Source organism: Ambystoma mexicanum, chromosome 5q (assembly GCF_040938575.1).
Source record: "Ambystoma mexicanum isolate Mex_15411 chromosome 5q, UKY_AmexF1_1, whole genome shotgun sequence".
Lineage (NCBI taxonomy): Eukaryota > Metazoa > Chordata > Amphibia > Caudata > Ambystomatidae > Ambystoma > Ambystoma mexicanum.
The window spans coordinates 1392410280-1392986995 of record NC_090933.1 but is presented as its reverse complement, the minus strand read 5'-3'; the positions used below and the strand labels follow the sequence as shown (position 1 = coordinate 1392986995).

At 47.7% G+C, this 576716-nt stretch overlaps 1 protein-coding gene across 1 annotated transcript; it reads right to left on the bottom strand.

The window, feature by feature from the left end:
* Positions 1-96176: 96176 nt before the first annotated feature.
* On the bottom strand, positions 96177-500108 carry LOC138498455 (uncharacterized). The gene is made up of 12 exons (XM_069622206.1): positions 499944-500108; positions 437196-437249; positions 430595-431642; positions 374777-375224; positions 344747-344826; positions 332277-333353; positions 224254-224262; positions 222803-222966; positions 164147-164312; positions 163204-163255; positions 116806-116944; positions 96177-97882 (listed from the first exon to the last, which is right to left on the bottom strand). The coding sequence occupies exons 2-12, from the start codon at positions 437227-437229 to the stop codon at positions 96807-96809; spliced, it is 4293 nt and encodes a 1430-aa protein (XP_069478307.1). The 5' UTR covers positions 437230-437249; positions 499944-500108; the 3' UTR covers positions 96177-96806.
* Between the last annotated feature and the right edge of the window lie 76608 nt (positions 500109-576716).

Below are 576716 nucleotides of genomic sequence, written 5' to 3'. Positions count from 1 at the left end.
ATTAGACTATGCAGCTTACACGAGGCCCCTATTGCACGCACTTACATTGGGCACAAGAAATGAGCTCTGGCTTCAACACACTGAAAGAGCTGATTTCCACTGCACCCGTCCTATCGACACCAGATTATGATCGCAAATTTTATTTATTTTCCCACTGCAACGGGACGTTAATGACCGCAGTATTCACACAAAAACATCCATGGGCCACCAGCCGTTAGCATATTACAGTGGCACACTTGATGCAGTCATGCAAGAACACTTTTTATGCAAACCAGCTCTCGCAGCCGCAGTGTTCACTATTGTAAAAAGCACCATCATCGCCATGGGCTGCTCCGTGATGTTATTCGTGGAACATTCCCTGTTTCAAATTTTAGAGAGATCAAAGAGTACATTGACGACACAAAGAGCCACTGCTTATGAGATTAGCTTATCCATTGCAAATATACACATAGTGCGGTGCAAGACAGTAAACCCAGCCAGATTCCTTACAGAAGCCTACACAGTAGAAGACATGCAGAATGATGACTGTGCCACATACAGGGGGGAGGATGGCGATATGCCCACAGCAAGTAAAAACACACTGACAGAGGGGGAGGTGTACTTCGTAAATGGGTCCGCATCAATAAACTCAGAAACAGGAGAGAAGCACATAGGAGCTGCAGTTGTGAGGTTGGGGGAAGAAGAATACAAGGTAATTGTGCAAAAAAGACTGCCCACACACTTCTCAGTGCAGGCAGCAGAATTGGAAGCCCTAATTGAGGCACTACACGCAGCAAAAGGAAGTGCGGTAACAATATACACAGACTCAGCATATATGACAACAACAGTGCATGGGGGACTTGCATGGTGGGGGAGGAGAGGATCCAGGAGGGCAGATGGGTCCCCAGTGCAACATGCAGAGCTACTAATGGAACTAATTGAAGTGCTTAAGGAACCAATAGTAGTAGCCCTGGTCAAGTGACAAGCTCACACAAATAATAGTGAGGTCATCTCATTAGGGAGCGTGGCAGGGGATGCGGCTGCAAAAGAAGCAGCCTACCTTGCAAAGGAAATACCAGGTGAGTTTATATTTCAAGGACACAAAGAAGGAGGGCAAGGTGAGGGTTACAATACAATGCCAGTATCACAAATAATAGATCTGCAACAGGAAGCACCGACCGAAGAAAAAGAGCTATGGGGAAGGGGGGGATGTAGTCAGTCATCAACAGACCTCCTCTGGTGACAAAACAACACAGGTAACATAGTGATGCCTCTAAAATTACAAAAAATAGCTTTCCAACAGCTCCACTTCCCTCGCCACAATGCAAAACAGCACATATCTGCAGAGATAGAAGAAAATTGGTTCGTACCAGGACTGCACGAGCATGTGTCCAAAATGGTAATAGAATGTACCGACCCATTGGACGATTCCGTGAGCTGCATATTGACATGGAAGAGAGGTGTAATGGATCACGATATCTAATAGTGGTGGTCTGCCCCTTCTCGCGCGCGGTGGAAGCAGGGTCTTGCGCCCACCTGGACGCAAAGGGCACAGCAACATTTTTAGTGAGAGAGGTTTTTCCCCGGTGGGGGATATGTGACGTCATACGTTCCAACAACGGGACATATTTCGTCAATGATCTATTCAAAGCCGTAACGGCAATGTTGGGTATTACCCACAAATGATGTTCAATTTATCATCCGCAAGCGAATGGCTTTGTGGAAAAAATATTAGAACTTTTGAAAAGCACATTGTCCAAATTGTGTCACACCCTAAAGAAAAACTGGGTGTACTGCTTGCCGTTGGCACTTTTCAAACTAAGGAACCGAACCAGCCCAGTAAGGACCACCACTTATCCCCACATGAGATAGTGACGGGAAGACGTATGCACACAACAGTATCCCCCCTGCGGAGAGTGTCAGATGCACATAGAACAGTAACAGTGTTGGGGGTAAAAAACTAACACGGGCAGCAAGGATGATCGCGAAACAGATAGCTTCTCCATTTACACGAGAAAGTGAGAGTGATGCCATGACCCCAGCCACAGACAGCCCAAATACCAAATTGATGCCAGGAGAGACAAGAGACAGTGTATGTGCGTAGCTTTGTACGACGATGGAATGCACCCAGGTTCCATGGCCCTTACGAAGTGATATGTTGCACACCCACTGCGGTGAAGGTGAAGGGCCTTAGATACTAGATCCACCTATCGGACGTGTGCCAAGCCTACGACAGTGTAATGCCAGAACAAGAACACAACTGTGCAGAGGGAACAACTGAAATGTAGTGTCAAAACGAGAAGGGACACTACACGGACAACAGCCATAACAAAAAGATGAAGATGAATATATGTACAAGTAATATGGGCAGCAAGTTAGAATGTGAATATAATTATATACGAGTATGTAAAAAGGAATTATGCAAATGAAAACAAAAAGTGTTATATATATGCCCAAGATCTCTACCTATCTACCCATTTCTTTTGTTCTCTCTTTTTTCTGTCTCTTTTCTTAAGTTTTACTGTGAAGGAATACAACATGCACCAGTATAATGGAGTAAACACTGAGAAAGTTAACAACAAAAAAATGTGCGCACTTTACCCATTTGTATCTCACTTTGTAGGATCAACCATGGCAATGACGGGGGCCCCCAGTATCAACAATGCAATGTTAGATAGAGATAGGAGAAGAAATGTGAATGTCTGAGAGTGTACTCCTACGAGTGTGCACTCTGTTGCATAGCAATTATTTTTGCCTCAATGATGTTTGGTCTTGCTCTCTATTGCTTGATATTCTTTATATCAATAGATATAAAGGAGGGGGGAGGAGGCGTAAAACTGGTAAAAGAGAGGACCCATTTAATATGGGATGGGTTCAAATTGATCTGGACACATGGCACCTACACAAATACTACTGTGAACGAAAATGGTGCTGTCAAAATACCCCAACTAAATAATACTGTGACCATTTATAACAAACATGAGTTTAGCATTTATGAAATGAATGATCCCGACCCCACTGCATTTTCATGACCCAACGATTACCTATATACAGACGCACTTTCTAACTCAAGTACCAGTGCTATAAATGATGTTGATGATATTGATATTGAAAATGGTGTGCCAAGAAGTAATGAGGGGAAAATAGAAGGAACAAAGGAAATATTACCACTTGGATATAGAATGGTGAGGGAGACACCCGATGGTCTAAGGGGGAAAAGAAGAAAGAAAAGGGGGGTGGGACGGAAAAAGTATGATGAATATTATGGCTTGGGTTTAGACACACTAGAAGAGCCCCAGCACCCATATCAGTCTAACAACTGGTATGCGGACATGAGCACAACTGCAAAACAAACAACAAATCAAAGTTGTTAGGTTTGCTCATTGATACCCCATGCCTCGGGGACCCCTAAGGTTTTGTTGCCACATGAATCACCTATTGCAGAGGCCCAATGTCTACTTCATCTGGCACTATGCAGAATAAAAAATACTTTTCAAGCACACACTGTTTCATTTCAAATGCTGCAGAACGAGAAGACGTGCTACCACAAGCCACAAGGTGTGATCTGCCTGAAGGAACCCTTCCTTGTGATCAAAGGAACATTATTTTTGGACAATAAAAGGCAGCCGGAGCAAATAACGTTAAAAGCAGAAGCGCTGCGAGGACTATCGGACGAGAAACTACAATGGATTGAGAGAACATGCGCCCCAACATGGAAACAACATATCACAAAACTAACGTGGGTTACAGCTCTTGAAAAGCCATTCAAGCTGCAAGGTGAAATGCTGTAAGAGCTGTGCTTCCATGGGGATGGAAGAACACTTCTGGGTATAAACAAGAACTGTAGGAAAACTCTTGTTGTCCCAGACATAAAAACGGCACTGCTGCATTAATGGACACTTACTGGGTCTGCGGTAAACAGGCGTACTTGCACCCCCCACGTCCTGGGGGGGCACATGTGCCCTGGCAACACTGCATTCTGCTCTGATGGTGATACCTGAAATCCACATCCAAGGTGGTGAGGGGGCTACAAGCAATCGAACATCCTGAGCCCCTGCCAATGACTGAAGAACCCCCAACATACGTCCTTTCCAATGAGCAACTGGGAAGCACACTCTCGCGCAAATGAAGATTGTCAAACTATATCATCGAAGATTCCTTTGAACTGTTGGCACAGGTTCCTGATCGACTTAAGCAGTTTACATCTGCTAAAACTTTTTTCGCATTCCCACATCCAAAGTATCCAAGCGCGAGCAAATGCAAAATGGCTCCAGATAACACGCTGGGAGCTGATCCAACTAGCCAATGACACAGAAGAAGGGTTCAACATAATAAAGGTGGAGCTAAGGGCTCTTAGGCTAATGACAATGCAGAACAGGTATGTCTAGACCTGTTAACAGCAATAGACGGTGGTTTGCTGAAAAATCAGGCGTGCATGTTGCTCATTTGTACCATCTGCAGATGCGGACAACGGGACGCTATCCCACGTAATAGCGGCAGCCCAGCACATGGTTCGACAATCTACTCTCATAGGTCCCATCCTGGCTTGGGATAACTGTCAAACTAATGGCACCCATCATCATGTTTTTACTATTGATTTTCTGTGTGTGCCAATTGCGACTAATGTGCTGCGCAAATGCAGTGCCAAACGGTGCAATGATGATGGTGACAATGGGCCACTCAGCAGGGGTGGCACAAATGACACATGAGGTGGAAGCTTAAACTTTGGATGATTCCGAACCAAAATACCGAATGACAGCTATATATAACACAGGTTACATTGTGGACCCGCTGTATCACACAACAATAAAAGAGCCCCGTGAACTACAATTGTACGATGAGGTTTGGGTGGATTTTGAAGGGGACGGGGATTGCATTTATATGACCTGCAGCCCCGATGAATATGCATGGGCGGGGGGAAGCTTGAGAGCGGTCTGCAGGGCGTGTATGCTGAGAAAGGGGATGCCAGCATGGGATGAAGCAGTGGCAGAAGAGAACAAATGCAAGAGGTTAGGAGAGTTACAGTATTTGTTACTTAAGTAATGAAAGGGAGGAACGTAAGGAAGAAAGGGTCTCTTAGACCCCCCTCCCCTTCATTCCTGTCCCCAATATGCACACTATGCTCGTTCCGTGGCTTACCATGTGCTCTTGGCCAAGGTACTAGACAGCCTCTAGGGGACACATACAGGTGCGATACCCATGAGTGGTCAGTAACACTCTGAACACAGTATCTCTCGTCTTCCTTTTACATCACTGCCCCACAAATGAACTGGGCCAGAGCTCAGACATGGAAAAAACCATATGACTCTATAAATCTGAAGTGGCACTAACAGACCCCCTGCTTGAAAAATATGCCCCCAAGCCCTGTAATCCAGAGTTCTGTTTCATGTGCCAGTTGTCCGCCCACTGGCCAAACGTTATTCAAGCCCACCCCAACTACTAAAGAACCAAGGTGGCAATATATCTTGTCTTATACTAACACACTAATAGATCTAATGAAGTAATTTATGACTGTATCCCAGAAATGTACTCCCAAGATAATGCACCTGGACCCCTGTAGTATTCCTTTGGTGCATATAGTTTACGATACACGGTACAAAAGCATATATAAAGAAATGGTAATAAATGTCAAAGAATATATGTGTGGCCAAAAGGGCAAATGATTAGTTAAAGTTGGTTTGCAACATCACGGACATTGCCTGACCCTGCGCTCCACCCCGAAGAGCCCAGCTGACTTGTGCACCTTGCACAAGAACCACGTGGAACTGCACCAATCACGAACCATTGGTCATATGGAATGTGTAATGTCCTGTCCCCTGTGTCCAATCCCCTCACTTTAATTATCCCCTACACCCAACGTCATCCGTGATGCAATAATGTAACAAAACCAGAATGTTTCGTGTTGTTTGGCAGAGCGCTCTCGGAGTAAGCAGAGTTCGCTACATGCCCTATTTTGCTTAGATAAACTTTACTTTTTACTTCACCCGCACTTGGTCTTGGTCTCATTCCCTCCTGGGGTGTGTCCATTATTGACTCTCATTTGGGAGGATTTAGTGCATATTGGGGGCCGCTCACTTTCATTGGTGACCCCGATGCGATAGCGTTCTTTCCATTCCTTCTGGTACGAGATGTTCCCCGGGCACAGTGGAAATATGAGACCCAGGGCGCGCTCCCTCAAGGCCACCCACCTACGGCAACCAAGAAAAGTGGAGAACCCATAAAGCATGAGTCCTCCTGTCCCCTATTAGTACTGGCAAATATATCCAGTCAGTATTAATATAATTCTTTCATTTAGTAGATACAATGTTGGATAATCTCATTAGTAATCACTTTTCCTGACATAATCTGTGTAGTCATTTAAGAAACAACATTTAAGAACAAAACACTCATGAATCTGTTTCATAACCAATGTATTGATCTCACACATGTGATTTATACCATTTAGGTAATCAATTCAAGGACATTCTCCAATTAAATCTTCTGAATTCAAAATTCAACCAAATCAAATTAAAGAATCAAGCAAAGGAATCTCAACGCGTTTCGAGAGAATATGTCTCTCTTCTTCAGGAGCAATATAATTTTTCAATGACTAAAAGTCCAGGTTTTTCAAACAATCCAGTGATCTGAATACATCTGTATGCTAGTCTTCCAAAGTTGTGTTTTTCATAGCCTTAGTGCTAACATATATCATCTCTATTTCATGTGTTCATCATATGGAGTGATGGTTACTTAATTGGAGTGACAATTATTCCGATGTCATCAATAGTGCCTTGTAATTAATAGAAATAACATAGTTACATTCAATTGCTCAAACTAGTCTGCTCTGACCGTTTACCTGTGGCTTGTAGGTGTTTTGTCCAATATGGTACTGCTGGTACTGTCAATAAGATAGGTACTGATGGTGATGTGGTCTTTGAAAACTTCACCTTTTGGGAAGAAAAGGCTGTGACCTAAAATGCAGGTAGGTGAGTTTTAGTGTGAGTGTTTATCCATTACAAAAGCCAAGCATTGCAATATGATTCATGAGGGGTACCCTCTACATAATGTTGAAACTGAATTTCTACTTTTTACTCACCTTATACGCTTACGCTGTTCAATGCTGCTAAGCTTCAATGTAGTGTCACGTTTTCCTCAGGCTGCATTAGGGTCATACGGTCTCTCCTCGTATTCTGTTGGAAATGGTAACTATTAAATCACGTGCTGGAATCTGGGCATGGGGTAACTTGTATACTGCTGATGCAAGGTGAAAAAGAAGTAAGTTGTAGCTCACCTGCCCCCGTGTTCTGCAGAGCTCGATTCTGACGTTCTAGCCGCGGCCGTGAGTGTCAAAATTTCTGTTGCTAGGAAACAGCCGTATAGTAAGCAGCGTGTCTATTGAGTGAACGTGCTCGCGTACTACAAAGCTTGCTGGGAATGGGAGTTCGTATGTATTGAAACAGAGATGAGATCCTCACTAATGAATGTGAAAAGTGCAAAGTCTAACTGTTACATATTTCAATGCGATATTGATGTACTATTCATATTAATTTAGAAAATCGGTTAAGTACACACTGATACTGAATGTGCAAAAGTGGAGAAACTTTAATAAAAGAATGGGCCTCATTATGACCAGTACGGAATGGGTTAAACGGCGCTGGTAATGGTGCCGGCGCCGTTAAACCCACTCAGCACTATCACGAGGTCCCCTCGCGGGACCTGCTCTGGACATCTGGTTTATCCAGACGTCCAGAGCGGGTCCCGCCAGGGGACCACGGAGCTAACAACAGGCCCGTTTGTAACGGGCCCATTGTTAGCTCCCTCCCCATTCCCATTGAGCCCTATGGGGGCTCTAATGGGAATGGGGAAGGACCGGGCCCGGGTTCCCTGAAGGAGGAAATACCAGGCCCTCCATACTTGGAATGGCCCGGTATTTCCACATTCAGGGAACCCGGACACGGGCATGGCTACCTCCAAAGTCGTAATGAGGCCCAATGTCTTCAATTTTCATATGTGTGAAGTGGTGGGAGTAGCCACTTGGTAATCTATGATCAGAAACTGTTAGTGTAATATACTTATTCAGTAACCATCATTCCATATTGGTAAAAAGAGTAGATATACTTTTCAACCATTATTATATACTTCTCTTTACAAAGGTTTGACAGCCCCGAATTTGTGTCAATTAGCTCAATACATTATGTGCACAGGATCACAACTCGCTTCAAGAGAAACGTGAAGTGCTTCACATTGTTTAAAACAGATTATTATCATGCATACAATGCTTTCTTCAATTTGTGGTCAACACATAGGCATCAAGTTTGAATATTTCCAAACAAGTGTCTCATTCAATGAAAGTGATTTTAAATAGAGCAATCCACCTTTTACAGTGTGAGTGTCTCGATACTAAATTATGTGCAGTGATCTGACCATCAAATAGTCCAGTTTCATCATTGATGATTTATTATGCAGTGACACTATGGTGTATTGATGTCCTTATAGGCAATGTTTATTTTCAAGTGATTTTCAATCAGGCATTCCACATTCTACAGTGTGAGTGTCTTGATTCTTAATTATGGACTGTCATCTGACCATGCAATAGTCCTTATATCATTGATGATATATTGTGCAGTGACACTCTGGTCCAATGATGTCCTTGTCAACAACACTGAGTCGGTCTGTACATTCAAAGAAATACATTAAGAGAAAATTCTGCATTCATTCCTCGAGGTTCGAGGGAATCCAATCTGTAAATCCAAAACATTTCTCTACGTGATAGGACCTGTTGCATGATTCCCCCTCATGGTGACCATTTCAAGAATCACAAACCTTAACTGTGAGATTGTGTAGTGTTTGTTCAGAAAATGTCTGGATACTGGCGATTTTTCATTTTTTTTTGGGATGTTAGATTTATATTCTGAGATCCTGTCTTTGACCCTCCTCGTAGTTTGTCCTACATAATATTGTCCACATGGGCAAATGAATACATAAATAGCCCACTTGCTGTCACAAGTGGCATAGTCCTGAAGTGCAATTTGTTGTCCCGTATATGGATGTCTGATGAGTTTGCATTTCTGAACGTTGTTGCAATTGCAACGGTTCAGACACGGGAATGGAAAGAGATTGCTGTTTGTATTTGTCAACTTTTTCAGCTTTCACCTCAAATTGGATGCCATCAGTGGTTGATTTGGGAACAGTGTGCATAGTTGTGAATCTAATCTGGTGATTTTCCAATTTTTCGTGACAATTCTTCTGATTTGTGAGCTCTGTTGTGAGAATTGTGATGAATAAATTAAGGGAAATTCATCTTTCTGAGCCTTATCGCTTGGTTGTAACAATACTGTTCTTGTTTTTTCTATGACTTGAGTTGCTGCTCGCAATAGGGTTTCTTGAAAGCATTTAATTTGTACTGCATCCACACTTGTGTATGATTCTTCTTCAGATGCAATTCGTCTGATTCTCAATAGTTGACTCAATGGGAGGTTATTTTTTAGATGTTTTGGATGGTGGCTGTTATTGACATCTGTTGCTTTCCTGAAGATGGTGGTGTGTAATTGGTTGGTCTTTGGAATGACCTTGACATCAAGAAAGTTCACCTCTGGTGTTCCTATTTCTAAGGTGAATTTAATCTTGGAGTTACAGTTGTTCAGGTATTTTAGGAATGCTTCTATTTCAGCTGGTGATCCCTTTCAGATTCCAAAGATATCATCTATGTATCTTCTCCACATGGCTAGTTTGGTTAACCATGTGGGATTGTTCAAGATATAGGTCGTTATAAAATAGAACATAAATGTATTGGCATAAGCTGGAGCCATCGCTGACCCCATAGATGTACCAGAGGTCTGTAGATAATATTGTCCTTGGAACCTGAAAAAGTTATTATATCGTATCATTTTAGCCAGTTCAATAGCAAATACTTTGTTGGATGGAAAATAGTCTTGTTGAAGTAATAGCCATTCCAGAGCTTCAAGACCTTCTTCATGGGGTATTGAGGTGTACAGTGACTGTACATCCAAGGTGAATAGAGTCCAATGTTGTTCTATTGTTCGCAGGCTGTTCAGAGTATTCAGAAAGTGTGTTGTATCTCTGTCGTATGTCGATGTGGTTTGAATGATGGGTTGTAGAAGTTTATCTAGGTATCTTGAAAGTGGGTCAAATTGACTTTCTGTAGCTGCAACAATGGGTCTGAATGGTGGGTTATTGAGATGCTTTGTTGATTACTCCTTCGATCATTAGTTGTATGTTCTTTGGAGGATCCTGCTCATGGGTTATATGTAGTAGTTTCAAACAACCTCCTTTGTATTTGTATTTGTATTTATTTTATTTGTAGCACGCACCAGGCCTGAAGGCATCCGGGCGCACTACAAATAAAATAAATAAAATATTTATTTGCAACCATGATGACTGTGGCACCCCCTTTGTCAGCCGGTTTGAATAGTTTCTGTTGGTGTTTCCGTAGGTTTTGATGTCTTGTGTCAGTGAATTTCCTTCATTTCAAATCTCTACGCATTTTGGTTTCAAAAAGGTCTAGGGCTGAGTACTTGACACTCGGGTTGAAATTGTTTTTGTTCATTTCAAGAATTGTCAAATTTTATGGATCTTTCTTGTTGTGGAGGTATTGTATCAAAGAACACCTATCGCTTCATTTTCCTGATTAGTGTGGCCAAATGTATTTCTTCATTGAATAGATTAGTGTTGTTTGTCGGTACAAAGGATAAACCCAGACTAAGCAGGGCTAGTTGTTGTTTGGAAAAGGTCTTGCTTGATATATTAATAATCAAGTTTGAGTTTTCCTTTTGCTGCAAAGGTTTCTTATACCCTCTTCGAACCCTCCGTTGTCTAAAAAAAAAGATGAAGAAGGGGTAATTGGAATTGTGCCTTCCCTATTGTTCAAAGTGTTTTGGGAACTGCTTCTGCTGTAATTATTCCTGAGACTAATGGTACTGTTGGAACCAATTCTCTCTCTTCAATTGATGTGTCACTGGATGGATCTGTGCTTTTGCTTTCCCTCTTTGGGGGTTTTGTTGGCGGGAATTTTTTCCCAGATTATAGTTGTGGTTGGTTTTGATGATAGTATTCTTGCCACAAATAAACTATGTCTCTGGAATAGTATGGGATGTCTTCGGAATTTTCTAATTTTTCTCTGTTCGATATCGTGTTTGTATGCATCTAGTTTTGCATTCGTTAAAGCTAAAGTGTTCTTGAGTTCCTCTGCCAAGGTTAGATGTTCTAATTGTTCTTTCAGTTCTGTGATTTCAGAGTCGAGTTGGTTAGGGATCATGCCAACTCTTCTACGGCAACCAGTACCCTTAGGCGTATGCACGCAGTAGGGCGAGGGGGTCAACGGGGCCCGGCTTTGCCGAAACCCACTGTACCGCTCGCCGGAGCCGGGCGTGGCTCTTGAGTGCGGGGCGGCGTCTTGACAGACCAGGTCCGGATGGTCTTGGATAAAGACGGACATGTGAGTATCAAGTGCGAGCGACTTAAAAGAAGGTGAGCAGGGAAAGGAAGGGGAGTCAGATAAGAGGGATTGGAGAAACATATGGTGGTATTACTAGGGGAGAACTAACGGGAAACAAGGGGAGACTTTTTCTTATCTATCCTTACTCTTTCGCATATGGCCATTAAGTGTGTTACAGAAGTTACGAGGTGAATAGAGGTTCGGGAACCTAGCTCGATGAGGGGGTAGAAGGCAGCGCCGCATTAGTGCTATCTCGACTAGCGCTGGAAGTAAAAGAGGAATATAAGTGGAACAAAGTAGGAGTCTATCATAGAGAAGGAGACTCAGAATAGTAGTTTAGAAACGCGTCCTTTCTTTTTCTTAAAAGGGGACCTTCCAGAGAAAAGTGGGACGGTCCGCAAGGGGCCAGGATAGGGGGACAGGACTGGGTGCAGGTTGGGAACAAATTAGAAAAAGGGGGAACAGGTAGGGAGGATTATGTATTCATGTTAAATGTGACATGTCTAAGTTCATTGTCCTGTAATGTGTGTCATTCATGTAGGCTGCACGCTGGTTTTCATTGATTAACTACTGTTGAACGGTAAATTGCATAATTGTTATAACGTACAGCTTGCTAGGGTAGTGTGACAAGTTGAGGTTGGCTAAATAGATTGCAACAAAGGTCTTAAAAGGAGTGGTGAACTAATAATGTGATTTGGATGATATTATCGCCGGGGTCTAAGGACTAGTGGAAGTATTGTGATGGCATAATGGGGGCAGAAACACCACTCTCACACATATGTCAGATGTTACCAGGGTATGCAGACAAGATTAGGAAATATCATGATCAATGGACTACAGAATTGAAAGGGGAAGGTCTGCCCCAGGTATGGCCAGGAGGGTCCTTTGACAAAGGGGTACTGGATATGGTAGCAACGTGTTTATGTGTGAAGTACAAAGGGAAACAACTACAAAACAGGAGGGAAATACTGGATCTGAGGAGACTTTTCAAGTAGATACCCCCAAACAAGGGTAAGGGGCAAGGAATGTCTCCCCTGGCAGCAATTAACAGTGAGGGAGGAGGTAGAAAAATGGAAAAAGGGGCAGAGGTCACAAGTTTATACCCGATATTGACAAAACCAGCCGAGGGGTATAGTGACACAGTGTATGTGTCTAAGCCCACTTAATCCCCTACAACCCAGACAACAGCCTCAGCAGCACCCCCATATGACCAAAGAGGGGCATTTGGACAGGTGAGTACCCCAGCTGTGAATATAGAACAGGTTACTCAGGACTTGGAGACAAGGTTAACAATGACCCAAACAGAACTAAATAGACTAAGAGATCTATGCGAGCAGAGCCGCTCACCCACGCCAAGAGCGGAGCAGACACAAGAGCCCCAGACGCCTCATAGTTCAACAAAGGAGGGATGGACAAAAGGGGAAATATTATTCCGAATTAACAACACCCGACTTGAATAATACAAGTAGAGCAATGAGAAGAACAGGTAAGTTTAGAGGGCGAGAGCGTAACATCAGACAGAGAAGAAGAATATTGGAGCAACATAGAAGAGCAGGAGGGGGCAGAGGACAGAACAGAGGGGGCAACGGGAGGAGGGTCATTGATAATGGAACCAACCTCGATGGGAAGGGTGCTCGAGGAAGAATGGCAAGGGAGATTAAGGACCAGAGCAGGAAGAATGGCAGTGTTAGGAAGGAAGTGTACGAAGGTGAGTAGGGGGAAGATAAGGTGCAAGTTACAACTGCCACTAATACACAAAGGGGCAGGAAGGCCCCATTATGTCCCATGGGCTCAAATGGACAAAGCTAATTTCCTAAAGACATTGCCCCCGCTTTCAGGGGGGCAAATAAGTGGATATATGCATTCAAAAATAACACTGCCGGGGTGCACTTAGCAATTGGCGATGGCAAAAGCCTGTTGGTTTCCGCAGTAGGGGATCAGGCTAACAGAGTGTGGCCAAAGGCAGGGTTCCCGGGGGTAACAGTAGACTGCGACCGTCATGATGGGGCTTCATTTAACACTGTGAGGCCCAAGGTATGGGATGCACTGAGAGAAAGTTTCCCTGACACCCCGATTTACAATCAGTAATGCAGTGCACAATGGGGGAGGAGGAAGTTGCGACTGCTTACATTCTTCGGGTGTCGGAGATGTGGAGAGCAGAGACAGGCATGGCTTGGGATCAGTCTACCTCCCTGTTTTATTTCAGAATTAAAAGAGGGCTCCTGAAGGAGGTGCAGAAGGCACTTTGTTTGTTTGTTTGTTTGTTTGTTTATTTATTTGTAGAGCGCTCCGGACCCGTGGGTAAAAGGGCGCTTAAGGAATCGGTTACAGGCATAAGATAAGCATTTACAGATACAGAGTACAACAAGTTACAGGGAGCATTTACAATTACAAAGTACATCAAATAGAGAGCATTTACAATTACAAAGTACATCAAATAGATTTACAACGTACAACAATTTACGTATAATACAGGTGTGGTTACGGCTGTTAGAGTTTCGAGATGAGGTTAAAAGCTACTCTTTGTTCAGTAACCAGCCTATAACAAGTTTCCTAAAGATAGGGAAGGACTCAGTGGTTTTAATGTTGAGTGGTAGGGTGTTCCAGAGTTGGGAGGCTAGTACAGTGAAGCTGGCGCCTCCTGCTCTTTTTAAGGCAAATCTGGGCACTAACAGGCATAGGGAGTTGGACGATCTGGTGGTTCTGGGTGTGGGTTTTAGAGTGAATTTGTCAGAGAGGTACAGTGGGGCTAGGTTATTTAAGGCCTTGTAGGTGAGGCAAATAGTTTTGAGGTCGATTTTTTGCTGTATGGAGAGCCATTTACACGCTTTCCTGGTAGTGGAGATGTGCGCACGCCATGGGATGTTCAGTGCTGCACGCAGAGCATTGTTCTGAAGAACCTGGAGTTTGTTAGTTACGGATAGGTTGGCTCCTAGGTACAGGCTGTTGCAATAGTCTAGTTTGGATTGAATGAGTGCTCTGGCCAGAGTGAGGCAGCTGTCGGGGGATAGGAAGGGTCTGCTGGCCCTGATTAGCTTGCCCGTATAGGCGGTGGCCGAGGCAGTTGAGTTGATTTGTTTGGAGAGGTTGGTGTTGGCATCGAGGTGAAAGCCTAAGGTTTTCACACTTTTAGCAATAGGGATGGTGTGACCGTCTATGATAATATTCTTGTAGCTAGGACTGAGTTTAGACAGGTTATGAGGAGAGCCGACCAGCAGAAGCTCCGTCTTCTCATCATTCAGGCAGAGGCCGTGGGTGGCCATCCATGCCTGAATGATGGAGAAGATTTCGTTGATCCGGGAGACGTCCGCGTTGTAGTTGCCTGAGATGGTGAGGAGGATCTGGGTGTCATCTGCATAGTTGGTGTAGGTGACACCCAGACGGTCCAGTTTGTCGAATAGGGGCTTCGTAAATATATTGTACAGGGTGGGGGAGACACAGGAGCCTTGAGGGACTCCACAGGTAATGGGGATAGGGTCAGCAGCGGCTGTAGTTGAGAAGACTCGCATGGTTCTATTCGCCAGGAAGGATTGTATCCAAGCGGAGGCAGAGGAGGTGAAGTGGGCTGCGATAGATAGGTGGTTGCATAGGATTTCGTGGTCGACTAAGTCGAAGGCCGCTGAGAGGTCTAAGAGAAGTAGGATAGCTGCATTGCCTTTGTCTTTGATTTCGTCAATCTGGCTTTTGAGGTCAACCAGAGCGGTTTCAGTTCCATGTAGAGGTCTGAAGCCAGATTGACGTATCCCTAGCAGTTGATTAGATTCCAGGTACTCCTGAATCTGGATGTAGGCAACTCTGTCCAGAATTTTTAGCAGAAAAGGGACAGTGGTGATGGGTCTATAGTTGGTTGTTATGGCTGGGTCTAGGGATTGTTTTTTTAGGAGGGGGAGCACCCAAGATTGTTTTAGGTTGTTGGGGACAAAGTTGTTTGCAAATGACAGGTTGATAAGCTTAGTGATGAAAGGGGAGAGGTCTCTGGCAGCGTCTTTTATTATTTGGGCGGGGCAGCTGTCCCCTTTGCAATTAGAAGGTTTTAGGGAAGTGATGATTTTTTGGACTTCTAGGATAGTTACTTTCTTAAAGGTGAAGCCTGTGTTGGGTTTGATCGGTGTTGGTGGGCTTAAGCTAGGGTTAGTGGTTTTGTTGCTGAAGAGTTGTTGACGTTTGTCCTCAATTTTGGTCTGGAGCCCTGTGATTTTATTGTTGAGGGCATTCTGGATGCTAGAGCACCAAGGTTTGTCTTTTGGGCAGTTGTCTAGGAGGGGAATAGGGTTTTCTAGCTCCTTTAGAATTTTAAATAATTCTTTAGTGGAAGAACCTGCCTGGTTAATCCTAACGTTGTAGGCATCTTTTTTAGTGCGAATAATCTCACTTTTGTATAGTGCAGAGGTGGTATTTAAATTGGATTTGTTTACAGGTGATGGGTTGGTTTTCCATAGTAGTTCAAGTTTAGCTTTCTTTTTCCGGAGTATTTTGAGTTCGGGAGTGTACCACGAATTCAAGTGGTTTATTGGTTTACTTTTGCGTAATTTCAAAGGGGCAATGGTATCGATGGCGGTGGCCATGGAATTGTTGAAGGTGTCAACTAGGAGGTTAAGGTCAGCAGTGTCCGGTAGAGCGTTAAGGGTAGGTAGGACCAGAGGTAATAGTGCTTCGGCAGTGATGTTGCGTTTGTTTCTGGTTGGGCAAGCTGGTGCCAGGGGGTATTTCTTAGGCGTGGACTGGTTGAAGTGAATTTCAAGTGGGATAAGGTAGTGATCTGTCCAAGTTAGAGGTTGGGGGTCTTTACAGGTAGTGTTGCAGTTAAGAGTTGCTACCCAGTCGAGAATTCTGCCTTTCTGGTGGGTCGGTACGATACTGAGTTGAGCAAGTCCGTGCTCAGTTAGGGCGTTTGCTAAGGATGCAGCTGGTGCGTCTTTGGGGTCATTGTAGCCTAGATTGAAGTCGCCAAGGATAATAATTTGTGCTAGTGGCTTGGAGTTTTCTGTGATGAGCGCTGTAATGTCTTCTTCGAAGGTTCCAGGCGGGCCTGGGGGTCTGTATATAAGGTGAAGTGTGATCGTACTTGTGGGGGATGTTTGTAGCTTGATTGTGAGTAACTCACATGATTTAAGAGATAGGGTGGTGACTTGTCTGCAGCCAAGTGGTGTTTTGTAGATGAGTGCTACGCCTCCTCCGAAGATAAAATAGCTGGTATAGAAGCCAAGGGCTGGCCAGAAATACAGAGTTTCATAGTACACCATTGTAAAAGGATCAAAGAAAGGGAAAAGGAGATAGTACAAAAAAGGTTGGCAATCAAAGCAAAGTTGGTACAAACGAAACTGTTGAAAGTCACGGCCACAGTGGCAGCCCTCCCCACAGACAGAGAAGGAGACGGGGAGGAAGGGCCCAAAGCTATACAGGCAGGAATGGCAGCAAATTGGGCAGCAAACGGACAGGAGCAATGGCGGGCGAGGAATAATATGGAGGGCCTCGATGGCAAGGAAGAAATGGAAGAGGTGGAAGAGGTGGGTACAGAGGGTCCAGAGGGGGAGGGTAGAGATATGGGGGGCAAGGGCCCAGGGGCGGAGGACAAGGGACATGTCGGAACTGCGGGAGGTGGGGACTCTTTGCAAGGGAGTGTCGGAGCTGCCCCATGGCTACTTACCAAAATGAACCGCAATATGGTCACCCCCACCCTGGCAGCCCATACGGCCTACCGATAGGGGGTTTCAGAAGGGACCCGACCCCAGATATGCATACAAACAAAGGGCACCTCCAAAAAACACACAGCAGCATTCACACTCACAGGAGCACATGCCCCTGGCACGCCGGGCCTCGTTATAAGTTTGGCAGTACGGTATGAACGGTGCCGGTAAGGTACCGGCACCGTTCACACTGTACTGCCAAACTACGTGTTTTACTCGCGGGTGCCTGACGGGCTGTGCGGCACCCGCGAGCAAAACCTGCAGATGCACCAGCACCATTATTAATGCTGCCGGTGCATCCATGCTCCCCATACCCATTCTGCCCTATGGGGAAGAATGGGGATGGGGACCCCGGTAATACCGCCACCTGCAAATGGGCAATTACTGGGCCGTCAAACTCGTGATGTCCCGGTAAATACCCATGTGCGGGTGGCAGTGCTTTCTTCAATTTGTGGTCAACACATAGGCATCAAGTTTGAATATTTCCAAACAAGTGTCTCATTCAATGAAAGTGATTTTAAATAGAGCAATCCACCTTTTATAGTGTGAGTGTCTCGACCATCAAATAGTCCAGTTTCATCATTGATGATTTATTATGCAGTGACACTATGGTGTATTGATGTCCTTATAGGCAATGTTTATTTTCAAGTGATTTTCAATCAGGCATTCCACATTCTACAGTGTGAGTGTCTTGATTCTTAATTATGGACTGTCATCTGACCATGCAATAGTCCTTATATCATTGATGATATATTGTGCAGTGACACTCTGGTCCAATGATGTCCTTGTCAACAACACTGAGTCGGTCTGTACATTCAAAGGAATACATTAAGAGAAAATTCTGCATTCATTCCTCGAGGTTCGAGGGATTCCAATCTGTAAATCCAAAACATTTCTCTACGTGATAGGACCTGTTGCATGATTCCCCCTCATGGTGGTCTGGTGACCATTTCAAGAATCACAAACCTTAACAGTGAGATTGTGTAGTGTTTGTTCAGAAAATGTCTGGATACTGGCGATTTTTCATTTTTTTTTTGGGATGTTAGAATTATGTTCTGAGATCCTGTCTTTGACCCTCCTCGTAGTTTGTCCTACATAATATTGTCCACATGGGCAAATGAATGCATAAATAGCCCACTTGCTATCACACGTGGCATAGTCCTGAAGTGCAATTTGTTGTCCCGTATATGGATGTCTGATGAGTTTGCCTTTCTGAACGTTGTTGCAATGGCAACGGTTCAGACACGGGAATGGAAAGAGATTATTGTTTGTATTTGTCAACTTTTTCAGCTTTCACTAATGCATCCCTCAAATTGGATGCCATCAGTGGTTGATTTGGGAACAGTGTGCATAGTTGTGAATCTAATCTGGTGATTTTCCAATTTTTCGTGACAATTCTTCTGATTTGTGAGCTCTGTTGTGAGAATTGTGATGAATAAATTAAGGGAAATTCATCTTTCTGAGCCTTATCGCTTGGTTGTAACAATACTGTTCTTGTTTTTTCTATGACTTGAGTTGCTGCTCGCAATAGGGTTTCTTGAAAGCATTTAATTTGTACTGCATCCACACTTGTGTATGATTCTTCTTCAGATGCAATTCGTCTGATTCTCAATAGTTGACTCAATGGGAGGTTATTTTTGAGATGTTTTGGATGGTGGCTGGTCTAGAATAGGCTGTTATTGACATCTGTTGCTTTCCTGAAGATGGTGGTGTGTAATTGGTTGGTCTTTGGAATGACCTTGACATCAAGAAAGTTCACCTCTGGTGTTCCTATTTCTAAGGTGAATTTAATCTTGGAGTTACAGTTGTTCAGGTATTTTAGGAATGCTTCTATTTCAGCTGGTGGTCCCTTTCAGATTCCAAAGATATTATCTATGTATCTTCTCCACATGGCTAGTTTGGTTAACCATGTGGGATTGTTCAAGATATAGGTTGTTATAAAATAGAACATAAATGTATTGGCATAAACTGGAGCCATCGCTGACCCCATAGATGTACCAGAGGTCTGTAGATAATATTGTCCTTGGAACCTGAAAAAGTTATTATATCGTATCATTTTAGCCAGTTCAATAGCAAATACTTTGTTGGATGGAAAATAGTCTTGTTGAAGTAATAGCCATTCCAGAGCTTCAAGACCTTCTTCATGGGGTATTGAGGTGTACAGTGACTGTACATCCAAGGTGAATAGAGTCCAATGTTGTTCTTTTGTTCGCAGGCTGTTCAGAGTATTCAGAAAGTGTGTTGTATCTCTGTGGTATGTCGATGTGGTTTGAATGATGGGTTGTAGAAGTTTATCTAGGTATCTTGAAAGTGGGTCAAATTGACTTTCTGTAGCTGCAACAATGGGTCTGAATGGTGGGTTATTGAGATTTTTGTGTATTTTAGGTAGGCCATAGAAAACCGGTATGATGGGAAATATGGCAATAAGAAATTCTTTAGTTTTTTCAGTTATCCACCCGTCTGTTTCTGCTTTGTTGATTACTCCTTCGATCATTAGTTGTATGTTCTTTGGAGGATCCTGCTCAAGGTTTATATAGGTATCTTCATCCTGTAGTAGTTTCAAACAACCTCCTTTGTATTTGTATTTGTATTTGTATTTATTTTATTTGTAGCACGCACCAGGCCCGAAGGCATCTGGGCGCACTACAAATAAAATAAATAAAATATTTATTTGCAACCATGATGACTGTGGCACCCCCTTTGTCAGCCGGTTTGAATAGTTTCTGTTGGTGTTTCCGTAGGTTTTGATGTCTTGTGTCAGTGAATTTCCTTCATTTCAAATCTCTACGCATTTTGGTTTCAAAAAGGTCTAGGGCTGAGTACTTGACACTCGGGTTGAAATTGTTTTTGTTCATTTCAAGAATTGTCAAATTTTATGGATCTTTCTTGTTGTGGAGGTATTGTATCAAAGAACACCTATCGCTTCATTTTCCTGATTAGTGTGGCCAAATGTATTTCTTCATTGAATAGATTAGTGTTGTTTGTCGGTACAAAGGATAAACCCAGACTAAGCAGGGCTAGTTGTTGTTTGGAAAAGGTCTTGCTTGATATATTAATAATCAAGTTTGAGTTTTCCTTTTGCTGCAAAGGTTTCTTATACCCTCTTCGAACCCTCCGTTGTCTAAAAAAAAAGATGAAGAAGGGGTAATTGGAATTGTGCCTTCCCTATTGTTCAAAGTGTTTTGGGAACTGCTTCTGCTGTAATTATTCCTGAGACCAATGGTACTGTTGGAACCAATTCTCTCTCTTCAATTGATGTGTCACTGGATGGATCTGTGCTTTTGCTTTCCCTCTTTGGGGGTTTTGTTGGCGGGAATTTTTTCCCAGATTATAGTTGTGGTTGGTTTTGATGATAGTATTCTTGCCACAAATAAACTATGTCTCTGGAATAGTATGGGATGTCTTCGGAATTTTCTAATTTTTCTCTGTTCGATATCGTGTTTGTATGCATCTAGTTTTGCATTCGTTAAAGCTAAAGTGTTCTTGAGTTCCTCTGCCAAGGTTAGATGTTCTAATTGTTCTTTCAGTTCTGTGATTTCAGAGTCGAGTTGGTTAGGGATCATGCCAACTCTTCTACGGCAACCAGTACCCTTAGGCGTATGCACGCAGTAGGGCGAGGGGGTCAACGGGGCCCGGCTTTGCCGAAACCCACTGTACCGCTCGCCGGAGCCGGGCGTGGCTCTTGAGTGCGGGGCGGCGTCTTGACAGACCAGGTCCGGATGGTCTTGGATAAAGACGGACATGTGAGTATCAAGTGCGAGCGACTTAAAAGAAGGTGAGCAGGGAAAGGAAGGGGAGTCAGATAAGAGGGATTGGAGAAACATATGGTGGTATTACTAGGGGAGAACTAACGGGAAACAAGGGGAGACTTTTTCTTATCTATCCTTACTCTTTCGCATATGGCCATTAAGTGTGTTACAGAAGTTACGAGGTGAATAGAGGTTCGGGAACCTAGCTCGATGAGGGGGTAGAAGGCAGCGCCGCATTAGTGCTATCTCGACTAGCGCTGGAAGTAAAAGAGGAATATAAGTGGAACAAAGTAGGAGTCTATCATAGAGAAGGAGACTCAGAATAGTAGTTTAGAAACGCGTCCTTTCTTTTTCTTAAAAGGGGACCTTCCAGAGAAAAGTGGGACGGTCCGCAAGGGGCCAGGATAGGGGGACAGGACTGGGTGCAGGTTGGGAACAAATTAGAAAAAGGGGGAACAGGTAGGGAGGATTATGTATTCATGTTAAATGTGACATGTCTAAGTTCATTGTCCTGTAATGTGTGTCATTCATGTAGGCTGCGTGCTGGTTTTCATTGATTAACTACTGTTGAACAGTAAATTGCAGCATCTTTTCAGGCCCGAGTTCAGATCATCCTGCAAATGTAAGGATTCTGGTATTGTGAGATTCCGTATGAATTTCCTAGATTACTTTCTTCTCCCTTTCTTGCCCTTCATGTTCTTAGATTTCTTTGCCTGGCTTACAGACTGAGTCTTCTTAGGCCCACTGTTCAAATCATCTTGAACGTGAAGTATATTCAGAGTATGCTCCCCAGAGACTGTAATTCCGTTAATGTTGACACACATTTGACTTCTTAAGAATGGTGGCATAGAATCATTAGCACACTTGACAGCAATGGTATCCCTGACCAACAGACTGTTATCTGGCATATAATTGGGCATTGTAACAGCCCCAATAGGAAAACTCGACATTAGCATAGGAGGAAACTGAATTGAGGGTGCCACATATATCACCTATTATCGTACAGTTCAACAAAAGCAATGAGGATGGAATTCAATGCTGCTATGTTAGGGTTAGGGTTATGACATGAGCGGGATTCTCTCATCCATTTCCTGTAATGTATGATGGGGCTCTGGCCTTTTTGGCTGTTTGAACTATTCATAGAGTTCATGCTATGCTCAGATATTAAGTCAGTTAAGGCGGTCAGAGATCCTCGGGTGGAAACATTAATAACAAAATGTTCCTTACATATCGACAAGACAGGAACATCCATCAACTGATCAAAGCCACCTCCCAACCCCTCACCAGTACCATTACCCACACCCACTGCAGCTGAATCTGCGGATGATATATTAACATCCAAGTCCATCAAGCTTTGATCGTTGATATTCCAAGAATTTGCCAAAGCAGGAACATTGCACACTTTAGAGGACCGTATCTCGGTGCTTGCGCCAGAGCGAGGGAAGAAGTCACTTATTTTCTGAAAAGCAATAGGCATCAGAGACACCATCTATAAATGTTTAGTTTTTGTGCCAGCTTTGCCCCCCACTGATCTTGTATCAGAGGTCCTCCATAGGCAAGTAATGACTGGAACACCAAAGTAATCCAAAAAGGAGCGTACAAATGCAGAAAGCAACACCATTTATTACAGGCCCAGAAGCAGCTGAGAGAGCACATTTCAAAAAGCACGGTGGAATGAAACTGAAGTAAGAGAGCTGTTGACGCTGTCTACTGCGGTTATACCTATTATATGTTCTTCACATAATTAGCATAAACAAAAGTGTAGCAACTGTTAAATCATCATACGAAGCTGGGACAACATCAGTCCCCTATAGCTAAGCATACATTACCTCCTCATGATTGGAGCATGCCATACTGAACCCTACTGTCCAACAGAAACCCTTGTGACATCATAAACCTTCCCACACAACCCAATTATTTACTTATTTATTGTTTTTTTGAAATTTTTTAGGCCCCTATACAACAGAATTGTGTTTTGAGGTGCCACAAGGCTAAGTGGTGAGGGAACAGGGGAGTAAATAACAGTAGTAAAACAGTAAATAAACAATTGTGGTCCTACTAGGCCTTGTGGGATTTGGACAAATTATGATGTTTTGTAACATTACATAATTGTGCTGACTGCTGGAACTTTATTATCATGCCATTGGCCCCTTCTCATGAGAAACACAAGACAACCTGAGCTTGCCAAAGTGGAGACATTCACAATGCATCCAACCAATCAGGTGTCCCGCAGACATCAGCAAGTACACAAAACACTGTTGAACCCTAGGGACACTGAAACTGTAAAGCATGAGCCTGATGTATGGCTGACAACAGCCCTAGCAACCATGATGGCTGGCACATGGATGGGATTCTTCTCCCAGCAGCAGTGGTTTAACACGTCAATTAAAGGAGTTAAAATACAAATCCTCTGAGGTGCCATTAAAGTCCACTGCACACTTTTTCCTTTATAAACATAGCATTCCATAGACTGCAGCACCACTTTTCTAGTTAAATGAAATGTTAAGGAAAATTTCTTAAATTAGAAAAGTAGCAGTCTTTTAAGAAATGCTCGCAATGCCACTAGAGCACATGTTTTATGTACAACAAGCGATATTATCAGCTTTTGCAGCTGGAAAGCATGACAACTCCCCTCCAGTTCTTCCACCCACTTCAGAATGGTGGTGCAGGAAACTGAAGGGGAGAATTTCGTATTTCCCTACTCTATTTATCATGAGCTCAGAATTGGCCTCAGTTGCTCCAGATTGCGTGGCACACAATTTTTGTTACCCTGCAATTTGCCCTCTTCCCCAACAACATTCATAGACATTATATAGCTGTCTCCCCTTTTTACCTTTACAGTATTGCAATATCATCTGGCCCACACAGAAGGTGATGAGCACCAGAGCAAGCACCGGGACAGTCACCTTAAAAAATGTTGCCAACCATGTGGGACCCATGCAAACAAACAAAGAGTTGAACCAACTGTCCGATGAGACAGCATGCGTTTCCCTCGTCATTTTCTCATGGAGTGTGCACATTTCCTCTATTGCTTCGGTCGATGTCCCATTGGCTGCATCATTTTCGGGGTTTATGGTACAGCAGATGCTACCGATTTTGTGGCAAATGCCACCCTCCATTGCTGTTAACTTATACAATACATAGCGATTTGCCACCAGTCTCACCAGTCTCACTGCACAAAGTTCTTGCCTCACCGCATTGACTACCTTCTCAGTCGAGTTAGCCAGTTGTACCACTTCACAAGGGGTCACTTGCAGCCACCTAATATTAGTGGCTGCTTGGACCCAAGAGAGCAAGAGGATGCAAAGAAGATGGAAGCCTTTGAGAACAACCAAAATTGCACTGGGAAAGTAGCCAGAATTTGTGATGATGCAGTAAACCATTAATTCCTGCTGCGCCTCCTCCTGTTCACTGTGTGCGCCTCCCCTCTTGTGGCTTTTCTTCCTCCATCATCTTTCTTTTTAGTATCGTTGAGTGGTCATTAAAGGGAATCAGGTCTTCTTGGGGCACTGCACGGCCAGGGCTGTGAAGTGTGACAAGGGAGAACGATTCATGCCATCAGGAGCCGCGCTGTACATACACCTAGGTCCCACATTCCCAACAATGATCCCTCAAAGCCACAGTCTAACTATGCAGTGCTGGGATGCTCATCACTTTGGTGCAGCCAGCATTAGCCCCTGTGGACCTGAAACATAAGGAAAAACATGTAAGAGGCTTTATGTGGACCGGTTGATGTCTCTCATCTATTCAGGTCAAAAGAATTACATACTTGTTCCATACGGCCCCACAACTATAATTTATTTTTGCTACTACATCCCCTCTCAAACCTCACCAATCCCTCTGCTTGACACTTTATCATTCCCCCTTCCCATTTGCCAACATGAAGCACTGATCCATGTATCTTTATCAATTGCCTTGTGTGGCACCATGGAATATCATGATCTGATGAATTTCTGGACTTTACTGAGTCGTGAACAATTTCTCTCCTTTCCTTGCACTGTCTGTAAAGTATTCTGGTATTATATGCTTTGTAGCCTCATTTTTGGACATTCTCCCTAGCTGTATATAGTTATCTGCATAGACATTCTCCCCTTCATCTCTCCCGTGAATGGACACTGTCTATCCTTGAAAGAAAACTCACATTTTACACAATGACAAGTGCAGTATGCACTCCTCTTCCCCCACGGTCACTTCCTAGGGCAGGAAACGTTTGGGTGTCCCTGTGATGTGTGTGATGAGAGAGCACACATAATAAGTGTCATTAGCCCTCTCCCACCCCACACGTTGCATATCATCGTACCACACATTGCCAAGCACCATATCTTGCCTTCCCCAATGCCATTGTGAAACACATCTGCATAAAATAGACTTCTTTGAAAGTTTTCTACTATATACCATGGACATATGCCTATTGGACATGTACAAATGCTTGGATACTCTACAAGGGCGACTATTGAAACTGCTCTGCATCTATCCTTAACAGTGCCTAATAGCGTAATAAGTCACGAGCTGGGCCTATTTCACTATCTTGTAGGAAAAAATGGCACCAGCTATCTATCTATGCCAAGATGAGTGACCCTCCAAGTAATTATTTATATCAAGATCAACAGGTAACACTCTCTCTGTCAAAGTTTACCACCAGAAAATGCGATCAATCCTAGGTGAATCGAATGTAATAGTAAATGATCTATGTTTAAGACCATGATACATAAAAAAAGAAATTATTTGAGCACGACTGGATCAATACTCTGGATGAAATAAAAAAAACTATAAGTCTTATTCAGAGTATGCTAAGTTTACAACAAAAAGGGTTCCTCGCCATAATGACATTGACACTTTTCCATGCAATCATACTAGATCGTGCTATATGCGCTTTAAACATATTCAATATAGCACTCGAGAAAAGAAAGGGCATTGGAACTGTGTCAAAGGAGAAGAGGTTATTTTTAAATGCTGTTTTTTCCTGTGTGAGGAATCCAACGAAACGTTGAAACACCTAGTGCTGTTTTGCCCACATTTCAAATCTGAGAGAACTAACTTGTTAATGAAATTTGCTAGTATTTGAGGACTGTCATGAAGCGTTATGGGCCAGGATGATGAATGGCAATCACAGACCTCTGATATTTGCCCCCGTCTGGTTATTAAAACATATTGAAACCGAACTTGAAAAATATTCAGTGTAAAACACGAACTGATTAAGAAATGTGTAGAGTGTATTCTTAACTTATTGACCGGTTGGGAATTGCATCATGTATGTTATCGGAACTTAGGATGCAACATTGTACCTAAAAGTCAAAGAAATAAGTGTATTTATAGGTTTTTACTGATATTTGCATAGAGACATATTTTTATGTGAATTGTCTTATTCTAATGTTTTGTAAATGTTTTTTATTTTTACAAAACATAAACAAAAAACATAACATAACAAAAAAACAAAAAAATAGACTCCTTTTTGTTCTTATATTCTTGTCATTATTTATGATAGTGCAAAACCTGACCATTTATAGAACAGTAAACAGAGAAAAGAAAGAGACAGAAAAATACAGAAAAAATCCAGAGCAAACTGTAGCACATTATTTCTCTGCTTTCTATTATTATTATTTTTTTAACTTTGTTTATTTTAAATCAAGGCAGGATGATAAGTACAGACATTATAAGCAGTGGTTATTTAGGCATGTTGAACCCCAGTCCTCTATCCCCCCCTGCAACTTCTCCCTCCCTCCTCCCCCTGGTCCATCTGTCCCATAGGCCCTGTAGGCGGGCTCCTCCCTCCCGGGCAGTCCGAATTGGGCCTCAGCGACTATGTGTCTTCCTCCGGGATCTCCTGATTTTTTAAGATAGAGCGGGCCCTGGTGGGTTTGTAGGTCAGGGCGGGGAAGCGCTGGTCGAATTCCAACACTGGGGCCCAGATATTCTGGAAACGATGAAGAGTTCCCGTTTGTGCTACCGTCACCTTCTCCGCTATCAGAATGTCCCAAAGTTTGGTCCACCATTGGGCTATGTGAGGGCCTTCCGGGGTTTTCCAGGTTCGGGCCACCACCGTTTTCCCTGCTAGTAGGCAGTGAGTTACTAGTTTCGCTCTGGGTCCGGAGCGCGGATAGGTCACGGGAATTGGAGCACCCAGCAAAACCGGTTCTGGTTCCAAGGGAATCGTTGTTCCGGTAATTTGTGAGATGGACCCTAGGCAAGCTTTCCAGAATGGTTGGATCTTCGGGCAGTCCCACCACATGTGGAAGAAGGAGCCTGGGTGGCCGCATCCTCTCCAGCAAGAGTGGTCCACCTGGGGGTTCATATGGTGAAGTCTGAGGGGCGGATAGTACCACCGCAGCGTGATCTTATACGCACATTCCCTGTTGGTGATGCAGGTGGACGAGGTATGTGTTCTGGTCCATATGTCAACCCAGGTTTGATCCTCTATTGGGTGACCCAGGTCCGCTTCCCATTGGGCCATGCAGCGAGTTCTTGTGGTCAGGAAGTCGCTTAGAAAGCGTCTGTACAGGGTGGATACTCTGCCGCGGGTTGGAAGATCTCCCAGGGTGAGTTCTAAGGCAGTAGGAGGGTGTGTTGCTGCTTGCAAGGTTTGGGGATGCGTGCACCAGTGGCGTAGTTGAATATATGTGAATCTATCCCGTTCTGGAGTTGGAACTTCTCCTTGCATTGGGCGAATGTGAGAGGTCTCTCCCCCGTATACAGCTGGTCTATGGTCTCCAGCCCACCTTTGATCCAGTTACGAAAGTTGCGAGGATTCATACCCGGTGTGAAAGTTGGATTATGAAAGACCGGGGAACATGGGCTCAGTCCTCTTGGCACTCCCTTTCGTTTTAGCGCCCAGTCCCAGGTGCTGAGGGTGTGTTTAGTTGATAGCAGGAGCTCTCCCCAATGGGTCCTGAGGGGGGGCGGGATGTGTGGTAGAAATCGCAGGGGTAGGGGTGCCCGTGATTGTTCCAACTCCACCCATCTGGGGCGGTTTGTCATATTTTGCCAGGCCTAGACCTGGGCCAGTTGGGCTGCCACTCTGTAGGCCTGTAGGTCTGGGACCCCTAGTCCTCCCAATTTGGAGCTCCCCAGCATAGTTCTGAGAGGGATTCTCGCTTTCTTACCTCTCCAGATAAAGTTCAGCATTTTCCTCTGGATCCCTCGGAGAGTTGGCGTGGGGATTGCCACTGGTAGTGAGGCGCATGTGTATAGGAATCTCGGAAGGAGGTTCATCTTGCATGCAGTGATGTGCCCGAGCAGGGAGATCTCTTGGGTCTCCCAGCGCTTCAAGTCGCCATCCCACGGGCGGCCTCAGAGGAGCGACCACATCGATGGCTCTCCAAGCTACGCCCCCCTCTGCTTTCTATTATTACCAACACTACTGCAAGGCAAATTGTCCACCTCCTGCACAGGCCTCCTGTACAACCTAATGGCAGAAAGAAAAGTCCATAAAATGGTGCTATACTCCCTATCACCTTGTGCTCCTTACCTTTCCTCTTCTCTGTGGGAGCTGGTGCTGTTGTCTCTGTAGATGTCGGAAAGGTGGATCTAAGGCTTTCGGTCAGTCACTTTCACTGCAGTGGGTGAAGGGTAGACTACCGTATGGGGGCCAGTAAAGCAAGGCTCTTTTCACTTCCAGACAATATTTCTGATGAAGATCCTGTCACCCAGGAAGAGAGGTGCAGATGGTGGAAAAGTGTCTTCTGAAGGTGATGTCTCGGTAGCCGGCCGGCTTGGGTGTGGGTGCACCAGATGAGATACAAACGTAAGAGCCTTTGTACGTTCTGTCAAGTACATATGGAATTCTTCACCAAGGATCTGGGCGGACCTGTTAGAATCAAAAATTGTACATGCAGGAGTGAAAGGTGCATGCATTCTCCTGCCAGTAACCATTTTATGCAGAGTCAAGTGGTGATACGTGGCAGGCGAGTTGCATAGTGCACATAAAGTGAGCTGTAAGCAATGGGCCATTTTTTGCAAAGTGTTGCTTGGTCAAGCATTCTTTATGCAAGTCATTTAATCTTTCTACTACCCCATTGGCATGCAAGTGGTACACTGCGCATAGATGGTGTGTTATCCCAAGGAGGGCAGTGACCTCCTTGAATAGATCATTGGCAAAGTGGTGCCCATTGTCTGACCTCAATTCGTCACATATGGAAATACCTCCCATACCGGAAATGCGGCTGCCTATTTTATGACATTTTGGGCAAAAACCAATGTTCATTTATATCTGTGGCCACACGTACTTTTGACACATAGACCTGATAATATAACTGCTCTAATGCTAAATTAAGTAATTTTATGGGCATGAGTGGTTTCCCCATGCTGATCTGTCTCCACACCAAGTCAGTGGGGAAGAGAGAAGAGCCTCTCTCTATCCATAGGTCCTTTTCCTCCTCGGGTGCTTCTCACTGAAGTTCTATTACCTGGACAATGGGCAGTGCATTGTAGGGCTCTGTAGTTTAAGAGATCTTGGGTGACTTGGCCATAGCACCATCATGGGTTACTTTTGTTTTGTACCTGGATATAACTTAGTCGTGCCTTCGGGCAGGTAGGCTGCTTCTTTTGCTGTGATGTCAGCCATATCATTGCCTTGGGTAATAAAGGCCAGGCCGCCTGTGTGAGTGTCAGTCTTTATTATCGCTACCTCCTGTGATGCTGGAAATGCTTTGGAGGGACTGTCCTGTACTCCCTTATCATGTGTTTTCTGTGTTATTTTCTGCACAGGAGTCCAGTTGGGACCCGTGGCATTGGCGAACAAAGACCCTTGGGATAACATTATGGCACCCATGGGTGGGGGTACAACCCTGTACCCATAGTGTATGTTTTTGGGCTCCTGTGTGTTGCTCACAGAACAAAGTATGGGTTGGCGGTAGCTTCCTGCTGATGTGACAGGAGCTCTGAGTATCCTCCATTTTGGGATACCCAGGCCCTTCCGTAAGAATCAGTAGATTCCTGATGGAAGGCAAGATGGCCCCTGGGGCCTCTTGGTTTCTATTGCCTGTTTCCTTGTTTTCTCAAATTCCTGGGACGCCCTGACTCAGTCCCTTTTGATGTAATTCAAAATCTGTTGAGTCTGCCGAGGACTGATCCAAGAGAGGATCTGGCTACGAGACCTCTCACCGAGCTATGAGGGAGCATCATGCAGAAAATGCTACTCTTCATCAAAGCACCCTGGAATCCAGTTCTGTGAGTCTGACAACCGGAGAAGGGGTCTGCCAAGAATCCTGAAGAGAGCGCCTGGACATCGAGGGCCATCGAAGTCCATTGGCATTGACCAGAGTCAGAAGATTTCCGTGACCGCTGAAAGCCAAGTCGAATTGTGTTGCCCAGGCACAGGGACACCTTGATGCCATGCTGATCAACTCCCGGAGCCGAGAAAGCTCCACCTTGCCTAAGAACATTTTAAAGAGGGCTCCCTCGCCTTCACTTGCCTTACCGGTCAACTACTTTTCCCTGCCGGAGAAAGTCGAGGTCGCCGGCTACCAAGTAAAGTCTGCTTGTGGGTTTCCTGCCACCAACAGCTGACAAAGATGTCCCGAGGACACTGACAGAGTAAAGATCTGAGGTCCAGCCTGTGGTCGAAGCTATCCCAAGGTACGTGCTGTGTCTGCCAGAGGACCGCCAAACAAGACTCCTGACATCCAACGCCCACTGCTGGGCCTGCATCCATCTCTGCCGAAAGTCTTTCAAGTCCACCAAGTCTTATTTGTGGCACTGAACATTTTGCATCGAGGTCTACTGCATGTCTCATCTTCGCAGGACTTCCACCATTGAGGAAACAATCGTTCGTCGAAGAGCACTGCGAAGGTCGAAGCTGCTGTATCACTGCAACTGTTCTACTTTCCCTCGAAGATCTCAACGCCCAGTGGCTCCTTCTTCAAAGGGGGTCCCTCCTTGAAGGATACCATCGAAGAAACTCTCGCAATTCAGGTACATTTGGGTGGTTGAACTTTTTAACCAAGAAGCAAGGCATATTGAGCATGTATTCAATGGGCTTGTTAATTATTTTATTACAGGTTGCCCAGGTGGGGGATCCTTATTAGAATTGTGCAGCTGTCTTCAAAGAGAGCATTCTGCCATTGCTTAACCTTAACCTGACTTCCTTCCTTATTGTCTATGCCGATACACCTTACTGAAAGATGTGTCTGCTCCATTATAACTGCCAGCAGTTGATGCATTGTATATATTTGTCATTATAGTATTACCAGAGTAAAATGTGTGTTATTGAATTGTGTATATATATATATATATATATATATAGGAACCTTAATTTTATATAAAGAACTGTGTTATCACATAACATAGTGTGTGGACATTCCTTTGTGGGGGCTTGGGAACTCACTGTACTTAAGAACCAGCCCGCATCACCTCCTGAGACCGTAAGCCTTGGTTGCTCATCCATACCTACCATATTGAGAACCTTGGCTTGGGTGCTCTGTGTCCCTACCCTACAATATAGGGGCAGATATACAGATAACGTCTCTAGTCTTTACACCTCTACTTTAAGCATCAGCAACTCAATTAGCCGCGCCAGCAACTCTACATTCTGTACCGGGGACCCATCACTCATCTTGAACCGCTTCCTTGCAGCGCTAGCCTTTCTATCACTCGTATGGGGAATGAGATGTGTAGTTGGAACACTACTTTTCCCTCCTCCTTCTCTTCCTCATGGAAAAAGTTGCTCATCAGTCACGTTAGTCAATGTCAATGAGGGGTCAATGCAGAGTACTTTACATCCTCCCTTGACCCTAAACACCAACAGATTACAGACCTATTACAACTGTGCCCTTTCTCTTGAAAATACTGGCTAGGGCCACCCATCTACAGATTCAGCTTCATCTGGAAAATAAGAATCTACTCAGACTCCGCCAATCAGGTTTACGACCGAGACATGGCACAGATACAACCCTGCTAGACCTAGTAACACAAATGGAGACCATTAAAGACAAAAGCAATCTAGCACCCCCTTCTGTTACTGGATCTATCAGTGGCCTTTGATCAGGTGGATGACACAGTCCTTTCTAAACACCTTTCCTCTGCAGCACACTTCTCTGATGAAGCCACCACCTGGATTCAGTCCTTTTTAAACAACCGAATGACCAGAGTTTTCTTACCCTCCGCATCCGCCACCTCAGCCCCTGTCACTTGTGGAGTCCCTCAAGGATTATGTACTTCACCTACACTATAGATAAAGTATGGGGTAAGGAGTCCTCTTTTTTTGTTTTTGGAGAGCCTAGCTTGTGAGTGACTACACTTAGCACATGAATAGAACGGACATAGGTTACCCCCCCTTTCACACCTGCAAGTCTTTGTGACGCACCACACTATTCGACAGATCACCAATTTGGTCTGTGTTTCTATAGCAGATCATTGACTCATGTTAATACAACAAGTAACACTTTATCTATCATCAAACACTGTTTAAAAAGTTGCCTGTACACAGGCTGCGAAATACACAAATTTAAAGAAACATTACAAACACATATTTTTAGAGCACCTACAAGTTCCATATTCTCATTCATATAGGACTTCTCTAGGTTGGTCCTACACATACGGTGTAGTGAGGTTAGTATACAGTGACTGAGTGTGTTGCTATCGTTTCAATACACTTTTGAAGTCCAAAAAATATGTGTTTGTAATGTTTCTTCAAATGTGTGTAGTTCCTAGCCTATGTCCGTTCTAAATATGTGCTTCACCTACACTATACAACATCTTCAACAAAGCCCCTCTTTGATGACTTAGACTACTTGGGTGTCTCCTACATAAACTATGCGGACGACACCCAAATCCTTATTCCCATCTCCGGTGACCACAACACAGACTCCAAGCACCTAAATGAAGTTTCCCAAATCATCCAAGCTTGGATGGCCAATCGCAGTCTTTGTCTCAATGACGACAAGACACAGCTATTCCTGGTTGGTACTCAAGCTAGAATCAACAGCCTCGACAAACAATTCAATGCCTTAAATATTGATGGGAACATTATCACAGTCTCAAAAGATGTAAAAACTCTAGGTGTCTACATCGACTCCTCCATCTCTCTGACAAGACAAATAAACATGACTGCCTCTACTACGGTATGCAGTGATAAAATTGCATCAAAAATGTCGCATGTACAGAAAATTGCGGCAGAAATGCTGTGGTTTGACCCGGTAAAGGTGTACCCCATTATACCATTTAAGAGGAGCAGTGGTTGCGGAGGTGTCCCCGCTCCCCTTAAATGGTATAATGTGTCCAGGGGTTGCAGGGGTGTCCCTTGCATCCTTTACATGGATTGCAGCAGCAAAACCACAGCCTTTTTGCTGCGATTATTTGGTGTAAACAGCCATTTTTGCCGCGATTTTAACAAATGGAACCCTCTATTACTGCATACATGTGCAAGCTAATCAATGGCTGCAGACCATTTCTGACCACAAGTAACTGCATCACCCTAACCAGAGCCCTGGTCCTATCCAAGATAGACTAGTGTAATGCTCTCTACCTCAGCACTAACCAACATAACCTAAACCATCTTCCAAAACAATGCACTCAGAGCTGCAACCAACTAACCTAGATCGCACCACATCACGGAACCTAGGCGTAGTGTACACTGGTTATCTGTCCCCCAAAGAATCAGATTCAGAACCCTTTGTCTCACATTCAAATGTCTACACAATGCTCCACCCAAGTACCTATGTGATACATTTACACGGAAATCCTCGGACTGGCCTACCAGATCTTCCTACACCAACTGCTTGATCATTCCCAGGTTTAAGCTCCAAAAGGCAGGTGACAGTAGTTTCCCGGTCCTTGCAGCTAAAATGTGGAACTCACTACCAGCAACCCTCAGAGCTGAATCTTCCTTCCACATATTTTGAAATAAGGAAAAAACCTGCCTCAAATCGACTGATCATCCTTTCTCATTAACCTAATCTTCCCTTACACCTGTTAAATTCTTACATACTCTCCATGAATATACTTGCTGCGTTTTTTTTGTTCTGCTATCCACTGTAAGAAATGCGTCCAGATGACTAAGGGCTAGGTGCGCTATATAAATAAAATTCTATTGAATTCAATTCACCATTCAATATTGTCCTCATCTGTCTCACATAGTATCACCATGCTCTTTCATGTAATCACCTCCTCTAAGTACAACAATATTCGCATACCTGGGGCAATTTCCTTGTACCGCGAGGGCCTGACAAGGAATTCTGGGGATAGTCAGAATGTTTTTCCTTTAATTTCTGGCACCCATCCCAATAGTTCTTGGACCTCATATGGGAAAACCACGTGGTGCATGGGCTGCCTTCATAATGTGCTGTGGGCATAATAGGCCTCTATATGGCCACTACCCATGCTGGGTACATGCCACAAGTTGAGCACACCATACCTTTTTCTGTGAATAAAATGGTTGCTTTAACTTGCTTAACAAGTCCCTTCCCAGGATGTTTATGGAAGTATCTTTTGAGTATAGTAGAGGAGCTACACTGTGTTGTCTGCCTATCCTTAATGGTAAATCCTGTGTAACTGGAACCATACCAATCTGTAAAGAAGGCGAAATCTGTCTGGCCTATCTTCACTGCTAACTCTGGTTCCTTTTCATGGTCTTCAGTTACTGCAAGGACTGGACACACACAAACTTTCTGTGGGCACTCCTATTGGGGCGTTATGTTCTGTGGGAACGGAAAGTGGGGCCCCCCAGAACTGTTACTTCTAAGTAATGGGGTACCCAAACTGGAAGATGATTTTTTTATTAATACCCCAAACCCACCACCCCCACCTTTTACTGCCTCCCCAAAATTCACAATACCTGGGTGGATCCACCGGGCCATCCGATTGTGGCAGGGATCAACTCAGTTCTTGAACCGCTCTCTAAATATGCAGACAATTACCTGAAGGGATACATGAAGAACATGCAGTCCTATCTTAAGAACTCCAAAGATGCAATCAACCACTTTGAGAATGTATCTTTACTACTCGATCTGGACGTGGTATCATTTTATACGATCATTCCACAACAGGCGACCCTTGAAACCATCGAAGAGATTCGCCTCACCAGAGAAGACACAGACCCTGTACCGACATCCTTTTTGATGTGGTGTATTGAACTAGCCCTGACCAAGAACTATTTTGAATTTAACAGCAGATCTTACCAGCAAATAGAAGGGACAGCCATAGGGGAAACTATGGCACCTAGTCTGGCAAATCTTTACGTGGAAATCTTCGAGAAATCACATATCTACAGTGTAACCAACCCCTATCAACACCGTATCACGTTACATCGATGACATTTAGGTCATCTGGACTGGTACGCTTGAAACCGCCCATGATTTCTTCTGATGGCTCAATAGCCTCTACAGACATCTACAATTTACAATGACTTGTGATCAATACACCACCAACTTTTTAGATCTCACGATTTTTCACCAACAAGTTGTACTGAAGGTGAAACCATTTCACAAACCAACAGACAGGAATTCTCTTCTTGAGTACTCCAGCCACCACGTGAAACACCTCAGGGACAATGTTCCATTCGGGCAATTCTTGCGCCTCAAAAGAAACAGCTCCTATAATGAAATATATGAAGCAGAGGCTGAAACGTTGACTAAAAAACTGCGTCAACGAGGATACCCGAAAAGACTGGTGAAGAAAGCTACCAAGCGGGCATTCAACAACAACAGGGATGCCCTCCTTGAAGAGAGACCAGTGAAAGAACAAAACGAGATGGTGATTAAAGCTCTTATACAGAAAAATTGGAAAATCTTTGAAACCAAGGATGTACCTATGCCACAACCCATTTTTGCCTTCAAAAAAAGCTCTTTTATTGGCAATAGGGTGAGAAACAGCAGATTGAAACCAAATTTTACCTCACAGCCCAGTATCACCACTCTCTGGGGGATGAACCCAATTGTGGGCCATTACCCCTGCGGTGCCTGCGGGATATGTAAACTCACCTCGAAGGCAACAGAGGTTGACATCGGCACAGACAGACCATGACAACAAAAAACCATGACGAATTGCAACACTGACCAGGTGGTGTACCTCATTCGCTGTAAATGTGTTCTTCCGTATATAGGAAAAACTACCAGAAAAGTAAAAACAAGAATATTCGAGCACAGAAGTTGCTTGAAAACAGAACAGAGAACGCACCAATGGTCCAACATTTTATCTCCATGAAACATGGACACGAGGATTTCACTTGGACAATTTTACAGACACTCAAATGGGGCCCTAGCACGACGAGCGACCCCAAACTATTTAAATTGGAAAAGGAGATGATTTTCAGAATGAGGAGTGACCTGAGCGGCTTGAACGAGTCAATAGAATGGAACAGGATACAAAACTGATCCTCTCTTTAATAGGGGTGATCCAGTTAATGCCCGGGACGGAACCAGTCCATCATTAGCCATGTGATTATAACTGAAGACATGAGCATACAACCTTACCCTAGCGAGCCACATATCAGATCTCCATCTGTACCCATATCTATTCATTTACCCAGTAATTGGTTTACAGGGGATGAGAGGGAATTACTTTGGCCCATCTAGTTACTCGCTTGCAAGAGCTTGAGCCTGTCCCACTCTAGTTTCCATATTGGATTAGACAACGTTATGTTAGGCACTGTCTCTGTACCCCTGTGTTCCCTTCAAGAGGTTCGCCCAATTGATGTATGCTAATGCTGTTTTTTTAACAATTTCATCTGTTAATACCACTGTACTTGATTTGACAATTTGTTGAGAAACATTGTAATAATGCCCCAGATACCTCAGCTCATGAACCTGCCTAGGATTTCATTGTAACTATGCAGAAGAAACTATTTGTAATAACTCTGGGGGTTAAACCAGTTAATATGAGATCGTTCCCCATTTCTACACTGGGGAACTCTGGAGTTTTTGGTTATGTATAAACCTCATTTTTATGATGCCCAAGTAGAATGGATTGATGGGTCATGTGACTATGCATTATACTGAGGTACACACTGCACCAGAGCACTTATGGGGCGACCCTCTCTTTTCCTCTGGTACACTCAGTAATAACCCGAATTTGTGGCACTCACAGGAAGATTAGCCGCGTTTATGCGTAGTTCTGCTCCCCATAGGGAGCTCCGCCCGAATAGGGCCTTACCATTGACTAGGCTCCATTTAATAATGGCGCCCGTTGCATCCCCTCCATCGGGATGCTTCTAGCAGACTGCCAACACTGAGAAAGGACTTTCCGGGTGCCAGTTAAACATAGTTACCCCACGCTTACACCGCAGCATCTTTAATAGCAGACAGCAGATGGCCACGGTAACGATTTACACACCAGAGGGTGACAGTAGCGACTTAGGAAGAACTCAGTTATCTCTCCTCACAGACATTTTTCTAGGTGAGCAGATCCACTTCGTAGCATTTAGCCTCCGGGATTACGTACTGCTGATGAACCTCTATGCAACAGCCTTCTACGTGGGTACTCTCCACGGTACCAATGGCGCCCTGCCCCCATATATCAGATATATTTTATGTTTTTCCTCGACAGGGTGAATTGCAGCCCTATGTCTACAGGCACAAGGCTTTCAAGTAGAGACTACTCTGCAGTTTCAGCGATTCTGTGAGAGACGTGACCTCAGGTATTTTTCCACACAGCATTTGCATTTATATGTATGCATTTAGATATTTTCACTTTCTAATGGCTTTCTTGCTGCTTGCTTTGCGCCTTTGGCATGCCCCATCTGCGGGCGCCAGGCACCAACATCACTTCTAGCTAGCCTGGTAAACACCTACCCTTATGTGTGTTTTTACTTTAGATGACCAGAGTGCCACGCACTACCGATGCGTGAGTCTCACTAAAGACGTGCAGCCCTACTTAAGGACTCTGACTTCTTTTGCGCACTGTTTGGCAAAACTCCTCTCAAGCACAGCAAGGCCAGTAAGTTCCCACTACAGGTGGGTGTAACACTAACTTTGTTTACACTTACATGTTTTCCCTACCCTACTTCGTTCTGAGAGCCACGCGCCCAGTGAGCATATGGCTAATTAAACCTTTGCTTTTCTTGCAGCCATACAGTAGGAACACTACTTGTCCCTACCACAATTCAACAGAAGGATTGTACGCCCCAACATGAACCATTCCGAGGTAAATTGGTTATTCTCGGAGTGTGATTCTTTGTCCATTTAGTGAACTCATAGAGACCGATAATAGCAGTAATAGCTTACAGAATCTCTGTCTCTTTTTAACCTGGACAGGTCGTGTTTATTTGTCTACCTTCACTTAAGCTGGATGCAGAATAGGAATTTGATGCACAATACTTCCTCCTGATGAAAGTTCTGTATATATGACATTTTAGAACTGAAACATGTCGAGACTAGATGTCTCTGTAGAACAACAGTTACAACACCAGCATCAATTGCTAAAATACTTATGATTGCAAACAATGATTTACCATTTCTTGCCTTTTTCAATGCTCCAATTGAAGGTTAGCACTTTATAGGATATATGTCACAAATTTTTATGACATACTGTTTGCATTTATGTCTAATGATTTAATACTTGTTTTATGAATGTTCTAAATAATTAAAACTATTGGTTGTTAAATGTGTCACTAATGACCTGTCTATTCACGTTCTATTTTTGTACATTTTAAGTACCAAGTTCTGGCCCAACAGTGTGCTGTCCCCTTGTAGGCGTGTTTGCGCGGGTGCGGTAATGCATTTGTTGGTGTTCCCAAGATCCCTACCAGCACTGCTTGGGCTAACATCTGCACTTGCTGGGGCGGGGCTGCTGGGGCTGCAGATTGGTCCACAGGACTTGCTGCAGTGGTGGTGGCTGCTGTATTGGGGCTGTTGCTACGTCAGTTGGCACCTAGTTGTGTTCCCCCAGGTTTGTAATATAGTTCTTGCCCAAAGGCAAAGTGGCCCAGTTGACCAAAGAGAAAACATGAGCCAGAAAACCTAGGCCCTGCCCCTCTGTACCCACCCTCCAACCCCTTTGTTGGTACCCTCTCCCGTGCTGATAGTATCACATTGGCTGGTTAGTCCCCCTTTTGTGGCCCCCTATAGCAGGGCATACTATGGTTGTATGTACCCTCCTTGCTGTGGCCACCCCCTACTAGCAACCCCCCCTGTTTGGTTGGAGGCACTTCTATGTGGCCTTGGGTGAGCACCGCCCCTTCCATGGAGAGCTTTGTCAGCTTCCTTTGTACTAGCTTGGTTTCTGCCTTTGTGGGGTTATCTGTTGATTACCTCTCTTTCTCTCTTGCTTCCGTTTGCAATAATGTACGATAATCGATTGTATCTCTGGCCATCCTTTTGCTTCTATCGCCTCTATTATATCTATTATATCTAGAGAGTTCTGCACATCTGGGGGAAGCCCTCTGACCAGTATATGGTAGAAAATGGGTATGTATACCTTCCAGGATTTTCAGGTCTCTAACGTCCAAAGCTCCTGTATCTATCATATATATTCTGAGGCGTCCTCGTCTGGCTTCATTTTGCAGGCCAAAAAGGCCCCCATATCTGTGGTATCGGGGTAAATACTTTGTTGCACCTTCCACACGTGCGTGCAGCAGTTATTAAAGAGTGCTCCATTGTGTAAATCTGTGTTCAGTTTTAGCAGGAACTTTATTTTCCTGCCATTGGCCAGTTCTCATGAGACACATAAGACAACCTGAGCTTGGCAGAGGGCAAACATTCACAAGGCATCCAACTAAAGAGGTACCCAACGGACATCAGCAAGGACACAAAACACTGTTGCACCCTATGGACACTGAAACACTCCCAATGATTGGTCCCCTCTGGGCTCATCCCCTCACCACACAACCTATTTCCAGGCCCATCAGCCATGGGGCAATTTGAAACTGCTCACCCCACAGTGATTTTATTTCTGCATCCTTTTATATAAAATACAAATCAGAAAAGCCAGCACTTCAACACCCTTGCTAGGTGGAAATTCCTCAGATGCTGACACGAACTTCATTTGAATCACAGATCTGAAAAACACTATTGTTTATTGGCCCACAGAGCTAAAGAATCTGGTGCATTTACATAGGACGTCGGCTTAGATTGGTCAACTATAGTGCCATATCGTGTTCATAATCTATAAGCAATGTTTCCTGAAATACAGAAGATATTGGACATAGGAAATTAATAGTAGGTGCAGCAAATAACATATGAGTCAGATAAGGACGTTTCTACAGTAATCCCTGTCCCTTGTAATCGTGTCACGCTATACAGATGTTCAGATTCCCTGATTCTTATGTTTGATTGATATTGATTTATGTAATTATTGTCACTGTTTTCAATTGTCTTGCCTGTTGATACTAGTGTCAAAAAAGCTTTAAGAGTGCTTCTCACGAGCCATAAGAAAGGATGATCCCAAAAGCTGTACATAGGATCGGAATTGTGTTCGTGGATAAAGAAGATGAAACTATCAAAGATGAGATACAAAAATTATTGCTAGTTGAATATCTATGAAAACATTAACACACATACACTAATAGACAAGAAGACATTAAAATGAAAAACATTGATGGAACTAACCTACCAGGTGTGAAAGGAATATAAAGGTCTGCTTGGTAAATGGGAACTTCAGGGGGAAATAATGGAATTAGAAAAATAAAATAGTCATGAAAGAGTTGGACTGAAGGCACACATGGGGCGCTGTCGAGGCTGACAGCATTTTGCTGTTATCAACACCACAGCCATAACTGGTGAAATGTGCGGTACGAGTGAAAGGTGACTGGGATTGGCTGGCATGAATCTTGAACCCCATCAGGCTGTGGTTTTGAAAAATTATCCATAACCACAATCAATAATCCAAAAACAATTACATAATCATATGCTCCATACTTGTACCATACCATTAACTTTAACTCCCCAACCCCCCCCCCCACCCTTGTCTGGTCATTCCCTGACATGTATTCATTCTACCACACTGTCCACAACTTCTTTCTGTGTGCCTTGGATAGTCCCATCTGTTTCCCGTTGATCAAACAATGTCACTGTCAATGCAATCCATTGATGAATGTCCATTCCACATCCTTGTCCTTGCATGCCCACCGCCTTTTCCCATACCCTTGTTTCTGCCATTGATATCTTCCTCAGGTCTTCCCACCATCTATCAATGCTGGGCGCTGTGGTGGCTTTCCATCGCATTGCTATGCTACGTTTAGCTAATATATAAATGAAGTCTTTCATCTTTGCCATGGGTTTCTGCCTAGCGTTCCTGTTAAACAGGCCCAAAATTCAGGCCTCCGGGTTTGGATATCCAAAGAAATGCCTGCTCGAGATACTTTACTCGCCACCTTTCCCCAGAAGGCCTGTATCACTCGACAGCCCCAAAACATATGAATCAATCCTGCATTCACCTCATTACTTCTAGGAGACACCTGACTCGTGGCACCTTTGAATTTCGCTATAGCTGCAGGTGTGAGTTATGCCCTTTGTGTAATGTACAATTATATTAGCTGCAGCCTGGCCTTCCTAGACACATTTTTGTGATACAGAGTAATCTGTTTCCATTACTTCTCCTTAAGTATTGTCCCCAAATCTTCCTCCCACTTTCCCTTACATTTCAACTGTGCTCTTGAGAACCAGTCGCTCAATACTTCATAAATTCTGGAAATAGCATGCCCCCATCTGATTTATTTATGAGTGTTTCCGTGTCTTCACTTCCAAGAGTCTCATCAGTAAGCATCTCTCTTTTATTATACTTAGTATGGCCCTGTGCAGCCGAAATTGGCCCTCATGTTAGTGCTAAAACAAATCCTACCATGGTCTACAACCCTTGGGCATCATGTATCAGTCTTAGACAACCTTAGACAATCTCCTAGGGGGGTGTGGATCACTATGTCCCCCCTGCTTTCGTATCTCAGGGCCTTTGTGCGCTGTGTTACTCCTAGATTACTCCTATCTTACTATCTTACTCCAAAGGACACAATAACATAAGACACAAAGAAAACACATGAATCGATTCAATTATAACAATAGAATGCATTTATTTATGCACAGCAAGGCATGCCGCAAACAATAATATATATCTTGCAAATATCTAATTTGCACCTTTTATGCTTTTGGTGCAAATCTACCATGCAGTGGATAACTATAAGCCTTACAGGTTTCGAATGCAAGCCTGTGATTAGCTAGATCTATCATGTCTAATGCAATATACATATGGCAAGTGCCAGCATTCAGCATTCCTCTCCATTCCACACAATACTTCACTCTCTCTCTAAGACAATCCCTGTCTGATTTCCCCTTTCCCAAACCCAAAGCTTTTTGTGAGTGTCTGTTCTAATCAATCAGTTCAGTTTAGGCCATAAACCATACTTCCCATTTTCTTCCCTTAGTCTCCAGCTCTGTGTCTCTCATCTCCCGCTACTTCTGCAATCAGTCAGTTAGTGTCACTCAAACTGCCTCAAGCCTTTGCCAAGCTCTCAATCTCTCCCAAGCTAGTCTGCCAAGGCTGCATTACTGTCACAGCAAAACGCCTCTCTCTCATCGAACTCCATCAACATCTAAAAACTCCAATCTCTTCACCCCTGGTTATACTATTCCATGACGTATACAAATCCCTATGGTTACATTCATTCTCTACTAAGAATGTCTCTTTCTCTGTCAGCATTTCTAAATATGAGCAATGTCTGCAAGTCTGTGTTTGCATGTACTTTCACTTCGTGATCTTGTTGTGTTCTTTGTCAATGTGACATTTCGTCATATCTATCTCATGGCGTTCTGTCTGCCTGCAATACACCATCTATTCCTCTATTTCTTCCACTGTTGGCTCCACGAAATCCCTCTCTCTGTGTCTGTGTGCAAGGCTCTCCCTGCAAGAGCACCTCTCCCATTCTCCATGTGGCGCAGCCCCCACCTTTTCTGCCTGCGTGAACACCAACCCAAGGCTGATTAGGCCTCCTTCGCTCTCCACTCGGACAAGGGTCATGTTATCTCTGTTTGCATTCCAATCTTTCACACTAATTCATAACAACTTTGCACAGAGCCCAGTGGGTCTTCATTCAGTGGAATGGCATAATGCCATAGGTCTTATTCTTTCTAGCATTTACTCTTTCTCTCTCAAACCCAAGCGCTATCGAATGCAAACTCATTGCATATTCTAAGTGTGTGTCTCTCTACATGCATACATAATACATAACAACATCTCTGCATGTGTAACTACAAATATACTGTGTCTCTAAATGGCACTACATGGCATTTCAAATATGACAGTGTGTCATTCTAAAAGCAAATGCATGCAAAGTGGCAGTCTATGCATTTGGATAGACTAATGATGCTATTTCATGTACTCCTAATCAGTACTAATCAGATGATGGGTAACTAAATATGATGCAATGATTCCTAAATGGGTAATAATGTGTAATGGTTCTGTAACAAAGAGTAATGATTCTCTAAGAGTGAGTCTAATGATTCCATAACAGAGTGATGATGCCATAATGATGACAATCCATGCCTCTCCATTCTATCAGGTTCTACACTCATGTATGTTTGTGTTCCCCCGCAGCCCAGCAAAATCTAACCATCCCTTGTAGTTTCTTAAGTCTTCTATCATCGCAATCCCACAGGCCTCCCAATGTGTCCTCACTTTTTTTCCTATACCCATGCATATCATACACCACTGCTGCCAAAGGTGTGTGTGGCGATATCGGGTCTCCCATTTCCATGAATCTACATGCCCTCCGCCATACTTGTATCCCCAATTTCACTAGATGAGGGTGACTTTGCTGCTCCTTTGGGGAAATCCAAATCAGGTCCCTGAGGAGTAATATTTGTAATGCCGGTTGTAAAAGGAATGTATCATCCATCCATTGCACTACATACCATTCAAAGTTAGGGATCCTCAGTCATCCCTGTGCATATGGCCTTTGTAGAACATTCAATGCCAATCTGTGCCTCCCCCCTTGGCATAGGAAGCCCCTGCATGCCTTATCTAGTTCTGTGAAGAACTTCTGAGGGATATTATATGGGACATTGCCAAAGTATAGCATTACCCTTGGCAACACCACCATTTATATTAATGCCGCCCTGCCTGCCATTGACAGGGGTAGCTTGCCCCAGAACTCCATTGATTTGTTCAGGCCCTCCCTGGCCCTAAACGTGTTAGCTACATTTTCCTGCTTAGGGTTACGATATATATTCAACTCTGGATATCTGAATGAGTCCTCATTCCACGGCCCGGGTAGCACCGGCAGATCCACCTGTCTAACTGATGCCATCTCTGCCAATGGCAATAGGCAAGATTTGCTCTTATTAATCCAGATCCCAGCTAGCATATCGAAATTGCCCAGCACCTCCAATGCATATGGCAAATTCACCTCTGGATCCCTGAGGTACAGTAACATATCATCAGTATACATTGACACCAAATGCCTCACCCCATTTATCTCTATGCCTGTGACCCCGTATTCCTAATCACGATCGCTCCTAGCCATGACAGGGCCAAGTTAAATGTCATAGTCAGCCGATCACTGTACTGAATTCCTCCCTCCTCCTTCATGCAAACACCCTGGCCATTGACAGCTGCAATGATGTGGGATAATGATACGTTCTCTGTGTCCTCTGGAGGCACGAATGTAGAACAGGAATCATCAATTGTTTTGCAAACCCCACCCTCCATAACATGTCCAGCATTTTGCGATTTTGCATTGTCATAAGTCTCAATGCCCACAACTCAAGCTTGATTACGTTGAACCCATTCTCTGTGTCATTCGTGAGCTGGACGATTTTCCACCTCACTATTTGCAGCCATTTGGCATTGGCCGCAGCCCGCACTCCCGGCAAGAGTAAAGAGGCTAAAAAGCATGCTGCTTCGCTGAAAATCCTGTATTCTTCTGCCATTTCAGCAAGCAATGTGGAAGAGCCATTAGAAGTTCAATTCAGGGGGTAATTCATAGATTTCAGTGCAGAGGCAGCACACGCGAGCAGCGCAGACAGGGAGTGTGCACCAGCGTGCGCCAGCCGAGTGCGCTAAACAGCAGTCTGGCGCACCGTGTATTCATGGAATTCCCAAGCCATAATGAGCACTGGTGCAGAGAACATCCCGTAGCGCCAGTTACGCCCCCAAGAACGCCACTTGCGCAAGGAAAAGCCATTGAAATCCCCAATGCAGCGCAAAGGTCCGTGCTAACCCTGGACCAGCTCACAGGGCCGCTACACTGCAATCGCCGAGCGGGGAACGTGTATTATTGGGGTTCACGGGGAGTTTCACACGCGACAGGCCCTGTGCGAGCAGGGTACGTGAATTACTGGGGTTCGCAGGGAGTTTCACACCCGATAGGCCCTGTGCGAGCAGGGTACGTGCATTACTGGGGTTCGCAGGGAGTTTCACACGTGAGAGGCCCTGTGTGAGCAGGGTACGTGTATTACTGGGGTTCGCGGGGAGTTTCACATGCGATAGGCCCTGTGCGAGCAGGGTACGTGTATTACTGGGGTTCGCAGGGAGTTTCACACGCGATAGGGCTTGGGCGAGCAGGGTAACTGTATTACTGGGGTTCGCGGGGAGTCTCACATGCGGTAGGCCCTGTGCAAGCAGGGTACGTGTATTACTGGGGTTCGCGGGGAGTTTCACACGCGACAGGCCCTGTGCGAGAAGGGTACATGTAATACTGGGTTTGCGGGGAGTTTCACACGCGATAGGCCCTGTGCGAGCAGGGTATGTGTATTACTGGGGTTCGCAGGGAGTTTGACACACGACAGGCCCTGTGCAAGCAGGGTACGTGTATTACTGGGGTTTCACAGGGAGTTTCACACGCGATAGGCCCTGTGCGAGAAGGGTACGTGTATTACTGGGGTTCGCGTGGAGTTTCACACGCGATAGGGCTTGGGCGAGCAGGGTACGTGTATTACTGGGATGCGGGGGGAGTTTCACACGCGATAGGGCTTGGGCAAACGGGGTATGTGTATTACTGGGGTGCCCCAACGCGAATTGGCAGTGTTTGTCCTCCCAGGTGAGCACTCACCACCCTCCCCAGGGCTTGCAGGCAGCCCACACCACAGGGGACTACCCTGCACCCCTGGCCATGCCCCACACGCAGCCCATCCACCCTGGCCATTCCCCCCAGCCAGGCCACATGTCACCATGCACAAGTGAGCACCGACTCATGTCCCCCTGCACCACCACCCACCCAGCATTGACGGGCACCTGCCAGCAGGCCCCGACTCATGTCCCCCTGCACCCCGCCCAGCAGTGATGGGCACCTGCCAGCATGCCCCGACTGACTCATGTCCCCCTGCACCACCACCCACCCAGCATTGACGGGCACCTGCCAGCAGGCCCCGACTCATGTCCCCCTGCACCCCCCAGCAGTGATGGGCACCTGCCAGCAGGCCCCGACCGACTCATGTCCCCCTGAAACCCCTCCTCCAGCAGTGACGGGCACCTGCCAGCAGGCCCCGACTGACTCATGCCCCCCTGTACCACCACCCATCCAGAATTGACGGGCACCTGCCAGCAGGCCCTGACTCATGGCCCCCTGCACCCCCCCAGCAGTGACGAGCACCTGCCAGCAGGCCCTGACCAATTCATGTCCCCCTGAACCCCCCCCAGCAGTGACGGGCACCTGCCTGCAGGCCCCGACCGACTCATGTCCCCCTGCACCACCACCCACCCAGCATTGACGGGCACCTGCCAGCAGGCCCTGACTCATGTCCCCCTGCACCCCCCCAGCAGTGACGGGCATTTGCCAGCAGGCCCCGACTGACTCATGTCCCCCTGAAACCTCCCCCCCAGCAGTGACGGGCACCTGCCAGCAGGCCCCGACCGACTCATGTCTCCCTGCACCACCACCCACCCAGCATTGACGGGCACCTGCCAGCAGGCCCCGACTGACTCATGTCCCCCTGAAACCCCCCCAGCAGTGACGGGCACCTGCCAGCAGGCCCCGACTCATGTCCCACCCAACACGTCATAAAGATGCACAATCATGGCCCTCATGTCCACCAAAATCCCACAGCACGCCATCACGGTCTTGAGATGCAATGAATTTCCCAATCCACCCCACACTGACATGCCTATCTCATGACACAAACCAAAAGTCAACTATGTACATCAACACATGTCCGTCACACACACACACTGGGTGCCATTGATTGTGTAAACCCACATTTTGACATGCATGAACCCAATGAGCGAATACCACACATGGAAGTAAAATATGAAAATGTATTATGAACAAAATTAATGTAATAAAATGAAAGCATAAAAAAAATTTCAAACATGAAATTCAATGCATGTCCAAAACATACCAAAATGAAATGTAGAACAAATACAAAGAAATCCAAAAGAAAATTTGTCCAAACTCTCTGTCCTCCAAAGCAAATCCAAAGGAAACGTAAAATGTAAAATCCATTGACCCATGGTGAATAAAAAAAAAAAAAATTCTCACAAATCCAATGTTCAACTTTGTACAATGAATGTTCAAAGGGTCCATGAGCCGAACGAAAGAAATGAAATCCATCAAACAAACTACCTAAGAAATAACAATATACAAAAGTGTGGGGCATAATCCAATCACCCCAAAATAAAGCAAAACGAAAATGAGCCCTAACACTAAAAACTATATACAATGGGGGCGGGCTAGTCCGACGGCTCACTTTCCGATTTCCCGGGCCAGGGCATCATCGAACTCCTGCTCTACGTCCTGGAGGCGGTCCTCTTCCATGGCCCTGAGGGTTCGCAGGGACGATGCCCTGTTCAACTCCAACTCCCTGCGAATTGTCTCGAGGCACTCGGCCCACCTCAGCGCCCTCCGCATGTAGTTCTGCGCCCTGAACATTGTGAGCCATGCCTCGTCTACCCGCCGCCGCGCCGCACCTATGGCCTGGCCCAACCGCTGCCACACGGAAGACACTCCCAATCCTGGGTCGTCCTGCCCTGTGGCCGATGCCTGCCCCTCGGATGTTGATGGCCCCGAGCCATCATCGCTCCCACCTTGTTGCTGCTGTGCCTGTACCCTGGCTCTTGCTGCCTGCACGTCCTCCTGCAGCTGGGGTGCAGTTGTTGTGGTGGCCACCCCTGCTGGACGTCCAACTCCTGACTGTGGCAGGATGTGTCCTCCACCAGCCTGGCCACTGGGTCAGAGGCAGCTCCACAGGGTACCCAGGTGATACATGGGTGGGAAGATGCCAAGGAGGATGACTGGCGCATAGGGGGTTCAGGTGAGGAGGGGGTCGGAAGAAGGTCCAGCATACGGAGAAATCCAGCCCTGGTGACATGTCCCAGTAGGCCAACGCGGTCAACGAGGCATCCGAGATGAGCTGCAGTGTCTTCAGGAAAACACTGCAGGTCACCTCGCATGCCCCATTAACTCAACGCCATCCCAGCCAGGACAGGCACAACCCGGTCTCGGATTTCTACGTCCGCAGGGAGAGGAAGGCCAGTTGTTGTGCGCTCATCCCCTCTCTGAAAACGGGTCTGGACGTAGGCATTCCTGCTGGTGCAGGATGACACAATCACAGGATCGGGAACAGGATTACACACAGGCACCTCCGTGGCAGCCTGTGCTGCCTCCTGTCCCTGCCCCTGCACTGCACCACTAGCACCAGAGGAATCCCCACCTCCAGACCCCATGTGTGGCCCTTTCATAGCCTCCTCCTCAACCAAACCCCCCACCAACCTGGATGACTCCGTGCCATCTTCCTACATCGGACCCTGTGGAGTCTCAGCTGCCCCTTCTGCTGCCGAGGAGTCCACCTCCGACCTACGCCTCTTGGACCTACCCTCAGCAGCTGTGGCCTGGGATGCGGCAACAGACTCCTCACTCCCTGACGAGATGACAACCTGGGAGAGGAGCCGGGCCTTGAATCTCCGGCTGGTGGTGCGATCCCTGCCGCTTTGCTCCACAGCACACTCTCCGCTCTCTTCATCAGTTGACGCTGCAGACAGGGAGAGATAGAACACAGGCATCAGGGCACTGTACAATGGACTGATACACACATGACAGTTGTACATGAGTGGTAGTGTAAAACTTCAGACATTGCATCACACTCCCCAACACACATGTCATTTCAACTCACACACATTAGCAAATCAACAGGAATATTGTACCAGGCAGCACCATCCATACAAAAACAACAGCACAAGCAGCCGAAGGTGAGCCTGACGTCACATGCAACACAGGGAGTGCACAACACATGCACACACACCACCAGACTTACATGCATGTTTACATCTCCACCAACTATCGCAGTGATGAGATCGCCATCCATGTCACATCTGGCATTCAGCCTTCTACATGTCAGTGTCACATGCATCCATGTTGCATCACAGTTGCACACTTGTCAAATACACACACATGCACATGTGCATAGTGCAGATACATGCAGCATGAACCAGCATCCATGTGTGACACCACAACCATGCCACAGTACATACTGTACAGTACAATTTATTACATGTGTGCACCCACACATACATTTGCACAGCATGCTTACCAACACATACACCATCGATGAGTCTCACACTTGAGAGGAATGACATGTGGCAGGTTCACATCCCTGTACATACGCATCCATACATGCCCATACAAAGACATATGTGTAACCTGCACACTCCTGGCACACCACAACACGCACAGCATCCAATCAGTACGCATGTACACTTACCGCTCGACTCCAGATGGGTCTGCCTCTCAAGGACCTGGATGTGGAGCACTGGGCATATGCGTTCCAGGACCCTCAGTTGGTTGTTGGTCAGGTGGACCCAGCACCCCTTGGCATCCGCTGCCTTCAAGAGGCGCCAGGCCTTGTTGAGGGTCCTGGACCTGAAGTCCTCCCAGCGCGTCCCGACGTGTTTGATCTCGCGGACTGCCACCCCCTCCTTGTTGATGGCAGTCACGATGTACAACCAGATCCTCTTTTGTCCTTCATTGTCGGCGCGCGAACTTCCAGAGAGGGCATCATACTGCCCCAGGACTTGCTCCACCAGGACACCAACTTCACTGGCACTGAAGCTGGTGGCCCTCTGCCTCTCTGGCTGGGAGTTGGCAGTGGTGCCAGATGGTGTTGTGACCGACATGGCAACCCCAGAGGCAGGTGTGGGTGGGCAACTGGGTCCTGGGGCTGGGCTGTTGAGCGATGGGATCCCAGTCGGGAGTCTTCAGTTCCAGCAGGGGTGGTCACAGCAACTGCACCCCTGCAGATGGCTGACGTGCAGGCAGCAAATAGCAGGGCACGTGGGCAGCAGGCAGGCAGCAGCAGATGGCAGGTGGGAGCGTGCTCGGTGCTCTGGGGGGCAGGAAAATAGCCTTCTGGGCAGGAGCGTGGTCTTCCGTGTGTTGTTGCGTGGCCAGCCTGATACTGAGTGATTTGGCACGTGAAAAAATTGCACGTCAGTGTGAAATTCGAGGAAAGGCCCTTAGCGTGTAAGCGCGTCTGTGACATTACGTGCGCAGGCTTTTCCCACAACACGACGCATGTTAATTGTACACGTGTAGAAACTGCACGTCCGGCTGTCACTGCGTGTGATTGGAGGAAAGCCCCTAAGTGCGTAGGCACCTAAGTTCATCGCACGTGTGGGCTGGCTTAAAAGGTACACGTAGGACGCCATTTCCTTGTACGTGCTTTTTGTGGAGAGCGAGTGGGTGATTCTTGTACTTCTTGTCGGTTCACACGCGATTACTTCACAACGGTTCCAGTTCGTACTCCCTGTTTCCTCAGACACCGTTCAATTCTTCTTTTGGTGGGGGTGTTGCAAACGCGCACACATGCATCTTTTTCACGTTCTTTTTCAAGGCAGATGGTGAGTCGCGCACGTGTTTTCCAACTGTGGTTGCCCCCGTGTGTCGCGTACCCCTTCAGAGGTCATTGTAGGCTACGTGTATCACGCGTACGCTTATTTTTGTGTTTCTGGGTGCCACAGCGTAGTGCGGGTTCATTTTTCCATGCACATGGTCTACCAGGGGTTGCGTGCACGTTTATTTTTGTTTTTGGGGTGCCTGTGCGTTGCGTGACTCGTCATCTTCCCCCAGGTGTCACAGACAGCCTTGCTAGAGCACTAGGGTACAAATTCCATCTAGTACGCTACCCTTTTCACCCAATTGCCCAGGACAATTGTTTACTGCAACTCCCATATGCACAACAACATCAATGCCATGGTTGGGAGGCGACCAAGCAGTAAGGGAGGCAAAGGTGGCCGAGCTCAAAGAGGTGGGCGAGGTGGGCGTGGTAGGGGATGTGGCCAGGATTTGCAGGGTGCCCCTAGAGCCCAGTGTGTGGAGGACCAATCAGGGCCACCTATACCCCCCCAATGGTTGTGGGAAATGTAGCTGACAACATCCCAGCTCAGCCCTTGTTAAACAGGCCCATTTTGTCAACTGAACCGGCACAGGATGGCTCCCAGGCTGACTTCCGTGTCACCAAGTCTAAGCCACGTGTGGCGGTGAAAGTTGCTGTCACCAGGCCACGTGGATCTGGGGCAGCAATGTCCTCTGTCACCCCAAGTAGCCAGGGTGAGGAGGCTGCAGGGGCAGCTTCAGCTCAATCCACCCCAGCTCCGAGTCTCCCAGCTGGGACAGTGTCGGTCCAACTCCATCACACCGACCTTGGTCAGGCCAACATCACCCTGCAGCCAATGCCTGCACCGAGACCTATGGTCATTGTGCCTTTGCATACTTCGAGTGCCCAGTCCACCTGCGCTTCTTCCCCTACAAACCAGAGCGGCGTATGCCACTCAGGATCTGCACCACCTTCCAAGAAGAAGAAGGGTGCTCTTGCACTACAGGCTGGGACCCCACACACGGCTACACACTCCGGCACTTCACGGAAGCCTGTCTTCAATGACGCTGAACTAGATGCACTTGTGGGCTATGTGTCGGGCCATAGCCGCTAAATGGTGGTGACAGCAGGGTACAAGACTACGCCTGCTCAACGTAGGGCCCACTGGCAGACCATCGCGGGCCACATTAGTGCCCTTGGATTTGGGAGGCACACAGCTGATGATTGCTACAAGCGGTGGAATGACCTGAAACGCAGAGCAAAGAACAAGCTGGCGTCCAATCATGCCTCTACTCTGGTGAGTGGCGGTGGGTCTCCACCAGAGGACGACCAACTCACAGAACATGAGTCTGTCGCTGGAGGCTTTATCACAGAGGAATAGATCCGAGGCGTGGGAGACCTACCAGATCTTGAGGCAATGTCCGGTGAGTGACCATGCATGTGTGTGCAATCCATGGGTATGTTGTTTGGGTGATGTGTTATGATTGAGTGCCAGGTGAGGCTGTGTAGTCATGACTGGTATGGGTCACCCATGTGGTCCCTCCAAACCATTCCCCATCCTTGGGTATGGGTATGACAGTATCCCTTCTGACCACAGTTGCCAATTTGCATCAGATTACTGCAGTTGCACTTCAACTTTCATCTTGCAACAACATTGTTTGACATGTTTTCCTGTTCATTCAGCCTGATTGTTTCAATCTTTGCCAATTTTAGGACACATTTTATTGCCGTACTGCCACAAATGTGACATACTTCTGTCATAGATTACACCCCACAATGGCCCACAATTATTTCCTTGTTATGGGAATGATTGAACCATTCAGGCTGATTGAGAAATGGCCTGCACACAATCATTTTTGTGCCCTGTTTGAATGTTGAACATGACTGTTGTCTTCTGTCATGTTGAAGTGACCAACCATTGGTGTATTTATCTGCCTGCCATCACTGTATCAGTGAACACTGGATCTGTTACAGCGTGTGGCACATGCATGTTTTGTCACACTATTTTGCATGTTTTATCTCATGATGTCCATCTCACATGGATGGGTGACAGTACTGATTTCCTGCCATATGGCTGTACTTGTCAAGTACCATGGCTATGCTACGTGCCATCTGTGTGCTGGCATGTGTCATGTATGTGTATTGGACATGCCACTCACAGGCTAATGTGTGATGCCAGTGCTATCCAGCATGCAGCACATGTGTTGCTTTTCCATCTTGGAGTCCTCAGTGTCTGCTTTTTGCCTCCCCTTCCAACTCATTGACAGTGCATGCATGCCAGGGTTATAGTCATGTGGGACATGTGTAATTTATGTACTGGATCTCTGCATCGTCAGGCCTATGTGTGTGCTATGGTGCTCATGCCTGTTTCCATTTGTTATCTTTCATGTTTTTGCAGGTGATGAGGCACTTGATGCTGTTGAGGAGATGGTGCAGACCCAGGAGGAATCACAGCCACAACCGAGCACCACTGGAGGACGTGGTGTGGTGTTGGGTGAAAACCCATTTGTCCTACAGACCATGCTGTCATTGGGTGTCTCTGGGTACACCTCTGCAGACCTCTATGAATCAGGTGCTGAATCGGACAGTGAGACATATGTGCCGTTGCAGGTGAGTGTTTCTGGCAGGGATGCTGTTCTGTCCAACCCACCTGCACCGGGGGTAGACCCCTCTATGGGGATTTCAGTGTTGGTAAGTCCGCCTTTGGCGGTTATGGATGCAGGGTCACACTGCACAATATTTGCTCCTGTTCCTGGGCCAGCAGATCAAAGGAGGAATGCAGTCCTGCAGCCTCAGGCAGTGCCAGCACAGCAAGGTGCAGATCGCCTTGCCGCAAACAGGTGTGGTGCCCACCAACGCGGTGGCCGTGCGCCACCAGGCAATACTGTGTGGGAGAACTCCATCTACACTATTGCAGCACAACAGGGTGCATCATGTGAAATTATGGCTCAGGCAATGGATAGGGTGGCCACTTCCATTCTCCCCCCTGCAGCAGGCAACAGACTCCATTTGCCACTCACACAGGGAGGACATGTTGGCGTCCAACAGGAACCAACGGGCTGGAGACTCTGCGCACAGCCATATCTGTAGGTAGCGTAGCCGTGCAGGCCATGAGCCCATGGAGGGATTTTTCAACATCCACGCATGTGGGTGTTGGGGTGCACCCTGTCCTCGAACCTCCGGGTCCACACATGGTCCACACATGGCCATTTCTTTTTTTTATATATATATATATTTTTTACAGTGTGTTGCTTTGTGTGGCTCCCATGGGCATCCATTGTGTATTCCAGCTGGGCACATGCAGGCTTGTCCTGTCTTTGGGTTAGATGCTTGGGTTCCTGACACACACACCGCTCCTGCTTCCCCTTTCCATGGGCTTGCAAAGGGTGTGACCAAGTGACAGTAATTTACAAAGTGACATTGGGCTCCCATGAGCTGTGTGAGCAGTCTGTAGTCAAAACTGTGTGTACATCCCAAGTGGGGATTGTTATTGGATTCTACACTGCATGGTGTATTGATATGTGCTTGTGCATCCATGTCTTTCTCCTTATTCACATGTACCTTCTTCATGTCTTCACAAGTCTGTCTCATTTGTAGATGCAGTTCATGTTGTATGCAGTACACTGACACATTTGCCTGACAGCAACACTCTGCAGTTGGAAGGGGTCGATGTGCTGCCTCAGTCATGTTGTGAGACTTGCACTACTTTAATTTAAGACTGTCATATATTGCCACTGTTTTATCCTATGTTGCTGTTTTTTGTTGCTGGTAAGTATTTGTGGTGTTTCTTATTGATTACTGGGAGCATATTGTCTGTGGCCTGTTTACATTAGGGACAGTGCACTGTGTGACACTTGTGTCATGTGTTGTGCATTCATTTGGTTGCTTTCACATTGCATGCCATGCCATGGTGTGTTGGGTCGCTGAGATGGGGAGGGTTGGGTGACATGGTACTATTTTCATGTGGTATTTTGCAAGGGGGTAGTCATTCATGCTGCATGAATGTGTGTCTTTTTGTCACACAACATTGGTTGTCTTTACGTAGGTAGGGATGCACACAATGTAACACTTCCAGGTGACCAATCTCAGGCTGGTATGGTTGTGACAGTTGACTGTCCCTTATGTCATCATCATTGATTGTCAGCTGGTATGTGCCAGGGCTGTGTGCACTCCACAGGGGTAGGATTTTAGGTGAAGTAATTAGCCACCAGCTGGGAACGGGCTGCCTCACCATGTGCCCTTTCACCTCCCATGCGCAGCGGCCATGCATGTGGTTGGGGATGTGGGGGCACCACCATGTCCACCTGCTGGCCCCAGCGGGTTGCAACGTTGTGCAGGACACATGCTGCCACTATGATCCTGCACACTACTGGGGGCGCATTTAGCAGCTGCCCACCAGAGCGATTAAGGGAGTGAAAGTGTGACTTGAGCACTCCGAATGTGCGCTCCACTATGCCCCGGGTTGCAATATGGGCTGCGTTGTATCTTACCTCGGATGGTGTGGTGGGGTTCCGAATTGGCGTCATCATGTAGGTGCTCAGAGGGTAGGCACTGTCCCCTGGGGAGGTGATGATGGGTATCATTAGTGGGGTTGTCACATTACTCAGTATCTGACATGCATGCATGTGCAGAGGCATTTATACTCACCAAGCAGCCATGTGTCGCCATGCTGCCCAGCTTCTAGGTCCCGGTTTAGGGGTGACATTCTGAAAATGAAACTATCATGGGTGGAGCCTGGATAGTTTGCATATACCGAGGTGATGATACGCTTGGCATCACATACTACCTGCACGTTCATGGAATGCCATTGCTTGCGGTTTCGATAGATGTGCTCAGTTGCCCTGGGAGGACGTAGAGCCACATGGGTGCAATCAATGGCACCCAGTACTTTGGGGAAGTGTGCCACCCCTAAAAGTCCTGGATGGCAGCCTGCCTTTCTGCAGCTGTTCTGGGCATGTATATGTGCCTGCAGACTGAGGGGCGTGCAGTCATGATGACCAACACCTGGTGTAGGCAGCGTGACTGCGTGGCCTGTGACACACCACCCACTATGGCACTTGTCCACTGAAATGAACCAGTAGCCAAGAAGTGCAGTACATTGAGCACCTTTTCCAAGGGGCTCAGTGCTTGGGAGCACAGGGTGGGTGATGTGAGGTCATCCTCCCACTCACTCACCAGTTCGAGTATTATGTGTGGTGGAAACCTGTTCCTCCCATACACCTGGACACCAGGCATGCCAAAAAGGCTGGTCCTGGGTAAAAAAATGCGGGGCCTGGCTATCCTCCTCCTGCAGTGTCCCACGACCACTGCTGCGAGGAACGGTATATTCATCGTAGAGTCTGAGCTTGTTTGTTGTTTGTGCGCACTTTTATGCTGCGTGGGGCCGCTTACGCCTGCTTCCTGCTGGCATACGTGTTTCCGGATTAGCGCGTCGTTTTTGGCGCACGCCTTTCCCCTGTTCGATTCCATGAATACGTGTTGTTGGCACGCGTGTGGGCGTTGCAAGCATTTACCTCCTGTACTTCCCTCATAACTCCCACATTTTCATGTGTTGTTCCCCATTCCGCGTGTTACGACCCGTGTTCCGCCCACTTTTGTTGTCTGTGCTGCGCTATGTGCGCTTTCACTGTGCGCGTACCGCATGCCATTTAATGATGTGTGCGCCTGCGTGCGCCACCCACGATTTTATTGCACATCCCAGGATTTACATGCGCACTGAAGTCCATGAATCGATGTGCGCGGCTATGGCACGTGTGTGCTGCGATTTTCACGCTTGCGCTGCGATTTTCGGCGCACATTAATTCCATGAATCGGCCTGTCAATCTTTTCATCCTTTGTGGTTGTTGGAACTGTCCTTTTCCTAGCCGGATGTGGGGCTCTTGTGTGGGAACCAAGCCCTTATCTTCATCTTCCACTGTGGAGAAACTTGTTGGCCCCTCTGCGGGCAGTACTCCCCTATTTAGGTGTACTTTTGAGATTACTAATAGTGCTGAGTGCAATGTGGCCAGCGAACAACAGCCCCTCCATGATGCTGGAAGGTGCAAGTAAGCTTGTCGGCTGCAGACCCAGTAGTAATCCATCAGCGCCACAGTTCCTTTCTTCATATCTGTGATCACAAGAGTATTATTGCAGCGTTTATTTGTGCCAACAAAGACTGTACCCTTGGTGCAGAAACAGAGTTTATATTCTTCATCCATGTGCACTTGCACTAGCTTTTCCATTGTTGCAATCCACGTCAACTTTTTGATATGCTTTGTCCAGTTTGCCACACTAAAAATGACCACTTGTGGTCTTTCCTTGCTATATGTTACCAGTCCCTCTGCCAAACAAGGTAGTGTGGTGTGAGGAGCAGGTTCAAGTGGGTGCAAGTGGGTCTAGGTCACCTGGCCTAAGCCCCATCCAAATGGTGCCTTCCTGGATGCCGCTCTTTTTCCTCACTAAGCAAGCCTCGCCCACCTGCTGCCTTACCGGTTGCCCCTCTATTGCTCTAATTAAGGAGCCCTCCCCCTCTTTTCCTTTGCAGATGGGGAGCAGGTTCAAGTGGGTCTAGGTCACCTGGCTTAAACTCCGCCCACCTGGTACCTTCCTGGTTGCCGCTCTTTTTCCCCACTTAGCAAGCCCTGCCCACCTGGTGCCTTCCAGGTTGTCGCTCTTTTTCCCTACTTAAGAAGCCCTCCAGCCTCTTTTCCTTTGCAGATGGGGAGGAGGTGCAAGTGGGTCTTGGTCACCTGGCCTAAGCCCCACCCACCTGGTGCCTTCCTGGTTGCTGTTCTTTTTACCCACTTAGCAAGCCCCGCCCACATAGTGCCTTCCTGGTTTCCGCTTTTTCTCCCTACTTAGGGAGCCCTCCAGCCTCTTTTCCTTTGCAGATGGGGAGCAGGTGCAAGTGGGTGTAGGACACCTGGCCTAAGCCCTGCCCACCTGGTACCTTCTTGGTTGCCACTCTTTTTCCCCTCTTAGCAAGCCCTGCCCACCTGGTGCCTTCCTAGTTGCCGCTCTTTTTCCCCACTTAGCAAGCCCTGCCCACCTGGTGCCTTCCTGGTTGCCGCTCTTTTTCCCTACTTAAGGAGCCCTCCAGCCTATTTTCCTTTGCAGATGAGGAGCAGGTGCAAGTGGGTGTAGGACACCTGGCCTAAGCCCTGCCCACCTGGTACCTTCTTGGCTGCCACGCTTTTTCCCCTCTTAGCAAGCCCTGCCCCCCTGGTGCCTTCCTAGTTGCCGCTCTTTTTCCCCACTTAGCAAGCCCTGCACACCTGGTGCCTTCCTGGTTGCCGCTCTTTTTCCCTACTTAAGGAGCCCTCCAGCCTCTTTTCCTTTGCAGATGAGGAGCAGGGGCAAGTGGATCTAGGTCACCTGGCCTAAGCCCCACCCCTCTTCTTAGCCTTGCCTCTTTCTTTCTGCTCTTAACTCTTAAATCAGGGGCATCTCTCACCTGGGTGTCTGAAGCAAAGGCCAGATGAAGAAAAGGGCAATTCCTGTTTGGACCTGTTCGGACCAGGGCCCGACCCCCTGCTCAGACAGAAGATAAGCATGCACCAACATGTGTTTACTCCCTCTGTTCCCACATGCCATCCCCACCCCTTCTGATCCCCCTGTGATGTTCCCTTGTGCCCCCCTCCCTTCTCGCACACAGGTGTTGCCTGATTTGCTTGATTCTTCTACCCTGCTCCTCTCCCCCCTCCCCTCCAGCCTACTTTTGCAGGAGTCTGTCCTGATACATTCTGGTTTCACCATCACCGTTTTGTGGCCAATGCTGGATTTGACTTTTATGGACTTCATTGATTCACGGTGCGTCACCCTTTCTCAACTCTCATGCTGGACTTCCTCTGCATCTTGTACTCAAGGTGGCCTTGAATCATGCTGTTCCCATCATCTTGTATCCTGGCTTGCAACATTATGTGTTACTACTGACTTCTGCAATTGTATTCGCTCTTTCCTCTTGCTTCTCCACCCTTTTGACTGCTTACTCTCTGTTCTCTCCTCCTCTCCCTTTTCCTATCTCCTCCTCTCCTCCCCTTACTTTCTTCTATGCACTTACTCTTTCAGAATTGTCCCTGGACCTAGCATGATAGCAACCTCGGCTGTCTCCTCCTGCCTTCCCTTACTTGTTTCTTTTCCTCCACCCCCCTCCAGTTGTCAGGCCTAGAATGATAGTCGCTTATTTTGTTCGTCCTCTCCGTTTCTGCACCCCTCTCCCTCACCTTTTGTTTTTTTCCGCTCTACCAGAAATGTCATCAGGCCTAGTACGGTAGTCGCCTGTCTGTTTCCATTTCCTTCCCACTCTCCCGCTCCCTTCCTTATCTATGTCTTAGCTCTTACACTATCTGAAATGTTGTCAGGCCGAGTACGATAGGTAATTTCACATCCTTACTGTTCATGGCCTGTAAGAATGTCATTGTATTTTCCCTTGATCCCTCCCTTGCCTTGAAGCGCTTTGAAACACTTTGTGTATAGGCGTTAGATAAATACATTATCATATAATTTCAAATCCTGCCAGTTGTTATTGACATGTTTCCGTCCTTTCACCATCAGATAGGGTAACTCCACACACATTGTTTTTCAGGGGTTCAGTGCATTTTACAAAGTCTGGGCCCACCATTTCCAGTTGCACACTAAGTGCCCGGAACGTTCCTTTTATTCTGCATAGTGCAAGATGTACTAGGCATTGTCCCTCTATAATTGGGCTGCTTGCGGTACTAAGACCTTTTGAGACCCTGACGTGTGTGGAATTAGTGATCACATATAATAGCTCCCATTCACAGCATCTATCCCAACACCACTCCTATCAGAGTACCATGAATTTGTGACCTCGAGGTGATGAATATCCTCAATCACTTCAAAATCCAGCCCTTGATACGTGTCATACTTTTGTCGTACCTCTCTTTTCATTCTTCTATAAACATTCTCAGTGACTCCTGCGTTAGCAGTATTGTCACCCATAACATTGAACCGTTTCATAGACACTCTCCTACTTGTTGTTAACAACATATTGTCTGCTTCCCCCACAGACATATTATGCATTTTAGAATTATTATTGTTTGTGTCCACATTAGTTCTGATAAATGTAAATCCATTCATATTTTTATCATTTATGACTCCCCATAATACCCTCAATACACGCCCAATAGTCCTCCAGCAATAAGTGAACCACAACAATTAAAATAGGTCCGTACTCTCATTCATGTTTCTACATCTCGGGTCCCTACTTAATAAATGATTTACAGTAATTACGTCCATTTTCTTCTTTCCTGAAATAGAACCAGACACACAAGACAACAACAAGGTAGAAACAAAGAAGAAATGAGAGAGAGCAAGAGAAATGGAAAGAGAGAGAAATGGGAGAAAGAAGGTTAACATAAAAAAGAGAGAGAGAAAAGGAAAAGATAACACTCCTAGAAAAAGAAAATATGCAGCTAACAGCTGAGCTTTGGCCTGCGACTTGGGCGTGCCACCACACCCGTATCACCCCTGGACAGTCTGGTGAGATATTCGGGGCACAAGTACTGTCACCCCTTGTTTAAGATAACTGATGCACCAGTGTGTTCTCTGGAGGAGCCCTACAAATATCAGAGAGGTGGACCCAGTGGCGTAATTCTTTCACTTAAACTGCGAGGGGAGTACAAAACACCACCTCGTATGGTCCTTGGAACCAAGCGTGGTTCCATCGGCATCCAAAATTGCAAACATATATATAGTCCCCAGCCAGCAGTGGTTGAGTCGTTATGTGTTCAGGATCTGTCACTGTAGTATGCTCAGCGTATGGCATCTGTCATCACAATTCTGGTTGGTGAAATCTGTCGGGAGACACATTTAATGGCCCACGTTAATGCCTTCAAATATTCTTTGAATTCCTCTCCTAACACCGCTACAGCCCTATGTGCAGCAGAAACCCTTCTTACAAGAGATATGGGAGCATGAATATGCCAGCCAGTGACCACCTCGCGAGGTGACAGATGGTGATCTTTGCTTTGTTGCGTGCGTAAACTGGAAAGGGACAGGGGCAAACAGTGCACCCAGTTTTTCTTCAACATGGTACATCATTTGGATAATGTGCTCTTAAGGAGGCTCTTCACTCACTTCACAACGCCTTTGGCCTGTGGGTGATAAATCGAACACAACCAGTGCTTGATGCCAAGTAGTGCTGTAACATGTTGGAATAATGCATTAAAGAAATGTGTGCCATTATCTGACCGTAAAACCTCACACACACCCCAGCGTGGGAAAACTCCCCGCACTAGAAACCTTGCAGCACACTTTGCATCCGGATGTGGCCATGGCCCTGCTTCCACCCACCTTAAGAAAGGACAGACCACCACAATGAGGTACCTGGATCAATTATAACGCTCGGTCATGTCAGCGTTGTCTATGTGTAATTAATGGAATGGCCCAGTAGGGTGGGGCAAGGTGCCCTGTAACATCCATAGTATCATCCCTGTACTAAAACATTGACATGTGCTGCAATGTATGACCATGTATGTATTCTTTCCTGCGTGTTTGATATAAACAAATCCTCCTAGTCTGCGGCTATGTGTTGTTTCAAACTGTGAGACGGGTAGTGTAATTGTTCACGGATCATTCACCAACTGCCCCCCCATTGATTTTTTGACACGATATATTGCTATGTTACACAGGGACGTAGATGGCACAATAATCCCCTGGTTCAGTAGGACCTGTATTGTTTTTATAATGCTCTCCTCTGCTTCTCTTGATAGTGGATATTGTTTCACCCTTGGCAGCACCACACCTGGCTTCAATGTTATACGCACAGGTCTTACATCTTTCAATAATCCTACATCATGTGGATTTGTAGTCCACAACTGTGAAGGCACATACTGTAAATCTTCATTGAAAAATGGGGATGGAGTCAATACTGCCATTAAGGGCCACTGCACTCTTCGAGACAGGTTGTCATCCGTCATCTCCTTTAGCTGCAATGTTGGTTCTACACAGAGCACTGTGCACCACTCACAACCATCCCTATCTATTCCCAATAGGACAACTCTCTTGTCCGCAACCAACAACCCATGTAAATTTGCTCAACTTACCTGACTCTGCCTTGAAGCAGTCTTTTTGTCGTTTTGTCAGTTTCACTAGAACTGCAGGACATGTGTAACAGCAGCTAAGTGCCATCTTGGAAAGCTCCTCTATTCCACCTGGAATTCCTCACTAGCACTCTGTCCTCTCTGTTGATTGCTCTGCATTGCATAGCCAATCAGAATCATTTTGTAGTTCTCACAGAACTACATTTCCCAGGCTTACTTCCACTCTTAAGCACCTCAGTGGTGCGTCAGCGCTTGTGCCTTACGTTGGCCAGTTAGAGCCGGTTTGAGTCCGGATTGTGGACATTCGGACCTCTACACCTTCTTCAGCTCTGATTTCAGATCCTCACTCTCCCAACTTCAGGTACCCCGTCATACGGGCGCTGCACACTGTCTGTTTGGTATTGTGTACACCAACCTAAATGTGTCCTATACCCAAGGAACGCTTGGCGGGGTCAGATAATACACTATATGATGGTTCCATTGTCTCTTCTCCGGCAAAAAGAGGGCCGCCCACGCAGTCCCTCACCACTGCACTCCTCAACACCCGATCCCTGGTGTCCCATGGAGTTGAGGTTGAGGACTTACTCACACAATCACGTTATGACATCATGGCAATCACATAGTCCTGGCCCAATGATTGTATCTCCAATGAGGCCACTCATGCAATGCCCCCTGGTTATGTCTTACCTAGGGCCGATCCCCAGGATGTCAAAGGAGGGGGGGTTGCCCTCCTTCTAAGAGATAGCCTGCAATATCATCTTTGTCCGCATGAGCCCCTGGACAACTGTGAATCAATGATCACTAAAATCAAAATCTCCAACAATACTACACTCACCCTAATTCTCATTTACTGTCATACTCGTAACCTGCCCATGTTCGAAGAACAACTTTTACATTTACTAAACAATATCACCACCAACAAAGGACCTGTCATGCTCTTAGGTGACTTTAACTTATGGGCAAATGTCCCTTCTGACTGAACCCACTCATGCAGCTGGTCATATTTTGGACTGGGTCTTTTTTCACGAAATTCAAAACTCAACCCCCATCATCTCCCTGTGCCCCTGGTCAGTACACTTTTTACTTAATTTTATCATCACCCTCCCCACTGTATCTCCTAGAGTCAACATCATACCTCGGCTCTCCACTGCCTCTAGAACATTAAAAAAAACGAACCCCTGAAAGACTCTCTCTTGAACTTACTGAAAAACTTGGTAACTTGGTAACTTGTCCAAATTTGAAAACTCCTCAGAGATTGCTGAACATATGAAAAACACACTCGGTTCCATCATTGAGGAACTTGCCCCCATGAGCACCAGATTCATAAAACCCGAAACCTTCACCAAATATTGGTTCAATGATGAAATCCTTGCATTACGGCATCGCAGGCGAGCCACAGAACGTGCCTGGCGTAAAGAGCCTTCACCCGACTTGCTGGCTGCCTACAAGAACACTGTGAAAATATTCAAAACGGCTGTTACTAAGGCCAAAGCTGTTTACTACAGCAATCATATCCATCAAGCGAAATCTAAATCTAAAGAACTTTTTGCCATTTTGCAAGAATTCAACGCTAACACACAGACTACCCCGCTGGCACCTCAGGACGCCACCTGGTGTCAAACTATTCACAACGCCTTCTCCGCCAAAATTGCTTCTCACCTAGAAGCTAGTGTGTTCTCCTCTGCTAATACTACTGTAACCTCCCCCTCTATAGTCTCTGCTCCTTTTTTTCCCCACTCACCTGAACAATCTCTTTCATCGAAGACTTCTCTAAATGAAGCACAAGACCAAATCTGCTCCATTGCATCCACCGAATCCTCACCCCGCCGGCTTCAGGAGCCTAATCTCAGCTCCTCTACAATAAAGCCTTTGTTCTCTTTTACCCCATGTACCGTATCAGAAGTTACCACAATCATAATGAACATGAAGCCTACTTCATGTAAAGGCGATGCCTGTCCCTCTAGGCTCCTGCTACAATGTCTTGAAACCATCAGTCCTTGGATTACTAAACTGATCAATCAGTCCTTTAAGGAAGGCCAAGTACCGGCAAACCTCAAGGAAGCATGGATTACAACTCTGCTCAAAAAGGCCAATCTCAACCCCTCTCTTGCCAAACATTATCGACCAATAACCAATGTGTCCTTCCTCTTGAAGGTTATTGACCGTCTAGCTTATCTCCAGCTACAGAAATGTATTGATGATAATGCCATTCTTTGCCCTCGCCAGTCTGGCTATCGTGCCTTTCATGGCACAGAAACTGCCATGCTCGATTGAAAAGCAAACCTCAGATCCATCATCGCCCGCAGTCATCCCGCCCTTTTGATGTTGCTTGATCTCTCCGCTGCATTCGAGCTAGTTGACCACGCATTATTGGCAACAAGATTACAATCCCTTGTCGGCTGCACAGATCTTACCACGCAATGGTTAGCTTAATTTCTTGGTCCCCGGAATGCCCGTGTGGTGATCCAAAACTCTTCTTCTATACCCTCCTTGCTTACCCACGGTGTACCCCAGGGATCTTCTCTGTCTCTCACTCTATTCAACATTTATATTCTTCCTCTGCTTCTTTTGCTCAATGACCTGGGTGTCCTATATACCAACTATGCTGACGACACCCAGGTCATCCTTGAACTTTCAGGCTCCTACTCTACTGACTCTAAAGCTATTGCTGCCATCTATTCCCTCATCCACTCCTGGATGAGTCAGAACTTCATGGCACTGAATGCCGATAAACAGAGCTACTCATTGCCGGATCTAGTCACATGCTAAAGAATCTCTCTAAGGAATATACGTCATTTATGATTGCCAATGTCTCCATTCCTGTGGGACAAAGCGTTAAGACCCTCGGTGTCACCATTGACTCCGAACTATCCATGCGCCCGGATGTGGCAAAAACTCGAGCTGCATGCGGTTGGATCAAAAGGCAACTGTGCGCAGTTCGTCCATTCTTATCTGTTAGCAATATGTCCCTTGTTGCATCTGCCCTAATAAATTCTATGTTGGACTACTGCAACAGCCTGTTAACAGGCACCTCTGCTGGTAACATCGCTGCCTTGCAGACCACTCAAAATGGCGCGGTCAGAGCTTGCTGGGTTTACCTAGGCACTTCTCCATCACCGAAGTCCAGAAGAAACTGCACTGGCACCCTATCAAGCATAGGGTTTCATTCAAGATACTCACTCTCACTTTCAAATGCTTGAACAACTCTGCACCTACTTGACACAGTGCATCCAGCGCTATGTCCCTGGTCGATCACTCAGGTCGACTGAACAGATCAGGCTCAGTCAGACCCACTTTCGCTCAGTCAAATTTGGAAAAACCAACTTCAAGGTCACTGCACCAGCTCTATGGTACTCACTCCCTCTACACATTAAGAGCTCCACCTCACTGGTTATCTTTAAAAAGAACCTTAAGACTCATCTCTTTAACACACCCTAGTCCTCTAACTAGTTTGCCGCCACTTTCTGGTAACTGATCATCCCTGTCTCTTCTGATCGCCCCTGTCTTGTACTGTTTATTGTGTGCGTGAGGTCTGCGGGCGATTTGGTGCGTTATCAAGAATTAAAATAAATAAATACATAGATAATATTGTTCCTGCCACCACCTCGGGTGACACAGTGGGTGAGAAATAAAATCAATGGGCACTCGCCAGCATTGCTTGGCAATCTGGGGTACCGCCTTCAAAAGCACCATAATACCATAGATGAACATGTCCGGGTCTACAGGAATCCCACGGACAGCCACCTCCCTTGTCATTGTGTGGATAATCAACATCACCCTTAAAGCACACATCCCAGGCATGGAAGAGACTACTCCGTGATCTGTGGTGTATATAGTCGTGTTTAACTTACTGAGCAGGACCCTACCCAGTAAACAGACAGAGGAACTCTCGAAATATAGTCAGGGTCCCCGTACTGCCTTACCTCCCACCTTTACATCCAACTCATCAGTGTATGGAACCTTGGAAATAATGTAAATTGCTTATTTCCTATCCTCGCCCCCACCAAAGGTTTCGCTTCAGGGTGGGTAGTCGTCGACAAGACCAGAAATGTGAGTGCTTTCTATGGGCTGTCATAATCAGATACATAATTGTTCCAGGAAAAGAGAAGGGGCTGCCTCCTACTACTGCTGCTCCCCCAAAGGGGGGGCAGCCCTACCTGGCACCCTGCTCACCGGTGCAGCACCACCCTGCTGTTGTTGCAGCAGGTGCCGGGCTTGTGTGTCCAGTGCTTGGGGCTGCTGATGATAGGTTTGGTGTTACCTCCCTGGATACTCTTGATTCTGGTGCCCTTGACCTTGTTGTTGGTACCCCAGTCCTTGGGATCCTTGGGGCCATTGGCCCTGTTGATGCGGCCTTAATTATATCTCACTGCAGATCTACTTCTGCATTCCCTTGTGAAATGCCCAAACCTTAAACAAGTCCAACATTGAGACTGTCCAAACCCACCTCCCCTGTGTCCAAACCCCCCTCCTCTTGCTCCTTGAAATCCCCCTCTTCCTCACTGCGGCCCATCTTGCTGCCACTGTGGGCAGGGGAACTGTTGTCCTCTGCCCCACTGTCCTTGTCCTCCTTCAGCCCAGAGCAACGCAAAGGTAGCACTCACAACTTGTGGATGCTCTCGGTTCCTTCTGCCTGTATTGGCATTGAAAATAGCCCCAGAACTGCTACCTTGGCCAATTATTTATCCACCAATTTCGTTTCACCCCCCGAAGCCTTTGTGCTGTTTCCCTCTCCCACTCTTTAATCCTTTTACAATGATGCTCCATTATATTCTGTATTTCCGGCCATCATCTCTTGTTCCAGGGGACGTCTTTATCCTTCTCAGTTCTGTTATCAATCCTGTCAACCTATCCTCAAACTCCCTAGACCTGTAACCCGCCAATAACGGTCCTTCAGGTGAGTGCGAATACAGAGGCAGGGGAGCATTAGCCTGCAGTGCTACTGGTGCTACAGGAGACCCTAGCGCAGCAGAAGGGGTCCCTATCGCAGTGGGTACAGAGCTTGGATTAGTATAATCTTCCGTAGGATATGTTGTCAAGGGATACAATCCCCTACCCTCCACTAATGCCCTGCCTTCTCCTTCTCCCTTTCTGCACTTCCCATCTTTCTGCCTTTGCACCTCCACTCCATTCCCTAGATCTCCTGAGTCTTTGAACATGCGCCAAAGATCGAGAATTTATTTTCGCTTCTGTAGCTGTTTCCCCTTATATTTTGCTACCAGAAATGTGGACATGTGTTCCAAAATACTCTTGTTGTGTGAGCCCTGCCTTGCCCAGAGGAAGGGCATCCCCCCTCCTCCTGTCTCTGCGATCCACTGCTTATGATATTTTTCCACCCTGTCATGATACAGTGCGGGGCATAATACATATGTTGTGTTCCTCCCCCATACTAGTGACGTCTATCTCTTACTGACCCCAAAAATCCCTGCTAAGGCACCACACACTCTGCCATGTGCTTATAATAACAAGAACAAGAAAATCACCCCCCATCCTTCACTCTCACCCTTCCACATACTACTGCTCCAAAATATTGTCCAATACCACACTGCAACGCACACAATTACCGCCCCTTCTAGGGCCGGATTCTCACCCAGGAAACACAACCACCAGAAATTAAAATAACACGCTAAACTAACAACCACTACTTATACGAGACCCCTGCTTTTTATTTCCATATACCTCCTTTATTATATTAATATATTCTATTATACTGCCTTGTGGTACCACCTTCCCTCTCCTTCTGAGGAGGGGATCACTGCCTTACCTTTGCCTCACCTTATAATCCTTTACCTTATAAAATGTTACTGAAACACTCCATCCATAATACAAAATTTACCGACAAATAACCCTAACCTTGTCCACGTCATTATGGGATTTCGGGCATGGCTGGGGATTTCTTTGGCCTTGTGTACTAGGGCCTAGTGCATGCAATGCTGTATTTAATGTGCAGGCCTTCCCTTCTATCTAGGATTACTAATATCTACGTAAAAATAACGATGCTGCCTGCGCCTTGGGCCACACCATGTAGTTAAACTATAATTGGTTAAATTAACATGGGGTCCTGCTGGACCCGAAGGCGTCCCTCTCGCTGTCCCCCATCCCCGTAGCTCATCACAGTGCTTCGAAGCATCTCACCTTACTTTAAAGTGCCTAAGGGTGGGCAGGGCCGCCTCTTCCCAACATTAGCTTGATACAAACATATACCAGGAGCTACTTTCAGCCCCTCAAGCCAAATGGTGTCATACATATGTGATGTTAACTATGTGTTTGGGAATGTTTGTGAAGCAGCATTAGGACACATTTAGACGATGTTTGATGCACAACGGATCGCATGTAATAGACATAAACCTCTAGTTTGCATCTCATGTGGAAGTTGCAATTGCAGCACACGGTGTCCTAGCTCCTCAATTCCCAGAGGATGCTAGTTGCTTCTGATTAATGGGTGATGGCTTCAAGCACAGGAGCCGTGAGTTACTTTTAACTCCTGATCATCACACCATTATTGTGATTGTGCATGTATGTAGTGTCAAACATAACACATTGTGGATACAAGGCCAGGAATTATGCAATTTGATCCACAGTAGAAGACTGCAAATGGCAATCCACAATAGAATTGGGATGGAGTGTAGGGCTGTGGAGGTGTCAGGCCGCACAGGCTGGGTGTGAGAGAGAAATATAATAGTTTACTGAGTAAGGCAAAGGGTTTTTTGCACCAGTTCCAAATACAATTTAGCAGGTGGTGATGTTTTGCTAAATCAGTACAATATAAGAATTCCACAGCGGGTGGATTTTGCTGAATTGTCCTAATTCTGCATTTCTGATACTAATGATTGACATCTCATTGAAAATCTTTTCCACAGACAATAACAAAATAATTGGCAAATCATTTTCTCTGTTCTCTTTGGTTTCTTGCCCGGTGTATACATTTCCATATGCTGCGGTCACCACTCGGTAATACAGTGGACCAGAGGAACATCTTATGAGCTGGAAACAGCACCCTTGTTGGTAAGGACAGATCGGCAGCCCATTAAGATTTGCTTGCCACAGCGTCATAACACTGAGATGTCCAGTGTTGTGGGGTACATTTAAAGGCCCCAAACAGAAGTACCTTCCAATTGAACAGCAGCATTTAAACACTGCAACCAAAAATGGTCCTGCTTTGATTTCCCTGTCACATCAGTGGAAAGTATTTGAACACTACAACGAAAAATGGCTTGGCTTTTTCTTTTTTGTTCATGCAAAATTGAAGAACCATGTAGAAAGGGCCTACCCGTCATCGTCTATGGACAAGTTGCAGTGTAATTCACCCGAGGAGGAGGAATCAAAGAATCCTGTGACCTGCAAGAAAGGATTTTTAAACATTAAAAGAAAAACTGCCTGCACATGTGTTTGCAAATAAAAACGGTTTTATAAAGCCACAATGGAAAAAGATATCACGGCTCACACAGAAAATGTCAGAGAAACCTGATGTCGGGGTGACCAAAGAAAATGTATATTAGGTTTCACCCACAAAACTCCTGTAACCTGTGAAGAGACACTAATTCAGGAAAAAACGGTTCTTACTGAGGCAGAGACTTCACAATTAAAAACTCCACTTCCAGCTGGATAGTGCACCTCTCCTCAAACAAACCTGCAATAAAATGTGATGCTTCTGGAGGCGTCATAATTCCCTGTTCTGCAGACATGATGGCAGGAAAGAAGGCAATCCTTAGCTTAAGCTTGACGAAAAGGTGTGAGTCATTGTTGCACCCACTTCAAAGAGCAAACTGCCAATTTCAAAGAGACTTATAAAAACCCTCTGGTCACAGACTGGGCCCAGGAAGACAGATGACTGTGGGGGATGAAGCGTCCCTCCCATTTGTTGAACAAGACACTCCCAATTAATATTAAAAAACTATTTCATTTTAGGCATTTTGCGCAGCCATCAGACTGAGGATTAATTTCATTTTTGTGCTATGTACCGTAATTTCCAGGCGGTTTTAGGGGTATAAGCTGCATTTACTTGTGACTTTGGGAACTGTAATGGGTAGTTTGCCTAGTTTTCTGGCTGATCTGAACATTTTAGAAATGTGAGGGTTAGTGAAAAGGTGGAAAATGAAATTAGGAATATGCGTGATGACTTACATATTCATAACTGTTGTACATTTTATGAAAATGACTCAAAAGTGCCACATGGCCATGCTACATCGTATATTTGTATTGTATTTATTTTATTTATAAAGTGCAGCCAGGCCCATAGGCATCCGGGTGCATCATTTTAAATACAGGTTTCAGAACGTTACAGTTGCATACAGTAGATAAGGACGATACATACATGTTGCAGATACATAAGTATTACAGTTATATACAGTAAGTAAGGGAAGATACAGTTAAATAATACAGTACGGTATTAACAGTAAATACAGTAGGGCAGACGACAGGCCCAAGATCAAGGAAGTTAAGCTGTCATTGTATCCAGATCCTGAAGCCAGCGCTTAGTGTTGCGCTTGAATAAGTGGAAGGAGGGTTCTGATCTAAGCGAAGCAGGGAGTGTGTTCCAAAGCTTTGATGCCCGTACAGGGAAGCTAGCACCACCCGAGTTATTCAGTTTGAATCTTGGTATATACATTGTGTTTGCTTGAGCCGCTCTAAGTGGTCTTGAGCACGTATGTGAGGTCAGTTGGTTAGTAAGGTAGGCAGGAGCGAGGTTGGCCCTGGCTTTGTGTGTTAGGGCAAGAGTTTTGAGAGATATTCTGTGCTCTACCGGGAGCCAGCACAGGTTGCGTCTAGTCTCAGAGATATGAGACTTCTTGGGGATGTTGAGGGCAGCCCTGATGGCATTATTCTGTATTACTTGTAACTTGTTAATGTTTTTGTGGCTAGTACCTAAATAGAGGGCGTTACAATAACCGATTTTGGACAGAACTAGCGTTCTAACAAGTGTGATGCAATTAGGTGTGGAAATGAATGTCCTGCAGGCGGTGATTAGTTTACAGGTATATGCGGAGGATGTTGAAACCGTGTTAGTTTGTTTGGAGAAGGATAAGGTGGCATCAAGGTAAATGCCAAGGGTTTTAGTGTTGTTTGAGACGGTAATAGAGTTGCCATCTATAATAAATTATTTGAAGGCAGTGTTAAGTTTTTTAAATTTAGCATGTGTACCAAGGACAAGCAGCTCCTTTTTTTCGTTGTTTAGACAAAGACCATGTTGCGCCATCCATGCTTGTATCACTGAGTAGATTTCGTTAAGGGTTTTGCTGTCAGATGCATAGTCTCCAGAGATAGGAATGAGTATCTGGGTGTCGTCTGCATAGTTAGTATACGTGACATCCAGATAGTTAAGGATATCGAATAGGGGCTTCGTAAAGACATTATAGAGCATGGGGGACACACAAGAACCTTGCGGAACCCCACAAAGTACCGGGGAAGGTTCAGCAGAGTCAGTGGGAGAGAAGACCCTCATAGTTCTGTTCGCCAAGAAGGAGCTCATCCAGGAGGTGGCTGCGTCAGAGAAATGTGCTGCATATTTCAGATGGTGGCAGAGCGTTTGATGGTTGACCAAATCAAAAGCTGCTGACAGATCAAGCAGTAAGAGGAGTGCTAGTTTACCATTGTCTTTTAGTACTTGAATTTGAGTGGTGAGATTTATCAAGGCAGTTTCCGTGTTGTGTCTTCGTCGGAAACCGGATTGCCTTATTCCCAATAGATTGTTAGATTCTAGATATGCCTGTATTTGCAGGTATGATATGATATGATATGATATGATATGGCATTTATAACGCGCCTATACACAAGTGTTTCAGGGCGCGACGAGGCAGGGCGGGGGGACAAAGGGAAGACAGACAGCGATAATACTAGGCCAGGTGTCATTCAGATTGCGCAAGTGCATGGGAAGAGGGGAAGGGAAAGTACAAGGGGAAAAGGAGAGGGGAAAGTGCAGTACAGGTGTAGTAGAATAACAAGATCAATAATAAGGGCCAGCTGGAGGCAAGATAAGTGCAGACAAGTGCTGGGAGGGGGGCTGTAGGGATACAGAGATAGTCCCGCAGTGCAGGGGTTGCCAAGGAGGCAGAGCAGGGGACAAGTGGATGGGCCGGGGAACGAGAACAGTGAGAGTGGCCCAGTGCAGATTCAATGCAGTTTCAATCAGGAATTTAGCATGGGAGAGGGGGAGAGAAAGCAGAAGCAAAGAGGAAGGTTTTGAGGTGCTTCCGGAACCGGAGATGGTTCTCCTCAAGTTTCAGGGAGGCAGGAAGGCTGTTCCAGAGGGAGGCCCCTGCTGCGGAGAGAGATCTACCCCCAACTCGTTGCTTGGAGAAGCGGCTGACCCTGAGGGAGTTGGAGGCGGATGAGCAAAGAGCTCAAGAAGGAAGATATTTAGGAAGAGAGAGTTGAAGGTATTTCAGCCACAGGCCCCAGAAGGCCTTGTGGACAGTGCAGAGGGTTTTGAACTTAATCCTCGCAGCCACTGGGAGCCAGTGCAGAGATTTCAGTCCTGGAGAGATACGGTCCTTGGGCTTGAGGCCAAGGACAAGTCTCGCAGTCCTATTCTGAATTAGTTGCAGAGGGCGGAGAGTAGAGGCAGGCAGATTTAGATAGAGGCTGTTACAGTAGTCCAGCTTAGAGAGAACCAGGGCTCTGGAGACAGTGAGCTTCGGGGGGAAGGAGAGGAAAGGAATAATACCTCTGAGGAGGTGCATCTGGTAGTGTGACTTCTTTGAGACGTCAGAAATGTGAGGCTACTCTATCCAATATTTTTTGTAAAAAGGGTTCAGTTGTTATAGGCCTATAGTTAGACAGGTTGGCTGGGTCAAGAGTCGGTTTTCTTGATTAGAGGAATGACCCAAGCGTCTTTTCAGTTATCAGGCACTACTCCAGTTTTGCAGGAGGAATTGATAAGGTTAGTAATAAATGGAGCACGGTCGTGTGCTGCTGCTTTGATGATCCGGGCAGGGCAGGCGTCACCTTGGCAATTCGAAGGTTTTGGTTTCCTAATGATATTTTCCACTTCCCAAATTGACAGGGGTGTGAAACTAAATGGTTTACAGGTGCGCGCAAAGGTGGGGTTATTAGGATGTTGTTTGTATTCAGGGTCAGAGAGTAGCAAACCTTTTTTCACGTTCATTTTAGATTGTAGCAGTGCTATTTTATCTAATAGCGCCTTCTGAATGTTAGTGCACCATAGTGCATCTGTGATACATTTGTCAACAGGGGCGATAGGAGATTCGAGTTCTTTTAGGATCTTAAAAAGTTCTTTTGTATTTGATTCCGCTTGTATGATCCTTTTGTTGTAAGTGTCTTTTTTAGCAAGTATAATGGCCTCTTTGTAGTTAGAAGATACTTGGGTTAGCTCATTCTTATTAGTTACTGAAGGGCACTTTTTCCAATGTGCTTCTGCAGTTCTCTTAATTTTACGCAGTACTCTTAGATGCGGCGTGAACCACGTATTCAGATGACGTTGAGATTTAGGTTTCCACAATTTTAAAGGGGCAATGGTATTCAGAGCTTTAAGCATTGCCTGATTGTAAATGTCCACTAGGACAGTAGGGTCAGAAGTGGCAGTATTGTTGAGAAGGGGGGGAGTAATAAAGGGAGGAGTTTATCAGGCGTAATGTCTTTCTTGTTCCTGGGGTGGGTGGCTGGAGCAACGATTTGTGCAGGACGTTGTGTGGTTGCTTTGATGGAGAAGGTTATTTTATGGTGATCCGACCAAATACATGGTTCGTTAGATGGGAGATCAATAGTGCAATTAAGGTTGGTGAGCCATTCCAATGTTCTTCCTTTAGTATGTGTGGGCTCATGAATGATGTGGGCATGACCAAGGTCAGATAGGGTATTGGCTAGATCAAGGGCGTTAGTATTCATGGGGTCATTAAGACCAAGATTAAAATCCCCAAGTAGGATAGTTTGTGAGTTGGGTTTAGTATTAGTAGATATAAGGGATGCAATGTCCTCCGTGAATGTGGAAATAGGTCCTGGTGGTCGTTAGATAAGGTGCACTGTTGCTGTGTGGTTGGGTGATAATGGTGGTACTTTGATGGACAAGGATTCAGCAGAGGGGATTTGTATGTCCTAAATGACTCTAATGTCGATAGTGTTTTTGAAGATGAAGGCGAGACCGCCTCCCTTCACCTGGTTAGTTTTTCTGTCACATCTAATGATAGCATAGTCGTTCGGTATGGCTAGAGCCAAAGAAGGGCCGGATGCTGCATTTAGCCAAGTTTCCGTAACCGCAAGGAGATCAAGCTTTTCAGCAGTTATGAAATCAGCGATGTCCAATGCTTGGGCAGGGAGGGACCTAGCATTCACCAGGCTGCTTTGATGAAGGTGTCTTTTGCAGGGGTTTGCTGTGGTGGTAGGGGTAAGTCATGCAGAGTGATAGGGCCCTGCTTGATGTCTGATTCATTGGCCTGATTGGCTGGGTTGTTATGCCGACGCAAGTGTTTATTTCTCTTGTAGAGGTGAGGCTGAGGAGTTTTAGTCCACAGTCGAGCTCCTAATCTGGAGTTTCTGAATGTGATGCTTGGGTGGTAGGAGCGTAGTGTGGTTTGAACATGGTTGCTTGTGATAATGTTGCAAAGTGCAGGTGAGCTATTATAGAGCTTCGAGTATGAACACTGTTTTAATGGGGTGGAGGAATGAGGTGCCTGCAGGCAAGGATTGTGAGCTAGTGCTCTGAATGTGCGGATCAATTGGAATGCTAACTAATGTAACACAGTCAGGCTTAAATAGCAAATGAACTAGGGTTTGTGAATGACTAATTAACCAGAGTTTAGGGCAGACCTTTGATCTAAACTGCAATGGGGCAGCACCTAGGTTCAGAATGATGCATTTGGCAGAAACAGTGGGGCAGTGCCTAGGTTTGAGGTCATACATTTAAGCTGAAATGCAGTGGCTAACGCCTAGATTCACAGTAGTTCATTTGAGCTACAGCAGCAGTGGGGCCACACCTTAGTTCACAAATTAATACATTTGGCTCGGATGCAATGGAACGATACCTAGATTCAAGATAAGAGCAATTGGCTAAAAATGAAAGGGGGCAGCACCTAGTTGCAAGATAAAGCAATTGACTAAATGCAATGGGCATCACCTAGTACATGTAGCGACAGTCAGAACAGGTGATAAATGTTACCTATGCTTCATCAACTTTGCACTTTGCACGTTAGCGGACAATCAATTAATGCGTATAGAGCAGGCAGTACATGAACAGGTCTCAAATTAAGTTAGGCTAGCGAGTCGTAATGCAACTTTGCGGGTTGGCAGACAGTAGGAAAACATAGGGAGGCAATCAATCAGATCACATATATGCCACCAGTACAAGACAGGCCGCTATAGGTCAGGTTATGCAAGCGTAAATAAGCGAATGAAAGTAAGAACTGGCATACTTAAACAAGTATCAGCAGGGTTGGGTAGGCATGCGATGGTGGCAGAACAGGTTAGGTAGGCAGGCAGGCCTCGTGGACACCAGTCAAGTTATAGATAGGTTCATAAACAGTCTATTAGAGCAGTTAATATAGGTACACGCCGTTTGAAATCCAGAATAAGCAAGCAACATAAGACAACTGGACTAAATCACACAGGTATCCAGACTGAGTAAAGCAGGTAATAGGTAATAGTGCGGACAGTTGTAAGACAATTGTGGTAAGGGTGCTAGCCTCATGTTAAACAGAATATCAAGCTGATAAACACGCGGTCAGTATGGTGCAGACTACCGTCAAACCAGTTAGTGTCAGTGATATATAAAGGGCACTAAAACATACATGAGAGGAGCAGGTATATGCAAAGGGATTGACGTTGTCAAGCGCAAGACAGAGGTTTATGGCAACTTAAAACTTAGACAACGTTTCAAATGTTCATCCGCAGAGTACGTTAGTTAATTGGTAATGTTAGGACAGTTCTGGTGCCATGAATCAGGATGGCGAATGGAGCGTGCGAGTGCTATGGCTGATCATACATGTAGTATAGCGGGTGTATTACACACGGCAGTAAACGCTAGAGGAACGGTGACGGTAGCCAGAAATGCAATCGTATGCGAGGTAGAACGGGCATGCTCTTCTAGGCATGGGGCAGCGATCAGGCAGTACTATAAGGGAGGCGGGATGTCCTGGCGATAATCAGACTTAATCGCAATTGCAGGTGGAGAGAGCGGCGGGAAAGTATTAATCGCGACTCTCACCTTGATTTGAGAGAAGACTGCCACACAAAGGGACTGGAGCACTCGAGCATGTCCAAGATCGGTCAGGCTCAGTCAGGAGGAGACTTTGTTGGTTGCCTTCATGGGGGCTGGTTTACGGCTGCCGGTGCCTCCCAATAGGCTATGAAAACACAGGCAACCAATCAGGGGGACACAGGGACTCAAGAGGGGTTAGAGACTAGCCACAAATGTGACAGCGGCCATCTTGGTATGGCAAAAACCTTGTGTTTTTGAAGGTTTGAATCTATAGATTTTGCGATTGGCTTATCTAATTCCCCCTGATCCGTTCAAACAGAATATATGTTTTATATGGCCCTGGCTAGTACAATTATGAAGTTATGATAGATAACTCGTTTTTACCAAAAAGTGATAAGTAGAGCAAATGATGATGACAAATGTAAACAGATAGATGGTGCTCTAGTCCCCTGAACCAATCCTGACTGGGGGCAGAGAGAGAGAGAAACTGTCTAATCCTAGCAGGCAGGGATAATCACAGGGTACTTCCCCATGATTGTTAAGTTAGTGAAGTCATTTCTGCTATACAAGGGGTACTGTACTAGGACACATACACAAAAACCGGGAAGAAAGTAGAAGGAGGACAGAGAGAAGGCTGCTGAACCTTACCATTTTTAAGAGTGCAGTCCCCAGACCCCATGTCCTATCTCTCCAGAGTGTCCTGTTATCCAGCTGGATTTCCTGAATCCTAGAATCCTAAACCAAGGCATGTTATGTAAGTAGCTTATAACCCCAGACCTAAATTGCATAAACCCTTCATTTTTGTAGTAGTATATCCAATATTTCCCATTGAAAACCCCAATTGCGCATATAGTCCAGTCATCTCTCCATAGAAAAATATCTTGTTTGCTTGTGTATGTTCACATATTTCCTTTGAAAAACCTCTCAGTTGTCTGTGTAAATCCTAAGTATTTTTTTTAAAGAAATCAATGAATTCCCCCATCGAAATTCACAGTTCACGATTTCTGCAATTCAAAATCAACCATCTTGTTCCTGGTGTTTCTATTTAATCGTTATAGTCATTAAAGTGTTGTGTCAAAAGAATATTCTCGTTGTTACTAAAAAACGAATTTGTCTGTGTATTGTGTGCATTACCAAACAAATTCCTATTTGCATCTGTCCTATTAGACCCAAACCGTGTTCCCATTGTGGGCAATCCCTTTTGCCTAGAGGTCTACCTGTTATGGGCCTATGTCCTTGTCACTGAAAACCAATTTTCCAATTGTAAGCTAAACTCCTTCCCTGAGCTGCCTGTCATTGTAAGTCCCAGTGTAAACAAATGTCCATTTGCCACTGTATTTTCCCTTTGCATTTGCTTTCTCCCAAAAACCGATTTTCCTACTTCATTTCTACTTTGCCCTGGGTTGCTGATTAGTATTCTCTAAAACTTTGCCTATCTCCTAAGTGTAAGCAGTACGAATGTTCTTCTATTTTGTCCCCTAGCAGCTGTGAGAAATAATGAAAACCCCATTCTTCCATTTTGCTCCGAACACGGGTTTTCCCTTTCTTTGCGGGCTTCCCTCCTTGTGGTGGTGGGCTTCCCCACAAATCCGAATTTGTCCATGTATTCCTACTCCTTGCCACTGCCTTCTATAGGAAGGAATCAAGTTTAATTGAAGTTTGGGGGTGAGTGTTGCAGGGGGGCGTGCTTAACTGTAGGTGTTATAACTTTGTGTGGAATTGTTATTTTCCTGTTTTGTCATTAAAACAAAAGCGAGTGTAACAGTCTATTTCCACCTGATTGTATTTTCCTTTTTGTCATTATAATAAAAGCGAGTAACAGCCCATTTCCACGTGGTCGCTCTAGATAGGATATTGCATTTGTGTTGCCACAGTTTTGGTGGCTGATATATTTTGATTATTTTCCATTTTCATTAAATAATAAATTAATAAATATCTTATTGATAGACACCGGCCTGTTTCCTAGGTCACTGTGACACGGGGTGTTTGTGGAGGTTGGGTGCGAGACGGGTTGGAGACCTACTCAAAAAGAATCTGTAGTATATTAAAAATAAAAAGCGTTCTATAGTGCCCCACATCCATTGTAGGGGAAGGAGTTCCCTGGCTGGCATGTGATGTGTGATAAACTTGACACTGCAAGGATTCAGGCCTACTTTTAACTGCATTGTTAGTTCATAATATAAACATCACAGACATGAAGTCTATTCTATGTCCTCACCTGCACCAAAAGACTGCTGTTTCCAACAGATAATCCCAGTGCACTCCTAGATAATCCCAGTGCACTCTAGATTGGAAATCCTCCCAATAAATCATTCTTATTCACCTTGTCCAACTGCCTCATTACAGGCTTTGCTCGCCTCCAATGTATTAGGTCTGTAAATTCCTGATCTTAAAACCAGTTTTTATGCGTTGGAAACTGTATCTATAAAAAAAAACTATGCCTTTGCCCTCCCATGGGCTTTAAGTAACTGGAAAAAGTGCCCTGATGCCCAAGGGTTTGTGCGCGCTCTACAAATGTAAAATAAAATAAATAAATACATTGAAATTAACATCTTTCCTGCATTCAAGAGCATTCAATAATACGAGTACTCAAACTCAAAATGCATATTTAATTTCTTCTTATTCTCAACAGAATTTTTGATTCATCCATTGATTAATGTGCAAAGAGAAAGTAAAAAGTAAAAAGGTAAAAAGGTCCTGCTGCTTCCGGAACCAAACTCATTCTATTATCACAATTTCTACTTTTCACTCATATTTTGTTATGCATTCAATAATTCTCATATAAGCTATTCAATGGTTGCTCAACCTTGTCCACATCGTAAGTTATTATACATCAAATCACAAAAAATAAAACATATTTGTCATCTTTCGGTGTTCCTGCCGACGTGTTTCGGGTATTTCTCTATACCCTTCTTCTTGGACTACATGTATGTGACTTGTCTTTTACAAAAAATAAAGTAATAAGCCTCACCTCAATTTCCATTATGCGTTTCAATAACTTGCATTTTTAAATCGTGTATATCACCCTTCTCCAGTGCTCCTTAGTCAACTTCTCAAAATATCTAAAGCCAAAGACCAGAAAGACAACCTCATCGTAGTGTCCAACGCTGACACTATATTTGCATACATTCCCATGTTCAATCGGTTCTTAGACAAACAAATTTCCCCTACTTACTCGACAATATGTCGGCTAACGTTTCAGGCTCCTGGTGTCCTCTGTGTCCCTGTCCTGCGTGCTATTAGTACTTATAAGAACCTAGCATCCCATTAATGATGCAGTGTTCATTCATTGTCAGGCTTTGCTGTACATATTTATCCGCTTCCACATCTTTCCTCCACGCCATTCACTTCTAATATGGTCCGCAATGCAATCGGCCAGAAAAACCATTGTGTGCCTCGCGTCCGCCTTTATGTTTACTCTGTACCCATGGATACCATCAATGCGAGAACAAGGCTGAACTTGCATTTGCATGGCAGCCATCTTGGAATGTTTTAATTTCCTGGTTAGAAGGTATTTAGTATTGGGCTATCCTGCCTAATAACCTCCCCTGCCAGTTTCCGATGGTATTAGACTGTTTAAAGATGTTCTTCACTATAGAATTATGATATCTCATCAATATTATTGGCTTTTATTTTTTCAGTTATAAAGTGGAAACTGTACTGGCGATCTCCTACTGGTCGAGAGTAGCACCCAAACAATCTGATAATGTAACAGGTGGTATTATCCTTATACTTTTTCTTGATGAATCTTAGCTCAGATTGCCCCGCACCGACACTTCACCTTTCAGCTACGTGTGTCGATGTTCGTGCATCCAACTATTCCCTCAATGTGTGTAACCTAGCTCTAGCTACGCACATTGTAGTCCTAGTTCAGGAAAATCCAACAAAATTTCAAAGGTACCTTATGAAACCTATGTGTCACCATGGCAAGTTCCCAGGAGACTGGTCGTGCTTGACCTAATGTCTCTTAGTAAGTAGCTCTAGTTTATATAATCACTTGAGGCCAACTTTTAGATTCCCAAACCTCTTGCATCTATGGTAGATTTCCCGACCTTGCTGTTTAAACATTTTTTGATCCTCCCGGACCAGGGCTTCGGTCACAATCTTAAAACCCTGTATTCTTTATCCATCGTATAAAAAGATTACTTTATCACCAGAAAGGCTATTCCTCCGCATTGCTCCTACGGAGCTACTAGTCCACTCACAATCTGTTCTATTCTTTACAAGGCTAAAGCAAACATGGCACAGCCCACTCTATGCCCGGCTCAGATCATCAAGGACTGTGCCCCAGCCCTCGCACCCTTTATCACTGCCTTCATCAACTCTTCCTTCCAGTCGTTCCATGTATCGATTTCCCTCAAGGAAGCCTGGGTTCGACCACTCCTAAAGAAAATGTCTCTTGACCCTTTGGTCCCAGGGAACTACAAACCCAGAACCACTGTACCCTTCTTGCTAAAGATTTTGGACAAAGTAGCTTACCTGCAACTTCAAAAATTCATAGAGGACAACCACCTTCTTAGATTACGCCAGTCCAGCTTTCTAGCATGTCATGGCACCGAAACGGCACTACTTGACCTAAAAAATCAAGTAGATGACCTGAGGGATGCAGGCAAACCAGCGCTCCTCCTCCTCTTAGACTTCTCAGCGGCCTTTGATCTGGTTTATCATAAAACCTTATGCCACCACCTCTCCTCCACAGCCAACTTCTCCCCAAAGGCATGTGAATGGATAAGATCCTTCCTTCAGGAGAGAGTGATGAAGGTTTTCTCAGAAACTTCTAGTGCCATTTCCAGTCCTATCAAATGTGGCGTCCCACAGGGCTCCTGCATAGTCCCTACTCTGTATAACCTCTTCACCAGGCCCCTGTTCAGAATCCTTGACGCCCTGGGCATCTCATATACCAATTATGCAGATGACACCCAGGTGCTCATCCCACTCTCGGGTGACTATCCAACTGATATGAACACCCTCAACTTCATCTATTCCACAATTCAATCATGGATAGCAGATTAGTGGCTCTGCCTAAATAGTGAGAAAACAGAACTTCTGCTGGTTGGATCCCCCTCCACACTGGGTAAACTTGACAAGGAGTTTTGGTAATTCACTATTGACAACATTTCCATCTCAGTGTCTCTAGTGATCAAGACATCGGGCGTGTACCTCGAACCTAGCCTTACCATGGACAGGCAGGTCAATGCTATTGCCTCCTCTGCAGCATATTTTTCTAAATTGATCAATGCTGTTAGGCCATTCCTGTCCCAACAGAACTGCATCACTATAGCCAAGGGGTTCACTGGCTCTAGGTTAGATTATTGCAATGCCCTCTTTGATGGAACCTCTAAAAAAAAAAATCTGGCTAAACTCCAGATAGCACAGGGCTGCAACAGACATATCACGAAGGGAGTACATTTCTGGTGTCAGAAGGCAGGTACAGTGGCTACCCATCAAGGAAAGGGTTGTCTACAAAACACCTGCCCTAACACATAAATGTCTTCACGGTCTGGCCCCTATGTACCTAGCGAATAGGATCACCAAATAGACAGAATTCAGACCTTCGAGGTCCGCATATGCCAACCGTATCACTGTTCCTCACATGCGCAGAGTGCGTGCTGGAGGCTCTAGCTTCCCAACCATGGCTGCTACCTTCCGGAACACCCTCCCAGCCCAGATCAGGTCAATCGACTTTCATGCAGCCTTCCGTAAGGCCAGAAAAACTAGGGTGTTTGTCTGAAAGGGCCCGGCCCTAAGAAGCTGTGTATTGTACATGTAACCTTCCCATCACCTATCTATTGTGTTATGGATGGGTTTGCCACACTTTTCTATGCACTCACTGTACTATGTAATGTAACCTATGAGCAACTGTAACCTATCAAACTGTCTTTAAGCATCTATTCATGGGCCGCTCACTGTAACCCTCAAGCAAGCCTTCGTAAATCTCCTTATAGCACCTCGATGCCAGTGGGCTGTAGTGCGCGCTACAAATCCCCAAAAATAAAAATAAAATAAATGTAATCTCCCTCTGCAACAACCTCTTCTTCAGACCTCCCCCTCTTTTGGACAATGTTACTTTCTCTAAAATCACAAGTTTCATTTGTGCAATAGTGTCTTTTGCCTATAAAAAGTGGCGCGCCACTGGGGACTTCACATTCATTGTTCTTACATTCGACTTGTGCTCCGTCCAGCGTGTTTTGGCGTTATATGATGTCATACCTGCGTAATAGAAGCCACACAGCATTTGTTCTGCCATAAACCATGATGACGGAATCGCAAGTAGTCGAATGTCTCAGAGGTATCTTTTGACCTGTGTGTGGGTGTGTTATATAGTCACCTTTTAGGATGTTACTGCGGTGCTGGCAGTTATAGCACGGCTGTGTGCCTGTGAGTGGGACCTTTTTCTGATGTTCTTCAAAGTCTGCTTGCACCAACATATTTCTCAAAGCTAAACTTGTGTAGGTGAATACTGGAAGTTCCGGAAAAAGTGTCTCTGGAGTATTGTCTAATTTCATAATCTCCCCGTTTCATTCGATAATCCCCTTTATCTTTTGGCTTTGTACTGTAACAATGATGGGGTTTCTTTTCTTTCTCTGGATTTTAGTAAATACCCTTTAGGAATTTTTTATTTTTTTATTTTATTTTATTTAAACAGATTATGTGGTTTCCTTATTTGAAACCTTTAACCTGAGCATGTCCGTTCTTTCATCATGATTCTTCGTTTGGTATACAGTATCTTAGTAGCAGTGCTTGGTAGCATCTTATTAGTCCTGGGTTATGTTGTTGATCTCCTCTGGTTTCTTAAGGATTAAAATCACTAATTTTATAAGTGCTAATGTCGTTTTCATTTTTTCTCCTTCTACAAGAGTCCTCCACCACTCATCGACATTCCTTGTCGTGTAGCTTCTAGGGATGTCCCCCAAGCACTGCTCTCGCTCTTTCCTTAAACCGGTACTCTGTAGTATGAGGTGTTTCAGAGATTCTATCTCTCCTTTTTTTTTGCACTTTTTGCACATTCTGCAGCTTTCCCTGATGTCCAGCCTTTTTCTTCTTTGTAATATTTCTCCTGTTGGTAAAATGTTCAATCTGAATCTCAGGAAAAGGTCTCGGAAGTACCAATTGGGGAATAAAGTCAGATAGCTCGGGATCTGATTCAGTTTTCGTGGCTGGGCCCAGAAGTCTTCGTAACCTTTATATTTACAGTTATCTTCTTGGGTTTCGATCCAATCTGCCATGTATAGTTTCTTTTTAGTTTTGTCTGGGTTAATCCATAAGTCATCCTCTGACTCGCTGAGGTTCACTAGGATCCCTCGACATGACTTTTGCCAGTCTGTTAGGATTATATCGGATTGATCTTTTAGGGCTTTTTTCAACACCCCAAATCCACCCGTAGTGTTTTCCTCAAGACATTTCCGATAGAAACTTAGTGTTTTCCATACCACTATTGTTTTGAGTGATGTCAGAGCCAGCTCTCTTCTTATCTGCTGTATTGGGGCTGATTTAGGCAGCTGTAAAGCTTTCCTCCAAAACAGACCCTCCAGGATTGACCATGTTTGAGCTTGTAAGGGGATTGGTGATTCTACCCCATATGTTAGTATTGGCACCACTTTCATCCTATAAAAGGCTATTAGAGGTGATAAGGTAAATCTGCAGTATCTTTTACGCAGAATTCTCCCTTGGGCAGCTAGATTGGTTGCTTTTCTTTTTAGCCCAGCTATTCTTGGCGTATTGTTCTTCGTGTTGTCTATACAGACTCCTAAGTACGTGAATGCTTCGACTTCCAGGATTTTTTTGTTTCTCAGAGACCATCCTAGTTTTTTCCCTCTGGCTTTATTACCTCCTGGGCCTAACTTCAGAATTCTTGATTTTTCTGGGTTTATAACCAGGTCATTTGAGTCCACATACGACTGTAATGATGTAAGCTGTCTTTGCAAGCCGATTTGGGTTTGGTCCATCAGGACGATATCGTCTGCGTAAAGCAGTCTCCCAATCGGCGTTCCTGCTATTTTTGGTGGAAAGCAGCAGGTGGACTCAAATGAATCTTCCAGATCTGACGTAAACAGGTTGTACAGTTCCGGTGCCAGCGGGCATCCTTGCTTTAAGCCCATTTTTATCTGAATTTCGTCTGTTAGTGTACCCGCTGTATCCAGTCTGACTCTGATGCTTGTGTCCGTGTACAAGTCCTTGATGTTCTCCACCAGTGACTGAGGACATTCCCAGTTTTCCATTTTCTTCCATAGTTTGGCTCTTTTTATGGTGTCGAAAGCTTTCGACAAGTCTACAAACGCGATGTAGATTCCTTGGTTTTTATTCCTTTGTGTTCTGGCTTTCAATAAGTTAATCAGGAAAATGTTGAGTGTTGTGCCTCTCCCCTTCACAAAACCCGATTGCCAAGGATCACAACGTCCACTTTGCTGTACCCAGTGGTTTAATGCTTTCAAAAGTGTGGACGCAAAGACCTTCCCCACCACGTCCAGTAATGCAATCGGTCTGTAGTTGTCTGCTGATGTTCTGAGACCCTTTTTGAAAATGGGTACCACTAATTCCTTTCGCCAGGAATCCGGGATTTTTTCTGTTGTTAATATGTAGTTGAATAGAAGTTGAAGGAATTTGGCCCATTCACCTATGTTGCTTTTCAGTATTACATTCGTGAGCCCGTCGGGCCCTGGGGCTCTCGAGTCTTTCCATTTTTTCAGGATGTTTTCTATTTCCTCACTACTGATATCTATTGCTGCCTCATTTTTGTTTGTCATTGATTTCCGCTTTGGGTCGATGTAAATGTCCCCTTGCAGCTGTGTATAATACTTAACCCATGATGAAGCACTTATTGGGTTCATTTGACTTATTGCTTGAGGCTTCTCCGCTTCGTTGATAATTGCTCAAATTTCAGCTGTGTTTTTAGATCTTATTTTCCCCAACATTCTTTCTGCGTCCTGGTTTAGCAATGTCTTCTTGTGTAAGTGTAACCAGTTTCTGTACTTTTGTTTTAACTTATGTATCTCTTTACTCCAGTTGTCGTGTTTGGTCTTTTTTAGTCGTCTAATATCTCTCCTTAATGCTTTTTTCCTTTCTCGTATGCGACTGTCATACTGATGTTGGTGAGTCGTTGTTTGATGGTTACTTCCAAGCTTCCTTTCTGTAACAAATGCTCTGAAAAGCGGGGTCTAGTCAATCCTTTTTTGGCTTTGTTCGTTTTCAAGCGTCGAGATCATTTGTTTTAGGTTATGGTTTAGTTCTCTTGTTTTCTCTGGTCTGATCCTTAATTTAATACCCCTTTGGTCTATGACCACCTTCTGGTTGTAGGTTCCAATCTTGTTATTGCTTATGTTTTTGCACGTCAGTTTTAACAGATTGTGGTCACTTTCTACTGTTGGGATTACTTTCAAGGTCTGGATGTTATCTGACAAGTTGCTTGAAATGCAAATGTAATCCAGGATCTCTACTGATTGTGTTCCCTTCCAAGTAGGTTTTGCTGGTTGGTCCCCCTTCACCTTTCCATTCAGAACGACACAGTCCCTTGATTGTACCATACGATTCCACATTGTTCCTCTTTTTCCTTTGCTGAGGCAGTTGTTGTATTGTGTTCAGGTTGGTTGTCCTTGTTCAGGCATGAACAATTTAGATCTCCTGCCAATATGAATATTGGATCAGTCCATTTTTCTCTTTGTTCATCAATTAGTTCTGCTATTTTATCTGGTAGGTTTTCGTTTGATAAATTTGCTGGGTTCCAGTATATGTTGATCAATATTAGTATTTTACTGGCTTTTTTGTCCAGCTGTAACACTACCATCTGGATGAATAAATTTGGGTTTGACTCTTCCAGGACTTGCCAATCCAGATCGTTTTTGATGGCTATAAGTAGGCCTGACATGGGTCTGCCTTTTTGACCTTTGACCGCTAGATTTAGCAGAACCACGTAACCTTCCAGTGTTGGTGGTTGCAACAGCCATGTTTCTTGTAGGCACAACACACTAAAGTTCTCTTTTTGAAGCGCTCCCTTAGTAAAAAGGTGGGTAGAGCCTCTAGTGTTCCAACTTCCCAGGCTCCATGAACCCACACTTTTTACTGTTTTATGTTATTGGGTGTTTGTTTTGTCATCAATCATGTTTTTCAACCATTTCCACCTTGCCGCCTCGTTTTCTTCTCCTTGATGTTGACTTCTATTGTTTGAGCTCTGTGTGTTCTGGTTGCCCCTTCTCACTGCTGATGTTCTATTTGTTTTAACACTTCTGGTCTCTCTGTCTTTTCTGTTGATCTGTCTCACCGAGTGTTTCTTTATTCTCTCCTGGGTTTTTAGGACTTCGTCACTTTCTTGTAAGTCAAAACCCATTGGTCTTAATTGCGGGGCTTCTTCCAGTAGTAGTTGTCTCACCATATTTGATCTTGTGTGCAGAATTACTTTATCAGTGCGATCTTCCTCGACGAATTCCACGATCGCCAGGTCGTCTGTTGTAATTAGTCTTAATGCCGGTATATGGTTGAGTAATCTTATTACATTAGTTCCGTTGAGAATTAGTCGGTCTTCATAATGAAGGATACGCTCTAGGACAAGCCCCGGTTGTTTATAACTGTCCCCAGCACTTCTTTTGCGCGGTCGATGCTGTAGGTCTCTTTCCCCCTCTTTTTGTTGATGCCGATCTCTTCTTTCCTCCATCTCGGTCCGCTTTTTGCTGTATCTTGTTTCACTTTCCCGACTGGTTCCGTGGTTCCGGGTCTCAGACCGCCCCACGTTCCTTTCTCGACCTCTACGTTCACTCTTCTGAGTTTTTTCACTTAGATCCCATTTTTTTCTCAATGCATCCTTTTCTGTATGAGTATCTGGAACTTTTTTGTTGTCTCTCTGTTTCTCATTTTCGGTCTGTATTGACATTATAGATGAGGTATCACTCTCACTATAGTCTGTATGCTCCTCACTCAAGGAGTCTTCTGCCTCTGTATTTACCTCTTCGAAGCCTCTTATTCCCTGTTTGTCTTCATCATCTGAGACCGGGTATGTAGAGAGATACAGCAGGTCATTTTCAGGACAATCGTCTTCTTCAATTTCTAAGATCTTTTGTCCTTCAGTCTTTTGTTCTGTTCTGACCTTTTTCTTGTTGTTTCTTAGCTGGTCAATTATACTCGGTTGTTCTTTTGGTATTGTCAAATTTTTCATAAATGCCCGGCTTTTGCTACTGCTTGTGGCTTTTACTGGTGGTTGATTTTTCAGTTTTTTAATGGGTCCTGTGATCTTGTGATGACCCCCTGATTTGTTGTCTGCGGGCCCGTTGTTCTTCGTTTTTATTTGGTTATCTGATTTTTTCCCTCCTGTGTTTGTGTCTCTTGTTTTGAAGATCTCACACACGTTCCCCTTTTTCTTTCCTTTCTCCCGACACTTATCCGTAGTGGTGGGGTCTTCAGGCCTTGTTGTCGATTTTTTACTAGAGATAGCCTCCACTATTTCTGTAGAATTGTTTAGCCCTTCCCTGGCACTTCTCTTTAGGGTTTTTTTTTCCACTTCAGTCTCTAGTAATTTCGTTGGCTCGTTTCTTATATCTGGATCAGATGATGTGCTCTTTGATTTTTCTCTCAAAAGATTATTGCTGGTGCAGTCCTCGGCCAGGGTGGGTCCGTCTTCGTTTTGTTTTGCCTCCCCCTTCTCTTCACTTTGGGCCGCTCGCGGTCCCGTAACGGACGCACTTTGGGTTTCTGCGACCTCTTCTACGTTTACCGGTGTTGCTGTGGACCTTTCTCCTTTGTTTTCTTGCTCGTTGGATCCAGCTTTGTTTTCTTTTTCTATGACTGGGCTGACCTCTTGTGTGGTCATTATTCCAGAGTCTTTCCTTATTGGTTCCTTGCTTTTTGGATTAGACTTCCCTAGTCTTCTCTCTTTTAGTATAGGTTCGATTATGTCATGTAGCAGTTGGGTGACGTTGGCGGTACTGTTGTCCAAGTTGTTTTGGATTGCTGAGATAAAGCCCTCCACAAATATTGTTTTAGTGTGAACCATAGCAAGTATTGTAGAATGATCTCTTAGTGTGTCCGCGATATCCTCGTACGATTTCATGAAGGGTGCTAGGACACCTGACAAAGTTGCGACCATTAGGAAATTGTCTTCCATTGTTCAGCCTGATATGACCTGGTCTACGCTTCCCACTTGGTTTGGTGGCAATGTTTGCGTCAATTTGTCTTCAGTAGCTACTTTGGCACTCGTTCCTTTTGCTTTGTCAACATTTTTGATTCCTGTAAACTTATCTCTTAATGCGTTCTCCATGTCCATTGACGTTTCCAACAAAACAGCGTCTGATATTTCCACTCCTGTCGTTTTCTTTAATTGATTCGTAGAGGCGGAGCTCCTGCTGCCAAAACTGAGGCTAAGGGTCTGTCCTACGTTTACTGGGGTTACTATGGTTCCTCCATTTGTGATGGTTGGAGTTTTGGTCCCCCCTTTTGTTAGGTTTATTGGCAATGGTCCTGCAGTAAATGGTTTCCATATAATGCTTCTGGGGGCACCTTCCTTTTGGTTGGTCGGGTATTTCATCCTCTTAACTGTATATCTGGCTGGGGGGCTAAGCTGGTTCCTTGGGTTTGCTCCCTCACAGCCTTCCGACTTTGCTGACTCCATCCACGGCCTTTCTTCTTCTGCCTCGGAGTTTGAGTTTTTTCTTTTCAGGATCTTCTGTATGTGATGCTCCTCCGATGTTGGTAAGTTCGATTTTTCTATCCCACTGGATGCAGGCCCTAGACTGGCGTTGTCACCTATGCTTGCCTCATTTGGGCTTGCCCAATGCTCAATAGTAGAAACGTTCCATGTTGTTGGATTTGGCGAACTGACCAGATTTTGCGTTTGGGTTTCTACTGGTTTATCTATGGTTTTTTGTGTGACCTGATTTGCCGAATGCTCAGCGGCCGTCTGTAGGCTTCCTGCTACAATTTCGATGTCATCCATGGCGGCTCCCGTGACTTTGGGTGTTTCCCCAGTATTGGGTGCCCCCAGCCCGTTATCTATGTATAGAGCTGTGCTTGCTCCAATTTTCACTTGAATGTTAAAGGGGCAAGGGTTTTCGTTTAATAGGGGATCAGGGACCTCCAACTGTAGTTCTGCCTCCGCAGCCCAGGAGGGGGTGGAACAGGTGATGTCTGTGTCCCCAGCTGTGCCCTCAGCCCCTCCAGTTTCTTCATTGTCTTTCCTTAAGAGCATTTTATATCTGTGCTCTTCTTCACTTAATCCCGATGACCCGTGTAGAAAAAAAAAAGGAAGGCTTACCTTCCTTTGTGTTTTGAAGTTTAGAAGATCTTTTATGGCGCTGGGGTCTAGCACTCCACACTCCACCTACCACCTGACACCGGACACTCTGACACGCTCCGCTACGCTTCGCTTGACTTCCGGTTTATGAAGCAAGCAGGCGTAGGGAGGTGGAGCATCAGTGCAGGCAGGGCAACAGCAAGTGAAAGCAGACTCCTGTGTCTGCGAAGTGAAAGCAGACTCCAATGTAAATTTCCAAGGCAGCAAAAAAAAAATCGTTTTCCAGCAGTGATTTCTAGCAGCAGTCCCAAGAAATCCTCACAGTATTCACGGCACACCGAACACTCTGACTTTAGGAATTAATTCCACCTAGTTGGATACAGATTCTAATAATTCAAGATCATATTTCCTTTGGGCAAATGTTCTTGTCAATTCCTTTGCCTAAATTCTATACTCTTCTGTATCTCGTAAATTGACTGATCAGAACGGTCTAAAGTGTACGTTTTGGATGGAAGCTTGTGGCAAGAAGTAAACTGTTCCTGACCGAGCTTTTTGTGAAGATCTTAGTGTCCTGCGTGTTGTTTTCTCCATATAGTTCTACATCCAGAAAGTGGACCTTATAACAGCTATGTTCAGTTGTGAACTTCATGCGGGGTTGCTTGTCATTCATCATTGTATAGAAATTCTCCTCACCTGCTCATGTTAGGATCCAAACACCCCAGTGTCTCAGAAGAGAAGTTCTGGACCATCTGAATATGCTGCATGAAGAGAATGAGGACTATGCATTTTTGGTTCACCTCTGGTCTCCGTGAAACAAGTCTGCTCACACACTGCAAACCTTCCCCTCAGAATAGAGTCCTCCCAGCGTTGCAGTCTGAACAGAATCGGAACAATTTGTCTTTGAATAGACATGTCTTTCTATCAGGAACCATTGCAAGACTTGATAACGTATGACTGCAGAATGTTGGGTGAAATAGGAATCTTTTACTGTATTGCATTCAATGAGACTCTTAGTAAGCGCCCAATCTCTGCTGTTATCACTACATTCAAATGTTCATGGGCTTATTCCCAGGATTTCACTCAAATGTAGATTTCTTTGAGGAATTCGGAGCTGAACTGCCCATCCGGACTGACCTTGTCTTGCGTCTTTAGGCTTTGCTCCTAAGAGGCAGGCACTTGCAGCGACCATACTTGTCACTCCCTGCCTCGGATTCATTGTGATGGAACGCCAAGGAAGGTTGTTGGACTGATTACTGAATGTTACTCGGGCGTTTCGGGTCGTGACACCGCCTTGGAAAGTCAGCCTGGGCAACAGGGTTTATATCGTTAATATGTACATGCTGTCTATGATGTAAAATTACAGACTTTAATTTTTGGAATAATGCGATTGCGAGCTCATTCTGGGCACTTTGTTCAATCTTTATTAAGTATTTCTATACCACTCTATACCCAGTCAGTGTGGGTCTGGTGTTACTCGGGATAAGTAACATTTATTGTAATCCAGTCTGTAAAATGGGGGAGACTTGTGTGCACAGTTCCTGTGTTAGCTTTAGACTGAACCATGCAGCAGTGACGTGCTTAGAGTAATGGACCGGTGTTTTCAGGATCAAGTATATCCCCCGCGGCTGTCATGGCAATGAGGGGATAGGAGGCTCTAAGATTAGACAAACCTGTCCCATTCCCTTCCGGACTAGACTTTCGGGTCGCATCGCATCACGCAGATGGGACGTAGCACGTCCCCCATGTGAGCACAGCTTACAGATGCAACAGGGATACTTTAATGAGGAATGGTGGGCACAATATACCGCTGCGCTTCCTACGCTACAGGTAAGTCTATGCTGCTTCTCAGTTGATTTTGTCCACTCTGGTTGGATGACGTGGCTTCAGCGCACATCCACCCTAAGACGTAATTGCTGTTTATCAACCCACCATTATGTTACACCTGTGCTGCCCGTAGGTGTAGCGGGACGTTCTTTTCATTTGCCTACTCTGTGGGGAAGAACTCTTTGGATGGATTAAAAGATCTCACATATCACGCGCGGTTGGCACCAGATACATTGCCCCGAATATACACGCAGGGGGAGGGGTACGTGATTCCAGCTTCTTCCACTTTGCCTGTACATTTCCATGATTCTGAATATACTCTAATATTCTTTTGATGTGTTTATCACTCATTCTTTTACAAGGCTATACTGTCAGAAGGTGACTTAACTTCGCTCACCTTAATAGAGAAAGGCCAGGGAGTCTTCTGAGGGCCCTCTCTGGCGCCAGCCTTTGCACTTTCTGCAAGGGTGTGACTTCCCATGAGGTATGAGGGTTATTGTACTTGAGGAATGGAAGCGCGCGATTAAACGCGGAACGATCGAGCGAGCAGGGATCCAACCCAGATTCTGACGAGCGGACACGGTTTAAAAGCATTAGGGGCATACAAGACCTTAAGTTTGTATTGAACACTTAGTTGAGAGGCCCTGATTTGAAAAATGCTTTAAGAAAACCCGAAACACCTGTCATCAAGAAGGGCAATTTTTTGATATAATAAATAATTCTGCAACCTATATTTTGGCGCAGTCTTTTTTCTGGGTTTCCACTTTAAACTTACCTGACGCGTGTCTTTTTTGGCTTTTGTTAAACCGCAACCTAGGATGACCCGACTTCTCTATAAAGAACTGTTTTGAAAAAAAGGAACGAAAGTTCATCAATAAACATGTCGCCATGTTAGACCAGACCTTTGAAGCCAACAACTTTTAAACCTATGAGGGTTGTGGGACAATACTGCTAGAATGTCCCGACTTGGGAGCACCTTAGCGTCACAGGTTGCTGGTTCAGGAAGATACCAGGTGCAATTTATGTGGGCCTGTGAGTTTCATGATAGACTATGTTATCATCTACAGGTATTATGTACTTGTGGCTATGAGTCTTTCCTAATTTGTAATACGTGGGCCTGTGAGTTTCACGATAGACTATGTTATCATCTACAGGTATTATGTACTTGTGGCTATGAGTCTTTCCTAATTTGTCATACGTGGGCCTGTGAGCTTCATGAGATGTTATCGTCTACAGATATTATGTACTTGTGGCTATGAGTCTTTCCGAATTTGGTATACATGGGCCTGTGAGCTTCATGAGATGTTATCGTCTACAGATATATGGACTTGTGGCTATGAGTCTTTCCTAATTTGTCATGCGTGGGCCTGTGAGTTACATGATAGACTATGTTATCATCTACAGGTATTATGTACTTGTGGCTATGAGTCTTTCCTAGTTTGTAATACGTGGGCCTGTGAGCTTCATGAGATGTTATCGTCTACAGGTATTATGTACTTGTGGCTCTGAGTCTTTCCTAGTTTGTAATACGTGGGCCTGTGAGCTTCATGAGATGTTATCGTCTACAGGTATTATGTACTTGTGGCTATGAGTCTTTCCTAGTTTGTAATACGCGGGCCTGTGAGCTTCATGAGATGTTATCGTCTACAGGTGTTATGCACTTGTGGCTATGAGTCTTTCCTAGTTTGTAATACGCGGGCCTGTGAGCTTCATGAGATGTTATCGTCTACAGGTGTTATGCACTTGTGGCTATGAGTCTTTCCTAGTTTGTAATACGCGGGTCTGTGAGCTTCATGAGATGTTATCGTCTACAGGTGTTATGCACTTGTGGCTATGAGTCTTTCCTAGTTTGTAATACGCGGGCCTGTGAGCTTCATGAGATGTTATCGTCTACAGGTGTTATGCACTTGTGGCTCTGAGTCTTTCCTAGTTTGTAATACGCGGGCCTGTGAGCTTCATGAGATGTTATCGTCTACAGGTGTTATGCACTTGTGGCTATGAGTCTTTCCTAATTTGTCATACGTGGGCCTGTGAGCTTCATGAGATGTTATCGTCTACAGGTGTTATGCACTTGTGGCTATGAGTCTTTCCTAGTTTGTCATACGTGGGCCTGTGAGCTTCATGAGATGTTATCGTCTACAGGTGTTATGCACTTGTGGCTATGAGTCTTTCCTAGTTTGTAATACATGGGCCTGTGAGCTTCATGAGATGTTATCGTCTACAGGTGTTATGCACTTGTGGCTCTGAGTCTTTCCTAGTTTGTAATACGTGGGCCTGTGAGCTTCATGAGATGTTATCGTCTACAGCTGTTATGCACTTGTGGCTCTGAGTCTTTCCTAGTTTGTAATACGTGGGCCTGTGAGCTTCATGAGATGTTATCGTCTACAGGTGTTATGCACTTGTGGCTATGAGTCTTTCCTAGTTTGTAATACGTGGGCCTGTGAGCTTCATGAGATGTTATCGTCTACAGGTGTTATGCACTTGTGGCTATGAGTCTTTCCTAGTTTGTAATACGTGGGCCTGTGAGCTTCATGAGATGTTATCGTCTACAGGTGTTATGCACTTGTGGCTATGAGTCTTTCCTAGTTTGTAATACGTGGGCCTGTGAGCTTCATGAGATGTTATCGTCTACAGGTGTTATGCACTTGTGGCTATGAGTCTTTCCTAATTTGTAATACGTGGGCCTGTGAGCTTCATGAGATGTTATCGTCTACAGGTGTTATGCACTTGTGGCTATGAGTCTTTCCTAGTTTGTAATACGTGGGCCTGTGAGCTTCATGAGATGTTATCATCTACAGGTGTTATGCACTTGTGGCTATGAGTCTTTCCTAGTTTGTAATACGTGGGCCTGTGAGCTTCATGAGATGTTATCGTCTACAGGTGTTATGCACTTGTGGCTATGAGTCTTTCCTAGTTTGTAATACGTGGGCCTGTGAGCTTCATGAGATGTTATCGTCTACAGGTGTTATGCACTTGTGGCTATGAGTCTTTCCTAGTTTGTAATACGTGGGCCTGTGAGCTTCATGAGATGTTATCGTCTACAGGTGTTATGCACTTGTGGCTATGAGTCTTTCCTAGTTTGTAATACGTGGGCCTGTGAGCTTCATGAGATGTTATCGTCTACAGGTGTTATGCACTTGTGGCTATGAGTCTTTCCTAGTTTGTAATACATGGGCCTGTGAGCTTCATGAGATGTTATCGTCTACAGGTGTTATGCACTTGTGGCTATGAGTCTTTCCTAGTTTGTAATACGTGGGCCTGTGAGCTTCATGAGATGTTATCGTCTACAGGTGTTATGCACTTGTGGCTATGAGTCTTTCCTAGTTTGTAATACGTGGGCCTGTGAGCTTCATGAGATGTTATCATCTACAGGTGTTATGCACTTGTGGCTATGAGTCTTTCCTAGTTTGTAATACGCGGGCCTGTGAGCTTCAAGAGATGTTATCTTCTACAGGTGTTATGCACTTGTGGCTATGAGTCTTTCCTAGTTTGTAATACGCGGGCCTGTGAGCTTCAAGAGATGTTATCGTCTACAGGTGTTATGCACTTGTGGCTATGAGTCTTTCCTAGTTTGTAATACGCGGGCCTGTGAGCTTCATGAGATGTTATCGTCTACAGGTGTTATGCACTTGGGGCTATGAGTCTTTCCTAGTTTGTAATACGCGGGCCTGTGAGCTTCATGAGATGTTATCGTCTATAGGTGTTAAGCACTTGTGGCTATGAGTCTTTCCTAGTTTGTAATACGCGGGCCTGTGAGCTTCATGAGATGTTATCGTCTACAGGTGTTATGCACTTGTGGCTATGAGTCTTTCCTAGTTTGTAATACGCGGGCCTGTGAGCTTCATGAGATGTTATCGTCTACAGGTGTTATGCACTTGTGGCTATGAGTCTTTCCTAGTTTGTCATACGCGGGCCTGTGAGCTTCATGAGATGTTATCGTCTACAGGTGTTATGCACTTGTGGCTATGAGTCTTTCCTAGTTTGTAATACGCGGGCCTGTGAGCTTCATGAGATGTTATCGTCTACAGGTGTTATGCACTTGTGGCTATGAGTCTTTCCTAGTTTGTAATACGCGGGCCTGTGAGCTTCATGAGATGTTATCGTCTACAGGTGTTATGCACTTGTGGCTATGAGTCTTTCCTAGTTTGTAATACGTGGGCCTGTAAGCTTCATGATAGACTATGTTATCGTCTACAGGTAGTATGTACTTGTGGCTATGAGTTTACCTAATTTGTAATATAGTTGTTTGGATCTTGATTCGGCAGTGTGATTTGTTCTTGAAGAAGGTGGATGCCCCCCGAAACGCGTTGAGCACGATTGTAATTGTTTGGCCTGTACATTAATCATTTACTTGAAGTCCTTTCACTGATTTAAACCATATTTGCTCGTTTATACTTTGAGCATTTTGAATTTACATAATTAGACTGTATTTAAATTTCAGCTGAGTTTTCAGCCACGTGGTGGGCGCGCGGGGTGGGAGAGTTCATAAATTGGACTCTTTTCTTTCACTCATTGTGTCATGACCTCCTGTCAAGGTCATTATTCCTCCCTCTGCACATAAACCTTTATGAATGGCTAGAACCTGTGTAGTCATTGTAGGTGTGCACTAACAGGTTACTCTACGTTATGTAGTTATATCTGCCACCAGCCAGTGAAACCCAAAACAGCTAGCATAGCAAGAGGCTGGATCAGAGAAAGAGGTGCCTTTGAAGATGGGGGATCTCAGGGGCACATTCAGGATTGTTACCCCTGATCAGGTCTTGGAAAGGGCTCATCGCGGAGCAATCGGATCTGGCTATTAGGGCAATTGGGAATATTCTTTGACCTCTCAGCAAAGGTGTAGCTTTCAAACTCAGAGTGGGTGTGTGATGCTCAGTAGGAGGCTGCGCATGCTGCTGTCATTTAGCTGGGACTACCTAACACAATTTCTGCAGTGCTGCTGGGCTGCTGGTGGCTGTTTTTACTCCTCAACTACTAAGTTTTGAAAACTCTTCTGTTTTCATTTGACAGCTTTCATTTTGGAGAAGAAACGAAGAACAGGTGTCCTTTTGTACTAACACATAATCCGCTCCCTCGCAATGACTCCGCGCAGCGCATTCGGCACGGGTATGCGAAGGTTTTATTCATAGGATAATCTGATTAGAAACACTACAGCCTTCCGTTGAAAATGCTTTAGGCCAGTTCCAGTGGTGTATGCGTATTGGTTTCCACTGGATCCAGGCGATTCCATCAGAGTTTACTATTCAGCTCGAGTCCTACTCTCGAGCCAGTTCTGTTAAGAAACATGTTTCATTGAATTCAGAGTTTGAAGGCAAGAGTGAGACAATGATGTGGCCTCCATGTGCTAGCAAATGCTGCAGTCTCTGTTTATGTTTGACATAGTGAGAACATCGTTCTAGTATCTTGGTCTCAGTAACAAGAAGCAGGCAGGACGCAAGGAGCAGGCAGGACTTTAATGATGACAGAGGTTACAGCAGGCGGGTAAATAAGGCATCTCTGAAAAGTAACCACCATCCCCAAGTTCCCATCCTGCCTGTCTCCAACCAGCAAACTTAGAACTCACTCACACACACTCTATATTCTATGCAAGGTGCTTCACAAGAGCCCAGGCTCTCTGGGAACATTCCAGGCACTCGGATACATGGGTACTACAATCATCCTGTGGGATTACATCATGTGATGACATCAGGACATCAGTTCACTATCACACTACATCAAGGTTTCGATTCACGGTGTTAACATGTGTGTTCCAGGACGGATAGGTGGTGTGTCAGCCCTACACAAGGCACAATGCACACTCTACTCCTACACGTGTATACTGCAAACAAAAGAATACAATAGGGGAAAGAGCTATGAAAAGTAAAGTGTGTGCATAATAAGCCTGTTACCAAGGTTACGTGATGTGTAGGGTGTCAGATGGCCAGGCGCAAGCAGGAATAATGCGAAGGGGCGTCTTGGGAACGTGCATGCACGTTATGAAGACTAAATAAGCACATTGTTAGTAGTCACTCGTGCCGCGCAGTTTCCACAAGCCTTGTATTGCAATTCTAAAGTTCCAGCTTTTAAATATTAAGCGTTTTTGTATTCCGGGCAAAGCTTTTTAAAAAGTTCATCCGCTTCCTGGTTTTTCGCTTTTTCGTATGCTTTCGGCCCTCCTGCAGCTGCCCCCAGTAGGCCCCCTACTGCTGCCCCCACAGCTGCCCCTGCTGGGCCTGCGACTAAGCCAATACCTGCTCCTACAGCAGCTCCAGGAGCAACCGTGATCACTGAGTTAGCAATGGTGTGGAAGAGCCTCTTCAGGGCACTGCCGTGGAGCTCCCGCACCTGCTCGTCATAGCGGGCCTTTATTTCTTGGCTCTTTTTCGTGAATGCCTGTTCGCACTCCTTTATCTGTTGTGCTTTGAATTGACTGTTCCTGCTTCGGATTCCTTCCAGTTCTCGCTCGTGCTTGCACTTTAATGCATATAACTTGTCTCCACGCTCCTTCTCATATTGCTTCAGAAGTTCTGCTTTCGTAATATTAATGACCTTCTCTGCACGTACAAACATCTCTGCCGTGTAGTGGCTCCCCCCATTCTCCCGCACCATCCGGTCTATGATCCCCAGGAGCTTTGAGACCTGCAGCTCCCGCTCTGCTCCCGTCGCCCTGTTATTGAAGGCGCAGACGCGACCCCCAAAGGCCTCAATCAGACGTGTCAGCCTTAATTCCTCCTGAACAAACTCCTGGATTGTCTGATCTTCCAATCCATCCTTCCTTGTAAAGAGGACCACTGTGTACTTTGCTGCTTGCTCGCCGAATAAGTCCTGGATGATGTCCACAGCCCGGGCCTCTTCGTCGGTGAATCTTCCCGCCTGCAGCACCACAATCAAGGCGTGCGGTCCGGGAGCCGCACACAAGACACACTTGCATAACTCTATCACGGTCTTTCCGGGAGTTTTTGTGTCAAATAGCCCGGGCGTATCAACAACTGATAAATGTCTCTGACCCCGGACACCATCCATTCTAGTACACTCTTCTGTTACTGACTTTGGACTGGCTTTATCCTTGAATTTCTTTTCCCCCAGGATGCTGTTCCCAGTGGCGCTTTTCCCAGCTCCAGTTTTCCCAACAAGCACAATCCTCAGGGCTCCATTCTCACCAGGACCTGAGCAGGAAAAGAGAAAAAACAAAATATAGAAAACAGTATTAGTAGAAATGATATAACATATGACAGTTTATTTATATAGCGCCTATCCCAATATGTTTCAAAAGCGCTTCAAGGCAAGGCAGGGAACAAGGGAAAATACAATGACATTCTTACAGGCCATGAACCGTAAGGATGTGCAATTAACTATCGTACTCGCAGGGACGTCATTTCACCAAAAGGCCAGGGGTAGCGCAAGTGACATCACACGTCCCTTGACCTCTGATGACATCACAGGAAGTGACCCAATCCCGAATTGACATCACATGAAGCGATGGAACACAACCATTCACCCCTTCACAAAACAGGAAGTGGCATCACATAGCATTGTTTTAAGTACACCATGAAAATGATGGTTATGATGTCACTGTAAAGCAGCAGTATTCAAACTGTGGGGCGTGCCCATGCAGGGGGCTGCGGGTGCATCCATGGGGGGCCGTAAGAGCCCAGCATGAAATGTAAAAAAAAAAAAGAAAGAACACATGGTCGGGGTAAAGCATGAAACTGTCTCAGGCACCAATGAAAAAGTGACCCGCAGTTGTATTTCAATAGTACCCAAGGGGGTACTTTGTGTTAAAATGTAAGTAAATTGTTACATTTAAAGAATATTTATTCAGCAACAATGGTCAAATGACTAACTGAATAGTGAAGTAACTCATCAAAGTGGACCACATTGGCCAAAAACGTGGCCCATTTTGCCTGGCCCACACTAGCATTTTGCATTTTTGGTACAAGGCATTGCTCTATTGCCCTATCGGCCAGTCCGTGCCTGGTGGCTCATCCATAATGGTGAGGGGGCGCCCACTCAGTAGCCCCCTCACCTATTATGCCCCCTCACCTATTATGGAAGAGCTAAGGCGCCAGCCCAGTGAAACAGTGAACACTCCCTCAGCTGCTTTTTTCAGCTAAGGGAGTGCTCCTGAGTTGGCTGAACTGTCAAAGGGAAACACTATTTCCCTTTGACAGTTCAGTTCAGTTCCCCAGCTGCACATGCTCACTGAGCCATACAAGGCTGGGGCGTTTCGCGTTGCCAGCCTTGCAAAGCTCATTGGAAATGCTGGCTGGGTCACTGCATGTCTGTACGTGCGAGGGGGAGCTTCAGCGCCTCCTCGCACATATGGGTTGAGCAGCCTGGAACAGAGCGTTTCAGAACCCACACGCAGGCCAATGCAGAAGGTACGTTTATGTTCATTTTTCTTAATTTAAACATGTGTATGGATGCGTGTATGCTTGTGTTATGAGTGAGTGTATGGTGATGGATGCTCAGGTGAATGATAGAGTGATTGCCGTATGAATGTGGTGTGTTAAATTTGTTTTGGTCCATTGAGCTGATTTTGGCAAGTGGTGGATAGAGGGAAGGAGTGTTGTACAACAAAGGCATTTAAAAAATGCCTAAATGCCTTTGTTGCACAATCCCCCTACCCACCTGCCAACATCAGCTCTCCTTCTGAGGTGCTCTGGAGCCCATGGGACAGGGATTGTATTGTTTTTTTACTGGATTTCTATCATAGATGTCCAGTCACAAATACCATGCTCTCCCCCTTGGCACCCCAGTGCCTTCCATACACACACACAATCATGTTAATTGTGTTATGCCCAGTGGGGCCCAGGGGACAGGGATGGTATCTTTTTACTGGACATCTATTATAGATGTTGAGGAAAACATGTCATGCCTGCCTCCTGATAGCCCCAGCACCAATTGCAAACTGTTTGGCTATTCACCCATATTTTTTTAAGCATGCTCTACAATGCATCATTTTAACCCATTATTTAAAAAGAAATTCACGGGTGGGAAAAAAAAACGAACCCACCTTGATTATTTCAGGCTCCCTCACTGCGCTCGGTCGCTATGCCATTTTTAGGGGAAAGTTATGCCCCTCGACTTAAAAAATTCACCAGCCGCCACTGGCCCAAAGACTGTGTTGGGAACGGGATGGGGGGAGCCCAGGGACTGTGGTGGCAGCAGGATGGGCAGAAACCATGGGATAGTGATAGGAGCAGGGTGGGGAGAGCCCAGAGTGTGTGATTGGGTGGGGAGAGCCCATGGACTGGGTAGTAGGGAGCAGGTGACGGCGCGCAATACATACTGTCCATTTGGCATTTTGTGGGGAGCGAGGCCTGCCCACATTTTGCTCAGAGGGGGCCCAGACCCAGAAAGTTTGAAGACCACTGCTGTAAAGTGATGTACATTTCATACAAGAATGGATCGGCATATGTATCATTAAGATCAGTGTGTATAGGCCCATATTACCAAATTACTGTGAATGCAAGCAGACGTCCAAGGCCAAATGGTAATGATGTGTTATTATATAGCACTTATGCTTAAGCGCTTCATATAGAACAAATATATATATATATATATTTGACGGTGAAAGGTGAAAGGCTGAGTTGACCTTGCCGGAAGTCGAACCTGCAACCTGCAGCTCACACACACATTGCAGCAGCGAGTGCTCAATCCACTGAGCCATCTTACCGCTATAGCTATCAGGAAACCAGCCACACCAGAAACAAAGAGCGACAGGCGACTAACGTACTACGCCTGATGACATTTTTGGTAGAGCCAGAGAAAAACAAAAGGTGAGGCAGAGGGGTGCAGAAAGGGAGAGGAGGAACAAAACAAGCGTCTTTCGTACTAGGCCTGATGACATTTCAGATAGTGCTGTGGGAGGGACAAGTTTCTGATAGAAAAATGCATAGAAGAAAGTAAGGGGAGGAGGGAGGAGATAGGAAAAGGGAGAAAAGGAGAGGAGGAGAGAACAGAGAGTCAACAGTCAAAAAGAGTGGAGAAGCAAGAGAGGAGAGTGAATACAATTGCAGAAGTCAGTAGTAACACATAATGTTGCAAGCCAGGATCCAAGCTGAAGATGGGAACAGCATGATTCAGGGCCACCATGAGTACAAGATGCAGAGGAAGTCCAGCATGAGAGTTGAGAAACAGTGACGCACCGTGAATCAATGAAGTCCATAAAAGTCAAATCCAGCATTGGCCACAAGACAGTGATGGTGAAAGCAGAAGGTATCAGGACAGACTCCTGCAGAAGTAGGCTTGAGGGTGGGTGAAGGGGGAGCAGGGTAGAAGAATCAAGCAAAACAGGCACCACCAGTGCGTGAGAAGGGGGGCACAAGAGAACATCACAGGGGGACCTGAGGGGGTGGGGATGGCCTGGGGGGACAGAGGGAGTAAACACATGTTGGTGCATGCTTACCTGCTGTCTGAGCAGGGGTTCGTGCCCTGGGTCCTCCTGGTATGAACAGGTCCAAACAGGATTTGCCCTTTTCTTCGTCTGCCCTTTGCTTCAGAATCCCAGGCGAGCGGCGCCCTTGATCTAAGAGTTAAGAGCAGTAAGGAAGAGGCAGGGCTAAGAAGGTAGGTGGTGCTTAAGCCAGGTGACCTAGATCCACTTACACCTGCTCCCCATCTGCAAAGGAAAAGAGGCTGGAGGGCTCCTTAAGTAGGGAAACAGAGCGGCAAGCAGGAAGGCACCAGGTGGGTGGGGCTTGTTAATTAGTATCTGTATCTGGCTCTTCTTGCTCACCGCATCGCCGCTCTCTGTCCCATCTTTCAGTGCTACGCGGATGATACCCAGCTCATTTTCAGGCTACCCTCGGCCTCCTCTTCCCCTTCACTCATCTCTGACTGTCTCTCTGCTATCCAGGAATGGTGTGCCGCCAACGACCTCTGCCTTAATGCCAGTAAGACTGAGATTCTACTCATCGGCACACCCACTCCTTCCTTCCCTGCAGCTCTCTGGCCGGCCTCCCTTGGCCCTCTTCCTGTGCCTACCTGCAAGGCAAAAAACCTTGGGGTCATCTTCGACTCCACACTCTCTTTCTCTCCTCACATATCTGACGTCTCTAAGAAGTCACACTACCAGCTACACCTCCTCAGAGGTATCCTTCCTTTCCTCTCCTTCCCCCAGAAGCTCACTGTCTCCCGAGCCCTGGTTCTCTCAAAGCTGGACTACTGTAACAGCCTCTATCTTAATCTGCCTGCCTCCACACTCCGCCCTCTGCAACTCATCCAGAACAGAACTGCAAGACTTGTCCTTGGCCTCAAGCCCAGGGATCGTATCTCTCCAGGACTGAAATCTACAAAGCCTCACCTCATGGTGTGAGGGGCTGCATCAAGTATGCAGGTTGTTAGGGCAAATTCTCCAGAATGGCTAATTTCCCTTACCTAGTGAGTCCCTCAGCAGCTTTGCTGGATTTCTAGGATTTATTCTTTTCACCTGGTAAGAGTGTGAGCCTTTTTTCCCACTCTTGCATGTGTTTTGCTGTGTGTTTTACATGGTTGTGTTCAAAGACTGTAGAGTCTCACCAACTCCATAGGCATCATCTTTTTACTGTGTCTCACACAGCACCTTTAATGCAGTGACACAGGTTTGTCTTTTTAGACTTCCCGCTTAAACTCTATTTTCTGGGACTGACTACTGTCTCCCAGAACATGTAAAGTTGCCATTGACTTTATTAGTCTTTTTAAATTCACAGACGCAGTACAAACTATCTTCCATAGAGTACTGGAAAGGGTTAATAGTTATCCCATTTTGTCAGTTCCTCATGGAACATTATTTCGTTCCCCTTTCTTTAAGATTTGGCTGGTGGCAGTGGTATCTACCATTTTATTCCTACCGCGGGCTATGAAAATAGCCTTGGTACTGTTTTAGGCTATGCTAGCAGCATCGAACTTAAATCCGCTGGACTGCTTTTAATTTTATTTGGTTCCAGCGGGGTTTATTCGCCATTTTTTTTTGTAAAGGTCTTTCTCGCGTTTTACTCTGCGTGCCAAACCAGGTTTGGTTCCATTGTTCTCTGAACTTTGGGGGGCTTCTGCACAGAAGCGTTCCTTAGGCGCCTAAGTATCTGGGTGGACAGGATGGGGGGGAGGGGTTTTAGGCCCTTGCACAGGGTCTCCTTGGAGACCAAAGTTGCACTCTTGTTTGATTGACTAGGTGACTGTCCTGTCAGGATAGCCACCATGTTGTGTGATTGACAGGCAGGCTGTGTGAATAAGGGATTTGGTGCATAAAAAGCTAGTCTCTGGGACTGGAAGGCAGAGTCGTCACTGGAACAAGAGAACCAAAGAGAAGCTGAAGGAAGACGACTGCTGCAACTACTGGACACCCGGTGAACCCTGCTGCAGGTCTGAATCACCTGTAACTTCAACAACAGAGGAGATCTGCAAGGATGGTTGAATTTACTGTCCATCGCTGCAGTAGATCGGATAGCCAGTGGGAAGAGAACCAGTTTGGGTTTTAAGGAGTGCACCTTTTATTCGTCGTTGTGCTCTGCTGCTGGCTTCTTCCCTGGGCAGTGCAGGACCCTGTAGCCGTCCTCCTTCTTGTCACCATGATGGAAGCTTCAGGAACCGTGAGCCTGCAGGAACTGCCAGGAACAACTGCCTCAGCTACAGCATTCTTCTTCTTTAAAGGTACTGTGTAAATTCGGTCGTTCTTACCGTCCGACCGCGGTGAAAGCGCAGAAAATATTTTGCCTCTCCGAAGGCTTGTCCTTCTCTTCTCCTTTAAGTAACCTTTCCTCTGATCAACTTCGTGTTGAACTCTTGGCAAAGACTAAACCGCAAACTACTTTGAACTGTGTGATCCTCTGCAAAGACTCTGAACCAGTAACATTGGCCCCGACCTATTGACATGAATCTAGTTGTAGTAAGCCTTTTCTAGATTGCCCTGCCTATAACTTGTTGGTGCTGATTGATTGTTGATAACCTTGTCTTTTCTCCCTTTTATATTGCTGGAGTGCCATTTTGCTCACACTTCATTTTGAGCTTAACTTGTCCAGAATTGATTGGGTGTTATTGTAGTATATTAAGACTGTGATTTTCTGCTGCTTTATAATAGTACACTGTTTTATAAATGATGGTGTAAATAAATGTATAATCTTTTATTCAGAAACCTTGAATAAGTGTTTGTTTCAACTATAGTAATTGTCCTTTGTGTAACCTCTGGTACTGCTCACTTTACTCTAGAGATAAGTCTGGCTGTTCAGCCACCGCTACCAATTACTGTGTAGTACGGACTTGTACCAAAGGTGAATTTGTACTTGCACTTATAGTCTTAATTGTGTGTGGTGTTCGCAAAGGGTACTGCATATGATTCTGCCTAAAAATTAGTATGGGTGCACATATGGGAAAGTCTCACCTCATGGTGTGGGGTGCTACATCAAGTATTCAGGTGCAAATAGGTATAATGAAACATTTGTACAGGTGCACAGATGGGAAAGTTTCACCTCATGGTGTTGGGTGCTACATCAAGTATGCAGGTGCAAATAGGTAAAATGCAACATTAGTATGGGTGCACATATTGGGACAGCCTCATCTCAAGGTGCGGGGTCTTCATCAAGTATGCAGGTGCAACTAGGTAAGAAGAAACATTAGTATGGGTGCACAGATTGGGAAAGCCCTGTGCACCTTCTGGTGCACAGGGCTAAATCAGATGAAAAAGTGAAAACGGTGATAAGCAATACTTACTTACTTATTTGCTATCATGTAATCAACACATTTGTTAACTTTTAATACAACACACTGAAGACTTTTATAAATCCTAAAATCACCATGAAAAATTGTTGCAGTTGTTCCATAATGCCAAGGGAGCAAGAGATTCCACCGGCACATTTTGCAAATTACTTCTGCTTGGGCTCAATCCCACACATCCTAAAGTGAATGTTTTTAAAATATTAAAAATATTCTTCCACAATTTTGTTAAAAAGATGATACATCCTTCATGATTTCCCAACATCCAAATCCAGCATAGCTTTTCCTTGGAAATGGAAGCCATGAGTCCTTCTGCTTTAATTGCTGTACCATGTGACTCACTCAAGAAAGAACATTCACAAACAGGATGCTCCACGTAGCTTACATCTTCTGTCGCCTTCCCTGTATCATGTTCCAAGCCCCAGTCATTTCTTATGTTTTGGTAAAGATAAAGTTCAATCGCATGTAGTCCCAAATGAGTGACTAAAATGATAGATATACGTTGGCAGACTCTCTTGTTCCATTATATATGAAATGAACATGCATGCATTAGTTTTAGTGGCTAAATTGACCAACATTTGCTCCACGGTCACTTAACTAATCAGCACTTTCAGTATATGTTTATGAGACACCAAGGACATGCCAATGGGTTTTACTATTAATCTGCCATTCTATTTGTCCAATGGCAATGGATTGCATGGATGGAATTCCTCTGGATGAAACTTCAAAGAGCGAGCCCATGAGTGAATCTCTTGCGACATTGGCCATTTACCGATAGAACTTTGAACACATCAGTTCACCTCTCTCCTTTATTGGAAGTACATTACATTCCAGATAGGGAATTTCAGTAGATGCATACATATCTGGGCAATCTTAACAGTTTCTTCAGAGTACCTGATTCCAATCTGGTGATCTCAGTCAGTAGACCCTAAGCCTAAATCTAAGCAGCGTAAATCACTGCTTGCAAGATCCTGGTGAGGTACAGCTGAATCAGGATACCAATGGAATGTCCCCCCCCTTCATGATAACCTTGTCTTTTCTCCTTTTTAAATTGCTGGAGTGCTATTTTGCTCACACTTCATTTTGAGCTTAACTTGTCCAGAATTGATTGGGTGTTGTGTAGTATATTAAGATTGTGATTTTTCTGCTGCTTTACTTTAGTGAATTGTTTTACAAATGATGTGGAAATAAATGTATATTTTTTTACTCCGAAACCTTGAGTCAGTGTTTGCTTGAACCATAGTAATTGTTGTCATTTGTGTAACTTCTGGTACTGCTCACTTTACTCGTGAGATAAGTCTGGCTGCTTAGCCATCGCTACCACTTTACTGTGTAGTACAGGCTTGTACCAAAGGTGAATTTGTACTGTCACTTGTAGTCTTAATTGTGTGATGGAGATAGCTGATATTAAGACTATGCTTCAGAGCATAAGTTTGGAAAGAAAATAAACTAATCTAATGCTACAAAACTTTATTCAGACCCAGGGAAATGCCAAGGGGTAAGAGCAGCCGTCACGGGCTGATCCCTCTAAAGACCGATCCCCCTCCACTTGGGACGACACTCCACTATCCTCGTCAGTGATGGAAGAGTTTTGCCGCTTTGCACATTTGGCAGGCGCTGCTACACAAGATGAGGTGATTTAAAGAGGAGGAGGGTGAGAAAAAAGAAACAAAAACATGCAAGACATAAATCACAACAGTCCTCCAGACCTCCAGACAAGAAAAGAAACCCAAAAATATGAAGGCAAAAAATCAAATCATGCTGATACAAATAAGTTCATTAATAATCTAGCCAACTTATCAAAAAATCAAAATAAAGGGAAGAAAGACAAAGGAGAGAAATCTTGCCCAGAAACAGAGAGGGAGTCCCCTGATGTGCAGGATCCAGAGAAGAACAAGAAAAAGCCAAATGCCCCTAACAAAACAGTAGGAATACAAACAGAGCAAACAGACAGTAACAATCTGGAGAATGTAACAGGCCCAGTGGTGGGCATCCTTCCACCATTGATTGTGGGGAAATCGATAAAGTGGGCCCCAATCTTTCTCCCTAGATCCAAATTGGCTCCAACAAATTTGCCCCAGTCTGGAGCCCCGGCTCTAAAAATGTCTCCAATATTCCTTCAAGAACAAAAAAAACCACTAATAAAATCAGTAGAAGCCCAGGGAAAAAGACATGAAATAACAAGCGGGAGCCTACCACTAAACCAAGGTCAAGAAGAGCTGGCAACATTGCCCCTAATGGCAGAAGACTCAATACAGACTATTCCTGCAGAACAAGTAAATCATAAAGACACTGGATCCAGAAAGGAGGAGGGGCAAAACAAAAGGATAGAAAGGGAATCATCACTTGGAAAAAATCCATTTGCAGCTCCGCAGCTTTGGCTCAAAAGTCATAAAGACAAAATTAATTGGAAATATTTGAATAGAGGGTCACTTCTGATGCTCTTCAAAAAAATACCAGACTTATATCTTTTTTCATCAAACGACATTGAGTATGTTAGATTCCCGGACCGCCAGGTGACCCATTTAGTGTAAGTCAGGGTTACATCTAAGATAGGGGCAAAGGCAATCCTGGATGCAGCAGGCCCTTTACAAAAACAAGTTATAACCATACATGAAGACATGCCCTCAGACATCAGGGTTGGGGAAGGAAGGGAGGAGGGAACAAAGGAAGGAGGAAAAACAAAAAAAGATCAAGCAAAGGAAATTTCAGCTGTAGCACAGGGTAAAATTGAGGGAGATAAATTGACAATGTGGGCGCTCCTCCTGGAGATCATAACACAGGCCTGTCAAAAACTAGGTGTGGGTGAGATATGTCTTTAGTTGGGAGAGTATGAGGGTGGTAAACTGGAATACGCGAGGCTCCAGTTCCTTCAAGAACCTCAATATGAGATCAGAGGTATTTGTCAAGAACGACATAATCCTCTTACAGGAGACATGGCTAGTTAACGCACCAGAATTAAAGGGCTTCATAATAACCACCCAAGCCGAAATAACAATGGGGAAAGGAAGGCCAAAGGGAGGTCTGTTACTTGCCTGCAATGCCACTCGTTTTAAGGATGTGATAACAATCTCAGATGAACAAGAGGCGATCTTAGCAGTAAAATGTGTGGTCGCCACACCTAAAGGGTCGAAACAAATAGTAGCAGTAAACTTGTACTGGAATCCGGCGTCCTCAAAGCTTGCCATATTTCTGGATGTCTTGTCTAGTGTGCTGACTAAAATAAAATGGAACGACCCGGATGCATATGTTTTGGTGGCTCTTCTAAGCATTTAGACTGAAACAGGGAAGACAAGAAACTTTGGAGAAATATGTTCTTTTTAATTTTCTTCTTATGGGTTGTAAAAATGTAAAGTTATTTTCTTGGAAGGTTTGCTTTATACCACAATAAATACAATAAAAACAATAAAAAAGATGTTTTGTTTCAGTTTGAACTTGGATTCTTTTTAATTCTAACTCCAGTCTCATCTTTTCAAGTGAGACAAATTCAGGACATAGGTTTGGACCTGATGGGGTCCCAGTGGTCAAGGGTTGAGGCCGATGAGCAGGTAGAGGTAAGACAGGGCCTGCATTCTGAGGCTCTTCTGGCTCATCTAACTCATCCACAATATTAGAGCTGGGCTCTGACTTATTATCATCCTCATCAACATTTTCTTCATTTGCTGAAGGGGTGGGGGTTTCAGACCCACTCCTCGGTGTTAGGGAGAATTCTCCTGAATGGCTAATTTCCCTTACCTGTTGAGTCCCTAAGCAGCTCTGCTGGATTTCTAGGATTTATTCTTTTCACCTGGTAAGAGTGTGAGCCTTTTTTCCCACTCTTACATGTGTTTTGCTGTGTGTTGTAAAAATGTTTGTGCTCATGGACTGTGGAGCCTCACCCACTCCATAGGCATCATCTTTTTACTGTGTGTCACACAGCACCTTTAGTGCAGTGACACAGGGTTGTCTTTTTAGACTTCCCACGTTCAAACTCCATTTTCTGGGACTGACTACTGTCACCCAGAACATGTAATGTTGCCATTAACTGAACTGTACTAGTCTTTTTAAAACTACAGACCCAGTACACCCTATATTCCCATAGAGTACTGGAAGGGTTAATATTTATCCCTTTTTGTCTGATTCTCATGGAACATTATTTTGTTCCCCTTTCTCTAAGATTTGGCTGGTGGCAGTTTTATCTACCATTTTCATTCTACCGCGGACTATGTAAATAGCCTCGGTACCGTTAGAGGCTATGGTGGTAGCCTCGAACTCTAATCTGCTGGACCCCTTTAATTTTATTTGGTTCCAGTATAGTTTATTCACCATTTCATTTTGTAAAGGTATTTCTCGTGTTTTACTCTGCGTGCCAAATCAGGTTTGGTTTCTTTGTTCGCTGTCCTTTGGTGGGCTTCTGCACAGAAACCCTCCTTAGGCGCCTGAATGTCTGGGTGGACAGGATGTGAGGGAGGGGTTTGAGGCCCCCTGCACAGGGTCTTCTTGGAGACCCAAGTCGCACTCTACTTTCATTGGCTCAGTGGCTGTCCTGCCAGGACAGCCACCCTGCTGTGTGATTGACAGCCAGGCTGTGAATGGGGGAAAACTGCTTAAAAGCAGGTCTCTGGGACTTGGAAGGCAGAGTCGACACTGGAACGAGAGAACCAACGAGGAGCTGAAGGAAGAGGACTGCTGCAACTACTGGACATCCCGGTGAAGCCATGCTGCAGGTCCGAATCGCCCGAAACTCCGACGACAGAGAAGATCTGCAAGGAATCGTCTTCCCTTGAGCTTGGTGGGACCAACCAGCTCGCCAAACACCAAACGCCGGCCTCCCTCTCCTGGTCGAATTTGCTGTGCATCACTGCAGTGAACGGATAGCCAGGATGAATGGAACCTGTTTGGGTTTTAATGAGCGCACCTTTTTTCAACGCTTTGCGCTGCTGCTGGCTTCTTCCCTGGGCAGTGCAGGACCGTCCAGTCTACCTCCTTCTTGTCACTACGACAGTCGCTTCAGGAACCGTGAGCCTGCAGGAACTGCCAGGAACAACCGCCTCAGCTACAGCATTCTTCTTCATTTGAGGTACTGTGCAAATTCAGTCATTCGTTCCGTCCGACCACGGTGAAAGTGTTTGAAATCTTTCGCCTCTCCGAAGGCTTGTCCTTCTCTTCTCGTTTAAGTAACTTTTCCTCCGATCAACTTCGTTTTGAACTCTTGGCAAAGACTTAACCGCAAACTACTCTGAACTGTGTGATCCTCTGCAAAGACTCTGAACCATTAACATTGGCCCAGGCTTATTGACTTGAATCCTAGTTGTAGTAAGCCTTTTCTTTATTTTTTATTGAAAGTTGTTTTAATCAAGTGAACTTGATTTTTCAACAAATACAATTACAAAATGTTGTTAAAAATTCATTACGATAACGTAAAACATTTGTAAAACAAGAAACAAAGTATATTTGACAATTCAACTTAAATCAAAACAAAACAACTCTTCTTTTAAAGACAGTAATGATAATAAATGATAAGATATCCAACCTTATTCAGAAGTTAAGTACAAAGGAGAAATGCATATGATCATAATTTGCTCTGGATCGATCTCTTATCTATCAATCTTAAACTATACAAGAAATTCAGAAGGGCATATCTTAATAACTGTCTATTAGTATGAAACAACAGGTCCCACAATCTGTCACTAGTGGGTATGATGTGGTCCATTAATAATGGTTTAAGACACTTGATTCTTTGCATAAGTAACGCAGGACAGTCTGAACACAGATGTTTCAGGGTTTCTGGAGAGACCTTACAAAAACGACAAGAGCGGTCGTGCTCATATATTAGTTTGCGTTTGTATAGTAGTTCATTGGTTGGCCAAAGGTTCAATCGATAGCGCAGGAAATCATCACGCAGCCGTGAACTGGGGAACATGATTAAATAACTTTCAATTGTACCATAACGTTTCAGATTAAAGGGAGTATTTATAAAAGTCCGATATTGGGTACACGCAAGTCACGTCTGTATCCAATCGTACTCCCATAATCGTATTTCTGCTAGGTTCGGATTCTCTAGTAATAATATTGTTGAGATCCCGGTTTCACTGATGATTTCCTGCACTTTAAGTCTCCAGCTAAGCAGAAATACATCCATTGAATGTAGGAGATATTTCGCAATGATTTTAATTAAACCAGATTTGTCATCTGCCATAACGCATTTCCTAAAGAGTGAAAAAAAAATCCATTTGCAAATGGCATACAAAGACACTAGCCCCGATTCATGTCTCACGATACACATGGGATAGGAAAGTGGTAAGGGCAAGACTCGTTTCCAATGACATCCCTCAATGGCAGTCCAGTAAATATAGGGTTTTTTTCAAGGATGCTTCAGTTCCATAAGTTATTACTGGAACAAACTTTTGTAATAAACAATTGTCGGGACCAAAGAGAACTTGCAATACTTAACCTTGATCAAACGGGCCTGCGATACTGCTGATATGACCTTTTGCTTTACACAATGATCATCAGCGTTGATATTCATGTTATTTGTAACCAAAGTGCCTAGGTATATGTATGAAGGTACGGTTTCCAAAGTTGTACATCGTAGGGGCCATTGATGATTAACGCATCATTGTTTCCTCGTGCCTAATTGAATTACCTTGGTTTTCGCTATATTGACAGTTATACAATTTTCCATAGAATAGCGGTCCAAAGCATTCAATAGGGCATGGAGGGCATTTGCAGTTGTCGAGAGTAATACAATGTCATCAGCATATAGCAAATGCCTAATTTGGATTTCATTAATTTTCGGAGAATCAGTAATGATTGAGGCAAATATTTGTCTTACATCGGAGAAGAAAAAATTAAATATTGCTGACGCCAAGATGCAGCCCTGTTTGAGGCCACGTGCAGTCTCTATTGGTTCCGACAATAGACCTTCATTATTCAGTCTCATCTGTATGGAGGTACCCATGTGCAACTGGATAATCCATTTCAGTATGGACCAAGGACAGCCTTTATCCATGAGTTTTTTGTATATTAGCTCACGGGGGTTGCGTCAAACGCCATGCGAAAGTCAACGAAAGCCATGTATAATACTTGGCACCGTTGACAAGCATGTTGAATGATGGAGTTTATTGTGATCACATTGATGGCAGTGCCTAAACCAGGTAGAAACCCTGTTTGAAATGAATCCCATAAATCACTCGAATCAAGCCAGAGATTGAATTGTTTTAAGACAAAGCGGGCAAAAATTTTGCCCGGGCAACCGAGAAGGGCGATAGGACGATATGCTGTAGGGTCAGACCTATCGCCCTTTTTAAAAATGTGCACAATAATTGAGCGCCTCCATGAGTTGGGGATTTCACCAACATTGAAGATGTGCTGAAAAATTTCGAAGAGAATAGATGTCCATTCATGAGGGTGATCTTTGAGCATACCATTATGTAGGCCATCAGGGCCAACCGCTCTTGACCGGCTGAGATTTTGAATACAATCTAGTATCTCTACATGGTCTATTCGAAAGTCATGAGATGAATTTATGATCCGTAACCCCCATAAGAGATCTGGAAAAGGGGAACGATATAGGATGCTGAAGTGCTCACAACATTTTTCATTTCGGACGGCAGAAGTAAGTACAGCAGACTGCAGTCTATGGGTGGCTGCATTTAGGCAGTTCCAAATGCCACTGGTAGATTTGGTGAGCATCTGTCTCAACATATCCTCTGTGTCTTTCTGATATCGCAAGCACTTCTGGCCTTTCAGCCTTTTCTAGATTGCCCTGCCTATAACTTGTTGTGCTGATTGATTGTTGATAACCTTGTCTTTTCTCCCTTTTAAATGACTGGAGTGCCATTTTGCTCACACTTCATTTTGAGACTAACTTGTCCAGAATTGATTGGGGGTCATTATAGAGTATTAAGATTGTGATTTTCTGCTGCTTTATATTAGTGAACTGTTGTATAACTGATGGTGTAAATAAATGTATATTCTTTTAATCAGAAACCTTGAATCAGTGTTTATTTGAACAATAGTGATTGTTGTCCTTTGTGTAACCTCTTGCACTGCTCACTTTACTCTTGAGATAAGCCTGGCTGCTCAGCCATCGCTACCACTTTACTGTGTAGTACAGGCTTGTACCAAAGGTGAAATTGTACTTACTCTTGTAGTCTTAATTGTGTGTGGTGTTCCCAAAGGGTACTGCATATGATTCTGCCTAACACCCAGGCTTTGGTATTCTAACAACTTTTCTATCAATTCTAACCTTTTTGCCTTTTACAGGGAGATTCCTAGCTTTACACATATCTCTCAATTGATCAACAGTTAAAGTCACTAGGGTCTCCTGTCTGTAGCTTTCCATATCAGGCATGATAAAACAATTGCTTCGCTAGTGTTGCTTAGCCTTGTGAGGGTTATTTGAACAAAGGTAAAGGTAGCACTCTAAATGTTACAAGTATACTTTATCCTCACCACTGTACACCAGTGTTGGGCAGAATCACCTTCAGTACCCTTGGGGAACACTATATGTAATTAAGACTACAAGTGTCAGTACAATTTCACCTTTGGTTCAAGCCTGTACTACACAGTAAAGTGGTAGCAGTGGCTGAGCAGTCAGACTTATCTCAAGAGTTGAGTGAGCAGTAGAACAAGTTACACAAAGGACCAACTATTACAGTCATTCAAATATACACTTACTCAAGGTTTCTTGGTAAAAGAATATACATGTATTTACTCAGTCAGATAGAAAACATTACACTAGCATAAACAGCTCAATATCACACACTAATAAACCACAAACGTCCAACCGGTAGGTATATGAACAAGTTTAGCTCCAAATGAAGTGGGAGCAAAATGGCACTCCACCTACTTAAAAGACAAGGTTATAAGACTAGACAGCCCAAATACATTCATAGGCAGGGCAAGGGTTTCAGTTAAATACAACCAGCAATGGTTCAGAGTCTTTGTATAGGATAGCACCGTTCTGGTAGATAACGGTTAAGTCTTTGCCACAGATTTTTAAAGGATTTGGCTAGGCGAAGAGGTTGACGAATGTTTAGGGAAGGACAAGCCTTCGAGTTGGAGGAAAGTTCCACGAACTTTCGCAATGGCCGAAAAGATTTCCGGACCGTGTTTGCACAGTACCTTGTCAATGAAGAAGAGCTGTAGCTGATACAGTTGTTCCTGGCAGATCCTGCAGACCTCGCTGTTCCTGAGCTTCAGTCGTGGGGACAAGAAAGAGGATGTCGGAAGGTTCCTGCACTGCCCAGAGAAGAGGCCAAAAGCTGTAGCATGATGTCGGTTTAAGGTGTGAGTGCCTTCAAGCCCACAAGCTGGTTTCCTTCCCTCTGGCTATCCGGTTTTCAACAGCACTCTGATGAAAATTCAACCATTATAGGGACGGTGTTCAGGTGGCTTGCGAGTTGGTTGTTCCCACCAAACTCAAGGGAAGAAGTTAACCTTGAAGGGCTTCTCTGTCGTCAGAGTTTCAGGCAATTCGGACCTGCAGCAGGGCTTCACCGGTTGTCCAGGAGTTGCAGCAGTCCTCTTCCTTCCTCTCCTCTTTGGTTCTTTCGTTCCAGTGGTCGACTCAGTTTTCCAAGTTCCAGAGACCTGCTTTTAAACAGTTTCCCCCATTCATTCCAGCCTGGCTGTCCCTCACACAGCAGGGTGGCTGTCCTTGCCCAACAGCCAGCTAGCCAATCTCGCCAGAGTGCATTCAGGTCTCCTAGGAGACTAAGCACAGGGAGTTTCGGCCACCTCCCTCACATCCTGTCCACCCTAGAGACCCTGGCGCCAGAGGAGGGCTTCAGCACTGAAGCCTGCCAAAGGCCAATGAACAAAGGGACCTAACCTGATTTGGTGCGCAGAGACAAACACAAGAACGACCTTTCTGAAAAGAAATGGCAAAAAAAGATGACCAGAGTCTGTTTTTACAGATAGGCCTTGGGCGCCATATTGAAAAATATGGCTGATCCAATTTTTAGCTACCGTTGTTAGCAGTTGGAAAATTCATGGTAGTTTAATCTAAACCACTGCCACCAGCCATTTAAAGTAGGAAAGAGTAACATTTGACGGTTATATGAGTGTTTTGACTCATGGGAAGCTAGGCAACCCCTCCAGCAACCTATAGTAAGATAGTGTGTGCTGGGTCAGTACATTTAAAGAGACTAGTAAAGTCAATTTAACTTTACAGGCTCTGGGAGACAGTAGTCAGTCCCAGAGAAGGTATTTAAACCTTGGGGAGTCTGAGAGACACCACATGTGCCACTGCACTGAAGGTGCTGTGTGACACTCAGAAAAAGATGATGCCTCTGGAGTTGTTTAAAACTCCATAACCAAAGAACACAAAAGTAAAACACACATCAAAATACATGGAAGAGTGGGAAAAAAAGGCTCACACTTTTCCCAGGTAAAAAGTAAAATCCTAGAAATCCAGCAAAGTTGCTGGGGGTCTCAAAAGGTAAGGGAAATTAGCACATATTGCGAATTCTCCCTAACACTCCTTCTGCTTGTCTTCCTCTTCTGTCCTTGCAATATGTTTTACTCATTCTACGACTTGCCATCACACTTCGATGTTGCTACTCCCTCCCCACCCTACAACTCTCTCCAACACATTGCTACTTCCCTAGCCACACTAATACCACATCTACACTACTATTCCATCCTCCAAACTATGACTACTTCACCTAACTATTACATTCTCCTAAACACTGCTACTAACACTACATCCCACTTTCTACGCAGTCACCCTCCTTTCACTCTCACTTTTTCCACTCAATCTTCACATTCCCTCTAACACGTAAACACGTAAACACCAACCTTCCTTGCATGCACACTCACAACACAGTACTGCTTGCACTCACCAAACAATAAATCACCTTTTTTCCAAACCACCTCCGCAGTCTAGTCTACAGCTCTTCTTCATGGTGGTCTCCTGATCTGCCACCTTCTCCTCCTTCTTGCTTTCTGGTGTTCTCTTATTTTTCCCCTGCCTCTCCCATTGGATTACTGTACCTGGCTTACCCGCCCGGGGGTGTTATAAACAGAGTTTAAAATAGTTGACTAAGCCCCACCTCTTTGCTCCATGCGGGGCCACCGTGAGGTAGCAATGGCACAGTGTCAAGGTTTGTTTTATAGGGCCTTGGCTTGGCCTGCTCCAAGGTAATTACTGTCTTTTCTGACAACAGCTGCTCTGTGTTATGCCCCTTATGGTCTAAGGTGGTCTAAGGTAGCTGCAGCAGCTTTGCTATCTTGCTTGCCGGCACTGGGGAGCGGTGGGTAGCATGCCAGGTGCCCTTGTAAGCTCTCTGTTCCCTCTTCTGCTTGCCGGTCCAGGGTATCCAGTGCTGAAATGCAGACAGCATGGGGGGATGATGGGTTGTGTTTTCCCCAGTGGGATCCCCATTTTGCTGCAGATTTGACTTTGGGTCTAGAAAACAGAGAGAAAACCAGGCCATGGGGTGATGCACATGGGTTCAGACCATGTACGAACTGCCTCTCAACTGCCACCGTCACCATCTGGACTAGGAATTACTCTGGCTTTGACCATTACAGGCCTCCCACCCCAGGCTGGGAGGGATTTCTCTCACATCATGACAAGGTCAGATTACAGACCTTGTCACAAGTTGAGAACGTTTAGAATGAAATGAAACTGTTATATTGGCCATATCCAGTGATAATGCTGCTGTTCAAAATGACTACCAGGTGGCAGAATTTCCCTAATAATGCACCCTCGAGACAATCAAAAACTTTCCCCAAGTATTCTAGGATTGGAGGAAATAATGTACAATTATACCCCCCCAAGAATATTTTGGAAACGAATGTTAGGGGCCACTTTTGCAACTTTTTTACAGCAACGTTATCACATGGAACCATATTGGCCTGGTAGCAACATTATAGGCATTTGTGTCACACATGTTGAACACAACGACAAATGTCCTGATTTTGAGTGTGTTGGTAATGGTAAGACATTCAGGATTGCTGCATGCAAAAATACTGGACACAAAGCATGCAAGAATAATGGACATGGTATCCATGCCTTATCGCACCCACACAATACAGGAGAATAGCCAACACCGGATGAAGAGAGTGCCCAATGCTGCATGTAATACTTACCACATAATTCTGACTACCATTACATAAGTTACCAGGGAAAATAACAATTGAAAAAAAAATTAAAAATGACGAGTGTGAAAAAAGAGGCAGAAACAAAGGGCAGGCGTAGCATGATCAATATCAGGTGCACATAATGTGCCCTTGAAAGACAAGAAGTGCCAATAAGAAAGAGAATGGGATGGAAGTCCCCATGGGCACTAAGAGATATGCAAATGCTGGGGGCTTATCAGCTTTACCGGGCAACCATCATTGATGTACTCCAGCTCATTCAGAATGCCCTGTGGCTACACGGCAGTGGGTCCCTGGTTTGACTTGCCTGGCATCCTGCCCTTCTCTGGTGTGCGTTCTGTGGCACGGGCAGCTGCTGATATCGTGTTTTTGATGGTGAGGTGACGATGAGGCCTTGAACAGGCGTTTGATGTCAGACTGTCCCTCTTGGTCACTGAAGTGGTCCTCTGTGGAAAGACATGAAAGACATTTGGTAAATGACTTTGACACTGCAGCCAAAATGTCCACAGAACTCTGCTTCCCCAACTGATCTCCCATTGTCTACACTAACTACTCCCCCTTCTCATAACCATAGCATAGAAGACCCTTCTGTATGCAGCACTCTAATATGAGACTAGTCCTTTTGTGTAAGATGTTCCCTTTGATTCCTGTTTCCCAGGACAGCTCTTGTTCAGGGGCTGTCATGGTAAAGAGAGGTGTTACCCGAATACTGCAGCAAGACAGCCAATCTAGACAAAATACACACAGCCTTTCCTTAGTTGGCTGCGATCATAGGGCTGTCATATGTATGACATTAATTTGATAATAATTACGTGAAATACCATTCAACATAATCTAACACAGGTGTGTCTTATATTTAAAGACTAAACTGCCACCAGGATAGTAACTCTCATAATTATGTGGTTTTGGAAAACAGGTGCATATTTAAAGTCTCAAATTTAGGTGGTTTGGAGCAGAGGTGCAGAACTAAATGCCTGGTTCCTTCTGTGCTGAAGTGGCTTGGCTGTCACAGCCGGTACCAAAAGGGCACCTGTGACCTCTGAACCGGCCCTGTCCCACTCGAGAGCAGGCGCTGCAGATCAGCAGTGTGATGCATCAGGGCCCAGGTGTCATTATATTTTTAGCATGGTGGGAATAGCATTAAAAGGATCACTTGGAGACCCTCTGCATTGTCCACAACGGTTTCTGGGGCCTGGGACTGCTCTACCTCCAACTTTCTCTTCCAAAACATCTTCCTTCTCAAGCTCTCTGCTTATCCACCTCCAACTCTCTGAGGGTCAGACGTTCTCCAAGCAGAGAGTTGGGGGCAGATCTACATAAGTTTTGTGCCAGCAATTCACATGTCCCAGGTTGATTTGGATGTATCATCCGTCTTCAGTACGATGGAGGACCCAAGGCTTAGAGCTATGAGGCATGTTGTTCCATCTAGCCCATTAAATCAAGCTCTTCGGCTCCTAAAGTAAAAGGTGAGGCCGACGAGGGAGTTTCACACTCTAGCCAGTACGAACGTGCGGGAGGACCTAGCTTATCTCTCACTTAAACGTACGTTCAAGGTAAATGGGGCTTACCCACCGAATCGGCAATATATTTTGGCGCTGACATCAAGAGACATTGCTAGAATATTTGTTGTGCATTTCAGACGGGTAGATGTAGTAACAGTGGGCTTTCATTCCCACTTTATTAAGAAATTGGTGAGGCTGAATCAGAGAGGTTGTGCAACATGGGTTACCTGCCGTCTGAATACTGTGAAGTCATGCTACCAGTTAGTCAAAGGGAATCTTGTAGTGTGGGTCCTGTGTCAATTCCACGTGAACGCCTGTTGATAAACTTCAAAGTGGGAACTATTTGTACCACGGGTGCAGGGTCCTCTAATCACAATAAGTGCTAAGTATCGTATGACTGAGCACATGTCATCAATTCACTTGAAGAGCATAAATGAGGGCTAAAGGGTTCCAATTGAAATTTGATCATCAGATTGCTTTCTTGGAACACGCGTGGGTTCTATCATCTCTGTTTCAATGTTGAGTTTAGTGACGGGCCGATCTGATCTGTTTGAAAGAAACGTTCATGGTAGATACCTGGGTTGTGGATAGCTTTGTTGTATTACATGAGCCGGCTCAAAAAGGGCAAAAAGGAAGATATTTTGGTGGTTTACTTAGTGCCTGGAGAGTGTCGCTGGGTCCAAGGGTGGAAAATCTTTTTGTGGATTGTAGTGACATTGTGGGCATGAAGATTATCTAGATAGAAATGTGATTGTTATCATGCACCACTTTTAGAATTCTGAACTTTAGCTTACATCGCATCTAGATAGAAATGTGACTGTTAGCATATGCCATACTCGTATGGAATTCTGAACTTTAGCTTGCATCGCATCTAGATAGAAATGTGACTGTTAGCATATGCCATACTCGTATGGAATTCTGAACATTAGCTTGCATCGCATCTAGATAGAAATGTGACTGTTAGCATATGCCATACTCGTATGGAATTCTGAACATTAGCTTGCATCGCATCTAGATAGAAATGTGACTGTTAGCATATGCCATACTCGTATGGAATTCTGAACATTAGCTTGCATCGCATCTAGATAGAAATGTGACTGTTAGCATATGCCATACTCGTATGGAATTCTGAACATTAGCTTGCATCGCATCTAGATAGAAATGTGACTGTTAGCATATGCCATACTCGTATGGAATTCTGAACATTAGCTTGCATCGCATCTAGATAGAAATGTGACTGTTAGCATATGCCATACTCGTATGGAATTCTGAACATTAGCTTGCATCGCATCTAGATAGAAATGTGACTGTTAGCATATGCCATACTCGTATGGAATTCTGAACATTAGCTTGCATCGCATCTAGTTAGAAATGTGACTGTTAGCATATGCCATACTCGTATGGAATTCTGAACATTAGCTTGCATCGCATCTAGTTAGAAATGTGACTGTTAGCATATGCCATACTCGTATGGAATTCTGAACATTAGCTTGCATCGCATCTAGTTAGAAATGTGACTGTTAGCATATGCCATACTCGTATGGAATTCTGAACATTAGCTTGCATCGCATCTAGTTAGAAATGTGACTGTTAGCATATGCCATACTCGTATGGAATTCTGAACATTAGCTTGCATCGCATCTAGTTAGAAATGTGACTGTTAGCATATGCTATACTCGTATGGAATTCTGAACATTAGCTTGCATCGCATCTAGTTAGAAATGTGACTGTTAGCATATGCCATACTCGTATGGAATTCTGAACATTAGCTTGCATCGCATCTAGATAGAAATGTGACTGTTAGCATATGCCATACTCGTATGGAATTCTGAACATTAGCTTGCATCGCATCTAGATAGAAATGTGACTGTTAGCATATGCCATACTCGTATGGAATTCTGAACATTAGCTTGCATCGCATCTAGATAGAAATGTGACTGTTAGCATATGCCATACTCGTATGGAATTCTGAACATTAGCTTGCATCGCATCTAGTTAGAAATGTGACTGTTAGCATATGCCATACTCGTATGGAATTCTGAACATTAGCTTGCATCGCATCTAGTTAGAAATGTGACTGTTAGCATATGCCATACTCGTATGGAATTCTGAACATTAGCTTACATCGCATCTAGATAGAAATGTGACTGTTAGCATATGCCATACTCGTATGGAATTCTGAACATTAGCTTGCATCGCATCTAGATAGAAATGTGACTGTTAGCATATGCCATACTCGTATGGAATTCTGAACATTAGCTTGCATCGCATCTAGATAGAAATGTGACTGTTAGCATATGCCATACTCGTATGGAATTCTGAACATTAGCTTGCATCGCATCTAGATAGAAATGTGACTGTTAGCATATGCCATACTCGTATGGAATTCTGAACATTAGCTTGCATCGCATCTAGTTAGAAATGTGACTGTTAGCATATGCCATACTCGTATGGAATTCTGAACATTAGCTTGCATCGCATCTAGTTAGAAATGTGACTGTTAGCATATGCCATACTCGTATGGAATTCTGAACTTTAGCTTGCATCGCATCTAGATAGAAATGTGAATGTTAGCATATGCCATACTCGTATGGAATTCTGAACATTAGCTTGCATCGCATCTAGTTAGAAATGTGACTGTTAGCATATGCCATACTCGTATGGAATTCTGAACATTAGCTTGCATCGCATCTAGATAGAAATGTGACTGTTAGCATATGCCATACTCGTATGGAATTCTGAACATTAGCTTGCATCGCATCTAGTTAGAAATGTGACTGTTAGCATATGCCATACTCGTATGGAATTCTGAACATTAGCTTGCATCGCATCTAGTTAGAAATGTGACTGTTAGCATATGCCATACTCGTATGGAATTCTGAACTTTAGCTTACATCGCATCTAGATAGAAATGTGAATGTTAGCATATGCCATACTCGTATGGAAATCTGAACATTAGCTTGCATCGCATCTAGTTAGAAATGTGACTGTTAGCATATGCCATACTCGTATGGAATTCTGAACATTAGCTTGCATCGCATCTAGATAGAAATGTGACTGTTAGCATATGCTATACTCGTATGGAATTCTGAACATTAGCTTGCATCGCATAACATTAGCTTGCATCGCATCTAGTTAGAAATGTGAATGTTAGCATGCACCGCACGTAGATGGAATCCCATATTTGCAGGGACAGCAATGCCAACTAACCAATCTCCTAACAATTTCATCCCTCTGCTTACACCTCTCAAACTCTAACCAAACACAACCACAAGCCAAAAACGCACCAATCCGCACATACTTCACAACACTGCAACAACAAAACAAACCACACCTAGACTTGCACAACAGCACACAATGGCCACTGACCGTAAAACACCCCAAGCCCGGCCAACGGACCCACCGGGCTGAGGCTGCCAACAACACATCACTGCTCTCTTGCACTTTTCCAGTTTATTCCCACGGACCCACCCCACTCCCCCCCCTTTTTCAGAGCAGTCTTTTGGCACCCCAAAATTGCTGATAATTTTAATATCAAAGTAGAACAAGATGTACTGGTGCAAACTTTTGTTTATATGCCCCCCTGACACGTTTTGTCACAGATTAATACCCCGAGTATGATAAGCCATAAGTCAACATGCCCCGATTTCTCACACAAATATAACATAGCTGTGAGTCTAAGAAAAAGAACATTCAGACAGGGCATCCGAAAAGTTAAAACGTTGGGGCCTGTAGCATTTACATTAAATTAACTCAAACATACAGAAACTGGCTAAAAAGCCACAGGAATTTACTTTTTCAAAAGGACACAGAGTGCATGTTATCTGCCTTAAGCTCAAGAGACTTGTTGAATTTTTGGAGACTAATTCGAGGACATGTTGCTCAGGTATCTTTACAAGCACAGCCAATTTTTCGGGGCCCATATAGGAGGCCTATTTCAGCAACTTGTATCTCTCTGTGGACGTGGTGAAGGACTACGATTTGGCTTCCTGTGTCTCACCAGTGCCTTTCCCCTCTTGGGAGGTGTTGGAAATCGATACCGAGGGAATTTTGTGGGCAATCAAGAGGGCAAACAGGTCCAATGCCCCAGGCCCTGATAGGCTCACAAATCTCACTCTAAAATCTTCTGAGGTGCTATTGCAATGTTTTGGTGAGCCATCAGTTTCCGCCGACATGGAAGGAGGCAATAGTCGTAGTGATCTTCTAAAAAGGGAGATAGAGTGGATCCTGCAAATTACCACCCAATCTCTCTTTTGGATTCCTCATATACGATCTTTTTGAGATTCTTACTGTGGGCTCTGGAGCATTGGGTCGGTGGACTCTGGGAAATTTAGTATCAATCAGTCTGGCTTTAGAAAGGGGGCTAGTACATCCCTTAATTGTTTTCTATTCCACCAGCTAACCAAACAAGGGCTTCAGCCAAAGCGTAGTCTGTATGTGGCCTTTTTAGATATTACAAAGGCATTTGACTGTGTAGATCGCTTACGGCTATGGAAGATGTTAAGGGATTGGGGTTGCCCCGAATATTTGGTCAGTATCCTGGAGCAGCTACACGCGGATATCCCTTTGAAGGTCAGACTGGACCAAAGGAGGAATTACAATGAATGGATTTACGTGGCATGTGGTCTTCGCCTTTTCTATTTAATTTGTACATTCGAGGAATATGAGCGGCTCTAGGTACTATTGTTGCAAATCCACTGAAACTGGGGCCCAATAAATTGCAGTACCTTCTATATGCAGATGAAGTTGTCTAATTAGACTACACTGCAGTGGGTTTGCAAAGTTCCTTGGCTGTGTTGGGTGAATATTTTAGGGACCTTGGTTTGCACATTAATATTACCAAATCCAAGGTCCTGATTATGAATCGGCGTAAGCTTTTGTCTGGGAGAACACATATCTGCTGGTTCATTGAGGCCAGAAAATAGAGGATGTCACTGAATTTAAATACTTGGGTGTAGTCTTTAAAGACAAGAAATCATTGGTCTTGCAAATCAGGCCCTTGAACTAAAAGCCATCTCGGCCGCAACACAACTTCGAGTTTTTGATAAAAACTATGGCCAATTCTCTCTTGCCCAGTGATTAAAATGTACAATCAAATATTGTTCCCCAGATTGATCTATGGGGCAGAGGTGCAGGAGGAGGGTTTATTGTGGTTGAAAGTGGAAGCAATAATTTGGAAGTGCATTTTATCCCTCCCTCTGTGTATTCCCCTGGCTGCCTTCTGACATATTTTGGACCTGGTTTAATTGGAGGCCATGGTCTCTTGGCGAAGATTACAGTTACTAAGAAGTATTTTATTCCCCAGAGTAGGCACTTTGTTTGAACATCTTAGTACTTTGATTATTCTTGAGCTTAATGATCTATCATTGTGTGATCTGCAATACACTCCTATGAAGGTTAAAAAGAAAATGTACGAAAATGACTGGATTACGAATAGATCTTGCCTAGAATCGTAAACAATGTTTGAGTATTTTGTGTTGGACAATAAACCTTATAATAGGGTGCATAAATGTTTGATTATACATCCCGCAAAGAAATTCAGGGAATTTTGGGTACTCTTGAAATTAAATCTTCTCTTAACGAAGGATGTTTTGGGGACCTGTAAAAGGTTGTCTAACGTAGATCGATCCTGTTGGTACTGCACGTTGGTGAATGAAAGTTTAAAACATGTAATTATTAAATGCACTGCACTTTGTGACCGTCATAAAGCAATGTTTGAATCATATTTTAGAACAGGGTCCCTTTTCACTTATGAACACTTGTGGTGGACTCTCCTTTCAGAACCTAGTGAGCAACTTGTGATTGCAGTGAACGACTTGTTTTAACTGTTGTTTTAGCTTTTGTTAATCCTGTTCAATGAATTTAGTTTTTTACTACTGAAAAATTCTGTTTTTGAAAGATAATTTAAATGTTGTATATTGATGCATGTGTGTAAAGTTTAACTAGATAAAGCTATATTACACAATAAATAAATACAAAATAAAATATAGTAAGTGAGGATAAGGTATATTTGTATTGCTGTGTTGTAATTTTCTTGTGACTTTTATGACCTAGAGCCGAATAAAAGCAAACAAAGAAAGCTATATATTCGGGAGGGGAGTGCGGATAGTAAGGAGGAGTGCCACAAATAAAAGTATAAATATCAGTAAATAAATATTTGGCAAAACTGAAGGTCCTGTTGGGTTGCATATTCAAGTCCCCGGCCTCCCAAGACAGATCAGAATAGATTAGGGATATTGTGTAATGTAGAAGGGTGACAGTACAGGGGAAAGGGTGCTCTGTGGGGGCAAAGGAATAGTACAGCTCATAGTAATTGTGATGCTGGAAATGCATCATAGGGACACGGCCTCCGTATCCTTGTCCTTCACTGCTTTTTATCGTGTGTTCTGTCGTGTTTTCCACGCAGGAGTTCGTGTGGGACTCCTGGTGGTGCAGCACTCTCTCTTTTGGTTTGGTGAACAGACCCATGGGGTGTCCCATGGGTAGGGGTGTAACCATGTGCCCCTAGTGTATGTTTTTGGGCACGTGTGTGTGACCCACAGAGCAGGGTATGGGCTGGTGGCAGCTCCGTGCTGAATTGACGGGTGCTCTGAGTGTCCTCCATTTTGGGATGCCCAGGCCCTGTCCGTGGAATCGGTAGATTCCTGATGGAGACAAAATGGCCCCCATGGCCTCTTGTCTTCCATCGCCTGTTACCTTGAGCTTCCAAAAGTCCCGGGAAGCCCTGACTCTGTCCCTTCCCCCTGACTGGCTGTTGGGTGGAAGTTCCTTATATGGTAGTGTGGGGAAGTGCTGACCAGACTGGCTGGAGCCTTCTCAATGACCATATGTTGTGGGTATGCCTGTGGGTGGGACCTGGATGAACAGAGTGTGTGGCGAATATACATTCTACATGATGGGTGTCTAGTATCTAGTGGTTGACACAATGGTTGAGACAGATCTGCCCGAAACCGGTTTGAATGTAGTATGCAGTGTTGAATGGCTCGATACTTGTCCCAATACACATAACTTGTTGTGAGTGTCTGGAGAGAAGTGAATGACTTGAATACACTGTGTGCCTGATTGGCTGCCGGCCTACATGAATGCCTTTAGTCATGATTGGATGCTTGAGTGTGAATGGGAGATCAACAGTATATCTGGGGACCTCTTACTGCTAGGAATCATGTTCAGAAGCTGAAGTCCACTACGACGAGTAACTGGAGTAACTGAAGCTTGACCCTGAAGCCCTGCTGGACGAGAAGAATTGCTGTTGCTTTCCTTCGCAATCTGAAAGCTGCTGTGCCTTCACGGACTGACCCAGAGAGGACCTCGTAAGGTCCACAGTGCACAGCTCATCTTTGCCAAGGCTCCCTGGTAGACAGACCTTCAAAAGGTAGCCGACCCTATAAGGGGATTGCTGAGGAACTCCAAGGAGAAGCGCCCGGACTGTTGTTCACCACTGTCGCCGACCGCCGTCGCCGACTCGAGCCACCGTGCTCCCGTTGCCTAAGAACTTCATTGATCCAAGGACGCGCTCCTCCACATCGTCGCCACTGTATCCTGCTCAAGAACGCCTGACCGTCGGCGCGCCGAGGAGCATCCACCGGTGGGTTTGCCACCACCCAGTGGACCACAGAGTCGCTGACGACTCAACGCCCTTTCTGGGCCACAGTTCTTCAACTCTTTGCAGTCCAGAACTATCTACACCGAGGTGCCCCGCACGCCTCTTCTTTGCAGGACATTTGCGCTTCCCGCCAATGAGCACCGCTAGGAACGACGCAGCCACTTCACCGTCGTAGCTCGACCTGTTCTCTGTCGGACGTTCGACGACCCGTGGCTCCTGCCTTAAAGGGAGGGCACTCAAGAAGGGTTGTTCCCCGACGAGGAACGCTACAACGCCAGGTACTTTGGGGTTGCAGAACTATTGGAAAGTCTAGGGGGAACAATACATGGACTGGGCTTTTGATACATCTTTGCTTTACAGGTTGCCCAGGTGGGGGGGATCTCCACACAGAACTGCGGCCAGTGGTAGGGGCCAGTATTCTGCCAATCGTTCTACCCTCCTGCTTTCCTTCCTCTTTCTACTGTTGGTTTCCTTTATTTGATCTGTGTGTCATTCTGACCGTATGCACTTTAACGAGGTCTAATAACGTGTGTGGTACCACTTTAGAATTGTAGATATTTACCATTGCTGATTTTCCGAGTACAAAGTGAGTTATCGTGATACTGTACATAACTTTGAATAATGATTATATAAAGACTGTGTTTTAAACAATTCAGTGTGCGGACATTCCTTTGTGGGTGCTTGGGGACTACACTGTACTTAAGAACCAGTCTGCATCACCTCCCGAGAAGCTAGGCCTTGATTTCTCTACCACGATACCATATAGAGAATCTTGGCAGGGGTCTTCTGTGCCTCTCCTCTACCATATAGAGAGCGGAAGTACAGACCACCCCCCCACCGGCGTCTTTACAGTAATTGAGTAATTGAGGGTAGAGGTGCCATTTTTAGCTCAGTGACCACAAGCACTAAACCATCGCCATTTCTGAGACTAAGGCCGAGAACGGCTAGGCCTCATCCTCTGAAAAAGCATGCTATTACATTTTAGTGCCAACGCACCTCTCATATCCTCAGTTCCGAGTTCCTGGGGTCAACAGAGAGGCCTTCACACCAAATAGATATAACTATTCTATTGTCCCATACAGCAGCCCGATGCAATTAGAAAGGAATGTGAATATCCGAGAGCGAGCTGGGTTGAATCTGCCTCTGAAGGACGAGCTCCTGGGAGCCAGGGCAGAGGTCCAGCCCCAGTTTAGGGCCCCCCGTATTCCGATAATGGTCACTTCGTTGATCTATCAGATGCCCACCATTACAATTCATTAATCCTTCGCAAGTTTACTGATTAGTGTAGTCCCGGCCAAGCCAGGAAAAGGCCCAAGGTGGGGGCTGCTGCCAACGGGGAGCTCAGAGCAGGATGTCTTGTGATTTGTACTGCGAGGTGCACAGGGTGAGGATAACAAATCTAGCCTACTGCCTGGGAGGCAGGTCCAAAAAGCACTCAACAAAATCATGTCGATAGAAGTGAAGGGATGGGTAGAAATACAGTATATAATTATACTTCACTGTAAATTGTTGAGAGAAAAAGAGAAGGAAACAGCCCAATGACTTCAGACAGAGTAAGCAAAACTGGTACAAAACAAATGAACAAAGATATCAGTGGAAGGGGCCATGGTGGCAGCATTGACAGAGACTCAGGCTGTACAGACAGACGTGAAAACAACCCCTGCATGGAGCGGTGGATACAACAGGAATGGTGGGTTACAGCCCCAATATCAAGGATAGCACCAGGGAGGATATCAAAAGGGCTGAGGAGTTTTTACATGCCCAAGAGGGGAAAATGGAGGATTTGAAAGGATGGGGGAAATATGGGGCAGTGTTGGACATGTGGGAAAATGGGACATTTCTCAAGGGAGTGCGGAAGCATGGTCGGTGGAGGGTACAACCAAATGCCCCCTTATGCTCCCAGAGCATCATCTCCCTATCAATTGCCCTATGCCATTGGCCCCACCACAGGTCAGTACAGAGCCCCACAACCACCTGCCAAAGCATCCTAACTTCCACCATTCTCTGCAGCTGCAAGCACCATTCTCCAACAGCCAAGCAGTGTATGCTGCCCACCTCTCCCATCCACAGGTACCTCGGATACCCAATAGCAGTGTGGTCTCTAATGGTACAGTTACACACTATCAGGGAGCGAAAGTGCTGTGGGGGGCAATCCTTCATCTTCCCAGGGACAAACACCTATCCAGATTAGGACAGCCCACAGAGAACTCTTGAATGTCCAGTCCTATCAGTCACTGCTGAACCAGAAGAGGAACCCTTGGTCGGCGTGGAGAATGATTCAGGACTTGTGTCCTCTGAATTACAGAGTACAGGCATATTTTCCAGCTGTCCTGAACCCTGCGACAATTCTATGTAACATACCCACGACAACCACTCACTTTACTGTTATTGACTTGAAAGTACCTCACAGCATTTACCCATGGTGGGAGAATATTCCAGCATACAAGGTTGTCCCAGGGGTATTGTGAATCCCTTAGCATTTTTAACAGGTGTCATATGCAGACTTGGGGAACATACACGTGCCTAGTACCATTATTCAGTACATGGACGATTTGTTAGTATGTAGTACAAATGAAAATCAGTGCAGAGCTGATTCTATCAGTCTTTTGCAATTGTTGGCTGACAGGGGGTACAAGGTGGACAGAGCCAAATTGTAGTATTGCCAGCAGGAAGTGCTAAACCTAGGTCAGCTTATTTATATTCACGGGAAGAAGATCACACCAGAACACAAAGCTACACAGCCAGTGACAATAAAAGACATGCAGAATTTACGGGGGCTATGTAATTACTGCAGGTCCTCAATTTTTGACTGCACCACTTACACACAACCGTTGTTACAGGAACTCAATGAGTCCCAAAAGGAAAAGAGTACTATCACATGGAATAAGGACATGCTCACTAGTTTCCAAGAGCTAAAAGAGGTGATTGCCACACCCCCAGCTTTTAGCAGCAAGCATCAGCACATGAGATAATACTGTCCAGTTCCAATATTGCAAAACAGTGAACCCTGCAACCTTTCTGACGGAACCCATTACTGCAGACAATGAGAAACATGCATATATTACCAATGAAGGACCAGCCGATGACACACCCGAAAGCACGTGACTATGCCTTGGATGAGGGCGAGGTGCTTTTGTTGATGGGTCGGCAAAGACTCACCAAGAGACAAGGAGGAGGCATACGGATGCAGCCATGGTTCACCTAGTAGATGGTGAGTATGAGACACTAGTACAGAAAAGCTTGCCCATGCATTTTTCGGCCCAGGCAGCTGAATTGATTGTATTGATAGAAGCCCTGGAAGCTTCTCGGGTGCAGAGTAACAATGCACTCAGGTTTAGCATACATCACCACTACAGTACATTCTAGGTTGGCTCAATGGAAAAGGAAGGGATTTAGAAGAGCAGATGCGTCATCCATGCAGCATGCTGCATTGCTAAACAGACTAATATATGCCCTGGTAGCAGTGGTGGAATGAGCTGCCCACACCAATAATACAGACAACATTTCTCTTGGCAACAATGCAGCAGATGCAGCAGCCAAACATGCAGCATACCTCCCCATACCAGAGATAGCAAAATACCCTGAGATTGTGAATATGCAGCTACAACTGCCAGCTCCCTACACATCTTGGCCAACAAGTGAAAATGTAGAGCTGTAGAGATACAGGGGACGGCTTCACAAGAGGATAAAGTACTGTGGGTAAGGAGAGGGTATGTACAGTCACCCACAGACTTGATTTGTAAGCAGGAAATTACTGGTAATGCAGTGATGCCCCATGGGCTAGTCCTGTTGATTTTGAACAATGACACTTTCCTTCTCATGTGTCCAAGCAGCACATTGCTGCTGATGTACAGGAGGACGGGTACATGCAGAAAATGTAAGAGCTGTTAAATGTGCATGTTTCTAATTGCACTGCATGTCAGACTTACAATACTGGGCAATACTGGGAAAACATTGCAGCACTTTGAGGAACTTTGCCTCACCCTACTGGGCTGTTACGTGAGCTTCATGTAGAGTATGCTGACATGCGAGAATGGTGCAACACATTCAGATATTTAATAGTAGTTGTGTGCCCAGTGGGTTGAGGCTGGTTCATGTTCACATCCATATTGCAAAGGTTCTTCCAAATTTCTTGTGTGGGAAGTTTTTCCCTGATGGGGACTGTGTGAGGTATTACGGTTAGATAATGGCACACACTTCTTCAACAAGCTGTTCAAAAAGGTAATAGCTCTATTGGGCATAACGCACAAGTTGTGTTCCACTTATCATTCCCAGGCCAATGGCGTGGTCGAACAAATGAACTGCTTCTTAAAGGCAAAGCATTTTAAACTATGCTTTAGAATTGGGTCTACTGTTTGCCCTCGGCCCTTTTCTGCATGCGGATGCAAACCTGTAATATTCACCATTTGTCCCCACATTAAATTGTAACATGGCGGATGGATGCACAAGCCTGTATCACTTCCATTTTTTGAGGCATTGATATACGTTTGTTTGATTCTGTCATGAGGATCCGTATGAAGCCTGCCTTGAAGTGCAACACCTAGTATGACTAGGACCTAGCCTCTCTGAAATGCAAGTGCACAGTTGCTGTGCGGAAGTGGTGGGTGTCAGGGACATCCTCTGACAGGCTTGCCTGCCGCCTGCTCCAAAGGCAATACAGACTCTCTATCCACTTGAAGAAGAGGGCCTTTATCCAAGCCTGCATCTCTGGGGCCACTAACAACATAGGCAAACTGTTTAAAATATGCAAGGAAATCGATAATACTACTGCAGACTCCACTTCTCCCCTGCCATCCCTGACCCTCTGTATTCACTGGTCTCCCACTTCTTAACCAAAACTCAGGACATCCTGTCCTCACTCTTCTCTACTCCCCTCCCTCCTCAGCACTCAGACCTCACTTACCCACCCTATTTCCCTCCCTTCTTCTCTCGCCCTTAGATCCTCTCTATGAAAGTCTACTCCAAACAGGTGCTCCTCTGTTCCTCCAAAACTATCAAGGAGAACATTGCCTCCCTTGCACCAGCCTTTGCCGATTTCTGTAATCACTCCTTTGCCAATGGCTCCTTCCTGCTACCCCCAAGAACTCCCTTGGTCATCCTCTCCTCAACAAGCCCTCTTCCGCCAACTCCTGCCCGGCTACCTACCTCCCTATCTCAATTACCCCCATCTGGGCAAACTCATGGAGAAGCTGGTCATCTCCCAACTGATCCAACGCACTGATTCTGTTGGTTGTCTCCACGACCACCAGTCTGGCTTCAGAGCAGCCAGAGGCACGGAAACTGCTCTACTGAACACCCAGGAAGACTGGCTCTCAAATCCCTATTCCAACTCTCAATCCGTTCTTATCCTTCTGGATCATTCCTCTGCTTTTGACACGGTCGATCATGCCACTCTGACAAATTGTCTCTGTAATGCACTTGGCATCACGGGCCGGGCACTGGACTCGTTGACCTCTTTCCTCTCTGACTGACCTTCCAAGGTTCAAATGCACCCCTTTCTCTCCCCTATCACACTCTCCATGGCATTCCTCAAGGCTCTATCCTCTTGCCGTGGCTCTTCAACATCTACCTTGCCTCTCTGGCCCACCCAAACTCCTACTTCTCTCCTTATTCCCAGTATTATGCAGACAACACGCAGTTCTCCTTCATGCTTACCTCTACTTCCCCCACTTCCTCCTCTCTCATTCCTGATTGTCTGACTGCTATTCAGTCATGGTTTGCTGCCAATGATATCTGCCTTAATGCCAGTAAGACTGAAATCCTTCTCATTGTGACCACAGCTCCCTTCTTTCCTCCTACCCTCTGGCTGTCCTCTTTGGGTACCTTCCCCTCAACTATTTTTGAGGCAAATAACCTAAGGCCCACTATCAGCTCCACATCCTCAGAGGCATTCTTCCTTTCCTCACCTTCCCCCAGAAACTGTGTCTCCAGAGCTCTGGTCCTCCCTAGGCTGGACTACTGCAAAGGCCTCTTCCTCAGTCTCATTTATCCTCTCTACGCCCCCTTCAACTAACCCAGAATAGGACTGCAAGGCTTATCCCTGGGACTGCATCTCTCCAGCCCTAACATCTCTCTACTGGCTATCCGTTGCTGCTTGGATCAAGTTCAAGACCCTCTGCATCATCCACAAAGTTTACTGGGGCCTAGGACCCCACTACATCTAACTCTCTTTCCCGAAATACCTCCCTGCTGCCCTTCAGTCTTCTAGCTCCAACTCTCTGTAGATCAGATGCTTCTCTAAGCAGAGAGTGTTGAGTAGATTTCTCTCCTCTTCAGAAGCCTCTCTCTGGAATGGTCTTCCTGCCCCTCTCAGGTTTGAGCCAGATCTCCTTAAATTCTGAAGGCTCCTCAAGACCCTTCTTTTCTCTTCTTCCTTCCATCTCCAACGCTAACTTCCCTGTCTGTCGCAGTGACTGACTGCCTGGTTCCCTCTGAGTTCTACAGGGCACCAGGCCCCTCCTCGCAGTCTGCCCCATTCTTAGCACTTAGCATGTGGACCCTTCCACCTGCAACCCATGCAATCCCTTGCACTTGCCTTCCAGGCGTCCCCTTAGCACTTGCCTAGCCCCATCAGCCTTCTTCCACCCCTCCTCCACAACCCGTTCCACTTGCACTCTCTACTCTCTACCCTGCTCTTCCCTTTGCACCGTAGCACTTCACATTTTGAGCAGACCAGCACCCGCCCTCTTCCTCGCACTTCTTCTTACTGCACTTGCACAATTTGAATGTCACAAGGCCTAGAAGGACCATTATTGTCATCGTTCAACCTTGTCCACCCCTTTTTTTTGTCTTGTGGCGCCTTGAAACACCATTATTTGTATAGGCGGCTTACAAATCTCCAATAAAATAAATACAAACAAAAAGATTCTGAGCCGTCCATAGCTGTCAAATGTACTTGAGTGTTAGTCATTAGAGTCACAAAGTCCATTGCAGTGTGGTAGAAATGCAGGTTCGGCGCAGTAAAAAGGCACAAACTTATCAGGAGGGGTTTCATTGATAGCCGTGTGGTTTTAACTTCCACGTAAGGATAGAGAATGCCCACAATTATCATGCAAAGAGAATCCATTTAAATAGATAAAAAGGTATTTATTCATGTGTAGGTGATTAACATTGGCTAAAGGTAAGTAAACATGGTTTAAGCAGGCCTCAGATGTTGTCACGGTACTAGCGAAAATCCACATTTTACTAATGCGCTTAGGAAGCTGCAAAGGCTTACAGCACGTTGCAAATTACACGTTCCCAGGGTGACACAGTAAGAAATGAATAGCCACCTTGTACATTCATGGTCATGTAGCAAAGCTCATGTGTGCCGTAGAGGGCAGCGAATGCACAACCATTTTATAATTCAGCTAATTATTTTGTGAGACTGGTCTACTGGCAGGCTCAAAGTGGCCCATGGCGGATTCAAATTGGCTCATGTGCGCTTGGGAAGAGTTCCGGAGAGTTCTTAAGATGCAACATCAGAATGGTAATTTTTCAATGTTTGAAGGATTTACCAGTGTCATGATTGACTATATTCCCATGAGAAATGGATGGAGATAACTGGTGGCAGATGAATAAAGATCTGCTAGACATCTCAAAAGTTTCAATGTTTTAGCACTATTGATGTGGGAATTAAGGGTTGGACTGTGACATCACGGTGATGGTTGAGGGTGGCTTGTGAGGTTTGCTGGACAGAATTATTGCGGGGTAATATATGTCCCTCCATAGGGGAATGACATAGCTATACCAATTATCTTCACATGGAGGACTAAACTAATATTACAAAATACTTTTGAGGTTAATGAACTTGTTTGACTATAAAAGCTTTAGTTTGTGGAATGGACTTTCGACAGCACCTTTCATGCAGTTCTGTTCCGCATTCCCTGTCCCCTGTGTTTATGTGTGTGCACCCGGATGTCTGTGGGCTTTGGTGCCCTACAAATAAATGAATAAATCAATAAATTCCATATGAATGTTGCAGCCTGGGCCCAAAAATAAATTGTGTTACTTCTTGCTTGGCATACACTCCTTTTTGGATTACTTTTTGTAATTTCTTGGTGAGTTTTGAGGCAACTCGCTGTAAAGCAGTGTCACGTTTCCCTTGCTTCCTCCCACATCATTCTGGGGTTTAAAATGTGCGCTTTGCAGCACACGCATTAATGGCTGTTTTTTCTGTTCAAACAGGATATACAGAACTGTTAACACCTCATTGCCTTCTGACACTGGTTCCTCCACATCAGCCACTTGCTGACAAAGAAAGGTTTAGAGCTGTTCAGTGGGCATTTAGTGTTTAAGCTCCCTTCTGGCTGGCAGTCTCCTAATAATCGGCAGCTATTCATCTTATCTGTGTCGCCATTGTATCGAATGCATCCCACAGGGTGCCAACGACTGTTTTTGCTCTCAGCAGGATGCCACCAACAATCATATTGAAATGGGCCCAAACACAACTTCAGCCAGGCCTGGGTGTATGTTATGTAATGAGTCGAAATGGCCATGCCAGGTTTCTTGTGGTAAAAAATGTGGAGAGGTCTTAGATGTTTTGGGCCATATGCCATCAGTTCCCAAAATACTTTAGAATTCTTGTTGGCTGCTGTCTTTGGTTTTTCCAAGGCTGTTTGCATCAGCTCTAGTTTCTTGCATTTCAGCGCCTCTCTATACTCTCTATATTGTTTCCTATGTAACGGGATGGTGCCTAAATTCGAATCACAATACCTGAGTGCCTGAAAACAGATCCTGTATTCCTCTGCAGGAGACCCTGCGCCCTCTTCCTCACATATGTTGGAGACATGAAACTGTGCCATGTTTGACACCAGACTTTGTGCAAATACTGCAACGTGTGTTTGAAAGAAGATACCCGTTGAGACAACCCTACCGAATGTATCCCGGAAGTTATGATAACCTAAGAGAGGAACTCTCTGAAGGAATATGAGACAGAGCAAAGAAAACAACCTAATGATGTCACAAAAAGTGTGCAAGACGTCCCGAGATACTGGCTGAAGAGGATGTATAGATCCTTAAGAAACTAATGACGAAGTAAAGAATCATGTGAACTTTTAAATACGAAAGAAGAAAAAATCAACCGTTCATTGAATGTACAGACGCTGAAACGCAAGGTAGACTAAGTCATCATAGAAGCTCGCTATACGTAGTGAATAGAACGCAGCAGAAACCACCAGCAGTAACCAGCAGTGCCAAAACTATCAACAGTTATAATACACCAACCGGTATCTAACTGTCCCAAAATTCTGCAACAAGTAAATGGATAAATGAATACCACTACAATGGAACAAGAAATAAACAATTAAAATACACCAACTGGTATCTAATTGCAACAATACTACCACCACTTTCAAACCAAAAACCATACACCTATTCAATTCCTCCTATTGAAACCAACCAAGGAAATATAGTGTACCATAATGTAGAAAGGTTTTTTTTTTAATCCACCATGGATTTTTTTTCCTACAGACCCAATAAATTAATAAACAAACACAGTAAATTAGCAAATTGCAAAGTGCACTGGTTCGGACTATAGTACTTCTAAAGTACTAACTATGAGGGTCGACAAAATCCAGAAATGTCTATTATGCAATGCATTAACTCATTATAAATTACCTACACTTATTTTCTTTTGTATTTGTATTTATTTTATTTGTATAGCGCAGACCAGGCCCGGAGGCTACCGGGCGCATTCCTTAAGGCAATGGTTACATACGTTGCATACAGTGATGATATATCAACAATAAGTATGGCATAGAAATAGACATGTGTAGGTGGTACAGCGATACATGGAATGTCAAGTAATGCGTCCTTACAGATGTTATTACAGCACGTTTTAAAATGAATCTTAGGCATTGGAGGAGGCGAGCCAACATTTGGCTCTATGTTTGAAAAGGTTGAGGGAGGGGAGGTTTCTGATAGTCAAGGGGACAGCATTCCACAGTTTGGCTGCCAGGACTGGGAAGCCAGAACCACCGGCTGTTTGGAGCTTGTATCTAGGTATCACTAGGCTCTGATTCAGGGTGGATCTAAGTGATCGAGCTGGAGTGTACATTGTGAATCATGAGGAGAGATAAGTGGGGGCCAGGTTGTTCATGCATTTGTAGGTAAGGGCAAGCGATTTTAGTGAGATCCTTTGGGTGACTGACAACCAATGAAGGTTCTTCCTGGTATACGAAATGTGTGCGGATCTGGGGATATTGAGGGCTGCCCTGATGGCGTTATTTTGTATGATTTGGAGCTTGTCTAGGTTACCCTGATTAGTGCCCTGGTACAATGCATTGCAATAGTCTAGTTTGGACATGACCAGGGTCCTAGCAAGGGAAGTACAGTTGTGCGAGGAGAGGAAAGGGCAACATGCTGTGATCAGCTTGCAGGTATAGGCGGCGGCGGCCGCAACTGCATTAGTTTGTCTGTGAAGGGAGAGGGTGGAGTCGAGGTAAATTCCAAGCGTTTTTGTGTCTTTGGAGACTTTTATTATATTTCCATCGATGTTAAAGGAGCTGAACATAGGGTTCAGCTTGTTTAGTCTTTGCTGAGTACCTAGGATGAGGAGCTCTGTCTTGTCGTCATTGAGACAGAGCTCATGTTGGGCCATCCATGTTTGAATGACATGGTAAACGTCGTTCAAGGCTTTTGAGTCTAATGTGTAATCGCCCGTGATGGGGATGAGTATCTGGGTGTCATCCGCATAATTTGTGTAGGTGACACCCAGATAGTCGAGCACATCAAATAAGGGTTTAGTAAATACATTGTAAAGGGTCGGGGATACACACGATCCTTGGGGGACTCCACAAGGGACTGGTGCAGGGTCAACAGCGGAGGTGGGCGAAAATACCCTCATCTGTCTGTTATCCAGGAAGGATTGAATCCAGTTTGTGGCCATGTCGGAGAAGTGAGCTGCAGTTTTCAGGTGGTGACAGAGGATTTGGTGATTAACCAGATCGAAGGCAGCAGATAAGTCTAATAGTAGTAACAGGGCTAGTTTACCTTTGTCTTTGAGATCCTCAATTTGGGTCTTGAGATCGAGGAGGGCTGTCTCCGTACCGTGCTTCGGTCTAAAGCCGGATTGTCTCGTGCCTAGTAGGTTGTTTGATTCCAGATAGTTCTGTAACAGAGATTGAAAACAAATGTCTGCTCCAATTATCCATGTCATGAAAAAACTGCATACAGCCACCAAAAGTCAAACAGCAAGTATACAATGATCGGACTCACAAACACCACAGCATAACAAACCCATTCAAGCAAACACCTGACCATAGACCACAATCCAAAATATTTGCTTCCATGCATATCTTATGCCGCAGTGCTTGTTGCCAAACCCTACAATCTTGACTGCATGGCCTGGCCAAAACTCCACATACAGCCTCAACAAAGTAAACAGTAAGTATATAATAATTAGATTCACAAACACCGTAACATAACAGACCCATGCAAACGAACACCACACCAAAAAATACAACCCAAAATGCCTATAGTCTTCGATACCAACATTCTAAACACAATCCAACAAACAAACTAACACACATCATCTCACTATCCTATAAACACTGCCAATCGGTACACACATTTTTGGAAACATATCCCCTAAGCAGCCCACATACGACACTCAGATTGCTTGTTAGCATGGGTGTGTTATGCTGCAGTGGTGGTGGCCAGGGCCTAGGGTCTTGAGTGCATGGCCTTTGGCTTACGACCTTCGGCCATGCACCCAAGACTCTAGGCCATGGTCACAACCACCGCAGCATAACACACCCATAGAAGCAAAAATCTACCAAATAACCACAACCCAAAAACATAACACATCCACCTCAAAACCTATCCACTTCAATTAACATTCTAAAACAATAATTGCACCCAATGCACAAACTCTTCAATACATACCCTCTTCAACCAATGGTCCACTAACAACCCAAAACCAACACCATACTAAAGTAAACTAGCCAGTACTGCACCCAGTGTCTAGTGCGCCCGAGAACAACCGCAGTGACCGTGGACACATCAAACATATCAAGGCCTTCTCCCACCTAAAGAAAGACAGCATTTGACCCATCCCTCACTCCCCCACCCTGTCCAGCCACTCCTACACACCAACACACTCCCCAAAATTGAATTTACCATCAGTTCCATGTCCCGCTGTTCGCGCGCATCAAATATGATGGGTGCATCGAAACAATGTGATGCACCTCCCGTTTCATCCCAGTCAATCAGCGAACACCTCACATGTCCGCAGGCATGACGCACGTCCATTGACCAATCGTTGTCCTGCCCACTGAGCGAACAGGGAAGTGTGTCTGGGCCATATACTTTTTTTTGCAAAGTTTGGTGAGGATTTGTCCAGGGGGAGTGAAGTTATAAGCCGCCCAAAAAGTGCTCTTACTATGGGTTTAGCAATTTAACCATAACTACATGGCCACTACCGGATGTAATATCTCTAAGAAAAAATTGAACCACTGATGAGGGAATGTATGGATTGTCCCAGGATGGGCTCTGGCTAAATATGCAGTGTTACTTTACGCAGACAACGCTGTGCTCCTGTCGACCACCCATAGAGGCCTGAACGTCACCATGGCCATTTTTCTGAGTAAGTTCAAAGAGCTTGAGTTAAACCTGCATGTGGCGAAAACAAAGGTAATGGTTTTTAAACCACAATTCACCAAACATTGCACACTGGATGTTACTGTGGGTGGGTGTTAATTGGAACAGGTACCGATGTATGATTACCTCGGAATAAGATTCCAAGAAAGTGGTTAATGGTCTGCCCAGATACAAAAGGTGTTTGCCAACATAGGAAAATACAGTAGGGCAACCAGAGCCTTCTTGAATAGTCATGGGAGATGTGCAGTTTCCCCAGCACTTGAGTTGTATTGCAAACAAGCTATTCCTGCATTCCTTTTTGGGGCAAAACTTTGAGGTTATGCCAGTATAACAAACCTAGAAAGAGTAGAAATTATCTTTCATATAAAACAGAGTGTGGGTTTGAGCAATACCTTGACTATATTGACCCCTCATATTCTAGGTCCCTTAAACTTTAGAATGGGGACTTTATAGATAGATTCTTTTACAAAGTCTTGGTCTTGTGAAGAGACAGGAATTTGCCACCTCTGTGAATTGGGCATTGAAACAATCAATCATTTTCTGGTCATATATTAATTGTTATCTGAAACCTTTATTTAGAATGCTGGTATCTGTACAATCTCTGAAACCTTAAAACTCTGCTAAGAGAGCTCAGATTTCCACACATTGCTCTGTGTGGCCTGTTATACTCATCGTACATGAATATGAAGAGTGAAAATGCTGAAATCTCTGGGCAACAATAATTGACCAGTCAGTCAATAATATGATATGATATGGCATTTATAACGCGCCTATACACAAGTGTTTCAAGGCGTGACGAGGCAAGGGAGGGGGAACAGAGGGAAGACAGACAACAATCTTACTAGGCCAGGTGTCATTCAGATCGCACAAGTGCAAGGGAAGGGGGAAAAGGAAAGTGCAGGGGGTGTGCAGTACATGGGATAATAAAATAACAAGATAAATGAGAGAACGGCCAGCTGGTGGCAAGTGCAGGGTGAGTGCAGACATAAGTGCTGATGGGGGGACTGTAGGGATACAGAAAACAGCAGGTGCAGGGGTTGCCAGGGAGGCAGTGCAGACATGCAACTGGCAGGGCATGGGCCCACCATCAGATGGGTGGCCAGGTAACCAGTGCAGTTTCAGATTCAGCCAGGAGAACAGCAGGGGAGAGGAGGAGAGAAAGCAGATGCAAAGAGGACAGTCTTGAGGTGCTTCCGGAACCAGAGATGGTTCTCCTCAAGTTTAATAGCGGCAGGGAGGGTGTTCCAGAGGAAGGCCCCAGCAGAAGAAAGAGATCTACCACCAACTTGTTGCTTGAAGAAGCAACTGACCCTGAGGGAGTTGGAGGCGCATGAGCGAAGAGCTTGAGAGGGAAGATACTTAGGAAGAGAGAGTTGAAGGTACTGAGGCCCCAGGTCCCAGAAGGCCTTGTGGACAATGCAGAGGGTTTTGAACTTAATCCTCGCAGCCACTGGGAGCCAGTACACAGATTTCAGTCCTGGAGGGATACAAGATGACACCAAGGTTTTTATCGTGCAGGTGGGAGCAGGAAGATGGCCAAGAGAGGCCGGTCAGAGAGCTACAGGAAAGGAGGGAGTGGGTGTGCCGATGGGGAGAATCTCTGTCTTACTGGAATTAAGGCAGAGGTCATTGGCGGTACACCACTCCTGGATAGCAGACAGACAGTCAGAGATGAGGGACGGAGAAGAGGTGGTCGAAGGTGGCCTGAAATTGAGCTGAGTGTCATCCGCATAGCACTGAAAGTTGGGGCAGAGAGCGGCTAATGCGGTGGCAAGAAATGCCAGGTATTGGTTGAACAGCCAGGGAGGGAGGTTAGACCCCTGGGGGACACCACAGGTAGAGAAAAAGATAGCAGAGAGTAAGGACCAAAGTTGGACCTGGGAGGGTCGGCCAGAGAGAGATGAAGGAAGTCCGATACGCCAGGGCCTGTCCAGTGATACCTAGGTTATCACACAGACAATTAGGCAGGATGGCATGATTGACAGTGTCAAAGGCAGAAGAGAAATCAAGCAAGATGAGGCCACAGGTGTGTTAGAGTCAAGGTTTGGAGCGCAGGTCTTCGCAGATGTTCAGGAGAGCAGTTTCCATGCTTCTGCAGCTCTAAAGCCAGACTGAAGGCCATGAAGACAACCAACAGATTCAGTGTGGAGATTAAGCTGGGAGATGGCCAGCTTCTCCAGGAGCTTTCCCAGGAAGGGAGTGATGGAGCTTGGGCGATAGTTAGCCGGGCAAGAGGGATCGGCAGAGGGTTTCTTAAGAAGAGGGTACACATGGGAGTGCTTCAGGGGGGATGGGAAGACTCCAGTGGTGAAGAAGTGGTTGCAGAAGTCAGCCATTGCAAGAGAAAGGGTGCCCATGTGGTCCTTGATGGTTTTGGAGGAACAGGGATGAACCTGTTTTGATGAGACTTTCATAGATCGGAACCTTGTCAGCGGAGAACAGGGGAAAGACAGAGAAGGAGGGAGGAGAGGTGGCTGCAGAAAGGCCAGAGGAAGAGCATGTAGTACAGGGAGGGAGGGGAGAGGAGGAGAGTGAGGACAGGATGTCCTGAGTTAGAGATGAAGTGAGAGGCCAGTGCCATGCAGAGGGCTTGGGAAGGGAAAGGAGAGGTAGAAACTGTGGCAGGATTGGCCAGTTCCTTGCAGATTTTAAAGAGTTCAGCCGAGTTGTTAGATGCCGCCGAGACGTGGGTTTGGATATGAGCTCTCTTCTTGGTGAGGACAGAGATCCGGTATTGCCTTTGGAACAGGCGGCAGGCCAGTTTGTCAGAGGAAGCACGCCATTTCCTCTCGGCCACCCTGCACTTGCGTTTTAGGGTGATGAGCTCTGAGTCGTACCAGGAGTTGCACTTGGCTTTGGGCTTCAGGTGGATCCTCATGACAGGGGCAAGGATATCAAGAGTATCAGATATAGCAGAGTGGAGCGTGGGGAGGTCTGTTTCAGGATGAGAGTCAGCCAAGGGGGCAGGGCAGGGGGTGAGAAAGTGGCAGCGAAAGCCTCAATTGATACGCGCTTCATGGGGTGGATGACCGAGAAAGTTGGTGGCAGTGATGCAAGTGGCTTGGCCTGAGGGGTAGAGGGGGTGAGATGGGATGAAAGGAGGAAGTGATCACTCCAGGAAAGAGGAGTGGTAAAAGGGACAGAAAGGGGAAGGTCTGAGGAAATCGGAACATCCATAGCATGTCCTGTAGAATGAGTCAGGCCAGAGGGGAGAATAGTGAGTGAGAGAGAGTCACAGAGGTCGTGAAAGAGTCCAGAGGAAGGACAGGAGGCATCCAGGTGGATGTTGATGTCTCCAAGAAGAAGGAGTTGAGTGGTCGAGACCAGGACGGAAGAGGAGAGGTCTGCCCATTCAGAGAGGTAATGGGAAATCTGACCAGGTGGCCGATAGATAGTACCCGCAGTAAGGTTATGGCAAGTGGAGAGAGAGAGCCTGCAGACGAGGCATTCAAAAGAGGAGTACGCCTGCATAGGAATGACAGAGGCAGGAATTCACTCAGGGAAGATCAGAGCTACAAACCCTCCAGAACCATTGGACCTGGGCGCGGAGATGATCTTGTAGCCAAAGGAGCGTGTCAAAGCTTGTAACAGAGATGGCTGTGAACAATGTCTGAGTGAGACCGAGGACATCTAGGTCAAGTTCTTCCAGAAGGCGGCAGATGTCAGAGGAGAGTTTGACAGCTAAGCGAGAGTTAAGAGTGGCAATGTGGAGAAAGTTGCCATCCTTGAAGGACTTCCGGGGAGGGGTACAGATCAGAGCTATGCCCTGCGGAGGTGTGGAAGGAGTCCGAGGGGGGGCAGAGAGGGAATGGGAGGGCAAGGTAGCCGAGGAGGAGGACGCAGACAGAGGCAAGGAGGCCATGGAGGGGGAGAGGGAGTAGCAGGAGAAGAAAGGAAATTGAAGAGGCGCGGGAAGCGACTTTCACAGAGGTGAAGGTTGGCCTGAGGGCCTTGGTCCAGGATGGTCCACTTTGAATAAACATTAATGATGACCTTAGAGGAATGGAAGGAGGCCAGGAGGGCATCCCACTGGGTGCCGCCATTAATGGGAGAAGAAGACAAAGGAGAGAGCACAGAGACCATATGTAGGTTCCATAGGTCTGGCGAGGGAACGACAAAGAGAATGTCGGTGAGAGCTTCCTTGGAGGAGGAACTGGTATAGGTGTCAGCGATAGGGAGGCATGGGTTGGAGACCAGTATATCCTTTTTAAACTTCTTCCTACCAGATTTCGTGAGGAGGGCAGGATAGTGAATAGAGAAGCAGTTAGTAAAGATAAGAGAGACAGAGAGTAGCATAGAGTAGGAGGGATGAGGAGAGAGGTGGAAGGGAGAGGGGAACATTAGGGAAGGACACCCGGCAGGGTGCAGGCAGACAAGACAGCGAGAGGCAGGAAGGTTGAGCAATAGGACAAGACGCCAAGACGACAGCACTCAGGATTAAGCATTATCAAATTGCATGTTTTTAGACAAGGGGAAATACCACCTGAGTTTGAGAATCCTGAATAGAGAGAGAAAGGCCTAGGGTTCACAATGCAATTTTAGGTACCGATACAGTGCAATTTATAAACAACAGAGGGTAAACCACCTGTAGGCGGAAGGGGTAAGCAGGGAAGTCAGAGGGATGGTGACTGGCAGCTGGCGTCCCCTGCGGACACCTGCCGACACAACCAGGAGCCGCCCTTTGCCTAGTGGTCCTTAGCCGTGGGGGCTGCCGGGCAGAGGGCTGCCCAGGGAAGGCCAGTAAGTAGGAAAGGAGAGCAAATTAGGGAGGGGGTGGGCGGGCAGGCAAGGAGGGAGACGGGAGGAACAAACATGGGGAAAGAACAAAAGAGGGAGCAATGAGCAGGGGGGCAGGGGGAACTAGAGAACAATTTTTCAAACAAAATAACAGGCCCAGAAGCGTCTTACCAAGGACTAAAGCAGCTGCAGCACCCGCTCAAGCCTCAATGTTAGTGGCGATGGATCACCGCACCAGCCAGGGAAGTTGAATGTATTGTTTCCATTCTGTGAAACTGTGGGGCTGCAAGCTTTCACTCCCCTTGTTTGTGGTGTATTAATTAACGATTTGATTAAATGTTCTAATATTATGTATATTCATTTTTTTACTTTATGATTCTGTAATTTATTTGAATTTATATGAACTTTTATGTTTTTTTGGGCTGAATAACGTATTTCTACTGCCACTACTTTTTCATGGAAGAGAATGTATTTTCAGCCAGCACATAATAAAGGCTGCCGGCTCCATTTTAGCTGTCATTTATTTCTGTAGATGAACAGAAATCCAGTGTATGTTTGTTTGTTTGTTTGTTTGTTTGTTTGTTTGTTTATTGTATTTCTATAGCGCACCTGAGCCTGAGGTATTTCGGCGCTCCTGAAGCAAGGTAAATGGTTACAGACAGTACAAAATGGTCATTCAAAGGCAGAACAATCAAGTGCAAATTAATACAAATTGATACAAAAGGCACTATAGTAAGGTTACAAGTTACCTACGTATGTTACTAAAGTGCCTAGAGAACAGACATGACAAGTGACGGGAAGACATAGGGGCAGAGGTAGGATTGACTAACAAGTTCAACGGTTCTTGAACTGGGGTTTATGACTACTGCAGTTCGGGGCTAGTAGTTACTGAATAGCCAGGAGATAACATTTCTCCTGAAATTGGAGAATACTTGGGTTGATTTAATGGCAGGTGGGAGGGTGTTCCACAGTTGGGCGGCCATGACCAGGAAACTGCACCCCCCTTATCTTTTTAGGTAATATCTTGGGATCACCAGACAGGATGTAATGGAAGATCTAGTGATCTGCATGGATGATCTCATGGTGAATTTTTTGTTGAGGTAAGGTGGGGCTGTGTGGTTCAAAGCTTTAAAGGTGAGACACAAGGTTTTGAGTTCGATCTTTTGCTTTATGGAGAGCCATTTGTGGTGTCTTCTTGTAGCTGAGATGTGCTCTCTTCTGGGTATAGTTAATGCTGCTCTAAATGCATTATTCTACATTATTTGAAGTTTGTTAAGCATAGACTTATTGGCACCTAAGTAAAGACTGTTACAGTAGTAAAGTTTGGACAATATGAGAGCTCTTGCTAGAGTGAGACAGCTTTCTGTTAAAAGCAAAGGTCTGCAAGCCCTTATCAGCTTGCCCGTGTAGGCAGTCGCTGAGAAAGTCATATTCACTTGTTTGTTTAGGTTGGAGGTTGCATCTAAATAGAAGCCTAGAGTTTTTACATCTTTGGCTACTGGGATATTGTTCCCATCTATATTTAGGGAGGCATAATTCAGACTTAACTTATTTATGTTGGTTGGCGAGCCCACTAGGAGGAGTTCTGTTTTGTCGTCATTCAAGCAGAGGCCATGGGAGGCCATCCATGCCTGAATGATTGTATAGATTTCATTCACAAGTCGTACATCTGTATCATAGATGCCTGTTAGAGGTAGGAGGATCTGAGTGTCATCTGCGTGATTTGTGTAGATGAAACCCAGGCTGTCCAGTTCATCAAGCAAGGGCTTTGTAAAAATATTATACAAAGTGGGGATACGCACAATCCTTGGGGCATGCCACAAGTGATAGGAATGGGATCAACTGCTGCCGACGGTGAAAAGACTTGCATGGTCCTATTGTTTAAGAAGGATTGAATCCAAGTGACAGCTGTCTTGGAGAAGAGGGACACTGTGGCGAGGTGATCACAGAGTATCCTATGGCCAACCAGGACAAATGCCGCCGACAGGTCCAAGAGGTGTAGGACTGCAAGTCTTCCTTTGTTTTTGAACTCGTCAATCTAGCATTTTAGGTCGATGAGGGCCGTTTCAGTCCCATGTTGTGGTCTGAAGCCAGATTAGCATGTCCCCAGCAGCTTGCTGGCCTCTTGATATTCTTGGATTTGCAAGTATACAACTCTGTCCAAGATTTTTAGCAAGTTGGGACCGTTGTAATCAGCCTGTAATTAGTTGGGATAGTAGGATCTATGGATTGTTTTTAAGCAGTTTCTTTAGCAGTCCAGGAGAGGATGCCAAGCAGAGTTAATTATTGTGGCAGGGAATGATTTTCTCATGGTAAAGCAATCCAACCGAAGCATTCCCAGAAGAGAATTCAAAGGCCAAGTTTCTGCCTGCATGAAGACCCGGGCAAAATGTACACGATAGAATTAATAAAATAGCAGGAATTAGTTTCCAGCAACTGTGTATTGCAAGTTATTGGGGCATAGTTGGCAGGCATGCAAATGCAGGACATAATTGAGTATTCTAGTGGTGCAACAATGTTCATGCCTTGCTGATGTCTACGCAGCACACTATTGGTTGGGCTTGGTGAGGTGCTTCCGCTGTCTCAAAAAACAAGGGTCCTATTAGCTTTCAGCAGCATATCCACTTGGATAGTGAACTGTGCCAACCATTCAGACTTCAGAGTTTTTGTCGGTTAGCACATAGTGATGTAATTTAGGGGTGGACTGTTAAGTGTCATGTCATCATGAAGAGGTGTTATGGTTTTTGTTTCAGGAAATGTTTTATCCACTTAGAGAGCACAATGTACATGCTTCTTTATGGCCTCAATGATGTGTATCCAATCATGTATTAGAACTGCCGCAAAAAATAACTAATGTGGATTATACAATGTGTGGTTTTGTCGCATAAATATTGCAGCTCGGGGGGGGGGTTGAGAAAATGTTTTCAATTTCAGTTCCACCATGCTGTCTGTTTTTCTCCCAGCTGATGTGAAAATTAAAGCTGTGTCATTTCTCGCATGGTATACAGGCGTCTTTTGATTACTTTAGTATTTTTCTCCGATATCCAAGTGTGACCACACTTCTAGTGTGAAAGGAAGATCTTTTATAAAATTGTGAAAAGCAAAGCACAACATTTAGCACAAACTGTAACACTGATTCCTACATAAACTAAAACTAAACATCTGTTTAAAATGTAATAAACATAAAGGTCTTTATGTGTGATCAATCATGTGTGTTTTTAGCATTTGGAGTTGAACATGTTAGAGAAACTGCTATCATGAGGGGCATGTGGGGAGTTACAGGGGTGTCAAACCCCCTTTAAAGCTTCAAATCTGTGGATCAGGTGATCAAAAGGGGGATTGTGATAGTTTGGATGTGGGTGGATGACTCTTGCACTGTACATAAGCTGGCTAGAAAGCACTATCCTAGAAGAGCAGATACAACCGGTTATAAAGACTTGCAATGGCAGGCTGATTTAATCGATTTGCATCATCTTAGAAATCACAACAATTGCTGGAAATATATATTAACAATTACAGATGTATTTATCAATGTACACTTTTGCAGAGATTCTTAATGATAACATGGACACAGAGGGTACTAATGCTTTTAAAACAACTTTTAAACAAGCATGTACACCTGTAAAACTGCAGAGCAATGCCGGTAAAGAGCTTTTTAACAGGTCATTTAGATAATTGTTAAAGAAATTCAACATTCAGCATATAGGTACGCATACAGAGGTCAAGGCATTTAGAGTAGAACATTTTAATAAAACTTTAAAAAAGTCCATTATGGCATTATTTTAGCAATACCTACCGATACACATATGTTTATAAAGTCATATAAGTACTGCCAATGTATCAAAAATCTCCTAAGGATGTGATTGCCAATAATGTCTTGATTGTGTGGCCAAACCTTTATGGTTCAAGTCACAAAAATAAATTCAAATGTTATTCAAAAGGGGTGATCACATGAGGATCTTTAAATTGAGAGGTGTATTTACTAAAGGATATGAACAAACACATACGACAGAGCAGTTTATCATTCATGAAACCGGTGTCATGGAAGGCGTAGCCTTTACTGCTTTAAGGAATGAACAATTAATGCTTTAGAAGTTGTTTTTTTATACTGAAGAGTTGCAGAAAATAAGGAACACTCCAAGTAGAGTGAATCATATTGAAAAGATTGTGGCAATGAGGGGTCAGAATATCTGGTTAAATGGGATGGTTGGAACACAATTTTTAATAGCATGATTCTGGTTAGTTCAGGGTTTTAGGAATGGTACAACACATAACGACATAAGGGTGTGGGACAATATCCGGGCAGATATCAATGGTGGTTTCTATACTTTGTTTCTGTACTGTGACATTGATGGTAATAATGTCCCTATATAAATGGTCGCCATACATAATGTCGCCGTGAAATGTTTGTGGCAACATTATATAGGTGACCATATATATAGGGACAGGAGGAGCGGGGTGGTGGGGTGTCCCCTGGGGGCAGATGTGCACCCACATGTGCCCATCTTCCCCTAAGGAAGGGGCAAAACAAAAAGAAAAGCAAAGGTATAACTTGTTTTGGGTGGGTGTGGGGGTGGACACTAAACCACCATGGATGTTTTCATGGACATGGGGTGATAGTTCAATCTGCCCCTAGGAAGGATTACATGAGGTGCCCCCCCAGCCATTTGGGTGGGGGAGAGGGCCACCAGAAAACATTGGACTGGAACCCCAACGCATGGGGCAGTTCGTGTTGCCCACCCTGGGGGTAGATGGTCACACTAATATGACCATCTGCCCCTAGGAAGGGGGTAAAACAAAACAAACATAAAAACAATTATAACTTGTTTTGAGTGGCTGTGGGGGTCACTAAACCACCATGGATGTTTTTAGTCGAAAGGGGGAAGTCTCAAAGACAACCCTGTGTCACTGCACTGAAAGTGCTGTGTAACACACTTGAAAAATATGAGGCCTTGGAGTAGATGGGGCTCCAGTGCTCAAAATCACACAAAAAAGTGAAAACACACACAGCAAAACACATGTAAGCATAGGAAAAAAGGCTCACACTCTTACCAGGTGAAAAAAAAAAATTCCTAGAAATTCAGCAAAGCTGCTGAGGGACTCATTAGGTAAGGGAAATCAGCCATTTATGAGAATTCTCCCTAACACTTACCAAGACAAAAAAAAAACTAGAGCTTTAGACTTATATATGAAGGCTGCTGCTGAACTCAATGTGCCCTTTGCAGTGATGGGTAACATCACCAACCGCAAACACCTCGACAATTTAGAAGTGGACTCGCAATCTCTGCACCCAACAACGACACCTGTCGACAGACGTCGGAGGATCTTCATGTCACTGGTCTATCCTACAATGTCTCCTTTGAAAGATGAGCAGGGTGTTCTAGCAACTGTGAAATAAAATATACTTTCTAACATGTCTGACTGGTTACCTTTATGATACAGATACCTATACAAGAGTGCAACATGATCTATGTGTGTGTGGGTGTAAAGAATGAACAACGTTGTCATGAAGTTTAAAAGGTATACAGCTTTTAATAAAAAATGACCTACACTTCATCCTATTCTGAAATGTTTCCCTTGGAAGATCACCAGAGTGTTCTAAAACCTGTTAATAAACACTACTTTTCACATTTCTGGTTCAATGGCGATATGATGCAGATGTCTGTACTTGTGTGTAATAAAGAACAGCTTTGTTAACTGCTACAATAAATAAAATGTGTTTTTCACTATGTATCCTGATATCTAGATGCTTGTCGATTTGGAATAAACACAATGACCACGACTTATGACCTCTCCCATTTACAAAAATGTAATATCTTATGTGTGAAAGTACCAATTTGTGTGTAATAAAGAGTGATGAATATTGATTTAAGGTTTAAAAGATGTTCGGCCAAATAAAGTATTTTCACCATATTGCCTGATTTGTAACTGTACATTAAAACATTGTTTTGTTTTGTGAATATGTTTGTCTATTTGGAACAAACAGAATGATCACCATCTAAGATCCCTCCCATTTTCAATGGACCCATCATATAGCAATAACTCATTCCCCTTTTCCCCCCAAAAATGTGTAGAATGAGTCTTGCTTTGATTTGGCATAAAAAGGCTGCAGATTTATTTTCCACAATATCATAAAAACCACACTGCACACATTAGTGGAAATAACTCAGAAGATAAGATGCAGTGGTTTCTCCGTGTCCAAATAACCTACTTCCCCCTTTCCTTCAAAGAGTCCAGCATAGGCCCAACTCTCCCAACCCTTTGCGTCCGAGTCTCTCCTGCCCCTGCAGGTGTTCCTGGGTGGGGAGAGTGCTGTTTCCTTGGGGGAAGCTGAGCCCTTGTTGTTCCCTCCAGACGCCCCTGACGCCTAGGCTCCCAAGGGGCGCTGGTCAGAGAAGATCGAAGACCCTTCCGGCTTTCTCCTGGCTCATCCGAGTCTGTCTCTTGTGTTTGGTTGCCCAAACACCGCCACGCCACAGGTGAGTTACCGCCCACCGTGGCTCCCCCCTTTCCTTCCTTACATTTATAGGATTTTCGAGTAGAGATTCCAGTAAAACAGCTCCATCCTCATTGGAGACAAATGTACCCCATCTTTGAGAAAATACTCTGGAAAATTAAAATTAATCAAGCCGTGCCTGATTTGGCCAAAGCCACTACCCCTGCAAAATGTTGCCATTGCACCATTTAGCTTTCGTCTGGACCTCTCCACGCTGCATGGTTATCCGCGCCCCACCATTCTGGCCTTGGGATTATCTCTGACCATATGATTTCTGTTTCTCCCAATTGAATTGCCAGCTCCTGTAGAGAGGCCATCATTTCCCGCATTAGAGCCCCCCTTCCGAGGGTTGTCAGGTCGTTACCTCCCAAGTGTATGACCAATATGTCCGGCTTTTGCTGTTTACCCAGTAATCTGCGCCCATTTTATCCCCGGCACCCCGTGCCACTCAATTCGAAATTCGCTGTCTGTCAATTCTTCCTGTTCCGCCGTCCAGCTTGCCCCTGCCCTTGACACAAATGAGTGTCCTACTACCCATGCCGATCTCCTTTTCCTCCGGGCTGCTGCTGGTGGGGAGACAAAGTGGCATGTCAACTTATACTTTTTCAGGCCTGATATACCTCTTAAAACACCCAGACCTCCATCTGCCAATCTGCTTGAATGCTTCTTCCCCCATGCCCATGGCTGCGGCTGTCCCAATCCGAAACGAGTGTGTCCCGAACACTCCCCTTGTCTCCCCAATTTTTTCCAGAGCCAGCTCCATAACCTTTTTGAATTGGAAGCGGCTTAGAGCTGCCCCATCGTGGTGAATGAGCAGCGGAGCCTCCCCTCCCGAGGGAGGTCGCAGCCTAAGGAAGCTTGCCACTGCTCTGACTGGACACACTGCACTGTCAGAGATGGGTTGGAGGGTCACTGTGCACCCTTTGCCTTCCTGGTCAGTTTTTGATCTCCTCACCCATAACGCCAGCTGTTCACCTGAACAATGCACATCTTGGAACAGTAGAAACCCCCTCCCTTTGGCATCCTTATTTTCTGGTACCAGTTCACTCACCCTGAAGGCTCCAAAAAATGCCAGGGTGAAGGCTGCTTTAAACAGTGCTACTTCACATTCCCTGTGGCACACGGTTTATAGTCAAAATGTCAAAAACAAAAAAGTTGAAAACAATAATGTTGAAAAAAAAGGTCAAATGTTTTTTTTTTTTTTTTTTTTTAATGGGGGGGTTCTCCCTCAACCCCCCGTTTACTTTCTTATAGCTAAACCCAAAATAACATACAAATAAAAAAAAACACATTCGTTTTTTTTCGAAATTTTTTTTTCCGACATTTTTGTTTTCGACTTTTTGCAGTCGACATTATGACTGCACACCGTGGCACACTAATTCAAAGCATGCTGCTATTTTTTGAAGCTTGACTATGTCTATGGGCCTTCTTTCGTCGCTCTTAGGCATTCCTTGCTTGGCCCAACCCTTCATGGCCATAACAATGTAGTGCTCCTTTATAGGGTCACCTTTCCCTTCTAGCTAAAACGAAGTCCTCTTCCTGGATGGCGGGCGGGCGTCCCACTGCTAGGGCTGGATGCTGCCTGCAGTGAGAAGGCAGCCCGTTATAAAGGGATAGCCCCTCCCCTTTCCATTGTTGCCCTTCTCAGGCTTTCCTTTGCTTTTGCCGCGTTTCCTTGCGGGCATCTCCCCTTCGTCCCGAGGAGGGAGAGGACATGAGGAGGACACCACCCGGGTTATCGAGGTGCCTCCTCCATGTTGTGGTTTGTCATCATTACTGGCATACTAAGTGTAATATGAGATGAAGAACAAAAAAATGTTCACCCCTTGAATATATCTTGCACTGTGTGCATATGAAACCTTTTTAATAACTATTTGAATAACTATTTCCCTAAATTTATTTTTTAGATGAAAACACCCCCTGCCCCCTCCAGTGGTTATTGATGCAGACCAACATATACTAAGAGGAAGAGATACAGGCAGCACTTAGCCAGAACACTGGGAGTAGAAAAGATACTGCCACGTAATAGCCCATTGAGGACCCACTGCTCTGCACACAACATAGACGTGGTAAGAGTAACACACCAGAAAATAGGACAGAGGAAGCGATATGAGCCACAGTCAATCAAAACAGAGGGTGTAGGCTAGGGTACTGCCACTAACCAACCCTACTAAAAAACTCATCCTTCTGCATACACCTATCAAACACTGCACCAAACACAGCCTTACCTCTATACCACAACAAACCACACATAGCCTTGCACAACAGCACATGACGGCTACCAACTGCAAAACACACCTATGGTCAGTGAACAGTGTAATCTGAACTGAAGCAGCCAACAGATGATCAGTATTATAATTTGAAATTAATCAAACGGCACCATATGTGAGTGATACTGATCTGCAGCGCCCACTGATAACTGAATAGCTTGTACCTGAGCTCCTTTTTGCCAGAATGAATAAACAACAGTCTGGTATAATGATATACCCAGGTATGTTATCTTGTATTTGAATAGCGACTCCTGCCATAGTTTATAGCGTTGAAGCGCGTTGCCTGTCAGAGAGGCAAAGGATGAGTATGATAGAACATTTAGTAATGGTAGGGAGAAACAAAGTTGGGATGAGGGTGAGGGATAGATATGATGCATAGTAAGGCATGGTTCTACATAGGTGCAAGCAGGCAACCTTGCTTAAGTCCATTTCCTGCGCTTTTCTAGTCAGTTGTATACCCCTCCGGATTAATACACTCAGCCAATGATGTATGAATATAACCTTGCTGTATCAAGTATAATAATCCTCATCAGTGCCCACCCCATGAACTTTCTCTGAAGCCTGTTCCTATCCACAGCATAAAAGGCTTTGGAAAAGTCGACGAAGGCCATGTGCACGCCCATATTCCCCTGTTGTAGGGTACTGAAGATCACATATTGAATTGCCCATGATTTATGGTATCTACCCGCTTATTTACTAAACCTTGTGTAGTGTAACGTTGATAGCTGTTGGCATTCTACCCACTTCCTACGTTTACTCAATAACAGAGTGCAGAATAGATTGTCTGGGGCATCCAGTGCAGTTAGAGGCCCATGGTTTGCTGGATGGCACCAGTCACTAATAGTGGCTCTTCACGTGCTAGGGATGTTTCACTCCCAATCCTCTCAAACATGTGATACAAAATGTGTGTCAAATGCTCCGGCTCTTTCCTTATCACCTTGTTAGAGGTTAGGGGCTCCAGAATCTTTCATCCTCTTAAAAGCCTCAATTATGACTCCCTCAGGTAACATCCTTTTACCACCATAGTTCTTAACGGTCGAGTTTATGGGTGCACCGCACACAGCTTGCTCACCACACAACTCTCTGACATAGTGATCCCAATCTGCCTTGCCCATGGGGTTTATCAAATCATGCTCACTCTTACTGGGCTGGATGATACTTTTTATTTCCCGCCAAAAGCTTTTGCTGTCATCGTTTCTTATGAGGTTGTGGATCGGTTGCCATCTAGCGTTCCTCCCCAGTTTCCGATAAGCTCGCACCCAATGTTTACATTTGGTACATATTTTGCCTATCAGTAATGCACTCTCTCCTGCTGACAGGGACCACTTTTTACCAGAGCTCTTAACCTTCTAGTGTTCTTGTTCTTCTCTCGTTTTCTATTTACAATGGCCCTCATTAGGACCCTGGCGGAGGACCATGGTGCAATTTGCCCCATGGTCCATGGCGCTAAGCTGCCAACTCCGCCATGGTGGTTGGCGGACTTACCGCCCCATGCCGACCTTGGCGGAGCGGTAAATCCCCAATCCCCATTTACCCTTCCCCATTCCCATTTTTGCCCCATAGGGTATAATGGGAGTGGGGAAGGCGTTAATTACGCCACCGTAATTTACGGTGGCGTAATTAACAACAAGTCCCGTAGCGCCATGGATTTTTCCGCCTGCAAAAAGCAGGCGTAAAAATTCACCATGGCGCTACGGGAACTCGTAGTCAGGCGGAGAGGTACGCCATGCACTACGCCGGCGTAAAACCCTCTCCGCCAGGGTCCTAATGAGGGCCAATCTCTTTTCTGTAGACTCCATAGACAGGCTTATAACTCATTCGTCCTGTACTTCGGCCATATTTTACTTGCATACGTCCTTAGGAGGCTGGCCATTTGCTCAACTTCCTTTATTGAAGCTATTTCCAGCATTATTCCATCTGTTAGTAAACTGTTTTTCAAAGCAGCTACGGTTTTCCCTTCACGCAATACTATTTCCCCTAGCGTTCAACTGAAATTGTTTGAGTGCTATGCGAGTTGTCTATTAATGCAAAGGTGCTTGTATCAAGTTTCGGACCACCTCCCACATAGCTATAAGGGCTGATTACAGGTTTGCCGGTATCCTGCCGGTTTTACCGGCGGGATATCAGCAAACCTGCCTTACCGTCTCCACAGCCCGATCTCCTGCTATTACTGGGATATTACAGGCGGCAGAGTGACGGTAAATTTCCATTCCCATGGATTCCCAGAAGACTCCATGGGATGGGATTTACTGAATCACCTGCACCGTTAGTAACTGTGCCAGAGTTTCAGGCACCAGTGGGGCCCTGATCTACCAGTAGATCAGGTCTGCCGAGAGATCCGTGACCCCAACCAGCAGACCTGTGTTTGGCCGGTCTGGAAATAAATGCCAGTGCCGGAATTACCAGCATTTATTACGCCATTCATTCCCGACTCGCAAACATGTAGTCTATCAAACTGAGCTGCTAATATATCTATATCAGCAGGCATAAGGTATTCAAGACCAAATGTTTGCATAAAATGCAACCATTTCATACCATGCATCACCTGAATCCTCATTGTCAACTCCCCTGTTAGAGACATATTGGACCTCATTCCGAGTTCGGAGGAAACCACGCCGCTATTTGCGGCATGGCTGCCTCCGAACTCGTCCAAACTCCGGCCTGGTGAATGGAGTATTTACCGGTCCATTCCGAGGTCGGAGGGACCGGTAATTCCCCATTCACCAGGGCCATTCCCCATTCCCATTTGAGCCACATAGGGCTCAATGGGAAGGGGGAAGGCGGCAATAACGGTACCGCAAATTGCGGGACCGTTATTGACCCCGGAGTCCCTTTGCGGGTCCCATCTTTAACGCCTGCTAAAAGCAGGCGTTAATGAAGGACCCGCAAAGGGAACTCGTAGAAGGGCGGTAAGGGTTTAACGGCACCGGTCTCGTTACCAGTGACCGTTAACCCTTACCGCCCTACTTGTAATGAAACTTCATGAAACTCAGCAGCCATATTGCATTGGGCCTGAAAGTCGCCTCCAATTATAATTGCTACTAGTGGGCTGTTAAAGTTCCATTCGGTAATGAACTCTGCGAGTGCCATTATGATAACTAGTTTTCTCTCCCCACCCCCAGTGGATCACATATATATTTATCAAAAAATCCCATCACCATCAAAAGAGTCATATTCATGAAATTGCACCACCAGGCTGTTTTCCTTCACTTTACCAATGTCTATTTGGGTGGTTGAAATCGTGTTCATAATATCTATCATCGTACCACAGCGTGGCCTACCCCTTGTATCCTTAAGTGCAAGCATATTCAAACATAAATAGCCATCAAAATTAAAAGTCTTCATAAGCCATGTCTCGTGCAACATGTAAATATTGCTACTCATCAGATAAAGCAACCCCAAAGGTATGAGATGCTTTATCTTGGGCTTCCAATATTCAATTTCTCCTTGTTGTGTTGTTGGGCAGTACGTACAGCGTCCCAGCCAGACAAAGAGGTTCAGTGTGAGGAAATCCTTTCAGAGGGAAACAGAATGGGATCAGAGTGAATGTTGTGCCTGCGGGCAGCATATACATTGTCTTAGTTTGGTCGGACACATATTAGATACTCGCATTTAGCAACACAGAGAGACCAATAAATGAATCAATGTTGTGATTGCAGAGGTCACAGATAGGGCAGTATTATAGGCCCTGTGTTTCGTTGATGTAGTAACGTAGGATAGCGTAATGTGTGGGAAGGATTGAAATAAGTGGAAACTGGAGTCATCAAGGCAGTGTGGTAGAAGTGAGGTCGGTGTATTGACTTGGCCAAAGTGTCGCCATTTTGATGTGGCAGCCTAAGCCCACGATGAACAGAAGGGAACACAGGCCTTGGTGTGGAGCTGCAGCTCTGGCAGTTCAGGTCAACAAATGAATCCCCTTTCCCGGACCCCAGGAGAGAAGCCGAGATCAGAGGCACCCATGGTGTGCATATACGTACTAATGGTATCCAGCTGCAGCGCCTGAACGTAATAGGAATAGAATGTTAGTTGGTAAAAGAGCAGGAAGGGCCGTGCTCTTTAAAGGACAAATTCATGAGAATAGGGCACAAGGCCCTGAGATACCAGGAAAAGATTTAGAAAACTGCCCTCACCGCGAGATGGGCACCCCATATGAATTAGACTAAGACACACAACTTAAGCAAGCATCCTTGAAATTCAGACTCAAGAGCAGTGCCCTGTTCCCATCATTCCTGGGCACCTGGGGTTGGGGCGAGATAAAGGGGAGCCGTGTCTGCAACGTCTTGTGATTAGGGAGAGAAGCAGCACAGGTGATGCCAGTACCAAGATCATGGGTGCCGCTGGTGTGTGCCATGACATCTGGGTTAAAGAGGAAGCCTATTGTCTCATCAACAGCAGGGATGGCTTTGCCAAGGAACTTTGATGGTATCTGGAACAGAAGGGTGCACATCACGTAATTGTCCCAAATTTATGAACCCATTGATAACAACCCACCAATAATATACCTGGGTTTGGGAGTGACAATGTAGGGGTGCACGTGTCTAGGGAAATGGGGGTAGCATAGATCTGGCCAATTGGCCAAGGGACTGTAGAGAGGGATTAGCACATTCTGTAGGTGGTAGCCAATGAGGGTGATGGGATTATGCTATATCATTATTTCATTGTCCAAGTGTCTTGGCAACCAGACCCATTCTCCCCGTCGCGTTAGTCTCCACCAGATGACAACAGTTTTTCACAATACCATAGAAAACGCTGATGAAGAATTTGGCTTAATACCATCAGAGGGGCACAGGAGGAAGGAGAGCTCCAATCCTCTACTAGCGATGATGAGGGCGGTAACAGAGATACCGATACCTCCCCCCTCAAAATCTACACCAGATGAGTGCGAGGACACAGAGTTGGGGGTGATCCCCTCGGTCCCTTGTTAACTATGGGATGGCACTTCTCTTGAGCTTAAAGCATGATGTTGATTGACGCAAGTGACATTATCAATTGGGCCATTTAGTACTGACAATGGCCCTCATTACGACCCTGGCGGAGATCGTGGCGCAATATGCACCATGGAGCACGGCGGAAAGCTGCCGATACCGCCATGGGGGTTGGCGGATTTACCGCCCCATTCCGACCTTGGCGGGGCGGTAAATCCCCATTCCCCATTTTACCCTTCCCCATTCCCATTTTTGCCCCATAGGGTATAATGGGAGTGGGGAAGGCGTTAATTACGCCACCGTAAATTACGGTGGTGTAATTAACAACAAGGTCCCGTAGCGCCATGGATTTCTCCGCCCGGAAAAACCAGGCGGAAAACGCTCCATGGCGCTACGGGAACTCGTAGTAGGGCGGACGGGTCCGCCGCGAATACCGCTGGCGTAAACCCACTCCGCCAGGGTCGTAATGAGGCCCAATATATTGTTTGATTACATTTTTTGCACCTAGAGAAGTGTTAATTTACTATTACTTTCATTTAATGAATGTTTCATCCATACCGCAGAATCAAGACTGCGGCAAACGCTGCCCTGGTGCTGCAGTGCACTGATGAAAATGTCTAGTGCTACGATGCAACGTTTCTGTAATATGGCGCACACAGTTACTGAATAAGTCGGTTGCTATTGATACTCGTGATTGCAGAAGAAGATATAATAATTAATACCAGCATTCATGTTCAGATTAGGGCGAGATGGAGCACTATCCAGAGAACCCTCACATTTCAGGTGGTTGCACTTTCGTTTATGCTACTGGACACATGTATAATATAGCGTGGGAGGGGGGTGATTGAGTGTGGGTGTGAGAGATATCTAGAGTGCGTGTGTGTGCGTGCGTGCGTGCGTGCGTGGGGGACAGGGGGGGCCTGAGATTACCTGTATAACGCATGTTGTAAACTTGATGGCGTTTCTATGTCTGATTGTTGCAATGTCAGCGTGGCTTTATAATCATTCTCCTCCGTCTTATCATGGAGCCCCCCCGCCCCCCGTCGGCACCCCACGTGCAGACCCTCCACCCCCATCTGCACACAGTCTGAGGCACCGCTGCAGGCCCTTGAGGGCAGCGCTGTTAGCCTGCGAGGGGCGCTGGCCTGCGACACCCCCCGCCGGTCTCCACCCCCCCTGTTCTGCAGCGGCTGTTCATTGCAATCATGCACAGAATGCGCAATGGTAAGGATAAGGATTAGACTGTAGAGAACATGAAGTACATGGCATGGTACTGACCGACTCCCCTGTCCTTCTGTAAAGGCTAGGTCTCTTTGTGGAGGTTTCAGGCTGTCTCCGCGTCCTCCTCTGTGAAGTCTCCCCTTCCTCCTCCACTGCACTCCTTCCCGTGTGATGATCTCGGGTCCAGGGCTCTCTCACACACAGACTTTATACAGGACCCAGACCTGAAAGTGAAACCCAGGCTTCCGTGCAGCTCCCACAAGGGACGTCTCCTGGAAACCACGAGATACCGCAGCCGACTGCCAAGGCCAGCAGTAGGAGCAGGAGCCGAGCATGGCATGTGCCATGTGCGAGTGACACGTGCCACTGCATGGCACTGCCACATTCGCCTCCTACCCCTTCTTCATTAGGAGTAGGAGCCGAGTATGGCATGTGCCAGTGACACGTGCCACTGCATGTCCCTGTCACATTCGGCCCCTACCCCTTCTCCATTAGGAGTAGGAGCCGAGTATGGCATGTGCCAGTGACACGTGCCACTGCATGTCCCTGCCACATTCGCCTCCTACCCCTTCTCCATTAGGAGTAGGAGCCGAGTATGGCATGTGCCAGTGACACGTTCCACTGCATGTTCCTGCCACATTCGGCCCCTACCCCTTCTCCATTAGGAGTAGGAGCCAAGTATGGCATGTGCCAGTGACACGTGCCACTGCATGTCCCTGTCACATTCGGCCCCTACCCCTTCTCCATTAGGAGTAGGAGCCGAGTATGGCATGGCATGTGCCAGTGACACGTGCCACTGCATGTTACTGTCACATTCGGCCCCTACCCCATCTCCATTAGGAGTAGGAGCCGAGTATGGCATGTGCCAGTGACACGTGCCACTGCATGTCCCTGCCACATTCGGCTCCTACCCCTTCTCCATTAGGAGTAGGAGCCGAGTATGACATGTGCCAGTGACACGTGCCACTGCATGTCCCTGCCACATTCGGCCCCTACCCCTTCTCCATTAGGAGTAGGAACCGAGTATGGCATGTGCCAGTGACACGTGCCACTGCATGTCCCTGCCACATTCGGCCCCTACCCCTTCTCCATTAGGAGTAGGAGCCGAGTATGGCATGTGCCAGTGACACGTGCCACTGCATGTCCCTGCCACTTTCGGCCCCTACCCCTTCTCCATTAGGAGTAGGAGCCGAGTATGGCATGTGCCAGTGACACGTGCCACTGCATGTCCCTGCCACATTCGGCCCCTACCCCTTCTCCATTAGGAGTAGGAGCCGAGTATGGCATGTGCCAGTGACACGTGCCACTGCATGTCCCTGCCACATTCGGCCCCTACCCCTTCTCCATTCTCCATTAGGAGTAGGAGCCGAGTATGGCATGGCATGTGCCAGTGACACGTGCCACTGCATGTTACTGTCACATTCGGCCCCTACCCCATCTCCATTAGGAGTAGGAGCCGAGTATGGCATGTGCCAGTGACACGTGCCACTGCATGTCCCTGCCACATTCGGCTCCTACCCCTTCTCCATTAGGAGTAGGAGCCGAGTATGACATGTGCCAGTGACACGTGCCACTGCATGTCCCTGCCACATTCGGCCCCTACCCCTTCTCCATTAGGAGTAGGAGCCGAGTATGACATGGCATGTGCCAGTGACACGTGCCACTGCATGTTCCTGTCACATTCGGCCCCTACCCCTTCTCCATTAGGAGTAGGAGCCGAGTATGGCATGTGCCAGTGACACGTGCCACTGCATGTCCCTGCCACATTCGGCCCCTACCCCTTCTCCATTAGGAGTAGGAGCCGAGTATGGCATGTGCCAGTGACACGTGCCACTGCATGTCCCTGCCACATTCGCCTCCTACCCCTTCTCCATTAGGAGTAGGAGCCGAGTATGGCATGTGCCAGTGACACGTTCCACTGCATGTCCCTGCCACATTCGGCCCCTACCCCTTCTCCATTAGGAGTAGGAGCCGAGTATGGCATGTGCCAGTGACACGTGCCACTGCATGTCCCTGCCACATTCGGCCCCTACCCCTTCTCCATTAGGAGTAGGAGCCGAGTATGGCATGTGCCAGTGACACGTGCCACTGCATGTCCCTGCCACTTTCGGCCCCTACCCCTTCTCCATTAGGAGTAGGAGCCGAGTATGGCATGTGCCAGTGACACGTGCCACTGCATGTCCCTGCCACATTCGGCCCCTACCCCTTCTCCATTAGGAGTAGGAGCCGAGTATGGCATGTGCCAGTGACACGTGCCACTGCATGTCCCTGCCACATTCGGCCCCTACCCCTTCTCCATTAGGAGTAGGAGCCGAGTATGGCAGCATGGCATGTGCCAGTGACACGTGCCACTGCATGTTCCTGTCACATTCACCTCCTACCCCTTCTCAAGACCAGTCTTTCACGATAACCCGACGCCGGCAAGTCTTCTACTCCATAGTGCTGAAGCTCATTGGGGCTTGGCTTCATTACATGAACATCATTTCACCAAAATGCCAAGGGTAGTGAAAGTGACATCACACGAACTTTCACACCCTGATGGCATTACAGGAAGTGATGTCACGTAGTTTGACCCGCCGCCACCAAGTGACATCACAGGAAGTTATGCCACATGACCTTTGGCCAAAAGAACATCGCAAGAAGTGACATCTTATAGGACTGAGTCAGAAGCAGTTATGTTGGTTGTGTTGGGAGGGAGAGAGGGGGTCGTCCCACTTCCCTAAGCTATTCGGAATGATAAATAAACTGTAAACCGCACAGCAAGGTAGCAGGGGCGAGAGGGGGGTATACGCAAGAGAGGGTACAATTGCGTAGTTCATGTACTAGGAGCAATAGCGGAGTCGAGTGTAGACGCCATCTTGGTTATTTCCAGAAATGTTTTGAATAGTCAGCCTAAGTGCGGCGAAAGACACCAAATGTGTTAGTAAGAGATTTGCATGGCCCACGTAAATATAACCCCCACCACGAGTAAACTTTTGCAAGTTACAAGCCTGCTATTGCCTCAGAGGCTGTTGGCCTTTGCGCCCTGGGAAAAATGTTCTCTCCAATGCCACGAGGAGGGGGCTGAGCACATCCTGGCAGTTACCATTTCATGATACAGATAGCATGACCCCTCACTGCCAAAACCCCACATGTTACAGTTGCAGCCCTGCAATGCTGGATCGCAAGACCCCCACATACCACGGCACCAGCCAGACCCAGACCACCAGCACTAAAGCTGTAAGTCCCCCGATCAATCAGAAAGATCAGAAAGCAAGGCTATCTTGCCTTCACAATCCGGTCACGTGATTGGTGCTGCGAGGTGCCAGGGAGGGATGAAATTATAGCTCAGACGGGAGGGTGGAGAACCTTGGAGGCAGCTGGCGCATCTGGGAGCGAGTGAAGTATGCAGGTTGGTAACCTTGGCTCTCCCCCTTGGCCCATCTCTATGTTATCCAGGTGTACCATTACACTAACAGCACAGCATTGTGAAATAAGTAATTGCTTGTTAGGCCTGTTTTGTCACGGATGACGAGCCCAGTAGCACCCACGTGGATGGAGACAGCCAAGAAGACTGGGACAAATGGCCTAGTATCCCCTATGGAGTGGGCTGCCCCTATATAGGGTCACTCCAGCCAGCCTTGCAGGTTTTTACTGTATACATGACAACAGTGATGACGCCAGGTGTCCTTTATAACTTACTGCACATCCCCAATTTGGTAGAACGTTCAACAGCAGCAGAGTTCTTTGCTGATCTGATGCATTTGTATTTTGTAGAAATAAATACTTGTTATCCTTGCATGCAGTGACTTGGGCCTTTTTCCCTAGGGGATTGTATGCAGGGGCGTGCCTTCATTTGGTAACTGTGACGTGATCCCAGCGACCCCCGTGCCGTCAAACGCTTCCAAGTGGCCAAAGAGAGTGCAGGCCATTGTTGGACACCTGTGACGGAGAAGTTTGGGTGAACATGCATATGTCAGTATACCCTTGCAAGTGATAACAAGTAGGGGATTTGGTGCACGTGCATGAGAGAAGGGGATTGTGCAGTGAAGGAAGGGAGTGTGTGATTGCATGGTGAAAAAAGGATTTGGGTGTTTTTATTTGTTGTGTTTTTTTAAAAGGAATTAAAGAAGGAAAATAAAGGAGTTTAGGGAGCATAGGGAGCCTTCCCGAGTGAGGGGTCAGGATGGTACCATATATTTTGTGAACACAGAGGTAAACAAGTAGGAGTTATGCATAATTAGTGGGCTTGGATATAGAAGTATTTGTTGTTTTAGTGGTGGTATAGTGTAGTGACATTTCTATTCGTAAGGCGTGAAGGCCCCAAGTGGGTCATTGTTAGTACAGTATTTTAAGTATATTGAGTGAGGTTGGTATTGGGTTTAAGTGAAGGGAAGGGGTGGGACCTTTGACTGGAGCAACAGGGAGGAAGGGACAGAAAACTGGTTTTGGCTTCGACAACTACAGTCACCACCTAATCTACAAATCCACCCGGTATTTCATGCGTCCCTCTTAAAACCAAACCAACCCGGTACACGGATTGAGACACCACCGAAATCTATAATTATTGATGGAGAACCAGAATTCGAAGTCAGAGATATCCTGGACTCTAAATACTCTAGGTCCAAGTTATATTATCTTGTCGATTGGAAGGGATTTGGACCCCAAGATAGATCCTGGGAGCCCAGTGACAACATCCACGCACCAGACCTAATCAGGAAGTTTCATAGGAACTAAACCTGGGCCAGACAGAAGGAACACCCTGGGAGGGGCCTTGGGGGGAGTGCTGTCACGACCCTCATCCCAGATCCCCACTGGCAAGCCCATTGGCCAGGTGGGATCAGGACGCGGGTCTCTAATAAGGCCTGGCATCCACTTCCAAAGCCCTCTTGGGGCCAGTCCTGGTGCCTATGGCACCAGGCTCATACACTGTGAAAGACATGTGTTCAGGGAACTACTTTATTTGAGGCTTTCAGCCAACACGGAGGCATCCAAATAGCTGGGCTCCTAGGAACCAAGCTATGCGGTATAATGTTTTGGGTGTGGTGTCATAGGGACTATTTTACCTGGACTACTTAGTTGAGGCTATTTAAACCACACCCGAACTAGACAACATGCTTCGCGTTACTTTGCAGTCTGCAACGTGATGCTCACCATGCCCAGCTATACCCACGAGCCTTGCAGAAGCAGAACCTGCAGGGAGACAAAAGGAACATCGTTAACAGCAGCATTTTACCTGCAATCTCCATCTTTATCCGCTCGCAGCTCCTGTGAACAGCTTCCTTTGGATCTGCATGCCTCCCAGACCGAAAAACCTGAAAGAGGAAGAAATAGACAACATTTTAGAAGGCATTAGAGACATTGCAAAACTACGAACTGCTCAAAAGGCTTACCTGGCTGATCGCCTCTCGGCCGGCGTCGCTCTGGAATTCCACACACCACGACCTATGAGAAAAGAAGGAAAACAGGTTAGCAAATGCAAGACATCGCAGCGCTGCGCATAGCGCTTACTTACCGCATCATAGCGTTCATTACGCGCCATCATTTACCAGCGAGGCCCAACTCAGCCAGCTCGCCACGCTGAAGCTCTGCATATCTAAGGGAGAAAATAGACATTATTAAACAAAGAAAGGCATGCAGGAATAACAACACAATACGAAAAAACAGAAATAAGACCTATCTGAAAGACATCAAACGGGCCGGCGTCAGTGAAGTAACTGCACCGCACATGCCCATGAAAGACAACGCGCCCCTGCCAAGAAGGCAGGACAGAGAGCACCCCTAATTCTACAACAAGGTGAGGAGAGGGCCCAGAGAGGCTGAAGTCATACGGGGTGGTGGGAGAATACTTACCTCGGTCGGCCAGTCTTGAACACAGTCCTCCTGTATTTTCAGGCGGAACCTCCCCCGCAGACTACATCTGGGAACCACTGAGAAGGATATCAGCAACCAACCAAGCTGGGTGGCATCCCCGTGGATGACAGGTGAGCGTAACAATTGGGAATGGATGGTCTCTCCACTCCAATGGTCGTAGCACCTTCTCAGGACTACTAAAGATCACAAACAAGACAGGGCTCCTCCAGGACAGTAGCAAAAGTTGGTTGCCAGGCCTCCTTCAGTCAGGTCTCAGGTTTCTTCACAGGTCTCACAGCTGGACAGGATACTTGGCTCCTTCAGGTTTTTCCAGGATCTCTGATGAATGGGTGCAGGGGTCCTCTTCATATCCTAAAAGCCAGGTAAGAGCTGATACTCCCACTAGCCAATTGCAGGACTAGCCCCCACACACACCCCAGCAGTGGCCCAATCAGGACCACTGGCGGGAACATTCATGCATACCACTCAGACACACTGAAACCAGTTTGTAGATTGGGGTCAGACAGAGCAAGCCCACATCCTGCCAGCAAACACACAAAGCCCTCCAGTAGCCCACCAAAAGCTTCTGCTTTCCCGGCACTGGTAGTCCTTATAAGGATCTTTCTGACCTCTGAGGCCAGGAAGAAGGCTAAACAACAAGATGCAAAAGAACAGGCGAAAAATCTCATAGCACAGCCACGTTTGACCAGTATCCAAATGCAGTCAACGCAGTAAAGCTAAAATGAAAATACCTATAAAGTGGACAAAAGTCACTGCTGCCACTGTGAAACTGCAAATCTACCTCAGGGGGTGGTGCAAATTGTGTTACTGCTATGCTAGAGACACACACACAAACCAACCACTAAGAAATGGATAGAAAATGAAAACATGACACAAAAGAAAATATGCAAGTCGGTCTCAGATGCAACAATAAAACATTGCATTCATGCATAGCAGTGCATGGTAAAACTGCAATTAGAATTAGCAAAGCAAACGAAATTCATATCATTCTCCCTCTGTCTCTGTCTCAGCTAAAGGCTTTTCTCTACCGAAAAGGCTGTGCAAAGGCACTCCATCACCATATCCCTCCCACCTTCCCTGCTGTCTGCGAACAAGTCCAAAGATGACATCACAAATGTCATTGATGACATCACTGATGACATCACATGTGTATGTACTTTTCATGAAATGTGTGTACAAGAGATTCTTATTATAATGTTGCGAAACAAGTGTCAAGGATCATTGCAATAAATATCATACCCTAATTAGTGCATTGAACGATGCATTGATATAAATAGCATTCTATTATGGAGTTCTATCTAGTATACTAAGCTACTGATACAGAAACATAACATGGTGTGCAGTGTACAAGATGAAGGTATAATATTCGTAATGTTAATATGTTGAATAATTAAATGATAATTGTTTTCTTAATAGATTTTTGTGTACTGTGAAATATGTAATACGTAGCTAATAAAACATTACTATAGACAAAACACAAAGACACAAGAACACATACCAATATGGGTATATACAGGGAAAGTGAAGTTAGCAAAAAAGCACAAGTAGTAGCAGAAACAATTCATAACTTAACTGATTATTTTCATGCAAATAAATGATTGCTCTGTTTCAAAGCTGCTATTCACCCTATGTATATGTATCACTTGATGTGATTGGACCCACAGGGAAAGTACAGCCATAAAAAAAACAACAGAACTATCAGAAAGTGCTCATAAGTCTATTGATTATCTTTATGCACAAAAAGGATTGCTGTCTTTCAAGCTTGTGTCTTCCCGTATGTATATGTTTCATATGATGTGACTGGACACTAACAGAATTACTGTAAGAACCTACTTGAAGGATACATCTACAAATAAAATAAAATGTTTAGTTTCTGACTGTTACTGAAGAAAACCATGTGGCCTAGATATGTCAGCAAAAGAAAAAAGAGCGAGCCAGACATGTGATGTCATCAGTGATGTCATCAATGACATTTGGGATGTCATGTTTGATGTCCTGGGTGTTACTCTTAGCAGTGCACGGTGGTGGCGCGAGTTATGGTTGCTTAGCTTACCATAACTGGCGAATTTCAAGGGTTTTTCGGTTTTACTTGGAACCATAACGTTCCTTTGACAAAGTTTTTTCACTGAATTTCATAGGTTTTTAGTAGCGCAACTTTACCATAACGTCCCTTTAACAAAGTTTTTTCCCTGAATTTCATAGGTTTTTAGTAGCGCAACTTAACCATAACGTCTCTTTAGCAAAGTTTTTTCATTGAATTTCATAGGTTTTTATTAGTGCAACTTAACCATAACGTCCCTGTAACATTTATTTTAACTAAATTTTAAAGGTTTTTATTAGTACAACGTGACCATAACATCCTTTTCAATAGATGAAGACCACTAACATCTTATATCCTCAAAGTGGGAATGCCGGGTGGTAAAAAAAACAAAAAGATTTTCCTTCCTACGCCGGGACGCCTGCGGTGTCTCGGTGTAGGAAGGAAAATCTTTTACCAAGATGGCCACCATGGAAAGGGAAGGCGGGGTGTATAAAGAACACAACAGCGCATGAGCGGGGTTGGGGGGGCACAGGGGAGACACATGGGCATGAGCGGCGGGTGAGAGGGAACAGGGTACAAACGGGGCATGAGCAGGGGGTGGGGGGGAAAGGAAGGAAACACAGGGCATGAGCGGTGGTGGGGTGAACACGAGAGAGACACGGGGCATGAGCAGCGGGTGGGGAGGAACATGAGGGAGACACGGGGTATGAGCAGGGGGTGGGGAGGAACACAAGGGAGACACAGGGCATGAGCGGGGGGGTACAGGGCACATACGGGACATGAGCGGGGGTGGGGAGGAAAGGAGAGAGACAAGGGCCATGAGCAGGGGGTGGGGGGAACACGAGGGAGACACGGGGCATGAGCGGGGGGTGGGGGGCAACAGGAGACAGACACGGGGCATGAGCAGGGGGTGGGGGGCAACAGGAGACAGACACGGGGCATGGGTGGGAGCAAGAGGAGACAGACACGGGGCATGAGCGGGGGTGGGGGGAAAAGGAGACAGACACGGGGCATGAGCGGGGGGTGGGGGGTACAGAAGACAGGCACGGGGCATGAGCTGGGTAGTGGGGGGCAACAGGAGAGAGACATGGGGCATGAGCGGGGGGTGGGGGGTACAGGAGACAGACAGGGGGCATGAGCGGGGGGGTGGGGGCAACAGAAGAGAGACACAGGGCATGAGCGGGGGGGTGGGGGGGTACAGGAGACAGACACGGGGCATGAGCGGGGGGTGGGGGGCAACAGGAGAGAGACACGGGACATGAGCGGGTGGGGGGAACAGGAGACAGACACGGGGCATGAGCAGGGGGGGCAACAGGAGACAGACATGGGGCATGAGCGGGGGGGGTGGGAGGGTACAGGAGACAGACACGAGCATGAGCGGGGGGTGGGGGGGTACAGGAGACAGACACGGGGCATGAGCAGGGGGTGGGGGGCAACAGGAGAGAGACACGGGTATGAGCGGGGGGTGGGGGGAACAGGAGACAGACACAGGGCATGAGCGGGGGGTGGGGGGAACAAAAGAGACAGACATGGGGCATGAGCGGGGGTGGGGGGCAACAGGAGAGAGACACGGGGCAGGAGCGGGGGGTGGGGGGCAACAGAAGACAGACATGGGGCATGAGCGGGGGGTGAGGACAACAGGAGACAGACACGGAGCATGAGCGGGGGGTGGGGAGAACAGGAGACAGACACGGGGCATGAGAGGGGGGTGGGGGGCAACAGGAGACAGACATGGGGCATGAGCGGGGGGTGGGGGGCAACAGGAGAGAGACACGGAACATGAGCGGGTGGGGGGAACCGGAGACATACACGGGGCATGAGCGGGGGGGCAACAGGAGACAGACACAGGGCATGAGCGGGCGGTGGGGGGTACAGGAGACAGACATGGGGCATGAGCGGGGGGTGGGGGGCAACAGGAGAGAGACATGGGGCATGAGCGGGGGTGGGGGGAACAGGAGACAGACACAGGGCATGAGCAGGGGGTGGGGGGAACAACAGAGACAGACACGGGGCAGGAGCGGGGGGTGAAGGGCAACAGGAGACAGACACAGGGCATGAGCGGGTGGTGAGGGGCAACAGGAGACAGACACGGGGCAAGAGCGGGGGTGGGCGGGAGGGGGAAAAAGACACGAGGCAAGAGCGGGGGTGGGCGGGAGGGTGAAAAAGTCACGGGGCAAGAGCGGGGGTGGGCGGGGGGTCGACAGACACACGGGGCAAGAGCGGGGGTGGGCGGGAGGGAGACAGACACACGGGGCAAGAGCGGGGGTGGGCGGGAGGGAGACAGGCACACGGGGCAAGAGCGGGGGTGGGCGGGAGGGAGACAGACACACGGGGCAAGAGCGGGGGTGGGCGGGAGGGAGACAGACACACGGGGCAAGAGCGTGGGTGGGCGGGAGGGAGACAGACACATGGGGCAAGAGCGGGGGTGGGCGGGAGGGAGACAGACACACGGGGCAAGAGCGGGGGTGGGCGGGAGGGAGACAGACACACGGGGCAAGAGCGGGGGTGGGCGGGAGGGAGACAGACACACGGGGCAAGAGCGGGGGTGGGGGGTACAGGAGACAGACATGGGACATGAGCGGGGGGTGGGGGGCATCAGGAGAGAGACACGGGGCATGAGCGGGGGGTGGGGGGAACAGGAGACAGACACGGGGCATGAGCGGGGGGTGGGGGGAACAGGAGACAGACACGGGGCATAAGCGGGGGTGGGGGGCAACAGGAGACAGAATCAGGGCATGAGCGGGGGGTGGGGGGCAACAGGAGACAGAAACGGGGCATGAGCGGGGGGTGGGGGCAACAGGAGACAGACACAGGGCATGAGCGGGGGGCAACAGGAGACAGACACGGGGCATGAGCGGGGGGTGGGGGGGAACAGGAGACAGACACGGAGCATGAGCGGGGGTGGGGAGAACAGGAGACAGACACGGGGCATGAGCGGGGGGCAACAAGAGACAGACACAGGGCATGAGCGGGGGTGGGAGGAACAGGAGACAGACACGGGGCATGAGCGGGGGGTGGGGAGAACAGGAGACAGACACGGGGCAAGAGCGGGGGTGGGCGGGAGGGAGACAGACACACGGGGCAAGAGCGGGGGTGGGCGGGAGGGAGACAGACACACGGGGCAAGAGCGTGGGTGGGCGGGAGGGAGACAGACACATGGGGCAAGAGCGGGGGTGGGCGGGAGGGAGACAGACACACAGGGCAAGAGCGGGGGTGGGCGGGAGGGAGACAGACACACGGGGCAAGAGCGGGGGTGGGCGGGAGGGAGACAGACACACGGGGCAAGAGCGGGGGTGGGGGGGTACAGGAGACAGACATGGGGCATGGGTGGGGGGCAACAGGAGAGAGTCACGGGGCATGAGCGGGGGGTGGGGGGAACAGGAGACAGACACGGGGCATGAGCGGGGGGTGGGGGGAGCAGGAGACAGACACGGGGCATGAGCGGGGGTGGGGGGCAACAGGAGACAGATACAGGGCATGAGCGGGGGGTGGGGGGCAACAGGAGACAGACACGGGGCATGAGCGGGGGGTGGGGGCAACAGGAGACAGACACGGGGCATGAGCGGGGGTGGGGGGAACAGGAGACAGACACGGAGCATGAGCGGGGGGTGGGGAGAACAGGAGACAGACACGGGGCATGAGTGGGGGGCAACAAGAGACAGACACAGGGCATGAGCGGGGGTGGGAGGAACAGGAGACAGACACGGGGCATGAGCGGGGGGTGGGGAGAACAGGAGACAGACACGGGGCATGAGCGAGGGGGTGGGGGGCAACAGGAGAGAGACACGGAACATGAGCGGGTGGGGGGAACCGGAGACAGACACGGGGCATGAGCGGGGGGGCAACAGGAGGCAGACACAGGGCATGAGCGGGCAGTGGGGGGTACAGGAGACAGACATGGGGCATGAGCGGGGGGTGGGGAGCAACAGGAGAGAGACACGGGGCATGAGCGGGGGGTGGGGGGAACAGAAGACAGACACAGGGCATGAGCGGGGGGTGGGGGGAACAACAGAGACAGACACGGGGCAGGAGCGGGGGGTGGAGGGCAACAGGAGACAGACACAGGGCATGAGCGGGGGGTGAGGGGCAACAACAGACAGACACAGGGCAAGAGCGGGGGTGGGCGGGAGGGGGAAAAAGACACGGGGCAAGAGCGGGGGTGGGCGGGAGGGTGAAAAAGTCACGGGGCAAGAGCGGGGGTGGGCGGGGGGAAACAGACACACGGGGCAAGAGCGGGGGTGGGCGGGAGAGAGACAGACACACGGGGCAAGAGCGGGGGTGGGCGGGAGGGAGACAGACACACGGGGCAAGAGCGGGGGTGGGCGGGAGGGAGACAGACACACGGGGCAAGAGCGGGGGTGGGCGGGAGGGAGACAGACACACGGGGCAAGAGCGTGGGTGGGCGGGAGGGAGACAGACACATGGGGCAAGAGCGGGGGTGGGCGGGAGGGAGACAGACACACGGGGCAAGAGCGGGGGTGGGCAGGAGGGAGACAGACACACGGGGCAAGAGCAGGGGTTGGCGGGAGGGAGACAGACACACGGGGCAAGAGCGGGGATGGGGGGTACAGGAGACAGACATGGGACATGAGCGGGGGGTGGGGGGCAACAGGAGAGAGACACGGGGCATGAGCGGGGGTGGGGGGAACAGGAGACAGACACGGGCATGAGCGGGGGGTGGGGGGAACAGGAGACAGACACGGGGCATGAGCGGGGGTGGGGGGCAACAGGAGACAGATACAGGGCATGAGCGGGGGGTGGGGGGCAACAGGAGACAGAAACGGGGCATGAGCGGGGGGTGGGGGCAACAGGAGACAGACACGGGGCATGAGCGGGGGGTGGGGGGCAACAGGAGACAGACACGGGGCATGAGCGGGGGGTGGGGGGAACAGGAGACAGACACGGAGCATGAGCAGGGGTGGGGATAACAGGAGACAGACACGGGGCATGAGCTGGAGGCAACAAGAGACAGACACAGGGCATGAACGGGGGTGGGAGGAACAGGAGACAGACACGGGGCATGAGCGGGGGGTGGGGAGAACAGGAGACAGACACGGGGCAAGAGCGGGGGTGGGCGGGAGGGAGACAGACACACGGGGCAAGAGCGGGGGTGTGCGGGAGGGAGACAGACAGACACACGGGGCAAGAGCGTGGGTGGGCGGGAGGGAGACAGACACATGGGGCAAGAGCGGGGGTGGGCGGGAGGGAGACAGACACACGGGGCAAGAGCGGGGGTGGGCAGGAGGGAGACAGACACACGGGGCAAGAGCGGGGTGGGCGGAAGGGAGACAGACACACGGGGCAAGAGCGGGGGTGGGGGGGTACAGGAGACAGACATGGGGCATGGGTGGGGGGCAACAGGAGAGAGACACGGGGCATGAGCGGGGGGTGGGGGGAACAGGAGACACAGACACGGGGCATGAGCAGGGGGTGGGGGGAACAGGATACAGTCACGGGGCATGAGCGGGGGTGGGGGGCAACAGGAGACAGATACAGAACATGAGCGGGGGGTGGGGGGCAACAGGAGACAGACACGGGGCATGAGCGGGGGGTGGGGGCAACAGGAGACAGACAGGGGGCATGAGCGGGGGGTGGGGGCAACAGGAGACAGACACGGAGCATGAGCGGGGGGTGGGGAGAACAGGAGACAGACACGGGGCATGAGCGAGGGGGTGGGGGGCAACAGGAGACAGACACGGGGCATGAGCGGGGGTGTGGGGGGCAACAGGAGAGAGACACGGGCATGAGCGCGGAGTGGGGGGGTACAGGAGACAGACACGGGGCATGGGTGGGAGCAAGAGGAGACAGACATGGGGCATGAGCGGGGGGGTGGGGGGAACAGGAGACAGAAACGGGCATGAGCGGGGGGTGGGGGGGTACAGAAGACAGACACGGGGCATGAGCGGGGTAGTGGGGGGCAACAGGAGAGAGACACGGGGCATGAGCGGGCAGTGGGTAGTACAGGAGACAGACACGGGGCATGAGCGGGGGGTGGGGGGAACAGGAGACAGACACGGGGCATGAGCGGGGGGTGGGGGGAACAACAGAGACAGACACGGGGCAGGAGCGGGGGGTGGAGGGCAACAGGAGACAGACACTGGGCATGAGCGGGGGGTGGGGGGCAACAGGAGACAGACACGGGGCATGAGCGGGGGGTGAGGGGCAACAGGAGACAGACACGGGGCATGAGCGGGGGGTGGGGGGCAACAGGAGACAGACACGGGGCATGAGCGGGGGGTGGGGGGCAACAGGAGAGACACGGGGCATGAGCGGGGGGTGAGGGGCAACAGGAGACAGACACGGGGCATGAGCGGGGGGTGGGGGCAACAGGAGACAGACATGGGGAATGAGCGGGGGGTGGGGGGAACAAGAGACAGACACGGGGCATGAGCGGGGGTGGGGGGAACAACACACGGGCATGAGCGGGGTGGTGGGGGGCAACAGGAGACAGACACGGGGCATGAGCGGGGGGGTGGGAGGAACAGGAAAAAGACACGGGGCATGAGCAGGGGGTGGGGAGAACAGGAGACAAACACGGGGCATGAGCGGTGGGGTGGGGGGCAACAAGAGAGAGACACTTGGCATGAGCGTGTGGGGGGAACAGGAGACAGACACGGGGCATGAGCGGGGGGTGGGCGGGAGGGAGAGACACACGGGGCGTGAGCGGGGGGTGGGCGGGAGGGAGAGACACACGTGGCATGAGCGGGGGATGGGCGGGAGGGAGAGACACACGGGGCATGAGCGGGGGGTGGGTGGGGAGGGAGAGACACACGGGGCATGAGCGGGGGGTGGGCGGGAGGGAGAGACACACGGGGCATGAGCGGGGGGTGGGCGGGAGGGAGAGACACACGGGGCATGAGCGGGGGGTGGGCGGGAGGGAGAGACACACAGGGCATGAGCGGGGGGTGGGCAGGAGGGAGAGACACACGGGGCATGAGCTGGGGTGGGCGGGAGGGAGAGACACACGGGGCATGAGCGGGGGGTGGGCGGGAGGGAGAGACACGCGGGTAGAGACACACGGGGCATGAGCGGGGGGTGGGCGGGAGGGAGAGACACACGGGGCATGAGCGGGGGGTGGGCGGGAGGGAGAGACACACGGGGCATGAGCGGGGGGTGGGCGAGAGGTCGAGACACACGGGGCATGAGCGGGAGGGTGAAAGACACAAGGGGCAAGAGCGGGGGTGGGCGGGAGGGGGAAAGACACGAGGGGGAAAGAGACACGGGGCAAGAGCGGGGGTGGGCGGGAGGGGGAAAGACACACGGGCATGTGCAGGGGTGGGCGGGAGGGGGAAAGACACACAGGGCAAGAGCGGGGGTGGGCAGGAGGGGGAAAGACACACGGGGCAAGAGCGGGGGTGGGCGGAAGGGGGAAAGACACACGGGGCAAGAGCGGGGGTGGGCGAGAGGGGGAAAGACACACGGGGCAAGAGCGGGGGTGGGCGGGAGGGGGAAAGACACACAGGGCAAGCGCGGGGGTGGGCGGGAGGGGGAAAGACACACGGGGCAAGAGCGGGGGTGGGCGGGAGGGGGAAAGACACACAGGGCAAGAGCGGGGGTGGGCGGGAGGGGGAAAGACACACGGGGCAAGAGCGGGGGTGGCCGGGAGGGGGCAAGAGCGGGGGTGGGCGGAAGGGGGCAAGACACACGGGGCATGGACGGGAGGGGGAAAGACACACGGGGCAAGAGCGGGAGGGGGAAAGACACAAGGGGCAAGAGCGGGGGTGGGCGGGAGGGGGAAATACACACCGGGCAAGAGCGGGGGTGGGCGGGATGGAGACAGACACACGGGGCAAGAGCGGGGGTGGGTGGGAGGGAGACAGACACACGGGGCAAGAGCGGGGGTGGGCGGGAGGGAGACAGACACACGGGGCAAAAGCGGGGGTGGGCGGGAGGGAGACAGACACACGGGGCAAGAGCGGGGGTGGGTGGGAGGGAGACAGACACGGGGCATGAGCGGGGGGTGGGGAGAACAGGAGACAGACACGGGGCATGAGCGGGGGGTGGGGGGCAACAAGAGCCAGACACAGGGCATGAGCGGGGGTGGGAGGAACAGGAGACAGACACGGGGCATGAGCGGGGGGTGGGGAGAACAGAAGACAGACACGGGGCATGAGCGAGGGGGTGGGGGCAACAGGAGACAGACACGGGGCATGAGCGGGGGTGTGGGGGCAACAGGAGAGAGACACGGGCATGAGCGCAGAGTGGGGGGGTACAGGAGACAGACACAGGGCATGGGTGGGAGCAAGAGGAGACAGACATGGAGCATGAGCGGGGGGTGGGGGGAACAGGAGACAGACACGGGGCATGAGCCGGGGGTGGGGGGTACAGAAGACAGACACGGGGCATGATCGGGGTAGTGGGGGGCAACAGGAGAGAGACATGGGGCATGAGCGGGGGGTGGGAGGGGGTACAGGAGACAGACACGGGGCATGAGCAGGGGGTGGGAGCAACAGAAGAGAGACACAGGGCATGAGCGGGGGGGTGGGGGGTACACGAGACAGACACGGGGCATGAGCGGGGCGTGGGGGGCAACAGGAGAGAGACACGGGGCATGAGCGGGGGGTGGGCGGGAGGGAGAGACACACGGGGCGTGAGCGGGGGGTGGGCGGGAGGGAGAGACACACGTGGCATGAGCGGGGGATGGGCGGGAGGGAGAGACACACGGGGCATGAGCGGGGGTGGGTGGGGAGGGAGAGACACACGGGGCATGAGCGGGGGGTGGGCGGGAGGGAGAGACACACGGGGCATCAGCGGGGGGTGGGCGGGAGGGAGAGACACACGGGGCATGAGCGGGGGGTGGGCGGGAGGGAGAGACACACAGGGCATGAGCGGGGGGTGGGCAGGAGGGAGAGACACACGGGGCATGAGCGGGGGTGGGCGGGAGGGAGAGACACACGGGGCATGAGCGGGGGGTGGGCGGGAGGGAGAGACACGCGGGTAGAGACACACGGGGCATGAGCGGGGGGTGGGCGGGAGGGAGAGACACACGGGGCATGAGCGGGGGGTGGGCGGGAGGGAGAGACACACGGGGCATGAGCGGGGGGTGGGCGAGAGGTCGAGACACACGGGGCATGAGCGGGAGGGTGAAAGACACAAGGGGCAAGAGCGGGGGTGGGCGGGAGGGGGAAAGACACGAGGGGGAAAGAGACACGGGGCAAGAGCGGGGGTGGGCGGGAGGGGGAAAGACACACGGGCATGTGCGGGGGTGGGCGGGAGGGGGAAAGACACACAGGGCAAGAGCGGGGGTGGGCAGGAGGGGGAAAGACACACGGGGCAAGAGCGGGGGTGGGCGGAAGGGGGAAAGACACACGGGGCAAGAGCGGGGGTGGGCGAGAGGGGGAAAGACACACGGGGCAAGAGCGGGGGTGGGCGGGAGGGGGAAAGACACACAGGGCAAGCGCGGGGGTGGGCGGGAGGGGGAAAGACACACGGGGCAAGAGCGGGGGTGGGCGGGAGGGGGAAAGACACACAGGGCAAGAGCGGGGGTGGGCGGGAGGGGGAAAGACACACGGGGCAAGAGCGGGGGTGGCCGGGAGGGGGCAAGAGCGGGGGTGGGCGGGAGGGGGCAAGACACACGGGGCATGGACGGGAGGGGGAAAGACACACGGGGCAAGAGCGGGAGGGGGAAAGACACAAGGGGCAAGAGCGGGGGTGGGCGGGAGGGGGAAATACACACCGGGCAAGAGCGGGGGTGGGCGGGATGGAGACAGACACACGGGGCAAGAGCGGGGGTGGGTGGGAGGGAGACAGACACACGGGGCAAGAGCGGGGGTGGGCGGGAGGGAGACAGACACACGGGGCAAAAGCGGGGGTGGGCGGGAGGGAGACAGACACACGGGGCAAGAGCGGGGGTGGGTGGGAGGGAGACAGACACGGGGCATGAGCGGGGGGTGGGGAGAACAGGAGACAGACACGGGGCATGAGCGGGGGGTGGGGGGCAACAAGAGCCAGACACAGGGCATGAGCGGGGGTGGGAGGAACAGGAGACAGACACGGGGCATGAGCGGGGGGTGGGGAGAACAGAAGACAGACACGGGGCATGAGCGAGGGGGTGGGGGCAACAGGAGACAGACACGGGGCATGAGCGGGGGTGTGGGGGCAACAGGAGAGAGACACGGGCATGAGCGCAGAGTGGGGGGGTACAGGAGACAGACACAGGGCATGGGTGGGAGCAAGAGGAGACAGACATGGAGCATGAGCGGGGGGTGGGGGGAACAGGAGACAGACACGGGGCATGAGCCGGGGGTGGGGGGTACAGAAGACAGACACGGGGCATGATCGGGGTAGTGGGGGGCAACAGGAGAGAGACATGGGGCATGAGCGGGGGGTGGGAGGGGGTACAGGAGACAGACACGGGGCATGAGCAGGGGGTGGGAGCAACAGAAGAGAGACACAGGGCATGAGCGGGGGGGTGGGGGGTACACGAGACAGACACGGGGCATGAGCGGGGCGTGGGGGGCAACAGGAGAGAGACACGGGACATGAACGGGTGGGGGGAACAGGAGACAGACACGGGGCATTAGCAGGGGGGGCAACAGGAGACAGACATGGGGCATGAGCGGGGGGGTGGGGGGGTACAGGAGACAGACACGGGGCATGAGAGGGGGGTGGGGGGGTACAGGAGACAGACACGGGGCATGAGCAGGGGGGGCAACAGACGACAGACATGGGGCATGAGCGGGGGGGTGGGGGGTACAGGAGACAGACACAAGCATGAGCAGGGGGGTACAGGAGAGACACGGGGCATGAGCAGGGGGTGGGGGGCAACAGGAGAGAGACACGGGGCATGAGCAGAGGGTGGGGGGGAACAAAAGAGACAGACACTGGGCATGAGCGGGGGGTGGGGGGCAACAGGAGAGAGACACAGGGCAGGAGCGGGGGGTGGGGGGCAACAGGAGACAGACACGGGGCATGAGCGGGGGGTGAGGGCAACAGGAGACAGACACGGGGCAGGGGGTGGGGGGAACAGGAGACAGACACGGAGCATGAGCGGGGGGGTGGGGAGAACAGGAGACAGACACGGGGCATGAGAGGGGTGTGGGGGGCAACAGGAGACAGACACGGGGCATGAGCGGGTGGGGGGAACCGGAGACAGACACGGGGCATGAGCGGGGGGGCAACAGGAGACAGACACAGGGCATGAGCGGGCGGTGGGGGGTACAGGAAACAGACATGGGGCATGAGCGGGGGGTGGGGGGAACAGGAGACAGACACGGGGCATGAGTGGGGGGTGGGGGGAACAACAGAGACAGACACGGGGCAGGAGCGGGGGGTGTAGGGCAACAGGAGACAGACACGGGGCATGAGCGGGGGGTGGGGGGCAACAGGAGACAGACACGGGGCATGAGCGGGGGGTGAGGGGCAACAGGAGACAGACACGGGGCATGAGCGGGGGGTGGGGGGCAACATGAGAGACACGGGGCATGAGCGGGGGGTGAGGGGCAACAGGAGACAGACACGGGGCATGAGTGGGGTGCAGCAGGAGACAGACACGGGGCATGAGCGGGGGGTGGGCGGGAGGGAGAGACACACGGGGCATGAGCGGGGGGTGGGCGGGAGGGAGAGACACACGGGGCATGAGCGGGGGTGGGCGGGAGGGAGAGACACACGGGGCATGAGCGGGGGGTGGGCGGGAGGGAGAGACACGCGGGTAGAGACACACGGGGCATGAGCGGGGGGTGGGCGGGAGGGAGAGACACACGGGGCATGAGCGGGGGGTGGGCGGGAGGGAGAGACACACGGGGCATGAGCGGGGGTTGGGCGGGAGGTCGAGACACACGGGGCATGAGCGGGAGGGTGAAAGACACAAGGGGCAAGAGCGGGGGTGGGCGGGAGGGTGAAAGACATGAGGGGGAAAGAGACACGGGGCAAGAGCGGGGGTGGGCGGGAGGGGGAAAGACACACGGGCATGTGCGGGGGTGGGCGGGAGGGGGAAAGACACACAGGGCAAGAGCGGGGGTGGGCAGGAGGGGGAAAGACACACGGGGCAAGAGCGGGGGTGGGCGGGAGGGGGAAAGACACACGGGGCAAGAGCGGGCGTGGGCGGGAGTATGAAAGACACACGGGGCAAGAGCGGGGGTGGGCGGGAGGGGGAAAGACACACAGAGCAAGCGCGGGGGTGGGCGGGAGGGGGAAAGACACACGGGGCAAGAGCGGGGGTGGGTGGGAGGGGGAAAGACACACGGGGCAAGAGCGGGGGTGGGCGGGAGGGGGAAAGACACACGGGGCAAGAGCGGGGGTGGGCGGGAGGGGGCAAGAGCGGGGGTGGGCGGGAGGGGGCAAGACACACGGGGCATGGACGGGAGGGGGAAAGACACACGGGGCAAGAGCGGGAGGGGGAAAGACACACGGGGCAAGAGCGGGGGTGGGCGGGAGGGGGAAAGACACACCGGGCAAGAGTGGGGGAGGGCGGGAGGGGGCAAGAGCGGGGGTGGGCGGGAGGGAGACAGACACATGGGGCAAGAGCGGGGGTGGGTGGGAGGGAGACAGACACACGGGGCAAGAGCGGGGGTGGGCGGGAGGGAGACAGACACACGGGGCAAAATCGGGGGTGGGCGGGAGGGAGACAGACACACGGGGCAAGAGCGGGGGTGGGCGGGAGGGAGACAGACACGGGGCATGAGCAGGGGGTGGGGAGAACAGGAGACAGACACGGGGCATGAGCGGGGGGTGGGGGGCAACAAGAGCCAGACACAGGGCATGAGCGGGGGTGGGAGGAACAGGAGACAGACACGGGGCATGAGGGGGGGGGTGGGGAGAACAGAAGACAGACACGGGGCATGAGCGAGGGGGTGGGGGCAACAGGAGACAGACACGGGGCATGAGCGGGGGTGTGGGGGCAACAGGAGAGAGACACGGGCATGAGCGCGGAGTGGGGGGGTACAGGAGACAGACACAGGGCATGGGTGGGAGCAAGAGGAGACAGACATGGGGCATGAGCGGGGGGTGGGGGGAACAGGAGACAGACACGGGGCATGAGCGGGGGGTGGGGGGTACAGAAGACAGACACGGGGCATGATCGGGGTAGTGGGGGGCAACAGGAGAGAGACATGGGGCATGAGCGGGGGGTGGGAGGGGGTACAGGAGACAGACACGGGGCATGAGCAGGGGGTGGGAGCAACAGAAGAGAGACACAGGGCATGAGCGGGGGGGTGGGGGGTACAGGAGACAGACACGGGGCATGAGCGGGGCGTGGGGTTCAACAGGAGAGAGACACGGGACATGAGCGGGTGGTGGGAACAGGAGACAGACACGGGGCATTAGCAGGGGGGGCAACAGGAGACAGACATGGGGCATGAGCGGGGGGGTGGGGGGTACAGGAGACAGACACGGGGCATGAGCGGGGGGGTGGGGGGGTACAGGAGATAGACACGGGGCATGAGCAGGGGGGGCAACAGACGACAGACATGGGGCATGAGCGGGGGGGTGGGGGGTACAGGAGACAGACACGAGCATGAGCAGGGGGGTACAGGAGAGACACGGGGCATGAGCAGGGGGTGGGGGGCAACAGGAGAGAGACACGGGGCATGAGCAGAGGGTGGGGGGGAACAAAAGAGACAGACATGGGGCATGAGCTGGGGGTGGGGGGCAACAGGAGAGAGACACAGGGCAGGAGCGGGGGGTGGGGGGCAACAGGAGACAGACATGGGCATGAGCGGGGGGTGAGGGCAACAGGAGACAGACACGGGGCATGAGCAGGAGGTGGGGGGGAACAGGAGACAGACACGGAGCATGAGCGGGGGGGTGGGGAGAACAGGAGACAGACACGGGGCATGAGAGGGGGGTGGGGGGCAACAGGAGACAGACACGGGGCATGAGCGGGTGGGGGAAACCGGAGACAGACACGGGGCATGAGCGGGGGGGCAACAGGAGACAGACACAGGGCATGAGCGGGCGGTGGGGGGTACAGGAAACAGACATGGGGCATGAGCGGGGGGTGGGGGGAACAGGAGACAGACACGGGGCATGAGCGGGGGGTGGGGGGAACAACAGAGACAGACACGGGGCAGGAGCGGGGGGTGTAGGGCAACAGGAGACAGACACGGGGCATGAGCGGGGGGTGGGGGGCAACAGGAGACAGACACGGGGCATGAGCGGGGGGTGAGGGGCAACAGGAGACAGACACGGGGCATGAGCGGGGGGTGGGGGGCAACATGAGAGACACGGGGCATGAGCGGGGGGTGAGGGGCAACAGGAGACAGACACGGGGCATGAGTGGGGGGCAACAGGAGACAGACACGGGGCATGAGCGAGGGGGTGGGGGGAACAGGAGACAGACACGGGGCATGAGCGGGGGGTGGGGGGAACAACACACGGGCATGAGCGGGGCGGTGGGGGGCAACAGGAGACAGACACGGGGCATGAGCGGGGGGTGGGAGGAACAGGAAAAAGACACGGGGCATGAGCAGGGGGTGGGGAGAACAGGAGACAAACACGGGGCATGAGCGGGGGGGTGGGGGGCAACAAGAGAGAGACACGGGGCATGAGCGTGTGGGGGGAACAGGAGACCGACACGGGGCATGAGCGGGGGTGGGGGGAGGGAGAGAGACACATGGGGGGTGGGCGGAAGGGAGAGAGACACACGGGGCATGAGCGGGGGGTGGGCGGGAGGTAGAGACACACGGGGCATGAGCGGGGGGTGGGCGGGAGGGAGAGACACACGGGGCATAAGCGGGAGGGTGAAAGAAACAAGGGGCAAGAGCGGGGGTGGGCGGGTGGGGGACAGAGAAACGGGGCAAGAGCGGGGGTGGGCGGGAGGGGGAAAGAGACACGGGGCATGAGCGGGGGTGGGCGGGAGGGGGAAAGAGACACGGGGCAAGAGCGGGGGTGGGGGGTAGGGGGAAAGAGACACGGGGCATGAGCGGGGGTGGGGGGTAGGGAGACAGACACACAAGGCATGAGCGGGGGTGGGCGGGAGGGAGAAAGAGACACGGGGCACGGGGGTGGGTGGCAGGGGGAAAGAGACACGGGGCAAGAGCGGGGGTGGGTGGGAGGGGGAAAGGGGCAAGAGCTGGGGTGGACGGGAGGGGGAAAGGGGCAAGAGCGGGGGTGGGCAGGAAGGGGAAAGAGACACGGTGCATGAGCGGGGGGTGGGCGAGAGGGGGAAAGAGACACGGGGCAAGAGCGGGGGTGGGCGGGAGGGGGAAAGACACACAGGGCAAGAGCGGGGGTGGGCGGGAGGGGGAAAAAGACACACGGGGCAAGAGCGGGGGTGGGCGGGATGGGGAAAAAGACACACAGGGCAAGAGCGGGGGTGGGCGGGAGGGGGAAAAAGACACGGGGCAAGAGCGGGGGTGGGCGGGAGGGGGAAAAAGACACGGGGCAAGAGCGGGGGTGGGCGGGAGGGGGGAAAAGACACAGGGCAAGAGCGGGGGTGGGCGGGAGGGGGAAAGACACACGGGGAAAGAGCGGGGGTGGGTGGGAGGGGGAAAGACACACGGCGCAAGAGCGGGGGTGGGCGGGAGGGGGAATGACACACGGGGCAATAGTGGGGGTGGGCGGGAGGGGGAAAGACACACGGAGCAAGAGCGGGGCAAGAGCGGGGGTCGGCGGGAGGGGGAAAGACACATGGGGCAAGAGCGGGGGTGGGCGGGAGGGGGAAAGACACACGGGGCAAGAGCGGGGGTGGGCGGGAGGGGGAAAGACACACGGGGCAAGAGCGGGAGGGGTAAAGACACACGGGGCAAGAGCAGGGGTGAGCGGGAGGGGGAAAGACACACGGGGCAAGAGCGGGGGTGGGCCGGAGGGGGAAAGACACGGGGCAAGAGCGGGTTTGGGCGGGAGGGGGAAAGACACAAGGGGCAAGAGCGGGGGTGGGCGGGAGGGGGAAAGACACACGGGGCAAGAGCGGGGGTGCGGGGAGGGGGACAGACACACGGGGCAAGAGCGGGGGTGGGCGGGAGGGTTGACAGACACACGGGGCATGAGCGGGGGGTGGGTGGGAGGGGGAGAGACACACGGGGCATGGGCGGGAGGGGAAGAGACACACGGGGCATGAGCGGGGGGTGGGCGGGAGGGGGTGAGACACACAGACATGAGCGGGGGGTGGGCGGCAGGTGGTGAGATACACACGGACATGAGCGGGGTTGGGCGGCGGGTGGGGAGAGACATACGGACATGAGCGGGCGGCGGGTGGGGAGAGACACACGGACATGAGCGGGGGTGGGCGGCGGGTGGGGAGAGACACACGGACATGAGCGGGCGGCGGGTGGGGAGAGACACACGGGGCAGGAGCGGGGGGGTGGGCGGTTGGGAGAGACGAGCGGGGCACGAGCGGTGCATGAGCGGGGGGTGGGCGTAAGGGAGAAAGACACACGGACATGAGCGGGGGGTGGGAGGAACAGTAGACAGACACGGGCATGAGCGGGGGTGGGGGACTTACTGTGCAGGCGGGATACAAAGCCTCTCATGCGAGGAACAAAGATGGCGGGCGTCTCTGAAGCCAGACGCACTGCACGCTTCCACGCATCCAATGAGAGAGCACGTCAGATGTCCGTGGACATCACGCAAGCTGCTGGCCCAATCATCGTCCTGTCCGCGGAGCGAACAGGGAAGTGTGTCCGCGAAGCGAACACAGATATCACAAATTTTTTCACTTACATTTTTGTCATTTTTTTAAAAACTACTGGACGGATTTACACCAAATAAAGCAAAGCACGCTTTCGGGACCAAGCCGCCGCTCCTGCCGCTAATTTGGTGTAAATCCGTCCAGTGGTTTGGGCTGTAGGCGTGAGCAAAGTTTTTTCCCATTATGTCTATGGGAAAAAAAAAAGTTTTGGGACCCCCCTATAACTTTGCCCCCCTGGACGAATCCTCACCAAACTTTGCAAAGAAATTCAGAGTGACCCAACTACTTTTTTTGCAAAGTTTGGTGAGGATCCGTCCAGGGAGAGCGAAGTTATAAGCCACCCAAAAAGTGCTCTTCCTATGGAAACAGCAACTTAACCATAACTATATGGCCACTACCGTGGCCATGTAATATAACACCTGTCTGGAGTAATGTGTAAGTGTCCTTGCTTTGTGTGCTCATTGAGGTCTTTCAGTCACCCTCACCCCTACTGAGACTAAAGGGCCGATTCATGGAACAAACGTGCGCCGAAAATCACAGCGCAAGCAGGCGCAAGGAGGCGCAAGCGTGAGAAAGCAAGCGCACGGGTGCGATTCAAGGAAGGCGCTGCGCTACTTTCCCACTGGTTGTGCGCCAAATCAGTGCATGGTGCACGCTGGCGCACACGTCTCCAAACAGCGTGCGCTAAGCGCACAGCGAAAGCGCAGTACAGGGAATGCCCACACGCATGCGCACCACACGTATTCATGGAATCGAATAGGGCAAACCCACGCACGGGCAAAGACACGCACAGGCCTAAACACGTCCGCCACATGAAGGCAGGCAGTAGTGTCCCTGCGCATTGCAAAAGTGTGCACAAATAAAAAGCACGCATATACTGAGTGGGGTACGTGTATTTCAGGGGTGCGTGGGAAGTTTCACACGCGATTGGCCTGGGTACGTGTATTTCAGGGGTGCGCGGGAAGTTTCACACGTGATTGGCCTGGGTACGTGTATTTCAGGGGTGCACGTGAAGTTTCACACGCAATTTCAGCAGGGTACGTGTATTTCAGGGGTGCGCAGGAAGTTTCACATGCGATTGGCCTGAGTACGTGTATTTCAGGGGTGCGCGTGAAGTTTCACACGCGATTTCAGCAGGGTACGTGTATTTCAGGGGTGCGCGTGAAGTTTCACACGCGATTTCAGCAGGGTACGTGTATTTCAGGGGTGCGCGCGAAGTTTCACACGCGATTTCAGCAGGGTATGTGTATTTCAGGGGTGCGCGGGAAGATTCACACGCGATTGGCCTGGGTACGTGTATTCCTGGGGTTCGCAGGAAGTTTTACACGCGAAAGGGCAATGCCCGTGCGCGATACGTCACAGACGTGCTTACACGGTATGGGCCTTTGGTCCAATGAAATCGCGTACTTGTCCTGACGCGCTTACGCGCTAAGGGCCTTTCCTCGTATTACACGTTGACGTGCAATTTTTTCACGTGCCAAATCACTCCGTATCAAGCTGGCCACGCGAAAACACACGGAAGACCACGCTCCTGCCCTGAAGGCCATTTTCCTGCCACCCAGAACCCTGAGCATGCTCCCACCTGCTATCTGCTGCTGCCTGACTGCCTGCTGCCCACGTGCCCTGCTATTTGGTGCCTGCACATCAGCCATTTGCAGGGTTCCAGTTGCTGTGTCCACCCCTGCTGGAACAGAAGACTCCCGACTGGGATACCATCGCTCCACAGCCCAGACCCAGGACCCAGTTGCCCACCCACGCCTGCCTCGGGGTCGCCATGTCGGGGCAAACACCATCTGAGATCACTAGCGACCCCCAGGCAGAGGGGCCGAGGGCCACCAGCTTCAGTCAGAAGGAAGTTGGTGTCCTGGTGGAGCATGTCTTGGGGCATTATGATGCCCTCTTCAGAACATCACGCGCCAACAAGGAAGGACGGGATAGGATCTGGGACGACTTTGTGGTTGCCATCAACGCGGAGGGGGTGGCAACCCGAAACATCAAGCAAGTCAAGAAGCGCAGGGAGGACTTGAGGTCCAGGACCATCGTAAAAGCCTGGCACCTCGTGGACGGGGGGCCAGGGCAGCATGAGTACCATCCAGATGAGGGCCCTGGAACACGTAGCCCCAGCCCTCCACGCCCAGATCCTTCAGAAGCAGATCCGTCTGGAGTTGAGCGGTAAGTGGCCAAGCATTGCTGTGTGAGACAGGGCATGTTTCAGGGTGCTGGTTGTCTGATACTTGCCTGTATGTCTGACATAGGCCATGTACGTATGTGTATGTGCAGGGACATCATGGTCATGCATGTGAGACCAGTAATGTGTGAACCACATGGTTGGTGCATGTGTTACAATGCAACATGCGGAGCAGCATGCAGAATGCACACATTAATGCATGCCTGTCTCTGTTATTGGACATGGATGGGGTGTGAGGGATGGGTGCTGCGGTCATGGACATGTATGGTGTCCATGTCTGTGTGTCTGACTTGCGTGTCTGTATCTTGTGAATGCCATGGATGCATGGCACATGTCTGTGACAATGTTCAGATTCACTGATGCAGCCTACTCATCCTTGTATCCACTGTGTCTGGGGTGTACGAGGCCAGATGGATGAAACTACAGTGAAGTGTGTGCATGTGATAGGAGTGACCCATGATGCATGTGAGTTTCAAACCAGCATTGTATGTTTCAAGAGTCCCTTGGACATGTATGCTAATGTTCATTGCATGCGCCATGCCTGTTACTGCATGTGTTTTGCCTGCACTGACCCATGTGTTGTGGAGGGACATGATGGAAGTGATGTTTGACAGTGCCACTCATCTGCTATTGCTTCCTGTCTAGGGGACCATTGTACAGTACCCTGATGCCTGTGTTCTATGTCTCCCTCTACACAGCGGCAAGTGATGAAGAGGGCGGAGACGGCGCTGTGGAGCAAAGCGGCGGGGATGCCCCCACCGGCCGGCGACGCAAGGCCCAGTCACCCTCCCAGAATTTACCATTGTCCTGGAGTGAGGGGACTGGTGCTGCGTCTGCCACTACGGCTGCAGCGGAAGGGGTGGGTGAGCCCCCACAGGGGCTTGCAACAGCGGAAGACAGTGTGGAGCCATCCAGGTTGGTGGTTTCCACAGAGGAGGCTGCTACTGAGCCGCACATGGGGCCTGGTGGGGGTGGTACCACTGGTGCAAGTGGTGCAGTCCAGGGGCAGGGGCAGGAGGCAGCGCAGGTCGCCGTGGAGGGGCCTGTGCATGTCACTGTCCCTGACACTGTGACTGCACCACCATGCACCAGCAGCGATGCCCCATCCCAGGCCCGTCCGCAGGTAGGGGGGATGTCCATGTCATCTGACACTCCTCTACCTGCGGACAAGGGGACCCCTGGCCGTATGGAGAAGGTCCTGATTGGTGTCGCGTTGCGAACGCGTGACATTCGTGATGACATGCATGCTTCCTGGGGGAAGCACGCACGTCATCACGAAGAGCAGCGTGCCAACATGGCCCAGTTGGCAGTGTCCATGGTCGGGGGTTTTGTACATGTGTCGGCCACTCTGGTGGCCCTCTCCTCCTCTGTGGAGACTATGCGCCAGTCGTTCTCCATGCCGTCTTCCGGCCCAGATGCCACCAGGGCCCCCTATGGACCTGCCCTGACCAACGCAGCCAGCTCGGTGGCGATCCCATCCCTGCCACAGTCGGGAGTCTGAGGTCCCGCAGGGGTGGACACCACAGCAACTGGACCCCAGCAGATGGAGGATGTGCCGGTATCATCGGGCAGGGCACGTGCACGATGGCGTTGGTGGATTCCATCAGCCTGGATGCCGTCATGCTGGCAGAGGCAGTTGCGTCAGAGGCAGTGGCAGGATCAACGTGGGAGGCATCATGGCTCGGGGCCATCTACATCAGAGGGGCAGGCATCGGCTGGAGGCCAGGCGGACCCTGGAATGGGAGTGTCTTCCGTGTGGCAGCAGTTGGGCCAGCAGATAGGTGCGGAGCGGCGGCGGGCAGAGGAGGTACGGCTCACAATGGTCAGGGCGGAGAACTCCATGCGCAGGGCGCTAAGGCGGGCTGAGTGCCTCAAGGGAATTTGCAGGGAGTTGGAGGTGGACATGGCGTTATCCCTGCGAGACCTCGGGGCCAGAGAACATGCCCGCCTCCAAGCCATTGAACAGGAGTTCGATGATGCGCTGGCCCATGACATCAACAAGTGAGGACCTGCCCGCCGCCATTGTATATAGTTCATTAGTGTTAAGTTTCATTTCTTTTTTCTTTTATTTGGGGTGCATGGACTATGCCCCACATTTTTGTATATAGTTAGTAATTAGGTAGGTTTCATTGTAGGTTTCCCTGGATTTGCTATTTGTACATAGTTTTACAGTGGATTATTCTAATTCATCTTTTTTTTTCTTCACCATGGAGCAATGGATATTACGCTTTTCTTTCCCTTTGGATTTGCTTTCTTGGACGGTGACTTTGGACACATTTTCATTTGGATTAATTTGGAATCGCATTTTATTTATTTATCATTTTTTGGGACATGCTGCATTTTGATTATTATTGGCATTATTGTGTGTATTGATTTCATTCCCTTCATTTTAACTTGATTACATTTTTGTTTCTTACTGCAATGTGTGGTCTTCTCTCATTGGTTTCATGCATGTCACAATGTGGGGTTTCTCAGTCATGTGTTGCCATTGTGTGGGTCTGACAGACTTGTACTCATGCGCATACTGCTTATTTGTGATCTATCATGTAATGGGGATTTCAATTTGGAGTGGATGTAAAGCTTGGTTGGGTGTTTGGACTGGGGTGGCGTGGGGTGGGATTTGGGTGGCCATAAGAGCCAGGGATCTGGATTGTGATGACGTGTTGGCTGGGGGACATGTGTCAAGGCCTGCTGGCAGGTGCCCCTGACTGCTGGGGGTGGGAGTGCTGGGGACATGTGTGGGGGCCTGCTGGCAGGTGTCCTGCACTGCTGGGGGGTGGGGGTGCTGGGGGACATGTGTGGGGGCCTGCTGGCAGGTGCCCCTGACTGCTGGGGGGTGGGAGTGCTGGGGGACATGTGTGGGGGCCTGCTGGCAGGTGCCCTGCACTGCTGGGGGGTGGGGGTGCTGGGGGACATGTGTGGGGGCCTGCTGGCAGGTGCCCCTGACTGCTGGGGGGTGGGGGTGCTGGGGGACATGTGTCAGGGCCTGCTGGCAGGTGCCTGTCAATGATGGGGGGTGGGGGTGCAGGGGGACATGAGTGGGGGCCTGCTGGCAGGTGCCTGTCAATGCTGGGGGGCTGGGGGGGCTGGGAGACATGTGTCGGGGCCTGCTGGCAGGTGCCTGTCAATGATGGGGGGGTGGGGGTGCAGGGGGACATGTCTCGGGGCCTGCTGGCAGGTGCCTGTCAATGCTGGGGGGCTGGGGGTGCAGGGGGACATGAGTGGGGGCCTGCTGGCAGGTGCCCCTCACTGCTGGGGGGTGGGGGTGCTGGCGGACATGTGTCGGGGCCTGCTGGCAGGTGCCTGTCAATGATGAGGAGGTGGGGGTGCAGGGGGACATGTGTCGGGGCCTGCTGGCAGGTGCCTGTCAATGCTGGGGGGGTGGGGGTGCAGGGGGACATGAGTGGGGGCCTGCTGGCAGATGCCCCTCACTGCTGGGGGGTGGGGGTGCTGGGGGACATGACCAGGGGTGCAGGGTAGTCCCCTGTGGTGTGGGCTACCTTCAGGGGCCGTGGAGGGGGTAGAGGGGACACCTGGGAGGACCCACACTGCCAATTCACGTGTAGGAATCCCCGCGCACCCCCGAAATATGCGTTCCCCTCTCTGACAGCAAAATTGTGTGTAAAACTTCCCGCGCACCCCTGAAATACACGTGCCCTGCTGAAATCGCGTGTAAAACTTCCCACGCACCCCTGAAATACACGTACCCTGCTGAAATCGCGTGTGAAACTTCCCGTGCACCCCTGAAATACACGTACCCAGGACAATCGCGTGTAAAACTTCCCGCGCACCCCTGAAATACACATACCCAGGCCAATCGCGTGTAAAACTTCCCGCGCACCCCTGAAATACACATACCCTGCTGAAATCGCGTGTGAAACTTCCCGCACACCCCTGAAATACACGTACCCAGGCCAATCGCGTGTAAAACTTCCTGCGCACCCCTGAAATACACGTACCCAGGCCAATCATGTGTAAAACTTCCCGCGCACCCCTGAAATACACGTACCCTGCTGAAATCGCGTGTAAAACTTCCCGTGCACCCCTGAAATACACGTACCCAGGCCAATCGCATGTGAAACTTCACACGCACCCCTGAAATACACGTACCCTGCTGAAATCGTGTGTAAAACTTCCCGCGCACCCCTGAAATACACGTACCCAGGCTAATCGGGTGTAAAATTCCTGCCACCTCTGAAATACACGTACCCTGCTGAAATCGCGTGTGAAACTTCCCGCGCACCCCTGAAATACATGTACCCAGGCCAATTGCGTGTGAAACTTCCCGCGCACCCCTGAAATACACGTACCCAGGCCAATCGCATGTGAAACTTCCCGCGCACCCCCGAAATACACGTACCCTGCGTACCCTGCTGAAATTGCGTGTGAAACTTCACGCGAACCCCAGTAATACACGTACCCCGCTCGCACAGGGCCAATCGCGTGTGAAACTTCCCGTGAACCCCAGTAATACACGTACGCCGCTTGTCGTACTGGTACAAGGTTAGCGCAGCCCTTTGCGCTGGATTGGGGATTTTGATGGCTTTTCCCTGCGCGAGGGGCGTTCTTGGGGGCGTAACTGGCGATGCACCACTGTGCGCCACGGCTGGTTTTGGTAGCTAAAATCCATGAATATGCTGTGCGCAGAAATGGATTTTAGCACACGCGGCTGGCGCAGAGATTCGCACGCGCACACTGTGCGCAAGCCGCGTGCGCCACTTGTGCCCTAAATTCTATGAATTACCCCCTAAGTCTTAACCGCCTGCCATAGCTACCTTGATTGGTCTGGCTTGTCCAGAGGTTACCCTGTTCCAAGAAACTAGGCTGGCCTTCTGAACTTCTGCCCACCAAGTCAGAGTTCAGGAATCCATCTTAACAAATTGGTGTACAGCGGTGGGATAGGACTGTAGGTATCCAGTGTTGCATACCAGTGAAGGCATTTCAAGTTATTTCTACCAGGACACATAGTGAATTGTTGTAGTATAACTGAAAAAGGCCATAGTCCTATCTAACAATATGGAAACCAGTACCTTGTTAACTTTAAATGCTTTTAAGTCTGAAACATTGAGAAAGACGTGTGCTGAGAGAGGTATCTTTGCTCAAGGCACAAAAATGAAAATGATCTGAAGAATCATAGACTGGCAAGAAGCTCAGCTTAGTGCCATAGCTTCTGATGACAGTGCAGAAGGAGGTGGAGCTGCTCTCACTGGCAGAACTGGAAGTTCTGCCGCTGCACTGATTCATAGAGATCATGAGGATTTGGAGGATGTAATGTCTAATGTTTCCTCTGCCAGTGTTGAAGGGGAGGCCATGCCTGAATTCAAGAAACAAGAACTGCTGTTTAGGCAGAAGGAACTGGAATTTAACATGGCCAAACTGAAGATAGAGCAGGCAGAAAAACAGAAAGACAGGGATCACCAGTTGGAACTGGCAAAGCTTCAAGTTGCCAATGGATCCAAGGGTCCTGGACATGGGTCTGGGTCCTCCTCTCATCCAAGGTTTGCTAAGGATCTGCTCAGTGTGTATGAGGAAAGGAATGGCATTATGTACTAGCTGAATACATTTGAGTATGCATGTGAAGTTCAACAAGTTGACAATGCTGATAAAATTGCCTGGTTATTTAGAAGACTGCCCCATTCTGGCTGTAGTGCCATTATTTATTTATTTGGATTTGTAGAGCGCGCTAGCAGCCCGCAGGCATCAGGGCGCACAAATTATGGAAATGTCAAAAGCTGAAAGAGCAGATTTTGCAATGTTGAAGCAAACTCTCATTTTAAAGTTTGAAAAGACTACTGCCCAATATTTAAAACGATTCTGAGAGTATAAGAAAAAAGAAGGTGGTACTTGGGTATCTTATGTAACCGAATCCTTAAAAAACTTGACTGGCTGGGTCGAAGGTTATAAGGTTTCTACCTTTGAAGGTATGATAAGTCTTGTCATGCGTGAACATATTTTTGCATCTTCTTCCCCTGAGTTTAAGCTGCACTTGGCAGATTCAAAGGAGATAGATCCTAAGAAACTTGCCATCGCAGCAGCTGTGTGGGTGTAACACAGAGTGTCCCATAAGGACAAGACTCATCCTGGTAAGCAGGAGGAGGGGGAAAAGTCCAAAGATAAGGAGGGAGGGGAATCTGATAAAACTTCCTTCCAGAAGGGCCAACAAATGTGAAAATAAGGGTAAGACACAATAGAACTCACAGGGTAGTGGAGGACAGCCTCCAAAACAATAGGCCTCCCTATGTAAACAGAACCAGTGGATCTTGTTTTGCTTGTGGAGCAACTGACCATGTGAAGGGGGACCCCAGATGTAAGGTCAAAACCTTGGGTGTCCACTCAGCTAATCTGGCAATCTCCGCCTATGGCGTTCTCCTCCTATGAGGAAGATTAATACCATCTTATCCAGTAACCTTAAAAGTTCCACTCGAGTACTCACCCTTGGAGACTTCAATATGGGCTTCAATGACCCAGAAGACCAATTTGCCAACACTACGCGTAACACCCTTTCTGAATTAGGATTTACCCAAAGAAGCAGGAAACCCACACATGCCAAAGGTAGAATACTTGATTGGGTGGCTGACTACAATTGTCTAGCTAACATTACCGACATTTCACCACTAGCCTGGACTGACCACCATCTGGTATCGTTCATGCTTTCTACTATCTGACCCCCACCCCTGCTGGCCGGCAGGGCTCCACCCACACTCACAAGAAACAAAGAAAAACATCACTGTGGAGAGACTTATCCCAAACTTACTCCCCACACTCAACACACTCCCTGACAACTTGTATCCTGAAACCTTGGTTGAAGAATACAATAAAATTATGTCCACTTCACTGGACCTAATCGCCCCCCTCAAACTCAGACCAAGTAAGCCCAAAAGGCATTTGAACAAATGGTATACACCATTCCTTAAAAACTTAAAGCAGCAAAAAAGAAACTGCGAGGCCACCTGGAAACAATTCCTGTCAGCAGCTAATAAACTCAAACTTACTAAACTAGCTGCCCTTTACAAAAAAATAAATCTACCTAGCAAAATGAACTTCCTTCAACTCCCGCATATCCAATGCCAAATCAAACATGAAGGAATTATTCTCCATACTTAACAAAGTAGAAACTCCTATAGTACAACCAGATAAAAACTGGTGCTCAGAAATCCAAAATGCATTAGCAAAGAAGATTGCCACCCTACAAAACAAAATCTCATGTAAAAAAGCCTCCTTGAATGACCCCCACCCGTCCAAACCAACGGAGAAGCCTACTTTAAGGGAAACCACCCGCTTCAATTTCTCTAAAGTCACCACACTTGAAGTAGAAAAAATCATCCTGTCACTGAAACCCACTAACTGTTAGGGAGACTTGTGCCCTGCACAGCTCATTAAAGACGCTGCCCATGACCTCTCCCCTTTCATCACAAAGTTAATCAACGCCTCCTTTTCCACCGGCTCTATCCCCTCTAATTTAAAACAATCCTGGGTACTACCACTACTAAAAAAAACCACACTTGACCCAGCCACGCCTACAAACTATAGACCTATAACGACCGTACCATTCCTTTTTAAAATCTTGGATAAGGTTGCCTACGTACAAATACAGAAGTACTTGGAAGAACATCACCTACTAGGAGATAGACAATCAGGCTTCCGTCCTCAACATGGGACTGAGACGGCTCTTATTGACCTTAATACAAAAATTGATAAGCTCAGAGACAATGGCCAAGCCGCCTTACTCCTCTTCCTTGACCTCTCTGCAGCATTTGACCTGATCGACCACTCTGTCCTATGCACACACCTACACACATCAGCTCACTTCTCTGTCGAGGCCATTACATGGATTAGACCATTCCTTAACGGCAGAACCATGAGGGTCTGTTCACCTACAGCTGCAGCAGACCCTATACCTATCACTTGTGGTGTGCCACAAGGTTCTTGTGTCACCCCTAAACTGTACAATATATTTACCAAGCCCCTTACCGATGATCTGGATCATCTCAGTATCACCTGCACTAACTACACAGATGATACCCAGATCCTCCTTCCGCTTTCTGGAGATTATGACAAGGATTTGGCCTTGGTGAATAGAGTGTACATCATCATCCAGGCATGGATGGCCACACATGGACTATGCCTGAATGATGACAAAACTGAAGTCATCATCCTGGGTACTACCGCTAGCCTAAAGAAACTATGCCCTGCCAATTCATCTTTCACGATCGATGGCCATAGCATCAAGGTGGGACAAGAGGTTAAAACGCTAAGCTTTTATTTGGATTTCAACTTCTCTTTCAACAGACAGGTGAACTCCCTAGCCTCCTCTATGGCTTATACGTGTAAACTGATCCATGCAGGTAAACCCTGTCTGTCCGACATTATCTGCTTGACCCATGGTAGAGCCCTCATATTGTCCCGTCTAGACTATTGCAACGCTCTCTATCTTGGGTCCTCCAAAGCCACCACTAGCAAACTACAAAATCTTCAGAACAAGGCTCTTAGAGCGGGACTGGGCATCTCCAGAAGAGATCATATCACAGTACATAGCCAAGAGAATAATTGGCTCTCTATCAAAGACAGAATTCTCCTAAAAACTGTATCACTTACTCACAAGTCCCTCAATAACGCTGCTCCAATCTACTTGATTGATAGATTTCATAGACAGACCTCCCTGAGACCCACAAGAACAGCCTATAAAGACTGCCTTTCTGTCCCCAACTTTAAATGCTCCACTATAGGTGGCAATAGCTTCCCAGTGAAAGCGGCTAAATTGTGGAACTCCCTACCGCCAACTCTCAGAATGGACTTACCTTATCAAAACTTCCGATCAAAGATTGTTGCATGGCTGAAAACGTAAGCCTTCAAACATATCTAGTCGTTAAGTCCTTCACACTCCGGCCAACTGTATATATTCTACCCACATGTGTTTACCTGTATATATGTATATAATCCTGTTACTACTATTATTGTGTGTACGTACATGTATATACCGCTGTTGTTGTAACTAAGCTTTGCAAATTCATGTAACTGCTGCGCCCTGTTACCTTAGGGTATTCTGGCGTATTACAAATAATAAAACAAACAAACAAGAAGAAATTAGAGGGACATCCTTCTCCTCAGACTCCTTCCCCAGTGGGATAGAAGCTGAGGTAGTTTTAGTTTCCCTGGGTTCCTGGGAGCCTAAAGTCTCCGAGGTTTATGCAAGGATTCCAGATAATACCAAGCTCTACATTAAAAACAGTGTGCTGATCAATGGAGTAGATGATACTCCAGCTCTTAGGGGTAGTGGGTGTAGTCGAACTGTAGTGAATACTACCTTGGTAGACCCAGAGGAAGTTGCCAGAGCTCCTCTGTTACCCACTAAGTTGGCTGATGGCCAACCTCTCACGTTCCCAGTTATACCTATAAATCTTACTATAAATGGTACAGCAGTCAGGATTCCAGTGAGCATACAGTGGAGTGTCCCAGGAAAGGTCTTGCTGGAAAATTATCTCAGAGCTTTAGGGCTTGTGGGAGATACAGCTGAAAGACCCTGCACAAGGTCTCAAACAAGGGCATCACTGACCAAGACCAATGCAATGCCCCAGCCAAAGAGGAAACCCAAGGCTAAAGGAGTAAGAAAATCCAAAAGAGGGAAGAAAACATTCCCCCTAACTCACCTACTACTGAGGTGGAGGTAGTTGGTCAATAACCTGGACCTGACGAGGAGGAGGTGACACCTGAAGTCTTTGACCCAAATGACCATTCTGAACTAAATGATGTGTTAGTAGAAGGTGGTCCTAACAGGGAAGAGTTTAGCAAGGGCCAACTTGAGGATTTATTGGGAAGGTGGGCTCCTGTATAGTGATCCTACAGAGTCTACAGAAGGAGACCATAGGAGGTTGTTGGTTCCCCTTGCTGTAAGACCCTTCCTCCTGCAGCTGGTGCATGAAGTGCCCCTTGCTGGTCACCTTGGAAACAAGAAGACCAAGCAAAGTTTATCCATGCACTTCTACTGGCCCAAGATGGGGGTGCAAGTAGAAATTCACTGCAGGAGTTGTGCCTCCTGCCAGTTATCTGGTAAGAGTGGCTCAACTGTTCAAGCTCCATTGGTACCACTCCCAGGTGGGGGGTACCATTTGAGAGGGTAGGGCTCAACATTGTTGGTCCCCTTTACCCCGAAACATCCTCAGGCAATAGTTTATCCTGGTTTTGGTCGACCATGCCACCAGGTATCCTGAGGCCATCCCATTGAAACCTGTGACTGCCAAGTCAGTTGCAAAAGCTTTGCTTGGCATATTTACTAGGGTTGGCTTCCCGAAAGAAGTTGTGTCTGATAGGGGCAGACACTTTATGTCAAAGTATATGCAGGCCAAGTGGAAGGAATGTGGGGTCACCTATACGTTTTCATCCGCATACCACCCACAGACCAATGGTTTGGTTGAAAGGTTTAACAGAACCTTGAAAAGCATGATTGGGGCTCTGGAAGAACCTCAAAGAAGAAAATGGGATCTTCTGTTACCATGCTTACTGTTTGCCTACAGGAAAGTACCACAAGAGGGTGTTGGCTTCAGCCCCTTTGAACATCTGTTTGGTCACCCTGTAAGGGGACCCTTAGCCATAGTCAGGGAGGGACTCCCCCCATTACTACCAACATAGTGGACTATGTGCTAGGGCTCAGAAAAAGGATGGTTCTCCTGATGGGTCTGGCTAGTGAAAAGTTGAAGGCAGGGCAAGCTCTGGTGAAATATTGGTATGACCAGAAGGCTTCCCTCATCAATTTCACACCCGGTCAGCATGTCCTGATCATGAATCCTATAAGGCCTAGAGCTTTACAGGACAAGTGGTCAGGCCCTTACACAGTGGTGGAGTCACTGGGTGAGGTCAACTATTTAGTGGACCTTGGAAGGCCTGGACAGGCTCCAAAAGTTTTCCATGTAAATAGACTGAAGGATTTCATCCCAAGAGTTGAAATAGCTGCACTGCTGCTGGCTTCAGATGTTGAGGAGGAGGAGTCTGAACCTCTCCCCAAACTGTTCCAAAGCGGTCCTTCAGATAGCTCCTTTGAGGGTGTCCGAGTGGCCCCTCACCTGACTTCTGATCAGCAGGCTGAGGTGAAAAGTTTGCTTAGGCAGTTTCCCCCCTGTTTTCACAGTCGCCTGGTTTGACACCTTGGTGCAAACATAACATTGACACAGGAGACAGTGTAGCTACCAAAAGTAGGGGATACAGAATGTCGGACAAAGTAAGGTCTTCCATTAAGACAGAGGTCAACACAATGTTGGCTCTTGGGGTGATTGGACTCTCCAGTAGTCCTTGGTCCAGCCCAGTGGTTTTGGTTCCAAAGGCAGGTACTTCTGAATTGAGGTTCTTTGTGGACTACAGGGCTCTGAATGCTGTCACCAAGACAGATGCACAACTTTGCCTAGAACAGATGAGCAGGTGGATACTTTGGATGCCTCCAAGTACCTCAGCACGTTTGACCTCACTGCAGGCTATTGGCAAATAGCCCTTGCAGAACATGCTAAGGAGAAGACAGCTTTCTCAACACCAGAGCATCTTTATCAGTTCAGGGTAATGCCTTTTGGGTTGAAGAATGCCCCCGCCACTTTCCAGAGGCTTGTGAATCAGGTTCTGAATGGGTTGGATGAATTCTGTCTTGCATATCTGGATGATATAGCAGTTTTCAGTGCCACCTGGGAAGACCATGTGAAACACCTTGGGATAGTGTCACAGGCTCTTCAGAAGGCCCACTTCACCATTAAGGTCAGTAAGTACCAGATTGGACAAGGATCAGTGGTCTACCTTGGACATGAAGTAGGTGGAGGGAGGATACAGCCTCTACCCAGTAAAGTACAAGCAGTACAAGACTGGCCTACCCCCACTACACAGACCCATGTGAGAGCCTTTTTGGGACTCACTGGGTACTACAGAAATGTCATGGCAGACTATGGTACCATAGCTGCCCCTCTGACTGCTCTCACCACTCCAAAGAAATCGAAGAAAGTAACTTGGTCTGAAGAGTGTGAGAAGCCCTTCAATGGTTTAAACGAATCCGTGTGCCAGGACCCTGTTCTCAGTGCCCCTGATTACCAAAGACATTTTATTGTGCAGACAGATGCCTCTGACACTGGGATAGGAGCTGTACTATCACACATAGATGAGAAGGGTAAGGAACATCCTATTGGCTTCATAAGTCACCATTTTAAGGACATAGAGCTCAGATGGTTCACAGTAGAGAAATATTTTTTCTCTGTTGTGTGGGCCCTAAGGAAGCTGAGGCCCTACCTCTATGGGACCCACTTCACTGTGCAAACTGACCAAAAGCCCTTAAATTGGCTAATGGACATGAAGGGAGAGAATCCAAAGTTGTTTAGGTGGTCCATAAGTCTGCAAGGCTTTGACTTCACTACTGAGCATAGGCCGCGTGTCCAACATAGCAATGCTGATGGGTTGTCCAGAATGTTTAACCGACCTGAACAAGAGACTCATCCAGGGTGGATTAGTTCCCCCTGTCCTTAGTCTGGGAGGGGCGAGTGTTAGGAAAGATTTCATAATTGTAGGTGATTTTCCCTCCATGTGTCAACCCCCAAACTATTTGCTGCTGTTGAGATACCATTGACTGACTTTGCCAGAGAAGCACAGCGTTCAGCTGCATTCCTCTGGGCTTTCACTCACTTTTTATGGGGAAACTGTCATGCCCTTAACACAGTCATTGCTGGGAGACTTAGTTTCCCTCAGTCCTTTCTTCATGTTGCAACTGTTGTGCAACATGTAACAAGTGTGGAATGTATCTTACCATACAGCAACTATCGTTTCACATTATTTTTAACCATTTCCTGCCATGTTAACCACGTAAACTGCGTTTGGCAAGAATAGGTCACCTGGCTCCAAAATGGTCATGCCACAAGTTTCTTTGTCCTGTCCTTTGGCCATCTTGCCCCTTCACCTTCCCCATAGTCGAGTCGGCCCGGGTCAGTCCTTATTTGGTCTTGCACTTTCCCTCGAATCCCAATGCTTTCGCGGGCTTCTGTATGCCTTGTGTGTCAGACTCCAGGATGCGGGCTGGAACGTCTGGTTCCAATACACATCCTGGGTGCCAGAGAGTCTGGAGTGCCCTGAATGACTGGGACCACGTGGTCCGTCTGGGTCCACGTATGGAGTGTGTGTTTGTGAGCAGATCTCCCATTGGGTCCTCTTCGTTTTGGCGCAAAGGGAACATTGGATAATAGGAGGTCAAATACACCCATACCATGTCGATCCCCTGAGTTCTCTGTGAACAAAGGATAGGATCCAAGTGTCCTGCAACTACAAAGCTGAGTAGAGGAACCTCTGGTGACCCGCTGGAAGGTTTGGCACCCTGAGCCCGTTGTCGTCCCGTGGGACCACTCTGCATCTGGTCATCCTAGAAGGTCTGCGAAGACGCTTTGACCCATTGCAATAGTGTGACCAACTATTCTCGGCACCTTCATCAAACCCTCCAAGTAAGCTTTATCAGAAGTGTCCCTGGGCCAACCAGTGGGCTGACCAGCTTACCCAGTTGCTTTCCTCTGTCACCGCCGCTGTTATGAGAAGGCCCTCAAAACTTGGTATACTATTAGCTCTGTGTCCACGGCCCCCTCACACCGAATTTCGTACACTTGGTGTTCCCAGGTCTGAAGTGAGACGAGTGCAGCAGGACCAGAGTAACCGCGGTTACTGTGTTGCCCTGCCGGGGCAACGTCCTTTGCAAGTCTGCTGCACTTGTGACCCTCTTGCCCCTGAAGCCTGCTGCAGTGAAACTTTGGTTGATTCATCCACCCAGAGCAGAGAAATCGCCACTGTTCCATTAGGAAATCATCGCTGTATCTCAGGAACTAAAAGGTGCTGAGACGTCCCTTTTGCCGCATTCAAACCTGCAAGCGAAGTGGACTGACCTGCCAAAGTTTGGGTCCACTTGCGTCAGTGAATGGTGAGTACTTAATACCCCAACCGGTGGCCTCTAGTGCAAGGTCCCATGTTTACACATGAGTGGCCTCTGGGGGCCCCTCTCCGTTCCACTGTTATTGCGAAATAGCAACTCCATCCCAAATTCTCAAACTGCCTCTGCCTTCAAGTGGAGGTCCTTCTTGAATAGTGTGAACTTCTTCTGCATCACCTCATCCACCTTCCCGAGCTGCTAGAGACCCCTGAAGAGACCCTGTTCTGCCCATTGGAACAACCGCGTGCATTTGCATTGCATCTACTACTGAGCACAAGGCAACTCTCTTCTTAGTTTTTGGACTACCTCTTAGTTAGGTGTATTCTCGATGTTGAACTGGGCCTAAAGACTATCTGCACTGCCTGTCTCCTTCCCATCTCAGTTGTCAACATATTTCATGCATTTAACCCTTTGGACCCCAATGGTCTTGTATATATCTTGAATTGATTGTGATGTGTTGGTTTACTTAGTGTTACTGTGATTCTTTTGCTGTGGTCTATGTTACAAAGGCCTTGTAATACATGGTCTATATTTTTTATATAACACCTGTCTGGAGTAATTTGTAAGTGTCCTTGCTTTGTGTGCTCATTGAGGTCTTCAGTCTCCCTCACCCCTCCTGAGACTTAGTCTTGACCGCCTGCCATCGCTACCTTGATTGGTCTGGCTTGTCCAGAGGTTACCCTGTTCCAAGCAACTAGGCTGGCCTTCTGAACTTCTGCCTGCTAGGTTAGAGTTCAGAAATCCATCTTAACAGTAGGGCATGCATGCTGTGCTATAGTGGCATACTCAACCATGTATTGATGCTACAGGGCAAGATAGTAGGGTGTGGCTGCTGTGCTATAGTGGTGTACTATACCATTTATTGAAGCTACAGGGCCTGATAGCAGTGGGTGCATGTTGTGCTAAAGTGATGGGAACTATTATTTATTCAAGCTATATGGCCTGTTAGGTGGGCGTGCATGCACCCATGTTGCATCATGTATAATTCAATGATTTTGATATTCTGAAAAATGCAGACCGAGCATTATCTTCATTTCCAGGAAGCACTACGACATCTGCCAAATAGGAAAATGCCAATTCCATCAAGCTCAAAAACACTACCTGGGTTATATTCTTTCAACTCAAGGAACACAAGGTTAATGAAGTTGTTGAATGGCCAATCCCAAGAACAGTGCAGGAAATGCAATACTTCCTGCGGTTCACACATTTCGACAGGAAATTCATCCCACCTTTTTCCCCAAAAATCCTTCTTATTACTCTGCTTCTAAAGAAAGGAAAGATATTTCTATGGGACGACAAAGCACAACATGCCCTCAAGGCCCTTAAACTTGCCTTTTCTGGTGCACCAATAGTTCATCTTCTGGACCAATGGAAAGCTTTTATTGTGAAATCAGATGAGCAAAACAGATTAGGTGCAGTTATCAAGCAAATTGGTAAAACAGGAATGAAATAGCCAATCGCTTACCTTTCAAAAACCTTAACTCCTACGGAACCCAACTACACCGTACTTGAGAAAGAACTGTTAGCAATCAAAAAGGCTTTACAAGAATGGCACCATTTACTACTAGGTTCTTTGTTTCCATTAGAGGTCAGGACAGACCAACATAACCTACGAGTATTACAACATACTGAAACACAGAACAGTAGACAAGCCAGATGGGCATATGTCTTTCTGCATATAACATCAAGTTTACCTTTGCTCCAGGGAAGACTAATGTCATGGCAGATGCCCTTTCATGCACTCCAGACAGGACTAACCCCCTTTCCAAGGGGAAAAGATGTTTCCCAATGCAAACTTTGTATACTTTGTCAATGACTATTTATCCAGTCTATGCCTGGAAACTTCAAAAAGTGACCCCTTACTCCAGGAAATTACTACAAACCATGGTCTGTTGCTTGAAGACAACATATATTTCAGAGGAGATCAGGCTTTCGTACCCACGGTCCATCTACAACAGGAAGCTCTTCGCATGGCCACATGATAAATCTTTAGCAGGTCATAAGGGGTTGCGAGCCACTCAGAACTTCCTGACACAACACTTTTGCTGGCCTGATCTTGTACATGATGTTAAGGAATATGTTGCAACATGTTCCATATGCTTACAAAGCAAAACACCTTGACACCCTCCATTTGAGCTGCTTCTTTAGCCTAACCTTCCCTCGAGACCATGGCAACATATAGCAACTGATTTTATCATGGATCTACCCCCATATGATATTCATACCACGATAATGGTCACCATGGACTCTTTCACTAAATTAGCCCACTTTGTCTCTATGCCCAAACTACCATTGGCAGCGCTAATGGCTAAATACAGTAATATTTCATTGGATCCTGTAGGGAAGGCGGTCCTTTCCAAAGTCTTCCAGGTGTTAGCTGAAGGCAGGTGCTTCAAGTCAGAGGTGACTGCTGTCCGCTAACCATCCTTAGGGTCCATTGGACGTGAATCTGCTGCTGGATTAAGACCTGCATGTTTGCCAGCCACACTGCTGCCCAGGACATCACTGAGCTGAAGGACCACTTAAGGTGTTTGACAGCCTCCCCCACATATGAGAGTTCGATAAAAAAGGACTTATCTTGTCCTTGGGACACTGGAGTGAGATTCACAGCTCTTGAGAGGCAAGTCTGGTAGGAATCCTGTACTTTCATCGATAAACCACTGCAAGCCGTGATTCAAGCATGTTCGACAAAGGTCAAATCAACAGGACCCTACAGAGCTGCGTACTGCGCTCGTTAGCTGTGCTAGGTATTCCTTAAACTCTTCCCCCAGCACTGTGGCAGCCCTGTGTGCATCCGACGCCCTCCTAACAGGAGAGGGCGGCGTGTGCATTCTTCTCCCCGTCACGATTTCGTGGGGGCTCAAATGGTGATCTTGCATGGTTGATTTCTGAGTTGGAACAATGCTAGGGGCAGACAATATATCCAATTTTTTTTCAACGTGCTGCATAATTTCGATAAATTGCTTTTAAGCAGCCCATTGATCCTCTCCACAACTCCATTGGCCATTGGATGATAAATCGAACATAATGTATGTTTCACCCCCAGAAGGGAGGTTACTTCTTTGAAAAGATCATTCACAAAGTGCGTGTCGTTGTCTGAACGGATCACGTCACAGATTCCCCACCACGAGAATACTTCTCGCACAAGGAACTTGGCAGCACATTTTGCATCAGGATGGGGGCAGGGGCCCGCTTCCACCCACCGTGAAAAAGGGCTTACCACCACAATCAAGTATCTAGCTCCATGACATCTTTCTCCCATATCAGCGTAGTCGATATGTAGTTCTCTGAATGGACCTGTAGGGCGTGGCAAAGTGCCACGCAGAGTTCGTAATGTCATTCCTGAATTGTAAGTTTGGCATGTAGTACATTCAATCACAAATTTAAACAAGTATTCGTGCAGATTGGGAACAAACCAATCCTCCTGAATGTCTGAGGCGATGTGTTGTTTTGCAACGTGAGCTGGGAGTTGAGTGAACACTGTTGTTGAGTTGTTGGAACGCTACTTCTAATAATTCTACAGTCATCACTACTTGCCTGTCGTTTCCTGTCTCCAAATGAGATCTGTGACTGATTGTTTACACCCTTGTTTGCCCCACAACTCCTGCTCTTCCGGTGGGGCCCTTCTCTTGAGTTCTATCATTTGTGCTATGGGAGTGTTATTGTATGCTTCTGCTGGTTGTTCTGCTGTGGCTGTTTTTACAATGTACTCTGATGTTGGTGTCTTATTGAAGTACGAGGCTTCCTTCGCTGCTGTGTCGGCTGCTGCGTTCCCCAATGAGACAGCGTCTGTGTTTTTGGTATGGGCTTGGCATTTAACCACTGCCACTACCGATGGCTCTGCTAAAGCTTCTATTAGTTCATTTAGCAACGTGGCATGTTGTACGGGGGACCCGTCTGCTCTTCTGAACCCTCTCCTTCGCCAACGTGATAGCAGTGAGTGAACTGTGGTGGTGGCGTAAACTGAGTCTGAATATATTGTTACTGCACAATATTTGGCTGTGTGTAACGTGCTGATTAGTGCAGTCAGTTCGGCTGCTTGTGCAGAGTAGTGTGAGGGGAGGCGCTTTTGAACAATCACTTCGTATGTGTCTTCTTCCATGCGCACTACTGCCATCCCCACATGTTTCTCTCCTGTCTCTGAGTTTATCGATGCTGACCCGTCTCTGAAATAGATTTCTCCTTCTGTAAGGGCATTTTCTCTTGCTTTGGGAATGTCATCGCCCTCTCCCTCATACGTGCTACAATTGTGTTCCTGTAAATCTTCAGTTGTGCATGGCTCTGTAATGAATGTGGCTGGGTTCACTGTCTTGCATCTGACCACGTGTACATTTGGACTGGATATTATTATTTCATAAGCAGATGCTCTCTGTGTTGTGAGAGTAGATTTTGATCTTTCCAGGATAGCAAATAATGAGTGTTCCGCATATAGCGTCACTGAACATCCCATTACGATCGTGGCACTTTTCTCAATGACGAAGGCCGCTGCAGCGAGGGCCTGTTCGCAAGCGGAATGTCCCTGCATTACTGGGTCTAATATTCCACTGTAGTTTGCTAATGGTTTGTGGCCTAGCGATGTCTTTGTGTTAATACTGCTGTCATCAATGTTCCATTGCTGTGTGAAAACAGGAAAAATTCCCTTTCATAATCTGGATTTGCAAGGACTGGGGCGTCTGAAATAAGGTCTTTTAATCAGGAGAATTGGGCAATTGTCTCATGTGTCAATTTTATTGGGGCCCTGTTCTTCTGTGCTTCCTTCAGTGCTTGCAGCATTGGCCGTGTGTATGCTGCATAATCGAGGATCCATGCTCAGCAATAGTTACATATGCCAAGAAATTTCTGCATGTCCTTCCCTGTTTTTGGTATGATAATGTGTCGAATGTCCGCTGCTCTGTCTGGTAGTATTCTTTTTCCATCTTTAGATATTTGCTGGCCGAGATATACAACGTCTGTAAGGCAGTATTGTAACTTTCCTTTGTCCACTTTGTATCCCTTGGCAGCCAATACGTTAAGCGGTGTTATCGAGTCTTCTCTACACTCTTCTTCTGTTTTGCTGCAGACGAGTAAATCGTCTACGTACTGTATAATGGTGCTCCCTACATCTATGTTGTCGATGTCTTCTCGTAGTACTCTGTTAAAAATGCTTCGGCTCTCGCAATACCCCTGTGGGAGTCTACGGTGTTCATATCTGTTGTTTCCTAATGTAAAGGCTTTAAGGTACTGCGACTCTGGTGCGAGTGGCACAGAGAAAAAGGCATTTTTCAAATCAATGACAGTGAAGCAAGTTGCCTCTTTTGGTATACTGCACAATATTGATGCCGGGTTAGGCACTAATGGGAACTCTTTTTGGATGACGTCATTGAGTGGGCGGAGATCCTGGACCATTCTCCACGTCCCTCCTTTCGCTTTTTCAATCGGAAAAATCGCTGTGTTGCATGGGGAAGTTGATGGCACTAAGATACATTGGCTTAGGAGTGCATTCACTGTTTCTCTAATACCTTCCTCTGCTTCTTTGGATATTGGGTATTGTTGTTTCACTCTGGGTGGGAGGGCACCTGGTTTCAGTTTTATCTTTATGGGAGTCACCTCATGCAACAATCCCACATCGTGTGGCCCTGTAGTCCGAATTTCACGTGCTACCCTGGCCATATCTTCCTCAAATATTATCAGTGGGGCCTTTATGTTAGCCATGAGTGGGTTGTGTATTTCTCTGTATTGGATCATAATATCACATGGTATGCTTATTTCCATTATTATTTCTCAATCCCCCTCGTAATCGGTACACAATTCTTCATCAGTTATATCTTTTAGCATTATGTTCGGCTCTATGCATAGCACACTTCTCCACTCGCGGCCCTGCGCGTGCAGGCCTATGACCACAATGCGTCTGTTGGAAACTTGAACTGCCTCAATGTCTATAGATATAATTGTGCCTGGCACTACATCTGTTGGTGTGATTGGGCGGAATATGAAGTCTGATGGTGTTCTCGACTCTTTTTGTGTTATTTCAGGCACTACTAAGGCTAATACCTGTATTCCATGGTCAAACATGTCCATGTCAATGGGGATCCCTCTTACTGCAACTTCCTTTGTAATCGTGCTTATTATCAGGAGTGCTCGTACTGGGCATACCCCTGGCGTCGAGCACACTATCCCTCTTTCAGTAAAAGCTATGGTCATGTTTAACTTACTGAGCAAGTCTCGTCTCATCAAATTGATTGGCGCGTCTTCATAATACAATAAGGGTGCGTGCACTGTTTTTCCCCCTACTGTTACATCAAGATCTTTTGTGTAAGGAACTTTTAAAATAGCCCCAGAGAACCCCTCCGTTTCCAAATGTTTTCCCGAGATCTGAAACCGCCCTTCTGTGAGACATGATCTTTCTGCTCCAGAGTCTACCATAAAGATAAACTGCTTGTTTCCTATCTCTGCCGCCACTAGTGGTTCCTCATTTGCACTTTGTGTGGTGGATAGGACTGGACACGCAAGTACTCCCTGTGGGCTGTCTTAGTCTTGGTATCTTTGCTGACCTGGCACTGAAAAAACGTTGTCACCTACGACCGTTACACCACGGAATGGTGCAAGGGCACCGTTTGCAGCCGCTGCAAAAGGGTTATTGTTTATGTCTTGTTGCCATGGGCTGTAGTGCGTTTTGGAGTTGTGGCTGCTGCTGTTGCTGCTGTTGTGGGGCTGGCTGTCTTTGTTACATTTGGGGATCATAGCAGTACGGATCTTGTTGTCCCCCCTCCCCATTGGAGCTCCACAAGGGCTACCTGGGTGTGGGCAGCCCCACCCCTTTTCATTGTTCATGGGCTGCTGCTGCCCCTGAAAATACCCTGATGGTCGCATTCTACAATCTCGTGAGTAATGTCTCCACCTTCCACAATTCCAACATGACCCCTGTTGTCCTCCTCTTGGTCCTTGCCCACCATACCCTCTGTTTCCCATTCCTCCGTATCCTCCCCTCTGCCTACAGTACCCACCTCTTCCTTGGGCCGGCCTGTTCTGCCACTGTGATCCTTGGCATGGCTGTTCCTCTCCGTTCCACTGTCCTTGGTCCTCTCCAACCCACTGCGCTGCTATCCCAAAGGGCCTTCCTCCCGCGTTTTCCTCTCCTTCGTTTTCTCTGTCTGCGGTTACAATGGCAGTAATGGCGACGACCTTCACTAATTTTGTCTGCACTAGTTTTGCTTCGTCGGCCAGCCTCTTTTGTGTGACCTCCTTTTCCTTCTCTTTGATCCTCCTCCAATGGTGTACAATTATGCTCTGAATTTCAGGCCACCCTTTGGCTTCGATCCCAGCTATTTTGTCCAAGGCCTTCTGTACCTCTTTCGGCAACCCCTTTTTAATGATAAAATAAAATAAGGCTGTTGATTGATTCCATGCCGTACCAGTTTCACTTCTCCTTAAGTCTTGCACTCGCAATATGAATTGCGCAGGATGCTCGCTCTCCTCCATCGTGCACTGCATCACTGCATGTAAATCTGGGACGTCTGGAAATGCACGCCGCAATGCATCCCACACTTGTGCTCGAACATTGTTGAATGGTGATCCATCGTGGCGATCACAGCTCATTGTTACTCCCAGGAACCCTGCCCTTTCCCAGATTGTGTCTGCTTGGTCCCCGATTGCTGATACTAATAAGCTTTTCACATCACCTATAGCTAACGACACGCCTGCCGTGTTCTTCTCGAATACATGTATCCACTTACCTGCTCCTCCCGTCAGCGGGGGGAGGAGTTTTATCAGGTTGTTTTTGTCCATTTGGGCCCACGGGATATAGTTTGGCCTACCTGCTCCTTTATGTATCAGTGGCATTTGTAGTTTCTGTTTCTTTCCTGTTTAGCTTGTTCTCCCTTTTTTCATTTTACTTACCAGTATGTTCCCTGTCCTCCCTGTTCGTTGTCTTAATCTACCCTGCCATAATGGTGGCAATAGTGTGTCTGGGTAACGGCAGTTTGGCAGTGGGGAACCCTCTGCTGCAGCTGCCTCTTCGTATTCATCTAAATCATCCCATACTTCTTCTATTTTTGACTCCGGCTCGTTATTATCCTCCCAATTTTTCTTGGGTTCACTTCCTTGTCTTTCATCCTGATCTCCACTTTGTTGACTCTCTGGTGTATCTGGGCGTATAATTCCCACTGGCTTGTTATTCAATTGGAACAGGAACTGTCCTGACTGCCACTCTTGTTCTTGTCTTTGCTGTGCTGACGTCCCTTGTGATGCTATAGATTGCCCTGATTCTCAGGGTGCTGGGGTTATATTGCTTGCTGCCCCTATCGGAGGTGTGAGATCTGCCAGTGACAGCGGGGGTACCTCCCCTCCCCCTGGCAACATTTTCCCCTTGTCGCATAGAGCTCTTAACCGTGTTATTTCCATTTGTGCGTGTGCCAGCTGACGATTTAAATCGCCTGTTAAACGTGCTAAGTTCACAGGAGGCACACTCGTGGGGCCGTACAGGCCTCCTTTGTCATACGGTGGGGGTTCAGGGGCTGTTGCCCCGCACGGGACAGTGGGGGTGTGTAGTATATACATGGGCTCACTAAACCCTACTGCTGGCCTGGTCATTAAGGGATAGATTTTTGTTACTTTGTTCTCGGTTGTAGTTGTTGAGCACTCCCCTTTTGGTGTCCCACTTACTTCTTCAGGTATTTTCTGCTTTTCTATCATTCGGCTTGTACCTACCTCTGCCGTGGGGGTAACTTCCTGGAACATTCGCCATAAATCTAACACTTCTCTCCGGTTCTGTAACTGTTTCCCTTTGTATCGTGCTAGCAAATGCGTTGATACTAGGTCCAACACTCTTTTGTCGAATGACCCTCCTTCTGGCCAAATTGGTATAACCCATCTCCTTTTATCTCAGTGATCTACTGATTGTGAATCTTCTGTATCCTGTTGCTATATAGTGGAAGATGCTGGCAAATATGTGCCAGTGGCGTTACTCCCCCCATGGCAATGCTTTTTTTTTTTCTTTCTTGTGTGTTCTGGTACCCTTGAGTCCCTTCCCACCTCTCACTTGGTATGTCAGTTACAATATGTTAAAATACGTTCTTTATCAATTCTGGCAATTATGGTATGTCACATTAGCTGTTCTTTCTGAGAGGTCTTACCTGGTCACCTCTCACAATTTATTTCTTTGCCTATTATTCATTAATCAACAAGTTACTTGTACTGAAATACTTTGGCGTGTTCAACAGGACATATACACAAAGCAGACCAACAAACATATAATCATGCAACATTCACATGCACTGCCTGCGCGCGTTTGTTCTTTCCCTATTCCCGTTACTGTCCCCGGTTTTTCTTCTTCCCTATTCTCCCTACTATTTCGCATTCACTCCCCACCTCTTTCACCTTTATTATGTCTCAAGATTTCTTACCTCCACGGAAAAAGAATATTCTAAAACTACTCTGAGTCTACTCAATATACGAGACCCCTACTATTTTCTCTTTATCTCTATTCTGCACTTGGTCAGGACAAATGCTACGCGGTGCCGCCTTCTACCCCGTACGGGCAGGATACCACTTCTCTTCTTCTCACTTCATACAACACCTAATGGCCATATAAAGGATAGATCAGAAAAGCCTCGCCGTCACTCACACAGACCCTATTCGTAACTACCTTCCCTTTGTTGCTAATTACCTTCTTCCCGTATTTCCCCTTACCTTCCTTTGGTGACTTGCAACCGGGACTCCACGTGTTCAGTCAGGTACTCCGAGGGTCACCGCTCACGGCCGGACCTCGCTCAGGTCCGTCTCCCAACCAAGCCGTGGCCTGCCTAGGTGAGCAGCCTTTTCGATCGGGTATTCATCAACCGGGAATCCTTGACCCTTTGTTCTTGATGTGCACAGTCTGGTCAACCGCGGAGGTGATGGTCTTGCTGGGGGCATCCTGGATCTCGCTGCCATGCGGTGCAGGCCTCAAGGCACCTCTCTAAATCACGTCGCGGGGTCACCAAAAATGTAGGTGCCTTTCCCCGGCTTATTACGTATAAGAGAAAATAAAATAACCAACACAACCTCTGTCGGGGAAGGAGGCACTGAGAACCGGCTGCAAGAGTTCAAAGGATGGTTTATTTCTCCAGCTAGGAAACAACCCAAAAATGCCCGCATCATTTACATCATCACTCATATATATATATATATATCAATTAAACTAACTGTAACAAAAAATACTAGATGGACCCGATTGGCCAGGCGGTGTGGTGCTGTAGGTGAGGGTGGCATCTCTTCCTTCTGATTGGCTGAGTGGCTGATGAGATGATGGACGTCAAAAATCTTGTGCTCCACGCAGGTCAGGGTCCGGTCACTGTGGTCACTACCTAAGCTAATATGTTGCATTTGTAAAACACTAAATAACAAATTATCTAAACATTTTATACTACTTTTCATATTTCTACACAAATCACACATAGTATTTATTGTCAGTACAATTGGGTCATTCGTAGCTTTAATTGGAGGCCTTGACCTTTATTGTGCATGTAAAAAGAGTCAAGCTGTGTTTCACATATCTCCTAAGCTTTAGACCTATTAGTATAAGTAAAAACATATATTGTGGCAAAGTGCTTAAGGTTAGTAGCGGGTGTGTAGGGTGGGTTTTGCAGCGCAGGCGAGGGTCTGGCACTTGAAAGAAATACCTTACAGGGAGCGCAGGGTCAGGATGGCAATAAATTGCTCTAAATGGGGGTGGATGGCTTTTGCACGTTTATGGGGACGAATGAGCAGAAAGTGCTTAGCTCATCCTGGTTCACATGCTGGTTCTCATGCTAGCAGTGATCTCAGAGGAAGAAAATGTTATCATTTTGGTTGTTGCAACTTTCTCCAGCTTCAGCGAGAATGGGAGCGCAGAGCTTTCCTTCGCAGGGGGAGTGCAAGGGTGGGGGCCAGCCAGCTGCCTGTGCGCCTTGTGTGTGTCTCTGTCCTTGGCTGTTGCGGTGGAAGGGGAGCTGAGCCTTGTTGTACTATCGCAGTGAGGCCTGTTTACCCAAGATGGAGTCGAAAGGGGGCACAAAAGATGGATGCCCCGCGTCCTGCTCAGAAGTCCCATCTATGTAGCGGTCAAGCGTGGTTAACTTTACATAAGGGCAACGGGCAACCCCACTACTGGAGGCACGTGGTCCAAGTCCCGTACTGAGGAGTGACCGCCACGAGGGGTCCTGGGGGCCCCTCGCTCCCATACAAAAGTGATAGATGAATCAGACGCTGGGCGTCCCCCAAAGGTGTTTCTTGGGAGTTTAATACCTTGAGTGTACCAGATGCATGGCAAATCAAGGAACAGACATAACAACTCTCGTTGGTTGCCTGTTTTGCCACGGTGCTCATGTCTGAGTACCATTTATTGGATTGATCAGGGTGACGGGGGTCTTCAACTTTGTCTAATCCCAGGCCATGATACTCATCATATCTCTTATGTCCCACCCCCCTTTTCTGTCTCCTGTCCTCCCTGTGACCATTATGCAATTTCATTATCCTTTGGTATCGTATGGTAAAAATATCTGACCAGGCACTTTCACTGTATTCAACATCGCTTTGCCATAATTGTGAGGTATACTCTCTTGCAGGGTTGGCATTTGAGGTATAAAGTGCATGTGCTCGCTGCTTGAGGTATTATTCATGGTTGTCAGTGTGCGCGCAGGCAACAGAATCGATATACCATACACTAAGTCATTTTCATTACTTATATCCAGGTCGGGGGTTACTGACACATTTTAAATTGATTCGTTGTTATCAAATTCATTTAAAACATTATCATTTCCTAAGGGACCATCACTAAAATGCATTGTGGCATATGTAAAGGATGGGCCTTTAACAGTGCGTTTTTTGTGGAGAGTGGTCAGCTTGCAATCAAGGGAGGCATTATTGTTCCATATTAGCTTAAAGCCATCCCAAATGAGGCCTTGTTTCACAAGTTTTACTCCATCCCCCCCTTTTATTTCTCCTAAAATAAAATTCAGGGACCAATACATAACAAGACAAAATAATATCATAGAAAAGGTGATGGCTGCAAAGTAAAGGCTGCATTTGTAAGCGTATGCTCTAGTAGCACTAACACTACCCCTATTGCTATCTACATTTGCGACATCGTCGTGCAGGCCCCTCCTTTCTGACATGTCTGTATCTAGAGATGGTGATAAAAACTGGTTAAGTATACACTCCTACACATTACTTTATAACAACATTATCATTTTACTTATTTGTGAAACGACAGGAGAAATGGGATATGATGGTGAGCACACAGGGACCATGAGAGTGAGAGGGAGATAGAGAGAGAAAAGGAGAGGGAGAGAGAAAAAGAGAGAGAGAGAGAGAGAGAGAGAGAGAGAGAGAGAGAGAGAGAGAGAGAGAGAGAGAGATAGAGAGAGAGAGAGAGAGAGAGAGAGAGAGAATTTTTTCATTGCTTTGACATTCTTATTGTATTTATACTCAATGAGCATTGGTCTCTGACACCATATATACATAACTGACATTTTTCTTTTCGCCCATCAATTTTACTATTTATTATGGTACCGCAGCATCTTGTTCAAGCATTTGACACCATACTGGTGTGCGCTTTTCTGGCATCTGTGAGATGTATCCAGTACTTCAGGTCTTTCACTTTAATGGCAGAAGGGGTGCAGTACACTACCTTGTAAGGGCCTTGTAATCTTGGGGCGTTCCACCTGTGCACAAAACTGCGCACGTAGCCATATTCACCTGGCATGGGCTGGACACTTGGGCTGTCCACTGCTGGGGTGTTAGTATCTGTCTCCCCTTCTCTTGTAAAAGGAGGAGTTATCTGTTTTGCAATACTTCTTACTGCCTGTGTCAATTGTGTCAGGTGTTCTTTGAACTCATCCCCCAGCAATGTGGCAGTCCTGTGTGCATCTCATGCTCTCCTTACTGGGGACAATGGGGTTTGAATTTCTCTCCCAGTCACGATCTCGTGCGGGGACAGGTGGTGGTCTTTGCTTGGCTGTGTCCTCAACTGGAAGAGCGCCAACAGCAAGCAATACACCCAGTGTTTCTTCAGGGTGTGGCACAGTTTGGACAATCTACTCTTAAGGAGGCCGTTGATCTTCTTGACCAATTCCGTTTGGTTGGGGTGGTAAATCGAACATAGTTTGTGGGTTACCCCTAGCAGAGAGGTCACTTCTTTGAACAGGTCGTTTACAAAATGGGTCCCATTATTGGATCTGATGACATCACAGATGCCCCACCTGGTAAAAACTTCCCTCACTAGGAACTTCGCAGCACACTTTGCATCTGGGTGGGTGCAAGGGCCTGCCTCCACCCAGCGGGAAAATGGGCACACCACCACAATGAGGTATCTTGCTCCATTACACCTTTCTTTCATGTCCTCGTAGTCAATGTGTAGCTCCCGAAATGGTCCCACTGGGCGTGGGAGGGTGACCCTTAGTGTTCTCAGTGTCATTCCACAATTGTATGTCTGGCAAGTGACACACCCTATAATCATTTTTGTTAAGTGTTCTTAAAGGTTCGGTACAAACCAATCTTCTTGGATGTCTGTGGCTATGTGTTGCTTTGATGTGTGTGCCGGGAAGTGCAGTTGTTGGAATGCTATTTGCAATAACTCTATTGGCATCACCACCTTCCCTGTCAATTCCTGTCTCCATTAGAGGTCTGTGGGGAATTGTGTGCACCCTCTTTTTGCTCACACTTCCTGTTCCTCTGCGGGGGCCTCCTTCTGCAGTTCAATTATTTGTTTATTGGGGGTTGGGCTATACCCTTCATATTTCCTTTTGTGTATTTTAGTTATTAGAATATATTCTGCTGTTGGTTGTTTGGTGAAATGTGCTGCCTCTTTGGCCATGCCGTCTGCGGCCGCGTTTCCTAATGAGATGATGTCATAGTTATTAGTGTGTGCCTGGCATTTTACTAAAGCAACTACTGACAGTTCTGCCAATGCTTGTATTAGGTCATTCAGTAACTGGGCATGCTGTACTGGGTATCCATCTGCTCTCCTAGAACCCCTTCTTCCCCATCTTGACAACCCGGCATGGAAACATTCTCCCGACTTACATGCATCTTCCATTACATTTGTGGGGCTCCTAGTAGGGCCTGTTGACGATGTGAGTACTCCTCCTTGGGACCCTTGATCCTCCGCTCCCACTGACTGCGGAGCACTCTCTCCACCACCCGGTAACATTTGTCCTTTATCACATAGGCCCTCATTACAACTCTGCCGGTAGCCATGGTGTTAAAAGCGGCACGGCTGCAGCAGGAGTTGCATTTTTACCGGCACCCGTGAATGGGCAAGAACCAGGTCATGCTGGGTTAGGCGGACCCGGTAATTGCCCATTTTTGGGTGCCAGAATCAAGGGCCTCCTCATTCCCATTCTGCCCCATAGGGCTGAATGGGATGGGGACGTCAGATGCACCACCACAACAATGCATGTGCCGGGGCATCTGATGTGCTCTGCTTGCGGATGCTGTTACACCCGCCACGAAAAACCTGGCGAGTGAAATGGTGCCCACGAGCAGAGCCCGTAGTATGGCGGTCCGGGAAGTACGATACCAGCATGCTTACCGGTACTGTACTTACCAGACCGCAATGCTCGTAATGAGGGCATAGTGTTCTTAATCTCCTTAACTCCATTTCCGGTAGTTGTTAATTGTGTTTCAAACTCTCTAGTCAACCAGGCAATGTTTACTGGTGGTGCAGAGGTTGGCCCATACAACCCTCTTGGGTCATAGGGGAGCGTGGGTGCTGCGGCGGGTGTCGCAGTTGCACTTGGTTGTGGCACATAAAATGGGTCACTGTACCCTGCAGCGGGTCTTGTTAATAAGGGATATATCTTTTTCGGTTCCCCTTCCTCTTTTTCTCCCCTCTCTTCTATGGAGGTGGGGGGTATTTCGGGTTGCGCTCCCTTTTCCGTGTTCCCTACCGGAGGCGTTTCTTCAAACATCCTCCACTAATCCAATACTTTGCGTCTGTTTTGTAATAGCTTTCCTCTATACTTGGCCAGAAAATGTATTGTCACCAGCTCCAGTACCCTTATATCAAATGATCCGCCGTCCGGCCCGATCAGGGTGGACTTTTCCCTTTTAATTTCGGTAATCCACTGATCGGGGTATTTTTTTTATTTTTTTCACTATATAGTGGCAAGTGTTGACAGATATGTTCCAATGGGGTAGTTCCACCCATCATGTCAACTTACTTTTCCCCCTTCTGTGGACCTTTAAAACAGTATCACCACAATTACTTCAATTTACCTTAACCTTTTCAGCATCACCAGCTTGAAAATTCAAACTCTGTTACTCTGATACCTCTTTTCATTAACCAAACATTTGCATATTCACTTTGTAGATCAGTCACTTTGAAATTCTATTAATCAAACATTTTGCATAATTGACAATTTATACTGACAATATTGAACACAAAATCTGACAGTCGACGAACCAAGACGTTCTGACACATGGTACACTGAAACACTGAAAAAATAACAGAGATCCTGCCTTTCACAAGTTTCTTCATGCGTTCCCTTTTACTATTCCTTTTACCCCCTCATTCATTCGCCACACCCACTTTTCTCTGGGCCCCTTTTGGGCCGACCTCTAAAAGAATGTATTTGCACTGGAAAAAGATTTGGCTAATGTATCCTGAGTCTCCTTACTACGCAAGACTCCTACTTGTATTCTCTTTTATTTCCATTTCCTCTTATATTTCTACAGAACATACAACGATGGGTAACAAGGAGATAGAGCGCTCAGAATAATCTTCCCAAAAACACACACCAAAGATGAATTAAACTTGAGGACTGCTGCAATCCTATGACATAATAGGTCTCCCCAGACCTATTTATGAACAAACAAACAACATTTGAATCTCTGGATATGCGCTGTCCAACTATTTGTTTCAAATAGACATGCTCTGAAAATCAAATCCCATGTGATTGAGAGTCCTAAGGCATGGACTATCCATTTATTCACAAACAGGCCCAATATTTGCCAACACGTGTTTCAAGCGTCTGCAGTCCTTCTCAAGGCGGGGCCTAAAATAACATTTTAACCAATTCATGTCATTGTGACATACCAAATAATGAAAGATTCAGGGACACAAATCGGTCCAACCAATTAAAATACAAGGGTAACATGATGCATTAAAGGCAAACAATAATTGTCCATCACATGCAATCTATAAACATAAACCAACCATATACTGATAAATGAAACGTAAAAAAAAGTGTAAAAGTGAAGGGAAGAGGTATGGAGAAAAAACACAAACACATATAATTAGAAAGGGATTTTGTTGAAATAAATGATTATCAGCCTAAACTAATTCAATGTATTCTCATCAAGTATGCAAACAAGGAAGAAGGAAAGAAAAGGAAAAAAAGAAAAAATACAGAACAGTCTGGTCATGCATTACAAAATGCATCATGTGTTTAAATCAGGAGAGTTCTGAAACTAACACCAATGCAGAGCCATAGAAACGAAAACCCAGATATCTACCATGCCACTATAACAGATATTATTGGTTAGTCTCCCCGTTGTCTGACATAGTCAAAAGTCAAAGCCCATTATGTCCCAGAAAGTATGCAAGATTGGGAAAGCCTCACCTCATGATGTGGGGGTGTGAGGCAGAATCATATGCAGTACCCTTTGGGAACACCACACACAATTAAGACTACAAAGGTGTACAATTTCACCTTTGGTACAAGCCTGTACTACACAGTAAAGTGATAGCGATGGTTGAGCAGCCAGGCTTATCTCAAGAGTAAAGTGAGCAGTGCAAGAGGTTACACAAAGCACAACAATTACTATGGTTCAAACAAACACTGACTCCTCGGGGGAGAAGGCTAAGGAGACAGTGTGGATCCCTGAAGGTTTACCCTTGCACCTGGGATCTCCTTTCACATGGTCAGTTGACCCACAAACATAGCATTTACCAAATGCTCTCTGGAAGGGGGGCTTCTGCTGACCTCCCTCTGGTTGGGCACCAGAGGATTCACTAGCCCTGTTTGGTTTCCCATGTGGCTTACCCTGGTTATGTTTGGGGGCCTCTTCTGGATTGGAATTATTAGAATTCTGCTTGTTATCTTTCTTTGGCTGCTTTCCCTCACCCTTCTTCTGAGTTGCCCCAGAATCCTTGTGAGTAGCTGTGTTGGCAACCCACAAGTCAGCAGCCTTAGTTAACTTCTTTGGATCTATCTCCTTAGAATCAGCCAAGTGCTGTCTGAGCTCAGGATAAGAGACATCATAAATTGACTCCAACATAACAAGATTTCTCATTCCTTCATGAGTGTTAACCCTGTAACCCTTAATTTAACCCTCTCAATTCTTCAAACATTCACACACCCAGGTAGCCCAAGGGGTACCATCATGCTTTTTGAGGGTCCTAAACCTCTTAAGGTACTGGAAAGGGGTCTTCCCAAATCTAGCAATTAAAGCTAGCTTCACACACTCATAATCCATCCTATCTACCTCCCCCAACTCCATTACAACATCAGATGCAACAGTGGGTAGCCTAGAGAAGAGCCAAGGAAGCAACTGATTCCCTGTAATGTCTTGAATCCCATGGTTATATTCAAATATTGCCAACCAATCCAAAATATGAAGCTTAGCCTCATACATACCAACAATTTCTTTAGGCATACGGGTTCTCTTAGGACTGGAAGACCTACAAGACTCTGGGAGAGAAGCATGCTCAATGGACAAATTCTTCATTTCTAGTGTATGATTCAACTCCATTTCTCTGAGCTTAAGTTCTTGATGCTTTTGTTCAGTTTGAGCATTAATACGTTTAAATTCCAATTCAAGCCTCATCTTTTCTAGAGCAATGAATTCAGGACTGAGTGTAGGACCTGATGGGGTCCCAGTGGACAAAGGTTGAGGTTGCTGAGCAGGTAGAGGACCAGTAAGGCCTACATTGTGGGACACATCTGCCTCATCTGACTCGTCAATAACATACACATTATCATCCTCATCACATTCCACATTTGCTGGAGGGTTAGGCATTTCAGACCCACTCTCCAGACTTTGTTTCTCCAACAATTAATTCTGACTTTTTACCTTTAACAGAGAGATTCCTTTCTCTACACAGATTTTTCAAATGATCAACAGTGTAAGTAAGGAGGGTCTCCTGACTGTAGCTTTCCATGTCAGACATGATTAACATTGCTTTTAGTGATGTTTAGCCTTGTGGTTAGTTGATGCAAGGTAATAGCAGCACTCTAAGTGTAATTACTATACTTTATCCTCACCGCTGTACACCAGTGTTAGGCAGAATCATATGCAGTACCCTTTGGGAACTCCACATACAATCAAGACTACAAGTGCAAGTACAATTTCATCTTTGGTACAAGGCTGTACTACACAATAAAGTGGTAGCAATAGCTGAGCAGCCAGACTTATCTCAAGAGTAAAGTGAGCAGTATCAGAAGTTACACAAAGGAAGCAATTGCTATGGTTCAAATGAACACTGATTCAAGGTTTCTGAGTAAAAGAATATACATTTATTTACACCATCAGTTATATAACAGTTCCCTAATATAAAGCAGCAGAAAATCACAATCTTAATATACTACAATAACCCCAATCAATTCTGGACAAGTTAAGCTCAAAATGAAGTGTGAGCAAAATGGCACTCCAGCAATTTAAAAAGGAGAAAAGACAAGGTTATCAAAAATCAAACATCACCAACAAGTTATAGGCAGGGCAATCTAGAAAAGGCTACTACAACTAGGATTCAAGTCAATAGGCCCGGGCCAATGTTGATGGTTCAGAGTCTTTGCAGAGGATCACACAGTTCAGAGTAGTTTGCGGTTAAGTCTTTGCCAAGAGTTCAAAACAATGTTGGTCGGAAGAAAAGTTATTCAAAGGAGAAGAGAAGGAAAAGCCTTCAGAGAGGCGAAAGATTTCAAGCACTTTCATAGTGGTCGGACGGAAAGAACGACCAAATTTGCACAGTACCTTAAATGGAGAAGAATGCTGTAGCTGAGGCAGTTATTCCTGGCAGTTCCTGCAGGCTCGTAGTTTCTGAAGCTTCAGTCATGGTGATGAGAAGGAAGACATCTGGAGGGTCCTGCACTGCCCAGGGAAGAAGCCAGCAGTGGAGCAAAACATCGAATTAAAGGTGCGCTCCTGGCTTGCCGGTTCACTGCAGCAATGGACAGCAAATTCGACCAGGAGAGGGAGGCCGGCATTTGGTGTTTGGTGAGCTGGTTGGTCCCACCAGCTCAAGGGAAGAAGATTCCTTGCAGATCTTCTCTGTGAGTTTCGGGTGATTCAGACCTGCAGCCGGGATTCAATGGGATGTCTATTAGTTGCAGCAGTCCTCTTACTTCAGCTCCTCTTTGGTTCTCTCGTTCCAGTGGCGACTCTGCCTTCCAAGTCCCAGAGACCTGCTTTTAAGCAGTTTTCTCCCATTCACACAGCCTGGCTGTCAATCACACAGCAGGGTGGCTGTCTCCAAGGAGACCCTGTGCAGGGGGCCTCAAACCCCTCCCTGACATCCTGTCCACCCAGACATTCAGGCCCCTAAAGGAGGGCTTCTGTGCAGAAGCCTGCCAAAAAACAGCAAACAAAGGAACCAAATCTGATTTGGCACACAGAGTAAAACACGAGAAATACCTTTACATTAAGAAATGGTGAATAAACTCTACTGGAACCAAATAAAAATAAAAGGGATCCAGCGGGTTAGAGTTTAAGGCTACCACAATAGCCTCTAACAGTACCAAGGCTGTTTTCATAGTCCGCGGTAGAATAAAAATGGTAGATACCACTGCCACCAGCCAAATCTTAGAGAAAGGGGAACGAAATAATGTTCATGAGAATCAGACGAAAAGGGATAACTATTAACCCTTCCAGTACTCTATTGGAAGATAGGGTATACTGTGCCTGTAGATTTAAAAAGACTAATAAAGTCAATGGCAGCTTTACATGTTCTGGGAGATAGTAGTCAGTCCCAGAAAATGGAGTTTAAGTGGGAAGTCTAAAAAGACAACCCTGTGTCACTGCACTAAAGGTGCTGTGTGACACACAGTAAAAAAGATGATGCCTATTGAGTGGGTGAGACTCCATAGTTCATGAGCATAAAATTGTACAACACACAGCAAAAACACATGTAAGAGTGGGAAAAAAGGCTTACACTCTTACCAGGTAAACACATTAAACCCTAGAAATCCAGCAAAGATGCTGAGGGACTCAAACGGTAAGGGGAATTAGACATTCTGGAGAATTCCCCCTAAAACTGGGCATCAGGGCAAGGATAAGTTTTGCAGTGCTGTTCTGGACTAGTTGCAGGGGGCAAAGAGAAGAGGCAGGCAGACTGAGAAATAGGTTGTTGACGTAGTGCAGCCTGGAGAGAACCAGGGCTCTGGAGACAGTGAGATTCTGGGAGTAAGTGAGAAAAGGTTTAATATCTCAGAGGAGATGCAGCTTGTAGTGGGCCTTTTTGGTAAGGTTCATGATGTGAGGAGAGAAGGAGAGAGTGGAGTCAAAGGTTTTTTGACTCACAGGAAGGCAAGCGTAGAGGGCCCAAGGAGGGCAGCCAGAGTTCCTGAGGGAAAACGGGAGCAGGGGTCCCAATGAGAAGGATCTCCGTCTTACTGGCATTAAGGCAAAGATTGTTGGAGGTGCACCAATTCTGAATCGTGGATAGACAGTCAGGAATGAGCGAGGGAGGCAAGAAAGCTGAGGGAAGCCTGAAGGAGAGCTGAGTGTCATCCACATAACACTGAAAGTTAGAAGAGAAGGTGGAGATCAAGTGGGCCAAAGGGACACGATAGACATTGAAGAGCCGGGTGAGAGTATAGAGCCCTGAGGTACACCACATGTGGAGAGAGAGGTGGTAGAGAGTCAGGATCCAAGTTGGACCTGGGAGGGTCGGTGCAGGAGGAAGGAGGTCAGCCCCACCAGGGTCTGATCCATGATGCCCAGGTACACACAGGGCCAGGGGATCAGGGTGGTATGATTGACCATGTCGAGCGCAGAGGGAGTGTCAAGTAGGATGAGGACAGAGAGAGACCTGGAGTCAAGATTAGAGAGAAGATCTTCACAGGTGTTCAGAAGATCAGTTTCCATGCCACTGGATGCTATGAAGTGAGACTGATGATCATGGAGAAAACCAACAGATTCAGTGTGAGAATATGCTGGGAGATGGCCAGCTTTTCCAGGAGTTTGCCTAGGAAAGGAGTGATAGAAATTAGGTGTTAGTTTGTCGGACAGGTAGGATACCCTACTCTACTCCAAAGCTCATCTGATCATTCCCCCACTAGAGCCATGAATATGCTTTTCATATCCCCTATGGCCAAGATGACACTTGCGGTGTTTTTCTCTAATGCATAAATCCACTTCCTCACCTCTGCAGTGAGAGAAGGGAGTGTCTTCAAATTATTCAGCTCCATGTGTGACCACGAGACATAATACACTCTTCCCTGACCCTTTTGGAGCAACGGAAATTGATTCACACTGCCTTTCCTGGGCTCTCATCACCTTTCAACTGCTGCTCACTAACGCCATATAACTACCATAGTGTGTCCCAAGAACCTATGCTGTACTCTCTGTTGCTGCTACTGGAGCAGGAGGTGGGGCTGTTACACCCTGCTCTCCCTGCTCGAAATTCAATTCCCAGTCATCCGCATCTCGTTCTTCTGTTATCACATACCCTAGTGTTTCTATGGGCATGGATGCATTCTCAGTACTACCATAGGGTGCCGGTTCCCGTTCTCCTTGCTCAAATCCTGTACCCATAGCAACACTTCCATCCTCAAGCTCCACATTGACCTCTCTGATAACTGACCTATCCAATCTAACATCAACTTATCCATGACTCCACCTTCCTTCTCCCACATCCTTTACCTGTCTATTCACTTCTGCTTGCTCTTCACTTCTATGCTGTCATAACAGCACTACCTCTTCCTCCGCTAGCCTCAATGCTTCTTCCAATTTCTTCAATCCTCCATCTGCACTGCCATTCGCAGTCTATTGTCTATCCTAGCAGGTGAAGGCATAGTCTCCCCTTTCCCTCTCATTCCCAGAACTCCATTTCGTCTACCAGTTACCAGTCAAATTCTCTTTCACTCCTCCACCCTTAATCTCTCTGCTAACCTAGTATTCAGGGGAGTGACTCCATTTCTGCCCTCCATTCAAAACCTTTATGTAGCCCTAACCATTGAAGGAGTTACCTTTCCACTTTCCTCCATATTGAATAGTAACTGAGGTAACCATTACCTGTGTCTGTCTCACAACCACTGGAGTGGATGCTGGAGAAAATGGAGGTTCAAATTCAGAGTTGGTAAACCCTTCTGCTAGCGATAAAGAATAGCACCCATATTGGGGCATTGTGGAAGAAATCCCTGCACCCTCGTTTTTCAGCCGCTCCTCTGAAACTTTTACAATCCTGTACAAATTGCAACACTTCCATCCTCAAGGTCCATATTGACCTCTCTGATAACTGACCTATCCAATCTAACATCAATTTATCCATGAGTCCACCTTCCTTCTTCCACATCCTTTACCTGTCTATTCACTTCTTCTTGTTCTTCACTTCTCTGCTGTTGTAGCAGCACTACCTCTTCCTCCACTAGCCTCAATGCGTCTTCCAATTTTTTTGATCCTCCATCGCCACTGCCATTCGCAGCCTATCCTCTATCCTACCCGTAGAAGGCACAGTCTCCCCTTTGCCCTTCTCATACATCCTCCATATCTCTAAGATGTTTAATTGATTCTCTAACTTCGAACCCTTGTGCCTGGTGACTAAGAAAGAATACAAGTTCTCCAATGTTCCCTTATCATAGGACCCTGATAAGGCCAGGAATTTAGCATTTTACCCTTCGTTTCCTGCAGCCATTCTCAATGGTACTTTGAAATATTTACCTTATAACCAGGAAATACTTGACAAAAGCGATTCAGTGAAGTCTCCATACTCCAAACCAATCTTACTGTAACAATCCTGTTACCCTGCTATCTGCTCCCACCATTCTCCTCCTCCCCCCTTCCCTGCCCACTGTAGTGCCATTGGTCAGCAGGCTGAGTGTTTGTTTGAGCAAGGGTGTAGGATCCTCTATGTAGCCCCTCCAGCATTTTCATTGCTACAGATGCTTGGGGTAAGTGTGTCCCTCATGGCCTTAATCACACATCTTTAACAAAAATTAGTATAGCACATTTGTGCGCACTAGCGCACCTAAATCCAGCGTCCCATTTCCCTGATTCCTGCTCCCTCCATTCCCCTCCTCCTTCCCTGCCGATCATAGTCCCATTGGCCAGCAGACCCTTACAGGGTATACACTCTGTGCAGCCTAGGCCAGTGCAGCCCCATTGGCTAAGGGCCCCAAGGCAAAGAGCAGCTCCTGAAGAAACTGCTCATGACAGTTTCTACCCATGTTTACCAAAAAGCCCTACCACTCTTCGTACCTACATAACATAGCACCCAAGTTTAGCCAGCTAGTACATAGGTTTCCTATCACTTCTGTGTATCAACCTTTTGGTGTTTTTGTTTTACTGTGGTATATCCAATTTAGGCACTTTCCCTCCTCCAGGTACCTCAAATCTAGGTGTTTTGCATTTACTGCTTTTTCCCCAATGTTGGCATTTTCCCTCTATCCAGGTATCTCAAATATAGGTGTTTTGCATCTACTGTTGTGTCCTCAATTTAGGTGTTTTTCACTTTATCCAGGTATCTCAAATCTATGTGTTTTACATTTACTACTGTGTCCCCAATGTAGACATATTCTTTTGCATACAGGAGAATAAACATTTGGCCAGGAGTGATAGACTAAATAATCCTAAAAGAAGGACAAAGACTGGCCACCGTTTTAAGTGTGTGGGAATGTATGTCAGCTAGATTGTTATTATAGTCAGGAATAACTGTGCAGCCTGATCCAATGGCAATACAGACTCACCATCCATGCAAAGAAAAGAACTGACATTCAGGCACGGGTCGCAGGCGCCTCCAATAACTCTGCTGAACCTTTCAAAATCTGCAGGGAACTAGCCAACCCCTAGCGGTCCCCTCCCCCATTTCTCTGTCCCAGGCCCCCTGCAATGCACTGGCCTCACACTTTACCACCAAAACTCCAGACATTCTGTCCACCCTCTCTACTCTCCCTCACACCCTCCTCCAAACACCCCCTCCCCTCTCCATCCTCCTTTTCCTCCTTCATTCCTGTTCCACCTGAGGAAGTTACCAGAGATGTCCGCTCATGAATGTCTCTTCTAAACAGGTCTCCCCTTGCTCAGCCAGGACCATCAAGGATAACATTGGCTCTCTTGCTCCTGCCCTCGCTGATTTCTGCAATCACTCTTTTACCACTGGATCTTCCCTTCCCCATCAAGCACTCCCTTGTGTGCCCCCTCCTGAAAAAACCTTCCTCTGACCCTACCAGCTTTGCCAGCTATCGCCCTATTGCCATCACCCCCTTCCTGGGGCAAGTACTTGATAAGCTGGCCTTTACCCAACTCAACTCTCACACTGAACTTGTTGGTGTCCTCCATGACTATCAATCTAGATTCTGAGCATCCAGAGGCACGGAAACTGCTCTTCTGAAAACCTGTAAACAACCGCTTGCGTCTCTGGACTTCAGATCCCCAGCTGTCCTTATCCTTCTCGATCTCTCCTCTGCATTTGACACAGTTAACCATTCCATCTTCATACAAAGGCTCTACGATACACTTGGTATCTTGGAACGGGCACTGGATTGGCTGTCCTCTATTCTCACTAACTGTTCTTCCAAACTCATCCTTGACCCCTTCTCCTCTCCTACTGTCCCCCATGGCTCTATGTGTCCCTGCTTGCTCTTTAACATCTACCTTGCTCTCATTGAAGCCCTCATTTCCACCTTACCTCCAACTTCCAGTGTTATGCAGATGAAATACAGCTCTTCTTCAGACTCCCTGCTGACCCTCATTCACCCTCCATCATCTATGACTGCCTATCTGCCATCAAGGACTGGTGCACCTCAATGATCTCAGCCTCAACACCTGTAAAAGTGAGATCCTTCCCATTGGGACCCCTGTTCCCTTCTTCTTCCCCTCTCTCTGGCCCTCCTCCTTGGGCTCCCCCTAGACCTTCAACTGAAGCCAGAAACCTTTCAGTCAACTTTGACTCCTCTCTCCTTCCGCCCTCACACTCTGGACATTGCCAAGAAGTCCAAATATCAGCTCTTCCTTCTCAAAGGAATTCTACTTTTTGCACTATCCTTCAGAGGCTCAATGTGACCCAAGCCCTGGTTCAGGACTTGACTACTCTAACAGCCTCCTCCTGAAATTGCCTTCTACCACTCTTTGACCCCTTCAACTTATCTAGAATAGGGCAGCAAGACCAATGCGGATTTATTCCCACCAGGTCAACGGCACTAAATCTCTGAAGGCTGTTCGTTGTCATGGCCCAGATTAAACCCGAAGCCCAGGCAGTAGCTGTAAAGACTGGTAGGAGTTGTCTGTACTTCTGCTCTCTGTATGGCAGAGGAGAGGCACAGAGGACCCCAGCCAAGATTCTCTATTACGGTAGCAATGGACGAGCAATCAAGGCCTAGCTTCTCAAGAGGTGATGCAGGCTGGTTCTTAAGTACAGTGTAGTCCCCAAGCCCACACAAAGGAATGTCCACACACTGTATTACTAAAAACACAGTCTTTATATCATTAATATTCAAAGGTTATGTACACTTATCACAATAACTCACTTTGTGCTCAGGAAAATCAACAATGGTAAATATCTACAATTCTAAAGTGCTACCACCAATATTATTAGAGCTCATTAAAGTGCATCAACAGTAATGTAAAAATGTCACACAGATCAATAAAGAGGAAACCAGCAATAGAGAGGAAGGAAAGCAAGATAGTTGAAACAATAGGCAGAATCCTGAGTCAGCTACCTAACCACAGTTCTGTGTGGAGATCCACCTACCTGGGCAACCTGTAAGATAAAGAGATATAGCACAAGCACAGTCCATATATTGATCAATAGTCTTATTCCCTCCTATAATGTTTTTATGCCCCCAATGTACCTGGTGGAGTCGAGTTCGTCGATGAGGCGTCGACAGATCCTTCTTGAGTGACCCCCTTTAAAGCAGGAGTCACGGATCGTCGAGAGGCGTCGAGGAAGGTGAACTCAGCGTTTGGCGTCTGGGAATCAGCGACCGTTCTTGAGTGCTCTCCCTTTAAAGCAGGAGTCACGGGTCGTCGAACGTCTGACAGTGAACAGGGTAGAACGGCGTCGATGAGGCGGCAGCTTCGATTGGAGCGGTGCTCGTCGACGACGGAGCATTGGCGTCCTGCAAGGAAGAGGCGTGCGGGGCACCTCGGTGACACTAGTTCTGGACCGCAAAGAGTGTGAAGAACTGGGGCCCAGCAAGGGCGTCGAGTCGTTCGAGTCTTTGTGGTCGTGAGGTGGCGGGAAACCCACCGGCGGATTCTCCTCGGCACATTGGTCGTCCTCGACTTTCTCTGGTGGGATACAGTGGTCGACGGTGCAGACAAGGGAGTCCTTTGCTTCGAATGTTCTTAGGCAAAGGAGCGGGCGGCTCTGGTCATCGGCGTCACAGCGTCAAGCGGTCCCCTCTTCTGGGGCTACACGACTTCGACGGGCCTCCAGTGGTTACGGCGGTACTCCGAACCCTGGTCGACGGCAATGGACTTCGACGGCGGCGAAATCCGGGTGCTTCACTCCGATCTCCTCAGCGGTCCCGTCTCCGGTCGGGAGCCCTTCGAGGGTCTGGCTTCCAGGGAGCTCCGGCGAAGGTCAGCAGTGCTCGATGGTCCCTCGGAGCACAGGAAGAGGGCACCTTCCCAGGTCCTCTCTCAGATCAGTCTTTGACGAATTCGGCAGCTTTCAGATCAGGTCGAAGCAAATGCACCAGCAAGTCTTCTTCTTCCAGATGGGCGTCGAGGATCAGCAGTTCCAGTTACTCTTCAAGTGTAGACACAGCTTCTGAACAATTAACAGTGGTGAGAGGTCCCCAGATATACTATTCTGCCTCTCATCCACACTGCTGGGTCACACTCAGCAGCCAATCATACAGAAGGGCATTCATGCAGTCAGTTAGCCAATCAGGCACACAGTGCATTCAGGCCATCCTCCTCCCTCTCAGACACTCACAACAAGGAATGTGGATTGGGACAAGTACCCAGCCATACAACACTACACACTGCATTCAGGCCAGTTTCGGGCAGGTCTGTCTCAGTCTTTGTCTCTCATGCCAGAAACCTGACAACCACAACAAGAAGTGCATATTGGTCACACACTCCATTCACCCAGGTCCCACCCACAGGGTGTACCCACAACATACAGTCACTGGTAAGGCTCCAGCTAGTCTGGCCTGGCCTTCACAACAACACCATATATGGAACTTCCTCCCAACACCAAGTCAGGGTGAAGGGACAGAGTCAGGGCTCCCCAGGACTTTGGGAAAACAAGGTAACAGGCAATAGAAAGCAAGAGGCCACAGGGGCCATCTTGCTTCCTATCAGGAATCAACTGATTCCAAAGGCAGGGCCTGGGTATCCCAAAATGGAGGACACCCAGAGTACCTGTCAAATTCAGCATGGAGCTGCCACCAGCCTATACACTGCTCTGTGGGCCACCCACAGGTGCCCAAAAACATATACCAGGGGCACACGGTTGCACCCCCACCCATGGGTGCCATAAGGGTATCCCATGGGTCTGTACACCAAACCAAAAATAGGAAGAGCTGCACTGCCAGGACTCCTGGGCAGAAAATAATACAGAAAAGCATCACAGTAGCGTATCTCTGGATGCCGAAAAGGCGTTCGATTCGGTATCATGGATGTACCTGTTTATTGTACTTGAGAAATTTGGACTAGGCCCATACTTTCTAAAATGCGTAAGGCTATTATACACTAACCCAGGAGCCAGGGTACTGACTAATCGCACCATGTCTGAATGGTTCGGGCTGGGAAGGGGTACGAGACAGGGCTGCCCGTTCTCCCCCATACTGTTCGCCCTTACAATGGAACCAGTCGCAGCAGCAATTAGGGAGCATCAGGGACAGAGGGGTATAAAGATGGCTGGCCTAACCCAGTCAATATCACTATACACATATGATACTCTATTATACATCTGAGAGCCGGACGTACCCCTGGGACCAGCAATGGAAACCGTACATGATTTTGCAGAATACTCAGGCTATAGAACCAACTGCTCCAAATCTGAAATCTTTCCCCTGACCCCTGCCACTAGATGTCTGAACAACACCCACGGCCTACAGTGGTCTCCTATTAAGATAAGATACCTGGGTATTATTGTGTCAGGGGACAAAGCATCCCTATACTCGAACAACCATGACTCATTATTAAATACGATTTCCACTAAACTCCGCTTATGGGCTAAGCTTCCCATTTCGCTTATCGGCCGGGTCGCTGTTCTGAAAATGGTTGTTTTACCAAAACTATTATATATATTTACTAATATCCTGATATGGCCTGGTAGACACTTCTTTGATACTCTTAGATTCATCGCTATAGAGTTTGTTTGGTGCACGGGGGCGGCCAGAATGAAATGGGTAAAAATGGTGGAACCCTACAATAAAGGTGGCATCGCAGCCCCGGACTTTGAATTGTATTACCTGGTGGCACAGGCTCAGTTTGTCAGACACTGGTACGATGAACAAGACACCTCGCCTCACATCTGACAACGGTAGATTTATAAAATTAGAAGAGTTCAAAACGGGGATGAGGAGAGACCAGTTGAAGATATTACAGTATTACAGAATGAGAATGGCCTTTAAGGCTAGATGGCCACTGTTCCCAGATGAGCCCCCACAACACCCATGCCTCGTGGCTCTGTCCACCCGGTCGGGAACCAGTGTCTCAGGACTTTACACGGCTGTACAGGCCAACACTCCGACGGTAAACATGATAAAGGGCTCCTGGGAAACAGACCTGGGTACTACCATAACAGACAGATCCTGGGCGAGATACTGTGAACTTACCAAGAGGGTATCCATGAACGCAGGCCTCCAGTTGATCCAATTTAAGTTGTTGAACAAGTTACATTACACCCCCCAAAAAATTCACACAAAACTGCCCGGGTAAATGCCTTAAGTGCGGGGCTGAACAGGCTGACTCGTTCCACGTGTACTGGAGCTGCCCACACATATGGGGATTCTGGGGGGAGGTGGCAAAAATCCTGGAAGAGTTCACGCAGGTCCCGGCAGACCTCACACCACAAAAATACCTGTTCGGGGATATAGGAAAGCGATCTGAGGTAACCAGAAGGCTCTTTAATATCACGTGCGCAGTGGCCAAGAAGTGCATTTTGCAAAAGTGGAAGAGTGCACAGGCACCACACGTAAATCATTTCCTCAAAGAGCTAATGTATGTTAATGAGTGCGAGGAACAATTTATAATGTCACTCCCGAACACAAGTAAACCAAAGGACATCTGGGCCCTGTTCAGAGAGTATCTATGTGAAATGGACTCTACCAGTGGTAGCCCGACAGGGCCCAGAAATACGTCAGACCTGTAATACCATATATTATGTTATGAACTTGAACTGAACGTCTCTGCTGTATATATGTATGGAATGTCGTGTTGTTGCAATGTTGTGTACCACAATCAATAAATAAAGTTTAAAAAAAAAAAGATGATGCCTATGGAGTATGTGAGGCTCCATAGCCTATGAACACAAAAATGTACAACACATAGCCAAAAACACATGTAATAGTGGGAAAAAAGGCTCAAACTCTAACCAGGTGAAAAAAAGAAAATCCTAGAAATCCAACAAAGCTGTTGAGGGACTCAGTAGGTAAGGGAAATTAGCCATTCTGGAGAATTCTCCTTAAAAGTCCTTGGCCCTTATGCACCTTGGGGCCTTGGGTATCACCACGCACCACCGCTCACAGCTTTTCTACTGAGGGAGAGGCCTGAAGGGGGTGACTCAATTTCAGGGAGGGCTGCAACCATGCCCCAACACCTCTGAAGAGACCAGGTGAGCGTAACAGAACGCAAAGCCTCAAAAACTCTCTGCCTGGGCATTATGAAAACTTCAGAAACAGATCAGTTAGCCCTCGTACTAGGGGAATTACGGGCTGAAGTACATGCTTCAAGACAGGAAACCAATGCATTACGGAGAGATCTTATTGTAACCCTATCTACAGGGTACAACAGCACCATATCTATTTGTCTAGTATACAGACCCCCTGGTCGCATCGGCACATTCGAAGAAGACCTCTCAAGCTTCTTCACCAACAACATCAAGGATACTTTGCAGCTACTACTTCTAGGAGATTTTAACCTGGGTTTCAACGATCCAAAAGACAAACAGGCCCAGTCCATTACGAACATCTTGACCGAACACAGCCGGACCCAAAATGTCCTTTCCCCTAAACACATAAAAGGACGAACCCTAGATTGGGTTGCCAACCTAAACAGTACCACCATCACTGATATAACCCCCCAACTGTGGACCGACCACTTCCTAATCAATTTCTTGACAGCTATAGAGCCTCAAAAGCTGAAAACCATGGAAATGGCATCTCCACTACCCACGAGGAGTAAAAAAGATATTACTGCAGAAAAACTGCTCCCACTCATCCTACATACTCTCTCGTCCATCTCTAACGACTCCAACAGCAACTCCCTAGTAGCCACCTTCAACGAGTCCATGATGGACGCTCTTGATATCATTGCACCCACCAAACACTGTAAAAGCAAACAAAAGTCCCATCTCAATACATGGGTCACGCCCCAGCTCAAAGAACTGTGACTCCACAAGAGGAAACTCCAAGCTACTTGGCGAAACTCACCTACTGCTGAGAACAAACCTACACTAACTAACTTCGCCAACAAATACAAAAAGGAAATAATCCTCACCAAAAGAAATACGTTTACTGAGAGAATAGCCAATGCGAACTCCAACACCAAGGAGCTCTTCACAATCCTCTGAGAAATGGAAAACCCTACTCCTCTTACAGAGAACGGCCCTAAAGACAAACAATGGTGCACTAGCATCCAAAATGCTCTTTCCAACAAATAGCAACTCTGCAAACTAAAATAGCTAGTAAAAAAAAAGTCCCTGCACTCCACTGAAAAGCCCCTCATCCCTCCTCCATTAAACTCTCCCGAGAATACACCTTTCAGTTTTACCAAAATCTCTATCCTGGAAACTGAAAAGGTCATTCTTTCCTTGAAACCTTCCAACTGCCAAGGCGACAGCTGCCCAGCTCAAATAATTAAGGATGCAGCTAGAGACTTAGCACCCTTCATCTCCAAGCTTATTAATGCCTCCTTTAATTCAAGCACAGTCTCTACTAACCTTAAAGAATCTTGGGTGTTATCACTTCTCAAAAAACAAACACTTGACACGTCCATCCCTACTAACTACAGACCTATCACCACTGTCCCCTTCCTCCTCAAAATCATTGACAGAGTAGCCTACCTCCAAATACAAACTTATTTGGAAGCCAACCACCACCTAGGCTCTCGCCAATCTGGCTTCAGACCTCAACACGGGACTGAAACGGCACTAATTGACCTAAAGACACAAATCGACGAGTTGAAGGACAATGGGAAAACAGCCATGCTACTCCTCCTCGACCTTTCAGCTGCCTTTGAGCTGGTGAATCACGCAGTGTTATGCGAACATCTAGCGTCAGCTGCACACTTCTCGAGTGATGCTAGAGCATGGGTTCAATCCTTCCTAGCCAACTGTACGATGAGAGTCTTCTCCCCTTCAGCCTCAGCAGACCCAATCCAAATCACTTCTGGTGTTGCACAAGGTCCATGCGTCTCACCGGTAATGTATAACATCTTCACTAAGCCAGAGTATAAAGTATGAATAATCCGGAAGGAGACTGCACCCCAATGTTCAAAGAGAATGTTTTTTTTTTCCAAAAGTGCCCTCAAGTGATGAAACGTGTTTCGGTCTTCCTGAGACCTTTTTCAAATCAGGGCTATTAGTCAGTTATAGCACCATATAACCATGACAAAAAACATTTTTTCATGTTAAACAATAAATAAACATGAAATCCAAAAGCAGAATTTCAAAAACATGAACGAGAAAATAGATAAAGTGAAAATATATGTCAAAATAAATAAATGTCAAAATAAAAGCCAGACAATAAGAAGGATGGGGAAATGGGGTGGTAACAGAAAGGGTGTTTTTGAGAGAGATAAATACAAGACACTTATTAGGTAATGTATTAGATGGTCAGTATAAATCAACAGATGCATTCATTGAAGATCTCATAGTAAATGTTATCTAATTAACATTAATTAATGAATTCTTCTAATCCCCCTATTTACATTTGGAATTAATCCTCCTCAATAAACGGGTTAGATCCCTGCAAGTGTGAAATATTGACAACATCACCCGTTACATCTGTCATGTTTCTGTGAATCATTTGAATGCAACACAATAGAATTCCAGTATTCCTGTCAGTGTAAAGCATTTTAAATTGCCATTAAGCGTTCGTGCTTACGTTTGCTTTTAAATGTATTGCTTGCGTAGCCTTTAAAAAGTATAGTTGCGTGTCACTAATCCTTCGTAGTCTGACAAAAGAAATCAAATGCACAATAAAGCGCATTGGTGCAGTATAAAAAGTTGAGCGATCAAGTAAGTATGTGCGTACGATATTGTGTGAGTGATTTAGATGTATTTCAGAGTGAAAATGGGGCTGTGAAATGCCAGACGGTCTCGTACCTCTTGCACAAATACAGCGTTTGATCGCGTGTTTCTCAGAGCCTGCAGGACCTGTCAGGAACTTCTGCCTCAGCTACAGTATTCTTCTGCTCTAAAGGTACTGTGCTAACCCGGTTGTTCATTTCGTCCAGCCATGGTGAAAGTGTATGAAATCTTTCACCAATCCGAGGGCTTGTCCTTCTCTATTCTTTAAAGTAACTTTCCGTCCGACCAACTTCGTTCTGAACTCTTGGCAAAGACTTAACCGCGAACTATACTGAACTGTGTGATCCTCTGCAAAGACTTTGGTCCATTGACTTTGGCCCTGACCTCTTGATTTGATTTCCTCACTGTAGTTCCTTTTTCTAGATTGCCCTGCTTACTTACTTGTTGGTGCTGCTAAACTTCTGTCTAACTTTGTCTTTCCCTCCCATTTGAATTACTCGAGTGCCATTTTGCTCACACTTCATTTTGAGCCTAACTTGTCCAGAATCTATTGGGTGCGGTGTAGTGTATTAAAATCGTGATTTTTCAACTGCTTGATAATAGTGAAATGTTTAATAACTAATGTGTAAATAAATGTATATTCTTTTACTCAGAAACCTTGAGTCACTGTTTGTTTGAATCATAGTAATTGCTGTCCTTTGTGTAACTATTGATACTGCTCACTTTACTCGTGAGATAAGTCTGGCTGCTCAGCCATCGCTACCACTTTACTGTGTAGTACAGGCTTGTACCAAAGGTGAATTTGTACTGTCACTTGTAGTACTAATTGTGTGTGGTGTTCCCAAAGGGTACTGCATATAATTCTGCCTAACAGTCCCCAAACCTACCGCCACTCCGGGTTGGTTCCCTGAGTGGCAGGTTCAGCATAGGACTGTATAGTGAAAAGTTTTATTGGTAGAGTAGAGGTCAGGTGGTATGCTTGGGTTGTCCCTAAAACTTTCTACTTCTAAATCGTTACATGGAGAGAGTTAGTGATTGGTTGTGTTGTGATGTCGTCAGTGGTTAGCCCCGGGTGCCCTGATTGGTCCATCCGTGAGCCCCCAAACCTGGGACCATCGTCATTCGCAGCTCGCGATGTACCTGGTGTTGGCAACAATGTGTGACTATGTGTCAGTGTAACACAATGGACAGGTCCTGTTACTTGCCGTTGAAGCGCTCCTTTCCCATCGCTGCCGGTGTCTAATTTGTTACTTCTTTGTTGCAAGCTGGGTCCCAGACGTTGGACCCCAGTGCTTCTTCAGTCCTTGGAGCTTGGCATCATATCAGGTCGGCCTGGTCACGTGTTGAGGGACCGTGGCTGAGGCAGAATTAAGGGGATTTGATTTGTATGTATGCTCCGGGGAGTCGTAGCAGTGGCATGTGTAACCTTGGCTTGGAGAGCGCGGAATGTTGATTGCAACGTCGCGACCTTGGCTGCGGGGATCTAGTCAGAGCTGGGCTGCATGATCAGCACCTTGTAGCTCTGTATGAACTGCTCCGGGTCTGTGGACTCTGGTTTGGGTCCTACTTCGGCTTGGTTATATGTGGCGGTATAAGGTCCATAAGGCAAGGGGTGTGGGGGTGCGGTGTGGTTCTTTGTACATCGGTCCATTTATAGTGTCTTATTTTCATGGTTTAGTAGCATGAAGCATCTGCAAGCATATACACATACTCTTCTGGTGTCTTGCGTTTCTGCGATGCAGTTGCTGACCTATGTGAAAAATAATAACGATGCATGGTTGTGAGTGTGCATGGTCCTTTAAATCGTAGCACTGAGCGAGTTCTTCGTGTGAGTTGGTGTGTGTCTGATCCAGGTGCACGGTAGCACATGTGTTTCTGTTCATTGTGGCTATGCCGTCATGTCATCTCTAACGATGGCAGCGTAGGTTTTTGACGTTCAGTCGAGCTGGTCCATGTGGTCGGTCTCAGCTCCATCTTGGTTCCCACCTCGTGCTCTGTGAGGGATGCGGCCAGGTTGTGGAGGTGGAGCGGGGTCACGGTGGTTATTGACATCTGAGGCGGCGGACAGAGGTGCGAACTCATCCCGCTAAGTGTACTTGGGACGTGATGTCATCGGCCATAGTTTGTACATTGGCCGGGGGAAGGGACCGTCCAAATTTTCCCTCTTCAGGAACAAGAAAATAGAAACTTGGAACTAGACACTAAGCTAAGAACCAGGAACAAGGGACCAGTCACAAACAGGAACACTGCATCAATGACCAGCGTTGGACTCAAGCAACCTGAGGCTTTTAAAGCTATTTAACAAGCACACACCTCAGGTGTGCTGCTTGCTGCACCTGCCAGCACAGGTGTTGCTTATCCTCCACCCAACCTTGTCCTGCAAGGGTGGAGATGAAGGAGTGGGCCAGGCATTCTGGGAAGCATAGTCTTCTGATTAAAACAGCATGCTGGCTGGCAAAAACATGGAATGGATCCGGAAGGGAAGTAGTTTGGAAAATAAGGATTTAGCGCTCCTAATTCACCACAGCACTGTAGCATAAGGTTCGGAAGGACAGTCCAGTCGGGGTAATTCCCAAATTATGCCCCCCAAGTGGTGGGAACGGGCGGGAAGGGAGCAAATCGTGACAGGGATATCATTTGTCAGGCATGTCTCCATAGAGTTTTGAGATTGGGTAACACTATGACATGCTGGGGATGTCCCTAGGGGTTTGAAATAGGGATATTATGATAGTGAAATCTGCTTGGGAATGTATGTACTGTTGAGTGAGTGATTTATGAGTGTACTAAATTCCTGGCTTTATGGAACAAAATCCTTGTGATGAAGCTACCAGAACTATATATAAAATGTCAGACATGAGGTGGAGACAACACCCTACACAAGAGTGTCAGTACTGCACCACTGCTAGGTGTGTACACAGTGCTTCTGAAATGGACACAATAAGTCAAACTTCCTTCTGGGCATGGCCATACATGCCCCACCCAACAATTTGTGAAACAATCCCTTGCTGTGACACTTGGCATGAACCGCCCGTGGCCTGAACCAAAGGTACATGGATGATTATTGGATTGGCTAAAAACCAGGGCTCTCTAGGCCTACACAGGCTGTGCACATAGAAAGAAGCTGCGTACACTCATGTAAAACCACAGTTCACTTAATTATAAAGTACATCACTCTTACCTGTCACAGTTGATGCATCAATACATGACCCAATAGCAAGGAAAAGTAATGGATTGGGATTAGACTGGGATCAGCAAATGAGAATTCCAAACAAAAGCATAAACTAGGCTTGCACAGTCTTTCCCTTGCTGGCTTTGTCTCTGCCCTCCTGGCCAGAACCAAGAAATCACTCCCACTCTCTGTGGTTTTAAGAGCCGGCGCACCTCTTGCTTGGCAGAGTCTGTCGATGACTTGGCTTTCATGGATGTAAGGATGTTGCACTCTGCCTTCAGGAAATATCTACAGCACCCCCCTCTGAATGAGGGGGGACACACATCAGGCTCTGTAGGATCCCTTTTAGGATTGTGGTGGGCCATAGGGTGGTTAGATGCAGACCTAGACAGGCGGTCAGTGTTACTCTCCCACCAGGCTAGTTGCCCATATTTGCCAACATGATCCATTCCAATCTGCTTATCTAGTCCTGCATGTTAAATGTCCCAAGAGAAAAAGATCTTTACAATGTCGGTCAAAGTAAATCACTCTTTTTCTTTTGTGACCTTTAAAAAAAATCTCTTTTCACATAGAACATACAATCAGTTGTAGTTCTTTTACCTCCTAAAAAGCAGTAATTTATGGAATTACGGCTAAAAATTTCCCACATGGCCAAACTCATAATGAGGCCTAGTGTCCTCTTCATCTCATTATAGGACAACTAAAGGTGGACGGGCAGCGACGTTGTGAAAGCACTGCCTGTCAATCACTCAGATGTAGCTAGATGATCTATATCCAGCAGGTGCACAGTAGTCTGCACTCCAAAGGAAATTACAGGGTTGAAGCAAGACATCTTGAATGCTTCAAGATACAAGAGGCATGGTTATCTGGAAACCAGAGACCTAGTTGAAAGTCAACCAAAAGGGGTGCAGCAACATTTCTTGGGAACAGTGTCCATGCCTCTCATATTCCAGCATTTACACATGCCTCTTGCCTTCCACTGACATCAACCCTTCTGCTTGGCATCAGTGTCTCCACTCTACCACTCTTCATAAGCGTGTGATAACCATCCTGAACATCCACCTTTGATGGCCCAAACAAAACTGGGAGAGATAATAGGTATTGGTATGGTTTGGTATTGTTTATTTGTAAAATGCCTATACACAAAGCAAGTGTTTCAAAGCACTCAAGGAGGGAGGGAACAAGGGGGATAAAACCAGCAGTCATTCAGAGCCCTAGAATTTCTGAATGCTACAAGTATGCATGGGCAGAGTGGGTGCATGGAACAAGTGCATATAATACAGTTAAGGGTGTAGATAACAGCAAATAGGTCTGACGACGATTTTGCAGTTTTTCCAAGTGCATTGAGGTGCCACCAAGCAAGGAGGGGAGACAAGGGAAAATCAGATAGACGATCTTCAAGGCATGGTGCATTCAAATGGTGCAAGTGTGCAGACAGGTACAGGAGAGGGGAAGGGGGCAAGTGCAGGGGGAGGGACCAAGTGCATCCAGTCAGTCAGAAGCTGGGGTAAGCGCTGAGAGATGCCACTCTCATGGGTCATTGACCAAGTGCAGTAATGATGAGGCAAGTGCAAGGCCTGGTGGCCAGTGCGAGAGGACTGGAGAGGGTGCCAGGGACTTTTGAGACTCTGAAGTACACCAGGCGGTCTGTCAGCAGGCTGCATGGAAAAGGAGGGAGAGAGGGGTTGAGCGGAGAGAAAGGTTAGCAGGATAGAGGGAGAGAGAAGGAATAGGAGAAGAGGAATGTCTCAAGGAGTGTCCAGAACTTAAGGAGATCAGGCTCATGACAGAGGGCAGCATGGAGGCTATTCCAGAGGGAGGCTCCTGCATAGGATAAAGATCTCCCTCCGAATCTCTGCTTGAAGAACCGGCTCACTTGCAAAAGGTTGGAGGTGGATGAGCAGAGGGGTCGTGAAGAACAGTATTTAGGTAGGCAGCATTGCAGATGGGTAGGACCCAGGCCCTAGAATGTCTGTGGACAATGCAGAAGGTCTTGAACTTGATCCTTGCAGCATGAGGAGCCAGTGGAGGGATTTCAGCACTGGAGAGATGTGGTCCCTGGGCTTGAGGCCAAGGATAACTCTTGCGGTTCTGTTCTGGATGAGTTGCAGAGGGCGCAGAGGAAGTGAGGTTGGGAAAGAGGCTGTTGCAGTAGTCCAACCTAGAGAGAACCAGGGATCTGGAGATAGTGAGCTACTGGGGGAAGGTGAGAAAAGGAAGAGTACCTCTGAGGAGCTGTAGCTGGTAGTTGGACTTTTTAGAGATGCCCAAAATGTGAGTGGAGAAGGAGAGAGGGGACTCGAAGATGGCCCCAAGGTTCTTTTAACTCGCAGGTGGGTGCCGGTGCAGGGCCAAGGGAGGCTGGCCAGAGTGAGAGTGGGAAAGCGGGAGCAGGAGTCCCAATGCAAACAATCTCAGTCTTACTGCCGTTGAGGCAGAGGTCGTTTGCAGCACACCATGACTGATTTGCAGACAGACAGTCCGATATGAGCGAGCTAGAGGAGGTGGCTGAGGGTAGCCTGAAGGAGAGATGCATGTCATCCGCATAACACTGGAAGTTAGAGATGAAAGAGGCAATCACACGTGCAAGGGCAGCCATGTAGACATTGAAGAACCAGGGGGATAGGTTAGAACCCTGGCTAAAGCCACAGGTTGAAAGAGTGCTAGTAGAGAGAAAGGACCCAAGTTCCACATGGTATGGGCGTTCGGAAAGGAAGGAGATTAACCATGCCAGAGACTGACCTGTGATTCCCAGCATGTCACGCAGACATGCAATCAGGATGCTGTGGTTTACCATGTCAAAGGCAGAGGAGAGGAGAATGACAATGAGGACAGAGGGCGTGTTAGTGTCAGGATTTGAGAGCAAATCTTCACGGGTGTTCAGAAGAGCAGTTTCTGTGCCTCCGGATGCTCTAAAGCCAGACTGATGGTGGGGGAAGCAACCAGCAGTTTCAGTGTGGAGGGTGAGCTGAGGGAAAGCCAGCTTCGCCAGGAGCTTGCCCATCAAAGGGGTGATAGAGATAGGACAGTATGCTGGAATGGAGGGGTCGGCAGAGGGTTACTTAAGTAGAGCGTGCACAAGTAGTTGGGTTAAGAGGAGTTGGGAAAACTCCAGTGGCATAAGAGAGATTGCAGAGATCAGCCAAGTCTGGAGTGAGAGAGTCGATGGTGTCTTTAATGGTTTTGGAGGAGTAGGGGTCCACCTGTTTGGATGAGGCCTTCATAGACCGGACTTGTCTGGCGACCTCATCAGGTGTGATGGGAGTGATAGAAGAGAGGAGAAGTGGTGGAGGGGCAAAGAGGGGGCTCCAGAGGTGTTGGTGAATGAGGTGATGTGGAAGAGAGAGAGGAAAGGATGTCTTGGGTTTTTGCGATGTGCAGCCAGGGCTGTGCAAAGGTCCTAGGTGGGTGTGACATAAGAGGAGGCTGCTGGCGGATTGCCCAGTTCCTTACAGACTTTTAAACATTCTGCTGTGTTTTTTGATGCTGCTGAGATGCAGGCTTGAATAAAGACTCTTTTCTTGGTGTGGATGCAGAGTCAACATTGCCTTTGCAGGAGGCGGCAGGCCAGTTTGTCAGAAGGTCCGCCTGACAAATTCCATTTCCATTCAGCTGCCCTACACTTGAGTTTAAGGGCAGCCAGATCAGAGTCGTACCAAGAGTTGCACTTTTTGAAAGGCTTCAGTCAGACCCTCATGACAGGGGCAACCGTATCAAGGGTGTTAGAGATAGAGAGATCGAAGCTAGCAAGGGCTGTGTCAGGGTGTCATGATTTACAAATTTTACGAACGAACTAAGACAGCTGTGCCACAGAATACAAAGTACACAGTTACACAAGGGCTAGTGTCAGAAGACACTTGCTGTAGACAATATATTTCCATTGATGAATAACGCTTGTGGGTTCAGCAAAGAGCAAGCGCATAGCCTGTTCCATGGCTTTAGCAAAGGCGATTAACAAGACATGATAGCTTCCTCATCCTAACCACAGAATAGCAGCCTTGTCTCTTCAACGGCTTAATGCCTTGAAAATACACGTGGTGCTGACACCATCATAGTAATAAGCTATGGATGTTTGTTGGCAAATAGCACGCATTCACATACAATGCGAGCTTGGCTTCCAAAGGCTACCAAAGGCTTCCAAACATACAATGCGAGCTTGGCTTCCAAAGGCTTCCAAAGGCTTCCAAAGGACAAAATCAGACACTGACTGTAGACTCACAAACATGTGCCGTTAGGGTCAGCTAAAGGCGAACAGTTTCCCCTTTTCCAACAGAAGAAAGCCAACCACACAAGACGGCTTCCTGTTTTAGATGAGCTCGAAGCAGAGTCAAGAGATGCTTCTGTGCTGATAAGCAGCCAGGGACAGGAAGCAGGGTACCAAAATACATAGGTGTGGTTGAAGTGTCCAAAGCAATTGTCGCGCCTAAACCCCTTCAGAAAATGCATCCAATATAATGGCATTTGAAATAAGACAGAAAAGAACACTGCTCTTTGCTTTGTTCTAATGGAAATAATCAAGAAGAAAAGACAGTACCCGTCACTTGAGTTTTCACATGGGTAAATCATGGGTGCAATGCAAAGCTAAACTCAAGAGCATGGTCAGACTGTAGACGTTCTGTCCAGGTCAAGGAAATGAAGCACATACTGTATGTAGACTAAGTCACGCATGTTAATATAAAAAGCACAACAGACTAAGGCTGAAGGAGAACTCGGTGGCAGCCAGCAGAGAGCAAACCAGATCCTGGGGGTGGGAAGAGCCTTTCATCGCAGACCAGAGCAGCAGGTCCCTGTGGTCAATTTGCATGCAGAACAGCAAGGCCTGGAAATCGTGAGTTTAAATGTGCTGGTTGAACTTTTTGCATATGTGAGACTGAAGGTGTGCTTTATTATGTCACTCCATTTCTGTTCATACCATAGCATAGCTTACACAACATAACATGAAACCCATGATTGCTCAAGCTGGTGTTTTAAAAATGATGAATTGTACTTAATCTTTGTTAGACGCCAATCATGTTTTTAGCTTATGCAATAACGCTGTCCATATATATGATAATATGCTACGTTATTATTGCTGTCATTATAGCAGGCATAATGATGATCAAAGCTGTTAGAGAACAGAAGTAATGATAAATATATTGACTTGCTACCTTCAAGTGTAAGGTTCATGTTTTTGAGCAATGTATCATAATAAGGTTTTTTTGAGTCAAAACGAACGACATAATATTGTCTGGCTGTATTTTGGTCAATTATGACAAGGGGAGCAGAACTCGGGGAACTGTCAAAGTGCCAGGCCGAACTCCTGAGACGCCTCTCTTCATAACTCAAGACTTGTGATTCTGTGCCCACTCCACACAGCACTACCTAGAGGTTGAGGGGGCGGACAGGGAATCACGCCTTAAGGGGCAATCAGGTCATATGGCACCCCATTAAGATGTGACGTCTTAAAGATGACCAGAGCATTACTAATATTTAAATAACCTCATACCCCAGTCACGGGAGAAGGACAGGGCAGAAATGTATTTTTCTAAAAAGCTTTTTTTTTAATAAGAGGTTAGAGTGAGAACAGGAGATGGCGCACAATGAAATCAATATTCCCATTCATTGCAGAATAGCTGTACATGATGGCTGAGAGCTGCACAGTGTCATGCAGTAAACACAAATTTTACAGTAGCAGTGGCACAACTTGGTGGACTACCAGCAGAATCACTCGTTACTTACTTAAATACCCCAGGTAACAGGACAACAAGTGTATATGCAACTCTCCTAGTGAGAGGAGACTTAGACACCATTCAGTATCGCCCATACCAGTATCCTGAATTGGCTCTTACACATACAAATCATGTCAACTGGTTGGAGGTAATCTAGTTTACCCACAAACAGGTGCAAGGCATGGCCCATTAGCTACACCCATTCCGTCCCTAGAATTCTTAGCTCGGTTTCATCCAAACCGTGGAGGTCCGTTTTTGCAGGCTGACTACCAATTGTTAGCCACCCACTTTGACACAGTGCGAAACATCACGCTGCAATATGCAGCTCAGCAGGGTATAGCACCTGTGCAGCAACCTCAAGGACAGATGGATGCAGGTGGGGTACAACTACAGACATTGAGATTAATATTGGGATCTGTAGGGTATTTTGTATAGATCTGGGGCCTAGCGGTATTTTCTTACCGCCAAAATGAAAATAATTCAGTAATAATCACTCTTTGCATTCAGATTAGATTTGGTATATAGTACTACAGTATACATACATTATTTCAGCACACTGATACATTTAGTGGTATACATTATGTTGGTATGCGTTATTGGTGGTATTTATGGGTGAGCATAAATCCTTTGTTTTATATATGTGACCACAATATCCAGAACCCCTTATTTTTGTTTAGTTTGTTCGTGTGATCACTAGAGAGACCTCAGGCTTGCATTTCAGAAACACCACATTTCCAATTGTAGTGCCACCATAGGCTGTTCTCACTGACTTATCTACGACAGCAAGCTATATGTGGTATTTATCACCCTCTTATTTACGTTTGGTGAGCTATGTCCAGGGCCTCTCTTCCTGCCGACTCATAGACCTTCGGCAGCCGGCTATTTCATCTTGTTATTATTATGTTCCATTCAGAAAACACACACACACTCATACACTGAATGGATTCATGCGCACAGCTACCGCCATGTCTTATCTTTTATCAACTTTTAAAAATGACAATTGCACTGTGCAAAGATCTTCCCATATTACCAGTGTTATAATGATAGATGCACAAAGGACAAGATAAAAAAGAAACACACTTCCCGCCTGCTTTCGGATACATTTTTTTTGTATTATAAAACGTGAATTTCAACACGGGCTTACTTTTTTTTTACAGAAATAAATGGAAAGCTCACAGTAACAACATTATCTGTAACACAATGAAAGGAGAGTGGCGAGGAACAAGAATTCAATTTGCAACATTAACATGTGCTTAAAACACAGGAATCTCCCCTCCTACCATGACTGAATATTTGCGCGCACATACGCACAGCTGCCACACTTCAGTGAGATAATTACCAGGCTTATTCAGCATGTAACTTCTTTGGCTGGTCGCCTTCTGGAGGGGTTCACCCAGCAAGGACAAGCATTTGCTGTCACTCAAACTGGGACTTGTTGACTGGAAATCCCAGCCTCTGTAGCAGTATTGAATCTGCTTTAGGAATCAGGCATCCACAGCTATCAACCCAGTCCTTCTCCGAGCTGTGTCAAGATGTCCTCTCCCCAGCTTCTTCCCCGAGATTATACAAGAAAACTCTGGTTACCTCCTACCAAAGGATCCTAACCAATGAAATTCTATCATGCCCTATCCACCCTCTGCGCACAATAGAAATCTTTTACAGTAAGCTACTGTAACAAACGGATTTCCTGCTATTCGAATCCTTGCTTCCTGCAACTACTATGGACAAAGCAGCACAGAAAAACCAGAAGAAAAAAAAATAATCTGCACACAGTCTGAAATGAGTTTCAGCCTGCTTCATTTTGCAGTGTAGAACACATTATATTATTAAGAAGTTAGAATCATGTTAGTACGGTTAATTATATTAGTTCATTAATCTTCAAATGTGTCTCTTGCAACATAGGCATTTCAGATGAAAAGAAAAAAAAATTGTGTGCATTTTGAATATGAAAAATAAAATGTGCTTTTAAATGAGAAAATGGTTTGTTTTTAACCTGTGTAGCCTGTCTTCATTTACATATGCATATGTTGCACTGGCAACACATAGCTTGAAGCAATTGCATTAAACCCATGCAGTGGCGCTGCACTTCAAAAAACATGCTATACATTGATCCTGTGCAGTGGTGCTGCGCTCTGTGCTCCCCGAACATGCTAAACAATCCTACATATACTGTCCATCCAAGAATGAAGACATTCCCAAGTGGTATTCAGAAAAATTAGGACAATTGCAAGCTGCTTATCCACAAGTAACTCCCCAGCAGAGACACACGGCCCTATCTATGTTTCTTCGATCTGGCTCCACACCGCCTCTAGCGAGCTGTGACAGCTGGATCTGAATCTATAGCTGGCTTTATCTATAGCCATCACATCACTAGCTGACATTATGGGAACACAAGGCGTGGCCGCAGGCATGAATCTAGGCCTGTCTATAGCATCTAACAATTATCAAAGGGTTGAGAGCATAATCCTACCCTTATTAAAAGGAGAGCCTGCAAGGTTAGAAGTCCATAGAAAATTGTCCAATTAAATGAGCAAGAAAAAAGGGAGAAATTTGGAGACATTTTGACATCCACCTATCGATCATTGGGCAGGGTTCACTTGGGCAGAAGACCAGCAGACACACATAAAAAAGGTAACAAGGATCTTAAGCCAGATAAGGACACACACAATGAAGGGAGATCCACGAAAGGACAGGGCTCATTCCAGGGTAAAAAGGGCAATAAGCCACTGAGCTGGCAATTGTCGCCCATAGAGGAAGAAAAATAACCAGAGCATGGGCATAAAAATTTGAAATATGCAGGAGATAGGCAGAGCCTGCAGTGGCAAGGTAACCACAGGGGTAGATGGTCCTGGGGTAAGACCTGGGGCCAGTCCCATTTTAGACCTACTGACTATGATTTTAGAGACAGGAAACCCATGAAAAGCCTCCAGAAGTATGGCACTGGTGAGACTTCGTCTCCCTCCCAGCAGGCACTGTTAGGAAAGATTTCTTACTTGTGGGTAATTTTCCTTCCATGTGGCAACCCCTAAACTTTTTGCTATTGTTTTCACCAGGGTTTAGACTTTGCCAGAGAAGTGCAGCCTTCTACCGCACTCCTCTGGGCGTTCGCTCCATTCTTACGGGGAAACTGACATGCCCTTAAGGCAGTCAGTACCGGGAAACGTTGTTTTCCGTAGTTTCTTTATCATGTTGCAGCTTTCGTGCAACATGACACAAGAGGGCACTGTAAGCTAAGTTACTGCTCTCTTGGGTCTCTAGTCTTTTACAGGCCCTAGAACCTCTTTTTGGATTGTAAATGATCGGTGCAAGTGAATCACGGACGGGACTGGTGGCAGCAATCGTTTTTGAGCTCCTTTTGGCGTTGTAAGCGCGTTTCTCACGCTTAGCCCAAAATGGTGGCCTGGCTCCCAAAATGGCCAGACCACGAGGCTCTTTGTCCTGTCCTCTGACCGTCTTGCCCCCTTCACCTCCCCCAGGTCGAGCCGACCCGGGGCCTTCCTTATTTGGGCATGTACTTTCCCGCAAAACACAGATGCTTTTGAGGGCTTCTACAAGCCTTGTGTATGCCTCCAGGATGTGGGCTGGGATGTCTGGTCCCAATACACATCCTGGGTGCCAGAGAGTCTAGTGTGGTATCAATGCCTGGGACCACCGTGGTCCGTGATAGATCTACGTATGGTGTGAGTGTTTTGTGAGCAGATCTCTCATTGGGTCCTGTCCGTTTTGGTGCAAAGGGAACCGTGGATAAGAGGAGGCTGGAAACACCACTACCATGTCGATCTCCTGAGTTCTCACGAACAAAGGGATACAGGAACCAAGTATCCTGCAACCACAAGGCTGAACCGAGGAATCGCTGGTGACCCGCTGAAGGACTGCTCCTCTGCACTGCTGTCGCTGGGTGTAACCCTTTCTACCTCTGATTGAACGAGAAGGCCTGTACTGGTAGTTCGACCCTTGGAATAGCGGGAACAGCTATTCTCGGCACCTTCACCATCTCCTGCACGTAAGCCTTCGGAAGTGTCTCTGGGCCATCCAGCAGACTGACCAGCCTACCCAGGAGTCTTGCTCTATAACCGCCATCAGGTTGTGTTGTATTTTGAGTCCTCGTCACTCTCACACGATTCGTACACTTGGCATTCCCAGGTCTGAAGTGAGTAGTGTACATTTGGCTGAGATACACACGGCCGCTCCGTTGCCCTGCTGTTGTAACAAACTGTGCGGGTTCACTGCGTTTGGGACACCCTCAACTCAACTCTGCTGCTGTGGAATCTACACGACGACGAGACGTCCCCTGCTCCTATCTGAACCTGCCAGCACTGAAACTGACGCGGAGAAGCCTGGGTCTGCCTGCATCGGGGACCGGTGAGTAGCATAGCTGGGAACTGGACGCCCTCCTGCAGTAGCCCATAGCTTATCCTCGCTGTGTCAAACAGCACGCCTTTCCGTACTCGCGCTCTGCTTCTGCCCACAGTGGAGGCTGCGCTTGAGTCGCGGAGCTCTGTTCATCTTCATTTGTTCACCGAACTGAACTTCCTGATTCCCTCGAAGAGACTCCCCTTTTTGCCCGTTGGCAACACCGTGTGCAGGTACTTTTGAGCACAAGGCTCCACTCTTCGTAGGGCTTGGACTTCCTTTTAGTTAGGTGCCTCTGAAGGCGGACTGGGTCTGATTATTATTCGCACTGCCTCTTTTCCTACCAATCTAGGTGGTCTACACATTTTGTGCGTCTAACGCGTTAGACTCGTTTGTATTTGTATATATATTGTATTGGTCTGGTATGTGTTGGTTTACTTGAGTTTTATTGTGATTTCTCGCTACGGTCATTGTTGCAAAGGCCTTGGAATAAATGTGTATATATTTTTAATATAACACCTGTTTGGAGTGATCTGTAAGTGTCCTTGCTGTGCGTGCTCATTGCGGGCTTTCAGTCACCCTCACCCCTCTTGAGACCTAGGGCCTCATTACAACTCAGGCGTTAAGGGTTAACGCCGTCGTTAACCCTTAACGCCTGATTCCGATTTTAACGGCTGCTTTTAGCAGCCGTTAAAATCCATGGCGCTAAACCGCCTTGGTGCTAATTACGCCACCGTAATTCACAGTGGCGTAATTAGCGCCTTCCCGACTCCCATTATGCCCTATGGGCCAAAAATGGGAATGGGGAAGGGTAAAATGGGAAATGGGGATTTACCGCCCCACTCACCTTGGAATGGGGCGGTAAATCCGCCATCCACCACTTGGCCAATCAGGATGGAGTGCGACTTGAGTTGCCTAGGCAACTCAGTCCAGGGTGCCTTAATTCCCCTCCACCCCTCCTAAGTACCCCAGACAGAGTGGCACCACTTTGGAGGGCTTCTGTGGAGAAGCCCGCCAAAAAGTGGAACAAAGGGCTCGACTTGGGTTGGAGTCACAGAAGAGAACACAAACGCCATTTTAGAATCAAGTTTTGGCAAAAAATACCAACCAGAGAATTAATATTAATTAAATAAACCGGCGGTATGTTCGAGGCTACCGTAAATAATTAAATAAAGGTAGTAGCCTAAAACAATGGGAAATCCCATAGGAAAATATTTGCGGTTGAATATAAAAAGTAGTTTCCACTGCCACCAGCCAAAACTCGATCAGGGGGGACGGAGACGTGCCCCCTCGACTAACAGACCCCGGGGCAATTGAATTGCCCCAGCCAGTACGTCCACAATATGATGGTTTGTACTGGTTCTGTTCAGAATTTAAGACTAGTAAAGTCAATGGTGACTTTACATGCCCTGGGAGACAGTAGTCAGTCCCAGGGTATGGAGTCTATACTGGGGGGTCACTATGACACCCCTGTGTCACTGCACTGAGGGTGCTGTGTAACACACATCACAAAAACACATGAAGCCCTATGGAGTAAAAGACCCCATAGCCCATTAAGCACATCTAGATTCAAAGAAACACACTCAAATCATGCCCAAGAGTGAGGGTAAAAGAGTCTCACTCTTGGCAGGAGAAAAAAATAAACCCCAAAAATCCAGCAAAGCTGCTGGGGGACTCACTAGGTTAGGAAATTCAGCCTAAACAGAGAATTCTCCCTAACACTCGCCCCCCCAGACTAAGGGACAGGAGGATTTAATCCACTCCTGGATGAACCTCATACCTCTAGTCAATGTCATACATTCTAGAGGGTCCATCAGCATTTTGATGGTGACATCTTGACCTATGTTCTATGGTCCAACCAAATGTTTTCCTTTGTAAGCTATATGACCTACAAACCCTTTGAGGAACATCAGTCGTTTTAAAGTTATAGGGGATCTGGTTAACCAGTCCCTCAGAAGTTGGTACAACTTCTGAACATGTGTTAGGCTTTTTCAAGGGGTCCTTATAAAGGATTCTCTTAGATCTAGAGGGGCCTCCAAGGTTCCTCACCACCTCTCTTGTGGGAGCAGGTTGGGTCTTAGGCCTCTTGGTTGGAGGGGTTGGGGTTAGGCAATGTACCTGCTTCCCCTTTCTCTTAGATCTACCCTTACTTACTTTAGGAGTTTCCCCCCTAATACTAGGATTTGGGTTGGGGTCTTCAGTAGAAGGTCCAACAGTCTGAAGGTTTTTGGCCTTAGACTTTTCTTTCCTGGTTTTCCACCAGCATTGAGAATTACCAGTTCTCTTAGGCCTAGTTAGGGCTCCAGTAGGTCTATCCACCTCTTCCTCAGAAGCAGGGGGAGTCACAGACTCTGAAACTGGGGGGACAATGATGGAGCTTGGTTGGGGCTCCCATTTCCCTAATGTATTAGCCTGAAATGTGCCTGGGTTAGAGGTCAACTTACTAACAACAGGGCTTGTAGTGGGGGTCACAGTAGAGGTTCCCACAGGCTTAGAGGGGTCCCTTAAGGTGGCCTCTCTAGCCAATTTGATTAGGTTCTGGGTCTCCATACTGGGAGGCCTGGTGGTATGTGACACTACTCCTAGAGTTCTCAGGTCATTCCCCAACAGGAACTTCCCAGGCACCTCAGTCTGAACACTGACAGGGATCCTTACTGTCATTGTTATGGGTCGACGTTCACCCCCTTCTGTGTGCAAAACCCGGCCACCTACACCTCTAGCACTTCGGTTTCCCAGTGCAATTACCAGAAGGAATAAGAGATTTGTAGCGCTCCCCAAAAGGATTCGGCATCACGCTGCCCCATTCTATGCACGATGGCAGCTGCCGTGGAAGTTAGCAACTCGGAAACTACACTCCCCAGAAAACCTGGTTCCGTACGGTAGTTTGCCGGTAGAGCCTCGCATTGGTTTGCCCCGCCTCTCTCACTGATTTAGTCCATGGAGACGGCCAGGGCGCTGCTTCTGTTTACAGCTACTCCCGGTATTTAGAAGTTCCTACTTCAATTGCTAAAACCTCTTTTGTTCTTACGGATTCGACTCGGACTGTTTACTGGACCCTCTATTTTGGAATACCCTTATTGAACTGCCTTCCTGTGTACCGAATCTGTTTTCTGCTTCACGGACCCCGCTAGAAAAAGTTTTGTCTTTGTCGTTGCCTGCCTGTGTACCGAAAACCTGTTTCCTTCTGGACTTCTCTTCTGCACGTTTTGCCATAGTACCTGTCCGCTAGTGTACCAGACCTTGCCTGCTTTCGACTTACCTATCTCAGGATTAGCCATTCCGACTGGCTGTTCTGCATCTTGCCAGACCTTACCTGCCTTCAACTTACTCACCTGGAACTACCATCCCGACTGGTCGTTATCATCATTCTTCGTTCATCAGTGGTAAGACTTTTTGCTTCACAAACGGAACTTTTGGATTGAACTTTTTCCCGTGCACTCAAGGACGCTCTGCAGCTGTGCACCATCCCGAATCCAGTGCGACCCTCATGCCGCCCGGGTATTAGGACCTTACTAACATTCCCTTTTTTCTTATTTTATCCCTGTCGTTGTGTTCTAAACTACTCAAATCCTTTAGTCATTTTCCACTGGTAAGATCCTGTCCACCTTTTGAATTGTATCATAGTTTAAACCAGTTAGATACTAAGTCTTGTCATATTCCTAGGTTATTCCCGGGTTGTGCCGTTCTTCTATCCTACGGGGGAAAAAGCCCAGGTATTTCATCAGTTAGTAAGGCTTACAGGGGACAACTGTTACCTTTGTATTACTTACTTGTTATTCTTTCCTTTACAGCCTGGTTCGTGGCGGTGCGTTTTCTCCCCGCCCTTCTGGGTGATCAGTCCCCTTGTCTGGTTGATTGCAGCAAGTGGTCATATCATTTTGAAGGTCTTATTCCCTCACAGAGAGGAGGCTTGGGTAGAGGCCCTACCCAAAGCTCTTCAAGCAACTTCCTGGGTTTGGATACTTCCCGGTTCTACGCACTCATCTCACCGGTGAGTAACAAAAACAGAAGCCATGGATGAAGCTGATCCTTTGGCTGCCTTGTTTCGTTTAGTGTCTGAGTTACGATCTGACATGACTTTAGCTCATGACGCCATGCATCAAAGGATCAACAGCTTACGGAGTATTCAAAACCCCCCGACACTCGGGGTAGACATGGCGGGTGCGACCGCCTCAGGTTCTGGTCTACCTTCAGCTTCCGCCTCTGGGTTTTCTGCGACCCCGGTTTTGATGACGACACAATTCCCGTTGGCCCCTCCGGAACGCTTTACTGGAGATCCGAAACAATATCGGATCTTCATAAATCAATGCAAATTGCATTTTTTGTGTCGGCCCACCGCCTTTCCAAACTCCACCACCAAGGCAGCCTTTATTCTTTCCCATCTCGGGGGTACAGCGGCTGCGTGGGCCAACACTTTGCTTGAGTCCAACAGCTACGTCTTCTATGACTGTGACAAACTCATATTGGCCATGAATAAGGTTTTTGATAACCGTTACAAATCTCAAGCATCGGACCTGGAGTTGCTGAGTCTACGACAAGGCAATTTTTCTCTTTTTTCTTATCTCACCAGATTCAATCAGCTTGCTGCTGAGACAGACTGGCCCGAAGAGAAGAAATCAGCCGTATTCTACCAGGGGTTGTCTGAATAATTAAAAGATATCCTAGCCACAGTAGCGGTCGTTCCGACCTCCTTCGGTGAATTATTAGACTTGGTCTTGCAAATAGATGCCCGAAGGTCTGAAAGAAGAAGGGAGCGTAAAACAGCAATCCTTACCCCCACCCCGGCAGATGTAGTTGCTCCTCCTGCTCCGACTCCAGAACCCATGCAGATAGGGACGGTGAGGGGTCCCTTGACTCAGGTACAACGTGAATATCGACGTTCGCATAATTTGTGCATGTATTGTGGGTCTTCAGAACACCAACTGAAAGACTGTCTCAAAAGACCGGTCAAAAAGGCGGGAAACGCCAAATCCCGGCGATAGATAGAGTCCCTACGCCGGGAGTGTCTTCTTTGGACTCACAGGGTTTTTTGTCTGCTCCTGTCAGTCTTCCTGTGTTATTTACCACGGCCGAAGACGCTACATTCTCCTCTTTGGCTATTATAGATTCAGGAGCTACGGGGAACTATATGGACTTTGACTACGCTGCAAAAAACAATGTATCATTTCTACCAAAGGCTCAACCCGAGAGGGTCCATACTGTGGACGGTACAACTTTGGTATCCGGTTTGGTTACACAGAATACTTCCCTTGTCAGTATGAAGACCGAAGACGGTCATGTTGAATCGATTTCATTTGATCTAATCAAAGCTCCTCAATATCAGGTCATATTGGGTATTCCGTGGTTGCAACACCACAATCCTGCTATTGATTGGGTAAAAAAGAGTGTTCGCTTCCCTTCTTTAGAGTGTAATGAAAACTGTTTTCAGGATACGTATGTGTGCCCGGAGTCTTCTTGTCAAGCTCTGGTGGCTTCCCTGTCTGTCATAGGTGCCATTGTTCGTGACACTAGTACAGACATCCCTCCTGAATACGAATCCTTTCGGGATGTGTTCGATAAGGGCAGGGCAGATCGATTGCCGCCTCATAGGCCCTATGATTGTCCAATAGACCTGTTACCAGGGGCCAAGATACCAGCCGGAAGAGTCTATTCCCTCACCGTACCAGAAGACAAGGTTCTGAAAGAATACATAGATAAAGCCTTGGCCACAGGCTTTATTAGGCCTTCAAAATCCCCAGCGGCATCTCCATTATTTTTCGTCCCTAAGAAGGAGGGGGACCTGCGCCCTTGTATAGATTACAGGGCATTGTATGCTATTACGGTAAAAAATCAGTACCCTCTTCCGTTGATATCAGTGCTTCTGGATCAACTTGGTTCGTCAGTGGTGTTCACTAAACTTGACCTCAGGGGGGCCTATAATCTCGTTCGGATTAGAGCAGGGGACGAGTGGAAAACTGCCTTTAAGACACGTTACGGTTTGTTCGAATACTTAGTGATGCCGTTTGGACTTTGTAATGCCCCGGCCACCTTCCAGGCCTTCATGAATGACATCTTCCATGACTATCTGGATCAATTTGTTGTAATTTATCTAGACGATATCCTTATCTACTCATCCTCTATGAAAGATCACTTTGTACATGTGCGTCTTGTGTTACAGAGGTTGAGGGAGAATCACCTGTACGTCAAGGCAGAGAAGTGTGTATTTAATTCCGCCGAGGTAGAATTTCTTGGCTATGACTTGACCAGTCGTGGCATTCGTATGAGTCACTCTAAGGTTAAAGCGATTCTGGAATGGCCCGTTCCTGCTTCAGTTAAAGCACTGCAGTCCTTCTTGGGGTTCTCCAATTTTTATCAGCGTTTCATCCATTCATTCTCGTCGATCTCTTCTCCTTTAACGGCACTGACCAGCTCCAAAAAACCATATGCATGGAATCCGGAGGCACAACAGGCCTTTGAAATCCTGAAGACTGCCTTTTCGACGGCACCGGTCTTGCAACACCCGGACCCTCTCCTCCCTTTCATAGTGGAGGCAGATGCCTCCGGTTCAGCTATTGGGGCAGTGTTATCGCAGGAATGCCCCGATTCAGGAGAAATCCATCCAGTGGCATATTTTTCCAGAAAATTGACCCATTATGAACGCAATTATCCTATTACAGAGCGTGAGTTATTAGCCATCAGAGATGCCTTTGCGGAATGGCGTCATCATCTGTTGGGGGCTCGTCACCAGGTTACTGTTTATTCGGACCACCGTAGCCTCCTTGTCTTTAAATCAATGAAGTGCCTTACGGCCCGACAAGCTCGTTGGCATCTTTTCTTTTCTCAGTTTAACTTTGTCATCACATATCGACCTGCTCGCCTCAATGCCTGTGCTGACGCTCTTTCAAGGTTATCCCACAGTTCTTGTGCTTCTAAAGCTGATCGTCCTCTGCTGTTACCTGAAAGGGTGGTTTGTGTCTGCACTCCTCAGCCTTCGCTCCGTGCCCTTATATCATCTTGGGTGACCTCAAATGATGAGGAATGTGAATCGTTGAATCTCGACATCGTACAGGGTCTGCCTTATATCCAAGGTCGTCTCTTTATTCCTCCTGGAGAAGTACGTCTTCGAGCTTTAGCCTGGTCACACGATTCCTTGATGGCAGCCCATCCGGGGCAGCAAAAGACGTTGGAGGCATTGCGCCGTTGGGCTTGGTGGCCATCGATGTCCAGGGATGTCATCGATTACGTGACCTCTTGCTCAGTGTGTGCTCAATGCAAGGTCTCTAGATCCAAGCCTGTGGGCCTTTTGCGTCCCCTTCCGGTGCCACATAAACCATGGTATATGGTTTCCATGGATTTCATCGTGGACATACCTCCTCTAAGCGGTTATGATACCGTCTGGGTTGTCATCGATTACTTCTCCAAGATGGCTCTGTTTGTTCCCTGCTCGGGGTTGCCTTCGGCCCCCGTCCTGGCTTCTTTGTTTCTCAAGCATGTCTTTCGTTTCTTTGGACTTCCCTCTATCATAGTATCGGACCGCGGCCCTCAATTTACTTCTCGCTTTTGGAGGGCTTTGACTTCTTCACTGCACATTGACGATCGTTTCAGCTCTGCATACCATCCACAAACCGATGGACAGACTGAGAGGGCTAACGCCACTCTGGAACAATTCCTCCGATGCCTGTGTCTCCAATTTCAGTCTACCTGGTTAGAGACGCTCGCCTCTGCCGAATTCGCCTACAATAATTCGGTACACTGTGCCTCGGGGGTATCGCCGTTTTTTGCCTTGTATGGATTCCATCCACGTTCCTTGCCCTTGGATCCGGCACTCCCCATTGACAACCCGGCCGCTCAGGCTTGTGTAAGGGAATTGGACTCAGTCCGTAGGGGAGTTCGATCCCACCTTCTACTTGCACAGGAGAGAGCGAAAAGATACGCTGACCGGCATAGAACTTCAGCTCCGGAATACAAAGTAGGCACGAAAGTCTGGCTGTCTACACATAATCTACGTATTCCTGGCAAACGTATGCTGCTACCGAAGTTCGTGGGTCTTTTTCCCATTACGGAGGTTTTGAATCCTGTGGCAATGCGTCTTTCTTTGCCGACTTCATGGAAACTGCATCCCGTGTTCCACGTCAGCCTCATCAAGCCATGCCTTCCTTCCACGCATCTACCTGCGCGACCTTGTGCTATTCGCGTAGATGGCGAAGATGAATATGAAGTAGCTGATATATTGGACTTCCAACTCCGCAGGGGTCGGCCCTTTTATCTGGTCGATTGGAAGGGGTACGATCCTGAGGATAGGTCTTGGGAACCCTTGTGCAATATTCACTCACCTGTACTCCTACGTCGTTTCCATGCCCGCAAGGGGTTGCCGCCGCCTTTGGGGGCAGATGCTGTTATGGGTCGACGTTCACCCCCTTCTGTGTGCAAAACCCGGCCACCTACACCTCTAGCACTTCGGTTTCCCAGTGCAATTACCAGAAGGAATAAGAGATTTGTAGCGCTCCCCAAAAGGATTCGGCATCACGCTGCCCCATTCTATGCACGATGGCAGCTGCCGTGGAAGTTAGCAACTCGGAAACTACACTCCCCAGAAAACCTGGTTCCGTACGGTAGTTTGCCGGTAGAGCCTCGCATTGGTTTGCCCCGCCTCTCTCACTGATTTAGTCCATGGAGACGGCCAGGACGCTGCTTCTGTTTACAGCTACTCCCGGTATTTAGAAGTTCCTACTTCAATTGCTAAAACCTCTTTTGTTCTTACGGATTCGACTCGGACTGTTTACTGGACCCTCTATTTTGGAATACCCTTATTGAACTGCCTTCCTGTGTACCGAATCTGTTTTCTGCTTCACGGACCCCGCTAGAAAAAGTTTTGTCTTTGTCGTTGCCTGCCTGTGTACCGAAAACCTGTTTCCTTCTGGACTTCTCTTCTGCACGTTTTGCCATAGTACCTGTCCGCTAGTGTACCAGACCTTGCCTGCTTTCGACTTACCTATCTCAGGATTAGCCATTCCGACTGGCTGTTCTGCATCTTGCCAGACCTTACCTGCCTTCAACTTACTCACCTGGAACTACCATCCCGACTGGTCGTTATCATCATTCTTCGTTCATCAGTGGTAAGACTTTTTGCTTCACAAACGGAACTTTTGGATTGAACTTTTTCCCGTGCACTCAAGGACGCTCTGCAGCTGTGCACCATCCCGAATCCAGTGCGACCCTCGTGCCGCCCGGGTATTAGGACCTTACTAACATTCCCTTTTTTCTTATTTTATCCCTGTCGTTGTGTTCTAAACTACTCAAATCCTTCAGTCATTTTCCACTGGTAAGATCCTGTCCACCTTTTGAATTGTATCATAGTTTAAACCAGTTAGATACTAAGTCTTGTCATATTCCTAGGTTATTCCCGGGTTGTGCCGTTCTTCTATCCTACGGGGGAAAAAGCCCAGGTATTTCATCAGTTAGTAAGGCTTACAGGGGACAACTGTTACCTTTGTATTACTTACTTGTTATTCTTTCCTTTACAGCCTGGTTCGTGGCGGTGCGTTTTCTCCCCGCCCTTCTGGGTGATCAGTCCCCTTGTCTGGTTGATTACAGCAAGTGGTCATATCATTTTGAAGGTCTTATTCCCTCACAGAGAGGAGGCTTGGGTAGAGGCCCTACCCAAAGCTCTTCAAGCAACTTCCTGGGTTTGGATACTTCCCGGTTCTACGCACTCATCTCACCGGTGAGTAACAAAAACAGAAGCCATGGATGAAGCTGATCCTTTGGCTGCCTTGTTTCGTTTAGTGTCTGAGTTACGATCTGACATGACTTTAGCTCATGACGCCATGCATCAAAGGATCAACAGCTTACGGAGTATTCAAAACCCCCCGACACTCGGGGTAGACATGGCGGGTGCGACCGCCTCAGGTTCTGGTCTACCTTCAGCTTCCGCCTCTGGGTTTTCTGCGACCCCGGTTTTGATGACGACACAATTCCCGTTGGCCCCTCCGGAACGCTTTACTGGAGATCCGAAACAATATCGGACCTTCATAAATCAATGCAAATTGCATTTTTTGTGTCGGCCCACCGCCTTTCCAAACTCCACCACCAAGGCAGCCTTTATTCTTTCCCATCTCGGGGGTACAGCGGCTGCGTGGGCCAACCCTTTGCTTGAGTCCAACAGCTACGTCTTCTATGACTGTGACAAACTCATATTGGCCATGAATAAGGTTTTTGATAACCGTTACAAATCTCAAGCATCGGACCTGGAGTTGCTGAGTCTACGACAAGGCAATTTTTCTCTTTTTTCTTATCTCACCAGATTCAATCAGCTTGCTGCTGAGACAGACTGGCCCGAAGAGAAGAAATCAGCCGTATTCTACCAGGGGTTGTCTGAATAATTAAAAGATATCCTAGCCACAGTAGCGGTCGTTCCGACCTCCTTCGGTGAATTATTAGACTTGGTCTTGCAAATAGATGCCCGAAGGTCTGAAAGAAGAAGGGAGCGTAAAACAGCAATCCTTACCCCCACCCCGGCAGATGTAGTTGCTCCTCCTGCTCCGACTCCAGAACCCATGCAGATAGGGACGGTGAGGGGTCCCTTGACTCAGGTACAACGTGAATATCGACGTTCGCATAATTTGTGCATGTATTGTGGGTCTTCAGAACACCAACTGAAAGACTGTCTCAAAAGACCGGTCAAAAAGGCGGGAAACGCCAAATCCCGGCGATAGATAGAGTCCCTACGCCGGGAGTGTCTTCTTTGGACTCACAGGGTTTTTTGTCTGCTCCTGTCAGTCTTCCTGTGTTATTTACCACGGCCGAAGACGCTACATTCTCCTCTTTGGCTATTATAGATTCAGGAGCTACGGGGAACTATATGGACTTTGACTACGCTGCAAAAAACAATGTATCATTTCTACCAAAGGCTCAACCCGAGAGGGTCCATACTGTGGACGGTACAACTTTGGTATCCGGTTTGGTTACACAGAATACTTCCCTTGTCAGTATGAAGACCGAAGACGGTCATGTTGAATCGATTTCATTTGATCTAATCAAAGCTCCTCAATATCAGGTCATATTGGGTATTCCGTGGTTGCAACACCACAATCCTGCTATTGATTGGGTAAAAAAGAGTGTTCGCTTCCCTTCTTTAGAGTGTAATGAAAACTGTTTTCAGGATACGTATGTGTGCCCGGAGTCTTCTTGTCAAGCTCTGGTGGCTTCCCTGTCTGTCATAGGTGCCATTGTTCGTGACACTAGTACAGACATCCCTCCTGAATACGAATCCTTTCGGGATGTGTTCGATAAGGGCAGGGCAGATCGATTGCCGCCTCATAGGCCCTATGATTGTCCAATAGACCTGTTACCAGGGGCCAAGATACCAGCCGGAAGAGTCTATTCCCTCACCGTACCAGAAGACAAGGTTCTGAAAGAATACATAGATAAAGCCTTGGCCACAGGCTTTATTAGGCCTTCAAAATCCCCAGCGGCATCTCCATTATTTTTCGTCCCTAAGAAGGAGGGGGACCTGCGCCCTTGTATAGATTACAGGGCATTGTATGCTATTACGGTAAAAAATCAGTACCCTCTTCCGTTGATATCAGTGCTTCTGGATCAACTTGGTTCGTCAGTGGTGTTCACTAAACTTGACCTCAGGGGGGCCTATAATCTCGTTCGGATTAGAGCAGGGGACGAGTGGAAAACTGCCTTTAAGACACGTTACGGTTTGTTCGAATACTTAGTGATGCCGTTTGGACTTTGTAATGCCCCGGCCACCTTCCAGGCCTTCATGAATGACATCTTCCATGACTATCTGGATCAATTTGTTGTAATTTATCTAGACGATATCCTTATCTACTCATCCTCTATGAAAGATCACTTTGTACATGTGCGTCTTGTGTTACAGAGGTTGAGGGAGAACCACCTGTACGTCAAGGCAGAGAAGTGTGTATTTAATTCCGCCGAGGTAGAATTTCTTGGCTATGACTTGACCAGTCGTGGCATTCGTATGAGTCACTCTAAGGTTAAAGCGATTCTGGAATGGCCCGTTCCTGCTTCAGTTAAAGCACTGCAGTCCTTCTTGGGGTTCTCCAATTTTTATCAGCGTTTCATCCATTCATTCTCGTCGATCTCTTCTCCTTTAACGGCACTGACCAGCTCCAAAAAACCATATGCATGGAATCCGGAGGCACAACAGGCCTTTGAAATCCTGAAGACTGCCTTTTCGACGGCACCGGTCTTGCAACACCCGGACCCTCTCCTCCCTTTCATAGTGGAGGCAGATGCCTCCGGTTCAGCTATTGGGGCAGTGTTATCGCAGGAATGCCCCGATTCAGGAGAAATCCATCCAGTGGCATATTTTTCCAGAAAATTGACCCATTATGAATGCAATTATCCTATTACAGAGCGTGAGTTATTAGCCATCAGAGATGCCTTTGCGGAATGGCGTCATCATCTGTTGGGGGCTCGTCACCAGGTTACTGTTTATTCGGACCACCGTAGCCTCCTTGCCTTTAAATCAATGAAGTGCCTTACGGCCCGACAAGCTCGTTGGCATCTTTTCTTTTCTCAGTTTAACTTTGTCATCACATATCGACCGGCTCGCCTCAATGCCTGTGCTGACGCTCTTTCAAGGTTATCCCACAGTTCTTGTGCTTCTAAAGCTGATCGTCCTCTGCTGTTACCTGAAAGGGTGGTTTGTGTCTGCACTCCTCAGCCTTCGCTCCGTGCCCTTATATCATCTTGGGTGACCTCAAATGATGAGGAATGTGAATCGTTGAATCTCGACATTGTACAGGGTCTGCCTTATATCCAAGGTCGTCTCTTTATTCCTCCTGGAGAGGTACGTCTTCGAGCTTTAGCCTGGTCACACGATTCCTTGATGGCAGCCCATCCGGGGCAGCAAAAGACGTTGGAGGCATTGCGCCGTTGGGCTTGGTGGCCATCGATGTCCAGGGATGTCATCGATTACGTGACCTCTTGCTCAGTGTGTGCTCAATGCAAGGTCTCTAGATCCAAGCCTGTGGGCCTTTTGCGTCCCCTTCCGGTGCCACATAAACCATGGTATATGGTTTCCATGGATTTCATCGTGGACATACCTCCTCTAAGCGGTTATGATACCGTCTGGGTTGTCATCGATTACTTCTCCAAGATGGCTCTGTTTGTTCCCTGCTCGGGGTTGCCTTTGGCCCCCGTCCTGGCTTCTTTGTTTCTCAAGCATGTCTTTCGTTTCTTTGGACTTCCCTCTATCATAGTATCGGACCGCGGCCCTCAATTTACTTCTCGCTTTTGGAGGGCTTTGACTTCTTCACTGCACATTGACGATCGTTTCAGCTCTGCATACCATCCACAAACCGATGGACAGACTGAGAGGGCTAACGCCACTCTGGAACAATTCCTCCGATGCCTGTGTCTCCAATTTCAGTCTACCTGGTTAGAGACGCTCGCCTCTGCCGAATTCGCCTACAATAATTCGGTACACTGTGCCTCGGGGGTATCGCCGTTTTTTGCCTTGTATGGATTCCATCCACGTTCCTTGCCCTTGGATCCGGCACTCCCCATTGACAACCCGGCCGCTCAGGCTTGTGTAAGGGAATTGGACTCAGTCCGTAGGGGAGTTCGATCCCACCTTCTACTTGCACAGGAGAGAGCGAAAAGATACGCTGACCGGCATAGAACTTCAGCTCCGGAATACAAAGTAGGCACGAAGGTCTGGCTGTCTACACGTAATCTACGTATTCCTGGCAAACGTATGCTGCTACCGAAGTTCGTGGGTCTTTTTCCCATTACGGAGGTTTTGAATCCTGTGGCAATGCGTCTTTCTTTGCCGACTTCATGGAAACTGCATCCCGTGTTCCACGTCAGCCTCATCAAGCCATGCCTTCCTTCCACGCATCTACCTGCGCGATCTTGTGCTATTCGCGTAGATGGCGAAGATGAATATGAAGTAGCTGATATATTGGACTTCCAACTCCGCAGGGGTCGGCCCTTTTATCTGGTCGATTGGAAGGGGTACGATCCTGAGGATAGGTCTTGGGAACCCTTGTGCAATATTCACTCACCTGTACTCCTACGTCGTTTCCATGCCCGCAAGGGGTTGCCGCCGCCTTTGGGGGCAGATGCTGTTATGGGTCGACGTTCACCCCCTTCTGTGTGCAAAACCCAGCCACCTACACCTCTAGCACTTCGGTTTCCCAGTGCAATTACCAGAAGGAATAAGAGATTTGTAGCGCTCCCCAAAAGGATTCAGCATCACGCTGCCCCATTCTATGCACGATGGCAGCTGCCGTGGAAGTTAGCAACTCGGAAACTACACTCCCCAGAAAACCTGGTTCCGTACGGTAGTTTGCCGGTAGAGCCTCGCATTGGTTTGCCCCGCCTCTCTCACTGATTTAGTCCATGGAGACGGCCAGGACGCTGCTTCTGTTTACAGCTACTCCCGGTATTTAGAAGTTCCTACTTCAATTGCTAAAACCTCTTTTGTTCTTACGGATTCGACTCCGACTGTTTACTGGACCCTCTATTTTGGAATACCCTTATTGAACTGCCTTCCTGTGTACCGAATCTGTTTTCTGCTTCACGGACCCCGCTAGAAAAAGTTTTGTCTTTGTCGTTGCCTGCCTGTGTACCGAAAACCTGTTTCCTTCTGGACTTCTCTTCTGCACGTTTTGCCATAGTACCTGTCCGCTAGTGTACCAGACCTCGCCTGCTTTCGACTTACCTATCTCAGGATTAGCCATTCCGACTGGCTGTTCTGCATCTTGCCAGACCTTACCTGCCTTCAACTTACTCACCTGGAACTACCATCCCGACTGGTCGTTATCATCATTCTTCGTTCATCAGTGGTAAGACTTTTTGCTTCACAAACGGAACTTTTGGATTGAACTTTTTCCCGTGCACTCAAGGACGCTCTGCAGCTGTGCACCATCCCGAATCCAGTGCGACCCTCGTGCCGCCCGGGTATTAGGACCTTACTAACATTCCCTTTTTTCTTATTTTATCCCTGTCGTTGTGTTCTAAACTACTCAAATCCTTCAGTCATTTTCCACTGGTAAGATCCTGTCCACCTTTTGAATTGTATCATAGTTTAAACCAGTTAGATACTAAGTCTTGTCATATTCCTAGGTTATTCCCGGGTTGTGCCGTTCTTCTATCCTATGGGGGAAAAAGCCCAGGTATTTCATCAGTTAGTAAGGCTTACAGGGGACAACTGTTACCTTTGTATTACTTACTTGTTATTCTTTCCTTTACAGCCTGGTTCGTGGCGGTGCGTTTTCTCCCCGCCCTTCTGGGTGATCAGTCCCCTTGTCTGGTTGATTACAGCAAGTGGTCATATCATTTTGAAGGTCTTATTCCCTCACAGAGAGGAGGCTTGGGTAGAGGCCCTACCCAAAGCTCTTCAAGCAACTTCCTGGGTTTGGATACTTCCCGGTTCTACGCACTCATCTCACCGGTGAGTAACAAAAATAGAAGCCATGGATGAAGCTGATCCTTTGGCTGCCTTGTTTCGTTTAGTGTCTGAGTTACAATCTGACATGACTTTAGCTCATGACGCCATGCATCAAAGGATCAACAGCTTACGGAGTATTCAAAACCCCCCGACACTCGAGGTAGACATGGCGGGTGCGACCGCCTCAGGTTCTGGTCTACCTTCAGCTTCCGCCTCTGGGTTTTCTGCGACCCCGGTTTTGATGACGACACAATTCCCGTTGGCCCCTCCGGAACGCTTTACTGGAGATCCGAAACAATATCGGACCTTCATAAATCAATGCAAATTGCATTTTTGTGTCGGCCCACCGCCTTTCCAAACTCTGCCACCAAGGCAGCCTTTATTCTTTCGCATCTCGGGGGTACAGCGGCTGCGTGGGCCAACCCTTTGCTTGAGTCCAACAGCTACATCTTCTATGACTGTGACAAACTCATATTGGCCATGAATAAGGTTTTTGATAACCGTTACAAATCTCAAGCATCGGACCTGGAGTTGCTGAGTCTACGACAAGGCAATTTTTCTCTTTTTTCTTATCTCACCAGATTCAATCAGCTTGCTGCTGAGACAGACTGGCCCGAAGAGAAGAAATCAGCCGTATTCTACCAGGGGTTGTCTGAATAATTAAAAGATATCCTAGCCACAGTAGCGGTCGTTCCGACCTCCTTCGGTGAATTATTAGACTTGGTCTTGCAAATAGATGCCCGAAGGTCTGAAAGAAGAAGGGAGCGTAAAACAGCAATCCTTACCCCCACCCCGGCAGATGTAGTTGCTCCTCCTGCTCCGACTCCAGAACCCATGCAGATAGGGACGGTGAGGGGTCCCTTGACTCAGGTACAACGTGAATATCGACGTTCGCATAATTTGTGCATGTATTGTGGGTCTTCAGAACACCAACTGAAAGACTGTCTCAAAAGACCGGTCAAAAAGGCGGGAAACGCCAAATCCCGGCGATAGATAGAGTCCCTACGCCGGGAGGGTCTTCTTTGGACTCACAGGGTTTTTTGTCTGCTCCTGTCAGTCTTCCTGTGTTATTTACCACGGCCGAAGACGCTACATTCTCCTCTTTGGCTATTATAGATTCAGGAGCTACGGGGAACTATATGGACTTTGACTACGCTGCAAAAAACAATGTATCATTTCTACCAAAGGCTCAACCCGAGAGGGTCCATACTGTGGACGGTACAACTTTGGTATCCGGTTTGGTTACACAGAATACTTCCCTTGTCAGTATGAAGACCGAAGACGGTCATGTTGAATCGATTTCATTTGATCTAATCAAAGCTCCTCAATATCAGGTCATATTGGGTATTCCGTGGTTGCAACACCACAATCCTGCTATTGATTGGGTAAAAAAGAGTGTTCGCTTCCCTTCTTTAGAGTGTAATGAAAACTGTTTTCAGGATACGTATGTGTGCCCGGAGTCTTCTTGTCAAGCTCTGGTGGCTTCCCTGTCTGTCATAGGTGCCATTGTTCGTGACACTAGTACAGACATCCCTCCTGAATACGAATCCTTTCGGGATGTGTTCGATAAGGGCAGGGCAGATCAATTGCCGCCTCATAGGCCCTATGATTGTCCAATAGACCTGTTACCAGGGGCCAAGATACCAGCCGGAAGAGTCTATTCCCTCACCGTACCAGAAGACAAGGTTCTGAAAGAATACAGAGATAAAGCCTTGGCCACAGGCTTTATTAGGCCTTCAAAATCCCCAGCGGCATCTCCATTATTTTTCGTCCCTAAGAAGGAGGGGGACCTGCGCCCTTGTATAGATTACAGGGCATTGTATGCTATTACGGTAAAAAATCAGTACCCTCTTCCGTTGATATCAGTGCTTCTGGATCAACTTGGTTCGTCAGTGGTGTTCACTAAACTTGACCTCAGGGGGGCCTATAATCTCGTTCGGATTAGAGCAGGGGACGAGTGGAAAACTGCCTTTAAGACACGTTACGGTTTGTTCGAATACTTAGTGATGCCGTTTGGACTTTGTAATGCCCCGGCCACCTTCCAGGCCTTCATGAATGACATCTTCCATGACTATCTGGATCAATTTGTTGTAATTTATCTAGACGATATCCTTATCTACTCATCCTCTATGAAAGATCACTTTGTACATGTGCGTCTTGTGTTACAGAGGTTGAGGGAGAACCACCTGTACGTCAAGGCAGAGAAGTGTGTATTTAATTCCGCCGAGGTAGAATTTCTTGGCTATGACTTGACCAGTCGTGGCATTCGTATGAGTCACTCTAAGGTTAAAGCGATTCTGGAATGGCCCGTTCCTGCTTCAGTTAAAGCACTGCAGTCCTTCTTGGGGTTCTCCAATTTTTATCAGCGTTTCATCCATTCATTCTCGTCGATCTCTTCTCCGTTAACGGCACTGACAAGCTCCAAAAAACCATATGCATGGAATCCGGAGGCACAACAGGCCTTTGAAATCCTGAAGACTGCCTTTTCGATGGCACCGGTCTTGCAACACCCGGACCCTCTCCTCCCTTTCATAGTGGAGGCAGATGCCTCCGGTTCAGCTATTGGGGCAGTGTTATCGCAGGAATGCCCCGATTCAGGAGAAATCCATCCAGTGGCATATTTTTCCAGAAAATTGACCCATTATGAACGCAATTATCCTATTACAGAGCGTGAGTTATTAGCCATCAGAGATGCCTTTGCGGAATGGCGTCATCATCTGTTGGGGGCTCGTCACCAGGTTACTGTTTATTCGGACCACCGTAGCCTCCTTGCCTTTAAATCAATGAAGTGCCTTACGGCCCGACAAGCTCGTTGGCATCTTTTCTTTTCTCAGTTTAACTTTGTCATCACATATCGACCGGCTCGCCTCAATGCCTGTGCTGACGCTCTTTCAAGGTTATCCCACAGTTCTTGTGCTTCTAAAGCTGATCGTCCTCTGCTGTTACCTGAAAGGGTGGTTTGTGTCTGCACTCCTCAGCCTTCGCTCCGTGCCCTTATATCATCTTGGGTGACCTCAAATGATGAGGAATGTGAATCGTTGAATCTCGACATCGTACAGGGTCTGCCTTATATCCAAGGTCGTCTCTTTATTCCTCCTGGAGAAGTACGTCTTCGAGCTTTAGCCTGGTCACACGATTCCTTGATGGCAGCCCATCCGGGGCAGCAAAAGACGTTGGAGGCATTGCGCCGTTGGGCTTGGTGGCCATCGATGTCCAGGGATGTCATCGATTACGTGACCTCTTGCTCAGTGTGTGCTCAATGCAAGGTCTCTAGATCCAAGCCTGTGGGCCTTTTGCGTCCCCTTCCGGTGCCACATAAACCATGGTATATGGTTTCCATGGATTTCATCGTGGACATACCTCCTCTAAGCGGTTATGATACCGTCTGGGTTGTCATCGATTACTTCTCCAAGATGGCTCTGTTTGTTCCCTGCTCGGGGTTGCCTTCGGCCCCCGTCCTGGCTTCTTTGTTTCTCAAGCATTTCTTTCGTTTCTTTGGACTTCCCTCTATCATAGTATCGGACCGCGGCCCTCAATTTACTTCTCGCTTTTGGAGGGCTTTGACTTCTTCACTGCACATTGACGATCGTTTCAGCTCTGCATACCATCCACAAACCGATGGACAGACTGAGAGGGCTAACGCCACTCTGGAACAATTCCTCCGATGCCTGTGTCTCCAATTTCAGTCTACCTGGTTAGAGACACTCGCCTCTGCCGAATTCGCCTACAATAATTCGGTACACTGTGCCTCGGGGGTATCGCCGTTTTTTGCCTTGTATGGATTCCATCCACATTCCTTGCCCTTGGATCCGGCACTCCCCATTGACAACCCGGCCGCTCAGGCTTGTGTAAGGGAATTGGACTCAGTCCGTAGGGGAGTTCGATCCCACCTTCTACTTGCACAGGAGAGAGCGAAAAGATACGCTGACCGGCATAGAACTTCAGCTCCGGAATACAAAGTAGGCACGAAAGTCTGGCTGTCTACACGTAATCTACGTATTCCTGGCAAACGTATGCTGCTACCGAAGTTCGTGGGTCTTTTTCCCATTACGGAGGTTTTGAATCCTGTGGCAATGCGTCTTTCTTTGCCGACTTCATGGAAACTGCATCCCGTGTTCCACGTCAGCCTCATCAAGCCATGCCTTCCTTCCACGCATCTACCTGCGCGACCTTGTGCTATTCGCGTAGATGGCGAAGATGAATATGAAGTAGCTGATATATTGGACTTCCAACTCCGCAGGGGTCGGCCCTTTTATCTGGTCGATTGGAAGGGGTACGATCCTGAGGATAGGTCTTGGGAACCCTTGTGCAATATTCACTCACCTGTACTCCTACGTCGTTTCCATGCCCGCAAGGGGTTGCCGCCGCCTTTGGGGGCAGATGCTGTTATGGGTCGACGTTCACCCCCTTCTGTGTGCAAAACCCGGCCACCTACACCTCTAGCACTTCGGTTTCCCAGTGCAATTACCAGAAGGAATAAGAGATTTGTAGCGCTCCCCAAAAGGATTCGGCATCACGCTGCCCCATTCTATGCACGATGGCAGCTGCCGTGGAAGTTAGCAACTCGGAAACTACACTCCCCAGAAAACCTGGTTCCGTACGGTAGTTTGCCGGTAGAGCCTCGCATTGGTTTGCCCCGCCTCTCTCACTGATTTAGTCCATGGAGACGGCCAGGACGCTGCTTCTGTTTACAGCTACTCCCGGTATTTAGAAGTTCCTACTTCAATTGCTAAAACCTCTTTTGTTCTTACGGATTCGACTCGGACTGTTTACTGGACCCTCTATTTTGGAATACCCTTATTGAACTGCCTTCCTGTGTACCGAATCTGTTTTCTGCTTCACGGACCCCGCTAGAAAAAGTTTTGTCTTTGTCGTTGCCTGCCTGTGTACCGAAAACCTGTTTCCTTCTGGACTTCTCTTCTGCACGTTTTGCCATAGTACCTGTCCGCTAGTGTACCAGACCTTGCCTGCTTTCGACTTACCTATCTCAGGATTAGCCATTCCGACTGGCTGTTCTGCATCTTGCCAGACCTTACCTGCCTTCAACTTACTCACCTGGAACTACCATCCCGACTGGTCGTTATCATCATTCTTCGTTCATCAGTGGTAAGACTTTTTGCTTCACAAACGGAACTTTTGGATTGAACTTTTTCCCGTGCACTCAAGGACGCTCTGCAGCTGTGCACCATCCCGAATCCAGTGCGACCCTCGTGCCGCCCGGGTATTAGGACCTTACTAACATTCCCTTTTTTCTTATTTTATCCCTGTCGTTGTGTTCTAAACTACTCAAATCCTTCAGTCATTTTCCACTGGTAAGATCCTGTCCACCTTTTGAATTGTATCATAGTTTAAACCAGTTAGATACTAAGTCTTGTCATATTCCTAGGTTATTCCCGGGTTGTGCCGTTCTTCTATCCTACGGGGGAAAAAGCCCAGGTATTTCATCAGTTAGTAAGGCTTACAGGGGACAACTGTTACCTTTGTATTACTTACTTGTTATTCTTTCCTTTACAGCCTGGTTCGTGGCGGTGCGTTTTCTCCCCGCCCTTCTGGGTGATCAGTCCCCTTGTCTGGTTGATTACAGCAAGTGGTCATATCATTTTGAAGGTCTTATTCCCTCACAGAGAGGAGGCTTGGGTAGAGGCCCTACCCAAAGCTCTTCAAGCAACTTCCTGGGTTTGGATACTTCCCGGTTCTACGCACTCATCTCACCGGTGAGTAACAAAAACAGAAGCCATGGATGAAGCTGATCCTTTGGCTGCCTTGTTTCGTTTAGTGTCTGAGTTACGATCTGACATGACTTTAGCTCATGACGCCATGCATCAAAGGATCAACAGCTTACGGAGTATTCAAAACCCCCCGACACTCGGGGTAGACATGGCGGGTGCGACCGCCTCAGGTTCTGGTCTACCTTCAGCTTCCGCCTCTGGGTTTTCTGCGACCCCGGTTTTGATGACGACACAATTCCCGTTGGCCCCTCCGGAACGCTTTACTGGAGATCCGAAACAATATCGGACCTTCATAAATCAATGCAAATTGCATTTTTTGTGTCGGCCCACCGCCTTTCCAAACTCCACCACCAAGGCAGCCTTTATTCTTTCCCATCTCGGGGGTACAGCGGCTGCGTGGGCCAACCCTTTGCTTGAGTCCAACAGCTACGTCTTCTATGACTGTGACAAACTCATATTGGCCATGAATAAGGTTTTTGATAACCGTTACAAATCTCAAGCATCGGACCTGGAGTTGCTGAGTCTACGACAAGGCAATTTTTCTCTTTTTTCTTATCTCACCAGATTCAATCAGCTTGCTGCTGAGACAGACTGGCCCGAAGAGAAGAAATCAGCCGTATTCTACCAGGGGTTGTCTGAATAATTAAAAGATATCCTAGCCACAGTAGCGGTCGTTCCGACCTCCTTCGGTGAATTATTAGACTTGGTCTTGCAAATAGATGCCCGAAGGTCTGAAAGAAGAAGGGAGCGTAAAACAGCAATCCTTACCCCCACCCCGGCAGATGTAGTTGCTCCTCCTGCTCCGACTCCAGAACCCATGCAGATAGGGACGGTGAGGGGTCCCTTGACTCAGGTACAACGTGAATATCGACGTTCGCATAATTTGTGCATGTATTGTGGGTCTTCAGAACACCAACTGAAAGACTGTCTCAAAAGACCGGTCAAAAAGGCGGGAAACGCCAAATCCCGGCGATAGATAGAGTCCCTACGCCGGGAGTGTCTTCTTTGGACTCACAGGGTTTTTTGTCTGCTCCTGTCAGTCTTCCTGTGTTATTTACCACGGCCGAAGACGCTACATTCTCCTCTTTGGCTATTATAGATTCAGGAGCTACGGGGAACTATATAGACTTTGACTACGCTGCAAAAAACAATGTATCATTTCTACCAAAGGCTCAACCCGAGAGGGTCCATACTGTGGACGGTACAACTTTGGTATCCGGTTTGGTTACACAGAATACTTCCCTTGTCAGTATGAAGACCGAAGACGGTCATGTTGAATCGATTTCATTTGATCTAATCAAAGCTCCTCAATATCAGGTCATATTGGGTATTCCGTGGTTGCAACACCACAATCCTGCTATTGATTGGGTAAAAAAGAGTGTTCGCTTCCCTTCTTTAGAGTGTAATGAAAACTGTTTTCAGGATACGTATGTGTGCCCGGAGTCTTCTTGTCAAGCTCTGGTGGCTTCCCTGTCTGTCATAGGTGCCATTGTTCGTGACACTAGTACAGACATCCCTCCTGAATACGAATCCTTTCGGGATGTGTTCGATAAGGGCAGGGCAGATCGATTGCCGCCTCATAGGCCCTATGATTGTCCAATAGACCTGTTACCAGGGGCCAAGATACCAGCCGGAAGAGTCTATTCCCTCACCGTACCAGAAGACAAGGTTCTGAAAGAATACATAGATAAAGCCTTGGCCACAGGCTTTATTAGGCCTTCAAAATCCCCAGCGGCATCTCCATTATTTTTCGTCCCTAAGAAGGAGGGGGACCTGCGCCCTTGTATAGATTACAGGGCATTGTATGCTATTACGGTAAAAAATCAGTACCCTCTTCCGTTGATATCAGTGCTTCTGGATCAACTTGGTTCATCAGTGGTGTTCACTAAACTGGACCTCAGGGGGGCCTATAATCTCGTTCGGATTAGAGCAGGGGACGAGTGGAAAACTGCCTTTAAGACACGTTACGGTTTGTTCGAATACTTAGTGATGCCGTTTGGACTTTGTAATGCCCCGGCCACCTTCCAGGCCTTCATGAATGACATCTTCCATGACTATCTGGATCAATTTGTTGTAATTTATCTAGACGATATCCTTATCTACTCATCCTCTATGAAAGATCACTTTGTACATGTGCGTCTTGTGTTACAGAGGTTGAGGGAGAACCACCTGTACGTCAAGGCAGAGAAGTGTGTATTTAATTCCGCCGAGGTAGAATTTCTTGGCTATGACTTGACCAGTCGTGGCATTCGTATGAGTCACTCTAAGGTTAAATGCGATTCTGGAATGGCCCGTTCCTGCTTCAGTTAAAGCACTGCAGTCCTTCTTGGGGTTCTCCAATTTTTATCAGTGTTTCATCCATTCATTCTCGTCGATCTCTTCTCCTTTAACGGCACTGACCAGCTCCAAAAAACCATATGCATGGAATCCGGAGGCACAACAGGCCTTTGAAATCCTGAAGACTGCCTTTTCGACGGCACCGGTCTTGCAACACCCGGACCCTCTCCTCCCTTTCATAGTGGAGGCAGATGCCTCCGGTTCAGCTATTGGGGCAGTGTTATCACAGGAATGCCCCGATTCAGGAGAAATCCATTCAGTGGCATATTTTTCCAGAAAATTGACCCATTATGAACGCAATTATCCTATTACAGAGCGTGAGTTATTAGCCATCAGAGATGCCTTTGCGGAATGGCGTCATCATCTGTTGGGGGCTCGTCACCAGGTTACTGTTTATTCGGACCACCGTAGCCTCCTTGCCTTTAAATCAATGAAGTGCCTTACGGCCCGACAAGCTCGTTGGCATCTTTTCTTTTCTCAGTTTAACTTTGTCATCACATATCGACCGGCTCGCCTCAATGCCTGTGCTGACGCTCTTTCAAGGTTATCCCACAGTTCTTGTGCTTCTAAAGCTGATCGTCCTCTGCTGTTACCTGAAAGGGTGGTTTGTGTCTGCACTCCTCAGCCTTCGCTCCGTGCCCTTATATCATCTTGGGTGACCTCAAATGATGAGGAATGTGAATCGTTGAATCTCGACATCGTACAGGGTCTGCCTTATATCCAAGGTCGTCTCTTTATTCCTCCTGGAGAAGTACGTCTTCGAGCTTTAGCCTGGTCACACGATTCCTTGATGGCAGCCCATCCGGGGCAGCAAAAGACGTTGGAGGCATTGCGCCGTTGGGCTTGGTGGCCATCGATGTCCAGGGATGTCATCGATTACGTGACCTCTTGCTCAGTGTGTGCTCAATGCAAGGTCTCTAGATCCAAGCCTGTGGGCCTTTTGCGTCCCCTTCCGGTGCCACATAAACCATGGTATATGGTTTCCATGGATTTCATCGTGGACATACCTCCTCTAAGCGGTTATGATACCGTCTGGGTTGTCATCGATTACTTCTCCAAGATGGCTCTGTTTGTTCCCTGCTCGGGGTTGCCTTCGGCCCCCGTCCTGGCTTCTTTGTTTCTCAAGCATGTCTTTCGTTTCTTTGGACTTCCCTCTATCATAGTATCGGACCGCGGCCCTCAATTTACTTCTCGCTTTTGGAGGGCTTTGACTTCTTCACTGCACATTGACGATCGTTTCAGCTCTGCATACCATCCACAAACCGATGGACAGACTGAGAGGGCTAACGCCACTCTGGAACAATTCCTCCGATGCCTGTGTCTCCAATTTCAGTCTACCTGGTTAGAGACGCTCGCCTCTGCCGAATTCGCCTACAATAATTCGGTACACTGTGCCTCGGGGGTATCACCGTTTTTTGCCTTGTATGGATTCCATCCACGTTCCTTGCCCTTGGATCCGGCACTCCCCATTGACAACCCGGCCGCTCAGGCTTGTGTAAGGGAATTGGACTCAGTCCGTAGGGGAGTTCGATCCCACCTTCTACTTGCACAGGAGAGAGCGAAAAGATACGCTGACCGGCATAGAACTTCAGCTCCGGAATACAAAGTAGGCACGAAAGTCTGGCTGTCTACACGTAATCTACGTATTCCTGGCAAACGTATGCTGCTACCGAAGTTCGTGGGTCTTTTTCCCATTACAGAGGTTTTGAATCCTGTGGCAATGCGTCTTTCTTTGCCGACTTCATGGAAACTGCATCCCGTGTTCCACGTCAGCCTCATCAAGCCATGCCTTCCTTCCACGCATCTACCTGCGCGACCTTGTGCTATTCGCGTAGATGGCGAAGATGAATATGAAGTAGCTGATATATTGGACTTCCAACTCCGCAGGGGTCGGCCCTTTTATCTGGTCGATTGGAAGGGGTACGATCCTGAGGATAGGTCTTGGGAACCCTTGTGCAATATTCACTCACCTGTACTCCTACGTCGTTTCCATGCCCGCAAGGGGTTGCCGCCGCCTTTGGGGGCAGATGCTGTTATGGGTCGACGTTCACCCCCTTCTGTGTGCAAAACCCGGCCACCTACACCTCTAGCACTTCGGTTTCCCAGTGCAATTACCAGAAGGAATAAGAGATTTGTAGCGCTCCCCAAAAGGATTCGGCATCACGCTGCCCCATTCTATGCACGATGGCAGCTGCCGTGGAAGTTAGCAACTCGGAAACTACACTCCCCAGAAAACCTGGTTCCGTACGGTAGTTTGCCGGTAGAGCCTCGCATTGGTTTGCCCCGCCTCTCTCACTGATTTAGTCCATGGAGACGGCCAGGACGCTGCTTCTGTTTACAGCTACTCCCGGTATTTAGAAGTTCCTACTTCAATTGCTAAAACCTCTTTTGTTCTTACGGATTCGACTCGGACTGTTTACTGGACCCTCTATTTTGGAATACCCTTATTGAACTGCCTTCCTGTGTACCGAATCTGTTTTCTGCTTCACGGACCCCGCTAGAAAAAGTTTTGTCTTTGTCGTTGCCTGCCTGTGTACCGAAAACCTGTTTCCTTCTGGACTTCTCTTCTGCACGTTTTGCCATAGTACCTGTCTGCTAGTGTACCAGACCTTGCCTGCTTTCGACTTACCTATCTCAGGATTAGCCATTCCCACTGGCTGTTCTGCATCTTGCCAGACCTTACCTGCCTTCAACTTACTCACCTGGAACTACCATCCCGACTGGTCGTTATCATCATTCTTCGTTCATCAGTGGTAAGACTTTTTGCTTCACAAACGGAACTTTTGGATTGAACTTTTTCCCGTGCACTCAAGGACGCTCTGCAGCTGTGCACCATCCCGAATCCAGTGCGACCCTCGTGCCGCCCGGGTATTAGGACCTTACTAACATTCCCTTTTTTCTTATTTTATCCCTGTCGTTGTGTTCTAAACTACTCAAATCCTTCAGTCATTTTCCACTGGTAAGATCCTGTCCACCTTTTGAATTGTATCATAGTTTAAACCAGTTAGATACTAAGTCTTGTCATATTCCTAGGTGATTCCCGGGTTGTGCTGTTCTTCTATCCTACGGGGGGAAAAAGCCCAGGTATTTCATCAGTTAGTAAGGCTTACAGGGGACAACTGTTACCTTTGTATTACTTACTTGTTATTCTTTCCTTTTCAGCCTGGTTCGTGGCGGTGCGTTTTCTCCCCGCCCTTCTGGGTGATCAGTCCCCTTGTCTGGTTAATTACAGCAAGTGGTCATATCATTTTGAAGGTCTTATTCCCTCACAGAGAGGAGGCTTGGGTAGAGGCCCTACCCAAAGCTCTTCAAGCAACTTCCTGGGTTTGGATACTTCCCGGTTCTACGCACTCATCTCACCGGTGAGTAACAGTCATGTTGTTACACTGAATGAGGGCTGGTAGAATAGGAACCATTTGGACAGGGCCTCCAGACATATTAGTGGGTGCTTTTGCCACATCCTCAGGGTGAAAGAAGCTTTCATCCACTACTGTTCTGCTGGCCCCAGTGTCTCTCCTGGCAGGAGTATCCTGGCCATTGACAAGAACACTGTCCACATAATACACCTTAGAGTTAACAGGTAGGGAGTTATACATAACCCTATTCTGGGGACTAACCAGACCCATGGGCTCTAAGTTTACAGTTGCTTGAAGACCCAAGGGTTCTTCAGCAAAGAGTTCAAAGTGGGCACTAGCCATCTGTACTTCATCCTCAGGAGTGAAGGCTAAGGAGACTGTGCTGATCCCTGCAGGATTACCCTTGCATCTGGGATCGCCTTTGATATGGTCAGTAGCCTTACAGATATAGCATTGTCCAAATGCTCTCTGAAAGGGTGGCTTGTTCTGACCAGAAGGTACACTAGCCTGATTTGGTTTACCCTGGGGCTTACCCTGGTTATTTTTTTGTTTGTGGCCCTCTTTGGTATGGGAGGTATTAGAATTCTCTGGATTCACTTTAGGTGGCTGCTTTCCCTCATCCTTTTTCTGAGTGACCCCTGAATCCTTGTGAGTGGCCCTGTTGGCAACCCACAAGTCAGCAGCCTTAGCTAGCTTTCTGGAATCTAATTCTTTTGAATCAGCCAAGTGCTGTCTGAGCTCAGGAGAGCAGGCATCATAAATTGACTCCGACATAAAAATATTGTTCATACCTTCATAAGTGTTCACCTTGTAACCCTTAATCCATCCCTCTAAGTTTTCAAACATTCACTCACCCAGGTAGCCCAAGGGGTACCATCATTCTTTTTGAGGGTCCTAAGGGGTCTTCCAAATCTAGCTATCAGAGCTAGTTTCACACATTCATACTCTTTCCTATCCTCCTCCCCTAGCTCCATTACCACATCAGTTGCAACAGGGGAAAGCCTAGAGAACAACCAGGTGAGTAAGTCATTTCCTGTGATGTTCTGGAGCCCATGATTATATTCAAACAGAGACAACCAACCCAACACATCCAACTTAGGCTCATACATGCCAACCAATTCCTTAGGCATCCAGGGTCTTTTAGGACTGGAACTTCTGGAGGAGCCAGAGAGAGAAGCATTTTCGACAGACAATTTCTTCATTTCTAACTCATGCTTGAGCTCCATTTCCCTTAGCCTTAGTTCTTGATTCATTTCCTGATGTCTCTGTTCAGCCAGAGTATTCAGTCTTTTGAACTCTAGTTCAAGTTTCATTTTCTCTAATTCGAGATATTGAGGACTAAGTGTGGGACTTGGCAAAGGCCCAGTAGGTACAGCAGGTAGAGCAGACAGAGGCCTAGGGGGGACAGTCACAGCAGCCTCACTCTCCTCTTCTGACTCTTCCTCAAGATTATCAACATTTTGATCAATATCAATTTCTATACTGTTATCTACATTTTCTGGCATGGTAGGTTCCTCAGACCCATCATCCAGACTTTGGTTGGCTAACAACCTTTCTATTAATTCCATTTTCTTTCCTTTAGTCAGGAGGTTCTTATGCTTACATAATACTCTTAAGCAATCAGCAGTTTTTGTAGCAAGGGACTCTTGACTAAGTTTCCATAGTTGACATGTTAGAAAGATTACTTTTTCAGTGCTAAGCTTTGTGGTTAGTTGTACTAAGGTATCCTAAAGCACTCTAAAGTGTATACTCAATACAAATCCCACCGCTGTACACCAGTGTTAGGCAGAAACCTGTGCAGTTCCCTTAGGGACCACTGCAAAAGATTTAAGACTACAGGTGTTGGCAGTAAACCCACTTGGTAGCAGTCTGTACCACCCAGATTTACCTGGTAGCTGTGGCTGAGCAGTCAGACTTCCCTCAAGAAGAGTTAAGCAGTATGCAAAGTATACACAATAGGCACTCAGATACAATAATACAAGCAAACACTGACCAGAGCTTTGGTATCAAAGTATAGAATTATTTATTTAAAAACACACAGTTTGAAACACTCCAGCACTCTTATTGTAAAATATTCTAAGCACAGTTACTATTGTAATATATACACCCCTTTTCCTTATCAGATAAATCACAGTAAAACACCACTTATTTTCATTCAGAGGTGAGCGCTTAACTAGATGGCACTCCAATAAGTTTGTGAGAAAGGGAGGGAAAAAGACAGAATATGGAAAGGTACACCACTCTAAGATTCAGGAACAGTATGAGCAAGGCAGAAGAGCAAAAGTCACTGGTGAGCCAAAGTCCAAAGGCTGGGCCCACTCTTAGAGAGAGCAGAGCACAAATGCGCCTAAGATCACACAGTTAAACTAGGCTTAGAAAGTCTTGCAGAGGGTTCAAAAAGAGTTTAGAGAGGCTTTAGGAAAGTTTAGCCAGGGTGTCCCAGGCTAACCCAGGTTCGAAAGCCGGGGGCTAAATCTACCCCGTACAGTCGGTAGCAAGGGAAGCCAGGCGGGACACGGTACCTTAAGTGGGAAGGATCCTCCAGCGGTGGCAGTTGTTCCCGGTAGTGGGTGCAAGTTGCGTCATCGTCCAGGGGAAGAGAAGATCTCGACTTGGAGGAAAGATGAAGGTCGTTGCACTACCAGGGCAGAAACCAGCCGTGGAGTTTTCCGGTTAAAGGTGGGACCTTTGTTTCGCGGTCGTGGTAAAACATGGTATCCCGGTTGCCGGGGTGCTTGGCACAGGCAAGGCGGCCACGAGGTATGTCGGGAAGGCGAAAAGACAGTGAAACTGGTTATCCCCACCAGTCAAAGGAAGAAGACTCTCCGGCGGGAGATCTCCTCTGTCGTTGGGAAAAGTGGTGAGGCAGTCCAGCAGGGCTCCACCGGTAGTGGTGTCATGGCAGGTCGGCTCAGCATCTCCCTCGTCAGATTCTTAGGTCCTGTGGCGACTTCTGAAGTTCCAGTCCCCAAAGCCCTGCTTTTATGCAGCAAACCCCCATTCACTCAGCCTAGCTGTCACTCAAACATGCTGAGTGGTGAGCCGGCCGGCTCACCACTTGGGCCAATCAGGATGGAGTGCAACTTGAGTTGCCTAGGCAACTCAGTCCAGGGTGCCTAAATTCCCCTCCACCCCTCCTAAGTACCCCAGACAGAGTGGCACCACTTTGGAGGGCTTCTGTGTAGAACCCCGCCAAAAAGTGGAACAAAGGGCTCGACTTGGGTTGGAGTCACAGAAGAGAACACAAACGCCATTTTAGAATCAAGTTTTGGCAAAAAATACCAACCGGAGAATTAATATTAATTAAATAAACCGGCGGTATGTTCGAGGCTACCGTAAATAATTAAATAAAGGTAGTAGCCTAAAACAATGGGAAATCCCATAGGAAAAGATTTGCGGTTGAATATAAAAAGTAGCATCCACTGCCACCAGCCAAAACTCGATCAGGGGGGACGGAGACGTGCCCCCTCGACTAACAGACCCCGGGGCAATTGAATTGCCCCAGCCAGTACGTCCACAATATGATGGTTTGTACTGGTTCTGTTCAGAATTTAAGACTAGTAAAGTCAATGGTGACTTTACATGATCTGGGCGACAGTAGTCAGTCCCTGGGTATGGAGTCTATACTGGGGGGTCACTATGACACCCCTGTGTCACTGCACTGAGGGTGCTGTGTAACACACATCACAAAAATACATGAAGCCCTATGGAGTAAAAGACCCCATAGCCCATTAAGCACATCTAGATTCAAAGAAACACACTCAAATCATGCCCAAGAGTGAGGGTAAAAGAGTCTCACTCTTGGCAGGAGAAAAAAATAAACCCCAAAAATCCAGCAAAGCTACTGGGGGACTCACTAGGTTAGGAAATTCAGCCTAAACAGAGAATTCTCCCTAACAGTCTGCAACCTCTCAAGGCTCTCGTCAGCCTTGCTGCCAAACAAATGTGCGCATTCAAAGAGTAGGTTCAGAAGGCGGGCCTGCACATCCGGAGCAAAACCCGACTTCCGCAACCATGAAAATCTGCGTATAACAGTGCTCGTAGCCATGGATTGGCTAACACTGTTGGCCGTATCCAAACACGACTGAAGGGGTGCCACTCAACATCCTTGCAATTATGCCCAAGAGCAAGGAACCCATCCCTTTCTTCCCCCTCGGGAATATGCTCGGCTGCTAAAAAAACACAGTTCCACAGAGTGTGTGAAAACCTTGCCAAGGCACAAGTGGAGTTGGCCGATTTCAAGCCCATGCTCCCAGCAGAAAATACCTTCTGGGCCCAACCGTCGTATTGAGCTTGTCGTCCCTATCCGGAGGAATGGTAGGGTACGCCATCTGCCTCGAGGTGGCCGTAGCCGCATGAACCACCAAACTCTCTGGAGTGGGGTGAGTAGATAAAGAGCTGGGATCGCTAACGGAAGGGCGATATTTCTTTGTCAAAGATTTATTAACAGCCGGAAGAGATTCCGGAGACTGCCAATCAGCTGCCACCCTTTTCTGTAAGGTGAGATGAAATGGTAAAATTGGGTCAGAGGACGTACCTTGATCTAAGATGTCTGTTAGATCATCCTGCACAAGGTTTTCAGGAGGACTAGACCAGCCCAGATACTCCGAGACCCTAGCCATGAGCCTCCTGTATGAAGACTCTGCATGAGCCCCAGGCTCAGGCCTACCAAATTCCACTTCCGGAGAAGTGTCCACCCCACTGGCATCATGGAGGGTCTGCCTCAACTCCTCCAACTGACTGTCTCCAGAAAACATTGGAGCCACATCAAGTTCACCAGGGTCCTCAAATTCACACCTTTCTTCCTCTTCATATATGTCAGCCGGAGGGAGTTGAAACCCGGGCCTAGTGACAGAAGAGGGCCTAGAGTACAAAACTGGCCTCACAAACTTCGGCGTAGCCTTCCTAGGAGGATCCACCACATTGGTAGATTGCGGGCAAAAATACCCAAATGCGCCGAGGGCGCTGAAGGCTTCGATGTCGAGAGCGTCGACAACCTCAGCGCCGTGACACGGAGTCGACGCCAGCATCCAACCCTTAGTAGGTTGCTGCGGTCTTGCTGGGGACGAGGACCGAGACCTAGAAGCCTTGTCCGAATGGGACCTCGAAGGCTTCGGATGCGAGTAGCGTCATGGACCCGGGCCCGAAGGCGTGCGAGCCACAGTACGAGACTGATCCTGGCCGGCTTAGGTAGAAGGCGTGACCGGACCCGTGCCCTGCGATTGAAATATCGAGAACATTTGTTCCTTAAACGCAGTCCATTCCTCCAGAGTCGAGGACTTGTCGAGCATGCTACCTTCCTCGATGCACCATCCTCTGAGGAGGATGGGGAAGGTGACCGGTGACGGTGCTTCCTAGAGTGCCGGTACGAGGAGGAAGAATGGAGGGAACCACTCCGGGACCGAGATCCCCGGGCCACCTCCCGACGCGGAGAGTCGCCCCTCGAGTCGTCAGTGGAAACCCCCTTGGACGATTTAGATTTTTGGGACTTAATAGGCTTAGAGCCCCTACCTACCAGGAGCTTCCCCTTCCACTCCCACAAGGCCTTGACAGTCAGCGACTGACATTTCGAGCAGTCGCTGGTGTCATGCGACTTTCCCAGGCACCACAAACAAATGCGATTCGGGTCGGTGATCGACATTTTTGAGTTGCAGTCCCGGAAGGTCTTGAAGCCAGACCGCGGTGTCGGAGGGGTTGAAGAAAAAGACATCTCAACGATGATAACACACGAGGTGCACCGAGTTTCACGAAGTAATACGTTCGTGGAAAAAACGGAACTAAGGCTACGGGCGCTGTGCATCCCATTTATAACATCCGGTGACGTTGCCCTCAACGGAGGCCTTCGAGGGACATCGACCCGACGTCATCGACGCAGGACGCCCTCTACTGAAAAAGTTTCCGAAGTGCATAGCTGTGGACATTACATGTCAAAGATGTGGAATAAGTTGGAGGACACAATCCATTCGAAATCTGTCCAACACAAGGGTCCTCTGAAACTGACATCAAGCGAAAGGAGAGAGAGAGCTGTTCTTGAAGGGTTTGGACTGTGTTAGATTGTTGCAAAAGTAAAATATTTGCTGTGCGAATGGAAATGTAACTCCTGCTTTTCACAGACTTGATCAAATGAAAACAATGCTGTCCTGCAGGGTCTATCTGATTTCATGGCTTTCAGATGCAAGACACAGGCTTCAGATGCAAGACTAAGTTGCATAAATGAATTTTGTGCTGTTTTAAAATGAAAAAGTCACCAGGGCGACGTCATCCAGAATGTATCTCATTTTTCAAAGCAGCACATAGCTATTTGTCATTCAGGGGACATGAGGCAATGCAGGCCCTTTTTTGTTAGCAGTGTTGAAAATGCCTGCCTCACAAGTTCCGGGGTAGGTTTCTGTGATGGGCACAGCTTTGGGATGTTTTAAAATACAAGGAGGACAATTGCAGTGCAGAGCCCTTCTTCATTTAATTTCTTTTCTTTGAATGAAAAAACAAAGTGCAGCTATTCTTTCGGTACCTGCTAAAATGCAGTTTTGTGATGGGTGAGGGAACGACAAAGAGGATGTCTGTGAGAGTCTCTCTGCCTGAAGCCGTGACATAGGTGTGTCTGCAATAGGAAGGCCTGGGTTAGAGCCCAGTATGTCTTTCTTAAGTTTCTTCTGGACAGATTTTGTGATAGGCGAGGGAAAGGGATTAGAGAAGCAGTTAGAGAAGATAGGAGAGATAGATAGCAACATAGGTAGCTGTAGTGGTGAGGAGGACACTTACCAGGCTGACATATTGAGGCACAAGGAGGGTGAATGGGGAAACACACAGGGGGCGGGGGGCAGTCACTAGGGGGAGGCAAAGAGGACAAGGTAGGACGTGTAGGACGTTAATGCAGGATGTACTCACAGCAAACACTATTTTTTAAAGGTAGTAAAGAAACAGTTGTGCACTCAGCAAAAAGCGATTAAAAAAAAAGCAGCAAGTACCCACTGTGTTCCATTTTAGCTAAAACAGAATGAAACACAATGTAGCATGTGCACAAAGTCAAGTTCGATATCAGGCTCAGCAGAATGAAACACAGAGCAGCATGGTCAAAGGGAAACAGAAGCACCCACATTCCAATTAAGAAACACACCCCAAAAACGTTTTAGAATGCAGTAACACTGAATGCAGATGGTGCAAGGGAAACCGAAGCACTGATATACATGTATGAAAGAAGTAGATGTGGTCAAAAGGGAATGAGGTTAGTTAAGACAATGGATTGAGAGTACAGCACTGGCAATGCCCCAGGAGAGTTAGTGATGGTAGAACAGCCAGACTCAAAGTCATTACTACCTAACTCATGCAACCAAGCCCCACCTCTGTCGAATAGAGGCACTGAAAACATATTGCTGTTGTGGCGTGGACAGTTGTAGTTTGCAGCATTCAACATTCGGGTAATATAATGTTAAATTACGTACAAACGCATTCTGGGTCTTGTTAAAGTCGGAACATGGTAAGGAAGACTATGCACATGACGTTCCTATAAACGGAGCATTGCTAGTCCACAGAAATATAACAAAGCCTAGTGTGGATAACACACACCTGTTGTTGCCAATGTGTCTTTTTTTTAATGTGCAATTGGTCTTTTCCTATTTTCATTAATGGACCTGTTTTGATATGTTTAAATTAAAGTTTTATATGTGATGATTTTTACCTGTGTTTTATTTTTAAGTGTTTATGTACTGAGCAATACTCTTATGCTAGGCCATGTTACTGCAACTTCCTCTACATAATCATGAATCATAGGCAATAGGTTTTCCCTGGTCCCTGCTTCTCATCAGTACATATTTTAATACAGAAATAAGAAGATGCATTGTTTAGCCCATTGGTACTGTGGGGCCGTAAAGGTACTGTACTATTTGGTATCCAGTGAAAATGTCGCCTAAAAAATGTAGTCAGTAAAAAAATAATGTTGAAAATACCTCTGCAAAAGTAGTCAAAACATGCAGCTAAAAATGCAGTGCTGCCAGAGTTTAGTGGGTAAGGGAGGTTGTAGGAGGGCTGGTGATGTTGGGGTTTGGTTAGTGGTTAGGGTACATCAAGTGTTATGGTAAGGCTTGGGCTTATAGAGTAAAGGTTTTGGGTAAGTGTTAAAGAAAGGGGCAAGGAGGTTGATGTTGGCGTAGGACAGGGGTTAGGCTAGAGTAAAAAGTTGGAATAACTTTGCCTTGTGTACCGCTTTTACCCAAAGCACTTTACAGACAACATTTTATATGCAATTATTATTAGCAAGTTGAAATTATTACTCAATGTTATTGCTCTCGGAAGGATGAAAGACTGGGACGACCTTGCCTGGATTTGAACCTGTGATCTACAAGTCACACACAGATTGTAACAGCAAGTGCAGAACCCACTGAGCTATCTTTGTGGCTAAAGTCACGTTTTAGAGTTGCAGTTAGGATAACGTTTAACATTTTTGGTGCACTAGTGATGGGATTAGCTTCACTGTTCATTTTCTCTTTATTTAGTGTTTTGTATTAAGTGGCATGCAAGTTAAATGCTCTAATGCGCTGAGGGGCAAGTGTTGGGTAATAGTTCAGGGTAGATAGAATAAGGGTTGTAATGAGATTTAGAGCACATTTTACGAATGAAGTTATAGTGATTGTGGAGGTTCTGTTAGTGGTTTGGGCCAATGCTAGGGTTAAAGCCATGTAGTTTTCAGGCTTTTTTGGCGACCTTATTATTGGCAACACCCCCTCCTCCCCTCTGGAGAATGATTTCTGTGCCTGACGTGGCAGAAGTACCTGTTGAACTTGGCTGCTCTCCCTGCGGTGGTGTGTTATTATTGCTGCCTATTGCATTTGACGTGTCCTTATTTTTCTAAGGTTTTTTTTGTCTTCTCGCAAGTAATCCAGCGCGTACAGACGGGGGAAACAAGGGCGTGTCCTGCTCTAACTGCCAGGCTATTATGCAAGTCTATGCACTTGGCACTTAAGGGGTTAATCGCCTTGTAGAGGAGAGCACCAGCATCCCTGGTATTTACCATCAGCACAGCTGAGAAGAAATGACCATCCCAGCCACTGCAGGGGTGGCCTTTTCATAATAAATGGGGCATCTTTCAGGTTATTTCAGGATGGACTGTCACCCTGGGTGCAACGGGAGAGAAAGAGTTCCTGGGCCTGCTTGTGGAGGTGCCCTTGGACAGGTCACTCCTTTATCTCCTTTATATCCCCAAGGCACTGTTTGCTGAACTATTATTGCGCAAGAGTCACACACACCGTGAACGTCCCTGCTATTCTCTGAAGCAGCAGCGTTATCAGGACGGGCTATTCTTGCACGTGTTTACTCTCTCAATTCTGCCCGGCTACCTCGTTCTGAGAACTGTGAAAAGCAACCCGTACATTTTCCCTAAACAGAGGCAAGGGGCTTCGTCAGCCCCTGACACCTGGTCAGCACACAGCACGTGGCTGGCATGCATTGCTCCCACAGTACACGTCAACACATTGAGCAACATGCTGAGGTGTCAGACTGCATCCGTTTGTGCAGGAGGGGATCTACACGCAACCACTGCAGGAAACAGATCGCCCAGAGTCGGGATATGTGTGAGGACCTAAGGGTTAGAGAGCAACCATTCCTTGAAGATAAGGGTCTGGAGCCCCCCAGTCTGGTGCTGACAGGGAGAAGGTTCCAGAGTCTGGGGGCGTATATAGAGACGCACTGTCATCTGGTTCTTTTCTTCCTGTGCCGGTAAAGTACAAGCCTGCACAAAACCCTCAGGTATCTAGGCGCTAGTTAAGTAAGAGAGAAATTAGAGTATGGAAGTGCATCATGAAAACAAATTCTAGCAAAGCCACACCTCGTGGTACTGGGAGGTGTGGGGGGACTACTGCAGGTGCACAGGCAAGCATAAAGACAGAGCTGGTGGGGTGCACAGTCTGGCAAAACCACACCTCCTCTTGCAGCAACACACCCGGCACTGCCACTCGGCTTCAAAGTCACCAGATCCATGAAAAAAGTGACAGTGGCTGCCTTTTCCTCCACCTGCTCTCCTCCTCCCATTCCTGCGGCTGACTCGCACCCTGACAGCCCTCACTAACCTCAACCTCTCTATAGCCAACAGCTGAGTGGAAATGGGATTCCTCGGGCGAACCCTCTGACAATCTGGCCTGCCACCTCCTCCAAAGGCAGTATAGACTCTGCATCCGCTCCAAGAAAAGAGTCTTTATTCAATCCTACATCTCTGCAGCATCAAACAACACGGCAGGACTTTCTAAAGTCTGTAAGGAACTGGTCAATTCTGCATCAGCCTCTTCTTCTGTCGCACCCACCCAGGACCTTTGCTCGCCCCTGGCTGCACACTTCATCACAAAAACCGAAGACATCCTTTCCTCCCTCTCATCCACCCCACAGCATACACCAACACCGGAGCCTCCCTTGCCCCCTCTCCTCTCTCCCACCGGTCACACCTGATGATGTCAACAGACAAGTCAAGTCTATGAAGACTTCATACAAACAGGTGGACCCCTGCCACTCAAAAACCATTAAGGACAATATTGACTCTCTCGCCCCAGCCGTGGCTGATCTCTGCAATCTCTCCTTCTCCAACTGCCCTTAAGCCCTTCCTTGTGTACCCTCTGCTCAAGAAAACCTCTGCCGACCCCTCCATTCTGGTAAACTACTGTCCGATCTCCATCACTCCCTTCTTGGGCAAACACCTGGAGAGGTTGTCTATCTCTCAGCTGACCCTTCCACAGAATCAATCAGTTGTTTCCACAACCATCAGTCTGGCTTTAAAGCATCCAGAGGCACGGAAACTGCTCTTCTGAACACCTGTGAAGACCTGCTCTCAAATCTTGACACCAACACTGCCTCTGTCCTCATTCTCATTGATCTCTCCTCCGCCTTTGACACAGTTAACCACAATATCCTAATCGCACATCTCCGTGACACCCTGGGAATCACAGGTCAGATTCTGGCATGGTTAATCTCCTTTCTCTCCGACCGCACATTCCAGGTGGAACTCAGAGCCTTTCTTTTGACTATAGCTCTCTCGACCTGTGCCGTTCCCCAGGGTACTAACCTATCCCCCTGGTTCTTCAACATCTATATGACTGCCTTGGCACGTGTGATTGCCACTTTCACATCTAACATCCAATGTTATGCGGATGACACGCAACTATCTTTCAGGCTACCCTCAGCCGCCTCCTCCTCCTCGCTCATATCTGACTGTCTGTCCGCTATTCATTCATGGTGTGCTGCAAACGACTTCTGCTTCAACGCCAGTAAGACTGAGATCGTTCGCATTGGGACCCCTGCTCCCTATTTTCCACTTTCCCTCTGGCTGGCCTTCTTTGGCCCTGTGCCTGCACCCACCTGCGAGGCAACAAACCTATGGGTCATCTTCGTCTCCACTCTCTCCTTCGCCTCTCACATCTCTGACATCTCTAAAAAGTCTAACTATCAGCTGTACCTCCTCAGAAGTACTCTACCTTTTCTCACTTTCCCTCAGTGGCCAACTGTCTCTAGAGCCTTGGTTCTCTCTAGGCTGGACTATTGCAACAACCTCATCCACAACCTCCCTTCTTCGGCCCTGCACCATCTACAACTCATAAAGAACAGAACTATGAGACATATTCTTGGCCTCAAGCCCAGGGACCGCATCTCTCCGGCACTGAAATCCCTTCACTGGCTCCCCTTGGCTGCAAGGTTCAGGTTCAAGACCCTCTGCATTATCCACAAGGCTTTCTGGGGCATGGGACCTACCTATCTGCAATGCTGTCTACCTAAATACTGTCCCTCCCGAGCCCTCCGCTCATCTACCTCCAGCCTTCTGCGAGTGAGCCGGTTCTCCAAGCAGAGATTTTGAGGGAGATTCTTACCCTCAGCGGGTGCCTCCCTCTGGAATACCCTCCCTGCTGCCCTCCGTCTTGAGCCTGACCTTCTTAAGTTCCGGAAACTCAGAAAGACCTGCCTCTTCTCCTCTTCCTTCGCTCTGCCTCTACCCTGATAACATAGCTCTCTGCTCTCTACATCTCTCCCTCCTCTTCCTTACAGATTTCTGACTGGCTGCATGGTGTACTGCAAAGTCTCACAGGTCCCGGGAACCCCCGACAGTTGTCTCTCGCACTTGCCTTAGGGCCCTGCACCCCACCCACCTTCACGGCACTTAGAAATAACCCATGAGAGTGGCTATCTCTGCACTTGGACCGCCCCTCCACTGTTACCGTCTACGATCTTGCACGATCCAAATGTAACGTGCCTGTTGATCGTCTGTCTATTCCCCTTTGTCTTCACCCCTTAATTGGCTGGTAAAACTGCAAAATCGCTGTCAGGCCTATTTGCTGTATCTCAAACTGTTAAATGTATTTTACACACTTACTCTGCCTGCGCATCGGAATTTCTAGGGGACTGAACACGTGTTTTTTTCCCCCTTGTTCCCACCCTCCTTGTGCGCTTTGAAACACTTTCCTGTGTATAGGCGCTATATAAATAAACAATACAATACAATACAGAGGTGGCTACTGCAGGTGCACAGGTGAGTGTAAAGACAGCATTGGTGGGGTGCACAGTCTGGCAAAGCCACGTCTCGTGGTACGGGGGCCTTCTGCAGGTGTACAGGGGATCATAAAGTCAACCTTGGTGTGGTGGGGTGCACAGACTGGCAAAGCCACGGCTCGTGGTACAGGTGGCTCCTGCAGGTGTACAGATAAGCATAAAAGACAAAGTTGGTGGGGTGCACAGACTGGTAAAGCCATGCCTCATAGAACGGGGGGCTATAGCCGGTGTACAGGTGAGCATAAAGACAATGTTGGTGGGGTGCACAGTCGGGATGCACAGCCTAGTGGGGGGCTACTGCAGGTGTTCAGATAAGCATAAAGACAACTTTGGTGGGTTGCACAGTCGGGGTGCACAGTCTAGTGGGTGGCTACTGCAGGTGTACACATAAGCATAATTAGCTTCTTGATAGAGAGAAAGAGGGTCATTCCCTAGCTGGTGGGCACAGGTGGTATACAGTGCTTTAAGGGGCATACAGCGGGCTAGTGAAGGAACAAGTAATCACATGACACCTTTGGGCGGGGTTTCAATGATGAAGATCAGCATATTCCAGCATAAGATAGGGATCATATCAATGCTTAGGGGCATGTAAGGTATACAGTGGGCTCCTGCGAGAACGGTGCTGTACTAATGTCGAGGTGGCTGTAACGGTGGTGCACACAGATAGGCCATAGCGGGCGGGGGAGCTGGGGCCACAGTAGCGTGCACAGCCATCTGGCCAGGGTAACATGACATTGCTTCTGTGAATACTTCAATGGCACAATGAGGAGCACCACACAATAGTGTCATCTGCACGTGCCACACACCTGCCCAAGCTGCCACCCCACACTGCTGTAATCTCCGCCTGTTACCACGTGCCAGCAGGGGGAAGCCTGCATTAAGAGAACGCGTGAGCCATTACGATGTGGATAGTACTGGTCAAAAGTTTAAAAAGTTCAGAACCCACCAGTGCGCAAAAAAGAAGAAAACTTCATTGGCTTCCAGTGGCAGCCCATATCCAAAAAGTGTATTTTTGGAAACGCTCCTTTATATTTGAAAGAGAATATCAACGTCTATCAACTAACAAGAAGCTTACAATCTTCAGTTGGCTCTCTGTTGGTCTTTCCACGGATAAAAAGATCTCGTGGTCTAGGGCGGGCCTTCCACGTCCGAGGTGCTCAAGCCTGGAACTCTCTTCCACCACAGATGCGCAAGATAGAGAATCATCTTGCTTTTCGTAAGCAGTTGAAGACAATCCTGTTTAAATAGAATAACTCTAGCTCTGTTTCTCTCTACTTCTATCTTTCGGCGCCTGGATGCCTGCGGGCTTTCATAACATAACAAAAGGTTGGTATTTGCAACACATTTTTACTGTCTGCCTTAGGAATATACCCCTGGGGTGTTATCCTTCGAATTAAATTGCCCACACAGAAAAAGAGTACATTTTATCATACAGTGGGGTAGGTTGGGGCTTCCCTTCAATAAAATAATCACGTTTTTCGATTGGGCCATTGTAATGGGGTGAAAAAGCGGACATGCACCCCGCCTCCCCACCTACCAGTGTAATGCTTGATAGAGCTTGAGTTGACCATTTTATAGATTATTAAAAATGTATATTTGCAGCCTGAACAGACACATTACCTGGATCTGGTGGTAGAAATCAAAGGGGAAAAAACGAAGCAAGGGGTAATCCTGGAGCACCTCTTCCTGCATCCCAGGAGTGCCCTGGCGGAAGCCCTGAGCCCGGTGTGAACTAATTCCGCCAGCGTAGGAGGCACGCTTCTTCTTCTTCTTGCTGAGAGATTTGATCCATCAGCTGTGATTTTTGGATAGTGAGGCTTGAGCCTCATTACTCCATCCCTTCGGGGTGAGTGTGTAGTCCTGGGTTAGAATTCTTCATGGTCGGTGTGGACTTGTCACAGTAGTGCTGGTTTCACAGGGTCTTCGCCATGATGGGCATAGGAAACATTCCCTCCGCCGGTATTTCTACCCCAAAATCAGCCCAACCCATGTGGGCCTCTGGATCAGAGGCCAATTCAAACTTGTTCACATGGAAACTTTGCAGGGTTCAGTGGCTTCAGGAGAAAGCCTGCCCAAGTAAGGCAATATCAGGAGTGCAACGTGTCCCTAGCACTGCTCAGGTTTTGCAGCTTTGAGCAAGGCCGCCATGTTGATGGACTCATCGCCCTGATTTCGGTTTGACGTTGCCGGTGCGTGTTACTCACTATGGAGCCCCCTGGAGCGGTTTAGGGTAATTTGTTCGAATCAAAAGATTTGAATAGTCAAACTTTTGAAACAAAAGTTTTGAAATCAAAAGGTACGACATTCTACTTTTACCTGGAAAGTGGATTTCGTTCGAAACCAATCCATCGACAATAGTCATGGATTGGTTTCAACTGAAATGCACTTTTACATGTTAAAAGTAGCATTTCACTGTCTTTTTGTTTGTAACGTTGAAACGTTACATGGAGCTGTCCAGTGCTGAAATTACAGGTCTGGACAGCTCCATCTAACATTTCAAAGTTTTTTGTGTATTTTGGCATTTAAACGCCTTTTTTTAAAAGTTTGAAACGTTACATGGAGCTGTCCAGTCCTGTTATTTCAGCACTGGGCAGCTCCATGCAACGTTGCAAGGTTTTAGTGTATATTGGGGGGGTCCCCCACCCCAACCCCCCCAAACCCCATGCCACCCTCCCAACCCTAACCCAAGCCCCAACCCTAACCCCATTTTCAAAAGGCAAACTTTTGAATTTTTTTCGATCAAATTGTCATTTGAAACTTTTGTATTTCGAAAAAAACATTAGAAAGTTTGCCTTTCGAAACTTTTGTAATCGAACAAATTACTGGACACCCTCTGGAGCGTGTCTTTTGAATGAATGTAAACTTTACAGTAAACTTTCAAATAAAAAACATAATAATAGAGCTGCCACCTTCAGTGTTACCCACTTGAAATAACAAAGCAGAAGCATGCGGTTACACTCTGAATACTTTGCTTGGCTTTTTGCCTCCCTTTTGAATTAACTGTGCAGGGTATGGCACTCTTGTATTTCAAATAATGCGCTCACAGACAGGCCTGCTATGGCACCCGAAGCGCATAAAACGGGGCTGACAAAGCAGCTCCTGGGACGTCACACCCACAGCCTCCCCGAGGACACAGTGTGTTTGTTGTGGCTGCTGCGCTAACTGTCGCTCGGGCTACGCTTGAGGCACGTGTGCCTCCACTATTGTATTGTATTGTATAGAGTATTTATAGAGTGCACAAAGACCGTAAGGTATCGAGGCACTGAGTGGTGAGGGAAGGACTGAGTAAGAGAATTAAGAAGAATTAAGCTGACAACAGGTGGGTTTTTAGAGCCTTGCGGAGTGGCAAAAACTCTAGAGGTTTGCAGAGCATTCAAGAGCATGGGGGCGAGAACCAAGAAGGATCTCCCTCCAGCTCTGGCCCGAGAGAATCTATGAATGAGTAACAGAAACTTGTGAGTTGAGCGCAGTGGGCAATTGGGGATTTAGGGCTAAATCTTGGAATATAATAATTCAGCTCCAACATTGTGGATAGCACAATGGACCGTGCAGAGAACTTTAAACTTAGCACTGCTTCTAATGGGAAGCCAATGCAGTTGAATCAGGAGTTCTCGAGAATGAGGACCTCTAGGAGCTCCGAGCGTTCTGGAGAATCTGGAGGCGTTGGAATAACCTCTCAGGTTGCCCAAGTTAAATTGCGTTGCAATAGTCTAGAGAACTCATAATAGTGGCTGTAACAACTTTTGATCTAGGAGCAGCTGGGAGTAGAGGGCGAACTTTTTTAAAAACCTTATGTTTTATAAAGCCCATCTGACAGACTACGGAAACCTGGTTTTCCCGAGATACAGAGGACATGAGTTTAATCGCAAGACTCTTCACCACCGGAGAAGGTTCTGGGCAGGGGCAAAAGAGGAAGGTCAGTGATCACTGGTCCACAGCTGACCCTCTGCGTGGGAACCAACTAGGAGAGCCTCTGTTTTTTCACCATTCATCTTCAGTCAGTTATTAGGCATCCAATCAATGACTGTAATAAAGGCATTTTCAACTTGTTAGGTGGGTCAGCGGGGGGTGTATTAAGGCGAAACAAGATTTGGGTAGGAGAAAAAATGTACTCCGTGGCTGACGATAAGCATCAGAAAGGACTCTAGCCCAATGGCAGCGAAGTTTAGAAAGAGCCACTGTTTTCACTTTAGGTTGAGAAAAGGGTAGGAGGAAATGGTCCGACCAGGACAGGGGACGAGAAATGAGACACTACGATCCCACCACAGTCAGAGAAAATTAAATCAAGTTGGTTCCCTCCAATATGGGTAGGATCATGGTTTCCGAGAGAAAAAGTGCAAGGAGGGGCTTAATTCACAAACACTCCACTCCGAACGCAGAGCGTTGCGCAGCATTGGCTGAGTGTTGGCCTGCAAGAACCTGCTGCGATCTGCTACTGCTGACTGTCTCCTGCTTACAGTCTAATTTCCATTGAGAAAGAGGGGCTTAAATCACAAACACTCCACCCGACGCAAAGCGTCACAGAGTGTTGGCTGACTGTTGGCCTACAAGGACCTGCTGCAAGCTGCTGCTGCTGACTGTGTGCTGCTTACAGTCTACTTTCCATTGACATTGAGAAGGAGTAGCTTAATTTATAAACACTCCACTACCGACACAGACCGTCGAAGAGTGTTGGCTGAGTGTTGAGCTGCTTCATGCTGACTGTGTGCTGCTTAGAGTCTACTTTCAATTGCCATTGATAAAGAGGGGCTTAATTCAAAAACACTCCACTCCCGATGCAGAGCGTCGCAGAGTGTGGGCTGAGTGTTGGCTGCAAGGACCTGCTTCGAGCTACTACTGCTGACTGTGTCCTGCTTACAGTCTTCTTTCCATTGCCATTGAGAAGGAGGGGCTTAATTCACAAACACTTCACTCCCAACGCAGAGCGTTGCGGAGCCTTGGCTGAGTGTTGGCCTGCAAGAACCTGCTGCGATCTGCTGCTGCTGACTGTCTCCTGCTTACAGTCTAATTTCCATTGCGATGAGAAGGAGGGGCTTAATTCACAAGCACTTCACCCCTGACGCGGAGCGACACAGAACATTGGCTGCGTGTTGGCCTGCAAGGACCTGCTGCGAGCTGCTGCTGCTCACTGTGTGCTGCTTACAGTCTACTTTCCATTGCCATTGAGAAGGATGGGTTTCATACACAAACACTCCACTCCCGACGTGGAGCATCGCAGAATGTTGGATGAGTGTTGGCCTGCAAGGACCTGCCGCAAGCTGCTGCTGCTGACTGTGTGCTGCTTACCGTCTACTTTCAATTGCCATTGAGAAGGAGGGGCTTAATTCATAAGCACTCCACTCCAGAGCTGCAGCGTCGCAGAGTGTTGGCTGAGTTTTGACCTGCAAGTACCTGCTGTGAGCTGCTGTTTCTGACTGTGCTTCTTACTGTCTACTTTCCATTGAAAAGGAGAGGCTTAATAGACAAACACTCCACTCCCGACACGGAGCGTTGTGGAGTGTTGGCTGAGTGTTGGCCTGCAAGGACCTGGAGTGAGCTGCTGCTGCGGACTGTGTGCTTCTTACAGTCTACTTTCCATTGCCATTGAGAAGGATGGGCTTAATTCACAAACACTTCACTGCTGACGCGGAGCGTCGCAAATTGTTGCCTAAGTGTTAGCCTGCAAGTACTTTCTGCAAGCTGCTGCTGCTGACTGTTTGCTGCTTACTGTCTACTTTCCACTGCCATTGAGAAGGAGGAGCTTAATTCACAAATACTTCACTGCCGACGCGGAGCGTCGCAGATTGTTGGCTAAGTGTTGTCCTGCAGGGACTTGCTGCGAACTGCTGCTGCTGACTGTGTGCTGCTTATAGTCTACTTTCCATTGAGAAGAAGGGGCTTAAACCACAAACACTCCGCCCCCGACGCAGAGCATTGCGGAGTGTTGGCTGAGTGTTGGCCTGCAAGGACCTGCTGTGAGCTGCTGCTGACTGTGTGCTGCTTAGAGTCTACTTTCTATTGCCCTTGAGAAGGAGGGGCTTGATTCAAAAACACTCCACTCCCAACACAGAGCGTTGTAGAGAGTTGGCTGATTGTTGACCTGCAAGAACCTGCTGAGATCTGCTGCTGCTGACTGTCTCCTGCTTAAAGTCTACTTTCCATTGCCATTGAGAAGGAGGGGCTTAATTCACAGCACTTCACCCCTGACGCGGAGCTAAACAGAGCGTTGGCTGCATGTTGGACTGCAAGGACCTGATGCGAGCTGCTGCTACTGACTGTGTGCTGCTTCCAGTCTACTTTTCAATGTCATTGAGAAGGACGGGCTTCATTCACAAACACTCCACTTCCAACGTGAAGCATCGCAGAGTGTTGGCTGAGTGTTGGCCTTCAAGGACCTGCCGCAAGCTGCTGCTGATGACTGTGTGCTGCTTACGGTCTACTTTCCATTGCCATTGAGAAGGAGTGGCTTAATTTATAAACACTCCACTACCGACAAAGACCGTCAAAGAGTGTTGGCTGAGTGTTGGCCTGCAAGGACCTGTTGCGAGCTGCTGCTGCTGAATGTGTGTTACTTACAATCTACTTTCCATTGCCATTGAGAAGGAGGAGCTTAATTCACAAACACTCCACTCCCAACGCAGAGCAGTGCGGAGCGTTGGCTGAGTGTTGACCTGCAAGAACCTGCTGCGATCTGCTGCTGCTGACTGTCTCCTGCTTAGAGTCTACTTTCAATTGCCATTGAGAAGGAGAGGCATAATTCACAAGCACTCCACTCCAGAGCTGCAGCGTCGCGGAGTATTGGCTGAGTGTTGGCCTGCAAATTCTTGTTGCGAGCTGCTGTTTCTGACTGTGCTCCTTACAGTCTACTTTCCATTGAAAAGGAGGGGCTTAATAGACAAACATTCCACTCCCGACATGGAGCGTTGCGGAGTGTTGGCTGAGTGTTGGCCTGCAAGTACCTGCTGCAAGCTGCTGTTTCTGACTGTGCTTCTTACAGTCTACTTTCCATTGAAAAGGAGGGGCTTAATAGACAAACATTCCACTCCCGACATGGAGCGTTGCGGAGTGTTGGCTGAGTGTTGACCTGCAAGAACCTGCTGCGATCTGCTGCTGCTGACTGTCTCCTGCTTAAAGTCTACTTTCCATTGCCATTGAGAAGGAGGGGCTTAATTCACAAGCACTTCACCCCTGACGCGGAGCGAAACAGAGCGTTGGCTGCATGTTGGACTACAAGGACCTGATGTGAGCTGCTGCTACTGACTGTGTGCTGCTTACAGTCTACTTTCCAATGTCATTTTGAAGGATGGGCTTCATTCACAAACACTTCACTCCCAACGCAGAGTGGTGCGAAGCGTTGGCTGAGTGTTGATCTGCAAGAAAATGCTGCGATCTGCTGCTGCTGACTGTCTCCTGCTTACAGTCTACTTTCCATTGCCATTGAGAAGGACTGGCTCAATTCACGAACACTCCACTTCCGACGTTGAGTATCGCAGAGTGTTGGCTGAGTGTTGGCCTGCAACGACCTGACGCAAGCTGCTTCTGCTGACTGTGTGCTGCTTACAGTCTACTTTCAATTGCCATTGAGAAGGAGAGGCATAATTCACAAGCACTCCACTCCAGAGCTGCAGCGTCGCAGAGTGTTGGCTGAGTGTTGGCCTGCAAGTTCTTCCTGCGAGCTGCTGTTTCTGACTGTGCTTCTTACAGTCTACTTTCCATTGAAAAGGAGGGGCTTAATAGACAAACACTCCACTCTCGACATGTAGCGTTGTGGAGTATTGGCTGAGTGTTGGCCTGCAAGGACCTGGTGTCAGATGCTGCTGCGGACTGTGTGCTTCTTACAGTCTACTTTCCATTGCCATTGAGAAGGATGGGCTTAATTCACACACACTCTACTTCCGACACAGAGCTTTGTGGAGTGTTTGCTGAGTGTTTGCCTGCAATGACCTGCTGCGAGCTGCTGCTGCTGACTGTGTGCTGCTTAGTGTCTACTTTCCATTTCCATTGAGAAGGCGGGCTTAATTCAAAATCACTCCACTCCCGACGAAGAGTGCCGCAGAATGCTGGCTGAGTGCGCGCCTGCAAGGACCTGCTGCGAGCTGCTGTTGCTGACTGTGTGCTGCGTACCATCTACTTTCCATTGACATTGAGAAAGAGGTGCTTAATTCACAATCACTACACTCCCGACGCAGAGCGTTGCAGAGTAATGGCGGAGTGTTGTCCTGCATGGACTTGCTGCGAGCTGCTGCTGCTGACTGTGTGCTGCTTACAGTCTACTTTCCATTAAGAAGGAGGGGCTTAAATCACAAACACTCCAACCCGACGCAGAGCGTCGCGGAGTGTTGGCTGACTGTTGACATGCAAGGACCTGCTGCAAGCTGCTGCTGCTGACTGTGTGCTGCTTACAGTCTCCTTTCCATTGCCATTGAGAAGGAGGGGCTTAATTCACAAACACTTCACTCCCAACGCAGAGCGGTGCGAAGCGTTGGCTGAGTGTTCATCTGCAAGAAAATGCTGCGATCTGCTGCTGCTGACTGTCTCCTGCTTACAATCTACTTTCCATTGCCATTGAGAAGGACTGGCTCAATTCACAAACACTCCACTTCCAACGTTGAGTATCGCAGAGTGTTGGGTGAGTGTTGGCCTGCAACGACCTGCCGCAAGCTGCTTCTGCTGACTGTGTGCTGCTTACGGTCTACTTTCAATTGCCATTAAGAAGGAGAGGCATAATTCACAAGCACTCCACTCCAGAGCTGAAGCGTCACGGAGTGTTGGCTGAGTGTTGGCCTGCAAGTTCTTGCTGCGAGCTGCTGTTTCTGACTGTGCTTCTTACAGTCTACTTTCCATTGAAAAGGAGGGGCTTAATAGACAAACACTCCACTCTCGACACGTAGCATTGTGGAGTATTGGCTGAGTGTTGGCCTGCAAGGACCTGGTATCAGCTGCTGCTGCGGACTGTGTGCTTCTTACAGTCTACTTTCCATTGCCATTGAGAAGGATGGGCTTAATTCACACACACTCTACTTCCGACACAGAGCTTTGTGGAGTGTTTGCTGAGTGTTTGCCTGCAATGACCTGCTGCGAGCTGCTGCTGCTGACTGTGTGCTGCTTAGAGTCTACTTTCCATTTCCATTGAGAAGGTGGGCTTAATTCAAAATCACTCCACTCCCGACGAAGAGTGCCGCAGAATGCTGGCTGAGTGCGCGCCTGCAAGGACCTGCTGCGAGCTGCTGTTGCTGACTGTGTGCTGCGTACCATCTACTTTCCATTGACATTGAGAAAGAGTTGCTTAATTCACAATCACTACACTCCCGACGCAGAGCGTTGCAGAGTAATGGCGGAGTGTTGTCCTGCATGGACTTGCTGCGAGCTGCTGCTGCTGACTGTGTGCTGCTTACAGTCTACTTTCCATTAAGAAGGAGGGGCATAGAGGGGCATAAATCACAAACACTCCACCACTGACGCAGAGCGTCGCGGAGTGTTGGCTGACTGTTGACATGCAAGGACCTGCTGCAAGCTGCTGCTGCTGACTGTGTGCTGCTTACAGTCTACTTTCCATTGACATTGAGAAGGAGTGGCTTAATTTATAAACACTCCATTACCAACACGGACCGTTGAAGAGTGTTGGCTAAGGGTTGGCCTGCAAGCACCTGTTGCGAGCTGCTGCTGCTGACTGTGTGTTGCTTACAGTCTCCTTTCCATTGCCATTGAGAAGGAGGAGCTTAACTCACAAACACTCCACTCCCGACGCAGAGCATTGTGGAGTGTTGGCTGAGTGTTGGCCTGCAAAGACCTGCTGTGAGCTGCTGCTGACTGTGTGCTGCTTAGAGTCTACTTTCTATTGCCCTTGAGAAGGAGGGGCTTAATTCAAAAACAATCCACTCCCGACGCAGAGCGTTGCAGAGCGTTGGCTGAGTGTTGACCTGCAAGAATCTGCTGCGATCTGCTGCTGCTGACTGTCTCCTGCTTACAGTCTACTTTCCAATGTCATTGAGAAGGACGGGCTTCATTCACAAACACTCTACTCCCGACTTGGAGCATCGCAGAGTGTTGGCTGAGTGTTGGCCTTCAAGGACGTGCTGCAAGCTGCTGCTGATGACTGTGTGCTGCTTACAGTCTACTTTTATTGCCATTGAGAAGGAGGGGCTTAATTCACAAGCACTATACTCCAGAGCTGCAGCGTCGCAGAGTGTTGGCTGAGTGTTGGCCTGCAAGGACCTGCTGCGAGCTGCTGCTACTGACTGTGTGCTGCGTACAGTCTACTTTCCAATGTCATTGAGAAGGACGCACTTCATTCACAAACACTCCACTCCTGATGTGGAGCATCGCAGAGTGTTGGCTGAATGTTGGCCTGCAAGGACCTGCTGCAAGCTGCTGCTGCTGATTGTATGCTGCTTACGGTCTACTTTGAATTGCCATTGAGAAGGAGGGGCTTAATTCACAAGCACTCCACTCCAGAGCTGCAGCGTTATGGAGTGTTGGCTGAGTGTTGGCCTACAAGTATCTGCTGCGAGCTGCTGTTTCTGACTGTGTGCTCTTACAGTCTACTTTCCATTGAAAAGGAGGGGCTTAATACACAAACACTCCACTCCCGACACAGAGCGTTGTGGAGTGTTGGCTGAGTATTTGCCTGCAATGACCTGCTGCAAGCTGCTTCTGCTCACTGTGTGCTGCTTAGAGTCTACTTTCCATTGTCATTGAGAAGGAGCAGCTTAATTCACAAACACTCCACACCCAACGTGGACCGTCGATGAGTGTTGGCTGAGTGTTGGCCTGCAAGAACTTGATGCAAGCTGCTGCTGCTGTGTGCTGCTTACAGTCTACTTTCCATTGCCATTTTGAAGGAGGGGCTTAATTCACAAATACTCCACTCCCAACGCAGAGCATCGCGGACCTTTGGCTGAGTGTTGGCCTGCAAGGACCTGCTGCGAGCTGCTGCTGCTGACTGTGTGCTGCTTACAGTCTACTTTCCATTGAGAAGGAGGGGCTTAAATCACAAACACTCCACTACCGACACAGACCCTCGAAGAGTGTTGGCTGAGTGTTGGCCTGCAAGGACCTGCTGCGAGCTGCTGCTGCTGACTGTGTGCTGCTTACAGTCTACTTTCCATTGAGAAGGAGGGGCTTAAATCACAAACACTCCACTACCGACACAGACCCTCGAAGAGTGTTGGCTGAGTGTTGGCCTGCAAGGACTTGCTGCAAGCTGCTGGTGCTGACTGTGTGCTGCCTACAGTCTTCTTTCCATTGGCATTGAGAAGGAGGGGCTTAATTCACAAACCACCGTTGATTCTTACCACAGTTCCAAAAGTGTTAGTAAAAACTTAACAATTTTCATGTGCATATGCACATTAGTTACAATGACCACACTTAAAGAAACCATTGGTGCCACCTGCAGCACCAATGGAAGTGTCCAAAAAAGAAGGACATATTTTCTGTCTATTGGTAGGTGCCTTAGTGAATGTAAATTCCGGATTAACTGATAGAAAGGGTAAAAGGTCTTTATCCAATCATAAAATATGCCAATGTTTCTTAACTACTTTGTTCAAAATTGAAGAGTCATTGGAGTACTTAGAAATTATAGCAATATGAGTTGGTGTGTCTTTTGGTGTGCCTCGTTCCACCGATAAGTCATCCTGTTGTACATTAATGAATTTAGAAGCTGCTTTATTGATACATGCTCTTTGTACCACCTATTACAAATCTTTGTTTAAGGATATTGCATTCCCGGGTGTAATCCGCAGTCTTACTGCAATTTCTTCTCGCCCTGTAAAATTCCCCACTCGGTATGTTGTCAACTGTTGCCCTTGGATGGTTACTCTGGGCAAGCAATATTGAATTTACCTGCGTTAGTTTACGGAAAGTAGAAGTGTGTATGATATTATTCTCAATGAAGATATACAAGTCAAGGAAATCAATTGCTAGTGGGCTACAATTGCCAGTAAATTTAATACCAAAGCAGTTATTATTGGTGTATTCCAAGAAAGTCTCAAATGATGATTGTGTTCCCTTCCAAATTATCAAGATGTCATCAATAAAGCATCGCCATAAGATGAGATTATTGCCATATACATCATTCTTGAAAATGTGCGACTCTTCATATTGTGCCATAAAGAGGTTCGCAAGAGACGGTGTGAATTTCGCTCCCATTGCGACTCTCTTTTGTTGTGCATACTATTCATTATCAAATATAAACACATTATTAGCCAGTACAAATCTCAAGAAGTCCTTTAACAAGTCAACATGTTGTGTGTAAGAAATGGAAGAGTTACGAAAAGTATACTCAACCGTTTTCATTGCTAGTTCGTGGTCAATACTGGTATATAAAGCAACTACGTCTATAGTGGCCAGCAAGTAATCCGGTTTCCAGTTAACATTTTTGAGAGCCTGCAGCACATGGGTGCTGTCCCTAATGTAAGACAAAGTAGTGAACACAAATGGTATTAGTGCTTCATCCAAATACTTGGATAGACCCTGCGTTGCCCAGTTAATGCCACTCATTATGGGTCTGATTGGAGGAAGTTTATCATAGGACTTTTGAACTTTGGGCAGAAAATATAATGTCAGCATAGTTGGTTCAGAGATGTGGAGAAAACTTTTCTCATCAGTAAGGAAGCCTCTAGTATAGCATTCCTGTAATAGGTTGCCCAGGTTCATTACAATTTTCCTGGTAGGATTGGATTTGAGTTAATAGTAACAATTAGGCGTTGATAAATGTTCCCTTCCCATTGCAATATAGTCCTGTGTGTCAAGGATGACATTATTGCCACCCTTGTCAGCCTCCTTAATGGTAATACTCCTGTCCTTTGCAAGATTGTTTTATACCTGGTGTTCAGATCTCGTAAGATTAAGTCTCTTCCTGCAACCCCTTTTGTGATTACTGTCTAGATGGCTGTGTATATCTACAATAAGTAAACTTGGAATTCCATCTCAGCTCTCGAATGTTAAGATGTCTCTCATTGATTTCCGGGTCTATATGAATTGTTTCCCTGGACACATTGACTTCTTGGTTTAGTGACATCAATGTTCCAATGTTGCTGACATCAGCAATAGACAGGGTACTTATCAGTTTGGATTGGGGTTTAGGTTCATAAGTCCTGACCTGCGTAGCAAAGAATTTCCTAAGTTTGAGTTTCCTAAGAAATTTGAAAACGTCAATCTCAAAGTCTACAAAATTAGTTGAAACGCTTGGAGCAAAAGAAAGACCTTTATTCAATACTGAAATCTCATCCTTAGACAAGACCTTACTGGACAGATTAATTACCAAATCATTTACATTCATTTGCCCATCCGTTTTTTGGCGCTGGAGCGGGTCAGAATCCCTGGACGTGTGTTTTCCTCGTCTGAGCTTCTGCTTCCACTTCCGCTACCCCCCACCCTCATATCCCTAGTGTGGTGCTTGCCGTTGGAGTAAATACAATGGGTGTATTTTGAAATCTGACTTGTTTGGTATTTAGAAATCTCTGAATCCCTTTCTTGAATCTGCGTATTTCTTGTAAAAAACTCTTACCATCCCTATTGGTCTGTTTCTTATTAGTTTGTTCATTATCATCTGTATCCCTGGTATCAAGCTCAGTGGAATCTCCTTCTGACTCTGGATCTGAGCTTGCCGGTGTGGTGTGTGCAGAGTTGGGTTTACTTCTAGGAGTGATGTTATCATATTTCAATTGAAAGGTATATACCCTATCCATTCGATAATCTTTATCATCACGTAAATATTTCCTGAATGTACGTAGTTTATTTCATCCTGGTACTCAATCAGAATCTCATGCATTTTTTTGAAATTCTTTTTTTTTTTGGTTTCTTCAGCATTGGGCATTGCACTGATCTCTCCCTTAAGTCCTTCAATTTGAGCAAGCACTCGCTTATGTTCGCATGTGGCATGAAGAATTAAGAGTTTGAACATATTTTTTTAGCTTTGGTTGAGATTATTCACCCATTTCTCTGCCAAGTCAGCGTCCTCATCATTATCAAAATTGGGAAATGTAAGAATACGCAGACCCCTAGGGATTAGGTTATTCTCCAAATAATTGGTAAGGGATGCCTGTTCCCAGTACTTGTTAATTTAATAAATTTTTGTATCAAAGTTTCTGTAGTGGTATGACTCCCCCTGAACGCATTAGATGTGCTGCCCCTCAGTGAGAAATGGGCAGCTTTATCAATGTCATTGTGTATCAGTGGATTTCAGTGACCACAGCACTGCAATCTAAGATTATAAGAAAAGTATAAGGGTGTGGATTCGAAAAAGAGAATGCCGTGTGCTCGTGACCACTCCTAAAATGTGTGAAAAATATTTTTATGTGATAGATCTAGCCGGCAGCGTGGGCACAAAACCCCCCACACGCGACACGTCATCACGTCTCCTTACGCTAATCACGTGATACATAATCACGGTTCCTTGCGCTAATCACGTGATACAATAACGCTTTTATACAGTGCAGTACGCCGCTCCACGCTCATAAATTGATTTGCTGGAATTGGACCCTATTATTTTGTTTGTCGAACTACGGGTAAGTTGCATCTCTCTGGTGTGGTACCCTATACATATTTGCTGTTTAGTATGCTTGATTTTGTTCAGCTCAGGATGTGATACTTCCACTTCATTTTAGGTTTTTCTTAATAGTGAACATAACGGAACGCAATTTCTGCAGTGATTGTTACACTGGCAGCCTTGCATTTACAAATTAATTTGCTTACTAGATTGAACTTCACTGGCATTAGACAGGTACGCTCCTATATCTTTCAGTTTATAGTTGTAAAGACAAGCAGACCATCTCCCAAAGCACAGCATAATAGGAAGTATACACACACTTTCTTTCAATTTGTTTACAGCAATAACAAAAAAGTGTAAACTATCAAAAGAGGGTGATGATAAAAGTTTTTAATGGAATTCTTTTTGCAAAGAGACATTTTCAATTTTTGGGAGCATGATGATGTTAATATGTTTTAATATACTATTAATACTTTGGCTTTATTTGATTTTTAAAGAAAAAAGTGAAACGTAAATTAATGAAAAAAGAAACCGGGGACAAAGAAGTATGATGAATGGGGTGGGCTTCCACCATGGCACTGAAGAGGTGTCTCATCCATTAACTGGAAATGTGTGGTACAATGAGATGATGCGTGTGGGAAGAGAGAGTAAATGGCACATGCTACATCTGCTCTCTCATTCCACACTTAGGAGCAACGCCCAAGGTTTTCTTGCCCCAAGGAGTGTCTTATGAGGAAGCAGGATACCTAATGCACTTATCTCTATGCAAAACCAGAAGCTTGTTCAAAGTAAAAAAGGTGGAAAATGTAGTGGGTAGATGAAGGGGAACAGGTAGATGAAGATAATTTAGTGATATTAACAAAAATGATGGAAAAAGAGGAAACAGTGCAAACGGTAATAGAATATGGGACCGAAGGTCCTGAAAAGGGGGGATTTCAGATAACGGACCTTAAAAGATTGCAGTGTACAACTAAAGAAGGGCAAAGCGTCCCCTGGTGTCATACTAGGCTACTTATGAGAATAGAGGGAGGAGTATGGTATGGGGACAAATGGGAGGGGGGAATAATGCAGTGTTGTGGTGAAGGATGATTGGTGGGTTTTTAATAAAATGTTGCAGCAAAGGAGAATGATAGCAGCCGTACAATTTGGAGAAAATATGTGCATGCCTTGACCTGGCTACATGAAAAACATCCACCAGCTCACCTAAATGGCTTTACATGATTCCCGTTGTGTTTCAGGTCAAGTGGGTCCATTTACCAGGGGACTCATTCGGGCTGTACCAAGGCAGTGAAGAATGCAGCGCTGATGCGGGGAACGACCGCAGTGATGAATATTTGGCGGGCCTGCGGACCCAAAGCATATGGCCAGCTTCCTCCTGACTGGAGTGTAGTTTGTGCTCTTGTCACTTTGCACAGTCCTGCACTAATGTTTCCTTGAAAATAGCACTGCCATGAAGAGTGCACTGCAGGGAACAATGGCGCAGTAAAAAATAATGAGAAGGAAACGAGAAAGTAATTAATTTTCAAAAAAGAGCACTGAGCACTGAGAACCTGGTTGCTATCTCAGATGAGTTTTGTTTGTTCTCCACAGCTGTTACCTTCTTTATTTCATTGTTATGCAAAGGTAGCGGGCGCCCCTCTCTCGAAAGAACAGACCTGATAACCTGTTCAGTGGTTATTAACCACTTGAGAGTTCGCAGCCACTGCTTTTACTCACTGTGCCTTTCACAGATGGGAAATATCCATTTGCATATCAGTCTTTGTCCTGCCCAGGGGCAGTCCAGCACCGAAATGCAATGGCAATTCCAACCTGAACGAGAGTACCACCAGCAACCCCATACACGTGTTTCACCCTTGTTGGGGATCATCAGTGAGGTGAAGCTGATGCCTCTCTAAGCACAGTGAGAGGGAGACCACGTCTGGTTGCCCCCAGGAGACCTAGGGTTACCAATCCCAGGTTCCTTGAAAAATAGTTATGCAAAGGTAGCGGGCGCCCCTCTCTCGAAAGAACAGACTTGATAACCTGTTCAGTGGTTATTATCCACTTGAGAGTTTGCAGCCACTGCTTTTACTCACTGTGCCTTTCACAGATGGGAAATATCCATTTGCATATCAGTCTTTGTCCTGCCCAGGGGCAGTCCAGCACCGAAATGCAATGGCAATTCCAACCTGAACGAGAGTACCACCAGCAACCCCATACACGTGTTTCACCCTTGTTGGGGATCATCAGTGAGGTGAAGCTGATGCCTCTCTAAGCACAGTGAGAGGGAGACCACGTCTGGTTGCCCCTCTCTCGAAAGAACAGACTTGATAACCTGTTCAGTGGTTATTAACCACTTGAGAGTTCGCAGCCACTGTGCTTAGAGAGGCATCAGCTTCACCTCACTGATGGGTGTGTATGGGCAGGACAAAGACTGATATGCAAATGGATATTTCCCATTGGTCAGGATTCTGAAAATGTATAAAAACACCTTATCAGTGGGCCAGAGTGTTCCTCATGGTCTGCCAGGTGCCCACAACCCAGATGTGTCTGTAGTATAGTCCCTGGGATCTTCTGGAAGACCCCCCAAACTACACAGATCTGCGCCCCCCACCACCACCTGTCTCCACCTCAGATTGTCCTAGGGCATTTAGCTGATGGACATGTTTGATGGCGCACTTTCTGAACTTCTCAAATTACTTATGTAGTGGAGGTTTCTTCTTCCTATTGCTTGAGTGTAGCCCCTCTTACTAGTAGACCCCCCAAAGGATGTTTGAGTAGATCCCACTCTTGCAAACAAGTTCTTCAATTTCCCCTCCACAGCTCTGATTGCAGTCTCAATATTACTAGTTTGGAGGCTCAAATCCCCATGTAGTGAATTCAGTGACTTGAAGAGTACCATTTCACTGACAATCATTTGACCTTCCTGCTAACCTGACTGCAACCCATTTTTCTGGGAAGACCCTGGACTAAAGAGGTCCTCCAGGTTGCAGACTCCATTCCAATATGGCCGTCTGTACTGGACCCAAAGTTGACGAGGTGATGGAGTGGGGATAGAAGGCTGATCCTCTAGGTCAAGTCCCTCTTATTTTCTTACCCAGAAGTAAATGATTTCACATCTCACACGCAGGCACTTATTGTTTGAGGCAAACAAGCCCTTTTCCTTGCTGTTGTACTATTCAGCAACCATTTTTACACACAATGACCCTCATGCAGAGATCAGTTTGAGAACTGTGGCAGTGACCATAGGTGTTTTTTTGCTTGTGAGAACGTTAATTGTCATGCTGACTCACAGTTAAACAAATGGCCCTTTTCACCAGGTTCCCATAAAGTCGGCAAATAGACTCAGGTCATAGCTACATAGCCATCTCCTGCTCAATTTACACTCGACTTGAAAATGGATCCTAGAAAATGATAAGCCAGCTGATAAGCATCCATAATCTGAGCCAATTGCTCACGTGGTGGAGAAAAGTGATTGGACACGTCTGAGAAATCATGATGTGATGGAGAAAGTGGGAATAACCAATTCATACTGATGAAAGAGGGAGACAGAGGAATAACCAATCAAAATGTTTGACTAATGCAAGTAATCAAGAGCTCCTGTCTCTGCATTATTGGCACATGGGAGTTAAGAAGCCAGAGAAAAAAAGAAAAATTGTGAACTAGGGAGGCGGCTGTTAAACAAACTCTGCTCAGATTCTGTAACCATCCATGCCAGTGGCTCCAACAGGATTGACCTAAAGTCTGGACACGCATCAAGAAAAAGCTCCACTACTGGTCCTGGAGGGTGCCGTGCATAAGGAGGAGACATACCGGCTACTAACAATTTTTAAAGGAAACGACATGCCAAGGACGGGAGCAATCATTCAGACTGACAAAACCCTTAAGCCTGATGAAGAAATACTTGCTGGGGGAGCACGTTCAAAGAAATTGATACAAACCCACGAGGGCGACCCACAGCTAGTGCGTCACCATATCCAAGCCAGATGCATGCCCTAGGCAAGGGAGAAGAAATACTAGCTGGTAAGGGTACTGAGGAAAGAGCAGCGTGCTACTTCCCCAGGACATTTACAGTGGCAAGAAACGATTCAGGCATTAAACCCCCTAAGACTGAGGCTTAGTCAGAATCCTGGAAGCAAACAGAGCACTCAAACCTTGGAACAGAGACTGTTCAGGATAGTTGCTTAGTGTAGCTTGGGAAGACCCTGTTCCCATAGTTGAGCCATTCAGACACTTATCCATCCTGAATTGCTCACTATCCCCTACCCCAGTAACCACCCTCATTGTTGGGTTGCTCCCATTTATAACCTGTAGGTGTTATTGAAACCCATCCTGATAAGGTCAGTGTAGTGTTTGACTATCCATTCTGATCCTGTGAAACAGTCAGACCAGGTCAAAAGGTGCATAGAGCAGTTGATGTTCTGTAATGGTAGTGACAAGCGTTGTATTACATTACATTGTAACTTGGCACCCTTTCTGCCAGCCATCACAAATGTTAAAGGTAAAGGGCTCTGAAGCTGTCATTGGCATCTCAAGAGAACAAAGGCGTACGTTATTAAAATGCATGTTTTAGAGCAAATCTTTAGAATCCTGTCTGCATGAATGGGCCCTATGCCTGTCGCTCTCTCTCCTCTCTCCCCTCTCTCTCTCCCCTAATCCAGGCGTCCATAGCCCTGGTTAGTAGATACGGATTGCTTAGCCCTCTGTATGCCTGCGAACAGGCTAAATGCTCTCTGGTGTCCACCTAAATGCACATGGCCGTATCCAACTGAACTCCCTTTTGGGGTTTCTAACTTTCCATAGTCTGTGGGCATGGGAGTGTGCCTTGAAGACATCCTGCTTGATTTGGTCTTTCTTCCATCCTGCTCACTTTCTCCTCTTCTGCTCTTCACCTCTCTCTACACACCTTCTCCAAGTCCACCCGTCTCTAATCTTTTTCCACTACTGACCCTCCCATGTCTCTCATACCTTTTAGGCGTCCTCTCCACCCTTTGATATTACTCCTCCCTCATTCTATTACTTTCTCCTCCATGCTACCACTCCCTCCTTGACACTACTACGACTCCGCCCACCTCCTACTTCCACTCCTTCACATAAACCTCACATTCACTCCTCACTTTCTCACCTAACCACACTGCACACTAACACCACAGTACCACTTGCACTCACTAACCAATACCTCACCTTGTCCAAAAATTGCCTCCACACTCAGCTGCTTCTTCCTCCTGCTGATCCCTTGGTCTGCCACAGCCACCACCTCTGACCTCACATGAACAGCCACACCTTCTTGTCCTTTTTATGCCACCCTCCCTCCGCCATTGGTCTGCTACCCCTGTCCAATTTATTCCAGCCTTTCCCACCCGGGTTGTCACAATCAGCAAAACCATGAAATAGCGGGTTAAGCCCCCACCTGCTTCCCCTATTTCCCTTTGTGTGCCCGTCGGGGATAAATTATGGTGGCCTGAGGTGCTCACTGTTAATGTTTATGGGTTTGTAGTGAAATATTCTTACTCTGACGTATGGGAGAAAATCTGATTTGAATCCCAAAATGTCCAGGATCACCCTGAACTATTCTGAACTATTAAAAGAAGTGGTGTATACTGAGGGAGTGTCAGCGTATAAGCCAGCAAATGGGAAGAATTGACAATCTGGAATTAAGGTGTAAATATGACATAGTGTGGAAAACACTGCATATTTGAGATCCAACAAAAAGAAATCACAAAGTCTGCAATTTTAAAAGCTGCAGAAAGGGGACACCTCTGTTCAACTGGATGAGCACTAAGGTGGGATGACTTTTTGAGGAGCGATAGAGACCATGATAAGTGTCCAAGAGGAAGCCTAAAGCGTATTTCACCAGAGAAAGACGTGATTCATTTCCGAGGGACCTGTAGGGTATTTTGTGTAGATTTGGGGGCTGGCGGTATTTTCTTACTGCCGAAAAAATAATTTTGCAACAATCACTCCTTGTATTCAGATTGGGTTATGTATAATAATAATACAGTGGATATGCATTATTTCAGTACACAGATATATTTAGATGGTATACATTTGTTGGTATGCGCGGTTGGTATGCGTGGTTGGTATGCGTGGTTGGTGGTATTTTTGGTGAGCATAATTCATTTGTTTTATTTGTGGCCCCAATATCCAGAATCCCTTATTTTGGTTTAGATTGTTTGTGTGATTACTAGACAGACCTCAGGCTTGCATTTCAGGAACACCACATTTTCATTTTTAGTGTGCCACCATGGGCAATTCTCACTGAATTATTTACAACAGCGAGCTAACATGTGGTACAACACTCACTATTTTATATACAACAGTGAACTATGTCCCGGGTCTTTATTTCTGATGACTCATTTAGCTTCAGCAGCCTATAACACACACAGTTATTTATAATTGCTCATACTGAATGAAATCGTGCACACAGCTGCAGCCAAGCCTTATTTTTAGCTACCTTAAAAATTACACTTGCACTGTCTAAACATCTCCCCACATCATCAGCACTCTAATGGTAAATGCACAAAGGAAAGAGAAAATAAAACACACTACCCGTCTGCTTTCAGATATTTTTGTGTATTATAAAAATTGCATTTAAACACGATCTTACTCTTTTTACAGAGATAAATGAAATAGCACAGTCAACATTATCTGTAACAAAATGAGAAGAGAGCGACGAGAACAGTCGCAACATTAAACTTGTTGTTCAAACACTGGAATTTCCCTCTTCTACACTGACTGAATAGTTTCGCATTCACACACACTGCCCCCGTACTTTGCAATGTATAATTACCTAATCTGTTCAGCATGTGAAATTCTTCAGTTGGTCACCTTCTGGATGTGGCAATTCCCTCTTCAAGCACCCCCAGGGAGAACAGGCGTCTGCCGTTACTCAAACCGGAGATTATTGTCTGGAATTCCCAGTTTCTGCAACAGTGCAGCTGGGATCTGCTTTTTCAATCAGGAACTCCACAGCCACCAGTCAGGTCTTTCTCCGAGCTGTGTAAAATGTATTCTGCCTTCTTCTTCCCCCAGATTCTACAGGAAAACTTGGTTACAGCCTCTAATATGATGCTTGTCCAATAAGAATCCCTCATGTTCTATCCTCCTCCTGCACACAATAGAAATCTTTTACAGTAAGCAACTGTGACAAAACTGATTTCCTGCTATTGAGTCTTTGCTTCCTGCAAATACTGTGGACAGAGCAGCACAGAGCAGCAAAAAGAAAATAAAATCTGGATGCACGTTTAAAATGACTTTCAGAGTCTGCCTCATTTTGCAGTGGAGAACACATTATATTATTAAGAAGTTAAGATCAGGTTAGTTTTGTTAACGAGGTTAGTTTATTAATTTTCAAATGTGACTCTTGCAACAGAGGAATTTCAGGTGATAAAATGGTGTGCATTTTGAATGTGAAAAAAAAATGTGTGCTTCTGAAATGATAAAATGGTTTGTTTTTTTACCTGTGTAGCCTGTTTTCATTTACATGTCCATAGGTTGCACTGGCAACACCTAGCTTGAAACAATTGCATCATAGCAATGCACCAAACCCATGCAGTGGTGCTGCATAAAAAAAAACATGCTGTACATTGATCCTGTGCAGTGGTGCTGTGCTCTGTGCTCCCAAAACACGCCAATTAATCTTACATATCCCTCCTTTTTTTTAGAACTTGGCTACGATCCAAGCCAATTTTAAAAAACAACTTGCTCCTTTTCCTTCTTTTAAAATGTAGCAATCCAATAAAATGAATATTCACATGCAAAACGAAAAAGTTGAAAAACCACTGTCCAATCAACATAATATCGAAATTCATCTTTGGGTCCATATGTTCCTTCCCAATGGAAGTGTCCAGAGTTCAGTGCTTCAATTTTATACTTGAAGTCAATCAAAAACAATAAGATAAAACAAATAACTAAAACAAAGAATTAACATAACAGATTAAAATAATTAATTAAAATAATAAATACGTGGAACTCCATACGCCAGGACACTTGTCTGCCTCTGATATGTCCCGACCAGCGATGTCACATCATTTGGTTCATTCGGGTGTTCTTCCATCTTGGTACACGTGGATCCTTTTCTATAGAAGTCATCTTTTCTTTGGCATTCCGGTTATTTTGTCTTCACCTCCACCCGGAGGCAGGCATCATTCAATCTTCATCCAGGGGACTGCAGGACTCCATCGTCTCCTGTGACCTCCGGTACAAATATGTTAATATTCTAAATCAAATAGAAAAGAAACAGATTAAGTATATAGCACAATACTAACTTCACCCTTTTGCCAAAATAAAACATGCTTTGTAAAACATTTCGCCCTTTTTATTTCGCCTTCTGAAATTAAGCACAGGTAATAGAGAACAAGCATACATAAAACAGCATTCAATATTTAATGCATTTTCACTCTGCACACCAACTCCATAAACTTCCGCTTCTTTTTTTATATTATATATATATTTACATATATTACAGTGTTTATGTACCATTTCAACCATCTTTTTTTAACTTCTCTGTCACTGCCTCCTGACTGTACCCATTTATTTTACCTTTTTGTGTTCAAGGGACTTTATATGTTTCTACACGCTCCAGATTTTTTATCTCATGTCTTGGATGACATGGTTTGATCTGATTTACATGGACAAACTGCTCTATTGCTATTTCACCCTCATTCTTCAAAATGTTATAAACTACAGGAGAGACCTTATGTATAATTCGAAATGGCCCCTGCCAGGCTGCTAGAAATTTAGAATTTTTCTGTTTACTTTTTCCAAAATGAAACTTATACACCTGATCCTCTACACTGTATTCTCTCACTGATGTTCTTTTATCGTAGTATGTCTTAGCGCTGTCAGCAGCCCTTTCCAGATTTCTCTGCACAAAAGCAAATAAATGCATGTTGCAAATGCTTCCTCAGTTCATCAATGTACTCATGAACTGTGGATGCACTCACAAGTGTCTGCTCATGTGTTCTGTATAGCTGGTGTTGTGGTAACCTGTCAAGACCTCATGGGGGCTAACACCTGTTGCTTTGGCCGGAGTTGATCTGATTGCCATTAAAACCAACGGTAAACGTAAATCCCTGCTGGAACCTGCTTCTGCCACACATTTCTTTAATATGTCCACAACAGACCTATTGCTCCGTTCAACTCCACCTGAAGAGGCTGCCCGATATGCGATATGTAGCTTCCTTTTCACAGCCAGTATTTGCCATACCTTACTCATTAGAGTACTTGTGAAATGACTTCCTCTGTCTGACTCAATTCTTTGTGGCAACCCAAATCTTGAGAACACATGGTTCACTAGCAATGTGGCTGCTGTTTGCGCACTACAATCTGGTGCAGGAATACATTCAATCCACTTCGACATCAAACATACCACACTTAAAATATAACGGTTTCCTCTGCTCGACCTTTTTAAAGGCCCTACATAGTCTATTTGTAAATCTGACCATGGAAGAGTGAGGCCTCTTTTCATCAATCGGGCTCTATGCATTGGTGAAGCAGGTTTAAATTGTGCGCACACTAGACATCCTCTAGTATATAATTACACATCTTGGGACATATGTGGCCAGTAAGCATAATCTTTTAGTATTTCCAATGTCTTTGTGAACCTCTGTGGCCTGCAGTTATGGCATCATGTGCATGGTGTAGCATTAGTCATCTGAATGAAAGGGGTACCACCCACTGTATTTGTCCTGTAATGCACTCTTTAATCATGAGTCCATCCTGCAGTCTAATTTGTTTTTTATTCTTTAATAGTACCCTCAACTCTTCTTTTCCCATACAATCATTTTCTGTTAAAGGGTTTTGTTCAAGATTTATCAAATGATTATAATAGTTTCCTAAAATCGATCATTCTTTTGTGCCTCAATCAAATCTTGCTCTGGTGTATTATGACCCCACTGTACCACTGGTTGATCTACCTCCTTTTTGTATTTCACCCAGTAAATCATCAATAGGTAGCAATTCTACCATCACAGCCCCAATTTTAGCCAGGTGGTCTGCCTTATCATTTCCCTCCTTATCCTCTACTGGTGTTTTTAAATGCCCACGAATTTTTCTCCAGTATATTGTTAAATCATTCTCTGACACCAATTTGTCTATGGCTTGTATCATTTTTCCATGTTTAGGTGGCTTTTTGTTGTATGTAATCATGCCTCTCACTTTCCAGCCAGGTAAATACTCCACAAAGCTATTTCGTGCATAGTCAGAATCAGTCACAGGACAACTTCACTGAATTGATTATCAACTGCAGTAGCAATTGCTTTATAAATGGCCACCAATTCCGCCACTTGACTGCTCCTAGCTCCAATCCTCATCCCTATACTGGGGACGCCTTCACATTTCAACCAGACATTTCCTATCCCTGACATTAATTGTTTATTACTGTCATTTTCAATGTGAAAAGCACAACCATCCACATATACAGTTGGCAAATCCTTGCATGTTTGTTCATCAAAAGCTTTGTGTGGTGATTGTTCAAACTCCTGTAAATTAGGTTCTATTTCCATTTCGTTTGATGCTTGTTCAGCTGCACAGTCGTGTAAATCTGCTAAACTTTGAGCAATTGGGCTCTTTTTATTTTGGCCATATCTCACTTCTACAGGAAAACCTTGTAATGCCAGCGTCCATGAAGTGATTCTGGACTGCGCTAGATTACCTGACCTAATTCTTTAACTCTCTAAGAATTGCAAAGGTTGATGATTTGTTTCAATAATCACCTTTTCTCCCTGAACAATGGGGCGGAAATGTAGCACCCACACACTGGTTAATAGGGCCTTTTCACATTCAATGTTAACATAGACATTTATTGTGCTGCTTAGAAGTTGCATTGCATTATTTAGGATTAATATTCAGAAATATAAATAATTGATTAATGTGAATATTTGTCACAAAATTAGTACTACTCTAGATAAGTGGTCTGTACCTGTAAATTAAACTGTGGTCCCTTCCACAGCATGCGATTACAGGGACAATCTTTGACATCCATCTTTCATCGAAATAAAGTAGAGTATAAATTCAAACCTGGCATATTTCTTGTGCCAGAATTTCAGGGAGGGATTGTACAATAGTGGGTGTAAAATCAGAGGATGTACCGTAGCGAAGTGAAAACTAAATTCAAAGTCCGCAATAATACTCAACACCACCTTACACCAGGGTGCTTATTACTAGAGCTCATTTGAAGAGGCAGAGGTGAAGTGGGCGGAGTTGGTGTATCCCAGAAAAGAGCTACAATCCACAGAGATGTCATACTGTCTTGGATTTTGTTAGAGCTCCCAAACTTGCTGTTGCCCTCTCCACGTCCAGCAGACGAGGCTGTATGTGGAACATCAGCAGGAAAGGGATGCTTGTTACAGCAGGCTTGCTCTGAGCCAACCGTTGGATGAAATTCCCCTCTTAGTTGATTCTTCTCTTTACCGTTCTTGAAGAACTGTGCTTGGGGTACAGTCTGCTCGAAGGTCCTCCTACATGGAGGTCGTAGGAAGAGGCACGCTCTCTCCCTAAACATCCCAGGAGCCAATATGGGATGACAGTTCGGTGGACCATGACTACCACACGAGTAACCCGGAACAGCTCATTGGAAGTGACTGAATGCTGCTAGTGACCTCTTCAAACCTTCCTGATTCAAAAGGGCAGAACAAAAGACTGCTTGTTGCTGAGAGCCTGGACTGTCTCTCCCAGTGAATGCAGGTCCGAAGGCTTGTTTATCGCTATGAGATGCTTTGAGCCTGGCACGATTGTGCTGGACTGTCTTCAAGCTGCTGCAGGACCTGCAGTGCTGCACTCCAAGCACTTTGAACCACCTACCTGCTCTTTGAGCCGTCCAGACTTGCACTGAACCTACTGAAAGACATCAACTCATTACAATAGAAGCATCGGCTCACTGCCAACATTACCAACTGTTAGACATCGATTTGAATGCTTTCTTAATCCACTCTGAGTCCTTTTGCATAGCAGGTGAACATCAATGATCCACAGAGACACTGCAAAGCCAAAATGAGGGTGGACTAATGCGCCTTATCAAATGTCTGTTTCAGGAGAATAGTGTGGGTATCGATTATAGAACTCCCTGTATGCATATGTCCCTTCGCGGCCTACTGGCCCAACTCCACCATACCCTTTCATTACCAGGCCTCAAAAACACACTGGCCACTGTTGGGGTAATTGACTCATGGCGAGTAAGCAATGGAGTGCTGAGTACATCTGGGGCATTGAGGTGGAGAATGACTTTGTATACCTGACTAGTAACATGAATACTCATTTCCCACACCCCACAAACTCAACTAGTGTAAACTTGTCCTTTCTGCATTGGAATGCACCACTATCCCTTACGCATGGTCCCCAGCATGCGCAGGCAAAGGAAAGAGTACTGGCCACAGATGCTAAGGTGGATTTCAGCCGTAACACTCACGTCTTGGATGTAGTTCAGTGGAGAACCAGTACTGGACTAGATGTGGGTGGCTGGAGGGTCTGAGGTCATCACCAGAGAGTACAGCTTTGTAACCCATTCATGGAATGTCACAACCCCTGAAGTTAAGATGCACTTAGCACCACTTGATCACAGTACCCATTTCATCCCGTTGTCTGTCCGCAATGGAAACGTCTTGTCTTGCTTCCGTTTTTCTTTGTGGTTTACACAAGTCTTGGTTATGTCATATACAGGTAATAACTGCTTATATCTATAAACATGTGGCCTCCCTGCAGTGAATAACCACAATGATGTATTAACTGCTCTGAGGTTGCGATTAATTGAAAGCCTTTCAGTCGTGAACCGTTTTGCACAAATTCCCTATAACTCCCTTCTTCACCCCAAAACACCTACTCCATAGGGCAAGCTCATGGGATGAGTGGAAATTCAAGGGGGTGGATATACATACCCATACCCTGCATTAAATGGTACCCGACTATGTGCATGTCCCACTGATTAGCCACATTCTAAACTACTCAAGCACTCGGCGCACCATGTTTGAAAACATCTACAACTTAAATAGCTGGAGCCACACGTGGTATTCCCCTGGCTCACCTGAGTGTTGGGGTAATAGAAGCCTTCAGCATTCACATGCCACTCTTCTTGTGCAATTCACATGGGTTCATAAACTGTTACGTCTGCAGACATTACTCAGCAGGATTTTGCTACCTCTGCTGCAAAACGCTAAGCCACGTGCTTAGTAAACTTACCGTAAATCATTATTTTCTAACTAGGCTCGTTCGCCACAAGCCTGTCTTCCCCAATCTCTACCTGAAGCTCTACCTTTGCCAATAACATTGTATTTAATGCATGCATGTCTCTTTCTGTTTCATCTTGTTCCTATTACTGCTCTACTCTGCCAGGTTTCTGGCAGTGTCTAATGCTGTACTTTATATCTGATTCTATGGCAGAGCTTCCCGGGCTCTCAATCTTTTATTAGCCTGTGTGCACTGTAGTGCCTTTGGAAGGTACACTTTTGAGATCATTACTGAGCAAATTGATCCCTTTGGGGCATCTAATCATCCACAACCATAGGTACTGCTTTCATCTATGGAGGTATACCAGTCAAGTTGGCACAGTTGTGTCACCGCGGTGTGGCATTCTGCACTTCTTGTCATAGATGGGCTTATGTCCACAAGTCCAACAAACAGTTCAAGTGTTTTTGTTGACTAGTCTTTTATTTCTAGGTAATGTGGGTTTTGAGTCTGTATGGTAATTTGTATTTGTATTTTTTTTGTATTTGTATTTTATTAATTTATATAGTGCGACTGGCCCAAAGGCATCTGGGCGCATAATGTATATAAAGGGCATTTTGTAGCGTGTCCCTATGTTTTCCCCGGATTCGGTCCACCCTAGCCCAGGCTTCCCTGTCACCCAAGGTCAGAAAGAGTACTAGAGATCGGTAACTGCTACTTTCCAAGTTATTTTCTCAACCGGCCATGGCCTCCTCTATCAGACTACCTCCATGAATTTTCTAAGAACACAATGGCCTTCATTACAAGTTTGCCGGTCCGGAAGCAACGGTGCCGGTAAGCTTACCGCCATCGAAGGACCGGCACTGTTATTAATGGTGTCGGTGCTTCCGTGGTCCCCATTCCCCCTATCACTCACATGCCGATTTATACAAAAGGGGTGCGAGTGTACAACCTAGTCTCACACTGACATTCGTTTGAATGTCTGTGGTTATCGCTCCCTCATAATTCAAACAAATAGCCACACTATTCTCGGAATGTAAGAGAGAGAGTAAGAGAGACATAAAAAACAGAAGAGTACCATTCATGCTTCAACCATCTAGCTTTTCCCAGAATTTCTGGTGAGGGACCATATTGAACGCTCTACAATAACCAATGAAGCATATATATATAGTCTTTCTTTGCACATTTTTTTGTTACTCTGAGAAATGAGATATTGTAGAATGCTAATGTTACAAAGAGTATTGAACCCTTTTCTGAATCCAAATTGACAGGGCGAAAGAGGCCCTGCTTCTAAGTACCATTTGCTCACCTTCCTCAATAAAATACTGGCAAAGATCTTCTGACTAGCGTATAGCATCGCCAGAAGATGCTAATTATGAGGGTCGGCTCGAGTGCCCCTTTTAAAGACTGGTATTAAAATGGCCCTCGTCCACGACTAGGGGAATTTGCCCTCATCTAAGAATTAACTGAACAATTGTTCCAATATGTGTGCCAGAAGAGCAGATTTGACTTATATATGTTTGCCAACGAATCAGGTCCTGGCGCACATGAGTTTTTCAAAGACTTAATCATTAATACAATATTTTCCCACCAAAAGTCCTTGTTGAATTTTGGGCCGAGTACATACTCAAAATAGGTCTTGTCCTGAGCTGATAAGTCATAGATGAGTCATAGAACATGTCATAGAACATAGTCGCTTGCCATACTGACTCACCAATCGGACATAGTTCAATCCTAGAGGAGTTGTTTAAAAAACTTCAAACAATTCCCTAAAGGTTTTTGTCATCCCCCATTCTAGTGAGTTTATAGAGGACAAGCCAGTTTGACGCTTTATGGTTTATGACCAAATTTTTATACCTCATTTTCATAGTAATCTTAAACTGCTTTTTTTCCAGAACTGAAATGCTGTTTATCAATAGCTCTCTGGTGTTTGCGCAATTTATTTTTTCTGCTTGGATCTCAGGATCAAAACATTTTTGTGTTGTTTCAGAGACATGAATGATTTGGGAAATATCTGAACATGAATAGTGACAGGTCTCACTTGTTATTCCTAAGCCAGTTAACCATGGATGCCTTATCAGGTCTCTTGTAGTAAGAATATGTTGCTTGACTAGATCTCAATTCCCTGAGGATGGGAAAGAAAAGACCTGTATCCTCTAGTATTCTGACAGGAAAAAGACAACTCCTCAATAATGGGGGCATGTCTATCGTTTTTCAATATTCCCCCATAGCCAACACTCATAGCTTGCAAGACATTAGGTTTAGACAGAGATCCATTATATCTAGCAACATTTGGTCCCACCCCAACCTTCCTTCACATGCTCAAACAGACTGTCAATTTTAAATCCATTTCTGCTAAAGCATTCGATCAGATGTGTAGTAGTGTCGCACTTGCCGCCATTTTAAATTGTATGATAACCCTGTTGTCCCAGCTGTCCCACCTTGGCAGTTCCACACCACAAATATCACTTGAGGAAATTGATGCCAGATCCAGAATTTTCGCCTTTAACTCCAGCAACCTGGTCCGATTTAGGAAGGGGCTGTCCTGCATCAGGTGCAGTTCTTCAACTTTAACCATGGGCACTAATCCCGCAAATACGTACCTCCTTTTCCTACCATCATTGATCATTTGAGTGTAGGGCACCCCTTGGTCAGGGGACTTGGGTTCAGCACCTACTATGGGATATTGATCTTCGACTGTAGGCTTGCTTTAGTAGTCTCTCTGAGGGAGTTTCCCCTAGATGTTTTCAGCACCATCATTTCCTGACTTCAGTTGCTATGGAATGGTCCGGTCCGCCTTAGGCCTGCTTTGGTCTTGGAGTGAATCCTCAAAGATCTGCATGGTCGTTGTTGATTTTTTTGCCTATGGGATCCTTCTGGGGCCAAACCCATTTATCCAATGGGCCCGTCAATTCAACCTTTCTACAAACCCCTGTCCCCCAGATTGTTTGAAAATGAAACAGTTTGTGCCCCCTTGGGTCTACTTAGGGTATTAGTTGATCCAGGTTTCTTATTACTTTCTGGGTTAATGATGATTTCGGCTTTCTGTTTTCCTTACGGATCTTCAGGGAACTGTAGAGTAGAGGGATTTCATTACAAAGCACCTTGAGTGCGTCTTCCTCATTTTCAGCTATAATCCTCCAAGAATTGTTGTTTATGGAATTGACACAGGCACATGCATTGGTGAGAGGGGGTCTTCAATTTCCACCACCTCTCAGCCTTTAGAGGTAATTGTCTGATTAATAGGTGGCATTTCCATACTTTGGAGAACTCTTATGAAGGGGCCTGCATCATCTGGCTGTGTGACTGTACCTGTGGCTGTAGTTAGGCTACACTTTTCTGCCATAGCTTGAGGGTTGTTTATTTTGGAGACGATTGCCTTTATGGCCAGCTGGTCACTAGAAATATTCGTACACGCAGTCATAAGCATGTCCACTCTGATCACCATAGAGGCCAGTATTGAAGAAAGTTCAGACCGTACCCTTAGCAAAGTCGGTGGTGCTCTGCTTCTATTTGTCAAATGCTCAATGTTACTTGCTGTCATTCTCTCAGAGCACGATACCAGTGCCTCCAAGTTGGGGGTGGCCGATAGGTTGGGGCTCTATGATGTTTCTACTAGGGTGGATAGAGGGCTTAACGAGTTCCTCTTTATCTGGTAGCATAAGTTCAACAATGATCCATTATTGTCTAATCCTTCAAAGTTATTAAAATTAGACATGTCAAAGTTGGTCACTTGTTCTACCTCTGATGATGGGAGATCAATCGTATTCCGGGCCATGACAGCTTCTCTGAGCGATGGGGGATGCATAATTCATATTGGAGAAAAAGAAGGGGATTTTGGGCCATTTTTGGGGGAATGGTAATCTCGTGCACTCTTCTTTGCTCGAGAGGCCCCCTTGATGGCACCTTCTTTCCCGCTGGACTGCAAGCTCTTTTTCCCACCTTCACGACTGCACTGCGAGGCCGTCTGTCTTGTGCCCGCGTCATCATCGTTGCCCTTTTTTGCCGACTAGAGTATGATAGGGCTGGGTATACCACCAGTAAGTCTTGAATCTGAGGCTTAATCAAACCAGCAAGCAGGTAGGTCAGCCGCCTGGGAATGATTTCCTGTGTAGATATCTCAGCCAAGGATTTAAATGGCAATGAGGGAATCTATGAAGGGTACCCTGGAAGAGACTAGGAATATGAGGGGAGGTACCGTCCTAGCCTACTCCCCCCTTATCACTTCACTGCGTCCAGACAGGCCTTTCTGAATCCCCACCCGTTAAGGTGAGCATAGATGTCAACTATTCCCACCTGTCATCTGCGTCTACTGTTCCAGCCTGGGGGGAGGGAGAGGGCAGAGGCAGAGCTCAATAGGGTTGTCCGCATATGTACTCACCAGGGCATACCGATCATACCCATTAATTGCAGGGTGCACTGCGTGGAACGGGTTAACACTGGACCATGGTAAGATCCAAACGTCCTGATACAATGATGTAGGGATAGATGGCGTCGGCAGTTACCTGGGCACTGTACCACATAGCCTGGCGCTCCAAGCTAAGGCACGGAACCTCCTCGTCTTTCCAGCTCTGGAACTCACAAGGGGGCAAAACAGCTGGGGCGCCGTGTACGGTGCTGCAGGCTAAGATTGCTCGGCTCAGGGCAGCACACCATTTAGTTGCTGGTGACTCTCCCCTCCGTTTCACCTCCACTCAACTCTGCAGTTGCTAGAGGAAAGGGCCTAGCAACATCTGTCAAGCCGCGCCACAGATTAGCCTTTGAATGACCCTTAATGAACCAAACCATTAAGTAGCTCCTTCCATATTTCTCCCGCTCTTTTCTGAGCTTGTCCAATGAAGATTTTGAAAGGATAGAGAGATGGTTTTCTGTCATATGAGTCCTGTGACCCAACTTGATCAGTCTCTTTAATGTCCGCAGGAACTAGTAACTGCTCGCCGCTGTAGACCATATCATCTCTGACTCACAACTCAGTGTTGATCCGAAAGAACATCTTAAGATCTACATTGTTGTCTCTGCCTTACAAACTAATATTGCAGCGCCAATTCTCTTTGAGGTGTTTCACCTGCTGATAGACTTCATCACAGTCACGTGCTTCCAACCACTTCGCCTCATCTAAAGAATCCTCCACAGCAAATGTCTTTGAACCCTCCATCATCATTTTCTGCACCATCACAATCTTCCTCAACCAATGCATTGCGCGAAAGTCCATCAGCACATTCTTCTTGCCCTCGATATGTTCCACATAAAAATCCAAACCTTGCACTCTCGTCACTCATTTTACAATATGCCTAGAAACCCCATCCAACCCTCCTTTTGTTTAAAATGTTTACCAATGTTTTATGATCCATCCTTAGGCCAAAACGCCTCCCAAACAAATATACCTTAAACTTTATCACAGCCCACAGTACTGCCAGCGCCTCCTGCTCAATGACTGAATATCTTTTCTTGGCATCTTTAAGTATGCTAGAGGCAAAGGCTGTGCTCAGGTTTCTTGCAGAATGTTCCTGCATCAAAACCGCCCTAAGCCCTAATCCACTGGCATCAGTGAAGACCATTGTTTTAAGTTCACTTATGAACTCTCTCAGTAACGGGGCTATAATAACAAGTTGATTTTTCACAAACTGAAATTCATTAACACACTTTGTTGACCAAACACACTTGATCCCCTTTCTGGTAGGTTTCCTAAGAGCATGTGTTTTGGTAGCCAAGCCTTTCACAAACTTCCCCTAATATTCAACTAGTGCCAGGAAGGATGCTACCTCCATCTTGTTTTTCAAAGCCGGCATGTTTACTATGGCTTTAATCACAATTTCCTTAGGTTTGATCCCCTCTCCAGACATTCAAGATATTCCAAGATATTCCACCTCACTCTGCCAAACCAACACTTTTCAAGCATCAATGTGAAACCTGACTGACCCAACCTCTCCAGAACTACCTTAAGCCTCTCATCATGCTCCTTGAAATCACCACTTCCCTAAATGAAATTGTCGTCATGATAGCATTTTACTCCTTATAGATCAACTAGAATGGGTGTGCATTGCTCTTTGGTATATACTCTTAGGCCAACACCAAACCAAATGGCATACACACACATCTATACATTCCCACACGAGTAATAAAAGCGGTAAGGTCCATTGATTCTGGGTGTAGTGGTATCTGATGATATGCCGATCACAAATCAAGAAGTGAAAATACTTTCACCCTAGACAAATCTAGAATCAACTCATCTATTTTGGGTAGAGGACATTTCTCAGCAATTACATTCTATTTCAATCTTCTCAGATCAATTCAAAGCCTCACTGATCCATCAGCTTTCTGTGCCACCCGACGACTCCACAGGTTCAATAACTCTCTCAAGCTCTCCTTCCACTTCCTTCTTAAGGACTAAAGGGGCAGACCTCACTTTGGCCACTATGGGAATGTCATCAACCTGATTTTGTGTATGAAATTCTTTAAACACCCTACCTTATTGGCAAAGATCTGCAGAACCCATGAGGAAATCTCTCTGGTTACTCCTCTACCAATCTCTCTCCCACTTTCAATAGACTCACATACTACTGATGTAAATACTGGGGAGGGTTAGTCCACCAGGTATAATAAAGGTTGTACAGAGAAGAGGGGCCTGGGAGCTCAAGCTGATGTTTAAGAACATTTGGAAAAATCATTATACCTGGCAGGGTAGTGTACCAGGTAGAAGGGAAGTTGAAGAGAGAAAAGGATATAGGGTGGGTTACCCGCCAGTGAAAGAGGAGGAGTTCCTCAGTTGTACATCTTCTTCATGGCAATACCTGGCATGGGAGTGTACCAGGTCTACCGAACAACTGGAGAGGCACAGAACTGTCACGTAAAGCCTGAGAAAGGCCAGGGGAAGGAAGTAATTCCCCCTGGTACTGTGGACATTGTGAGAAGCCTGAGAAAGGCCAGGGGAAGGGAGCCATTGCCCCTGGTACTGTGGACATTGTGAGAAACCTGAAGTAAAGAAGGAAGCTTGAATAAATCCAGGGTAAGGCGGACAAACTTCTTGGAAATAGAAACCAGGCACCTGGAGAAGCGAAGAATTCTCCAGGGCACCCTTGGAATTGGAACAGTGTTTTATACGTGAACGGGGACTTTTTTTAATCTGGGGATTTGCGTTGTGCCTTTGTAGGGGCTTGAGACCTGGGGAATGGAGTAATGCCCTCAGGAAACAGTCCCTACGGACCACTGAAACTGTAGTCTGCTCTTCAGAAGAAAAGACGTTCTTCTGCACCAAGAAGACTCACCAATCCTTTTGTTTAGTTATAAGTGTAAGGGAAGAAAATAGGTTCCTGGCAGAGGATGATGGACTCTTTGTTTTGGACATCCTGACCGAATCCTTAGTGTTTTGGTTAGGGCAGGGAAACCCCTCTTAGAGTAGGAGTTTCTTTTCTTTACAATAAAAGTCTTTAGCCACAATCATGCCACCTTTGTCCATCTCATACATTTGCACCCTTACACTTCTTTAAGGGTAAAGTTGTATTGAGGGTTCAACCTTCATTTCTACCCAAGGTAGTGTCAGTTTCATCTAGCACAAAAGATTGTTTTATCATATTTTTATCCACCTCTGCATCCTTCCAAGGATGATGAAAGGCTTCATTGTTTAGAGCCCAGTAGTGCGCTTACCGAAAATCATTTTGGATTTGCATTTGAACCCGAAAAATGTTCCTGCCTTCCTTCTATACGCCACCTCACCCTGGTAAGAGCATTAAGCTTTCCATTTCAAGAACATCCAAAATGTGGTTTGACGATCAGTTGTTCATAGGGTATACAGGACACAATCTAGGTCATTCTGTTAACAAACAGACCTTATGTAGGTGGGTCATTTTGGAAATGTCAGAGTGCAACAGGCTTGCAGGCAAATGCCCTCCTGAAGGCTTGCAAGCTCATTTCACTAGGGGCATGGTCACATCTGCAGCCCTGCAAAGGGGAGTTCATATTAGGAATATTTGTGACGCAACGTGGTCAACAATACACACGTTCACAAAACATTATGCCCTGGATGCTTCCCATTGTCAAGATCTTGCAGTACTTTGCTGTGCCCTGGATAAAGGTATAATATTTAGAATTCTACTCCCTCCTCCAATTATAAACACTGCTTTGGGAGTCTGTCAAAGACGAGGAATACGTTGGAGGACACAATCCATTCGAAGAACAAGTTATTTACTTGGAATACGTTGGAGGAACATCCAGTTGAAAGAACGTTACCAGGGGTAAGTAACTTGCTCTTCTCATTCAGTTTCTCAAATTTCCCTCCAAACATGACATTGATTTGTTTTACTGCACCCTAGCGCAGCCATCACTGCGAGGACTGGGAAGATCTAGATGCTTCCTGACTAGTCTTGATCTGTGTGATGCAAAGAAGTTTGAATCCCCCGATATATATTCTTTCTCTTTCCCATTGCCTATTTGTATTTACTTTCAAGCACAAAGGGCCTCATTAGGACCCAGGCGGTAAGGGGTTTACGGCGGCGTAAACAGCGCCGACCCTTACCGCCTGATTCCGAGGTCCCTTAGCCCCATGAAGGTTTTAACACCTGCTTTTAGCAGGTGTTAAAATCCATGGCGCTAAGGGACCTTGTTGTTAATTACGCCACCGTAATTTACGGTGGCGTAATTAACGCCTTCCCCACTCCCATTATGCCCTATGGGGCAAAAATGGGAATGGGGAAGGGTAAATGGTTAATGGGGACTTACCGCCCCACTCACCTAGGAATGGGGCGGTAAGTCCGCCAACCACCATGGCGTAAACGTAGTTTACGCCATGGTGGTAAAGGTACGACCCAGGCGGTAACTTACCGCCTGGGTCGTAATGAGGCCCAAAGACATTGAGCCTAGAAAAGGAGATCTGATGTGCCAGGATCAGCCTCACTCTGCCGTATGCCGAAATCTATCTGCAACGGGGATGAAGGCAGAGGCAAGCATGACATTCCCATGTGTTGTGAACACAGTATGTCACATCTATACATGCTGTACATGAGTGAACCTTCCTACCACATTGCCTTTTGAGTCCTCTTAACAGGTAGGTGGTAGGCCATTGGCAGAGGATAGTCTAAACTATTCACTCCATCAACATGGGCATGCCGATTCTCGCTATGATCTCTCCCTCTGAAAGGAGTTATAGTGATACACCATGTGGCCTCAACATGGTCAACCAATAATGTCTTTTATTCTATTTGAGCCTTAGGAGGTGACATAGGCATTTTAATTATTTGGGTCTATACCACAAGCCAGGAGGATACAAGCATGGCGCATGTAACACTGCACCTATAAGGAGCCCTACACTGCAGCTGAATGCTTCTCTACATCATGGCACTCAATAGCTCTCAACCACACACAGGTATGTGGAACACAATCCGTGGCCCCCTATCTAAGAAGGTAATGAGCCACACCAGCTAGCTCTTCCAGGCAGCCTGAGCGAGCTTGAGCATGTTCCCGCGGGACCCCAGGCTGAGGTATACAGAGGCAGGGACAGGGCAAATCTTGTAGCTGTCTCTAGCTAGCACATCGCTAATAAACGATGACCATACTGGACCAAACTGATGTATCTCAGCTCTCTGTGAAGGATCCCACTTGCTTTTGGATCTACAGAATACTGAATTGAATTTGCCAATCTCAGTGAACCAGTGAATTTAAGGTTGACTATCAGTAGTGAGATATCATCTAAAACACAGATTATCTTTCACTGAGCTCTTCAATTAAATGGCTTTGTAGCTGCATGACAGCACTCCCTTATCCCCGTTCCATTCTCTTTTAACATTTGTCCATGAAATGACAACAGGTCAGCAGAAAATCGCTAAGATTTTGGGCTGAAATTAAACAACTTTAAGGGACTAATTCTGCTAAAACATAGAATGTAAAAAAGAAAAGCCATGTCTAATTAGGCTTGATAAAATGCATGGCTAAAATGTGCACGGTTCTACAACCACAAAGCAGATTGTTTTAAATCTTTAAGGTAAATGTTCCTGTGAAATGTACCTAGATTAATTCTGCACTTTTGAAATGTTATTGTACAGAAATGACATCATGTGATTTGTGTGCTTTGTACACTGAGGATTGGCACTTATACCATGCTGTTTGGTTCAAACTTGTTTTTGCATTGTTTGGCAATCAATATGTATCTGTGCACAATAAAATATACAAATAAAATGCAGCAACAACTGCTAGGCTTCAAAAGTGATGCAATGTTTTGCTATTATTATTCTTAATATTATTGTTAGGGTATTTATAGCTTTGAGAAGCAACGGAGCGCTTTACAATCATAGGTACAATCATAGGGGGAGAACACAGTGAGTGAAGCAGAAAAAAAATGAACAGGGAGGTAACAGAGAGAGGGTGGGCAATTGGTAACATGGCTGGGAAGACAGTGAGGAGCAGATCACTGAGTCACGTAGGGTGGGGAGTGCAGGGTGCATGGATCTAGATGTTGAGGAGGAGCCATTGCTTGAAGACGAAGGTCTTGAGCTCTTTCCTGAACTGTAGAAATGATGGGGCAAGTCTGATGTTGACAGGGAGGAGGTTCCAGGGTCTTGGAGCGTAGAGAAAGAAGGCCTTTGTTCTGGTTCTTTCCTTCCTGCACTTATTGAAATCTGCACATTTCCTTAATTCTAGTGGATCACAGGCCTCTGGAGATGCTGAGTTTCTTAGTGAGGTAACTTGGAGACTTCAGATGATAGCCTTATAGATGATCTATTGGGACTTGAAGATGATATGGCCTTGCAGTCTGAGTCAGTGCTGTTCGGTGGTGGTCGGAGTGATGTGGTCAAATTTGCAGTCTTGCTGCAACATGCAAGACACATTTTCGAGGTGCCAGGGTAGTCGCGGGTTGCCAGCATCCACTTGGGAGAGGACCCAATGCTTGGACAGTGGATGAAGGGCTTGATTTTCCACAGGAGAGAAAGTTGGTACCAAGCCTTTTCTGTCTTCCTTGATATGTGCTGTTTGAACGTGAGGTGTCAGTCAATGTTGATCCCAAAGGACTTGGCACAGGGGGCCAGCTGGGGTGTAAGTCCCTCAAGGTTCATAGTGCAGAGCCAGGTCTGGATGTCAGGTTCAGTAGGAATTCAGTCTTGAAAGGGTTGACCTTCAAGTAAGCACTGGGCATCAATGACTGGTCAATTTGAGGCAGGCTTTGAGCTTGTATATGTCTACCTTGGAGGATATCTTCAGGTATATCTGCGTATTGGTGAATGTGGATGTTGTGTGGAGAGAGGAGGGTTCTGAGCGTTTTCTTATAAAGATTGAAGGTCACGGGGTACAAGATGAATCCTTGCAAGACTCCACAGTTGATGGGTAGAGTTGGTGATCTGGAAGAATCCATTTGTGCAAACTGTTGGTGGTTCGCAAGGTATGATTTAAACCAGCTGAGGATGATCTTGCTGATCATGCGGCAGTGTTTTATTGAGTGCTAATACGCTGCCTTTCATCCCCCTTCAAGCTCTTTGTGAGGGGGCCTACTTAAAGGCACTGTTGTGCACGGATGCAGGCAGCATTGCCAGAAAAGGTCATGGTTCAAACAGATCCAGTAAATGAATGAGCATCAGTGTACAACAGTTCCTGTTCACATCTTGACTTTGGGAAGTTGAGTGGGTCCCACAGCCATTACTCACCCGGTTCTATATGTTGGATACCTGAGTATGCCTCCTCACTCTCCTACAATGAATTTGCCTCCTTCTCCACTAAAATCAACCAAATATTCACCACTCATCCACCCTTCTATCTCTCCCACCACCTCCTTCATTCTTTCTTCCTACCATCTTTCCCACACCCACCCCTCTCACTTCTCCCCCACTGAATCTATACACATCCAACGCTCCAACTGAACCCTTTAAACTGACACCTGTCATGTCTTCCCTCTTCTCCATGCTGTGCAGCCTTTCGTTGTCAGTTGCCATCTTCCCAGCCTGTTATAAAACAATCACATTCATAACCCTTCAAAAAATACGACAACCCTTCAAACTACAGACCTATTTCTTCCCCTACATCTCTTAACTCCTCCAGATGATTCCCTTAAACCACAAAGGCACGCTCCAATCTTGATTCTGGCCCAAACGCAGAACTGCAACAGCTCTCAAACTTGTTTCCAATTCTCTTACTGCTGGCCACTATTCTGACTCCTCTTCCACTCTCATACTTTCAGGTTTTCCTACTCCATTTGACACTATGGATCGTCCATCTCTCCATCAACGTCTTTACCTCCTTTGCTTTGAGAACATTGTACCTGACTTGGTGTCCTGACACCATTCTGACCACTCTTGCTCCTTCTCTTGGGACTCCAGCACTTCTTTCCCAACACCCCTGCTAGTGTGCACTGCTCATGGAGCAGTCCTAGGGGCTCTTCCCATCACCCTATACATCTTCTCCTTTGGGAAACTAATTTCCTTCTGTGGCTTTAACTATCACCTATTATCTGACAATACTTGAAAATTCTTCTTTTTCTCCTTTAATCCTGCAATCTCTGAATGCATGCCTAACCTCCACCTGTCACTGGATGGCTATACGCAGTACAATGCTAAACTCTTCAAAGACAGAGGTCCTCATTCTCCCCTATCCCATCACTTTTCTCCTGACTCCCTCAACTCTGGCTTGCAATCATGGTGTGGCCTCATTGACAGCAACCTGAAACTCTTCCAGTTCATTATGGCCTCTGCCACCACAGCTGGACTGGACTTCCACTTCCACCCATACCTCATGTCCCACTCATCTAAAACCTCTGGTGTGCTCAGTAAACTGAACTATTGTGTAAGCCTACTTCTTGATCCATCCTTATACTCTTTTGCTCTCCTCAACAGAGTCCTCAACCTTGCAACATTCTCTCTCTTTGATCCACCCAGACACTCCCGACACTCCTCCACCTCTGAATGCAGTCACCATGCAGGATGGCCGCCATGCAAATTCCCTCTTTAAATTCCTGCTACTAGTCAATAAATCCATTCATGGTGCCCCCTCACTACCTCGTTGTCCTCTACCTCTTGAACCTTCTGCTCCTTGTCTCTTCACAATCAGAGTCCTTAAACCACCACCCACCCTCATGGCAGCTCTTGCTTGCGCGCCTATTCATACTTGCCCCACTCCACTGGAATGCCCTCCCCATGGCTACGAAAGCCATCTCCCCGGTGGACCTCTACAAAATGTGGCTCAAACTCTACCTGCTAGCAATGGAAGGAGACCCACAAACCCTTCAACCCTCTTATCTAAACTAACCGCACGACCCTCATTTCCTACATTCTGCCCTCACGACCGCTCTGCGTAATTTTGTAAATTAGTAAATTCTAGCTTCAGGTTGAGTAGGTTAAAAAGGGATGTCCTCCAGTCTCAGGTACATGGTCCCACTCTTACCCTTCACCACCCGGCATATGCAACTCAGTCAAACAATACTCTTGTGTAGAGGCACCTTGCCCTGGGAATGGCCTTGATCTCTGTTATTTGTCTACTTTGTAAGGCATTTGTGGTTGTCATGGCACCCTGTTCTTTAATAAATATAAATGTCCCATGTGAGTGAGGACCTTAATAGATTCCCACGTAATGCAATGCCTTGTTTCTGCATCCCGAGAAGCCTTCCTATCATGTCTACTTTCTCGTGACCTTTCACTGGTGTTGTGGAGATGGAGGCCATTTTGAACCAGTTGTTGGCACTTCTGGGAATCTTCACCTCTTCTCAAACGTCCCTCATTGTGCCGCAGTTACCACCGTGATACAACAAAGGAGGCAGCAGAGGCACACAGATGTGTTCTTCTGGGACTAAGTGAGAATTACTAGGAGGCCTACAGTTTACACAAAATGTTGCAGATTTAGTAGCCGCTTCATGTTGCACTGCCGAGGACACAAAAATTAGGATGTCTTACTCCTTACTTTAGACAAAAGCTGAGAGTTCACAAATTGGCGACTGCCAAACATGGTGGATGTAGATGAGCTGTGTGGGTTGAGGTCTGCTCATCACTCAACATCTGCAGGCATACTGTTGCTTATAAAGACCCTTTTCAGTGTCTGAGTTATTTAAATAATTTTGTATGTATTCAGTTCTTTTCTAAAATCTTGCATATATTCTTCCAGTCACATTCAAATGCTCGTTCTATCTTTGGGTTTTGTCAAGGTTGAAGTTTGGGCCTCATGTTGATTCGCTGTTCGGATTGCCTGGTCCCTCATCCATCGGAGAGTGATTGTGTGGGTGGCCCTGGTCTCATTTGCTATTAATCGAAAAGATCTGCTTTGGTGCCCACGTCTGCAAAGTCTAGGAGCACATTAAGAAAACATGACATGACAAAACAGCATTGCATGGGATGCCATTAAATGAGGCTATTGATAGCCTAGTAAAACATAGCCTTACTTACTATTACTTACAGTAATCCTTTGAACTATTTTTTATCTTCTAGGTTCTGGCTCCTGCAATAGCTTTACAAAATCGCTACACAAAGCAGAGACTCCGCTGCGCAATCATTTAAAATCTGCTATGAAACGTGACCCATTGTATCATTTGGAGGCAGCCCACTTTGATGATGGTGATAACGAGGACAACTTGATTCGCAGTCCTCTCCCATCCTCTGGTGTCCCCCGCCTTAAGACGCTTGGGATTTTACTCAGCAGCTGGCTGGGATGGCTGTGACTAAGCAGGCATTTCCACGTTACAAGATATTCTCACCTGGGCTGGACGACTGAAGGCACTGTGTGAAGAACTTCGGACACATTCAAGCCATTGGAGTGCCCTGCAGAATCGAATCCGACGAGACCACTGGCTGCGTCCACATCCTACTCCAGAAAGAGGACACGCTCATGCAAATGAAGAACACTCTGTCGCAGTTGGCATGCCAGGCCATTGAGTTGATGGAACGTCACTTGGAGTCCTCGCTGCAATACCTAGGCTGTGTTGGTGTCACCAGCCTTTCCCCGAGGAACTGTCCGATGTCTTCTGAGGAGTCGAAATTTACAACCAGGTGTTGTCAGATACTGCACCGTTTTGAGGAGTTTCAGAGTGTCAGCAAAGAACACCTGAGGTATTATTGAATGTGGCAGGACCCAAAAGTCCTATGAGAAAGGAAAGCATGCACAAGGGAACTAGGGCATACCCCATTGCTAGGGAGCTGAGCATCATAGCTGAAGGAAGAGGACATCAGGCTGCAGACAGGTTACATCAGTATCTTCAACAGTAGTCAGTAGGGAGGACCAATACAAGCTGGCCTTTACCTCCAGGGGGCAGCAGTACACTTAGACCTGGACTCCCTTTGGATACATCAACTCCGGCAATGAATTTAACATCTTTCTGCATAAGGCCATGCCTGACTTGGGTGAAAGGGGCAACCTGGCCTATGTAGGTGATGTTCTAATCAAAATCTCAACTGTGGAGGAACACATAGCGGAGATCCGTTATGTTCTGAGACAGTTGAGGGCTGCCAGAGCAAAACTCTCTTTCCAAAAGGCACAACGGTGCAGGACCCGTGTCAATTTCTTGGGGCATGAGATAACTCCTGAGGGTCTCTGTCCCCAGGAAAAGAAAGTAGAAGCACTCCAGAAAACAAAAGACCGCACAACTCTGCGGGATCTAAGGAGCCTCCTTGGACCGACTAATTACAGCAGAAATTTCATTGAGGATTACGCAGAGATCACAAGACCCCTGATCCATCTGTTGAAGGGGGGGTCAAGTGGGAGTGGGGTCCAGAACAAGCCGAGGCAGTAAGACAACTCAAAAGAAGCCTCTCACAAGCACCTTGCCTGGCTTACCCTGTCAAAAACAAGGAGTTCTCCTTCCAGACAGGGTTCTCAAATACATGCTTGACTGCAGTATTATATCAAAAGCATGACAAGGTCAATAAAATAATCTCCTATGCGAGTAAGACTTTATCTTCTGTGGAGGAAAAATTCAACAATTGTGAGAAGGCTCCTGGCAACCGTGTGGGCATTGAAGAATTACCGCCCATTTATCCAGGGAGAGCACATCATAGTGGAGACTCCACACCAGCCTCTACAATATCTTCAAAGTGACAGAATCTGGACTGGAAATGTGAGTAATTCCCTAATTACTTCCTGGATTCTGTCAATGCACGGCTTTCCTGTGGAGGTCAGATATGGCCAAAACAAGAAGAGTCCCCTCGCGCAAGGTCTGGCTGACTTGCATGATTGTGCCAGAGAAAACTGTCTCGAGGACGAATGTCTTAAAATCAAGGACAACATGGAGGCATACCTTAATTCCCCACACAAAGTCTATGAAGAAGACAAGTGTGAGGGAATGCCCACGGTCTATGTTGATGGGTGCTCCTACCATGTTGACAACATCGGGAAAAAGGTACTTGTAGCTGGCGTAGGGAATGCATGGGTGAATGATGCCCCATAACCCTCTGCCGGGTACAAAATCGGTCCCCAAAGTATTCAAGTGGCAGAGCTGATGGCTGTGCATCAAGCCATCCTCACTGCCATCCATCACCAACTCCACAAACTGCTCATAATCACTGATTCAGATTATGTACGGAACGGGTTCGTGGAGCACCTGGCTAACTGGAAAACTAGAGGCATGCTATGTGCTAATAATAAACCTTTAAAACACGGAAAATTAATACAAAATTATTGATGATCTGGTCACCTCGAATGGGATGACCATCTACTGGAAAAAGATTAAGGGTCATTCTAAAGTAAAAGGAAATGACCTAGCTGATCAGCTGGCCAAAACTTTAGCCATCCAAGGGGATCTACTTGAGATTGAGTCCTTGTTGGGGGAGATCCAGGTCACTGCTATCACTAGGTCCCAGACAAATGCTCAAAATGAACTCCCAACTGCACTATGGAGTAAGGAGACCCCAGATGCTGATTTGATTACGGCTAAAAAAAAAGGGGATCCAATAATTGGTAAGTTTTATCAACACATGGAGGACCGTGAGAACTTTCCCCTGACGGATACCGATTATATTGGGAAAGAGGACCTCAGAGTGTTGATGAAATGTCCAAAAATGTTCCGAATCCAAGAAAGTTTGCTGGTGAGGAGATCCATATGTGGCCATTAGCAGTGGGTGGTCCCTACCTCATTCCGAAGTCTGATGCTAAGTCATGCCCATGATGTGGCCACAGCCGGTCATCGGGGGTTTCATACGACATTTCTTGCGAGAGGTTGCATACTGGCCATACATGGGGCAGGCCCTCGACCAATACTTGAAGGGGTGTCTTGTGTGTGCACAATTTCAGCCAACATCACTCACACACCATGCTCCCCTCCAAAAGAGGGGGATGACACTGCCTTGGTCAGATTTGCAAGTCGATTTTATCGGGCCCGTGATTCGCTCCTTTAGAGGGAACAAGTACATGTTGACCGTAACATGCTTGTTCACAAAATGGGTGGAAGGTCTCCCGGCCCCAAATTGCAAGGCAGAAACAGCAGCTGCCCTGATGATCAATCACATCTTCTCGCGTTTTGGTCTACCCCAAATTATTGAGTCAGACCAAGGTAGCCACTTCACTAGCAAAGTGATGACAAATATGTGGAAGATACTTGGGGTCAAAAGGAAACTACACATTGCCTACCGGAAGTCCTCTAGTGGTGGAGTTGAGAGGTACAATAAAACTATTGTGAGCATATTAAAAAAGTTTGTGGCAGATTCTGGGCCAAGTTGGGACATTCGATTACCCCTTGTCCTGATGGCCATCAGATCTACCCCTTCTTCTGCAACAAAAATGTCTCCATTTGAGCTGATGACTGGACGAAGGATGGTGCTACCCCAGCATCTGCTCTACAGAACCCAAGAGCAGACCTGGATAAATGCCTCCACAACTCATGAGTATGTTGAGAATCTGAGAAAACACCTTCAACATGCTTTTGCCTATGCTCAGCGGAATCTAAAAAGATCTGCAGACAGTATGAAGACCCACTATGATCTCAAGACAACTAAAACAGAATATCAAGTAGGAGACCGGGTCTACTTGTACAATTTCCAAAGGAACCACGCCAAAGAGCGCAAATTCCTCCCAAGTTGGCAGGGTCCTTTTGAAATTGTGGACAAAATCTCACCAGTCGCCTACAGAATCCACATACCCAAGGGCAGCTTGACAGAAGGGGAAATCAAGTGGGTCCACAATAACCAGCTGAAGAGTTGCCATCCCAGGCATACTTTGCGGCAAATAGAGGAGCCGACCGGAAATCCAGAGGGGGAAGATCCGGAAACATAAAAGAATTACTAAATGTTCACCGTGTATGTGCGAGAAGAGTGTTAAGACCATGATTAAACATAGGTGGGGAATATTGTAAATTGTAATTCAATGCATGCATCTGCCCCACTACATCCCTCAAGGAGTAGTAGTGGGGACATTTCCATAACCATGCTATGTTCTGTTTTCTAGCACTGGAACTAAGGATTGTGTAATCACCAAGGAGGACTCCTCGGGGACCTGAAAAAGAACCAAGAGCCCGGAGTGTCGCTCCATACTCCCAACCAGAAACAGCAAGGAGAGCGTGTAGCATATATCGCTGATGGGAGAAGCAACCAGATCTTTCACATGGACCGGAAGAAAAATAATATCACTTGCCCCAACTCCCCCATGGCCAGAGATCACGATGGAGTCGGGGGGGATATGTGGAATATTTTGATCCACGCCCCTGTGCCACACTGCATCCCTTTGCTGATGGGGAAAGAAAATTGACAAGAATGGAGGCAATAAACCTGTGCGCACTAAGTTGCAAAATTGTGCAGAGTTCATAACCCATCAATGGGGCTGCACGCCCTGCCAAATTACACCGACAAAGTGGTGTAAAAGCAGGCATCACTGCTGTCATTTGTCATCTGTCGTCTGTCATCTGTCACTGGAAACAAGCCCGCAGAATGGCTAAAATTCAAAAATGCCCCTAAATACAGTTTCCTAATCAAGGGAAACCTTCAAAGTGCTGTTTTGGTGCTAAATTTAGTTATTTTCCCCTGTGAATTATTGAAAGGAGAGTGTGCTGGAATCATGGAAAAACCAAGGCAGTCAGAGGAATCCAGGCTTCACGGCCTGACAGATGCCTAAAGAAATTGTCTGTCAAACTTAGCTTCAAAGTTTTTTGTGTCCTGAAAAGTTGCAAAATCCACTATTTCAAGTATGTTGGTGAAGGGCTAATTCTTTTGGTTTTTTTTGTTTGTTTATTACTTGTATTGCGCACCAGACCAAAGGGTATACGGGTGCATAGCATACGATCATTCAAAGTTTAGTTACACAAGATGTATGCATTCTAAATAGTTACACAGAGTAAAATACATAGAATTATGTATTTACAGATAGTATATTTACAGGTCAGACATACAATCTTAGGGCTGATGGTGGTATGTGTGGTGGATGGCAAAGCAGGTTGACTGGAATGTGTGCAGTGACCGGTGGCTAGCGAGGACAGTTTAACAGGTTGTCATAGGCTCGCTTGGAAGTCGGAGTCCTTAAGCCACTTGATTTTGCACTGTCGGAATTTATGGTAGGATTGCTCTGTTCTGAGGTGCTTGTGCTGTCTTAACCTGGAAGCGGTTGCCACCCACTCTTGTTAGCTTAAATCTGGGAATTAGGAGGCCGTTTGTATTGGATAGTCTGTTTTTTTTAGTCACAGGTTTCGTGGCAATTCTGTCCAAAAGGTGAATTGTGGCTACTTTGTTTATGCATTTGTGCATGAGCGAGGCAACTTTTAGTTTGATTTTATCTACGGTGGATAGCCAATTGTTGGCTCTTCTTGTCTCAGATATGTTCTCTCCTTGCGATTCCTAGAGCAGCTCTAAGAGCATTGTTTTGCAGGACTTGGATTTGTTTGGTTATTTGTTTGTTCACTCCTATGTACATGGCGTTACATTAGTCGAGCTTTGAAATTATGAGTGCTCTTGCCAAGGTAATGCAACTGTCATTAGAAAGGAAGGCTTTGCCTGCTCTTATCAGCTTGCAGGTGTAGGCTGTTGTTGAAGCCATGGTGTTTACCTGATTGTTGAGGGAAAAGGTGGCGTCCAAGTAGAACCCCAAGGTTTTTACTTCCTTGGCAGCGGTAATGATGTTATTGTCGATATTGAAGGTTGAGTAATTGGGACTCCATTTTTTGAGAGACGATGGGGTACCCAGGATAATGATCTCAGTCTTGTCATCATTCATGCATAGTCCATGAGTGGCCATCCATGCCTGGATGATGAGATAAACCTTGTTCACCAAGGCCAAATCCTTTTCGTAGTCACCAGTAAGGGGTCAGAGGATCTGAGTATCATCAGCATAATTAGTGTATGTGATTCCCAGATGGTCCAGATCATTGAAAAAGGGGCTTGGTGAAGATGTTATATAGTGTGGGTGAGACACAAGATCCCTGGGGCACGCCGCATGTGATAGGAATGGGGTCAGCTGCTGCCATGGGGGAGAAGATTGTCATGGTACGATCACTAAAGAAAGATTGTATCCATGCTATGGCGTCAGCGAAGAAGTATGCTGCCATGTCCAGGTGGCTGCATAGGTCCTGATGATCGACAAAGTCAAAGGCGGCCGATACATCCAAAATGAGAAGAAGGGCTGAGTTTACCTTATCTCTCAGTTCATTGATTTGGCCCTTTAGGTCTAATAATGTGGTTTCTGTCCCGTGCTGAGGTCTGAAGCTTGATTGCCTAGATCCTAGCAGGGAGTTTGATTCTAGGTGGTTTTGGATTTGTGAATAAGCCATTTTATCTAGAATTTGTAAAAGAAATGGCACCGTAGTGATGGAACGGTAGTTGGTGGGAATCAACGGGTCTAGAGTCTGTTTTTTTAGTAGGGGGAGCACCCATGATTCCTTGAGGTTGGTTGGGATGGTATTAGACATAAATGACACATTGATAAGTTTAGTGATAAATGGTTATATATCTCTGGCGGCATCTTTTATAAGTTGAGCAGGGCAAGTGTCGCCCTGACAATTGGATGGCTTAAGAGATAGTGGGCCTCATTACAACCCTGGCGTTAAGCGGTTAACGGCGCCGTAAAAGGCTGTGGCGCCGTTAAACCCTTAACGCCCGATTCACACTTTAACGCCTGCTTTTTACAGGCGTTAAAGTCCAACCCGCTAAGGGACCTTGGTGCTAATTACGGCACCGTAATTTACGGTGCCGTAATTAGCGCCTTCCCCATTCCCATTGAGCCCTATGGGCCAAAAATGGGAATGGGGAAGGGGCCATGGTCAATGGGGATTTTACCGCCCCGCCAACCTTGGAATGTGGTGGTAAATCTGCCATCCACCATGGCGGAATCCGGCATGGACCATGGTGCTAATAGCACCATGGTCCAACGCCAGGGTTGTAATGAGGCCCAGTATGTTTTTTTCTGTTTCAATTATGGTGACTTTGGTGAACTTAAATCTAGGGGACTTGTTGTTAGTGAGGTCTGCTGAAGTTCTGCTAAGCGTGTTACTGGTTAATGAGGCTTTTTTGTTAGCAATTTTTACATGTAGAGTCGCAACCTTATTTGCTCGTGCTTGCTGTATATTTGAGCACCAGAGTTTATCTTTAGTGCAGTTGTCTGGCACTGGGATAGGGGCTTTGAGCTCTTTAAATATAGCAAAGAGTTCTTTCATGCCAGATTTAGCTTGGGTTATTCTCGCATTATAAGTTTCACGTTGGCCTAGGAGTATTTTGTCTTTGTATAGGGAAGTGATGGCAATAAGCTTGGTCGGTTGTGTTTTCCAGGTTGTTGCGCATAGCCTTTTTTTAGTGCGAAGTCTTTTCAGGTATGGAGTATACCCTGAATTGAGGTGGGCCTTAGGTTTGCTTTGTTGCAGTTTAAGTGGAGCTTTAGCGTCTAAGGAGGAGATCATGATATGGTTATATTCCCTTACCAATGCATCAGGACTCATATTGTCCGGGATAGCATTAAGTGTGGGTAGAATAAGGGGGAATAGGTTGTCACAAGTAATGTTCTTTTTATTCCGCGTGGGAATAGGTGGAGCAGGGGGTGGTGGAATGGAAGTGGGTTTATCGTTAGCTAGAGTAAAGGTTATGAGGTGGTGGTCTGACCATATTTCTGGGGATATGGTGGAGATAGCAATATTACAATTGTGGTCTGCTATCCAGTCTAGGATTCTTCCTTTTGTATGAGTAGGATGAAGCACTTTGTGGGTGAAGCCTTCTTCTATCAGGATGTTTGCCACGTCGGAAGCGGATGTATCCTTTGGGTCGTTGTAGCCTAGGTTGAGGTCTCCTAGTAGTAGAACTTGGGAGGAGTTTTTTAGGTTGTTGGAGGCAATATTAGAAAGGTCATCCTCGAAAGATCCAATGAGACCTGGAGGCCTGTAAATCAAATGGATCGTAAGGGTCTTGGAGCTATTTATGTTAAGTTTGGCAGTCAGGTTTTCACAGGAATTGTTGTCTGAGGATGGCACTAAGCATATATGTACATTGTCTCATGCTATAAATGCAATACCTCTGCCTCAAGTCTCTGCTCTAGCTGATCTTAAAATGGTATAACCATTGGGGATTGCAAGGGATAGCGCTGGTCCTGTGGCTGCATGAAGCCAGGATTTGGTGATTGCTAATAGGTCGAGGTGATCTGCCTGTATAATATCAGCTATCTCTGTAGCGTGAGCGACCAGAGATCTCGCATCTATTAGGGCACCCTTGAGAGTATTGCAGGATGAGGTTATAGATGCAGAGCCTGTGGGTGATTGGGTCGCAGTGGAGGTACGGTGAGAGATGGTAGGTCTGGGTGGGTTTTTAGATTTAGAGTTAATTAAGGTGGGCATCTGGGTAGATCTTTTGTTACGTGGGGTAAGAGTTCTAGCTGGTGTTTCATAGATTTTAGGGAGTCTTGCGCGGAGTCTGCCATTTCTGTCGGGCATAGTACATGGATATGTCTGCAGTGGGATGTCTAGTGTACTGAGTTTAGTAGGGCTTTGTCTGATTGTGGTAAGTGGTGTGTCATAGTGGAGCTTGGAGTGTTGTACTGGAGGTTTCCCAGTATGGTCACTAGGGATACTAAGGCCGACATTATAGTAAGGAGAGGCTGTAGGTCCCTTGGACTATGCATATTTTAGGAGGTGCGTTGCGGCAGAGGATGTCACAGTTGGCGTGTGAATAGTGATCAGGATAGGGGTGGTGACGTGGTTGGTACGTGGGTAGAATGTGGTCGGCAGTCAATATAAGCTGGTGGGCAGCATTCAATGCAATAGCAATGTGTGTTATGGGCAACAATCAATGTGTGCAGCAGTCAGATGGGTCACATTCAATGTAGGCTACAGTCAATTCAGAGGCAAAGGAGTTGGGCTTGTGGGCATCAAGGTAGGCAGATGCTCAGCAAGTAATACGATAACAGTGGCATAGGTTTGAACACAATGAGTACCTAGGCACAGTAATGGCAGATGCAATCAAATATGGATTAGGTGGTGTGAGCTAGTGTGCTGCGTTCCATGCAATAGCCAAGTAGTTTAAGGGCAACAATCAATGTACAAGGCAGTCGAGTGGGCAATAATCAAGGCGGCCAGCAATCAATGCGGGCAGCAATCAATACAGGAAGCAATCAATACGGGCAGCAATCAATACGGGCAGCCATCAATGCGGGCAACAATCAATGCAGGTAGCAATCAATGCAGGCAGCAATCAATGTGGGCAGCAATCAATGAGGGCAGTAAATCAATATGAGGCAAAGGAATTGTGCTTGTGGGCATCAATCAAGGTAGGCAGCAATTAATGCAATAGTAGTAGCATAGTTTGTGTATCAGTTACTATGCACAACAAGCACTTTAGTCACAGTAAGGTGGAAGCTATCAATACCGGAGTAGGCTTGTGGGTATCGATTGATGTGCACAAGAGGGTAGCAAGTAGTGCAGACAAACGGTGGAGTTATAGATTACGGTCAGGTGAGGGCTAGTGGTATGTCATCAAAGCAAAGACACTTAATAGGGCATGAAGGGCAATCGCTGTAGAGGAGAGCATGGGAACTCAGGAGCCAAAGATATGGACAAGAGTGAGAGGTAGTGAGGTTATGGGTTGTGAGCTACAGAGCTAGTGCTATGGACGCAGGGTGCGCGATTGAGTGTGATCCTTTGGAGCTTATCGAGTGCAGGATAACAATGTAAAAGCGTGGCGCTAGGTATAAGCTAACGGGAGCATGGTAGCCAGGACCTGTGGGTAATATGCGTGTTGGCGTTGTGAAAGAGACGCTGGTGGGGCATGTTTTAAAATGGTTGAAACCTTTATACTTTGTACTTATATTTTATATGTGAACTGAAAAGATTTAATGTCCAAGAGCCCAGTCTGAAGCCAATCCACCTGTGAATTCTGATCTGACAGGGCCTGCCCTGGGAAAACTGACATCTCTGTTTAACACTCCCTTGAGAACAGGAAGACTAATGGCTGTTAATGGGTCATGCATAATCCCAGCAAGCCACTCAAAGGAGCTGCATTAGGTATACGTCTGCTGACTGACCAAAGAACAAAGGACATGCTGAGAATTGGCCTCTGCAAGGAGGAACAGGATATGGAGGAGGTTTCTCAGTGAACTTCAAAGGACTAGCCATCTGCTCACTTTGGGAAGCAAGAAAAAAAACCTGGACTGGATTTTTAATGGAAATTACTTGTTTTGCCTCAGAACTTTATGACATTTAACATGACAGCCAAAATAAGTAGACAAGTGAAAAATACAAACTTATAAATTTGAACTCATGCTAGACAGTTGAAGATGTGGTAGAAGTTCTTACTACATAAGGAACACAAGTTACACTAAAACACTGATTGTGGCAAAACTATTAATGTTGTAAGCTTAAAATCGCATGTACACGACCCACTGATCGGCGCCCAGAGGTGTATCGAAATAGAAATTATGAATCCAAAGTGTTCTGGGAAAAATTTACAAAAATCCGAAAAATGACCAATACAGCTCTCACAAAGATGGAAATTGGATGTAAATGTAGACAATCAAATGTGAAAAATATGTGTCTAATTTGGTGAGGGTACATAATGGAAAAAATGTACATTTGTGCAAAAGTATGTTTTGGGTAAACATCCTGGTGGGAGTTCCCAAACCCTGTCATAAAATGACAGCCCTGTTCCAACCAAAACCAAGCGCATGCCTTTAGCCACTCACAGATAGGGGGTGTGTTCTGAAGTTCTGCCTATGCCATAAAATGTGTAATGGATAAATATAGAAAGGGAACTACACTTAGGGCTCTACACATTGCTTCCAGAACAACCTGCTTCCAGAACCCATCCAGATGTCCGCGAAGCACCTTATTTCAGAACCCTTCCTTTTGTATCTGGCTCCAGAATTCTTTGAGAGATCCAGATTTCCTTGCAGAATCCACACTGTAGCATTGCAAAATTATTGCTGGCCTGACCCTATTGCAAAAATCCAAAACCTGAAGGAATTTAATTTTAATTCAGCTTGGCTGGCTACCATTAGGCTGGCCCGCTGAAAACTTGTATCCAGCTATCTACCGCGTCCAGTCACCAGAAGGGGCCCTTCCAAAGCCAGTCTTAGGTGCAGTCCAAACTTGACCAGAACCGTACCGCTGACCCAAATCCCTCCAGAGGTGCCTGTTTGCCAGTGGACCTGCCCAATCCATGACCAGAACTGACGGTCCAATTCAATAACTTATTCTGTGAGTATTAATAGGATGAAAAGTGACCCTAATATATCTGCATTGTCTGATCCCTATCTCAAACCCATCCCATCTCTAATTCAGAATCATTCAGAACCATTGTCTTGCTAGAATTATTTTTGCGCTGATTTCTTTTCTCATCTGAAGAAGTAGAGTATCCACAGTAGGCAGGTTACTCTGATCACGTGACTGTAAGATCCATCTGTGGCATTCTCTTTTTCATAGTCATAATCTATTGTAATCAACCCATCTGTCTTTTCAAAGTGCATTTCTGTTTTCCATTTCTCGCGCCTTTTTTAACAAAACGACCTTTGCTTAAACCTCTATAATGCCCTCAGTTTTTATGATAGAAACAAAATTGCAACTCCTACTTGTACCTAACATCCTTAGCTATCCATAGAACCAAAATTGTGCGATTCTCCCGTTATAGCGAATATCACCCAAGGAAATGTTTGCCACAAATTACAATTCTGAAAGGTTTTTACACATGTGAATTAGCTTTAAACTGCTTCCAACTTGGACTTTGAGATTTCAAATGTTTTCTTTGGACTAAATCATTGTTTGTGATTGTGTGCAACTGTGCAAAGCAGCTCCCATAGGAATGTATAATAATGTAAGTGTTTTTGACCATATTTGGTGTTTTTGCTCAGACATTTCTAAAGACAATTTCAAAGCCACAATGACAGCTGAAAAGTCAATTCAGTTTTTCTCTTGTGTTTGAAGATGGAAGGCGGGAGTGATATCCTGTTTGATTTGTGCTATTCCTGAATACCTGCTCTCTCCTCACATCTATTCATTGCCAATAGGGGGTTGAGGGGTGTTGCAGGAGGATCCTCTAACCATAGTGCCATCTATACCAAACCAACACAAAAGTATCATTTTCTGTGCTGTATTTGTTTTATGCTCATTCCTTGTTTCCCAATGTATTAAATATACTATTCAGTGTTCTATCACCCCATTGGTGATTGTTGTTTACCTATTAAAATATATTGTGATTACATTTAAAACACATAAATAAATGGTTACCTTTGCAAACTAGCCTGATGCCTGGTTCAGTTTGACCGGGGGGGGTCGGGTGGTCTCAGGAGAGGGGTGTGATATGAGTGGTATATCATTCAGAATATTGAACTTATAGACAAAAATAAATAAGGGCTTAAATTGCGCACTACATTCTGGGCAAGACTTGGGTGTGTGCCGGATTGAAATCACTTACAAAATGTACCCAAAACATATGCGCTCACAGTCCCTGGTTTAAAGGTACATGCACCCTGTGTCTCCTTGATTCTATAAGTGGAATGAGGGACAGGTCTTCTAGGATGGGTGGGAGCCAGAGGATGACGGGAGTCTCCCTTCTCACCAGGTTCCCCCTTACTTCTTCTTTATCACGGTATGGCCCCCACCTGCTCCTATTCTTCTCTTCCCCAGAGTCTTGACTCAAGTTTCATCTCACAAAGCTTTTTCCTGGCTGTCTTTCTAAAGGTAGCTCTTTTTGCCTTTACGTCTTCTACTTTCTCCTCACCAGAATTCTCCTCTACACCTTTCTACTACCTCCTCCCATAGTACTACATTAGTCTGTTCAATGTATTCACGTCCTTCTTTCTTCTGTTACCTCACAGTTCCAAGGAACATTGCTGTTTTGGGCCTGTCAACTCTCTTTTACCTGCAGCTCCATTCAAGCCTAACTCAGAACTTGAACCTGCTTCTTCTCAGCCAACCACCCCCTTCCCTTTCTGCTCACCCACCCTCAATTGGGTTAAACACATTCTTCACTTATTCATTTCTTCTTCTCTGCGTCATGTATCTTGATCTCGCCCCATTTTCCCTTGTACTCCCTCTTCTCCTTCTTCAGCCTCAACTCGGTCTTACTTCTATCTCACTCTTCTGCCCCCCTCCGCATCGTCCTCGTTCCACCCTGCACCTCTCATACACAATGCTCCCATTCCCGCAGGCTCTCCAACCTCATCTACCCCCCGGCCCCTCACCTTCTACCACTCTTTCAGTTGGCCTCTGGAATACACAATCCTTTTGCAACTAGTCTCCCTACATCCCTGATCACTTTGGCTCTTACCAACTCAACATTCACTTCTTTCTGTCACAGAAACCTGGATATCTCCTCATGACTCTGCTACCTTCACCCACTCTCCCCAACTTCTTGGGAAGGGTGGCGGTGTGGGGTTCCTTGTCAATTATGTCTGCAATACTGACTACTTACCACTGTCTGACTTCACCTCTTTCTCATTTGAATATTCAAGTACTCCTTCATGCTCCTCTCCATGTTCTGGCTCTTTAGCGACCTCCAAGTTCTCTCCACTTCTTCCATGATATGTACCTTCTTCTTGAGTCACTTCCTACCGGCATCTCAATTGTTATCCGATGGGACTTGGATCTTCCGAAGCCCTCTGTGCGACCCACCGTTTACTCCTTCCTATCTGACCAGCCTACCAACTCTCCTGGGAACTCTTTTGACCGGGTCTATCATTCAAATCCCCTCTGCTGCTCTGACCTCTCTATTGGCCCCTGTTCCTCTTAGCTCACCATTGTTCTCTTAACCAACGTGGTCTCTCCACCTTATACTCCACCTCACCCCTCTTCTTTGAATAAGAGGAAATTCAGGCAAGACTCTGTTGCCCCTTACCTTGATGATGTGACAGCCTCTCTCCTGTCTCTGTCCCTTATTTGTTGACTGTGCCTTTTCTGACTGTCACTATGAATTTACGACTTGGTTTAACCAACACTATTCTACTTGCATTCCCACCTTCCTGCCCCTGTCCTGGGTGAACTCTGAGTTACAGATCCTTCAAAACAAACATGCACCATGACCTACCACACTGGTGCAAATTACGGACCCCCACACTACTCCGCACCAACAAAAGTGTTCTTGCTGCCCGTATCTGTGAATTGAACTCTGGCAAATCATCCTACTTCACAAACCTAATCGCCCTTCTTCTTAATCACCCAGCAAACATTCATCTACCCTCCGAGCTTTGCTCACACCTCCCAAGCCAATATCCATGCCCTGCTGCCTTTCTGCTAATTAATTTGCTCACTACTTTTCCTCTAACTACTACTAGTAGCATCATGATATTAGCCTGTCTATTGCGCTTGGAGGATTTGTGGGGAAAGGCAATTAATTGAGCATAGGAGATATATGCAGGCGCCCTTGATAATGCATTTGGAGGATTTCTGGTGGGAGCCAGTCTATTGATCTTAGAAGACTTTGAGGGTAGCCTGTCCATCTGATCACACAGCTACATCAAAGACAAAGCTCCATCTGAATCTCAATGTACGTATACGCGCACCACTTTGGTGGACATCTGCAGCATTGACCTACAGCGACAATTCGGTCTAGATGGACCCATAACATGTCTCTTGCACTCACACACTCTTCTTACCACCTCAGCACCCATCCACATGCCTGTTCTTCATGGGTAGCTTACTACAGCTCGCCCAGCCCATCTAGTTCCCTATAATGGCAAAATGCACACACGCATTCTAAACCTTGAAACAATTTTCCCATACCATGGACTTTGGTCTCCCGAGGGCGTTCACACCACAAGCACATTGAGGCCATACTAATGGGATAAAGATGCTATAAAAATGACAAACTCCTACCATCTCTACAATTTGTGCTACTCTCACAGCCCTCCTGTCTCTCTAAACCTCCTTCTGGCCACCACCTCTTCCCCCACCTCTTCTACTCCCTGCCTCTTCTCCCCTACCTCTTCTATCGAATTAGCACCTATTCTTTACAATGCCACCCATTTTGCACTCTTAACAACCATTTGCTCCACAAATGGTCAAAGACCTAGTCTCAATCGCCTGCACTGCTCCACCAGAAACTCTCTACTCCCTTGCCTCCCCTGACCCCCCGCTAGACTCTTTCCAGCCTCCTTCAAATCTGCAGCTGTCCTACCCCTATTGAAGATATCCTCTGCTGACCCAAATTTACCAGCAAACTATCGCCCAGTTTCCGTTCTTCCCCATTATTCAAAGGTCCTTGAGCGGGTGGTCTCCAATGAAATCACTACCTTGAGGATAATGGCAGTGCAGATTCATTTAAATCTGGCTTCTTTAGTAAACACTCCACAGAAACTGCAGTCATGCATGTCTTGAACACTCTCTCAGATGCTCACAAGTGCTCTCTTTATGCTCCTTCTTTTGGACCTCTACTGCTTTCGACATGTCAACCACTCCTCTCTATGTCTCACCCTCCAAGAGCTTTGGATTTTCAGATTTTCTTTCGCCTGGATCGTCTCCTTCCTTGTAGGTCAATCATTTAAAATGGAACTCGCAATACTGTGACTCCACTCCTCTTCTTGTTGGTGTCCCCCTCCACCAAGGGTCAGTCCTTGGAACTGCTGCCTTATGTAGTCCTTTTGATTTCACTTACCCTCTTTACTAGTGGCGATCAAATCTCTCTCATTTCTCTCCTTTACCCCAGCCATCATGGAAAGGATTGCCAACTATTTCAATTCAGTTCATCACCGGATGGCACTCCACAGCCTCATGCAGAACCTTTCAAAAATAGGAGTCCTCTTTCTCCCAGCTTTCAATGCCATCTCTACCCTCCCCTCTTCTATCTCCTACCTGCCTGACTTTCTTGCTCCCTCACAATCTTGAGGTCCTCATTGATACTGACCTCCCAGTGCAACAATTCATTACTGCTGCTGCTGCTTGTATTAACCTCCAACATTTGAAACATTCATCAGTTTCTTTGTCCACTCTATGAAAACTGCAATGTCCGTTCTCTTGCTGGGCAAACCTGAATACTAATCAAGCCTATTCCTTGGCCATCGTATCTTCTCCTTCCCTCCTTCCTCTAGACAAAGTCCTAACCTTTGCTACACGCACTCACTACCACCTACCGTGACAGGTTTAGAGAACTGACCTTGTCAAGAGGGTATGGGGAGGAGCCCTCTCTCAGCCTGGGGTGTGAGACCTTCCACACGGATTCCCAGAGCATACTCCTACCATAGGGGCAGGTTGTGGTATTTGGGAGATTCCCAGTCTCTGTACCTACTCCTTATGCCCGATAGTTGTACTAATGCCAACATGCAATCACCACATACCTACATGGACCAATTATGAAAGTTTCTTTGTTTGTTTTGAGACCTTATACTTTGCTTTGAGGGGCTGTGGAGCGGGATCCTCATCAAGCCAGCCTCTCTAACCGGCTTTAAAGCCCTTTGCATAAAGTGGGAAAAGGAACGCTGCACGTCGCCAATGCCAGAAACTGGCAGACCTGTGTAGGAGAAAGGGGAAGGGCTTAAGATCCTTTTTGTAAGTTACCTTGCTTGTAACACCACCCCGGGGGAAAAGAACAGTCCCCGGTTGGCCAGGGGAAATGACTGGTGGATTGAACCACTGGAGCTGGTATGGGGGGATAAACAGGAGGATAGGAAGATGTGGAATATTTGGGTGAGGTCAAGAGAGGAGCGAGAGGAGCCAGAGCAGGTAATTCAAGAGACCAGGCAGAAGAAGGACGGAGCAGAGGAGCATGGAGGAGAATTACTGAAGGAGTGTGCAAGGTAAGGTATTGGTTGATGGGATAAAGCGGTACTTGGGATTGAGTGTGCATCCAAGGTGAGTGAGTTAAATACAGGGATAGTAGCGAGTGAATGATGGTTACTAGGAAAAGGTGTGGTTGGAGGGGAAAAGTAGTAGTAATAGTGGGGAGAGTGATAGTGGTGTGGAGCAGGGGGAGAGTAGTAGGGAATAAGATCAGAGTGCGAATGTAGATTGTAGACAGTGGAACAGAAAAGGAAGTTAAGAGGAGAAACAGTGGGTAGAATAGTAGGGAGTAAAGGGAGAGCAACCTAGATACAGGGAAAGGAACACCAGGACACAGAAGAATAAGAGCAAGTGAGCCCTGAATGTCTGGAAAGCAACAACCCCGACATAAAAAAAAGACATTGGTTTTATATTGTGCTTCATGCCATCTCAAGCCTCTAAGCGCAGGAACGGGACTGGCTATTGAACCTATTCTGCTCAGTGTATTCTTGTTTCCAAATTCCACTGTATTGGGGAACATCTAGCAGGGAACAGCTGGATTGTTCCCAGATGGTGTTTAGATAGAGATGGGGTTTGCCTGTAGACCATCTACTCCAGATGGAGAGCCTTGTAGATAGTAGGGGTTACCATTCTCTAATGAAAGTCCTGGGGTTGCGGGAATGCTGGCTTAGGGAAGGAACACCCACTCTAGAATAGAGAGAATGGCACAGCCATTAGCAAGCCCCTTCACTATTCTCAAACGAAAAACTGAACTGTCTTCCAGAGTTGGTATGTTCTTGATGCCTTCTGTGACCCTACCCAGATCCTTCTCCACTTTGCCTACCAATAACATGCTGGTTCTCTCTACATGCACGACCACTTCCTTTTCAAGTTCCTTCTCCTAGGCTACCAAGCTTTCAATGGTGTTGTTCTTTAGCACCTGCCTGATTGTATCTCTTTTTACTCACCATTGTGTTCCTTCCACTCTTCCTCTTGACTCAATGTCAGTTTCCCATGCCACCATCTGTAAAAATTATATTGGAAGTCCTATCTGATTTAAATTGACCTCTCCATTCTCCCCCACAAAGAAAAGCAAATACAAATGCCTGCAGAAACCCAGACAATCTCTACAAATAATTGAGGACTTCTTGATCTAAATGGTGCCAAGGATTGGTCAACATAAAATTGGGTTTCCTTCAGGTGTCTACCACTTCCATTGGCATTGTTCCAAATCCTAATGTCCAGCCTAGTCCAGCAGCTCTGTTAATCCACATCCTATGGCCTGATAAAGAGACAGCAGTTTCCCAACCAATCCTAGTGTGTAAATTAACTCCCCTCCCGCCCCCTTTGGGAGTCACTGAGGCCGGGGACGGTCACAGAGAGAACTAGGAGCCACCTAAGAAGTTGTAGAGGTGTGGTGACCGAGATCCATGTGGGCCGCCTGACCCCAGTATGGTGCTTGCCACAATGGAGGAGTAGCTGACAATCGTAGAACGGTAGGGGCGGTGGGGTGTGGCAGAGCACTGGTGTTGAAATAGGTGTCCAAAAGCAGTGAAATCTGGCGGGCCAGCTCATTTCCCATTGAGCATGCACAGCCTCTGCGTGACGCCAGAGGAGAGGTAGCTTGCAAGAGGGTGGGAGGTGTTGGGGGGGCTCAGGTTGGAGCCCTTTCAGTGGATTGGAAGAACCCAACATAGCTCTGGAGACCCCGTACTGTGGGGATCCTTCTAACAGGTCCTGCATCGGATCATCCCTAAGGATGGGCTGTTGGCTCAGAGACTCGTTTAGGAGGATGCGCGACACCAGGCGGTATTAGAGGAGAGCTACAAGGGGCCTGGAGGGACCTGAAGAGCAGAAGGCAGTCGACTAAAGGTACGGAGGCCGCAGAACAGAGAGGGAAGGAGAGAGGAGGGGGTGTTGAAAGGCGGACTGCAAGTCCTGGGGACCCTTTCACATCAAAGAATAATTCAAGATCTAAACTGGTTACAGCATGTGCATCAGGAACAGAGCGGTGCAGGGTAATGGACAAGGAGGCAACATGGGGGAGAGGCATAGTCAGCGAGAGGCCCCTCTGTGAAGGAATGCTGCGACAGGTTCAGTTTTGATCCCACCACAAAGAGGCAGCCAAAGAGCAGTGTCAAGGGTGAACACAAGTGAAGACTGGAGGAGCCACCCCAAGTAATAAGGCGGCACAACAGAGAGAATAGCATTTAAGCTTTGAAGCTGTCACGTGGCCAAGTCCAGTAAAATCAGCGTCACTCAAGACCTTCCTTAAGAGCAATAGCCTCTCAGACAAAGTTGAAGATTCAAAGAGGATATCAGCAGCGGGTGGAGATGGATACAGACCCTTCGACGAGGGTCATGATGGTTTCCATGGTTCAGTCATTTAAAGAGGATATCTCAGCCCTTCTCATCTGTGATCTCGGGAATCAAGGAAGAGGATGTGTCACCAGGCTCTTTGGCTATCTCCTCAACGACCCCTCAGACACTTCGTTTAGATTCATCACAGTCCACAGGGTGGGCACTAAAAGGGCGGGGCAGGGACACCGAAAGGTGTCCTAATCAAACTACATTGCTATATAACCAAAGAGGCCATACTCAAGGAGGCGAGAAGGAGATGACCCATAGACTTTGAAAGAGGCACAGTCCAGATCTTCCAGGACGTTATGCAGCTCACCCTGTCAAAAAGGAGGAAAGTTAAGCCTATCACAGATGCACTGGCCAAAAGAGACAGAGTACTGATGGACATACCCATTTGGCCTGCAGTTCAAGTGAGAGGAGAAAGTGGTCACTTTCTATAATTTTGAGCGGGGAGCGTCTCTTCTGGGTTTGCAGTTCAGGCCACAGTCTATGAGTGAGTTTAGGTGCCATGGTTCTCCTTTCTACATGTTTGGCCTCTGTCGGTACTATTGATGGAGTCATCGTGCATTATGGAGGCCTACATTTGGGGTACATGTCATGCTCACACTTGCTCCGTCACCTCAAGAAGTTGAGGACAGCAGTGATTCAGATTTTTCCCACTGCCAAGTTGATTTTCTCAGCCCTACCACCAAGAGGAGTATGGGACCATGCCGGTGTAATTTGTCCACAGCCAGAGGTTGGGAGATGTTTCATAAACAGAAACATGTGTGACTCCATTTGCAGTGCTGGGGTGTTCTGCACTGACTATGACAGCATTAACGAGCGAGGTTTGCAATGGTTGAATGGTTGAAACACTTGTGTATAGGGGCGTTACAAATGCCATATCATATCAATGGTTTCAACGATAGGTGGTATGGGTAAACGGAAACATTACAAGCATATCCAAACTCCAGTAAACGGTGAGGAGACACATAGGCACGAAGAGCAGCACCAAGAAGAGAAGTCCAAATGAAAGACAAAGTTGAAGCTTGCTACAGGCAAAGCTCTTCTCGGGGGTATAGTGTAATGCTAAGGGGCTAATGTTGGTAAGGCAACGGCTTAACTGGTTTCACTGGGGCAAGTAGAGGACCAAATATGGCAAGGGTGTGCCACTATGGATCTCTGTTGGGTGTGGGGGTGCTGACCGTATGCGAGACTGTTGTCAAGGAGGAGGGGGAGATTCAGTGTTGGTAAAATTGCTGCATTAAGCAGAGGTTGAAGCAAAGGGAGGGGGCTGCCGGTAATAGATACTGGCATGAGAATGGGGGATAACTTTGTGTGGGAATGATGGTACATGCAAGAAATGGCTACCATTCAAAGAGGGAGGAGTGGAGGTTTCAGGTTAATGGGGATGTTTTTAACTACATATCAGCAGCACAATGGGGACATGTTATGTCTTACTGTAATTGGAATCTAAAGAGGAACCAATATCTCTCAAATAGGGAACTTGTTCATGTTATGGTCTGGGAATGTGTGGGGGCGCAACACCCTGAATAAGAGAGCTTAATTGTCGAGGGAGCTGAGACAGAAGAGAGCAGACATAGCCACACTTCAGGAGATCCACTTAACACACATAGATCAAGCTCAAAGAAAAAACAAGAAATATCCCATACAAATACAATCGAGGGCCAGCTCTAAAAAGGCTGAGGTGGCTGTCCTGATACAGGAGAGATTCAACTTTGCATTCACCAGAACGACAAAGAAGGGACCTACTGCAGGGTGAAGGGAATATTATGGGCAGAACTGTCTCACAATAGCTTCAGTGTATGCGCCCAACATGGTACAGGAACAATTCAGCCTGGCCTTCAAGCAAGTCCTGGACAGGTTCAGGGAGGGGTAGTGCTTCATTGCAAGGGACAGGAACTCTTTCATGGAGGCCGACTAGGACAGGTCATCTCAATCCAAGTGTTCTCAGGGTGGCAGATTCTCTGGGAGAAGACATTGGATTGGTGGCTTCTTGGAGTCACCAACAACCTGGGTGAGGGACTATACTCACGACTGCGCAGTAGACTGGTCATATTCCCGCATCGACTACATATTAATGGCAGCTACCTCACTCAAAGCCATCAAGGCAATAGACATACAGGTCAGCACCATGACCGATCACTTCGCGATAGTGTTGGTGGCACGGATGGAATGTGGACAAATGCCTCAGTTTAGTTGGAGAATGTAAGAAAATGTACTGGAAGACACAATAGCGAGGGACAATTTAAAGGAGGCACTGATTGAGTATCTGAGGCATAACGTGGTGACCGACACATAACTGGGTAACCACTGGTTCGCCATTAAATTGGTGGCAAGAGGGAGTATAGTCTCATTGTTGGCAGGCCTCAACAAAATTAGGAAGCAGCAGAAGGAGGTCCTAATATCTGAGGTAGAGGAGCCGGAAAGGCAGTTTAGAATGCAGCAATCCAGGCCTAACCATAGGAAACTGATAGCGAAAAGGGCAGATGTAAATGCATTAAGACTGGATAAGATAAGAAGAGACTATTGCAGGTGTTATGTGAAAATGGGGCGGGTGGATAGACTTTTCGCGAATAGACTGAGAACTAAGGAAAATCGTGCCTTTATACAACAAATTGTAGATGATAATGGGAAAGGAAGCAGAGGTGAAGAGCACACATTGTAGGTCTTCTGGAACTTCTACCTTATACAAGGCAGAGGGTATAAAAGAGCAAAGTCCGGAAAGATACCTGGCAGCAGTCAGGCTGCCAACCATCCCTGAAAGGAATAGAGTGGGGTGACCGAACAATAGAGAGCCAGGAAGTTCTGGATACTATTAAGGGTGTTAATCCCTGGTGTGACCAATTCCAAGACAGCGTCATTTACTTCTCCCTGAGGGGCTGGGTGTGCCTTCCCTTGAGGCCAGGGTGGTGAGGCCGCTACCCAACAGTCTCCCTGGGGGCTGGAGCACATCCGGAGGTTCTCATTTGGAGAGACTTTGCTTCTTGGAACAGGGTCAACCATCTAGGGTATGGCCCGGGAAACTACACCACAATCACACACCCTCACTCTCCTTTCAGTGCCTTGTAGAAACATGTACTGTTGTGAGACCCAACAGGGTTCGAAATTGGGATTTGTTGACCAGGAGCAAAAAGCAGCTCTTGGGTATCGGCATAACCAGATTATCAGGAGCTGCCTCTGGGGAACCAGGAGCTAGTAAGTGCACAGCAAATCCAACTTTGCACAAGATGCAAACTCTACATTTTGGTCCATTTGATATTTTTCAATATGCTCTAGATGCCCCTATTTATTCTCCTTTATATACATTCCCAAATATTCACAGTTAATATCACATAGCTAGGTTTGTATAACACCACTTGCTACAGGAGTCAAAAATAGCTCCTCGTACCTGTTGGTTTCAAGCTAACCAGGCTCCCCTGGACTGTAACCAGGAGCTAAACAGCTCCCAGCTCGTGGCAATTTCGAACCCTGTCCAAGATCCTGTCCATTTTGGAAATACTAAACATACTAGACCCAAGTAGATCTATGACTGAGATCAGTTGGCCCTGCGGAACGATGGTGATCAGACCCGGGAAACAGAAGAAGGGCTTTACCCTTTTACCAAGAATATGCTTGCAACAAAGTGTAAAGGTTGACAAAGGAATGGACCTTTTGTCAAATCCAGCAGATGGAGGCATCAGGTGCAAGGAATCTCCAGCACAAGAGATTGCAAATCGCTTTCAAGGAACCGACGCGGAACGTAGGACGCAGGCAGGGTTCCATGAGACTTCCTGAAGGGCTCTGCATCAACTGCTCAGAAGAAGGGGGGCTGAGCAGCCCAAGAACAGGAGACGCTGGATGACCAGACTCCTCAGACGAGAGCGCGGATAGGCGGAGGCCAGCCCCAGGAAGCCACGGCGAGGTACTGAGTCCTGAAGCACGTTAATGGACAGTACGAGAAAGCCAGAAGGGGGACAGGGACAATCGTAAGGCGGGCAGAGGCAGCTTTGTAACTGCCTAGTAGCAAGCAGGCGGCTACAAGCTCACTGGAGGGGCAGAACGGTGCTAAGGTGGCACTATACACTATAAGAGGGTTAAGGGGAACCCCACCCAACATAGAGAAGAAGAGTCTTGGACTGTAAATATTACATAGAGGCAAGTCATCATTCTCGTGGCAGTATTTGGCAGGAGAGTGAACCAAGTCTGCCAAATCGTAAGAGCAGGGAAATACCGGTCTGGGACCCGCACCCAAGCAAGGAGAAAGCTCGACTTCTCTTCCTCGTGGCTGTACTTGGCAAGCAAGGAGGCCAAGTGGGCTATACTGGGGAAACCTGGGTCAAGGATCATACTTGTATATGAACTTTTGAGAAAGAAGGAAAGCAGTGAAATAAGGATCATCAGGGGAAGGGAGTCATTCCCCCTGAGTATCGCTGAGGGTAAAGTGACTGTAAAACCAAGATATTAGCATAAGGGAGTAATTTTCCTGGTAGTGCTACATCCACTGGGAAAAGCCAATAAGCCTGGGGAAGGGAGTCATTCTCCCAGGATGGAAAAAAGCCACAATCATGAGAAGGGATTCATTCTCTTGACAATTGAGAGAACAGAGTACGGAACCTTGAGGCTAATGAAAGGGAGTAATTCCCCCAGGAGTGAAGATATAGTGAACCTTCTGATACAAAGTGTTATAGGATTGGCAGTCCTTTGTTTGTGAAGTATTGGGAACAGAGGCTGGGAGTCATTCCCCTGTGTTAGAACTTGCAACCAAAACTTGCATCCAAACTGTGCCACCCACTCTGAGAAGTCATTCTCCTGGCCCAAAAACATTGACGCAACCTTCTAGTTTAGTTAAAAGTGTAAGGAACAGAATTGACGATTTTGACACAGGGTGGTCGACTCTTTAGTTTAAATGGGCATTCTGTCAGACCTCTTTAGTATTTTAGTTGAGACAGGGAAATCCCACTTAGAGATGGGAAAAGTTAGATTTTCTTTTTATTTTCTGGATAACAAGTATGTAGCAATCGCTATGCCACTTATGTGTCTGTCTCCCACTGGACCCTCACACCATAAGAGTCCGGGTTCTGAGGGGCTCTCACAAGCTTTTTACAAGGTAATTTCTCCCATTATCTTATAGCCGATGTTGGCTTTATTTAACTCACTGAGGGAAGAAGGAAATTATATACCGAATTCGACTGAGTATTTTTATGCAAACTCTGATGGACCCGGACCAAAGAGGCTTTATAAGAAACAGGTCAACAGGAGATAACAGGAACAGGCGATGCTCTGAACACTAGATGCTGAAAAGGCCTTCCATCGGGGGAACTGGCCCTTCCCCCGGAAAGAGTAAAGTGAGAAGAGGGACGAGGCAGGGCTGCCCACTGTTGCCCATGTTTGCAGTGGTGATGGGACCCCTCAAAGTGGGGGGGGGGGGTGGGTTCTTTGTACAAAATAAGTCTCTTTGTGGATGACGTAGTACTTTCCCTCACAAACCCAATAGTCAGATGCAGCCGTTATGGAGGAAATCTGGCGGATTGGAGAGTTATCAGGGTTTAAAGTAAATGTCCATAAGTCGGAGATCTTGAACATTACAGGGATGGAAGACACACTGGGATGGCATATGGCAAAGTGAGGTAGCTGCGCATCAATGTAACCACTAGTGGAAAGGATTTGGAAGGCACCAACTACCCAGCCCTGCTCAAAGCGAGAACTAATGATTTGGGTAGATGGAGTAAGCTGTCCCTCATGGTTGGGGAGGCAAACTGTGATAAAGGAGTGTGCTTCCAAGACTGCTCTACCAGTTTCAAAATGTCCCATTATCCAAGTCCTCAGTGAGTCTAAAGGAAATACAACAGTCCATCCTGGATTTCATATGTGGGGGCTGGGGGATCTCATCCATGAATAACTAGGATAAGGATGGTAGCTGATGAGGGCAGAGGAGGGCTCTCGTGCCCACATATGCAGAACTATTTGACATCCCAAATTCAAATTGTTGGCAAATGGGAACAGCCAGAATCCGACAAACATTGGTTATTTATCGAGCAAGCCGTAGCCAGTCAGCATTTATGAAAGCAAATTTGACTAATCGGACAACAGAGTGCTAAAGAGTGCTAAAGGGCTATATTCAAATCTAACCTCTAAATCTCTAAAGGTACAATGGTGGCATGGGACCTCGTATATAAAAGGGGGAAGCTCATAACTTTTCCGTCTCTGTTCACTACCTTAAACAGAAATAGCGACTTCATGCCGGTTCGAAAATTGGGGGGAAAAAAGTGATGCGGGAGAATAGGGGGCATGGTGAGGGATGGCAATACAGTCTTTTCAGCAGTGCAAGGAGTCCTTTGGTTTGGAGGAGGCGTGACAGATTTAGGTATAAACAAGCTAGGCACATGGTACTTGACCTAGCCATAAAGAAAGGATGACAAGAATACTCTCGACTCTTGCAAGAGTGCTGAAGGTAGCAGATAGCACGAAAGGTTTGACCGGGACATTATACATAGGTGCATTACAGACTCTCAGGGAGAGGAAGCATGGCCTTATAAACAAAAATGGGAGAGCGAACTGGGGAGGGATATCTCTGATAAAGACTGGGCAACAATGAATGCGGCCTTTGATACGGTGGATCACCGTATTATGTTACAGCGCATCAAGAATGTAGGAAGGGCATCCAAACTAGTAGTAAAATGGTTTGGGTCCTTCCTGAAGGCTAGACTGCAAAGAGTGCTGCTGGAAGGTTTTGTATGAGTGGATATGTCCGAACTGTGGGGTACCTTAAGGTTCATCTCTGTCCCCATTGATTTTTAATCTATATTTTTGCCCAGTGTTCAATGCCATCCTGCTCAACCGTCTTCGTGATATCCTGGGTATCACCGACCAGGCTCTGGCCTGGCTGACCTCCTTCCTCTCTGATCGACCCTCCCAGGACCAACTTGGGTCCTTCCTATCATCTATCTTCCTCTCTACCTGTGGTGTTCTCCAGGGTTCTAACCTCTCGCCCTGGCTTTTCAACCAATACCTGGCAAATCTTGCCCACTGCATTGCCATTTTCTGCTCCAACTTCCAGTGCTACGCTGATGACACTCAACTCATTTTCAGGCTGCCCTGAGCCACCTCCTCTCCCTCTCTCTGATTGTCTAACTGTCATTCAAGATTGGTATGCCACCAATGATCTTTGTCTGAATGCCAGCAAGACTGAGGTCCTCCTCATCGGCACACCTTCACCATCCTTTCCCTTCACTCTCTGGCTGGCCTCCCTTGGCCCTCCTCCTACCCCTACCTGCGTGGCTAAGAACCTCAGGGTCATCTTTGACTCCACACTTTCCTTCTCTGCCCACATCTCTGAGGACTCTAAAAAGTCAAACTTCCTACTGCACCTCCTCAGAGGTACTCTGCCGTTCCTCTCCTTCCCTCAGAAGCTCACTGTCTCCAAAGCTCTGGTTCTCTCTAGGTTGGACTATTCTAACAGCCTCTTTCTAAATCTACCTGCCTCTACTCTCCGCCCTTTGCAACTAATCCAGAACAGGACTGCAAGAATTGTCCTTGGCCTCAATCCCTGGGATCATATCTCTCCAGCTCTGAAATCTCTCCATTGGCTCCCAGTGAATGCAAGGATTAAATTCAAAACCCTCTGCAATCTACACAAGGCTTTCTGGGGCCTGGGTCCAAAATACCTTCAGCTATCCCTCTGTAAATACCTCCCCTCTTGAGATCTTTGCTCCTCTAACTCCCTCAGAGTCCGTCGTTTTTCGAAGAAACGAGCTGGGCATAGATCTCTGTCCTTGGTTGTGGCCTCCCTCTGGAACAGCCTCCCTGCCACTCTGAAACTTGAGAACCATCTCCGGTTCCGGAAGCACCTCAAGACCTTTCTCTTTGCTTCTGCATTCACTCCCCCTCTCCCCTGTTGATCTGCTCTCCATTGGCACTGTACACCTGGCCACCCTCTGTCAACTGTGCCCATGTACCTGCTCACCCTGCCACCCACCTGCACTGCCGCCTGGCCACCCCTTGCACTGGGGACTGTATCTGTACCTATACCACATTTGCTTCTTCTGCACATACCAGACTTACCCAGTCTGCTGCCGTAAATACAGCACTTGCCACTTGATGGCTGCACTACCACTGTCTATTGCCTCCATTATCTATTTATTTATTTTTATTTATTATTTATTCTGTTCCCCTCTGCTCCTCACTTTCCACTCTCCCCCTTTCCATGCACTTTTCCCCTTTCCCATGCACTTGTGCGTTCTCAATGTCACTGGGCCTAGTAAGATCGTTGTTGTTGTTCTCCCCTGTTTCCCCACCTTGCCTTGTCGCGCTCTGAAACATATATGTACGAGCGCGATACAAATAAAATATCACATCATATATTTCGGAAACACAGCCTTCGGTTCCATTCCTACACCAATGCTACACAGGTGCTACACAGGTGTATATTGAGATAAAGAATTTGGAGGAAGTATTTGTAAAAAATCAACCTATGTATGACCAAGGTTAATGGTTGGATGGCAGAACATCGACTGCAGCTGAATGCGGCTAAAACTGAGATGATTTTGTTTGGTCTGAAGGGGAAAATTGTACTGGAGAGACAGAGGTTGCCTCCACTGATCTTGGGAGAACAACTTCAATATGTTAACAAGGTTAGGAATTTGAGCTGTATATGGCACATGAACCTTGGTAGTGAATCTCAAGTGGAGGCTAAAGTTAAGGCAGTCTTCTATGCACTTCGGATGTTGAGGTGACCAACCCCCACCTGGATTACTGCAACAGTTTACTGGCAGGAGTTCGAGCTAAACAAATTGCCAGACTGCAGAGAGCCCAAAACGCTGCAGTCAGACTACTTGGACATCTTGCCAAAAGGGACCATGTCTCTGCCTTACGAAGGTCCCTTCATTGGCTTAAGGTAGAGGACAGAATACAATTTTTAAAATAGCGTGCCTGAAGTACAAGTGTCTTAATGGACTTGCCGCTGAATATCTGGTGGATAAGATCACCCGATATTGTCCATGTAGACATCTCCCCTCGAGAGACCAACTCCTGAACTGTGTGCCAAATTCCATTTGGTCTCCAGGGGAGACAGAAGATTGGGAGTGTTTGGCTCAAAATTATGAAATCAACTTCCACTAGAAATCCAGTCCTGTAACTCTTTAATAGTTTAGAAAGAGCCTGAAAACGTTTCTATTCAAATATCTGTTCTCTCTCAGAATATTTATTGAACTTACACTCTGAAATCCTATCTATTAGTGGACCTCTGCGCCCGTATATAGTTTACTCTGTTTGGTGCACTTTAGAAATATTCAAAATCAATCAATCAAAAATTGAGCAATGTATGAAACAGGTCCAGCACACAACACAACAAACTCCAGATTAAGATTAAAATACTACAAGGATGATACTACATCCCAAACAGGCTGTAGAGATTCAAATCCAATGCTAGCGTTCATGCTGGAGGGGATGTTGGCAGGTGGGGATGCTTACGCACATTATGGTAACCTGCCCAAAGTTATGCGAACTGTTGAGCGATATAGAGGAGAGGATCTATGAAGTGAGAGGGGCTTCAGTTCACTCTGAAACCAAAACTGATTCTTCTGGGCTTCTTAACAGTCAGTAAATGGGATGGAATAGAAACCCATTCTCGAATGATTAAATGCATGATATTGGTTGCAAAGCTAGTGATCACCTCAATGCAGGGTAAGAAAGAGGCCCCATCATTCAGACAATGGATTCAAAAAAGTTATGGGTGATAGCCACATGGAAAAGCTTACAGCAATAATTAAGTGCAACCTAGGGACATTTGAGACCATTTGGAACCCTCTGATACAGCAATTGAACTCTGAGGCTGAGCTGCTTTAAACCAAGGTCATTCAGATCACTCTTCTGGGCCAGGGAATAAAGTGGGTAACCAGCGACTACATTGCAGTAAAAAATAAAGAGACAATAAATGAAGGAGTAAAAATAATGATTTACGAAAATAAAGAGGGTAAAAAAGGACAGGGTGAAAAAATAATGAAATATAGGCAATAATATAGGGGTGAGTAGGCCAATTAGACATCAGGTAAAAAATTGTATGAAATGGAGGATGAAAAAGAGGGTTGACTGGTATAAGTGGTCACGGGAGTTCACGGGATGTCCCCACATAAAGGGTATTTGCAAGGCAAAAGCAGGTAGAAAGTAATATGGGAATAGTGAAAAGTTGGTGAAAAGACATTTAAAATAAGGGGAAATGTCTTGTTTTCAAAGTCAGTGATCAAGACTTATGTGCAGGTTAGGTGGTGGTGTGAGGGAGAAAGGAGGGGAGGGCAAAGCGAGAATTGTCTGTTTGCTGTAAAATTCAATAAAAATGTGTTTTTTTTAATGTCCTAGTACCTCCATGAGCTCTCTAGAATATACGCCAAGAATGTGGCCAACTGTGTTAGGGGGCTGTGACCTTCCAGATGCTTTGGACTGTGAATCACATGAGCCCCTACCTGACTGTTAGGTGGGGCTGCTGGCAGTTGTAATCCAAAAGAACTGTAGAGCTAAAGGTTGTATTGACTGCCCTCTCCCAAATGACAGAAGCCGAAATGTGTACGACCCCTCCCACCGTGGTTGGCACAGGTTTCTGATTCCGAGTAACAGGTAACCACGTGGCAGTCAGTGGGGGAGGGAGGGATTAAGGCGAGGTTGTGGATGGGTAAGGGGGTTGTAAGGAAACTGGAAAGAGGGTTAGGGTAACAAGTTGGATAAGACGGGGGAGTTGCGGAAAGAATACCTTTAATTACGCAGTTGCTCTTAATTGTGTCTCTCATACACACCGGCACACGCCCTTGTCTCATGTACTCTGAATACCTATATTCTCTTTACTGACTTGACTTCACCCCTAACATATGCCTTACTCTGGAGGTATTTGACCTCATACCCCATGCAAACAACATAGAACATAACAGTGGCATGACACTGAAATGACATGATGAAATGGTGAAATAACATATAATGAACGTCTTGACGCACTGAGGATTTTAGGCAACCATGGTTCTTCTTAACCAGAGCCTGGGATCGCACTTACAATCATGTCCCGTACTTCTGTGCTCCACCTCAACTTGGTTTACTTAAGTCACATAGCTCCTAACAACGCCTCATGATGAGTTGATGCCACATTCAACAAGGGCACTATTCTGAGGCTCGGGAACCTCGTGTTGACTCTGGAGTGAACGTTGATGGTCAGAATCCAACTCCGACTTCTCTGTCCCTCCACAAGTACTCAGCAATTCCCTGACTCACCACAGCAGCCCGGGAAGCATCACCACAGCGGCTGGGAAGAAGTGGTCAGAATATTTGCTGCGTTCCCCGCAGCCAAAAAACGAATGCTCTGCGCTTCAAGGCGCGCCTCATCAAGCCAGCCCTACGTGCCGTACGCCCTTAACAGTGAAGTCCGGGCTTCTGGGTATTGTAGTCCAGGGCCCTAAAGTACTGCAGCGCCAGGGCTTGTTGGCTCTCTCTTGATGGCTACGGTCACAATAACAGTAGCATGCCCCCACACTCCCAACACCTCTATGCTATGCTAAAACATAAATGTTCCAATTCTTGGGAAAACAGAGTGTTCAGAAATCCTATTCACGAAGTCCATCCCTAGTCTTACACACAAAAGGAAAGCAGCTTCTCGGGAAAGTTTCTCACCCAGTGTACTCAGTCTTCACCCTTCTTGGTCTTACTGGTTCAGACCTCCGCCATGTACTTGCTTCTCTGACCTCTCCTTCTTTGTCACAAGTTTTTAACTGTCAGCATCTCACTGTATCATTGGACCTGTCCAAGAGCCTCTGATATTTTACTTTAACAGTTAAGTCTAATCTGCACCTTCACATTTAATACAGGTCTACCCTCTTCACCTCAGTGTTTCAGCATTTTACAGGTTCTGGTTTCTCCATGACCTGGTTTCACAGCATTCCATTCTTGTGGTGTCCTAGATCTCTGGCAGGCTTCACATCCTTGTATTAGGGTATGGGTCTTAGTGAAGTCCTTCAACAACATTACCACCTTGGTTCAATTGGCAACCTCCCTGTTTTGGCAGGAAGATGTGCAGAAGACATCCTCATTTTCACCCGCTGTGGACTGTACGCCTGTTTTACATCTAAGGTTTTTCCCTCTGTTTCAACCCTTATGTTTGGTTTGGGTTGTTATGGTTTTGTTTTCTGGCACAGGATTGTGCTGTTTGTGTGGATTCTCCTTACAGGTTTTTGAAAAGGTAAAATGGAACCGCTCTGCATTGGTTAAATTGGTTGATTTTGCTCTTCTGATGTTTCTGTGGCTTTAGTCGTTCTTGGACATCAGTGCCATCTCAGAATTTCTCCCACTCTAGCTTTCCTCTCTGTGCCGTGCCTTCTGGCAACCAAGACGCTAAGCCTCATTATGAGTGTGCCGGTCCAGAAACAATGGTGCTGGTAAGCCTACCAGCACTGTTGTTTCTGGACCGGAACTCTATGAGTCTGCGGGCGGGTGCTGAACTGCCTGCCAGGGTCAGACCTGGAGGGTGAAACGGCACCCCCCGCAGGGTTTCACAGAAGCACCGGAACAGTTATTAACTGTGCCGGTGCTTCCGTGGTTCCCATTCCCAAGGGAATGGGGACTTATAGAATTAAAGTAAAATTTGTAAGTATGACCAGATATACCTGCACAGTTACCACCAGGCTTGTGATGAGGCCCACTGTCTCTTGCATCGTTCTGGTCTCACTGCGTTGGTACTGGGTGCTTCACGTCACTGTTCTAAATCTCCGGTAAGTTCAAGGATGTTTATCTGATGTGAGAAGCATGTGACCTCTGGATTTGTGTCATCAAACGCAGGGCGTCTTGTTATGCTTAATGTTTCATCGGTGCGTATTGGGGTACTTACAGGGCACTCCTGGTTGGGTGTTGTGATTTCATATAACCAAGGTAGTAGGCTTTGAGACCCTGATGTTGTTGTTTTTAGAGCCCCTGGCGATGGTAGGATTTTGGACACCTTTGTTGGTGAAATACCATGCCTTCCTGAGGCTGGGGAACATATAGCATCCTACTCCTTCCAATCTCTGAGAGAATCCTCTTGTAGCGGCTGGACCAACCGAGTGCCTTGCTCCATTCGCATAACATCATGGCATATTCTGTGAACTCACTACAGATGCGCAATAGAAAGTCAGCCCATTAGTGAATCTAGGAAATGGTTATGTGATTGTTTATGAGTGACAATATATAGGAAGGATTTGAAAAACCTCTTCTGTCGGTCTGTCATCATACGATAAGTCACAGCCTGATTCAAGATCCTTAATCACTGGCCTTTTGCACTACCGCTTCTCACTAAGCTGCTGAAGGAATTCTGCAACATGACAACCATAAAACTAACATTAACCCCTTCAATCACCCTGTCCTGTGTAGTTTCCAGAGTGCAAACTTAATGCATGGACGTTTTGAACTGGGAGAAGGAAATTGCATGGGAAATAATTCTATTGGATTGACTGCTTTTATGCCTTGGCTTGTTTCCCATCACAATATAAATGAAGAAGCTGCTGTAAAATGTGTGCCCTGACAGCTGCAGTGTGTTTGGCTTTAAGAAGTCACAAAGAACGAGGAACAGGCCATCCTGAGGCCAGAATTTGAGTTCTCGCATTGTTTATTAACCCAAAGAAATGTAGTTTGTTCCAAAAGGAAACCAAAAAACAGGATAGCGTCTGGGCAGTGTGTTGGTGGAGCAAACCCTGATGCCCATACACTACAAAACACTCCTAGTAATGAACCTGCTATCCCCTGCAGGACGGCCTCACCCTACAGTTCCTGAACTGTGGCAGGATCTCAAGCCTCATAAAACGTACCCCTCAGTACAGTGTGCTCACAGCCCTAGGCCATAGGCAGAGCAACATTGTTGTGCGCTGCATAGACTGTCTTAGTACAGTGTGCTCACAGCCCTAGGAAGAAAAGCATTACTGTGCCATGTATTGTAGTTGAATCATCCACTTAGGAGAAAGGTAACAGGGTCTTTGTTATTGTGCAATTTCTTTATTTTTTTATTGTGTTTTGATTTCCAAATAAAATAGGAGTTCTTTCACAGTTTTATGACAATTCATACAATTCAAAATAAAAAATACTTTTTTTTAAAAAGTTCAATTCATCACGTATCACATAAAAAAGAGCAAAGGAAGGGAGGGGGGAGAACTATTTACAATATAACACACCTTCTTCCCTTTGACAAAGATGAGATGGAAGATCATCTTCGGTCTCACCCAACATGTCAATGAGCCCACCCACATCAAGGGCCGCACTCTTGACTGGGTCTCTGACTTGAACTGTGCGCTTAACGTCACCTCTGTGTCGCCATGTGCATGGTCTGATCACCACAAAATATCATTCTCCATTAATTCCACTCCACCCACAGATAAACCCAACCTTGCCCCTCCCACTTCCACACACAACAAAAAGGATATTATGGTTGAGAAATGACTCCCACTCATCCTTCCTCTTTTGAACTCGGCGTCCACCACGTGCTCAGACCCCACAGTGCTAGTAGACACCTACAACCACGTCATGCTAAAAGCCCTCAACACCATTGCCCCCCTCAAACTGCGCAAACAAAAACCACGGCTCCACCTTAATTCCTGGTTTACCCCGCACTTAGGCGACCTGCGCAAAGAAAAAAGAAAAGCTGAGGCCCTTTGGAAAAGTTCACCTTCCCTAGTCAACAAAAAAAACCTCACCACAGCCTCCCTTACCTACAAAGAAGCCATCCTAGCTGCTAAAAAGGAAGTATATAACAAAAGGATCACTCAAGCCCAATCAAATACCAAGGAACTCTTCAAGATCCTTAAGGAATTGGAGTCCCCTGTTGCCCCGCTTGATAGATGCACCCCGGACACTGAATGGTGCTCCAATATTCAAAAGGCACTGCTTGATAAAATTGCCTTGCTCCAAGACAAGATTAACACAAAAAAAACACCTCGCCGACTCAACGGGTAACCCCCCCATCATACAAAACCCTTTCTCCCAAACATTCTGTCCAACCTTTCAGCTTCTCACCCCTCACCATTAAGGAAGTCGAAAATATCATAACGAAGCTTAAGCCTTCCAATTGCCAGGGTGACGCCTGCCCTGCACCGGTCATAAAGGAAGCTGCTCATGATCTTGCCCCTTTCATTACCTCTTTCATTAATGCCTCTCTCAAATCGGGCATTGTACCTGACAACATTAAGGATGCTTGGGTCATCCCATTAATCAAAAAACCTAATCTTGATCCCAGTAATCCTTCTAACTACAGGCCCATCACCACGGTGCCTTACCTTCTCAAAATTCTGGACCGCGCATCCTATCTCCAAATCCAAGACTATCTTGAAACCGACAATCTTCTAGGGCTTGGACAATCTGGCTTCCTTCCTAGACACGGTACTGAGACAGCCTTAATCGACTTGAAAACCCAAATTGAGGAGCTGAAAGACAAGGGCAAACTGGCACTCCTGCTCCTCCTTGATCTTTCAGCTGCCTTTTGATTTGGTCGATCACCAAATCCTCTGCCACCACCTCAAAATTGCGGCCCACTTCTCCAACGCAGCCACATCTTGGATTAGCTCTTTTCTGGCAAACAGAACCATGAGGGTTTTCTCTCCCATAGCCGCAGCTGATCCAGCCCACGTCCCGTGCGGAGTTCCACAAGGATCTTGTGTATCTCCCACACTTTACAACGTGTTTACTAAACCGCTCTTTGATATACTTGACTATCTGGGTGTCTCCTACACTAATTATGCGGATGACACTCAGATACTCATCCCTATCACTGGCGATTATGTAACAGATGCCAAAGCTCTCAATACAGTCTACACTGTCATTCAAGCCTGGATGGCTCCTCATGGGCTTTGCCTTAATGATGGAAAGACGGAATTAATCATTCTTGGATCTCAATACAAACTCTCTAAACTTGACCCCAAGTTCAATTCCTTCATTATTGATAGGAACGATATTAAAGTCTCCAACGTCACTAAAACACTTGGAATATATCTTGACTCGACTCTATCCCTCAATCGACAAACCAACGCAGTTGTCTCAGCATCATCCTATACTTGCAAATTGATTACAGCATGTCGCCCATTCTTGACTACGGAGAACTGTCTGATTCTCGGCAGAACCCTCATCATGTCCAAAATCGATTACTGCAACGCCCTCTACCTAGGAACTAGTCAAAGAAACGTTGATAAACTCCAGGTCATGCAGAACGCCATAAGGGCAGCTCTCAACGTTCCTAGGCGTTCCCCCATATCTAACACGAGACGCAACTTGCACTGGCTACCCATTACTCACTGCATATCCCTCAAAGCACTTGTTCTAATACACAAGGCCCAGAACAGCGCAGCCCCGGCTAACCTTTCCACACGCTTCATACAACACACAGAAACTAGACCACTAAGATCTTCTCAGGCTCATACGCTGACTATTCCCAGCTTCAAGCTACAGACAGCCGGAGGCTCGAGCTTGCCTGTCCTCGCGGCTAAGCTCTGGAACACTCTTCTCAATGCTCTCAGAAACGTTCCTCGCATCTATGCCTTCAAAGCTAAAACTAAACTGTGGTTACATGAACGGGACACCATAGCCTCCTCTTTATAAGCCTTACACCTGTCAATTCCATTACCGACTGCTCATTGTACATAGACTGTTTTTACTGCATTCTTAGATTCGCTCCTCTCCTCTCTGTTGATGCTCTGAACTCTATGTAAATATGTGTAAAAATGTTTAGTGTATCTATTTGCTGTAACTTATAACCGCCTCCTTAAACATGCGCCCAGATGCCCCGGGGCAAGGTGCGCACTATAAATAAACAAAATACAAAATACAAATACAAATCATGTTTGCCAAGAATTACGCAATTCACATCTTCACCAAACGCTCTTTATTCCACATTTGTATACCCTGCAATCTGACAGCATTGCCAAGATCATCACTCACTCTCCTGGCACTAGAGAATGTCCTAATCCACCTCAGAAATGTTATTTGTACCTCATCTCCTTTTCAGACACTCATCAAAAAACATCCATGTCTCCTAGCTTACCATCTTTTGCATTCCTCACCCTTTAATCTCACCTTCTCTTTCACTAATTGAAGATCCACTCCCACTGTTTTTGCTCGACCCATCCACCAAGGAACTAGCATGGTATTGGGTTTGCGACCCTGCATCAACTCAAATGGAGTGATGCCCCTCAGTGGATGGGGGGGTTCTCCTATACTGAAACACACTCTAGCGCATCTCCTTTATCCAGTAATCTCCAAATTGTGCAGCCTTGCATATTCCATCCATAAGCGTCCTATTGAATCTTTCCATACACCCATTGCTCTGCGGGTGATAAAGTGCTGTCCTTCTGTCTTTGATACCACTTTTTGACAATCCACCTTTGATATTCACCTGAAATAAATTGGGGACCATTGCCTGATGCAACCACAGCAGGCCAATCTTCCCTCCAATATATGTTTTCAAGAAATGCTTTCAAGAAATGCAATAACATTCTTTGAGGTAATGTCTCTCACTACTCCAACCTCCGGCCACTTTGTGAGTAAATCCATCATCACCACAACATATGCTTCTGGCATCCCACAAAAATGTAATGGACCCAACAAATCAATGGCTATTCTATCCCATACCATCCTGGGACTCTCTGGTATTATCATGGGGGGCACTCTTTTACACAACCTTGTCACTGTCCTTACATTTTTCACACTCCTTTATCTTCATCTCAATAAATGTGTCCATACCTGGTCACCAGAAATCCATTCTAATGAGTGTTTTGATTCTACTATTCCCTAAATGGGACTTATTCCCAAGATCCACAACTTTCTCACACATGCCCTCTGGCACTACCGGTTGCTGACGTCAGCACAACATCCCGTCCCTTACCCACAGTTCATCCTTGACTATCTTGTACACTTTTTAATCTTTTCTCCTATACCACCCTCCACCCCACATTTCATCTCATGAGTGTCTTCCTCCTCGCTTTTTGATACACCTCATCCTCCTCACATGCCTCAAGCCACTCCTTCTCCTGAAGGGATCCAACAACAAACATGGCTTTGATTTTCCCATCAACCAGGATTTCTACATCATCACTCTTCAACACTTGTCTCCTTAAATTGTTCTTACCATTCTCATGTTCCACCATAAACTCCAACCCTTGTAGTCACGTGATCCACTTCGAAGTAATCCTAGACACACCATGCAAACCTTTCTTTTTAAACATCACTACAAGAGGTTTATGTTGGGTCCATAGCACAAACCTCCTTCCATATAAGTATACTCTGAATTTCACGATCACTCATAGAATGGCTAAGGCCTCCTGTTCGATAACCGAATAGTAGCTTCCAACCACTCTAAGAGACCTCGAGGCATATGCCACTGTAAACTGCACCGACCCCCTGACCCCGCCCCTCCTTCATCAAAACTCCACCAAGCCCACACTCCGATGCATCTGCGTAAACAACAGTGTTGCCGTCATCTCTGAACCCTTGCAAATTTGGTGCCCTTATGATATTCTCCTTTATCGCCTCAAACTTTTTCTCACACTTTTCACTCTACTCGAATGCTACACATTTTCTAGTCTATTTTCTCATTTTCTTTGTCTTGTTCACTAAGCCTTATTCGCTAAAGAAGACACCTCATTCATATTCGTTGGAGGGGCATATCCGTGATCGCTTTCACCGTGCTACTTTTCGGTTTCCCTCCCTCACCCGAAATGCTGTAACCTAGATAATCCACCTATTCCTTCCTGAACTTGCATTTCTTTAAAGTCAACGTCAAACGTCAAACCTGCAGCTTCTAACTTCCTTAATTCAGACTTTAGCCTATCATCATGTTTTTTGACATCTCCATCTGACACCAAGATGTCATGAGAAATCTTGAAACCGCTCAATCCTCCCAGAATGCTATGCATGACACTGGCTGCTGAGATGTGGCCAAAAGGCATTCCAACACACCTAAACAGACCTAAGTGGGTAATAAACATGGGAATATCTTAAGATGCAGGATGCATTCTTACTGGATGGTATGCAGAGTGTTTAATAATGAATATATTTTGGAACCATTGAGATCAATAATCACCTCATCTATCATTGGTAATGGGAATCTCTTTAATAACATTTCTATTAACCTCTGAGGTCTATACACAACAAGTTGTACCATTGGACTTCTTAACAATGACAATGGGGCTTACCCACTCTGAAGCCTCTGCTTTATCAATGATACCATCCTTCAACATTCTCTCAATTTCTGATTCATCTTCTATTTTACATGCCAAAGGTACTGAATGATTGATTGATAGTTTGTTTCTATCGCGCTCGTACACAAGTGTTTCAGAGCGCGACAAGGCAAAGGAGGGGAAGAGGGGAGATAAAAACTGCGATCTTACTAGGCCCAGTGACATTGAGAACACGCAAGTCCATGGGATAGGGGGAGGGGAAAAGTGCATGGAAGGGGGGAGTAGTGGAAAGTACGAAGCAGATGAGAAAAAGATAAATAACAATACATAAACAATAAAGGCAACAAACAGTGGTAGTGCAGCCAGCAATTTGAAAGTGCCAGGTTTAAGGCAGCAGACAGGGTAGGTCTGATAAGTGCAGGAAGAAAAAAAGGGGGCTGTAAGGGTACAGATACAGACCCCAGTGCAAGGGGTGGCCCGTAGGCAGTTCTGGAGCGTGGCGAACAGGTACCTGGGCCTGGAGGACAGAGGGTGGCCAGGTGCACAGTTTTCTAGAGAGAACAGATCAGCAGGGGAGAGGTATTGAGGTGCTTCCGGAACCGGAGATGGTTCTCCTCAAGTTTTGGAGTGGCAGGCAGGCTGTTCCAGAGGGAGGCCCCAGCCGAAGACAGAGATCTACCCCCCGCTTGTTTCTTTGAAAAATGACTGACCATGAGGGAGTTGGAGGTAGATGAGCGAAGTGCTCTAGAGGGGAGGTGATTGCGGATGGATAGCTGAAGGTATTTTGGACCCAGGCCCCAGAAAGCCTTGTGGACAATGCAGAGGGTTTCGAATTTAATCCTTGCATCCACTGGGAGCCAATGGAGAGATTTCAGGGCTGGAGAGATACGATCCCAGGGCTTGAAGCCAAGGACAAATCTCGCAGTCCTGTTCTGGATTAGCTGCAGAGGGCGGAGAGTAGAGGCAGGTAGATTTAGAAAGAGGTGTCGGGGTGATTATCCCGGGGCCGGCAGAGCCGTCCGTGGACCTCCGGGCTGGGAAGCCCCCAACTCCTCTCTTGTTCCATAAAAGAGTATGAGACACACGCAAGGAGCAAGGTGGTTCTGCTGTTCATTATAACAATGGCAGGGATGAGTCTCGGATCGTACGCGTCCGACCAGGCCCTCTCACTCTTAGCAGGCTCGCAGGCCCTTTTTACTACAGTCTGACGCGCTACCTGCGTCACCTGGGAAAGTTAGCAAAAACCTATTGCCACTCTAGATTGGTTCCTCGAGTGGTAGGGTTAGTATAGGGTACATATGGAGAAGGATATTAGTGGTTAAGGATGGGTCAGGTGGTACACTTGGGTTGTCCCTAATAATTGTTAGTTCAGATTCGTTACAAGGGGACTCTTGGTGATTGGCTAACACTAATGGCGTCAGTGATGAGCCCCCCTGTGTTCTGATTGGTTCTCCCACGAGCCCCCAAGCCTGGGACCATCGTCGTTCCCAGCTCGTGATGTACCTGTCATTAGCAACAATGTGCAACTATGTGTTTGTGCGGACAATGTACATGTCTGCTCATGGTTTTGTGAGCGGGTCGTTCCCATCGCCGTAGGTGTCCATCTTGCCGCTTTGTTGTTGCAACCTGTGTCCCAAACGTGGGACCCAGGCGACTTCCGTCTTGTGGGTCTGGCACCTTGTCAGATCGGCTTGGTCACGTGTCGAGAGACCGTAGCTGGAGCAGAATTATGAGCATTATATTTGTATTTTGTCTCTGTGGGCTTAGTGTTCAACAGGTGTAACCTTGGCGCTGGGCTCGTGGCATGGCAGTTTGCAACATCGTGGCCTTGGCTGTGAGCTCTTGCTGGGGGCTTGTTCTGCATGGTCAGCACTTGTACTCTTATTCTGAGAGGATTTCCATGGTGAGGCTCCTGCCTGGGACTCTTGCTTGTGGCCTACTCGGGCCTAGGTCATAAGTGGCGGTACATAATCCAGGGTATGGGAGTCTCCTGTTGACACGGGATTCACAAGCGGTATTAGATCTATATGATGACATTGTCATATTTATGGGTGGCGGGTGAAGCGTCAGCAAGCATATACACAAGCTCTTCAGGCGTCTTGCATTTCTGCATTACTATAAAAAGAAACCTATGTGAAAAATAACAACGATGCACATCAGTGAGCGTGTCAGTTATCTACGTCATAGCACTGAATATGTTCTTCGTGTAGGTTGCTGTGTGAGTGACCAGTGTGCATGGTGGCACGTGTGTTCTTGTCAGTTGGCTATGTCATTATGGCACCTCTAACGATGTGGATACTTGTGGCTGTTGTCTTAGTCGAGCTCATCCATGCCGCAGGTGTCGGCTTGAGTCGGACAAGATGGTGGGTATACCTATATGTTCCTGAACCAGGGTATTTTGTCATGTGGTAGATAGATGAACTCGTCCCGTGGGGGGTGCCTGGGCCGTGATCCTCTAGGCCACAGTCTTGATGAGATTGGGGGGAGGTTATTTTCCCATTCTCCCACTTCAGTCCCCCATCTGGTCGACTTGTCGACCACAAACTTATCTTTTTCTTTATCTCTTCTTACTCTCCAAACTTTAGTTATTCCAGCCAAGTGTCCATAGTGGTTGACATGATCTTCGAACGACCATTACATATAAACACAACTGCCTCCTGGTTTGCAGTATACCCATCTTCCGATATAGCTCCTCGGGTTTCTTGGGTTCTCCACTTTCACGGATGGCGGATCCAGGTGGTTGTTAAGGATCTGTTTACGCAGTCTATCTCTTTCTGTTATTATCAGAGCAGTGTGCTGGTCATCATCAGTCGGCATCAAGGGGTGCATGCCACCTATATCTATCATTTTGTCTGTGGTGCGTGCTTTTCTGGCCTTCCAGAACCTTATTACAATCAATACAGATGCTGCTAATACTATGCATCCAACTATAATCTTCAGTCCATCAGACAGCCATGACGGCATCCATGACCATAGTAATGAAAACCAACTGGTATCTTTCTTAACTCCTTTGCTTTCTTCCATCATTTTGGAGTGCATCTGGGCCAGTTGTGATACTGCTTCAGTAAGTGTCCCATTATCTGCGTCGTTGGCAGAGATAAATGTGCAGCATGATTGTCCAATTTTCGCACAAACTCCTCCTTCCATGGCCGTGAGAAGATCCAGCACATATCTGTTTTGTAGTGCTACCATTCTCACCGCTCGTAGATCTTCTTTTATGGCGTTGAATCCATTTGCTGTTGAATTAATTGTCATCATCAGTTCCCACCGGGTGACCTGCAGCCATTTTGCGTTTGCATATGCTTGTAGTCCTGGGTGTATTATTGATGAGAAGAACATTGAAGCCCTGCTAAATAATCTGTGTTCCGGTGGGATGGAGGTGAGTGCTGTTTCCGATCTTCCCCACAGGTAGTTTCCGGTCAGGGGCTCTCCTTGTCTTTTCATTCTTGGCAAGATGTTATTGTCATTATGCTTGTCTCCTTCTTGTGGTTGTATTGACCTTTTCCTCCTTTTGTTCCCTTCGTCCATTTTGGGGAAGTTGGCCATGTTAATAAGTTTTTGAGGCACAACCAGTGATGGCACGTTGATGTGTACCATGGTACATATTCCATTCCATAATGGAGGTAGGGTGTGGTATGCCTTATCGCTGCAGGCCCAATAGTGGTCCATTATTACTGCCGTTCCAGCACCCCCCTAAGGTAGCGCCACTACACTTCCACAGTTGGCGTTGTATCCCACATCCACATCCCCTTTTTGTTGGTAGCATAATTTAGTTGCAGTTAGTGGTAGTATACTTATTGGGTCTTCGTGCTTCTTCATCCACATCAGCATGGGTACATATTTACGTCGTCCAACATCTGTTGTTGTGCTCCTGTATAGTGGTAATATTTTCTCTTGTTACCATGTTGCTCCCAACCACTCCTATTTCCCATTCATTGTTCATATATATTTTCCCAGTTATTGTTATCAGTGGTCTTTCCCAGCATCCTTGTATACAAGGAACTTCAGTGGCGTACCAATCACACGGCAGATATTCTAGCGTTACTTTCTTCGTTTCTCCTTTCTCGGGGTCATCCTTCATGTATCTAAATGCTTCAGCATGTGAGCTGCTTTTATGGTAGTTCAAATATGTCTTGAGAAAATAATTTTCGTATGGGTACGTGTCCCTTGTTTTCCACTGAAGTCTCACCACCGTCCCTTGGAATCGACCCCTCGTTTGGAATAGTGCCAGGTATATTATACATTGTACTGTCTTTTCCTGTATCTCCGTGGCAACAAATGTCCTTGATGCGCTCATGGCGTATGGGATCAATGAGCACACATAGCAGTTGTCTTCAGTTGTCTGCTTACCAATTTGGGTCATGTGCTGGTACCACATGTTGTTTGAGACATGTGCTGAATCTGTTATGTAGTTATCAATACCTTTATTATCAGTATATGTGCTGCATTTAACTCTACATCCCTTACCTTTAGGGTTGCTAGTACAACCTGATATCATACTTGTTGCAGCCGTGGGAGGGGGTAGGTTAGTTTTGGGTGCAGCCATAAAATTGGAAGCATACTTATTCTGCCATACAGAGGCAGCCAATAAACCAGTGATCACCAATACACCTATCAATTTTATTACAAGAGCTATCATCACTGGCATTTTTGCTCTTACCTTGCTGCGGTCCGGCAGCTTATTCTTGCGACGTTAAAGGTGCCCGCCTGAAAGTTCTTAATGTGCTTGTTATTATTGTTAGTGTTAGTTAATCTCTCCCTATCAGATGATCGTTCAATGCCCAGGCAAAGACCTGTTCCCACGCTAATCTTAGTGACCTATCTCTTAGAGCCGGCAAGTGCTCGTGAAGATGGGGAAATGATTGTTCTATGGCCAAAACATATGCAGTGTAATATATGCGTACCCTCCTCCTTTTTAGGTACTTTGCCCTTCTTATATGATATACAAATTGGTGTGATAGGGCCTCAGGGTTGTTATCATCTGTGGGCAGCATCTACTTCTGGGCAGAGCACGCTGTTAGTAACTGCTCTTTTTTAAACAATACAAGGATATGCGGTACCTGCATGTGCGAGAAGAAAGAGAAGAGAACATGCACGTGTCTACACAGTGTGGTGTAATTCTTCACATATTTCTGCAACATTCTTTATTCAGGTAGTGCGGGGCTTGGTGGGGCGGGGGCGGTGCTTATTTTAGCCTGTGATCTTGTGACCATGGTTTGGGCTATGGGCAAGTGTCCAAAGTCTATGGCAGAGTTTGTTATTAGGCAGTGGTCAGGGGCAGTGGCACAATCGTCTTTGGCGGCGGCAGCTGTATCCTTGCTTGTAGCCGACGTTGTTGATGTTGCTGGACTTGTAACGGCCCTGTTGTCAAAGCTAGGGCGGGTCTGATGTTTATAGATCTTCACGTCGTGTAGGTGATTCCAGGCGCGCTTGTCATGCAATTTTACTGCTCTGGGAGCCACTGCCTCAACCAAGTGGGGCCCGGTTACTATATACTCTGACAGTGCATATGTGACATCAACGGTGCACTCCGGATTAATAAGATGGCAGAGAAGGGGGTTTAGAAGAGCTGATGGCACCCCAGTACAACATGCCTTCTTGCTAACAGAATTGATTGAAGTAATTAACAACCCCCAAGAGATAGCTTTGGTTAAATGTCAACTCATGGAGATGACCCTATCTCACAAGGTAATGAAACAGCAGATGCACATGCCAAGCATGCTGCATATTTTGGTGAAATGTGGACCCCCCCAGAATCAGAGAAAGGGAGGGGGAGGTCAATGGCAAGACAGATGTTGATAAAGGATGGGTACACTCATCTCCCTGCAACACAGATAATGGAGTCGCAGGCAGCTGCACCAATGGCAGAAAAAGAACTGTGGGTAAAGAGAGGGTGTACGATGTCTCCGACAGACGCACTGTGGCATCAAAACTATACTGGAAAGGTGGTCATGCCACTGGGATTGTTGAACACCACCCTGGTCCAGCTTCATCATCCAGCGCATACAGGAAAAGAAGTGATTGCAGCACAAATTAGGGAAGCTTGGTTCTGCCCTGAGTTAAATTCTCATGTTACTAATTTTATCAGCAAATGATCATTTGAACCACTGCTGCCCCTGTTCTCCTTATCCCATCACTCTGATCTATTGTTGATGACTCATCAATGTACATTATCACACCCCCCTTAAGTGCATCCTCCTCCACCTTCCATGTACTGGAGTACATTTCGATAGTCTGTGTGCAATTGTGAGCATAATCACCTTCCTCAATAACATCTGCTATGAATCTGGCAGGGTTTACATTGCTGCATCTTACAATTGTCAATTCGGGTCTGGATAATAGTATTTCATAACCTGACGCCCTCTGTCTGGTCAGTGTGCTCTTAGGCTTGTTCAAAATTGCAAACAGTGCATGTTCCACAAATAATGTGGTGGGGCACCCCATTGTTATTGACAATGATTTTTCCACCGCAAATTCTGCTGCGCGCGAGGCCTTGTTCGCAAGGGAAATGACCTAACATAACAGGGTCTAAGTGACCGCTGTAGAAAGCTATTGGCTTATGTCCCATGCTAGTTTTCTGAGTCAGAACTGCTTTCATTACTGATGAGTCGCAATGTGAAAAAATTAAGAATTGATGTTCTTAATTTGGGGTGGCTAACACGGGAGCTGTGGATATGGCGTGTTTCAACTCATCAAACGCCTCTTTCATTTCTCTTGTCCACCCCAATTTCTTGTCCCCCTTTTGTGCCTCTCTTAGTGCTGCGAGCAGGGGTCCTATGTATGAGCTGTAGTCAGAAACCCATGCTCTACAGTAGTTGCATAGGCCCAGGAACTACTGCAGCTCCCTCACAGTTTGTGGCTGTGGTGTGTTGGTTATGGCTTGTGCTCTTTGTGGTGCAATGTTTCTTCCGTGTTGTGATATTAGTTGGCCGATGTATAGTACCTGTTCCTGACAGTACTGTAACTTTTCCTTGTCTACCTTATACCCCTTCTCAGCCAGCACCGTCAGCATTTTTATTGAGTCATCCCTGCACCTCTTCTCAGTAGTGCTGCAAATCATTATGTCATCGGCATATTGCAGCACCGTGCTCTCCATTTCAATGTTTCCCAAATCCATCTGTATTACTCTATTGAAAATTGAGGGTGACTCGCAGTACCCTTGTGGTAACCTGGTGTGTTTCCATTTTGTATTTCTGTATGAGAAGCTTGTCAAGTCTTGTGAATCTGGGTGCAGAGGTATTGCAAAAAAAGCGTTCTTGAGGTCAATCACGGTGAACCGCGATGCCTCTGCTGGTATTCCACATAGTATCATGGCTGGGTTTGCTGCTATGGGGTATTCTGCCTCTACAATGTAATTCAAGAGCCTGAGGTCTTGGATGAAACGCCAAGACCCTCCTTTAGCTTTGCGCACTGGGTACACGACCGTGTTACATGCTGACTCTGATGGTACCAATATGCCATTATTTATCAGTGCTGTTATTGTTTCGTATATGCCCTCATCTGCCTCTTTTGATAGTGGGTACTGCTTCACTCTAGGTAGTATTGCACCCCTCTTCAACTTATGTTTAACTCCTCCAATGCTCTTTATGCAGCCCACGTCATAGGGACTGGTGGTCCACAGTGATGCTGGAACTTTAGCTATGTCTTCCTCATAAAATGGTACTGGGGTAGATGCAGGTGCCTCCAGTGCCATTTTCAGTGCTACTTTCTTGTATGTCAACCAATTTCTATGCTCATCATAAACACCATCTCTCCTTCTCCTTTGTCCTCTGAATAAAGCTCTTCGTCAGACACCTGCGTGAGCCTGCATCCCTCAGCCAGTGCTATTACTGCTCTCCATGCTCTCCCTTCCTTATCTTGGGCATGTACTGCGATGTAATCTGCAGTTGCTTTGATGCTCTCGATGCTCACCGAAATCACCTTCCCCTCTGGTTCACCAGCTGGTGTCTCAGGCCTGAACAAATATGCCTCCTCCAAATCTTTCCTTCTATTCCTGGCATCCATGCAAATGCCATGTCTGTTCCATATTGGAACAATTCGCTATACACTGGCTCAGCTCGAGCCACTGTTTGGCCACAGTAAGCTTGTAGTATTTGTCGTGCAGTAAGCATGTTTATTCCTGGTGTGGAGCAAATGATGCCGTTCTCCGTGAAGGAGATCGTCATATTTAATCTGCTCATTATTTCCCTTCCAAGTATGTTCACCGGTGACTCCCTTGAATACAGCAGTGGGACAGACATGTCATTATCCCCTATAGATAAGGCGATGCTATCAGTAAAAGGAACCAGCCCTCTAGCCCCAGAGAATCCTTGAGTGTTCATGGCTTTGCCTGACATTTTAAATGTACCCTCCCTTATGCAGGACCTAGTTGCCCCGGTGTCAACAAGGAAAGACAGTTTTTTGTCACCTATCGTAACCTCAATGCATGGTTCCTCCACACTATTAGGTGTTATCGACAGGATGGGACACATCAAAGACATCTGAGGGCTGTCCTATTGTGGGTATAGTGATTGTCTGCTTCCAGTGTAAGGGTTGTGTGCCAAGATGGCCACCTTCCCTAACTGTGTGTATTGCAGCAGTGTATCAATGGGGGTCAATTTATTGTCCTGTATCTCAGAGAGCTGTTGTACTGGTTGCACCTTTTGCTGCGGTGGTGTGTATGTCTGTACCGGCTGTTGTGATGATACTTGCTGTTGTGTGTTGCTCTGTTGCATTCCCTGCTGTTGCTGGTAAACTTGTTGCTCCCCCACAGGCCCATGTGGTCCCTGTTCTCCTCAGGCTGTTGTGTAAGGCCTCGCTCTACATGTACGTGACATGTGTCCTACCATTCCACAAATCCAGCATACAGGTGGTTCTCTGGCCTGCCATGGGAAACTTCCCGCATTGTCTTGGTACCTTTGTTGCCCATTGGGGTAGTAACTTCGAAATCCTCCCCCTTGCTGTTGTGCATGTTGGCCATATCCCCTCCCTCTCATCGTTCTGCCCCTTCCCCTGGGGTTGTTATGATATCCATTTCCCGGTGGCATGTACCCTCCTCCTGAGGGAGCCGTGTACGGTGGGGGTGGTGGCATCTGTTGCATTATAAGTTACGGTGGTTGGGGTGATGGTACTATTTGTTGTTGTGTGGGATCTTGTGCAGCCACTACTTGCGTGGGGGTTGGCGCCATAATTGCTGGTGTAGTTATTAGTGCTCCCTCCATGGTGTACTTTATTAGTTTTTTCTGCACTAATTTTGCCTCTTCTGCTTTTCTATCTTCTTCCTTCTGTTTCATCTTTTCTTGCCACATCCTACAGTGGTGTACTATTGTTAGTTGTATTTCCGGCCAGGCCTTAGCTTCCATTCCCACTATATTCTTCAGTTGTCTTTGTACTGTGTCCGGTAGCTCTTGTACTAGTATGTGGTAAAAAATGGCTGGTGTTTTGTCCCATTTTTCTTTAGTTTCCAAGCACCACTTCTCCTGAATCTCCTGGATATAGTCAACAGGATCTTCATTCTCACGTATCTTCCGTGACGTAATCGCTCCTATGTCTGATGTGTCTGGGTACTGGACCCTCAGGGCCTATCACAAAGCGTGTATGCAGTTGGCAAATGGCGCCCCGTCATGTGATGTGTTTGTTATTGTAAATCCGGGGAAGCCTGCCCTCTTCCAAATGTCATCTGCCGCGTCCCCTAATATTGATATTAATAGTCCCTTCACGTCTCCCACTGCTAGTTTCTGTCCCGCGGTGTGTTTTTCCATCTCGCATATCCATTTCCCTGCTCCTCCGCTTAGTGATGGGAGCCTGCATTTTATATTCTCCTTATCAACATGCTTCCAAGGGACATTTTGTGGTCTGGCCCCTCCCCTCTCCAACAGTGGCATTAAATTGTACCCCATTTGTTCCCCCTGTGATCTCGGGGTGGAATCCGTGTACTCCTACTCTTCCTCTGTGTCAAATAAATCTGTTGCCATATCTATATTACCGCTTCTTGTTGTGTCTTCTCCTTCGTTCCTCCTCCCTCTCCTATTACTCTCTTTGTCCACTGCAGGTGTCAGTGGCTGTTCGTCCTGCCTGCGCCCTGGGAGATCTTGGGTGTGGGTGTGAGTGGTCGTGTCGGGCATGATAGTGTGGATGTTACTGCGTGTGCTGTTCTTCCTGCCACTTCTCTTACCTGTTCTTCACCTTTCTTCTCTTCTTCCCTCTTCCTGCATGCCCATGGTGATTCCCCGTCAGTGCATGGGACGTATAACTTACTTAAGCCACTTCTTCCTTCTCTACCCACACCCTCTTCCTCTTTGCTGCAAAATTCATCTAGGAGCGACAACCCCCAATCTTTTCTTTTCCCCCTTACTGTCAACGATTTTTAAATCTATTAAATCCGCTCCTTTCTGTTCTCCTCCACTGTTTGCTCTCCCTTGCATTGATGTTGTAGCCACTTCCACATCCCGACGCGCGTATGTTCTTACCCCATGCTCCAGTTTCCTTTCTCTGCTCTCCTCTTCTTTCCTTTCCACAATTTCACCACCTATTTCCTCTCTCTTCTTTTTCAATATCCTTTCTTCCTCTCTCTTCCTCTCCCACTTTTCCTTTTCCTTTTTTAATATACTTTCTATTACTTTACCTTCTTCATATTTCCTGGTACTTTCAGAGAGTATGTTTTTCTTCCATAGTTCCATTTCCTTTTCCTTCTCTTCCTCCCTTCTCTTCATGTCACGCTGTGCTGCTCGAGATACCCTTTCCGCTATTGCCTTCATCCTCTACGCTTCCCTCTTCCTCTCTTCTATATTCTCCTTCATTCTTTCTAGTTCATCCCTACTTTCCTTCCTCTCCTTCCTCCGTCCTCGTTCCTCTTGCTCCAACTGCTTAATCGATGCACTCCGTTCACCCCTCAGTTCAGCCAATCGTTCCTCCAACATCTCCTCTTCTTCCTGTAACAGCTCTCCCTCCCTTGTGTCGTTCTCCTCACCCTCTCCTCTAATACTACTGTTGTCGTCCTTATTCATTCTTCTGACCATATCTTTTCTCCTCCAGTTAACGTCCCTCGCAGCTTTAAGAGCACCTGCACTGCTATCCAATTGTCTTGTCCTATGTTTGAAATGTGTTAATCGCTGTTCTTTGTGTTCACCGGCATGCAACTCGAACCCACCGTGCTCGTCACCTTCTCCCCCCTCTGGTAGCTACCTGTAGGAGTATATGGTGGGGGGCTGTATGCAGGGTTTGAGTACCCCTCAGCTGCCGTCAGCTCTTTCCTTGCTGCTTCTCGCAACTCCGTCACTGGATACAATCCACCTTCCTCCTTCTTCACTACCTTCGCTAGTGGCATGTCTTCTGTCCCTTCTTTCTTTACTTCAACTTCATGTGCAGTACCATACCTTTCATCCTCCTTCCTTTCTCTTACCGCGCACTGTGTGTTACTGTTCGCCGTTTCCCCGCTCCTTTCTTTCTCCTTCCCTTCCTGTGTTTCTTTGCTCCTCTTCTCTTCTGCCGTCCCTTCCACGATGAACATCCCTGTTGGTTCTGGCCGGGATCCCTGGAACATCCTCCACAACTTAAATACTTCCATGTGATGTGCCAACTTCTTCCCTTTGTACATGCTGTGTATGTGTGTCAACAGTGAGTGTTGGACGTATGGTTCAAAACTGCCGTTAGGCGGCCATGGTGTCGTCATTTTGTTGTCTGTTCCTTGTGTCCATTCTATTCTATATTTGATAAGTTTTTCCCTGTGCGGTGACAGCGTTTTGCAAATATGTTGGAGGGGGGTAGTCAGAGTGTCCCCACACCCCCTAGCTCCTGACCCGTATGACATGGTTATACGTTGCTCTTAACTCCCCTCAGCACAACTTTCGTTACCTGGCCCCGTAAATTTGGGGACTTTCGATCGTCCGCTAAAAGTAAAACAGTTACAAGTATACAGTCCTTTCCTCTGTTTTCCTCCTTTGATACATTTGGTACGGCCCCCTGCGGCCACAGTGCACGAAGCCCCCTGTGGCTGCGTGCCCTGTGTGACGTGCTTGTACAGCCGCCCCACCTTTTCCACTCCCCTCCTTCTTCCACCTTACTCAGCGTGGCCGGCGTTCTCCATGCACTGTCACTTGCCCCTTTTCACCCTTCCCGTATTTGGGGTGGCCGGCGTTCTCCGTGCGTTGCCTCCCCACCTCCGTTATGCCGCCCTTATCCTCTGCTCATTCCCCTACCAACCCTCAAACAACGCGATGTGGTCGAGTTATCCTATTAATGCCCTACGGGTGACGTCACCAACCTCTTTCAACTACTACCGGTAAGATCTTTACACTTCAAGAGAGCGCGCAATAAGTTTGAACTTCTTGTCCCCGTTAACCCCACAGCTGTCCTCTTGTTACGCCCGGAACAAGGTAACCAACAATACACTCTTATAATCGAACTGCGCACGCTGCATCTCCTAGCGTGTGACATGCCCCTCGCCGGGAGTGCTTAACCAGCCAATTATCTTCCGTACTTGGCAACAATCTAGCTACCTCCTACAGGAAAACGTCATCTATCTATCGAGTTTCACTGCTCGAGCAATAGGGATCCTCATCTACTCATTGATCAAAAACGCCAATTCATAGGAAAGCCACACACACCCCCTCTACAGGTGCCCACGATCTAGAACAATCAATGTCTACGAGCAACCGCACGTGGTGCCTTCTGGCTCCACGCACCCTGCTTCTGTGACATGGTAGAGGATAGCTCTCGTGCCTGTCCCGTTACCGCTCACTCGTCTATCAATACTTATTAGTCAAATCTTTGCAACACACTGTAATAACACCCCCCGCCACCCTTATTACAATTCCTCCCTCCTCCCCCACATTGTCACATTGCTTTTTTGGAGTGTCTTACTCACCAAGTTCTCTTGATGCGGGGCTGCTCAACTGTGTGCACCCCTCCAAGTGGCTCGCCACCTCCCCTCATCTGGACCACGTCTGGACACTCGCCAACCACGGGCGCGATACTTCTCAAGCGGCTCCCGAGGGCCAATATCCGGATTGTGTTGTCCAGTCTTCTCGCAGTTCCGCGATGGTCCTGTGGTCCTCAAAAGGGGGCAGCGGCAGAGGGGGCCGCGCCACCGGGCCTCCTCGCAAACGAGAGGCCTTGGAAAAAAGCTCGAAGAGAAAAATTAGACCTTAAACAGATCTCAGCAGTGCCTCCAACTTGTCGGGGTGATTTTCCCGGGGCCGGAAGAGCCGTCCGTGGACCTCCGGGCTGGGAGGCCCCAACTCCTCCCGTGTTCCCCAAAAGAGTATGAGACACACACAAGGAGCAAGGTGGTTCTGCTGTTTATTATAACAACGGCAGGGATGAGTCTCGGATAGTACGCGTCTGACCAGACCCTCTCACTCTTAGCGGGCTCGCAGGCCCTTTTTACTACAGTATGACGTGCTACCTGCGTCACCTGGGAAAGATAGCAAAACCTATTTCCACTCTGGATTGGTTCCTTGAGTGGTAGGGTTAGTATAGGGTACATATGGAGAAGAATATTAGTGGTTAAGGATGGGTCAGGTGGTACACTTGGGTTGTCCCTAATAATTGTTACTTCAGATTCGTTACAAGGAGACTCTTGGTGATTGGCTAACACTAATGGCGTCAGTGATGAGCCCCCCTGTATTCTGATTGGTTCTCCCACGAGCCCCCAAGCCTGGGACCATCGTCGTTCCCAGCTCGTGGTGTACCTGTCATTAGCAACAATGTGCAACTATGTGTTTGTGCGGACAATGGACATGTCTGTTCATGGTTTTGTGAGCGGGTCATTCCCATCGCCGTAGGTATCCATCTTGCTGCTTTGTTGTTGCAACCTGTGTCCCAAACGTGGGACCCAGGTGACTTTCCGTCTTGTGGGTCTGGCACCTTGTCAGATCGGCTTGGTCACGTGTCGAGAGACCGTAGCTGGAGCAGAATTATGAGCATTATATTTGTATTTTGTCTCTGTGGGCTTAGTGTTCATCAGGTGTAACCTTGGCGCTGGGCTCGCGGCATGGCAGTTTGCAACATCGTGGCCTTGGCTGTGAGCTCTTGCTGGTTGATTGTTCTGTATGGTCAGCACTTGTACTCTTGTTCTGAGAGGATTTCCATGGCGAGGCTCCTGCCTGGGACTCTTGCTTGCGGCCTACTTGGGCCTAGTTCATAAGTGGCGGTACATAATCCAGGGTATGGGGGTCTCGTGTTGACAGGGCGTCACAAGCGGTATTAGATCTATATGATGATGTCGTCATATTTATGGGTGGCGGGAGAAGCCTCAGCAAGCATATACACGAGCTCTTCAGGCATCTTGCGTTTCTGCATTACTATAAAAAGAAACCTGTGTGAAAAATAACAACGATGCACGTCAGTGAGCGTGTCAGTTATCTACGTCATAGCACTGAGTATGTTCTTCGTGTAGGTTGGTGTGTGAGTGACAAGTGTGCATGGTGGCACGTGTGTTCTTGTCAGTTGGCTATGTTGTTATGGCACCTCTAACAAAGTGGATACTTGTGGCTGTTGTCTTAGTCAAGCTCATCCATGCCGCAGGTGTCGGCTTGAGTCGGACAAGCTGGTAGGCATACCCTTATGTTCCTGCACCAGGGTATTTTGTCATCTGGTAGATAGATGAACTCGCCCCGTGGAGGGTGCCTGGGCCCTGATCCTCTAGGCCACGGTCTTGATGAGATTGGGGGGAGGTTATTTTCCCATTCTCCCACTTCAGAGGCTGTTACAATAGTCCAACCTAGAGAGAACCAGAGCTTGGGATAACATGAGCGTCTGGGGGAAGGAGAGGAAAGGCAGAGTACCTCTCAGGAGGTGCAGTAGGAAATTTTACTTTTTAGAGACCTCACAGATGAGGGCAGAGAAGAAAAGGGCGGAGTCAAAGATGACCCTGAGGTTCTCAGCCTCGCAGGTGGGGTAGGAGCAGGGCCAAGGGAGGCCAGCCAGAGAGTGAGGGGAAAGGATGGTGAAGGTGTGCCGATGAGGAGGATCTCCGTCTTGCTGGCATTCAGACAAAGATCATTGAAAGTTTAATATTAGCAGCTACCTCACAGTATTAAAAGGTATGGGGACCAGGACCTGTATAGGTATCCACTCCACATTTGATATAGGTTACCTTACTATCACTATCGGTGACCGTTTGACAATAATATTATTAGACTAATTTGGGGTTATTTTGAACTCTTCAATTCTAGAGTTTCTGTCTTTGGGATTTGTCCCTATTACTGTATATCGGACAACAGTCATACAGATTTTTTTGGAATTACATTGGGTACGCGGATTCTCAAATGTGTTTTTTAGTTTTTTAAATCAGGAATCTCCTTAATTATATAACTGAACTAATGGGTACTCTTCTATTTTCTTTCTCCATACATGTTTGTTTTTTCATTTTTGTGATCTTTGTGATGTTTTCTGAACCCACTCAATCCTCCCATTCACCAACCCTTGTTTCTCTGTCCAAACCAATGGCATACATGTTTGCAAACTACTAACTTGACATGCTATATGTAACTTTGAATTGTGGTATGAATGATAATACTTCAATATAATAATATGTTTGTTTGAACCTTTACCATTGGCGCTGAGTACTGGAATTTTTTGTGGTTTTCCTATCTTTGCATCTAGTTCTTCTATTATGACAATGGGATCTTCACTATATACTTTTGCTTTGACTTTTGCTTCCTATAATATACAACATTTCAAGCATTCCTGCCACAACTTCTTACTTACAGGGTAATTCATGGAATGAATGTGTGCTGAAAAGGGGAGCGCAAGCGTGAAAATCACAGTGCACACGTGCTAAAGCCGTGCACGCAGCCGTTTGTCGATTCATGGCATGCGCTGCGCGTGTTTTCCCTGGGATGTGCGCTAAATCCTTGGGTGGCGCACATGGGCGCACACGTCACTAGACGCAGTGCGCAAAACGTGCACAGCGAAGGCGCACAACGTGTAGCACACATAACAAAAGGGGGCGGAACACACGGAATGGGGAACAACGCGTGAAAATGTGGGAGTTACGGGGGAAGTACTGCAGCTAAATCCTCGCATCGCCCACACGTGCGCTAACAACACGTATTCATGGAATCGAACTGGGGAAACCTGTGTGCCACAAAAGACGCGCTAATCTGGAAACACGTACGCCAGCAGGAAGCAGGAGTAAGCGACCCGCACAGCATAAAAGTGCGCGCAAACAACAAACAAGCTCATACGCTACGATGAATATACCGTTCCTCTCAGCAGTGGTCATGGGACACCGCAGGAGGGGGAGTATAGCTAGGCCTCGCATTTATTTATCCAGGACCAGCCTTTTTGGGATGCCTGATGACCAGGTCTGTGGGAGGTACAGGTTTCCACCACAAATAATCTTAGAACTGGTTGCTGAGTGGGAGGATGACCTCACATCACCCAACCTGTGCTCCCAAGCACTGAGTCCCTTGGAAAAGGTGGTCAATGTACTGTATTTCTTGGCTACTGAGTCATTTCAGCGGACAAGTGCCATAGTTGGGGGTGTCTCACAGGCCACTAAGTCATGCTGCCTACACTAGGTGTTGGTGATCATGACTGCATGCCCCTCAGTCCGCAGGCACACCTGCAGAAAGGCAGGCCATGGTCCAGGACTTTTATGTGGTGGCACACTTCCCCAAAGTGCTAGGTGCCATTGCTTGCACCAATGTGGTTCTACGTCCTCCCAGGGCCACTGAGCACATCTATTGAAACCGCAAGCACTGACATTCCATCAACGTGCAGGTGGTATGTTATGCCAAGGGAATAATCACCTCAGTATATGCCAACTATCCGGGGTCCAGCCATGATAGTTTTATATTTAGAATGTCACCCCTAAACTGGGACCTGGAAGCTGGTGAGTACAAATGCCTCTGCACATGCATGCATGTTAGACACTGAGAAATGGCCAAACCCAACTAATGACAACCATTATCACCTCCCCAGGGGACAGTGCCTACCCTCTGAGCACCTACATAATGACGCCAACATGGAACCCCACCACAGCACCTGAGGTAAGATGCAACACAGCCGATATTGCAACCCGGGGCATAGTGGAGCGCACATTCGGCGTGCACAAGTCACGTTTTCGCTCCCTTGACCGCTCTGGTGACCAGCTGCTATATGCGCCCCCAGTAGTGTGCAGGATCATAGTGGCAGCATGTGTCCTGCACAATGTTGCCACCCAGCGGGGAGGGAAAGGGCACGTGGTGAGGCTGCCCGTACCCAGCTTGTGGCAACTTATTTCACCTAAAATCCCACCCCTGCGGAGTGGACACAGCCCTGGCACATACCAGCAGACAATCAATGATGATGACAAAAGGGACAGTCAACTGTCACAACCATACCAGCCTGAGATTGTTCACCTGGAAGTGCTACATTGTGTGCATCCCTAGCTACTCAAACACACCCAATGCTGTGTCAGTAAAAGTCATGCATTCATGCAGCATGAAGGACTACCCCCTTGCAAAATAGAACACCCAAATAGTGGATTGTCACCCAACCCCTCCCTAACCCCATCTCAGCTGCCCAAGTCGCCATGGCATGCAACGTCAAAGCAACCAAATGAATGCACAACACATGACACAAGTGTCACAAGGTGCACTGTCCCACATGGAAACAGGCCAGAGGCAATTCCCTCTCACTAATGAAAACGAAGCAGCATATATGAACAAATACTTACCAGCAAGAGAAAACATTAGTACAGGACCCAACAGTGGCAACGTATGACAGTTATAAAAGAAAGTAGTGCAAGTGTCACAACCTGACAAAGGCAGCACATCGACCCCTTCCAACTGCAGTGTGTTGCTGGTAGGCAAATGTGGCAGTGTACTGCATACAACATGAACTGCATCTGCAATGGAGAGGGGCTCGTTAAGACACGAAGAAGCTACATGTATATATGCAAAATGTCATGTATGGAATACAATATACAAATCAACCATGCAGTGGAGAAATCATCACCAATCCCCACTAGGGGTATATGTTATGTTATGTTATGTTACTTTGTATTTATATAGCGCCTTATGTACCATTGGTATGGTCTCAAGGCGCTGGTAGGTTGAACGCCCTCAGGAACCGGAGTTTAAGTCAGTAGAGAGAACAGAGAGAGTCAAAAGGTGCGTGTGAGCACCGTATATGTGTGCAGCTGGTGTAGCATTCAAGTGATGTTATGTTAATGTTAAAGGACATTTGTACTGCGCACTATCACCACCTTAGTGGTCCCCTGGCACTCTGGCGGCTCTGAAAGAGGAGGGGAGGTTGAGTTAGTGGGAGGAAGCAGGAAAAGTGCAAGAGAGCAGTGATGTGCTGTTGGCGGCCTCAACCCGGTGGGTCCGTTGGCTGGGCCTGGGATGTTTGCGGCCGGTAGTCATTGTGTACTGTTGTGCAAGACTATGTGTGTTTTTGTTTTGTTGTTGCGATGTAGTGAAGTTTGTTGTGCTGTATGCAGAAAGGGAAATTGTTAGTAGGGTTGGTTAGTTTGTGTCTCTATCCTGAATTGATGCGCTCGGCTTGCGTAGTCTCCCCTGACGTGGCTCTGTCCTGATCTGGGTCCGACTGGCATATAAGGTTCCTTACTTCTCTGGCACCCACCTCTAACATGCTCTCTCATAGCTCCCCTTATCCTCCCTTCATACTCCAGTGGCCAGTGCACCTGCCAATGTCAGCCTCTCAGGTAATGTGGTGATTTCCAATATCTCGACAATTCCACATCACTGCGGTTCCTGGTGGTAACTAAGGGGCGGGCGAAAGTGTTGGTGGGATTGTCTGGGGTAGTTGACTCAGTTTCCGTGCGTGTCGCCTGTGTTCCAATTTATCCGGTGTTACCCATCCAGGTGCCATGGGAGTTACCGTCTCGGGTCGGGGATGTCCGTGTCCTTTCCGGTTTAGTCATCCTTTTTCCGGTTATGGTTTCCAGATTTGGTCTGTGGTGTTGAAGAGCCAGGTTTTTAGATATTTCCTGAATTTTAGGTGATCTTCAGTGTTTCTTATTTATTTTGGGATGTTGTTCCAGGTTTTTGTGGCTACATGGTAGAAGGAGGTGCCTCCAGGTTTTTTCTTAAGGTATGGTTTGAGTTCCAGGCAGATTTTGTTGCTTGATCGGAGGGGTCTTGTTGGTTTGTAGAATGTTATTTTCTTTTGTAGGAATTCTGCTCCTTGTCCGCTGATTGTTCTGTGCATTATGCACATTGTTTGGAAGGTGATGCAGTGTTTTACTGGGAGCCAGTGTAGTGTTTTTAGGGCTGGAGTGATGTGGTCTCTTCTGGATAGTTTGAGGAGTAGTCTTGCTGCTGCATTTTGGATCTGTTGCAGTTTCTTCAGGAGGTATTCTGGTATTCAGAGGTAGAGGCTGTTTGCATAGTCGATTTTTGACATTATTAGGGTGACGATAGTGAGTGTTTTGTGTGTGAAGGAGAGGAAAGGTAGAATTTGTCTTGCTGTGTGGAGGAGGAAAAAGCATTTTTTCACTGTTGCATTTATTTGTGGTTCCAGGGTTAGGGTGTTGTCCATTAGGATCTCAGATAGCTGCTTCTTAGCGGTAGGTGTGGTGGTTGAGAGATCAAGCGTATGTGTTTGTTCTGGCTGGTTGTTATCCAGAACAAATCTGGCTGCATTAGGGGTGTGTGTCACCAGCAGTGTTTAGTTAGGGTGATGGGCGGTATGGGACAAGTGATGGTATGAGAACAGTTATACCGAATGGTGTCATAGTATTGCTGTGTTCTATTTGAGTGGTGGTGTAAAAAAGAGAGTAAGCGTGGGGTGTGATATGGTCGTTTATTTTAGGTGGTTGAGATTGTGCCCATTCCAATAGTTCCATGTACTCCATCCGTTCCATGGACTCAGACTGTTCCATCCACATATTTCACCCGTTCTATCCACATGTATCATATATTCCATCCACATGTTTCACCTGTTCCATCCATATACTTCACCTGTTCCATCAATATACTGCGCCAAATCATCCTCATACTTCACTCGTTCCATCCATGTACTTCACCCGTTCCGTCTACAATATTTCACCCGTACCGCCGACAGGCTTCACCCGTTTCATCTACATACTTCACACGTTCCATCTACATACTCCACCCTTTCCATCTACATACTCCACCCGTTCCATCCATACACAGTTTGGACTGCAGACTGCCCACACAACTTATGGGAGCCCAATGCCTCTGTGTAAGTTACTGTCACTTGGTCACACCCTTGCGAGCCCATGGAAAGGGGAAACAGCAGTGGCATGTGTGTCAGGAACCCAAGTTTCAAACCCAAACACAGGTCAAGCCTGCATGTGCCCAGCTGGAACACACAGTGGATGCCTACGGGAGCCACACAAAGCAACACACTGTAACATGATTTTACAATCTGAAAGAAAAAGTTATCAACAAAAAAGGAAATGTAAATAAATAAAAAAAAAATGAAAAATAAAAAAAATGAAAATCAAAACAAAACAAAATAAATACAAATAAAAACAAAATATCAAAATACTAATTTTATTTAAAAAAAACCTAAAATATAAAAAATGCAAAAATCAAATGAAAACATAAATGAAAATGAAAATAATAAACTGAAAAAAGCAAAAGAAAAAAGAAAATAAAAAAATCAAATTCTAATTAAAATTCCAAAATCAGAATCAAATATGAAAATCAAAAATGAAAAATAAAAAAAATAAAAAAAATGACAAAAAGAAAAATGAAAAAGAAAAATAAAAAATGGCCATGTGTCGACCGGGGGAGGCACCCAGGAGGGAGCAGGTACAGGGTGCACCCCAAAACCCACATGCGTGGATGTTGAGAAAAAAAATTAAAAATAAAACCCTCCATGGGCTCAAGGCTTGCACGGCTACACTATAGTGGGAGAACCGCTGTCGCTGTCAGCACCCTCTAGTGCTACATTAGAAGGTGTGCTTGGTATGGGAGGCAGACCACGCAAAGCCCTGGCATGCTCCTCCATGCCAGCAAGCATGCAAGTCTGAAAGGTTTGGTTCTGCACGATGATGGTCCGGAGATCCCCATGCAGCACCTCACAGGTAGCACAGACTTCTGCCTGCAAGGCCTCGCGTGATGCCCGGATCTCCTCACGGGTTGCCTGGAGCTCAGCTGAGATTGTGCGCGTTAGCTGCTCCAGCTGCTGTTCTGACCTTGTACTCTGGGACACCTCAAGTGCACCCAGAGTATCTCTGAGGGACCTGTGTTCTAACCTCAGGGCATCCCTGTGGGCCTGTGACTCAACAGATATGGCTGTGCACAGAGTCTCCAGTACAGCCCGTTGGTCCCTGTTGGACGCCAACATGTCCTCCCTGTGTGAGCGGCATATGGACTTTGTTGCCTGCTGCTGGAGCTCCACCTGCCTTTCAGGGGGGAGAATTGAAGTGGCCACCCTATCCACGGCCTGAGCCATCATCTCACACGATGCCCCTGTTGTGCTGCAATAGTTACATGGAGTTCTCCCACACAGTATTGCCTGGTGGTGCACAGACACCGCGTTTGTGGGCACTACACCTGTTTGGGGCAAGGTGATGTGCACATTGCTGTTCTGGCACTGCCTGAGGCTGCAGGACTGCATTCCTCATTTGAACTGCTGGCCCAGGAACAGGAGCAAATATAGTGGAGTGTGACCCTGCATCCGTAACCGTCACATGCAGACATTCCAACAATGAATGCCCCATAGAGGGTTCTACCCCCAGTGCAGGTGGGTTGGACAGAACAGCATCCCTGCCAGAAACACTCACCTGCGACGGGGCATTTGTCTCAATGTCAGATTCAGCACCTGAGCCATAGAGGTCTTCGTAGGTGTACCCAGAGACACCCGTGGACAGGATGGTCTGTAGGACTAATGGATTTTCACCCACCACCACCCCCCGTCCTCCACTGGTGCCTGGTTGGGGCTGTGAGTACTCCTGCCCCTGCGCCATCTCCTCATCCTCAACAGCATCTAGTTCCTCATCACCTGCACACACATAAAACAAAAGTAATGAAGACAGGCATGAACAGCATAGCTGACACACATAGGCATCACAACCTACACATCAAATACATTAATGACACATGTCACACATGACACTAACTCTAGCATGCATGGACTGAGAATGAAGTGGAAGGGGACCCTAAAAGCAGACACTGAGAGGCCACCAGGGGGCGCAGGCAACATGGCTGCCTGAGCTGAGAGCTCCGTACCCAGCCCCGGGTAATCGCTGATAACGCAGTGGAGTGAGGCCCCCACTCATCTCGAGACCCCCCCACGAGACCGTAGGAACCCTCGCCCCCCAGCTGGGTCCAACTCCGACCCTCGGCCGTGAAGGCTTCGCCGAGTTCGCCCATCCGAGGGAGCCGCTGACCCCTCCCCCCACACCGCGGCGTGGGACTCGACCGCAGGCCGCGGCGGCCGCGCCGGATCGGGAGAAGGGGAGATGCAGAGAGCGTGAAAAGCCGAGACAGGGACTGGACGCGGGACCAGCGGCCGAGCGAGGAGATAATCCGAGGCCGGGACCCGTAGTGTGGCGCGTCGGCCCGGCGCGAAAGGTGAGAGCGCTCCCAGCACACCCAGGACATAGAGGGGCGACGCAGGAGTGACCCCCCCCCACCACCTTCGACCTCGGCCCCTCCAGGGACTCGACGTGGGGCAACAACCCTTGACACCCCCACGAACTCCGGCCTTGGAACCCCACGACGGGGGGACAAACGGGACCCGCCACTACGCCAGTGAATTCCGGGAGGACCCCGGGTGGGGAGATCCACGGCAAAAGGAGGTGAGCACTCCACCAGAGCACGACGCCGCGCGCATACCCTGGGAGGCATACCAAGGGACCACATAGACACCAGACCTCCGGCATCTCGACCGGGTCCCGCTCCACACACAAAACCGGTATCTTTCGGGATCATCAACGGGGGGACCCCCGTCCACCAGGAGCTCACCCGCCCCATCCACGGGGCTACGAACTACACACGGCGCCCTCCCACGAAACTGTGGAATAGACAGGCCGCATCACCCACCAGAGTGCTCTTCCCATGAGCTGGAGGGAGACCCTCGCCAAATACCAATTCACGGCTCCTGACGGCGAAATGGCGGCAGGGAGTGCCTCTACCCCCCCTCCCCCCCCGACCTGGGGGCGATACAGAACAATATCCAGACAATCCTGGAAGAAATACGCGGGATGAGAACCGACATGGGGGCTAAATTGGCTGACCTTGCCACCAAAGTCACCACCCTCGAGGACCGGATGGAAGGGGTCGAGAACAACCAGCTCTCCACGGCGCTTCTCGAGACCCAGATGGAGGTCAGATTTCAGGACGTGCTACGGCGGGAGGAGGAACTTCTGTTCAAAGTGGACGATATGGAGAACAGAGAAAGGAGGAACAATTTGCACATTTTTGGGCTGGTGGAATCTGAGGGTGAGACCACACAAGGTCTGGAGGGCAAAGTACTGGACATCATAAGAATTGTCTTGGGTGATAATGCTGGAGACGAGATAAAATTTGACAGGGTCCACCGGGCGGGCGGAGGAGGCAGAGGCCCGCGTTCGGTGCTGGCTCGGTTACATCACTACAAAGATAAAGCCAGGATCCTCGAGAAGGCAAAGAACCTAGGCAATATCCAATACGGAGATTCCAGGGTGTCAGTCTTCCAGGACCTCTCAGCCCTCACCCTACTAATGAGGAAGAAATGCGGTGCCCTCACAAAATGGCTACAGGGGAAGGGGGTCAGATACCGCTGGGGCCACCCCTTCTCCCTATCGTTCGAATGGCAGGGAGAGAAATATCACTTGGCCTCGGGGGAGGACATCCAGAGGGCCACAGACGACCTGCTTGGTGACCTGCCCGCTCCCTCGGGCAGCGGGGAGGGTGGCGCCCAAGACCCCTCCAGAGGCCCGGTGGGTCCGGGTAAGCTCAGCGGCAAGTCAAAGGTCAAAGGCACTCGTAAATTTCAGAAAACGAGACATCCACCAACGGCTTCTGAGGGCCGCCCAAATCCATGACTATACCACTCTCCGGGGGGTTGAGGAACCCCACCGATGCTCCTGTGCTCTGAGCCTTGGCGGAGCTGGAAATGAAGGCCGGGCTGCACGGGGCCGAGGCCAGGCGCCGCGTTGGCACGAGGTTTAAACCGCCGGTATTGAGGGGCGGAAAACAGTTAAAGGCAATGTTAATGTTTTGGTTGTGTTTTCCCCGATGAGGGGCTAAGTTTGGACCTTGGGGTGGGCGGGGGGGCGGGGGAGTTCGTTGGTTCCCGTCCCGACCGCCCACATCGAGGCAATGGTTGGGGTCGACACAAATTGGGGAAAAACAAAAGATGGGGATCCCTAACAAAAGAAATACCCGGGGCTGGGGTAAGAGTCCTTGGTGGTTCGTTGACCAACCCCGACACCTGTTGGGGGGCGTGGACGGACGCCTTACAATGACAGGGAGTAGGGAAGGGGGGGAGGGAGGGGGAGGACAGGGAGGGGGAAGTTGGGTGGGGGACACAGGGGACGGGAGGGGGGAATAGCCGAGTCAAACTAGGGTTCACAACGCGGAAACAGACCACAGGGCAACACTGCGACACAGGACAAATAGGAGGGGCTTCCCCACACGACAATGGTTGAGGGCAAGATAGGCACACTCAATGTCAAGGGTCTCAACTCACAGAACAAGAGATCACTGACGAGTAACATGTTTCGCAAACAACAACTAATGGTACTCTTCCTCCAAGAAACTCATTATAGACAGGGCAAGGAATCACCCATAAAGGGAAGGGACATCGGATCCAACTACTGGGCCTCCCACAGAAGTTCAAAGAAGGAGGGGGTAGGGATCCTCCTGAATAAAGCGTTCCACCTCTCCAATATTGAAACCAAGAGGGGCTACGGGGGGCGATTCCTGGCAATTAAGGGCACCCACGAGGGCGAACGCATCACCCTGGCCACTCTTTATGCACCCAACTCCGGCCAGATTGGATTCCTCACCCAAATCATGGGGACGATCGATGAATGGGCGGAAGGGGCCATGATCCTTGGGGGTGATTTCAATCTTGTAATGGACCCCAAACTGGACTGGTGGACGGCCCGAGGGGTTGAACCCAAGGCGACATCTAGGGACAACATCTCGCTCCAGACTCTCCTGAGGGAGCACTATTGGGAGGACGTCTGGCGGACAGCCCACCCAGAACCGGGGGGCTACACATTTTTCTCCCCCCCACACTTCACATACACCAGAATTGACCTGCTCCTGATCTCCAGAGAGGGCGGCGGAGTAGCCACAGACCCACGAGTTGAGGCAATAACCTGGTCCGACCACGAGCTTCTGGTGGCATGCTGGTCTCTCCCCGTCTCCCCCCGGTCATCACACTGGAGGTGCAATGACTTGCTTCTCAGAGACCCAGTCTTTAGGGACTTCCTGAAAGGCGAAATGGCGGCATACTTTGAAACTAACGACAATGGGGAAACAGACATGTCGACGGTGTGGGAGGCGGCAAAGGCCACCTTTCGTGGCCTCCTCATAGCAGAGGGAGCCAGACGCAAACGGGAAAGAGGGCTCATCGAAGCCAGGATACGGGCAGACCTTGGAACCCTGCGGAGTAGGCTCAACCGGGAGGGGACAGACAGGGAATCCATCTTAATGGAAATGAGGGAGAAGAGACAGGCCCTACACACGGTTCTCATAGGAGAGGTGGTTAAGAAGCTGAGATATACGCGACAGAGGTACTACGAGAGGGGAGACAGGGTGGGAACGCTGCTGGCTCGCAGAGCCAGAGGATGCCGACTGGAGAGGAGGGTTGGTCCCATTCGAGGCCGGGAGGGTTCCATGCTTAACAATAAGGCGGAGGTCGTGGGCTCCTTCGCAGATTATTATAAGGAACTGTACACAAAACAGGAGGGAACATCACCAGAGGAGATGAGGGCATACTTGGAGGAATACCCCCCGCCCCACCTATCTGAGGCGGAATTACAGGAACTAGAATCTGAGATAACTGTCGACGAGGTCGAGGCAGCCATCAAAAGGCTGAGGGTGGGCAAGGCCCCGGGGGGAGATGGCTACACAGCCGACTTTTATAAACAGTTCGCACCCTCGCTGGTGGAGCCCCTGGCCAAGCTCTTTAACCAAATTCGCAATGAGGGGACGCTCCCGCCCTCCTTCCTCCAGGCCCTAATCACGGTTATTCCGAAGCCAGGGAAGGACCTGAGGGAATGTGGCTCCTATAGGCCCATTTCCCTCCTAAATCTTGATGCCAAGATATTCACTAGGATTCTGGCCTCCCGCCTAGAGAGGTGTCTTCCTCGACTAGTCCACCCCGACCAGGCGGGTTTTATACTCAATAGACAAGCCTCGGACAGCATGCGTAAGACTCTCCATGTGCTGTACTCGAGGGAGATCCGGAGCGAAGGAGCCCTGCTCCTATCCTTAGACGCAGAGAAGGCCTTCGACAGGGTGAGCTGGGAGTTCATGGGGGAGGTCCTCTCGGCGGTGGGGATGGGCCGGAGGTGGATGGGCTGGCTGGCAGCACTGTACTCCTCCCCAATAGCCAGGGTAATAGCCAACGGGACGAAATCGGAATCCTTCCCCCTGGGGCGGGGTACAAGACAGGGATGCCCACTGTCCCCCCTGATATACGCCCTAGTCATGGAACCCTGGGCAATCTCAGTACGCAAGAACAAAACTATCTCAGGGGTCCAACTGGGCGACACCCACTGTAAGATTAGTTTGTTCGCAGATGACGTCCTCCTGTATATCACTAAGCCATCACGGACGATCCCTCATGTACTTCAGGCCCTGACGCGCTATGGCAACCTCTCTGGGTACAAGGTCAACCTAAACAAGTCGGTGGCCTTCGTGGGGGGCCAGTTGCCGGAACCTGAGGTACAATATGTACAAAGTCTCCCCTTCCAAATGCAGAGAGAGGGGTTCCGATACTTGGGGATCCAAATTCCATCTACACCGGGCGACCTCTTTGAGCGTAACTTTACCCCACTATGGACAGCGGTGAAGAGAGATATAGAGAGGTGGGCGGCGGCGGGGTTCTCATGGATGGCTCGGCTCAACCTGATTAAGATGGTAATACTCCCTAAATTTCTATTCCTTTTCCAAATGCTCCCCACCCAGGTGCCGAGGCCCTTTCTTAATTCAATGAAGCGGGTATTGCTTAGATTCCTCTGGGCGGGCAAGAAACATAGAATCTCTTACGATGTCTTGACAAGACCGAAGGAGGATGGAGGAGTGGGGTTCCCCGATTTCGATGCATACTACAGGGCATCTCAGCTAAGGATCTTGGTTGACCATTTTAACCCAGGGACGGAGAAACAGTAGGTGGCCCTGGACAATAGACTTCTCGGCCCCAGTCACGATTGATGAGCAGTTATGGGTCCCAAGAACACGCATTCCGAGGAGGATACACGAACACCCAGTACTGGGGGTCCTCTGGTCTATCTGGAAGGAGGGGAATTATTTCAGGTGGCTCACGACTTGGCCCTCACCGCTGAGTTGCATCTGGGCACCTCCATTCCTGGCCAAAATAGCAGAACCAGCGGCATACCAGAGTTGGTACGAGGCGGGCCTGGTTAGGGCCTGCCATCTATGGGTGGGGGGATCCTTCATGCCCCTTCCAGACCTCGAGGAGGCGCTAGGTTTGGGTAAACTGTCCCCATTCCGCTACCTTCAACTTAAGGGAGTTCTTTAGGAACCTTCATGGGGGGACACTCTTAGGAGAGACCTCACAGACTTTGAGAAAACAATCATCTCCACCCAGGGCTCCAGGGGGGTGATAGCCCGGTTGTACAGACTCCTCCTGTTTTCAATTCCGAGGGACCCCCCCCCCCCGCACGAACGCAATGGGAAAGAGACCTGGGAAATGCAATAGATGATAGGAGATGGTCCAAGATGTGTATCCGAGCCCATCACTCAACCACATCCCTCCAATATAGACACCAGGCATTAAAGGTTCTACACAGGTGGCACTATCCCCCCCAGAGATTATCTAGAATGCTCCCGGGCTATGACCCACACTGCTGAGAAATGTCGCAACACCACTGGAGATTACATACACATGTGGTGGTCGTGCCCCAGGGTACAGATGTATTGGGGAGAGGTCCTATCCTGGATCAAGGGAGTGGATGGGATAGACAGACCCCTCTGTCCCTGGCTGCTCCTCTTTGGGATCGAGGTCGGGGATGACCAGGAGGACACACAGGGCCACATGCTCCAGGTCATGCTTGTGGCGGCCAGGAGTTGCTTGGCCCAAAAATGGAAAACCCCAAACATGCCACAGGAAAGGGAATGGGTAGCCAGGGTCCGAGCGATTTATGATATGGAGTTCCTCACGCATGTCCTTGATGAATCCAGTACTAACATCGGAGAACTTTGGCTTCCGTTCTTTGAGAGATACGAGAGCAATGCGTGAGGGGTCCAGCCCTTGGGACGGGCCCGGCTCCGCCCCTTGGACAGGGCGATAATGTTCAGGTGGGGACCTCATAGACACCCACTGATTGGGACATGTTCTCTCCCCCCCACAAGGGGGCCTTGAAGGGTTGAGCCCAAGGACAAATGTGCAAGATGTGCTTAACGCCTGTGCTCTGTGAATGTGTATTGGACTCCGCAGTGTTGAATTCAGACTCTACTTTGACCATACGGGTAGGGGGGTGGGGGGGTGGGGGGTAAAAAGGGCTATTGGTAGGAATGTTCCTTTTTCTTTTTAAAATGTAATGTTTGTTTCTCGGATGCAACGTTTGTAGTAATAACCCACAAAATGTCAATAAAAACATATTTTCAAAAAAAAAAGCAGACACTGAGGACTTCAAGATGGAAAAGCAACACATGTGCTGCATGCTGCATAGCACCTGCATCACACATTATCCTGTGAGTGGCATGGACAATCCACATACATGACACATGCCAGCACACAGATGGCACCTAGCATAGCCATGGCCGATTTGACAAGGACACCCAGATGGTAGCAAACCAGTACTGTCCCCATCCATGTGAGATGCACATTATGAAATAGAACATGCAAAAGAGTGTGAAAAAACACGCATGTGTCACACGCTGCAACAAAGCCAGTGTTTACTAATACAGTGATGGCCGGCACATGGATACATCAATGGTTGGTCATTTGGACATGACAAGTCATTTGTCATGTTGAATATTCAAACATGGCCCCAAAGTGATCATGTGCAGAGCATTTGAAGGTGCATAAAAGTCAATCAGCCTGATGGATGGAATCATTCCCATAAAAAGTAAACAAATGTGGGGCATTGTGGGGTGAAATCTATGTCTGAAGTATAGTGAATTTGGGGCAGAACGGCATAAAAACGTGTGTTAATCATGCAAAGGATTCCATCAATAAAACAGAATGAACAGGAAAACAGTATTAACAATGTTGTGGCATGATGGCAGTTGAAGGGCAAGTGCAGTAATCAGGTGCAAAGTGTTAACTGCGGTCAGAAGGGATACTGTCATACCCATACCCAAGGATGGGGAATGGTTTGGAGGGACCACATGGGTGACCTATTGCAGTCATGACTACACAGCCTCACCTGGCACTCAATCAGAACACATCACCCAAGCAACATACACATGGTTTGCACACACTTGCATGGCCACTCACCGGACATTGCCTCAAGATCTGGTAGGTCTCCCACACCTTGAATCTGATCCTCTGTTATGAAGCCTCCAGCGAGTGACTCGTGTTCTGTGAGTACTTCCTCCTCTGGTGGAGACCCACTGCCAGTCACCAGAGTAGTGGCATGATTGGAAGCCAGCTTGTTTTTAGCTCGGCGTTTGAGGTCATTACACCACTTTCAGCAATCATCAGCTGTGCGCCTCACAAATCCAAGGGAACTAATCTGGTCCGCGATGCACTGCCAGTGGGCCCTACATTGAGCAGTCGTAGTCTTGCACCCTGCCGTTACCAGCATTTCGCAGCCATGGGCCGACATGTAGCCCACAAGTGCGTCTAGTTCCACATCATTGAAACTCTGCTTCCTTGACGTGCCAGAGGGGTGAGCCGTGTCTGGGGTCGCAGCCTGTTCCACAAGAGCATGCTTCTTCCTCTTGAGAGGTGGTGCGGACCCTGAGTGGCTTACGCCGCTCTGGTCGGTAGGGGCTGAAGCGCAGGTGGATTGGGCACTGGAAGCAGGCAAAGGCACAATGATCAAAGGTCTCACTGCAGTCATTGGCTGCTGGGTGCTGTTGCCAGGACCAACCTTGGTGTGATGGTCTGGGACCAACACTGTCCCAGCTGGGCGACTCAGAGCTGGGGTGGATTGAGCTGCAGCTACCCCTGCAGCCTCCTGACCCTGGCTACTTGGGGCTGCAGATGATATTGCTGCCCCAGATCGATGTGGCCTGGTGACAGCAACTTTCACCGCCACACGTGACTTTGACTTTGTGACACGGAAGTCGGCCTGTGAGTCATCCCGTGCCAGTTCAGTGAACAATATGGGCCGGGTTAACAGGGCCTGAGCTGGGATGGTGTCAGCTGCATCACCCCGACCCATGGGGGGGGGGGCATAGGTGTTCCTGATTGGTCGTCCACACACTGGCCTCCTGGGCTACCCTGCTCATCCTGGCCATGTCCCCCACTGCGGACACCTCTTGGAGGTCAGCCACCTTTGCCTCCCTTACCACTTGGCCGCCTCCCAACCATAGCACTGATGTTCTTGTGCGAATGGGAGTTGCAGTAAAAAATTGTCCTGGGCAATTGGGGTGAATGGGGCAGGGTACTAGATGGAATAAGTACCCCTGTCCTCTAGCAAGGCTGTCTGTGACCCCTGGGGGAATATGACGGGTCATGCACCGCTCAGGCACCCCGAAAACAAAATGTAAGGTGCACACGACCCCTGGTAGCCCACGTGCATGGAATAAAGGACCCGCACTACACTGTGGCACCCAGAAACAGAAAAATAAGTGTACACATGGTACATGCAGGCTACAATGACCTCTGAATGGGTACGTGACACAAGAGGGCAACCACAGTTGAAAAATACGTGCGTGACTCACCGTCTGCCTGGAAAAAGAACATGAAAAAGATGCACATGGGCGCATTGGCAACACCCCCGCCAAAAGAAGAATTGAACGCTGTCTGAGTAAACAAGGAGTACGAACTGCAAGCGCTGTGAAGTAATCGTGTGTGAACCGACAAGAAGTACAAGAATCACTCACTCGCTCTCCAAAAAAAGCACGTACAAGAAAATGGCGTCCTATGCGTACCTTTTAACCTTGCCCACAAGAGCCACATCACTTACGCGCTAAGGGCCTTTCCTCCAATTACACGCAGTGACACCCGGACGTGCAGTTTTTGCATGTGTGGAATCATGCACTAAGGCCCTTTCCTCAAATTACGTGCTGACATGCTGTTTTTCACGTGCCAAATCACTCTGTATCAAGCTGCCCACGCAACAACACACGGAAGACCACGCTCCTGCCCCGAAGGCCATTTTCCTGCCCCCCAGAGCCCCGAGCACTCTCCCACCTGCCGTCTGCTGCTGCCCTCCTCTCTGCCTGCTGGCCACGTGCCCTGCCATTTGGTGCCTGCACGTCAGCCATCTGCAGGGGTCCAGTTGCTGTGAACACCCCTGCTGGAACAGAAGAATCCCGACTGAAGTTCCATCGCTCCACAGACCAGCATCAGGACCCAGTTGCCCACCCACACCTGCCTCGGGGTTGCCATGTCAGGGGAAACAACATCAGACACCACTGGCATCCCCCAGCCAGAGAGGCAGAAGGCTGCTATCTTCTCAGCAGGAGAGGTTGGCATCCTGGTGAAGCAAGTCCTGGTGCATTATGATGCCCTCTTCGGAAGACCATGCGCCGACAAGGATGGACGTAGAAGGATCTGGATGGACATCCTGGTTGCGGAGGGGGTGGCAACCCGGGATCTACCACACGTCCACAAGCGCTGGGAAGACTTCAGGTCCAGGACCCTTAGAAAGGCCCGGTGCCTCTTGGAGGCAGCGGATGCAGAGGGGTGCCGGGTCCGCCTTACCAACGACCAGATGAGGGTCCTGGAACGTATACAGCCAGCCCTTTACCTCCAGGTCCTTGAGAGGCAGATCCATCCGGAGTCGAGCGGTAAGTGTCCATGTGTACTGATTGGACGCAGTGCATGTTGAGGTGTGCCAGGAGTGTGCAGCTTGGACATATGTCTGGAAAGGCCCATGTTTGGATGTGTATGTGCAGGGACATGAGCCTGCCACATGTGAGTCCAGTCATGTGTGATGCACATCAATGGTGTATGTGTTCCAATTCATGATGCACAAATGCATGTTGAGACGCACACATGTCAGCATGGCACATGGATGCTGGTTCCACCTTAATGTACGTGCACGGTGCACATGTGCGTGTATGTGTATTTGACATGTGTGCAACTGTGATACACCATGGATGCATGTGACACCGACATATAGGAGGCTGATTGGCAGATGTGACATAGTTGCCGATGATTTTACTGTGACAGGTGGTGGAGATGTACATATGCATTTATGTCTGGGGGCGTGTGTGCATGTGTTTGGCACTCCCCGTGTTGCATGTGACGTCAGGCTAACCTTCGGATGCTCATGCTGTTGTATGTGTATGGATGCTGCTGCCTGGTGCAACATTCCTGTTAATTTGCGCATGTGTGTTGGTTCAAATGATATGTGTGTTGGGGAGTGTGATGCCATCTGTGAAGTTTGACACTGCCACTCATGTGCAACAGTCATGTGTGTATCAGACCATTGTACAGTGCCCTGATGCCTGTGTTCTGTCTCTCCCTGTCTGCAGCATCAACTGATGAAGAGGGCGGAGACGGTGCTGTGGAGCACAGCGGCAGGGATCCCACCGCCAGCCGGAGACGCAAGGCCCATCACCCCTCCCAGGTTGTCATCTCTTCAGGGAGTGAGGAATCTGGTGCCGCAGCTGAGCCCCCACAGGAGCCTATAGAGGTAATTGGCACAGAGTCATCCAGGTTGGTGGGGGGTTCGGTTGAGGAGGAGGCCGTGGCCATGTGGCCTGGAGGGGGGATTCCACTGGTGCTAGTGGTGCAGTCCAGGGACAGAGACAGGAGGCAGCACAGGCTGCCGCAGAGGTGCCTGTGTGTAATCCTGTCCCCGATCCTGTGACTGCATCATCCGGCACCAGCAGTGATGCCTTCGCCCAGACCCATTTTCAGGGAGGGGATGTGCACACAACAACTGGCCTTCCTCTCCCTGCGGATGTGGCAATCCAGGATAGTGTTGAGCCTTTCCTAGCTGGGGTGGCGTTGGGTCAACGTGGTATTCGGATGACGTGCAGGGTTCTCGTGAGAACAATGCACGTCATTTCGAATACCTCTTTGACCGCGTCGACCTACTAGGACGGGTCAACAAGGCTGGGTTCCTCCGTGTGCTGGATCTTCTAGCGACCCCCTCCTCAACGCAACCCCCTATGCTCCAGTCGTCCTCCGTATCATCTACCTGCCCAAGTATCACCTGGGCACCCTGTGGAGCTGCCCCTGAGCAAGCGGCCAGGCTGGTGGAGGACACATCCCTGCCACAGTCGGGAGTCGGAGGTCCAGCAGGGATGGCCACCCCAACAACTGGAACCCCAGCAGGAGGATGACGTGCAGGCATCGACAGACAGGGCACATGCACGGCAGCAGCAGGCTCACGGTGGGAGCAATGATGGCTCGGGGCCATGAACATCACAGGGGCAGGCATTGGTCGGAAGGCAGGAGGACCCTGGATTGGGAGTGTCTTCCGTGTGGCAGCGGTTGGGCCAGCAAATAGATGCAGAGCGGCGGAGCGGCGGCGGGCAGAAGAGGCACGGCTCACCATGGTCAGGGCGGGGAACTCCATGCACAGGGCATTGAGGCGGGCTGAGTGCCTCGAGGCAACTCGCAGGGAGTTGTAGGAGGCCATGGCTGCATCCCTGCGAGACCTCAAGGACAAGGGAGAGGACTGCCTCCGGGACGTTGAAGAGGAGTTCAATGATGCCCTGGCCTGGAACATCAAAGAGTGAGCCGTAGGACTAGCCCGCCACCTTTGTACATAGTTCTTTAGGGTTAGGTTTCCTTTGTTTGATATTTTTTTTTTTGAGTTCATGGACATTGCTCCACTTTATGTATATAGTTTTATATTGATAGGTTTTTTTGTAGGTTTCCTTTTATTTTGGATCATGGACCCTATCGACTTGCATTGTAAATAGTTCAAGACTTGTACATACTTTCTTTCTTTGGACATTCCATGGAGCAATGTTTTTTTTTATGTACTTTATATGGACAATGGCAATGGACCACTTTTCTAGTTTCCTGTGCCCGTCACTGGTGGATGGGTGGTTGGGTGGGGGACATGTGTTGGGGCTCACAAGTGCATGGTGCCATGTGGGCTGCCTGCAGGGCATGGTCAGGGTTATAGGGTAGTCCCCTGTGGTGTGGGCTGCCCGTGGGGCATGCCCAGGGTGGATGGGCTGCATGCAGGTCATGGTCAGGGGTGTAGGGTAGTCCCATGTGGTGTGGGCTGCCTGCGGGGCATGCCCAGGGTTGATGGGCCGCCTGCAGGGCATGGTCAGGGGTGTAGGGTAGTCTCCTGTGGTGTGGGCTGCCTGCAGGGCATGGGGAGGGGGAAAGGGCACACCCGGGGAGGGCCCACACTGCCAAAATGCTTATTTAACTCCACGCGCACCCCCGGAATACACGTACCCGGCTCGCACCAGCGAAAACACGTGTGAAACTTCCCACGCACCCCGAAATACAAGTAAATATTCTCTCATTGCATGGCTAATTTGGGAGTGGGTGCAGTGGATGGTTGTGTGCTTCTACTGGGGGAACGGGGGATTTGGGTTGGCATTAGGGCCATGGGTCTGTTTTGTTATGACATGTTTTTGGTGGGCCATGTGTCGGGGCCTGCTGGCAGGTTCCCATCACTGGTAGGTGGTTACTTGTGGGACATGAGTCGGGCCTGCTGACAGGTGCCCAACACTGGTTTGGGGGACATGAGTCGGGGCATGCTGTCAGGTGCCTGTCACTGGTGGGTGGGTGGTTGGGTGGGAGACATGAGTCGGGGCCTGCTGGCAGGTGCCCATCACTGGTGGGTGGGTGTATGGGTGGGGGCATGTGTTGGGGCTCACAAGTGCATGGTGCCATGTGGGCTACCTGCAGGGCATGATCAAGGGTGTAGGGTAGTCCCCTGTGGTGTGGGCTGACTGTGGGGAATGCCCGGGTGGATGGGCTGCATGCAGATCATGGTCAGGGGTCTAGGGTAGTCCCCTGTGGTGTGGGCTGCCGGCGGGGCATGCCCAGGGTGGGGAGGGCGGAAAGGGCACACCCGGGAGGGCCCACACTGCCAAATCGTGTGGAAAACTCCCAGCACACCCCCGGAATACACGTACCCGGCTCGCACCACAAAAACATGTATTTAACTCCACGTGCAACCCCGGAATACATGTACCCGCTTGCACCAGCGAAAACACGTGTGAAACTCCCCACGCACCCCAAAATACATGTAACCTGCTTGCGCCAGTGAAAACACATGTGAAACTCATCGCGCACCCTGAAATACACATACCCCACTCGCACCAGGCCTATCACGTGTGAAACTCCCCGCGGAACCCCAGAAATACACATACCCCACTCGCGCCAGGCCAATCGCATGTGAAAGTCCATGCGCACCCCCGAAATACAAGTACCCCGCTTGCATCAGGCCTATCGCATGTAAAACTCCCCGTGCACCCCCGAAATACACGTACCGCGCTCGCACGAGGCCTATCGTGTGTGAAACTCCATGCGCACCCCCGAAATACACATACCCTGCTCGTGCCTGGCCTATCGCGTGTAAAACTCCCCACGCACCCCGTAATACACGTACCCCGCTCGCACCAGGCCTAGCGCATGTGAAAGTCCACGTGCACCCCCGAAATACAAGTACCCCGCTCGCACCAGGCCTATCGCGAGTGAAACTCCACGTGCACCCCCGGAATACACTTACCCCACTCGCGCCAGCGAAAACGTGTGTGAAACTCCATGCGCACCCCAAAATACACGTACCCCGCTCGCACCAGGCCTATCGCATGTGAAATCCATGCGCACCACCGAAATACACGTACCCTGCTCGCGCCAGGTTTATCGCATGTAAAACTCTCCTCCCCCCCGTACTGCACGTACCTCACTCGCGCCAGGCCTATCGCGTCTACAACTCCCTGCGCACCCCCAAAACACACGTACCCTACTCGCGCTAGCGAAATCGCATGTGAAACTCCCTGCAAACCCTGAAATACACATACCCTGCTCACGCCAGTCGTATCACGTGTAAAAGTCCCCGCACAGCCCGGAAATACATGTACCCCACTCGCACCAGGCCTATCACGTGTGAAACTCCATGTGCACCCCCGAAATACACATACCCCACTCGCACCAGGCCGATCGTGTGTGAAACTCCCCGTGCACCCCCGAAATACACGTACCCCACTCGCACCAGGCCTATCGTGTGTGAAACTCCATGCGCACCACTGAAATACACATACCCTGCTCACGCCAGCGAAAACACGTGTGAAACTCCCCGCGCGCCCGAAATACACGTAAATATTCTCTCATGGCATGGCTAATTTGGGAGTGGGTGCAGTGGATGGTTGTGTGCTTGTACTGGGGAGAACGGGGGATTTGGGTTGGCATTAGGGCCATGGGTCTGTTTTGTTATGACATGTTTTTGGTGGGCCATGTGTCAGGGCCTGCTGGCAGGTGCCCATCACTGGTAGGTGGTTCCTTGTGGGACATCAGTCGGGCCTGCTGACAGGTGCCCATCACTGGTTTGGGGGACATGATTCGGGGCATGCTGGCAGGTTCCCGTCACTGGTGGGTGGGTGGTTGGGTGGGAGACATGAGTCGGGGCCTGCTGGCAGGTACCCATCACTGGTGGGTGGGTGTATGGGTGGGGGCATGTGTTGGGGCTCACAAGTGCATGGTGCCATATGGGGTACCTGCAGGGCATCGTCAGGGGTGTAGGATAGTCCCCTGTGGTGTGGGCTGACTGCGGGGAATGCCCGGGTGGATGGGCTGCATGCAGATCATGGTCAGGGGTGTAGGGTAGTCCCCTGTGGTGTGGGCTGCCTGCGGGGCATGCCCAGGGTGGATGGGCTGACCTGCAGGGCATGATCAGGGGTGTAGGGTAGTCCCCTGTGGTGTGGGCTGCCTGCAGGACATGGGGAGGGGGGAGAGGGCCCACCCGGGATGGCCCACACTGCCAAATTGTGTGGAAAACTCCCAGCGCACCCCCGGAATACACGTACCCCACTCGCGCCAGCGAAAATGTGTATTTAAATCCATGCGCACCCCCGGAATACATGTACCCGCTTGCACCAGCGAAAACACGTGTGAAACTCCCCACGCACCCCAAAATACATGTAACCTGCTCACGCCAGCGAAAACACATGTGAAACTCGTCGCGCACCCTGAAATACACATACCCCACTCGCACCAGGCCTATCGCGTGTGAAACTCCCTGCGGAACCCCAGAAATACACGTACCCACTTGCGCCAGTCCTATCGCAAGTGAAAGTCCATGCGCACCCCTGAAATACAAGTACCCCGATCGCACCAGGCCTATCGCGTGTGAAACTCCACGTGCACCCCCGGAATATACTTACCCCGCTCGCGCCAGCGAAAACGTGTGTGAAACTCAATGCGCACCCCAAAATACACGTACCCCGCACGAACCAGGCCTAATGCATGTGAAACTCCCCGCACACCCTGGAAATACACGTACCCCACTCGCATCAGGCCTATTGCGTGTGAAATCCATGCGCACCACCGAAATACACGTACCCTACTCGCTCTAGGGAAATCGCATGTGAAACTCCCTGCAAACCCCGAAATACACATACCCTGCTCACGCCAGTCCTATCACGTGTAAGAGTGCCCGCGCACCCCCGAAATACACGTACCCCACTCGCACCAGACCTATCACGTGTGAAACTCCATGTGCACCCCCAAAATGCAGATACCCTACTCGCACCAGGCCTATCGTGTGTAAAACTCCCTGTGTACCCCCAAAATACATGTACCGCGCTCGCACCAGGCCTATCGTGTGTGAAACTCCATGCGCAACCCCGAAATACACGTACCCTGCTCGCGCCAGGCCTATCGCGTGTAAAACTCCCCGCGGACCCCCGTAATACACGTACCCCGCTCACGCCAGGACTAGCGCATGTGAAAGTCCACGCGCACCCCCGAAATACAAGTACCCCACTCGCACCAGGCCTATCGCGTGTGAAACTCCATGCGTACCCCCGGAATACACTTACCCAGCTCGCGCCAGCAAAAACGTGTGTGAAACTCGATGCGCACCCCAAAATACACGTACCCCGCACGCACGAGGCCTAATGCATGTGAAACTCCCTGCGCACCCCGGAAATAAACGTAGCCCGCTCGCACCAGGCCTATCGCATGTGAAATCCATGCGCACCACCGAAATACATGTACCCTGCTCGCGCCAGGCCTATCACGTGTAAAACTCTCCTCGCACCCCCGTAATACACGTACCCCGCTCGCGCCAGGCCCATCGTTTATACAACTCCCCGCGCACCCCCGAAATACACGTACCCTACTCACGCTAGCGAAATCGCGTGTGAAACTCCCTGCAAACCCCGAAATACACATAACCTGCTCACGCCAGTCGTATCACGTGTAAAAGTCCCCGCGCACCTCCGAAATACATATACCCCACTCGCACCAGGCCTATCACGTGTGAAACTCCATGTGCACCCCCGAAATACACATACCCCGCTCGCACCAGGCCTATCGTGTGTGAAACTCCATGCGCACCCCAAAATACACGTACCCCGCACGCACCAGGCCTAATGCATGTAAAACTCCCTGCGCACCCCGGAAATACACGTACCCCGCTCGCATCAGGCCTATCGCGTGTGAAATCCATGCGCACCGCCGAAATACACGTACCCTGCTCGCGCGAGGCCTATCACGTATACAACTCCCCGTGCACCCCCGAAATACACATACCCTACTCGCTCTAGCGAAATCGTATGTGAAACTCCCTGCAAACCCCGAAATACACATACCCTGATCACGCCAGTCCTATCACGTGTAAAAGTCCCCGCGCACCCCCAAAATAAACGTACCCCACTCGCACCAGGCCTATCGCGTGTGAAACTCCATGTGCACCCCCGAAATACACATACCCTACTCGCACCAGGCCTATCGTGTGTAAAACTCCCCACGCACCCCCGAAATACATGTACCGCGCTCGCACCAGGCCTATCGTGTGTGAAACTCCATGCGTACACCCGAAATACATGTACCCTGCTCGCGCCAGGCCTATCGCGTGTAAAACGCTCCTCGCACCCCCGTAATACACGTACCTCGCTCGCGCCAGGCCTATCGCGTATACAACTCCCTGTGCACCCCCAAAGTACACGTACCCTACTCGCGCTAGCGAAATCGCATGTGAAACTCCCTGCAAACCCTGAAATACACATACCCTGCTCACGCCAGTCGTATCACGTGTAAAAGTCCCCGCGCACCCCCGAAATACACGTACCCCATTCGCACCAGGCCTATCACGTGTGAAACTCCATGTGCACCCCCGAAATACACATACCCCACTCGCACCAGGCCGATCGTGTGTGAAACTCCCCGCGCACCCCCGAAATACACGTACCCCACTCGCACCAGGCCTATCGTGTGTGAAACTCCATGTGCACCACTGAAATACACATACCCTGCTCGCGCCAGCGAAAACACGTGTGAAACTCCCCGAGCGCCCGAAATGGGTCTGTTTTGTTATGACATGTTTTTGGTGGGCCATGTGTCAGGGCCTGCTGGCAGGTGCCCATCACTGGTAGGTGGTTACTTGTGGGACATGAGTCGGGCCTGCTGATAGGTGCCCATCACTGGTTTGGGGGACATGAGTCGGGGCCTGCTGGCAGGTGCCCATCACTGGTGGGTGGGTGTATGGGTGGGGGCATGTGTTGGGGCTCACAAGTTCATGGTGCCATGTTGGCTACCTGCAGGGCATGGTCAGGGGTGTAGGATAGTCCCCTGTGGTGTGGGCTGACTGCGGGGAATGCCCAGGTGGATGGGCTGACCTGCAGGGCATGATCAGGGGTGTAGGGTAGTCCCCTGTGGTGTGGGCTGCCTGCAGGGCATGAGGAGGGGGGAGAGGGCACACCCGGCAGGGCCCACACTGCCAAATTGTGTGGAACACTCCCAGCGCACCCCCGGAATACACGTACCCCGCTCGCGCCAGCGAAAATGTGTATTTAAATCCACGCGCACCCCCGGAATACATGTACCTGCTTGCACCAGTGAAAACACATGTGAAACTCCCCACGCACCCCAAAATACATGTAACCTGCTCACGCCAGCGAAAACACATGTGAAACTCGTTGCGCACCCTGAAATACACATACCCCACTCGCACCAGGCCTATCGCGTGTGAAACTCCCCGCGGAACCGCAGAAATACACCTACCCACTCGCGCCAGGCCTATCGCATGTGAAAGTCCATGCGCACCCCCGAAATACAAGTACCCCGCTCGCACCAGGCCTATCGCGTGTGAAACTCCACGTGCACCCCCGGAATACACTTACCCCGCTCGCGCCAGCGAAAACGTGTGTGAAACTCCATGCGCACCCCAAAATACACGTACCCCGCACGAACCAGGCCTAATGCATGTAAAACTCCCCGCGCACCCTGGAAATACACGTACCCCGCTCGCATCAGGCCTATTGCGTGTGAAATCCATGCGCACCACCGAAATACACGTACCCTGCTCACGCGAGGCCTATCACGTATACAACTCCTCGTGCACCCCCGAAATACACGTACCCTACTCGCTCTAGGGAAATCGCATGTGAAACTCCCTGCAAACCCCGAAATACACATACCCTGCTCACGCCAGTCATATCACATGTAAGAGTCCCCGCGCACCCCCGAAATACACGTACCCCACTCGCACCAGGCCTATCATGTGTGAAACTTCATGTGCACCCCCAAAATACAAGTACCCCACTCGCACCAGGCCCATCGCGTGTGAAACTCCACACGTACCCCCGGAATACACTTACCCAGCTCGCGCCAGCGAAAACGTGTGTGAAACTCGATGCGCACCCCAAAATACACGTACCCCACACGCACCAGGCCTAATGCATGTGAAACTCCCTGCGCACCCCGGAAATACACGTACCCCGCTCGCACCAGGCCTATCGCGTGTGAAATCCATGCGCACTACCGAAATACATGTACCCTGCTCGCGCCAGGCCTATCGCGTATAAAACTCTCCTCGCACCCCCGTAATACACGTACCCCGCTCGCGCCAGGCCTATCATTTATACAACTCCCCACGCACCCCCGAAATACACGTAACCTACTCACGCTAGCGAAATCACGTGTGAAACTCCCTGCAAACATTGAAATACACATACCCTGCTCACGCCAGTCGTATCACGTGTAAAAGTCCCCGCGCACCCCCGAAATTCATATACCCCACTCGCACCAGGCCTATCACGTGTGAAACTCCATGTGCACCCCGAAATACATGTACCCCGCTCGCACCAGGCCTATCGTGTGTGAAACTCCATGCGCACCACCGAAATACATGTACCCCGCTCGCGCCAGGCCTATAGCGTGTAAAACTCCCCACGCACCCCCTAATACATGTACCCCGCTCGCGCCAGGCCTAGTGCTTGTGATAGTCCAGCGCACCCCCAAAATACACGTACCCCGCTCGCGCCAGGCCTATCCTGTGTACAACTCCCTGCGCACCCCCAGAATACACAAAGGCAGCCCATCCACCCTGGGCATGCCTGTAGGCAGCCCATTCACCCTACCCATGCCCCGCAGGCAGCCCATCAACCCTGGGCATGCCCCACAGGCAGCCCACACCACAGGGGGACTTTTTCCACACAATTTACCTGGCACGAGCGGGGTATGCGTATTCCGAGGGGGTGCGCGAGTACATGTTCAAGCATTTTGGCTGCCGTGAGCAGGGTACGCGTTGTATTTTCACGCGATTACAGTGTAGCTGCCCTATAAGCTGGTCCAGGGTTAGCACAGCTCTTTGTGCCGTATTGGGATTTTGATGGTTTTTCCTTGCGCAAGGGGCGTTCTTGGGGGCGTATCTGGGGCTGCGGGATGTTCGCTGTGCTAGGGCTCAAAATGGCTTGGGAAATCCATGAATACACAGTGCACCAGAATGCTGTTTAGCGCACACAGCTGGCGCACGCTCCCGCTACTCGCGTGCGCTGCCTCTGCGCTGAAATCTATGAATTACTCCCTTAGTGTGTAATCCACACCACTATCAACCAACATTTCAATGTCAGTTCCATTTACTCTAATAACTGTTGACTTTTACCTCATCAACTGCATTGACAGCATCTACTACTTGTACAATGTTTAATCCCTTGCACACTCCAACATCATCCTCACAATCAACCTCAATATTCCCTACTTCCGCACCCCAAAATATGCAACACCTAGAGATGTGACCCCTCCTTCCACATTGCCTACATTCCAAAAATCTGGCTGTACACTCTTTGTCCGTGGCAACATTTTTGGTATTGCTACATCTGTGACACCCACAAGTTACTCTGGGGATGCGGCCACCAGATGGTCCTGCTATGTACTTGAAAACTTCCCCCTCTTCCTTGAATGTCACTGTTTTTGCTGGATGTTCCTCTTCCTGGGACCACGTTGCTCGACTTCTCCCTTTTAACGAGACTAGTCGGTGATGTTTCTGGGATCTTCTTTTCATTGTGGGTTATTTTCCCTTCCTTGGCCAATTCTTCTTTTTTTTTTTATCACCTTTCTTTATTAACACACTTGACAGTACATTGCAAATCATATTACGACTTTATCATCAGTACAGACTGAAAGACCAGAAGGACAATTAGGATGTCGTATGTTACTTTGAAATCGAGGCATACTCCGGGGAGTCATGGGGGAGGAGTGGTAGGAGGGGAAGGGAAGCAAAAGGTAAGGGTTGACAGAGTGAAGTAAAGAGGCGGGCCACATAAGCTTAAGAACGAGCTTCATTTGAGGCCCCCGGAGGGTTCAACAGCAGGAGGAAAACAGACACACAGACCACTCGAAAAAAGAACACCGGGTGGTCAGATTCTAAATTGCCTCGTGGGCGTCTTACACATAACACAGAGTGCAACATATCTCTCACATTTGCAGGAGAACAGACTGTATTTTTTTATGTATTTATTTTTACATTTGTATAGCGCTCATACAGCCCTTAGGCATCACAGCACTGTTACTTGTGTGTGGCTTAGTTAGAGAAAAAAATAACATTTGCATATTAATATACATAACATGCATTTGACGCATTCTTATCTTGCAGAAGTAGTTCTCAAATTAGCGGTGGTGGCAGGGTGTGCCACTGCATTGCTGCTAGGCATGGGATCATCAATCCGAGGCCTCATCTCTAGTAGACAACATAGATGTAAGATACACTGTAAGCGGCCCCCATATGTATCTAGGTCGGGATTCGGGAGGTTGCATACGTGCCCACTGCTCCTCCATGTTGTTGGCCCATATGACATCTCTAAGCCAGTGATCCGTGTTGGAGGCGTAAGGACTCATCCACCGTATCAGTATGCATTACTTAGCATGTAAAAGGGATAGTTTTACAAATGTATTCGTATGACCCATGAAAGATTCAAATCTGTAAAACAGACAAGGTAGTGGTAGCGGATGTATAGTTTGTCATGTCATAGTCGACAGGAGTGTGCACACATCTTGCCAAAAAGGGTACAATTTTGGGCACTCCCAGATCATATGAAAATATTCAGCATTATCATGGTTACATCTGGGGCACGCACCAGTTCCTTCATTGGAGAATAAACAGTCTATGTGCCGTGTAGTGGAACCTGTGTAGGGTCTTCAGTTGTATCAATTGAAATCTAGAGTTGTGTGAAACCCTGCATGACTGAGCACATATATCAGTCCATAGATCATCTATGGTGTCCACCCGCAGGTCTACTGCCCACTTGGAGTGGGCATTTTGCTGCTTTATAGGCAGTCGGTCCTGTATCAGCCGATATAAAGAGGACACTGGGCCTCGGTTGTAACCCACTGTCAAAATATACTCCAGCATTGTATCATTCACGTGTTCTATGGGAAATTCTACCCACTGTTTCTTGCACGCCCTGCGCAGCCCAGCGTACTGCAACCTTTGTGACAATGCGCTGTTCATGAGTGTGGCAATGTCGTCGGGTTGGATCAAGTTCCCCTCAGAATATAAGGGCCCTAGTTTGTGAAACCCTTGTTGCTTCAAAATGTTGCATGCACCCGTGTCCAGGTGTGGTAGAAAGGGCATGCAGTTCCACAAAAGAATGTTTCTGTGGAATGGGGTGGGAGAACCTATTTCCTTCCATATTTTGACCCAGACAAGTGATGCAATGCAGGCAGGGTCGAACCTGCAGTTGTCAATGAGTTGAGGGGGTAATATCAGAGCTCTTAAGTCTCATGCCCTCCAAACAACAGCTACCTCCCCTTAACAATTTCCACCGTTACATCCCCCCTGCGGCCCTCCCCTACCTACGCGTCTTCCTCCTCACCCTTCTCCTGCCCCCTTTAAATTGCCCCCAAAAACCTTTCATCAAACCTTGTGCCCCCCCCTCCTTTTACGATAAACTGAGCCCGACCTACCAGCACACCCCAATTTACCTGGCAGGCGGTCCTTCCCCCCCACCCTACTTGCCCCGCTCCTCGCCCTGACACACTGTCCCCTGCCTGAAAACAATCTGTAACCGGATGCCGACCCGCACACCTGCGGCACTCGTGTTTAATTTTGCACATCCACCTCGTGCAGCCTTCTTTATTGAACGCCCAACATGCTGCTGAGGGCTGTCCTCTGCCTCCTCCCTACGCCCCCTCATGGGCGGGGCGACCAAGAAAGGGCTGGTAAGGCACAGGCAGCCCACTTGTGTGTGCAATGTCGGGGCAGGCCTCGTTGGGGCCATCCATTGCAGCCAGAGATCCATGTCTATCTCCCCCCAGACCGCCTGACTGTCCTCTGCCATTCTCGCTCTGAATTCCTCATCATACCTTACCCAGGCAAAACCCCCAAAACTCGTGAAAGCCTTCCTTATTACATCCATATATTTAAGCAGGGCCACGCACACTCTGGTAATTTATCGCAATACACACTGGCATAAATGATAAACGCTGACGTCCAATTCTCAATAGAGACCGGGACCCTCGGGCGTGAAGCCAGTTCCCTCTCTTCCTCCTTAGACCCCTCCTTCGCTCTCACTTCCCTATGGAGCAATTTAAAGACATCCACAAATTCCCCCGCCTGGATCTTCTCCCTGGTCGCTGCCATCAAGTGCGCCCCCAATGGTTTTGTTATCCCATGTATCTCCTTTCCTTTCACTTCCACCTCCTTATCTTTACCAGCTTGCACTTCGAGCCCCAATGGCTCCACCACTTTGTCCGTTTGTACCTCCACTGAGCAAATGCTCTTTTCAACCCCCTCGGCTCCAATGGCATGCACATCAACTTCCTTCATTACACCTTGAAGACCAGCCCGTTCATCCCCTGTCCACCTATTTGTAACCCCTCTCTGCCATGCAGATGACCATTCCCTTTCCCGCTCACCTCTTTCCACACCTGCCTCCTGCGGCCTGGCGTCCACACCGATGCTCCTCCTCTCAATTCAGATGTATGGGGAGGTGGTGGGCCGTCAGAATACCAGTAGGTAGCAAACTGCGCCTGTGCAGCCATCCAGTATAAGTGGAAATTTGGGGCAGCAAATCCCCCCTTCTTATATGGCTGTGCTGGTGTGCTCCACTTCAGGCATACTGCCCGGGAGTGTCCCACACATTAACACATCTCGGATTCTAGTTCCTGAAAGAAGATTCAACCAGGCCACAGTGGTATGTTAAGAAATAGGTATAGTAGCTTTGGGAGCACATTCATTTTGAGGAGTGCTATTGTGCCTGTTGCAGTGAGAGGCAGGCGGGACCAGCTCTGTCGCCACCCCAGTAATTGTGTTATAGACATCTTGTAATTATATTAGTGCAATTCGGGACTGTGTCTAGCAGTCACCACTCCCAGATATTGGATGGTTAAAGGGGCCCTGTAAATGCCTGTAAATCGTATGGTGAAGCTGTGGCGTCAGTAAGAGGAAAGAGTTCTGATTTACTACAGTTGAATCGGAGGCCCGATAGCACACCAAATTCAGTGACATGGGTCATGATGGGTTTTAGATGTGTACCAGGGTCCCGTATGTATAGCAGAGTCCGAGCGTGAGTCCCTGTCTGCCCCCTCCCACAAGCATAGAGGAGCTGCAGCGATGAGATCCTAGAACTCTGCATCTTTTCTTTGTGCCTGGCTATTTACTTTGGAACTCCTCCTCAAAAAGGAGGAGCGGGCGCAGAGCGCCACGCGGAGTCAAGTGAGAGTCGCTAAATCAACTCCCAAATCAACAGCTGATTACCAGGTGGTGAACGACAAACGTATTAACAGCTTTCTCGTAGCTCCAGCTGAGAAGACAGCAATTCAGGTAACAAATGGACCGAATTGCAACAGATCCACAGCTGCGTTGTAGCAACCAGAACAAGTATTACAAGTATTACATTCAGAACAAACAAGTACACCTCAACAGAAAAGTCTTGTTTCAAACAGTAATTTAAAGACTCCTATTTCTTTAACAGCGAACCACATAGCCCCGCAAATCGCAGGCCTTAATTTGGAAAACAAAGATTTAAATGATAAATCAGGACATAGACTGGCCGATCATCAATTTCAAATCCACGTTACTACCCAAAGTAATATTGATAAATCAAACTTATCTGTCGCAGCAGGCATCCAGATACACAATAATGTGTTGGCAGCGACATCCTTGGCTCTCATTCCCTTCGTGAAACTCTATGATACTTTAATAGAAACAATGAAGGATCAAAGTACAAAGCTGACAAATCTAACCTTGAAACTAACATCAATTGAGCAGACTAATGTTCTATTGCAACAAAAATTAGATCGAGAGTCAGACATCTCACTTCAATGGCTACATCGTTTGGGAGACATAGCCATGAAAGACCATGCTGATAAAGCAGTCTTAATGGACGCTATCTTAGAGTGTGTGAAATAGCTATGTCAATACGAACTAACAAGACCGGACCATCATTAGTCTGGGCAAAATTTGCATGAAAAGGTCCATGATGCTCAATGAACAGCTGGTGTTAATTCAAAAAATGTAGCCATGGATGTGAAGGCGAACGACAAGGGAAAGAGAGCGGTTGATTCTACCGCAGTTGAAATTCTGGAGTCCATTTCGACAGGTCACTTACAGTTGCAACCGGCTGCCAACATTCAAACCCATCAAATTAGGCCAATCTTTCAGCAAATAAACCCTGATTTAAACATGGACAAACACGATTCACAACTGCAAGGGCCGGTCGTAAAAGCGGGGCTAAACACATTCAGTATTTGTTGAGGACCAGCAAAAATGCTAATGAGCAAACTGTCTTCGAGTACTCAACACCACAAAAGTTAGGTCTCTTTACAAGAAATCCTAATGCTCAAACTGTAGAAGAATCAGAAAGATTATCTTCAGGCAATTCGAGAACTAAAATGAGAGAAAAAATATTACCGCCACTTCAAAAAAATACAAACAAACGGAGAAGGATAGCGTCTGGTGAGTGTTCAATTGTTTCGTCTGATGGTTCAATCGACCTATGTGATCTTTAAACTTATTCCATTGAGTCAAATGAAGAACCAAATGCATCATCTCAATTAGGAAATTTGATGTTTCCTGTACGTTCAGTTCCGCAGAAGAAGAGCAGTCAAAGCTTAAATGCTGAGTCCAACCAGCAGCTGCCTAAAAATACTGGGATCAAAAATGCAGGTTCGAAAAGTGTTGGCATTGGAAATAAAAGTGACAACCGAAAAACTTTGAACAATGAAAATGCACCAATGACAACACTCTACTAATTTAAATCCGAAAATGACAGCTGCGCAATGGCACACACAAAATAAGCTTAAGCCTACGGTGTGCCCGGCTCACAATACAGATCAGATAACAAAAACCTGGAAAATACGAGTCGAAAACATCTTTCCCAATGAGCGTGAAGTAAACCTAAATCGAAGCAACATCATGCGCCTCCTTCATAACTTTCCTTCGTTAAGAACGATCAAAACAGATGACATTGCAATCTTCGAATATATAACAGAAGACTGTTCTGATAAAGTATATTTACATATTAGCTCTCAAGCTGTTGTAAATTCCTTGATGGTGACAAAGGAAGAGCTTCTCAGCTATGGCTTTGATTTGAGTGCGGAGAAACATCAGCATCAATCCATGCAAGTGGACTTAAAGGCAAGTCCTGAGACAAGAACATCAAATGAAATTAGACTTGAGACGTTGAGAAATTAGTTCAGAATAAAAGACAGAGTTATTAATGAAGGCTCCCAGAATGATTGGAGACAGTCAACCAAAAAGTCAATGTCAAATGGGAAACCTCGTTCAGCCGAACCATCATCGTGCAACAAAGAGCTCCTGAGTGTCGTGATATCTTGGAACACAAGAGGATTTGCACATTTGTTCCAGAACTTCCAATCTGCTCTAGATAACAACTTCGCAATCTGTCTTCAAGAGCCCTGGCTCCGGGAGGCACCGTTGAGAGAGGGCTATTCTGTTCTTTTAAATCCTCCAGGCAAAAACCAGCTTGGCAGACCGTACTCAGGGCTGCTCACAATGGTGAAAAACACCAATGGCTGAAACATAGTGAAAATATGTAATCCTAACCTCTTTGTTCATATCAAATATCAAACAACTTTTATTAATTAACACATATTGGAATCCAACGATGATCTCGACTCTTCAGTACATTCATTCCATCACTACCTTGATTGATTCATGCATGATAAAATACAACGAGTTATCCATAATCTTATGTGGTGACTTGAATTTTTCTTGGTTTGATGAAGACAAAAAGTCTATCCATGAAAATACAAACACTCAATCTCATCATCCATGCAGAGGACAATCTTTAAAAGCGGCATTAACAGCGAGGAATTGTGAAACGATATTCCGCCGAATTACACCTGGCAGCGAGACTCGTTTAGGAGAATTATTGATTACATTTGGATTTCAAATACAATGTGGTCAAAAAATTTAAATATCAAGGTGCATGAATTATCCTACAGCGATCATAACATCCTGAGACTCCAGATGTGAATTTCCTTTTACCCCTTGAGGTTAACCAAGGAGCCAACAGACTAAAAATAAATGGACGCCAATTCATTACTCTAAAACAAAACATGCTTTCAGATCTTAATCCAACAAAGAGCAAAATAAATTATGCATCGCTTCTCATGCAATTTAAAACAAAACCTACACATTTGAGGCAGTGCTCTTACGAGAAATTGCATGCTTTTAGTGCTGAGGTCTCTCAACAAAAGCGACAATTGCATAAAGATCTACGACAGTTAAAGATAAATGTTAGCTTAAATCTTGAACATTGCATAAAACATCAAAAGATGAAGTACCGTAATTGGCTCAAAAGTTTTGCTAACTCTAGAGATCAGGATCGTGCAGAACAGATTTTAAAACTACGTGTCATCAAGCAAAAGAATCAGGGGGAATAATAAACAATTTTTCAAGATGCAAAACTCACACATGGAATCTCTAAAGCAAAATGGCATGCTCATTTTGAAAAAGTTTTCTCTAATGATAAATCTTCACAACCCAAAGTTGTCTCTCCACAGACTAATAATTGGGATGTCAACAAATCTTCTGAAGACATTGTGCTGTGATTTATAAAGTGAAAACTCCCGTGCAGCAGGCCCTGACGGTCTAACAAATGTAATGTTAAAATCAAAGAAAATTCTATGGGCTAGTTTTATGGAAGAGCTATTTAAACTGATTGCAAGCACGATGCAGCTTCCACATTCATGAAACACAGTGATAATCATCCCTATATTTAAAAAAAGACAGTTGGTACGATCCAGCAAACTATCGCCCGATTGCCTTGTTGGACATAATGGGAAAGATCTTTGCTACCTTTTTACAACAGAAACTCTCAGTTTGGGTGAGCAATGCTGGTCTAATGGACAATCGGCAAACTGGGTTTACGAAAGGTGTGGGCACAGAAGTAAATCTATTAATACATAATGTATTAAAACTAGAGGCTATTAAATCAGAGTAAAAGCTGTTTCTGGCCTTTGTCGATATGAGACAAGTGTTCGACTCCATAAATCGAGACAAATTATGAAAGAAACTAATCCGCTGGTCTTGTCCACCCTCATTGCTCCAGGCTATAATGGCGCTACATAAGAATACCTCCATCAGAGTACAAATTCATACAATGGGAGAGCTAACAGAGGCAATCATCACCAATAAAGGAGTCAAACAGGGGAGACCCTTAGCTGCGCTCCTCTTTAAGTTGTTTATCTCTGATGTGTCCGATGCCTTAAAGGATATCCACTTGTTTCCCAGAAATTAAATGGGCAATTGATCAGTTGGACTATATATGCCGATGATATAGTCCTTTTGGATTCCACTCCGATCGGCCTACAGAGGCTGCTAACTAAGTTGCAAGTATACCTACACGAAACTTAACTTGAAATTAACACAGGAAAAACTAAGATTCTTGTAATTGGTGGCACGAACACAATCAACAATAAGATCTTTAAGTGGCAATTTGAAGAAATTCCAATTGACCTGGTTCCCTCTATTCGTTGTTTAGGCACGCAATTTAATAATTCAATTAGAGAAAGAAACTGGGTCACAGATTTGAAAAATCTAATATTTACATTTTCAGTTCAAGGTCCCAAGTTGCATGCTGAATACGGCAAGTTCTCAATACAACCAGCATTGACCTTCTACACTCAAAAGGTAATTCCATCCATCACATTTGGCGCAGAAGCTGGCTGGAACTTGGGTCACCAATTATGGACTGAACTAGAAGGTCAATTCTGGAGACGCATGCTGAGGTTTCCATCTAATGTCTCAATGATATCAGACACAAGCTGGGCCTTGACTCAATGTATGGTACAGTAGTATGGAGATCAAATGCTGCCTTAAGAAAAATGTCTGACTGAGCAAGCACCAGCTTATCAGATATTGACTTTGTCTGCAACATTCCCACATGCCAGAATTGTATTGATTTGGGCAAACAAATTGATATGATATGATGTGATATGGCATTTGTAACGCGCCTATACACAAGTGTTTCAAGGCACGGCGAGGCGGGGGGGGCAAAGGGAGACAGACAACGATCATACTAGGCCAGGTGTCATTCAGATCACGCAAGTGCAAGGGTAGGGGGACTGGGAAAAGTGCAGGGAAAGTGGAGAGGGGAAGTGCAGTACAAATTAAAGAATATTTTGGACTGTGCAGACATAAAATGGGAAACAGTAAGGACAACCCCCCAATTAGCAAAGAAATAATTTAGATTATTGAATTGGCTGCAAAATAATGAAAGGAAGAGTGAGATGAAAACTTCCCTATACATGGGATTGGCAGCAAATGGTTTAGATCGTTTACCAAAATATTTGAACAAATTCCCTTCAAGATTCCATCGCAATCAATTCTTGAGGCTTCGGCTGAACGCATATAAAACAAAAGAGACACTGTGTTATAGACATGAAAAAGACACTTGTGATAACTGTTGTAGGTTCTGTATGTCTTCAGTTGAGTCTCTAAAACATCTGATCACAGAATGCCATGACTTATCGAACTCAAGATCGCTATTTTTGGGAAAATACGCTCCAATCAATGGAAATATGGAAGAGTGTTGGTATTATGTATTCTCAAGTAACCACGTTCCGTTGACATGTGCTGTGATTGACTTCCTAGAGACGAACCTTTCAAAGGCCACAAATATTACAGAGAAATAAATGTGATGTCAATCCTTATCGGACTATGATTATTGTAAGGATTTGGATTTGATGAATTAATTTTTGTAATAAAAGTTTGTATCTAAACTAAATGTTACAAGTAAAATAAAAAAATTTAAAAAATTTAAAATAAGAGTATCATCGGCTTAGAGAGAGATGATTTCCGGCTTCCCAGCCATCCCGATCCCCCGGTGTTGATGTTTATGCCGTATGAGATCTGCGAAAGATTCAATGATGGGAGCCTCTTTCTATGGCAAAGAGGAGGGCCAGTATTCCATTGGTGCTGACCACAGGAACGGGGGATGTATATAAAAGGTGCACAGAGGCCAGGCAGCTCAGGCCAAACCCACATTTGCTTAAGACCACGTACATGAACCTCCAGGACACCAAGTCAAATGTTTTCGGACATCCAATGCAGCGACGACCGCTTGGGTGTCGAAGGGGCGGTGGGGGAGTCTCTATCTGGGCTAGTATAGTAAAGAGGCATCGCAGGTTCACCGCCGTGGACCTCCCTGGGATAAATCCTGACTGATCCAGGTGAACAATGTGTGACATATTTGCCATTCTTCATGTAGCTAGTATCTTTGCAAATATTTTTACGTCCGTATTAATTGGGGAGAGAGGCATGTAGGAGCCGCACGTTTCTGGCGGTTTACTGGGTTTTAACAGCACTATAATGACAGCCTTGCGCATGTCTTCTGGAAGTGACTGTGATTTGAGGGGATTCCTGCCACAGTTTCAGAAGATATGGGGACAGGCATGTCTTATAGTGCTTGTAGAATTCGTCTGAGAGGCCATCAGTGCCAGGGGTCTTCCCCGAAGGTAGGAGGTCAATTGCCTGAGCAATATCAGACAGGGTGATCGGCAAACTCAAGCAGGGATTTGGTGTCTTGGGAAAGTTGACTGAGTGGCAATGAGTCGAGAAATCTATCTATGTCCTCAGATGAGTGAGTGTCCGCATTAGTGTAAAGGGTCGAATAGAATCTGGCGAATGCTTCATTAATTGTGCTTGGTGTGTAAGCTAGATTACCCGCAGTGTAAGTTATCAGTGGCGAGACATGCATGCTTGTAGTTTGCCAGGTCTTTCACCTTCGCCATATCTCTGTGCTACCTTAGGGGTATGGAAAAACATCATCTCCCGTTCGGCGTGCTCTCTAAAGGAGTCGAGTGATTCCTTGATCTGGGCTAGTGTGGCAGTTGGGGGGGATCCATAGCCAGGCCCCGCTCAAGTTCTCTCATCTTACTCTCAGGTTTCTCTATGTCTCGCCAATTTGTGTTAAGGACACCAAACTCTCTGGACATCGCTATTCCGAGTATATATACATTAGAGCGTGCTGGTCAAGGATATCGAACCAGTATTGATTTTGAGGAAGGATTCTACAAGTTCATCCATAGTGGATACAAACGCCACATCCAGTAGCGCCTGTGGTTTAAAACGCCAGTTATTCTGGGATATGGGGAGAGTGGACACTATCGGGCATATGCCAGTCGAGGAGTGGTCAGAGTAGGTTCTGAGGAGCATGTAGGTCATCTTGACTACCCCCATCAGCACGTCTGTACTGATGAATAGTATGAATAAGCGCGATCATTGCCATTCATTGCCCTCCAGTCATCAACCGTGCTCACGGAGTGCATACCTTTTGTTAATCATGTGGGCTGCTCGTGTCAGAGACCTCTGGGAGCATGTGGATCTATGCAGGAGCAGGTCAAGTATTGTGTTGAAATCTTCCCCCCCCAGATAGGATCAGGGACATTGGATTCTGCGCGAGTTCATTGATAACATCTGCGTAAAATTGGGGATCATCCACATAAGGGCCATAGATGTTCAACAGTAATATTTCCCTACCGGCTAGGATCAATATCCACGTGTCTGCTTTGGGACGCGAGGGACCTATGCACCAAGATCATGACCCCCCTAGATTGGGTGGAGTATGACGTGTGACGTTTAGAACCGATATCCTCCCTATTGCCTGGAAAACCCCTCACATACCGCAGAGAGTGTGTGAGTTTCTTGTAAGTAGAGGATGTTGGAGGATATTGGTGTTAGGGAGAATTCTCAAGAATGTGCTAATTTCCCTTACCTTTTGAGACCCCCAGCAACTTTGCTGGATTTCTAGGATTTTAATTTTTACCTGGAAAGAGTGTCAGCCTTTTTCCCACTCTTTCATGTATTTTGATGTGTTTTACTTTTGTGTTCTTTGGATATGGAGTTTTAAAAAACTCCATTGGCATCATATTTTTCTTGGGTGTCACACAGCACCTTCAGTGCAGTGGCACAGGAGTGTCTTTCACCCCCCCCCCCCAGGTTTAAATACCTTCTCTGGGACTGACTACTGTCTCCCAGAGCATGTAAAGTTAAATTGACTTTGCTAGTCTTTTTAAATTCATAGACCCAGCACACACTATGTTCCTATACAGTGCTGGAGGGGTTGCCTAGCAACCGCTATGTCTAAACACTCATGTAACAGTCACACGTTACCCTTTCCTCTTGAAATGGCTTGTGGCAGTGGTTTTAGAATGAACTACCATGATTGTTCCCGACCACGAACACCGGTAGCAAAGAATTGGGTCATCCATGTTTTCCAATATGGCGCCCAAGACCTATCTGTAATTACAGACTCCAGGCAACTTTTTTTGCTGTTTCATTTCGGAAAGGTGCTTCTAGTGTTTGTCTCTGTGCGCCAACCCAGGTTTTGTCCCTTTGTTCGATGCCCTTTGGCAGGCTCAATGCTGAAGCCCTCCTCCGCGCCTTGAGTGTCTGGTTTGGACAGGATGTGAGGGAGGTGCCCAAAACTCCCTGTGCTCAGTCTCCTAGGAAACCTGAATGCACTCTGGTGTGATTGGCTGGCTGACTGTCTGACAGGGATAGCCACCCTGCTGGGTGAGTGACAGATAGGCTGGAATGAATAAGAGAAAACTGTTTAAAAGCAGGTCTCTGGGATGTGGAGGGCAGAGCCGACCACTGGAACGAAAGAACCGAAGACGAGCTGAAGGAAGATGACTGCTGCAACTCCTGGTCCACTGGTGAAGCCCTGCTGCAGGTCTGAATTGCCTGAACTCCCTCGACAGAGAAGCCCTTCAAGGATGACTTCTTCCCTTGAGCTGGTGGGAACAACCGACTCGCAAGCCACCTGGACACCGTCTCTATACTGGTCGAATTTTCTTCAGAGTGCTCTTGAAAACTGGATAGCCAGTGAGAAGGATACCAGTTTGTGGACTTTGAGGCACACACGCCTTAAACCGACGTTTTGGGTCTCTTCCCTGGGCAGTGAAGGAACCTCCCGAAGTCATCCTTCTTGTCCCCACGACTGAAGTTCAGGAACAGCGAGATCTGCAGGAACTGCCAGGAACAACTGATATGATATGATATGGCATTTATAACGCGCCTATACACAAGTGTTTCAAGGCGTGACGAGGCAACGGCAGGGGAACAGAGAGAAGACAGAGAACGATCCTACTAGGCCAGGTGTCATTCAGATAGAGCAAGTGCATAGGAAGGGGGAAGGGGAAAGTGCAGTACAAGGGATTTCAGATCGCGCAAGTGCATAGGAAGGGGGAAGGGGAAAGTGCAGTACAAGGGATAAAAGAATAAATAGCAATAAGAAAAGTACGGCCAGCAGCTGGCAAGTGCAGGGGTAAAGGGTAAGTGCAGGCATCAAGTGTGAAGTGCTGGTAAAGTGACTGTAGGGACACAGAACAACAGTCCCCAAGTGTGGGCATTGCAAGGAAGGCAGTGCAGGTGTGCAGCTGGTGGGGGAGGGGACCTGGGGCGAGATCAGAGGATGGCCAGGTAGCCAGTGCAGTGTCAGTTTCAGCCAGGAAATCAGCAGAGGAGAGGAGGAGAGAAAGCAGAGCAAAGAGAAAGGTTTTGAGGTGCTTCCAGAACCGGAGATAGTTCTCCTCAATTTTCAGGGAGGCAGGAAGGCTGTTCCAGAGGAAGGCACCAGCTGAAGAAAGAGATCTACCACCGACTTGTTGCTTGGAGAAGCGACTGACCCTGATGGAGTTGGAGGCCGAAGAGCGAAGAGCTCGAGAAGGAAGATATTTAGGAAGAGAGAGTTGAAGGTATTGAGGCGCCAGAAGGCCTTGTGGACAATGCATAGGGTTTTGAACTTAATCCTTGCAGCCACTGGGAGCCAGTGCAAAGATTTCAGTCCTGGAGAGATCCGATCCCTGGGCCTGAGGCCAAGGACAAGTCTCACAGTCCTGTTCTGGATGAGTTGCAGAAGGCGGAGGGTGGAAGCAGAAGGATTTAGAAAAAGGCTGTTGCAATAGTCCAGCATAGAGAGAGAACCAGGGCTCTGTAGACAGTGAGCTTCTGGGGAAGGAGAGGAAAGAAAGAATACCTCTGAGGAGGGGCAGCTGGTAGTGTGACTTCTTAGAGATGTCAGAGATGTGAGGAGAGAAGGAGAGTGTGGAGTCGAAGATGACCCCGAGATTATTTGCCTCACAGGTGGGTGGAGGAAGAAGGCCAAGAGAGGCCAGCCAGAGAGTGACAGGAAAGGAGGGTGTGGGTGTGCCGATGACAAGAATCTCGGTCTTACTGGCATTAAGAAAGAGATCATTGGTGGCACACCACTCCTGGATGGCGGACAGACAGTCAGAAATGAGAGAGTGAGAAGAGGTGGCTGAGGGTAGCCTGAAAATGAGCTGAGTGCCATCCACATAGCACTGGAAGTTGGGGCAGAGCACAGCAATGCGGTAGGCAAGAAGTGCCCGGTATTGGTTGAACAGCCAGGGAGAGAGGTTAGACTCCTGGGGGACACCACAGGTAGAGATAGAGATAGAGAAAGAGGAGACGAAGGACGCAAGTTGGACCACGGAGAGTTGATTGGAGAGAAAAGAAGTCAGCCACGATAGGGCCTGACCGGTGATCCCCATGTTATCACGGAGACGGTTGAGCAGGATGGGATGGTTGACCGTGTCGAAGGCAGAAGAGAGATCAAGTAAGATGAGGACACAAGGGGTGTTGGAATCAAGGTTAGAGAGCAGGTGTTCACGGATGTTCAGGAGAGCAGTTTCCGTGCTCCTGGCAGCTCTGAAGCCAAACAGATGATCATGGAGACAACCAACAGATTCAAGAGTTTGCCCAGGAAAGGAGTAATGGAGATTGGGTGATAGTTAGCCGGACAGGATGGGTCGGCAGAGGGTTTCTTAAGAAGGGGGTGCACAAAGGAGTGCTTCAGAGCGGAAGGGAAGACTCCAGAGATGAAAGAGTGGTTGCAGAAGGCGGGCAGGGGCCAGGAAGTCAATGTGGTCCTTGATAGTTTTGGAGGAACAGGGGTGCACCTGTTTTGACAAGACTTTCATAGATCAGACTTGTCTAGAGACCTCTTCTGGGGAGAACAGGGGAAAGGCTGAGAAAGGGGGACGAGAGGAGGCTGAAGAAGGGCCAGATGAAGAGTAGGGCGTAGAGGATGGAAGGGGAGAGAGGACAGGATGTCCTGAGTTTTAGAGATAAAATGAGAAGCCAGTGCTGTGCAGAGGGTCTGGGAAGGGACAGGAGAGGTAGAGACTGCGGCAGGATTGGCCAGTTCCTTGCAGATTTTAAAGATTTCAGGCGAGTTGTTGGATGCCGCAGAGACGTGGGCTTGTATGTGGGCGCTCTTCTTAGTGCAGACAGAGAGCCGGGATTGCCTTTGGAGCAGGTGGCAGGCCAGTTTGTCAGAGGATGTTCATGAAGCACGCCATTTCCTCTCTGCCACCCTGCACTTGCGTTTAAGGGTGAGAAGGTCTGAGTCGTACCAGGAGTTGCACTTGGCTTTGGGCTTCAGACGGATCCTCATGACAGGGGCAAGGACATTGAGAGTGTCAGATATAGCAGAATGGAGCATGGAAAGGGCTGTGTCCGGGTGTGAGTCAGCCAAAGGAGGAGGGGGAGGTGAGAAAGTGGTGGTGAAAGCCTCAACAGACACTCGCTTCATGGGTTGAATGACCAAGAAGGTGGGAGGCAGTGATGGAGTAGGCTTGGCCTGAGGGGTAGAGAGGGTGAGCTGAGAGGAAAGGAGAAAGCAATCACTCCAGGAGAGAGGAGTGGTGAGAGGGATAGTCACCTATCCCACCTCAAGCAGTAAGAGTCTGCGTCTCCATATGTACCCCACACTCTCCACCCCCGTATTGTGTCCCGCGTGGCCCTCGCCTTCTTGTTGATCATTACTTCAATGCATGCCAAGTGTGGTTTTATCCCTTTTAACTCCACATTTCCGCCACCCACACGCACCCCCCTCCAAACATGGGAGATGGTTCCCTTCCAACTCAATAACAAGGAAACAAAAAAACAACACAACAAACCTATTTCCCAGCGTAACATTGCATGGGGAGCTAGCGCGCAGTTCAACCCGGCAGATCCCAGACTCAGTTACATGAACAAAGGATATACATTTTTAGACTTCCTGTAGAACATCGCCCCACCAGAAGGCTATGCGTTCTGCGACACCCCTGTATATATGCATAAGCAGCTTCTGCGCCCTCCAACACACGGAGCAGTAGAAAAGTAGCAAAGGGTCAGCTAGTTAGTGATGTAGAGGGGTATCGGAGTAGATAGTTAAGTGTTTTGTTCCTACATAAGTGCCTCAGCCAGGTGGTGTGATCAGGATTCAGGGTGCTGGCAAAATCCCATCCAGAAACTTCATTGCCTCATCAGGCATATGTTTTGTCATTCCACTCCACTCATAGTTTGGCGGGGAACAGCATAGCGTATTTCAATTTCCTCTCTTGCTGTACCGCAACTGAGAAGTTCAGGTAGATGTGGATTCTGCTCGATCCTAGCATTAGGTCTCCATGCTCGCGGGCCGCTCGGAGGATGGCATCCTGGTCTTGGTAGTTTAGAATACGAGCAATGATTGGATGTGAAGGTGGTCCAGGTTTTGGTTTGGGGGCCAGGGATCTATGCGCTCGCTCAATGGCGAATTGGGGTGACCGTGTCAGGTTGCCCAGGAGCGGCAACAGGGTTGTCGTGATACATTGTTTCTTGTGAAGATTCAATTTTGCTCCCAGGAACCCGACAATGCAAACATTATTGCGTCTGGATCTTGATTCCAGGTCATCGTTTTTTCTTTTCCACCTGGAGTACTCGTCTGGAGAGCATAGTAAGTTCAGCCTTGAGTGCAGACACACCGTACTCCACCGTCCCACTCTCGTCTCGGCTTCTTCCAAACGCTGATCTATCCTGTCCATATGTGCCTTGATAGAGTCTATTGTGCTGGTAATGTCATGCAGTTTACTATATACCTTGGCAAACCCTTCCTGCATGCATGCCATCATTTGCTGCTTCTCAGAGTTCCATCGGTATGGGTTCTGGCTCCATGGTAGTCGGCGCCTCCATAACAGCTGCGGTCACAACCGTAGATTTGGTGTATTGGTTCATGGAGCGTTAATTTTTGGAGTTCCCTTTAGTCATCTTTTGCAATATGGTGAGGGGCACTCACTGGAGGAGGGCCTCTCCACAGAAGTGGCCAGCTGTAGTTGGAGGAATGTCCGGTACCAGCAGTGTTAGTGTACCAGTCAGTGAAAGTGGGAAGGTCAGAAACACCAGATTGTCTGCAGCCAGCCCTCCCGGGGAATCACAATGGCTGCCCAGATAGGTTGTTTGTTCATTCCCTAGGAACACAAGGCCACAAGAGCAATGGGCTAGATTGTAGCAGTGTAACGCAGCTGTATTATTGGTAATCTCTGTGGTCACAAGGCCCCAGTGGCAGGGTAGCAGTGCGCACTCCCCGTTGACAGCCCAGGGGCGAGTGCAATGATCTACACAGAGGCTCTAACAGAATGATTCTGCAAGTGAAAAGCGCTAGTTGCTCAGAATGACGCTGTGGTCCGCCAGTAGGTGTGGGGCCCCCAACATCCAAATGTCATATGCAGGGGAAGGGAACACTCAAGAACCGCCAGGTGTGCCACAGTCGAGGAGCCAATGCAGCATTGTGAGGGTGTGGCCAGCCGCCAGCTCGCGTATCCTGCAAGGAGGGCGAGCAGGACCCACCTCAAAGCAACTACCACGGTGGCAGCAGATCGCACCCACAGCCAACTACCCCGGAGGGTGCAGTGTTCCAAAGAGGGAGTACTCTGGTGCGCCGAGGAGGCGGAATGCGCCCGTTACAGCTGAGCGTGCAGTAGTGTAGCAGCGGGTGCGGGCCCCCTGATCAAGTAGTCCATAGGGGGAGGGTTTCCCCAATGTCAGCACAGTTAATTCAGTGATTTTACAGAGGCAGACTACTTCCGATTCGAATCGTCCACGGAGGGAGAGAGCAATGGATGCTCTCCCGTAATGTAGTTTCAGCCATGGGGAACCCATGTGGAATGGCCCTGGAAGGGAGGGGGCCACAACTGCTCTCACTGAATGGCTGCGACCGCGGGCGCACCCACATGGAGTCGGGCAGCCGGTAGGCACCAGAGTCACCTTGTGTGGCAGTCAGGCTGGGATACAGCTCCGCCCACCAACCCTCCCTGCCTCCACGCAAAAACCTCCTGTTCCTCTCGTCGCAGGCCGCTGAGCGAGACAGCAGATGCTCCGGAACGTGGGCAATCAGCTCAGGGAGCAGTTGATCACACGACACTGGTTCTACAGTATATTTGGTATAGAAGCCCATATTACATTCGAGTTTCGTGCCAGGTGTGGAGCTCTAAACACGAGCAGCCACCTTAGTTGCTGCACAACCCCTTGGCCAATTGTTTGATGTAGGTGGTGGTATGTTCGACATTCTATGCTATTCCAACGGCTCTTTCCAAATCTGGATCTTTCTCCTTCCAAAGTTCCTCTCGTATTTTGTCCTCTGCACATTTTCTCATGAGTTGATACCTCAGATGCTCTTCTCCACAGAAGCGCTTGAATTGTCATGTTCTGGCTAAACTCCCCAATAATGTAACACTCCTCTATGTTCTCATCTTTCCTCTGTTCCCTTGTGGCAAATCTATACCTTGCCAGTATCTTATTTTCTTTAACCTCAGAATGTTTGTCAAGTTTCAACAGACTAATATCAAATGCATTTAAACCATGTCCTTCCTCTTCTGACGGTTCAGACATCCTTTTTAGCACTTCTTGTCCACCATGACCCAGACAGAGAAACAGTAAGGCATCTTTCCTATCAATGGAATAGTTCAAACCATACACTGCAAGGGTGAATTTTAAAAGAATCCTCTTTCCATTCTCTCCATTTGATACTTTTTGGACTGGAAGATCTAGAGGATTCGAGGAGAGAAGCATTTTCCAAAGACAATTTCTTCATCTCAAGCTCATGGTTGAGCTCCATTTCTTTGAGCCTTAGTTCTTGATGTCTCTGTTCAGTTTGGGCACTAATTCGTTTGAATTCAAGTTGAAGTCTCATTTTTTCTAGAGATATAAATTCAGGACTTAATGTGGGACCTGGTAAGGGTCCAGCAGCTACAGGTTGAGGCCCTTGAGCAGGCAGAGGCCTAGAGGGGGTGACATGGTTATCCTCCTCTTCCTCATCTGACTCAACAATAACATTTTCAACATTATCCTCATTACTGTTTGCCACATTTGCTGGAGTAGTGGGCACTACAGCACCACTATCCAGACTTTGTTTCTCTAACAGTCTATCATCATTTCTGTTTTCTTGCCTTTGACAGGAATACCTTTCTGTCTGCACAAATCTTTAAGATAATCAGCAGTTTTTGCAAGGAGGGTCTCCTGACTATAACTTTCCATCTTTGACTTTGTTAAAATATATTTTTGTGATGTTAACCTTGTGGTTAATTGAACCAAGGTACTAGCAGCACTCTAAAATGTAAATCCAATACTTTTATCCTCACCGCTGTACACCAGTGTTAGGCAGAATCCTGTGCAGTTCCCTTAGGGAGCACTACAGAAAATTAAGACTACATGCATATGCAATAAATCCCCTTTGGTATCAGTCAGTACCACACAGATTTAGTTGGTAGCTGTGGCTGAGCAGTCAGACTTATCTCAAGAGGGAGAGGAGCAGTATTCAGGGTTTACACAATAGGTATCACAGTACTATGGAACAAGGAAACACTGACCAAAGCTTTGTATCAAAAAGAGAATATATTTATTTTATACACATCTAGTTTCAACACATAAATCACAGTTGATAAAGTAAGTTAAATTCAAATATAGACAAGTTTGCGGTAGAGTGAAAACTGAGCAAAATGGCACAGTGAAAACCAACGACAAATGGCACTCCAGCAATTTGACGAGAGGGAGGGAAAGCACAAGTTAAACCAAAATATCTTCAGACACCCCCTAGCAACACTTCCCTGAAGTTTTGTGAACAAGTAATGTACAGTGACACGTTAGCAGAAAGATAAGTGAATGAAAACTGAGCAAAATGGCACTCCACAAGTTAAAACAGTAGGAAGGAAGAGGGGTTTAGAAGATTCAGGTGCATCAACACATGTCTCAGTGAAAAATAATCTAGTGAAAGCAGATCTAACAAATCAGCCAGAGTCAATAGGCCTGAGCCAGAGTCAGTGGTACAGGACCAAGAGTTTAGGAGCAAAAATGTTCTTGTAGCTGCAGTCAAGTCTTTGGTAAACGAATATTGAAAAGGCAGATGCGAGGTGAAAGACAATGTTAAGAGAGGGCGGCCAACCCAACAAGTAGATAAAGGATTTAAAACACCTTTAGGGCTACCACGGGGAAAGGGAGGCCTGGCGGAACAATGTACCTTAAACGTGAACAAGTGGCTCCTGCGGTTGTTCCTGGTAGTTCCTGCAGTTCGAGGGATCCAGCAGAGGAAGAGAGGCTCTCGTCATGGAGGAAGGTTCGAGTTACTGCACTACCCAGGGATGAAACCAGCCACGGTGCTGCCAAACGAAGTTTAAAAGGCACGCTCCTTTTAAACGCGGTCCAGGTCGATAGCTGCCTGGCTATCCGGTCTCCAAGTGATGGGCACTGTCGATTTGACCAAGGCAGGTGCGGAGAAGTGATGGGAGAACTGGTGGTTCCCACCAGCTCAAGGGAAGAAGGCTCTTTCGATGAAGATCTCCTCTCGTCATGTGGAAGAAAAGTGGTGAGGCGATCCGGCAGGGCTTCACCGGTGGTGTAGATGCTGAAGATGTCTGTGGCTTCTCTCCCCTTTGGTTCCGTAGTTCCAGTGGCAACGTCTTGCTCTTCCAGTCCTCAGGACCCTGCTTTTATGCAGAAAGAGACCCATTCATACAGCATAGCTTTCACTCTCACAGTGGAGTGGTCTTCTTTGCGGGAGACCCTTCAGCCTATCAGGTTAGAGTGCGACCTGAGTTGCTGCGGCAACTCTGGTCAGGGGTCCTACTCCCTCTCCCACACAATGGACCCATCCCAGACTCAGTGGGGCCAAAAGGAGGGTTTTTGGGCAGAAGCCTGCCAAACGGACGAACAAAGGATCCCCGACCTGGGTTAGGATAGTAGAGAAAGACACGAAAAAGAAGTTATAATAAAGTTCTGGCAAATAAAACCTATCAGAGCAAAGTTAATATTAAAATGCACCAGCGGTATGTTAGAGGCTGTCAGAAAAAGTGTTAGCCTCGAACAATGGGAAAATCCCATAGGGAAATATTTACGGTCGAATATTTACGGTAGTAACCACTGCCACCAGCCAGAAACATTAGAGAGAGGGACCTTAAGGTACCCCCTCGAAAATGAACATAGGGGAAAAACTATTAACCCTTTCGAGTACCTCCATAGTAAGATGGGGTGTACTGGTTTTGTTCACAGAGATTGACTAGTAAAGTCAATTGGGACTTTACATGCCCTGGGAGATAGTAGTCAGTCCCAGGGTATGGCGTCTGTTTGGGGTCGCTACGACATCCCTGTGTTACTGCACGGAGGGTGCTGTGTGACACATGTGAATAAAGATGGTTCCTATGGGGTTGAGAAAATCCCATAGGCATTAAAGACAAAAATAGCCTAGAACACACATAGCAAAAATGCCTAAGAGTGGGGAAAAAGAGGCTCACTCTTAGCAGGTAAAAAGAAACAAACCCTTCAAATCCAGCAAAGCTGCTGGGGGACTCTATAGGTAAGGGAAATTAGCCATAGACTGAGAATTCTCCCTAATAGTCTGCAGCGCTGTTGATATTAATACTCACAATATTTAACACAATGGGGTCTTGAAATATCAACCTAAAGTGCCCCCACGCCCAGCCTTAACGGTGTGTCACTAGTCCGTGAAAGTATGGATAATCAAATCCCCTGCTCCGTAATATTCAAAATAACCAAAGCACTTTCACGTATGGGCTGCGCCACTCTAGTAAACGACTCTCGGCCACAATTGATTATGATTGGTATCTGGTTTAATAAATCATAATAGCCCTTATTTGACCAGTATTTGTCTGCTTCTTTCTTGGAAGCTCTTTCCAATTTAATACATTTCTATCTTAAGACTTCTTTCTTAGGGTTGCTATTCCTAAATGCATGTACAGTGCTTCCTCTGGGTGAGAAGAGGTAGGTTGCAGCCTCCTCTCGGTTCTTAAGGTATTCAGCCATGTTATTATAAGAAAGTATTCCTTGGTCTGCAGAGTTGTTGATATTATTACTCACAGTATTTAACACAGTGGGGTCTTGAAATATCAACTTAAAGTGCCCCCTGCTTCCAGCCTTAATGGTGTGTCGGGTGCCTGTGAAAGAACGGAGAATTAAATCCCCTGCTCCGTAATATTCAAAATAACCAAAGGACTTTAACGTATAGGCTGCGCCACTCTAGTAAATGACTCTCGGCCATAATTGATTATGATTGGTATCTGGTTTAATAATTCATAATAGCCCTTATTTGACCAGTGTTTGTCCAATTCTTTCTTGGAAGCTCGTTCTTGGAAGCTCTTTCTAATTCAACGGAATGTTCCCTCATGTTTTGTTGGCCCTTTCTTAGTAGGATGGTGCAAACCTTTGCTCTTCCACTCCTTGGGTTTAGTTTTCTCAACCTCCTTGTCATCTGGTTTGGATGCACTTGTCAGCAGAGCCGTGTTTTATAGGGGTCCAACGGTGCACGCATATTAGGGGTCCAGTGGTGCACGCTTATTAGGTGTCCAGCGGTGCTGCTTATTAGGGGTCCAGCGGTGCACGCTTATTAGGGGTCCAGCGGTGCTGCTTATTAGGGGTCCAGTGGTGCACGCTTATTAGGTCTCCACTGGTACACGCTTATTAGGGGTCCAGCGGTGCACGCTTATTAGGGGTCCAGCGGTGCACGCTTATTAGTGGTCCAGTGGTGCACGCTTATTAGGTGTCCAGCGGTACTGCTTATTAGGGGTCCAGCGGTGCACGCTTATTAGGGGTCCAGTGGTTCACGCTTATTAGGTGTCCAGCGGTACTGCTTATTAGGGGTCCAGCGGTGCACGCTTATTAGGGGTCCAGCGGTGCACGCTTATTAGTGGTCCAGTGGTGCACACTTATTAGGTGTCCAGCGGTACTGCTTATTAGGGGTCCAGCGGTGCACGCTTATTAGGGGTCCAGTGGTACACGCTTATTAGGGGTCCAGTGGTGCACCCTTATTAGGGGTCCAGCGGTGCACGCTTATTAGTGGTCCAGTGTTGCACGCTTATTAGGTGTCCAGCGGTACTGCTTATTAGGGGTCCAGCGGTGCACGCTTATTAGGGGTCCAGCGGTGCACGCTTATTAGGGGTCCAGCGGTGCACGCTTATTAGGGGTCCAGTGGTACACGCTTATTAGGGGTCCAGTGGTACACGCTTATTAGGGGTCCAGTGGTGCACGCTTATTAGGGGTCCAGTGGTGCATGCTTATTAGGTGTCCAGCGGTACTGCTTATTAGGGGTCCAGCGGTGCACGCTTATTAGGGGTCCAGTGGTACACGCTTATTAGGTGTCCAGCCGTGCACGCTTATTAGGGGTCCAGCGGTGCACGCTTATTAGGGGTCCAGTGGTGCACGCTTATTAGGGGTCCAGCGGTGCACGCTTATTAGTGGTCCAGCGGTGCACGCTTATTAGGTGTCCAGCGGTACTGCTTATTAGGGGTCCAGTAGTGCACGCTTATTAGGGGTCCAGTGGTACATGCTTATTAGGGGTCCAGTGGTGCACGCTTATTAGGGGTCCAGTGGCACTGCTTATTAGGGGTCCAGCGGTGCACGCTTATTAGGGGTCCAGCGGTGCACGCTTATTAGGGGTCCAGCGGTGCACGCTTATTAGGGGTCCAGTGGTACCCACTTATTAGGGGTCCAGCGGTACACGCTTATTAGGGGTCCAGTGGTACCCGCTTATTAGGGGTCCAGCGGTACCCGCTTATTAGGGGTCCAGCGGTGCACGCTTATTAGGGGTCCAGTGGTGCACGCTTATTAGGGGTCCAGCGGTGCACGCTTATTAGGCATCCAGCGGTACATGCTTATAGGGGTGCATTGGTGCACGCTTATTTGGAGTCCAGCGGTGCACAATTATTAGGGGTCCAGCGGTGCACGCTTAATAGGGGTGCCAGCGGTGAAGGCTTATTAGGGGTCCAGTGGTGCATGCTTACTGGTTTAGACTGGACTGAGGTGATTCCATGATTCCATGAGCGCTCGAATAGGAAATGTACAGTTCAGACACAATCCTCCCCCTGAGTCGCTCTGTAAACACATGTTGTATTCAATTCAGCAATTTAAAGCTCATCCCATCCTAAAATACATGTTTATCTTTCAAATGGCACAACCCTCGTTTTGCAGAGTGGAGCTCTTTGATTTCTAAAAAGGATTTAACACTGTTTAAAAACGTGTCACTTTGCACATAAGTCATAAAGTTCATCCTTTGTGATTACATAACATAGCCATAACCTTCATCAGGTGTGATTACACAATACAATCTTTACTTTCAGAAACATGTTTATTCACATCACAATAAGGTCTCGTTTCAGGAACAATGTACACACATGAGTGTGAGAAAGGATGGGCGGTGCGTGGGCCCCACACTGGCCACAATGTGCTCATTTCTGCTGTAACACAAGAGTAAAACACAAGAAAGGACTTTGGAAAAAGGAGAGAGGTCACAGGAGAGGTCACGGGAAAGCCATCGGAAGTGGCGGCGACATGACTAAGGTGACACCATAAAGTCCAGTGTCAGGGTGGCACGTGGCGATGCACGCTGTCCTCGTGCATTCATAACACGTGTACATGTGCACAGCGAGCCACGTGCATGCCATGCAGACTGCACGTGCAGATGCTGGGGAGTTAGTGCTGCAGGCACTGCCTGGAAGTGGGTATTTCAAGGAGGCTCGTCAATAGACAGCTTTCAAAAGTGACAACTTTTCCTGCCTGTGTAACATCCCTAGCTATTTGTTGTTTATATATGCTTTGAGTCCTCCAACATCCGCCCCCAGAGCAGACCCCAGAGCGCCTCCTATTGCTGCCCCCAGAGCCATCCCGCCCGGGCCCCCTACTATGCCAATACACGCCCCAATAGCCGCTCCACCGAGGCCCCCAGGAAAAGCTGGCAAGGCAGGGAATAGAGCTTGTACAGGATTGCTGCGCAGCTCTCCCATTAAGTTGTCATAGTGGGCCTCTATTTCTTTGGACCTTTGGGTGAATGTCTCTCTGCACCACTTTATCCGAGTTTCTTTCCCTGGACCCGTCCCGCTTCTGATTCCTTGCACCTCGCGCTCATGTTCGCGCTTTAATGCATTCAACTTGGCTCTGCGCTCCTTTTCAAGTTGTTCGAGATGCCTGCTCATATCCTTAATAAGCTTCTCTGCACGTTCATATATCCCACCTGAGTAGTGGCTCCCCCCATTCTGCTGCACCATCCGGTCTATGATCCCTAGGAGCTCTGAGACCTGCAGCTCCTGCTCTGCTCCCGTCGCCCTGTTATTGAAGGCGCAGACGCGACCCCCAAAGGCCTCAATCAGACGCTTCAGCCTTTCTTCCTCCTGAACAAACTCCTGGATGGGCTGATCTCCCAATCCATCCTTCCTTGTAAAGAGGAGCACTGTGTACTTGGCTGCTTCCTCCCCGAATAAGTCCCGGATAATATTCACAGCCTGGGCCTCTTCCTCTGTGAATCTTCCCACCTGCAGCACCAGGAGGATGGCGTGGGGTCCCGGGTCAGACAACACCACACTCGCACACAACTCCTTGATAGTATCAGAAAGGGAGGAATTTGTGTCAAATAGCCCCGGCGTATCAACAACTGTGATATGCCTCTGGCCCCGGACAACACACTCCTTAGCACAACGTTGTGTTTGTGAAGCAGCACTTGCTTTCACCTGGAACCTCTGGTCCCCAAGGATGCTGTTCCCAGTGGCGCTTTTCCCAGCTTCAGTTTTCCCAACAAGCACAATCCTCAGGGCTCTTTCTGGCCGGAATCCCCCATCCTCCCCAGGACCTGAGAAGGGAAAGAGAAAAACAGTGTGAGTGCGAGTGAGCACGTGCGACATGTGTTCTGTGTGCCTTCAGCATGCTCGTGTTACGTGTGCAAGCATGGACTGTGCTGTGTATGATGCATATGATCTGTGTGCAGGTGGCATGTGACCATAGACTGCGTTTCCTGGATGTGGTGCAGATGGGAGGTTTGCTTGTATCATCGGTGTTAGATTAGCTGCATGTATGACATGTGTTTCTCTGACTGTAAGGCGTGCACCAAAGGTGAATTTGTACTGTCACTTGTAGTCTTGATTGTATGTGGAGTTCCCAAAGAGTACTGCATATAATTCTGCCTAACACTGGTGTACAGCGGTGAGGATCAAGTATAGTGATTACACTTAGAGTGCTGCTATTACCTTGGACCAACTAACCACAAGTCTAAACATCACTAAAAAGCAATTTTAATCATGTCTGATATGGAAAGCTACAGTCAGGAGACCCTCCTTAGTTACACTGTGGATTATCTGAAAAATCTGTGTAGAGATAGGAATCTCTCTGTTAAAGGCAAAAAGTCAGAATTAATTTAAAGGTTGTTAGAGAAACAACATCTGGAGAGTGGGTCTGAAATATCCAACCCTCCAGCACATGAGGATGATAATGTGTCTGTTATTGACGAGTTAGATTAGGCAAATGTGTCTCCTAACGTAGGCCTCACTGCTCCCTCGCCTGCTCAGCAACCTCAACCTGTGTCCACTGGGACCCCATCAGGCCCTACACTCAGTCCTGAATTCATTGCCCTAGAAAAGATGAGGCTTGAATTGGAATTTAAACGTTTAAATGCTCAAACTGAACAAAAGCATCAAGAACTTAAGCTCAGAAAAATGGAAATGAATCATGCCTTAGAAATGAAAAAGTTATCTCTTGAAAATGCTTCTCTCCCAGAGTCTTCTAGGTCTTCCACTCCTAAGAGACCCTGTATGCCTAAAGAAATTGTGGGTATGTATGAGGTTAAGCTTGATATTTTGGATTGGTTGGCAATGTTTGAGTATAACCATGGGATTTAAGATATTACAGGGAATCAGTTGCTTCCTTGGCTCTTCTCTAGGCTGCCCACTGTTGCATGTGATGTTGTGATGGAGTTGGGGAGGTGGATAGGATGGATTATGAGTGTGTGAAGCTAGCTTTAATTGCTAGATTTGGGAAGACCCCTTCCCAGTACTTTAAGAGGTTTAGGACCCTCAAAAAGCATGATGGTACCCCTTGGGCTACCTGGGAATGTGAATGTTTGAAAAACATAGATAGTTGGGTTAAGGGTTACAGAGTAAACACTTATGAAGGTATGAGAAATCTTTTTATGTTGGATTCAATTTATGATGCCTGCTCTCCTGAGCTCAGACAGCACTTGGCTGATTCTAAGGAGATAGATCCCAAGAAACTAGCTAAGGCTGCTGACTTTTGGGTTTCCAACAGGGCTACTCACAAGGATTCTGGGGGCAACTCAGAAGAAGGATGAGGGAAAACAGCCAAAGAAAGATAACAAGGAGAATTCTAATACCTTCAATCCAAAAGAGGCCACAAACAGAAAAATAAGGGTAAACCACAAGGGAAACCGAATCAGGCTAGTGTACCATCTGGACCCAAACCAGATGGAGGTCAGAACAAGCCCCCATTCATCAAGACATTTGGGAAATGTTATGCTTGTGGGTCAACTGACGATGTGAAAGGAGATTCGAGATGTAAGGGTTAACCTTGAGGGGTCCACACTGTCTCCTTAGCCTTCTCCCGAGAGGAAGAAGTACCTATGGCAAGTGGAAACTTTCTCTGCCAGTGTTTCTTTAGTATCCCTGGGTCTGTGGGAACAACAGAATTTAGATGTATATAACTCTATTCCAGACAAGACTAAAAAGTATTACAGAGACAGAGTTCTTGTGAATGGTCAGGAGACCCCTGCCATCAGAGACGCTGGGGCCAGAATAATATCAGAACTGGCGCTATAGGCTACGGGATCAGCTAGAAGGTCAGCAATCGCTTCGTCTTCACTCGAGTTGCTACATTCCCCAATCACCTCCTCCTCACCTGAATAGTCCAGTTTCTTTCTGCAGGTAAGTCCAATGTAAGGCTTCTTCTTTTTTTGAAGATAAGGTCTACCTCGGAAGGAAGCCACCGTGACTCTGAGACAGAGAAAACCCTCGGTGACTCCCCTCCGCGACAGCACTCAGGTGAGTACTCAGGTGAGTGATGCTGCGAGGCATAAGCCTCTCAGACCCAGAGGATGTATAGGACAGCAGGTTTCTGCAAGCCTACGCAAAGTGCCTTTGTTTCACGCTGGCATTATAGCACTGACTCTTAAAGTCAGAGCATCAACGTTAGAATTAAGGGTGCAGCGAGCAAAGCGATGCGGGAGAACGTTCTTGGGGTGAACATGATCTTCACACTCAGGGAATGAGTTAGGCGGCGCGTTAGTGTCACTATGCGAAATGCAACTCAACATGCAACCGGTTGCAATTATTAGGGGAGCAATGGAATAGATGGGGAGATCCAAGGAAGAGTGTATTTTCACGGTACTTACACTGTGTGTGTGTTGTGAACGCAGAAGAGCATATCACTTGCAGTAACTGGCCATGTAAAGCAGTAGAAGGAGAAGGGCAATTCACGAGACGATGTGCACAAGGATACATGTGTGTCGATCACTCACATGTTGGACACCTGATAGAACATATGTGACTTATGGAGTGGTGCATAAGGGGAAGAAATACTATACTATAAAGGGTACACCACAAAGCGTCCAAGGAGACTATTCTGCACGACATGGACGCTTTGTTTTTTACATTACATGTAGGCACAGGGAGGTTACCCAATTACACACTGCCGTACAAGAACACACTATGCACACCTGAAGATATCTTACCTTGCTCACTAATTGGGTAAGTCATAGTTTCTATCGTTATTTCGTACGTGTTCATACAGCTAAATAGTCATTAGAAACTCACGTAATGGCACTCACTAATCGACCAGCACGACACAGTGTAATGGAACAGAAAGAATATTGGTGTGGAGGACGCACAACTGAGACATATTAGAATACACTGTAATTGGCTGTGAATCATATAGCATATTTAAATCCGGGAACACAGATATAACAATTAAATCTGGTAACAGGATTACTGCATCATAGCGCTATAATGAAACACATACAGCACTTTTCGGCTTTGAATGAAATGTACAGATAACGGATTATGACGTGTTTGAGAGATGATCATTAGTCATGTTTTTTTTACTTTTATTTGTATTTTCCTTTTCTTCTCTTACCCAACACATCCTCTATATCTGATAATCGCAATTTCTTTGGAAAAAACTAAAAAAATGATTATAACCATGTGTATGTAACACAAGTTTTTATTTCATATTCTTTTGTTTGTGATTTGGATCCATAGTACATGTCTGGTTTTGAAGAAGGACACATGCCGAAACACGTGTCACAGTAACGGACACATTTAATGAATAAAACACTTACAACTGGTGCACTTTGTGTGGTGGCATTGAATAATAGGTTACTGAAACAAACTATGCTGTGGATTAGGGCGCCGAGCGGTTATCATATATATATATATATATCAATCTGGGTTTACGGCAGGACTGGGGGCCTCCGTTAACCTGTTTTCGCTAGCAATCATAAAAAGGATTGCCTATTTTATGGGACTTCCGGTTTATTTAGCTTTTAATGATTTTAAACAGACTTTCGATTGTGTAGAGCGATCAACATTATGGAAAACATTGGAAAATGGGGTTGTCCTCAGGGGTTATTAGATATCATAAAAGATCTATATTCAGAAACCTTGATACATATTAGGTTAAATGCCCTGGGGCAGCTGACATCTCCTATACCCACCTTTAGAAGCTTAAAGCTGGGGTGTATTCCCGCCCCTGCTTCATTTGAGCAATTAATAGCTGACCTAGGTCTAGTCCTAGATGCAGCTGGATGGCTCACCCCTAAATTGGGTATATCCCTAAACTCGAGGCTCCTATATGCCGATAATCTGCTCTTGATAGACCAGACTCTGTTCGGACTTCAAAGGCAGTTCACAAAATTACAAGAATATGCATAAGTAAATGGGTTTTTAAATAAATATGAACAATTTGATATCTGGATCCTTAACCCAGAGGTAAAAAATCCACCTTTTAGATGGTCTATATATAATCTCCCATTACTGAGAGTAAATCATTATAGATTTTTAGGGGGGTGCTATAACAATACTCAGAGGAACTGTATTTATTAATAAGACTACAATTCATCTCAGTTTTGGTAAATTCTCTAGTGAGCCACTCATCATATTTTACAACCGAAAGGTGATTCCTATCCCGACTTTTGGATCTGAGACAAAGTTTTTCAATTGTTACATACATTGGAACTTAATCGAGGGGATTTTCTGGAAGAAGGTTGTGGGCATCCCCGGTGTGGTTCCAATTAAGATCATTAGATATGTGTTGGGTTTGTTGTTGCTAAAGGCAGTGATGACGTGGAAGGCTTGGTGTTTATTAAGAAAATGTCTTAGTTGAACCAAACTCCATTTTACAATTGAATCTGAACTATTGGAAGGCCTGTTTAAATGCAAGGTGGATTGTTTGGAATGTTATAGCTGACATATCACTTGAGACTTTGCTACAAGTTCTGGAAAAAGCAAAATTCAAATGTTGGAGAAACTACTGGCGGTGATCTTTGGAGCACTGTGATAAGTGTATGGTATTTAAAAATCTTAAATATAAATTGAAGGCACTTGGCACTTAGCCAAAGTATCTATCAAAATGTCCCGGTTACAAAATGTGGCAACAGTTCTTAAGACTACGGCTGAACTTATGGCCGACCAGAGAAGTTTCAAGGTCAAGATTGAATTGGCCAATAATAGATTGGTGATGTTGTTTTTGTAATGATCAGAAGGAAGTTGAAACCATGAAATATCTGCTAATCGATTGTCCATACTTGAATGCTAGAAGAAAAGTGTATTTTGAAAAATATTTTGGTCAGTGTAGACTTCTAATGGAAGAGAGCAGCACATAGGCGACGATATTTACTGGCCAATATATTTTGTTGATTTTAAGCTACGTAGCCTAAAGCCCTTTTTTGGATAAGTGGACGATAATAGTCTAACCTGGTGTAATGATGAATTGTAATGATATTTCATGTTTTTCTTTTTGACGTTCTACTCATTATGATCTTAAGTGAACTCTGTTAAATCTTAAGGTTTCTTAGAATGGTACATTTTCATTTTTCAACCATATCAAATAAAAAAAATACAAAAATACATGCCTGGGGAATGTTTTGCATGATATATGATATGCCATTTATAATGCGCCTATACACAAGTTTCAAGGCACATGGGAGTGTCTGAAGAACAAGAGCATGCATGCATTGTGTGTGAGTTAGATGGGTGTGTATTTGATGAGTTTTGAAAACTATTGGAATGTGTTTGTTCTGTTTGTGTGGTTTGTTTGTATGAAGGATGAGTGTAAGCTTGGATAGTTGAGTTTTGGCTGTCCCTCTCTTGCTATGTGCACAGCACCCTTTAGGTTTGCATACCATCAATGCAGATTGGAAAGAAGTCCTCCTGCATGTCTTCCACCAGAGGGGGACCTGTAGTGTGAAATAATTAGAGAGAGGTTAGAATCTACAAGCAATAAACTACTGATTGTTTTTAAGATTAGATTCTGTCGCCTCCACCCACTCCTTTCTTAATGTCCTCCTGCCTGCCAACCCATCTTGTACCACTCACAAAAAGCATCCTAGTTGCATCGCTCCCTGACCGTATCTTCCTCTGTTCCTCCTATTTGGCAACCATTCCTTCTCTCCCCCAACACTATGTTAGGTGTGGGGAACTTGAAGTGACTCACATAGACAGGATTAATGGCAATGTCTCTTTATTGACTGCACTCACCAAGAGCCAAGTGAGCTGCTTTCTACAGTGACCCCAGCCAGTCTTCCACTAAACTGACTCTGCTGGAACCTGGAACCTTCACATCAAGACTCCAGGTTCCAGCTGACAGAACCCATGTACATCATCAATTAACAGGAGACCCAAGTACATTACTAAACAAGAGCAATAAGCACTATGCAAGAAACCTACTAACACCTCCCTTCCTTAACCCAAACTATACACAAATATACATTATAAATTAAGAGCCTTGAAAGAAGTGGAAGCAACACGGACATGAACTAGTGAGTCCTTTATTTTACGGAGCTCTGTATTTTCCCCTCTCAACCGTCTCCTGTGGTCACGCGGCTCTCGCTCCGAACACTGACAGAGAGCGCGCGTGACCACCGCGAGCCGAGAGTCATACAGGCATTTCCCTACACATCTTCCCCCTTGTAATAGAACAAAAATTATAACCACAACAAAGAAGGAACAGTCAGCAAAATAACTAATGTAACTGATCAACCTAAAGACATATAAAATACGATCACTTCAGATAAGAATAAAATGTTACTAAACTTACATTTACATTATACCTTACATGGAATGAGATCTAGGTATTTCAAGTTTCATAATCCCTCATCCACACAGGCTTTGATCTAGTCCTATGCGAACATTCTTCATTAGCTCTCCCATCAGTATCAATTTTCCTTTCGACATTTTTTCCGTCTACCGCACCTTCTTTCATCTCCTTTCCTAATGTACTGTAACCAACCTTCACAACTCCTTCCCTCACTTTCTCATCCGACTTAATGACATTCACATCACTTACTCTTGCCAACCTTCCTTTTGACCAAACTTCACCTCCCTCCAAAATAACCACATTACTTCTTACCACACATATCTTCTTCGGTCCCAGGAACTTACTTTCCACACATTTGTTTACCAGTCTGGGATTCTTCTCCCCAACTTTCCATTCCTGTTCTTTCACCCTCATCCTGTCATCAAACAATTCCTTATTTTTCTCCTGACTCAACGTAATAAGCTTCATAATGTGATCCCGATCAACATTCACCACCTTGGCCATCCCCAGCCATCATGGACAAAGCCTTGTTCCTACCTTTCAATGATACAAAGGGAGATACACCAGTCACGGAGTGTGGCGTGGTGACGTAATTCCACGTTAGTAACCTTAATACCCCCTCCATGGTTGTCCCGAATTCATGGCCATCTGCAGACCCCCTTTTATGTACCTATTGACTCTTTCAACAAGACCATTCGCCTTAGGATTATACAACGCAGTCCTCGTGTGTTTTATGCTATAGCCTGCAAGAAATTTCCTCATTGCCTCAGATACAAATTGTACCCCATTATCAGACACAATTTCAATAGGCACCCCTTCTTTAAGGAACAGTCTCTCTAAAAAATAAATCAACTCCTTAGCCGTAACCTCTTTCACCGCTTCCCATTCAAACCATTTAGAATGAAAATCCACTACAACAAATAAAAACTTCTGGTCATCTCCCAGACCTGCTACAGGACCCATAATGTCCACCGCCAATTTGCACCAAGGCTGGTCTGGCACCACATTAGGTATCAAAGGGGCCTCCCTTACTACTCTGAACTTGTCACTCGTTTGACAGGTCATACAATCTTTAACAAACCTTTCAGCACATCTATCGATTCCCGGCCACCAATAATGTTGCCTCAATTTTCTTTTCATAGCAGCCTCTCCCGGATGACCCTGATGAGCCAAACTCACCAGCACCGACCTGAGAGACTGCGGAGGAACAACACACCTTTCTCTTCTCAGCCTGTCTTCACACAGATTCAACTCATCCCTTATCTCCCACCAAGTATTGAATTTACTATCCAAATCTCCTTTTGCAGACCATCCCTTCACAGTCCAGCCCTTTACAAGTCTAAGATCCTCATCAATATCTTCTTCCCGTGTCCACTCAACCTTGCTAACTGCATTCAGTATTTCTGCCACAACCGAATCCTCCTCTGCCTCTCTGTCTTCCGCAAAGCCACCACTTACCGGCAACCTGGACAGACAGTCCGCCACCACATTTCTCTTTGCCGGCAGATAGCTCACATCAAAGTAAAAATTTTGGAGCCCCAAACCCCACCTGCTATTCCTTGGGGAACCTAACGCCCATCTTCCACTCTCATGGGCTTGTGATCCGACCTAACCACAAATCTTCCCCACAAGAAATACTTGAAATGGCTCACTGCCCAGAACATAGCCAAGGTTTCCCTTTCAATAACAGAATATTTGCACTCTGCACCTCTCAACGTCCTAGACGCAAATGCAATAACTCTTTCCGTATTGTCCCTGTCATACTGCGCCAATGTTGCTCCCAGCCCAAGCATGCTCGCATCGACCACCAAAACAATTTTATCCTTAGGATCAAACCTTCCTATGGATGGTGCCTCACTCACCGCTTGCTTGATACACTCAAAAGCCACATCACACTCTGCTGACCATTCAAATTTTGCACCTTTCTTGAGCAATATTCTGAGAGGAATAGACACTTTTGCAAAATCCTTCACAAATTTATGGTAATATTCGGCCAAACCTAGGAATGATTTCACTTGTTCCTTACTCTCTGGTACCGGTGCAACCTTCACTGCTTCCACCAAATTCCTCTTAGGCCTCACACCCTTCTCATCTGTCTCATGACCAAGAAATTCTACCCTGTGCACCCCAATCTTTCACTTGCTCCTTTTCACCGTTAATCCTGCCTCACTCAATCTGTCTAACACCTTTCTCAACACTGCCTCATGTTCTTCAGTGGAATTCGCATATATCAGAACATCATCTTGGAATACAATAATGTTCTTCACTCCGCACAGCACCGTCTCCATCACCATTTGAAATACAGCTGCCGCCGAGGCGAGCCCAAACGGCATCCTGCAATATCTAAATGTACCAAATACTGTAATGAATGCCGTCAAATGTTGAAAATCCTCCATCAGTGGAACCTGATAATAAGCTTGAGAAAGATCAATGACTGAAAATATTTTAGCATTGTTTAAGACAGATAATTTATCACCAATTATCGGCAGGGGATGTCTATCAATCAAGATATTTCTGTTCAAGTCTCGCAAGTCTACACACAGTCTGATATCTCCATTTGCCTTCGCTGCTACTACCACCGGCGACAGCCATTCAGAGCTTTCACTTTTCTCAATTATTCCTCTTTGCAGTAGTGATTCCACTTCTACTTTTAACTTTTCATTCAGTTCATGAGGCACTGGCCTCACCTTGTGCACTTTTGGAGTGGCTCCTGCCTTCAGCTGAATCTGATGCGCAAATCCCTTCAGCACTCCTAGTTCATCTTGAAACACTTTAGGGTACTCCTTCTCCCACCTATCCTTCAGCTCAGCCACATCCATAGGCCTTTCCGCATTCGCTTGGATTCTGATACCCAACTTCCACTGTTCACCCCATCCCAGGAGTGTCGAACCTTCTTGAGTAACGTATATCTCCGCTTCACAGCTTCTTCCTTTATAGTCAATCGAAGCCTGGAACATGCCCAAAATTTCAATCCTCACATTCCCATACGCATAAGGTTCGATCTTGTGTTCCTTCAGTTGCTTCACATCTCCCTGCATGCGACCTAAAAATGTTGCTTTCGACTACAAAGTCCACGGCGAACAACTGTCCACCTTCATTGTTATTGCCTTCCCGTTGACTATGAACACATCTAAAGGTGCACCACCTTTATTAGATACCTCTGACACTTCTAGTATATGCTTTGTCTGGCTGCTGATCCCCACTGCACAATCTTCTTCTTGCTCGGGCACCCTACCTCCTTCTTCAATGTTCTGCACTACTCCCGACTCACGGCAAACTTTCGCAAAATGACCCTTTTTCTTGCATTTCAGACAAGAGATGTTTCTGGCTGGACAAAACATGCTAGTTGAAATGTGGCGGTTACTTCCACACTTGTAGCATCTTATCTCCTTGTTGGGAACTCCTTTACGAAATCCCCTCACCACAGCCACTTCTCCCTCCGACTTTTCTCCCTTCATATCAGTCATATATTTCTGGGTCTGTTCCATGCTTCTTGCCGTGTCAATAGCTACTTCCAGTGATGCGTCTTTGGACAATAGTCTCTCTTGTATCTTTACATTATTCGTACATCGTACCAACTGATCCCTTATGAGAGAGTCTGTGAGCAGTCCAAATTCGCACGTGTAACTAAGGGACATCAACGCTGCCACAAAGTTCTCCCTGGCTCCTGTGGACCTTGTGTTCTTTGGAAGAACTTATGCCTCTCAAAAGTTATGTTCTTCTTGGCCTCAAAGTGTATCTCCAACTTTCTTTCCGCCAAGGAATATTGATCCACCTCTCCTTGGCCCAGCTGTGGAGGATCAGGCAACCCATCATACACACTTCTGCCTTCAGTTCCCAAATTGTGAAGTAAAATTGCTTCCTTTCTAGCTGATGCGAACTTATCCCCACCAATGGCAATCAGGTACGTGTCAAACAGCCTCTTCCACCTGTCCCACCTTATTGGTGGAGCGCTGGGTTCAGCCAGAAACGATGGTGGGGGCGACATACTAGCTGCAGCCATCTTTTTGTATGTCCTGGTGCTCTAATTTCACTAAATGTCACAAAGTTCACACCTGGACAATCTTATGTCTCTTATAGTATTCACTTCTTTACGTGCACTAGTCTTCCAGTGCTTAAACTGCACTGTGGCATTTTTTTTTCCTGGTGCCAGTTTAATAACCATATACTTGTTTCACAACAAAATCTTTTGTGCTGCCCCCTCTTTGTCTTGCCACAGTCTCAATGTCTCCCTGGAGACGCTCCCACACTGTAATGGCCAAGTACTGGCCTTGTCCTCCTTTTCTGAGGTGCCTCCCCCTCCAGTTTTGCCCCACCTCCCTTCTCCCTGCTCCTCACCTCCTTGTCCAATGAGCCAGAGTGGGCGGCACCAACCAGGAAGAGCTGTTTTCCTCGTACAGCCACTCGGAGCAGCAGAGGTGGGGAGACTGTCCCCCTGCAGCGCCACGCTTTCCGGCGCCAACGAGACAGCCTCTGCAGCCCCCCCCCTTCCACACGGCTCCTCACACGGTTTCAGAGGCCCAACCTCCATGCCTCTGACGGCGGCACACCTTCCTTCGTGGCCGAATGGGAGACGTCACCAGGCTCCGCGGCGAGCTCTGTGTGTGCTTCCTCATCGCCACTTGAAAGAAGTGGAAGCAACACGGACATGAACTAGGCAGTCCTTTATTTTACGGAGCTCCCCGCAGCCCCGAACAGCTACACAGCTCCGATTCGTATTTTCCCCTCTCAACCGTCTCCCGTGGTCACGTGGCTCTCGCTCCGAACACTGACAGAGAGCGCGCGTGACCACCGCGAGCCGAGAGTCATACAGGCAATTCCCTACAAGCCTCTCAACACCACATCTCTGTATAACATTAACATGTAATTGTAAAAACTCTGGAAAGAACAAGAAAAAGGTGTAGACCAATACTTATGCACCCATCAGTGTGGAGAACACATACACCACAACTCCCACTCTCACTAACTCTCACTTCCATTCTCATATACCCCTTGATCCTACTCTCTTCAAAGGCACACCATTCCCATGCCATACCACAACCCTCTCCTTGTTCCAAATTCCCCCGCCCTTGACCAGAATGGAGCAACCCAGATCCTTAACCACCTCCTTGGGCTCTGAAAATGCAGAGTTACCCTTTCTAACTTTTACTGGCAACCTCACCTTAATCAACTCCCCCGACGCACCAAAAAACTTCTGCAATAATTCACCTTGTCATACCATTCGTTGGATTTACAGCAACCAACTAAAAGTTTCTCTCTCACACCTTCCACCATCACACCTCCACAACTTGATCTCCCCATCCAACTGGCACACAAAGGTGTATTTGGCTTCCAATCAAATGGAGTAGTCCCCGTCACTGCATGTGGAGCAAGTCTATATTGAAAAACCCTTTCCATCACTGCGCGCACCCATTCACCCCCTGGAGCCACCGCAATCCTGATTACCTCCATGAACGTGTGGTTTGTTTGTGCATTTATATAGCGCTACGAACCCTCAGGTATCTGAACGCTGCTTATTTCCCGAGGTGTGTGGTGCTCATTTATCAACCTCGGGCGGATGAAAGGCTGAATTTGGCCCTGCCGGGATTCAAACCTGCATCAGCAGGCTCTGCACAGATGTCAAAGCGAGCGCTCGACTCGCTTTGCTATCTGACCGGCTATGGACCCATCCATTGCCTTGCGGGTGATAAAAAGAAGTCATATCTTGCTCCACACCATACTTCTCCAAAACGCCTTAAATTCCTTGAAGATCAATTGTGCACCATTGTCTGACAAAGGTTCCAGAAACCTTATAATGCTTCTACTGGTCACCTCCTTTAGAACACAAACCTCGGGCCACTTAGAAAGGAGATTGAACACCACCAACAGTTAAAGGGATAGTCCAGTAAAACATTTTATTTTAAAAATAGATAGGCAATATTAAAAAAAATAATACTAGCACTTTTTTTTTAAAACTTCCTATGTAAAAGTTTGAGCTATTCAAGCTCAAAATTCGCAAAAGCAAGCACATGGGCGCATCCATTTTGTGAAATGGATGCCTGCCTGTGCTGGCTTTTGCTTTTGCGGCACTAATGAAGGAAAAGCCAGCCAGCTGTAGTAAACAAAAGCTACCGCTGGGTGGCTTTTCCTTCATTGGTGCTGTATGCGGAGGACGGGGACCGGAGACCAGAGCAGGAAAGCTGCAGCTGAATCTCGGTAAGTGCTATTTATTTATTTTTTTAAATAAGCAATAGCTGCGGTTTTTTGTCTAAGTTTTCCGGGCTGGAGGAGCCCTGAAAACTTAGAAATAAAACTGCATCTTTAAAAACGTATTTATGTTTGCGGTCGCTTTTTGGAGAAATCTCATCAACACCTTCATTGTCATTTTCAACTTCCTCAACAACAGCTTGCCCTTCTACCACTGATTTCGAAAGGACGTCCACAACCACATTGTTTTTCTCTTGAACATGCTCCATGCAAAATTGGAGCCCCTGCAGACCAATCACCCACATCATTATTCTTCTTGACAACCCTTCCAATCCTCCTTTCAAAAATATGCTATTCAGAGGTTTGTGATCTGTTTATATGATGAACTCACGACCCCACAGGTACATTTCAAACTTTTCTACAACCCAAACACACGCCAACACATCCTTTTCTACTACTGAGTACCTTGCCTCTGCTTCCTTTCATGTTCTTGACGCAAACACTATAGTGTGCCCCTCAGCCCCACACTGTTGCATAAGTACTGCGCCAAAATCACAATTGCTGGCATCCGCATAGACCAGGATCGTCCTACCCTCTACAAAACTGGATAATACATGGGTATCTAAGATTGCTCGCTTAATATCCTCAAACTCTTTGGCACACGCACCATTCCACTCAAAAACCACCCCTTTTCTGGTAAGCCTCCTTATGTTCGTTCTGTGTCCTGTCCGACAATTTCTCAATAAATTTGCCATAAAACTCCACCAGGCCTTGGAAGGAGAAAACATCAGCCTTGCTTTTGGGACACACCATCCCCTTGATAGCCTCCACTGTATAATTCTTTTGGATTCACCACCTCCAGCGAGATCTCATGCCCCAAATACACTACCTTGCATGCCTTAAAGGTACTCCTTTTATTTTAGCAATGATGAGACATGCCTCATCCAACATTTCCAACACTCTCCTCACTCAACCTTCATGCTCTTCCTCATTCTTCCCACAAATCAAAACATCATCCTGATAGAATAACACTACCTTCTCATTGCCCAACAACCTGTACATAATATTTTGAAATACACTGGCCACAGAAACAAGCCCAAAAGGCATCCTGCAACACCTACAGGTGTAATAAATGCTGTCAGATCCATCAAACTCATTATTTATTATTTAAAGTTTTGATTTATAGAGCGCACTACAGCCCACAAGCATCGAGGCGATATGAGGAACATAAGAAATCTTGATTCAGGGTTACGAGAATGCGGCCCAATAGAGTAATGCTTGGTACAAGTTACTTAGATGCATAGCAGAGATACGTACAGAAGATGAAAATGCCTGTTCAAATAAAGAGCCTGGTTTTAATGGCTTTCCGGAGTGCTGCATGAGAGTCAATCAACCTAATCTGGGACGGGAGAGTGTTCCAAAAGGTGGCGGCCATAGTTGGGAAGCTGGTGTCACCAGCACGCACTCTGCAGGTAAGAGGAATGGTGATTCTATTAGAATAAGCCACTCTAGAAGGACTTCATGCAGTTCAATCTCGTGATCTGAGGTCTAGAATAGGATACACTCGAGCAGCAGCAATGCCAATAAATAAGTCATCAATCCTGGGGAGTGGAAACTTCTCTGCCACGACCATACTATTCAAGTTTCTCAGATCTATGCAGATTCTCACAGTGCCATTGGGCTTTCTCACAACAACAATTGGACAAATCCATTCCGAAGTCTGAATCTTTTCTATAACATCTTCAGACTCCATCCTGATCAACTCTTCCTCCACGTCCTTGTGTAGAGCCAACTGTACCCTGCGTAACTTGGCTACCTTGTGTTGAGCTTCCCGCTTGAATCTAATACAATGCAGAAAGCCCTTAAGAAAGCCTAATCTATTCTTGAAAACCTGCTGCCCAACTCCTGATGATCTTGTTCTTATGTCCCCAACTTTACTCTCCTCCACTGCTAACACTTGCTCAGGTAGCCTTGAATATAGTTGTATCACCAACTCCGCTTGATCACTCCATGACAATAATTCTCCTCCTTTACTTGCCACATACATTGTTCCATCTGCTTTCCTCCCTTTAAACTATATTCAACACTGAACTCTCCAAGTATCACATTGGTACGTATCTCTGGCTCTCGCAGTGTGCAGCAGCCAAATATTTTCCTGCATGTTAGGGAGAATTCTCTACAATGGCTAATTTCCCTTACCTACTGAGTCCCTCAGCAGCTTTGCTGGATTTCTAGGATTTATTTTTTTCACCTGGTAAGAGTGTGAGCCTTTTTTCCCACTCTTACATGTGTTTTGCTGTGTGTGTTTAACATGTTTGTGTTCATAGACTGTGGAGCCTCACCTACTCCATAGGCATCATCTTTTTACTGTGTGTTACACAGCACCTTCAGTGCAGTGACACAGGGTTGTCTTTTTCAGACTTCCCACTTAAACTCCATTTTCTGGGACTGACTACTGTCTCCCAGAACATGTAAAGTTGCCAATGACTTTATTAGTCTTTTTAAATACACAGTCTCAGTACAAACTATCTTACATAGAGTTCTGAAAAGAGTTAATAGTTATCGATTTTTGTCTGTTTCTCATGGAACATTATTTTGTTCCCTTTTCATTAAGATTTGGCTGGTGGCAGTGGTATCTACCCTATTTTTCCTACCACAGTTATTTTAAATAGCCTTGGTGTTGTTTTAGGCTATCTTAGTAGCCTCAAAGTTAAACCCGCTGGACCATATTTACTTTTATACGGTTCCGGCTGCGTTTATTCACCATTTCTTTTTGTAAAAGTCTTTATCGTGTTCTACTCTGGGCGCCAAACCAGGTTTGGTTCCTTTATTCGCCGTCCTTTGGTGGGTTTCTGCACAGAAGCCCTCCTTAGGCGCCTGAATGTCTGAGGGGGACAGGATGTGAGGGAGGGGTTTGAGACTCCCTGCACAGGGTCTCCTTTGAGACCCATGTCGCACTCTGGTAAGATTGGCTGTGGTGACTGTCTCAGCGGGACAGCCACCCTGCTGTGTGATTGACAGCCAGGCTGTGTGAATGGGGGAAAACTGCATAAAAAGCAGGTCTCTGGGACTGAGAAGGCAGAGTCACCACTGGATCGAGAGAACCGAAGAGAAGCTGACAGAAGAGGACCTCTACCACGACTGAACCTCCCGGTGAAGCCCTGCTGCGGGTTCAAATCTCCAAACTTCGATGACAGGGAAGATCTGCAATTAATCTTCTCCCCTTGAGCTGGTAGGAATAACCAGTTCACCAAACTGAGAGCCAGGCCTCCCTCCTCTGGTCTAATTTGCAGTGCACAGCTACAGTGAACCAGATAGGGACCCTGCTTGGGTTTTAAGGAGCGCAACTTTTATTCGTTGCTTTGCTCTGCAGCTGGTTTCTTCCCTGGGCAGTGCAGGACCCTCCAGTCTTCCTCCTTCCAGTCTCGCCGCCAATACCCTCGTGTACATCTTAGCGTCGATGTTCAGCAGGGAGATGGACGGTAAGACCCACACCTTCTGGGGTCCCTGCCTTCTTTATGAATCACTGTACTTAACGCCCAGGAGAATGATTCAGGGGCTTCCCCTGTCTCGAGAATGTCATTGAAGAGTTCCACCATAAATGGGAGAAGAGGGGAGATAAAGGACTTATAAAAGCCAGCAGTGTATCCATCTTATCCCGGGGCCGTCCCCAGTGGCAACCGCCCCACTGCCCTCTTGATTTCCTGTGCAGTAATTGGGGCATCCAATGCTGCAGCCTCCTTGCAAGAAAGTCTTGGCATCTGCGTTTCGACTAGGTAAGATACTATGTCTCCCCTCCCGGATTGGCCTCTGATTCATATAGGGTCTCATAAAATGTTGCAGATGCTTCCTGTATCTTTACCTTTCCCAGATACCCCGCTCCATTCACCTTATCTATGGTTTCCTACCACTGTTTGGATTGCTGCCCATGTAATCTGTCAGCTAATAATGCATCCACCGTATCTCTCTTCTCATAAAACTTTTGATTCAGGAACTGCAGTATCATAACAATTTGTCCCTATTCAAGGAGTCCAAGTTCTTCCCTTTTCTTCCTGGCCACCAGAACCCTGTCCTCCCTCTCTTCTGTGGCATTCCTTGCACTCCTGTTGAGGTGAACGATTTCCTCCCTCAGCCTGTTCTCAATTAAGGCCCGCTCACTCTTCTTCCTCGCTCCTTCCCTAATCAAGATCCCTTTCCAAGTTGCTGTCCCTGCTTCCCAGACTGCCTTCCTCAGGACCTCCCCACTATTATTTATTTTGAAATATTTGCCCATTTCTTCTGACATTTCCACCCACTCGGGTCCTTCCACAGTGACTCATTGCACCTCCACTTTGACCCTTTGTGTGGTAGGCCCAACCAGTTTAAGACCACTTTTACCATGTCATGGTCTGACCATGTGACCGGGGAGATCTCTGGGCCCAGCGCCAACTCCCCTAGACCTCCCGAAATATAAAAATAGTCAATTCTGGTGAAAGTACCATGGGGGGCCGAGTAAAAGGTGTACCCTTTCTCATTCGGGTGATGTTCCCACTATGTGTCCCTGAGCCCATAGACCGTCAGCATCTCCAAGGCCTCCTCACACCCTCCCCATGCAGGCCCTGTTCTCCAGCAATTCCCACCTGTCTGTCCAGCTTAACGTTAACCCATAAGTTAAAGTCCCATCCCCTTATTGGGGCAGTACACCGTAGACAGCGTACAGCACACTTTCTGTAAAGTGCCCACTACAATTAGGGCCCTACCTTCAACATCTGGCCACACTTTGGTCACCTCCATTTTCAGCCCCTTCCTTATAAGAATACCCATTCCCGCCTTCCTCAAGGGTCCAGACCCGCAGTATTCCTGTCCCAGTCCCCCTTCCGGGACCCTTCGCTCCTCCCCTTTGGCATACTTGGTCTCCTGCAAGAACATCACATCGAGGCCTGCTCTACAATACTCCCTGGCCACTAACAATCTTTTCGTGGGCAAATTCATCCCCTTAACATTTAACGTGCCTACCCTAAAACAGCCACCCCCCTGGGAGCCTAGATTTACTGCCTTGCTCGCACTTCTGCGCCCGTATCTCTTGTTCCATCCCCAGCAGCAAGCCCAAAGTCCACCCCAAGACATCGATAATAATCTGCTTTAAGAAGGCCCTGTTCCTACCCCCTACCCTCCCTCTCGCCCCACCCCTGCCCCCTTAAAGGCTCCCAACACCTCCTGGTTAACTTCACCGGGCTGAGATCGGACCACCAGCTGGGACCGTTTCTCTCTTGGTCCATCAATTACACAATCCCAATATACTTGAGTCCCCCCCGAAAACCATGCCTTGTTGTCTGCAGCTGTCATCTAACCACAGAAATCATGTACGCTCTTAACGTCCCACTAGTAGACCACACACCATTCAGAACTCTCACTAGGCCCCCTTGTCCATGTAACAATCCTTTCAAGTGTTTACCCCCAGCAATGCTTTCACCCTTCTGTACTTCCTGGAGCCCAGTATGCACCTCAGTCTCGTGCCCTGGATACCCCACTGCCTGTCATCAGATCTTTCGCCCTGGTTCCTCTCATTCTCAGGTTCTCCCATCAGTTTGGACATACATTTGCAGATGTCTCCCTCCATCCTCAGCTTCCGTTTGTGGCCGTCCATTTCAAATGTGAGGGAGAATGGAAAGCCCCATCTATAACGCACCCACTTTTCCTATAGCCACTTCATCAGGGGCATGCACATCCTCATCCTTGCCAGAATCAATAAATCCTGGAAAAAAGACACTCTTGCTGAGCCATAGGAGATTGAGCCCTTCTTCTTCGCCTTCTCTAGAATTTTGGTTTTGTCACTGTAGTTATGGAACTGGGCTAGGACAGCCCTGGGCCCACCGGCATCTCCTCCCATTCTGTGGATCCTCTCAATCTTCGCCTCATCAATGGAGTCATCCTTGAACACCAGTTTTGTGGATTTTTCTCTTGAGGTGTTGGTCCGACTCCCCCACTCTGTCCGGAATGCCGAAGAGTCTCAGGTTGTTCCACATTTCACGATTGTCCAGATCATCCATTTTGAGGCGAAGTTCCTCATCCCGGCTCTCGATTTCCGCTATCCGTTGGTCCAATTGTGTCTCTAGGCTATTCAGTGAGGTCTGGTTGTTTTCGATTTCTTCCAGGTGCTCCTCCATCTTGTCTGTTCTCTGGGTAATCTTGTCAACCCTGATTCCGATGTCCGCCCTCATATTCCTTATTTCCTCCATCAAGGCTGCCACATCCTTTTTGGTTGCTGCAGACTCCTCCGAGATTGCCACCATTTTCGTTTGAGCCGGGGTCTCTGGGCCAGGACGGTGCAAGTTATATTTATAAGTGGCCAATTTCTGCCTCGCTTCCATGCACCTCGGTCCGTTGCGTGTTTATGGCCCTCAGTTCGCTCTATCCTCCCGTGCAGCACTCTGGGGGGTAACTTCCGCCTCTCACGTGACTGTTCCTCCGACAGTCCGTTGTCCTGCTCGGTCATGAGTCATCCTCCGCAACTCTGTTGCGGGCACACACCCCTAAATCGGGGGCCCACACCACGGCGGTTAGGGTCGGGGGAAGTGCTTCGGTCTTTCTCCCCTCATAGGAATCTTGCCTCCTTGCACCCCAGTCTGGTGCCAAACTATATCCTCACTTTGGGGTCCCCTCTGGTAGTGAGGGAGCTTATGTTGGAAGGTGTACTCCTCTAATATCACAGTTCAGGAGGTCCTCTTGGTGGTTGGCCCCTTTGTTTATGTCCAGTCAGGTGCAGGTACGTCTCAGAACATGCAGCAAGGTCTAACCCAGATGGATGGTGTGCTCCTTCCACTTATATGTCGTCGGTGACCAGTGACCGTAGAGGCAGGTCTTAAGATGGGGAACTGAGAGTGGAAACACCTCCATCAGAACCCCCCCCCCCCGGGCCTGGCGCTGGCAGTAGCCTGATTGGGCTCCAAGAACTGTGCCTGTGGGAGGTAGATTCAGGGCCTCAGAATGGCCCTCTGGGTGGTTGACTTCCCCATCTATGCTCTAAGAGTGCACTCTCAATTGGGCTCACTCTACCACCAACCTCCGAGCTGGGGGATTCACTTCTTCGGCTCTGGGTTTTTCCTGTCTTTGTACAGGTTTAGATGCACTTGTAGGCCTCTATTCACCGGCCCCTGCAGCGCTGCGGTCCTCATGCCTCCTCCTTTGGGATCGGCGATAGGGTAGCATGGAATCAAATGCTTTTCCCCACTCACTTGGGGGCTGAAACAGTGCCTCGGGGCTCCACGTGTATCCAGACGGCTCTGTGTGTAGAGGAGCCCAGATTCTCTGAGTCCCTCGGTGGGTTCACATACCTTGCTGTCCACTTGGTCTAGAGGTAGGAGGGTAAAGTGGGGCGTCAGACCACTTTTAGGGACCTTAGGACTAGAGGATTATGCAGAGGCTCCCTTGATCTGCACACCCCCAGGTGGCCTCCCCTCATAAATTCAACATTTTAACCCATTATTTTGAAAAATGTCCTGGGGGAAGAATAATTATGCCTCTCCATTTAAAGAAATCACCAGCGGCCACTGGCTCTGGGACTGTGCTAGGAATGAGCTGGGGGGAGCCCAGGGACTGTGGTAGGAGCAGGATGAGTGGGAGTCAGGCGATAGTGGTGGGAGCACGGTGTGGAGAGCACAGGGTCTGTAAAGGGGTGTGGAGAGCCCGCGGACTCGGTAGGAGTGGATGAAGAATCCCAGAGTCTGTGATGGGAGCAGGTGGGGGAGCCAAGGGACTATACTGGGAGCACGATGTGGTGACACAGCGTGATAGTTCATAGTCTTTTGGACTTATTTTCCATTTGGCATTTTTGGGGGACCTGCCCTGCCCACATTTTGCTCAGAGGGGCTGGCCCAAAAAGCTTGAAGAGCACTGCTCTACTGATAGCGGGATAATGACCCCCATGGCCCCTGTCTGAATCATAGAACCCGAATCCAGAAGGCAGGGCTTAATGGCAATCGGGGCGTAAACCTTGTGGATTCACAGCATTTTGGGAGAAAGCCTTGAATCCATCTAATATCAGACAACTCAGAAGCATCTTTCTTGGATGAAGATGATGCTAAAACCCTTTAAATAACCATACAAATCAGGGTTGGTAAATACATTATGGTTGCCCTGTGTCACTGCACTGAAGGTGCTGTGTAACACACAGTAAAAAGATGATGCCCATGGAGTAGGTGAGGCTCCACAGTCTTGAACACAAAAATGTTAAACACACACAGCAAAACACATGCAAGAGTGGGAAAAAAGGGCTCACACTCTTACCAGGTGAAACTGTCAAGCTGAGATGTTCGTGATGATTGTGTACCTGTTTTCCTTGATGTGGATCTTGTTGAGGCCGCCAGACTGCAGTCTTCCGAACGATGAGTGTGTGACTCGGGGAACCCGCCTCTCCACCACCCAAATGGCACAGGGTGGAGGATGGGCAGACTCCCAGCGCCACGGAAAGCACTCTCCCGATTAACGTGGCGATGGGACTGTGCAAGCACAGACAGGAGAGGCTACGATCAGTCTGAAGTGTCGTAACAAGGCGAGATCCAAGTAGAAGGTCGATGCACCAAGCTGCAGGCTGACTTCGGATAGCTGGTAAGAAGATGGAGCACCAATGCACCAGGCTGAGACAGACTGGAAAAGGGGAACCAGATTGGGAACGAGCTAAAGGTCCCAGGGGAATTCAGGGGGGACCCTTGAACCCGCAAGACGCAGGGCAGAGCAAGGAACCGAGGTACTGAAACAGGGACCAGAGAGACCCAAAAGACCTAGAGCTAACTGGACCCCTCAAGCAGACAAAAGGGTAAGTAAGCAACAGGGCCCTAAGTGGAATAGGGTACCAGCAGGACAAGTAGGACAGGATACCCAGGAAGGCAGTAGGCAAGGCAAGTAGGACAGGCAGGGCAAGTAGGTCAGGCAGGGCAAGTAGGTCAGGCAGGGCAGTAGGTCAGGCAGGGCAAGTAGGTCAGGCAGGGCAAGTAGGCAGGGTGCCCAGGTTGGCAGTTGGTAGTAGGCTGGGCAAGTAGGTCTGGCAGGGCAAGTAGATCAGGCAGGGCAAGTAGATCCAGGCAGGGCAAGTAGGTCAGGATTCCCAGACAGGCTGTAGGCAGGGCAGGATAGCAGGAAGCTAGTTTTACAAGAAAACCAGGAGCGAGCAACACGAACGAAGCTTCCGCGTTGAGACGCGATTTGCTTCTGTTGCCGCTTCCTTTTATGGGCCGCCGGCGCCCGCGAGGCCTGAAACGCAAGCCGTTTCACCCTCGAGCGCCGGCGGACCCAAAACGAGGCTTGGAAGGCGAACCCTTCCCGATGCACTAGCCTGATCCACGGCGCATGCGCGAGACTGAGACAGTGGTCTCCCGCGCATGCGCCGTAGCCCACCAACAGCGGTTCCTGACGCTCTCCTCCTGGCGGCTCCCCAGACGCGAAAGCGCGGGTAGATCCGCCAGGAAGGAGAAGGAAGAGCGGTCGCCCTGGACCTCGGTCTCCCCCGAAGTGGCGTGACACTATGTTCCCTCCCCGGAAGACCCGGAGCCCCGGGTTTCCAAGGAAACCGATCATAGAACTTCCGCACTAAGCGGGAGGCATGCACATGCTGATGAGGCTCCCAAGTGCGATCACAAGCTGGATACCCCTTCCAATCCACCAAGAATTGGAGCACCCCCCTATGATAGCGGGCATCGCAAATCTCTTGTACCTCAAATTCTGGAACCCCTTGGACTATGACAGAGGCAGGGCGAGGACAGGACCGACCATAGGAATCTGCTACATAGGGTTTCAAAAGGGAGACATGAAAAACAGGGTGTACATGCCAAGAGGGAGGTAACTGAAGACGGAAAGCCACAGAGGATAGCCGTTCGGTTATCGTGAAAGGAGCAAAATACCGGGGGGCCAGTTTAACCGGTAAATTGCGTAAAGGCAGATTTTTGGAGGACAGCCACACCTTATGCCCTACTTGTAAATCTGGTTCCGGACTCCTTTTCCTGTCAGCCTGGGCCTTCATCCGTTCCTTCGCTCTCTTCAGGATATCATATGCCAATTCTTGTTGTCGTTGTATATTGGAGACCAAGGCATCAGCAGATGGTACGGTACTAGTGGGCACAGGATGGAACGGCACCAATTTGGGATGTTGACCAGTAGAACAAAAGAATGGACTGATTCCGATGGAGGCATGAATGGTGTTGTTGTAGGATACTTCAGCGAGATCCAAGCATGCCTTCCAGTTGGACTGAGTGGCGTTGGAAAAACAACGGAGGTACTCCTCCAAGGTCTGATTAGTCCTTTCTGTAAGACCGTTGGTCTGTGGATGATAACCAGAACTCAACGCTCTACGTACACCTAGATGATTACACACCTTGTTCCAAAAGGCAGAAAGGTATTGAGAACCACGATCCGAGATTATCTTTTCTGGAAGGCCATGTAATCGATAGATTTCGTGGAGAAAGACGGAAGCCATCTGAGCAGCCGTAGGGATTCTGTGGAATGGAATGAAGTGGGCATATTTAGTAAAACTGTCGACCACAACCATGATGCAAGTGTACCCGTCAGAGGGAGGTAGTTCAACCACGAAATCAGTGGCGATAGTATGCCATGGGTATGGTGCCAATTCAGTGGGTACCAGTAAACCCAGAGGTCGTCTTCTTGGAACTTTACATTGAGCACAGACGGGACAACTCTCGATGAATCCCTTAACCTCGGTAGCCCACCTTGGCCACCAGTATTGTCGAGAAATCAGTTCACATGTTGCTCTCACCCCTCGATGTCCACCAATGGGAGAGCCATGTAACCCATGTAATATGCCTTCACGAACCGAACCCTCGGGAATGTAAAGCCTCTTCCGAAAAAACAGGAGTCCATCATGTTCCGATACGAACTTGCGCCGAAGAATGACCGGTCTTTCAGGATCCGTCCTGGTGGCGTCAGCGATGGTTTGTAGGTGAGAGGACAAGGTCAATAAGAAATGATGTGGGGAAAGCAGAGGCTGATCCACACTAGGCGTTTCTTCCCCTTTCTCCAGGGATCGTGAGAGAGCATCCGCTTTCAGGTTAGCTGTTCCCGGAATGTAAGTGACGTGAAATACAAAAGGGGAGAAAAAGAAGGCCCACCTAGCCTGTCGGGGTGTTCGGCATTGCAGGGAGCGTAGATACTGCAAATTGCGATGATCGGTACGTACTTCCACCGAAAAACGGGCTCCGAGTAGATGATGCCTCCATTCCTCGAACGCGGTTTTTATAGCCAACAGTTCTAACTCGATAACGGCATAGTTTCTTTCACTGGGACTCAGCTTGCGCGAGAAGTAGGCCACCGGATGTTCAACTGAGGTTTCTGGATCTTTCTGCAGAAGAACTGCACCCACAGCAAAGTTCGATGCGTCCGCTTCTACGATGAAAGGTAGATCGTCCTGAGGATGGCGCAGAATGGGGGCGACCATAAAGGCCGACTTCAAGGTGTCGAATGCCTGGGAAGCGAGAGAATCCCACCTGAAAGTGATCTTACTGCTGGTCAGACGGGTAAGGGGCGCTGAAATTTGAGAGAACAGTGGTATAAAGCGCCTGTAGAAGTTTGCGAATCCCAAAAAGCGTTGCAGAGATTTTACATCATGGGGTTGAGTCCACTCCTGTATGGCTTGTAATTTCTTGGGGTCCATTTCAATCCCATCCTGATTGATCACAAATCCCAAAAACTCAATGCTGGACAAGTGAAAACTGCATTTCTCAGCCTTTGCGAATAGGTGATTGGAAGATAAGCGTAGAAGGACCTCACGAACATGTTTTACATGGTCTTCAATGGATCTGGAAAAAACCAGGATATCGTCCAGATATATCCAGACCGACAGACCAATGAGATCGCTAAAGATGTTGTCCATTAACCGTTGGAAAACGGCCGGGGCGTTGCACAAACCGAACGGCATGACTTTATACTCGAAATGGCCAAATGATGTCTTGAAAGCCGTTTTCCATTCGTCCCCGTTCTTGATACGTACCAGATGGTACGCTCCACGTAAATCCAGTTTAGTGAAGATCCGGGCAGTATGTAAAGTATCCAGGATGGTGCGTATCAAAGGGAGAGGATACCGATCTTTAGCTGTTATTTCGTTGAGTTCACGATAATCAACACAAGGTCTCAAGGTGCCTTCCTTCTTCTTCACAAAAAATAAAGGAAACCCCGCAGGAGACTTAGACGGAACAATGTACCCTTTTCGTAAGCAATCCGATAAGTAATCCCGTAGCACTTGTTTCTCCTCCCGTGTTAAAGCGTATAGTTTCCCATGAGGCACCACGCAGTCAGGTAACAACTCGATTGAACAATCAAACGGGCGATGCGGTGGTAGAGGTATATCGCCCGGTTCGGAAAACACATGGCCAAACTCGGCGTAGTCCTGAGGAACATGAGAGACAGAACACACACGGACCCCGTTTCCGTTAGGATTCAAGGGGGTCGATGGAGCCCGAGTTGGCGTAGGCACACAGCATTTCTGAGTGCAGACAGCAGAGGAAAAGGTCAGTGTGTGCTTTCTCCAGTCGATCACCGGGTTATGGTATTGTAGCCAAGGTAATCCCAAAACCACTTTGTAGGTAGGAGACTTTATGACGTCCAAAGCGAGTTCCTCAAGGTGGTTGGCGATCCGAAGAGATAGACCCACTGTGGATTGCAGGACAGGACCCGAGGACAGAGGATTTCCGTCGATGACTTGCACGGACAGAGCAGTGGCTCTGGACAGGAGCGGAATCTGATTCACAGAAGCAAAAGTTTCATCTATATAATTGCCGGAAGCCCCGCTATCCAGCAGAGCAAACACCTCCACACTTCTGCCGGGTAACTTGATTCGAATCTTCAGAGTCTGTAGTACCGCAGGTTGCATAGGATGTAGAACCGAACAAAACGCGGAAAGGACTGAAGAGAGAGAGGGACCTGTCGCAGCCTTCCCAACACACGACAGGTCCTCTAGTTTTCCGCCTTTTTCTTCTGAGACCGTAGAGGGCATGTACCCAAGAAATGCCCAGCAGCTCCACAATAGAGACATAGACGTAAAGTTCTTCTCCGTCTTCTCTCTTCCTCTGATAAAGGACCCCTCATAGCCCCTAGTTGCATAGGTTCTGGTCCAGGTTCAGTAGACCCGAAGGATCCGGCAGGTAAACCGGTTGTCCTGGAACTGCCCCTCTCGAACCGACGTCTCTCTGCCTTCCGTTCCGCCAGTCTCTGATCAATACGAAGCACCTGCTCAATTAGTAGTTGAAGAGTCTCGGGTTCGGGTATATGGAGTAACTCGTCCTTATACTCTTCCCTCAGCCCACGGCGAAACAGTGTCTTTTGTGTGATTTCCGGCCATTGGGAATCGGTTGCCAGCAGACGGAATCGACTGATGTATGTAATTACGTCGACGTTCCCCTGTTTTAGATCCATCAACTGGTTCTGCGCAGCGGAGGCCAGGTTGGGGGTCTGAAAAACCTCAAGAAATGCTTTTTCGAAAGCTGCAAAGTCGTTCAGGATTGGGCTATTGGTAACCACAAACGGAGTTGCCCAGGCCAGAGCATTGCCCGTCAAATTACCCAAGATATAACCAATCTTGGCCTTGTCGTTATTGAAATGCGTCGATCTAAAAAGAAAATGGATTCGACAATGATTACAGAATTCTGCTACTCGTCGTGGGTCTCCGTCGAACTTGATAGGCGTTGTGTGTGCCAAAGATCCTTCCACCTGTGAGGTACTTGGAACCCCTTGGGTTATCATCTGGCGTAGGGTCTGGTTCTCCTGGCGTAAGGCGATCATCTCTGCCCTGAGTGCTTGTAACTCATTCCGCACTTCTTGCGAATCTTCCATCTCAAGGTCTGAAGGCAGGCGTCTCAATCTGTCAAGCTGAGATGTTCGTGATGATTGTGTACCTGTTTTCCTTGATGTGGATCTTGTTGAGGCCGCCAGACTGCAGTCTTCCGAACGATGAGTGTGTGACTCGGGGAACCCGCCTCTCCACCACCCAAATGGCACAGGGTGGAGGATGGGCAGACTCCCAGCGCCACGGAAAGCACTCTCCCGATTAACGTGGCGATGGGACTGTGCAAGCACAGACAGGAGAGGCTACGATCAGTCTGAAGTGTCGTAACAAGGCGAGATCCAAGTAGAAGGTCGATGCACCAAGCTGCAGGCTGACTTCGGATAGCTGGTAAGAAGATGGAGCACCAATGCACCAGGCTGAGACAGACTGGAAAAGGGGAACCAGATTGGGAACGAGCTAAAGGTCCCAGGGGAATTCAGGGGGGACCCTTGAACCCGCAAGACGCAGGGCAGAGCAAGGAACCGAGGTACTGAAACAGGGACCAGAGAGACCCAAAAGACCTAGAGCTAACTGGACCCCTCAAGCAGACAAAAGGGTAAGTAAGCAACAGGGCCCTAAGTGGAATAGGGTACCAGCAGGACAAGTAGGACAGGATACCCAGGAAGGCAGTAGGCAAGGCAAGTAGGACAGGCAGGGCAAGTAGGTCAGGCAGGGCAGTAGGTCAGGCAGGGCAAGTAGGTCAGGCAGGGCAAGTAGGTCAGGCAGGGCAAGTAGGCAGGGTGCCCAGGTTGGCAGTTGGTAGTAGGCTGGGCAAGTAGGTCTGGCAGGGCAAGTAGATCAGGCAGGGCAAGTAGATCCAGGCAGGGCAAGTAGGTCAGGATTCCCAGACAGGCTGTAGGCAGGGCAGGATAGCAGGAAGCTAGTTTTACAAGAAAACCAGGAGCGAGCAACACGAACGAAGCTTCCGCGTTGAGACGCGATTTGCTTCTGTTGCCGCTTCCTTTTATGGGCCGCCGGCGCCCGCGAGGCCTGAAACGCAAGCCGTTTCACCCTCGAGCGCCGGCGGACCCAAAACGAGGCTTGGAAGGCGAACCCTTCCCGATGCACTAGCCTGATCCACGGCGCATGCGCGAGACTGAGACAGTGGTCTCCCGCGCATGCGCCGTAGCCCACCAACAGCGGTTCCTGACGCTCTCCTCCTGGCGGCTCCCCAGACGCGAAAGCGCGGGTAGATCCGCCAGGAAGGAGAAGGAAGAGCGGTCGCCCTGGACCTCGGTCTCCCCCGAAGTGGCGTGACAGAAACAAATAAATCCTACAAATCCAGCAAAGCTGCTGAGGGACTCAGTACGTAAGGGAAATTAGCCATTCTTGAGAATACTCCCTAATAGTGCAGTCTAGTCAAATAGAAAGGGCCTATTCTAAGAAAACGTATTGCCAATCCTTAACGCTATGCTACAAAGGAGTGTGAGATAATGTTCACAAGAAAAGAAAGAGTGTTCACAAAATTATAAATCAGGATGTTAAGGCCGATGTTTCCCTTCCCCATGTTTAAAGCACGGGTCCAGGGAGGACTCTTGAACACAGCACACTCCTGGACTTCTCCACCACAAGCTTACAGTTCCTTTTCTCACTTTCAGGGCCTTCTGTGCCCAAGTCTGTTTTATGCAAAATGTCTTGCTTAAAATGGCCTGATATGCCAAATACAACAAAAGTTCCTACTGTTAATCTTCACGTTGGGCGATTACTCTTTACCCTTGGATCTCCCTCAGCTGGGATCTGATTCTTTTCTCAACGTTAGCCTCCCTTAATCGAGCTCCGACCAACAACTCACTGTGGACATCTCTCAGTCGGGTTCATGATTGTCATCACAATGTTCATGGGTATCTCACTATTTACCCCAATTCGCAGGCATCCCTCAATCGGGTTCACTTTTGCCAGTTATCACAAGTCATTTAGTAATTACCATGTGTCAAAGACTTCTGACTGTACAAGGAATTTGGCTTTACCATCGTATGACCACTTTGACACTTCACGCCGACCTCCCCTAAGGCATCTTAGTACTTGTAGTGTTCCTAATCTTTGTTCAGGAGAGGGGTACCAGCTAGAGTCTTTCAAATGAGCACCCACGTGACACCGGACCACTGTATTCTTGGTACCACATTACACACAGACCTCTGCCTTTTATCTTCATTCTTTCCATTACAATGTTGCCACTTCTACCTTGAGTCTAACACAGTCTTGTGCACTATCAGTCTCTTCCGACTCACCGGCTGTGCTAAACTCGTTGGCATTTCTATTACTGCTGGAGTCAAAGACGGTACCATGAGGGCAACCACTTCTCCCCGCCCTGGATATCAGTGCAGGAGGGTTCCATGTACCGCGGACATCATCACACCACTCACTAGCTGTGATTCACAGTTTATGCTCCCTTTCTCTGAGGCTTTGCGGGTCTGGGTTGAAAAGGGCATGGGCAATTCAATCTGGTTTGTCCTTTCAGATTTCCCCACCTTTCTCCTGCGTTTGAACTGCCGTCCTGGAATGGCTGCTTCCTCGTGCGTTCGGTCTTGCTCAAAGTGTGCTCTCGTGCTCTGCCATTTATCCTTGTGGGGAAGGGACAGGGCAGTCAGGTGTGTGTAGTTATCAGTAAATGCCAGACTCTGCCCGACGCTTGTGTTGGGATATGTCAGGTAAACGGCTCTTTTGTTAGTCTGTTGTCTTTCACAGTGTGAAAAAGTGTTCGTGTAAGAAAATGGGGGCACAGTTTCTAGATAACCTAAGGAGTAGATTGGAGAAAAGGTGTCACAAGGAAGGGGATACCGCATCTCACCCTTCAGTGTCCCACTTCTACTCCCCAAAGACCCCCCATCCAGGTGATCCTCCCGCACTGGTCCACCAACTTGAACTTGAGGAGAACCATCTCGGTTCTGGAAACACCTCAAGACCTTCCTCTTTGCTTCTGCCTTCGCTCTTCCTCTCCCCTGCTAATCTGTCTGTTTTGGCATGGGGCACCTGGTTACCCTATGATTTCAGGCACCGATCCCTCCCCTCCCAGACCTACACCTGCACGGCCTCCTGGCAAAACCTGCACTTGGGTGTGTATCTGAAACCCTACAATCCCCTTCCAGCACTTATCCGACACCTGTTGTCTATCTCTTATTCTCACACGTACCACCTGTTGGCCACACTACCTGTTGTTCTATCACGGGTTCAGCACTTTCCACACCCCCTGCCCCTCGCACTTTCTCCCTTCTCTCTCCCCTGCACTTGCACATTCTCAATGTCACTGGGCCTAGTAAGAATGTTGTTTTGTCCTCCTTCGTTTCCCCTCCCTTGCCTCGTTGCACTCTAAAACACTTGTGTATGGGCGTGATACAGACAATTATATCATATCATATCATATCACTCCCAGGAACTGGATCCAATAGCGATGGGCGTGTCCTGGACACCTGGATGACAGATCCTCTGGGACTAGCAAGTGAGACACCTTCAGGTTTCTCACACTGCCCAGCCAACATCAGCTCTCTCCACCCCACCCACCTTCCTTCCACTCTCTGTACCCTCAACCACCAACCCACACTATTTCCATTCTCTAACACTACCCACCTGCCTTAACAACACTCTCACTACTACCACTAAGCTGCCTTACCTTCACTTTCTCTACCCACACCAACCCACCCTACATCCACACGATCTACCCCCAACCACCCTACCTCCACTCTCTCTCTACCATCACCCAAACTACCTTCACTCACTCTAACCCAAGTCATCCACCTTACCTCCACTCTCGTTACCCTGACTGACTCACCCTACTTCTACTCTATTTACCACTACCATCCCACTCTACCCTTACTCTCTCTACCCCCACCCAACCACCCTAACTCCATTCTCACTACCCCTGCTCACCAACTGAAACTCCACTCTCTCTACCTCTACCCACCAATCCTAACTTCACTCTCTACGCCCACCTACCTAACCCCCACTCTGCCTACGCCCACACATTATGCCCACTCCCTCTAGCCCCACCCACCATCCTTGTACTCTCTCCACCCCACCCACCCTACCTCCACTCATTCCACCCCACACATCCTACCTCTACTCTCTCTACCCCTCAACCCTTCCTCTACTCTCTCTACCCCCAAACACACGCCTACCTCAACTCTCTCTACCCCGACCCACCATATTCCCACTCGTTCTAACCCCACCTACCCAATCACCCTACCTCCTCTATCTCTACCCTAACCACCCACCATATCTCCACTCTCTCTACCATCACCCACATAACCTACCACCACTTTCTCTATCCCTTCCCACTCATGCTAACTCCATTCTCTCTTCCCCACCCACCTTCCCTAACTCCAACCTCTACCCATGCACCCAACCTCTGTTTTCTATCCTGAACCACCCACTAACACTCCACTACCTCCACTCTCCCTACCCCCACCCACCTTTCACTTTTTACCCCACCCATGCATCCAATGTCTACTCTATCTACCCACACCCATCCACCCTACCTCCTCTATCTCTACCACCACCCACGTGCCTTAATTTCACCGTCTCTACCCTTACCCACCAATCCTAAATCCTATCTCTAATGCCCAACCACCATACCCCATCTCTGTAATAATTATCACATAAATATTCTAACACGGCCAGAAAGTACACAGAAAACACCTACCTGAGTCCTTTCCCTGCGATTTATGGCGAAAATGAGGAAATACCTAGAAGTCCCTCCACTGGCCGGAACGAAAAAGTCCAGGCCAGGGGTGAGCCCTCCAGGGAAAACCCCCGTAGGGGAAAAAACCCTGTGCCGAGAAGAGCTGCTGGGGTTCGAGGCGTCCAGATAGCTGCTCCCCGGGCAGGTTCCAGATGATCGGGATGTTACTTCTCAATGTAGTAAATGATCTTCGTGCAATCAGTAAGGACTACTGGAACTGGATAATAATATAAGGGGACATTTAAGATTTACCCACAACACATTCATAAACTGAGAAATGGAGTTTAAGAAAGAAGAAATGGAGGCTTACCCAAAACTAGCCAGAGATAAGCATTGAGTGAGGAAAGGAGTGTCCCCCGATTTTAGACCCGGGATGTTAGTAGGAACTAACCAGAAAACTGTGAACAAAACAGAAAAATATGAACCTGGTAGAAGAGGGAGTTGAACTGACTTCCTAAAGATATTCGTGAGGAATCTTACCCTCGGAATAAGATGGTGAGTAAGGCTCAGCTCCGAACGTGTCGGAGTATATAATCACGAGAGATGAGATGAAGCTTTTGCCTGAAGGAAAACAAGGAATGAGATACCTGTGAAGGTACAAGATCTCTCCCCACTAAACAATGAGAGAGCAGAGGGATAAAAATATGAAGAGACGTACCCGCTCAGTGAGCGTTGGTGGTTAAAGGAGGCGTCTCCGCCCTGAAGTGCAGGCAGAGGGATTCGGAAGTGAGGAAGGGATTCTTCTGCCGAAAGCTAGGAAAATATATTGGGACGAAAACCAGAACAAGGGTTAAAGTGCCTATCAGGACAGAGGAGCTAAAAAGGTAATTCTAAGTATGGAGAAGAACAATAGTAAATAGTTAGTGTTCGAACTCACGAAGCGTCTCAGAACTCTGTGGAGAGTAGCAACGCACTGAACTGCCGTCTCGTGATAAGCGTTGTGTGCATAGAGGGGCGTGGCCATGGCAAGGTTGGTCGCTGCTTGCAACACTAGACCGCTGCCTGCAGTACTGCAATTCGCCATGATACCGGAAGGAGCCCGGTAAGGTACTGCCAGATCGCTGTGCCGTGTCCTCATCTTGACAGTGTTTATCACAATCTCTCTCTATCCTCACACACTCTGCACCCACCCACCATACCCCCACTCTGTCAACCCACCTTATATTACCCACCCATCCACCCTACCTCTACTATTTCTACCACAACCATTCTCTCTACCCCTACCCTCCATGCCTCCATTCTCTCTATCATCACCCATCTACCCTACCATCATTCTCTTTACAACCTCCACTGTATCTAAGCTCACCCACCCTACCTCTGATCTTTATAACTTCACTTTGTATTTGTGTTTCTCTATTTATTCTTTTATCCCATGTATTGCACTGTCCCCTGCCCCTTCCCCCTCACTCTTCTCCCCTTCCCCCTTCCTATGCACTTGCGTTATCTGAATGACACTGGGCCTAGTAAGATCATTGTCTGTCTTCCCTCTGTTCCACCTCCCTTGCCACGTCGCGCCTTGAAACATTTATGTATAGGCGCGTTATAAATGCCATATTATATCATATCATATCATACATCTACTCTTTCTACCCCCACCACCAATGCTACCTCCACTCTCTCTACCCCCCACCCAGGCATCCAGTGTCAATTATTTCTACCCCACCCTCCCACTACTATCTCTACCCTCACGTACCCACCCTTCATCCACTCTCTCTACCACCACCTACCCAACATAACTCCACTCTCTCTACCCCACCCGCCCATCCAAAATCCACTCTCTACCCCAACCATTTTATCACCACCCTCCATACCTCCACTATCACTACCCCACACACACTACCCCCACCCACCCTATCCCCAGTCAATTTCCCCCCACCCACCCATCCTACCCCACTTTATTTATCTCTCTACCCCACTTTATTTATCCCACCCACTCATCCTAACGCCACTCTGTCTACTGTGAGAAACCTGGAGGTGTCTCCCTGACTAGTCCCTGGGGATCTGTCATCCAGGTGGCCAGGACACAGCCATCACTATTGGATCCAGTTCCTGGGGGTGGACCAGTGAGGGAGCATCACCTGGATGGGGAGTCCTCAGGCAGTGGAAGTGGGACACAGATGATTGATTGGTGTTATCACCCTTCATATAACACCTTTTTCCCATACTCAAACACTCTACCCCTCATCCCCTCTTTTCCGACACAAACACTTTTTCACACCATGAAAGATGACGGACAAACACTAGGGCTGTTTACCTAACATGTTCCAACACAAGTGTCAGGCAAAGTCAGGCAATTGACCAGAATAACACACACCTGACAGCCTTTCCCTTCCCCACAGGGATAAAAGGTGGAGCAGGAGAGCACAATACGAGCAAGGCAGACCGCATGACGAGAGAGCTAATCCAGTAGGAAATTCAAGAGGACGAAAAAGACGGTGAAAACCAGGAGGGTGACAAAGAGAGAAGAGACCTTGCCCTTTCCTAGCCAGGCCCGTGAGATCTCCATGGAAGGAATTGTAAGACCGCAAACAATAGCCAACGTGTGTTGCAGCAGATGTCAACGGTACACAGGGACCTCCTCCACTGATAACCAAGCCGGGGAGAGATGCTTGCCACCATGGCACTGGCCTTGACTCCAGAGACAAGAAAAGCCAACCGGTTCATCACAGCCAGTGAGTCAGGGGGGGAGCCAATAAGAAACCCAACTGTGCTGAACAAAAGTAGCATGCAGCTTATTGAAGAAAGTAAAGAGAACTGTTAATAGGAGAGGGGAAAACCAGCTACAGAGGTGTCAGGCACCACATGGGTGCTCACTCAGGAAACTCTGAGCAATTACCCTATTGTTGAAATTACCATTACTAGAAGGCCTTGGGAAAGGCGAGAAAAGGGTCAAAGTGGTCATACGTGGGTCTAGTAAAATCCTCTGTGTAGTCAAAAGTCTATGATCGACATCTGATTGTAAAGCTAAGGGAAGTGAATCCTGCATCATAAGAACTTTACAAGGAATTGTGTAATTGACAAAATTGGCGAGAGTGAACCCGGCAGAGGGATGTCCACAGTGAAATGTTTAAAAAGACATTAAGATTCATGAATGTCACAGGTGAGATTGTGTGGAAAGCCGTAGTGAACCCGATGGAGGGAGGCTAATATTCGAGAAGGGCCTGAGTCCGGAAGAGGGGGATCCAGGGGTGAAAAGGCATCACTCAACGTGCAAGCAGAAAGAAACTTTTGATTATTATTTTTGGAACACATCAGGTCCTCAGAGGCAAGAGATGTTTTGTAGAAAAGAAATTTAACCAAAGAAGGTCCTGATACCTGAAAGCGGAACTGTAGTATCGTGCTGGGAAAGCTTGAGTATGTGCTGTGCTCCGGAGGCCGGCCTTGTCCCGTGCTCAAAACATGGGGAAGGGAGAACCCAACTACTACATCCTAACTTACTATTTGTGAACACTTCTTTCTTTCTTATGAACATTATCCCACACTTCTTTTGTATTTAGCTTAAGGATTGGCAACAGGTTTTTCTTAGTATAGGCCCTTTTATTTGACAAGATGCCACTAGGACTGCCTTATTATTATTTGATGGTCGAAGCTTGCTCCCATCTTAGATTTAGGTTTAGATTAGGCATTTTTCCAACCTACCTATACAGTTTAATAAACACCCTTGAGCTTTGAACAATTGTGTCTGTCTTTACTGTTGCCACCGTGGGTTCCTTGCATATGGTGTCAGAGTGGGATTTGACTCAATTGAAACTAATTGGGGAACCGTACAATTTCAAAAACTTAGTAAGAGAGCCTCTGACCCTTCCATCGCCACAAAGGAATCAATAGGGTTTGATATCTGCAGTAGTGGGGAAGCTATTATCCCTCCTGGGAAAAGAGGAATGATTCCTATGGACTTGGACCTGATTCCCCTGCGGGGTGTTACATATGATTGGCCCGAAAATATGGCCTATCGTGGAAGTTCGGGATAGACGTCTTAGTGGGCTTCATTGATCTCGACTTCTGAGAAGATGCGAAGGTTCTCTTAAAGAATCAAGGAGAGATCCCTTTTGAGATATGTCGGGGAGATGAAATTGACCAGAGAATTTTAGAAAGAGCGTTATTCCCTTAGTTTAAAGAAAGTGAACTAAATAAAACAGACAGAGGCAATTTAGGATTTGGGGAAGCTGATGAATCTCTTAACATTGAAGAAAGGAGGGGAGAAGAGCCACCATCTATCCTGACCTTGCCTTCGCCTAGCGAAATGATCCAGCTATTGCCTAAGCTTTTCTAAAGCAATGCCAGAAGGAGAAGGCTTAGAGAAGGGAAGTCCCTTTTTCTTCTTAAAACAAGGATTGCTTTATAGAAGAGAGACATCTATGGAAGATCTAGTAAAAACACAATTGGTAATAGCCAAGAGCCACAGAAAGGGTGTACTGGACATTGCACATTCTCAGCTCACTTGGGGGGGGGGGTATTTAGGACAATTTAAAACCCAGGTGCATATTAGTGGGAAGTTTTACTGGCCAGGTATCCAGGCTGATATCAAAACATTCATCCAGACATGTAAAATCTGTCAAAATACCAGCACACACATACATCCCATTACCTGCCCCTCTGAACCTGTTGTCCATCATAGAAATCCCCTTTTCAAGAATCGTTGTGGACATAATTGGTCCTCTAGAGACATCCTGATTAGGCAATAAACATGTCCTTGTGATTGTGGATTTTGCGACCAGATATCCCAGAGCCTTCCCGGTGCAAAATAATACACACAGCAGATCCTCAAACATCTTCTAATGTATTTCTCCAGGGTCGGTTTTCCCGAGGAAATACTAACAGACCAGGGTTCAAACTTTATGATTAAGTTTATGGCCAAAGTCAAAGACCTACTCCACATTACCACCCTATGAACTTCTGTGCACCATTCCCAAACCCATGGCTTGGTAGAAAGATTCAATAAAACACTGAAAGTGATTTGACGAAAATTGGTAGACACTATTTGCAGTGAAGAAAACACCTCACGCTTCCACCAGGTTCTCTTCCTTTGAACTGCTCTGTGGTAGAGAGCCCAGAGATATCATGGACATGCTCTGGGAAATTTGGGATGAATGAGTAGAGGTCCCCATTCCTATCGCGCAATCCGCCACTAGAATGCAGGAACATATGAAATCGATTCGAGACTTGGTTTGTACACATATGGAAAAGGCACAGAGCCACTTATGACAAAATTGTGAATTTAAGATCATTCACTTTAGAACAGAAAGTACTGGTCCTCTTACCCACCCCAGAAAACACACTTGTCTCCAAGTGGCACGGACCTTATGAAGTCATAAAGCGAACAGGAACTTGGAACTTTTATAAAGTAGCCCAACCGGACAGAAAACATAAAATCCATTTGTATCACATAAATCTCTTGAACGAGTGGAAACAGAATCCATCAGCCACCCATGTCAAATTACTAGCCTGTCTGGTTCCCAAAGAGATAGATCACTTTGAATTAATCCCTCTGTGCCATCTATCCAACATCAAGATTTAAAAGACGTAGTAGTCTCATTTCCTGATGTATTCTCAGAAAAACCAAGAAGAGTAAAAGGCACATACCATCTAAAAGTAAAGTGGTTAATTTAAAACCTTATTGACTCCCAGAAGCCCATAAGCAGATAGTGATCAAGGAAGTCAACAAAATGTTGAAAGCTAATGTTATTGAACCCTCTTCAAGCCCATGGTCCTCTCTTGTCGTGTTGGTCACTAAACATGACCATTCCTGGAGATTCTGCATAGACTTCTGTCAAGTAAATGCCATCTTCGACTTCAATGCATAGCCCATGCCTTGCTTCGATGACCTAATTGAAAAACTCGAGGCAGCCACCTTTCTATCTGCCCTATATTTAACCAAAGGGCACTGGCAAATGCCCGTATATATGGACCAGTTATGGAAAAAACACATTTTCAATGCATCTAGGAGTATTTCAATTTAAATTCCTGCCTTTTGGCTTACAGAGTGCGCCAGCCACTTTCCAGCGCATCATGGGTCAAATTTTACAACCCTACTCTGATTTCCGTGGAGCTTACATTGACAATATCGCATTTATAGTAAAACTGGGAGCACCATCTCTTTCATCTTCATACGATCATGAAAGTCCTCAGAAACGTTGCAATAACTGTCAATCCAGCTAAACAGCCGTCAAATACCTCGGCTTCTTCATAGAGAATGGGAATGTACAGCCCCAGCATGAGAAGGTAAAAGCTGTCTTAGATACACCAACCCCCAAGACCAAAAGAGATCTTAGAGCTTTTCCCAGGTTAATAGGATATTACAGTAGGTTTATCCCCAACTTTTTGGATAAAACAGCCGGCTAACAGATACATTTAAGAATGATGAACCCCAGAAACTTAACTGGAATGACAAGGATGAAATATGTTACAACACCTTGAAACAGACTGTCTGCCAGAACCCAATCCTAAAGGTAGCCGATGTTTCTAAAGAATACCTCCCTTACAGGGTTAGGAGCAGTCTTGTCCTAGGTTTGTGATGGATTAGAGCACCCCATATTATTCACCAGCCGCAAACTGTTCCCACGTGAAATAAATTACTCTGTGTTGGAACTAGATTCCCTGGCCATCAAGTGGGCCATAATCCATCTTAGATACTACCTCTCCGGATGAAAGTTCACAATCATCACAGATCACTCGCCCCTAGTTTGGATTAGCCAAAGCAAAGACTCCAACCCTTGGGTAATGCAATGGTTTCTAGACCTAGAACCCTATTGTTTCACTGAGGAACACCGAAAAGGAAAAGACCAGGGAAATGTAGATTTTCTTTCCCGGTTCCCCTGTGAAGCAAATGCGGCTACATCGCATGGAGGAAGGGTATGTGAGAAACCTGAAGGTGCCTCCCTGACTAGTCCCCGGGGGTCTGTCATCCAGGTGGCCATGACACAGCCATCGCTATTGGATCCATCTACTGGGGGTGGACCAGTGTGGGAGGATCACCTGGATGAGGGGTCTTCGGGGAAGGGAAGTGGGATACCAATGGGTGAGACATGGTATCGCCCTTCTAATAACACCTTTTCCCCACCCTACCCTGTAGGATATTGAAACACTCTAACCCCGCCCCCCTTTTATGACACAAACACTTATGCACACCATGAAAGACGATGGACAACCAGGGCCAGTTACCTGATTTGTCCCAATACAAGGGTCAGGCAAAGTCAGGCAATTGACCAGAATCACACATCTGATGGCCCCTTTCTCTTCCCCGCAGGGATAAAAGGCTGGGCACGAGATCACAATATGAGCAACGCAGACCTAACAACGAGAGAGCTAAATCAGCACGTTATTTCTAGAGGAGGAGAAAGACAGCGCAAACACGAGAGGGTGACAAGGAGAGAAGTGACCTTCTCCTTTCCGAGCCAGGCACGTGGAACCTACATGGAAGGAATTGTAAAACCACAAACAATAGCCAATGTGTGTTGCAGCAGATGTCAATGGTACACAGGGCCCTCCTCAGCTGATAACCAAGCCAGGGATAGATGCTTGCCACCATGGTACCGGCCTTGATCCCAGAGACAAGAAAAGCCAAGCAGTTCATCACAGCCAGTGAATCGAGGGGAGAGCCAATAAGAAATCAAACTGTGTTGAACAACAGTAACAAGCAGCTAATGGAAGAAAGTACAAATAACTGTTAATACAAGAGGGGAAAACCAGCCACAGAGGAGTCAGGCACCACATGGGTGCTCACTTAGGAAACACTGGGTGATTACCCTATTGTTGAAACTACCATTACCAGAAGGCCTTGGGAAAGGCGAGCAAGGGGTCAAAGTGGTAATACGGGGGTCTAGTAAAATCTTCTGTACAGTCAAAAGTCTTTGACCAACAGATGATTATGAAGCTAAGGGAAGTGAATCCCCCATCATAAGAACTGTTCAAGGAATTGTGTGATTGACAAAATTGGCAAGAGTGAACCCGATGGAAGGATGCCGATAAAAAGGGGGCGCAGCCAAAAGTCCTGATAAATAGTGTGTTGACAAGAGTGAACTTTGCAGAGGAATGTCCAAAGTGAACTGTTTAAAAAGAAATTAAGACTCATGAATGTCACAGATGATATTGTGTTGAACGCCGTAGTGAACCCGACGGAGGGAGGCTAACATTCAAGAAGGGTCTGAGCCGGGAAGAGGGGGATCCAGGAGCGAAATGGAATCACCCAATGTGCAAGTAGATAGGAACTTTGGCTTATTATTTTTGGAACACATCAAGTCCCCAGAGGCAAGAGATGTTTTGTAGAAAAGAGACTTAACCACCAAAGGTCCTAATACCTGAGAGTGGAACTGTAGTCTCATGCTGAAAAAGCTTGTGCGTGTGCTGTGCTCCAGAGTCCCAACTTGTCCCGTGCTCAAAACATGGGGAATAGAGACCCTTACTACCGCATCCTGATGTATTATTTGTGAACACTTCTTTCTTTCTTATGAACATTATCCCACACTTCTTTTGTATTTAGCGTAAGGATTGGCAATAGGTTTTTCTTAGTGAAGGCCCTTTTATTTGACAAGACGCCACTAGGACTCCCTTATTATTATTTGATGGTCGAAGTTTGCTCCCATCTTAGATTTATGTTTAGATTAGGCATTTTTCCAACCTACCTATGCAGTTTAATAAACACCCTTGAACTGTGATCAATTGTGTCTGTCTTTACTGTTGCCACCATGAGTTCCTTACACTACCCACAGAAATTCATCCTAACTCCACTCTCTACCCCACCCACCCTACCCCCACTCTCTCACGCACCCCAACCATCTTGTTCCCACTCTCTCAACCACCCTCTCACGCTACCTCCATGCCTAATACCCCAACACACCCAACCTATCCCCACACTCTTCACCCACCCACTGCATACGCTCTCTACTCTTATGCACCCTACATCCACTCTCAAAACTCCTACTCACACAGGTACCCTACCCCCCACCATCTACCACCACCCACATACCCTACCCCCACTCTGTATATCCTAGCCACCCATCTGACCTTCACTCTCGATAGCACCACCCACCCTAACTCTCCTCTTTTTAACCCAACCACCAGCCCACTCTACCTCAATGCTCTCTACACCCACCCACACTACCTTCCCCTCCCACACACCCTACCTCTACTTTCTCTACCCCAACCAATCTACCCTACCTCTACTCTCTCTATGACCACACGCCCACTCTGCCTCCACCCTCTTTACTCCCACCCCCTATAGCCTGACTTTCTCTACGCCCACCCACACATCCCAAGTCTACTCTATCTAGATACCTCCACTTTCTACACTTGCACACACCCACCCTACCTTCATTATCTCTACCCCCAACCAACCCCTACTCTTTGCACCCAGACCCATCTACCCTACCCCCACTCTCTCTACCCCAGCCACCCACCATACCTCCACTCTCTCTACCCCAATCCACCATACATCCACTCTCACTACCCTCTATGACCCACCTGCCCTAGCTCTACTTTTTCTACCACCACCCATCCACCCCACCCCCAATCTCTCTAATCCCATCTACCCACAATACCTCCGCTCTCACTTTCTGCCACAGCCTACCCACCCTAAACCCCACTTTCTCTGCCACATCCTATGTACCCTTTCCCCATTCTCTCTAACCACACCGACTCTGATATAACCATCCCTACCCCCAACCACCCAACCTACTCTCACTCTCTCTACTCCCACCTACCCACCCTACCTCTACCAACATCCACCCACCCTACCTCAACTCTCTCAAACTCCCACCCACCCTATCTCCACTCTCTCTACCCCAACCTACCCACCATATCTTCACTCTTTCTACCCCACCCATGCACAATACTTCCACTCTCTCTACCCCACCCACCCTACCTCCACTGACTACCCCACCCACCCTATCTCTACTATTTCTACCCACACACATTCATCCTAGCTCTACTCTCTACATTCACCCACCCTACCACACACTCTCTCAGTACATCCACCCATCTTGTCCCCACTCTCTGTACCCAAACCTGCTCATCCTACCCCCATGTTTTTAACCCCAACACACCCAACCTTGTCCTACTCTCTACACCCACCAACCTACTACATACGCTATCTACTCCCACCTGCCCTACCTCCACTTTCAATACCCCCACTCACCCACCCACCCTATACCCACTCTAGCTACCCCCACCAACCCACCCACCCTACCTCCACTCTCTCTAACCCCATCCACCCACCATACCTCCACTCTCGACACCACCACCCACTCTAACACTGCTTGTTCTGCTCCAACCAACCCTACCTCAATGCTCTCTAAGTCCTCCCACACTACCAACTTGTGCTACTGCTCACTCAACTCTTGAGATAAGTCTGGCTGCCCTGCCACTGCTACCACATAACTGTGTGGTACATTCTTGTACCAAAGATGAAATTGTACTGACACTTGTAGTCTTAATTGCCTGTAGTGTTCCACAAGGGCACTGCAGGTGATTCTGCCTAACACGCCCCTCACTCTACCGCCACCCACCTGCCCTAACAACAACACTCTCTGTACCACTACCAACCTGCCCTACCTTCACTCCGTCTACTCGCAAGAAACCCACCCTACATCCACTCTCTCTACCACCCTATCTACACTCCCTCTACCCACACCCATGCATCCAACGTCCTTTCTATCTACTCGTAGCCACCCACCCTACCTCCACTACCTCTACACACAGCCAGCCACCCTACCTCCACTCTTTCTACCCAGACCCATCCACCCTATGTCATCACTCCCTCTCTACCCCCACCCACCCAACCTAACTCCACTCTCTCTACCTCTATCCACCCATCCTAAATGCACTCTCTATCTCCAATCACCCTACCCCCACTCTCTCTATCCCTACACATTCCACACCCAGCCACCCAACCTTCACTATTCCTACCCCCATCCTACCTCTACTCTCTCTAGCCCCACCCACCCTACACCTACTCTTTCTACCACAACCCACGCACTCTATCTCTGTGCTCTCTACCCCCACCCAAACTACCTTCACTCTCTCTTCCCCTACTCACCCACCCTAACTCTACTTTCTCTACCACAAACATCTCACCCTACTTCCACTCTATCTACTACCACCCTCCCACTCTACCCTCACTCTCTCGACCCCCACCCAACCACCCCACTTCCATTCTCTTTGCCCCTACCCGCAAACCGTAACTCTGCGCTCTCTATCCCCACCCATGCATCCTACATCTACTCTCTCTACTCAGACCAACTCACCCTACACCCACTCCATCTACTACCACCCACCCACAACAGAAAACCTCTCTATGCTTTCAAAATCTTCTTTGGATAAGCGGAGAATAAGCGGGAAAAATGTGGGAGGAGCTCCTTAATGGTGTGGTGCCTCGAGGGCCAATCAAGAGATACAAATGTGAATACTTCTTTCTCAATTCCCATACCAAGAACAGCCTCAGCTGACAAGAGTGATGCAGACCCATGGGCTGAATATTGTAGTTTTGAATTTCAGATGTATTGGAACCTCACAGAAATACAGCTTGAAGTTGGCAACTGTGTTTTATATACTTGTAAGTGCATTCTGTACGGCTCTGGCCTCTCACCTCACCACTAACACTCAGGACATCCTGTCCTTTATCTCCTCTGCCTCTTCCTCTCCCTCTTCCTCTCTCGGACCCAATTTGGCCAACTCTCGCTTTCCTAATTTCACAAGGACAATACCTGATGAGGTTTCTAGACAAGTCCAATCTATGCAAGTGTCGTCCAAACAGGTGCTCCCCCGCTCATCCAGAACCATATTGACACATTCGCTCCAGACTTGGCTGATTTCTGTAATCACTCTTTCACCACTGGAACTTTCACCTCTCTCCTCAAGAACTCCATTGTGTACCCCCTCCTCAAAATGCCATCTGCCGATCCAACCTGTCCAGCAAACTATCACCCAAACCCTATCACCGCTTTCTGTCCAAATCCCTGGAAAAGCTGGCCATCTACCAGCTTACTCTCCACACTGAATCTGTTGGTTGTCTCCAAAACCATCAGTCTGGCTTAAGAGCTGCCAGAGGTATGGAAACTGCTCTCCTGAACGCCATGGAATAATTGACCTCCTTCTTTCTGAACCATCCCTCCCAGGTCCAACTTGGTTCCATTCTCTCTGCCACCTCTCTCTCCACCTGTGGCATTCCCCGGGGCTCTATCCTCTCACCCTGGTTCTTCAATCACTATTTGGCCCCTTTGGATCAAATGATCTCTACTTTCTCCTCTAACTTTAAGTGTAATGCAGATGACATTCATTTTTCCTTCAGGCTCCCCTCAGCCTCCTCTCCTCTTTCGCTCATCCCTGACCGTCTATCCATGATTAAGGATTGGTGCGCCTCCAATGATCTCTGCCTTAATGCCAGTAATACTGAGATCCTTCTCATTGGAACTCCTGCCCCTGCTTTCCCTCTCTATCTCTCTGGCTGCCCACCATTGAACCCTCTTCCTTTGCCTTCCTGTGAGGCTAAATACCTTGGTGTCATCTTCTACTCCACTCTCTACATCTCTCATCATATCTCGGAACCTCACCAAGAAGTCCCACTACCAGCTGCACCTCCTCAAAGGTACACTTCCCTTTCTCACCTTCCCCCAGAAACTCACTGTCTCCAGGGCCCTGGTTCTCTCTAGGCTACACTAATGCAACAGCCTCTTTCTCAATTTGCCTTCCTCTACTCTCCGCCCTCTGCAACTAATCCAGTACAGGTCTGTGAGACTTATCCTTGGCCTCAAGCCCAGGGACCGTATCTCTCCAGCCCTGAAATCTCTCCACTGGATCTTGGTGGCTTAAAGAATCACTACATCCAACGCTCTCTTCCAAAATGCCTTCCTTCTTAAGCCCTTTGCTCAGCTACCTCCAACTCGCTATGGGTCAGACGCTTCTCCAGGAAGAGAGTGGGGGAGAAATCTCTCTGCTCTGCCGGTGCCTCCATCTGGAATGGCCTCCCTGCCATTCCCAAATTTGAGCCGGATCACATGAAGTTCTGGAAGCAGCTCAAAACATTTCTCTTTTCTTCTGATTTCTCTCTCTTCCTCCCCTGCTGACTGTAAAGACTGAAGGGGGGTATCTGTACTCCTGCTCTCTATATGGCAGAGGAGAGGCACAGAGGGCCCCAGCCAAGATTATATTTGTGGCAAAACGTGGTCAAGCAATCAAGGCTTTGCTCTCAGGAGGTGATGTGGGCTGGTTCTTAAGTACAGTGTAGTGCCCAAGCACCCAGAAAGGAAGGTCCGCACACTATGTTAGTGAAAACACAGCTCTTTATATGAATAAGGTTCATGTTATATACACAATTACAATAACACACTTTATACTCTGGTAATACTATAATGGCAAATATATACAAGTCTACATGGTACCACTCTTATAGATCAATTCCCTTGAAATGCATCAACTGCTAACAGTTCAAATGACATACAAATCAGATTGGAAGATGAATCAACGATAGACACAGAAAGAAAGCAAAGTAAACTAAGTAATGGCAGAATACTGACTCCTGTCTACCTAGAGACAGTTCTGTGTGAGTATTCCCCCACCTGGGCAACCTGTTAAAAAAGCATATTGACAATCCCAGTCCAGTTATGCTTAATATAGTCTCGGGTCTTTCTAAAGGTTCTACAACCCCGATGTTCCTGATTTCGTAGAGTTCTTCGTCGGGTCGTTCACAGGCCCTTCTTGAGTGAACTCCCTTTAAGGCAGGAGCCAAGGGTCGTCACACTTCCTAGATGAAGAAAAGGTGAACGTTGTCGTTGAGGCAGCAGCTTTGGTCCTTGAGGTGCTCATTGACGATCGGTCGAAAACGTCATGCACCTTGATGACGATAGTTTGTTGCCGCAAAGAGTCAATGTAGAACATTGGCCTAGCAAACGCGTCGGGTCGTCAGCGTCTGGCGTCAGCGATTGGGACCTTACCACGGCTGGCATTTGGATCTTCTCTGGTGTCCTTGAGGTCTTCAGGTGGTGGGAAATCCACTGGCGGATTCTCCCCAGTCGTAGGCGACCTTGACTTTCTCCAGCAGGAGGAAAGCGGTCGACAGTGATGAGCAAGGGAGTCCTTGATTCAAAGTGTTTCTTAGGCAATAGAGCACAGCAGTTCCGGTCGACAAGGTTACATCTATACCTCCTGGATGTCGGTCGAAGGTGATGGACGGCAATGTCCGGGTGCTTCACTTCAGTCTCCTCGGCGATCCCCTTCTCCGGTCGGCTGCCATTCGAGGGTCAGACTTCCAGGGAGCCTTGGTGAAGATTAGCTGGTGCATGATGGTCCCTCGTAGCTCGGAAAGAGGTCTCCTTACCAGTTCCTCTCTTGGATCAGTTCCTTGACAACTACGCAGCTTTCAGATCGGCGAAGGACAGCAACAGCAATTCTTCTTCTTCCAGCGGGCCTCAAAGTTAAGCATCAGTTTCGACTTCAGCTTCTGAACGATTTCCATCAGTGAGAGGTCCCCAGATATACTATTTGGTCTCTCATTCATTCTGCTGGGTCACACTCAGGCAACCAATCATTCAGAAGGGCATTCAGGCAGGCAGGCAGCCAATCAGGCTCACAGTGCATTCAGGCCATTCTTCTACATCCAGACATTAACAACACGGAATGTGGATTCGGACCAGCACCCACTATGCAGCTCTCCACACTGTATTCATACCAGTTTCACGCAGAGCTGCCTCAGTCATTGTGTCACACACCAGATACTAGACACCCATAACCTGAAATACTTATTTGTCACAGACTCCATTCACCCAGGTCCCACCGCACGGGCGTATCCACAACATACAGTAATTGGGAAGGCTCCAGCTAGTCTGGACTGGACTTCCCCACAACACCATATATGGAACTTCCACCCAACAGCCAGTCAGGGGAAGGGACAGAGCCAGGGCTTCCCGGGACTTTGGGAAAAGATTGTAAAAGGCGATGGAAAACAAGATGCCACGGGGGCCATCTTGTCTCCATCAGGAATCAACTGTTTCCAATGGCAGGGCAGGGTATCCCAAAATGTAGGATACTCAGAGCAGCTGTCAAATTCAGCACAGAGCTGCCACCAGCCCATACCCTGCTCTGGGGCCACCCAGAGGTGCCCAATAACATACACTAGGAGTACAGGATTATACTCCCACCCATGGGTGCCATAAGGGTATGTCAAGGATCTGTTCACCAAACCAAAAAGAGGAATATCTGCACGGCCAGGAGTCCCACATGAACTCTTATGCAGAAAACAAGACAGAACACACATGATAAAAGCATAAAGGACATTGATATGGAGGCCCTGCATTTCCAGCATCACAGTCGCCCCCCCCCAGACTGAGGTTAGGGTGGTCTAATCTCCCACAAGTTTGACACCCTTATCTAGACATTCAACATACCTTCTGGAAAGGCCATCTGGATTATCATGACTCTTCCCTGGTCTATGCTCAATCATGAAGCCTACCCCTTGCAGGCTAATGGACCACCTGAGCAGTTTCAGTTTTCACCCTTCATCTGTGTAAGCCATTTTAAGGGCATATGGTCTGTTTGGACCTTGAAGGTAGACCTCTTAAGGTAGGGCCTAAAACACCTAAGGCCCCAAACTATGCTAAAACATTCCTTTTCAACAGTTGCCCACCTAGGTTCTCTATCCTTGAGTTGTCTACTGATGACTATGATTGGATGTTCTCTTCCTTTGTCATCTAACTGGGACAAGACCGCTCCGATCCAGTGTTGCAGGGGTCCATTTGAACGATAAAGGGCCTGCTGTAGTCAGGCGCACACAACACAGGTGCCCTACACAGACATTCGTTCAAGTCATTGGAGGTCTTCAGTCCAATTAACCCTCCTCACTTGTTTGGGTGAACTCAGAGCTGTCAGAGGTACAGCTATGGTTCCATAGTCTAGAATTGGGTGTGGAACTAGGGAACTGAATTGAAGTCTTCCTATTTTAAAATTCACTTTCAATGTTATACTCAGAAATGTTATTTCTTGTTTTTATGTTGATCAATGCTTTTGTCATGATGTACTATGATTACGTTTATATTATTTACTTCTTTTTGTATTTTGGAAAGATGTCATTGTTGAGTTAGAACACACTTTATCATAACGCACTTTATTACTGAGAATTAAAGACCACACATTTAAAGAATGTTCTTCCCTCTCCAATTTGTCCAATTATCCCAAGACTTTTATAAATAATTGATTTGGATGATTGAGATAACACAAACGTCACCCGCAGAGTAACCACTGAGTGATGACCAAAATTCTTCTTTCAGGGTGGGATACAATCATGTTTACATACTATGGTTCCATAGTCCGCCATGAAGTTGTGGTAATACCCAGTGAGGCCCAAAAATGCTCTCACCTGGGTTTGAGTAGTGGGAGTCTCCCAGTCATGTGCATCCTATACCTTACTGGGGAGAGGTTGGATTTGACCCCCTCCAACCTCATGACCAAGATAGGTAACTTTCCCCTGAGCTATCTGGCACTAGGTGGCCTTGATAGTGAGGTTAGCACTTTTGAAGGCCTGCAACACCTTATCCAGATGTGTCAAATGCTCTACCCAGGTGGAACTGTAGACGGCAATGTCGTCTAAGTAAGCCACACAAAAGGCCTCCAGCCCACTGAGCGCATGGTTGACCAATCTCTGGAAGGTGTCAGGGGCATTCTTCAACCCGAAAGGCATGACTCTAAACTGGTAGAGTCCCTCACGTGTTGAGAATGCTGTCTTTTCCTTGGCATGATCCGTCAGAGCTATTTGCAAATAGCTTGAGGTAAGGTCAAAGGTGCTCCCAAATTTGGCAGCATCTATGGTGTCCAGGAGCTCATCAGCCCTGGGAAATGGGGACACATCAGTTTTGGTGATGGTATTGACTCCTCAGTAGTCCACACAAAACCTCCAATCTTTGTTACCTGCCTGGGAACTTGCCTTGGGGACAAGGACCACTGGACTGGACCAGGGACTGTTTGATGGTTCAATTACACCCAGATCCAATATCTTGGCGACCTCAGCCTGGATGTGGTTCTTAACTGTGTCTGACATCCTGTAACATCTGCCTTTGACAGGTACACTGTCACCAGTGTCAATTTTGTGCCTGCACCATGGAGTGAGGCGTGGTGTCAGTGAGAACAGAGGTGCATACTGCTGGAGCAAAGTCATGCAGGCCCTCTGCTGCTGTGGTGTCAGATCTGGAGAGAGATGCACTCCCTCCACTGAGCCATCCTGAGGGTTGCTATGCAGCAAATCAGGAAAGGACTCACTCTCATCCTCTTCTTGCTCTGAAGCTAGTAAGAGACATGAGACTTCGGATCGCCTAGGGAAAGGCTTGAGCCTGTTGACGTGGAATACCTGAGGGGCTACCCCAGGGACTCCCATGTCAACCAGATAATTGACTTCACCCATCTTGGAGATGATCCTGAAGGGTCCAGTTCAATTGTCTGCCAAAGCTCTAGGCTTGGTAGGCTCCATCACAAGGATCTCCTGTTCTGGAGTTCAATCCATTTGCGAGGCTTTACGGTCATGCCAGTACTTGTTAAATTCCTGGCTTGCCTTGACATTCGCTGTCGCCTGACCCATCATCTGTGTCATCCTCCATCTGAGACCCAACACATAGTTGCCCACTTGCTTGGCAGGACCTGGAGGGGTGGCTTCCAAATCTTCTCTGATTAAGGCAAGGGAACCCCTCACGGGATGTCCAAAGAGTAGCTCAAAGGGGTGAAACCAACACCCTCTTGAGGTGCCTCTCGGTAGGCAAACAGCAGGCATAGTAGGAGGAGATCCCATTTCCTCCTTAGGGTCTCTTCCAAAGTACCTAGCATGCCCTTGAGACCATGGGTCAGGGGATGGTAAGAGGTGGAGAACTTGGAGGTGACCCCCCACTCTTTCCACATGGCTTTCATGTAACTCGACATGAAGTTGGATCCTCTGTCAGAGACAACCTCCTTAGGGAATCCAACACGGGTGAAAATGTCCAGGAGAGCCCTGGTAACCACCTTGGCTGTAACCGTCCGAAGGGGTATAGCCTCAGGGTACCTGGTGGCATGATCTATGAAGACCAGAATGAACTGATGTCCACCTGAAGTGGGAGGGTCAAGGGGATCAACAATGTCGATGCCAACCCTTGAAATGGTGTGCCAACCACCGGCAACGGCTGCAGTGGGGCAATGACACTGCCTCCAGTCAGTTCCATGTGTTAATATCCCCGCAAAAATATCACCATACAAAAATATCGCCATATTTTTGCGGTGATATTAAGGCATGGAAAACCCCCGCAAACCCTGCTCCCAAAAATTATCCCCCTCAAAAATATCACCTATGGCGTTCCATACGATCATATATCCAGCAATATTTTTGGTGGCCATAATATGTAGTGATACCCTCCAGTCTTGCCGGACAACTGAAAATCTGGGCAGGTCTTGCAGTGGGACTCTACTACCGCTCCTATCCGGGGCCAGTAGATGTGGGCAGAGAGCCTCTGCCTAGTCTTCTTGGTACCAAGATGACCAGCTAATGGCACCTCATGCGCCAACTGCAACCGGAAGGGCTTGTAAACCTGGGGTACCACCAACCTCTTGAGGGCACCAGGTTCAGGCTTAGTGGGCTCACTAACAAGGAGCTCACCCTCCCAATAAATCAGGAATGACTGAGGCACTTCACTTTGTGCCTGGGCCAGGGCCTGTTTCCTCAGACCCTCGTGAGAGTGGCAATCTCTCTGTCCCCCACAGAAGTCTTTCCTAGAGAGCCCCCCTTCAGCCAACAGGCATTGCCGGTCTGGGTGATCCTCTGGATCGAGTACCTCAACCACAGGAGGGTCTTCTAGCTCTTCTCTCACAGGAGTTGGGTTTGATTTTACCACTGGACTAAACCCGTCCGGAGCAAGAATCCCAGTGGGTGCGTCAGCAGCAGCAGGAAGAGAAGGAGTCCTCTCCACAGAGGTGACCGCTTACTTTTTAATCTTTTTGCATTAGGGCTCGCCTTTGGCTTGGGTACAGGACTCGCAGCCGGACCCAGTGTGACCTGTGATTGGGTGACCACCACAGCAGCCATGGGTAGACCATCCACGATCATCCCCATTTCCAGCAGATCATTGGCTAACAAAATGTTAGCAGTTATGCTGTTCTGAACCCGGACAGGAAGCTTTGCTGTCTTGTCTCCAATTGTAATGTTGACTAAGGCTAGATGTGATAATTTGGGAGGCCCAACAGCTAACCTGGTGGTTCTCAGAGGTGCACCTACATGTCCACCACTGTCATACCCTGCTCTGGGACCACCCATGGGTGCTCAAAAACATACACTAGGAGTCCAGGATTGGAATCTGACCCATGGTTGCCATAAGGGTATCCCAAGTGTCTGTTCACCAAACCAATTACAGGAAGAGCTGCAGCTCCAGGCATCCCACGTGACCCCCTCGTGGAAAACAAGACAGAACGCACATGATAAAAGCATAAAGGACAAGGAAAAGGAGACCCTGGGGGGCGTGGCTAACCGCCATGTAGAGCGGATGTGTCTCCTGAGAGCTCTGCGCTTATGTGCCATTATAAGCTGTTTTAAGTGACTTTAAAGTGCTCCGGAACCCTACAAGTTGCACCATCCGCCGCAAAACCTCCTCAGCAACTTTTGCCTTGTCTCCCAAGAGAAGAAGAGACGGCTAACACCTCTATCCGGCGTGCGAAGAGGGTCGCCGAGCGGATTCAAAATGGTGGCTCCCGCGCCCTGATCCCTCGTGAGGCCGGAGCGCACTGGCGACGCTGCCCATCGGTGAGAAGAAGATCCTGAGCTGCCGACTGGCGACGGACCTGGAGGAGGGGACTGAACAGCTACACTCATCGATCGAGAGGACTGACCCGGACACCCCTGCCGTACCGCGCCCTGCCGGCGGCGCGCAACTGAACTGACGTGTTCCCTTGATGATCGCGAGGGCCCCCAGGCGTGAGCGGTGGCCGACCGGTACCACAGAGGTAGGCAGGCGCGTGAAGGACATCTACATTGGCGGCAAGGTGCTGCGCATTATTCTACCCCCTGCGCCTGACTTCACCGCTGGCGGCACCGCAAGAATTTGGGCACCCCGGCTGTCTTCCTTTTTTTTGCCCCCCGCCTGCTGGACCTTCATCGGGGGGAGGTGTGGGCGAAAACACCTGGACCCTGCCTGCAGACTGATACTCTGGCAGACCATGAGGCCCACTCCTTGGGTCCCCACCATTTCACGGCCGACGGTAAAGGAGGCCGTTTGCGCCTGCTTGTTTCCCGAAATTGGCCTGCTACCCCTCGGCCTCTTATCATAGCCCTGTCGGCCCTGTGGCGGGAACGAGAGGCTCCCCTGCTGCTTGCTGCCTCTCGATTGCACCCCCGGCGTTCTCGGTGCGGGGAGGCCCAGTGTTGACGACGTGTCTGGCAGGAGCGGCAGGCCCAAGCAGCAGCGCCAGACCACGACCTTCTTCGAGACGTAGATGAGCTTCAGCAAAGGGTCAAAGACTTGGAGGACAGACCCGAGGAGGCGGAAGGGAGGGCTCGCCGGAACAATATACGTCTCCTCGGACTCCCAGAGGGTTCTGAAGGCTCTGACCCTACTAACTACATAGAGAACCTCCTGCTACAAGAGGTGGAAGCTGGCAAACTCTCCCAGGGCTTCACCATCGAGAGCGCTCACAGATCCCTGGCTAAGAAACCACCGCCGGGGGACCCACCCAAGCCGGTGATAGCGAAAGCTCTCAACTACAGGGATCGTGAAGTTATCCCGAGCCGGCGGCCAAATCCAACAGGACTCTGCTAAAATTGCCATATACCCTGACTACACCTTTCAAGTCCAAAGGAACAGAGCGCAGTTCATACACACCAAGGCCAGATTGAAAGCCGCCGGGCTACGCTAAATGCTCCTGTATCCTTCTAGGCTTAAAGTACTGCATAATAATAAGGCGCACTTGTTCGACACCCCGGCCCAGGCCAGGGACTGGATGGACGGATTACAGTTCCCTGATATTGAGGAAAGGAAATGGAGACCGAGATAACGATCCTCCTGCCATCCCGGGGGGAACTATACTAGCTTGAACTGCTACACAGCTGATTGGATCCTCTTTGCGGAGACCCGGAGTCCAAGTTCACTCCACCCCGATTGTTCTTTTTTTTTTTTGGGTATATATACCTGTCCGTAGGGCACCTGGAGACCAATGCACGGTCCAACGGAGCAGAAACAGGACAGTCATAACGAGGGTAACCTCGCTGGGCCAGTTCTATGTTTGGAGTTCTTACAGTTAAGGTGGGAGGGTGGTAATAGGGGAGTTTTTGCACAAGTTGGGGACATATACTGGGACATATCGAGACCACGGGAACAATTCACATGCAACATAGCACCTCCTGGATCCCGAGCTCCACCCGTTACACTCTGTAAACCACACTACGCCTATGGCTGACACAATAAGGGTTGTTACTTGGAACGTCAGGGGCCTGAACAGCTTCGTTAAACAACGGGGTGTCCAAACCTACCTGAAAAGAGGCAAGGTCGGAATCGCCCTGCTGCAAGAAACTCACTTAACTCCCAAGAAACTGGAAGCCCTGGCAAAAACTTGGCGTGGCATCCTAATAGGCTCGTCTTACTCCTCCTACGCCAGAGGGGTTCTGATTTGGATTGCCCCTTCTGTCCCTTTCAAACTCACTAGCACCAAAACAGACAACGAAGGTAGGATGGTGGTGGTGTGCGGCTCCATCGAGGGCAAAGAGGTATGCCTGGTCAGTACTTACACACCCAACCATGACGCAACTGCCTTTTTCCATTCCCTTCACACGGGACTCAGCCCGTATGTGGACAGAATTATGATATGGGGGGGTGACCACAACTGTACCCTTGACCCTCTACTTGACAGATCCGATGACAAACACGATCGACCCTCCCCTCCAGCCAAAATACTCTCCAAACTAATCCAACAGTTGCAACTCAGTGACCTATGGAGGGTCCAGCACCCTGAGCAACGTGAGTATTCCTTCTATTCCCCACCTCACGCCGTACATACCAGGCTGGACTACATCTTCCTCAGCCTAACGCAACAGTCCATATTTGTTGATGCGCGCTACCTGCCTAGGGTGCTGTCGGATCACTCTCCCCTTCTGGTAACCTGGGAGGTGTTCCCGCCCACACCCCCTATACCCACATGGAAGCTGAGGGCTGAGGCCCTACTTGACTCTGAATTCAAGGAACGCATAAAAGATAGCACTGAGGAATACTGGCAAAATAATCTGCATAGCGTTAGATACTTGAGTACAACTTGGGAAGCATATAAGGTGGTCATGAGGGGCGAGATGATTGCAGCAGTTGGGGGAGCTCAGAGATCCATTACATCCTCGCTTGAGCGCGCTGAAAGGGACCTCAGTACGCTTGAAGGCAGGGCTGACCCATCCCCTGACCACTTTAAAAAAATGGCCGAATTTAGACAAACCTGCCTAACTCATTGGGAATCCCTCGGTAAACTGAGTTACGCCAAACACACAGAGAGAATCCATGCCTTGGGAGACAAGCCCGGGAAACTCTTAGCTTGGCTCTATAAAAGTGAGACCCCCAGGCCACCCATCTGCCACATACTCTCCCCTGACGGCACGGCCATTCATACCCAACAAGAAATCAATTCAGTCTTTACCGACTTCTACCGTAACCTGTACTCTGAAGCCCCGACCCCCTCTGACACCAGGATGGAAGACGCCCTTGACCTACCTAAATTAGATTTGCAACTGGCTGAGACCCTTAACGAGTCCGTCACCCCCGATGAGGTCAGGGTGGTAATTAGATCGCTACCAGCCGGGAAAACCCCGGGTTCGGATGGGCTCCCGGGGGAATTTTACAAGACCTTCGAGGAAACACTTGCCCCAATATTGGCCAAGGTCTTTAATGAGGCCTTTGAGCGTGGTACCCTCCCAGACTCCATGAATGAGGCCGTGATTATACCCCTTCTTAAACCGGGGAGGGGCGGGGCAGATTGTGGTTCATACAGGCCCCTCTCTATGCTTAATGGTGACTGTAAGATCCTTACTGCCCTGCTCGCGAACAGACTGCGCAGAGTTATCCCTCTGTTGATCCATCAAGACCAAACGGGATACGTCCCGGGGCGCTCCATCACCGAGAACATTCACAGGTTACATCATGTCATCTACAGCACTGAGGGAAGGCAGCTGAAACTTGCAGTGGCGTCACTTGACGCCACCAAAGGTTTTGATTCTGTGAGGTGGGACTGGCTGTATGCCACCATGGCCAAAACGGGAATAGGCCCTGTATTCCTAAAGTCGACCCAGCTAGTTTATGCCAGCCCCACTGCGAGAGTACGCACCAACCAAACCTATTCCTCTAAATGGTCCCTACACAGGGGCACCCACCAGGGGTGCCCTGTGTCCCCTATGTTATACATACTTGCCGCTGAACCAGTGGCAGCCTACCTGAGACAGGAATATGGGTAGGGTGGCATTAAGATAGACGGGGTGAAATCCATGGAATTCTGGGGCCGGCTCCCGCTCTCGATGGCCGGGAGGGCAGGTCTTCTTAAAAAGGACACCCTCCCCCGCCTACTACATAACTTCATCAACGTCCCTTCAACATCCCCCCTCATTCTTCAAAGAACTCAACAAACTCTGTAGGGGCTTCCTCTGGCAGGGGGGTAGGCACAGGGTGGCGTTGGAGACTCTCCAAAGACCATACGAAAGGGGCGAACTTAAGATTCCCAACTTTGAGCTGTACTTCCTCGCCAGCCAGCTGAGACATGTCACACAATGGATGGCCGATGAGAGCACGATGGACACTCACCTCCTTCAACCGGCCCTTCCCCGGTTGTTACTCAGAGACATACTGTGGGCTGGGGAGGGTGCTACGAGACACTGCCCTTATCTCGCCAAGCTCGGGATCCGGCTGTGGAAAAGGGCCTGCAAACTGGTTGGATCGGACGACCCGTTCTCACCACAGATCCCTATTGCTGCACTTATGGTTTATCATTCTTGTGGCCAAGTTGAAACACGTACACAATGGGAGCCCCTCGGGGTGGCCACGCTTGGGGACTTGATTCAAGAGGAAATCCTAACTTTTTTGGAACTCAGTGAGACCACGGGCCTCCCGGCAGGACAGTTCCTGTTGCACAGGGTGGTCGTACAGGCCTTGTGCAGGAGATGGCCGGTCGCTGCCGACCTGACAGAGGAGAATGAATGCATCGAAATTATACTGAACTCCGCTGAGGGGGGCCATGAAACCTCACGAATCTACGAGGCCCTGTTGTGTGGTACGACCAGGGGAGACCTCAAATGCAGGAGTAAGTGGGAAACTGAACTGGGCATTGTTTTTGAAGACAAAGATTGGGGTGATATAACCCACTACCATAAGAAAGTTTCCAGGAACGCCTGCTTGCAGCTTATTCAACTGTACATCACCAATAGAGCGTACCTCACACCTGAAGCCATATCAAGATTCACAGGTGCTGGAACCCAATCATGACCCAAATGCAGTGAACCCAGGGCGGGAATGACTCACATGTTCTGGGGCTGCCCAGTAATCAGGGAGTTCTGGTCACAAGTGAAGGACAGAGTGGCTGTCGCAGACATTGTAATAGAGGTGGACGAGCCAACGGCCTGCATCCTGGGCAGATATAGGCGAAACAGGAAGAACAAACCCCTATCCAAGCTCACTGACCTCATATGCATTACAGCCAAAAGACGCATTGCCATGGGGTGGAAAAGCCCTAGAGGTCCACACATGCTCCTATGGTGGGGAGACCTTACGAAGTGGATCTTAGCTAAAACCGCTGCATGGGAAACGGCTATCCATGTGCAAAGACTAGATTCCAGCGAGGAACTACACCCTTGGGTGGCCCTGACGGTGCCCTTGCTCCACCCTGAGGCGGATAATACGGAGCAGAGTGGAGAGAGTTGCCCGGATACGGGTACAGACTAGAGAGGAATAGTGAACTGACCGTGGTCTTGGGGGGGGGGGGTCGGGGGGAGGTTGGGGTGGGGTTTTGGGTTGTTTTCTCGATATGCTGATCAATCACCAATGATGTGTGTTCTACTCTGTTTATCTCATGGTATTAAATCAATAAACACATTTTTTTTAAAAAGGATAAGGAGACCCTGTCCATCTGATGCATTTCCAGAATCACACTGACCTACCGGTCTGCTGCACTGAGTGGTTGCTGGGCTACACTCAGAGACACACTTTGAGACTGTAACTGTAACCTCTACAGTCCCTTGCCTCCTTGCACTTACCCAGAGCCGAGCTGCCCTGGCTGCACTTACCCAAAACAATGCTTCTCTGTTTCCCCTTCCCTCTTCATGGCACTCCTCATCTTCCCCCTCCACTTCTCGTTGTCACACTTGCACAATCTGAATGACACAAGGCCTAGTACGATTGTTTGTCTTGTCCTTCCTCTGTCTTCTCTTCCTTGTCTTGTCATGCCTAGAAACACTTGTGTACGGGGTCATTATAAATGACTTATATCATATAATATCACCCTAGCTCCACTCACTCTGCCCCCACCCACCTCTCCTACCTTCACTCTTTCTACCTGCACCAAACCACCCTATATCCACTCTCTCAACCCGTACCATCTGCCCTACCCTCACTCTCCCTATACCTACCCACCATACCCCCACTCTCTATACACCCACCCACCATGCACTCTCTCTACCCTACCCACCCATTCTACCCCATCCTCTCTACTACTGCCCACCCTACATCTGCTCTCTCTACCCCACCCACCTTCCCTCTACTCACTTTACCCCACCCACTGACCCTCCCTATCTCCTCTCTCTCTCTACCCCCACTTACCCGCCCTATCAACACTATTTCTACCACCACAAACCTGCCCTACCTACACGCTCTCTACCCCCACCCATGCATCCAACGTCCACTCTATCTATTGGTAGCCACCCACCCTACCTCCACTACCTCTACCCTCACCCACCCACCCTATGCCTACTCTCTCTACCCCACCCATCCAGCATACCACATCTCTCTCTCTCTGTACCACCACATACCCAACCTAACTCCACTCTCTCTACCTCCACCCACCCACCCTAAATCCATGCTCTACCCCTAAACCCCTTACTTTCAATATATCTATCCCCACACACTCATCCATCCTACCTCCACTATTTCCACCCCTACCCACCCTACACCTACTCTTTCTACCATGACTCATGTACCTTATCTCTGTGCTCTCTATCCCCACCCTACTAACCCACATTAACTCCAATTTCTCTATGCTGACCAACTCACCCTGCTTCAACTCTACTACCACCTTCCCACTCTGCCCTCACTCTCTCCACCCCCACCCAACAACCCTACCTAAAATCTCTCTACCCCTACACACCAACTGTAACTCCAATCTCTCTACCACCACAACGCAGCCTACTCTAACCAATTTACCCTGCACCCATTCCATATACTACTACACACCCATACAACCCTCACTCTCTCCACTCCTACCTACCCTACCCCCTCTCTCTACCCTGCTCACCTACCCTATCTCCACTCTCTCCACCCCCACCCACCATTCATAAGTCACTCTCTATGCCCATCCACCCTACACCCACTCTCGCTACTCCCACACATTAGCCCCACTCTCTTTAGCCCCACCCATCATATCACTACTCTTTCCACCCCCACCCACCCGACCTCCACTCCCTCTACCCCTAACCCTACCTGTACTCTCTCTACCCCAACCCACCTTCCCTAACTCCAACCTCTCTATCTACACCCACCCACCCTACCTCCACTCTCTCTATCCCACACACACTACCCTACAAACCCTATCCCCACACTCTTTACCCCACCCAACCCACACCCTACCCCTACCTACCCACCCTACCCCCACTTTCTCTAGCCCCACCCATTCACCCTACCACTATTCTCTGTACCACAACCACTCTCTCTGCCCCTACCCATCTTACTTCTCCTCTCTCTACCCCATCTACCCACCCGATGTCCACACTCTATACCCCTACCCATCTCCCCTGTCTCCCCTCTCTCTACCTTGACCCACCTGCCCAGTCTCCACTTTCTCTATCCCCACCCACCTGCCCGTCCTCCATCTTTCAATCCCCAATGACACACCCTACATGCACTCTCTCTATCCCATCACCAACGCTACCTACACTCTCCCTACCCCAACCCATGCATCCAGTGTCAAATCTATCTACCCCACCCACTGTTAGGGAGAATTCTCAAGAATGGCTAATTCCCCTTACCTACAGAGTCCATCAACATCTTTGCTGGATTTCTAGGACTTATTGTTTTCACCTGGTAAGAGTGTGAGCCCTTTTTCCCACTCTTACATGTGTTTTGCTATATGTGTTTAACATGTTTGTGTTCATAGACTGTGGAACCTCACCTACTCCACAGGCATCATCTTTTTATTGTGTGTTACACAGCACCCTCAGTGCAGTGACACAGGGTCTGTCTTTTAGACTTCCCAACTCAGACTCCATTTTCTGGGACTGACTACTGTCTCCCAGAACATATGAAGTTACCATTAACTTTATTAGCCTCTGTAAAACGACAGACCCAGTACAAACCATCTTACATGGAGTACTGGAAAGGGTTAATTCTTATCCCTTTTTGTCTGTTCCTCTTGGAGCATTTCTTCGCTCCATTTTCATCAAGACTTGGCTGGTGGCAGTGGTAATTACCCTATTTTTTCTACCGCGGTTATCTTAAATAAACTTGGTATTGTTTTAGGCTATCTTGGTAGCCTCGAACTTAAACCCGCTTGACCATATTGTTTTTAATATTGTTCCGGCTGGGTTTATTCGCCATTTCTTTTTGCAAATGTCTTTCTCGTGTTTTACTCTGCGCGCCAAAACCAGGTTTTGTTCCTTTGTTCACTGTCTTTTTGCGGGCTTCTACGCAGACGCCCTCCTTAGGCCCCTGTATGTCTGGGGGACAGAATGTGAGGGAGGGGTTTAGGACTCCCTGCACAGGGTCTCCTTGGAGACCCATGTCACACTCTGAACTGATTGACTGTGGTGACTGTCCCAGCGGGACAGCCACCCTGCTGTGTGATTGACAGCCAGGCTGTGTGAATGGGGGAAAACTGCATAAAAAGCAGGTCTTTGGGTCTGGAAAGGCAGAGTCTCCTCTTGAACAAAAGAACCGACGAGGAGCTGATAGAAGAGGACCCCTACCACGACTGAACCGTCCGGTGAAGCCCTGCTACAGGTCCAAATCCTCGAACTCCAACGACAGAGAAGATCCTCCAGGAATCTAATTCCCCTGACCTGGTGGGACCACCCAGTTCGCCCAAACTGCAAGCCAGGACTCCCTCCTCTGGTCGAATTCACTGTACAGAGCTACAGTGGGCCGGATAGCCAGGAAGGTCGGACCCTGCTTGGGTTTTAAGGAGCGTACCTTTTATTTGTTGCTTTGCTCTGCTGCTGGTTTCTTCCCTGGGCAGTGCAGGACCCTCCAGTCTTCCTACTTCATGTCAGTCCGACAGTCGGATTCAGGAACCGTGAGCCTGCAGGAACTACCAGGAACGTCCGCCTCAGCTACAACTTCTTCTCCATTGAAAGGTACTGTTCAAATCCGGTTGTCCATTTCGTTCAGCCGCAGTGAAAGTGTGTGAAATCTTTCTCCATTCCGAGGGCTTTTCCTCTATCTTTTAAACTTTTCTGCTGACCAACTTCGTCCAGAACTCTTGGCAAAGACTTAACCGCAAACTACCCTGAAATGTGTGATCTTGAGCAAAAGACTTTTGTCCTATTGACTTTGGCCCTAAGCCTATTTGATTTGATTCCATCACTGTAGTTCCTCTTTCTAGATTGCACTGCTGACATACCTGTTGGTGCTGCTTCATTTCTACCTGATGTTGTCTTCCCTCCCTTTTAAATTTCGGGAGTGCCATTTTGCTCCCACTTCATTTTGTGAGCTTAACTTGTCTGGAAACTATTGGGAGTGATGTGCTGTATTAAGAGTGTGATTTTTAAGACTGCTTTACTTTAGTGAAATGTTATATAACTGAGGAGTACATACATATATATTCGTTTTTACTTAGAAACCTTGAGTCAGTGTCTGCCTGAATCATAGTAATTGCTGTCCTTTGTGTAACTATTGATACTGCTCACTTGCTCTTGAGATAAATCTGGCTGCTCAGCCATCGCTACCACTTTTACTGTGTAGTACAGGCTTGTACCAAAGGTGAAATTGTGCTTACACTTGTAGTCTTAATTGTGTGTAGTGTTCCCAATGGGTACTGCATATAATTCTGCCTAACACCCACCAACCCTACATCCACTCTCTATAACCCCACGCACCCTACTTCCACTATCTCTACCACCACCTACCCAACATAACTCCACTCTCTCTATCCCCACCCATCCATCCATCCTAAATCCACTCTCTACCCCTAACCACTTTACCCCCACACACAATACCCCCACTATCTCTACCCCACCCACACTACCCCTTCTGACCCTACCCCTTCCGACCCTACCCCCATTTTCTCTACCCCACACATTCACCCTACGACTACTCTCTCTACCACAACCACTCACTTCACCCCTACCCACTTACATCCACTCTATATACCCATCCTCCCACACTATCTCTACTCTCTATGCCCCCACTCTCCTGCCCGGTCTCCACTCTCTCTACCCTGACCCACCCGCCCAGTCACCACTTTATCATAACCCACCAGCCCTGCCTCTACTCTCTCTACCCCCAATGATCCACCCTACATCCACTCTCTCTACCCCATCACCAATGCTACCTACACTCTCACTATACCCACCCATGCATCCAGTGTCGGCTCTATCTACCCCAACCTCGAACCCTACCTCAACTATCTCTACCCCCACCCACCCACCCTACATCCACTCTCTACACCCCCACCCAGCCTACATCCACTCTCTACCAACCACTTTACCCCATCCACTATATCCTGACTCTTTCTACCCCCCACACACTACGCCCACCAACCCTATCCCTGCTCTCTTTATCCCCACCCACCAACCCTACCCCACCTACCCCATCCATACTTTCTCTAGCCCCACCCATCCACCCTATCACTTCTCTCATTACCAGAACCACTCTCTTCACCCCTATCCACCTAACCTCTACCCTCTCTACATATACCCACCCACCCTACAGTCACTCGCTGTAACAACACACACCTGTCCTTACATCCACTCTCTCTGCCCTCATGCACCAACCCTACCCACACTCTCTCTATGCCCACCCAGGCATCCAAGGTCCACTGTCTCTTCCCCCGTACTCTCAGTCGCTTCTCCCCCACCCACCGTACCTCCAATCTCTATACCCATCCACCTACCCTCTCTCCACTTTCTCTACCCCCACAGACCTGCCCTATTTCCACTCTGCCTACCATGACCCACCCGCCCGATCTCCACTTTCTCTACCGCCACGCACCTGCCCTACCTCAACTCTTTCTACCCCAAATACTCACCCAGCATCCACTTTATCTAGTCCCACCCACCAACCCTACCTACACTCTCTCTAACCCCACTCATGCATCCAGTATCGACTCTATCTACCCCACCTTACCGACATTCTCTCTAACCCCACCCACCCTGCATTCACTCCTCACACCCACCCACCAATAAACCACACTCTGCCCGAACCACTTTACCCCCACCCATCATATCCCCACTCTCTTTACACACACCCACCCACTCTACCCCCACTTTATCTACCTGCACCCATCCACCCTACCTCTACTCTCTCTACCACAACACTCTCTCTACCCCCACTGTCTGTTCCCACAGCCAGGCACCATAACTACACTTTCTTTACCCACACCCTACCTCCATCCAAACAACCCCATTCAATATCTCTGCTCCCACCCACCCAACATCCACTTGCTCTACCCCCACCTATGTACTCAATCTCCACTCTCCCCAGCCTCATGCACGCACCCTACTCTCAATGTCTCTACCTCACCCACTCTAACCCACAATCTCTCTAACCCAACATGCACACCCTGCCCCCACTTTCTCTGCACCCATCCTACACTCACTTTCTCTACACCCACCCACCACACCCCCTCTCTACCCCGAACCACCCATGCTCCTGCCACTCCCTCTACCCCCATCCACCCTATCACACTCTCTCTACCCCCACTCATACACTCTACCCCTTCTCTCTCTACCCCAAACCACCCTACGCCCACTCTCTCTACCCCCACCTACACTAACCTCAATTTCTCCATCCACCCAAACAAACCCACACCATCTCTACACCCACCCCCATCCTACCCCCACTTTCTCTGCCCCGCCCAACCATCCTTCCTCCACTCTCTCTACCTTCACTCCCTCTATGACTTGTACTCCCTCTACCCCCACCCACTCTACCTCTACTCTGACTTACCCATCCTACCTCCACTCTCACAAGTGCCCACCCATCATACCCCTACTCTCGCTTCCAACACCCACCCACCCACCAGAACCCACTCTATCTCACTCACCAACCCTACCCCCACTCTCACTACCCCACCAACTCACCCTACTCCCATTCTCTCTACCCCCACCAATGCTAACCACACTCTTTCTGCCTCCAGCCACCAACCATTCCTCTACTCTTTGCACTCCCACTTACCCACCATACCTCCACCAACACCCAGCCACCCTACCTCAAGTCTTGCAAACCCCTACCCACCCTACCTTCAGTCTCTCTACCTCCACAAACCCACCAACCCTACCACCTCTCTCTCTTTACCCCCATCAACCCTACCTCTACTCTGTCTACCCCCACTCTCTCTAGCATCCACCCACAATACCTGCTCTCTCACCCCCACACACACCAGGCCCCCACTCTCTCTACCCCACCCACCCTACCACCACTCTCTATAACGCGATCCACCCTAACCCCACTCTTTCTACCTCCACCCACCTACCCTACCTCCACTCTCTGCACCCCCACCTACCCACCCTACCTCCAGCAACACCAACCAACACTGCCTAAACTCTCTCTACTCCCAACTACACACATCTTCACTCTCTCTACCCCCGCCCATACACAATAACTCCACTCTCTACCCCACGCACCCTACTGCCACTGACTATGCCACCCACCCACCCTGACTCCACTCTGTCTACCCACACAAATTCATCCTAGCTCCACTCTCTACCACCACCCACCCTACCCCCACACGTTCTATCCCAACACATCCAACCTAACCCCACTCTCTCACCCCACCCACCCAACCTCAACTCTTTCCAACCTAACCTACCCTATCTTCACTCTCTCTACCCCCACCAACCCTCCCAACCTCATCTCTCTCTACTCCAACCCACCCACCCTATCTCCACTCTCTCTACCACCGCCCATGCACAATACCTCTACTCTCTCTACCCCACCCACACTATCCCCACTCTCTCTCTATGACCCACCCATCCTACCTCCAATCTCTCTACTCATATGCAGCAACTCTTACTCGAATCTCTCTATCCCCACCCACTGAACCACACTCCACTCTCTCTATCCCCACAAATTAATCCTAGCTCCACTCTCTATCCCCACCCACCCTACCCCCACTTTATCTACCTGCACCCATCCACCCTAGCTCTACTCTCTCTACCACAACACTCTCTCTACCCCCACTGTCTGTTTCCACAGCCAGGCACCATAACTACACTTTCTTTACCCACACCCTACCTCCATTCTCTCTACCCCCACCCACCCTACTTCTGATCTCTATACCTCAAACACCCCCATTCAATCTCTCTGCACCCACCCACCCAACATCCACTTGCTCTACCCCCACCTATGTACTCAATCTCCACTCTCCCCAGCCACACGCACCCACCCTACTCTCAATGTCTCTACCTCACCCACTCTAACCCACAATCTCTCTAACCCAACATGCACACCCTGCCCCCACTTTCTCTACACCCATCCTACACTCACTTTCTCTACACCCACCCGCCACACCCTCTCTCTAGTCCTAACCACCCATGCTCTTCCCACTCTCTCTACTCCCACCCACCCTATCACACTCTCTCTACCCCCACCCACACTAACCTCAATTTCTCCATCCACCCAAACATACCCACACCATCTCTACCCCCACCCCCATCCTACCCCCGCATTCTCTGCCCCGCCCAACCATCCTTCCTGCACTCTCTCTACCTTCACTCCCTCTATGACTTGTACTCCCTCTACCCCCACCCACCCTACCTCTACCATCTACTCTGACCTACCCATCCTACCTCCACTCTCTCAAGCACCCACCCATCATACCCCTACTCTCGCTTCCAACACCCACCCACCAGAACCCACTCTATCTCACTCACCAACCCTACCCCAACTCTCACTACCCCACCAACTCATCCTACTCCCATTCTCTCTACCCCCACCCACCCTAAGCACACTCTTTCTGCCTCCAGCCACCAACCATTCCTCTACTCTTTGCACTCCCACTTAACCACCATACCTCCACCAACACCCAGCCACCCTACCTCAAGTCTCTCAAACTCCTACCTTCAGTTTATCTACCTTCACCAACGCACCCACCCTACCACCTCTCTCTCTTTAGCCCCATCCACACTACCTCTACTCTGTCTACCCCCACTCTCTCTAGCATCCACCCACCATACCAACTCTCTCACCCCCACACACACCAGGCCCCCACTCTCTCTACCCCACCCACCCTACCACACTCTCTCTAACCCAACCTATCCCCACTCTTTCTACCTCCACCAACCTACCCTACCTCCATTCTCTGCACCCCCAACTACCCACCCTACCTCCAGCAACACCAACCAACCCTGCCTAAACTCTCTCTACTCCCAACTACACACATCTTCACTCTCTCTACCCCCGCCCATACACAATAACTCCACTCTCTCTACCCCCGCCCATACACAATAACTCCACTCTCTCTACCCATGTACCCTACTGCCACTGACTATGCCACCCACCCACTCTGACTCCACTCTTTCTACCCACACAAATTCATCCTAGCTCCACTCTCTACCGCCACCCACCCTACCCCCATGCGTTCTACCCCAACACACCCAACCTAACCCCACTCTCTCTGACGCCACCCACCCACCCTCAACTCTTTCCAACCTAACCCACCCTATCTTCACTCTTTCTACCCCCACCAACCCTCCCAACCTCATCTCTCTCTACACCAACACACCCACCTTATCTCCACTCTCTCTACCACCGCCCATGCACAATACCTCTACTCTCTTTACCCACACCACCCCCACTCTCTCTATACGACCCACCCATCCTACCTCCAATCTCTCTACCCATATGCAGTGACTCTTACTCGAATCTCTCGAATCTCTCTATCTCCACCCACTGAACCAAACTCCACTCTCTCTAGCCCCACAAATTCAGCCTTGCTCCACTCTCTATCCCCACCCATCCTACCCACACGTTTTCTAGCTGAACACACCCAACCTAATCCCACTCTCTCTACACCCGCCCACCACATACTCTCTCTGCCCCCACCCAGCCTAATCCCACTCTCTCTGCCCCCACCCACGCAACCTCTTTCCAACCTAACCCGCCCACCATATATCCACCCTCTCTACCCCAAAAAACCCACCCCTGTCTTCCCCCACAGACTATTTCCCCACTCTCTCGACAACACCCACCTTACCCCAATCTCTTTACCCTCAGTCACCCTCCAAACCTCCACTTTCTCTATCCCAATCGGCCCACCCTGCTCCCACTCTTGCTACACCCACCCACCTCTCTACACTTACCCACCCACCCTACCTGCATTCTCTCTACCCTCATGCACACACCTTGCACTCACTCTCTCTACATACACCCACTCACCCCCACTCTCTCTACACCCACCCACCATATCTCCACTCTCTTTACCTCATACTGTACTCTATCTACCCCCACCCTACATCCACTCTCTCCTACCTTACCCATGTATGCTACCTCAATTCTCGTTACACACTCTCTGTACCCCACCTACCACCCTACCTCTACTCTCTATACCTCCTCTCTCTGTTTCCACCCACACACCCTTCCTCAATCTCTCTATGCCCACACACCCATCCGACACCCACTATTTCTTCCCCAACCGACCCCCACTCTCTCTACATGCAACTACCCACTACACACTCTCTCTACCTCCACCCACCCTTCTCTCTGCCCCAACCCACCATACCACATGTTCTCTACCCCTACTCAACCACTCAACCCAAACTCCTGCTGCCCCCACTCTAGCTACCCCAATCACCACCAAAACCCCCTCCCCCCACCCAACCCTCACTCTCTCTATCCCCAGCCTCCCAACCCACCCTCACTTTCTCTACCCCAACCCACCCACCATCCTCCGACTATCTGTACCCCAAATAATCACTCTACACCTCCCACCCACCCCGCCTCTACTCTCTCTACCCTCACCCACTCACACTACCTTCTCTCCTAACACCAGCATTCTGCCTACCCCCACCCTACCTACGTACTCACACACCCAACCTCCACTCGCTTTCACCCACCGAACCTGCAGTCTCTCTACTCTCACCAACCCCAACTCCACTCTCTCTGCCATCCACCCACACTAACTCCATTCTCTCTACCCCCACCCACCCACATTTCTTCCACTCTCTCTACCCTCCTACCTTACCTCCACTTTCTCTACCACTACCCACCCACACTACTGCCACTCTACCCCACTCACCCTCCCACACTCTCTCTCTACCCTACTCACCCAACCTACTTCCACTCTCTATGCCTCCACCCACCCTATCCTCACTCTCGCTACCCCACCACACACAACTTCTACTCTCTGTAGCACCCACCAACCCCTACCACACTTGCACTAACCCACCCATCCACCTTACCCTCACTCTTCCACAACTCACCCAACCTTCCCCCAATCACTCGCTCTATCCCCACCCACCCACTTTACCCTCACTCTATCTGTCCTCCACCCACCCTACGCTACTCCTCATCCACCCACTCTACCTTCATCCTTTCTACCACCCTCCCATATCCCACTCTCTCTGCCTCCACCAACCCACCATAGCTCTTTTCTTTCAACTCCAACCCACACCCAATGTCTATTCTCTATCCCCACCCACCTCTATCTACCCACTCTCTCCCACCCAGAGCCACACAACTCTCTGTACAAACCTCCCCAGGCCCTCTCCCCTCCAGTCTCTAGTCCCCTCTCATCCTTCCTCTCTCACTCTCGCTGTATTTCTTACCCTCTCACTCGCACCCTTGCTCGCTCATTTTTGCTCTTGCTCATCATCGATGGCACCTTCTCTCTGCATCGTTTCCTCCCTTGCTCTATTCTGCTTTCTTTTCATTATCTTGCACACTTGCGCCCCCTGTCGTGTCCTTCTTTGAAACTTTGCACTCTCCTCCTTGCACCCTGTTGGCTATAAATGCAAAGTGCAACTAACAGCAGTAAACGCCAAAGCTATTGGCTTTGCCTATGCATGTTTGGGTAGTGTAACATTGTGAGAAACACCTGGCGATAAGCTGCACCCTAAAAGTTGGGGTGTAATGTGTGATTGTCTGGCTTTTGAAAGCGATGTGTTTTTAGAGTCGGTTCCTTGTGATTCACAAGAGTGCAGTGCAACATAGGATCAGAGTTAATCACAGTCTTGCGCGTGTAAAGTGATAGTCCGGAATCACTCACCTCCTTCTGTGAGCCGCAGGTGTGATGCAGCACACTGCCTGGGTGCTGTCCGGGTCCCCCCTGCCACGTGTCAGTCTCACAGCAACACTAGTGCACGTCTCCCTGCCGCCCATTTGAGTTTCCTGGCAGATCCTGGGACAAAGTGTTTATGTTGAACCAGGGATAGCGGCAAAGGGGGCGCCCCGTGCAGCCCCTCTAACTATTCAGTGGGCCCTCGTGTTCCCAGGAACCCTCGGGCCCCTTTCCGTCATGGCACAGGACACGTGTGTGAGGGTGTGTGTGTGTCAGGCACTGAGAGTGTATGCGTGAGTGTGAGTGCAATTCAGCGCGGCTTTATAATCGTGGTCTTCTTTCAAGTCGCCATAGCCACCTTATTCCACCCCCGCCCCCCTGCCTTGCTCCCGCACGCCCCTACTCCCATATACACCCACGCTGCAGCACCCAGGTGTCCGCGTGCACAGGAGTAGTGTGGCGGTGCCGACTGTGAGCTCTCCCGCCGGCTCTGACTGCCCCTGCATGACGGAGGGATTGCACTCCCCGGGAGGTGCTGCTGTGCACAGCATGCTGCCACACATCCAGCACGGGCTGCTTACCTCTTCCCCGTCCCTGCTCCTCTTCCCGGGAGGCTCTGCGGGTCTGCCCGGCGTTCTCCCCACACCTGCACTCCTTCCGGTGTGAGTCTCGGCGCCCAGTGCTCTCTCACACACAAGCTCGCGCGCCTGATTCTTATACAGGGTCCAGACCTGAAAGTGAAACCCGGGCTTCCGTGCAGCTCCCACAAGGGGCGTCTCCTGGAACCCACGAGATACCGCAGCCGACTGCCAAGGCCAGCAGTAGGAGCAGGAGCCGAGCATGGCATGTGCCATGTGCGAGTGACACGTGCCACTGCATGGCACTGCCACATTCGCCTCCTACCCCTTCTCCATTAGGAGTAGGAGCCGAGTATGGCATGTGCCAGTGACACGTGCCACTGCATGTCCCTGTCACATTCGGCCCCTACCCCTTCTCCATTAGGAGTAGGAGCCGAGTATGGCATGTGCCAATGACACGTTCCACTGCATGTCACTGCCACATTCGGCTCCTACCCCTTCTCCATTAGGAGTAGGAGCCGAGCATGGCATGTGCCATGTGCGAGTGACACGTGCCACTGCATGGCACTGCCACATTCGCCTCCTACCCCTTCTTCATTAGGAGTAGGAGCCGAGTATGGCATGTGCCAGTGACACGTGCCACTGCATGTCCCTGTCACATTCGGCCCCTACCCCTTCTCCATTAGGAGTAGGAGCCGAGTATGGCATGTGCCAGTGACACGTGCCACTGCATGTTCCTGCCACATTCGGCTCCTACCCCTTCTCCATTAGGAGTAGGAGCCGAGTATGGCATGTGCCAATGACACGTGCCACTGCATGTCCCTGCCACATTCGGCTCCTACCCCTTCTCCATTAGGAGTAGGAGCCGAGTATGGCATGTGCCAGTGACACGTGCCACTGCATGTCCCTGCCACATTCGGCTCCTACCCCTTCTCAAGACCAGTCTTTCACGATAACCCCGACGCCAGCAAGTCTTCTACTCCATAGTGCTGAAGCTCATTGAGCGTGTTTTGGCCCGCTAGGGCTCAGGGTGAACCAAACATAATATAAACACACAAAGCCAGGGTAGTCTGCGACTTACTTTATTACTACAAACGCGGAAACAGTCGCTCTCCCGATCCCGCCTCTCCCACGCTCCAGCGCAGCATCCTGTACGCACTCGCTGCAACGGCAGAACGCCCACACAATGATGTGGGCTGCTGACATCTCCCCTCTTTTTAAAATACAAGCCCGTTCTCGCTTCCTTACCCCATTTCTTCTATGAGGCACAACGGTTTCATGCGACTCTGTTGGGGTCACCTTGGCCGGCTTGGGGTCGTCATCTCAGTGTCCTGCGTCATGGTGTTTCGCTCACCCTCTGACTCTTCGCCATCTCCCAGATACGGTTCATCCCTTGATTTGTCTTCTTCACCGTCTCTGTCCCTTTCCCAGGACTCTCTTTGGGTGGATGCTACACGTTTGAAATGCAATATGTTTCTAGTCACTGTCGAGCGGTCATTTCTCTGTGCCGTTACCAACGTGCCCTTCTTGTGTGTCACGACGAGTGGAGTGGATACAAAAGTGGCTTCTTCCTTTCGACTCTTTGGTTGTCGAAACCATACCTCATTTCCGGGCTATATGGGGTTTTCACGAGCTCGTCTCTTGCGATCTGTGACTTCCTTCATTTTCGCTTTCCTCTCTTCATCGTTGACTTTTGCCTCCTGTTCGTGTTCGCGGGGGGTCAGTTCTCGTGCTTGCGGGTCTTCCATTAATCTTGTTGTGATTGGTCTCCTAAACATTAGGTCCGCGGAACATATCCCTGTTGTGCTGCGTGGTGTGTGTCTGTATTCTCTGAGCAGTTGGTTGAGGGCTCGCTCGAACGGTTTGTTTTGGACATGGGCGATTTGGAGAGTTCTCTTGATGCTGGTCATGAACCTTTCGATCATGCCATTTGCTTGTGGCCAGCGAGGTGGAAACCCATGTATTTGACAAAGTTCTGGAAGTCATGGCTTATGAATGAGGGGCCGTTATCTGACTTTATGACCTTGGGGATCCCGTACGCCGGCAGCATACGATCGAGCGCCGGGATGATGCTTGACGTTGAGCTGCTTTCTACTATCGGGAACCATGATTGTTCATCCATGAGCACTACTACATGTGTGCCATCATTCAGTGGTCCGAAAAGGTCTACTGCGAGTTCCTCCCACACTTGTTTTGGTAGTGGTGATGGTTGCAGCGGGTTCGGGTGTGGGGGTGGTGCTAGCTGTGCACAGATATGGCAGCCTCCTACGATGCTTTCCACAGTCTGTCAAGGTGCGGGAACCATACCTTTTGCCGGAGAAGGCACGTCGCAACCACCCCTCGGTGACCTTCATGAGCCAGGTGCACTATTTTGTCCCTGAGCGTTCTTGGGATGATCACTTTGCAGGCCTTCGGCAGTATGTGATCCTCTACCACTGTTATTTCGTCTTGTACTTGATCAAACCACTTGAAATCCTCTTGTGTGGTTTCTGCCTCTGATCTCACTTGTTGTCTCATGAGTGTCTTCCTGTTGCTTTGTAGGCAGTGTCGCACGATTCGGAGAGCTGGGTCACGTTCTGATTGGGCGGCTAGTTCTGCCCACCCCACCGGCAGCGGCTGGACATGGTGGACTACATAATTTATGTATGCATCTGCGATGGAGGGCTGTGACTCGGTGGACTCAGAGGGATGACGGGACACGTAGTCTGCCAGATTCTCATCCTTGCCAGGGCGGTGTTTCACCGTGAACTTGTAGTCCTGTAGGCGTAGACCCTATCTAGGGATTCTTGGTGGCATTCTAGCCTTAGGGTCGCCATATATGTTGATCAGTGCCTGGTGATCTGTGACTACGGTGAACTCCTTTCCGAACAGGAATAGATGAAAATACTCGCAAGCCCATACCACCGCCAGGCTTTCTTTTTCCGCCTGCGAGTATGCCCGTTCTGTAGTCGTTAGGCTCCTGCTGGTGTAGGCCACTATGTATATGTTGCGTGGGTCTGTCAGGTCTTTTTGGGTGAGTATGGCGCCCAGTCCCAATGGGCTGGCATCAACAATTATTTCTGTGTCTTGGCGAGCGTCGAAATACGCCATGTCTTCCGCTTGCAAGATGGCAGTTCGGATCACTTCGAAAGCTTTTTGGCATTCTTTTGACCAGATGAACGGTGTATCTTTGCAGGTGAGCAAACGGAGGGCGTTGCTCACGGTGGCATAGTGTTTCAGGTATCTTGCACAGTAGCTGGCTAATCCTAGGAATGAGCACAGGTCTGTCGTGTTGTCTGGGGGCGTGGCCGAGTTGAGTTCTTTGACCTTGTCAGGGTCCGGTCTCATCCCCTTTTCTGAAAAGATGTGACCAAAGAATCTTAGGGACCCTTTGGAAAATTTGCATTTCGCTTTGCTGAGCATGAGTCCGGCCTCTTGTAGGGCTTGGCATACTCTGTGTAGCGCCAAATCATGCTCCTCTTGGGTTTTGCCATATACCAACACGTCATCCGAATAATTCAAACAGTTTGGCACATGACGGATTACCTTGTGTATTTCCACCTGGAATATTTCAGTGGCAGATGAGATGCCAAAACGGAGTCTTTTGTACTGGAAAAGGCCGAGGTGGGTAACGAACGTGGTGATGTATCGGGACTCTGGCGCAATTTCTATCTGGTGGTATCCTTTCGTTAGATCTAACTTCGAGGATTTTCGCCCTGTGGAGAAGGTGAATCATGTCTGTGATTCTGGGTGCCTGGTGCCTTTCCCTTTCAATAGCAACGTTGGCTCTGCGCATGTCAACGCACAGGCGTATGGATCCGTCCGGGGGTTTCTTGGGGACAGGGACAATGGGCGACACCCATGGTGTAAGGCCTGACATGGGTTCAGTTACGTTCATTTTGATTAGTTTGTCCAATTCGTCCTCCACCTGTCTTTGAATATTGATAGGGATGCCTTGGTAATGTTGCACCACTGGTTTGATAAGTGGGTTTATGTGGAGATGTACTTTCCTGCTTTTTAGTTTGCTCTGAGTCCGCGGAATAAGTTTGGGAAGGTTTGTTCAATGGCGTCTGGTTTGGCAAAGTATTTATGAGCAATCAGTTGGTATAAGATGTGTACGAGGCCCATGTCCACTGCCGTCCGAAAACTTAGAATGCACCCGCTGTTGGCCTCCGTTTTCAGAATATGTAACAGGATTTTTGCTGCATGGTCTTTGTGGACGCACCACGTTGTGATCGTGCCAGTGCATGGTAGAGGGGTCGTGGCACCATACGGGTTTATGTCCACGGTGGCTTGTTTGATTTTCGGCAGCGGTGAGAGTGATTTATAAGCTTGTTCGCTGATGATGTTGACCGTTGCACCTGTATCTATGAGAAATTTCAGCGGGGTGTTGTTGACGTGCAGTGTGAGGATTGGGCTATGTTGAGTTGGCGCAGTGTTGTTGTTGAGAGCCCACACATATCCCTTTTTTCTCTGATCTTCTTCTGAGGACAGAGATTCACTGCTGGAGGGAGACCTCATTTCAATGTACATGACGAAACGTCTTTTTGTGAGCGTCTCGCCTCTTCCTGCGGTTGTCTGTCCTCGCGCGTGTGGATGTTTCTCCTGTCCATCTCTTCTCTCCTGGGAATTGTGCGGTCGGTGTCACCTATGGGTCTTGGCGGGCTTTGGCGGGTGTATCTGTGTCTTTCTTGAGGTCGATGTTTGTTTGGGGGGGTCCTGGCGTGTTTTTGCACATGGCCCTGTAATGATCCATTGCCCCGCATTCAGCGCTTTGTTGCCCTAAGGCCGGGCAATCCCCTGCGTGCGGATACTCATAACCGCATTTGTAGCACGTGGCGTCTTTTTGTGAGCATCTCGCCTCTTCCTGCGGTCGTCTGTCCTCGCGCGTGTGGATGTTTCTCCTGTCCATCTCTTCTCTCCTGGGAATTGTGCGGTCGGTGTCACCTATGGGTCTTGGCGGGCTTTGGCAGTGTATCTGTGTCTTTCTTGAGGTCGATGTTTGTTTGGGGGGGGTCCTGGCACGTTTTTGCACATGGCCCTGTTGTGATCCATTCCCCCGCATTCGGCACATTGTTGCCCTAAGGCCGGGCAATCCCCTGCGTGCGGATACTCATAACCGCATTTGGAGCACGTGGCGTCGTGGCGCTTACCTCCTTGGGTGGGGTTCGCATACAGTTTGTTGATGGTGTCAGAGTTTTCTGTAGGTTGTTGTAGTGGAGACTTTCCCCAGATTGTCCAGTTGCGAGTCTACTGTGGCTTCCATGCGGGCCAGCGCCAGAATTTCCTGCAGTGATCTTTGCTTTTGCAACAATTGTTTCTAAATGGTTGAGAGAGGCATCCTGCAATAACTTGCGATCTGAGCGCTTCTTCGTTTGAGTACTTGTGAAACTCGCAATGTTTTAGTTTAATGCGAAGACGCATGACGAAGTTGTCGATGGATTCGCCTTTTTCTTATCTGGTAGTATGAAAAATGTGGCGTTCATAATCGACATTTGTATGTGGGGTGAAGTATTCTGAGAGTTTGGCATGGAGTTCTCCAAATGTAACAGTGTCCACATGCAATGTTTCTTACCGCCGGCCCCACTGCCATGAAGAGCGTGTTCTTGAGTCTCTCGTCGTCTGTTAGAACTATGGCACCTGCGTAGAATTTGAAATCTCGAAGCCATGTGGTTCAGCGAGGTCCCAGGTTCGAGGTATCCCTTATTTCAAATGGGTTTGGCATGTGCATGACTTGTGATGTGCCGCCAGTGGCCTGTGGTTGTGTTTCATTTCCCTGAGGGTTTTCTGCTCCTCCAGAGGATGAGGCCGTAGCATGCGCTGGGTCTGACATGCCTGCGGGTTATGGGTGGTTGGTCTCATAGGTGGGGCCCCTTCTGGGTCTATTGGCCGTATTAATTATTCAGTCAACTTCAGCGGTATTCTATATGTAGCCACATGTGTGTGTGTGGCTCTTTCCAAGTTTTTTTTTCTTTTTTTCTTTTTTGGATGGAGTTGCCTTATGCGCGTTGGGCCGCTGTTTATTGGATTTTGGAGCAGTCTTACTTCAGGGTCCGGTGTGCCACTCTGCTTTCTGTCTCATGGGCATCCGTTCTTGTGGCGTGCTGGAGAGGCAATTCCTTGCGTATCCTGGTGCACACTCGCAGGCGGGGCCACACCTGAGGTGCAGTCAGAAGCTCCAATGTGTGTGAGACACCTGGCTGGTGTGCGCACGTGTCACTGGCATTAAGTCTCTGTCCGAGGTCTGCAGGGCCCGAATTGTGTTTCCTCGCGGGTCTCACCGAATGTAGGCCGGTGCTCTCCTCTGGAGCGTGGTGTGCGGCGCATGCACTTTTACACTGGAGGCGCGCCGACGCACTTCACTGCCCGATGGCAGGCCTCACATTGGTGCAGGCAGAAGGTTCTCCCTTCGTCGCCATTGTTATGGCCCCGCTAGGGCCCAGGGTGAACCAAACGTAATATAAAGACACGGAGCCAGGGTAGTCTGCGACTTACTTTATTACTACAAATGCGGAAACTGCCGCTCCCCCGATCCCGCCCCTCCCACACCCCAGTGTAGTGTCCTGTATGCACTGGACACAACGGCGGCCCGCCCACACAACAATGTGGGCTGCTGACAGGGCGCTGGTCCAATATGGCTTACAGTAACATTAATGTGTACAATGTATTTTCTGCATTTAATTTTAACCCACGCCATATTTAATGTGGTCATATGGCAGAGTGGGGGCACACATTGCAATTTACAATTCTGCTCCTCCTTCCTCTCAACCATAAAAACAACACAGCATGGAAATGTCATGCAGCTATGAATGGTGTGCAGGGTCGGACTGGGACAAGAAATAGGCACGGTCATCCAAAAAAAAGTGGGCCACCCTTCACCTCTAAAAAGTGGTCCATCCCTCGCCTAAGGACCCTTGACCTCTGATGACATCATCAGAAGTGATGTCATTTGACCCCACCTCAAAGTGACATCCCGGGAAGCAATGAAACACGACCTTTCACCTCTTGACAAATCAGGAAGTGGCATCAAATAGCATTGTTCCTAAGTACACTATGAAAAATATGGTTATGATTTCACTAATGTGATATACATTTCATACAAGAATGGATCACCATATGTATCATTAATATCTGTGTGTTTAGATCCATATTGTCAAATTACTGTGAATCCAAGCAGACGTCGAAAGCCAAATGATAGTATATTATTGTATAGCACTTACGCTTAAGCTCTTTTTTTATAGAACAAATATGCATACAATATCACCCAACCTGTGTTTGTACTCATTTATTGACCTAAGAAGGATGAAAATCTTTTTTCTTCTCCAAACCGGCCCAGGCGTGGCCAGAAACCAGGCCCCCACACTCCCGGGATGATTTCGGCCCGGCCATGGGCCGAAAGGCTGAGGGGCTAATCCAACCCTGATGGTGTGGATTGACTTTATGATGGACTCTCGTAAAGCAATAAAGGGCCTCATCACAACTTTGGCGGTATCCCAGCGGAATGCTATGTTCACCCCCCAAGGTCTATATTGTTTGACTCTGTATTATGGACTCTCGTAAAGCAATAAAGGGCCTCATCATGACCTTGGTGGTATCCCGGCGGAATTCTGCTTTCACCCCCTCTCTTAAGGTCTATATTGTTTGACTCTGTATTACGGACTCTCGTAAAGCAATAAAGGGCCTCATCACTGAAAGGGGCCCCTAGGGGTCCCTTGTGCTATGGAAACAAGGCAATGACCATACACGAAAAGATGCACCAGACACAAGGTTTCAAATTCCCAATGCTAGGGTTTATTGCAAGCAAAAGATAGTATCAATTGGCCAATTCTGATCTCACGCCCCGCAACGTGAGTTTCCTAGACCTCGAGGGACGCAAGAGAGCGAATTACGTACATCAGTTACATATATACAAAATGCATATCATACAATCAGCAAAGTCATGTTCAACACCCCTCTGTATTAAGTTCCTTTGAACTCGGGATGACGATGGACATATCCGACGAGTATGACGATCATAATGCTTTCGATGTCTATTCTAGTAACAATGTGCAATTTAGAAAGTGCGGAGGGATCTTTTAGAACACGGTGGTTCTGTTCTCAGAAGCAATCTGTACACGGGGAAAGAGCCACATTCCAAGCTTTGCTATCTATGAGGTACTATTCGTGTCCTGGGAGCCGACACGTTCTAAGGGGTTTTGCGAAGGGGGGGGCCGTTAGAGAAGCATAATTCAAGCCTTTAACTGTATCATTCTAACATATTCTACCATCGTATGAGACTGGCTGGCAGCTGCGAAATGATTAAATGCCCTGCAGCTTCCTCCCAAGGCTACAGAGAGGGAGCGTGGGCATTCCTTTCTGGGCTACTCATGAGAAGTTCAGCAAACTCTTCAGTCCCCCGACCTTGTCCTTTCATATTCAGACAACAATGTTAACAGTTGAGCAGAGTAAGCAGAATCCGCAAGAATTGCAAGCTGCAAAGCAGTTTTTAGACAGAAAGCAATGAGCAATGGTTAACAAGCAAAATGGCGATTCTGCTACGTTTAAAATGGCCGCTTGTTGGTCAAGCATAACAGTCTATATTTCTATAATTCGGTGCATAAGACGGTTGGCCCACAGCCATCAAGTTACATCTATCATTCAAATGAAGGGTATTCATTTTTCCAGATTGACAAACCCTCCTTTTGGCCATGTGCCAAACCTCTTATTTATTCATTGTATCCTCCTCTTCTGAGGAGGAGTCTGGGGTATCTGTATCTGAATCATCTCTATCATTAATGTCTATAGCCATGAATTGTTTTACTATTTTTGTTTCCTCAGTGTCTCTGTTATTCCGGCCATGCGTTTGTTTTCCTCTCAACACCATGTGCATTCATCCCTTAGTACATCCATCAGTTATTTCAGTGCAAACTATTGGTAAGCATTGTATGCAACAACAGCATGTTATGAATATCCCAAGTACCATCATTAGTATTGAAATTAACTTCCATCCCCAAGACCGCAATAATCCCCATAACCAGGATTCTATCCCCCAACCCCCTGCTTCAGTAGAGAGTGTGGAACTTATGACATGTAATTTCCGGATCGCTTTAAATATCGTAGGGGAGTAATCATCGATATACACACAGCATGCAGTTTTTACGAGCTTGCAAACTCACCCACAATCAACTAATATTATATCGAGAGCCATCCTGTTTTGAAGTGCCATCAGTCTTATTCCTTTTTCTTCTAACGTCATATTCAATAAAATATCCGTTGTGGAATCTATTGTTTTTTGTAATATTCCAGACAGTTTTCTTATATTGTAAGAGTTTTCTATTTGGGACAAGAACGGTATAAATGATTTGGCTATATCCATTGATATCAGTCCATCCTCACTACTCCTTTGAGTTCTACCTTTTGTTCGTCAGGCTACTTCTGCTGTCTCCAAGAGGAACACTTCTGGAAACAGTAGACCTAGGTAGCATATACCTCCCCAGTTCCTAGGTAACCATGGATATGCTTTTTCTCCACATATAAAATAAACAGGGTCTCCCACGTACACGGGTTCTATTTCATGTTTTAAAACCACTGTGTTCAGGCAGTTTCTAAACGTTCCTACTTTATAGGAACCCTTTTTCTGTAGACATAGGGGAGCAGTTTTGGGACTGTGATCCACTGCATAGGCAGGGGGCACAGTATCTTTGTTCCATTCATCCCTCATCTGAAATGTCATTACTGATGTTCTTTCTGCTGGTGGGGTTGGTCTATTCTGCCTATGTAATCTATCTAGTCTTGTTATTTTTCGTGTATTCTTTCTTTCGGGTTCTAGTGCAAATACGCAAGCTTTTTGGAATATGGAACAACCCACAGGTCTCATGATTACTTCCTCAAATTCATTCGTATTCATCTCATCTAGCTGACCCGTATTACTCTTGTTCCATTTCCCAAAGAACATTGCACTCAACGTTACTTCACAGGAATAAATCAATGGAAATGGTTGTGCATACCGTCCTATCCCTTTCCCACCGTGCTGTGGTAAATGGGCGCAAACCCAGCAATCTTTTTTCTTTAACACTGCATGGTCATGTTCATGATGAGCAACAATGTATTGTTGTCGTAACCTTGTCTTTCTTCCATTGGGGACAAAGTACCAGTGATTACATGAACCGGTCTTTCAGTAGCTGTTTTTGGCAAAAGTGTTTCTAATGGGTGTACGTACTCCAGGAACCATAATGTAATAGCTGTTATTGTTGGTACCATCATACTTAAGAAACATAGGACCAATGTCCAAATTAGTACCTTATTCTTCTCATCATGCTTTTTCCCTAAATTTACAGTCTCTAAATCTATTATCTTTTCAGCAGGGGTGCAGGAGGAGGCTGAAACCGGTCTTGACTTGTTCTTCATCGTCCTTCTTCTTGCTGGCAAAGTTCGTCGTGAATGTCTCTCGTTCTTGATGCCAGAGAAGTTCAACGAAAAATGTCACAGTTCAATTCTCCCAGCCTTTTCACAGCCTGGCTCATTTATCCACTCCCGAGCAAGATTAGTTGTTCTTTCTTCCACTGCTCAGACGATTTCTGAACAGTTCTTTATTGAAAGAGTACTATGTGCATCCAGCTTGTCCCGCTCTGGCTTAGGACACAGGTACTCTATAAGTGCACCGAGGAGCTGTGAGTTTTGAATTGTCCGACTTGCACAATTCTCACACTTCTCTCCTCTACGCCCCTGGTTCCTACTCCATCCGTGAGTAGAACCAAAGGCCAAAAAGAAAAGCACCAAAGATCTGTGTATCACTTTGCCTGTCGAGGCCACAGATTATATCTATTCACTCCTGCTATTGTATGATCCGTGAATCCCTTGCATTTCCAGTGTCAGGCTCAGTGTCAGCCTGTGGCACAATGATGGGCAGCGATGGGCGTCGTGGCAATGATGTAGTTTCTTTCTCTGGCTTTGATGCATTCGCGAGAACTGGTGGGCGCCAAAGGGGTACACGCGTTGTTTCTGCTCGTGTTTGCAATGCAGGGTTTGTGTCGCTCGGCAGTGATGTTGTTTCCGCTGAGCAACATTGGGGCACTTTTCGCCCTTCCCCTTACTGGCAGCCTCCTCAAACTCTGTTACGAGTTTCACTTCTCGTTTGCGCTTTGTTTCAACTTTCACTTCTCGCTCAGGCTGATGCTGTGGCACTGGACTGGCAAAAGTTTCTTTCGTTTCCGAGACCGTTGTCTTTTTCTCGTCGTCTGGAGTAGGCAAAGTTTTCAGTGACGCTGGGAACCTTTTGGCATGGGTAGCATGGATCCATGCCTTACGTCCGTCCACTCGGATGGCTGTCTGTGTTACCAAAAGTACTTGATAGGGGTAACGCCACCTGGGTACTAGTCCTGTCTTCCGTTCAAAGTTCTTGATTAGCACCCAGCTCCCAGGTTCCAGTGAGTGTCCTGGTCCTGTATATCGCATCGGCAACACCTCCTGCACCTGCTGATGAATCAAACTCAACGTTTGTATTATAAGTCCACAGTAAGTGCTTAACATAGGATGCTCGACCTCACATAATTTTCTAGGCTGCGGTGCACACCATACATTTGCTGGTCTCCCCATTATAATCTCATAAGGGGAGAGCCCAGTTTTAGCCTGCACAGACATGCGCATACACAACAGCGCTAGGGGTAATGCATCCACCCAACTCAACTTGCTCCCAGCGCAAATTTTCGCTATCTTTGACTTCAGGATTCCGTTGTGTCTCTCCACAAGCCCGGCAGAACTGGGATGCCTGGAACTGTGGAATCGCTTCCCTATTTGCAGACCTGCACAGATCTGTAGCACTACTGCACCCACAAAGTGGGGGCCGTTGTCTGACCACAGGACACGAGGCAACCCAAACGGGGAGAAATACTCCTTCAGCATTACTTTTGCTGTGGACATGGCAGTACAGTCTTTTAAAGGATATGCCTCCACCCACTTGCTGAATGCACAGATTACCACTAACACGTACTTATAGTTCTGGCACCTTTCCATTTCTATGAAAACAAAATGGACCACCTCAAATGACATAGAGGGTGGGCCGAAACTACCTGCTGGAGTCATGGTTCCCTTTCCTACATTGTGTTGCAGTCACGTGAAACATTGTGTTGCAGGCACGTGATACAATTCTGCACTCGTCTTTCTGCATTCTTTTTTGTGTGCTCATTTTTCCATACTGTGGATAAATGCTGTACCATCTTCTTCGCGCAAATGTGGGTAGGGCTATGCGCCATTATAACCATTGCAGTCACGTAACAATTTGGCAACATCCAGTTCTTTGTTTCCTTGTCCACCCAACATCCTTCCAAATCTAACTCAGCAGAGCCCTCAGCCCACCCCTGAATCTCTTCGGTCGTGGCCTCAGCCTGCATTTCTTTGACTGTGGCAACTCCATTCTCTATCATACAAGGTACTTCCTCAGTCTGTACTGTCATCATTTTATTCCCCAAATCTGTGGCTGTTTGCTTCGCAATCCTGTCTGCAAACGCGTTTCCCTCTCCCACTCCACATGTTACTTTCTTATGCGCCTCGCACTTCACTATAGCTAGGCGTTTTGGAAACGTGAGCGCAGACAACAATCGCACAATCAAAGGGCCATGCTGAATCCTGGCCCCATGTGATGTCAAGAAACCCCTCTCAGCCCAAAGTCGGCCAAAGTTGTGAACCACGCCAAAGGCCTGCTGGCTGTCAGTATAAATATTCACGTTCAAATTCTCAGAGAGTTCACAGGCTCGGGTCAGTGCTATTATTTCTGTGGCTTGTACCGAATTGTAGGGGATCCTTCTGCTTTCCACAACCCTCTTTAGGGTAGTAATTGCATATGCAGCCGTTAATGTGCCATCAGGTAATTTAAAACAAGAGCCATCGCAAAATAACTCCCCATCTGGCTCTTTCTGTGGGATATGGCTCAAATCAATCCTTCCCTTTGTTTCTTCTTCAGTGACCATTAAACAATCATGGGGTGGTGATTCGTTGTCACTAATTTCTGCTATGGGCAGTGGCATTCATTCTGCAGGATTCAATGCGCTACACCTCATAATTTGGATGTGGGGTGCAAACAAGGTGAGCTCATATCTTGTCAGTCTAGCTGAGGTGAGGTGTTGCGTATGTGTCCTATTTAATAGAACGTCTATAGCATGTGGCACCATCAGAATTAAAGTGTGCCCCAATACCATCCCTTCTGTTTGTTTCAATGACGCAGCAGCCGCTGCAACAGATCGCAAACATCATGGTAGTGCGCGCGCTGGAGGGTCCAGTGCGGAAGAATAATAGCCGCACAGCCTATTTCTTCCATCTTGTTCCTGTGTCAAAACCGCCAATGCACATCCTTCACTCTCACTCACAAATAGTCTGAAGATCTTTTTATAGTTAGGAGTGCCTAAAACTGGCGCAGCACACAATGCAGCTTTCAATTGCTCAAACGCTTTCTGACATTCCTCATCCCACTGTAAAGGCATCTCTGCATCCTTTTTAGTCAACTTTATCATCGGCTTCACAATCAATGCAAAATTACTGATCCACTGCCGACAATAAGAGGCCATGCCTATTACAGCTCTCACTCCTTTTTGAGTTTTTGGAATAGGCATACTAGAAATACTTTCTATGCGTTCTGGTGTTAATCTTCTCCCTTCTTTCGAAAGTAGGTATCCCAAATAAGACACCTCCTTTTGATTATACTGGAATTTCTTCAAACTTGCCTTATGACCATGGGTCGCTAAATGTGTCAAGAGTAATATAGTACTTTCTTTGCAGATCTCTTTCGTATCAGCAGCTAATAACAAGTCATCCATGTACTGCAAGAGTATGCAACCTTCGGGTAGTTCTAGCATGTCTAACTGCTCTTTTAGCGCTCTGCTGTAAATGCTCGGGCTTTCTGTATATCCTTGTGGAATGCGTGTGAATGTGAATGATCGACCTCCTAGAGTGAACGCGAACAGATATCTACTGCTTTTGTCCACTGGAATGCTAAAGAATGCGTTCTTCAAATCAACTACACTAAAGTATTCTGCAGTGGCCGGTATCATTGTCAGTATTGTTGTGACATCTGGGACCAAAGGGAATTGTGGGTCTACCACTTTGTTTAATACGCGCAGATCAATTATGAAACGATAGGGTACTTCATTGCCTCCTTTCTTGTAAACTGGAAGAATCGGGCTGTTGCACGTGCTTCCTGCAATTTCCTCAACCACCCCCAATCTCACCAGGTCAGTAACAATGCTTTTCAATCCCTTCTCAACTTCAACAGAAATCTTATACCGGGAAATTCGTGGTGGTGTTACACCTTCTTTCAAAGTTATTTTTGCTGGCTCTATTTTCAAGCATCCTACATCGTTATCATGCATTGCCCACAGACAGGTTGGTACTCTACTTAGCTCTTCTGGCAACTCTTTTGACATAAATTCCGTCACTGGTGCATCGTGGGGCCACATCGTGAGGAACACCCCGTCTGCCATACAATGTATGACTGCCCCCAATTTTCACAACAAATTTAATCCTAGCAATTTCCACAATTCTCTGTCAAAAGAAATGGACACTGTTCCGTAAATGGTCCTATTGTAATTGGGACAGCTTCGGACATGGGGTTAATTACTGGTGTACCTGCGAACCCTACAGAAACATTCTTCTGCCCTGACAGTGGTATCTCCGGAACCAAGTGGTGGTCTATCGAGCACTTCTGTGCCCCTGTATCTACAAGGAAACGGTTCTCCTTATTCCCGACTTTCATTTCTACGTAGGGTCCTCTCTGATTCATGGGAATAGATACTGGTTCCGACCCCTGTCGTGGTCTGTCCTATCGCGAAAATAACACATCGTCCAATGTGTAGTCACCGCTACTGCTATAATACGTGTTTGGTTGTGTATCAAAAATATTCCCATTTCCCCCTCGATGTCCTCCACTCTGATCATTTCTCTGTTGGCCCTGCCTGCCCTGATTTTGGTTCGAAGCACTTTGGTTCAATGTCTGGTTCTGTTGTGCTTGGTTTTGGCCATATGATTGGGTTTGAGTACCTCCATTGGTATATCCCTGCTGCTGCATGTTACTTCTGCTTGGGCAATTCGACCCCTGATGTCCACTATGAGGCCTTCTCTGACCAAACCCACCTCTATTCTGTAGGTGCGGGCATTGCACTCGCCAGTGTCCTTCCTCCTTACAGTACGCACATTGATTTAATCCCAATGACACCCCATGCATATTATTCAAATTTCCCCGGCCTTGTGCATTACCTCTACCTCTATTGTATCCAATGACCTGCTGCAGTAACACCCCTACTATCGTTAGCATTGCTTCCTTTCTCATCTCCAATGGGACCCATTACATATCTCACTTACTTCTTTTACTGACGTTTTTTTGTTCGACATTCATCGCATTGTTTACCCCACCCATACCTGCAATCTTTGTTTATTGCCTATCTGTCCCGGTATCGACAAATGCTTTGTACTACCTGGAAAAACTCTCGGCCATGATTTTTTCATACTCAACCTTGACGCCTCCTTCCTACCTTTTTTAATAAACTCTCTACTATACTCAGGTATAGAAAACATTTCGGCATATCTGTCTTCCATTTCATTCTTTACTTCAATCAGTTTGTGAACATGTTTTCTTACATCCTCATCTCATTGCTCACTGCGTGCTAACTTATTCAAATCTAACAACCGCTGTGGCGGTAAATTCCCAAGTATCTTTTTCCACTCTCCCACCAGAATTTCCCCCATGCATTCCAACACTACCTGTCTCTCGTCTCTTCTTCGGTACCCATACAATGAGGCCAATGCTGCCGTCTCATCATTTCCTTCTATGTACATTTCTGCCTCTTGCCGTAATTCAATCTTTCTCTCTTTGCTGATCGCGCTCCGAGTTACCCGTCCAAATCCTGTTCCTTCAGCCCCGCCTCTCACCTCCCCAGTCTAAATCTCGACTTCGGGAGGGGCGGGTGGTGCTGAATCTGTCTCTAGAGCGGGAGGTGCGGATGGGACAAGTGACACAGGTGGCAACTGTGAAGGTCCTTGCTGGGTGCTGGGAAATTGTGTGTCCGCGGTCTGCGCTTGTGGGAGTGCTCGTGCTGTGGGCGGGGCTTGGGTTAACGCTTGCGTGAGGGGAAGTGCTCGGGCTGCAGGAGGGGGTATGTGTAACGCTCACCTGATTCCCACAGAGGCGCTGGTCTAGGCAGGAAGGTGTCTGTGACTCGAAAAGTGATGTGCAGGACACGATTGGCTTCTGGGGCTGAGCCTCTTCGCACAGTGTGTCGAACTCGAAGGGTGAGATTTCTGCAGGTGAAAGAATATGGGGGTTAATGATCTGGGCAGTTGAGTGTCCCTCTCTCTCTCTCTCTCTCTGTTTCTAGCTTCTCCGTAGAGCCCCCAGGTCAACGTGCTCACCTTAGATAGGTGAATGCTGGACTCTCCATCTGCATCTGGTGCAGGGTGCCGTTGCCAGTTCCTTCACTGGGTGAAACGTAGGCCTCTTGACATCAGAGGATCACTACTGCCGTTAACTGCACGAGCGGTGAGTTTCCAGACACCTTTTTAGTCCTTATAGTCTTTAGGTGCGTGGGCACGTAAATATAGAACAGGGCTCGGTATAATGCTTTCTCCTATTTGTTTTGCAGGGCTCTTGAGATAGAAGATGGTGTGAAGAGAGCCGAAGCTGGAGCCAGAGCCTTGGAATGAAGCGCTTGGAAATGCGTAAGTAATGCAAGCGCTCTAACTGTCTCTTTTCTCTTGCAGCTGTGAGTTCGTGCTGAAGAGTTGCTGGAAAACGCCGGAGTATTTGCAGGCGTTATATTGTGGCGAGCGCGATGGGCATAAGTAAATACCTGTCTAATGTCTCTTCTTTTGTCTTTCAGATGCTGGGTTGCAGCGTTGAAAACATCCGGAATTCGCGGAGTGCCGGTAAGTAATAACTATGCTTTTGTCTTCACAGGCGGAGGTGCAGCGTGAAGAAATGGTCGCTGCCGATGGATCAGGTGAGGAATGCGCTGCATGTGAAGGTTGCCGTGCTAACCTGATTTTTCTTGTCTTTGCAGGTGCTGCTGAAGACTGGATACAGAAATGGTAAGTATTGTTCTTGCAGGTTCTGCTGAAGACTGGATACAGGAGTGGTAAGTATTGTTCTTGCAGGTTCAGGATCGGAAGAAGAAAAGCTGGAACAGACTCGGTGAGCGTTCTGCTGCAGATGCAGAATAACGCGAAGCACGTTTCATCAATCGGGTGTGGTTTAAATAGCCTTGGAGTGATGAGGCGTCTTCCTCCACGGGCCCGCCTAGGTAAGAAAAGAGTTCCTGTTCCAGAAGAGTTCCAGTGTTGTATCCAGGGAGAGGAGCTTGCCCCACCCAGGTAAGAAAGTAGTTCCGGCTCACTGAAGATTCCTATGCAGCTGGTAAGTAAGCAGCATGGTCTGCTGCAGGTAAGTCCACCCAAGCATCTTCATACATATTATGAGCCCGGCACTTCCAGTGCCGGGACCGATGGTATTGATGAGCCTGGTGCCACCGGCGCCAGGACAAGGTCCAAAAGGTCCCAGTGGGGACCGGCTGGTGCCTAGAATTAAGGTTAGGGGCCTGCTTCCAAGGACGTTGGGCTGGTCCTGGCTCCTTGGAAGCAGTGATCATGACAGTACCCCCCCTCAAGGCCCCTCCCAAGCGTGTCTTTTCCGGGGGTTTTGGCTTGTCGGGGTGATTCAGATGGAATTTCTTGACCAGACGAGGTGCGTGGACATATTCTGAGGGTTCCCAAGACCTTTCCTGGGGGCCGTATCCTTTCCAATCAACCAGATAATATAATTTAGATTTGGAGATTTTGGAGTCTAGGATGTTCTTTACTTCGAATTCAAGTTCTCCATCTACTAAAACAGGTTCTGGGAGTTCGGTCAATCGGGTTTCTGGTTGTACTGGTTTTAGTAAGGAGACATTGAATACTGGATGTATTTTCATATGCGAAGGTAATTCCAATTTGACAGCCACCGGATTAACTATGGCAGAGATGAGATAGGGTCCAAGGTATCTCGGGATGAAGGTGGGGGGTCCTTTTAGAGGCAGGTGCTTAGTGGATAACCAGACCTGATCTCCTACTGCGCAGTGAGGGGCCTCTTTACGGTGTTGATCCACTCCTTTCTTGAATTGAGCTTTAGCTCTTTGCAGATGGGCAGTGGCTTCCTTAAAAGCACGAGTGATCTCCGAGTGCAAGTGATCCACAGCAGGTGTTTCGAATTCTTGGGGAGGATCCAGGTTAGAGGTTCTAGGATGGTGTCCATATAATAGGAAGAAGGGAGTCTTCCCGGTTCCAGAGTGAGTCGAATTGTTCTAAGCGTATTCAGCGATCCAAAGAATGTCCTTCCAAGGGTTTTCAGTTTGTTGGAGCATGCAACGTAGATATTGCTCTAGAGTCTGATTTGTCCTCTCGGTTTGTCAGTCAGTTTGGGGATGGTGACTGGTTGAAAGTCTCACATCAATTTGGGCTAAACGACAGCAACTTTGCCAAAAGTGGGAGATGAATTGACTTCCCCTATCAGAGACCAAAACCGAGGGAAAACCGTGTAACCGAACAATGTTTTCTAAGAATTCTCGGGCCAATACTGAAGCTGAAGGTAGGCCCTTCAGGGGAATGAAGTGAGCCATCTTGGAGAATAGATCCACGACTACTAAAATGGTATTATACCCTGAGCATGGAGGTAAGTCTGTGATGAAATCCATGGACAGGGTATGCCATGGACAGGGAGGGATGTCTAGAGGATGTAAGAGGCCGGCTGGTTTCTCCCTCTGACTTTTATTCTGGGCATACACACCGCAGGAGATTACAAAGTCTCTAATATCCTTCTTCCATGATGGCCACCAGAAATGTCTTTTTGTTCTGACTTGAGTGTCGTGTAGACCGATGAGACCTCCGTCCCCAAGTGACGCACAGGGGAACTAAATAGAAACCCGCTGTACGACCCTTGAGGCCACAGGTGAGAGATGTCTTCTCGGATCCACGGAGCCTCTTGGAACACCGATGCTGCTGTCAAGAGGGAATGAGGTTAAGTACCAGGCAAGCACAATACAAAGAAGAAAACAAGTAACTAAAGTGTCTTACCTATCTGGTGTAATGGAGACCCAGGTGACCTAGTAGGGAGGTTCGAGGCTCATTAGATGCGGCGATCCTTGGAATGGTAGAACCGCAGGTTCAGCGTGGATGAAGAGTAGCCACCTGTGGGAGTCAGGGCTTGACTTGAATCCCCAGTGGGGAAAAAGGCGTAGAAGATCAGCAAGGTACCAAGGGATGATCCAAAGACAAGTCGAGGTGCAGTCCAAATATCCGGCAACAGGTAAACAGTTCCAAGCAAAAGTACCAAGGGGTGTCCGAGGGAGTCCGAGATAGAGTTCCGTGATCAAGGTAACAAGGAGCAAGTTGTAACGCCAAACAGAGTCCGAAGCCAGCTGAGAAGCAATGAGCGTTCTGTCTCTCAGACCTTTATACTGATCGCCCCTGGGTCATGTGACTTCACTGGATCATGTGACGTCCACCAAGATCACAAGGGGAACGCCGTAGTGTATCACGTGACTGGCGTGAAGACGTAAGGCCGCCCTTACTGCTATACGTTCTCCAAGGCAGTTGCCAATGCAGAAAGGGTTGCAATCGAGCCCGTACACTGGTACGGAGCTTTCGGTTCTGTGGGTTCACCGAATCACTTGAGCCTCGAAGCTTGGGAGGAGATGTTGGGGGAATGTGGGCAGTGTTCTGATGTGTCGTGGCCTGGTGTGCAGAGGATCGCCTAACATAGCCCCCCCCCAACGGCCCACGACCCCGTGGGCAGGACGGATGATCCCTATGGAAGCGGGCTACCAACCGCGGGGCGTTCAAATCAGATGCGGAAACCCACGAACGCTCCTCCGGGCCGTAACCCGTCCAATCCACCAAATACTGGAGCCTACCCCTAAACCACCTAGAACCCAAAATGGCCGACACCTCAAAAACATCAGGAGAGGTCAAGGACACCGGCGCAACCGGGGTACGAAGACGGACTGAGTCAGGACAGGGTTTGAGGAGGGAGACATGAAACACAGGATGGATACGCCAAGAGCTGGGGAGAACTAGACGGAAAGCCACCGGATTAACAACCTGTGAGATCACATACGGCCCGACAAAGCGAGGCAGCAATTTCCGGCAACCCACCAGGCGAAGATGTCGGGAAGATAACCAGACCCTAGAACCCACCACCAGAGGGGGAGCAGCACGACGCTTGCCATCCACACGGGCCTTCATAGAGGCCTTTGCTTCAGTGAGATGAACCACTGTACTCGCATGAATAGCAGAAAGATCCCTAAGACACGTCGTGGCCGCAGGATTCAAAGAACCAGAGGCATCAGGGACCGGCAAAACCTTGGGATGTTGACCATAGAGGGCGTAAAAAGGAGAATAACCAGTAGCTGAATGAGCCGCGTTGTTATACGCGAACTCCGCAAGCCGCAAAACGGCCAACCAAGAGGACTGATGTTGCAATATGAGGCAACAAAGGTATTGTTCCATCGATTGATTCGTCCTTTCGGTCTGACCATCGGTCTCCGGATGATAGGCCGAAGAATACCTCGTATCAATGCCCAATAGTTTCGTCAAGGCCCTCCAAAACCGAGAGGTGAACTGTGAACCTCGATCGGAAACAATGACCGAAGGGAGGCCGAATAGCATAAACACATGGTCAAAAAACAAGTCCGCCAAGACAGGGGCCGAAGGGATACCCCTACAAGGAACAAAACGGGCCATTTTAGTGAACGTGTCCACCACTACCCAGACGGTGTCAAAGCCTTTTGACTTGGGGAGATCGGTAACGAATTCCATTGTTAACGTATGCCAGGGCCTGGGAGGTACCGGAAGTGGAAGCAACAATCCAACCGGTCGACCCCTTTGATGTTTAGCCTGAGCACATACCGCACAAGATCTGACATAACACTCCACATCGCGCTTCATAGAAGGCCACCAACACCAACGCTTGAGTAGATCTAAAGTGCGCTCTTGTCCGGGATGGGCATTGAAGGGAGCGTCATGAGACCACTCAAGGGCTAGATTACGTGTATCAGGTGTAGGAAGAAACAGGCGTTCATGTACGAAGGGTAAACCATCAGAATATACAGGATCCCATTCTCGCAACTGGTCAGAATGATTGCTAGTCCAGGACCGGACCGAATCTAATAGTGACAATGAGGGTGTACAGAGACAAATCACATGGCTCTTACCGAGAACAGTGTCGGGGAATGTAGGCAACTGGACCCCTCCCGGAGAACGTGACAAGGCATCCGCCTTCCCATGTGAAGTGCCAGGACGGTGCATGATATGGAAATCAAAGGCGGAAAAGAAAAGATGCCATCGGACCTGTCTGCTATTAATGCATTTCAAGGAAGCCAGATCCTGTAGGTTCCGATGATCGGAGTATACCGTGATGGGATGCCTAGCCCCCAGAAGATGATGACGCCAGACACGGAAAGCATCCATGACAGCCAAGAGTTCTTTCTCCGTAACGGTATAATGAGACTCAGTACTGGAAAACTTACGGGAATGATATGCAACTGGATGTAATTTGCCTGTATTTGGACATGTTTGTGATAATACCGCACCGAGGGCAAAGGAAGAGGCATCCGCCTCTACTATGAACGGAAGATCAGGATTTGGATGTTGGAGTACCGGTGCGGTAGTAAAGGCGGTTTTCAAAGCCTCAAAAGCCTCCTGCTGTTCTCTCTGCCATTGATAAGATACCTGAGGACTAGTCAGGGCCGTAAGCGGGGCTACAATTGTGGAGAAGGAAGAAATGAAACGTCTGTAAAAGTTGGCGAACCCTAAAAAAGCCTGCAAGGATTTGAGTGTTCGAGGTACTGGCCAATCTAATACTGCTTTGACCTTAGATTCATTCATGGATAACGCCCCAGGGGTGATGTGAAAACCCAAAAACTCAACAGTTGTCTTATGGAACTGACATTTCTCAGGTTTGGCAAACAAGGAATGTTCTCTCAAACGGGTCAATATTTCTCGGACATGGTTCACGTGTTCGTCAAGATCACGAGAAAAGATTAAGATATCGTCCAAGTACACAACCATATATACATCCAGTATATCCCTGAATATGTCGTTCATGAATCGTTGGAAAGTGGCCGGGGCGTTACATAGGCCAAAGGGCATGACCAGATATTCGTACAGGCCATACCGAGTGCAGAAAGCGGTCTTCCACTCGTCTCCCTCGCGGACGCGTACTAAGTTGTATGCGCCGCGTAGGTCGAGCTTAGTGAAAACGGAAGCGTGTGTTAAATGGTCTAGAAGTGGAGTGATTAACGGGATGGGATACCTATCCTTTTTTGTGATAGAGTTAAGACGCCGATAATCTACACAAGGGCGTAAATCCCCCTCCTTCTTGGGTACAAAGAAGATAGGACTTGCCGCGGGTGAAGTGGAGGGGCGGATGTGTCCTAATCGTAGGGCGTTCTGTACATAGTCTTTCAACGCCAGTTCCTCCGAAGGGGACAAAGAATAGATCCTGCCCGAAGGAATATTGGAATCGGGAAGCAGTTCGATTGGGCAGTCATATGGTCTGTGTGGAGGGAGTACCTCAGACGAGCCCCGGTCGAACACTGATTCGAATTCTCTGTATTCTGGCGGAATCCCAGATACCAACCCCCCAACAGTATGTGTATGCACAAGCTCTGGATCGTCGACAGTCAGTGTGAGTTGGGCTAAGGCCCCCAAGGCCCGAGAAGGTGTGTCAGGGGCTTGATGGACCGGAAGACAATAATTCTGACAGATATCAGACTCAAAGACTACAGTACCTGACTGCCAATTGATCAATGGATTATGTTCATGTAACCATGGAATCCCTAGGATGATGCCGAATTGGGGTGTGGTGATCAAATCAAAACTCAGGGTTTCGGTGTGTACTTCTTGTATGGTTAACAGGAGGGGTGCGGTTTGATGTCTGACAGGACCAGAAACCAGTGCAGAGCCGTCTACGGCTTGGACATGTTCCGGTCGTGTTTTCACCACTAAAGGTAGGTTGAGGGAATGGGCCAAGTCAATATCTATGTAATTACCAGTGGCACCTGAATCAATAATGATATTGACTGCATGAAGAAGGCCTGTAGAGGGACATAGGGTAGCCTTTACAGAAATGGGTCGAACACGAGTAAAGGCAAGGGAGGTACCCGGAGAAGATGACGGAACACTCGACCTGTTCTCCGGTTCTAAGGTCGAGCCGTCCGAAAAACCTGACTCTTCCTGGGCCGTCGAGGACACTCTTTCACGAAATGTCCAGTGGTACCACAATAAAAGCATGCATTATCCACCCTTCTACGTTCTCTCTCAGATGTTGTAATAGGACTACGTAACCCTCCCACTTGCATAGGTTCTTCGGTACTGGAAGCAGGAGTGCCAACAAGAGTGGGAGAGGAAGAGGCCCCCATTTCAGCTCTACGCTCCGATCGTCGTGCATCTACCTGCAAGACCAGATCAACCAATTCCTGATACTGAGTAGGCATAGAAGGGATCACTGCTAATGCATCTTTCATGGTGTTACTCAACCCCCTATAGAAAACCACCGCCCTCTTGTTTTCTGGCCATGATGTTTCTGCAACTAGCTGATTGAATCGGGTGATGTAATCTATCAGAGACCTTTTTCCCTGAGTCAATTCCAACAACTCCAAATCCCTAGACTGTACCTTGTGTCGGGTATCGAATACTCGGGCCATTTCTAGGACCAACAAATCAAAGTCATAAAGAACTGGGCTATTGTTCTCTAACAGGGGATTAGCCCAAGCAGCTGCTGTTCCGGCCAAATGGGAAAGGGCGAAGGCAGCTTTAGCAGTGGTGGTGGGAAAAGCCAAAGGTCTGCATAGGAAATGTAACTTGCACTGATTAATAAAGGTTCTGAACTTCTTGGGATCCCCCTGATAGCGTTCAGGAGCAGCTAAGGGGGAAGGGGTTGGGAGTATCATCGGAGTCGGGACTACAGGAGCAGTAACGGGAGAGGGTGTAGTGGAGGAGCCGGTATCGCCAAACTCAGGGTCTGCAGGAAGGGAATGTTGAACACTTTGTATGGAATCTAACCTTTGATGGATCACAGTGTTTGCGGCGGCCATATCTGCCCTTAATATTGTAATTGCCTGAACCAAAGCAGCTATGGGTTCATCCGTGGATCCCTGCATCGTCTAACACGACTATACGGCTTCTCAGTCTGTTCTGACTTGAGTGTCGTGTAGACCGATGAGACCTCCGTCCCCAAGTGACGCACAGGGGAACTAAATAGAAACCCGCTGTACGACCCTTGAGGCCACAGGTGAGAGATGTCTTCTCGGATCCACGGAGCCTCTTGGAACACCGATGCTGCTGTCAAGAGGGAATGAGGTTAAGTACCAGGCAAGCACAATACAAAGAAGAAAACAAGTAACTAAAGTGTCTTACCTATCTGGTGTAATGGAGACCCAGGTGACCTAGTAGGGAGGTTCGAGGCTCATTAGATGCGGCGATCCTTGGAATGGTAGAACCGCAGGTTCAGCGTGGATGAAGAGTAGCCACCTGTGGGAGTCAGGGCTTGACTTGAATCCCCAGTGGGGAAAAAGGCGTAGAAGATCAGCAAGGTACCAAGGGATGATCCAAAGACAAGTCGAGGTGCAGTCCAAATATCCGGCAACAGGTAAACAGTTCCAAGCAAAAGTACCAAGGGGTGTCCGAGGGAGTCCGAGATAGAGTTCCGTGATCAAGGTAACAAGGAGCAAGTTGTAACGCCAAACAGAGTCCGAAGCCAGCTGAGAAGCAATGAGCGTTCTGTCTCTCAGACCTTTATACTGATCGCCCCTGGGTCATGTGACTTCACTGGATCATGTGACGTCCACCAAGATCACAAGGGGAACGCCGTAGTGTATCACGTGACTGGCGTGAAGACGTAAGGCCGCCCTTACTGCTATACGTTCTCCAAGGCAGTTGCCAATGCAGAAAGGGTTGCAATCGAGCCCGTACACTGGTACGGAGCTTTCGGTTCTGTGGGTTCACCGAATCACTTGAGCCTCGAAGCTTGGGAGGAGATGTTGGGGGAATGTGGGCAGTGTTCTGATGTGTCGTGGCCTGGTGTGCAGAGGATCGCCTAACACTTTTGACCTTTTCCATGGTTTTGGTAATGCCAGGGTGACCCTCCATTAGTGAGTCGTGATAACAGGAGATTACTTGTTTTTGTATTTCTCACTGGGCAAGTACAATCGTCCTCGGAAATATGGTAGGTCTTGATCCACTGAGAATTCTTTTCCTTTTAATTGCCAGTCCTGTAATTCGGCCGGAGTTAGGATTGATTTGACTGTAGTCTTGATGTCTTCAAAGGATTGAGCGCTGACCAAGCCCAAAATCCTTTGTTCTGGGATTATGGGTATTGGTTCTGGATTGGTCAAGTGTTCATCTATTCCCATCCGGGAGAGGGCATCTGCTTTTCCGTTTTTACTGCCTGGTCGATAAGTAATTATAAAGTCAAACTCAGCCAAAAACAGAGCCCAGCAAAGCTGCCTGGAAGACTGAGCTTTGGCCGTCTTCAGATATTGTAAGTTGCGGTGATCTGTCATTACGGTGACTGTGTGTCTGGCTCCCAAAAGATAATGCCGCCAGGCTTTAAAGGCCGATCTGATAGCTAAAAGTTCCTTGTCTGTAATTGAATAGTTGATCTCGGGAGCTGAGAATTTGCGGGACCAAAAGGCTACAGGATGTAATTGGTGTGTGACCGGATCTCTTTGTGATAAAACTGCCCCCATAGCTAGACTAGAAGCATCCGTTTCCACGATGTAGGGGAGTTCTGGGCGAGGATGTTTTAGAACAGGTACAGAAATGAATTTAGCTTTTAAGTCCTGAAAAGCTTGTTCTGCCTCGGTAGACCACTCAAAACGTTTGTTCTTCTTTAACAGAGCGGTGATGGGTTGGACAATTCGAGAGAATTCAGGAATGAATCTATGGTAAAAGTTAGCGAAGCCTAACATGCTTTGAACTCCTTTTACAGAGGTTGGTGAAGGCCACTTGATGATCGCATCGACTTTTTTTTTAATCCATATGGACTCCGTTAGGTGACAATATGAATCCCAGGAACTCAACTTCAGTTACGCTGAAAACGCATTTTTCAAGCTTAGCAAAAAGGTTATGTTGACGTAATCTCTCGAGGACTTCTTTAACGTGTTTCTGATGTTCCTTTTCAGATGATGAATAGACGAGGATGTCATCAATGTAGACAACAACACACACATCTATGAGTTCTCTAAGGACATCATTCATAAAATACTGGAAGGCGGCAGGAGCGTTACAAAGTCCAAAGGGCATAACTTGATATTCAAACAGCCCATACTTGGTGCGGAAGGCCGTCTTCCATTCATCGCCCTCTTTTATTCGTACCAAGTGGTAGGCTCCTCTGAGATCCAACTTTGTATATATACATGCGTCTTTGACTTGGTCCAGGAGTTCAGGGATCAAAGGTAACGGGTATCTATTTTTAACGGTGATCTGATTCAGGGCGCGGTAATCTATACAAGTCCTAAGGTCTCCTTCCTTTTTCGGAACGAAGAACAAAGCCGAGGAAGCTGGAGATTTTGAAGGACGGATAAACCCGTTAGCTAGGTATTGGTCCAGATATTGTCTGAGGTGAAGATTCTCTGGCTCGGTGAGGGCATAAATCCTACTGCAAGGAGGAGTTGTTCCGGGTATCAGATCTATTTGACAGTCGTAAGACCTATGAGGAGGCAGGGTGTTAGCTTGGTCCTTCCGAAAGACGTCTTGGAATTCCTGGTATTCGGGAGGTAATTTGGGAACCTCGGAAGAGATTGTCACCAGTGAAACATCAGGCCGAGGATAACAAGTGGTAAAACATTCTGGAAACTGAACCGTCTTTGCTCGCCAATCGATCTGAGGATTGTGCTTCTCTAACCAAGGAATTCCCAGAATGATCTGGAACTGAGGGGCCTTGATCACATCGAACACGACTTTCTCCTGGTGTCCATCTTGGCTCACTAACGTCACTTCTTGGGTGACGTGCGTTACTGGTCCGGAGGCTATCTCCGTGCCATCCACTGTCGTAATGACGTCTTTTACTGCCTTAGGGACAAGAGGTAGATTCATCCTTGATACCATTTCACGGTCCACATAATTACCGATTGCTCCGCTGTCGATGTAAGCTTCAATTGCATGCAAACGATCCGGACGTTCAGGGCTAATGAGGACCAAAGGCACCACGAAATGCGAGGTCACGGGACAGATTTTAACGCTCGGCAAGAGGACCTCTACACTTGTCGGGCTAGGTCGTTTCCCTGCTTAGAATTTGTGGTACAGGTATCTGCGGCTCCTACAGCCTTCTTAGCTGGTTTCACTGGACAGTCTCGAAGAAAGTGCCCCGAGTTTCCGCAATAGAGGCATAATTGCAGCTGTCTTCTTCTTTCCCGCTCTTTTTGGGTTAAAGGTCCTTTCATGCCCCCTATTTGCATGGGTTCCACGGTGTCAGCTCCCCTAGTAGAGGTCTGTGGTTTAGAAAACACTCGGGTATCAAATTTGGAACGATCAGCCTTCCTATTCTGTAATCTGTAGTCCAATTGGACAACTAAGTCAATATAGTCTGAGCATTCTTGTGGAGGATTCACAACTTGAGCTAACACATCCTTGAGCTCTCCACGCAGGCCTCTGTAGAAAAGCGTTATTCTTTTATCCTCAGGCCATTGAGTTTCCACTATAAGTCTGTTGAATGAGGCAATGTAAGTCAAGAGGTCTTGATTACCCTGTCGTAACGAAAGGAGTTCATTGTCCAAGGCCTGCCCTTGTGCATGTCTTGCGAACAGTTTCTCCATGCTGGACTGGAGGGCCTGGAAATCATGAAGAACCGGATCATCCTGAGTGACTAAAGGGATCGACCAATCTGCGGCACTGCCACTGAGATAAGAAAGCACGAAAGCCACCTTGGTCTGATCTGTTGGGAAGGCAGCTGGTCGACATAAGAAGTATAGGCGGCACTGGTTAATAAACACTGCAAATTTCTTTGGGTCACCAGAAAAGCGTTCGGGCGGAGCCAAGGGCACATTACCGGGTAGATTGATTTGCACTGGATTTGAGAATGCTGAAGGATAACTTCCTCCTGGAGCGGGCAAAGGTGTCTGTCCTGCCTGCGTTTGTAGCAATTGCCTAGCGAGGTCCTCTGTTCGCTCCTTGGATATTATCAGCTCTCTTCTTAGAGAGTTTGTTTCCTGACGACCTGCATGTACTTCTGCTCTTAGTTCCCCAAGCAATTGGGCCAATTGATCAGTGTCCGAGGTTTCCATTGCGCCTGGGTAGGAGTTTTGTGGTGGGCTTCGCGTTCTGTAACGCTCACCTGATTCCCACGGAGGCGCTGGTCTAGGCAGGAAGGTGTCTGTGACTCGAAAAGTGATGTGCAGGACTCGATTGGCTTCTGGGGCTGAGCCTCTTCGCACAGTGTGTCGAACTCAAAGGGTGAGATTTCTGCAGGTGAAAGAATATGGGGGTTAATGATCTGGGCAGTTGAGTGTCCCTCTCTCTCTCTCTCTCTCTCTTTCTAGCTTCTCCGTAGAGCCCCCAGGTCAACGTGCTCACCTTAGATAGGTGAATGCTGGACTCTCCATCTGCGCCTGGTGCAGGGTGCCGTTGCCAGTTCCTTCACTGGGTGAAACGTAGGCCTCTTGACATCAGAGGATCGCTACTGCCGTTAACTGCACGAGCGGTGAGTTTCCGGACACCTTTTTCGTCCTTATAGTCTTTAGGTGCGTGGGCACGTAAATATAGAACAGGGCTCGGTATAATGCTTTCTCCTATTTGTTTTGCAGGGCTCTTGAGATAGAAGATGGTGTGAAGAGAGCCGAAGCTGGAGCCAGAGCCTTGGAATGAAGCGCTTGGAAATGCGTAAGTAATGCAAGCGCTCTAACTGTCTCTTTTCTCTTGCAGCTGTGAGTTCGTGCTGAAGAGTTGCTGGAAAACGCCGGAGTATTTGCAGGCGTTCTATTGTGGCGAGCGCGATGGGCGTAAGTAAATACCTGTCTAATGTCTCTTCTTTTGTCTTTCAGATGCTGGGTTGCAGCCTTGAAAACATCCAGAATTCGCGGAGTGCCGGTAAGTAATAACTATGCTTTTGTCTCCACAGGAGGAGGTGCAGCGTGAAGAAATGGTCGCTGCCGATGGATCAGGTGAGGAATGCACTGCATGTGAAGGTTGCCGTGCTAACCTGTTGTTTCTTGTCTTTGCAGGTGCTGCTGAAGACTGGATACAGAAATGGTAAGTATTGTTCTTGCAGGTTCTTCTGAAGACTGGATACAGGAGTGGTAAGTATTGTTCTTGCAGGTTCAGGATCGGAAGAAGAAAAGCTGGAACAGACTCGGTGAGCGTTCTGCTGCAGATGCAGAATAACGCGAAGCACGTTTCATCAATCGGGTGTGGTTTAAATAGCCTTGGAGTGATGAGGCATCTTCCTCCACGGCCCCGCCTAGGTAAGAAAAGAGTTCCTGTTCCAGAAGAGTTCCAGTGTTGTATCCAGGGAGAGGAGCTTGCCCCACCCAGGTAAGAAAGTAGTTCCGGCTCACTGAAGATTCCTATGCAGCTGGTAAGTAAGCAGCATGGTCTGCTGCAGGTAAATCCACCCAAGCATCTTCACACATATTATGAGCCCGGCGCTTCCAGTGCCGGGACCGATGGTATTGATGAGCCTGGTGCCACCGGCGCCAGGACAAGGTCCAAAAGGTCCCAGTGGGGACCAGCTGGTGCCTAGAATTAAGGTTAGGGGCCTGCTTCCAAGGACGTTGGGCTGGTCCTGGCTCCTTGGAAGCAGTGATCATGACAGTATGAGAGCTATTGGTTGGGCCCGCGCAGTCACTACTGGCGTGTTTGGTTTCGATTCTGGTTTTGGGCCTCGACCCATGTTAGTTAACAAATATTCCATTCATTCATCTGCTATGTGTAGTTCCCGCTGAGGGTATATTCTGTCTATGTTTATCTGGTCCCGTCTCCCTTCCCGTCTTAGACTCTCAGTCCACTCCTCCTCTTCCTTCTCTTCTGCTATCTCAAGCTTCGTTTTATGCCTACGCGAATGCCTCTCTCTACTCCTTAATCGGAGCATCGCTTCCCTCCTCCAATCTTTGACGGTCTAAAAAGCTGCAGGTCGCGCTTTCTTTCTAATCAACACCCTCTCTAGGTTATCTATCCTCCCCATCTCTACAACTACCATTGATCGGCCACTGATGGTCGGGTTGCTTTCTAGTTTGCCTATGCCAAATTTCACAAAATATTATCGCACCCACACCATATTTTGTATACATATCATAAGCCGGCGTTCACCCAGGTGGTGCACTTTGGCCATATTCCAAGGACTGTCTACCGCTGCTGAAAAGCCCCGCTAAAGTGGACAGTACTCCAGGCATGTTTCTTTAAGCTTCCCCTTTGGTTAGCCAACTTTACCTGGACGTTTGAGTTTGCAAAATCAACACTCTACCAAAAATCAGGGTTCTCTTTGAATCGGGGAATGACTCACCTGATAAAACAAGTCGCCTGTTCTAACGCACCCTCTCCCCACATCGTGTCTGCGCTTCTCTGGCTTCTGCCTCATCTCGGGACCCTCGCCTCCTTTGCCCTCTGGCCCGGTACGTTGATCAGGAATCAGATGTGTGCAGATCTGCAGAAGGAATCTCTCCTCTCTTCTACAGGGTGCCCCGTACACTTCTTGATCCCGGCTCGACCGTCCCGTCCTCGCCGTTCTTCCGCCTTTACTCAGGTTACAACGTATACGATGGGGCAAGTGGGGGAGGGTCCCTATTCGGATGCCATCTTGAAAGGGGCCCCTAGGGGTCCCTCGTGCTATGGAAACAAGGCAATGACCATACACGAAAAGATGCGCCAGACACGAGGTTTCAAATTCCCAATGCTAGGGTTTATTGCAAGCAAAAGATAGTATCAATTGGCCAATTCTGATCTCACGCCCCGCAACGTGAGTTTCCTAGACCTCGAGGGACGCAAGAGAGCGAATTACGTACATCAGTTACATATATACAAAATGCATATCATACAATCAGCAAAGTCATGTTCAACACCCCTCTGTATTAAGTTCCTTTGAACTCGGGATGACGATGGACATATCCGACGAGTATGACGATCATAATGCTTTCGATGTCTATTCTAGTAACAATGTGCAATTTAGAAAGTGCGGAGGGATCTTTTAGAACACGGTGGTTCTGTTCTCGGAAGCAATCTGTACACGGGGGAAGAGCCACATTCCAAGCTTTGCTATCTATGAGGTACTATTCGTGTCCTGGGAGCCGACACGTTCTAAGGGGTTTTGCGAAGGGGGGGCCGTAAGAGAAGCATAATTCAAACCTTTAACTGTATTATTCTTACATATTCTACCATCGTACGAGACTGGCTGGCAGCTGTGAAGTGATTAAATGCCCTGCAGCTTCCTCCCAAGGCTACAGAGAGGGAGCGTGGGCATTCCTTTCTGGGCTACTCATGAGAAGTTCAGCAAACTCTTCAGTCCCCCGACCTTGTCCTTTCATATTCAGACAACAATGTTAACAGTTGAGCAGAGTAAGCAGAATCCGCAAGAATTGCAAGCTGCAAAGCAGTTTTTAGACAGAAAGCAATGGCGATTCTGCTATGTTTAAAATGTCCGCTTGTTGGTCAAGCATAACAGTCTATATTTCTATAATTCGGTGGATAAGACGGTTGGCCCACGGCCATCAAGTTACGTCTATCATTCAAATGAAGGGTATTCATTTTTCCAGATTGACATCACAACCTAGGCAATATCCCGGCCGAATTCTGCTTTCACCCCCTCTCTTAAGGCCTATATTGTTTGACTCTGTATTATGGACTCTCGTAAAGCAATAAAGGGCCTCATCACTTCCATGGCGGTATCCCGGGGGAATTCTGCTTTCACCCCCTCTCTTAAGGTCTATATTGTTTGACTCTGTATTATGGACTCACGTAAAGCAATAAAGAGGCTCATCACAACCTTGGCGGTATCCAGGCGGAATTCTGCTTTCACCCCCTCTCTGAAGGTCTATATTGTTTGACTCTGTATTATGGACTCTCGTAAAGCAATAAAGGGCCTCATCACAACCTTGTCAGTAACCCGGCGGAATTCTACTTTCACCCTGTAAGTGATTTCAACCCGGCACGTCACCTAAGTCAATGCCTAGCGTGGGATGCACAATTGAAACCCTTCATTATTTATTTATGTCTATAAATTCTTTTATTTCTGAATGATGTGCCACTTATATCACGCCCCTCTCTTTGAATCCCCCCCCCCCCGGTCACACTGAACCAGGAAGCAGGCTGGTTTGCAAAGTTAAAAATATTTATTTTATGTATTTCACAATATATATATATATACATCACACTATTTTAATGGTTATACAATAATCACCAAAGGGGTGATGTCACACTAAACAATCTCTTTAATCACAGGGAGTAAGGAGTAATGATGGGAAAAACATTGCAGCACAGAAATAATACTTGGTGTTTGTTCAATTAAATGCAATGCAATCACTCTTTCCCTCTGCACACTACTCAATCCCCCCAATATGCAATATAAAGAAATGGAAGAAGAGAAAACAGGTTTCAGGAATACAGAATTCAACAAAATAGTATCAATCCCAATTTCCCCCCCAGCAAACACCAGAGAAAACCAGGAATGATTGGCAAACATGTCAAAAATAGTTTTACAGTTGGCTTGAATGAATGGGTAAAACACTGAAAATTGATTTAATTCACTGATATTGTTGAAATACTAATGGGAGCCACTTTGTATGGTATCAGACAAACACTAGCAATGATTATAGAGTAGCAAGTTGAAAATGTACGGGGTAATTCATAGATTTCAACGGGTTTCGCAGGAAGTTGCACTTGTGATAGGCCTTGTCCGAGTGGGGTACGTGCATTTCTGAGGTGCGTGGGAAGTTTCACATGCGATAGGCCTTGGGCGAGCGGGGTACGTGTATTTTGGGGGTTCACAGGAAGTATTACATGTGACAGGCCTTGGCCGAGCGGGGTACGTGTATTTCGGGGGTTTGGCGGCAAGATGCAAACGCGATAGGCCTTGTCCGAGCGGGGTACGTGTATTTCTGGGATGCGCGGGAAGTTTCACACGCGATAGGCCTTGGGCGAGCGGGGTACATGTATTTTGGGGGTTCACGGGAAGTATTACACGCGATAGGCCTTGGCTGAGCGGGGTACATGTATTTTGGGGGTTTGCGGGAAGTATTACACGTGATAGGCCTTGGCCGAGCGGGGTACGTGTATTTCGGGGTTTCGCAGGAAGTTGCACACGCGATAGGCCTTGTCCGAGTGGGGTACGTGTATTCCTGGGGTGCACCAATGCGAATTGGCAGTGTGTGTCCTCCCAGGTGAGCCCTCACCCCCCTCCCCAGGGCCTGCAGGCAGCCCACACCACAGAGGACTACCCTGCACCCCTGGCCATGCCCCGCAGGCAGCCCATCCACTCTGCCATGCCCCCCAGCCAGCCCACATGTCACCATGCACAAGTGAGCACCGACACATGTCCCCCTGCACCTCCACCCACCCAGCAGTGATGAGCACCTGCCAGGTGGCCCGACTCATGTCCCCCTGCACCCACACACCCACCCAGCAGTGATGGGCACCTGCCAGCAGGCCCCGACTCATGTCCCCCCACCCACACACCCACCCAGCAGTGATGGGCACCTGGCAGCAGGCCCCGACTCATGTCTCCCCACACACTCACCTACCCAGCAGTGATGGGCACCTGCCAGCAGGCGCCGACTCATGTCCCCCCACCCACACACCCACCCAGCAGTGATGGGCACCTGCCAGCAGGCCCCGACTCATGTCCCCCCACCCACACACCCACCCAGCAGTGATGGGCACCTGCCAGCATGCCTCGACTCATGTCCACCCACCCACACACCCACCCAGCAGTGATGGGCACCTGCCAGCAGACCCCGACTTATGTCCCCCCACACACCCACCCAGCAGTGATGGGCACCTGCCAGCAGACCCCGACTCATGTCCCCCCACCCACTCACCCACCCAGCAGTGATGGGCACCTGCCCAGCAGGCCCTGACTCATGTCCCCCCACCCACACACCCACCCAGCAGTGATGGGCACCTGCCAGCAGGTCCCGACTCATGTCCCCCCACCCACACACCCACCCAGCAGTGATGGGCACCTGCCAGCTGGCCCCCGACTCATGTCCCCCCCAACACGTCATCATGATCCACAATCATGGCCCTCATGGTCACGCAAATCCCACCGCACGCCAGCCCTCCCCAAAGAACCAACCAAGTATTACATACACCCCACATTTAAATGGCCATTAATGAAACAACCCAAATGGCATGTATGTTCATCAACACATGTTTGTCACACACACACAATGGGTGCTGGTGATTGTGAAAACCTACACCGTGACATGCATGAAACCAATGAGAGAATACCACACATCAAAGTAATAAACCAAAATGTATTGAACACAAAAAGAATGAAATCAAATGAAAACATAACATATTTTTCATAAAAAAGATGAAATGCAGCATGTTGAAAACACAAAAAGAAAAATATGAAGTCTGAATTCAAATAAATCCAAATGAAAATGTCTCCAAAGTGTCTTTAAATAGTAAAATCCATTGATCCATGGTGAGAAAAATAATAATAGATAAATCCACTGTTCAACTATGTACAAAGAAGTAATCCAGGGTCCTTGAGCCCAACGAATGAAATGAAACCTAGCAAAAAAACGACCTAACAAAGAACTATATACAAAAAGGCGGGGCATAGTCCAAGCACCCCAAATGAATGAAAAAGATAAAGGAAACCTATAACTACAAACTATATACAATGGCGGCGGGCAAGTCCAATGGCTCACTTATTGATGTCCCGGGCCAGGGAATCATCGAACTCCCATTCAACCTCCTGGAGGCGGGCCTGTTCACTGGCCCCGAGGTCTCGCAGGGATAATGCCATGTTCTCCACCAAATCCCAGCAAATTCCGTCGAGGCACTCAGCCCGCCTCAGAACCCTGCGCATGGAGTTCTCCGCCCTGACCATAGTGAGCCGTGCCTCTTCCGCCCGCCGCCGCTCCGCATCTATGGCCTGGCCCAACCGCTGCCACACCGATGATACTCTCATTCCGGGGTCCTCCTGCCCTCTGGCCGATGCCTGCCCCTCTGATGTTGATGGCCCGAGCCATCATCGCTCCCACCTTGTGCCTGCTGCTGCTGTGCCTGTGCCCTGCCTCTTGCTGCCTGCACTTCCTCCTCCGGCTGGGGTGCAGTTGTTGGGGTGGCCACCCCTGCTGGACGTCCGACTCCCGACTGTGGCAGGGATGTGTCCTCCACCAGCCTGGCCGCTGGGTCAGAGGCAGCTCCACAGGGTACCCAGGTGATACATGGGCTGGAAGATGGCACGGAGGACGACTGGCGCATAGGGGGTTCAGGTGAGGAGGGGGTCGGAAGTAGGTCCAGCACACGGAGGAATCCATCACTGGTGACCCATCCTAGTAGGTCAACGCGGTCAAAGAGGCATCCGAGATGACGTGCAGTGTCTTGACGAAAACACTGCAGGTCAGCTTGCATGCCCCGTTGACACAATGCCATCCCAGCCAAGACAGGCTCAACCCGGCCCCGGATTGCCATGTCCGCAGGGAGAGGAAGGCCAGTGTGATGCTGGAAATGCATCGGAGGGACAAGGCCTCCGTATCCTTTACTGATTTTTATTGTGTGTTCTGTCGTGTTTCCGCGCAGGAGTTCATGTGGGACTCCTTGCGTTGCAGCTCTCTCTCTTTTGGTTTGGTGAACTGACCCGTGGGATACCCTTATGGCACCCATGGATGGGGGGTGCAACCCTGTGCCCCTAGTGTATGTTTTTGGGCACCTGTGGGCGGCCCACAGAGCAGGGTATGGGCTGGTGGCAGCTCCATGCTGAATTTGATGGGTGCGCGGAGTATGCTCCATTTTGGGATACCCCGGCCCTGTCATTGGGATCAGTTGATTCCAGATGGAAAACAAGATGGCCCCTGTGGCCTCTTGCTGCTTTCTATTAACCATTACCTTGTTTCCCCAAAGTCCTGGGAAGCCCTGACTCTGTCCCTTCCCCCTGGCTGGCTGTTGGGTGGAAGTGCCATTTATGGTGTTGTTGTGAAGGCCCGGCCAGACTAGCTGGAGCCTTCCTGGTGGTGTATGTTGTGGGTACCTCCTGTGGGTGGGACCTGGGTGAATAGAGTGTGTGACGGATATGCATTCTGTGCTGTGGATGTCTAGTATGTGGTGGTTGACACAATGACTGAGACAGCCCTGCCCGAAACCAGTATGAATGCAGTTTGGAGTGTTGAATGGCTCGGTACTTGTCCCAATACACATAACTTGTTGTGAGTGTCTGGAGAGAAGTGAATGGCCTGAATACCTCGTGTGCCTGATTGGCTGCCTGCCTGCATGAATGCCCTTAGTCGTGATTGGATGCTTGAGTGTGACCCAGCGGAATGAATGGGAGATCAACAGTATATCTGGGGACCTCTCACTGCTAGGAATCATGTTCAGAAGCTGAAGTCCACTACGACGAGTAACTGGAGTAACTGAAGCTTGACCTTGAAGCCCTGCTGGACGAGAAGAAGCGCTGTTGCTCTCCTTCACAATCTGAAAGCTGCTGTGCCTCTAAGGACTGACCCAGAGAGGACCTGGTAAGGCGCCCTCTTCCCAAGCTACGAGGGACCATCGTGCACACCTGATCTTTGCCAAAGCTCCCTGGTAGACAGACCTTCGACAGGCTGCCGACCCATGACGGGGACTGCCGCAGAATCTCAAAGAAAAGCGCCCGGACTGTTGTCCGCCACTGTCGACGACCGCCGTCACCGACCGGAGCCGCCGTGCTCCCGTTTGCCTAAGAACTTCAATTGATCATTGGACGCTCTCGTCTGCATCGTCGCCCGCTTTATCCCGCTGGAGAAGGCCTGACCGTCGACGCGCTGAGGAGCATCCGCGGTGGGTTTCCTGCCACCTAAGGACCACAGAGACTCCGACAACTCGACGCCCTTGCTGGGCCACAGTTCTTCATCATCTATTTGCAGTCCAGAACTATCGTCACCGAGGTGCCCCGCACGCCTCTTCCTTGTCGTCGACGAGCACCGCTAGGAACGAAGCTGCCACTACACTGCCGTAGTTCATTCTGTTCACCATTGGACGTTCGACGACCTGTGACTCCTGCCTTAAAGGGAGGGCACTCAAGAAGGGCCGTCGATTCCCCGACACCGAACGCCGAGTTCCTCGACGCCTCTCGACGATCCGTGGCTCCTGCTTTAAAGGGAGTCACTCAAGAAGAATCGGTCGACGCATCTTCGGAGAACTCTACTCCACCAGGTACATTGGGGGGGTAAAACCTTAATAGGAAGAAGTAAGACTATTGAACATATCTGGACTGGGCTTGTGCTATATATCTTTATTTTTCAGGTTGCCCAGGTCGGGGGATCTCCACACAGAACTGTGTCTAGGTAACGGGGCCAGCATTCTGCCTATTGTTTCAACCATCTTATGTTCCTTCCTATCTCTATTGCTGGTGTCCTCGTTATTGATCTGTGTGACATTTTAACCGTACAGTTGATGCACTTTAATGAGATTCGATAACATTGGTGGTACCACTTTAGAATTGTATATATTTATCATTGTTGACTTCCGAGTACAAAGTGTGTTATTGTGATCGTGTACATACCTTTGAATATTAATTATATAACGACTGTGTTTTCAGTAATTCAGTGTGTGGGCATTCCTTTGTGGGGGTTTGGGGACTACACTGTACTTAAGAACCAGCCTGCATCACCTCCTGAGAAGCTAGGCCTTGATTGCTCGTCCATTACCTACCTTATAGAGAATCTTGGCTGGGGTCCTCTGTGCCTCTCCTCTACCATATAGAGAGCAGAAGTACAGACACCCCCTACCAGTCTTTACACTGGTGGCAGTGGTGGGATGCTTATGGTTTTAAGAATCAGTTTATAACCGTGCCACTTACAAAATATCTGCACTTTATTAAATTAAGGTTTGGTTGTGTACAAAATAACTGCATTAAAAGCAATGGAGTGTATTGCAAATGGTAAATTGACTCGGATGAGCTTAGAGGCTCTCCAGAGTGCTTGTGAAGCCAGGGAGTTAGACTTTGTGGATAAGTCTAGGGCTGAGCTGATAGCTGCCCTGGTGGACTACCAAACCGATGGTGAAACTCTTGATGAGGGGGGGAATGCAACCAATGAGGACTCCGCCCCTGGGGTTTCTACTGAATCTGTTTCTGGGAATGCCACCATTCCTGCTGCCTCTATTCTGAACCCCAGCAATTCCTTGGAGCTTGAGTTATTAAGGATGAAATTGGCCTTTGAATATCGCAAGTTGAAAATAGATGCTGAGCTTAAGAAGGAGGAGCTGGCTCAACAAGTTGAACTCAAGAATAGGGATCTTGAACTCAAAGACAAGGACATTGAATGTCAGCGAATCCAGCTAGAGAAAGCTTGAGTGGAGACTTCAGCGAAACCCAGTGAGAGTGTCAGGTTCCCAGCAACTTAATTTATGAATGATTTGGTTGGTGTGTTTGTGGAGGGTTCTGATATCCTCCAATGGATTGAAGCGTTTGAAATGGCTTGTGCAATTCATGATGTTGACAAAAGAGATTGGGCTAAGTGTTTGCTAAGCAGAGTACCTCAAACTGGATATGACTGTATTCTGAAGCTGAGTGTGGAAGAAAGGGGTCAGTATGAGTGTATGAAATCTGCTTTGATTGCCAAGTTTGGCAAGACACCTACCCAATACCTTAAAAGGTTCAGGGATTTTAAGAAAAGAGAGAATGTGTTTTGGGTTGACTGGATGAGTGCTGCGCACATGAATATGATGGGGTGGATTGATGGTTACAAGGTGAAAACTTTTGTTGAATTGTCCCTCCTGTTGTTTTTTGAGCATTATTTCTGAAGCCTGTTCACCGGAGCTGCGTCAGTATGTTGCTGACCAGAACATTTTGGATCCCTTTAAGCTGGCTAGGCTGGCTGACAAGTGGGTCTTCCACCGTGTGTCCCCTTAGGACTCCAGTGGGAAGGACAAGGACAAAGAAAAGGGGGCCTCTCAGAAAGCTGAGGAGTCTCAAAAGCAGTCACAGTCGAATAAACCTAAACCCTCCTCTCCTAAGACCCAAAAATCTAGTGGGGATAAGTCATCTGTGGGTGGGAATAAGAGTAGTGGTCCACCTGCTGCAAAGCAGGCTCCCGGTGGTTCCAGTACCGTACCCCGCACTCCCGTCACTTGTTGGGACTGTGGGGCTCTGGATCACAAAAGGGGTGACTCCAAGTGTAAAGGTAAGGCACTTGGAGTACAGGCTGTCAACCTAACCTACCCTTACCCCATGTCTGAGGTGGATGCCACTGTCCTCCCCTCCTCTGCAGGGATCACATTTGGTACTCCTGTAGAGATTTCCTTAGTATCCCTTGGGGCCTGGGACCAGTACGCGGAAGTACTGGCGACTATCCCACAGAACGCCCACAGATTTTTGATAAGTGTCCTCCTGAACGGCCAGCCTTCTACTGGTTTGAGAGACACTGGGGCAAGAATGACAGTGGTGGACATGACCCTGCTCAAGCCAGAGGACTATGTAGGTGCTCCTCTGAGAACCACCAGGTTAGCTGATGGGCCTCCCAAATTATCGCCTGTAGCCCGAGTCACACTCGTAATTGGAGACAAGACAGCAAAGCTTCCTGTCCTGGTTCAGGACAATGTCCCTGCTAACATTCTGTTAGGTAATGATCTAGTCGAGTTGGGATTGATCGCGGATGGTCTTCCCGTGACTGCTGCTGCGGTCAATAGGTCATAGGTGACACCGGGTCTGGCTGTAAGTCAGGTACCCGAGCCAAAGGCGAGTCCTAAGGCAAGACGAAGGAAGAGCAAGAAGGCCACCTCTGTGGAGGGGGCTCCTTCTCTTCCTGCTGTTCCTACAGCATCCATTGGGATCCATGCTCCGGACGGGCTGGGTCCAGTGGTAAACCCCGTCTCAACTCCTGTGGCAGAAGAGCCAGAAGACTCTCCTGTGGGAGAGGTTCTCAACCCGAAGGATCATCCCGATCTTCAATGCTTGTTAGCTGAAGGGGGACCCTCCCGGGCAGACTTCTGTAAAGGACAGAGAGAGTGTCACTCTCTCGAGGGTCTGAAGAAACAGGCCCTGTCCCAGGCACAAGGAAAAGTGCCTAGGACATTCCGGATTTATTGGGAGGGTGAGCTCCTTGTTAGTGAGCCCACTAAGCCTGAACCTGGTGCCCTCAAGAGGTTGGTGGTACCCCAGGTTTACAGGCCCTTCCTACTGCAGTTGGTGCATGAGGTGCCCTTGGCTGGTCATCTTGGTACCGGGAAGACTAAGCAGAGGCTCTCTGCCCATTTCTACTGGCCTCGGATGGGAGTAGAAGTGGCGTCCCACTGCAGGACCTGCACAACTTGTCAGTTGTCTGACAAGACTGGAGGCAGTGTCATTGCCCCACTGCAGCCATTGCCAGTGGTTGGCATACCATTTGAGAGGGTGGGCATTGACATTGTCAGTCCCCTTGACCCTCCCACGTCAGGTGGACATTGGCTCATCCTGGATTTGGTAGATCATGCCACCAGGTACCCTGAGGCTATACCCCTTCGGACTGTTACTGCCAAGGTGGTTGCCAGGGCTCTCCTGGGCATTTTCACCCGTGTTGGATTCCCTAAGGAGGTCGTCTCTGACAGAGGATCCAACTTCATGTCCAGTTACATGAAAACCATGTGGAAAGAGTGCGGGGTAACCTAGAAGTTCTCCACCTCTTACCACCCCAGACCAATGGTCTGGTTGAGAGATTTAATAAAACTCTCAAGGGCATGCTAGGTGCTTTGGAAGAGCCCCTAAGGAGGAAATGCGATCTCCTCCTGCCATGCCTGCTGTTTGCCTAGAGAGAGGTACCTCAAGAGGGTATTGGTTTCAGCCCCTTTGAGTTACTCTTTGGACATCCCATGAGGGGGCCCCTTACTTTGATCAGAGAAGGTTTGGAAGCCACCCCTCCAGGTCCCGCCAAGCAAGTGGGGGACTATGTGTTAGGCCTCAGACAGAGGATGACACAGATGATGGGTCAAGCAACAGCGAATCTCAAGGCCAGCCAGGAACTGAACAAATACTGGCATGACCTTAAAGCATCGCAAGTGGATTGGACTCCGGGACAGGATGTCCTCGTGATGGAGCCTACCAAGCCTCGGGCATTGGCAAATAAATGGACTGGACCCTTCAGGATAATCTCCAAGATGGGCGAGGTCAATTATCTGGTTGACATGGGAATCCCAGGGTTAGCCCCGCAGGTATTCCATGTTAATAGACTCAAGCCTTTCCACAGGCAAGCCGAAGTCTCATGTCTCTTGCTGGCTTCCGAGCAAGAAGAGGATGAGAGTGAGCCCCTTCCTGATTTGCTGCATAGCAACCCTCAGGATGGCTCAGTGGAGGGAGTGCATCTCTCTCCAGATTTGACAACCGAGCAGCAGAGGGCCTGCAGGACTTTGCTCCAGCAGTATGCCTCTCTGTTTTTGCTGATGCCAGGCCTTACTCAGTGGTGTAAGCACGAAATTGACACTGGTGACAGCGTGCCTGTCAAGAGCAGGAGCTACCGAATGTCAGATACGGTGAAGAACCACATCCAGGCTGAGGTCGCCAAGATGTTGGATCTGGGTGTTATTGAACCCTCAACCAGTCCCTGGTCCAGACCCGTGGTCCTTGTCCCCAAGGCAAGTCCCCAGGCAGGTACCAAGGATTGGAGGTTCTGTGTGGACTACCAAGGAGTCAATGCTGTCACCAAAACTGAAACTGAAGGTCATGCCTTTTGGGTTGAAGAATGCCCCTGCCACCTTCCAGAGATTGGTCAATCATGCTCTCAGTGGGCTGGAAGCCTTTTGTGTGGCTACATAACATGTTGTGAGTATTTGGAGAGAAGTGAATGGCCTGAATACCTCATGTGCCTGATTGGCTGCCTGCCTGCATGAATGCCCTTACTCGTGATTGGATGCTTGAGTGTGACCCAGCGGAATGAATGGGAGATCAACAGTATATCTGGGGACCTCTCACTGCCAGGAATCGTGTTCAGAAGCTGAAGTCCACTACGACGAGTAACTGGAGTAACTGAAGCTTTACCTTGAAGCCCTGCTGGACGAGAAGAAGTGCTGTTGCTCTCCTTCACAATCTGAAAGCTGCTGTGCCTCCAAGGACTGACCCAGAGAGTACCTGGTAAGGCGCCCTCTTCCCGAGCTACGAGGGACCATCATGCACAGGGCTGATGAGCTCGTGGACACCATAGGTGCTGCCAAATTTGTGAGCACCTTTGACCTCACCTCAGACTATTGGCAAATAGCTCTGACGGACCATGCCAAGGAAAAGACAGCGTTCTCAACACCAGAGGGACTCTACCAGTTTAGGGTCATGCCTTTTGGGTTGAAGAATGCCCCTGCCACCTTCCAGAGATTGGTCAATCATGCTCTCAGTGGGCTGGAAGCCTTTTGTGTGGCTTATTTAGACGACATTGCCGTCTACAGTTCCACTTGGGAAGAGCACTTGACGCATCTGAGTAGGGTGTTGCAGGCCTTGAAAAGGGCTAACCTCACTATTAAGGCCACCACGTTCCAGATAGCTCAGGGGAAAGTCTCCCCAGTAAGGTACAGGATGTACAGGACTGGGAGACTCCCACTACTCAAACTCAGGTGAGAGCCTTTTTGGGCCTCACTGGGTACTATCGCAATTTCATGGCAGACTATGGAACCATAGCTGCCCCCCTGACAGCTCTGATTTCACCCAAACAGCCTAGGAAGGTTAATTGGACTGAAGACTGGCAGAGGGCCTTTGATGGCTTGAAAGAAAGTCTGTGTAGTGCACCCGTGTTGGGTGCGCCTGACTACAGCTGACCCTTTATCGTCAAGACGGATGCCTGCGACACCGGAATTGGAGCTGTCTTGTCCCAGTTAGATGACAAAGGGAGAGAACATCCTATCATATTCATCAGTAGACAACTCAAAGGTAGAGAACTTAGGTGGGCTACTGTTGAAAAGGAATATTTTAGTATAGTTTGGAGCCTTAGGCGTTTTAGGCCCTACCTTACGGGGTCTACCTTCACGGTCCAAACAGATCATAAGCCCCTGAAGTGGCTTATGCAGATGAAGGGTGAGAATCCAAAACTGCTCAGGTGGTCCATTAGCCTGCAAGGGATAGACTTCACCATAGAGCACAGAACAGGGAAGAGTCAGGTTAATGCAGATGGCCTTTCCAGAAGGTATGCTGACCGTCTGGATGAGGGTGTCTATCCCGTGGGAGATTAGGCACCCTCCACCTCAGTCTGGGTGGGCGACTGTGATACTGGAAATTCATCGGAGGGACAGGGCCTCCATATCCTTGTCCTTTACTGCTTTTTATCGTGTGTTTTGTCGTGTTTTCCGCGCAGGAGTTCATATGGGACACCTGGCGGTGCAGCTCTCTCTCTTTTGGTTTGGTGAACGGACACATGGGATACCCTTATGGCACCCATGGGTGGGGGGTGCAACCCTGTGTACCTAGTGTATGTTTTTGGGCACCTGTGGGTGGCCCACAGAGCAGGTTATGGGCTGGTGGCAGCTCCATGCTGAATTTGACGGGTGCGCGGAGTATCCTCCATTTTGGGATACCCCGGCCCTGCCATTGGGATCAGTTGATTCTGGATGGAAAGCAAGATGTCCCCTGTGGCCTCTTGCTTTCTATTACCCATTACCTTGTTTTCGCAAAGTCCTGGGAAGTCCTGACTCTGTCCCTTCCCCCTGGCTGGCTGTTGGGTGGAAGTGCCATATATGGTGTTGTTGTGAAGGCCCAGCCAGACTAGCTGGAGCCTTCCCGGTGATGTATGTTGTGGGTACCTCCTGTGGGTGGGACCTGGGTGAATAGAGTGTGTGACGAATATGCATTCTGTGTTGTGGATGTCTAGTATCTGGTGGTTGACACAATGACTGAGACAGCCCTGCCTGAAACCGGTATGAATGCAGTTTGGAGTGTTGAATGGCTCAGTACTTGTTCCAATACACATAACATGTTGTGAGTATTTGGAGAGAAGTGAATGGCCTGAATACCTCATGTGCCTGATTGGCTGCCTGCCTGCATGAATGCCCTTACTCGTGATTGGATGCTTGAGTGTGACCCAGCGGAATGAATGGGAGATCAACAGTATATCTGGGGACCTCTCACTGCCAGGAATCGTGTTCAGAAGCTGAAGTCCACTACGACGAGTAACTGGAGTAACTGAAGCTTTACCTTGAAGCCCTGCTGGACGAGAAGAAGTGCTGTTGCTCTCCTTCACAATCTGAAAGCTGCTGTGCCTCCAAGGACTGACCCAGAGAGTACCTGGTAAGGCGCCCTCTTCCCGAGCTACGAGGGACCATCATGCACAGCTGATCTTTGCCAAAGCTCCCTGGTAGACAGACCTTCGACAGGCTGCCGACCCGAGACGGGGACTGCCACGGAATCTCAAAGAGAAGCGCCCGGACTGTTGTCCGCCACTGTCGACGACCGCCGTCGCCGACTGGAACCGCCGAGCTCCCGTTTGCCTAAGAACTTCAATTGATCATCGGACGCTCTCGTCTGCATTGTCGACCGCTTTATCCTGCTGGAGAAGGCCCGACCGTCGACGCGCCGAGGAGCATCCGCCGGTGGCTTTCCCGCCACCTAAGGACCATAGAGACGCCGACGACTCGACGCCCTTGCTGGGCCACAGTTCTTCATCATCTCTTTGCGGTCCAGAACTATCGTCACCGAGGTGTCCCGCACGCCTCTTCATTGCAGGACGCCAACGCTCTGTCGTCGACGAGCACCGCTAGGAACGAATATGCCACTTCACTGCCGTAGTTCATCCTGTTCACCGTCAGACGTTCGATGACCCGTGACTCCTGCGTTAAGGGAGGGCACTCAAGAAGGGCCGTCGATTCCCCGACACCGAACGTCGCGTTCCTTGAGGCCTCTTGACAATCCGTGGCTCCTGCTTTAAAGGGAGTCACTCAAGAAGGATCGGTCGACGCATCTTCGGAGAACTCTACTCCACCAGGTACTTTGCGGGGTTAAAACCTTAATAGGAAGAAGTAAGACTATTGAACATATCTGGACTGGGCTTGTGTTATATATCTTTATTTTTCAGGTTGCCCAGGTGGGGGGATCTCCACACAGAACTGTGTCTAGGTAACGGGGCCAGCCTTCTGCCTATTGTTTCAACCATTTTACATTCCTTCCTATCTCTATTGCTGGTGTCCTCGTTATTGATCTGTGTGACATTTTAACCGTACAGTTGATGCACTTTAATGAGATTTGATAACATTGGTGGTACCACTTTAGAATTGTATATTTTTATCATTGTTGACTTCCGAGTACAAAGTGCGTTATTGTGATCATGTACATACCTTTGAATATTAATTATATAAAGACTGTGTTTTCAGTAATACAGTGTGTGGACATTCCGTTGTGGGGGTTCGGGGACTACACTGTACTTAAGAACCAGCCTGCATCACCTCCTGAGAAGCTAGGCCTTGATTGCTCGTCCATTGCTACCGTAATAGAGAATCTTGGCTGGGGTCCTCTGTGCTGCTCCTCTACCATGTAGAGAGCAGAAGTAAAGACATCTCCTACCAGTCTTTACAGCCAGTTGTTGTGCGCTCATCCCCTCCCTGAAAACGGGTCTGGACGTAGGCATCCCTGCTGGTGCAGGATGATGCAGTCACAGGATGGGGGACAGGATTTCACACAGGTACCTCAGCGGCGGCCTGTGCTGCCTCCTGTCCATGCCCCTGGACTGCACCACTAGCACCAGTGGAATCCCCCCTCCATACCCCGTGTGTGTCCCTTCCACGGCCTCCTCCTCCACCAAACCGCCCACCAACCTGGATGACTCCGTGCCATCTTCATCCGTCGGACCCTGTGGGGTCTCAGCTGCCCCTTCTGCTGCCGAGGAGTCCACCTCTGACCTCCGTCTCTTGGACCTACCCTCGGAAGCTGCAGCCTGGGACGTGGCACCAGACTCCTCACTCCCCAACGAGATGACAACATGGGAGGGGAGCTGGGCCTTGCATCTCCAGCTGGCGGTGCGATCCCTGCCGCTTTGCTCCACAGCACCCTCTCCGCCCTCTTCATCAGTTGACGCTGCAGACAGGGAGAAATAGAACAGAGGCATCAGGGCACTGTACAATGGTCTGATACACACATGACAGTTGTACATGACTGGCAGTGTCAAACTTCAGACATGGCATCACACTCCCCAACACACATGTCATTTCAACTCACACACATGAGCAAATCAACAGGAATGTTGCACCAGGCAGCACCATCCATACACAAACAACAGCATGAGCAGCCGAAGGTGAGCCTGATGTCACATGCAACACGGGGAGTGCAGAACACATGCACACACGCCCACAGACTTACATGCACCTGTACATCTCCACCACCTGTCGCAGTGATAACATCGCCATCCATGTCACATCTGGCAATCAGCCTCCTACATGTCAGTGTCACAATCATCCATGTCGTATCACAGTTGCACACTTGTCAAATACACACACATGCACATCTGCATACAATCAGCTGGAACCAGCATCCATGTGTGACACCACAACCATGCCACAGTACATACACAGAAATGTTAACATGTGTGCACCCACACATGCATTTTGCAGGCATGCTTACCAACACATATACCATCGATGTGTCTCACACATGAGAGGACACACATGTGGCAGGTTCACTTCCCTGTACATATACATAGATACATGGCCATACAAAGACATATGTGCAACCTGCACAATCCTGGCACACCTCAACACACACAGTGTCCAATTAGTATGCATGTACACTTACCGCTCGACTCCAGACGGGTCTGCCTCTCAAGGACCTGGACGTGGAGTGCTGGGCGTATATGTTCCAGGACCCTCATTTGGTTGTTGGTTAGGCGGACCTGGCACCCCTTGGCATCCGCTGCCTTCAAGAGGCGCTGGGTCTTGTTGAGGGTCCTGGACCTGAAGTCCTCCCAGCGCTTCCGGACGTGTTGAATGTCGCGGACTGCCACCCCCACCTCGTTGATGGCAGTCACGATGTCCATCCAGATCCTCTTCCGTCCTTCATTGTCAGCGCGCAAACTTCCAAAGAGGGCATCATACTGCCCCAGGACTTGCTCCACCAGGATACCAACTTCAATGGCACTGAAGCTTGTAGCCCTCTGCCTCTCTGGCTGGGGGTTGCCAGTGGTGCCAGATGGTGTTTTGTCTGACATGCCTACCCCAGAGGCAGGTGTGGGTGTGCAACTGGGTCCTGGGGCTGGGCTGTGGAGCAATGGTATCCCAGTCGGGAGTCTTCAGTTCTAGCAGGGGTGGTCACAGCAACTGCACCCCTGCAGATGGCTGTCGTGCAGGCACCAAATAGCAGGGCACGTGGGCAGCAGGCAGGCAGGCAGCAGCAGATGGCAGGTGGGAGGGTGCGCGGGGCTCTGGGGGGCAGGAAAATGGCCTTCTAGGCAGGAGCGTGGTCTTCTGTGTGTTGTCGCGTGGCCAGCTTGATACGGAGTGATTTGGCACGTGAAAAAAGTGCACGTCAGCGTGAAATTCGAGGAAAGGCCCTTAGCATGTACGCGCGTAAGTGACGTTGCACATGTGGGCTGGCATAAAAGCTACGCGTAGGACGCCATTTTCTCGTACGTGCTTTTTGTGGAGAGCGAGCGGGTGATTCTTGTACTTCTTGTCGGTTCACATGCGATTACTTCACAACGGTTCCAGTTCGTACTCCCTGTTTACTCAGACAGCGTTCAATTCTTCTTTTGGTGGGGGTGTTGCAAACGTGCACACTCGCGTCTTTTTCACGTTCTTTTTCCAGGCAGACGGTGAGTCGCGAACGTATTTTCCAACTGTGGTTTCCCCCGTGTGTCGCGTACCCCTTCAGAGGTCATTGTAGGCTGCGTGTATCACGCGTACACTTATTTTTGTGTTTCTGGGTGCCACAGCGTACTGCGGGTTCATTTTCCAGGGTCTACCAGGGGTTGCGTGCACGTTTAATATTGTTTTCGGGGTGCCTGTGCGTTGTGTAACCCGTCATCTTCCCCCAGGGGTCACAGACAGCCTTGCTAGAGCACTAGGGTACAAATTCCATCTAATACCCTACCCCTTTCACCCCAGTTGCCCAGGACAATTGTTTACTGCAACTCCCATACACACATCAACATCAGTGCTATGGTTGGGAGGCGACCAAGCAGTATGGGAGCCAAAGGTGGCCGACCTCCAAAAGGTGGGCGCGGTTGGGGACGTGGCCAGGATGTTCAGGGTGGCCCAAGAGGCCAGTGTGTGGAGGACCAATCGGGGCCACCTATGCCCCCCCCCCAATGGTTGTGGGAAATGTAGCTGACACCATCCCAGCTCAGCCCTTGTTAAACCGGCCCATTTTTTCAACTGAACCGGCACAGGAGGACTCCCAGGCTGACTTCCGTGTCACCAAGTCTAAGCCACGTGTGGCGGTGAAAGTTGCTGTCACCAGGCCACGTGGATCTGGGGCAGCAATGTCATCTGCTGCCCCAAGTAGCCAGGGTGAGGAGGCTGCAGGGGCAGCTGCAGCTCAATCCACCCCAGCTCCGGACAGTGTCGGTTAAAGTCCATCACACCGAGGTTGGTCCTGCCAACATCACCCTGCAGCCAATGCCTGCAGTGAGACCTTTGGTCATTGTGCTTTTGCAAACTTCCAGTACCCAGTCCACCTGCGCTTCTGCCCCTACCAACCAGAGTGGCGTGAGCCACTCAGGATCCGCACCACCTTCCAAGAAGAAGAAGGGTGCTTTTGCACTACAGGCTGGGACTCCAGACATGGCTACACACTCTGGCACGTCAAGGAAGCCTAGCTTCAATGACGCCGAACTAGATGCACTTGTGGCCTATGTGTTGACACATAGCCGCGAAATGATGATGACTGCAGGGAGCAAGACTACGCCTGCTCAACGTAGGGCCCACTGGCAGACCATTGCGGACCACATTAGTGCCCTTGGATTTGTGAGGCGCACAGCTGATGATTGCTATAAGCGGTGCAATGACCTGAAACGCAGAGCAAAGAACAAGCTGGCTTCCAATCATGCCTCTACTCTGGCGACTGGCGGTGGGTCTCCACCAGAGGACGATCAACTCACAGAACATGAGTCTGTCGCTGGAGGCTTTATCACAGAGGAATAGATCCGAGGCGTGGGAGACCTACCAGATCTTGAGGCAATGTCCGGTGAGTGGCCATGCATGTGTGTGCAATCCATGGGTATGTTGTTTGGGTGATGTTTTCTGATTGAGTGCCAGGTGAGGCTGTGTAGTCATGACTGCAATAGGTCACCCATGTGGTCCCTCCAAACCATTCCCCATCCTTGGGTATGGGTATGACAGTATCCCTTCTGACCACAGTTGCCAATTTGCATCAGATTACTGCAGTTGCACTTCAACTTTCATCTTGCAACAACATTGTTTGACATGTTTTCCTGTTCATTCAGCCTGATTGTTTCAATCTTTGCCAATTTTAGGACACATTTTATTGCCGTACTGCCACAAATGTGACATACTTCTGTCATAGATTACACCCCACAATGGCCCACAATTATTTCCTTGTTATGGGAATGATTGAACCATTCAGGCTGATTGAGAAATGGCCTGCACACAATCATTTTTGTGCCCTGTTTGAATGTTGAACATGACTGTTGTCTTCTGTCATGTTGAAGTGACCAACCATTGGTGTATTCATCTGCCTGCCATCACTGTATCAGTGAACACTCGATCTGTTACAGCGTGTGGCACATGCATGTTTTGTCACACTATTTTGCATGTATTATCTCATGATGTCCATCTCACATAGATGGGTGACAGTACTGATTTCCTGCCATATGGCTGTACTTGTCAAGTACCATGGCTATGCTACGTGCCATCTGTGTGCTGGCATGTGTCATGTATGTGTATTGGACATGCCACTCACAGGCTAATGTGTGATGCCAGTGCTATCCAGCATGCAGCACATGTGTTGCTTTTCCATCTTGGAGTCCTCAGTGTCTGCTTTTTGCCTCCCCTTCCAACTCATTGACAGTGCATGCATGCCAGGGTTATAGTCATGTGGGACATGTGTAATTTATGTACTGGATCTCTGCATCGTCAGGCCTATGTGTGTGCTATGGTGCTCATGCCTGTTTCCATTTCTTATCTTTCATGTTTTTGCAGGTGATGAGGCACTTGATGCTGTTGAGGAGATGGAGCCACAACCGAGCACCACTGGAGGACATGGTGTGGTGTTGGGTGAAAACCCATTTGTCCTACAGACCATGCTGTCATTGGGTGTCTCTGGGTACACCTCCGCAGACCTCTATGAATCAGGTGCTGAATCGGAGAGTGAGACATATGTGCCGTCGCAGGTGAGTGTTTCTGGCAGGGATGCTGTTCTGTCCAACCCACCTGCACCGGGGGTAGACCCCTCTATGGGGATTTCAGTGTTGGTAAGTCTGCCTTTGGCGGTTATGGATGCAGGGTCACACTGCACAATATTTGCTCCTGTTCCTGGGCCAGCAGATCAAAGGAGGAATGCAGTCCTGCAGCCTCAGGCAGTGCCAGCACAGCAAGGTGCAGATTGCCTTGCCCCAAACAGGTGTGGTGCCCACCAGAGAACTCCATCTACACTATTGCAGCACAACAGGGTGCATCATGTGAAATTATGGCTCAGGCAATGGATAGGGTGGCCACTTCCATTCTCCCCCCTGCAGCAGGCAACAGACTCCATTTGCCACTCACTGTCACGCACCGCGGTCCCTGGCAATTGTGGAAACGTTGGCGGTGGAGCGGCCATTGAAATTGCCGTCACGTTATTACGTTTTTGTCCCAGCAGCGGTCTAGTTTCCAGATCAACGATGTCCTTTTAGCCGGCACCAACCCGGAAGCAGATGCGTTGCAACCTTTCGTGTTAGGCTTCCGGGTTGATACGCTGCTGTTCTTTCCTCTGTGGCGTTTCGCCGCACCTTGTTCTACTTTCCTTCCGATGTTTACTCTCTTGGCTTACCTTGCTATCTATTGGAGTGCTTTCTTGTTCCCCTTCCTTCTACTGTCTTCTAACTCCTCTGTAGTGTCAGTACTTATCCTGTAGTCCGACTCATCCGGATTCAATTATCCTGTGAATTGTATCCTGCTGCTTGGCTCAGCTACGAGGGTTTTTTTACGCCCATTGGCTTTTTCCCCTAAACCGGTCTGCCCCGGTACGGGGGCCCCCTTGGCCCCGAGTTAGAAGGGCAGGGTGGCTTCCTCTCGAGGCAGACCACATCGACAATCAAGGGAAGAAGCATTGAGAATCCGGAGATTCGGACTTGTATCGGACCAGGAGACCACAGGTGAGGAGGAGGGCGTGAGGGGTACTCAGGGAGGTGGAGTGCAACTGACGGAATCCAAGAGTGAGCTTGACAATTTGCAACGCCAAAGAGAAAAGATGGCCACCTCAGAACAAATACAGGAACTAGTGGCCGCGGTCCAGGCCAAGAATGTGGAATTACAGAATGTAAAAGCAGATAATGCCGTCTTGAGACAGATGGTCTCTACTCGGGATACAATGGATTCCGACTTACCTCCCATGGCTTTATCCTCTGGCAAGTTTGACGGAATTCCGAAGCGTCTAAAGGAATTTTTGGAAGCTTGTTCTATTTACTTCACCTTTAGACCTCAGTTGTTCCTAAATGATCATACCAAGGTGGGATTTATGGTATCCAATCTAACAGGGAATGCATTAGCTTGGGCTGCCCCTTTGGTGACCAATAATAACCCCGTCATAAGAGACTATGAGGGATTTTTGTCCTTATTGCGCCAGACTTTCGAACAACCAGAGATTATACATGTGGCTGCGGAAGAACTCCTGGATGTTAACCAAGGTTCCAGTGATCTACTGACATATATCTCCACATTTAAACGTTTGGCTTCAGAGGCTGGATGGCCAGAAAGGGCTCAATACACCATATTTCGTTGCTGGTTTAAAGGATGAAATAAAGGACGAACTGGCAAGGATAGCCCGCCCCACCACCCTGTCTGATTTGTTCTCCATTGTTATCCAGATTGACTATCGCCTTAGTGAACGCAAAGCGGAAAGAAAGAAGCAAAGAGCCCCGACCTCTTTTCTACCAAGTACCCACTCATTGCCCTCCCTGCCTAACTCCAATAACAAAGAAGAACCAATGCAAGTGGGGTCTGCTAGATCCTCCTTGACACCAGAAGAAAGAAAACGTCGGAGAGATGCGGGCCTTTGTATGTACTGTGCTTCAGGCGCTCATTTACTACGAAACTGTCCAGCAGTTCCGCCTAGGCGGTCGGGAAACGATCAACCTCGGAACTAAAGGGGACGAGTAACCGAGGTCAGAGGGCTAGTCCCTATGTCACTGTGACTATAGCTTCACAAACTGTTTCGATGGACTCTCGTCTCATGGTGGTGCCCATCCAGTTGGAGACTCCGACAGAGGTTCTTACAACCATGGCTCTGGTAGATTGTGGTGCCGCAGGCGTATTCATGGATACCTTGTGGGCACACCAACAAGGACTCCCTCTGTTAAAACGAGAAGAATTTCAGAAGGTAGAGGGAGTTGATGGTTCACCACTCTCGTCAGGACCAATTACCCATTCTACAGTGTCCTTGAAGGTCTGGGTTTTCCAGCATTCGGAAACAGTTACAATTTGATTTGATTCGAGCAGCACATTTTCCTGTGATCCTGGGAATTCCTTGGTTGAGGAGGCATAACCCGCTCATCGATTGGGCGCAAAACACCATGGCTTTTTCCTCCCCATACTGTAAACAGAATTGTTTATCCCATGCATCAGAGGAATTGGTAGAAGTCCTTACTCCACAACAGGAAGGAGTATTTGAGATTAGTAGGGTCCCTCCTGAATTGGCAGAATTCAAGGAAGTGTTTAAAGACGATCCAATCTTAGATCTGCCCCCACATAGGCCGGAGGACTGTGCTATTGAGCTGGTACCAGATGCCCTGGTTCCGTTCAGCCGCATGTTTTCGTTGTCTCTACTAGAGAAGAGGGCTCTTCTTAGTTATTTGGACTCTCATTTGACCAATGGCCTCATTCGTCCCTCCAAATCTCCGGCTGGAGCCTCTCTGTTCTTCATACCTAAGAGGGATTCTACTGAGTTAAGGCCTTGCATTGACTATAGAGGTTTAAACAAAGTCACGGTTCGGGACCGATACCCTATGCCTCTGATAACAGACATATTGGAAGCGGTTCAGGGTTCTACCATCTTCTCTAAGCTGGACCTCCGGAGTGCTTACCACCTTCTCCGAATAAAGGATGGAGACGAATGGAAGACCGCATTCCGTACTCCATTTGGTCTTTTTGAATATCGAGTGATGCCATTTGGCTTGGTTAACGCTCCTGCCATTTTCCAGCGCTTTATGGATCGTCTATTCTCTGACCTGCTATACCTCAGTGTCATTGTATACTTGGATGACATTTTGGTTTTCTCAAGAACCCCATCTGAACATACAGTACATCTCCAGACGGTCTTGCAACGTTTGCAATTGCAACATCTGTTAGTTAAACCGGAGAAGTGCATCTTCAAGAAGTCATCTGTTCCATATTTGGGATACATTCTTTCCCATGATGGTATTATTATGGATCCAAGGAAAGTGTCTGCCATCTTGGACTGGCCCATTCCCACATCTTTGAAAGATGTTCAACGGTTTCTGGGTCTGGCCAAATTTTACAGAAAATTCATCAGTCATTTTTCACTGATTGTGTTACCTATAACTTCATTACTTAAAAAGGACGCTAAACCGTTTCTCTGGTCAGAGTCAGCTAATCAAGCTTTCGTCGACCTCAAGAAGAGATTCTGTTCTGCACCCATCCTAACTCAACCGGATCAAGACCTACCTTTTATCGTAGAGGCGGATGCCTCAGCAAGCGCTTTGGGTGCGGTACTACTCCAGCTGAAGGATAGTAAGGAACATCCTGTAGCATATCTTTCAAAAACTCTTTCTTCCAGACAACAGAACTATTCAGTGATAGAAAAAGAACTTTTGGCTCTCAAGGTGGCTTGTGAAGAGTGGAGACACCTGCTACAAGGCGGAAGGCATCCGTTTACATTACGTACAGACCATAAGAACCTGAAGATTCTCCGGAACATGGAATGCGTCAATTCAAGACAGGCTCGCTGGGCACATTTCTTCAGCCAGTATGACTTTATCATCACGTACATTCCTGGCACCCAAAACAGCTTGGCGGATGCTCTGTCTAGAAGCCGGTCTGCAGACTTTCATTCCCCCTCAGGGAGTCAACCGATGTTTCCTCGAAACAAGATTGTGGGATTGGTTTCTGCATTCTTGCAAGAGATAAGATCGGAAACTAAACCTGAATTGACAATCACAGTACCCTGTGACTTACAATCTAAAATCCATTGGTCTGAGGGTCTTCTATTGGTAGGACAACGTTTGTACATTCCCTCAAAGTCCTTACAATCTAAGGTTCTAGAATGGGGTCACAATCATGTTACTGCAGGACACAGGGGAGTTCGAGGCACCCTTGAGTTGATCTCTCAATCTTTCTTTTGGCCTTCACTCTCACATGATGTTAGGCAACATTGTAAAACGTGTGTAGTCTGCGCCCAAAACAAGAACTCCACGCATAAACCCTATGGGTTGCTTACGCAGACAGATTTGCCAAATCAGCCATGGTCCCAAATTTCCACTGACTTTATAGTGGATCTGCCCAAATCTCAGGGGATTACTTGCATTATGGTAACCATTGATACATTTACCAAGTTAGCACATTTTTCCGCACTGCAGGGTGTACCGTCAGCCTCCAAGATGGCCGAGGTATTTCTCAGGGATATTTTTAGGCTCCACGGTCTTCCTGACAAGATTATCTCAGACCGAGGTAGTCAATATACTTCACGGTTCTGGAGTGCCCTGTGTAAACGGTTAGGGATTGAGAGGGCTTTATCATCAGGCTTTCATCCTCAGACCAACGGTCAAACGGAGCGGCTTAATGCCACTCTTGAACAATATCTCAGGTGTTATGTTAACAAGAATCAGGACAATTGGGTGAACCTTCTGTCCACTGCTGAATTTGCATATAATAACACAGTACATTCGGCCACGGGACTGAGTCCTTTTTTCTGTTCTTATGGACATCATCCTCGCAGCATACTCCCAGTTTTTCCCTCTCAGACTAACATACCCACCATCGAATCCACACTTGATCAAATCACTAAAGCCCACGACACTGCACTACAGAGTTTAGCTTCGGCCAGACGCAGATATAAAGACCTATCTGATCGGGCTCGGTTACCCTGTCCGAAATGGAAGGAGGGCGATCGGGTCTGGCTATCTACTAAATACTTGCCTCGGTGGGTACATCCGACCAAACTAACCCCCAGAAATATAGGTCCCTTCAAGATTATCAAGAAGATTAATCCAGTGGCTTTTAAATTGCAACTTCCCAAGTCCATGAGCCGGGTACATCCGGTTTTTCACTCCTCCCTTCTCAGCCCGGTGGATCCAGACACCCCGATTGGCAAGACTACTGGGCATTTAAGTAATCCCAAATTTAGACCAGAGGAATATGAGGTGTCTGCCATCCTTTATTCTAGATATCGTAAAGGCAGGCTAGAATACCTGGTGTCATGGAAGAACTATCCTAGTTCCGAGGACTCCTGGGAGCCCAGGTCATACATACATGCATCTAGACTCATTAGGCGTTTTCACCGGACACATCCAGGGAAACCTGGAGGTTCCGGATTGGGAGGGGGGTATACTATCACGCACCGCGGTCCCTGGCAATTGTGGAAACGTTGGCGGTGGAGCGGCCATTGAAATTGCCGTCACGTTATTACGTTTTTGTCCCAGCAGCGGTCTAGTTTCCAGATCAACGATGTCCTTTTAGCCGGCACCAACCCGGAAGCAGATGCGTTGCAACCTTTCGTGTTAGGCTTCCGGGTTGATACGCTGCTGTTCTTTCCTCTGTGGCGTTTCGCCGCACCTTGTTCTACTTTCCATCCGATGTTTACTCTCTTGGCTTACCTTGCTATCTATTGGAGTGCTTTCTTGTTCCCCTTCTTTCTACTGTCTTCTAACTCCTCTGTAGTGTCAGTACTTATCCTGTAGTCCTACTCATCCGGATTCAATGATCCTGTGAATTGTATCCTGCTGCTTGGCTCAGCTACGAGGGGTTTTTTACGCCCATTGGCTTTTTCCCCTAAACCAGTCTGCCCCGGTACGGGGGCCCCCTTGGCCCCGAGTTAGAGGGGCAGGGTGGCTTCCTCTCGAGGCAGACCACATCGACAATCAAGGGAAGAAGCATTGAGAATCCGGAGATTTGGACTTGTATCGGACCAGGAGACTACAGGTGAGGAGGAGGGCGTGAGGGGTACTCAGGGAGGTGGAGTGCAACTGACGGAATCCAAGAGTGAGCTTGACACTCACACAGGGAGGACATGTTGGCGTCCAACAGGAACCAACGGGCTGTAGACTCTGCGCACAGCCATATCTGTAGAGTCACAGGCCCACAGGGAAGCCCTGAGGTTAAAACACAGGTCCCTCAGCGATACTCTGGGTGAACTTGAGGTTTCCCAGAATTTTAGGTCAGAACAGCAGCTTGAGCAGCTCACACGTTCACTCTCAGCTGAGCTCCAGGCAACCCGTGCAGAGATCCGGGCATCACGCGAGGCCATGCAGGCAGAAATGTGTGCTACCCGTGAGGTGCTGCATGGGGATCTCCGTACCATCAAACTGCAGAACCAAGCCTTCCAGACCTGCATGCTTGCTACCATGGAGGACCATATCAGGGCTTTGCGTGGGCTGCCTCCCATATCACGGCCACCTCCTGATGTAGCAGCAGATGGTGATGACAGCGACAGCAGTTCTCCCACTGTAACGTGCCGTGCAGGCCATGAGCCCATGGAGGTATTTTTTTCCTCTCAACATCCACGTATGTGGGTGTTGGGGTGCACCTGTACCTCGTCCCTCCTGGGTGCCCCCCCCCCCGGTCCACACATGGTCATTTTTTGTATTTTTATTTTTTTACAGTGTGTTGCTTTGTGTTGCTCCTGTGGGCATACACTGTGTATTCCAGCTAGGCACATGCAGGCTTGTCATGTCTTTGGGTTAGATGCTTGGTTTCCTGACACACACATGGGCTTGCAAAGGGTGTGACCAAGTGACAGTAACTTGCACAGTGACATTGGGCTCCCATGAGTTGTATGGGCAGTCTGTAGTCAAAACTGTGTGTACATCCCTAGTGGGGATTGTTGTTTGATTCTACACTGCATGGTGTATTGATATGTGCTTGTGCATCCATGTCTTTCTCCTTACATACATGTAGGTTCTTCATGTCTTCACAAGGCCGTCTCCTTTGCAGATGCAGTTCATGTTGTATGCAGTACACTGAGACATTTGCCTGACAGCAACACTCTGCAGTTGGAAGGGGTAGATGTGCTGCCTTAGTCAGGTTGTGAGACTTGCACTACTTTAATTTTAGACTGTCATATATTGCCACTGTTTCATCCTATGTTTTGTGTTGCTGGTAAGTATTTGTTCATGTGTGCTGTTTCTTATTGATTACTGAGAGCATATTGTCTGTGGCCTGTTTACATTAGGGACAGTGCACCTTGTGACACTTGTGTCATGTGTTGTGCATTCATTTGGTTGCTTTCACATTGCATGCCATGCCATGGTGTGTTGGGTAGCTGAGATGGGGAGGGGTTGGGTGACATGGCACTATTTTGATGTGGTATTTTGCAAGGGGGTAGTCATTCCTGCTGCATGAATGTGTGTCTTTTTGTGACACAGCATTGGGTGTCTTTAAGTAGGTAGGGATACACACAATGTAACACTTCCAGGTGAACAATCTCAGGCTGGTATGGTTGTGACAATTGACTGTCCCTTTTGTCATCATCATTGATTGGCAGCTGGTATGTGCCAGGGCTGTGTGCCCTCCGCAGGGGTGGGATTTTAGATGAAGTAATTTGCCACAAGCTGGGTACGGGCTGCCTCACCATATGCCCTTTCACCTCACATGCGCAGTGGCCGTGCATGTGGTTTGGGATGTGGGGGCACCACCAAGTCCACCGGCACTCCCCGGCGGGTTGCAATGTTGTGGAGGACACATGCTGCTACTATGATCCTGCACACTACTGGGGGTGCATATAGCAGCTGCCCACCAGAGCGGTCAAGGGAGCGAAAGCGTGACTTTAGCACTACGAACGTGCACTCCACTATGCCCCGGGTTGCAATATGGGCTGTGTTGTATCTTACCGCAGGTGGTGTGGTGGGGTTCCGAATTGGCATCATCATGTAGGTGCTCAGAGGGTAGGCACTGTCCCCTGGGGAAGTGATGATGGCTATCATTAGTGGGGTTGTTACATTACTCAGTATCTGACATGCATGCATGTGCAGAGGCATGTATACTCACCAATCAGCCATGTGTCGCCATGCCGCCCAGCTTCCAGGTCCCGGTTTAGGGGTGACATTCTGAAAATGAAACTATCATGGCTTGACCCTGGATAGTTGGCATATACTGAAGTGATGATCCCTTGGCATCACATACAACCTGCACGTTGATTGAATCCCAGTGTTTGCGGTTTCGATATATGTGCTCAGTGGCCCTGGGAGGACGTAGAGCCACATGGGTGCAATCAATGGCACCTAGCACTTTGGGGAAGTGTGCCACCCCGTAAAAGTCCTGGACCATGGCTTGCCTTTCTGCAGGTGTTTTGGGCATGTATATGTGCCTGTGGACTGAGGGGCGTGCAGTCATGATGGCCAACACCTGGTGTAGGCAGTGTGACTGTGTGGCCTGTGACACACCACCCACTATGGCACTTGTCTGCTAAAATGAACCAGTAGCCAAGAAGTGCAGTACATTGAGCACCTTTTCCAAGGGGCTTGCGAGCACAGGGTGGGTGATGTGAGGTCATCCTCCCACTCAGTCACCAGGTCAAGGATTATTTGTGGTGGAAACCTGTACCTCCCATACACCTGGTCATCAGGCATCCCAAAAAGGCTGGTCCTGGGTAAAAAAATGCAGGGCCTGGCTATCCTCCTCCTCCTGCAGTGTCCCACGACCACTGCTGCGAGGAATGGTATATTCATCATAGCATCTGAGCTTGTTTGTTGTTTGCCCGCACTTTTATGCTGCGCGGGGCCGCTTACCCCTGCTTCCTGCTGGCGTACGTGTTTCCGTATTAGTGTGACTTTTTTGGCGCACGCCTTTCCCCTGTTCAATTCCATGAATATGTGTTGTTGGCGTGTGTGTGGGCGTTGCAAGCATTTACCTCCTGTACTTCCCCGTAACGCCCACATTTTCACACGTTGTTCCTCATTCTGCGTGTTACGCCCAGTGTTCTGCCCACTTTTGTTGTGTGCGCTGTGCTATGTGCGCTTTCCCTGTGCATGTAGCACAAGCCGTTTAATGACGTGTGCGCCCGCGTGCGCCACCCACGATTTTAGCACACATCCCAGAATTTACACGGGCACTGAATTCCAGGAATTGTGTGCGGCTTTGGCACGCGCGCACTGCGATTTTCACGCTTGCGCTGCGATTTTCACGCTTGCGCTCCCCTTTTCGGCGCACATTTATTCCATGAATCGGCCTGTTCATTTTGAGCTCTGGTGCAATGAACAGCTATTTCACACATCATAGATTTGAGCCAAACGAAGAATTTGCGGCAAACTTTTCGTGCGCAGTAAGCGCGATTACAGAAAAACTTGAGATGGGATGCCGTCCGTTGGAAAGCTTAGCATGTTAGCTTCAAGTAGACACTTAAATTTAGTTTCTAGCATAAACAGTGAAGAAGTTATGGAGGTTTTTGTGAAGGTCGTTTTTTTCAGAAAGAGGCAAAGTTGCAAACAAGAATGCGCTTTTAAAATTACAAACAAGGTTTCTTTACACTAGGGGTAGACTGTGAAGATGCAAACTACACGACAGCACAGCCACCAGCCCAGGATATCTCTGGATGGTTTCGCCTGCCGAGACGCTCGCCTTTCTTCAGGAAATATATATCAGCGCAAAGATGATTTTAACACTACTAGTACAGAAGATAATAGGGAATGAGATGGAGAGTTCAGGCAAGACAAAAACATTCTAACATGCAGTTCTGGATATAAGAGCGTATGGGTTTGGATATGGATGACTAGGAACAATACATATGCTAGTGACAATCCTATGCCAAAGATACTCACTACAAATGTTTGGACAGAACCGTCAGGGATTCAGGTCAGTCAAGATCTCTGGACAGGAATTCTGCTCCACACACCAGACTGGACCGCAAGGAGCTATGGTCTGCAATCAGTAAGGTGCTCTGGACACCGCACGGTGGGACTGGATTGGATCTCACAGGCTCTGGTTCTGGTTCACAGCTATCTGGTCACAGCACGGCTCTACTGGGTTGGATCTTTGGATTCTGGCAATAATTCTTAGCAGGAAAGCAGCAACAGCACAGCCAGGCTTTCTTTTGGTTCCCCTTAGAGGTCTGGGGTAAAATCTGGGGTAAAATCTGATTTCTGGATTTTTAAATGCCAAGCTGAGAAGGGTTCAGCTCTGGAAATGGGCCTTTCCGCTTTCAAAGTTCTGGATTCTGGAGTCTGGAATATGGATTTCTCTTGCAAAGTGCTCCTCCAGCAATCGGTTGGTGGGTGAATGTGTGTTTTTCTGTGAGCCCTCAGCTGTCTCTATTTATGTTGTTACTAAAGGGGTGGGTATGCTGAATTATCCTAAGCGCACCCCCTAGGTAGTCCATTGGCTAAAGTCTTTCCTCTCCCTTGACTGGAGAAAAAAAAAAACAGAGTGTTATCATGACGATGTGGTTTATGATGCAGGAAAAACCTCCCCTTTGTTTTTGCACATGAAATCTACTTTTCATATAATACATATTTACAATTTTACAAACTTATCTAGATCACATATTTTGTGGAGCAAGTATTCATCCAAGCCCCATCTCTGTAGGACCTTGGGTCTGGATTTGACAATTTTTCGCACTTTTTGTCCCGGAGACAATATCTATTTTTTTCCAAACTTGGTACACATGTGCGCATTGCACAGGGGCATAAGTGTGTGAAGTTTCATATTTCTCACATCAATGTATTTGCTATAAAACCACAATTTCTACAGTTATATCCCAGAACATAGCACAGAGTTCTGGCACCTCTTAAAATGTGCACCCAAGATTTAGATTCAGAAGTGCAGCGTTTTTATATTTTTAACAATTGTCCACAATGATAGTCAACTGAATCTCTGGCAATGTTCTCGCTTCCATCCCCACTATCTTCTTTTTTTTTTTTTTTATTTTTTTTTTTATTGATTTGGTTGAATTTAATCAACCTTTCAAACAAAAGGAAAGAAAGAAATAAAGAAAAAATACAGCATTTAACATAGTTTAACATTCATCATATATGACTTAAAAAACAACATCATATTTACATTATTTACGACATAAAAGGAAGAATATCAAGTGCAACATTTGATTGAATTCTCGCTCTGGTTAATTGTCTAATTTGAGACTGGTAAGAAAATTAACAGCCGCTATCTGAATTGCAATATTGTTTGAACCCAACAGAACCGACCAGCATTCAACCTGTGAGATGTTTCCCAAATATTGACAATGTCTGGCAAAGGCAACTTGTCTATTGGCACTGAGTGGTACACATTCTGTAAATAGGTGAGCCAATGTTTCACCTTTAGGTGAGGCTTGACAAAATCTACAGATATTTTTTTCTGGACTTACTAATCTACGTTTAGTTCTTACTTCCATAGTAGCCCATAGGTTAAAACGAAAGCGTATTATTCCTGCTCTATATTTTAGGGCCGGTGAGCGTACTAGGTACGATGGTAATGTTTTAAGCTTTTTTGGAGGAAAGCGTGCAGTATCACTGTCGCGATACATGGTGCTTGATTCACATGTATTGATCCAGTCTGTTTGATGAATTTTAGATTTAGCTTTTTCGGGGTTCAACAACAACAGATCAAGTGAGACTTCTGCTTTTACCATTATTTGATATACTCGTGTTAGCCAGGCTGTAATGTATCTAGATTTCTTTGCTGCAAATATGTAGCAAGAAAGCGTATTTAATAATATGTTTTCATTAGATGACAACAAGCATTTCCCAAAAAGTGAACATAAACGCCAGTTATAATGGGCTTCAAGAGAGGTCAGACCAAGCTCATATCTCATCCATGATGTAGGGACGCATTGAGGTAGATGAAGGATTGCACGCCAATATTTTGCTTCCCACTGTTCGAATTTAAATGCAGAATCTATGGGAAGAGTCTCCAGGCCATACAATAATATAGGGACAACTTTCTTGGTCCAATAATGCCATGCTGGAAGGATGGAGAATTTACCATATCTGTGCATAATAACACGAGCTTGGGAAATAGATGAAAGTAGCTTGGACTCAATCCTCTCAATCTGCCCATGAGATTTTGACTGTCCTTCAAAGATCATACCTAAATAGCAATAGCTTGGGACTAGACTAAGTGGGGTGCTGCCTATGGACCACACAAATGAAGCTGGACCTGTGCGCTTAGGTGAGTATTGAATGATGTGAGTTTTGGACGTATTGACAGATAATTCATTAGATAGGACATATTGATGGAATGTGTCAAGAAGTCGTTGTAACCCCACCTGGGTTCTGGATATGAGTACCAAATCGTCCGCGTACATGAGTGATTGAACTTCCCGATTAAGCAGTCTGGGAGAATCAGATATGACAGCAGAGAAGGCAAATTTAACATCATAGATGAAATAATTAAACACTGCTGAAGCTAAAGAGCAACCTTGTTTTAAACCACAGAAGGTCGGTATATTGTTTGTTAATAGACCATCTAGTGTAATACGTATTCGTATCGACGTGTCATGGTGCAATGAATGTATAATATCGTATAGAGTCGCGGGGCAGTCATCTCTAACGAGCTTGTTTAGTAGTAAAGGACGACTCACAGAGTCAAAAGCTGCATTCAGGTCAATGAAGGCCAGGAACACCTGTTGCTTTGTTTCTTGGCACTGGGCTTTGATCGCATTCAAGGTTATGAGATTGATGTTGGTCCCCATTCCTGCCATGAAGCCAGTTTGATTAGAGTCCCTAAGTTTATTATTGCCTGTCCAGGTGTTAAATTCGGCTAATACCAATTTGGTGAACATTTTCCCTGGGGCATCTAATAATGCAATTGGTCGATAGTTGGCAGGTATTGACCGGTCGCCTTTTTTGAAGATTGGAATTATGATAGAGGACTTCCATGATGTTGGAATCATGTGATTGCGTATACTATCGCAGAAAATCTTGTACAAGATCTTAGACCATGTGTCTGGATGGCTTTTAAACATATAATTTGACAAACCATCTGGACCTTCAGCTCTTGAAGAGCTCAATTTTTTAATTACATCATGAATGGCCTCAACCGCGACTTTTATGTTCCAACTAGATGTTGGCGCCGGCAAGTAGTTAGCGTGGTTATAACAGGGGTCGTCATATAATGTTGAAAAATGCTTAATCCACATGTGTTCAGTAACCCCGTTCAACTGAGCATCTGCTTGTTGGTGATGTGAATGGTTATTCAAGAGTGACCACATGCCGGCTGAATTTTTATTACTCATGGCACGGCCCATGGCTTCACTATCTCGTTGATACAACAGGGACTTGCGCCCACTGAGCCAATTTTTATATTTGCTTTTTGCAGATTTCAATGCCTGCCATTTGTCAGCTTTAGTTGAAAGTAGAATTCTCCTTTTGAGCATCCTGTATTCTGTCCTTCTTTTACAGACTGCCGAGTCAAATGTATGAGAGTGTTTAATTATATTTAAATGTGGTATATTTATAGTCTGAACAAATGGACATAATAAGTTGATATATTCATTGCTGCTGCAATGATGAGACCGGTTCATTACTAGATATTCGAACTGGTTCAGAGAGTTGGCGGTCCACTTGAGACGTGTGCGGGAGTTATTCACACTCACAGTGCCATGATATTGTGTATGTCTGGTTGGAATTATGGATTGCAGCATGCACTGTAAAGACAGGAGGCAATGATCACTTTTGGGATGATCTATGATGTCAAAGCGGTCTACTTGTTGGAAGAGTTTGATGTCAACATAAATATAATCTATGATGCTATTTGAGAACCCTCTGTGCCAGGTGTAATGAGGGGGGACATCATTGTAGACTGAGCCATTCACCATGTGATAATTGCGTTCAGACATAATCTGCTCCCATTTGCGAACACCTTGGGTTTGATCACCCACCTTCAAACAATTAAGGTTCAGGTCACCGAGTATGATGGTGTGTGTGATTGTTTTATCAAGGCAGATTAGATCAAGCATATCATTTAAGCCTTCAAAGAATGTTTCATCAGGCATGCTGAGAGGATTGTGATATATATTTAATACGGCAAAGATTATGTCTTTGTTGCAAATTCTCACAAGCTGAATGTGTGCGCCAACAGATGCCCATGCAGTGATTGAAAAACCAGCTTTAATGTTGACAGCCACTAGTAGACCAGAAGATGGTCTACCTGCAGTCAACACTGCGGGAATCAAAGCCATTTCGTAGCTGTCCCATAACGGAGATTTGGTAAGCCATACCTCTTGTAGAGCGATGAGATGGTAAGATAGTGACATCTCTCCAAAAGAGGAATGGAGATGTTTATGCCCTCTTGTATTCCAACTGGCCACAAGCAGTGCGTTTCGAGTTTCTCGTTTTGGTGGTTAGTACCGAGAATTTTCAGATGTCCATGATTCTCTGGATTCGCCACGGGAACCCTGATATATCTTAGGGGCCGTGACTTGAGTATTTGGGGGCAAGTGCGCGGATTCTGGTTCTTCTGCCAGCAAGAAACCCATGTCGAATAGAACCATTTTATTTCGCCATATTAATTGATGCACTATGCCAGATGGAATCCAGAGTCTAACTATTGATAAGGAAACTTCAGAGATAAATTCAACCCTATCAATATCATGCGAAGAAATGTTACATAATTCCTCAGTGTCACCAAAGATGTTCAGGACACTTTGCCGATTGAGATCATATTTTTGATTGTTACCCTCTCGACATTTGAGAATTAGAGTGTGGCAATGAGATTGTCCTGAATTTGGTTGCCCAGAAGACCAGCGCTTGTTGTTATTGCGCGGGGACCCTTTTGCATTGGGGGGGCTCCTTTGTCCAAGATTTCTTGCTACATCAGGAGCTGCATTTAATGGTGATTGGTTCGCATTATTTGGGTGTTCTAGTGGTCTTATGGACTCACCCTGGGCTTGTGCGAACACAGAATTTGGGTGTTCTAGTGGTCTTATGGACTCACCCTGGGCTTGTGCGAACACAGAAACCACCTTTGCAGAAAGATATTCGTCAACTTTCTTTTTTAGTTCATCTGTCAAGGACTGAATATTATTTTCATTGAGTTTGTGTGTAACGCTTGGCATGGGTGCAAACGTAACCGACTTGGACTGATTTACAAAATCAGAAGGAATTTGTACGGGAATGGAAAGTTGTTGAGGACTGAAATTTACAGGGATCAAGCCAGCACCACTTTTGATTGATGATTTGAGTGGTACCTGTGGCTGCACTGGATAAGAAATAGTAGGGTTTTGGACAGGAATGCTTTTATCTGAAATCAGTGAAGTTATGGGAATTTTCTGTAGCACACCTAAAACTTGTACCAATTGTGATAAAGGAGACAAGGGCACAGGCAGAATGTCCAGGGTCGAATCAATAGGGGAGATAGCTACAGGAGTCCCTGCTGCTTCTGTCCCTCCAGAATGCACGGAAGCAGCGGTTCCTGTTTCACCCAACTCACAGGTTACTGTAGTGGTTTTCTTTTTGTTAAGAGCTTTGAAAAAGGTAGACAATGTGTTTTTTTGATGTTTAAATCCAATCATGTTTTTCGTTTTTTTTATTAGATGAGTAGTTTGTTTTTTGTTATTTTTCTTTTTTTTTTTTACTTCTCCACTGATAAAGGTTGTACATCACTCAGACTCTGTGTATCCATTGGAATATCACAGGTTGGAGTAATTGGGCCTGTTAGTAGTCCACTATTTGTTTTTGGAGTCAACTCATTGCTATGGTCATGCGTCTCGGGCATTAGGTCCCGGCCAATTATGACTTGAATTAAAGGCAAAGGACAGGGTGTTAGCAAATGAGAAGATACTTCTTTCTCTAAATTAGTGGACAATATAACAAGTGACTGGTCAAGCTTGTCATTATTAGTCTCCATTTTTGTGAGCTGTTGCATCGAGAGCCACTGTATCAGGTCTTCAAAGTGAGCGGATTGTCGGGTTACTTTGGTGTCTAATGATTCAAAAAGTTTACACAGACTGTACACAGCTGTGTTGATGGCAATTAAAGTGGGTTGAATCATAGAAAGGGTTTGAGCAGCATTGTCAAGCAATTGAGGGTTGTGAGTGCGCGGTGTTGGGAGGGCAAACGATTTGAGATATGGAAGTGCAGTGTCTGGGGACAGGGCACTAATGTCATCAAGGACACTACTAATGCTTTTGGAATCACTATTAGCATGGCTAGACTCAGATATACTTCCATGGATAGATATGATTTGGGGATCAGATAGTGACAATGGGAAAGCAGGTGGGGGAATGGACATATTCGTGTTGTGCATTATATGACAAGACTTGGTGGATTCAAGCATTGTTCGATCAGAAATTGGACGGGAACTGGAGCGCCTCAAAGGTGTATGCTGTGAGGTGGTAATTTTACCAACTGTTATAGGGGAGGGTGTAGAAATCATGCTTGAAGAGATATTAACAGAGGACTCTAGTTGGATAATACTTGTCTTGTCATTTAGTTTGTCAAATGGAAAACGGGTTTCTTTGAGCAAATTTGCAGGGGTAACATCCTTGGCTGTAAAAAAAGATTGAAGTGCCATTACGGAATTCACTGACTTGGGTGATGAAGATTGGGGCTGTGGCATCATCACCAATGGAGCAATAATTGGCATGTTTGATGTGAGCTTATATGCTGTGTAAGAAGTCATGATGGAAATGAATACACAGAGAAACAAAAGCCCCACTGAATGCCCACGGTGCTTAAATGGAACACACCGCCCAACAAAATGTCAGAGGTGTATAAACACTAGGCACTAAACACTAAACAAATTACCAGGAATACCTTCGTATTTGATACAGTAAAAAAACAGTACTTAGAGTGCTTGTACCGTTACACAATTTCTTTGATAGGGCTCACAATAAATATGAATCACCAGAATCTAATAACCATTAACATGAGTACCTCGCCACCATTCGCGCAACAGTCGCACAACAGCAGCTAGGCTTTACTCCACCGGGCTTAACGCCGCAAGGGTGGTAGCCTCGCTCTTTTGTGGCGAGTAGCGGTCACGTGATAGGTCACGTGGACCAGTCTCTGCCTCCTCCAGGAAGCGCTGGTACGAGGCCGACAAGAGCCTAGTTCTGCTCGCAGTGTCGGGCACAAGTTGATAGGTGTGCGTGTCTCTGAGGTGATCCACACGCAGTTTAAGCAACAATCCGCACACGGGCGGCAGCCTCGCTCTTTTGTGGCGAGTAGTGGTCACGTGATAGGTCACGTGGACCAGTCTCCGCCTCCTCCAGGAAGCGCTGGTACGAGGCCGACAAGAGCCTAGTTCTGCTCGCAGTGTCGGGCACAAGTTGATAGGTGTGCGTGTCTCCGAGGTGATCCACACGCAGTTTAAGCAACAATCCGCACACGGGCGGCAGCCTCGCTCTTTTGTGGCGAGTAGCGGTCACGTGATAGGTCACGTGGACCAGTCTCCGCCTCCTCCAGGAAGCGCTGGTACGAGGCCGACAAGAGCCTAGTTCTGCTCGCAGTGTCGGGCACAAGTTGATAGGTGTGCGTGTCTCCGAGGTGATCCACACGCAGTTTAAGCAACAATCCGCACACGGGCGGCAGCCTCGCTCTTTTGTGGCGAGTAGCGGTCACGTGATAGGTCACGTGGACCAGTCTCCGCCTCCTCCAGGAAGCGCTGGTACGAGGCCGACAAGAGCCTAGTTCTGCTCGCAGTGTCTGGCACAAGTTGATAGGTGTGCGTGTCTCCGAGGTGATCCACACGCAGTTTAAGCAACAATAAATGATCAGTCTTATTAGAAATCAGCTTTTTGTCCATTTGTGAATCAACAAAACTATCTGTCTCCGCCTCCAAAGGTTTCTGGTAGTTCAAGCAGCAATCCCTGCCTACTTCCTCTGGCAGAGAGCACTGTTGACACTTTCATTTGCATATCCTTTCATCCCAGGAAGGTGTTATTTCGATTACTGCTTCCCGCAATAATTAAGAAAACGTGAATAATCTCACCTTGACAGATCGAGTAGACCACCAGAGAACAACCAAATGCAGCAGTGAAAGCTCCCCTAGGACAGCCCTGTCCTCTCCGACCCGGAGTGGGAGTAACCAGGGGAAAAAACAGGGTCGCCAGGGAAACCCTCGATAGGGAAGAAAACCCTGGTAGAATCTGGAGGTGTCGTGGATCCGGATGGCTGATGAATGTCTTCTATTAGTGGCAGTGGAAGGCAGGCAGGAAGGCTTCGTCTGGATGCACAAAGGAAAATGGTCAGAGTAAACTCGTAAAGGAGGGAATGGGAGTGGTAATTAAACGATACAGTAAAGATATCTCACCAGCAGAGGCAGGAGTGAAGAATAGGATGATTGATCTAGGGTCTCGAGGGAGAGGTGAATGGGAGACAAGAGCTCTACAAGAAATAATAATAAGGTCAGAATCAGAATCAGAATCAGAATCGGGAGAGAATGAAGGGAATTCTTGTAGAAGGGCACTTACGGCTAGCGGGTATCTAGAAGAGATGAAATCAGGGCTGGAGTATTTGTGACGCCGATGGATTTCAGGGCTAGGCGAGGAATACCGAGAGATTGGAAGACCGGAATAGAAGGGGAAGGCCGGAGACGAGAGCTGAGAAACAAAAGGTTACAGAGTTAGTCGGACAAGTCAGATCGGAGAGGCAGAAATATTGGAATCCCTAGAAGCAAACTCACGGAGCGTCTGTTGAAACAGAAGCGACGCGAGGAGTTGTCGGCTCCCGTGTTTGATAAAGGATCACGTGAGCAGGCAAGAGCGTCTCAGAGAGACGTGAAAAGACTAGACCGCTACCTTCAGCACGGAAGCCATCTTGAGTAGGATTCTCGGGAGTCGCGTAGTGAAGAGTACCACACAACCGGTTGCGAGCCCACAGAGACCATCTCCCACAATGTGTAACAGAGGTTCATTTGTCTCTCCCAGGAGCAGCTCCAGTGCCCCTCCCCTCTTAATCAACACCTGAATGTGAGTTCCTGGACTTTTGGTGGGAAGCAGAAGGAAGGTGTCTTTCCCAGTGGGGGAAGCTTCTTTGTAGTTTTGCTGAATCAGGCTTATTTTAAAAAAAGTAAAGTGTTACATTGTTCTGTGTTGCAAATAACTTATCATTTTTAAAACCAACATCTAGAACACTGATTCTAGGCTCTAAATCATGAAGTTTAATGGAGCGGAGTTGTGAGCCGAGGTGGAGCCAGTCTGCAGCAGTCGTGCATCCTGACCACATCGTTGTGCAAGGAAGTCCTTATTACAGCCAGTACACCGCGGAGCGGTGAGCGGAGTTGTGAGCCGAGGTGGAGCCAGTCTGCAGCAGTCGTGCATCCTGACCACATCGTTGTGCAAGGAAGTCCTTATTACAGCCAGTACACCGCAGAGCGGTGAGCGGAGTTGTGAGCCGAGGTGGAGCCAGTCTGCAGCAGTCCGCTGCAGACGCGTAGTAAGCGTGCAATGGAGATAGAAGTGCGGCCGCTTTTAGTGATTACAGAACTCTCCGGAGCAGCCCCGGCATCAGGGGGCCATCCGGAACGATCAGAGGTGGAAGAACTGTTGCCATTAATTCGGACCACCAAAGAAAAAGCATTGACGGCTGATGCTGGTAAGACACCAGAAGACTCACGACCAGCAAAGCCAAGAAGCCTTAGAGGTAAGCCCCCACCAAAAACACAACAGTTGAAACTTTTACGAACAGTCTTACCTACCTCGTGGGTGACGAATGTCATCTCTCCCGATCCCAACCCAGAAGTCCTCTGATCCATCAAACGTCATGACCTCTTCAGGCAAGAGGGACCCCCGAGAAGCTCGGCCAGCGACAGAGGAAGAGACAATGTCCGGCGAGTCTGAGGTGACAGACGCATATAGCGCAAAAGAAGTAGCAGCCGCACCGACCCAGCCTGACTGTACCGCACCAAGGGGCACGTGTACCGTCCTGGTGACGAGTGGGAAAGACGCCGAAGCTGTCGGAGGACGGCCGGCGGCAGACCCTTCACAGGGCCCAGTCTGCGGGGCAGGAGGGCGGGGTTGGTGTGTGGGAGACGACGGAGGCTGTGAAATCGAGTGCGGGAAAGCCCTGCGGGAAACTGACGAAAAACAAGCAGTCCCCGGAGCCGAGGGATGGGAGGAGTGGAAGAGACCAGTGGAATATAGGGCCCCGATAAGAAAGGGAGTCCTAACAAGCCTCAGTACCCAAGACGAGAGAGGCCCATCCTCAACACACATTAGGAAGACCTTGCTGGGCTCTAATCTTCTTGTATTACAAGGACCACATAACCATTGCAGCCAACATGCGGAGCCGCTACAGGCAATAAACTGTCAAAACCAAACTTTAATGGACCAAAGTAAAGCAAACCTAGCACCAGTACTCTTGGACTTAGTACCCAAAACGGATACTGTTCAGACGTCTTCTTTCATCAAAGCAATGATACATTCCTCAAATACAGTCCAGGCCATTGACCAGAACATCAAGCCTAATGGAGCAAAACCGACACAATTGAGACGGTTCCCAACACATATCGACAAAAGACCTATTGAGATTAATTCCGGGGAATCACTCTCAGACAGAGAGAGTGACGAAGTCTTTGCAGAATGTTATACAGCAGGAGAATCGCCTAGTCTAAGCGAACAGGAAGATTCCAGCAAAGAAACAGAAGACGAGCAAACAAAGACAGGGCGAACTCAACAAAGAAAGAAAAAACAGAAATCCAAGAAAATCCAAACCCCCAGGAAAAGACCTGTATCGCAAACAAACAGAAAAAATACGAAATACGTAAATCACAGAATAATAGAGGGACGGGAGGAGTGGAAGAGACCAGTGGAATATAGGGCCCCGATAAGAAAGGGAGTCCTAACAAGCCTCAGTACCCAAGACGAGAGAGGCCCATCCTCAACACACATTAGGAAGACCTTGCTGGGCTCTAATCTTCTTGTATTACAAGGACCACATAACCATTGCAGCCAACATGCGGAGCCGCTACAGGCAATAAACTGTCAAAACCAAACTTTAATGGACCAAAGTAAAGCAAACCTAGCACCAGTACTCTTGGACTTAGTACCCAAAACGGATACTGTTCAGACGTCTTCTTTCATCAAAGCAATGATACATTCCTCAAATACAGTCCAGGCCATTGACCAGAACATCAAGCCTAATGGAGCAAAACCGACACAATTGAGACGGTTCCCAACACATATCGACAAAAGACCTATTGAGATTAATTCCGGGGAATCACTCTCAGACAGAGAGAGTGACGAAGTCTTTGCAGAATGTTATACAGCAGGAGAATCGCCTAGTCTAAGCGAACAGGAAGATTCCAGCAAAGAAACAGAAGACGAGCAAACAAAGACAGGGCGAACTCAACAAAGAAAGAAAAAACAGAAATCCAAGAAAATCCAAACCCCCAGGAAAAGACCTGTATCGCAAACAAACAGAAAAAATACGAAAGACGTAAATCACAGAATAATAGAGGGAAGAAAGGCCATCCAAAAAAAAAGTCCATCCACAATTAAGCTATCCGTACCTACATTATCCTGCCCGTTAAAAGCGTTCTTCACCCAGCAACACAAACGAAAACTGACGGTAGACTCAGAGGTATCAGATGCAGAGATGCTGGAAGCGATACAAGACTCGGCGCCCGAGTCGAACCTAAGGAAAATAGATGAAACCCCCTCAAAGACCGTGAGGCAAGAAATTCAACCGAAAACATTAGAAATTACAAAAAACACCAATGAGAGAACTAAGGAAATGCAGATAACAATTTGGGGGGCGAAGCAACCTCAGTTTAGTGATATAGACTCAATGCCCACGAATCCCTCACGGGTTCCCGAAAAGACCATCTCGGAACAAAATAATAAGCCCCAACCACCCTTGGAAGTCAACAAGGGTGACGAAGAAGTGATGACTAAAGAAAACCGTTCCTCAACCCCGATTTCGAAGGCAACACAAAGACCACTCGAAGCAATGAACGACAAAGATCAGCGGTTAACAGGGCCGAACTCGCACCGGACTAAGGGTCCTCAAAATACGGTGGAACTAAGAACAAGGAACGAAGAACGGATATGCACTCCGAGTGCCACTGGGATGGGTAGAAAGCAAATAGACCAAGATAATAGCTCCATAATGGACTACCCAGGCCGCCAAACCCCAGGCACACCAAAAAGGACGGAAAAAGTCCAATTACCAGCAAAAAATCGCCGGCTAAGTGACATCGCCATGGCAATTCATAAAGACTCCTCAAATAAGAATCCTGATATGTTAACAATAATGTCGGCAATGTCCATTGTCTTAGCGCCCTTCTGCAAGCTATATGAAGCGCTAAAAGAGGAGTTGCAGGACAACACAGCAATCACCACCAACATGATAGCAAAACTGTCACATGTGGAAAGTTACATAACAGCAGTAGAAGCACAAAAAGGCATTCAGGAAACACTCTGGGAAAACAAAATCGAGAGTCTGGAAAGAAAAATAGAACTCTTGGAGAAACAAAACATCGTCTCTGCAGTAATCAAAGACCTAGTAGACGATAAGCACGCAACAGCTAAACCACAGACACTGTGCGAAGGACAAAATCCACTGGTGTCGAGTACAGTGAAGAACACGACAAATCAGTCTCTGAGTAAAAACAAACTAGCAACATCGAGTGCATCACGGAAACTCTCCGGGGATACCAACGCGAAACTGGGACCCCGGGCGCCAGCCTCAAAACAAAAAGCAGAGGTGAAGAAAGACGAGTGCCCAAACCTGGACGGGCTGCCCCCGCAAAATCCCCCCGCATCAAGGTCACCGAGGACGACAGAAGATTTGTTGTTGGACTCGTCGTTGATGAACGCCTCACTGCACGAGGAACAAACTCAAACAGTCAGTAACACACAGGTGGCCACCTCCTTACCAACATCCAAAATGAGGAGGGAAGAAAAAAGCAACACGGAAAAAATAAGAGCTCTGAGCGAAGAAGAAGTTATGTGGGAAGTAGTAAATGGCAGAGAGAACCCGGCAAACAAAGGAGTAGCCGACGTGCGATCCAGCAAAACACAGAAGGACAAAAACTACACGCCTCAGAGGCGAACTCCAAGAAGTAGAAGCAGCCCAAAAAAACAAATGCCCTCAAGAGTAACGGAGAAAACGGAACCAGCGGAAAAGGGCGTAACTCGCCTATTCAAGCTAGAACAACAAGATCTCAAAAAAAGCAATCTTATCCTAAACCGGCCAACCATCCTGCAGATCCTGAAAAAATGTAAGTCTCTCAGGGGCGTGAGAACAAGAGACCTGGTGTTAGTCGAACCGTACCACAAAGACAAGATTGCGAAATCCTACTTACATGTAAAAGCTGAGAGTATTACACACATGGACAAATCGGTGTTCGAAGACCTCTCAGCGATGGGTTTTCGGCTGACCGAACTCACAAAGTCGCACCAGGAGAAGCAAGTCGAAAAAACAATAACAGACAACAAACACAGAATACATTATCATTCCAAAACAGAAAAACAGTATTACCAGAACCGATGGAACAGAAGGAAGGAGGATGATAATGGTCGAGACGACCAGAAACACCGCCGAAGACCATCATCATTCGACCTCGAAGAGTCCGGGAAGCGCGACAGATCAAGTTGGCATCCACGAAAGTCCTAAGAAAACATCAAGTGACCATACGAATCAAGATCAAATAAAAACAGTGGGAAAAAGGATGATCCATCAAAATCTAACAGGTTGGACAGTGCAGAATCAACAGAGAGGAACTCCGCTGACAAAACAAAAGACATCCGCCCAATGAGAGGCCCGTGGGACTGGTTCTCATCTACCTGGTCAAAGAAAGCTGTCAAATAGCAACAAAAAGGGCCGAGCCCCGAGGGAGAGAATGCAGCGACGCCCTCTGAAAATCGGCCCGACAAAGATCAATACAGTATAGGATGCTGGAACACCAGAGGACACAATCATTTAACAACGCCGGGAGATGTGAATCTGGGCGCCTTTGATATTCTATGTCTGCAAGAGACGTGGTTACTGGAGAAACCAACGTTGGATGGATTTTGTTTGGAAATTTCCGCTGCATCAAGGGGCCATTTAGGAAGACCATCATCTGGCCTACTAACAGCCATCAAAAACGGCCTAGGGTTAGACCCCCCAAAGAAATGGAGAGAAGCCTACGAAATGCTGGTGACCCTATCTACATGGTCCCCAGCTACGGGGAAAAGTAAGAGGGAAAAACGGAACACATTGGCAATTATAAATTGCTATTGGAACCCGCAGCGTATGCCAGCGAAAGTCTTCTGTGCCTCAATGAGCACAACCATTGACCAACTCTATGAAGAGTTTGACGAAATTGAGATTATGATATGCGGCGACTTCAACGCCAACTGTAATAAAGAAACCGAGAGATCGTGGAAGACCGCAACACTGGAACGCGGAAAAGCCTGGTTGGAAGTAATTAGCTCCAGAAACATACAGAACATAGCGTCTTTGTTCCCAAGTCAACAGAATTTACCTACTTGAGAAAGGGGAGCATCAAAAGCAACCCTAGATTACATCTTCACCACGTCCGCCTTGGCAGCAAACATAATCAGCTTTAAAGTTGTAAAAACGATCAACAGCGATCACAACTTACTCACGTGTACGTGGAGTGGTCGGAGACCAACTAAACTTGTATACAAAACCAGGGTTGAAACCAACGCTCAACAAACTCGGTTACGAATAACGGTAGACAACATCCAACAAATAAAATCGGCTTGGGATGAAAAAATAACAGCAAACCATCGATCTAAAGTAAGCGAGAAACCAAACTACATTCCACTCCTGGCACCCTTCCATAAACCAATAGGAACTAGAAACCCAGCGGCCCTACAACCCAGCCATGCGTACAACAAAGAGCTGGTAGAACAAAGGAAATTAGGCCGACAATTAAAAAGGAAGGCAAGGAAATCAAAATCGAAACAAGATTGGGCAAATTGGAAATGTGAAATAAAAAGATACACAACCTGGCGAAAACAATCTAAAGCAAGTCAATACCAGTTGGACGCAGAAGAAATGATGAGAAAACTAACAACCAAGAAATCCGGTGACTTCTGGTCCCTAATCAAAGAGAGCAATTGGGCATCCAACTTAGCACCGACCAATGCAGTCTCAGAAGAAAAATGGATGGAATACATATCGAGTGAGTTTGATAAACCCCAGACATCGGTAGAGCCTTGGGAAATAACAAAAAATACAACATGGGTGACGACATCGAATGCAGAAGACATTGAAGCAAAAATAAGAAATCTCAAAACGTCTAGAGCTCCAGGGCCCGACGGACTAACAAATACAATGCTAAAACAATTCCCGAAGGAATGGTCAGAACTAATTGGAAAGATATTCAACATTTGTGAACAAACCCACAAAATTCCGGAGTCTTGGTCTAAAGCAATCATCATCCCGATCTATAAAAGGGGCAACAGGGAGGACCCCGCGAACTATAGACCGATCGCGCTGTTGGATATCCTAGGAAAGATCTTTTCCTCTCTCATTTTGGACCATCTGAGGATATGGGAAAAATCGGCAGAGTGCAAAGACATCTTGCAAACGGGCTTCCAGAAAAATGGAACAATAGCAATTAACATCTTGATAATAAACATCTTTAAAGCAAAAGTCAAAGAAGGGGCACCAAAAATCTACTTAGCGTTTGTAGACCTGTCAAAAGCATTCGACAAATTGGACAGAAACTTGCTATGGAAAAAATTGGAAGCCTGGAAATGCCCCAGATCAGTGCTCAACCCACTAATAGCGCTTCATTCAAATACTACTGTTAGAGTAAAACTAAACCAACAGGGAACCTTATCAGAAGAAATACAAGTTGAAAGGGGTGTAAAACAGGGCTGCCCGCTTGCACCTGCACTCTTTATCGACTTCCTGGGGGACCTGCAGTACTCAGAAAACAAGATCAGAACGTTTCCACCAAAAATAGGAAAAACCACAATTCCTCGCCTCCTATATGCAGACGACGTGATTCTGATCGATCAGACTAAAGTTGGTCTGCAGCGGAAATTAACCAACCTGTCAAAATACTTAGAGGAAAATCATTTGGAGATAAACAAAAACAAAACAAAAATCATGACCCTGGAGAAACAACGGAAAAAAACTACAACAATGGAGGCATGGTTCCTAGACGACACAAAAATTGAAAAAGTAAACAACATCAGATACTTGGGATTTGAATTAGACAATACACCTACAGACAAAGCAATGCAAGTGACACTCTGGGACAAAGCGAAGAGACTGACTGCGCAAATGAGAATGTTGGATAAGAAATTTGGCAAATTTACGCTAACAACGGCAATACACTTCTACACAATGAAATTAGTGCCCTCGCTGATATGTGGAACGGAGGCATCACTGTGCATCCCGGAGAACATCTGGAACAAAATAGAAGGCATGGTTTGGAGAACCGTACTGGGGCTTCCCAAAACAACCGCAATAACGGCCATCAGAAGGGAGCTGGGGTTAATATCCCTGGCTACGA

Coding starts and splice junctions, on each gene's coding strand:
- LOC138498455 (XM_069622206.1), bottom strand. CDS start 437,229: ATGCAGGAGGACTTCTTTCCAATCTGCATTGATG. Junction 375,225..430,594: donor GCATATATAAACAACAAATA/GCTAGGGATGTT, acceptor ACACATACACAG/CATGTACAAAGGGAAGAAGT. Junction 163,256..164,146: donor GGTTTCAGTGTGTCTGAGTG/GTATGCATGAAT, acceptor CTTTTCTCATAG/GTCGTGGTGTGTGGAATTCC.